Source organism: Lissotriton vulgaris, chromosome 2_1, assembly GCF_964263255.1.
Source record: "Lissotriton vulgaris chromosome 2_1, aLisVul1.2, whole genome shotgun sequence".
Taxonomy (NCBI): Eukaryota; Metazoa; Chordata; class Amphibia; order Caudata; family Salamandridae; genus Lissotriton; species Lissotriton vulgaris.
Window position 1 is genome coordinate 1,849,884,462 of NC_141687.1, and position 576,716 is coordinate 1,850,461,177.

The 576,716-nt window shown below is 46.5% G+C and overlaps 6 protein-coding genes across 6 annotated transcripts; 5 read left to right on the forward strand and 1 right to left on the reverse strand.

Moving 5' to 3' along the window:
• Positions 1–7,176: 7,176 nt before the first annotated feature.
• FEM1B (fem-1 homolog B) lies at positions 7,177–34,881 on the forward strand. The gene is made up of 2 exons (XM_086958016.1): positions 7,177–7,507; positions 32,654–34,881. Exons 1-2 carry the CDS (start codon positions 7,254–7,256, stop codon positions 34,287–34,289), a joined length of 1,890 nt encoding a protein of 629 aa, XP_086814142.1. The 5' UTR covers positions 7,177–7,253; the 3' UTR covers positions 34,290–34,881.
• A 60,911-nt stretch (positions 34,882–95,792) lies between these two features.
• On the reverse strand, positions 95,793–457,835 carry HACD3 (3-hydroxyacyl-CoA dehydratase 3). Its single transcript, XM_086958018.1, has 11 exons — positions 457,559–457,835; positions 281,466–281,508; positions 265,822–265,895; positions 213,448–213,612; positions 206,904–206,955; positions 205,856–205,966; positions 203,815–203,942; positions 148,061–148,173; positions 147,864–147,970; positions 108,299–108,430; positions 95,793–96,696 (listed from the first exon to the last, which is right to left on the reverse strand). Exons 1-11 carry the CDS (start codon positions 457,646–457,648, stop codon positions 96,620–96,622), a joined length of 1,092 nt encoding a protein of 363 aa, XP_086814144.1. The 5' UTR covers positions 457,649–457,835; the 3' UTR covers positions 95,793–96,619.
• Positions 457,836–457,890: 55 nt separating this feature from the next.
• LOC147733397 (zinc finger MYM-type protein 1-like) lies at positions 457,891–469,975 on the forward strand. Its single transcript, XM_086958017.1, has 3 exons — positions 457,891–458,032; positions 466,187–466,305; positions 466,807–469,975. Exon 3 carries the CDS (start codon positions 466,832–466,834, stop codon positions 468,926–468,928), a length of 2,097 nt encoding a protein of 698 aa, XP_086814143.1. The 5' UTR covers positions 457,891–458,032; positions 466,187–466,305; positions 466,807–466,831; the 3' UTR covers positions 468,929–469,975.
• Positions 469,976–511,172: 41,197 nt separating this feature from the next.
• On the forward strand, positions 511,173–515,597 carry LOC147733398 (zinc finger MYM-type protein 1-like). Its single transcript, XM_086958019.1, has 2 exons — positions 511,173–511,925; positions 512,427–515,597. The coding sequence occupies exon 2, from the start codon at positions 512,452–512,454 to the stop codon at positions 514,546–514,548; it is 2,097 nt and encodes a 698-aa protein (XP_086814145.1). The 5' UTR covers positions 511,173–511,925; positions 512,427–512,451; the 3' UTR covers positions 514,549–515,597.
• Positions 515,598–536,598: 21,001 nt separating this feature from the next.
• LOC147733399 (zinc finger MYM-type protein 1-like) lies at positions 536,599–541,023 on the forward strand. Its single transcript, XM_086958020.1, has 2 exons — positions 536,599–537,351; positions 537,853–541,023. The coding sequence occupies exon 2, from the start codon at positions 537,878–537,880 to the stop codon at positions 539,972–539,974; it is 2,097 nt and encodes a 698-aa protein (XP_086814146.1). The 5' UTR covers positions 536,599–537,351; positions 537,853–537,877; the 3' UTR covers positions 539,975–541,023.
• A 21,001-nt stretch (positions 541,024–562,024) lies between these two features.
• Positions 562,025–566,449, forward strand: LOC147733400 (zinc finger MYM-type protein 1-like). The gene is made up of 2 exons (XM_086958021.1): positions 562,025–562,777; positions 563,279–566,449. The coding sequence occupies exon 2, from the start codon at positions 563,304–563,306 to the stop codon at positions 565,398–565,400; it is 2,097 nt and encodes a 698-aa protein (XP_086814147.1). The 5' UTR covers positions 562,025–562,777; positions 563,279–563,303; the 3' UTR covers positions 565,401–566,449.
• Positions 566,450–576,716: the final 10,267 nt, after the last annotated feature.

Sequence of the window (576,716 nt, forward strand, 5' to 3'; positions counted from 1 at the left end):
GTGAAGTAATTGAAATATTTCAGATATGCAGGTTACTCTGACTTCACTGAGAAGTGAACATGACATTCACTTGCCGCATGTCAATGACATGCACTAAAAACGTGGTTGACATCCAGTGGAGTGTGAATGACAGAGAATTAAAGAAGCACATGAATACCATGCATTGGAACCAGAATGGCATGCAACTAAACCCATCAAAGGTGTGTACTGAAATGCGAATGTGCCATATATTGAAACGAGACTGCCATGCATTGAAACTTCTGTATGGTAGGCAATGAAACATGAACAGCACGACACATGGAATGAAACATGCGAGAGACCCCAGTGAGGAGCCTGAGCCAGCCTCACCAACTCACGCTGAACTCAATTTAGTGCAGATTGGTAGGGACTGCAATTATGCACATGATCTCAACTTTATCTTTATTTACAGTAACGGCTGAATGATGACACTTCTCAAGAACTAGAATAATTCATATGGAAGAAGGTGGCTCAGTGACACTAACTTACAACTTTGTGCAGACTTCAGACAGATTTGTAGTGACTGCAGAGCACGATATGGGAAGAGTGGGAAGAAACTGACAGATAATAAAACAGGATTAAGAGAGAGCAAGGCAAATAAAATATGGGAGACACAAGGATGTGAAGTATGGAAGTAGGCACAATAAAAGACGCAGGAAGAGACAAAGACGACGAGAGATGGGTGGACATCGATACAAGAGAGGGGACATGAATAAACAAAAATACAGAGCTAGCAGGAAGGAGAGACTGAAGAGAGACCACAAAGTAGGAGAAAAAAATGAGAGAGAGCAGGACAGAGGAGCAGGACGGTGAAAGAGACGACGAGAGAAATGAAGATGTCTGAGGGAGAGTCAAAAGAGAGGGGAGACGTGGCGAGATGGACAAATGCTGAGGAAGGAGAGGAAAACAAATTGGAGAGAACGAGTGAGACATTCAGAGAAAGCACTACAAATGGGCTAAAGTGAAAGAGGGGAAACTATGGAAGATAGCAATGCCTGGAGGTGTGGGAGAAAGGGGAAACGTGCCAAATGTGAGGAAGGGATAGCCAAAGGAAAATACAGAAGTGGGAGAGGAGCGGAGAGGCGCAGCGATCATAGAGGAGCGAGCAGGAGAGGCCGAGAGACCAGTGAGAACATTAACGGTAGGTGATAGGGTGAAGAGTCAGTAATCTATCACAAAGACGACGGGTGTCCCCTCTGGGAGGGGAACTAGCGGAGAAAGCACGGTGGTGTGGGGACGGCGAGTGAGAAAGATGTGCATGAGGAATGGAAGGCTGTGAGCGTCCGAGACTGCGCAGTACAGACAGTGTGAGTCTTTAAACTCTGGACCTGGTCACGTGAGACTGAGTGTGGAGGAGTGAGTAATTTGCACGGAACGATCAGAAAGTAATTCGGTGGCATACTGTTGGCGATTGCTTGAATTTAGTTTGTCACTAAAAATAGTGGCTTGTGTAAAAGGGCTAACAATGTTTCCTAGAAAGTTTCAGAAATTTGTTCCCGAAGAGCTGTCACAACAATTTGATTTAATGTTATTCTCATTTGAGACGTATGTTCATCCCAGAAATTCAACTGTTGCCCGTTTACAGGAGACTTTATGTATTCACTAGAAGAACATCGTAAGGTATGAGCTTAGTTTTAAAGGAAAGGACCAAGGACCAAGCCACCCACTGATGCTTGACAGATTTGTAGCACTTTGCTTTTCAGACTCACCCTGCAGAAATAGAGGAACAACTAGCGTATTATTGGGCACAAATGGCTTAGCAGTCAACCCATTTTAAAAGTTCTTATGAGAAGTTAAAAGGTCATCATGAGTCAGAGTGGCACTTACTTTGAGCCAGGAGCGCCTGACGGTCACAGGACTGTAAGAGCAGGCCGCGACGTGCTCTGCGCACCGGGCAGTGCGATTACGGCCCAGAAGAGGACTCAACTCGCGCTGCAGTGCCATATTCATAACTCCTGTCTGCACTGGACTGCACAATGTAGGTACCTGCGGGTAAGGCCCTGATTTGGGCGGCATGACACAACGTGGTGAAGGCGGCAGTCTCCCGGCGTCTGCACAGTTGCTCAGACTGCAGTGCTAAACTTTTAAATTATGCCCCCGCTCTCCAGCTGCGATTAGATAAATTCGTGCTCACGTTTACTGACTCTCGTGATATTGCAAGAATCGGGAGCACGCGTGCAACTTGTGCAAGGGATTGAGTGAAGAACCGGCCTGGCTCGCCTCTCGATGTTGAGGACGGTCTCCCTTAGTAAATAAATCAATTGTCAGCGGCGCTGTGGGGGTCATTGTTTTAAGACACAGGATTCGGTGGCCGGTGCAAGCAGGCAGCGCTTCTGCGAGCGCCACAAATACCAGTGACGCACTGTGACCAGAGCCTGCTGTATAATCTGCGTCGTCGTCCTGCTTGCCACATGGGGCCGGGCGGGTCGGGACCCCCCCTGCGGCCGGCCCGGCCTGCTGCTGCCTGGTGTGCATGCCATGATGAGCGCCGACCGTACTAACTTCCTGTTGGCGGCCGGACGTGACGCGGGAGTACCGCACATCCGGATTTAATGATTATCCCGGCCCCCTGGTGACACGTCGGATGGTGATCATCATTGGCTGCACTGTGGAGGCAGCCCGGCCCCTGCGCAGTGTCATCATGTGCCGCATTCTGTGTTTGAGCTGTTTCCAGGGCAACAGTCAGCTCTCCAAGTCCTGGCAAACAGAAGTGCAACTCGATACATTTGTAGCGCCGGCACTCAGAGAGCTGCGGCGCAGTCTGCTGTTACTTACTGTTTGGGACACAGGCGGCACCTCGAGCAGCAGAGAGCCACGGTTCACAGGCACAGTGACAGGCGCCGTTGGCTCGCAGGTCACTGTAATGCGTGACATTTCATTTCAGTGCGGTGATGCGGATCACCGCACTGAAATGCGTGGGCGTCACACGTGTTGCGTGACGCTTGGCAGGACTGCTTGTGTTGGTTGTCTATTTACTTATGTAATAGTGCACGACCTCCTCTGATGTGTCTGTAAAAACTTACCTTTTGTCTTGAATTTTTGTCCTGATTTTTGACCTTCTGTCCTGAATTTTTGCCCTGAATTTTGACCCTTAGTCCTGAATTTTTACATTCACTGCAGTCCTGCCAAGCGTCATGCAACGCGTGTGACGCCCACGCATTTCAGTGCGGTGATCCGCATCACCGCACTGAAATGAAATGTCACGCATTACCGTGACTTGCGAGCCAACGGCGCCTGTCACTGTGCCCGTGAACCGTGGCTCTCTGCTGCTCGAGGTGCCGCCTGTGTCCCAAACAGTAAGTAACAGCAGACTGCGCCTCAGCTCTCTGAGTGCCGGCGCCACAAATGTATCGAGTTGCACTTCTGTTTGCCAGGACTTGGAGAGCTGCCTGTTGCCCTGGAAACAGCTCAAACACAGAATGCGGCACATGATGACACTGCGCAGGGGCCGGGCTGCCTCCACAGTGCAGCCAATGATGATCACCATCCGACGTGTCACCAGGGGGCCGGGATAATCATTAAATCCGGATGTGCGGTACTCCCGCGTCACGTCCGGCCGCCAACAGGAAGTTAGTACGGTCGGCGCTCATCATGGCACGCACACCAGGCAGCAGCAGGCCGGGCCGGCCGCAGGGGGGGTCCCGGCCCGCCCGGCCCCATGTGGCAAGCAGGACGACGACGCAGATTATACAGCAGGCTCTGGTCACAGTGCGTCACTGGTATTTGTGGCGCTCGCAGAAGCGCTGCCTGCTTGCACCGGCCACCGAATCCTGTGTCTTAAAACGATGACCCCCACAGCGTCGCTGACAATTGATTTATTTACTAATGTAATGTAATGTAAATGTAATGTAAATGTAAATTGATACTTGTATAGCGCACTACTCACCCGCAAGGGTCTCAAGACGCTTGTACGAATACCGCTGTGGAACCCATCCTGGCTTTCCCTGTGAGGCGTCCACTCCTGGGCACCCCCAAGGTGGAGGCCAGGCATCCTTAGCGTTGTGGGGGCCGTTGTGGAGATTAAGCAAGCTATTGCCCAGAGTTGCAGAGTGGGACTCCATGATTGGAATAGGCACCGAGGCGAGAATTATCAGGTCCGTGGAATTTTGAGCCCAAGACCCGCCGAAGCGGGGAATTAAACCCTGGTCCCGGGCTAGAAATCTGCATCAGGGTCTGCCGCTCTAACCATTGAGCCACACTTCTCCACTTCTCCACTAAGGGAGACTGTCCTCAACATCGAGAGGCGAGCCAGGCCGGTTCTTCACTCAATCCCTTGCACAAGTTGCACGCGTGCTCCCGATTCTTGCAATATCACGAGAGTCAGTAAACGTGAGCACAAATTTATCTAATCGCAGCTGGAGAGCGGGGGCACAATTTAAAAGTTTAGCACTGCAGTCTGAGCAACTGTGCAGATGCCGGGAGACTGCCGCCTTCACCACGTTGTGTCATGCCGCCCAAATCAGGGCCTTACCCGCAGGTACCTACATTGTGCAGTCCAGTGCAGACAATAGTTATGAATATGGCACTGCAGCGCGAGTTGAGTCCCCTTCTGGGCCGCAATCGCACTGCCCGGTGCGCAGAGCACGTCGCGGCCTGCTCTTACAGTCCCGTGACCGTCAGGCGCTCCTGGCTCAAAGTAAGTGCCACTCTGACTCATGATGACCTTTTAACTTCTCATAAGAACTTTTAAAATGGGTTGACTGCTAAGCCATTTGTGCCCAATAATACGCTAGTTGTTCCTCTATTTCTGCAGGGTGAGTCTGAAAAGCAAAGTGCTACAAATCTGCAAAGCATCAGTGGGTGGCTTGGTCCTTGGTCCTTTCCTTTAAAACTAAGCCCATACCTTACGATGTTCTTCTAGTGAATGCATAAAGTCTCCTGTAAACGGGCAACAGTTGAATTTCTGGGATGAACATACGTCTCAAATGAGAATAACATTAAATCAAATTGTTGTGACAGCTCTTCGGGAACAAATTTCTGAAACCTTCTAGGAAACATTGTTAGCCCTTTTACACAAGCCGCTATTTTTAGTGACAAACTAAATTCAAGCAATCGCCAACAGTATGCCACCGAATTACTTTCTGATCGTTCCGTGCAAATTACTCACTCCTCCACACTCAGTCTCACGTGACCTGGTCCAGAGTTTAAAGACTCACACTGTCTGTACTGCGCAGTCTCGGACGCTCACTGCCTTCCTTTCCTCATGCACATTTTTCTCACTCGCCGTCCCCACAACACCGTGCTTTCTCCGCTAGTTCCCCTCCCAGTGGGGACACCCGTCGTCTTTGTGATAGATTACTGACTCTTCACCCTATCACCTACCGTTAATGTTCTCACTGGTCTCTCGGCCTCTCCTGCTCGCTCCTCTATGATCGCTGCGCCTCTCCGCTCCTCTCCCACTTCTGTATTTTCCTTTGGCTATCCCTTCCTCGCATTTGGCACGTTTCCCCTTTCTCCCACACCTCCAGGCATTGCTATCTTCCATAGTTTCCCCTCTTTCACTTTAGCCCATTTGTAGTGCTTTCTCTGAATGTCTCACTCGTTCTCTCCAATTTGTTTTCCTCTCCTTCCTCAGCATTTGTCCATCTCGCCAAGTCTCCCCTCTCTTTTGACTCTCCCTCAGACGTCTTCATTTCTCTCGTCGTCTCTTTCACCGTCCTGCTCCTCTGTCCTGCTCTCTCTCATTTTTTTCTCCTACTTTGTGGTCTCTCTTCCGTCTCTCCTTCCTGCTAGCTCTGTATTTTTGTTTATTCATGTCCCCTCTCTTGTATCGATGTCCACCCATCTCTCGTCGTCTTTGTCTCTTCCTGCGTCTTTTATTGTGCCTACTTCCATACTTCACATCCTTGTGTCTCCCATATTTCATTTGCGTTGCTCTCTCTTAATCCTGTTTTATTATCTGTCAGTTTCTTCCCACTCTTCCCATATCGTGCTCTGCAGTCACTACAAATCTGTCTGAAGTCTGCACAAAGTTGTAAGTTAGTGTCACTGAGCCACCTTCTTCCATATGAATTATTCTAGTTCTTGAGAAGTGTCATCATTCAGCGGTTACTGTAAGTAAAGATAAAGTTGAGATCATGTGCATAATTGCAGTCCCTACCAATCTGCACTAAATTGAGTTCAGCGTGAGTTGGTGAGGCTGGCTCAGGCTCCTCACTGGGGTCTCTCGCATGTTTCATTCCATGTGTCGTGCTGTTCATGTTTCATTGCCTACCATACAGAAGTTTCAATGCATGGCAGTCCCGTTTCAATATATGGCACATTCGCATTTCAGTACACACCTTTGATGGGTTTAGTTGCATGCCATTCTGGTTCCAATGCATGGTATTCATGTGCTTCTTTAATTCTCTGTCATTCACACTCCACTGGATGTCAACCACGTTTTTAGTGCATGTCATTGACATGCGGCAAGTGAATGTCATGTTCACTTCTCAGTGAAGTCAGAGTAACCTGCATATCTGAAATTTTTCAATTACTTCACCTACTTGATTTCGTTGTATGACGTGCAGTAATTTGATTGATTGCAAGGGAGAAGCCAGGAGGCCCGGTCGGCGCAGGCTGGCTAAGGCAGGATCTGTGTAGTTGTTATTGCCTACACATTTGTTTAACAGTACTTACAAGGGTACTAGGTTAGCGCCCTTTCATTTCTGGTGCTTTGCAGATATTTTAAGATCTTCTTGGAGTTTCTCGTTGCTCAAATCGGTGTTATTTCTGATATTTATATGTTTCCCTCGTCTTCATTGCTCGATTTTTGCTTGCAAGAAAGTGTCACTCATAGTCGCTGAATGTCATTCATAATAACACTTAAATTATGAAAATGTCACACACAAGCAATCTGAAACCTTGGCAGCTATGTCACTGTCCTGTATTTACAACCATGCCAGTTGGTCACCCTACCTCTAAAAGTAAATAAAAACCCTAGACAAGCAAACATCTTATCTACGGAGAATCAATAATTTCAATATATTGAAAGAATATACACATTTTAATATTTGACCAATCTGCTTCATGTCAAAGTGAAAGTGTCTAATATTGCCTCGTCAACTGCATGGAAGGCTAGCTTTCTATTCTTTTTTCAAGTGTCGTAGTGGAAGTCCGTCTTCTATGGCAATGCATTGGCAGTTTCCGCAGCCCCTCTACGCTTCCTATGTCTCAGACTTCCGCTTCCGGTCCCTCTGTGGCCTAGCTGGGCCCGGAGCCGGGGGCTTCGGTACCAGTGGTGGCCGCCCCGGAGGATGTCCTCAGAAGGGCTGGCGGCGCACGTTTTCCGCGCTGCTTCGGAGGGCCGTGTGCTGACTCTGGCCGCTCTGCTGTTGCACCGGTCGGAACGTGAAAGCCGTGAACTGCTATCGCAGGTTAGCGCCGGCGGTGGACAACGCAGTACGCCGCTTATCATCGCCGCCAGGAACGGACACAGCAAGGTGGTAAGGCTGCTGCTGGAGCACTATCGCGTGGACACACAGCAGAGCGGCACTGTGCGTTTTGATGGGTAAGAAGTAATCTGAGGAACGTGCGAGAAAATGCTGTTTCTTGAGTACAGGGGAAAAATCCAAGTTGGAGTAAGTCTTGTGGAGAAGATTATGGAAGCGGGTGACTGGTGTCGTTATGCCTTGTATGAGTGCACGGGGTAAGGACTAAGAAGCCTAGGAAAGAGGGTTGGTTAATGAAGTTATCCGTGTCCTGAAATGTTAAGTGTTTGGGGTGTCTTGGACAACTCCCAGATATACGCGTTACTGCTTGAGTACTGTTGAGTGGGTACTGTGCAAGATTTTCAAGAAACGGGGAGGGGGCCGGTGATACGTTGTTGTGTATGTGAAATTGTGAGACTTTATCAAATAAGTATAGTAGTCTGATTTTGAGAGCGAAGACTGGAGGATAGTAGCTGGATCCTTATGGAACCGATTCATATACTTTTTTTGGGAGCACTTAAGTGATACGTATGTGGGCAAACATTGGTATTTCCAGTTATTTTGTCTTGAGCAGCACCATTAGGGCAGCACTAATGTGTGATGTAAAATTACAACTTTTCATCAAAGTACTTATGAGATTTTTTTAGCTTGCCCAAATTATTCCTTAACCGGAGTTAGAATAGTACTTTTGTCATCCCAGTGTCCACAATATCATCTACTGTCCAGAGGACGCCACTTAAGGCAAGAAAATCATAACGTGCACAACATTGTTTTTGTTCACTTTGGGTTTGTTGTGAGCATAACCGTGTAACACCTTTGTTGTAGATACTTGATACATCATGCTGAGATCCTCCCAGCGCTGCAGATCTTATATCATGGGTACTTGCAGACGTTTTCCTGGGGGCAAAAAAAGTTTGGTCTGTGGTGTGACGGAGGGCTGCATTGATGCCATCAGAGTGGCAGTCATTGGGGCTGCGGGCTGGATGTGTTAGGGGCAGAGGATATAAGATTGGTGTAGGGGAAGCAAAGCATGTAAGTCTAAAGGCTGAATTGAAACCAGAATTTTTTTTTCATTTCACGATGCCTCCTTTTTTCTTCTTTATCATATAGGAGTGCCTCAGATACGTGACTCCAGGATGCATACTGTACAAAAACTTCTATTGTATTTTATTCAATTAACTATTTTGTTTACTATGTATAATAGCAAGCCAGGCCACTCCAACATGAAAATTGACTTGCTTGTTAGTTCACGGTTTGCTTGTTGTGGGAGGGTAGCATGAATGTTTCTAAATTCATGTTTGCAAACTATTACTTAAAATACTTCCCAGTGCAATGATATAATCAGATTTACCAAGGTGAAACACTTCTGTATATTAATGAAATCTGGTTTTCGCTCAGGCTTTTCTACGGAATCCACACTTCTGGGAGTCTCTGAAACCATTCGCCATCTGGTGGACAGAGGGGAGACTGTGGCACTTATTCTATTAGATTTAAGTGCCGCATTTGATATGGGCTCCCACCCCATTCTGGTTAACATTCTAAAGACGTCTAGCATCACTCATTCTGCCCTTGGATGGCTTACCAGTTTCTTGTCTGACCGGACGTTTCAAGTCTTCTCGGCTACCTCTGTGTCCAAAATCCACAAATCTGCATACGGTGTTCCTCAGGTTCCATCTTGAGCCCCCTTCTCTTTAATTTGTACGTCAGACCCTTGGCTGCTATTGCGGAGCAAGCGGGGCTCTCCATATATTCATATGCAGATGATACACAGATCATTTTCTCACTCTCCACCAGCCATCACTCCACTACATCCTCCCTCTGCTATGGTCTCAACAACATTGCCTCCTGGATGCATGACAACAAGTTAAAATTGAACGGAGGGAAAACTGAACTTCTCCTATTTGGCAATAATCCCGCCTTATGGGGACCCTCTCATTGGCCTGCTCAAATGGGCACCCCTCCTAACCCTTCGAAAACAGCTCGCAACTTGGGGATAATTTTTGATGACCAGTTGTCCATGAGGCAACATGCCGTTAGTCTCTTCCATTTGTATAACCATTCTCAAATGGTTGAAAAAAAATTACATGGATGCTTCCTTTGGACACCCAGAAAACCGTAGTCCAGGCACTAATAACATCTCGCCTGGACTATGGTAATGTTCTTTTTCTGGGAGCGGGCAAAGAGGTAATCCGTAAATTACAAACGGTCCAGAACATGGCAGTCCGTCTGCTGTGTAAACTGCCCTACAAGTCCTCCACGTCCCTTTACCGCCGTAGCCTCCACTGGCTATGTATTGACAGTCGCTGTAAATTTAAGGCTCTTTGTCTTATACATAAAATTAATACTCGCAAGGCCCCTCAATATCTGAGATCTTTAATTTATCCGTACCTTCCCTCCCGCACTCTTCGTTCATCCAATCAACACAAACTCCAGATTCCTAGGACGAGGAGAGCCAGAATGGGTGGTCGATCTTTTGCTTTTCTGGCACCATACCTGTGGAACTCTCTCCCTCTATCTATTCGGATTGAACCCAATTATCTAAAGTTCCGCAGAGATGTAAAAACTTGGCTATTCAATCAATAATCTTTTGCGGCAGGCACACCCCCCCTTGTTGATTTAGCGCCGGGAAACCTCTGGGTAGCTGCGCGCTCTATAAAATTAAATATAAATAAATAATGAAACACACTTTTCGAATTTTGGAGAGACTATCATCATTTTACACATTTGTTGCAAGATATCTTTAAACATATAGGTTTTCTTTAAGGTGAGTCATGCTGGGCACCCTAGTTTCTTCCTTTCTTTAAATTCAGTGAACCTGTGATAAATGCTTGCCTATTTATTTAATATGTTTCTCTATGTTAGTGCTGAGTCAAGAGAACATCGGCCCAGTGCTGCTGTTGAACACAGGGCTGCATGTAAAGGTCAGGAGGGCTGCAAGCAGCCCCAGGACCATACTTAGAGTATCACTGCCTTATATCAATATTGCAATACCAGATCAAACCATACTCTCATATGAAATAGAAGCATGAGCTAGGCTCAGCATTCACTATCCACCAGACATAATTTACCATTATTACACTCTTCTTTCTAACATAGACAAGCTCATGCGGTATTACACTCCTCCATGTAACTGCAACGAGCCCACACACCACTGCTTTTGTCCTACCTTTAACATCAACAAACAAGACACATTGTGACACCTGTTCACAAGGAATTCTTTCTGTCCCAACACATTTATGCTTCAGTTCACACAGTTGACTTCCCAACATTCACAACCATATTTATGCTCAGGATTTGTAAATAAGATTGTCGACAGACCACGCTACACATTTATGCTGTTGATTGTTCTCTTTCCAGCACATTACATCAGTTTGCCTAAGATGCGTTCACTTCCCAGCAAGCACAACACCTATAGGTCCCTGATTTGTTCACTGGGTTGATTCCCTTGTACGAAGGTTATTCAAAGGGTTGACTCTCTCGCTAGCAGGCTAGCTGTCGTTCGTCTAGATGAGATCTGAGTTCTGGGTGCTCTATTTATGCTCAGAAGTTGCCTTCAGGGGAGGATGAGGTTGGTAGCCAATGGGATACCAGGTTCCCTACCTGCTGATGACCATTCCCTGTAAAGTGAGGCATTTGGCTATTATAAGATGCACTATTCTGCCTACTTCCAACATGGCAGAATGCCTCTCTCTGCCCAACCTAGGGGTGTGGCTACTAAGCGGTCTACACGCCCCATAAAAAACGGTTTGGCAACTGGTTTCCCCTTCCCTGCCCATAATGCCAGCCTGTCTACCTAGACAATGGAGCAGCTCCTCTCCCAAGTGTTATTCAAAGGCAGCTTCTCCTTCGAAGCTCGCCTTTATGGCCAACACCTGTGTGGCTTCCTGCAGGAGGGAGGCAACACCTCTCTAAAGTGCAGCCTTCTGTTGTTTCCTTTACTGATAGTCATTAGCATATCTCCCCAGGATACTGTTATAAAACAGGGGTTGACCCAATGTAGTCAAAGGACCTGGGTATTTAGCAGTACAGACAACAAATGGTCCTAGACATAATTTTACTAATAAGAATAATCATAGTATTCGGTCAATTTTAATGACTCAAAACCCAGACTGAATCTGTTGTCTCAATAGCATAGAGGATATTAGCCCACAGCCTCAAAGAAATTTAATTACAGTTAGTGCCAAAGAAACAATGAAACCAAGAAGGTCCTCTTGGGAGGATTAATTTAATATACCATATAACAATGTTTGAAAATCAATCTAACTATGTACATATATTTACACACATCATAACGCAAATTACAATTTTATAAAAAGAGGAGACGTGCACAGAGAAAGATAAAGTAAGTGCTCAAGTGAATGATCAAGAGGATCAGAAAATAGTGTAGATGATTTATATACAAAGAAATAATGAGCCTGTCCTAGGTAATGCTTGTAAAAAATACTTCTTTTTTACTCGCTAAATGCTATATACAATTCCTTGGTCCTTCAATTGCACCGTTGGCAATGGGGTGGCCAGGAAGAGAGAGGGGGGGGGGGGGCAATGGACAGGGATTAGTAGGTACAGGCTCCCAAGGGGGAATGTCGTCGACGTTTCGACCCAACCATAAAGTGGGTTGTTCAAGTCCTCAACAACGGGTCTTCATCAGGACGGAGTGGGAAAGGGGAATGTCTCTCAGAGTGCACGTCAATTAGAATTCATTGGGCACCTGTAATGATAAATAAATAGCGGGGCTAAGTATCACTATACCTTATCAAAAAGGGGTCAACTAATGACCTGTGTGAAAAAGCACTCACCCTTCAGTGGTGCCTTGTCAAGACAAGGTGCGTCGATTGATCCGCACCCACAATGTTAAAATCCAAAGTTATACTGCAAGAACAAAAAAGAAGAAAGGAGGTAGCCATTAATGCTACAACGCTGTTCTCTCTTTGTAATAACTCCACAACAGTGAGAGATTAGACAAGGTCCATTTAGTAATTGTAATGGCTCCATAAAAGTGAGAGATAAGGTATAGTGATACTTAGCCCCGCTATTTATTTATCATTACAGGTGCCCAATGAATTCTAATTGACGTGCACTCTGAGAGACATTCCCCTTTCCCACTCCGTCCTGATGAAGACCCGTTGTTGAGGACTTGAACAACCCACTTTATGGTTGGGTCGAAACGTCGACGACATTCCCCCTTGGGAGCCTGTACCTACTAATCCCTGTCCATTGCCCCCCCCCCCCCTCTCTCTTCCTGGCCACCCCATTGCCAACGGTGCAATTGAAGGACCAAGGAATTGTATATAGCATTTAGCGAGTAAAAAAGAAGTATTTTTTACAAGCATTACCTAGGACAGGCTCATTATTTCTTTGTATATAAATCATCTACACTATTTTCTGATCCTCTTGATCATTCACTTGAGCACTTACTTTATCTTTCTCTGTGCACGTCTCCTCTTTTTATAAAATTGTAATTTGCGTTATGATGTGTGTAAATATATGTACATAGTTAGATTGATTTTCAAACATTGTTATATGGTATATTAAATTAATCGTCCCAAGAGGACCTTCTTGGTTTCATTGTTTCTTTGGCACTAACTGTAATTAAATTTCTTTGAGGCTGTGGGCTAATATCCTCTATGCTATTGAGACAACAGATTCAGTCTGGGTTTTGAGTCATTAAAATTGACCGAATACTATGATTATTCTTATTAGTAAAATTATGTCTAGGACCATTTGTTGTCTGTACTATCTCCCCAGGATGGCAGAAAGCTGGCACAGGCTCCCTGTGCTGCCGTTAAGGGCACAAGAGTTTTAAAGTCAACAAAGCAGCAACATGGTAAAAGTTGCACACAGCCACGTGTTACATTAATGTTGACTTGAAAGTTAAGTTGGGGTTAATATAACAAACTGTTTGATACCTTGAACTAGCAATGTAAGTTGCACTGGTCAGGAGTTAGCACAGCTGAGGGGTCCATGTGTAACCCTGTATTTGTCAATGGGGCGACAAGCCTTTCCATAGTAAGACTGGCAGAACATGTTAAGTGCATGTTCTGTGCATGATATATGCTTCACCCTGCCTTAGGTCTCAGTAGACCTGCCGTAGGGGTGACTGATACACATTGCATAGGGAGGTTTGGCTTTGCTATTGCTTTATATGGCAAAGTCAGGCTAGCAGTTTCAAAACTGCTCTTCCAATCTGCAATGGTGGACTGGGAGGTTTGTTTTATTTGTGCCACAGTCAGGGTGGCACATCCAGTGCTGCAATCCCTGTGGTGACCTACCTACTTATATGTTGTGGATACAATATAGTAGGGACTTGCACGTAAATTAGCCTATGCCAATTGGGTATAGCAAATGTAACATACACATTTTGGGATCGAGGCACTGAACCCTGGTTAGTATGCCTCCTTGCACTTTCAGTTGAAAAACCAGCATCAGTCTGGCGGAGGCCCTACAGATTTTCTGGAGTTTCTGACTGGTGCTGGCGTAGAATGTGTTGCTGTAGTAGTCTTCAGATGACAAGCACATGGGTGGCCGTTTTCCTGGACTCGGTGGGGATCCACTTGTGGATCTTACGAGTAAGGTGAAGCTTGAGGAAACAGAAGGACAAGATGGCATTGACTTGGTGGTTCTTTGAAAGCAAGGAGGGGATTCCTAGCTCTGCAGGCAACCAAGAATCGTCTCAGGCGGATGGGAAGGAGCCCAGGATGAGGACTTCGGTCCTATCTGAGTTAAGATTGAGGCAGCTGTACTTCATCTAGTTGGCGACTTCCTTCATCCCGTCGTTGATGTTACTCTTGGCGGCTGTGGGTTCATCTGTGAGGGAGAGTCAGCTGGGTGTTGTTGGTGTAGGAGACTTTTAAGTCCGTGTCTTCTGACGATGGCTGCAAGCGGGCCATGGAGATGTTTAAGAGGGTGGGACTCGGGGAGGATCCCTGAGGCACTCCGCAACTGATCTCTGGGGGTTCTGAGTTGAATGGTTGAAGTCTCACTCTGCGTTGAGCGGGTGAGGAAGGGGCGGTCCATTCTAGGGCTTTGTCGTGGAGTCTTGCATAGAGGGTGTGGTAGGAGACGGCGTCAAAGGCGACTGAGAGGTCCAGGAGGATGAGGGCCGGAGTCTCACCTCAGTTGAGGAGGGTGTGGATGTTGCATGTCGTGGCGAGGAGAACGGTCTCGGTGCTGTGGTTGCTTCTGAAGCCCGATGGTGAGAAGTCAGTGATGTTGATTGTTTCAGTGAACTCAGAGAGTTGTGCGTTGATGGCTTTCTCAAAGACTTTGGCTGGGAAGGGGAGCAGAGAGAGTAGTCTGTAGTTCTTGAGGTTCATCGGGTCTGCAGAAGGCTACCTCATCGGGGCGTTGAACTCTGTATTCTATTTACAAAAGGGGGTGGTGATGACTCTGTCCCTCACCACCCCTTGTTGTAAATATGAACTCTGTATTCTAGCACTCATCCGGGAGGGTTGCAGAATCGATGGAGCAGTTACTGGTGCTTCAGAGTTCAGGTGCGATGGAGGTGCAGACTCTGTTGAAGATGTGGTGAGGCCAAGGATCAGAGGATACTCCGGATTGGATACTCTTCATGATGCTGAAGGTGTTGTTAGCGATGAGGGTAATTCAGTTGGTCAGGGTTTGCTGGGGGCTGGAGCCATTGGTTGCGGTGGTTGCAAGTGGGTAGGGTGAGTCTTGGGTTGCGAAGCGGTCGTAGATCTTAATCTTGCGGTGGAAGAAGGTGGCAAGGTTGTCACAGAAATTTTGGGGCGGGGAATGTCTTGGACCACGGTGAAGAGTTCTTTGCTGTTGTGTGCTTTGCCGTTGATGCGTTCCTTGATGGCTGCTTTCTTTCTTCTGAAAATGCAGTGGTGTGCGTTGACCTCAGATTTGAAGGCTACATGCTCTGCCATGATTTTGCTGCTCCTCCATCTTTTCTCGATCCTTCTGCAGGTGAGCCTGGACTCTTGGAGGGTTGCTTGCCTGAGGGTTTCTTGAGTAGAGGAGTGTGGGGGGGTCCGCGTGTTGGCACAGTCTGATATCCAGCGGCGGGGGTTGCGTTCTGAGATGTTGGCATCTGGATGTCAGGGGTGGGGCCTTGCTCAGGGCGGTGATGAGCTGGTCATCTTGTTCCGGCTTATGTGAGGTTTGCGGTGGGCAGGGGAGCTTATGGTGGGTTTGGTGAAGAAGTGGACGCAGTGATGGTCGGTCCAGAGTGGCTGGCGGAAATGTTGCTTGCGGAGAAGATTGAGTCAAGTGTGTGTCCTGCAGAGTGGGTTGGCGTTGTGACCGGTTGTTTGAGTCCGATGGTGGTGAGGGTCTCCAGTTGGAATGAGGTGTTGTGGTCTTCGAGGTTGGCCAGGTGGAAAATGAGGTTGCTGTGGAGGATTGTGAGAAGTTAGCCTTGCATATGATGTCCACTATTCTAGTGGGCATCTTGCACCAGTCTAAACGACCCTTATTGATGGTGGGTGTAAAGTCAACCTTATAGACAAGCTATCCTAGTGGTAGCATGGACCAGCAGTCATAGGCTAAGACTTCAGAGAGCATGTGAAGCAAGCTGTTTTACCAATTATAATCCCTTGAATACTAAATGAAAGGACACCACACAAGGTATATATCAAACCTAACACAACTCCTCTGCACTCTTTATGAGGTCAGAGGTAAAAGTACATCACAAGTTACTCAATTAGCATACGATAAGTTTCACAAATACAGTTTTGCCCTAGGGGCCTCACAAACCATATACTAAGTAAGTGGTATAAGAACCACGACAGAAACAGTGAGAGGGCCTAGGGACTCGCTGGGGCTACACTAAACAACCAACGGTTAGGAAGTAGGAGGCCCACGGGAAACACGTGCAGTGTCTGAACAGTCGCGAGTTACCATTGACTTATATTAGAGAACGTAAGTTACAAAGTTACTGTTTAAGGGCACTTCGGATGGACTACAACAAAACCCCTTTAGACTAGGACACTTCGAGAGTCCAGACCCACGGGAGCACCGGAGTACTCGTGTTACCTCACCCAGGGAAGCCGGGTGCATGGGTGCATTTTGGTGTCGGGTTTCGTCGATGCTTGCAATGGAGATCTGCAAAGAAGTGCTGCAGGCGACCAGAGGAAGAGTGTCCAGGTGGATCCAAGGTTGGATCGAAGATGTGAAGAACCTGAAAGCAGAAGGGACAAAGTCTGGGTCACTAGCCAGTGACTAGGAAGGTACCAGGAAGGAACCAGGCGATGTCGCAATGATCTCAGGTGAAGAGGTGAAGCTTGTCTCTGCAGCCACGGGGACCAGGAGGTGTCGACGACGACCAAGAGCTGGATTCGAGCTGTCCCCAGAAGGATCTAGTTGACTGCGGTGTCGGTATCCGGACTGGACCCAACAAACCTTGGCAAACGCAATCCACGCAGGAAGTGAAGATGGGCTTCGGTGCAGGCCAGCAAGGTCTGAGGGGCTTCTCCTTTGCAGGGAAGCTGGAGCAAGCCTGGAGCAACCAGGAAAACAGTTTGGTTTCAAAGGAATGTCTTCAGAAGGCTCACTAGCCAACGGGCTAGCAACCGGGAAGACGCGTCGAGCTGAAATGCAAGAGCGGGCCCCACTTGGCACTCGTGGAGTGTGGAGGGCTGAGCTTCAGTGCAAAGGGTGCTCGGGTCTGGGGCTTCTCGTACCCCAATTCACAACTTCGAGTTACTCCAGGAGTCAATGCAGTTAGCAAAATGCACGATGTCCAGGGTATCCAGTCCCACGTCTCTCGTGTCCGCCACGGATCTCATCTTTCCTGTGGATGTGGGTCGGAGTCAGAGAAGTCTGGAAGTCCAGTTCCTGTGTCGCTGAGTCTTCGGGTTCCGGCTGGAGCATCGACAAAGCAGACCGGCAAATTACTGATGGTGCCTGTTTGCACAGGGTTGTCACTCCTTGACCACAAGGGAGATGTCTTCAGTCTTCTCGTTGAAATAGAACGTCGAAGGTACAAGAGTTCTGTATCAAAGTTTCTTTTCAGGATAATCTAAAGTTCTGGGGACACAGCTCCTATACTTATACTAAGCTAAGGGGCTGGATTATCTGCTAGGTCCCTCCTATGGGTGGACCTGGGAAGGGGGTGGTTACACCCCTTTCCCCTTTGTCCAGTTTCGCGCCAGAGCGGGGCTGGAGTACCCCAGCAACTGGTTTGAACCGGGCTATGCATGGAGCACCTTGTGTGCCCCAGGCAGTGTCTCAAAAAGCATCTGCTGATGCAGCCCTCCCTGTCCCAATACACATCTGCCTGTCTGGGGAGGTGCTGGCACCTCCCTGGATAGGAAACCTACTGTCCAGGCCTCCCCTACCGCAGTTTCGTCCAGCAGCAGGAGGTCAGGCTTGTGTTTTCGGCAGCAGCATCCATTTTGTGATGCTGGGGCTCTGTTTAACTTTAACCGGGTAAAGCAGTAACATACATGTCTTTTCCCTCTAGAAGGGTGGAATGCTACCCCTGCCGCCAGAATTGGCGGGGGGGGGAGGGGGGTAGTATTCCAAAGTGTTTGACATCTTACACGACATGTTTTGATACCAAAGTTAGCATTAACCGCGAGGATTATAATGCACTTAAGAGTATATGGTATGGATATGTCATAGAACAGCTATAAGGAGATGGTTCCGAAAGCTGCAGAGGGGCTCGGCTCATGCTTGGGCACCCTCTCACATAAAAACCAAGCACTCTGCCTCCAGGATTGTCGAGGCCTACCATAGGAGTGACTTATAGGTGCATATGTATATATATATATATGGGTAGATATAGGTATACTATATCTAAGTAAAGGGGTGATTACACCACCATACCCAAGCTCAGTGATCAGCCTGTGGTGTCAGTTTGGATGGCCAGCAAGGGGTGGCATAATACATGCTGCAGCCCCTGGTAGGCCTTGGATGCACCTATGCCCTTGGGTACCTATGGTACACTATACAGGGGCTCACAAAGGTGACCCAATACCCAATCAGGTATGTACCTAAAGTACATGGTATCAATTTAGAGAGAGAACAGCTGGGCTGTGGGTCTGATTAGCAGGCCCACAGCCACACTAAAGTCGAAAAACCAGAAAATCACAGCAAAAAGTGGGGGTGATCATAGGAAGCAGACCCTACTCTCCTACAAGGATGTAGTCTGTTGAGGTGAGAACGTGGTATGCAATGAAGTCTGTTATGGCTTTGCTAAATGGGGGGGTGGAGTCCAGGATGTCTGTAGATGAGGATGCCGCAAATGCGTTAAGGTTTGTCTGGACCTGGAAGTGGAGGTGCTCCATGTCGGGGTGAGTGATAGTCAGAGCTGGTTGTGAGGTGGAGAATGTCTATGTGGACGATGACAATGCCTCCTCCCGGTCGGTCGACGCAGTCCTGGTGGCCGATTTTGTTTCCGTAGTGCATGGCTGTGGCGATGTCTGGGGCTGAGCAGGACTTCATCCAGGATTCTGTGAAAAAGACGACGTCTAGGGAGATGGAGTTGAGCAAGTCCCAGATCCACACTGCGTGTCTTCTGAGGGAGTGAGTGTTGACCAGGATACATCTACGGTGTTTGGGTCTGGTTCTTGAAGGTTGTGCGGTTGGTGGATCTGGTGTCCAGAGGCCGGCTAAGGTGGAGGCGAATGGGCCTTGTTCTTTGTCGAGGCGAGGTGGCAGGCCGAGTGGCATCCAGTGTTGAGGGCGTGGAGGGTGCTGGCGTTGTATTGGCGGATTGTCAGAGGACCAGGGTCTGTGGCGCTGGGTGCGGTCCAAGCGCTGACGGGTTTGCCTCTGGCCGCCATTAAGTGGTGGGAGAGCTTGGGGGCGGGAAAAGTGGTGCTGGGGGGGGGGCGGGGACGAACAGCGGCCGGGGCATGGAGAGAAAAGGCGCAAAAAGTGAAAAAACTACAGAAAGTGTCAGATAAGTGACAGCAGAGAAGAGAACGATGTGACAAGCAGAATAGTGACAGAAAGCAGAAAAGATTAAAGTAAGGTGAAAAAATGATCAGAGGAGGATAGGCAGAAATTAGAGAGACTAAAGGGCAGAGCAGAGAAGCTTACGACTGGACCACCAGCGAGGGCCTCAAATTCTCAGACCTGCGAGGGTCAGGGGCAGCAGCTACCAGGTGGAGCTGTGTGGGAAAGGAAGCAGTTCACTGACCAGGTCAGTGAGATTGCTCCTTTTGCTACATAGCGGCCACCATTAAGTAGTGTGAGGGTGGGAAAGTGGCTATGGAGTAGGGCGGGCTGTGGGGGGCGAGCAGCGGCGGGGGGCACGGAGAGATAAAAGGTGCAAAAAGTGAAAACAATTGCAGAAAAGAGAACAAAAGTGACAAAGCATACAAGTGACCAAAAGCCGACAATTTAAAGTACGGTGAAAAAACATTATCCCAGGAGGACAGGCAGAAAGACAGAGTAGGAGCAGAGAAGCTCCCCAATGGGCCACCAGGGAGGGACTCTAACTCACAGACGTGCGAGGGTCAGGGGCAACAGCCACCAGGCAGGGCTGCGTGGAAAGGGAAGCAGTTCAATGACATGGTCAAAAACGAGTAGGGAACAGTTCTGTCCACTGCATTATTTCCAGCAGGACACAACTAGAATTGTGGGATTTTTCATCCATTCACAAAGTCTTCCTGAACCTCTAATGCAGAGCTCTCAAGAAATTGAGGATCTTTTGCCATAGGAAGCATCTGACACAGTCTGCGCACTCCCTCTCTCAGTAAAATCAGACAAGAACGGTGGTGTGGAATGGCCAGGCTATCTTTGGATCGTTGCCAGACTTTATTTTAGTCCAAGTCTGAAGTCCAGTGCGGACCCATCTCCACGGGTTGCACAAGGTCAGAACAGTAGCTTTATATGCACATAAACCTTCTAGAGTTATTGGCAGGATCCTTTGCCCTCAAGGCCCTGGCAAAAGACATGGCAAACTATTGTGTTGCTGACGATAAACATCTCAACAGTATTATCTGGGGGTGGGCAGATCAAAAGTTGCAGTGAGGCAAGTTAAGGACTTTTAGTATCATTGTCTTTGTCATGACAATTTGGTGTCCGCAGATTACTTGGCAGCCAGGAATAATCTGGTAGCAGATTGGAACTCCAGGCACGTTGGGATTCCTACGATGAAAGCTTGATCTGGTGTAATTTTATATTCTTGTTATCGTGACTTACGGAATAAGAGGACAGCATCAGGGAGTTTATAGCTACTAATTTAGTTAGTGAAGCATTTGTGCCATTGTCGAATGCCACATTGAGTGAAATATATCATGGCTTGGGCAGGAATTGATTTGGGAAGGTTTTTAGTTTACACTGTTGAAGGAGCTATGTTTATAAAGTCAACTTTATAGTTAACTTTGTTTTATTGACTTTCAAGCATATGAGAAAATACATGGGGCATTCCCGTATCTCGTTTTCAGGATATCCCCCATCCCTCCAATCTGTCCGAGCCAACGTGAGCATGTAGGAGCACCGGAATGTCCCTGCGGTGCGATCGAGGGGGCAGTTTTTGACGAAGCAGGATACAGGGCTGTCCTCTGTCGAGCATTTCCAAAAGTCTAATTACCCCAAAACACCCCCACCCTCCCCATAACCGGTGTGATTGGAAATTGCCTCTTTAGGGCCCTGGTCAAAGTGTCATCGTTGGACAGCAAATCAGATAGCCTCAGTCATTGACTGTGCCTCCGTAAGCCGTAGAAGTCGAAGATATTTCGGAGAGGTCACCTCATTCAATTCCAGTGCCAGCAGGGACACTAGGGGACGCCTGGTAGCCCCGAAGGAGACTGCTGAGTTCGGGAGAGAGGCTTGAATTTGTTCCATACCTAAGATATACCATCATTTGTTTAACCAACCAGTGTGTGTCGGTCGGGTATGTGTTCCCCCATATGGAGAGGTTGTGTTGGACAGCTGCTCCTATCGCTAATCCCATCTGTTTCCCCCTGATGGACTTCGGCGGGTATGTAATTGGGTTAGGGAGCCCCAGGATTCTGTATGCAGGGAAGCGTGGGATTTCGGTCTCAAATTTTCTGTCGGTGTCATCTAGGATGGCGGCCCAGTACCGCGTCAATTCCTTGCAGTCCCAAGGTAAGTGGGTTAGCGTGCCCTCTTCGTAGCAGCCTCGCAGCATGTCGGACTACGGTCTGGGTTCCCTTTATTAGTCTGCCTGGTGTCGGGTACCAGTATGTGCCACCATGACCGCAGATTCCCTACTGGCTGTGTTACGGGCCGTATGATTGGGCGTGAAGTAGACATCGCACCACTCTTTCTCGGTCAGGTCGCACCCCAGTTCCCGCGGCCATCGTTTTTGGCCCGCTGAGGGCGAGGAAGGGGCAGGCGGTCGAAGCATATTGTGTAGTTCAGAGATCATTTTCTTGTCGGAGTGTTTCGTTAGGAGCCATTTCTCGTATTGTGTGAGCTTCCTGCTCACCAGCGGCCGCACATCAGGGTGGAGGAGCCAATGGCTGAGTTGAAAGTGCTAAAAATGATTCGATTCCGGAATGGTGTAGGATTGTTTCACTTCTGAGAATGGGAGAAACCCCTCCAAGTCGAAGAGATGTCCAGCCGACTTGCATTCGGAGACACACCACTGCGAGTACGCTCGCTCCTCTAGCCCTGGTGTAAACTCCAGGTTATCAAATAGGGACATTAACGGTGAGGGGAAATATGCGAGTCCCCGTTTGGCAGCAACTGCATCCCAGACTTGTAGCACGGTGTTTGTGATAGGTGAGCCCTTGAGATTTGATGGTCTGTCTGGCCTCTTCAAAAAGGGCACCTTCCACAAAGAGAGCTTTGCTAGCGCTCGGTCCTGGAACAGCCCCCTTTTTCAGACTCTGGTCTGCTCCATTCCACTAAGCACCTAAGTTGTGTCGCCCTGAAGTATTCCAGGATATTTGGGATACCCAGTCCTCCCTTGTCCGAAGGTCTGTGGGACAGATCCCTACGCATGCAAGGACGCGCCCCTGCCCAAACAAACTGTTGCACTGCTCTCTGTATTTTATGGTGTCCCCGGTGGGGACCAGGCCGGTAGGGTCTGGAACACACATAGTGCTTAAGGTAAGATGGACATTTTTATGGCTGCAATACAGCCAAGTAGTGACAGTGAGTGTTTTTGCCATTGCCGGAGGTCTTTCGTGATTTGAGATAAGAGTTTGGAGTAATTATGCGTGGTTATCTTCGCAATAGAAGGGGCTAAATCCAGTCCCAGGTAGGGAACTGTATCCAGAAGTCCTCACATTGGCCCAGGCGCAGGACCATGGACTTTCCCACATTTATCCGAAAGGCGGAAACCTGGCCAAAGGAGGTTAGTTCACTGTAAAATGCTGGCACGGACTCCTCAGGGGTCGCCAAGATGTCATCGGCGTAAAAGCTCACAGAATGCCTCTCTCCTCCGAATGGGATGCCTAAGATATCAGTATTGTCCCTGATCCTCTGGGCTCCACATAGTACTATGTTAAAGGGACTTCTTAAGCGCACGTACACCAATCGGTTTCATGGCGCGAAAAGAAGGGATGAGAGCGGGCACCCCAGACTCGTGCCCCTCTGGATCTCAAAAGGCTGCGAGGTTATCCCAATTACCCCGATTGTTGACATTAGCCTATCGTAACGGCTCGCCACTCGGGCCCTAGATCGTCACCAAGGCCAAAAAGAGCTAATGTTTTGTCTAGGAAGCCCCTGTCTACTCTGTCGAAGGCCTTTTCGACATTGACCGACAACATAAGAGCATCCATCTTTGTGCAGTGAGCTTTGTTGATAAGGTGCAGTATGCGTTTGGTATATCGCTGCTCTGCAATTGTGAATGAAGCCAGACTGGTCCGGTGCGATGATACCGGGCATACATGGGCCCAATCTGGCCGCTAGGACCCCTGTAAACAGCTTTAGGTCCAAATTAAGTCGGGAAATCGGGCTGTTTGAGCCACATTGGGTCGTATCCTTCCCTAGGTTCGGGATGACCACTGTCGGCGGCTAACATATCGGGGGGGGGGGGGGAGGATTGTTCCAGGACCTCTAAAAGAGTTAAAAAGCCGCATTCGGATCGGCACGAGAAGTGGCCAGAAGGACTTGTAGAACCCAGCTGAAAAGCCATCAGGTCCCAGCGATTTCAAAGGCCTGGAGCGAGAAATCGCCCCTATCGACTCTTCGATCTTGATAGGCACGTCTAGAGCTTCCGCTCCCGCCGCGTTCAGCGCAGTCGTGGCAGCCCTCTGTAGGTAGGCGTCCCCGTCTGCACTTAGTTGTGGGTCTTTACCATACAATGTGGAGTAGAAGTCCTGAAGGGCTTCTGCAATCTCATCATCACATTCGACTACCCCGTGGCATTTTGATGAGCAGAGATTTTTGAGCGTTGGGTGCGGGCCCTGAGTTTACTTGCTAAGAGACGCCCTGTTTTGAGTGTTTGAGCCGGAGGGCCGCATATTCGGCTCTATCAAAATCAAGGCCCGCCAATTGCGCTCTTGCCACATTTAGTTGGCGCCACACCCTGGGCGCGCCTGTCCGACTGGGTATCCTTTATAATTCTAACACTTGTGCCGTGAGAAGGTCCCTTTTTAGGTCTCGGCCTGTGAAAGACTGCGCACATGCGCAGTCGAGCTGGCGAGAATTAATGAGGTAGGGTATTTTCTACTAGCGAGGTTAAGCCCTGCCCTCTTCTCCATTGGCTGGCATCACCGTTCATGCAAAACAGTGGCCACCCATTGGAGTAGAGGTCCTAGTGACGTTCTTTCTTTGTAAGCCCGTCCTTTTCAGACAGGCTTCCTTGACTTACTGCTGGCGTAAAAGGTTTCTTATCTTCTTTATGGGTCAAGATGGCCCCATAAAGAAGATAAGGAAACTTTTATGCCAGCAGGAAGTCAGGCGCTACTTGTGACTCCCGAGGCTCATGACATTAACTAGCGAGGACGCCAGGCGGAGTATATGCGGTGAGCCTCGGTGAGGGGTTTGGGGACTTGAAAGTGTACATACAAGAGGCGATGCACGTTTAAAAAGTGCTGCAGGAAGTAACATGCAAAGTTTACAGCCTTGTCGAGAGGCTTATACGAGTGCGCACTTCCGATACGGACAGCCTGTTCTGAGCACGGTTCAGAACAGACCCAGCCCCGGTTTGATCACCGGATTCGTCAATACTAAACCAATGTGTGTGTTAATTCTGTATGTTCGTGCTATTTGTGCAACGCCAGCTGAGCCAATAGGTAGATAAATGCTGTTCAGCGTCAGAGGTAAATACACAGTCAACTATGACTGATATTGTCTGCATTGTTACTGCATTTTTACTGCACCGGTGTCGGTTATTATTACGTGAAATTTGACAATCACCCAGGAAACTAAGCCACAGCCATAACTACGTGTAATTCCTTTGTGGTGAGTGTGCACTGTAACAAAATAACACGAAGATTCCAAAGGAAAGGCTGCGCCTTCGAAAAAAACAGTTAATGTTTTGTGATAAAGTACACATGTGAAATGGGTATGCTGCCAAATAATCCCTTGAACTTGCGTCGCCACGCTTTTGAATGTACTGCTTGCTTTTGCGGTATGTAAAAAACAAAAACAGTGTATTTAGGAAATCGTTTGCATTTGCGTGGGTGTCCGTGTGCTTGCTTCGGAGCCTGCGTGGTTAAAAAAAACATCTAGCACCCGTCGGCTCTTCGCGACCTGTTTATATGTTAGGCGTTTTACTGGCAGTGTTTTGGGAAAATCCACCATTGGCCGACACGCAGCTTTAAATAATATCATATGCCGCTGACAAGAGGTGAATAAATTGATCAGGTGATCTCTTAAGTTACAGAGAGGATGCAGCACTACGGCTAGAGCTACCACCTGTAGAACCGGGGAACCAGGTTCGAGTCTCAGCGTGGACTCTGCATCCTGTGATTCTGGGCAAATCACTTAATCTCCCCCTGCGTAACAAAAACGAACGTGTTCCTGTTTAATGTAACTGGTACTCACGTAAAGAGCTCATCCAATACCTCCTGGTTCAGTTCGCGTTATGTATGAACTGCAAAAAAAAGGAAAAAGACGTCCCAGTGAAGCCCCTGGGCCGAAATGTGTCTTTGCGCTCCTGGCGTGGGGCACCGTGCCTATGCTCTGAGTTTATATGCCCTATGCCTCGGGCGTTGGTAATGCATGTACGAGGAAACCTAAAGTCAACGCGTGTGGCGCAACACAACAAACAGCGCTCTTCTATGGCATGCATGTGCCCAGCCGATGTATGCAAGCACCTAATAAACTTTCTTCATTCCCTTCTAAGCCGGGCACTCATTTACCAAAAAGTGTCCTCTCCCATGCACACCTCTTTGTGACATAATCAGCTAAAATGCTTTAAAATGTTTTTTGTGTGTGACAGGAAGGGCAGGCCTGGGAGTAGTGGGGCTTTTTTTAGGTCTCTGGCGGCTTCGTGACGCAGGGTTTTTACAGGTCGCTTGCAGGTCGATTTGCTGCTCCCATAGGCAAAGTACCTCTTGCTGGAGCTATTCCACTTTCTCGTCTCTGGCCTGGTCCTGATCTTCTAGTGCCCCTACTCCTTCCCCAATCTCGTCAACATCGCGGCTGGTCTCTTTTATCTCCCCAGTGACTTCACTTTTAAGTGTTTGGAAGTCGTCTCTCAAGGTATTGAAGAGTGTCTCTAGAAAAGAGCGAGTGATCAGGATATCCTTGTCCTCTGGGTCTGGTTGCGAGGTTGGAGCCGGGGGCTTTTGGAGAGCATATATTTGAGTCCGCTCTCTTCTCCCTTTCGCCGAGGCTTTGGTATGGGTCTAGGGCTTCGAAGGGGACCGTGTGCCCTCTTAGAATAGATGCGTCTATGGCGGTTGCCCTGCCTCGGTGAAGTCCAACCGGTCGCCGGTGGGCACTCCTTGCATCCCTGCCAGGCGATGTCGCAAGCCATTTCCTAGTGAGTCCTGTGGAATGGACTCTGCAGATCTGCTGAAGGGGTCTCGCCGATGTTCGTTCCCTTTTTCCAATGTCAATCGAGTGGGGTATAGAGCGGGAACGGGTGCAGAGTGAGTGGGACTCAGCACAGGTGAACCCATTGCTGCTGTGGCCTACTTCTTGATTGGACACTATCTCGCCGCTCCTCAGAACGGGGAGCTGCTTGTGGGCCCCGCAGTGGTGGTCGAAGTGGCAGCACCACGCCCCGGCTCAGGGGGCAGCAAAGTCAGTGAGGGCACAGTGCACCGATTTCTCCTACCCCCACCCCCTTCACCCCTGTGTAGTGGTTTGGCTGGGGGTACACTGTGAGTCTAGATGACTGCCCCAGTCCTGTGTCCCTGTGTTACTGTTCTACCAATGCCCGCCCCTCTGTCCGCTCTTGATGTAGTCTTGATGCGGGATGGACAACAATTTCTGGAAGGCTTAAGTCCCTGGGGGTCTCAGGTGCCTTAGCCCCCCATGACTGCACTGCTGGCGGAACAGGTCCCCAATCCAGGCAGGCACAGCCGCGCAGCACCCACCTCGTTGCGGTTGTCGGCTGCGCTGGAGCAGGCATCAGGGGCAGGATCTCCGCAGCTCACTCACCAACCGTGGCCTCCCTTCGCGGCAACCAACTCCGCGTCTCAGCTTCTCAGGCCCCGTCGCTCCCAGAGCCTCTCCTGTCATGGAGGCCCCCAGTCATTAGGACTCTCCCACCTCGCCCGACGGCTGCTCAACTGCTCGGCTCTCTTGTGTCTGCCCGATCACTTCTGCTGCTGGGTAGAATTGACGCAGGTGAGGCAGGTCTCTCTTCCTGGGCCGGCCGAGTTTCGATTCAAGCGCAGCTAGCTGGAGCTGTGGGCCTCGGCCGAGGTCGCTGCCATTTTGCCTCACGGGTGCTCGGCCTATGCAGTCTGTATCTGTAAGCGTGTCTCTAAGGCTGCTCCATGGTGGGTAGCCACCGTATCTTTTGAGGATGGTCACATTTACGGGGTTAAAAGGCGCTACTTGGCCCGGGTTAACTAGATGGGAGTGGAGAACCGCTGTAAGTTGTGACTCATCACTCCACCATCTTGGCCACGCCCCGCCACAAAGTCCACTTTAGCATAAGTCCGCCTTGACGACATATTGAAGACAATAAACCGGTTAAATGGAAAAAACGTAACTAGCAAAAACTTTTCTTTTACGCCAATTCCTTCCTGAAAATTACAGGTGATATCAAAGTTTTGAACTAGCATAATTCTCTCCACAGGTTATTGTCACAGAATGCAAAATAGCTAAGCTTTTGCATCTGAATATTTTATAATTCTATTAAAAAATATATAGCTGAAGACTATTCTGCCCATTCTTAGTAATAATATAGTGTTATCATTATTAGATTTATTAAATGATGATTCTGGTATTTTAATATTGTTAAGCATTGTTTATTTTAATCTGGATTCCTTTTTTCCCCACCCTTTAGATAAATATGTAGAATATTATGCGGAAGACCACATGTATTTATTATTTTTAGTTACTGAAGGGAAACCAAATCTTATGGGGAAATGCAGTTTACTAGCAGTTTGTGTAGGAAATTTTCTTTTTTATTGAAGTATGTGAGGCAAGAGAAAAAACAAACTGCATTTCTCACGAAGGCTTGCAAAAAATGGGGCCAATGGAGAATAAACAGTAGTAAGTCTATTAAATTGCACCCCTTTCAACAATACCTAAGACCGTCAGCAGGTAGATCTTTTCTCTTGCTTGAGAAGGAGAACTAAACATGATGGAGCAAGTGTTATGGGGGGGTGGGGGGGGGGGGGGGGGGATGGGGGAACTAGCCATATGGCAAGCAGTAAAGTGAACACTTCTGAGAAACATAATTGAAAAGTACACGAAAACTGGAATTTGAACCACTGGAAGAATTCTCCATTAGAAGAGAGCGTTCCCCTATGGTTGAAGAGTGATGCGAATAGTTACAAGATGAAACAAATGATCTTTTATGATCGGGAGGTAGCTATAATGTTTTGATTGAAGAGTTAATTAAAAAGCGGTGGTATAATACCCACAGCAATAAGACCACGTCGTTTCCTCCACTAATAGAAGGCCCGTGTCCACCTTTGATGCCAAACATGTCAAGTGGAATAGGCTCAGAAAAAGGTATCCTCCATAGCTGCAAAGGACATTACTCATTTTCCCCATCAAGCTACGGTAAGAGACGTAACTGGCTTGAATAAGAATAACTGGGAGAAAGAAGACCTGTTCAAAAGTTTGATTTTCAGTTTGTGAACTTTAGGATGCTTGGCAACATAAAGTTCGGGTTAATTAGGAAACCAGAGTAAAAGATTGTCTGATATTTTTTCGTTGTCCTCTAAACAAAACAAACACCTGTCGAAGTGTATTGTCTGGCAGACGAGGCAGTTACCAGAGCACGAATCAAACAAATTAAAGACTGCATTAACATCTCACTACTGAATGTTTAGAAATAGGTGGGTAACAAAAATTCACCCCCTTTAGAGGAAGGCAAGCCAAAGGATTTTGTCGCACATTTTTTCTATTGACCTGGAAAGTGTTTTGATTAGATCACTTAATAAGTATTAACTATTCTGTAGGTCCAACCATATTTAGTTACATAGGCTAGCAACAACTGTCAAAGTGGTGATTAGGAGATGATTCAGTGATCACTAATTCCTCAGAGTTGGAAAATGAGGTTGTCAAAAGGGGGCCACCAAAACTAAAAGTGCTGTCTGACAAAAAAATCTGAACAAGACTCTGATGATCATTCTAAAAGGAGGGAACGTGTAATTGTTTGCCTGTGTCCAACTACATAAATACACAGTTTATGGCAGCAAGAGGATTTGTCTCAAAGTGTAAAGGGAAGGAAGGTGAGGAAACGACAGGCACACTGATCAAACTGAAATGGACTCCACTTTTTTTTCTTTTAGAATGTAGAAGACTGGAATCTATACAGTATTTGAAATACCAATTCACTACGAACTTGAGATTTCTGGGAAGTTTAATTTCATGGAATGAAAGTTTTCAGCTAGAGACACAGTTCCCCAAAACTTATTTCCACATTTAAGTGTTTGATTAATGATTTATTTGTCTGACTGCTGTCAGAATATCAGTTTGAAGGAGAATTGCACAACTGAACTTATATTTAGCAAAACTAACAATGGCAAAGGAATCAGCAAACTTCTCTAAATAATTTGTATGCAGAGGTGACTAGACCTTGTGTGGCTTGTGTTGAGACCTAACCATGACTGGTGCCCCAACCTGTCAAACTTGCATGTCTGGTACCCCACCTGTCCAACTTGCATCGTACTCCTAAGTGGTTTGATCAAGGCACTGTTCTCCCTGAGGGACAAGCTAATCACATGTTGGTGCCAGGTAAAGTGTTTGGGAAGCTTACCAATAAGTAGAAGTGTCACAGCACGGCCTGGGCTACTTTCTTCCAGTTGACTCAATTAAGCATGGGCGGAGTTTGCGTCAAGGTGTTCGCTGTGATATTGAGCGCCGGGTGTTTGTCCCGCGTGGTACAATCATTGCGAACTGCGCCATGTACAGTGCAAGAGGGCAAAGCTTACATTTTGCTGCTCCTGTAGATGTTCTACTCAAGCAGCAACAGTAGGTTTCTCAACACAAATGGCCGCGACCACTCTCATTGAGAAACTCGACCACCCGCGTTGAGAAATCTCGCCACAAGGTTGATTTTCCTCGCTCGCGCTAGCCAACTAGACCGGGGCGAGTGCGAGCAAGGAGAAATCTCGCTGGGAGAAGGATTTCCCTCTCTTGTTCTCGCCAACTTGACGAGTGCAAGCAAGGACATAAACTCCGCTCTGCGAGTTTTTGGGAACTCCGCGTGCTCCTCAGAGTGCGTAAAACTCCGAGAAAGGATCAGAGTTCACTGCCCAGGGTTACCACCCCAGAACTATCAACCATGTTTATTTTGGGAAGTGAACCTATCATGCAAGATTAATTGAAAATGTTCTTAACTAAATGTAAACAATCTGTGTTGATGAAGAGTGAGGCACAGAGAGGCAATTCACTGTGGTGAATAATACTGGCTAGTGTTTCTTTTTTGCTGCATTAATTTTGTTTGATCAGTTAATGCAGATGCCTATGGTTTAGAAATGAGTTCACAGTGATTTGCATCTTAATCATTAAAGGTGGCAAATAAAAACAATACAGTAAATGAGTACAGGTTACTCTCTTGCGCATTCACGGTTGTAAAGCCTTCATTTGGCTAAACATACATTCCTTGGGAACTGACAACAATCTCTGAATTTACATGATGGGGGAAAATAGGGTGAGAAAAGTTTCTGTAAGGCTAATTTAGTATGTTCCATTCTGGTTATTTGAAAATGCAGGCATTGGGTGGAGGGACTAATTGGCCAATTGCATCTGTGTATGTAGAAAAACAGGTAAAGCCAGCTGACATGGAGGAACGTTAGAATACAGCCATGGTTTAAGATCTTATGTTGGGTTAATGAAAATGTGTTACTCATCTAACGCTATACCATTACAGCCAAAATGTTAGGGAGTTGTCTGCACAGCAAAGTTTGAGAAAATGTACAATTTCTCAATACCCTGAGAAGGTGTTTTGTTGGAGTCCTACATAAGGGACATCATTAGAGGAGAAGATTGGGACGTAAAAGAGTAATGTAGGTTGAGTTGTGTACATGTAGAAGCTGACAAAAGCTATGGCGAACCTATTGGATGTCTTTAAATTAGAAATTACAATTTTGGCTCTTTACATTTTTTGCTGTATTACCTGTTCAACCAGCTTACACATTCGTCTTGGTTGATTTATTATTGTGAAAGTGAAGTTGATGGGGTGACAATATCATCTCATTCGGTTAATTTGGAAATACGTTTTCATATGAATTGGTTATTGACATTTACACTTTGTGTCATATAAAATCAGACACTACTGATGTAGAATTTGGATTAGGTATGTTCTATTTCAACAGGAACGTTTGAAGCTGAAGGAAAATGTAAAGATTATAATCTAGTGGGCTTTGAGCAAACTATGCCTATTGTGTTTTGGGTATCAGTCATTGTAAGAAAGTGTGTCCAATTGTTAAGCTAAGTCTATTGTGGCTTGGTCTGTCAAAACACCTTTCAGGAGATGTAGTAGGTCAGGAATTTAAAAGCTGCGATTGCCCAATATAAGTTAATAGTAGATTAGGAGAATATGGCGTTGATTGGAAATCTGGATATTGGGGATCAGTTGCCTGTTAGTGCACTGTGGGGAGTGCTGGAAGGGAGGTCTTTTTGTTTATCACTTCACAGGCTTTCAGATTCGCAAGAAAATTCAGTTTTGAAGAAAGTGTTCTGGGGATAGATTTCAGGTCTGACCCAACTCACTAGGGATGAATGGTAGCATTTTGTTTTTGAAAGATGTGAAGAATGGAGGAGTTGCCGTTTGGTGAGGAGAGGGTGCAGAGGAAAAATTCCACAGTGTGCTTTGGATGATAAATGTAGACTATGTAGGTTTGTATGGGTACAATAAGAGCATCCGAAAAGCACTGATTTAGTGGAGGGGGTGAAAACATGTTACAGACTGCTCTGTAGTTCTTGGTATGAGATAGTAGGGTTGTTGCTCTGGAGATGCGATGCCTCCTACCAAGAAGGTGGCATACGTTTTGTAAGGATACTCTATCACATTTAAAGATTGATCTGCTAAGGTGAATATGGTAGAGTGTATTCGGGAAAGATGTGTTGCTGTGCAAATATTTGAAATTATCATTGCTATGCAGTAGCTGTAGGGTTGTTGTAGGTGGAAACCTGTTGCATCTGTAAAACTTGTACCCCTCTGGGGCTTTGTGCAGGCATCACCTATTAATGAACAACTGTGAATCGAAGTATTACTCCCTACCATTTGTATTAATTTAGATTTCTTTATTTTGAGTTCTAACTTCTCCCTGGCGCCCCTCTGAAGAGGACATAACTATGTTTTTAATTACTACAGCTATTCCACAGTCTTCTGTCACCTCACAGCTCGAAGCCAAGTTATCTCAGCTTCCAGTATGAGTGTAAACCGAGAGGAGCATGAGGTAGCACATGATGCAATAATAAATGTTAAGGAGAGGGTGTCAGCTTATAGATCCGTTGTCTGAATCTAGTTATTTCTTCCTAATCAAATCTCATTAAGTGCCCCTTATGGCAAAGTATGTTTGTTGGGGCGCAGTATTTACATAATTACATTGTATTACTCTCTCAGTGCCGGATCTCTTCCATCTCCTCTGATATTTTGTCACATGGATCAGTCAGTAGGATGGGATGCACTTGGCTTCTGTCTATAAATATACATCAAGTATTTTGTATATGCCATGTTTTGCTTCTAAAATCGTGGTAATGTTAGAAAAATTATCTTTTCACTTCTAATTATCTGTTTGTCTTTGCAGTTACGTCATTGATGGAGCTACTGCTCTCTGGTGTGCTGCAGGAGCTGGACACTTTGAAGTGGTGAAACTACTGGTTAGCCATGGAGCCAATGTGAACCACACCACAGTCACAAACTCTACTCCTCTAAGGGCTGCATGCTTTGATGGTAGGCTTGATATCGTCAAGTACCTGGTGGAAAATAATGCCAACATCAGCATTGCCAATAAATATGACAACACTTGCCTTATGATTGCAGCATACAAGGGGCACACTGATGTGGTCCGTTATCTTCTGGAACAGAATGCCGATCCAAACTGCAAAGCGCACTGCGGTGCAACTGCCTTGCACTTTGCTGCTGAAGCTGGCCACTTGGAAATTGTCAGAGAGCTGGTACGCTGCAAAGCAGCCATGGTCACAAATGGGCATGGCATGACACCCTTGAAGGTGGCTGCAGAAAGCTGCAAGGCAGATGTTGTCGAGTTGCTTCTGTCCCATGTGGACTGCGATACTCGCAGCAGGATCGAAGCGCTGGAACTATTGGGGGCATCATTTGCAAATGATCGTGAGAATTATGACATCTTGAAGACCTACCAGTACCTGTACCTGGCTATGTTAGAAAGGTATAGAGACCCCAGTAACCTAATCCAAAAGGAAGTCCTTCCTCCCATAGAGGCTTATGGAAAGCGAACTGAATGTCAAACTCCTGAAGAACTAGATGGAATAAGACATGACACTGATGCTCTGCACATGGAAGGTCTTCTAGTTCGGGAGCGGATTCTGGGATCTGATAATATTGATGTTTCCCATCCTATTATTTACCGCGGGGCTGTATATGCAGACAATATGGAATTTGAGCACTGTATCAAGCTTTGGCTTCATGCTCTTCACTTGCGACAGAAAGGGAATCGTAATACCCACAAGGATCTCCTACGGTTTGCTCAAGTCTTCTCCCAGATGATCCACCTAAATGAACCAGTGAAAGCTAAGGACATTGAAAGTGTGTTGAGGTGCAGTGTCTTGGAAATTGAAAGAGGAATGGCTAGAATTAAGAACCCTCAAGACACCGACCTGCAAACCGCTCTTGACAACTATGAATGCAATATATTTACCTTCCTGTATCTTGTCTGCATCTCCACAAAGACTCGTTGTAGTGTTGAGGAACAGTCTAGAATCAACAAACAGATTTACAACCTAATCCAACTTGACCCCCGCACAAGGGATAGTTCCAGCCTGCTACATCTTGCTGTTAATTGCAGCACACCAGTGGATGACTTTCACACCAATGATGTCTGCAGCTTTCCCAATGCGCTAGTCACAAAACTCTTGCTGGATTGTGGTGCAGATGTGAATGCTGTGGACAATGAAGGAAATAGCCCGCTTCACTTGATTGTACAGTACAATAGACCCATCAGCGACTTTTTGACTTTGCACGCCATTATCATCAGCCTTGTGGAAGCTGGGGCACACACAGACATGACGAACAAACAGAAAAAGACTCCTCTGGACAAAAGCACCACTGGAGTGTCAGAGATACTACTTAAAACGCAAATGAAACTGAGCCTAAAGTGCCTGGCCGCCCGAGCGGTGCGGGTATACGACCTTACTTACCAGAACCAGATTCCCAGAGTTCTTGAAGAATTTGTTGAATTTCATTAGTTGCTGCTGAATTCTCATTTTTCTTAACGCGGTGCTGTAAAGTAAAGGTGACCAAAGCCATGTATCTGTTCTCTAATTTTATATCCCCATTCTCTTTAGTGTTTGGCTGAAGAATGATTATTTTTAAATGGCTGGTGATTTTTTTATGATTGATTGTTTTCTACATTGATGCATAAAAAAATTGGATGAATTTTTCTAGTGCTATCATGTGGCTTTTCGGTTAAATCTTGTACTGTGTGGTTAACTAATATTCAGGCGTTGATCAATTAGAAGGTTACTAGAATTTTATTTTTAATGACATCCCTATGTCCTCGATTTTATTGGCCACCCAAGCCCTCTGAAGGAATTGTGAAATGATTGAAAGTTTAAACTACAGACAAAGTGTGATGTATTATTGAGCAGGAGTTTTTAAGATTTCAATGCAGCACTCTACTGTGAACAAGTTCAGTGTGTTTGCGATTTCTGAAGGTACAAAGTCAATTCACATGGCTGGCATGTGATTACTATTGAACTCCACCTGTCCATGCCTGTGAATTAATAGTACTAGTGCAAATCGTGCCAACCAAAAGCAAATTAAATGACATAATCATCACTGTGCATCCTTTATATTAATTTTATTTGCATATCCACCACAAGTATGGTATGTCTGCCCTCTGTAAAGTAGAGACAGACAAGCAATTAAAATCAAAGGGCTAGCCATGCAAGGGGTTTTGCTTAACCCTGGCCTTGTCATGAAAGAATTGCTATGTAGATTAAGTAATAACTGTCGTGAAGATGATTAATCTTTGATTGTGTGTCCACATAAATTTAGAATACATGTGCGATAAGTCGGTGTAATATTATTCACTTTTCAATGAATGAAAGTCTTGATTTACAAGTGATATTGACAGGTAGTGAGCCAAAAGATTAATCAGTTTGTGATGCATACTAGGTTTATGGTAAAACCTATACGCCAACGCTTGGTAGTTGAGAGAAAATAAGGCACAGTGTGTGGTAAAGAGACTTGCCGGGTCACACATTTTTGTCAAGTGGTGAAGCTGGATCTCAAGCCCATGTTTCCTGCTCCCTCAGTCGCAATCAAAACCTCAAGCTCCTCTCCATAGTTTTACACTAAAAGACAGTGGCTTATTATCTTATAAGAGCAAAAATCTGCACGGTGTTCAATAAAGCCTTTGAGTTCCGGAGTGGCTTGCTACTCGCCAGAAAAGCGCTTCCATGTCCATCAGGGGTAACATGTGCTATATGAATGCCAACCTTTTTTCCCCTTTTATGCCTCTGGTATCCTTCTCACTCCAAATAATTGACTAATATCCACCACTGAAATTACTTTGATATTTCACCATATTAATTCACCACTAATCCTTTATGGGCTTCCTGAATAGCATGTTTCAACACCCCATCATGGGTAACAAGCGCTATATAAATACAAACCTTTTTCCTCCTCTATCAGTCTGCTATCATTCCAAATAACTGACTAACCTATCCACCACTTAAAATGTACTTGTATGTTTCACTATACTAATTCAACACTAATCCTCTATGGGTCCCGGAGTAGCGTGCTACCCGCCGAAAAAGCGATTCGACGCCTCGTCGGGGGCTAGTACGCGATATATAAATGCAATTACAATACAATTACAATAATGAATCCGACATTAAATAAAAGAAAAATAATTAGAATAAGCAACAAAATGTTTATAGATCCTAAATGTGTATTGAAAAAAGTTCCGTTGTTAGAGGAGAAACCCCATTTACAGATAAATCACTTGGCTCCCTCGAATTGAATTAATATGAAGAATTTCATGAGAAATCCAGTAAGTTAGTATGGTAATTGACGTAGATTTGCAGAACAGTTTGGTCGTAGACGTTTCAAGGATCCACATTACATGTTACCCTTTCGAAATATAGTGCCTTCAAAGCTTGGTTTTAGGTTAGCCTGGTAGTTAAATGTGGTTGAAGCTCCTTTGGACTAAGCAGGGCAAGGGTTACTCAACTTTAAAGAGTTATGGGCAATTTCAAGGGTGTGCTAGCTTTACGTCTTAAACAGTAGCTAGGAAATCATTACATTGCAGACCGTGCATCAGGTATGTACAAGTAAGTATTTAAAACAAAAAAGTAAGTTTAAAGTAAACTAGTGATAAAGTAAAGGAAAAATAAAAGGTATTTGAAAAAGGCTATATTGCACAGTGGCGAGTTATAATTTGGCCAGAGTTTCCATAGGATGAGTGCTTTTGGGTTTCCTAATATCTTTGGTGCTGCTTGATTACTTCACCAATTTTTCAAATAAAAAACGTTCAACCTCCTCCACTTCTACCTGTAAAGTGATCGTTCCTCGTTAGTTCCTCTCAGATGTTTTGGAAAGCGATGCAAAGAAAACTGAATTACACCAGATTTGGCAGAAAAAAGAATTCCACTCAAAAACTGTGCTTTCTGTGTTTTAGTGTTAAGCTGTTTTCAAGTTGCTTGTGACTAAAGAGGGCTTGAAATCGTTTTTTACAAACTGATATGTCTGGACAGATGGTCCAGCAGAACTCCTGTAATACCTTAATAGTAAAAAAATGAACACTTTTTGATTGGCAGTGAGAGCTGATTCTCCCGCTTGCCTTTTCGGTACCACAGGATCGCACAATCTTATTGGCTGGCCACAGCTGGAAGTAAAATGTTGCTGTCACCATTATCGGACACTGTACTCATATCCTTAAGTGATGTACAAAAAACACATATGGAAGCAGGGTACGGACACCCTGATCTTTTGCATTCATAAGGGTGACCCAGAGGGACCCCTTCCATTTAACCCGCTCTGCTAATTTTCATACTATGGTACTCCCCTCAGCATCCAGCAGGGCACTCCTCAGGAGCCGTAGTGCAGGATCATGGAGTAGATGTTTAAATACTGTACTACAGGAATACAGTGGTGCCATAAAATAAATGTGTGGGTTTGGCTGTCCACAGCTGCTGTGTATGGCCAAAGGCTGCTAAGCCAGGGTGTTGTGCACCAGCTGGTTTGTTGGACGCATGGCCTGGCCAAAGGTCAGGCCTTGCAGCCAACATAATGCTGCACAAGGCATAAACCCTTGTGTGGAGGGGTTGGGTGCCACTGAGCAACTAGCCTCGTGCGAGGGATTGGGGCAGGGCCTGGCCAAAAGCTATGCTTATCCGCATGCGCGCTAGCGGAATTCCGCTAGCGCGCTGGGTTTTTCAAAATCGCACTTTGCGTGACGAGCTGGGCTCGTCATCAGTGTGCGAGCGGGCTACACCATGACGAGCCCAGCTCGTCATGAGTGTCGAAGGGGTTATTATGGAAGTTAAGTGAATATGATCAAATCACTAGAAATTCACAGAAAATAGAGGTTAAAGTAACATTATATTTGAGTATGGTATTAAGATTTTAGCTTTTGTTAAACAGAATTCACTGAAAATAACAAAGATTAAAACTGCGTTATAGTAAGGTTTTGAAATAACATAGAAACTAGCATTAGAAAAAAAATGAAGTTCACTAGTTTTAGTTTAGTGAGCTAACTATAACTTGCACTCCTGCCGTGCACTGCTTAGGACCTTACATAGTACATCACTCATGGCATGCTAAATTAAATCATTATGATTTAAAAAAAATCATTGTGACACTGGGCTATAGGGGTTGTGTATTTGAGGTAATTCAACATGCTGCAACTGAAGACAATTTTTTACATCCTTAATGGGATTTCAAACTTATACTTCACATGATACCATCTGTGAGGTCCGTCGGACAACTCTCTGTAGTTAAGTTAAAAAAAAAAAGCCATTAAATACGTTCCTGAGATGGGCGCAGTGGCATACATCCTTGGACCCCATCTTATAGCACCAGTGTGATATAAACCATCTCCAAGTGGACACCATTGCATATATTATTCTACAATCAGCAATGCATCACAATCTTCAGCAGTTATGGAAATAAACATTCACACATTATATTAAGTTTGTCTATACCATTGTATTGCAATTATTTAACATGGTCACGAAGACAGACAACCACTAATCGATCACTTTTTTGTCAACACCAGCTTTAGCCTTCCTCATGGTGTTATTTTTTGCATCAGGCTTTCACTTTAAACCATAACCTACTCTCAATCATAACTCTCCAGTCTACATCAGGTGCAATCAACCTTTACCTTGCTTGTGTTCAAACTATTTTATTAACTCTGAGCATGTCTTCCACTCCAACCTTTAGTGATACGGTGCACCATATAATTTTCAACATGCACAATTACAATTGCCTCCTAGGCTAATGCTATGGATTCCCTCAGGCAAGCTCAGTCACTATGTTGAGAATGATTATATTTTCAGGTCACCAGTGAGGCCATCAATGAGTCATTTAAGTGATTATAATATGTTAGGTCATATGAAGTTTGGGGGTGCAAGTTAGCTCAGTAAAAAATAACTGGTGAACTCAGTAGAATAACAATAGTCCGTGCAGCCCCCGAGGTGCGGGGAGGGGGTGGCTAGCTCCTGGGGACCCCCTCTGCACTGTGCACAGGCGGCGGGCCCCTGGCCTGAAAGCTCCTGACTGGGTCGGGGGTGTGGGGGGCGTCCTCAAGTTTTGTTACACCACTGAGTGATCTTTAGTGTTGCTTGTTTTTAAACATTACATTTTGTATTCTTTCAACACCTCTCTGTAGAATCACTTTAATCTTGTTTTTTTTTTAATTGAGAAAATCTATACATACACCCTATTTAATAGCTGCAATGTGATAACCTACAACCATTTAGGCACTGTGTTTGTATCATATTTTTTGGTGGTCTTGATATGTTAGCTGAGGCAACAGTTAAGGTTGTGAAACTTATAATTGATTGTTGTGTAATTTATACTGATAATCACTAAAAGTTCGCACCAATTGTTTAATCAGTAACAGACCAACATAATGGTTATAGTGAAACTCTAACGTTTACGCTTGCACGTCCATAGTTTTGTCATGGGTGGTCTGATCTCAAATTAGCTGAAGTGTACAGCTATGTTTTTCTCTGATTGTTTCATCTTGACAACTACTATTGTTGGCCTACTGACACCCCAACCCCCATTAAGGTTTTTGCAAACAGTTTTTCATGATGTTTAGGTAAGTGTGAGTGGAATTATTTGAACAGGTCTAATTAAATTAATACTTTGCCATTCTAGCTTGCAGTGCAAGTTTGCACGATAGTGTATTTAAGGAGTTTGAGTGCCAAACTAATTTTGACTAGTTGCTGTTCGTATTAATGCTGTCCTCTGACGTTGTTCCAATTTTGCCCTACTCACCTGTTCTAAGAAACCAAACACTCCTTTTTTCCATCACCAAATGAATGTCACTATCTTTTTACTGTGTGCTGGACTACAACGTATTTATTCCTTTTTGATGCGCAAGATTAATATTTTTGTACTTTACAGTCTAAAGTTATGTTGCTGCTACTCACCAAAATGGTGTGCTGTAAAACCGATGGAAACATTATTTTAACCCTTGAGCTGTTGCTAAAATTACTGACTTCTGCAATAGATCTTTTCAGGGATAGTTTACTCTTGTATTACTTATGCAGCATAAGGTTGGGCATCTTATTTGTAAAAGGAATGTCCATTTTGTCTTTGTAGTCTTGTGATCAATTTCTGTGTGTTCTACCGCACCTCACTATGAGTTTCACTTCTTCCTCATTCTATACAGCAGGAAATCATCCCCATGGTTGAAGCTGAACTTGAGATTTGTTCTTGAATGGAACTCTATTATTGACTTGACTTAACAAGGCACACACATGGTTCAGATAGAGATTCAACTAGTCTTGAATATTAATGCTACAGCTTGGCAAAGCTGTCTGTCATAGAACATAAGTCATATACTAACTCTATTTTTGAGTACTGCATATGTTTACATGGATCATTCAAAGCAGGGTTTTCCCATGTTACTCTGTGTCTGTGTTTTATTCACAAATAAATTCTTATGTTTTTTTTTCTCCTCGTATTGTTTTCACTTCACAGTACTACTTATAAAATAAAAGCAAATGGAAAATAACATTCAAAAGTAAAAATTAATCACACTGAAGGGTGTTTTAGAAATGTTGTAGTATAATCTCCCTTATTTCAAAGTGAAACCGACATTTCGCCCAATAGCAGCTTGATTTTAGTTGATCAGTTTTTGGAGATGGACATAAAACACTTGAGAGTATAAATTCTGGTAAAATAACAGTGCTCAAAACAAAATCCTGTAATTCAGAAAACACAGCCAGCATCAGTGCTACTGTGTTTTTGTTTTTAGAAGAAAGGGACTTTAATGTTTTATTAAACCTTTTTCGAGTGGTATTCCCATCTTTTGATGGCTTTTCTACCCATATGCTGACTGTTCCCTTTTGTCAGTCTGGCAATAAAGCTGATCTTCTGGGTTTGCACTGTTAATTAATTTATTTTATGCAATTTATTGAGCGCACGTTTACCCAAGGGTGTCTTGGCGCTTTGACAGAAAATCTGAAGGTTAGACCTAAGAAATGGTGGGATCTAGTGATTAAATAACCAGGTCTTCAGCTGGTTCCTAAATGATAGTAATGTAGGGATGTAGTAATGTAGGAATCTTTTCTGAATTCACATAATGTGCATTATTCTGCCATCTAGTTGTGAGGTCCGGAATTGTGTTTTTTTGTTTTCTTCTTCTTGTTTGTGGGCCATTTAGTGTTGGTATGTCTGTCCCCTCTGTGACGGTACATGTGCACCTTTAAAGTTCGTGTGCATGGTTGCCATTTGCAGATATTCTTTTTAGGTTTCGGCTCTAGACAGCACACAAGAGCTGTCCGCCCATCTGCTTCCCGTTTGCTGGCACCATTATCACTCAGTTTTTCATTCTCCTCATTTGCAAAGAGCAGCCATACGTCATGACTTTTCCAGTGTTTAGCCGTCCCGGAGAACACTGCCCAACTTCTTTTAAACATGCACAGCGGCCATTGTTTTGGGACTACTTTTTTATATCTTTAAGAGTGCGGTCCTTTTCTAGTTGTATCCTCCTCTTTTTTCATCACAGGCTGAATGCATTTGGGGGCAGGAGCCGCCATGCTTATTTCACCGGATGTCATTGCCAAATGCGGCACACTTGTCGCTGCTGGTTATTTATTTAAGAGCGCAGTCCTCTAGTTATCTCCCCCTCTGTTGTGATCACAAGCTGGGTGTATTTGTGGGGCAGAAGCAGCTGTACTTATTTCACCATTTGTCGTTGCCAAATGTGTGTCACTCTTCGCTGCTAGTGTGTATGTGAACAAATGTGACGTCAGCACCCCTTTGTCCTCATCCTGCCCAAATTTCACACCATCTTGCATGTCTCTGCAAAGCTGCAAAGGCCTCTGCTGGGGGTGATGTGAGGGAGGCGCAGGGAACAGGGTCCATAATCCTCTATCATGGGGCAGGCAGCTCTGAGCTCAACAATTTAAATTCACCTACTGCTCTGCTAGAGGCCTGACCCGGCCCAGCCCCTTTTGTAGAGGTGGACCTCAGCCAGGCCTACCAGTGCTAGGGGTTCGACCTTCTCTGCACGCAAGTCCTCAGACAAGTAAATAGAAGTTGGCTCAGAAACTGAAATGTAAAACAAGAGTTTTTTTAAACCTCATGAGGTGGAACTATATTCACACAACACCCTTCAGCAGTGTATGAAGTAGCACAAGGAATAGAAGAACCATGGGTCTTTTATACCCACACAGGGGCTCAAAAGAAGGCAGTGCAAGCACACATAGGAGAGTTACATACATAAATGGTCATACAGAAATGCACAGTGAACAGTAAGGGAGGAGCTAGCAATTGCGGACTCTGGTAAAATCAACCTGACAGTTACAGACTAAAGCATGTGTATGAACAGTTACAGATTCCCCTGCGCATGTGCAGAGTGGCAGAGTCTAAGTATATAGGAGGTGGTAAGGTGCACACTGCTGATCCCGATATATCCATGCTTTTACCATTCCAACTTTTTAGGCGTGCATGCTTGCTCCGCGCTTCGCCTCATTGCGCTACAATTTACTAATCAGGGGGGAAGCCTTTTGATTGGCTCCACCAAGCTGCACAGCCACAACTACTATGAATCAAATGAATTAAATCCATTTTTCACTCTTCTTTTTTTTTTATAAGCAATATTCTCTTTTTCATTATAACTTTTTTACTCCATTATTATTTCAATTCGTTTTATTCATATCCATTGCTTGACATCAGTGCTCACAAAAGCTCTGGAGCGCAAGTGGGTTTCACAAATCATGATTTGCTAAAAAAATAAAACCCGATGCTCGGGTGCCCATCCTCCACCCTCCCCCCACTCATCGATCAGCTCATGTGATCCATTCTCGCCATGGTTGCGTCAGGTAGAGCTGTTGTAGCGTCTCTCGTGCTACTGTTGTTTTCATTATGTTTAAAGAACAGTGATGCTCTGCATACTAAGGGACCCGTGCCTCTGGCCACCATCACATTCTCAAAAGTAAATGCGCCGACTGAGAATCTTTTATTTTTTCCACCCGCACTACGTAATGCATTTGCTCTCATCACTATCGGTTTAGTCTTGTGCATCAGTGTTCGTGTTCTGCCTCACACCAATATAAAAATACTATTTAAAATGTACTCCTCTCTCATGTGGCGGGCTTTACTTTGTTTAGTAAGCTGTCTGCAGTGGTTACGCTCCTGAAATAAAACTTAATAACAAAGTTATTTAATCCTGCCGCTCATGAAATGACGGTCCATGAGGCTGCACCGCTGCAGTCCTTTTTACAATGCATTTTTCTCTAGCCACAGTTTGGACATAATTAATGATATTTTAATATTAAATGTAAACCACCTATGCCGGCTAGAGCACAACCAATGCGGAAATTACAGGTTAGCATAGCGTTGGTGCTGACTTTGAACAATCACTTGAGGACAAATTTTCAGGTCTGAAAAAACATCTCTAGAACCCAGTGAGGCAGGAACTGGCTCTGCAGCGCCAGCTTTTTAGGTCTTGGCATAAATATTCATGCATTTTTCATACGTTTTCATATTGTGCATTAATTAAACAATAGAAACAAACGCGGCTGTGAAAGCGACAGCGCTTTAAAGGCAAATTAAACACGGTTAAGGGGGCAGGGACCTGCACAACAAAGACAGCTGGAATTACGAGCGTGGCCGCAGTAGCCTGATCCATGATGAGGAATGCAACGCGCTGCTGCTCGCTCCAGAGAGCTTTGGGAGTTTACTTTTGGAAGAGAGGTGGGACATGCACCGGCCTTTGGCGTGCTTTCATTTTTGAAAGCCACACGCAAAGGTCAATGGAATGTGTGGGAGGAGTCCGACCCACACGGAGAAGTCTCTTGGAAGTGTGGAGTGATTCCAAGAGGCCCTCTCCTAGAGCAGCTCATGCGCGCTGCGCTGGGCTCGACCTAAAAAAACCTGTTCCATGAAGGGAACTGCAACAATTCTCCTTTCTTCTTCATAATATATTTCAAACAACTCTGCGTGCAGACTCCACTCCCCTCCTCTAGTCCATTGGAAATTTCCTTCCAGTTATACATACAAAAGAAAATGGATAACTATACTATATTTTCAAGGTAAGTAATGTGAGAGAGAATCACAGAGCTTGACTGATTGCAAATTAGATGGAAAAAAATGTGGCTTTACATCTCAGAGGAACACAAATGATTAACAAGATGTAATTGTTCTAGCAACCATTAAGTACTTTTCCAAGGGCATGGAGAGCAAAAGAAAGCACAATGTCACCAAATGGAAAAATGTCGCAAACAACGCTGTGCAAAGTCGTGTACATTTGAAAAATGCACTCGTGCATATCATATAATCTTTTCCTCAGGCGCTCCTTAGCATGCCCTGAAATGCGCTCGTAAATGTACTGCCCTGCTTCACGCTGGTAAACGTGTTCTACAGCGTGCTCAAAGGTGTGTTCTGCAGTGTGCGATTATTTTGCTTTGCAGTGAGCTTGTAAATGTGTTGTGCATTGTGCTCTGTAGTGAGCCCTCAGGGTGCTTAGTTTTTTTTAATTGCGCAAACTCAACCTAAAGGCATTGGATCACTTTATATGAACACCAGTTACATTACACAAGGACACATTCATTTTTAGGTCTCTGCTGTAGTCCGTGCAAGCGCTGTCTCGAAGAGACCGGTTGTATATACTTTCTGGGCTTTAGCCCTCCCATTGGCTTCCATTTGCCGACTCCATCGCCGCTTTCATATTCTTCCTATTTTGGCATGCCTCTTCCTGTGTTTAGCCCTTATTGAGAGCATGGACCATTTACTATTATCCATCCTCCAGCTTCCATTTTAGGAAATGCTTCCAGAACTACTCTTTTCTTTGAGTTGGAGCACGTAACACACGCTAGGCTTGTTACCTACACCCCGCTGCCTTGCACTCCTTGCTCACTTACTTTTTTACTTCAATGCAATTTTTCTACTTAGTCATCTCTACCGTAACAGGAGAGCTCGGTAATGCCACCTTCTGTGCATGGTCTCTGATTTGTAATATAAGGCATGTCAATTACGCTGCACAGTGCTGCAGATAAATAGGTACTGTGAGTTGCCCATTGTATTGATTGACTCCTTGTGGGACTCTTGGTCACTTCCGTATTTATTAAAGGTTAGTTCGGCTTTGGGAAGGGAAGAGGCCATAGCTGGGAGTTTTAGTGTAGATAGACCAATTTTAATCTTATAGGAATCGTAGAGATTAAGGTTGTATAGGTTAAAGTGGGGTTGTAATTCACTAAAAGATAGTGGAGATTGTGGTGCTCCTAGATCTTTTAAGAAGTGAATACGCTTAGAGGCTCAGTGTGGCCAGCAGGCTGGAGAGCCATGGAATTTAATTTTAGGGTAATTTCATAGAGAGATCATATTCGAGTTGGAGATCTGGATTTCCGGTAATCTATCAATTTTCAGTAAGGCCCTTTTGGTATTGTTAAAAATTAATTTACCCGAGGGCGGGGGGTTGGGTTTGCTGGTTAAGAGAGAAATCTGGAGGAATTCTCCCAGAAGATCACTTTCGATTAATAGCCATGCTGGAGTATATTCCGGAGATTGAGTGAGCCAAAGGGAACCCTGTCTGGCAAGAAAGGCGGTTTGATAGTTTTTAAAGTCTGGTAAGTTAATGCTTCCGAGCGGAACCGGTAGCCGCCGTTTTGTTATAGAAATTCTGGGTAATTTATTTTGCCAAATAAATGTATTTATTAGTTTATCAGTCTTTTGTAGGAATTCACCTAATAAAGATAGTGGTAGCATGTTTGCAAGGTAGTTGATTATGGGGTGATCATCATTTTGATGGTCTTGACGCAGCCCCAACATGTGAGAAATTTAGTGTTCCAGCCCTCAAGCAGAGTTTCTACCTTTCTTAGCGCTTGGCCCTCATTATGGTGTAGGGATTCTAAGATATCGGAGTTGAACTCTAATCCTAGGTATTTAATGAACTTCTGCTGCAAGGTAAGACCTGTGCTGGTGAACAGGGCGCTGGAGCAGAGATTATTCAGTGCAAGGATTTCAGACTGGTCTTTGTTATATTTATAATTCAAGACTTGGGCATATTCTTTAATGGTTTTCAGTAGGGAAGGGATAAATTCAGCAGCCTTTGCTGACATAATTAAGATGTCATCATTGGAAGCCGCAACTTTCACTATAGACTCCATGGATATGGGGTTAATTTTGATTTTGTGGCAGTAAGGGTTCTAGGCTTAGGATGAATAATGAAGGGGAGGGGACAGCCTTGCCTTCTACCTCTTTCTAGATTAAAAGCAGAATAAAGTAGACCTCCGGATCTAATTTTAGTTGACGGACCAATATAAAGAGCCATGATCATTTTGGTGACAGTTTCTCCTAAATTAAATTTTCGAAGAGATTCACGTAGAAAAGTGAATAAAACCCTATTGAATGTTTTTTTAGCATGGAGGGTAACTGCTACTGTTTCTCTAGAGGCTAACTTAGCCCTTTCAATAACGTGCCAGAGGAGATGGGTGTTATCATTGGATAGCCTGTGTTTCATGAAGCCCACTAGTGAACGTTCAATCAGTCGAGGGAGAAGAGATTCCAGTCTCTTGAAGAGTATCTTGCCGTAGATCTTTGAATCTAAGTTAATTAGAGTGATTGGTCTGTAATTTGTAACCTGCATCAGGTCTTTCCCCTCTTTGGAGATTACAACAATAGTGGCTGCACTAGTAGTACCGGAGTCAGCAAAATGTTGGAAAAGGGTCAGAAGGGTTGGCTTAACTGTATGACCGAAAGTTTTGAAAAAGCTAGCTGTATATCCATCTGGACCAGGGGCTTTATGGGGTTTCAGAGAGCAAATTGCCATTGATTTCTTTAGGAGTAAATGGGGAACTTAGCTCAGCTTTTTCTTGATCCAAGATGGATGGGAGGGGAATGTCTCTGAGATAATCAGCACAAAAGAATGCCAAGATCCCAGAATCTGTGTATAAAAATTTATCAAAATCTAGGAGTATTTCCAGTATTTTCTGAGGTATGGTGTGGATGATTTTAGCTTTGTCAATGAGGGAATCAATTTGATTGTGGTTCTGATTGTATTTTAGGTAGGAGGCTAGTGTTTTCCCTGCTCTGTTTGCGTCACAAAGTTTTAAGCTTTTGTATTTGTTGACCCATATTCCTGTTCTTTCACTCAGGATTCTGTTGTATTCATGCTTATTGTTGGTGAGGTTTATGAGGGGTTGGGGGTTCAAGTCAGAAATTTGGGCTGCCTCCAGTGATTTAATGTTTTTGTTCTAGGTTTGGAAGATCTTTATTATGATCCCTATTAATTATTAATATTGGATATTAATAAGGGTACCCCTTACCATACCCTTCAGCACACCCCAGTGATTGGAGGGGTAGGTATCTGGGATTATGTTGTCTTCCAGGTAGTTTAGAATGTCTTTTTCAATCACCTCCTTTGAGGCAGCATCCCCGATTGACTCGTCGTTGAATCTCCAGATATTACTCGGGGGTATGTGCATTAGTACCAGTGAGAGAGAGAGAGAGGTATAGCAGAGTGATCTGAAACAAATCTCGTCAGTATGTCTGTTTGATCAATTAGGTGGATATGGGGCTCTGATATCATTAGATAATCTATTCTGGAATAGGGTTTCTGGGGATTGAAGAAGGTGTAATCTCTGGTGTCTGGGTGTTGAAGCCTCCAAGAGTAGTATAGACCAAATCTAGCTCATAGTTTGTGTGCCCTAGATGGTTGGAGAGAGGACCTGGACTGCCTGTCAACGGTTACATCCATGGGAAGGTTGAAGTCGCCACCCAGGGTACTGAGGTTGTCGCCAGGAATTTTACGAGGGGGAAGGGTTAATAAATCCCAGAACTAAGGGTTGTCCGTATTTGGACCGTATACATTGAGAACATGGAAGTACCCTGAGTTTTTTTTTGTACATTTTAATAGGGCCCACCTTCCATTATTATCAATCGTGTGTGATTCGGTGGCTAGACCTGAATTCTTAGAAATTAAAGTGACAACCCCACCTTTCTTACTTTCATTGGACTTGCCAATGATGTCAGCGATCCAGCTCTTTCCAAAGCTCTCGAGTCCTCCCTGGGTCATTTTTAGGTCTTGCTAAGTCAGCGCACGTGCTTCTCGGAAAGACATTTAGTAGGTGAGTTTTGAAAGTGCTACTGGCTGGCCTAGCCCTTGCATTCACGTGAGCGTGCACGTGCGCAGCCGCCATCTATCTTTCACGGGTCATTAGCACCATGGCCTCCGCACGTCGGACAATGCTTTTTTTTTTTGTTTTTCTTTCAGCGTGCGCACACAACACCCGGGCTTGCACTCCTATCCACCCACCTCTATACTGCACCACTCGCATGCTTTTTAGGTTTCGCCTGGCCGTAGCACTGATATTGATCTACAGTATGGGGCTTTGTCCAGCCTCTCTCTTCCATTGGCTAGCTCCATAAATGGAGGCTAGCCATTGGAAGAGATGGTTGTCAATCACTCTTTCCCCCGTCACTACGCGATTCGTGTGAGTTTGTCTCTTTTTTTAAGTCCTGCCCCCCACACACTCCCTCTCGCCGAGGAGTTACTGTGCTGTTGTTGTGCCTTGTTTATCCCCCGCCCTCCCTCCCGTTGTCCGTGCCTTCGCCAGGAGTTAATTTTAATGAATTGGACGTGGAGGCCGGCTGACAATGGTTAGCGCCACGGGGGACGCTGGAATTCAATGGGGCTCGGCTGCCTTGCAGTACCGCTGATCATCGCACCTGCTCCAAGTTCGAGCCGTCCGTGTTGTGGGGCAGAATCATTTTATGGCTTCCAGTGAATACTTATTTCCGAGCAGGAGCTGCTTGGCCGGGCCGAGTGAGAGTGCTGCAGCCAGAGCCAATGTGGCCTTCACAGCACGGAGTTAAGGAACACCAATTTTGCCCCTTTTTGTGGACCTCTGACGGGTGCCCACCCCGCCAGAGCCGAGGTGCCTGAGGAAGCGTTGCCGGGAAGCTGCAGCGCGTGGCCGTGCTGTGATTGGCCCCGGGAGTCCCGTCGCGTCATCGCCAGGCCCCACAGCCATTGGTCGGGCCGCGAGGGCTTCCCCCAGATCAGAGGATGTCGACAGAGGCCAGGGGAAGGCAGGGAGCGACGCTGGCTCCGCCGCAAGGCTCTCCCCAGAGTGAGGGAGCCCGCCGCAGAAACCCGGAGCCCGGTAAGGTGAGGGCTCGGGGTTGTCCCTGTCAGAAGAGGGGGGCGTCGGGACACATGGCCGGTGTCCGCCCCCCTCCCAGTAGCACGGTCTTTGTCCGGGGGCCGTTGTGTTGCTTTCGAGTCCCCCCCCCCCCCCCCCCGCGAGGGACTCTGGCGAAGGGGCCATCTTCTGTTGAGCCACGAGGGCTCCGGGGGCAGTTTGCTTGTTTCGAGTCCCCCGAGAGGGACTCCAACGAAGGGGGTCCATCTTTGTATAGAGCCCACGAGGCTCAGAGGGGGCAGTTGTTTCTCTCGAGACCCCAGAGGGGGGACTCCACCGAAGGCGCCAGCATTCCTTAAGAGCCCACGAGAGGCTCAGGGCATATTAGTTGACGAGCCCTGAGAGGCTCTTGGTACCATAATTACATTTCGAGTCCCCCAAGAGAGACTCCGACGATTTGCGGCATTTTGGGTGGTAGAGCGGCCCCCACGGTCATTTAGGATTGCCACGAGGCAGACATTCCAGCCCCTCACCATAAATGTAAACTAAGTCTTGCTTCAGCACTCGGCTCACACAGTTGCCCCGAATTATGATGCAAAACCCGGAATCCACTGCTCGTAGCTTACCCTTTTCACCAGGTCCCTCTGCCACTCTCCCCTCAGGGTTGTCTCATTCCCCCGCTTCTCTTCTGCTCTCTCTCTCTCCCCTCTCTCTTCTGCCCTACCCCCTTGTCCTCCTTTTCTCCTGTCTGTCATCGTTTCTTGTCACTCCCCCACCTCCATCTCTCCCCCTTCCATATTTCACACCCAGTACCACTTTCCTACCACCTGCCTCTTTCCACGTCTTTCCCTAACTGCATCTCTCTTCCTCTTTCTCCGATCTTTCCACATCCCCTCCATTTCGCCCTCTCCTCTACTCTGCATCCGCTCTTCCCTCTCCTCCTGTACCATACTACTGTTGTAATTTCTCAACACTTCTCCTCCCTAGCCTATTATGTCTCTCTCTCTCTCTCCATCTTTCTCTCCTATGTTCCCTGCTTGTGATCCGGTTTTTGTGCCTCTGTTCCCTGTTTCTGATCCGGTTTTTGTGCCTCTGTTCCCTGCTTATGATCTGCTTTTCGTGCCTCTGTTCCCTGCTTGTGATCTGTTTTTGTGGCTCTGTGTATGTGTGGCTCTGTGTGTGTGTTTGGGTGCATGTGGCTGTGTGTGTGTGTGGTTGAAAATGCAATAGGTCTCACATTTGCGAGAGATTAAGCTAGTGGCATTGTAAATGACAATGCCATTTATTTATATGTTTTAAAAACAAAAATAATGTCATGAGCAATGCCAATAGCTCTAACTTTAGCACAAGACCATTGCATTGTAAATGCTTGTTCCTATGTTGTTCGTGGTGTCCCCCCTCCAACCAATGTTGTTGGCTTTCCCGACTGGCGAACGATCTCAATGGCATTGCAAAGCAAGGAAAAAAAGTATGTAATTGGAACTATTCCTTAGTTATGTAATTTAAAATAATAATACACCGTTTTTGTAATGCTTTTGAAGAATGTGGTATTGCTTAAGTAGCCCGCGACGGCTCACGTCGGGATATCTCGAAATTCAAAGATGGCTGCTGTAGGTGATAGTGCACAGTGACCTCCTATGAGCTCTTCCTTCACTACTCCCTGTCACTGAAAGCAGCAGCTTGCGGCACAATCTCAGCCAGGTAGGCGGCATCTCTGCTAGCTATACACTGTTCTGCTTGCCATGCCTTCATGTATATGTGAGAGACAACCAAGAGAGTCCAGCGTCTATAAACACTGAGTAGGGCTTTGAAAACGTGCAATTACCATTGCTGCTTAGGTTCCAAAAAGTAAGTTATACTTTTATAAAAATGTTCATGCGTGTTTTCTTATTCGTATTAATTAGGAGAAGTGATCTGAGTAAAAAACTACTTGAGTTTTCCGTAAAATTAGCAACATGTTAACACCGGGCTACAAATCTGGCAGCTCAGGCTGGGTATTGTGCCAGGGGGTTTTTTTTGTACGTTGTGCAGGAATTGGATGCAGTTGTTGACCATTTCATCCTTGGTAATTCTTGTATTATCGTTGTGCTGCTCTCAGCTTTGATATTTAAACATTATACTTTTCATTTTGTTTCCAACCTTAAATTACTTCCACCTTTATCCCATGCCCTCTGAAGCAGGAGAAAGACTTCCATGATGAAGTAGAGTAAAGTTGAAACAAACAAATGCCGTGGCCATAAACTACCTAGCACTTAAAGCCAGCGTTTCTTTCAAAAGCCCCAACTCTGGATACTTCAGACCTGGTGATCTCTTGTTTTTTTTTCTTCTAATTATTTGAGCCCGTCCCTGGCATGGCATACATTTATGGCTCACTGAGTCAAGGCTGCAATAAGCATTGGAAAGTCCAAGAGGTCTGGCGTTGTCGAAGTTTTGTTTCGGCAAACGTTCAGTATGCTAAGGATATCTGCCAAACATATAAAATGAAGGAGTGGCGCAAACCACCCCTGACACTGAACAGTTCTGGTTTTCAGTCAATTTTGCACATGTGATCAGAAAAAAATGACCTCACTCATAGTGAATGACATGGGGGTGGAGGGCACTGCTTCGTGCTGTATGTATTCAGTGCTGATGGAGACAAAAGTGAGAAGATAACTAATACCGAGAGCACTTAGGAAGCCCTCGCAGCCTCAATAGCATCAATGAGAGAAGAAATTAGGAATGATTTCCTGATTTCTAAGGCAAACCAGAACGACATTCGGGCCTCTTGTGTGGTGTTGGAGAGGAAAGTAGATGGGCTGAGTGAAAGGACAGAAGTACTTGAGGGCTCCGTAGGGGTGTTGAAGGCAAGCCTGGAAGTAGCCAAATTAAAGATCCAAAATTTACTGAGGGAAGGAGATGCCATGGAAAACTATTCACGGCGAGACAACCTGCGACTCTTGAAGATACCAGAGGGGAAGGAAGGGGGGGGACCTCAAGACCTTCGTAATTAAAATATTGAAGGACTCCCTTAGTCTCGAGGAATCTGTTGAGGAGCTAGACAGATGTACAACAAATTCATTGCGACCCCTTTCGCTTTAATCCTGGCAGAACAAAGCCTAGAAAGATCTTGATTAATTTTCTTACGTATTCTTTGAAAGAGAAAATTTTAAATCTCTCATTAAAATTAAAATCGTTAAAGGCCCTGATTTCTCTTTCGAAGTATGTTCTGACCTCTCCAAACTCACTCTGGATAGGCAGTGGGAACTGGGTCAGAGGATGGACAAGTTTAGGTCTGCCGGTGCAACTGTTCAGATGAGGTTCCCCGCTTTTTTGCGGGTTATGTACAATAATAAGATGCACAACGTCAGATCCCCTTTGGAGGCCGATGAATTGTTGGAATCCATTAGTAATCACTCTCAGGGTCGAGTTTAGCATTGGAACAATTGGAGCGGGTTGGGCCTTGTTGCGCATACTCTCCACCTATAGATAAGATATATCATTGATTGTGTTACCATTTCCCTCTTCACATGCCATCTAACGTTCCGACCGGTAATGTGACCTGTAATGTGATTTGAGCACGCTAGGGTCAAGTATAGAGGTTGAGTGGGTGAAAAGAGAGTAAAAAAAAAAAAAGGAAACACACAAAAGAAATAGAAAAGATGAGAGGGGGGAAAAGAGTTTAAGGGTGAAAAATGAAGAGAAAATGGAAATAAATAAATAAATAAAAAATTTAAAAAATGTAATCACATGTATTTGCTCCAGAGGGGTTTAAGGGGCATTTAGCGGTGCAGGAGGGAATGGCGCTATATGACGCAAATCCGGCCTCACATCTGGTCGGAGTAAGTATGGGAGGGTTCTTCAAGGGTGGGGAGGCGGGTGGGAAGAATAAAAAGCTCAAAAAATCCTCAGAGTGGGGTATACTGCCAACTTTGGGGGAAAAAATAATACTTTTTAGGTGGAAGGAAATGGGAATGAAGATAGACACCAGACTATGACCTCTGTTCAATTCTTGTCATGGAATGTCAATGGTCTGTGCGTGAGGGGTAGAAGAGAGCGCATTCTACAATACTTACGAGATTCACCCGCACAGATCATTGTCATCCAGGAATCACATCTTCTAAAAGCTAAGGCCAATATTCTTTTAAAAAGGCAGAGATGGATAGACAAATTTATCAGTGCTGATAATTACTCATAATGCCAATATAAGAGGAATACTCCTAATATGCAAAAAAGCAGCGAAGGTTCAGATCCTAGATTATAAGGAAGATCAGAGTGGAAGATGGCTTTAGGTGAATATGTCTATTGATGGTTGGGTGTGTAACTTAGTCTGATACTATGGACCTAATATTGATGATCCGTCCTACTTGGAGATATTAAGGAACCATCTGATGACCTCCCAAGTTCCTATCATTTGGGCCGGGGATTTTAACATTGTACTTAACCCAAAATTAGACATATCTACCAACTCTAGAGCCTACATGCCTTCCAAATCCATACAGTCCCTTAAAGGAATAATGACACATATGGGTCTGGCATACCTATGGAGAGAAAAGGCGGGTAATAAATTAGGGGTTTCTTACAGGAACCTCAAATACAATCATAAATCCAGAATCGACTTCGCGCTATTTAGTTATTGTCTTAAAAATTCCCTTTCTGGGATAAACTATCTTCCCTCTCACCTATTGGACCATTCAGCTCTTTCGTTTGCTCTCAAACTTGTAGCTCAAACTAAACATCCATCTTGGTCATTCGATCGTACTATCCTATTAGAAGAAGAGGAAGTTAGGTTTTTGGTGAGCGAAACAACTTCGTTTTTGGATCTAAATTTAGATTTTACAGCACTTGATTCGGTTTGGGAGACTCTGAAAGCATTTCTGAGAGGATGCATAACAAACAGAGCCTTCTACCGGCATAGTATGTATCGAAGGAAGATCAAGAATCTTGAGCAGGAAATGGAGATGATTGAGCAGAGGCTTGGGGCATCAATTGGATCACCTGACGACCCAAAAAATCTGGGCGAACTGAAAAATCAATTAGAGAGCATACTACAAGAAAGAGTCTCGAAGAAATGGAAGGCGAGTAAGATCTCCCATTTTGAATTCGGAGAGGCAGCGGGCAAGATATTGGCATGGAAGGTTAAGGCAGATCAAGCCCAAAATGACATCAGAGAAATCAAGGTTGAAGGTAAGAGCGCAGCCGGGATTTCTAATCAGGAGATAGGCACTGCTTTTAGGGAGTTTTTTGAGGGGATATATAGGGAAGATACCCCGGATGATCAATGGTAAGGGATACATTGTTGGACCATATCTCCCTACCGTCTCTCTCATCAATACAGAGCGAAGGTATGGAGATGGAAATATCTGAGGCTGAAGTTAGGAAAGCTATTGGGCTACTCTAACATGGGAAGGCAGCAGGTCCTGACGGGCTACCAGGTGAACTATACCGCGCCTTGGGAGATGTCATCGCCCCTACTCTGACTGCCCTCTTCATTGGAATCTTACGGAAGGGGCAAGACCCCCAAGATCTTGGGGCGAGGCGACCATAGTACTGATCCCCAAACCAGGAAAGGACCCAACTTCATGTGGGTCCTATCGCCCGATATCATTATTGAACAGCGATTATAAGATCTTTGCTTCCATTATGTCAGCTAGACTGGGTTCAGTAATAGGGGAAATAGTACATCAGAGGGGATTTATCAAAGGGTGCCAGCTATCTGACCTGACGTACGATTTGGTGGGTGCAATAGATATTGCTTCGACCTTTGCACTTCCATTGGCTACACTCACCCTAGATGCGACTAAAGCATTCGATAGTTTCAACTGGCCCTATCTGGCTGCAGTCCTGAAGAAGTTTAACTTCGGTGAGAATTTTTGTCGGACCGTATCCCTTATGTATAATGCTCCATCAGCAAGGTTGCTAATTAATGGTGCATTGACAGACTCCTTTAAAATTTTGAGGGGCACGAGGCAGGGCTGCCCGCTCTCTCCCCTCCTCTTCAATTTGTACATCGAACCGTTTGCAGAAATTTTAAGGGGAGATGTAAAAAATTCCATCATTCAGATTTGGGGAGTGGGAGAGGCGGGTCGCACTCTATGCAGACGACATTCTTATTTTAACATCCGACCCGGAGACATCATTCCCGGCGGTTATTAAGAGGGCTGAAGAGTTTGGTCGCATCTCGGGGTATGAGATAAATGCTAGTAGAAACTGACATCATGGCATGGAACATCCCCAACTTACAGCTGGATGTGACCAACTCAATGAGATTTCTGGGTATCCGGGTGGTTCAAGATGTTGGAGGCATCGCTCAAGTCAACTTGGAGAGAGTGTACAATGAGTGTAGAAAACTGCTAAAATCTTGGTCCAATCTTCCATTAACCATATTAGGCAGAGTGAGTCTGATAAAGATGTCTATCCTTCCTAAATTTACATTCATTTTTACCACTATTCACCTGGTCTTTGATGGTAAAACTTTGGATAAGTGCCAGAGAGAGAGAAATTCCTTCACCTGGAAATATAAATCGGCGAGGGTGGCATGGAAGAAGTTGAGGAGGAGGAGGGAAAAGGGGGGGCTAGCCTTGCCGGATTTACAATACTATGCATGGGCCTTTCAGTTGTCCCATTGCAGAATGCTTTTAAATTCACCATCTAATACATCTGCTGGGGCAATGTTTAAAGCCATGCTGGTCGGTGCTACATTACCAACCGACGGATATTTGTTTAAATTTGGGGACCAAAAATACTTTTAAAAAGTCAAGTTAAAAATCCTTATGTCCCAGGCAAAAGCCTGGCTACAGATAAGGAAAAGACTAGGTCTGCCGTATTTCTCAAACTATGCACCTATCTGGGACTCCCCGGGCTTGCCGCTATGTCTGAAAGACAGACTAGTAATTCCGGTGAGGGATGGAGGAATAACAAGATGGGGAGAATTGTTGGCAGGAAAGTCCTTGAGGTCTTGGGAGGAGCTACGGGAACAGTTGGGTCCTCGGTTTTCTAGATTTAAGTTTCTACAATTAGACAGTTTGGTCAAAGCTCTGAGTAGGACAGGGATAACATTTGGGAAGATTAGAACCATAGAACAACAGTTGGTGGAACAACAAGGGGCGGGGGGGTAAAGAGCTGACGCAGTGGAACTGGAATTTGCTAGAGGAGGCTGATGGAGAGTTCACTCTCCTGAAGGAATTATGGGGGGAAGAATTAGGTGCCCAAAGTACAGAAATTTGGAAAAGATCTTGTATCCTCTTATACAAAACTGTTAAACCAGCATGGCTGAGACGTAATCATTTTTTTACGATACATCGAGCCTACCTCTCACCTTTGAAACTGTCTAAATTTATCCCAGGCAAGAAATGCAATGAGTGCAACTACATCGAGGCCTCGGATGTCCATATGTTCAAGGACTGCCCTTACATAGCCCAGTTCTGGGATGAAGTGAAAGTAACCCTAAATTCTATCATAAACATATCTGTGTACATCACACTACCCCTTATTATCTTTGGATGGGATGATAGTATAACCGGTCATGCAAGGTCTCTCTTGTTTTATGCACTTTTGCTGGCTAGGAGACAGATATGTAAAGTCTGGATAGAAAATACGGTGGTTGTCATCTATGTATGAAACATCTAAGATGGATATGACTAGATCTTGCAGTATTTGTAACGTGGCTTTTTGGGACCTTTTGGTTCAGTGGAAATAGTTGCCGGGTTGATTTTTTTTTTTTTTTTTCCCCCCGGTCCTATGATTATGCCATTTTACTCCAAGGACCAGGCCCCCCTCCTTTGTACCATGGTTGGTCCTACAGGTTATTAATACCAAGATGGAGTAAGTGCAGGCCTGCTCCTGTTTATTCCCTGTACTTCTTAAGGTCCATCTACTGCCAATCCTCAGAAATCGTGTCACCGAGTGGGCAACAGTAAACACCTCGTATCTCGGAGCAAGACACGCATGGTGGTTGGCGGCTAATTAAGGGGAGGGCAAGGCAAATGAGGACAAAAAAAAATAAATTCAGTGCTGTTATGAATGTTATGTAAAATACAAGACTTGCCAGACAAGCCAAATCTAAAATCTGCTTTAGAAATCCATACATCTTTTACACACTTTGGCTCTTGACTACTTGACGAAGAAAAATAATAGTATAGCGGTTCCGGAATCGTTTATTGGCCACATATACATCACACTTTAAGTGTGCAGAGGACTTTTAGGCATCTGCAGAAGATAACTATCTGTGGCTAGTAAGTCTAAGGTTATAATACTGGTAAAGTACTTTATGTGGGTGATATACTTGCAACGTATATCTGTGTAATTTGCCAGTGACCTGTTTTAATATATTGCCTACTGTAGATCACTGTATATAATCTGCAGGTGATAGGATCATAGTATAAATTACTCGGTGGGTTCATGAGTTTGTTGCAGAGATCCTTGTGCTATCTCCATGTTTCAAGCTACAGTCCTAGTGAAATGCTCAGTGGGTTTGCACTTACTGTATGTACACTAGAGGGTACAAGTTGATCCCTTGCTGATTTTAGCTGAGTTTCTTCTTGTAAGGTTGATAAAGTCTACACAAAGTTATTTCAGTACCCAGCGCTGCTGACACTAAATTCTATGAAGGGTATTAGGACAAATACAGTTGCTGACTGTCCTTAAAGTGAGGCATTTTTCGTAATGTCCTTTACTACCTTTCCATGATGCTTCTCAGTTCAGCACAAAGTGTTAGTTGTATGTATCCTTGTCGGCCCACATCACCAGGGCACAGTCCGGATGATTTCTAGAACTGGGGTAAGAACATCTTTTCGTCAAAAGAATGGTTCAACTCTGAAATTTGGTTGGTTCCTTCTCCCTTACAGCACTTCTGTGGATTGAAATTTCGATATATGAAGTTGTTACATGTGAGGTGTGAGATTGCTTGCATGTCTTGTTTTTTACTTTGGTCCACACGACTTTGCTTTCTTGTGTGCCTTTTTTATTTTCCAATTCTGAATACAGGTTTCCAAGTACCAGTGTTGCAATTTGTTCATTACCTACCTTTTCATACCATTATAACCTCAAAACACATTGTAAAACATGTCCTTTCAGCTCCCTTAAATCGTCTTACACATTGCTTTAGCTGACATTGGAGCTGGGACAGCTGATCCTCCTCTCTTCCCACTGATTAATCTAACTTGCACAAACTTTCAGAACTCTCTGCTGTCACCTTTTTAGGTTTCGCCTGGCGTTCACTGTGCAAGCAGTGTCGCGCAGGCGAAATTTTATGTTTTTTAGTAAGGGGCTTTCACCCGCCTCTCTCTTCCATTGGCTAGCTCCATAAATGGAGGCTAGCCATTGGAAGTAATTCTCGGAGAAGATTTGTGGGCGTTCCGGTGATTTTTTCTCGCTCCGCCCCTTTGCGAACGTCATGCAGCGGTGGGCGGGTGTGTTTTTTTTCTTTTCTCTGCATGTTTTTGTCACTTCCATCGTGTCTTTTGCAGGAGTGGGCTGCGTGATTTAAGTTGCCGGGATGTATTTCTTTATTTCCGAGCAGGTAAGCAGCATTTTGTTATAATTTTCTTTGTACGTCCTCTGTTTCCTGTCGTCTCCGTGTATTCCGTCCGTGGATTCTTTCCGTCTTCTGTTTTTGTTGATAACGTGTCCTGTTGTTTCCGTGCACCGACGTGTGTGGTGCCGACATAGCTTTAAAGCGACCGGCAGTGTACTTGTGTCTTCAATAATGGTGCATTGCCGTGTGTCTACTTCACACACAATCTCACCCGAGGGATGTCACATAATAGTCAGTCGTGGCTCCAGAAACTTGAGCTTCATTCCCAGCGTCCCTAAGTCCCCCTTCCCGCATCCCTCCTCCTTTCCGCTCTTTCCTCGCCCCCCCTGCTCTCGCTCCCTTTTCCCTCTGCCCGCAGCTCTCCTCCGTCCTGCTCTCGCTTCGCCCCCCCCCCCCCCCCCACCCCACCATACCAATGTGTGCACAGTGACTACTCCGTAGCAGACACATTATCACAGCTGGACACTCCCATGCGTAGCTCTATGACGTTTGCACAGTTGTGCGTGAGAGCTATTGGCCGTGCCAATGTGTTGATTTGCGTGACCCTCTTAACACTTCTGTGTAGGCATAACAGTAATCTGTTGAAGGGTGGTGTAGGTAAGCGTAAAGCCTAGTGGAGACAAAGCGGCTTCTAAGCTTAATAGGCGCATGGCGTCACTATAAGTGGAACATGTTTTCCATTGGGCCATCAAGTGCACATCTAGTTTACTCCCAGCCTACCCAACCTACTTACTCTTTTGAAGAGTCAAGGTGCTGTTGCGGCTGGGTTTGATCCATGTCTGTAGTTGAATCGTTTAAAGTAATGCAGTGACTGCAGGTGTGTGTATAGAATAGTGACCATATTATTTGTAGCCATACAGATGTACATTTTTGATGAATAAAATGACCAAGAACGCAGTGGAGCACTGACTTACATTATAAATGATGGATCTGTTCCCAGGAGCGTCACGTGGAGTGCACTAATAACAATGCGCCAACTTTGATCTGCGGCTTAGTAAGTACTTTTTATCTAGTTCCCCAAGTGTTCCTCTATTCCTACAGAAGCTTGGGTTTTACAAGTACGTAACGTATCCTATGTTGCTTTACAAGGAAGGCTGGGAGGTAGGTGGTGCGTGTGGGTACGTTTTCGGCGGCCAGTTTATTTTAGGGCACAGATGCATTCTTCAGAGACGACTGTTGCATAGCTGAAGATTGCATGGAAGTGCTGAATCCTCCGAGCTGGAGAGAGGTCAACTGAATGCTGCTAACTCACCTCGATCAGCTCTTCGAGCCGTCCTTAGACTTTCTAATTCACTCTGGAGCAGTTCTCGGAAGAAAAGTCGCATAATGATTCAGATGTTGAATACAGACGCCGAGCTGGGCTCCTGGATGCAAGTCACCATGTAAGCTGATATCTTCATGCTGGTGTCGAAATATATTGCGGGGTGGCCTGTTTTTTTTGTAAACTAAATGTCGATCCAATAGTTTATGGGTGAAATCGCTTGATTCATTTGGTGTGTGTGCTTTGTAGTGTCCCATTAATGTCGTTACCCATGTTTGAGTGGGACAGAGGAGAGCGGTGGCTTCTACCTTCAAGCAGTTCCGACTTTGTTAGGTGCTCAAGGAGGACTGTGTTTCAAATGGTGTTTAAAGTCCTGCCTGTGTTTGCGTTCGCGTTGTGTACACCTGATCTTTTCTCTTGTGTGATGGCGATCACGCGACACAGTGATTAGTGCTTTTATATTGGCCTCCGCCTGATTTCATTTCCGGTATAACTTTTGTTAGTTGTTGTGAAGCGCTGGATTTAGCAGTGTCACTGTTGTGTTATAGAACTCTTCTGCGAGTAATTGCTGTCTGCTGAGCTCGTCCAGTAGGGTACAATAGGTCTCACATTTGCTAGAGATTAAGCTATTGGCAATGTAAATGACAATGCCATTTATTTACCTGTTTTCAAAACCAACACATAAATAAAAATGTTGTCATTTACAATGCCAATAGCTCTAACTTTTGCAAGGGCGAAACCGTTGCATTGTAAATGCTTGTTTTTCCTTTTTCTTTCAGCGCGCACACAACACCCGGGCTTGCACACCCACTCCCACACACCCCACCACCTCCCAATGCTGCACCACTTGCATGCTTTTTTTTTTCTTTCAGTGCACGCGCACAACACCCGGGCTTGTTTTTTATTTTTAACTATGAGCGTGAGTCGCTCTTGCCACCAATGCTTGTTTTTAGGAGCGATAGACTACCTCGGAGCTTGCTCGTATTCAGTAGTAATATCACCATTGGCGCAATTAAGTGATTGGTCTGTGTTCTTCTTGGGCAGGTGGGATGGTATTGCTTTTAAAGAGGTGCATGATACGTGGTCATCAAGACGAACATTGATCAGAGGTGTGGTGTTACCCCTCTAGTAGATTTTTTAAAGTCTAAAAAAGAAACTGACCATTTCAGAGAAAAGGAACACTGTAAGGTGTCTGTCACCCCTTCAATTTCGTTTTGCTGGTTCTGGGTGAAGAGGCCTTAGGAGTCATGCACATCTGTCAATTAATTTGGTACATCAGCAGGTGTGATCCTTTTACTACATAATAGAATTTGGTATGTGTTATTTTCATATAAATCATGTTTAACTATTAACATCCAAATAATAATTTCAGCTCGGCAATAATAAATGTAACGAGGGTGAAGACTAGATACGTACTAAACATTGTTTATCACACGTACTTCACATATTCGTCAACTGCTTGGCTGTATTATATATAGCTGGGATACCACTTTACAGATGAAATGTCATACTATTTGAAATTAATATTTGGTGAGTTTTATAAAGCCTGACTGCATTCAAAGAGGTCCTAAATCAAAGCCTCAGTTTCAAAATCGTGTAACTGTGCAGTTTGCCGCTTATCTCAACTGGAATGGTCTTTTGTGCTGTTTTAGGCATTAGATTCTCACTTTTTCTGCACCAGACAGTAAACAATGCTCAAAGCATACAGAAGTAACTTTGTTGTATCCTATAATTCTTCCGACACGGAACCTGCACAAGGACAAATTGCGTGCAGATTTCTAGCTTCCCTGAAATGCTGCAGTGTATGGAAAAGCTCCACTTTGTCTATTGAGCACGAGTGGTAGAAATACATGACAATTTAGCAAATATAGTTTAGCAGAGAAAAATTATGCTGAAAAGTCTTTGAAAAGTATGAATATGAGCACTTCTGTTACGCCTTAAAATACATTTGGGGCATAAACAAGTACCAGGTTAACATGTATCAAGACCTGTGTACCATATATAATTATCAAACGTCTAAACAAGCACTGGTATAGCCAATAGGTCTCGCCATTGGGACCTGCTGCATAACTAAATAGTTATATGGTCCCAAAGGCGAGACCTATTGGCTATGCCAATGCTTGTTGTTTCTTGTAACAGAATTATGTCCTGTTTCAACTTAAAGGTAGTTTTAGATTTTTTTCCTTTTTGAGCAGGTGATTAAGACCTTTATTGTTTAGAGATACCATTTTTAGGTTTCTACCCAGTGGGGAGTTATTCATAGTGGAGGGGGCCGGACATGGCAATGTGGATACAAGAATAATCTACGGCTTGAGTTTGAGAGTAGGCAGAGGAAAAGTGGTGCGAGATATGAGTTTAATCCGGTACAATGTAGCGTAGAGCCAATGGATGTGGTGGAAACAAAGTGAAGTATTTGATACATTCCAGAGGCTGCAAAAAAAAATGACATATACCCAGATGTAGCATCAACGGAGTGCTAGTGTGCACGTGTGTTACCAGTATACATACAGCTGAAGGAGAAAAAAATGGAGGAAGGAAACCCTAAACATCCCCCCCATCACATCCCACCCCACCAACCCACCAACCAACCCACCCACCCACCCACCCCAAACATTGTAAGAGAGGGAGATGACGGTGGGTGATAACCGCCGTCGCTGGCAACAACAAGCAGCGATCAAATAACTAGAACATGAGATCCTGCGAACAGAAGAGAAGAAAAAGCCTAGTGGGCTACAAAAGTATGTTATAAAGGAGGGTAATAGGCCCTAAAACTCACATTGTATCTCCTGTATTATTTCTGTTACGCAGCAATCATTACACCAGGCTTTGGGAGTCTACGAGCAGTTTAGGGGAGCAAGCCTACTATGCTGTGGGAGTTTATGATATGTTGAGATATGTGGCTCTGGGACTCAGGCATCAGTTGTGATTGTACCTTTGTTGGGGATAGACTAAGTTGTTTGTGCCAGATTATTGTGAGTTATAGAAATACATTGAAACAGAAATACAGTAGTACAGTAATACAGAATCCATAGCCTGTAAGAGATACATTAAATTAGGAACCATTTTTATGCCTAACGAGAAGGTAAGAAAGGATATGTATCGTAGCGCTCAGGTGTGGGATGAATCCTGGTTTGGCAAAGGGAGCAGGAGCAGGTCCTGTGTTCATCATGGTAGATCTTTTGTCGTCTAGGAGCAGACAAAGATCCTTTGGGTTGGTAAAGATGTGATTTTTCTCATTTTCAGCGTCTTTAAATTTCGCCGGACCAATGAAGGAAAACTGAAGTTTTAAAGTCTGGATCTGAGAGCTAGGAAGCCCTTCCTTGTTTCCAGTGTAGGTCTGGATTAGTCCTGGGATACATAGATTTTATTGTCTTGCCAGATGATGTGATTTCTTTTGGGCATGTAGTTTAGAATCCTCTCTTCATGTTGGAATCTCAAAGGACGACATACAATCTGTCTGGTGACATTTCTGCCAGCTGGCCTGAAGGAACCTGGTGTCGTCTTTAGAGTTCGAAGTCTTTTTTGGAAGAGAGGCCTGTCATTTGTGTAAGCCTTTTGTCTAGGAAGTCCAAGCACGAGGTAGATGCGTCCTCTGAACCTTCTGGCAGTCCAAAGATGCGCAGGTTTCCCCTGCGGTTACGATCCTCCAATTCGGCCATATCTTTCTTCAGCGCATTTGTAGCGATTTGTAGGTTTTGAATGTCTCATTGAAACATTGGATTTGTCCTACAGTGTACTGATATGGCTGTCCGCCTGTAATATTCTCTTGTTCATGGAGCCGAGTTCGGATTTGATGGAAGACAGATCTTGTTGCATGAAATCCATGTTGAGTTTGGTTGATTTCACCAGATCGTGGACCGTCTCCAGTTTTTTTGACTATCATGTTCATTGTGTTGCTCCCTTCGCTCTTATTCTTAATTGGAGAGTCATGTAGTGGAGGTTGTGCTTTAGTACATTTATTCCCTGGTTTGCTCTCTTTTTCAGTCATGGTTTTCCCTGAAGCAGGCTGAGGTGGTTTAAACGTCAGTATGTACTACTTTTTGATGTATGCAGGACTAATGCGGATGCAGCATAGAGAGCTGATCCTCGTCCTGGGAGGAGGAACACAGTCTGGCTTTGGGGCTTGTTGAAAGGCAGAGCAATGGAGTAAGCTGCATAGACTCGCCAGAGGGATGTTGTGGAGTACTGTGACGGATGGGGGACTGTCTAGTGCTGTCTGGTGTTCATGGTGTACGTAGGACCTGTGTTTCGGCTCTTGTTCACTAGGGGAAGTGGGAGGCTCTCAGGTGTTAGGGCCCTTCACCTCCATTCGGCGTGCTGACCAAATTCAGATTAGGCTTTTATTTTGAGATTTTTAAGGCTTGTGGGCGGTGGTCATTTTAGGGTCCAGAGGCGTGAGAAATTATATATCGGGTCACCCTCTAGATTCAGGCGAGTAGAATTTGGCGAGTGGTCACCGTTCAAGAGGAGCAGCAGCATGCACCAAGAGCCTGTGGTTCGGCGGCCTCACCTGTCAACAGCAGGGAACAGGTGTTGCCAGAAGCAACGTTGTGGCGTCTGCCATCTTGGGAGCCCAGTGAAAACAAGGAAGGCTTGGGTTCTGTACTCCTCAGACTGGACCACCCAAATATTGAAATCACAGAAAGGTGTCAACGGAGGTATATTTTAAATATTTGCGATAAACCTGAGGCCACTAATTCAGACGTTTTGAACATTTATTCTGCTTAGTTTTGATAACTCAAAAAGACATTCATAAAGCAATTGAGTATGTCTTTTGAAAGGAACCACGACATTCGAAAATCACACAATTGTAACACATTTGTATGCGTGATTTAGAACCATTTCTTTTGTGAGACAATATATACAACACATAAATAATACCAAACGCTATTTGTGACAAAAATATATACAGCAAACCAATGATCACAAGACAAACATTGATAAATTATGTGTGCCTGCTTGAAATTAAACCAGTCCTGCATTTGCACTGAAAACACAAGGCGGACAATTGCTCATTCAAAGACACATCAACAGTCCTGCCTGGGGGAGGATGGGGATGCATATCCTACTTAAGGGTGTTGACAACCTAGAAAAAGGGGGAAATAATTTCTATTCTGTCCCCCCATGGCACACCCTGTTCAACCTTTCCCCCCCACACTCAACAGCCAACGTGTTTCGATCCCCAATTCCGGAATTCTCTAACTTGGTTTTGTTTTGGCTGTCAGTTGTGCTGCAGACAGATGCCCGTTATCTGTTCTTCATTCATAGTATTAATCGAGGCTTACATTTTATGGGTGTGTGGAAGTTTTTGATAATGATTTTAAAATGGTCCAGGACCTTGAGACTCAAGAAATGTAGGGGCATATTATCAAGACAGGCGATAAAATTGTCGCCATTTTAGGGGCAGACAACTGCAGCTAAAACTGTGTTAATGGGCTTGATAATATGCTCTATGGAACTCCAACTGAAGCCCATGTTAGATGTGAAGGACATCTAACATAGGCTTCAATTGGAATTCCATAGAGCATATTATCAAGCCCATTATCGCAGTTTTAGCCGCAGTTTTCTGCCGCTAAAACGGCGATATTATTATCGCCTGTCTTGATAATATGCCCCTCAGAGCTCGCAGTCGTGTCGGCATGAATTCCTTTTGCAATAATACTGACTGTTTCCTTTCATTTCAGCCATGTGAAAGCAGTTAGAAAATCATCTTGCTCCACTCATTCACACCGGCAGCACTATTGGGACCCCAGGCACAACGATCTTGGATGGTGCCTGCCAGCTTGGCAAGAAAAACAGTAGCGAGCTCACCGTTCAGGGCGCTTCTTTCTTCAAAAGGAACCCTCAGCCTTCTGACTCTTGAGCCTGGTGTTCAGGAATTCCGCTTGCATTGTTAAAAGGGAGAACTTGCTGCTTGTCTGCCTGCAGCGGCGGGAGCAACACAACTATGCCGCCATTTGCTGCGCCATCAAAGCCACGCACCGCCAGCCCTATCTTTTGACAACTAGTCTGTTGAAGGCAAAAATAGTTTGAAATGGCATTTCAAGTTGACGATTTGGGGGTCCTAAAGTTTCCTAGTAAATAAATTGCAATGGCTAGTGCACTTCCCAGACAACCTAGGATTGAAAGAATTATGAAAAATAAAATAACACATTTAACACACCTTTGAACATTACCATCCTGCCTCCTACAAAGCCTACCATCTCTCTTTATAAAACAGTGTATATTTTAAGAAGAGTTTTATCCCCTAGAATGTTATGTGAAACGAATATTTATTTTAACCTCGCAGCACCATTGGTTAAGATACTATTAGTGTAGTTCCGCATACAAGTTTTCTCCGAAAGAGGAGATCTCGTTTAGTCCATTGCTGAAGATCAGAGATAGGAACCGTGGCCAATGCGCTCAATAGTTGGATTCATCCTACCATTTAGTTTCTCCTCTGAGCTAGGAAAGGTTTGACCACTCTGTCTGCTTTTCTAAGCTTACTGATTTTGACTATTGCAGGGTGACACCAAAATCTTTTCTCTGCAATCATTCTGCATCTCTGTCCCTGGTTTCTGGAAAAACAAGAGGTTGCAAGATGATAGTACAGTAATAAAAAAAAGCCACTCCTGCTTTTTTATTTTTTTTTTTACCAGAAATATGTTTTGTTAGAAATGGTAGAATGTTTACATCTGTACTTTGAGAAATGTCTTCATTCTTTCCTCAGGCACATCTTTATTGTAGCAATGTCTTCTGTTTGGTATGTTCTCTGATTGCTCCTCCCATTTTTTTCTCCTAGTTATGCACCAGTCACACTGGCAAGTCTATCCTTAAATACAGTGCTACCTACGTCAATGTGCTGTAACTCAATATAAAATATTTTGAAGTGTTCGGTTAACTCCTTGGTTGATGGATATCCATGAAAAGATGTAAAACACTTGCCTTTGCTCCCTCCTCATATTATCTCAGTTTAAATTATTGGCAACATAAACAGGGATTTCAAGTTGCATAATAATAATAATAATCCACATTTATAAAACACGAACAATCACCCGTAAGGGTCTCTAGGCGCTGGGGGCCGTCGGGAAGATTAAGTAAGCTATTGCCCAGAGTCACATGATGCTGGGCTAACCTGCCGCCATAGCCGGGGATCGAACCGTGATCCCAGATTTCAGCGTCAGTCGCCCTGGCCGCGGCGCTACACCTCATCCATCAAACAATCATCTCAGAATATTTTGGTAAGTGCCTGTAGAAGTCGAACTAAATTTAGGTCTGGCCTAAACAGACCCTTAGCTGGTTAGTTAATCTAATGTTTTCTAAATAATTCTCAATAATAATACATACAGGAGCTTTGTCAGCCCACCATAACCATTATCTGTTCAAGTGTCGCTGATATTTTGTTGCTGCTTGCCACAGCACAAAGCATGGGGCAGTGGGTGAGCTTACTTCATTCACTAAATGCAGTGTGAGTGACAGCCTTTTGCCTGATCACATACTCGGACCCCTTCAGCAAGAGGGCAGTGTGCCTCAGCAGTCAGCTATGCTCGATGGTGTGCAGGCCAAGAATACGTATCCAAAACCGGTGTCCAATATGGAACTGGTGGTCAGAAAGGCTGAACTGTTTCAAGGCCTTAATGAAATTCAATAAACGACAATCTGTGTTAAATTTCAGTATCAATTATAGAAGTTCAAAGGATAATCCAATAAGGGGTGCTGTCTGGCTTAGCTGTAGAAAGAAATCATGCCCGTGGTATTGGGGAACCGCTCCTGTCTGTCTCCGGTTAAACAATGTCAAGCCCTTGCCATTGTGTAACCTTCCTGCACTGCACACCATTGAGCATTGCAACCTGCCTCTACCCCTCTCCTCAATAGGTGCCCGGCTGGGCTCTATGTGAGTACCCTTCTTTCCATTTCAATCCCACAAGGTGCTCACCACACGATCTGACAGTCATTCCCAGGTGTCCCTTCATTGCTAGGCCCTGATGAGACCCTATATTGATAGCTGGGTCGAAACGTCATCGACAACTTGAAGCAAACCATTTTCCAGCCCCTATTATTGTACTAGGGGGCTGCTAGTACCTACTATGCATCTATTGAATGGTCGTTTTTTGTACAAATTGCTGAAACCTGGCTTATATGTTGCAAACAGTCACAACCTTTATATATAAACGTTTCACCTTCACTTGGGGCACCATGCACTGTCTTAAAAAATAATGTGAATATATTATATAAACAATTTAGATATCTTATAAAACTCGTGTTATGATTTTTCTCTCTCCGACATCTCTTTGCCTCCGAATATTGCGATTGTGCTGTTGTGTATCATCTATTAATTGTTGATTGCCCATAAGAACCACTGTTTTCTGTTTAAGTGGAGAACCAGGAGCACCGTCCCGCTCCATAGCCCTAGTCTCACCGACAACGCCACTCCAAGCAGACCTCAATGGTGCTGCCTGCACCGTATTTTGGGGCACCCCTTGAAAGTTACATGATGCACCGCCCGTCCCACGCCGCAGCCTTGGCCCACCGATGCCAGTGCAATTGTCTCTAACTGGTCAACTGATGCCGGCACCGCGACCCAGGGGCCCTGCACACCACATTGCTCCATCTCACACTGCAGCCTTGGGTCTACAGACGACAGCACTTCAGCAATAAGCACTGCCCTGCTTCACACCGCAGCCCAGGTCTCACTGACGCCGCTGGACGACCGTCACTGAGCCGCAGCTTGTTGGCACTGCAACTCTCCACTACACACCACAGCCTCGACGACTGCTGACATCGGCGCTCCTGACTTCAAACTCATGAAGTTTGAACTGCAACATGTGTGACTTTAAGGGTCCAACAACTCCTGCACCAACGCCACTCCTCCGGAGTTCACTTCAAAGTCAGACGCCCTGCATCTCCATAGGTACTGTTTTAGGGGTCTGACTGACACCGTAGCTGGCCCGAGATGCTGCAACAGGCCGGAACTGTTAGATGTCTGTTCACAACACCATGATAGCCCCAGATGGAGCTATTGACTTCAAGAAACTATATAAAACCTATTTTTGCATTATTCATATTTTGATAACTGTATGTTGGATTTTTTTTTTTTTTACTGTTCTCATCTTGTTTTGCACAGATAAATATTGGATATGTTTCCAAAACTGGTGTGATGTCCTTTTGTAGTGTTTTCACTGTATTACTGTTTATGTGCAAATGCTTTACACATTGCCTCTGAGATAAGCCTGACTGATTGTGCCAAGCTACCAAAGGGGGTGTCCAGGGGTTATTTTAGATGTGTAATCCCCTTATCGTGACTAGAGTGGTGGTTTCTGATTAGCTTAGGTGCATACACCATCCAACCAGAAAACCCATGTCTATCAAAGCTCTACCCTTGCAGCCTGAGATGTGGATTTGAAAAGACAATCCCTCTGTTTGAGCACCAGAGGGAGTCCCACAGCTTGGTGCAGGGATAGGACGTTCAGAGCAGGAAACATGAATGTCACATCACACGCACAAAAGTAGTTATGTATTTTCATATTAATAAATGACTCCTACTTGCTACCTTGATTTCTATCATAAAAACAGCATGTAACAAATGTATTCCACTGTTCCCTGATATAGGAATAGGGGACAACAGTCCTTCGGCTTATCACAGACTGCAATTCTTTCCTAGCACTGCATCGATTAACAGTTCGAATTAATTCACATTCATATTGTTTTTCATTACAGATCATTACACTAGACCTGAGAAAGTCCTCTTGGAAACATACATTGGTTCTCTGGCTCTTGTCTCACTGATACTGTCCCTGGTTGATAGAATCTCTACAAATGAAGAAGCTATTATCATTTAATATACTAGATCTTCTGCATCTCTTCCTTTTGGAGTACCACTCACTCTTAACAGCCATTGTCCCTTAACAGCATGCTTCCATTGTTGTTTAATAAAACACACATTTACGGTGATTGAACTTCTATTTACAAAGGAGCAACAATAGAAAATCTAACATTTCAAGAACTTTTGACAAACCTATACTGGCTTTCAATTACAGTATAATTTAAATGATTGAGTTAATATTAAAAACAAACTATATCAAATACCTTTGGCATTGCTGTCTAACACTTCTTTGGTTGCTCCTGGAGGTACAACCCAGAGCAACAGAGGCATAGTCCCGGAATGCCCTGTTGAGCCACCAGATGTAGTGGGTGGTGTTCACCTAGGATGCAATGTAATCCTGTTGGACATTGTATATACAAACTATCCAGGGGCAATATGAGCCTATTGCTCTTGAAAGCACTACTAAGTCAATCAGTAAGTACTAGAAAGGGTCCACCTGGAAAGGATGCATGCTGAACTCATAAAAGCACAGTTAAGCCTCCAATATATAATTCGTGGTGCCTACCAGGACCCTTAAAAGTAATTGTAGGTCACTAAATGCTTCAATGCAGTCTCCCCAGAAGCTGTGTGTGCGCCAAGGATACACTGTAAAGCTGCCATTAACACTATATTGCATCCATCCAGAATCTCGAAACTTAGAAGCACTGTTATGCCGCTGGTAAATACTATTTGGAGGAGAGCTAGGGGTGCACGACAAGATGGCTGTGCCTTAGTGCAGCTCCGCCGGATGAACACTATATCCGACCAGTCTCCTGCTCTCATCGCACCATCCTTCTTCCTGCACCCTTGGGTTGGAGTCACCACGACAACCGTTGCACAGCTGGGGTGAATAGGGAGAGAGCTGTGTGCAGATCTCAGCGTTTTGACAGCCTCGTTTGACCAGGCCTGTGTGCATCATGGCAGCAGGCGGCTGCCTTGCAGCCCTTAAACTTTGGCTCTGCAGGGCTTGAGCTGGGACGGCTGGAATCCGTAAGATGCCGCTCTCTGACTAGCTTTCACAGATCGGCGGCTGCAGTGCTGTGATGCCTGTCTGAACTTCCAGCAGAACCCCGGGGACTGACCGTCTGCCCTGGGCGTGAGCGGTGATTCTTGCTGCATGTGGTCGGGATCGAACACTGGCAGCTGCAGGCCTGCGTGGCGTTTTGAGGTGACTGAGCATTCGGTGTCTGCGACTGTGGCGCGCTGCCCCGGCGGTGAGTGTCCAACATTGGGGACTACAAAAATAGACATCTGGTCTGGAATACCTGGCCGATTGCTGCTTCACGGAGGGAGTGCTGGGCGCGTGATTGTGCTGATACATCGCCGAGGGTGGTTTTACTGGAGGTCAATATAGCGCTCTTCAAGGGTAGGAGACCTGTACAGCAATAGGGTGTTAAAGATCATAGCAGACTTTCAGGCTGACAAAGAGTACAACACCATGTTAGGGTTCACCTTTGTTAGGGTGTGCCAAGTGATACAATCCATTCATCCAGGGTTTCCTGTAGAACCAAAAGCTCTAAAAGCACTGCAAGATGTGCTGTCGTGGGCGTAAAGTAGGGGGTTGATCACTAGTTTATATAATGTTTCCCAGAAAGAGAATGAGCTAGTGGACCCCCCCCCCATCGCTAATGAAACGGAATGATGTTCTTGCATCACAGATGACGCTAGAAGGATGGGAATCTGGTTGTGAACTGACTGGTCTATTGACCGCAAAGTGCAATCTCCGTATCATACACTTCAAGTATATGCACCAGTTGTTTTCTACCCCTAGCCAACTTAAGAAATTCAGGTTACGAGAAGAGGAAGAAGCAGACTTATTACATCTGGCATGGGCCTGCCCCAACATTAATGTATTTCGGAACAAGATTGTAAAGGTGTTATCAGACATAACCACAGAACAAATCACATGTACTCCAGAAGGAGTAGTTTCTGTCCTGTAACTCCAGTTCTGTAGTAGGGGTATCTCTGTTATAGTCATAATCTAGTGAATAGTCCCGCCCATGTGCGTGGACCCCGGCAATCAAAAATAATCTCTTAAGTTGTCAAAATCATGCAGAAACTGCAAAGACACTTAAGAGAGAATTTAAAGACAAATAATGCAGCCTATATCCACAGGCTACACTGTCCAGTACTTCAACTAGAAATTCCACCAAAAATCACCACACACAGCCCAGCCTGCCAGTTTCTACCATAGAGAAACCTGCCTCCCCCAGTCCAAGACTCAGGAATGATAGAGAGGAAGGTAGGGACAGACAAGCCCCATAGGCTGCCATTATGTGGCTTAATTAGGATACTGTGCCTTTAAGAGAACTTTCCAGACTTCTCCCAGTATCCCAGAATGCATAGCAGGTCCAACTTACTTTCAGTTCTTTTTGAAGGCGTATAAAACGCCAGACCTGCAGCATTGTTCACATGGAGAATTCTCCACCGGGGAGGAGGGAGGGCGCTTATGACTATAACAGAGATACCCCTACTACAGAACTGGAGTTACAGGACAGAAACTACTCCTTCTGTAGTAGGGGATCTCTGTGTATAGTCATAATCTAGTGAATAGAATGGCAAGCCCATCCCCACAACGAAGCGGCGGTGGAGAATAAATACATAATGCCACTATTGTGCGAACAAATTCCGCAGCGAAGCCTGTCCAACCTGAGCGTCTGCCCTGGCGTCAGTGTCCAGGCAGTAATGCTTAGCAAAGGTATGAACCGACGTCCAAGTGGCTGCCTTGCAGATCTCAGCAATTGGCACGTTACGGAGCAGAGCCGTCGTGGCAGCTTTGCCCCTGGTGGAATGAGCCTTAGGCTTACCTCCTAAGGTCTTATTAGCTTTCTGATAACACAATTGTATGCAGGACACAATCCACCTAGAGATGGACTGCTTAGAGGTCGCAAGACCTGTCCTGACCGATCCATAATTGATAAACAACTGGTCAGACCTACGGATATCTTTGGTTTTATCCAGATAAAATTTCAACACCCTCCTAACATCCAGAGAATGGAGAGACCTCTCCGCTGGGGATGAAGGGTTCTGAAAGAACGTAGGTAAAGTTATAGTCTGGTTGACATGAAAGTCAGAAATAACCTTGGGAAGAAATTTAGGGTGAGTACGCATAACAACCTTAGCAGCATGAAATACAGTATAAGGTTCATTACAACACAACGCCTGAATTTCACTCACCCTGCGGGCCGATGTAATGGCCACGAGGAACGCCGCCTTCCAGGACAGGTGCTGCAACGAAGCCTTATGAATCGGTTCAAAAGGTTCCTTCATCAATCTGGACAGCACCACATTCAATTCCCATGAAGGCGAGGGAAGCCTGACAGGAGGGAATACTTTCTTCAATCCTTCCAGAAAATCTTTGATCACAGGGATCTGGAAAAAGGAAGTCTGTGAAGGGCATTTCCTGTAGGCAGTCAATGCAGCCAGATGAACCTTAATGGAATGCACATTAAGGCCAGACTGCGCCAAATGTAAAAGGTAGGGAAGGATGACATCTTCCTTACAGGTCGTAGGATCATGGTTCTTAGACTGGCACCAGATACAAAACCTCTTCCACTTGTAAGCGTATGAAGTCCGAGTGGAAGGTCTCTTGGACTCCTTCAGTATGTCCATGCAATCGTCGGGCAGATTCAGATGGCCATATTGCACTATCTCAGGAGCCATGCCGCCAAACTCAAAGACGAGAGGTTGGGGTGTAACATCCGTCCCCCGAACTTCGTGAGAAGGTCCGGCCTGCACGGCAACCGGATGTGAGGAAGGAGAGACCGGTGAAGTAGGTCCGTGAACCACCACTGCCTGGGCCACTCCGGAGCGATGAGTATCATCCGAGCCCTGGACCGGGCCAGCTTGATGAGCACCGCCGGAATCAGGGGAATGGGAGGAAAAGCGTACAGAAAGCTGTTCGTCCAGTCGATCCATAACGCATTCCCCAGCGTCCCTTGCTGGAAGTACCTGGAGGCGAAGTCTCTGCACTTGCTGTTTTCGGCGGTGGCGAACAAATCTACGTCTGGAGTTCCCCACCTTGCGAAGACTTCTCCTAGTACTTCGTCGTTTATGACCCATTCGTGGTTTTCCTGAAGCAGTCTGCTCAGTGCGTCTGCCTGAACATTCTGCACACCTGGTAGATGGGTGGCCGTTATCGTCAGTCCTCTGGCTAGGAGCCAGTGCCAGATCGCTTGCGCCTCCTGCGACAGAGTGCGCGATCTCGAGCCCCCCTGCTTGTTGAGGTAATACATCGTGGTGGTATTGTCCGTCTGTACAAGCAGAGAGTTGGTCTGGAAGGACGGAAGAAAGGCCTTCAGCGCCAAGTGAACAGCCCTGAGTTCCAGGAAATTGATGTGATACGTGGCCTCCATCGGTGACCACGTGCCTTAAATCTGTAGAGTCCCGGAGTGCGCTCCCCATCCCAGAAGAGACGCATCCGTCACGACAGTCTGCGTGGGAATGTCCTTGTGAAAGGGAACCCCTCTGAGGAGATTCTCCGCCGAACACCACCACTTCAGGGACTGAAGAGCATGCAGCAACAGGCGAATCTTGTCGTCCCAAGATCCATTCCTCTGATCCCACTGATCCTCCAAGCACTCCTGCAACGGTCTCATGTGCAGCCGTGCGTGCGGCGTCAGGAAGATACAAGAGGCCATCGATCCCAGTAGAGAAGACACCGTCCTCACTGTTGTAGATGGAGTCGTCATAAGAGCCTGAGCCTTCCGAAGGAGTGATAACCGTCGCTCTTCCGAAGGAGACACGCTTGCTGACAGCGTATTGATGGAGGCTCCCAAGTACTGTATGCATTGGACCGGAGTCGGGACAGACTTGGCCATGTTGATGTGCAGCCCCAGCTTGTTCAAGAGAACGCACGTCTTCTGGAAGTGTGCTCGCGCTTCCGAGAAGGAGGATGCCTTGATCAGCCAATCGTCCAAGTACGGGTAGACGAACACCTTGTTCTTCCTCAGGTGTGCCGCTACCACCGCCATGCACTTCGAGAATGTCCTTGGCGCAGACTTCAGTCCGAATGGGAGTACTGTGTATTGATAGTGATTGGTGCCGACTTGGAACCGCAGGAACTTCCTGTGTTTGTGTGCAATGGGCACATGGAAGTAAGCATCCTGTAGGTCTATAGCGCAAAGCCAGTCTCCCTGTTGCAACTGAGGGTAGATCTGGTGCAACGACAGCATGCGGAACTTTTCTCTGCGAATCCACTTGTTTGCCTGTCGCAAATCCAGAATGGGCCTGAACTCGTTCCTGTCCTTCTTGCGAACCAGAAAGAACCGGGAGTACAGACCTCTTCCTCTCTGAGACAGAGGTACGTCCTCTATCGCCCTTTTCCTCAACAGGATATCCGCCTCCGCCTGAAGCTCGCGCAGCTGAAACTGCGAGCTGACCGGGGGAATCGCTGGAGGAGGGCTGGTGAACCGAAGACTGTATCCATTGCAAACAATATTCAGCACCCACTTGTCCTGAGTAATTTTTCTCCACTCTGCCAGAAAAAGTTGGATGCTTCCCCCTACCGGAGTGGGTAACGGATCCGGGGGAAGTAAGTTCCTAGGGCCTAGGCCCCGCCTGGCCCTTGGGCGCCGAAGCCGACTGCTGGCCTCCTCTGCCCTTCTGCCGCTTCTGGAACGGCTTACGGAACGGCTGCTGCTGTTGCGAGTGCCCCGAAGCCTGTCCCCGGCCTCGGCCTTGCCCTCCGAACCGCCGTTGGAAAGGGCGGTACTGCTTCTTGGTTTCCTTGGGCTTTTCCAGGCCCACCGCCGTCAGTGTTTCGGCCTCCGCCTTCATGCGGGCCATTTCATCATCTGCGTGCTTCCCGAAGAGGGTCTCCCCGGAAAACGGCAGATTGGCCACCCTCTGCTGCGCGTCCGGTTTCAGGGACGTCAGTCGGAGCCAGGCGTGGCGCCGTTGGTTGATCCCGTGGCAGAACCCGTGAGCAGCCAACAGGGAAGAGTCCGCAGCCGCGCTGATTATCTGGTTGGCCACCAGCATCCCCTCACTCAGGACCTCCATGAAGTCTTCACGCTGCTCCCGAGGTAGATGCTCCGCAAAGCGCTCGAGGGAGTTCCAGAGGGCGCGGTCGTAACGCCCCAACAGAGCTGTGGCACTTGCCGCTTTCATGGATGTCGCGGAAGTCCCACAGATTTTTCGCCCCGCCGAGTCCATCCACCTAGACTCCTTGTCCGGGGGAACCGTGGAGGTCGGGGTGGTGGAGTGGTGCTTGCGGACCGCCGTGACGATGACTGAGTCAGGCGGAGGCTCCGCTCTCAAGAAGGCCGGATCCGAGTCGGGAGCCCGGTATTTCTTTAGTAGTCTGGACGGGGCCGCTCTCGTCACAGCCGGGGTGAGAAACAGCGCCATAGCCGGTTCTTCCAAGCCCGGCACCAAGGGCAGGAGGGGACGAGACATGTGCCTCTGATGTAGAGTCTCGAAAATGACGGACGTCTTCGGAGTAGGCACTGTCAGTGTAATGCCTAGCTTCGCCGCGCCCCTCAACAGGACGTCTTGAAAGGCAACCAGGTCATCTATCGGGGACACTCTGGTGTCCGGTGACCCCGACAGCGTAGGTGAATAGTCCCTGGTCCCAGACGATCTCGTGCGGGAGCGAGATTCGCGCCTCCTATGGCGGTGTCTCGACCTCGTGGAAGATCTGCGCCTAGAGCGAGAACGAGACCTGCCAGCTCTAGGGCGCTCCTTCGGTTTGCGAGGAGGGGTCTTCCGTGGCTTCTCACGGGGACTCTTTGGATCCTCCCGGGGCTTCGGTTTCGGGGTCCCCTTGGGAGGAACAGGCAGTGACGGCAGTGAAGTGGACCTCGGCGGAGGAACCACCGGCTGCGGGGTGGGCCCATGCGGTGGGACCGGAGGTGGAGCAGGATCCCCCGTAGGAAGTGGTGGCACGGGCGGAGGGTCCTCCTTCGGTACGGGTGGAGGAGCAGGAGTCCCGGGTCGAGATGGAGTGTACACTTCCGAGTACACCGAGCCCGGTGACCCTTTAGGGGACGGGTGCGGAGAGCCATCCCCATCCGCAGGCGACCTCTTCCTCTTGCGTCCACTGGAAGTGGCGTGACTCCTGGGGCTAGAGCCCCCTCTGCGTCGTTTGGGAGAGGGAGACCTACTCCTCGACGCTGACCGCTGTCTGCTGGACGCAGAACGACGCTTTTCCGGCGTCGAACGGCGCTTCCTGGACTCCGGCGTCGAACGTCGTCCCCTCGACGTCGACCCTCTCATCCTCGGCGTCGAACGTCGACTCCTCGACGTCGATCCCCTCTTGCGCGACCTCTCACGTCGCCCTCTCGACGTCGGGCGGTCCGCCCTCGGCGTCGATCGTCGTCGTCGTCTTGATGTCCCCGACGTCGAGGAGCCCCTCGACGTCGATCGGCGGTATCGCCTCGACGACGACCGACGGTGTCGCCTCGACGGCGAGCGTCGGTGCCGCTTCGACGGCGAGCGCCGATGCACGTCCCTGCGCCTTCGGCGTCGGTATGAAGACCTCGACGTCGGCTTCGACGTCGGCTTCTCCTTCGCCGTCGAGCCGTCACGCCGTCTCGACCCGGAGCCCCGGGGAGACGGGGAGCACGCCGTCGTCATCCCTCTCGACGCCGCCGTCGAAGCCTTCGACGTCGACGGAGAATGGGATCGTTGGCTGGACTTCCTGCCCCCGGGGAGCCCCCCAGGGGCCTCAGCAGAGGCAGAGGGATCCCTCCCAGGCTGCCCAGACCCACCTGCAGCACGTTGGCGCCTATCCTCCAGGCCGGCCAGCCTGATCTTCAATCTGTCCCTGAGTGTCCTAGCAGAAAGTTGCTGGCAGATCACACACTCCTCAGGGCCATGATCTTCTGGAAGGCACACGATGCAGACATCATGGGGGTCGCTTTTGGCCTTCTTCCTCTCACATGCTGGGCACTTAACAAAAAGGCCAGGCATTTCGGAGCCCCAAAACGCCTAAAAAACAGCACAAAAGTGAGAAGAGAACACCAAGCAGTAATTACAGCACTTTTAAAAGTCAAAAAGTGCATAAACGAATTCAATAAACCCTTGAAAAAGGGAGAGCTCAATGCCAGGGTCCTGTAAGCAGGAGCCGGAAAAAAGAACTGAAAGTAAGTTGGACCTGCTATGCATTCTGGGATACTGGGAGAAGTCTGGAAAGTTCTCTTAAAGGCACAGTATCCTATTTAAGCTACATAATGGCAGCCTATGGGGCTTGTCTGTCCCTACCTTCCTCTCTATCATTCCTGAGTCTTGGACTGGGGGAGGCAGGTTTCTCTATGGTAGAAACTGGCAGGCTGGGCTGTGTGTGGTGATTTTTGGTGGAATTTCTAGTTGAAGTACTGGACAGTGTAGCCTGTGGATATAGGCTGCATTATTTGTCTTTAAATTCTCTCTTAAGTGTCTTTGCAGTTTCTGCATGATTTTGACAACTTAAGAGATTATTTTTGATTGCCGGGGTCCACGCACATGGGCGGGACTATTCACTAGATTATGACTATAACAGAGATCCCCTACTACAGAAGTGTGCCTGCTGGGCTTGCTGAAACAGTTTAAATCTTGCAATAGGCGATTAGTTGCAATCTCATCTTTATTTGCGAAGCGCTCTGTGGCAATGCATTGGGGGCTAGGTCAGCCCCAACACTTCGGAGGTGGATCCGTGACTTGGTGTATTGCAAACGAGCATATATGCAGAAGAGTTACCCATAGCCTTACAACCAAAAGAATTTTGGGCGCCGCTCTCTGTGTTTCTACTCGAAAACCCTGATCTGCAGACGACATGAAAATGTGCACATTTGGACATTCATATAAACATGGAATGGTCCTTTACATCCGGATAGCTGTAGGTATAACGTTGATTGTGTATTTGAGGCATTCTGTACTTGCGGACTTGGGGTAGTTGGTCTGTAACACTCAGAACATTGTTGTACCTTAATTGATCCATGTACAATGCCAAAGATGTTCTCCAAATTGCTGTGTACTATGTTTGCAACTTGGACGTCCCTGCCATTTCCAGGAATGCCAGAAATCCACCCCTGTTGATACTGGTAGTTCATTAAGAAATAATGTGTAGCAAGGGTCTTCAACCTTTTCTGTGATCAGAGCTATTTTTGTTAAGTGAAAATAATCGCAAGCTACCCATATTATCAGTGTTGTAATAGTGATAACAGCATACCAGATTACATTAGCGCCCGCACATGCAAGATTATCAGCAGTGATCACCTCAGTGCTTCAGGCAGGGTTGCCAGCAGTAAAGTAAACAAAAGGCATTTTTTTTATTTGGAATGCCTTTGCATGGTAACGCAAAACAACCATAGCTAAAATGCACCAAGGTCTCCGCAACACCACATGTTTTATCACTCAAACATCAGCTTTAAAATTAACATAACTAAATATGTATTTGTAAAGCCCACCTTCGCCCTGCAGGCTATCTTGGAGCTGCAATAACAATGTATATTGTTAGATAAGGTAATGATTGGAATTATTAAATGGTAAATTCAACATTTTTTTCTCCAAACATCAGCTTATGAGTCCTGAAAATACACATATTTTCGTCTTGAATACACGATTTTCAATTTCGTTATACATCTATTAATTCAACCAAACAAACACTTCTAAGTTAGTAAGCAGACAGACGAAACCTTTATTGTTTTTGTCCCACCTTTGCTATGACGACATTTTGTTATAATTTTAAAAAAAAGATGACCAATGTTTAGGGGTAGAGAAGTTATGCTTCAATAGTTTTTATCTCCAGTTAATTACACATCCAATCCAATCTCCTTGCATGATTCCATAGATTGCAGAAAAGAAGCACAAATATAGGGATATATCATACAGCTAATTGATGCTTCTCATGAGCAACAGAAGAGACAATGAATCGATCAGAGATCAATGAAACTTTAAGAAACTTCTAAAAAAAAAATATATATATTTTAAAACGAGTCATCGCATTATCTCAATTATATAAAGTGCACATGCTTTGTGTACACTTAAAATAGCATGTGAATAGCTTTAAAAATCTTATACGGGAATTAAACAGTACAGGGCATACGAAACCGACGTGGTCAAAATCTTGAAATACATTTGAACATAATTTACAAATATGCATGATTTTACTATTTTTATCCCAAGCTTCTGTGATACATCTTAATGGTAATATTTGCAGTCTGCTTAGACGTATGTTATAAGCTATGTTCCATCTTTTAGAACTGCAGAAGGAGCATACTGTTGTGCATTTAGGATTTGATAGGCAGAGGGCCAAATCTAATATACTCCAAGCAGGACCACTATTTTTTTTATTTAAATACCTTAAGTTCTAATGCAGACATACATTCCAGTGCCACTTAGTTTAGTTTGAAGTTATCTAAGGTGGCATGGAAAACTCTTCTGAAGGTGCTATCTTGCCTCTGCTCAATGAAAACCTCTCTCCACAGCAACCTCCTTAAAGAGTTAGTCTCAGACTGACTTTAGTGCTTCACACAGGAGAGCTGGTTACTGAAGATCTATCCTTAGCTCACAAGCTAATCGTTGGAGAAGCCAGATATACAAGCACAAACCCTTGAGGCAGTGCAGAGCCAAGTAAATATTATTTTTTGACTTCGCTGCAGAGTGAATTTTAGATAAGTTTTGCTGGTGGATATTATTTGCTGTTTCATCTCAATTCTATGTCTGGACCAGAGGCAAGGATTATGCTTTATTGATAGCAGACATAAGAAAATAACAAGAACAGACTTAATTTCCCAGAACCCTTGGGTGAAAAGAGTTCAAACTTCAGCATTGCCCAATCATTCGGTTCCACAACATCTCCAAAGTCCGTCATTGCTGTCTCCTGCTCCTCTTTGTTCGCTGTTCCAGCAGCCGAGTTAAGTGCCCTGGCCTTTGGCCTGTTTTCTTTTCGTTATTGTATCATAAAAAGCTTTTATTGCTGTATTTCCAGTATTTATGCTTTTTGCTGTAATGTTTAGAGTTAATTGGTGCATATTTGTTACGCGTCCGTGGGAATGCTTGTTGCTTCTCTGTGGGCGCTTGCTCTCACTAACAAGTGGGCTGTGGTGCCTGGGGACTTGCGCGTGGTCCTTCGACCAATGGGGGAGCTGATGACTTGATGCCCTTAATGGCTCTCGCTGCCCGAACAACCCAGACTGTTAATTTCGTCTAACTCTTCACGCAGCCGGCTGGGTGCTCAACTACAATGATTATAAGAACCGCTTTGCCTGGAGCGAGAGACCCAGACAGGGACTGTTTTTCTCAGCACATGCACAGACCTTCCATTGGTTTATGACTGCTGTCCAGGCAAGTCCATTTACCTCATAGTTTTCAAGGGGTTTAAGGTGTCTCTATTGAGCCCCCTGGGCATTAATCGTGGGCTGGGAGAATCCCACCCTCTTCATAAACTCCTAGATTCTGCTGGGACTTTGTGTGGCATAAATACTTACCTGCAATACATACATACCCAAAGCTCAGGAGGAGTGATGTAAAAGAAACCTATTCAGAGGAGGAGAGCATTACTTACCTCCCAATAGATGATCACTTCTGTGAGGTCATGGACACCTTCCATTTCCAAGGCACTTTTACAGGCTCCCCTGGAGAAGAAGTTACTATAGTAACCAGAACGCTGCTTCAAACCCCTCCCTGGGAGGGAAGACCCTTTGATGCTCGGATCCCTTTTACATCTGGGTAGGCATAAATGACATGCATCGCCACCCCAAGCGCAGAAGGGCCGCAGAACCAGGCATAGATCTGAATGTTTTTAACAGATTGATACATGCATTCTTGTCCCATAATCAGTCGACCTCACTGGACCCTTTCACAACCGGGTTCACTCGAGACTCCAATCCTTGGACCCTTCGGGCCCACAACCCCCCCCCCCCCCCCATATCTCCTTCCCACCCACCCACCTCCCACTAGGAATGCGACTCACAATCTAGCTCTGACGCAGAGCGGGAACCCAATCCTAGCCCATGGTGTCCTTCTCCCAGGGACCCCAAGCCAGGCACATTTTCCCAAGGGTAGCACTCAGGCTCATTCTGATATGCTAGATCCAGACACCTTGGTTGATCCTCGCTCCTCAGAGTGGACATCATCAGAGAAGGTTGAAAGCCAATAGATAAAGACGTCCGCAACAGCTTGAGGGCGGAAGGCCCTCACCCTTCTTTAGAGAACAAAGTAGCTCTAACTCCGGAGATAGACGAGCACATGACTACCTTCCTTGGGATGTATATACGAGACCCCAAAAAAAGGACTTACCGATCTTGGCAGGTTTCCCAAGACAAGCTTTGGATCTTGCAGGCTCCCTGACCCACATCCATGACATGGTGGAAGACGCCAAGACCTCTTGTTTGCTGATTTCCCCTGAGGTTCTACCGTGTTCGACTCAACGAGCCATTATCCTACTGCTGAATGCAAATTGCGCCCTCTGCCCAGAGAGGCGCTAGTCACTTCTAATTAGGATCGACCCCAAGCTAAGCTGGGAGAGCTTGCAACTTTTGAGCTGGGCCACGTCGCTCAGGGAACACTATTAGGTGACCTGTTTATTCGGTAGCTGGGCAAGTTCGTACAGACCTTCAGCTCACTGGACAAAGTCCAGCGACCATTAAGAAGATCGTTACTGCCCGGGTTTTCTCGGCGACTGGTCGAAGTAGGTGTTTGGACAGCAGCGCACAACACCAGGCCTCCACCAGATGATATTCTAAAAGACGAGCGCAGTACCAAGATACATCCAAATTTTGGAATTTCTACCCATCCCAAGATCATCCACATCACAGAGACATAAAAGGAGGTCGCTGAGGCGGCAGCTAGCAGGGAGTCAATTGAGGTGAGTGTGCTACAATATCCTATATATTGAGATTGCAGGAGTTCGTTCACAATTGGAAAACCCTTACATCCATCCGGTGCCTGGGTCCTAGAGAGAGTAAGACAGTGTTTTTATGGTTAGCACATCCAGGAGAGGTCTCCCATTCCTCTAATCTTCTCTTCCGCACTTGCTGAGCTGGTGGACAGAGGTGAGTGAACTTCTGCACAAAGGGGCGATTGTGCATACTCGCTCTCATCCAAGTTTTTTTTTAGCAATCTCTGTGGTAGACAAACAAGATGGAGGACAGCGTCCTGTAAGAAACCTCAAGGAATGCAATGAGTGGTTGGTTTACCACCATTTCAAGATGGAGGGCATTTTCTAAGACCGCACTCATGAAACGCAACAGGCGGAGGCGCACAGCTAGCTGAGAAACTGACGCGCGTGCTCCGCAGTTCAACAGGTCTGCTGCTCAGCAGGAGGCCGAAGGAGCACGTGCCCTCTAGTGGTTGGCCGTTAGCACGCTCAGGCCCAGCAACCCCTTAATGAAGGGAAAATGACATACCGAAGCAGCTGTAAAGGAGCAACAAAGTGTTCTCATGGCCGCTGAGGAATGAGCTGGGAGCACCTTGCTGAAACAGAAAAGAAAGGCAAATCACTGCACAACAAAATGTAAACGAAAAAGGACTGGAGTCTCCTAACTTAAGTGGCAGGGCTCCGAGAAGCGAAGAAAGGGGACAAATTACAGGGGACTGTGAGGATTATACTCCACCGGCTTCTAATTGGACATGGACTTCATGATTTGTGACTTCATCGTTTCCCAAGGATTATGGGAAATTACGTTTGTTCTACTTGTTATTGTTGAAGTAACATGGCTGCTGAGCAATAAAATGAAGAAAATAATGCCTCTGGGTCATGACATAGAATTCTTGTTGCGAATGATAGCAAATTCCTTATTCTGACACTATTTTTGCACAATCTGATCCTACACAATCTTCCCCAAAACCAGTGTGATCATGAGAACTAATCCTCACTTCCTTCCAAAGTTGTTTGTTTTCTAAGCAAACTGCACGATTTCCCTCTTTCAGATTTGAGAAGCATACGGTGTTACTACCTTGAAAAACAAAAAAGTAAAACAACCTTTTGTCAATTGTGGCTCTATTATAACAGAGCTATCTGTAACCGAGTTCTTTGCCAACAACAAAAATACAATACCCAGAGGTAGTGCCCAGGTGTATTCAGTAGGTGTCCCAAGAGCAAAACCACTTTGATCAAGTGGTAGTGGACACTTTCTTAAAGCCAGTCCTCGCCTTCCAATGATTCAGTCATCAACTCGCGGTGACGTTCTTCAGACAGGATCATTCAGATTGCCCCAGAATTTCCTTTACAGTGTGATTCCTGGATCTCCACCAAATGTTAGGGAGGCCACAAAGGAAGCATGAATCCCATCTTCAAAGTAAGAATCCCTACCCCAATCTACTTTCTCTGAACTTAGCACCTTGACTTCAGAGATTATGCAGCATGGACATCGGAATGTACGTTATGGAGAAAAACAACCATCCATCTACCAAGATGTTCTATAATTTCAAGTCAAAATGGTTTTGTACCTGGTGATTGCAGACAAATGTCCACTACCAAATGAGCAGTAGTGCTGCCATGCTTCATATATAAATAAATAAATCGCCCTCTCCAGCTTGTTACAGTAGAGTTGGTGACTCCACCTTTTAGAAGTGGGAATGGCACCGCATTACTATGTGGCAAATACTAAGGAAAATAAAGTATAATTTATTGCCAATTATAATCATATCAGAACTGATTTAGCTACTTCTAAACAAGTTCTAGAAAGATAGCTAAGTCAAAGCCAACAACCCCACTTCAAACCAATAACAGATATGCCCTACTGTTGTATTAGAGACTCTAGAGTGGATACCCAACTTTGTCAGGGTTGTGTGTAGTATGTTTAGCTAACTAATCCTAGTCCTCTTTCGAACAGTTTTCCCATTGTTACGGGAGTCCATTACATGGATGAGCATGTGATTAAATGTAGTGTTTATAATCACCATGACCAAGAAGAAAAAGAAAAAAAGAAATGCCATCAAGGAAGTCCTAATTGAGGTCATTAACAACTCACTTCACCCTAGGAGTGACAACGAGAATCTTATTTGAGTTCACTCAGGATCCTCCTGTTCTGTAAAAGCAAACCAAGTGCAACTGCCTGCCAGTACAGTGCATTGTTAGACAGTGGATCTGCTGGCTACCTTTAAAGATATAGCTTTATTTTTTCTGGTTACTGAAGGAGCTGCTTATGTGACCCCCCTTCTGCTTGCATTTCTGTTACCGTTTCCTTTTAAAATGGATTACTGTTTCATGGACCAGCAGTCCGATTTCACGTGTGCATATATTTAACAGACATTGGTGATGGTATTAATCTGTGTTAGTTTATCAGTGAAGATCCCATGATGAAGATGACAAATGTTTCTTACCCTGTAAGCATCTATTTGTGGCATGAAGATGTGTAGATTCTCATGCTGTGCATATGCCTGCAAATTAAATTTGGGTTTGGACATGCGCAACTTGTTTTTCTTAAGACGTGTTTGAGTTATAAGGTGTCTCCACCTATTGCTGGTAATGCGCTTGGGCATCTGCTCCATTATCAATTTTTACGCACAGCAGGTGAGGATAGAAATTGAGCGACGAGATACAGAAGATGATGATCATGTGAAGAATGATGAAACAAAGCCATCTACAACAACCAAAGGCTTCCGGAGAAGAAGGTGGAACATGTGAATCTGCAGCACTACATATCCTGAATAGATGCTGACAGAGTAAATAACATTTCAGTCTGTGGCCTGTGTAGCTGTAGATACACATTCTGTGCATGGATTATAAAGCAGGTCTCCCTTAAGTGGTGGCTAGCCAGAGGATGTTGCAGAGGACTGGAAAAGTGTATGGAGCATAGCCTGGCCAACGTTAGCTTGTTGCCGTGCTAATGCATCCACACAGTAATGCTTCGTGAAAGTGTGTCGAGTAGACCAGTTAGCTGCATTGCAGATGTCCGCTATAGTGATGTTATACTAGAAAGCCAAAAAGGTATTTTGGCTTTGGCATAACCGGTCTGGGTGCATTTGACCAACCATTCCCGCTTTGGAGAGAGCACAAACCATGTGTGATTTGGGAAAAGAAACAAAGAACTGCTGTGCCTTTCGGAAGGAATCTTTCCTGTAAACTTAATATATAAGGGCCCCTTTGACATCTAGTGTGTGAAGAGCCCTTTCTGTCATTGACTCTGGATGTGGGAAGAACATTGGGAGTTCAATTGTCTGGTTGAGGTGGAAAGAAGAGACCACTTTGGGGATAAATCTGAGGTTTGTCCTAAGACCTACTTTACCTTTATGATGTTGGAAGAAAGGTTCTTTTAGGATAAGATCCTGAAGCTCACTCACTCGGTGAAGAGAGTTGATAGCCACTAGGAAGGTTATGTTCCAGGAAAGGAACTGCAAAAGGCATGAGTGAAGTGGTTCACAAGGAGGGCCTAGAAGTCTGGTGAGAACTTTGCTGGGATTCAACACCAGGGCAGGTGGTATCACCAGGGTTACAATCATGGAAGTCCTTCCATGATTGTAACCCTGAAGACTGAAGTATGTTTCCTGTTCTGAAAGTAAGCAGCAACTTCAGCCAAATTAAGTCTGATGGAAAGAAAAGTGTGGTCTGCCATTTGCAAGTGAAAAAGATAACAGACAATGTCTTGGACTGCTGCCTGGAGCAGTCCGATGTGCCTGGGAAGACAGCAGTACACAAACCCCTTCTATTTGGCTGCACAGCAGGCTCTTGTAGGTCTGCGGACGTCCTTAAAGATGGTTATGCACTCTGAAGGGTAGGTTGAGGTACCCAAATTCTAAGTCCTAATGAGCCAAATCGCAAGATTTAGCTGCCTGGGGTTCGGGTTGCTGAGTGTGCTCTAGCTTTGTGTGAGAAGGTCTGGCCAGTTGGCAGCTTCTTATGATGCACTAGGGACATGTTGAGAAGGGTGGTGAACCAGGGCAGTAAGGATGAGAGTGAGGGATGTTTGCTAAACCATGAACAGGAAGAGTGGGAGAGGTGGAAAAGTGTAAGCAAATATCCTTGACCAGCTCATCCATGGTGCATTACCCATGGACTGTGGGTCTCTGGAGGCGAAGCTCAGGCATTTTTCATTTTCGACGGTAACAAATAGGTCTACTTTGGGAAATCCCAGGTGGAGTTTCTACTCGTAGACTTGTTGCTGCATCATGCTGAGCAAAGTAGGTAATCTGCTAGTAGCTGGACTCTGTGATGGAATGCCCACTGCCAAATGCCTTGAGTTAACACAGACACGAGTAGAGTGAGTACCACCCTGATTCTGTAGGTAGTACATGGCAGACATGTCTGTGCGAATGAGGACCATTGTGTGCTGAATGTGACAAAGTAACAACTTACCTCTAGGTAGATGATGTGAAGACTCTGGATGGGATGCCCACATACCCTGATCAGTGAAATCCTGTAAGTGGGCACCTACCTGGTGAGGGAAGAGTCTGTGATGGTTACCTGTGGAATTGGGGTAAGAAAAGGCCAGCCTTGTAACTGGTTGCTACTGTTCCACCGTGTAATGTGTAATCTAGCATGGGAACTATGGCAATAGAGGAGGACATCAAGCCGAGGAGGCGCATGGCCGTTTTGACTATTACTTGGTGATCCGGCTTAAAAAGAGAGAACAAAGATTGAAATACTTGAACCTTTGCTGGGCTGGAGTAGGCTTTCCAGGTGATCGAATTGATGACCACCTCTAAGAAGGGCTGGACCTAAAGGAGCTACAGGTGAGATTTTGTAATATTGATGGTAAACCCTAGACCTTTAGTAGGTCTACGGTGCTCTGGGTGAATGCGCCATGCACTGCTATTTGGTTGTACTCTTAATCAGACAGTCATCCAAGTAAGGAAAGACGTGGAGGCTGGGTCTCCTGAAATGGGCGGCTCCCAAAACACTTTGTGAACACCCTGGGGGCTGTGGTAACCCTAAAGGGCAGCACTTTCATGGTAATGCTGGCTACCTACCACAAACCAATGTGCAAGGTGGATCAGAATGTGAATGTATTCATTCTTAAGGCCAAGGGCAGTCATGAAGTTGCCTTGCTGTAGTAGAGGGATGACATCCTGGAATATCTCCATGTGGAAGTGCTCTGACAGGATGCATTTGTTGAGGGGCCTGAGGTCAAGTATGGACTTGTGGGACCCCTCCTTCTTGGGGACAAGAAAGTGCAGGGAATATACTCCCTTGCTGCGGTGGTGAAGCGGCATGGGTTCCATGGCCCCTTTGCAAATGAGTGCCTCTACTTCCTCTTAAAGAGGGCGCTAATATTCTGTAGTGAACTTCCTTTAAGAAGGCAATGAGTCTTGAGGCTTTGGAGGTGGCTGAGTAAGGATCCTATCAGTTTGTGGGTGGATCATGATGTGCTTCTGTTTGCCAAGAAGCTCTTCCTTGAGTCTTGCAGGACAGGCTGGCCTTGGTCCTCAGATGTAGTGTAGCATTGGATGTCAGACGTATTGGTGCCGAAGAAGGCTTGTGGGCCAATGGCGCCAAGGTAGATTGGGTCCCTGAAGGCATCTTCAGAACCAAAGATGGTCTGGATGATGTTTTCGATGCCGGTGTCGAGAGGCAGGGCTTCAAGATATGCCTCTGCCCCGGGAGCTAGTTGGGTGCCGGATGCAAAGTGTGTTTTCGGTGCCTACCGTGGCCTTCAGGCAGTAGTGGACCGTAAAAAATGCTGGGCTTCAGGGTTCGATGTCCAACCCCCTCGAGGGAGGTACTCGGCCTCCATTCAGAGGTGGGAAGGTGAAGGAGGGAACGCTGTACTCACAACAGTTGTCTTCCTCATCTGCATTTGAACTGAGGGTTTTAGGTTTCGGGTTTCAGACCAGGAACTTACCTTGGGAGATGAGATCGGAGGCTGGCAGCCGAAGTCTCCGCTGAAGTTTACTTCGACGTTCCGGTTGCCAAAGAGATAAGGGGTGTCATCCCCTTGCCATGGAATGTGAAGTGAGACTTGAACCCCGACGGTAATGCAGTGTCTTCTTTGATTGGAAGGCAAGGCAGGCACAACAGGAACTCTCGTTATGTTCTTTAGAAAGGCAGAGGTTACACACCTGGTGGTGGTCAGGTAAGGAATATTAGCTTGACACTGAGGGCAATGTTGAAATGAATCCTTTCCATCACGGATGGGACATTTAAACCACCAAACACAACAGAGTAGGTCCCGAACAGAGCTTTGAAGAGTTCCTGGTCGTCAAATCGGACGGGTAGCAGACACATTCGAAAAGGCAGTAGATGTGATAATTGGGGCGGTTGTAGAGGAACCCAACGAGCCCCAAGACAATGACCAGAAGGTGTCAACCAAGAGCTCGGTGAAACCGGACGGTGGGGGGAAAAAAAACAATCAGCAATGAAGCCAATGCCCATGAGCACTACTAGCAATAGGTGAAGAAAAATAAGTTGCACACCTCCGAGCCAAACACTGGATGGCAGAAGTATTCACAGCATGAATACATACAGAGGCCATGAACATAGACTACTTGTCCAATCTTCAAAGTAGGCATGTTTTTCATTATGCCATTTGAGAGAAGTGCAAAATATCAGCGATTTCACTTTCTTGTTCCACGCTGCAAATGCTACTCACCAGTATGCATCTGTTCTTGGCATGTAGGGCTGCTGACATTCATATCTGTGCATAGATCGCCGCCTAGTGTTGGGTCCGGATGATTGCACATTGTTGTCCTGGAAGAGTCTTCGAAGTATCACGAGATAGGTGGCTCCTCCCCTGGACTACAGTGCGCATGGGCATCGCCTCCATCCCCAGATTGTTTTTAGCCATTGGCAGAGATGGAGTGACATATGTAAGTGATGCCCTATGCTAAGAGTATGAAAATATGTGTAAAGAAAATATACTGCAGCTGCTACAGGCGCCGGGGAGGAGGGCGGGCGATATGAATGTCAGCAGCCCTACATGCCAAGAACAGATGCATACTGGTAAGTAGCATTTGCAGTTCGAGGCATGTGGGCTGCTGAATTCATATCTGTGCATAGAATACATAGCAGTCCCTCCATTAGCGGCGGTCGCCCGTGCCAGCTGCAGCCGTTTGAAAAAGCGTCTTGAGAACAGCCTGGCCAACAGCTGCCTGCTGTTTAGAGTGCACATCTACACAGTAATGCTTAGTGAAAGTATGTGTGGTAGACCATGTAGCTGCTCTACAAATATCTTCTAAGGGAATGTTACCTAGGAAAGCCATAGAGGCCCCCATCTTTCTGGTGGAGTGGGCTCTTGGTGGAATTGTGAGAGTGCGTTTAGCTTTAGCGTAACAGATCTGAATGCATTTCACTATCCACCTAGCGATCCCAGCTTTGGAGATAGCATTTCCCTTGTGGTGTGAGGCAAAAGCAACAAAGAGTTGCTTGGTCTTACGAAAATCTTTAGTCCTGTCGACGTAGTACATCAAGGCTCTTTTAACATCAAGGGTGTGGAGCATCCGCTCCGCCAGTGACTCTGGGTTTTGAAAGAATACTGGCAACTCAATTGTTTGGTTCATGTGGAATTGAGATACAACCTTGGGTAAGAATTTAGGGTTAGTGCGGAGCACCACCCTGTTAGCGTGTACTTGGAAGAAAGGTTCTTGGATGGTGAGCTTCTGCAACTCGCTAACCCTCCGTAGCGATGTAATTGCTACTAAGAAAGCAACATTCCAAGTCAGAAACTGAAGCTCACAAGAGTGCAGTGGCTCAAAGGGAGGACCCATCAGCCTTGTAAGAACCACATTGAGGTTCCATTCTGGAGCTGGTGGTGTCCGCGGTGGAATGACCCTTTTGAGTCCTTCCAGAAAAGCCTTGATAGCAGGGACCTTAAAAAGGGACAGGTGTTGCCTATTCTGAAGGTATGCTGCCATCGCAGACAAATGAATGCGGATGGAAGAGTACGCCAAATTGCATTGGTACAGGTGGAACAGGTAGCAAATAATGTTTTGAATGGAAGCGTCCAGTGGGTCAATATTGTGGTTTACACAGTACATGACAAAACGCTTCCACTTAGCTGCGTAACAAGCTCGAGTAGTGGGCTTCCTTGCCTCCCGAATGATGTCCATACAATCGGGGGGAAGATTGAGGTAGTCAAACTCTAGGACTTCAGGAGTCAGATCGCCAGGTTGAGCTGTTGCGGATCTGGGTGCTGAATGTCGCCATGGCTCTGCGTCAGAAGGCTGGGGTTGAGATGAAGCCTTTGATGCGGTACCACGGAGAGTTCCAGAAACGTGGTGTACCATGGTTGGCGAGCCCACGTTGGAGCAACCAGGATGAGAGTCATCGAGTGCTGCCTGAGTTTGCGTGCCACCAGCGGTATCAGAGGTGCTGGGGGAAAAGCGTACGCAAATCTGCCTGACCAGTTCATCCACATCGCATTGCCCTGTGATTGCGGGTGTGGGAACCTGGCGGCGAAGCTTTGGCATTTTGCGTTCTCCTTTGTGGCGAACAGGTCTATCTCTGGATGACCCCACCTTTGGAAGTACGGTTGGAGTACTGATGGGTGTATCTCCCACTCGTGCATTTGGTGGCTGTGCCTGCTGAGCAGGTCCGCCATCTGGTTGTCTTTGCCTGGGAGATGCTCCGCCATGAGGAAGATGTTCCTCTGAATGGCCCACTTCCACATGCTCTGAGCCAGATGAGACAGCTGCGGAGAGTGTGTGCCTCCCTGCTTCTGGATGTAGTACATGGCCGTCATGTTGTCCGTCCGGATCAACACAACCTTGTTGGACAGATGTACTTTGAATGCCTTTAAAGCCATGAAGATTGCCATCAGTTCCAGAACGTTGATGTGCATCTTCCTCTGCTGTAGTGTCCATAGTCCCTGCACCGTGTAATGGAGTACATGCGCTCCCCATCCCTGGAGAGACGCGTCCGTCGTCAGGATAATCTGTGGCACAGGCTCCTGGAACGGTCGGCCCTTGCAAAGGTTTAGTGGATTCCACCAATGCAGAGAGTTGTACGCCCGACCGCTCACCAACACTAGGTCTGTCAGTTGCCCATGAGCCTGAGTCCACTGACGTGCCAAGCACTCCTGAAGCGGACGCATATGTAGTCTCGCGTGCGGGACGATGGAGATGCAGGAGGCCATCATGCCTATCAACTGCATGAACACCTTTGCTGGAAGCGAGTGCTGAGGTCTGAATCGTTGGATCAGAGTCTGGATGCTGGCGATTCTCACTGAATTTGGCTGCGCAGTGGCTGCCAGCGTGTCTATCGGCGCGCCCAGATACTGCCGTACATGGGCGGGCTGGAGATGAGATTTTGGATAGTTCAGCGAGAATCCCAGATCGTGCAGGAGATGAATAGTGCGGGACACGTGGTCCGCGCACTGCTGTTCTGTCCTTGCCTGAATGAGCCAGTCGTCCAGATAAGGATATACGTGTACGTTCTGGCGTCGCAGATGCGCCGCCACAGTCGCCAGGCACTTCGTAAAGACTCTTGGCGCTGTGGTGACCCCGAACGGCAGAACCCTGAACTGGTAGTGCTGGTCTAGGATTGTGAATCTGAGATACTTCCTGTGGGAAGGATGCAGGGGGATATGAAAGTATGCATCCTTTAGGTCCAGCGTGGCCAGGAAGTCCCCCTGTTGAAGCAGAGGGAGAACCTGCTGTAACGTGAGCATATGGAAGTGCTCCGAGAGAATATACCAGTTGAGGGGCCTGAGGTCCAGGATGGGCCTGAGGGATCCGTCCTTTTTGGGGATCAAAAAATACAGGGAGTAAACCCCTGTTCCCCTTTCTTGCAGTGGAACGAGCTCGATTGCCCCTTTTTGCAGCATGACTGTGACCTCCTGCTGCAACAAGTGCAAGTGCTCGCCGGACATAGGACGGCTTCTTGGAGGAATGTTTGGTGGAGTGGAAGTAAGTTCCAGACAGTAACCGTACTGGATAAGAGATCTCACCCACCTGTCCGTGGTGATGGATTTCCACGCGGGCAGGAACTGCTGGAGTCTCCCCCCGACCGGTGTTGAGTGGTCGGGGGGCAGTGACAAGACGTCACTGCTTGTTGGCGGCGGTGGACCTGGAGCTATTGTTTCCACGTCCCCTGCCTTTGACATTGTTGCCTCTGTAGCCACCTCTACCCTTGTTTGTGTATGAGGTCTGGGTATTGCCTTTATAATACTGGGTGGATTGCGATGCTTGACCCCTGGAGGTGCCTCTGGAATTGGAGCGGCGAAAGGAACCACCCCGAAACTGCTGAGATTGGAGGGCCCCCACAGATTTAGCAGTGTCTGTGTCTTTTTTCATTTTTTCCAGTGTCGCATCCACCTCAGGGCCAAACAGGTGGTCAGGATTAACTGTTTGGTTGAGTATGGTCGTTTGGATATCTGGTTTAAAGCCTGATATGCGAAGCCATGCATGTCTCCTCAGCAACACACTAGTGTTGATTGCCCTGGAGGCAGTGTCAGCAACATCTAGCGCACATTTGATGGAAGCGTTAGTGATCAGCTTGCCCTCCTGAATTAACATCTCCCCAGCCTCCTTGTACTGGTCAGGTAAGTGCTGCAACAGTGCCTCTAGGGTGTCATAATGAGCCCTATCGTAGCGTGCAAGTAGGGCCTGCGTGTTCGAAATACGCCAGATGTTAGCTGCCTGTGCAGCAATCCTTTTCCCGGAGGCCTCGAATATTTTCGACTCTTTGTCTGGGGGAGGAGTGTCACCAGTCATCTGTGAATTTGCCCTCTTCCGAGCGTTGGATACAACCAAAGAGTCCAGTGGCAAGTGTCCCTTGATGTATGTTGGATCCGAGGGCGCTGCCTTATACTTTTTATCAATTCGAGGATTGATGACACGCGCCCGAGTGGGCTCCTTGAAGACCTCCGGCGCGTGCTTTAGCACTCCTTTGAGCATTGGCAATGTCTTGACCGACTTCTCGGCCACTGAGAAGGTGTCAAACAAAAAGTCCACATCCACAGGATCTGAGTGGAGCTCGACATCATGGTTAGCTGCAGCCCTCTCAATCAAGGCGTTGAAGGCTGCAGAGTCCTCCGTCGGTGAGGTCTTTGCCGCAAAGAGCTGCGGTTCCTGACCCGATTGCGGGTCATCTGGGTCGGCTCCGGCCGACCAGGGTTCATGTTCCTCCTCCGGATCCGAGTACGCCGGATAGTTGTACTCGACCTCCTCTTCATCGTCACCTTCCCCCGCGTTAGAACGCGTTGGAGAACGTTCAACATGTCTGGGAGACGAAGGCTCCATAGGGGCCGAAGCGCCCGTCGAGTCCTTCTTGTTCTTAAGAGGAATCCGAAAATGTTCTAGCACTGGCTCCGTGGTGATTTTCCGTTTGAGGAGGGACAATTTCCCAGTATTGGCGTCGATGATGACCTCTCGGCGCTCTTCCTCCGCGAGTGGCTGGAGCCGAAGCTTCGACACCACCAACGCTGCTTTGGACGTCGACGTCTCCTTCAAGGGCACGTCCGCCCCTTGCTTCGGAGCGAAGGCCTTCGGCGCCGACTTCGGCGGCAGGGTGTAGCGAATAGGCGTTTGCGCCTTCGCCGGCTTCGATGCGGGCTTCGGCTTCACTCCCTCCGGTTCGGGAACCTCAACGTTTCGAATCCGTTGGAGGGATTCAACGACCTTCTTCGTTAAGGCCGGAGAGGGCTTGGCTGTCTCAAGCGATTTCCCTGAGTCGGGAGTCGAGTCTGCCGGGGGCAGCGTCTTCGGAGTCGACACCTTGCCATCTTTGGCCCCGACGGTCGGAGCCGGCACAGCCGGAGCCTTGGAATCGCTTTGGCGCTTCTTTGGAGCCTTCTTTGGGTCGTCGACCTCGACCGTCTTCGGCGCCGACGCAGCCGCGTCGGCCACCTTCGTCTTCGGCGTCGACCCCGAGGCCTTGGGGTCGGCCATTTTGGCGTGGCCTTTCAAGTCGGCCATTTTGACTTTTTTAGTTGTTGACGCCTCTGGAGCCTTCTGCCCCACCATTGGAGCTTTCACTTTCGGTTTCGAAACCGATGGTGTAGATCCCGATGGCTTCACTTTCGTTTTCTTCAACGGGAGTGGCTCCTCAGAAATGTCCGCGGCCGGGCCGAGAGGCGGGTCAGTTGGACTATAAGCAAGGTCTTGGGTAAGGCCCGAAGGCGATCCCTCGACCTGGGCCGTATGTTGGGGAGTATCCCCTGAGGCAGTCTGGGGGTGCTCTTCCTCCGAGCTATCCCCCACGGTGGCAATGGCCCTATCGTCGTCCCCTACCTCGTCGCCGGCTTCATCAAACTCCTCATCCTCCTCGTCGTAGTCCTCTCCCTCCGACGCAGGGCTAGAGTCCGAAACTTGAAAGACATTCTCGCTGTCTTCAAATGCTTCAAAGATGTTGTCCGGCGGGGGCGCCGACAACTGGGCCTGGAGCCGAGCGGCCCGACGATGCTTCAGGGTCTTCTTGCACCGGAACTTTGAGCAGGCCATGCACCTGGCCTCGTCATGGTTCGGTGATAAGCACTTGTTGCACACAGGGTGCACGTTGAGGTGCGAATACTTGGAGGTGCACACCGGGCACCTCTTGAACGGAGTCCGTTCCATGTTCAGGAACTCGGAGCGTCGAGTAGGCCCGTCCGCGCCGAGAGCACGCGGAGGGGCAGAGAGTGTTCGGAGCTGAGAATAAGATAACCCGAACGGAACAATACCGACGCCCAGCCTAAAGACCTTTTGGTCTCAAGTAGAAAAGTAAAACTACTATCGGTTCCGACAGAGGGAACCGAAACACATCCGAACCCAATGGCGGAAAAAAACAATCTGGGGATGGAGGCGATGCGCATGCGCACTGCAGTCCAGGGGAGGAGCCACCTATCTCGTGATACTTCGAAGACTCTTCCAGGACAACAATGTGCAATCATCCGGACCCAACACTAGGCGGCGATCTATGCACAGATATGAATTCAGCAGCCCACATGCCTCGAACCAGTGTGTACAAAACATGTTGCTTCACATTTCATCACATGGAACTATTACAAGCATATCAAGGGTACTTAAATAGGTTGCAGTGCCTGAGGTTCCTGACCAGCTAACTGTCTCCGTGACAAAGGAACTGGGGAAAAGTGGAGGGGTGCCATGTGCATCACCAGCCACAAAAGAGGATTTGCAGCTCTTGTACAACAGGAAAGAATTTGTATAACCTGCTGTGGGACATGTAAAATAAAAAAAATGTAATTCTCTTTCTGTAGCACGTCATGCTTAATCTTAGTCAGAAGACCCACACTAGTGAAATGCTAGGGTAGGAGCGGAGCTTTGGTTTCCAACTGTAGTGCTTTGATGTACATGGTCTTCAGCTTGCACACAGAGCTGCCCTGTATGCATTTTCAAAACCTTAGATATCAGCGGTACTGAAAACAATCAACTTGCCACTGCTCGTCCCCAACACATTGTTGTCATGATGAGGGCAACTTCTGTGCCAGAAGCTCATCGGAAAGAATACAAAGCACCCCACCAAAGTATCCATTTGAAATTACATTCATCTTAAAGAAAATAAGCAGATTTTGCGAGGTCACAAAAGTGAGGGTTTTCTTTATTTTTAAAATTTCTTTAAAATAGGACTGAAATCCTGCTTCAGTTAAGTTTGCTACTACGCAATTATAACACATAATTTAAATATATTCTTGAAGTAGGTCATGCTTTCTTTCAAAACCTGATACCAGAGATTCCTACCAGCCATGACACAAAGAAATAAAAGGATTTGGTTTGGAATTTTTGTAAATTATTCACATTACTGATTGTACTGTACTAGCATTTACAGAGTGTTTTCCTACGCCTAAAGAGGCCCAAAGCGCTTTCATGGTCATTAAGAGATATACTAGTAGCACACAGCCACGAGAACTAAAGTACAACATGTGCAGCCCAAAAATAGGGGACTAAAATGTGTTTAATAGTTTAGAACCGTTTTGCTCTTTGTATTAATGTAAACAAATGCCTTATTTTTCGACCAAATGGAAGGTGGCTGCCCTGCGACAGTCTTCTTATTCCGAGTGAAATGTTCAATATGTGACACACAAGGAATCCTCCAAATAGTCATCTTAGATTGCGCTCAAGTTGGTCACGGACGTTTTGTGGCTTAGGTCCTACATTGTATAATGTGTGTGCTGCCCACTAGAGAAGCTCAGGAGCATGTAGTTCTCATGCAGACAATACTTGTGGGATTCAGCAAAACTATGTGAGCACTCAAACCATTAGCTCAAAAGCAAATCATTTACATGGTTGAATGGCGGTAAAGTCCTGCAATTGGAAAATAATTTGCAATCCTGCAATCAGAAAATGATCTGTGATGGCGTATGCGGGAGAACTTTTACTGAAGATTGTTGGTGACCTCAGTTCATCTTCCTCTTTACTGTTCCTAGCCTTCGACGCCTTTGTATGTACAGATGACGGAAATTTATGTATAGCCCTTGAAAGACAAAATAAATATAATATTAGTGGATTCTAGGAGAGCACACAGCATTTTCAGCAAGGTAATCACAGGAAACAACAAAATAGCTTTTACAAAGCAAGTGTTGACCAAGATGCCTCCTCAAAAGCCTGCAAGCCACTTTTTGGCAGCCAGCAAAATAACTTTGCATATACTGTCCTCTTGACCGAAACAAACTTTTCACAGATGTCTCAATCTCTTCTGAGATCACTACTGCCTCATACAACATCATCATCATCAACCTTCTTTATTCGATTTTAAGACGTAAAATCATAAAAGTCAAACTCAATAAAAATACATTCCATAAAAATATAAATCAGATAAAATACAATTAGACTGACTTTAGAATGCCCGAAAGATAACGAGATAAAAAATAGCACACTGTGGGCATGGTTTAAAACTGAAGAAACAATAAAGCAGGTCTCACTTGATCAAAATTCATGTTTTTCAAGAGTAGAAGTATATATTTGAAACGCAAAATGTTGTATTTCGAGCAGACCATGACTATGTGCAAAGTATAATTAATAGACACATTATCACAGTCACATACTTGGAGCCTAGAGTCTTTAAAACAACCATGATTAAAAGGCACAAGCCGCGGGAATAAATTAAGTCTAAAGAAAGTCAGCAGTTGTTGCTGCTGGTGACAGAGCATGTCCAAGGTAAGTTAACGGCTCCAAGCAACTAACAGTATTCACTAAAAGTTTGTGACGTGCAAAAAGCTTTTTCTGAGCAGACGCCTTCTGATCTGCTGTCATCCTATCTCTGAACACTTCTTTGACCCATGTTTTATCAGTTTGAACAATGTCACTTGGATCATGATAAAGATCTGGTCTACCTAACCTTTCCATTGTGGAAGAGACATAAGTCAACCAATGGATCAGAGAAGAGTTATCCAGATTCAGGCAATCTTGCATGATCAACCTGTTGAGGCCTGGCCATTCCTTGCACCAAACTGAAAGGCAAAGCAACAGAGGGCAGAGCCGAATAAAATCAGTCACCAGGCCCATGCCCAACTCTTTGTGAATAACCTTATACGGTATACTTTGTGGGACCCCAAAGAGGGCCCTGACTAATTTGTTCTCCGCCACTTGGATCGAGATAACTTGCCCATATCCCCAAATGCCACATTATAGCTGGCTATTGGGATACACTTAGCCTTGAATATATCCAGGGCTGTTTTTATGTTGTGCATCCCAGTCACTGGGAGAAGTCTCCGATACTAAATGTTGCCCTACCGAAAGCCACCAACTTGTGATTAATTAAAGAATGCCAGCTGAGACCAAAGTCTAAATGAACACCCAAAATAGCTAAACATGTCAACCTGGCCTATATGATGACCATCTACTATGAATTTTATTGTCTCGGTCTTGGGCGGGCCAAACTTCACCACATGACTAAATTAATGGAGAAGTCCAGGCTATTCATAAAATCAGTAAATAAGTCTAAAAGTTTCTGTAACTCCCTAGCAGTCCGAGCAAATAGAACTGTGTTGTCTGCATGAAGCAGCGCAGGAATTATGTGGCCGCCAGCTGTATGGGTGTCAAGGTGAGGGTCTGTGAGAACTGATTCTAGTTGATTAATATAGAGAATAAATAAAAATGGAGCAAGTATGCAACCCTGACTGACCCCTCGCTTTAGTTTAAAGTGCGGTGTGCATTCACCATTGGGGCCATATCTAATAGAGGCAGAGAGGTCCCTGTGCAGATCACTCAAAATGTATACTAGGGCGGGCTCTATGTCCATCTGAGCCATCATGGACCACAGCTTGGAGCGAAAGACTATTAAAGGCTGAGCTGAGGTCCATGAAGGCCAGATAGATTTCCCCCCCCCCCCACCCTTTAGCTCTTGTATACTTGCAAATCAGCAGGTAGAGATGTAAGTTTTGTCAGTGCACCTTCCTGGCCTAAATCCATATTGCAGATCAGACAGGATATTGTGTTCCTCTTCCCAGGTAGAGAGTCCCTCCAACAGGATCAGGCCTTTGATTTTCACCTCAGAGTCAATAAGGGATATTGGTCTTTAGCAGGCCGGATCTGATCTGTTTCCCATTTTAAAAATTGGGACTATGACTGATTGGCGCCAGGTTGATGGGAGGAAACCTCTGGTGACTACATTTAAATGCTGGGTTATAAAGGGAGCAGGGAGATCGACAAAATTAAAAAAGATCCCCAGGGACTCCGTCAAGCCCTGGGGCTTTGTTGTAGGAAGGGTAGTAATCGCAGATGTCATCTCAGTCAATGAAAATATAATAGGATAATCCTCCTTGTTGCTGTCTGACAGGTTGTCCGACCCTCTTGGCTATAAATAGCCTTAAAATGCTCAACCCAGGCTTGTGAAGTAATAGTTGATACTTAGATAGAAAGTTGGTCACTTTTGAACAAGGGGGGGGAATTAACCACTCGCCTAAAGGCAGCAGTATCCCTCAACATGGTAGCAGTAATTAAATGATCCCAGGCCTCTTCTTGAGTTGGATCTTACGTTCCTTACTAGAACTACGATAGACCGCCCTGGCTCTCTTATCCTTTTCCTGACAACGCTGTGTTTCGTGCAGGCAGGGATTTCAACAGATCCTTGTGTGCCATCGAGGACGTTTTGTCAAACCCTCTAACTGGTTGAGGCGTTGCAGGGACACAGCTGATTTGATAGGCCTGCAGATATTTGAGAAGGACATCATAATACTATGAGTCGAGGTATCCTCAGACAGACAAGAAAACAAAAATCAGTGCTCCAAGAGATAACCAGGTTGGACAGTAAATCAAATGGGACGACTGACGCCCACCGGAACAGTCTGTCCTGATCGGCAGAGAGTACTAATTCCTTGTAGGAAAAGGCTGCAACAGTGGGTTTTTTATCCCACGCAAAAGTGGCCAATAAAGGATTGTGGTCACTCAAGTTGTCCTTAAAATATTTTAAGAGCTAAAAATAAACTAAAAGATATGAAGATATAATCTATGGTTGTGCTTAAACCTCTCCTTTTGAAAGTGGGGATCCTCTCAGTTGAACCTTCTAAACTCTGAACCATTAAATTAACCAAATTATAGTCAGCAATGAGTCTGTTAACATTCTACTCTTGCTGTGTATGAAGAAGGTGTACCTGATCAATACCTGGATTTACATTCTCAAATGCATCATTGAATTGACAGGATAAACAAGGATGTTAATTAACATCCCCCAATAGCCTTGTCTCAGTAACTGACGGTGCCAAGTGAAAAAAGTCACCAATAAAATATTTTAAACTAGAGATAGCGTCTACTTCAGACCAGGATATAACAGCGCTATAAAAATTTATGACCAAGAGTCTTCATTTATTTCTAAAAGTTAAAAGAGTACCCAAAACCTCCTTTGACTTAGACCTAACAGGTTCCACCATGCACATAAGGCATAAATTCACTAAAGTGACAATGCCACTACTAGCACAACCACTGGAAGACAAGGTGGCAGGAATGGTGAATGAAGAAAAGCTGTCCAGAAGGAGACAGTAGCCGTCATTCCACGTTTCCTGAAGACAACCAATGTCTTGGGATGTCAGCATTTTGATCCAACCAGCATCGGCTAACATCACGCACCCCAGCAATGTTCCAACTGAGAACCTTAAGGACCGAGGTACTACTGTATACTGGCGAGTTGGCCAGATCCTCATCAGCAGGGAAAGGACCCAGTCAATCAAGATCTTCCAGCTGGCTCAAGGGTCAAAGCAGTTACTAAGAGGTCTGCCTGCCATTTTGCTGTGACAAGTGTGATTGAGCAATCCATTGTGTAATCTGTGCTGGCCAGTATGCTGACCTGCCTGTTCTAGAGGTCTTGCAGTACGAGGAGGGTAAAAGAAGCCGAGAGGGGACACCAAAATGCGATCCCTAGGATAACCCTTAAGGTCAAAAGTATGAAGGATGCATCCAGCCCGTTCGGTGTTATTAAAGTTGATGATGATACAGTCACCTGGTAATACATTTTGGGAGAGGCCGATCCAGCCAACTTTACGTGCTATGATGATTTACTTTGACAAAAACTGGGCTGTGGACTGAGGGGAATGGTTCCTAGACGACAGCCAATACACCACTTTGTTCTTTAATTGCACATCATTTTCCTGAGTCTCCTTTCTTAGGTGCGGACGTCTGTCAAAATGACGGCATACGGGGCAGCTGAATTATATCAGTTTGGGGTAGACTGTAGGCGTCTGCTTAAGTGAAAGAGATTGAGCTCCTACTGTTGGCCTTTAATCGGGTTGTAGTTAAGCGGCTGAGCAAAATGAAGGGGCCTCTGATGAGCTGATTCACCGGAGCATTTGGGTGGTGGCAGTGTTCGTGTGGAACAAGCAGCCTCGTACATAGGCATGGGATCATTGACAACTGCGTGGGGTAGCAAATACTCTGGGCAGGTTAAGGAGCCCTTATAAGGGCCTTTTGCAGTGTCCGGGGTTGTGAGAGAGCTAGAAGTAAGCAATTTTTCAAGGTGTGTTTGAATAATGTCGACTTAACTTTGTAGCCTTCCAGCTGATGACTACAAAGCAGTAAGCCGAGTTCCCAGGGCTGAAAGAAACTTGAGTTCCATATTGTGGATCAACTCTACTAAGGTACACCCAGTCCTATCGACCACAGAGGCAGTGTGGTCGTCAGTGTTATTAACAATAAAGGGCTTTGAGAGATGCTTCCTTATGACGTTATCAGACTTACTGCTGTTTTTTTTTATGGCTGCTCTGAGCTGTTAGCGTTACATCCGGCTCCTAACCTCTGGGTGTCCTCTAGTTCCTTAGTTGCATAAGTTTCCTGAGTCTTAGGGGGAGCCACTGTAGTTGTACAGTTTATGTGCGGATGTAGGCGAGGGTAAGACAAGTTAAGAGGGTGAAGAGAGATGGCGATACTGGTAGTAGGTTCCCCCCTTTCCGGGACATCTCTGGATACAGGAATAGCTTGGTGGTTGAGGCCAATTCAACCTCTGCACACGAGATTTCATCCGAGAGCATGCCCACTGTCTGATTGAGAAAGGACAGAATAGATTTGCAGACTTTTGGTCTTTTGTCTGAGCGACTGGAGGATTCAGCTTTCCTATTACCCATGCTCAGAGTAGCTCACTTGTCCCAAATAATAAGTAATCAAGGACCTGGCAACTGCAGTCAATGTCAGTCTAAAATCTCCACAGGAGACCCACCAAAATAAAAATCAGCAGCACTCACCAGCTCCAGGAAATATCTCTGTAGAAAAAAGCACAAGCGGGGGGGGGGGGCGGCCTCTTTCAGGGGCTGCCGGACGCAGGATGGTCTGGGCATTGCCCGGGCACGTAGGCCCGTAGACCGGAGGCAACGATTTGTGTGCCTCCGTGCGCAAGTCCGGTGCAGGAAGCTGCGGCGGCTGGGAGGGAGTCTGGAGGCTGATGTGATGTCCACGCCTCTCCTGTGTCCTGCAGTGGGTCCCCTGTAGGTGTTACTGTCTCATACATAACTAACACCTACCAGGGAATCTGCCGCGATCAATGTACAAGGACCATACAATAATCCTCCACCATCATACCTCGCCAATCTCTTATACATCCTCAATTCCACAACTACTCTGAAGGAAATGCACTAGATCTCCCACACCCCCATCTTTCACTGATCTTACCATCAGGCAATCCCTTTAACCCACTAACAAATCTCCAAATCTTATGTGTACTAACCAATTTCTTTAAGGCCAATTTAATCAAACATTCGACACAAGAAGCACCTTCAACAATACAACCCATTCCATCATCCTGTCGATTCATCTAATAATTCTATGGCACCTTATCCATGTATACAGGATCCTGTACTGAAACATTAAATGTAGACTCTGGTGCCTTGGTGAGCTAGTTGGCTAAACTTTACCAAGCAGGAAACGTGCAATCTTGATAAAGTCTAGCTCTAGCATATAAACCAAATTGCAATGGACATCACAGCAAAGGAAGCAATACATAAATCCTGCAAACTATTACAAAGTAAATTAACAGTCGGCAGCACATTCAAAATCTCGATCCACCATTAGCCACCTCTAAAATCAGGTATGCATTGCCACTGCTTTATAGCCCAAATCGATACAAAAGGGGATGATGGACAGAGCGTTTGAGCAAATCAAACACTCACCCCTAGTCAACTGATCTGGGTTTAATCCATCACCATTCTTTAGCTCACTCAGCCACCCCAGTTCAGACATGGCCATATGCAAATCAGTCTGACCCTGTGCCTCTTGGGAACAGTCCAGCCCGAACTGCCCAGCCATGTCTTCCCTGGACCGGAAACAAGCATCCTGGGACCGGTTTCGGATTTATAATCCTCATCAGCCAGGCTATCTTGAATCCAGTGGCAGAGTGAGCAAGGAACCCACGTCTGGACATACCCTGTCAACTTAGGGCGAACAAAGCGATACCAAAGCCCAAATCAACATCAAACAACACTAACTGGATAAATAACAACTGTGTACCAGTTGTGGCCTACTTGCTGAGCTTATATCCACATTTCATGCTGTAGATGACCTTTACAACATACTCATCTCTTTGAAAGCCACCACCTATGAAACCGTTGAACCGTTCCCCATTATTTGATTTACCATGAGAAAAGAATCCCTCTCACACTCAATACTGCCCTAACTGGGGCATTTGACAACACTCTGAAGCTCACCTTAATCACTTGCACCCTCAAAACTGCACCTCCACACTGATGAATTCTACAATTACCAGCCCATCCCCCACAATACCCCCGCAAACATAGACTTGGCATGCTCCCCAATGCTGCCCCAAAATAGCTTTCTGCAAAGCTGTTGAAAATGCCATTTGCACCACTAAGAGATTGAAACCTTGAATATATGTTCCACTGGATACTCCAACAGATCCTCCTAGCTACTCTATTCACCCACATGGGCATCAGCCAAACCAATCTTATGTACTTCTTCTCCTTCCTCTCTGGATATATGACCCATTTCACACCTGGGTAAAGGGAATCCTTTCAATTTCCCCTTTTTTATCTGTACACAGAGTATCTTACGCACCTGAGGACTTAATAATGCTTCAATACCGAACTTTTTGTCAAGGCACCCAACATTCGCAGCCTCAGATCCTGTCTCAACCAACCCTGGGAGTAAAAAGGTTTCGTAGAAGCAGTTGTAGTGCTCCCTCACAGGTATATTTATCAATCAAAATTGATATCAAAATATATCAGGCCGGATCAGAGAGCACTTTAAAAGATAATAGTCTTGATATCCAAGCCCACTGTTTCAGTAGTATCATACGTCGTACAGGTATTCTCTTCATCAGAGACTTGGCTAACAATGTATATGCCAAAAAAATACTTGACAAGAGAAGCCATGCAGATGCTGTCTTACATTCCATATGACATATCCCATACTGCACATTTTGAAAGTGAATGATTGATAAATGTATTAACTTGACTGAATAACCGGACTCATACAAGGGAGAACAAATTCTTACAAATTGAAATGTATACGCTACACCATTCATGACAAATGTTTGTAATAACTTGCATCTTTAAAAACTGAATGCATTTTACTATGGACAATACTTGTACAGAAGTGGCAGTTATGAAAAAAAATGTTTGGGTTGCAATGCAATACCTCAATTTTAAGGACATCGTGCATGAAATTCCTCATCAGAATGGCATTGACTGCCCAATAGCCCATTCTCTTAGAGGAAGGGAAGAGTATTCCATAGGGGCTTGTAATGGCAGTTGTTAACATTAAAACAGCCTTGCATTCCGAAATAAGATCTACTGTTAAAAGTGCTTGTGCTGGGTGCCCACCGATTGAACTTTGGGGGGCTAGATTTCAAAAAGACCTATTAAGCATCATAGATCAGTTAATTACATAGATAAATGCCACATCCCTGTCCAACCTCTAGAACTCATGGGCAGTTTCTAGTTGGGCGAAAAAGCAAGTCGCTCTGTGGTACACTACCCTTTGGCTGGCAGAGAACCACAAGGAGGCATCTAATGTGTTTTCTATCTGTTCATGTCTGATGAACTGCAGTTCTGGTCACTTCACTTCGGTACTAAAACTCAAATCTGTGAAAATTGAGTTTTGCAAATTTCATAGCCTGCTCTTTGTTTAGTCAATGCAACTCTTGACGCCACCTTCTCTGGTTCTGCTCCATGTGCCAGACATCGCTCTTGCTATTCTGTTTAAACTAATCTTGACTGCGCTCAATATCCTGATTTTATTGAAGATATCATCAAGAAGAAGAAAAAAGTTTTGCTTTCTTTAACTATAATTCTCCATCACGGATATCTTCATTAACCATGACCAGCCTAACCTTGTTTACTTTGGAGAAATATATGCTGTAGACCGCTATGGTGGCTTTTTGAATTTAACAACACATTTGTGGCGCCCACTGCTTCCCGTAACCTGAATTCTTTACGCTCTAGTCTTCATTCGGTGCACACATGCGCACCAACGCTAACTGCTTCTGTATTTCTTTCATGCACCGGCACACACACACAACGCTCCTGCATTCTTTGACCAAGCTCAAAATAACTGCCAAGAGGTAAGCCTGCGCGCACGCTGTCCACCACGTGCTCCGACAGCTGATCGATGCACTCGCATCTTACCGTTCCTCTCCTCCCTCCGCAGGAATTCCCTTGATTTTGCTCGAACCTGGAGCACATTTGGACGCACACCGGGGATGAGTCATCTATCTCCTCTGCACCCTTTCTTGGGTAAGAACCTCTTGGCGACCACGGTCTCACACACAGCAAGCAGGTTCTTGTTATCGTTGGACCTTACTTACTGTAATTACCTTTCAGCATTACTCTGGGCCACCGCGCCCCTGTGCGACCACGCTGCCACGGGCTGGACATCGTTCCTTCCACTACCTTGTGGTCCTCATCTTGGATCCATAGTAAGTCTGGCATTATCTTAGCGCACTGCATAGCATAGAATGGCTGTCACGTCCTGCACTCCACCTGCATATAAATGTGCACTGTATATATACTCCATTCTCCCTGTCCAGCATGACTTCACTTTTACACAATAGCTCAGCTTAACTTCAGCTATGGCTCACTAGGGGAGGACGAGTCTGGGTCTCTAGTATGTGATGTATCACCTTCTATCACCTCCACATCACCTATAACTTAATAAATTTGAAATTTTGGCATACCCATCCTCCCACCCCTAACTCTTTTCCTCTTCTTTTTCTCCCCTTTCTCTCCCCCCCCTCCACTTTCCTGCCTTTTTTTTTTAAGGCATCCTGATTTACTTGTCCTGATGATGATGATCCCATAACCGCTGTTGGGGATCGAAATGTCGTCGACAACCACATCTTAACTCCTACTTTTATTTATGACTGATGTGGAGGACAAGATGTTCTTTTAATTGTGACTTCTGTAATTTATATTTCACTAAAAGTCACCTGAGGTCAGGAAATCTATTGATTTCAAGAACCCCGTCACTTCTTGCTAATTTTATGATACTATATGGTGCCTTATCTTTATCGAATATGTAAATAATACAATACGTTACATTTGGACAGTAACATACCCAACTCTGATTGTAGTTTAGTGGTTATTGTTTTGTATTTTTCTTGATAGGGACCGCTGTCTCTAATAATATACTGCTACCCTTGGTCCCTCCTGACTCACAGGGTTCCCTTGTCCTTTGTTCACACACTTATCACAGTGGCTGACATACAGGTGTGAACCTCTAGTGACACCCATGGTCTGTGTTGTGGGTCTATAAGTTTGCAGTGTTATCAGTTTGGATTGGTTCCTGCTGGGACAGACTGCTTTCTGGAGAAGGGGCAGGGCAAAGGAGGGGGCACATCAAAAGGAAGCACACCACCAACAAACTTCAAAGATTCAGACTATAAATCACATTTGGTGCCTGGAAATAGGCCAAAAGAAAGATAGCCCGAGGCCTCCAAAATTGTTAACAGTAAAGCAGCAATTTGGGCTGTGCTAGGAGAAGAAGCTCTGCAAGACTTCTGCCTGTGACTGCAATGGGGGCTAAGGCCTGCAGATCTCCGAGCTGGGGATACCACCCTGGAAAATGCTTGCCAAGATCAGTGTGCTCTGTAAGGGAGAGGAAAGCGCTAACTAGGGCAGTCGATCTCAAATCTGGGGAACCGGGTTCGAGTCTCGGCAATGAAGCTCAACATACTGTGATTCTGGGCAAATCACTTATTCGCCCTGTGCCTAACAAAAATGAATAGTATCCTTGTGTAAAGTACTGGTGCTCATGTAAAGCACTCTGTTACCTGATACCTTCAGGCCAAGTTCTACCTATAAAAAAAAGAATTCTGGGGGACTTCCAGCGGAGGAGAGAAGAGGCCTCTGTGGTTACCTGCGTGGGTCTAACCCCTGACTAAGGATTGGAACCAGAGCAATCAAGCTGCCCCCACCTGTGGGAAGGATCAGAGGAACTTACCGTCTAACCAGAAGAAGCGCCAGCGACATCTAACTGCTGCACCTGCAGAGCTACAAGTGCTACTCATCAACTTCGGCAGCTACAACTCTCCACGGCATCTGCGAGTGAAACTCTCCCAGAGGCGTCAGTCGCGCCATCCCTGCAGGAGCCTGAAGGCCCCAGGGTAACTTTTCTGCCACATAGCACTTTTGACTTCTAAAGGAGTCAGAGTGGGAGTTCTGAGACTACGTCCGTTGTTGAACGTACTTTGAGTTGTGAGCCCTTGCATCTTCCTCCTACCCCCGAGCAGGCTCGGAGTAGTTTAGCCACGCTACTACTGAGAGTCAAGTGCTGAAGGGGTACTTGACACAGTTGCTTAGGATCCATAGTAAGTCGAATCGTGGGTCATCAGTTGTAAAAGGCCTCAACCCTTGCGGTTAAGCCCAGTAGCTTCAGCTTGCCCTGTGGCCTCCTAAAACAGGTTCTAGCACCAACATTCTTACAAGTTGATAGAAGGCTCAACAGTGTCCAAACCACAACTTTAGAGAGCCAACAAAGAACTGGGAATGAACTCAAATTCTGCATTATCTGAAAAAACAAGACAGTCCCTGTCATTCTCCCAAATCATGAGACCTAAAAACAACTCCTGTTCCTGCAAGTTCCACACCCACACAACCTATCGACCCTTGCAGACACACAAATTATGGAGATTTCAAGGACATCTCATGTGGTTGGTTTCCTCCATGGAAAGCAGCACATCACAACAGGATTTTCGCTTTATGACCAGCAGCAATATGTCCTATGTTCGTTTTTAGTTCTGCTGCATCTCCTGCCAATATCTTTTCTTACTACATAACTTCCTTGCAATGAAATGAATGAGCCCTTTAGCCCTCATGCAGGCATATGCTTGGTTAATTTACATGGGCATAGGAGGATTAGCTTGGAATTATATACTGGTCACAGAACACATTGTATTAGTCTGCGGAGTCAAAAGGGTTAGTAGTGCTGCTTCACCATTCATGATGTTGAATGTCATTAACCCACACTCTGAGGCAAAGACAGTGGAGACAAACAAGCCTGTCTGAAGTGTCTACATTGCTACCTGGAGAGCACATCCCAATTTAATAAGATTTGCATGTTTGATCATTGGTCTGTTCTATGGCACAACCTCAAATGGCAGGCACACAAGACACAGCAATTTGTATACCAAACAAAGGGCTTACCAAAAAAGGTTAGAAACACATAGATGGTCAGGAAAAACGAGAAGCTGATGGAAAAGTTCAGTGGGTTTGGTAAACTGATGCTAAACCTCCCAGTCTCATTGAAGATCGGGATAGCTTGAATCACGGCAACAACTGTGAATAGAAGAAGATTGTTAATAAGTTGCAGAGAATATAACGCAGGGTTTGATTTACGATAACCGCCACATAAAAGATGAAAAACACTGTCTCTATTGAAAAATGGTTGAATAGCTTATACATCGGAGCTGCTGTGCAACATGCCTTGAAGTAAGTTAAAGAAAAAAATGATATGACACAGTCAGCGCTGGCCAGTTATAGCTTCTTCTTTTACTTTAAGACATGTGCACAGCAGCCCATACATCTGTACAACATGTCTAAAAACACACTGACAAAGCCAATAGCTCTCTCGTAGGCGAAGGTTATTTGCTTTGCCAATGATTCATTTTGTAAGAGGTGAACTAGGCTATTCTCACACAGAGACTACAGTGTAACATAAGCCCAAAGGGCATGCATACCTTTGGATTTGGAAATTTCAAATAAAGGTGCTCTATAAGCGATCAGACATCCATTCCTTCCCTGTGCACCAGGACACTCCTTTCAAGTGAGCAAGTGAGGTCTGGAATACTGACTTTAAACATTTTAGTTAAGAAACAGTAAACCCATTATTACATACTTGTAGAGGATGAAGTATTTTGAGAGTTGGGGGGCAGTGTCGCACCCTAAAATCTTGAATGCCAGACTCTGAAATGTTCTAAGAAGATTGCATGACTTAAAGTGTGTAAAAGAAAGTGTGTAAAAGAAAGTGCTATCGAAGGCACGCAATTTGTGTAAAACAGTGCAGGAGGGTTACTGGGCAAACAACAAAATGCCACAGGGTTAAAGAGTTGGGAAACAAAAATAAAAAAAAAGCACGATAGGCAGCAGGATGGAGGTGGACAACAGACAAGAGGAGGGTGGTGGAGTGGGGTGTGGAGATTGTGCAGTGCAATGCACTCAAAGAGTGCAATGAAAAAAGTGGTGGGGAAAAAAGTACCTGGACAGCGTGCAGCCAGTAGAAGGACAGTGGCCAATAAACATGAAGCTGTGATAAGTCCCTGCTTCATGGCAGGGACATAAGTCCCAGGTAGGATGCCGGAGTCGTGGCTAGTAAGAAGCAAGGAAGCGAGAGTGACGTAGAGGCCAACAAATGGTAAATATTGCTAAGTAATGGACAGGCTCTAAGCCCGTTTTTTAAGCTTTTGGTTTTGTGCAAACAGCTTTTGCAGACAGTGCATGCCCTCTGTAGGCGACACACAAACTCTACAACTGGGTTTACTGGAGAATCAGTACGAAAATGTATACTTTGGGTCCTGAATAGAATCCGAACCCAAGTAAACCTAAGGATGATTTTACACCCTCCTACTAACTGTTGCTGTCCAGAAGAGGAGAGATGTGTATTGAATTCTTGTCAATATTGCATAAGTTGTAAAAATTGAGAAGGTTCTTCCTATGTTCATCATAAAAACCAACCTCACAGTACACCACTGACAGCAAAATATTTGCCCAGATACTGGCAAAATTACTCTGATCTTGTTTCCACTTAGCAACATGAATTTATACCCGTAGCAAATCCAGTTGAGCATACTACTCTGACAATTAACTTTATGTATGTGCATGTTCAGATAAAAATCTTATTCATTCACTAGATGAAAAGGGAGGCGTTGACAGAGTCAAATCATGCTTCTTGTGGGCAGTTATCAGAGGTTTTAGCCTCAATAATCTAATGCATGTATTACTCACAACCCGTATCAAACAGATAAGCCCCTTTTGTGTTTCAATGCGGTTCCATCTAGAGCCTGTTTACGAGGCATGGATAACCCCTCTAGTTCTTCCTTTTTCCCCCTCTATAGCGGAGACCATTTTTGACTGTGTTACAAGGACTACATCATACCCTTTAACTAGGAAGGTTCTCCATTGCAATTTAGGACCATAATTTTCCATCTTTATGTCTAATTCAGATCCAATTATTACTCAACTGGGTGCCATGTTTGGCAGGATTTCAGATTGCTTGATAAACAAAATAGTTACTGGGATACCGGACATGCTACACTTAACTACTGGAATGTGTTCGTTTTTGAACCACTGGCTGATCTCGCTCTTGGGTTACCTGAGGTGGCATGTAGATCAACAACAGTGTCATTCGTAAAAGAAAAGAGCTACTTTGATAAAATAGCTGTAGCAATGGTTTAAAAAACTCTCCATCCAATAGTTGGGGAGGGAATGCAAGCGATCAATTGCACTCATTGTAGAATCTATTGAATGATGTGGTTCTGCAGCGTACATCATACTTTAAGTATCCTACTGACTTATCACAAGGTAGATATAAGGACTGGTGGCTCACTCCTGATTAAAGAACACTCACTTAGCAACAAGACAAGCATAGAAATCATGGCGCATCAGTTACACTCTGGAAGGAAGGGCCAGTTAGAAGGCACAGTTTAGACATTGCAAGTCATGATTTCACAAGGCCAGGACGGTGTTTTTGACCACTCACCTTTCCTCCCCATCAAACACTATACATGAGCTATTTGAAATTGTGCACTTTTTTTCCACCATAATGTATCTCAAATGCGGCTACTACCCAAGTAGTCTGTGATTACTTTATTTTTTCTCCCTCTTATTTTCGAATATATTAAAGATTGACAGCACTGGCAGGATGCAAGTGGTATTTGCTCGATCTCGGGAGGGCATGCTCAGACTACCCACCATCAAAGTAGTTCAGGCCAGTAATACCCTCTTACACATAAAGTCGGGGTCTCCCAATGATCGTTGCCCTCAAGCCAAATTTAAAAAAACTACTAATTCGTACAGTTGGCTCGACTCAAAGTGAGAGCACTAACTTCCAACTCTCCTCTGGCGTGTGCCTGAGACCTGTAAGAAAGAGGTGTTAGCCCCTCCATTTGAGAAATGTGGACCGCACCCAGAGGACCTTAAAATCTATTGTCCTATTATTATTGCTACAATCATCCCAAAACACCTGTCCAGGTGGCTGCACAACCTCTGGAAACAACTAGGCACCTTGCATGGTCACCAGCAAGATTCTGTCCTAAACAAGGGTTTCCTTGGGCCACTATGAATGAGCTACAAGTAACCAAACAATGGGTTTCAAGCTGAACTCATATTGCATGAGCTTTCCAACGTGTACCACACAAACAACAAAAAGATCATAACTGACCATCTTGGTGCAGCCAAAGAGTTTTGGTTCTTCCTACATGCCCAGATTCAGTCTCCTATTCAGGATACCTGTGGAAGTATCTCAAGGGTCAGAAAGTCCATACATTATTTTTTTCTTCAGTCTTTAGTTGAACTTGTGAGGTACACCATGCATGTAAACATGGCCCATTAAAGTAACCCCGAATATGATCAGCCAGAAAGTATGGACCCATAAGAAGACCAGCAACACCAAGGCCTTAATCAAAAGAATTGTACACAGAATGTAAAGGCAACAGAAACTAATGACCAGACTAACACGTTGCCTGGACACCAACTGTAGATGCTTCAACACATATATTGTTCCATAACACTGAATACTGTAGGAGAGAGACCTGAGCTTGATACATGTGAATGACTAGTAACCCCCACTTCCTTTAGTGATTAGGTCTGGCATTTGGCCTATTGATTAGTAGGCTACAATACTGAGGACCAGTGAGTGGTGCTAAGCATCACATAATGTGTTACAGCAAACAAATTATGGGACGGAATGCTGACAATGCAAACATTCTCCCCCAGTCAAAAGATCTGGGTTAAATCCATCGTTCTTTTGCCCACTATGCCACCCCAGTTTGGACCCAGCCATATGCAAATCAGTCTTGACCCTGTGCCTCATGGAAACATTCCAGACCGAACTACCAAGCATCACATAATGGCATAAAGTTATCCAACTGTGCTTAGACACCAGATTTTCCCAGTCAGTAGGTTAGCCTCCAAAGTATATCTCTGCTCTTTGAAGAAATCTCTCACCTATATAGAAAAAAAGCTAATTTCTGATAGGTTTTAAGACTGAAATCTGGCCACTGAGTAGCAAGTCTTCAAAATGTACAAACAAAAAGAAGTATGAAATGCAATTACTTCTGATAAATATATCTAACTGCAGATTCTTCACTTTTAGAATAGCCCCAAGCCATGGGCTGAACCCAGAAGACTTTAACAGAATGGCTCAGATGGCTTTAACTTTATTCCACCCCAGAAGTGATGATGGAGCTGCACTGAGGTCTGTGCCCTCATTTCTGTGCCTTCGTATGCAGATCTGGAGCTCTCAAGTAACTTTTTCCTCATCAGTTGACAAGTTGTTTCTTAGAAAATAATTTTTCCTAATGTGCAAGGGAACCATATCCCCTTCTAAAGCTACAAGGAGTAAGCCTTATAGGGTCTATGGCAAACTATGTGTGACCGATCCCCTCAAGGTGAGCCTCTTTTGATTGGGTTTGGTGCCTGCCTCAGAGTAATGTGAAGAGTGTGCCCTTACAGAACCTGAAGCCGATTCGGTAATGCAAAGCTCTACATGGCTGAACGCCGAAAAGAAGTCTTGGAAGTCCTGCTCCCATTTGAAGTCGAAGCACAGAGCTCGGGCCGCTGTCAAGGCCAATCCCCCAGCAAGTCTTTGTCGCGGACTAAGTCTTCTGGTAAATCGAAGCGGAAGCACAAAAGGTCAAGCTGGATTTGTCTCAGTCCAACCAGTCTCAATCTGAGAAGTCATAAGGACGTCAAGGAGCCTTCTGGTCTTACTCCCAAGTACCCGCCAAGGAGCCTATCCCACAATTGATCCAGATGCTTGCAACAAATTAAGCCTTTTAAGGAATTTATGTTGCACATTTTTAGCACTCTTTTGGCTCCCTCTAGCGCTCGTTTGGGCCATAAGGATCCACATAGGCCTTGAGTAGGGTTATCGCCAGTGAGTCTGCCCTCTGACCCATCTGCATCCCTTGAACCCACCTTGGGTTCTGATCCAACACTGCAGGCAATTTTCAATCCAGTTTCAAAATCCACATTGGTCCATTTGGCATTGACAATGACCCCAATACCACCGTAAGACCCTATTCCTACAGTCCTGTCCAACTCTGAACGAAATTCACATTGGCCCTTGACAGAAGTTGTGTCCCAAACCATACCAATGCCCCCTACCCCATTTCAATCCGACTCAGACCTGTGATTTGGAACCGCATCCCAGTGCTCTTACAATTTTTTAGTTCGGACTATGATTACAGGCTTTGGCCTTTGGAGTTGAGAATGGAGATGAGGGGGGGATTATTTTCTTATTTTCCCTAACTCTATGATGACCACAATTTATACATGGACTTGCAAGAGTTCACTAGGTTGGACACTTCACCGGACACTGGGTTGTGGTCTCCCCCTGTCCTTTCAACAGACGAGAGTGCTTCTTTCCCGTGGTAATGAGAAAGGAATTGGAGGCATTGCATTTACAACTGCCAACTATGGAAGTCAAAACTAACATACAGTCAAAGGTTTTGCAACCAGGCTAGATCTCACCCAAACCTTTACTTCCATTCACTTAAGCCCTAATTTAATACGCTAATGGGCACTTGGTCTAAACCTTGTTTCGTGACACCAGTGGAAAGGCAGGTTGCCAGAAGCAGGTGCCAGGTAATCTTGATTCCTTCATGCAACATCCTACACCAGAAGGTTTGGTGGTTCAGGTTTTCAATCAGTAGGGTGAATCCCCCTACTCCTCTGCATTCCTTACAACTCCACCAGAGAGTCAAAACGAATCAAGACATTTGGGAAGTGGATATTTTTCTCAGCCAATCTAGCCCTATGGTCACTTAATGCCAGCTGCTTGCTGGGGCAATATACTCATTCCTAACCCTACATGGTTGGTAAGATTTTGCTGGCAGTCCCCGAAGATTTTCAGTTAAAATTGGCTCAAACCATCCAGGTTGGTCACAATGCTGCAAAATAAATTATCCACGCAGGACTGGACACTACACACAGATTGGGCAGAGCAGCTGGCACTAGCATGGTGCTTCAGTGGAATGCTTGGATGAGATCCACAGGCTTATCTGGGGATGTGAAAGCAGTTCTCTCTAATGGACATGTTGTTCAATGGATCGCACCTGTTTGGTGAGACAGCTAACTCAGAGTTGGAAGCCTTTAAAGAAAGCTGGGCCACGTTGTGTTCCCTAGGTCTTCTTACCCCTGCGAGACAGTATCCTCAACAGGTTCACTCCTTCTAAGACTATTCCAGAGGACTGGCGTTCTGGTGAGGCCCACTGAATCTGCAACATGCACCCCAGTTTTTTAGGGGTCGGGCACGGGCATCAAGCATACATCCAGGCCACGAGGGGCAATGAGCTTCCCAGTTCCTGGTCCCCATGGGAACACCCTCCACACCGCTTTAGTTTGCACATGATTAGCTAGTTGGAGACGGGATCAGATATATCCTTCATGGGTGGCAGAATATAACACCTGATAGGCGAGTTCTTCAGATCGTCCAAACAAAGCTATACCCCACCATTCCTTTTCGATCCTCTGCATCTTCCACCCACATCAGAAGTTCTTTCAGGGGAGCACCTGTCCATCTTGCTTCAAGAAGTGCTGGCTCTTTTGGCTAAAGCAGCCATAGAGGGTTCCAGGCCCAGAAATAGGTACAGGCTGTTGCGCTTGCTATTTCCTCATGCAAAGGAAGAAAGACAGAAGACTTAGTCCTATTTTAGATCACTGTCTTCTAACCACCTTCTAGCGGAAAGAGAAATTTAAAATGTTCACAATGGTTCAACAACTGTTCGCCCTTGATCCAGGCGACTGGATGGTGGATTTGGACCTGCAAGATGCCTGCTTTTATGTAATCGTCCTGCATTTCCCAACGCTATTTGCAGTCTTCACATTAACCTCTTGGAGTTGCAGGCCATTCGCCTGGGGATGACAGCCTGTGTACCATCTATCAAAGGCAGGATGGTTCAGGTTCCTACAGACAACACCATCGCCAGGTGGTAAGAAAACAAGCAAAGCGGGGTGGAGTCTTGTGTCAGACGGTACTTCGTCTTTGGAGCTGGCTTGAGCATCAGGGCATTTTCCTGGTTGTGAATCTCCTGTTGCAATCTTTGAATGGAGCCTGGCAGATCACAAATAGTGGTTACACTCAGAGGTGGCACACAGCATCTTCCAGTGGGGAGAACTCTGCCTAGATGTTTTCTCCACTGACGAGAAAACACACTGTCAAACTTCTACATGCTAGAGTTCCCATAGAAGGCTCTCTCGCGGAGGCGCATTCAAGATAATGTGGAGCATGGGACTCTGACACACCTTTCAGCTTCTATCTCTCCTGCCTCTAGGTCTAAAGAAGATCAGGAAAGAAAGGGCCAAATTGCAAACTCGGCATGCAATCGCATTAGACTGGTGGAAGGGTTATCCCGCTGCGGTCATCAGAACATGATTGAGTGATCCTCAGCCGGAAGCCTAACCTCTGCATTGGCCACTAGAACCTCTAGTTAAACAGACATACCTAACCCTTCCTCAGAAAAGGTTTAATCCATAAACACTGTGATACACCTCAACCACCCCCCCCCCCCCCCCCTTCTTATATCAGTGCCTGACAGACTGCCTAGAAATGGAGCTGTATAATGCAGAGGGGCACTTCTGGAACACTAAATGACAAACTACTTAGCAAAGAGGAAATGTGGGTGGTTGTTTTTAGGCTAATGTTGGTCGTTTATATTAGGGTGGGGTAGTTTTCTGTTTGCGTTATTGTTCATGACGGAGTTGTGTTTCTATGACTATGTGCTAAGACATTTGCAAATGGACACTCGAAAGAATTGTAATATCATGGTTGATTATTATATTGTACCATATGGCACTGAGCTCAAACAAACATCATAACAAGCATTTTCAATGCAACGGTTATTGTGGAGAAGTGTGGCTCAGGGGTTAGAGGCGGCAGACCCGGAAGCTGAGATCGGCCCTGGACCAGGGTTCAATTCCCTGCCTCGGCGGGTCTTGGGCTCAAAAATTCCACGGACTCGATAATTCTCGCTCCGGTGCCTTCTCAACTCACGGGTTCACACTCTGCGACTCTGGGCAATAGCTTGCTTAATCTCCACAACGGCCCCTCGCGGCGGGATGCCTGGCTTTCACCTTGTGGATATCCTGTCGGGGTTATCTCACAGGGGAATACCAGGACGGGTTCCCTAAGCAAGCGCCGGGAAACCCTTTGTGGGTAGCTGTGCGCTATACAAGCTCAAATACATTTACATTTACATTTACAACGGTCTCGCCTTAGCAAAAGTTAGAGCTATTGGCATTGTAAATGACAACATTTTTATTTATGTGTTGGTTTTGAAAACAGATAAATAAATGGCATTGTCATTTACAATGCCAATAGCTTAATCTCTCGCAAATGCCACACACAAACGCACAGACCCCACACACACACACACAAAGCCACAAACACACACAGTGCGACACACACACAGAGCTACACAGCCACACACACAGAGCCACACACACAGAGCACCACACAGACAGAGCCCCACACACACAGAGCCCCACACACACACTGAGCCACACACATAGCCACACACATAGCCACACACACACACACACACACACACACACACACACACACACAAAGAACCACACACAGAGAGCCACACACACAAACAGAGAGCCAGCCAGACACACACACATACACAGATCCACACACACACACACACACAGAGCCACACACAGAGCTACACACACACAGAGCTACACACACACACACAGAGCTACACACACAGAGAGAGCCACAGAGCCACACACACACACCCACACACACAGAGCCCCACAGACACAGCCACATACACACACAGAGCCACACACAGAGCCACACACACAGAGCCACACACACACAGAGCCACAGACACACACACACAGAGCCCCCACACACACACAGAGCCCCCCCCACACACAGTGCCCCCACACACACAGTGCCCCCCACAAACACAGAGCCACAGACACACACAGAGCCACACAAACACACAGAGCCACACACACACCGAGCCACACACTCAGAGCCACACACACACACACAGCCACACTCACACAGCTACACACACAAAGCCACACACACAGAGCCACACACAGCCACACACACAGAGCCACACACAGCCACACACACAGAGCCACATTCACAGAGCCACACACAATAAATATAGACTTAATGGTCATACTAGGAGCAGCTAACATACTGTATACGTGAAGGGGTACTGGCGTCACAGGAACAGCTGAAGCCAAGTTGCTAAAGAGAGACTAGCAGCTTCTGTGCTACTATTGGCATGGCTGTGCAAATGCACTGTAGCAATGATGAGACAAAGGCCTTGTGTGCTGGTGCTAGGAGCCGAATGTGATCAGAGGTGTCCAATCATGTGGCATGACGAAAATGTGTTTTGCTGCCAAGTTGGAAAGCAGAGAGCCTGAGGAAGTGAAAAATTGTGCCGTCTTCCTAGGTGGCATAATGAAGCAAGTGGGGCTAGGAGGGTGTTGCCTTGTACCTGGGGTGTGTGAGGAATGCTGCTTGCAGCTGGCACACGTGGAGGACTGATGTCATGCGGTTGGATTGCTAGCACTCTGCTATGGGCGTGAGGGGTAAATCCATTGCAGAGTTTGCAAGAAATGATGGTAACCTGTTGCTGGAATAGGAGGGAGTGAATAATGCTTTGCTGCTTGGAAGCACCAGAAGACTGGAATAACCTGTTGCTGGAATAAGTGGACGAGCAATGCTTCAGGCAGATAGGGGGTGATTGCTTGTTTCCTGGGTATGGGTGAAGCAGTGATGCTTAGTTGGTGGCGTGGTGATAGCAAGTGGAGGTAAGGGAGGCTCGATGACTGGTGGATTGGTTTTGGAAAGTGAAGCTCTGTTGTTAAAGCAGGTGGGTAGTAAAAGGCTCTGTTACTGTCATTGTGATGCCCGACTGCTGCGTGGGAGAAGAAAGGCTGCTCTTTTGTTCCGGTGGCCCCAGAGTGTTTATGAGGAGGTGCCCTGTAGCTCAAAACCTAATGCCCTTACCTTGCTCATGATGTGGCCAGAGGTCTCTCCGGGAGGTGTCACTGCTGCGGGCCACCTTTGTCTGTCATGCTGCTTTTCTCTTGATTTCTCGTTCCTCCACATGCACATAGATACTGCTCGCATTCCCGACATCCCTTGCTGGGACACAACACTTCCGATCACGGCTACGCACAAGCCTCTGTTTTGTAGTCCCAATTCATTGCTTTCACAGCATCGAGGAACCTCAAGCCTTGCATCTCACCAAGGTTAAATGCAGTTAGGGACTTCATAAAAGGCCAACATTTATACATGGGCTGAGTGAGGCTTAAGACTTCTGATTTTTAAAGCCTAAAAATTGTTTTATTTTAGCTGTCTTTCCCCTAAATTTATGTCACTGTTAGTCAATGCGGAAAATACATTCCCCCGATTGTCTATTTACTATCTCCCTCATATCTGCTCCAAAATATTAGAATGCATGTAAAACGTAGCCACGGAGAAGGGCCATTAATAGGGTGGTGAGACGATTTAAAATGAAACAAATGGGGATATAATCCAATTGCGGCACCCGGGCATAACTGCACCCGGCAGTGACGTCATAGGCGTGAGTCATATTATTTTTTAGTCAGGATGTAATAAGGTGAACCTTTGACGAATATGTCAGCTATCCCTACCACGTCTGCCCCACTGGTGTGCAGGTGAATGGCCACGTCACACCTGCTGGGCTCATTCCCTGGGAACATGGCAAAATAAATATGTGTCTCGCAAACTGCAGGGCGATGCCCGTGCAGACTTGGCACTGTACTTTAGCCAGAATGAATCCCACTCTACGTGGCAATAGGAACACCGTCACAGGCTCTGAACTGTTTGTTTTTGCCAGTATTTGCTTAGCGTGTGAAAGCAAGCAGAACTTTGTTACCTTCCACGATGCAAAGCTTGGCGGCTGCGACAAATGTATGAGCCCCGCCCCTTCCAGATAGGAGAGTTCACCAGCCGAGCACGTGCCTCTCTTCCGAGACTCGTTTGTATGTTTAAATAAGAATCTGTGCTAACTATAAATATCAAAGTCGCTGTTAAGGCAAACCAAAGGGTATGGATTGGTTTACGCAGCACAGAGATACATTTAGGAATTTGTATGGTGACCAATACGAAAGGATTCATGGTTCATGAATATTGTGACCCACTAGTACATGCACATAGGCTCAAACCATGCCCCTCCCTGAGCTGCGCCACCCGTCTCCCCACGGCCCTGCGCCCCCCCCCCCCCCCCGAGGACAGCATGCAGGGCGGAGGGGCGCAGGCCACCCCCAGAGCCCTCACACACAGTAAATAGCACCCACGCTGCTGGGAGGGGAGGGGGCGGAGTGTTGCTTATAGTTGCTGTTTGCCTCTACTTGAAGTCCTTGTGCCGAAATCAAGACAGACAGAGGGGGAACAATTAATGAGTGCCTCTTTGTTTGTTTAGTATGTTCGACTACTGCAATTTACATCGAAAGCAGTCGAATTAAGAGAGCTTGTTTCTGTCTGCAGCTGCTTGGGTGCAGTCTCAGTAAAAACATCTCGTCCGTAACTGGTAGCGCTCTCCCCGGGTTCAGGATCTGGAGTACAACTCTTGTGCGGAATTTGGTTCTACACAATTAGAAGTGGGATGGTGTTTACGCAGCAAATTTCTCAAGTGCAGGAACACTGAACCTCATTTTACCATCCACAGCACGAAGACCATGTAATAAATATTACCACTGTCATGCTCGGGCAACAATTCCTCTTCCCTCCTCTACTCTGCTTTTTCACCGTACCTCCGCCCCCTGCACAGGAACCCTTGCAGAAATGCATCAACTGGTAAATGTCTGTACTAAACTCTATGGGACTGGGCATTTCGTGCTGAATACTGGCTGAAACAATTTCCCGCCGGGCTCCCGCGCTGCCTGCGACGACCCGGAAACGGTTGGCCAGCCGGCCAATCCCATCGCGGCCCAAACCGGAAGTCCAGCCCCATCGCGGCGAGAGAGAAACTACTGCAGAGGAGCCACGAAGGCTCCCGATTGAGTCCCGGTCCCGAGATGGGGGACCGGGTGAAGAGCGGCCGGGCGCATGGTGAAGGCGAGGCTCTCATGTGGTGAGAGAGCCCCGCAAAGCGCTACCGCCGCCCGAGAGGCAGAACCGCCGCCGAGCACCGCCAGAACAGGTAAGTGTGTTGAGGGAGGGGTGGGTGGGGTGTACGCGCGTGTGTCTGTGCTTGTGTCTGTCTGTCTGTGTGTGCGTGTGTCTGTTTAAGGGGGGGTGCGTGTGTGTATGCAGTGTGTGTATGGCTGTGTATGTGCGCATGCGTGAGTGAGGCTTTCTTTGGCCATGGGAATATGAGGGACGGCGATGTGCGCGCTCCGAGGTCAAATCTCCGGGGGGAGAAGCTAGTAACAGTCTGCTGTCCACATTCCCCCTAAAGTGATTACATAAGTTGTCTCGCCTAGACGCAAAAGCTTCACTTTTGCTTTCGTCTAGGCGAGACCTAAAAAGATTGAAACAAAAAAAAAGAATGGCAAAACCAAAGCCATCCTTGTGGCTCCAGATTGGGCAAGGAGAGCATGTAACCCGGACCTTCTTGGCAAGACCATCTGTTCTCTGATTCGGCTACTGCTTTGGGAGGGTGTCCTGTTGCAGCAGCAGGGTGGAAACCTGAGCAGTCTGCACTTCATTGCATAGAGAAATAGTGGCGGCAGATTACTGCAATAGATCTTCCTTCTGAATTTGTGAATGTCGCCCTGGTTGTCAGGTGCTCTACTAAGTCTGTTTAAGGGACGCTTTGACAAGTTTTGGCCTAGTGCGATACCCGCAATACTGACCCACTGCATGCCCAACTGCTGAATGTCCTACTGTTTATTTGATCTCTGGACCAGCAAGGGCCTGTTTTGGGCACCGGTAAAGGTTATCCACGGTATCGTTGGCACACCACACGAGTGAACTCTAAGCTCTTTGAAGCAGTCACTTTGTTTCCTGGATAAAGTGTCCCTGAGGACCAAGGCAGACTTTTCCATAAGTTGTGACTGCTTTTGATGTTGGGCAATCGATTACTCTCCCAATGTTCTTTGCGCCACCTTGCCCCTTGAAAGAGGAGGAGAGACTCCATCGCCGGAGTCCCAAAAGAGCTGCATGGTTTTCCACTGATCATACCAAAGACTATCGGGTGGACTATGTTGGGTTCTCTGGGGCAAAGAAAAGATCTGCTAAGCATTGACCAGAAAAGCAGCCTAAGTGGGATTGAGGGCCCATTCTACTAGGGCCAAAGGTGCTACTACTGGGTTGGCATGCGCAGTGTTTGTCCCTGGCTTCAATCATGCCATGACGTGGGAGTCAGTACACATGTTTACTCACAAAGGACCACTGCCTAGCCAGTTAGGTCAGAAGAGATAGGCATTTCGTCTGTTCCGTCCTGCAGTACTTTTCGGTTTGATCCATTCCACTGACCCACCATCTCAGGAGGCACTTCTTTGGGGTCTATTCTTAAGGTGAGGAATCTGCATTTAAAAGTATCCATCAGCCGAACAATTTAGTTACCTTCAGTAGCGCCCTTTCTGGAGGATCACTACCAACCCACAGATAACTCACCACTCTTCCTCCTTCCCCATTCTGTTGAATGGTCTCTTTTTCCTTCTAAAATTACTAAATTAGTGATCTGCACACTGGTATTTTTGAATATTGTTAGTCTCCATGTTTGAGGGCTCAGACAAAGTAAAGAAAGAAATGGACACTGACGTGCAGGGAATGCACTTATATGTGTCTCCATCATCACTTCTGTTGTGGAATGAAACTAACTGCCCACCTACCAGCGCACTGGTGCAATGCTGCTAAAATCTTCTGGAACCAGTTTGGCACATAGGGATATTCTAAAGGCGAAGAATATGAGGTTAGATAGAGTATCCACCAGAAAAAGCGTTAATGACGGTAAGTACCTTGTTTAACAGGCCAGTTTACGAATGTTCAATGGGTTTTATTTTAATGTGTAAAGTCATCATTGTCCTTTTCAGGTTATTGTGAGCAATCCTTTGATATTAGCACACCATGGAATCACTTGGTAAGATTTGTTCATTTTTCCAGCAAGCAGCCTGTCACAGACAATTTTTGAAATTGAAATTGTTAGATCATAACACTAATAGTCTGCTCTTGCGTTTCCATGAAATTTTCAGTACATTATTTAAGAAATCAAACAATGTTACTGCCTAGACATAGAGGTCAGACGTGAGAAGCTGTCAGACCCCTTGCCACTGAGTGGTTCTGTAGTGGTGTGGAGGCGGTCGGGCTAGAGATCGGTGCATCTTGCATCTCTCTGTGTGCTTTACCGCTCGCTGTGCTAAATCCCTCTTCCCCTTCTGTAGTCCTCACAACTCTACTACTGCAACTGCAACAGTATCAGGCACGTCTGCGCTACCCTTCACCAGACAGTGTTAATACCTCCAATTTAAGTTTAATAGAGTGAACACCCAAACGGCGCATACCATCCCATGGTCTAAGAGAACTTAGGAACATAAAACACAAGCTCATGCCCAGAAAATATGTAGGAGTGGTGCCAAAGGAGCTGTTAACTGATGTACTCTGCACCATAGCAGCCTAAAATAGGGACCCGACTAACACAGAAGAAACAAACCAAGGTTCGCTACCCTTTCCAATTGGGCTGGAAAATGTCACATAGACTCATCCTCCACAGACATACCGCAGCTATGTACAAAAGGAAGGGGATAACGCAGGATTGTGCAGTCCCAGCCACAGCCCTATTCCTAGCCCCAGTGTCTCTACCCACCTTGAGTGGACAGCCCACACAAAGGGGATTGAGGAAGAGGGCTGCACAAGGATTGGCAAGTCCATACCCGACCAGAACACAGAAATTCCCTCATCTAACACCAGCAATTTCTGTGAGGTGGAAATAAGCCTCCCAGTGAATTGATAACCCCCAGAACACCTGCCCGCCAGTTAGCCTAAGGCCGCCACTTGAATAAAGTCGAACCCCAAAAATACGTGATTGCTAACATAGTAATTACTACGGAAAGACAGGCACACACGAGGCGTAACTTTTGATTCACATACTGCAGCAGCAACTGAAGTAATAAGAATCCACCGGGTACCCTACCCTAACACAGTGCGCCTCCAAACTTCTCCATGCGGACAGAACCCCTCCTGCCCTCTACCGAAAGGGGACTACTTCATAATTGAGCTATCATCTGAAAGCATTCTAAGTACTTCACAAACCCAAGATCAAGAGCTGCAACCCGAACCCCAACTAACTTGAAAGGAGAATTTAGTCTCCCTACCACGTTTACTACTAGCACCGTCAGGAACTCGGCTAGGCCTGCACCCACCAAGCAGCTTACGTCTCCAGCTGAAGTCTCATCTTCATGCCAAACAGACTTTTCGGCTACTGGAGGAAACCCTGTGATCTGTAGGGCTCACGCAAACCCACTGAGCTCCATAGAAGGGAACCCGGATTTGGAGAGTATGCCTGAGTGGCCTGAGGCCTTTGATAACCATAACAATTTGGACAGTGGCATCCAACTGAGTGCCAGTGCCTTAACATCCTATTACAGTTCATGATCTACAGTCCCCATGTTTCATAATGACTGGCTAATAATCGTGCTGAGTTTTAGGCAAGATGAGGTCTTTAACAGTCACAAGGGAAAAGACCCACATGCTTTCCAGCCCAATTCTGAGCAGGGTAACCTACTGGGTTCCATTAATCTTACCTTGATTGCGAAAATAAATTCCATGACATGGCAGTCATACAAACTGGAGATACAACTGAATCTGATCAACACTTTAGCAACATCAATAACAAAGCTGGAACATAAACTATACTCTCTGGACCTAGTGTTAGACCTCCTGGGATCAGCGAAACTACCTGCTCTTGCCACCCAATAGTAGAGAAGCTGGGTACTCTGGCTTAAGTCCTTTCCACCATGATAATGGATTGGAAACAGGCCTCCTACTGGCCAGTCAAGCTAAGTGCTGATCCCGCACACCCAGGGTTGGCAATTTTTGCAACCATGCCAGATACAACCGTAGCACCAGCTTTATGCAAACCAGCTACCAGAGTGCAACCTGACTTAATGGGCCACGCAGGCTCATCTCTAACCACACTGATCCCAGATGTTCTAACTGTCAGTGCAGGCACACCAAAAGCAAACTCAACTTTTTCTACCCACCATGCTATGGCAACAAATGACACCCACTCTTTAAGTGCTACGAGATTCCCCATAAGAGAGCAATTTGACCTGCCTGATCAAGTGGTCATGCAGGTCCGTCGCTAACCACACGGATCTTGGACATTCCAACAATCAGTGATGGCACTCTTAGAGTGAACCCAACTGATTCCAACCACCACACAAAGGCAACGGACGGTAGCCAATCCCCATGTAGCACACAAGATACAGAAAGATTGCAGGACCATGAGTGAACAAGACCTCTTTCAAAAAGTTAAAGGATTTTTTTTTAAGGTGCAAAAAAAAGCTGCAAAACTTCACCAACAAGCCTGACAAAACCCAGTTCCCCAAACCCAGGCAAACTTTGTTTGTGACAACTCGGTTACCCTGTATCCCATCTTCAAGGGAAACAATGCTCTGAAGCAGGTAGCAGGAGCACAGGAAGGAAAACAACATCCAGAAAGAAGCTAACTGTACGCACAAGTTACTACTTGTGTAACGATATATCTGAAAGAGACATTAGTTAGCAATAGATTCCTTACCTTAGAATATTCCCCAGGCGTCAGTCTGGATCCAGAAAGTTTTCTGCTTAGCAGTACCTCTGCGCGCCAGTAGGTGGCACCGTGTGGCTCCGCGCCCGTCACTGGCGTCGTAAGCGCCGGGATGACGTCACGGATGCTACTTAGGCGCCACCAATGCGCGCTGACGTCAGTTCTGTACACAACATTCCACGCCGAAATGCAGAGCCATGCCAGAAACCGACCTTTGATGCAAAAAACTAGGGTCCTAAAAGGGGATGACCTTAACCCTAGTAATCAGTTCGCAGAACGGGGAGGATGGGTGGGGCGGGAAGGAATCTATCACTAACGAATGTCTCTTACAGATATATTGTTACACATGTAATAACTTGTGCATCTGAAAGAGAAATGTTAGTGATAGATTCCTTACCTTAGAATAGATACCCCAGCAATACCAACTCCGGTGGTGGGTCTGCGAACATAATTACACCAGAAAGTCACGGTGCACAGAACGGCCAAAGAAACAGTCTCTGCGGACCCGACTGTCAAGGCAGTAGTGTTTGGTAAACGTGTGCAGCGAGGCCCACGTAGCTGCATGACAAATGTCCTGCAAGGGAACGCCACGTCCCAAGACATTAGTGGCTGCAGTTGCTCTGGTCGAATGGGCACGCAGCCCCACAGGAGGCTCCTTCTTGGCCAAGGAGTAACATGCTTTAATGCATAGAACGACCCACCAGGAGATGGTCCGTTTGTGCACAGCCCGACCTTTTTTGGCACCCACGTAGCCAACAAAAAGCTGATCATCGACCCGGAACTGCGGTGTACGCTGCAGATAGAATGCTAGCGCACGTTTTGGGTCCAGACGGTGGAGCCTCTCCTCTTCCCTTGAAGGATGCGGAGGCGGAAAGAAGGTGGGCAAAGTGATGGTCTGCCTGATGTGGAAGGGCGTGACAACCTTTGGCAGAAAAGAAGGAGGGGTCCTTAAAACCACCTTGTCTGAATGAACAGAAAGGAAAGGAGGTTTGGAAGAAAGGGCCTTAAGCTCACTCACTCTTCTGGCAGAGGTGATAGCAACCAGGAAAGCCGTCTTTAGAGTAAGAAGACGTAAAGGACAGTTATGAAGAGGCTCAAAGGGAGCGCACATCAGAAGAGTCAAGACAAGATTTAAGTCCCACTAAGGCATTATGAAAGGCACGGGAGGAAACGTGTGTGTGTAATGCCTTTGAGAAAGCGGTTAACAACCGGGGACTTAAAAAGAGAAGGCTGATTAGGGAGCCTCAGGAAGGCGGAAATGGCAGAAAGATAGCCTTTGATAGTGTCCAGAGCAGAGCCCTGGTGGCCCAAAGAGAGAAGGAACAGAAGAACCTCAGAAAGAGGGGCTGAAAGGGGATCCACAGCCTTTGCTGCACACCATGCCACAAATCTGTTCCACCAGCAGGCGTATACCGTTTTGGTGGAGGGAAGCCTGGCTGCTAGAATGACATTACAGACTTCGGGAGGAAGGTCAAAAGCAGTCAACTGTCGCCGCTCAATCTCCACTCATGGAGGTGGAGGCTGGACAGGTTTGGGTGGAGGACCGTCCCCTGCCGCTGCAACAGAAGATCCTCCCGAAGAGGCAGACGGATCGGGGATCGATGCTCATACTGAGTAGCTCGGGATACCATACTCTTCGAGCTCAGTCCGGAGCCACAAGAATAACTTGGGCCCGGTTGCGCCTGATCTTCTTCAGCACTCTGGGCAGAAGTGGTATAGGCGGAAAGGCGTACAACAGACCGCCGCTCCACTCGAGACGAAAAGCGTCTCAGAGCGAGTGCCGCCTTGGAAATGCCAACATGCAGAACTAATGACACTGCGCGTTCTCTTCGGTGGCGAATAGATCTAACCAAGGCTCTCCCCACTGCTGAAAGAGACTTTGTGCCACGTCCGAGTTCAGACGCCATTCATGATCCACCATGCACCGGCGGCTGAGTTTGTACACCCTGGCGTTCAGAGAACCTGCCAGGTGTTGAACCACCAAGGTAACGCCTTGATGTTCCCGACATGTCCAGAGGCACAGAGCCTCCTGACATAGGGTCCAGGACCCCAACCCGCCCTGTTTGTTGTAATACCACATGGCGGTGGTGTTGTCCGTGAACACCTGCACTACACATCCCCGGACAGAGTGAAGGAATGCCTTCAGTGCAAGCCTGATCGCCCGCAGCGCCAGAAGGTTGATATGGAGCCGGGACTCCACCGGAGACCAGAGGCCTCTGATCTCTGCCTCTCCCATGTGGCCTCTCCATCCCAAGAGGGATGCATCCGTCACCACTGTGTGCTCCGGTTGGGGAAGGGAGACGGACCTGCCACTGACCCAATCACGGTTCGTGAGCCACCACTGCAACTGTCGTGCAGCGCCCTCCGAGATCTGGACGTGATCGGACAGGTTGCTCTGATGCTGTGCCCACAGGAACTTCAGGTCCCACTGCAGAGCCCACATATGCCATCCGGCATGTGTCACCAGCAGGATGCAGGAGGCCATCAGGCCCAGAAGCCGGAGGGCCATCCTTACGGAAACCCGGGATAGTGGCTGAAAGAGCGGAATCATAGCCTGAATATCCCGGACTCGCTGCTCGGGAGGATAAACCTGAAACAGCTTCGAATCCAGAACCGTTCAGATGAAGGGGAACTTCTGACAGGGACTCAGGTGCGACTTCGGCACATTGATGGAGAACCCCAGCAAATGCAGGAGGTCGGCCATAGTCTGGAGGTGGGAGACGACTGCCTGGGGCGAGCCCGCCTTCAACAGCCAGTTGTCGAGGTAGGGGAAGACTGACACCCCAGACCTGCGCAGATGAGCTGCGACCATCGCCATCACTTTCGGGAACACCCGCGGGGCGCTGATAAAGCCGAAGGGGAGCACGGCAAACTGAAAATGCTCCTGGACCACCATGAATCGTAAGTAACGCCGGTGGGCCGGCAGGACAGGAATATGAAAATAAGCGTCCTGCAAGTCCAACGCTACCATCCAGTCTCCAGGGTCCAGGACAGTCAGGACCTGAGCCAGAGTCAGCATCTTGAACTTCACCTTCCGAAGGAAGCGATTGACATCCCAGAGGTCCAAGATGGGGCGCAAACCCCCCTTTTCCTTCCTGGGAACCAGAAAGTCGTGGGAATAACAACCACTCCCTACTTCCTGATCGGGAACGTACTTGATGGCCCCTTTGGCCAGGAGGGCCGTGACTTCATGACAGAGAAGAGCCAAATGATCCCCCGACATGCGGTGGCACCGAGGTGGCATGGCAGGAGGGGAGGACAGAAAAGGGAGCAAGTAACCTTGGCAGATTATCTGCAGCACCCACTTGTCCGACGTGATTTTGCGCCAGTGGTGAAGGTGGTGCCGGACCCTGCCTCCCAGGTGCCTCCTGAAGCTCGGAGTAGGAAGGTTTTCAGGCGGAAGCAGCGGGGTGGAAGTGGACTGACCCACATGCTGGTTACCAGACCTGCCCATGCTGAACCCCCGTCCGCTGCCTCGCTGAGGCTGGTTCTGCACAGGCTTGCTGGAAGAGTACGCCTGGGTACCACTGCCCTGGCCACAAAAGGAACGAAACCCCGGCGTGGCAGGGTTTTTCGAGGAAAGACCCAAAGACTTGGCCGTGGCAAAAGAGTCTTTAGGTTTAAAGTATTTTATTGAAGCAGGGTAAGGAAGGAAACAACAAAGTACATGAAAAAGAAAACCACAGGTGCCCCCACAATCAATGCGTACGGTACATTAGATACATCAAAGCAATTCCGTCGCCTCAGTGGGCACCATCCTGCATGGAAACACAGCTTGCGCACCTGTGGTTGAAGACAAAAAAAAAAAGGGGGGGGGGGGAGGGAAGGAAGGGAAAAAGGAAAAAGGGAAAAAGGGCGGGGAAACAATCCTGCTCCATTTCCTACCCAACCAACAACCCCCCAACTCCCACACCCTGTCCCACCCCCTGTACTGTGCCATCGACCACTCGCTCTCTCCTCGTAGCAACCCTTCGGTTGCCTCCGCTACCAGATGCCGGCTCCGACCAATCAAACAGGCGGCTCCGGCGGCGGTGTCAGCCGTAACAGTCTGAGATACCTAGGGCAGGTGATTTCTCTGAATTCAGAACACAACAGATTATGGAAAGGCGCCCACAGCTCCTCAAAGGCATCTACGTCCCCTGCCGCCACTAAGGACAGTTTCTCCATGCCAAGGACATGCCACAATCTGTGCAGCCAGCCGACAACAGTGGGGAGCGTGGTGGAGCGCCAGTGTATGAGTATGTTTTGTACAGCTGACCCCAAAGCTTTCGCAATCCGTCTACCCCTTTTAGACCTGAGAGGGTACATCAATCCATTCGGCAATCCCAATAGGACGTAGGCAGGGAACCGGGGCAGCTCTATCTCAAAACATTTGTCAACCTCATTGAGGACCTCCTCCCAGTAAGAAGCCAAAAGGGGACAGTCCCACAAGATATGAGTAAGCGTGCCATCCTGGCCACAGTTACGCCAGCACGTCCCCGGTATTGATCTATCCATCTCATGTAGTTTCTCAGGAGTGCGATACCAATAGGTTGAAATTTTTGTGAAGGTCTCCGTGAGCCCCGTGTGATAGGCAGAGTGGCGTGACCGGTAGGAGATGTGGTCCCATTCAGTATGACTCAGCACTCGACCAAGCTCCCGCTCCCAGCGCTCCCTACCCGGGTTGTGGATGTGAAAGGGGGGGGGCTGCAGCATCTTGTACAAATCGGAGATAAGCTTAGCGTCCGACTTGCGAGTGACTAGCCAGCGCTCGTACACCGTGATCTCCTGGTCTGCCGTCGCGCGCACTTGAGGCTGTAGCGCCCAGTGGCGCGCCTGCATATACCGCATGCGCTCCGTCTCGGGGAGGCCATAATCCCGACGTAAGTCCTGGAAGGGGATGACACCCTCTGGGCCATATAGGTGATACAAAGTGCAACAGCGGGCCGCCCGCCAGCAATCGTAGGCGCCAGGCTCCGTTCCTGGGCCAAAGTCCGGATTGCCAATCAGCGGCGTGAAGGGAGAGGGAAAGGTAGTGAGTTCATGCCTAGTGGCCACTGAGTCCCACACCCGAAGTGGGACCCGCGTCACAAAAGAGGCGTAAAGGTTAGGGGGCCGATGAGCCCGTCTCAGGAAAGGCACCTCCTGTAGCGTTCTGCCTGCTACCGCCTGGTCCTGAAACAGCCAGTGTTTATCCGACTCCCACCGGCTCCACTCCACCAAATAGCGCAGTTGGGCGGCCTGGAAATATTTCTGCAAGTCTGGTATCCCTAGTGCTCCAGATTCAGGCGCCAGCTTAGCTATGGTCCGTTTGATCCGAGGCCTACGGCCCTGCCACACAAAACAATGCCCGATTGAGTCTCCGCGAGCCATCCTGTGGGGGGCTGTAGCGGGAGCGCCCTAAACAGGTATAGTACCTGAGGTAGAAGGGTCATCTTCACTGCGGCCACCCTGCCCAGCAGCGATAACGTGCCCTTATCCCACCGGGCCAATTCCTCTCTGATTTTCGTACTCAAAGCCTTGTAGTTGGCCGTGACCATCGCGGGGAGTGAGGGTGCCAAAAGGATCCCCAGATACGGAATCCGGTCCCCCGACCAGCTCAAAGGGAAAAGCCTCTGCAAGTCAGCTCTGGTGGCGCTAGTCAGCGAAATATCGAGGGCAGCAGATTTCCCGAGGTTCACCTTGAAGCCCGCCACCGCGGCAAAGAGGTCCAGTTCCGCGATACATGCAGGCAGTGACCTCCGTGGGTCATCGAGCGTCAAAATGACGTCATCCGCATAGAGGCTAATCGCATGGTGAAACTCTCCCATCCTGACCCCTATGATATCGGGGTTCTGTCGGACCCTTTGTGCAAACGGCTCCATGTAAAGAGCAAAGAGCAGAGGGGACAGTGGGCATCCCTGTCGCGTACCACGTTCTATAGGAAAGGGTCGGGAGCTGCCCCCATTCACCGCGGACGGAAACCGGTAGCAGTTGAAGATCAGGTGCCGGAACTTCTCGCCGACCCCGAACTTGCTCAGGACCTTCTCTAGGTAGGGCCAATGCACCCTGTCAAAATTCTTCTCCGCGTCTATGGAGAGGAGCATGCGTTCCCCGGGAATCCTGGAGGCCTTCTCAAGAATATGAGTCACCCTCTTCGTGTTGTCCACCGTCTGCCTGCCTGGCACGAAGCCGGCTTGATCCGAGTTGACCATGCCCGGGAGATGAAGTGCCAAACGTGCTGCCAGTATGCTAGTGAAGACCTTCAGGTCCGTGTTCAGTAGTGAGATAGGGCGGTAGGATCCACAGGCAGTCCGGTCCTTGCCCGGTTTCGGGATCACGGAGACCGTGGCCTGGAGAAATTCGGGGGGAATGGCACCCGGCTCCGAGAATGTATTGAAGAGGCGGGTCAACAGAGGCGCCAGCTCCTGACAGAAGGTCTTATAAAAAAGAGGGATGAAGCCATCCGGTCCCGGGGCCTTACCCGTCTTAAGCCGGGAGATCGCCGTAACCACCTCCTCAATACGAATCTCCCGTTCCAGATACTGGGCCTGATCCGGCGTCAACGACGGGAGCGGCACCGATTCCAGATAGTCCGCCTCCTCTCGGGCGGAGGGGGCCTCGCCAGTGTAGAGGTCAGCGTAGAAGTTACGGAAAACGTCCGCAATCTGCTCGTCCTTCGTGACTGACCCTCCGGCAGGAGTAACCAGCTCCTTCACTCGGTGCTGCTGATGTTGCACCCTAAGCTTGTTGGCCAAGAGCCGGCCACACCTGTCGCCACCGGTGTAATACTTGTGCTTCAGACGAAGCACCGCGTACTCCGCCCGGTCTGTGTCAAGAGCAGACAAGAGTTTCCTGGCGGCCTTCAGTTGCCTCCAGACTCTGGGGGCTCCCGTTCTGTGATGTACCTGTTCCAGCTCCCGCACCTGCCGGGTAAGCTCGTCCCTTTTGAGCTGGCAATCCTTGTTCTACGCCGAGGAGATAGCGATAAATTCGCCCCGGAGCACAGCCTTCAGGGCAGCCCATTGCGTCGTGCGGGAGGTATCGTCGTTGTCGTTTACGTGCTGGAAGTCCGTAATGGCCGCGCGAATCTGTTGCACCGTCGAACGCCTGTGCAGTAGTGTGTCCCGGAGACGCCAGACCCCTCTTGGACGAGCCACCGGGGGTATACTGAAGGTACCCTCCACAGGCGCATGGTCGGAGAGAGAGAGGACCCCCATGTCGGCATTCGAGGCTAGTGCGAGCATCGGGCCTGTCACTAGTAGATGATCCAGTCTCGCGTAGGACTTGTGTGCATGAGAGAAATAGGAGTACGCGCGGGTCGCGGGGTTGAGGCGGCGCCACATGTCGTGCAAGTCAAGCTCCTCCAGTCGGGTACGAACCGAGCCCGAAAGCTCTCCCAACTGGTGGCGCCGTTGCACAGACCTGTCTAGAGTCGCATCAAAGACCAAATTCAAATCTCCCCCTAGCACTATGTGCCTATCAGAGGTGGATGCCACGACTTCCAATGCCCTGTGCAAAAATTGGTCTTGATGGTCATTGGGGCCGTATATAGAGCCTACAGTCATCACCAAGCCCCCCACCTTGATCCTATATGCCAGAAGTCTCCCTTTCTGTTCCGCTACCTTTTGCAAGACCTCCCCCCTGAACCCCCTAGAGAACAGAAGTGCCACCCCTGCCGTTTTAGAAGCGCTGGAGGAAAAGAGCTGCGTGGGGAACTTGGGGGTACGCATTCTGGGGCAATCCTTGGCCAGCAGATGGGTTTCCTGCAGTAGCCAGATGTCGGCCTGAGAGTTCTCCAACAGAGACAGGACGGCCCGCCTTTTAACCGGGTTATTCAGCCCTTTCACATTCAGAGTAACAACTTTAAGAGCCATCAAGGAGGGGAACCCCAGAAACACACATGAAGGTGGACAAGGCCCAGCAGGCGAAACACAGAGGCCACATCAAGAAACCTCAGCACACAGCGTAAGCAAACATCCCTACGGCACAGTACAGTCCCCAAACCCCAAAACCCCCCAACTAAGTGGACCCCTCCCTTCCCCCGGAACTTCGCACACCCAGCTCCACACTGCTCCCAACTCCCAGCCCCCTATCAAACCCCCCAACTCGAAACATTCCCCTGCAACTCCCATTCCCACCCCCCGCTTCTCAAGCCATTCAAAGAAGTCATTGCCCCAGTCCGGTCCTTATCGGACAAGGCCGTGGAAAGTCGATCTAGTGGACGTCCAGCCACCACCACCAGCACCAGCACCAGCATTCCCGTCCCTCCCTACCCCCAGAACCCCCGCACCTGCAATGATGAAAGGCTAATGTAGACTCCCCCCGGAGTAAGTTCAGGCCGTCAAGGCCACATCACTGTTCGCTGTTGCTCTGGAGGCCTCCTGGATGGCGCTCGACATGTCCGCCCGAATCGTTGGCGAGTCAGGCCGCTCCGGTGGCGGGGAGTGCCTCTCCCCGGTCTGCTGCCAACCATCTCGAGTGCTTCGCCTGCGGCGCGGCGCCGGGGTGTCTGTATCCGAAGCCGTGATACCCAATACTGCGCAGACATCCTGGAGGGACCGGAGCTGGTGCAATGTCCCGTTCCACTGGAAGATCAAGCGGAAGGGGTGCCCCCAAGAGTACTGCGTTTCATGCTCCCGGAGGAAGTCCGTGGCAATTTTAAAAGATTTCCTCTTCTGCAGTGTGACCGTGGATAAGTCCTGATAGAGGGCCACCGGGTGGTCTCTGAAGCGGAAAGGCTGCTGCCTCCGCGCCTCGCGGAGGATCCGCTCCTTCAGGGGGAAGTCCGGTAGAAAAGCCAGAATGTCCGGGGGGGGGCGCCCTGGCTCTGCGAAGGCGGCCCACCCTGTGCGCCCTGTCGATACGGACTTGAAAGTCCTCTGACTCCCCCAAAATTGCACGGAAGAGGGCCTCCAGGTAGGCGGTCACGTTTTCACCCTCCTCGCTGGACGGGACGCCCCGGACCCTGATATTGTTCCGCCTGGACCGATTTTCGAGGTCTTCGGCGTGGGCCTGCAGCTCAATCTGTTGCTCCCGCAGCCGCAGGACCTCCTGCTGCAGGTGGGTGATCTCTTCATCTCTGGAATGACCAGCCTCCTCCACAGTGTTGACTCGCTCCCCCAGGGAGTCCACCTCTCTCCGGACCTCCCGGACCTCTCCGGCCACCTCTTGCTTTAAAGTCTGAAAATCCTCCCTCAAGGAGCTAAACAACGACTCCAGGAACGATCGAGTCACCGGGGGCTCTCCGCCTTCAGCGCCTCTGGAAGGGGCCGGGGAGCTCGGGGCGGCTTGGCTCCCCCCGCTGCGCAGGGCACCGCATCCCAACATGTCCGGCAAAGTTCGGTCGCCTCTCCTTTGACCCCTGGCATTCGACATCTTGGCGGGGCGGGAGTCACTGATGGCCGCAGTTTAGCGAAGAGGCTCCTAGGGTCAGGGCAGCTAGTTGTCGGTCAGGAAGCACCGCTACGCAGAGGCCCCGATCAAGGCTGGGCGGCCGGTCCGAGGTTCCCAAAATGGCCGCCCATTACAGTCAATGGGCCAACGCCCAGGGAACGAGGCCTACCTCCGTCACGGGTCCAGTTGTGATACACACAGTCGAAGGGCAGGCTCGCAGGGCGAGAGGCAACCAGGACCGGCTCGCCTGGACGTACAAATACTCCGGAGGCGCGACACTACTCCGCCACGGCCATTGTTGGGCCTGAGCAGCCGCGCGAAGCAAGCGTTCTCGAGCCCCGGACTTGCGTAGTAGTCGTAGGCCGGCTACGCCTCCGTCGCCTTTCTCCGTTCGGCTCCGCTGGCGAAGTCCTCCTCGGCACCCACTCGGCCGCTGAAGCGCAGGCACTCCGGCATGCCACTCGCAGTCGCTGGATCACTCCGTCGAGACCCCAAGCCTGAAGGTCTCGCGGCCCTCGGGCTGCACACAAACCGATCTGCGGGCACCGACTCAGCCGATCCCGGGTGGAATCACCACTGTGGCGGGACACCTGGGGCTCGCCGACTGCTCCACACCACCACGGGGGTCACCAGGCGCGGTTACCGCTCGATCCGGGGGGGAATCAGCGGATGCAAGCGTGCAGGGTTTCAGGGGCTCGGGAGCTCTCGGCAAGTGCGTCCTCTCAGCCCGCCATCTTGGCCACGCCCCGGCACGAGAGTCTTTAAAGCGCTCCAGGGCATTGTCAGCCTTATCACCAAAGAGGCGGGAGCCATAGAAGGGCATGTCCATGAGCGAGCTCTGGACTTCGGGTGAGAACCCAGTGGAACGCAACCAGGCTTGGCCCTGCAACGCCACCATCATGGAAATCACCCTGCCCAATGAATCAGCGGTGTGTGTCCAAACCACACCTGATGGCAAACTTAGTTGTATCCTTGCCCTCCGCAATCGCTTGGGAAAGGACAACCTGGACCTCCTCAAAGCACTGAGGCAGAACCTCCGCCACCGAATCCCACACCCTGTGGGAGTAACGGCCCAATAAGCAGGCGGAATTAACAGACCTCAACCCCAAACTGGCCAAGGAGAACAACCTCTTGCCATATTGGTCCAGTCTCTTAAGAGTCCTTATCCGGCGGAGCTGAGGGAAAGGCGCTCTGTGATGTCGAAGTCTGAATGACCAGGCTTTCAGGCGTTGGGTGAGTGGTCAAGAAGGTGGGATCACTAGGTGCCGGACGATGACGCCTAGCGACGTTCTTATCCACCGGTGCCCCCGAGGCCGGCCGCAACCAAGTACCCAAGAGGACTTCGGTAAGGGCCTCATTGAAAGGGAGGAGCGGCTCCGACGACGTAAACGCCGTCTGGAGCACCTCCGTAAGGAGGTTGGTCTAAAGGGCCACCGTAGGGAGGTTGAGATGGAGAGTCTCCGTGGCTCGACGCAGCACCTTAGTGTAGGAAGCGCCCTCCTCCATAGTAGGCGGAGGCGAAGCAAACCCCGGGTCAGAAGATACATTAAGTTCACCCGCATCTTGAACGTCATCCACCCAATCCTGCTCGGAGTCACACTGTCGTGGAAGGGGGTCCTCGGAGCCGTCCCAATCCTCATCCGGCTCTGGAGTAGAAGGAGACCGCAGCAGCGGCACGGCTGGAGCCGGAGAGGGGCAAGCGGCGCCGAAAGCGTTGCCGGCCGGGCTGAACCGGAGCCGCATCCCAGGTCGGAACGAAATGGTCCAAGAACCAGGGCAGGGGCGGGATAAATGGCACCCAGTACGGCACCTGTGGCGGCCCTGGGGCCGGAGCCAAGGGCAGCGCCGGGGCTGGAGCCAGCGGTGCTGCACCTTGTGGCGCCAGAGCCGAGGTCGCTGGATCCAGTGCCTCCGGGGCTGGTGCCAAAGGCGGTGCGGCGAGGCGAGGCCAACAGGATCTGGACACGGGACAGTGGGGCCCGCAGGCACGCCGGCGGGAGCCCGAGGCCTAAACAGGCGGTCCATGGCAACAAGAAACTCATGCACCTGTTCGGGAGCCGGCTACGGACCAGGGAATATCGGGTAGGCCATGGGACTCACGGGCTCCGGAGGAGCCGCAGGGGAGCGATGGGAGGACGTCGGAGAGCGAACACGCCTCTTCGACTTCTTCTTATGGCGTCGCTTACCGGAATCTGAAGGTGAAGACTTAGAGCCCGAAGAGCGATGGCTCCGGTCCCGCCAACAGCCCCTAGACCTGGAGCGGCGGTGAGAGGAGTGCCGGACCTCCAGCAACTTCTGGCACCGCTCCCGCAAGGCCTTAGGAGCCATGGCACAGCAGTCCCGACAGTCCCGGGAGTCATGGTCGGTCTCCAGGCAGTAGAGGCAGACATCATGGGGGTCCGCCACCAACATATTACGGCGGCACGACCCTCAAGACTTAAAGCCGGGCATCCCTACATGCACCAGGAGACAAAAGTCTCAAAAAAGTGGTAAAAAAATGAGCGAGGTACGTGCTCAATCCGGATCTGCGCTTTCAGCGCGGAAAAAGAAAGAACTGACATCAGCGCGCATGGGTGGCGCCTAAGTAGACTCCGTGACGTCATCCCGGCGCTTATGACGCCAGTGACGGGCACGTAGCCACAAGGCGCCACCTACTGGCGCACAAAGGTACTGCTAAGCAGAAAACTTTCCGTATCCAGACTGAAGCCTGGGGAATATTCTAAGGTAAGGAATCTATCACTAATTGGTCTCTTTCAGATTCTGTGGTACATCAAATCCCTGCAAACTTGTCGAACCATCTAGAGGTAGCAGATCAAACCTGCCGATGTTGTTTAAAAACAATCAAATATAACCTCGGAAGATATCCTAGATGTCAAATTAAAAAATCTGACCAACAGGAAGAGTGGAAACGAATCAACAATACTAACGCTTAAATACCCCACATTAGTGGCTGATATTTTGACCACTAAAGAGACTTTTGAATAGTGGGGGATAGAGATCATGAAACAAATGGATCCCAAATAGCCTCACCCAATAAGGGCTTCAGGAGAACAGTCAAGGCTGCATGTACACCCAATCAGTATTTTCAAAGAGGCTGGAAACTCCCAACTTAACCTGTCTTACAATAAATTGTGAACATCATGCTCCTACGCCAATCAAATAGGTCCAACAGGGAGAACAGGCCTAGAGAACACTGACAGAATAAAACAAAGGAATAACTGAAGCTGGCTGTCATCTACACTCTCGAGCAGCTCTAAAAAATTATTCCTAGCCCAGACAGCCACTCATAACAGGTAAACTCTAAGAGGAAACCAAAACTTTATATCATGAAATGTAGCTAAATAATCAAAGCCACTCCAATCTCCTGCTGCCATGTTTTCAGGAAACATGGGAAACCAGTCCCATTACAATCCTGGAATTTCATGGACTGCACCAAGCTGCTACACGAATGAATGTCTTTGGGAGACCCTCTGGTGGCCTCTTAATCTACGTAAGCCTGAGTGTGGACCTAAAAGTTAGAACCATCGAAACCCAAGATGAAATGATCCAACTAGCTATCCTGGAAAGCATGTGTGTAAACAAACAGCCTTTGAAGATCCTGCTCGTTAATGTATACTTCAACTGTTATGGAGCAGGATGCACAGACCGGCTGATACAATATTTGGGTTCTCTTGAATCTGTGCTACGTGGAACACAACTCTGGAAGTCATCATCTGTTGGGACTTTAATCAGTGCCTATCAATCAAATCAGGACACAGCGAGCATGAGTAAAGCGAAGACTTGCAGACTCCAAAAGGCCTGTCAAAAAGAACAAATAAAACCTATTAAAAAGACAAACTAAAAATAAGATTGTAAATAAAAATCGTATGGATGCAAGTATACACACTGAGGGGCACACATACTAATAGAGGCAGCTAAAGAATATAACTAGCCCACCAGTGGCCAGAAAAATAATGTCATGACTGAATCGCAGTGGATACAGCATGTAAAAAACCTATACACCTCAAAAACTACAGACGACAATCAATCAGATGTTCCAAGTGGTCACCCGAAAACCCAAAACCCAGGGCTTCTGATTACAGATGACGCTGTCACCAAAATTCTGAAAAGAATTAGAGCGACAGGTGTTCCCGGTCTTAACGGCATACCTGTCCAGGTGTCAAGGTTACTTACAGTTCAGCAGGAGCGACATGATAGATGATAAGTCCCTACACCCCACCAGTCGCTCACTGCACCCAACTACGTCAAAGCAGTAGTGGTAGTATAGGCGAAGAAGGGGAGAAAACAAAAGGTAAGTGTTGAGCAACCATCTCAGTTCAAGCACAGGACTTAGGGGTATGAAGATACTCTAAAAAGAAGGAAAAAATAACGTAAGCATTTGACAAACAGGAGGCGGAGGAGGAGTAGGAGGCTGAATCAGGGGTGTTTCTTTTGCCGATTGAGAAACATTCCCAGTGGCCGCGGAAGAGACGGGCGCATTATCCTCCGGAAATCGACGGTTATAGCGGTCAATCATGCTTCTTAGATCGGATATAAGAGAGACAGGCACTGACATAGCGTCTTCCCTCGCGGGTGTATCCACTTCCTCTTCGTCGTCATAATGATAAGCCTGATGAAATGACTCATATCTCATCTGGCCCTTGACCGGCCGATCTCTAAAAGAGAAATGCTCCTGTTCCTCTTGTTGGCCTTCCTCATCGGTATCCTGATGCTTAATATGGTGCTGCGACGGACTGTAAGCAACACCATAGGATCCTTCCTCCTCAGATTCCTGACAATCCAGAATAATAGAGGGCAGCCGAGGTGAAATCTTTGGCGTAGAAAACTCTCCTCTTTTGCTCGTCAACGATACCGTCGACGGAGCCATCCTTTTAATAGAGATATAAGTTGAAGTTATCCTTGTTGGCGATGCCATCGTCGACGATTTTTTCGTCGTCGACGGAACAATCATCGCCATTGTTGACGGTATGCTCGTCGACGAGGATCTTGCCGTCGACAAAGGTCTGGAACTCACCGTCGACGGAGTCGTCGTCGTCGACGAAGCTGTCGTCGTCGAGATTGTCGTCGTCGTCCACGAGGTGGTCGTCGTCGAGGCTGTCGACGGTCTTGTCGGTGATCTGACTGGAATTTCGACTTAAGCGACGACGGAGCCTTCTTTTCTGAGGAAGGCTTGTGAGGAGTTGGAGGGAGAGAAGTAGAGGATTCACCATCCTTAGATTTTCCTGCTTTATGTTTCTTCTCATCTCCCTTTTCTTTAGAGGACCCTCTCTTTTGTTTTTTAGAGGTGTGTCCTTTGGCTTCCCCCTCAGACTCCGAGTCTGGAGTTTTTCTTTTCTGAAGCCATAATAAAAGGCGCGCTTCTCTATCCTTAAGAGTTTTGGCAGAGAAGGTCCGGTAATACTTGCAGTCCTTAGGAATATGCTTAGGGTACAGACAGTACAAGCACTCCTTGTGAGGATCCTCAGAAAATAGTCTGGCCTTGCCACAGGACCTGCAAGCTCTGAAAAGGCTCTTCTTGGAGCTTTCAGCCATTCTGAAAGTAGTAATGCTGACAAGAAAAAACACAATACCTGACTCCCAACTGTGAAGGTCAAAAGTTCAGTGAAGAGAGAAAAAACTGAGCAGAGCTCAGGGAGACTCCTCGTCACACGAAGGCGGTTGGAAATCTGAGGTATGTTGGGTCTGCTGGGAATGGTGTAGGATGGGGCTGGCTGCTGATTGGCTGTAGTTTGGGCCACATAATAAAGGAGGAGAGGTTACCCTCTGGTTTCACTACTCTATGGTTTCAGGCAGTTTTTTCTTCTACTGCTATGGTTATTATTTACCGGGAGACTCCCACCATGACGACGGGGAAGATACAAGCATGTGAACCTATGAAAGATTGAATACTGGAGAAGGTGTCTATTACACCAGCAGTTTCTTGAGTGCCAGGCTACCCGAGACAGAACCTTACTGCACTGTTTGCACTTCTATTAATAATTTCACATCTGCTTCAGCTATCCAAGTCCCAGACAATCTCGCACTCAAGCATTTTATCTCTTTTTAACATGTACTCCTTTTTTTTTATAGAACTGCAGTTAAATTGATCTTGCGTACAGTGTTTTACCCGGAAAATGTCTAATAAGTTCCAAATATTGGAAAGATTGTAATTATTCATTCTATAAAGTATATATCGATCAGAAGAAAAAAAATCACCGTCCATTTCTGTGGAATAGATTTCTCTCCAATAGAAGGTATTTTTAATTCAGGGGAACAACGTGTTTGTAGCAGGAAGGTCACAGGGTGGTTGCGGCAGACCACAAACGTACATGTGTGTGTGTTTTTCCCCCGCTAGCATAAACAGAAGGGGTTGAAGGTGAAAAACGCCACTTTTTAAAAAACACTTTTCAAAAGAATTGCAAAGCCGAAGCATGGCAGGCACCGAATTCCAGATTTTTGGGCCAAGGTAAGTAAAAGAGTAACCGCTTTGCTTCACCTTATGAATCTGAGAAACAACTGCATAATTCAAATTGCTGGATCAGAGAGCCTGATTAGGAAGGTATTGCAACACCAATAACCTAAAATATAGAGGTCCGGAATTTGACAAGCCTTTGTATATATATAGCACAATGCCTTAAACTGGACGCTCTTGCAATTGGAAGCTAATGTATGTCCCAAAGAAGGTGAGAGACTGAGCAGTGTTTAGGTAGATGGTAAAGGAACAACGCCGCTACATTCTGAACAACCTGTGACCTCTTTTCTGTTGCACCGAGATAGAGAATGTTACCATTGCCAAGTTTTGAAATAATTGGGGCTTGCACAACTGTCCTTTGGGCTGGGGTAGGAAGAAGCCAAAGTATTTTCCTCAAACACCCAAGGATGCTTGAAACAACAAGCTGCTACCTTGGTGATTTGGTAGTCTATGGTAAACTTGTCATCAATCCAGAAGCGTAGGTTCTTAACCACATGCGTAGGGGCAGGAGCAGCTCCCAAGTCAATAGGCCAGCAGTGAGGGTTCCAGAGTTGAGGTTGATTGCGGATTAAAAAAACTTCGGACGTGTTCCCATTTAGCTTTAAAGCGTCGCTATTCATCCATCCAGGTTACCAAACTAGTAAGGCAAGAATTAAGAGCAGCTGAACTGCGATCTTTATTAGGGGATAAGGATATAATAATTTCTGTATCATGAGCTTATGAAAACAGTGTGAGACCACACCCTTCAACTATGTCTGCCAGTGGCTGCACGTAGATGTTAAACAAAATGGGGCTCAGGGCAGAGCCCTGGAGTACCAGCTAAGGTAACATGTATGAGGTAGGATTGTACGTTTTTATGCAGACTTTGAAGGAATGGTCTTGCAGAAATTAGCTTAGCCAGGCCAAAGCCAGGTCTTGAATATCCAGATCCTCCAATCTTTGAAGAAGTACCTGGTGAGAGACAGTATCAAAAGCAGCACCCCGATCCAAAAGGATGAGAGCTACAGGGCCTCTCCTGTCGAGCTATAGTCTAAGCTGTTCAGTAACACCTACCAGTGTTGTTTCTGTGCTATGTTAAGACCAAAATCCAGATTGCGAACAGTGTAAAAGGCAATTGGTTTCCAGATAGGATGACAGCTGCTGATTAACATGCTTTTCGAGAATTTTTAGCAAGAGTGGAAACAAAGAAAAGGGCTGATAGCCTTATTTGAGACATCCAGGTCAGGTTTCTTCAGTAGAGGTACCACCATCACATGTTTCCAAGACTTATGAATTGAACCCTCAGATAAAGAAAAATTGAGAAGGTTTATCACTATGGGGGAGAGCAAAGGACACATTTTACTCAAGAATAGAAAGAGGCGAAGAGTCCAACGGTGAGCCCAACATCGTAGCGTTCAAAAGAGACAAAAACGTAGTGTTCTCAATAGGGAAAAAATAAACTGCTAAATCATCACACTGTTTTTGCAAAAGCGAGGGGCGGGACAAAAGAGTAGCAGTATCCGTTAAAGAATTGGCAATCTGAAAAAGAACCGTAGGACAATTCTGAGCATGGATAATTTTATCTGAATAGTAAGTTGCCTGGCCAGAGTGACAGGCTCTATGATAATCCCTCAAAGCCAGTTTATCCTTAATTTTATCCTCAAAAAGATAGTTTGCGTCCAGCCTGCTTCAGGCATTTACAACTTTTGTTTTGCCCAAGTAAAGAATCATTAAACCATGGAACAGGGGGATGGGATTATAATGAATGTTTAATTTGAGTGGAAGCACAGAATAAAGGGAAGACTGACGCCAGTTGTCAATAGCACTGGAGACAGTGTCCACTGTCCCGCCCAATCCTGGCATAGACGCTTGAAGAAGGGAACTGAAGGTCGCTGGATTAAATCTAGACCAATGTCTAGAGAAAGTCGAAGAAGAAGAGGTCGCTCCCTATGGGTAGTAACCAAAATTAGAATTGGTACAGCAAAATGATCAAACCAGGTAAGTGGAAGAGAGATGTCTACTGAAGCCGTCCTAAGATTAGAAAATAAAGGGTCAAGTGAGAGGAGGCACATTTACTAGAAGCTGTATATCTAAGGCCTTATATCACCCACAAAAGGGTTGCCAAAGTGAATATTGATGTCACCCAAAATATTAAAATTGGGGCAGCTAAGGGCACCATCTTCCCGCTAAGCCAGGTGGGCGGTAGATCAGGGAACCAGAGAAGGTGAAATTCTTTTTTTAAACCAAGTGGTAAGATAACACAATCTGGAATCACCAGATTTTAAATTTTACATTGTTACTTCACTTTAACCCCTTCAGTGCTGATGACAAAGCCAGCTCGTCATGGGCGTTACCTGCGCTACGCGCATGACGAGCTGGCTTTGTCACGTAACGCAGGTTTTTAAAATTTTCAGCGCGCAGCGGGAAAACCGCTAGCGCGCATGCGGTTAAAAACGATGGCAACCCCACCTTCCTTCTTATCCGCACGGCCACGTCTCACCATACAGTACTTGGCTGGTATAGAAAATACAATGTCAGGAATGGAAGAATCATTCAACCAAGTTTCCGTATGAAAAGCCTGCAACCGGCATATAATCAATTAAGAAATTAAAAAAACTTCACTATGATGCTTAAACAGAAAACGACAATTGAGATTATAAAAAGGATAGGTTAAATGTCTAATGTCCCTCTGAAAAGTGACTACAGAACTACCACTTGAACCTGTATTAGGAGAACATCTATCCATTACTGCGTGCTCAGCTAGCCTACCAAAATCACAGCAACACCAGCATACAGGGTGGTTGCCAGGAACGGCAGAGGACTTACAGACCGCCAATGTTGCGGGACACAGGGCTTAAAGTCTAGTGGCTAAGTATATCACTCTGCCTTAGATGGTAAAGCATAAGTGAAGCAGTTGTTAAAAGCAATGATAACGGAAAGTTGCTTTTCTATCTTCTGCTCTATTTTTCTAGCTTACACTGACAAGCAGAAGGACATGTTTATATTTTGCACTCTGTAGATAGAGAAAAACTAGAATGTTTCTGTGTGTTTGTACACATTCTAAGCCACTACAGCTTCTTTTTTAAACAGACTTGTAATGAACTGTTTTCATTATCTGTGTGCAACAAATACCTAACAGACTTTTGTTTTGTTTAGTTTGCACTAGAGGCTTTATTTTTATTCTTCATGTTTGCAAAAATACTCTATCTTTCATATGAAAGAGCTACGCACCACGGATTTAAGTGGTTTGTGAGAAAGGTGATGGTGTGACCGTGTATTATAAGGGCTAAAGTGCTGCATGCATACATGATGAGGATATTGCAAGTTACCTCATAAAGGAACTTGGCCTTTGGGTAGTTCCTCTATATTGTTATGGAACTCCTTGGTAACTGGCAATATCCTTATAATGTAAAGCAGGGGGTACTTTATCCCTTATATATCATATATTCACATATTTAAAAAAAACTAAAAGTTGATATTCATACCACAGTTCCCAAATAAGTTACAGTATCTAGTGTTCAGGCTACTGTTTCCCATTTAAACACTGATTAAATATTAGACAGATCTGAATGTTCTGCAAAAACATGTGTACACAGCATGTGACAAGACTTTTTTCAGGTCCACATCGCCAAGTATAGATGCTTTTGTGGAAGTTGAATAAAAGTCTATATTCTGTGACGGCGCCGTTAGGTGAGCATGCATTCCCTGGAACTGATGATGCTGACAATTTTCTACACGCATAGTCTTTCTTGCCGTAGTAACGTGCAATTTGCTGCAATCTTTTGAGCTTTCTCATGGAGTGCATGTCCACACCGCTTCATGATTTGCGATTCGCATGGCAAGGGCGGTATCGCGTGGAGTAATTCAATGTCCGAGGCGCTGCCATTTCCCTCTGGTCGCTGTGTTGGAGAGGACCGACCCATAGGTTGCTTAAGCAGAGTCTTGAGGAAGTCCTGGACATGCTGCGGGTTAGTAAAGAAATGTTGCTTTCCTTGATGTATAATTTTTAGACGGGCCTGAAAGAGCATAGCGTAGGGCAGGTTGAGTTGTTGCAGTTTTTTCTTCACTTGGAGAAATTTTCTCCTTTGTTCCTGTACGGCCATGGTGAAAACAGGGTAAACTGATATTTCTGTCCCCTCGTATCGGAGTTGTCCATGTTCCCTGGAGAGGCAGAGAGCTGCGTCCCGGTCCCGATGATTAAGTATTCTGGCTATTATCGGGCGAGGAGGGGTCCCAGGGGCGAGGCGGGTCGCCAACGATCGGTGTGCCCTCTCAACTACAAGGACCGTCGAGAAGGCCTCTCAGCCAAACAATGTTATGTGGAGGTGCTCGACATATTCTTCCATCTTACCGGTGGCTGTTGATTCCGGCACACCTAGGATACGTAGGTTATTCCACCGTGAGCGTGATTCTAAATCCTCATTTTTGGCCGCTATTACCTTTAGGACACTCTCCATTTCGAGCGTGCGGTTTGTTGTGGTAGTGGAGGTGTCCTCTAAATCAGAGATGCGCCGCTCCGCCTCCGTCAATCGGTCATATTTCTCAACTCTCTGAGTAAGGCCGTCCAGCCTATCTTTCATGGAGTCCATTTTTGATTCAATAGAGGTCAGGCTAGATTGCATCACTAGTAATAGTTCTTTTAGGTCTGCTGTATAAGTAGTCGGGCGTCAGCTTGGTCCTCCTCCGGTTCTGTCTGGGAGCGGGCAGACTTGCGTGTATCAAAGTTAATCTTCGGTTGGCGTCCGTCTGGTTTCCCCAGGGTAATGGATTGGTAAATTCGATGGGGTGACTATGGTCCAAGAGGGGCCACCTGGTGGTTGCAATAGTCGCGCCCGGCACTCGGTGGCCGCAAAGGACAGGATGTTGTGAGGGTAGGCCACCAATTTGTTGAGATCAGTAGAGTGGTAGTCGTGTGCGTCCGGTCCGTCTCCGATTCAGCGGGGCCTAACCCATGACCGCATGCAGAGAGCCACCACAGGGGTTGAGGTTAGCGTGTTGATTCGGAGTGCTCTGCACCCCTGGCGGGGTCCGGATGGGGCACCGTTGTGCAGAGAATGAACCTCAGTCAGGGCGGGTGCTGCGCCTGATGTATTACTGGGCCCCTTTGTTAGTACTGTGCCGAGAGGCAGGGCGGGGCGGCGTCCTCCACACTAGTGGTCAAAGCATAGGCAGCAGGGTATGGCCTTGAGTCTTCACCTACGCCACACGGGGATGGCTCCGCATTTCAGGTTCCGAGGTCCAATACTCCGCAGGCAAGTAATGAGGGAGCCGGTTCTTTCCTGCCAATCCCTCAGGCCCCCGTGGCGCCAGACACAACAGTCTTCGGGGCCATGTTGCGTGATCTCCAAGCGGCCCGCTCGGGTCCGAGGCGGGGATGGACCCCTCGAAGAATGAGGAAAGAAGGAGGATGGCATGGGTCACCGGGGACGCAGCGGCGGGTCTTTCCCCCGTTCAGGCCAGTCCTTTTGTCGAGGGTACGTGATATGACAATGGGCCTGAGTATTCAATCACGGTCGCAATGTGGCTGCATTCCAGTGGTACCCTCAGCCTCCAACACGAAGGGCTCCAGTAGTCACAGGCAGTGGGGCCAGACCGCCAGGTCTGCGGCACAGCGTCAGGGTGCTTGGCAATTTGTCAGTTACTATTCTCCGCAGCAGCCCGCGCCGCCTCTACGCCAGATAGCAGGCCAGCGTGTGGTGAGGTGCTATGGTAGTACTGGAGCAGCAGGGTCACACCGCATAGTCAGGCCTCGCGAGGCTTTCGGGGGCAGCGCTTCACTTACAGGTCGGCGGTCGCAGGGCCCCACCTACACCAAATGGTAGCCAGGGGGCTTGGGTAAGAGCCAGGGGCTGCGCTGGCTTTCGGGGCAGCGCTTTACTTACAGGTCGGCGGTCGCAGGGCCCCACCTACAGCAAATGGCAGCCAGGGGGCTCGGTTGAGAGCCAGGGGCTGCGCTGCTCACCTACCACCTTCTGCCACCACGGCACCCAAGGGGCTCCGGCAGACTGGTTCCCTCCTCCCTCCAGGCCGCTTCATGGGGTCGGAAGGGCTGTGGCTTCTCACGTGAGAAACAAGTCCAGCGACCAGGGGTGACCAGCACAATTGCAGCCAGTTGTCCACTCCACTCCGGAGGGGTCCTCTCTCCACGAGAGCCCAGCGGTATCGTGGCTGCTGGCAACGAGTCTGATCCGCCCAGAGCAACGCCACCCCGCCCGGTGCATCCGGGCAGCGCCGTCGCTATTTTAAAATGTTCGGCCGCTGGAACAAAATCTTAATAGCAGCGCTTTCCAGGCGATTTCTTAGGTGCCAGAAGCATTGGCAAGTAGCTTTGCGATCACTGCGGTCCGGTAGCTACTTCTGGTGCTGGATTATGTTCAAGATGAGGAGGATATTAGACGGATGACGGCCCGAACTGCAAGAGCCTCACGCAAGTGCAGCCATCTTGCTTGGCGCCCTCTAGCGCCCCCAGCATGTGACAAGACTTCTATGTGCTTCAAAAGACAAATAGCATTGTATGTTGGATCTCAAATACTACAGCACACAACATATTCTAAAGCGGCCATACACAGCATTTCAGCTGAAGTTAAGGCCTACAGCGAGCAGACATGCCTAAGTAACAGAACTGCTCATTCATTCTGGAACAGACGCAAAACAGAAGCTAAATCTGAAATATTATAACAGACGATTCTGACCCTGTATCAATTCCTTGTACATAGACTGCTACCTATGTAAAAGTGCTAGAGAAGACACATAAAAACAGCATCCATCTAACACCCTAAACTGCAACACCACATATCTGACTTGGAATCCTAGAGTAGATATGCCAAGGTTCAGTGTCAGAGGAAATACTGTTCTGTTGGGCATTAAATTCTGGAGAGAGTGTCATGCCGATTTATTGTGGTTCCAAAGATTTTTATGCAACCAATGAAGTATCATACAGATGAGTTCCCAAGATCTTTATGCAACTAATGAAGGAATATACAGAACCAACATCAAAAATGTTTAAGCCTACCTTCTGCTAACCCTCCTAAGGGATAGAGAGGGATCCAGACTGTATATCTGAGCCATGTTAGCAGCTTCCATTCTGTGTCTATGGAGGACAGCATGTAGAAGGGGTACCTGGTATAAGCAAAGAAAAGTGTGCTCATAAGTCTTTACAGTGCATGGTAATTACACTTCGCAGTCATACAACATTACAGCCACACTTACCTGAAAATTTCCACTGAACTCCAAGCATAGAATACAAAGAAGACCACTGCCCTGCTCTGCATCTCCTCCAAGGTTCCAAAAATTACAAATAGAACCAGATTTCTCCCACACACCTAAAAGGCAAAGGATAAAAACCTCAAGATGGTTTACTTAGGGATGTTGAAAATACGGAATACCAACTTAAATTTCTTGGGGTATTAAGGAACATCAAACATTCATCTGAAATGAACATACTAATTTCAGCACTTTAATGATAAAAGGCTGTGCCAATCCACAAAAAAATCAACCTGTGACTAAGGTAACAATCTCTCCAGCAGGGCCTATGTCCCTTTCTGTTAATTGGCTTCAAGCACAATTTACCTGCATAGCACAAGGATGGCTGAAATGACAAACATAAGATCTCCATGCATGTAATGTTATCTTAAAGAGCATTTGCTGTAACCATCCAAAAGGAGAGCCACAAGTTCTCTCCAACCAACCATTTGGACTGCATGGGCTCGCCGCGCCTTAAGGTGACCTAGGCATGAACTATGCTAGTCACTGGTGGTTCCTTATCTTTGCAACGCCTAATATACATTAAGATGCACTAGAATATATAATTTCTGTTACTCCATTCCACAGTACCACAGTTCTGGGTGTGGGCTAGGCCAGGTTTTCCAAACTGTGGGTGACGACTATCTGGTGGGGCGCAAGCTGATTTTTGTTGGGTTGTGAAAGTCCTAGCCTTAACTAAATATATCTTTAAATTCTGTGTTAATCTTGCCACATATTCTGCAGTTCAACGACAGAGGTCAAATGCCAGGTCACGTCTACTGACAAATTACAGCTAATTTGTTTCAACATGAGGATTGGTGTTTACAAATTCCAAAACACCAAATTGTACCTAGGAGTCAAGGAAATCATTTATTCACCATGGACCACAAGACAAATACCATACAGATAACACCCGTGGGAACACACCATGCAAACTTTTATGTAATACTGGCCGAGTTAGGGCTCAAGGACGTATGGAAAAAATTCCCATCAGAAGCCACACTGTACTGCCCTCTTTTGCATCATTTGGGTTCTCCTCGCCCAGGAGACAGAACAAAACGGCCGGTCAGATGTTACCGTGACCGATTGCAAATGAAAAGAAATGTGAGAGGGAAGTAATGCATGATTTTCAAGTGTTTAGGTGGCGACTGGAAAAAGCAGTGTGAAGTGAAAGAGGTGAAATAGTGAGGGGTTATAAAATTAGGTGAACTGGGTAGAGGTAGACAATTTATTAGTATCTCCCAGTCCCTAAGGCTAAAAGACAAGTGCAAAATGTGGGTTTGAAATAATATCAGCACTCAGTAGTGGTCAACATGTTTCTGCATATAAAGAAAAGAGTTTCCATGCATTCTTCAGGACCTGTTGTTTCAAAAACTACTGCTTTTCGTGAAAGATAATTAAAAGGTATCACCTGAAAAATCCAGGTTGTGTGCTCAACCACGTACTGTTATCGCACCGTACCAGGGGCATGGGATCCACAGGAAAAACAAGAACAAACAAGACAAAAGAACATGAATATGTCATATTCCTGCGGTTTTCATTGATTCTTGATCAAGTTAAACCTTTATTTAATGGCGTCAGAATCGCACATGCTATGAAATAAGTTCCATTCAAAACACTCACCCATAAGTGATGGTTGAGGCGCTTCACCCCACCTGGCTGCGGCTCAGGTATGAGGAGCACCGCTCTAAAGTTGAGAAATTGAATTAAAAGAGGGAGGCAATCAAGGCTCAGTTAAAATATCCATGAGATTATAAATGGATTTCTTGTGAACAGTAACTGCTTATACCGATTCTGTAGAATCAGATTGAGATAATTGATCTTTAGCTCAGTTTCAAAAGAATGAATCTCAAACAGTTAGACACGGCTGGTAAATGAGGCAATTTTATACATATTACAAAGCTCTATTTTGGTAGCAACATATATAATGTTACACATGTGAATTACCACCAAAATTAGGCAGAACCTTAAGAATCCCGCTCATGGTTTTCTAAGTGCCGGTTATACAATCAAACGTACTCGCGCTACGCTATATGAGGAGGTGAACTCCCAGCCATGTTAATTGATACTGAGAGAGCTCATAACCCTGTGCGTTTTAGCGCGTTGAAGACAGAGTATTGTGTGCGTGGCTTACCTGTCCGTCGGTGTCTCCCGACAGTCATCCGAGCTGTCTGGGGGGGGCACCGGTGTTTGAGCTCACGCTGTGTTTATGCGGCTGTTTCGGAAGGTTAAGTCACGTGATCGACAGTAGTCACGTGATTGCTATGCATGTCGGGATTTGTAGTACAAGACGCGTAATTTAGTAGTTTTAACAAAAACAAACGCTGGAGCCCAGTGTATGTTTTTAACTATCATTACGCCTATTATACTGGATGTTTCAGGCTTTGTTTTTCGCATTTTATATGTATTATAATTGCACAGTCTCGCATGCCGATTTATAGAACCGGCGTATTTTTGGAGATTGCTCAGTGTGTACAAGTTGAAAAGGAGTCACTAAGAGTGCAGTGGTTATATGTCAGGGTCTATATATTGATCAATGGATGTGGTAGTGGTTTTAAAGGGACATCCACGGTATAGGCTCATTGAGCCCCGCCTTATCACTGTTCAGTCTGTAGACCCATTTCTGTTCAATTTTGAACAGAAAACTACCAGCATCGGGGCAAAATTCAGGAATCTGTGGTTGTTCTAAAACGGTCCAGTGAAAATCATTGGGGCCGTGTCCTACCTCCAGGAAATGTGCAGTAAGGCGGGTAGCTTGTTTGCGGCACCGCACTGTGCTCTTATGCTCTTGTATTCTTGTCCTTACTTTCTTCGTCGTCATGCCAACGTATCGAAGTTGGCAAGGACACGTTATCAAATAAATGAGGTTACTGCTGTTGCAGTTGGTGAACCTAGTTTGTGTCCACGGTCTGTTTGTCCCTATGTCTATGCTGGTTGATTTACAAGTTTGGGGACAAACTGAACAAGCCCCACAGGGGTGATGGCCTTGGACAGGCGGCAAATCCCACAGTGTGCCCACCTGTCTGGGTTCTTTGTTCCGTGGACGTGTATGGACTAACTGGTCCTTGAGATTTTGTCCTCTTTTAAAGGCAAAAAAGAGGCAAAGGAATATCATCCCCTCGGGTTTTCAAGATAGACCAATGTTTTTTTACGATCTTTTGGACTTGATTAGATCGGCTGTTAAATGTGTTAACAAAGGTAATGCGGTTGGTTTTTTCTTTGGGAGGATGTATCTCAAGTAGAGATTCCCTGTTGTTGTTCGATGCCCTCTTTTTGGATTGGCGAATGATTTTCTTTGGATAGTTTTTTGCACTAAGTTGTTGTTCCAGGTTTTTTGAGTGAATTTTAAAAGCCTCTTTGTTGGAGCAGTTCCTTTGCACCCAAAGAAACTGGCCAAAAGGTAAATTGTCTCTTAGAGCACGGGGGTGACAACTGTCATATCTCAGAAGTGCATTTCTGGCCATAGGCTTACGATAAAGTTCAGATTCGAGACCATTGGGAGTCGCATGGATCTTTAGATCGAGAAATGCCAATGTCGTCCGACTGTATTCGATGGTAAATTTCAAGTATACATTTCTGGTGTTAAGCCATTGATGGAAAGACATAAGATCTTCTTCTGTGCCTCGCCAAACCACCAGAATGTCATCTATATATCGCTTCCAGACGTGTAGCGACAATAGATAAGGGTTGGCAGATGTAAGAACCTCCTGCTGTTCAAAGTTATGAACGTATAGGTTCGCCAGACTTGGAGCGAAGACACTACCCATACTAGTCTCAGATGTTTGTAGGTAGGTAGTGTCTTCGAAGCGAAAGTAGTTTTCTTTCATCGCAATTTCTGCTAGGTTCATAATAAACCGCGTTGGCGTAATGGACTGGTGGTCACTTTGTTCTAGTAGACTACCCACCACTTCTAGTGTTTCAGTTTGCGGAATCGATGTATACAATGACTACGTCAAACGATACGAGAATGTCAGTGTTGATATTGAATTGTATGCTTGGTAGGAGTCTCAAAACGTCCTTCGTATCCTGAAGGAACGTCGGCATGGCTTTGACCATAGGATTTAAAAAGTGATCAACAAAGGTCGATAGTGTTTCCATAATGGAGCCTATGCCCGAAATAATAGGCCGTCCAGGTGGTGGTCTCTGGGGTTTGTGGATTTTTGGAAGGCAATAAAAGTATGGTATGGTAGGATGATTTGTAAGAAGATATTGCCCCTCTTGTGGTGTGATCCAACCCTCAGTAGTTGCTTCTTCTACCAAGTTACCTATTTTGATCTTTAGTTTGTCTGTAGGGTCCTCATTTAGTGGGAGGTAAGATCTCCGATCGCTCAGTTGTCTCAGACATTCATTTCTGTATGTCTCGGTGTCTAGAACGACAATAGCCCCGCCTTTGTCGGCTGGCTTGATGGTTATATGTTCGTTAGATGTTAATGAGCGCAATGCCGATTGTTCATCTCTTGAGAGGTTAATAAAGGGCCTGTTCGCAGTTTGGTAGAGATGTTTAATATCATTCTCTACGGCTGTTTCGAATGTCAAAACCTTGGGAGGCAAGCCGATGCTAGGTGGATTAAATGTCGATGGTTTTTTAAGACCAGTGTTCTTATCCACAATAGGTGTTTCAATATTCCCTGGTTTGGAGAAGAAGTAATGTAATCTTACTTTTCTGAAAAGTTTGGCTAATTCCACTTGTGCTACGAAAGGATCCCCTTTCTGGGTAGCCACAAAACCAAGGCCTTTGTTTAAGAGGCGTTCCTCGTTAGGTGATAGAGTGTGTGAGCTGAGATTCATCACGAGGTTGTCGAATTGCTCGTCCCTGCGGTTTCTTGTGGGACTTTCTTCCCGCTGCGAAGATCCATCTTGGACTGTGGCGTGGTGTTCCAGTGGACTTGTGGTGTTGTTCCTTGTCTCCTTCTGCCCCTGCCCCGTCTCGGGCCAAACTCTAAAAAAGGAAAAGCTCCGGGGCCTTGTTGCATTTGGGGGGTACCAAAAGGACCCATTTGAGGAGGGTAGGATGGCCCAAACATCCAAGGATTGGCCGGCCACCATGGTTGGTAATTGTTGAAATTTTGTGGGTGTTGTCCACCCCTCCAATTCCTTCGATTTCCACGACCTCTTGGAGTGTTATTTGCAGACCCATTCTGTGAAGTGTCTGAGTCGCTGGAGGCTCCTTCTGAGCTTGATGTGCCATATGATGAGCCGCCTTTTCTATCACCTCGATTGAATGTGGGTGCTGTGTAACAATCGCTCGTGTATGGGTAAACTCTTTCTGTTGAGAATCTTGCCAAATCTTTTTTGAATTTTTCTAATTTGGTGAAAAGAATTGACTCCTTGAAATCTTTGTTATTTTTATCACTATCGTCCTGTCCTTTTTTGAACAAAGTGCTTTTAAGTGTGGTTCTAATCTGGCCCTCGAGTACTTGAATCTCAATGAGTATCTTATCTGCCACTCTTTTTGCAGTCTTAATGATTAGGACCAGCCAGTCCCTTGTGCACCTCCAGGCAATCATCGACCAGTCTTTTACAAATTCCTTGTCATGAAGGAACAGTCTGGGTGCATTGTTAACAATGAGGCCTGAGGGTGCACAATTATCACGGAGATATTGCGCCATGACTATTCCACGGACTGTTGTTCTGGAGGTGATTTCTTAAGGACCAGAACTTTAGCCCAACCCTCATCATTACTTGTTACTTGGACTGGGACGCTTTCTAAGAGACTCGGGTTTTCGTCTAAGATGGGTTGAACTTCAGCATTCTCAAATGCTAGGCCCCAATTGGTGGCCATTGTAAAAACTGATTAGAAGAATGCAAGTAAAAAGCAGGAACGTTCAGAAGGGGCCAATGACTATCCGCCTCTCGATAAATTCAATGTAATAGGTGACCAAAATGAGGGTTGGATCACACCGCAAGAGGGGAAATATCTTCTTACAAATCATCCTACCATACCATACTTTTATTGCCTTCCAAAAATCCACAAACCCCAGAGACCCCCACCTGGACGGCCTATTATTTCGGGCATAGGCTCCATTATGGAACCACTATCGACCTTTGTTGATCACTTTTTAAATCCTATGGTCAAAGCCATGCCAACGTTCCTTCAGGATACGAAGGACGTTTTGAGACTCCTACCAAGCATACAATTCAATATCAACACTGACATTCTCGTATCGTTTGACGTAGAGTCATTGTATACATCGATTCCGCAAACTGAAACACTAGAAGTGGTGGGTAGTCTACTAGAACAAAGTGACCACCAGTCCATTACGCCAACGCGGTTTATTATGAACCTAGCAGAAATCGCGATGAAAGAAAACTACTTTCGCTTCGAAGACACTACCTACCTACAAACATCTGGGACTAGTATGGGTAGTGTCTTCGCTCCAAGTCTGGCGAATCTATACGTTCTTAACTTTGAACAGCAGGAGGTTCTTACATCTGCCAACCCTTATCTATTGTTGCTACACGTCTGGAAGCGATATATAGATGACATTCTGGTGGTTTGGCGAGGCACAGAAGAAGATCTTGTGTCTTTCCATCAATGGCTTAACACCAGAAATGTATACTTGAAATTTACCATTGAATACAGTCGGACGACATTGGCATTTCTCGATCTAAAGATCCATGCGACTCCCAATGGTCTCGAATCTGAACTTTATCGTAAGCCTATGGCCAGAAATGCACTTCTGAGATATGACAGTTGTCACCCGGTGCTCTAAGAGACAATTTACCTTTTGGCCAGTTTCTCAGGGTGCAAAGGAACTGCTCCAACAAAGAGGCTTTTCAAATTCACTCAAAAAACCTGGAACAACAACTTAGTGCAAAAAACTATCCAAAGAAAATCATTCGCCAATCCAAAAAGAGGGCATCGAACAACAACAGGGAATCTCTACTTGAGATACATCCTCCCAAAGAAAAAACCAACCGCATTACCTTTGTTAACACATTTAACAGCAGATCTAATCAAGTCCAAAAGATCGTAAAAAAACATTGGTCTATCTTGAAAACTGGAGGGGATGATATTCCTTTGCCTCTTTTTGCCTTTAAAAGAGGACAAAATCTCAAGGACCAGTTAGTCCATACACGTCCACGGAACAAAGAACCCAGACAGGTGGGCACACTGTGGGATTTGCCGCCTGTCCAAGGCTATCACCCCTGTGGGGCTTGTTCAGTTTGTCCCCAAACTTGTAAATCAACTAGCATAGACATAGGGACAAACAGACCGTGGACACAAACTAGGTTCACCAACTGCAACAGCAGTAACCTCATTTATTTGATAACGTGTCCTTGCCAACTTGGATACGTTGGCATGACGACGAGGAAAGTAAGGACAAGAATACAAGAGCATAAGAGCACAGTGCGGTGCCGCAAACAAGCTACCCGCCTTACTGCACATTTCCTGGAGGTAGGACACGGCCCCAATGATTTTCACTGGACCGTTTTAGAACAACCACAGATTTCTGAATTTTGCCCCGACGCTGGTCGTTTTCTGTTCAAAATTGAACAGAAATGGGTCTACAGACTGAACAGTGATAAGGCGGGGCTCAATGAGCCTATACCGTGGATGTCCCTTTGAAACCACTACCACATCCATTGATCAATATATAGACCCTGACATATAACCACTGCACTCTTAGTGACTCCTTTTCAACTTGTACACACTGAGCAATCTCCAAAAATACGCCGGTTCTATAAATCGGCATGCGAGACTGTGCAATTACAATACATAGAAAATGCGAAAAAGTCTGAAACATCCAGTATAATAGGCGTAATGATAGTTAAAAATATACACTGGGCTCCCGCGTTTGTTTTTGTTAAAACTACTAAATTACGCGTCTTGAACTACAAATCCCGACATGCATAGCAATCACGTGACTACTGTCGATCACGTGACTTAACCTTCCAAAACAGCCGCATAAACACAGCGTGAGCTCAAACACCGGTGCCCCCCCAGACAGCTCGGATGACTGTCGGGAGACACCGACGGACAGGTAAGCCATGCAAACGATACTCTTTGTCTTCAACGCGCTAAAACGCACAGGGTTATGAGCTTTCTCAGTATTAATTAACATGGCTGGGAGTTCACCTCCTCATATAGCGTAGCGCGAGTACGCTTGATTGTATAGCCGGCACTTAGAACACCATGGGCGGGATTCTTAAGGTTCTGCCTAATTTTGGTGGTAATTCACATGTGTAACATTATATATGTTGCTACCAAAATAGAGCTTTGTAATATGTATAAAATTGCCTCATTTACCAGCCGTGTCTAACCGTTTGAGATTCATTCTTTTGAAACTGAGCTAAAGATCAATTATCTCAATCTGATTCTAAAGAATCGGTATAAGCAGTTACTGTTCACAAGAAATCCATTTATAATCTCATGGATATTTTAACTGAGCCTTGATTGCCTCCCTCTTTTAATTCAATTTCTCAACTTTAGAGTGGTGCTCCTCATACCTGAGCCGCAGCCAGGTGGGGTGAAGCGCCTCAACCATCACTTATGGGTGAGTGTTTTGAATGGAACTTATTTCCTAGCATGTGCGATTCTGACGCCATTAAATAAAGGTTTAAATTGATCAAGAATCAATGAAAACCGCAGGAATATGACATATTCATGTTCTTTTGTCTTGTTTTTCCTGTGGATCCCATGCCCCCGGTACGGTGCGATAACAGTACGTGGTTGAGCACACAAACTGGATTTTTCAGGTGATACCTTTTAATTATCTTTCACGAAAAGCAGTAGTTTTTGAAACAACAGGTCCTGAAGAATGCATGGAAACTCTTTTCTTTATATGCAGAAACATGTTGACCACTACTGAGTGCGGATATTATTTCAAACCCGCATTTTGCACTTGTCTTTTAGCCTTAGGGACTGGGAGATACTAATAAATTGTCTACCTCTACCCAGTTCAACTAATTTTATAACCCCTCACTATTTCACCTCTTTCACTTCACACTGCTTTTTCCAGTCGCCACCTAAACACTTGAAAATCATGCATTACTTCCCTCTCACATTTCTTTTCATTTGCAATCGGTCACGGTAACATCTGACCGGCCGTTTTGTTCTGTCTCCTGGGCGAGGAGAACCCAAATGATGCAAAAGAGGGCAGTACAGTGTGGCTTCTGATGGGAATTTTTTCCATACGTCCTTGAGCCCTAACTCGGCCAGTATTACATAAAAGTTTGCATGGCGTGTTCCCACGGGTGTTATCTGTATGGTATTTGTCTTGTGGTCCATGGTGAATAACTGATTTCCTTGACTCTTAGGTACAATTTGGTGTTTTGATATTTGGTTTGGGGCGTGTACCTGGTTAGTCGTTAAACTTGCACTCAGACCCTCTTTTCAATTGTCTATGTTTACAAATTCCTCCCAATTTGCAGTCACAGAAAGAAAAGTTAAGTGAATTATGTGACAATCTAGCTGGGATACAGAGAGAGAGAGAGAGAAAGGAGTGACTGTATGATGTCATTTTTGTAACAGAACAAAATCTAAATACTTGTAAATGAACTGTACACATTAATTAGTTTGGAAAGCAAAAAAGAAGGTCCGTTTTCTGTAAGAAAGAAGTGTGATGCAAACAAAGATTTCAATAGGATCCAAACAATTCAAGAGACAACTTGAATTGGTAAAGTTGTTGAACTTGGTGATGCGCAAAGGTGCAAATCATATTCACTGAAACCAGATTTCCACACATTATCATTCGTGTGCAATGTAGTTTTATCAGTAAAACTGTTGTAAGGATCAACAGGGCTCGCGCAAAGCCTCCATTTTAGGTACACATTTTAAACTTTACATATTTTTCTAATGGTGCCTTTTTACATGTTTTCCACTTACACAATAATATACTTTAAAATTATTCTGCATGCGCTACATTTCCTAGTAGGAATATTATCAGGTTGCACGTGCACTCTATCCAAGGCTAGGACCATTGAGTGCAATGCCCTTGCATTTGGTTGTCGTACTGGAGATAGCTCTAAGTCTCCAGACAACAATCCCATTAGCCCTGCACCTTTGACGCAGTGCCACTAAAGCACTGCTTTTAATATACAAACCGCCTATGAGCCAAAGTCTACAAAAGAGCACTTCTGCTGGGATTGTCCTGAAACGCTGCGCACTGTGACTGAAATGCAAGCCTGTTGACTCTAACCTTCATTCTGCAAAGGACAGCCTGATCTACACCAGATCGGCTTCCTGATACATCATACACAGTTATGGGAGGGAAGTGGGGTTGGTTTGTGCCAATAAATCTGGCAGAGGGTACTTCCACTATGCTCTCACTAGAGTAGGTAGTATTAGATATGAGAATAAATATAATCATATTATCACACAATAAATGTATAATGGTTGAACTGTTTATCTTTTTCGCCATTCTTGTGATTCTGGTTACCATGATTTGTTTCGTCCTATTAACAATTGCAGTTCACACTTTTTATACAAGAACACAAAATGTTTCAACAAATGTTTGAAAAGTCAATTTGCATTTGTGTCTCTCCCTTGGTTAAGTCTGTGCAAATTTAGTGCCTAATTCAATGGAAAACTCACTGCCTGTAAATGACAGTGTGCCTCCACGCGATTTAGTCACATATATATATATATATATATTTTTTTTTTTAAAGCGTGCCTCAGGTCCATTAAATCTAAGTGGGCCACAAAGGTTTGTCATGCTATAAAGTGAGTTGGGTTCTAAAACGTTTAGGAAGCACTGGGTTAGACCTTTTCTAATCGAATCAAAGAATCCCTGATGTCACCACAACAATGGCTGTACTTGCCACTGCTGTTCTGCAATACCTCTGCAATTCCATCCATGGGAGAACAGAAAGATCTATACTTGTTACTTTTGTCCTGCGTTACTGCTACAGTTGCTGGTCTGGTGTTAACAATGCACTAAACATGCACATCAAATTTGGCTTGCACTATCTCTGCCTTAGGGTCTTTGCATGAGCATCAGCGCTCATGACAGCCACTCTCGACACTAAATCTTTGCACTACCAGCGATATAGGCCACAGAGTATAACTGCTGTAGCCTTATATATCTTCCTCTTTCTACCTGCACTACCCCTGTGATTGCCAACCTTGGCGTCTGCACAGTATTCTATATCCTTACGGCTGCAACACCACAGGACATATAACTAGATCAACCAACTTTTTGAGCAAGAACTGCAAGGCATACCTCTCTAATCCGGAAAGAGAGCAGTGTATTCAACACAGCGGATTTCCTGTGCTCGACACTTATTTATATAAATATTCCAGTGTAAGCATGAATAACAGATTCAAATGTGTCCAGCCCATTCTCCCAGAAAAGTGCCATCTTGTTCTGGCATCTATAAAAAGTAGGTCCATAGTAGTGAGGCAATGAAGGGAAGGATTTTATCAAAGCACATCAGTTCCATTTTAGGAGACAATCCCTTTCTCGTGGAAGTACTGGTTGCTTTCTTTGGAATATTCCTGAACTTGGGTGGTCAATTCACACATATGTACTGCACACTATAAGCCAGTGAGAGAAATAGTCTGTGTTACATCTGCAAAAGAGGATTTATTTTCCAAAAAACTGCTATCTTTATAAAGGAAAAATGGGTCCGGTTTTGACCCATTGAAGAACTGAAGGACGAGGACCATCAAGGAACATGCCATAGACCAGGCCCCAATTGAAGACTGTAAAAACCTATGGGTTGTGGGCGGAACTTCTAGGGCACATTAGGAAGCCGTAGCACAAATAGGATACTTATCTGCAGTGTTATGCCTGGCAACGATTTGTGTGGGTGCATTGGTTCAAGATGCTGCCTGAACCAGTTTGCACATGGCCTTTTTCTTTCCCACACTTTTGCTTTGTTCTCCCTTTTGGCCTCATTGGTTTTGTGTATGTTTCTGGGCTTCCTCCTTTCTGATCACGAGGAGTTAGTAGGCTCCCCTTACCCTGTCTCTTTCTGCACTTCGTCCTTCTAATTACTTGTTTCGAGTTCTCTGGTTGCAGCAGATCGTGGAATCTTTCCTGATCTTCCTTACACTCTTCAGAGGAGGGTGTCCTATTAAATATAGCTTCATACCATGTTTTTAAGTATTTCCTAAGGTATTTTATTATGCTTTGGTGCAACCATCCCACAGTAACTGCAATGAGAAGCAGCTTGCAGAGCAAGACTCTACCAGCACTGCCTGAGCTTTTGCAGGGTCTGTGCTTTTTGTCATCCCTCCCCCTTCCCCTCCCCCCCATTTTCCGCAAACTTCTACTTCTGGCAGTGATATGAAAGCCTGCTAGCATAAGAGGGTTGGGACTGGGAGGTTGCGGATTCTCATCGAGTTCAATTTCAGGGTACACCATGAGCATGACAGCCACTGCCATACAATTTAAGCTTCTCGTGATAGGATGTTCAATCGTGTTATGTATTGCTTGTTCAGATCGCACTGTTGTCAATTTGAATGTCATGTTGCATTTCAGCACTGCTCTAATGACTTCACTGCTCCGAGTTACAGCATGCGGATATGTTGGTTCCACAATAAGCATGTTGCTTTGGCCCAAATCCTTTTTGGCCATGTCCCTTGAATCTGTAATTAATGCACATGTGATGCCCTTCAGAGTCGGAATGCATTTGTCACTCTGGAACATGCTGCCGGACTGTACCCAGTTCAACAATGGTATTTACTTTCAACAGCATGTGAACAAATGGATGTCTCTTGTACAGTATGAAATGTAAGAGGAATCATGCAATTAATGCTAGCATGGGAGCAACCTGGCTAGCTGCTGGGCAAGACATTTCTGTTTAATGAAATATGGGCAGCTCTCAGAAAGATCCATCAACACTCCATGGAAAAAAATTCACTAACTTGCTAAAATGTATTTGCAGGCCTTACTTTTACATGCTAGGTTGCTAAATGTGCTGAAGTCTTTGTTTACCTTAGTGAAAGATGTCAATTTATTTCTCAAGGAATGTGCTTCCATTACTGCGAAGCACTTTAGGAAATGCAGTTGGTTTCGAGTTAAGGCCAGAGTGGAGAAAATGGAGTTGAAGTATTCGTTTATGATTGCACCCCTAAGATATATATATTGCATTTTGGAACAACGGGACATTATACTCACACATCCTGTAGGTCTACAGCAAACATTCAATGAACCTCTTGGAACTGTAGAAAGATCTGATGCTTTGCCAGTTGCCATATGGTTTGGAAAAGCTCGGTTTTAGTGCCCTGTATGTTTCCAGGCAGGCCATATGTTGTTCCTCCCCATGGACAGTGTGAACAGTGGAGTTGCTATACAGTTTTGGCTATACTGTTTGTCCGCTGAGGTTAGCTAAAAGTTTAAAGGTTGTTACCCAAAATGATCCCCTCCCACCCACCCCGAGTTTTGCGGAATACTGCCCTCTCATCTCATGCAATCTGGTGACTGGCAAAGGTGGCAGCACAATTCTAGTACAGTGGTATATGTTTTTTTACCTGTAGGACTGTTGTGCAAGCCAATCAGTTGTCCCCATTCCAGGTCCACCTAATGCCCCATTATTTATGTCTCACATACCTGTAGGTGATGGAGCTGAATAGACAGTATATGTATGAGGTCTTTGATAGCGGGAGTAAATAGTTGCATACACTTGAGCAATATGAGAAGGGGGGCACACAATGGTGGTCTCCCTGTAGGGAATCTTTGGTCCAGGGAAGGTAACACAACCTGTGACATAAGCCTGCACCCTGTAATCAGTGTAACTACTGGAGGGTATGGTAAGGCTTTCAAACCTCTTCCTTTGTTTTAAGTAGACACTTTTGAAATGTATACCTCCTCTCTACCTCTGTTCGGTAGCAATGCTGGCCATGGGCTCTAGCTTGCAATCCACATCCCTCACATTGATCAGTTCTACCTAACTAGTCGGAACTATGAGTGACTCTATGCTCCAGAAGTCTATGAAAGCAGGACTCAAAGGGACGAGGCACATCTCCAGGAGTGGAGAAAGTTGTAAGCCTTTAAAAAATGCAGTACTTTTGTTGGTGACAGTTTCCCGTCTGGGATCACAGTGGCATAATCACTATAAAGTTTATTTAAAGATTAGACATACATAATTTAGTACAATCCAGTCAGAATCCATGAGTTGATAAATCAGAGTACAAGCCAAATTAAATCAATTTTAATAATTTGTTGTCTTCTTAAGTGGGCTGCTACCACTGACAGACATTTTGTGAAGACTCTGGGTGCTGTGGTGACTACGAATGGGAGAACCTTGAACTGATAATTCTGACTGTCCACTAAAAAACGGAGATATTTCCAGTAAGCAGGGTGAATGGGAATGTGGAAGTAGGCGTCCTTGAGATCTAAGGTGGCAAGGAAATCGCCTTGTTTGTGTAGAGGAAGAACCTGTTGAAGAGTGACCATATGAAAATGGTCTGATTGTATGTAGAGGTTTAATGGTCTGAGGTCCAAAATGGGCCTCAGGGTTCTGTCCTTCTTTGGGATGAGAAATACAGGGAGTAAACCCCTGTGTTTTGATGATGCAGGGAAACTGGTTCTATTGCATGTTTTTGTAGGAGGGAAAGCACCTCTTGTTTTAGAAGTGTTAAATGCTTTTTAGGTCTCGCAATTCCATTCCGCAAGGAATGAATAGCGAGAATTATAGGGTTGCATCAGGAAAGCTAAACCAGCCGGAGGATTTCCACAAGTGCATGTGATCGTGAACACGCATCCGCCTGCTGGTTTAGCTTTCCTGATGCAACTCTAACCTTCACTTCAAAGGGATCCGCTCCACCCCCTGCTGCACGCGCTTTCCATCCAGGGCGCGAAGCGCGTCCACACCAAAGCCATCTGTTGCTTCCCCTTTGCTTCTGGGAGGATTTAGATCAGTGCTGTGACTTTCTCACACTTTGCTCCCTGTCTGGATGCCCCTAATAAGCAGGCCATGATGGGTGATACTGGTGAGCAGCACAGGAACTGCTCGGGATCAATGTAAGTTAGGGGCAGAACAACAGGGGCTGAGCTCCCTTCCTTCAAGGCTAATAAAGAGTATAATTGGGTAAAACTATTTCCATTTTATGCAGTTTTCTCCGACAGCAAAAAGGGCATCTGACCAGCCAAGAAACACAAGGTTACGTTTCATTCTTGCCAGTTTGCTCTGACACAACTACTCAAGCCTTCATACACCGAGGTTTTTGTAGCAGAAAATAACTTTCAGTGACTTGCGAAAGAAGGAATATTAACGCTTCAGAAAGCTATGTTATGCATTTTTTACGCAGGGCAGTATTTGCCTATCCGTACCTCCGCTTCTTAGTGTTGCAAGGTGGCTTGTCTGCACACTGTCGTCTTCAAAGTCAGAGGCCACGCATAGTAACAGTGGTGATTGTGCAAACGTGGGTTTATTCCAATATAAGAATAAAGTGTCCACTGGGAAATGCTTTAGCCCTTGGATCTTCATCATGCTGATAACTTAATTCCCCCCCCAACAATACATTCTACACCATTAAAACATAATATAAATGAAGTTCGAACACATATCATGCTAACGCAAGCAACTCTCTTTTGCAGCAGAATTGCAATGTGCGCCCACATGATGAAAGCTGGTAACTGAAAACATTAGGCTGAAGGCACACATTTGATAAAGAAGGGATAGTCTGTTTTACGAAAATAAAAAATTAAGTTTCACTTCGTCAAGGCTCCATATGCAACTTATTGTGTGTTTTTATTAGTTATATGTAACATGCTGAACCGCATGTATTTCTTTTAGAGTAAAAGCATACATTGGTACATCGAACGGAATACTGGAGTAAGGTCTGGCGATGATAGACATTGTAACATTTAAGAGACCTTTTGTAAATCTGCTCTGTTTTGAGTGGACAGTGGTTACAATTAACCGCATCGCTGCTGCAGAGATTTTTGTGCTGTACTGCATTTTTCTTATTACCGCGATACATGACGAGCTCAGCTCGTCATCAGCACACGCCACCCGTGGCTGATGACGAGCTCAGCTCGTCATCAGCATCGAAGGGGTTAAGCGGCGAAAGCGTCTGTTCCTAATGCAGTTTCTAACTTGCAGCTTTTTACCGGGATACCGCTCTGGTCATAAAGTCTAGCCCACAGCCATTTGGTCCTCTGGCCCCCCCGCTGATCTTCAGTGCTAATGGCTTTACCAGGCACCCTGCATGCGTCTTCCACAGCAGCCCACCTGTAATCAGGAGAAATTAGCACCCAGATTTAAGAAAACAAAAGGGCGGAGCTGCGGGCATAAGTGGTTTCAGCCAGCTCTCGGACAGGGTGTTCTATCATCACCCCCAGGATGCGCAGCAGGCCCTGTCAATCACCCCCGTATCTGGCCTCTTTGCCCCCATACAGGAGGCATCTGGGGGTGCTCTCTTATCAGCGAGAAAGGGGGTTTGGATGAGGGCGTAGGAGGCGCAGGATGCACCGTGTAGGCAAACGCTGCCTTCTTAATTTTTTGGTTTGCAAAAGAAAGTGGACTGAAAGTAATCAAAATGTGTAAATATTGGCACAGATGTTTCCAAACTCCTATTTGCCAATCAAGAAGAGCAGGACTGCACCCACCACCCGGATGGGGCTGGAGGAGACGTTTATACTCACCCTGAAGATATAATACATGAGTTTGGGATGTATAATGACTGCTTGGACAGGGAAGCGCCCATCGACTGACCAGGAGGGTCTGAGTTTCTACTTGTCCTCCGGGGGCATATCAGGATTGAGTGGCTGATGTTGAGATGCTCGACAACCCATCACAGTGCAGGAGAACAGCACACGCAATTACAGTCACTGATGTCGTCGGGAAAGATGCCTGACCAACGGTTTTGCAATTGAGTTATTTAAATGTCTTAATTCGCAGCTTCTACAACCGCTATTGGAGATATCTGAAGAGACTAGGAGAGCGGGAAGGTTCCCACCAGAACTTTGTCAAACATATATTTTATATATATTGTAACCAGGCGGACAACTGAGAAACAGATCTGTTACCTTCCCAATTTCTCTAATGGATGGAGAGGTCAAAATACTGGCCAATCGCCAGGTCACAATTATAAACACTTTGGTTAATCCAGATCAAAACGACTTTATGCTGCATAGAGCGACCGGGCACAATAGAAGACAAACGCTGAACACCATTCGGCTCGGATGTGGGAAGCAGACCCATTTAGCCCTATTGTTCATTGACCTTGAAAAAGTCTTTGATATTCTCTCTGGAACTTACCTACTCTCTCTACTGCAGCTTATGGTATTTATTTTGATTCTTCATCATAAAAGACATACTACACAAATATAAAATTCATACAAGACAATCATGTTATACAGACTATATTTTTTTTCCCCCAAAAATACAGATACATAAAAATGTTAATAGGTAAAAAAGTACTAAAATGGTTGCTAAAATAGTATTAAATGTGCAAATCGCAAAGACTTAGACAGCTAGGTATTATCTAGTAAAAAAAACCTCAAACCGGGACCCATTTCCTTAAGGTATCCCACGTTGGTTCCCACTAGGAAAAACCATAGGATCATATGCTCAGTTGTATTAGGGACTGACCTTTTTAAACCGAAGAACCCAGGCCCAGCTAAAAAATTTGGCTACACCAATTACCACTGGAGTAGAGGTGTTGTATTTCAATATTCTACTCGCAACCTGTGCGGATCTAGTTCCCATTAGCATACAAACGGGTTTTAGCCATATGCATCTGGGTTGTTGATACTCGGGGCAGACAAAAAGGAAGTGATCAACAGTTTCAACTTGATCCATTCAAAATGGACATTTATCACTTCCTGAGGGATTACATCTATTACATAGCCATCGTAGTGGTAGTGTGCCTACTCTGAACTGATGGTACAGTTTACGATCGCAGGGCTTCGTACTGGAGTCCCAGTTCTCTTCCGGGCATGGTTTGTCCTTAATAACAAGGAATGTTGCTGTCAGAGAACTACCTACCAAGGACGTGTATCTCTTAATTTTAATCATATCCCAGTACACATCCCTGAAAAGCTTTTTAGGTGGAAAGACTGCTGAGTCAGGGTTAGCCCATAATTCCCCCAGCCCCATATCTTTCAATGTTGTTTTTAGGTCTCGACCTCTGCCAATGCGCGTGAGCATTGCAATGTCGAGACTTATAGAGGTGGATCCACGAAAGCTAAACCAGGCGAATTGCGCCGAGTGCATGTGTCCGTGCACGTGCTTTCCATTTGCTCTCCGAGACGCCTGCCTCACATCATTGCGTCAGACCCTCCACAGCAATGCCGAGAGCTTCACTTCAAAGGGATCCGCCCCCCCCCCCACCCACCTGCTTCACACTTCTAAGGAATGCGTACCCGCCCACGCAATGCTGAGAGCATTTATCGGCCGCTTTTAATTTCATTTCGTGACCACTTTTCATTTCATTTAGCGGCCGCTTTTAAGTATCCTGCGTGTCTTTTGCGCTTGTTTATTCATCCGATTCCTAACGTATGGCATGTACTGAACAGTTATGTACTAAACCTGGCAGTGTGGGTGCCCTTTGAACTTCTTGTTTTTTTTTTGCAAGCACGCATTTGTCCTGATCAGAATTGGTGGAAAGCATCAAACCACTTAATGCTACCGCAATCTCTTTTTGATTCATTTAGTCTTTTTCGTCTATTTATTTCTTGAAAGCGAACCATTTTCTCCCATTACTATCTGTATTTGAAGAGAATTCGCTCACAACAGGGTCGGCTTTGAAAGTAACATTTACTGCCTGTTGACAGCAATGCCATCAGTTGTATTATTTTTTTGATGTTTGAAAGACCGAGGGAATGTGCTCGCTTTCCATAAACTTCCTCCGTGGTTTCTCCCTTCGGGCAATATATGGCATTCCTAGATGCGTGTTTCCTTTAGTGACAGCGTCTCGGTAATTCTGGTCTAAGGACCCCTGTGCGGTGCTCTGTGGTGGTCTGGGTTCTCCGGCATATTTAAAGGCTTGGCGGCCCGCCCCATGGCTGTCCAAACACACTCTCTCCACAGGCCCCAACATCAAAAGAGCTAAGCCGAGGCCACTGGAAATTTGAACCACAGGGTTCTGTATATCAACTTCACCACCGTGATAGGCAGTGATTTCTTTCCATAATGCATCTTTTCTTAAGATCTGGCAGGTGTGTCTCTGTGCATGTAATGGGGAAGCACAGCAAGATGGCTCTTTATTTGCAGCACCACCACAGCACCACTCAGCACCACAACAGCACCACTCAGTACCACCACATTATCACTCAGAACCACCACAGCACCACTCAGCACCACCACAGCACCACCATATTATCACTCTGCACCACCACATTATCACTCTGCACCACCACATTATCACTCTGCACCACCACATTATCACTCAGCTCCACCACAGCATCACTCAGCTCCACCACAGCATCACTCAGCTCCACCACAGCACCACTCAGCACCACCACAGCATCACTCAGCACCACCACAACATCACTCAGCACCAACCCAGCACCACTCAGCACCACCACAGCATCACTCAGCACCACCACAGCATCACTCAGCACCACCACAGCATCACTCAGCACCACCACAGCATCACTCAGCACCACCATAGCACCATTCAGCACCACCACATTATCAATCAGTACCACCACAGCATCACAGCACCACCACAGCATCACAGCACCACCACAGCATCACAGCACCACCACAGCATCACTCAGCACCACCACAGCATCACTCAGCACCACCACAGCATCACTCAGCACCACCACAGCACCACACAGCATCACTCAGCACCACCACAGCATCACTCAGCACCACCACAGCATCACTCAGCACCACCACAGCACCACTCAGCACCACCACATTATCAATCAGTACCACCACAGCATCACAGCACCACCACAGCATCACAGCACCACCACAGCATCACTCAGCACCACCACAGCACCCATTTATGCTTGCCGCATGGCCTGATGAACTGAGATCACTGCCTAAAGTATCGAAGGAAGTAAGAAACCTCGGAATGACCATGGACTCCAAGCTGTCGATGAATGTCCAAGTGAATAAACTAGCAAGATGAAGCTTTGCGACTATAAAAACGCTGCGATTAATTTTCCCTCATTTTGGATTTCCACACAAGGTCCAAGCTACCATCTCCCTTGTTCTATCCAAACTCGATTACGCCAATAGCCTCTACCACGGATCACCTTTAACAACCATGAAAAGACTACAACGGATTCAGAACTCGGCTGCCAGACTACTCTTGCATATCAAACCACGAGACCACATCTCCCCTGCCTTAAAAGCCCTGCATTGGCTACCGGTTGCCAGAAGATCCACGTTCAAGCTGCTTTGTATTACCCACAAAGCAATACATGGAATAGGACCACCAAACACATTCAACAAAGGAACCTACGCTCTAAAGGAGCATCTCGCCTCAAAATCCCACCATACAAGAAAAAAACAATGGGTGGTACATCCTTCTCTGTTCAAGCAGCCAAACTATGGAACTCTTTACCCCCAACATAAGATCCACCGACAACCACCTTATCTTCAGAAAACTACTCAAGATCTGGCTCTTCCCCACATAAGCACCATACGGAAATAGAAATTTACAGCATATCCCTCTGTAGATAAGCATTTGTTTTCACTATAGATATGTACCTATCTTTGTGTATTACTTTATAAAACATGTAAAACAATTATGTTGTTAAGAGAAGAAAATAAAAAATAAAAAATAAAATAATATTCATCAATAAATAAAAATAATTTTTGGTCTACATGTACATACTTCCATTGTACATCTATGTACCTTCCATGTACTTGGATCTGTGTGTGTTAATTTTCTCCTGAAAAAGCATATCCAATGCACTACCCTATTTCTCATCCTGTGCCTCTATCACTATATTTAATCTAAATATACTTACTTCTTTTATGTATCTATATACTTTCAATGTACTTATGGATCTATATATTTATCACTTTCTTCTAATTTAGCATTTCCAATGCACTAGCCTATTTCTCAGCCTATACTTCGCTCAATATATCTTCTAGCCCAACCTTTCTGACTCATCTCAAACTTCTTTCTACTACTCCTTCTAATGCACTACCCTATCTTTCATCCTATAGATCTATCAATATATCCTCTACATCCACTCTCTCATTTATCCAAAACCCCATACCACTACTATGATCGCCAAAATAACCTTTCTAGACTCTCTCCTGCTCTACCCCTCCTTGCATCATCTGACACCTCTTTCTACTACACCGATTCCCTAAAACAAACATTTCTAAACTCTCCCCTCCGACTCCTTCCCTCCAAAACTCCTTTTTACTCATCCAAAAACCACTTCCTACTGCTAAGACATAAAAATAAATAAAAATAAAAAATAAATCATTCACTCTTTTATCCCTCCACTATCCTTTTTCAATCAAAATTAACAGACTAACATCTTCACTTCTCAAATTCCATATTCCATATTCAACTATACTAATATACTGCCCAAATAACTGAATAACATATCTACTACTCAAATGACTTCATATTTATACTATACTAATTTTCAACACTAATCCTTTATGGGTTCCGGAGTGGCGTGCTACTCGCAAGAAAAAGCGCTTCAACACCCATCAGGGGTAACAAGTGCTATATGAATTCAAATCTTTCTTCCCCTTTTATCCATCCGCTATCCTTCTCACTCCAAGTAACAGACTAATATCCACCACTAAAATTACCTCATATTTCACCATATTAATTCACCACTAATCCTTTATAGGCTCCCTGAATAGCATGCGTCACCATTGAGCGATAAATAAATACAAACCTTTGTCTTACTCTATCCTTCTGCTATCATTCCAAATCCAAATGACTGACTAACCTATCCACCACTTAAAATGTACTTGCATGTTTCACTATACTAATTCAACACTAATCCTCTGTAGGTCCCGGAATAGCGTGCTACCCGCCGAAAAAGCGCTTTGACGCCTCGTCAGGGGTAGTAAGCGCTATATAAATGCAATTACAATACAATACAATACTCAGCACCACCACACACCACTCAGCACCACCACAGCACCACTCAGTGCCACCCCAGCATCACTCAGCACCACCACAGCTTCACTCAGCTCCACCACAGCATCACTCAGCATCACCACATCGTCACTCAGCGCTACCCCAGCATCACTCAGCACCACCGCAGCACCACTCAGCACCACCACCACAGCACCACTCAGCACCACTCAGCAGCACCACAGCATCACTCAACGCCACCACAGCATCACTCAGCACCACCTCAGCACTACCACAGCATCACTCAGCACTACCACAGCATCACTCAGCACTACCACAGCATCACTCAGCACTATCACAGCATCACTCAGCAGCACTACAGCATCACTCAGCACCACCAGAGCATCACTCAGCACCACCAGAGCATCACTCAGCACCACCAGAGCATCACTCAGCACCACCAGAGCATCACTCTGGAACACTACAGCATCACTCTGAAACACTACAGCATCACTCTGGAACACCACAGAATTACTATGCGCTACCACAGCATCATTCTGCGCCACCACAGCATCACTCAGCACCACCAGAGCATCACTCAGCACCACCAGAGCATCACTCAGCACCACCAGAGCATCACTCAGCACCACCAGAGCATCACTCAGCACCACCAGAGCATCACTCAGCACCACCAGAGCATCACTCAGCACCACCAGAGCATCACTCAGCACCACCAGAGCATCACTCTGGAACACTACAGCATCACTCTGAAACACTACAGCATCACTCTGGAACACCACAGAATTACTATGCGCTACCACAGCATCATTCTGCGCCACCACAGCATCACTCAGGGCCTCCACAGCATCACTCAGGGCCCCCACAGCATCACTCAGGGCCTCCACAGCATCACTCAGGGCCTCCACAGCATCACTCAGGGCCTCCACAGCATCACTCAGGGCCTCCACAGCATCACTCAGGGCCTCCACAGCATCACTCAGGGCCTCCACAGCATCACTCAGGGCCTCCACAGCATCACTCAGGGCCTCCACAGCATCACTCAGGGCCTCCACAGCATCACTCAGGGCCTCCACAGCATCACTCAGGGCCTCCACAGCGCATCACTCAGGGCCTCCACAGCGCATCACTCAGGGCCCCCACAGCATCACTCAGGGCCTCCACAGCATCACTCAGGGCCTCCACAGCATCACTCAGGGCCTCCACAGCATCACTCAGGGCCTCCACAGCATCACTCAGGGCCTCCACAGCATCACTCAGGGCCTCCACAGCATCACTCAGGGCCTCCACAGCATCACTCAGGGCCTCCACAGCATCACTCACGGCATCAACAGCATCACTCACGGCATCAACAGCATCCCTCACGGCCTCAACAGCATCACTCACGGCCTCAACAGCATCACTCACGGCCTCAACAGCATCACTCAGGGCCACCACAGCATCACTCAGGGGCACAACAGCATCACTATGCGCTACCCCAGCATCACTGAACGCCACAGCATCACTCGTCGCCACCACAACATCACTCCGCGCCATCACAGCATCAATCTGTGGAACCATTCAACAACAACTGGTTCAAGTATGTTCTCTCAATGTTTCAAGCTTTATTACAAATGTCAGAAAAAAGATGTTAATATTTCACTTCTGTTCTTGGATTTTCGTCACAATAAAATACACTGAACATAATCTTCACAAAAGTTATTTACAAAAGTTTAAGCTATTGCCATTGTAAATTACAATCACTTTTAAGTATTAATTATTTAAAAAAATTAAAAGCCATTGTTATTTGTAATATCAATACATCTAAGTCACATAAATACAAAACATGTTGCATTACAAATGCTATAGGTGTCACATTTGCAAAAGTTATAACTATTGGCATTGTAAATGACAAAGCTATTAATTTAGCTATTTTCAAAACCAACGCATAAATTAAAAAATTGTCATTTACAAGACCAATAGCTCAAACTTTCATAATGCGAGACCGATTGCATTGCAAATGCTTGTTTGACATTGGACGCTGTTTGGGTGGTATGTTTGGGGTAGTTGAAGTGAGCTCCAGGCAATAACCGGATTGCATGATTTGTCTCACCCACCTGTCCGTGGTAATGGTGTTCCAGAAAGGTAGGAACTGTAACAATCTTCCCCCGACCGGAGTATAATTGTCCGGGGGGAGTAGAGGGAAGTCCTTGTATTGATAGTTTGCCTCTAACCATGTTGTTATTGCCCCTGTAGCCTCCTCTGTAATAACCTCTGGTAGAGGAGGTTTGGGTTGGATTTTTATAGGAGGTGGAGGAATTGTCAGTGGTAATACCCCTAGAGGCGATTGCAAAGGTCCCATTGATTTGGCAGTATCAGTATCTTTTTTCATCTTTTCTAAAGATGAATCTACAGTAGGCCCAAATAAATGTTCCTGGTCAACGGGTTGGTTTAATAAGGTAGTTTGAACTTTGGGTTTGAACCCCGAAATACGTAGCCACGCATGTCTGCGCAAAGGAATACTGGTATTGATTGCTAAGGAGGCTGTGTCTGCAGCATACAGAGCACTTCGAATAGATGTATTAGTTATACGTTTCCCTTCCTGGATGAGAACTTTGGCCCTTGTTTTATATTGATCTGGAAGGTGTTGCAGAAGGGTCTCTAGTTCGTCATAGTGTGCCCTATCGTACCTAGCCAGCAAAGCCTGTGTGTTGGCAATTCTCCATATGTTGGCTGCCTGGGACGCTGTTCTTTTACCAGACGCGTCAAACAGTTTTGACTCCTTATCAGGAGGTGGAGCATCTCCGGAGGTCTGAGATTGCCCTTTTCCTGGCATTGGAAACTACCAAGGAATCTAAGGGAAGCTGCCCTTTAATGTAAACAGGGTCAGCTGGAGCAGACTTGTATTTCTTTTCCACTCTGGGGTTAATGACTCTAGCCCTTACAGGATCTTTAAAGATTTCAGGAGCGTGTTTGATTACCCCTTTTAACATTGGGAGAATGGAAGTGGACCTTTGAGATGGTGTAAAAGTGTCCATGTGGAAATCTTCTATAGGGTCTGTGTGAAAATTCACACTGTGGTATTCTGCAGCTCTGTGTATGAGCTGAGTGAATTCTAGAGTGTCCTCTGGAGGGGATGGTCTAGATGGGTAGATATCATCTTCTGGTGTGTCAGGAACATCTGGTGCGCTATAATTGTCCCATGGGTCATTTGGGATATTAGGATGATTAGTTTCCTCTAAAGCTTCATCTCCCCTCCCTCCCCAAAGTCGAACTCATCATCCTGAGGTGGAGGAGATTGTGATTGGAGATGGGATAGGAGAGATGTGGTGTGGAGGACGAGGTGGCAATGTCTCTTTTCTTTAAAGGGAGTGGAGCTGGTGCAGGTTTGTCCATTTTCCTTTTGTTGGAAGGACTAACTATAAGGTGACCTGTCTTTGGGTCTATTTTGAGTTTTTTGGGTTGGATCAGGTTGAAAAAGCTCCTCCTTGGGAGTGTCTTGCTTCGGTGCCGATTTTTCCGGGTCCGACAGTTTGTGTGGCACTAGTTTTGGAGTTGTTTTATGTTAAGCCATTTTATGAATGGGTGGGTGGCGGTGGGGGGGGGGGGGGGGATGGGTGATTTGGCAACATCAGTACTTACGACCCCCTGCCCTGGAGTGATGTCTTTCGACGTCGGAGTCGTCAGCTTCGAAGGCGCTAAAGTTGCCCTCTTCGATCTGCTCCTGCTCTGGTACATTGGTGCCTTCTTGGACGACATCGTTCGGTATCGATGATCAAGCCATAGTTTTTCGAGCCCGACGATTCCATATTGTTTTCTTGGAGCGGAAAGAGGCACAAGCTGGACAGTCTTTGGCCTCGTGCTCGGGTGAAAGGCAGACGTTACACACCTCGTGAAGATCAGCGTGTGGAAACTTGGATCCACCTTGAGGACACTTTTTGAAAGGAGTCCTTTCCATAAGCCAAAGGGCCTGATGGCGCAGATAGGCCCGAAGGCCTACGTCGACGACTGGAATCGAAGAATTTAAGTTTGTAGAGATGCGCGTCGAATGAGAAACGTGATCGAAAACAATACAGAAGAATGAGTGAAAGTTTGCACGCCGAAAGGTAGATCGGTAACGGCATCGAACTGGAGCGCGACAAACACATACGAGCCCAATGGCAGAAAAAAACAAACTGAAGATGGAGTCGATGCCCATGCACACTATTGTTTACAGGAGGAGTCACCTATCTCGTGACTTCCAAAGACTTCTTCCAAGACAACAACAAAGTGCAAACATCGGGGCCCAACACCAGATGGCGATCTATGCATAGTGTGTGATCTGCAGCTCAGATGCCTCGAACATCAATTTACAATTTTTATTTATTGTCACTAGATCTACTGCTAGATATCTGGGCCCAGTAAGTTGTACAGCTTTTGGATTCTAGATGTTTCAGTGTACCAGTACAGGGCAGATATCATGCTAGGAGCTAAACTGTTGCTGTGTTGTAACTTGCTTACACAGTTGGAGGGACACGCCTGCTGCGATTTACAGGGAGAAGATGTACTACCCAGCAAAAATAATAAGGTGGAGTTCCACTGCAAGAAAGGAAGCTATCATGTGCCCAGTACAATTTGCACAAGGACCTGAACTGGAGAATGTGCCTAGATAATACCTTAATTGACCAGTTCTGAAAAGAAGACACAAGATCCAAGCAGTTCAGATTGATAAGATGAACAAGAAAGAATAAAACCCAAAGACCAGCATTGCTTAGGTCATGAACTAACATCACTATCTGTTTTCATTTAGTTTTAGAACAGTACCATACCAGTATGGTGCCCCTATTCCCGCATAGCTGGACCCAGAGGGTTCAGTTGGTTATCATCCTTCACTCCATGTGCAAGGGGTCCTGTTCGGTTGGTTGGTTGGCAGAAGGGGTCATTCTGATTCTGTCATCGTTTGAACCATACCTCTAGCCCTTACAGCTTCTCAAATATTGTCACTGATTGTCATGTTTAAGATCTAATTCTAAAGTCTAACCACGAGGAGTAATTTGTGAATGGAAAGGGACTTCTTAGTGGGTGTTGATCCAGTATTATATTTACCCACCCACCCCCATTTAAGACCAAAAAGCAGTTAGGGTCATAACTGTTTTTCTTTAAATTGTGGCCTGCTTAGACACTGCTAACTGCATGACCATCCACGAAGGACTTCAGCAGACAGATTATTAAGGAACGCTCTTTGCACCAATGATTGCATTGGATGGGTCCTGTGCTGTCTGGGTGCAGAGTTTTTGGCTTTTAGGATTTTACTATTTTTGTGCTTTTTGAGCTTTATTCAGGCTACTGGGTTCAGCTTTGCACCATGAGCCAATGAACCATATGCCCAGGTATATCATAGCAATATTACTACATTGCATCATTTGCACAATCAAACATTATAATAAATGCCCTATTAGTTGTAAAATGTTGAAATGAATCTGGCTAGAATGCTAGTAGTAGCATCCATTTTTCTTTGTTCTTCATTTCTGCAGTGATTCCTTCTTTCCTACCAGAAAACATAAGGTGTATTCTCTGAAGTTACAGCACTGGCTGAACATTAAGGGGCACATTAGAACGTTGGGCGGATTGCCACCGCCCGCATGGCGGTGGCGATCGGCCCGACATTCCCTCCCACCCGCATGCCATTTCCCCGCCATATTACTATGGCGGGGAGGACCTCCGGTGTACGGAAAGACCGTCCGCTGGTTTTCCGCTCGGTCGAAGAGTCGACCAGGCGGAAAAGGTTTTAATATGGTGGCGGTGTCTGTTAGACACCGCCATCCATATTAGGACACATGCAGGGATATGCCTCTCCGTGGCGGCGCATTGGGGGCCCGTAGCGGGCCCCCAGGTATTTGCATGTACGACGTGGCAGGCACCGCGCGGTGCATGCCACAACTTGCATTTTTGTCATTGCGGCGGGCGGTGCTCAAAAGCACCGCCAGCCGCAATGTTAAAAATGCAGGATGCGCCCGCCAGTGTGGCAGGCGCATCCTAATTGTATGTGTGGAACCGCCCAGCATTGCGGGCGGTCCTATTTCACGGCCGCCCGCCATGCTAATGATGCCCCAAGTGTTATTTACTGTGCCATGCTGTATGTCAGCTTCTAACCACTAACACATATAACAGCATGCCTTGACTACTTTAATCTGCTACCCGAGGAGAGCTACGGGCCAACAGGAATCAACCTGCATTTCTAATGAGTGGAGTTGTATTTATGGCCTTGGGGTATCAGTACATGGACAACCGGACTGTCTCGGCAGACCAAGAAATGCCCCACAGTGCCAAATTCCCTAATGTCTCTTCCACCCGCTTGTGCCTTATTTTGAGGTTAAAGATGGACATGAATCCTCTCTTTGGTCCCTTTTTTCTAAGACCGAGTAGATTTACATGTTTCTATGCATCAGTGGTACTTGGTCTATTGCTCACTTTTGACACAGCAGCAAAGGTTCCAGTAAAATGTTCCAAAGATTGTATGATTTGGATCTTGAAGGAGATGGCAAGACGCATAATTCTTCTATGATGCTGGTGTGGATAATGGTGAGGATACATTGATAGTGGATCAAGGGGTTGTCGAGGATCATTGTTTGAGAGCAGCTGGTATTTTTCAACAGATGCTTAATGCAGCTGCCCTTCTCCTCCCATAAGCTTTCAAGTGACAACATGTACATTCACTACTGTTGTTTCTGCTGACAGGAAGTCTGATAAACCAGCTTTGGGTGGATACGTTCTTCCAACCTGTACCGCCTATAGTATTCTCCATTTCTTTCTATCTAAGGCTACAGCCTCTCATGAGTCATACGGGCCAAATAATAATGGGACAGAGAATGGAAAACAGTCAGTTGCATTTGCCATCCAGCTTGAAGCCTGTGCAGCGTAGACCTCAATCTCTTTGCAGAGCCCCATGGCCTCGCTCACTGTTGATACCCCTGTACTGATTCCGCCACCTCCGTTCACTCCCCTTCCAAGTTGCTAATCCTTCGTGCCTTCATATCTTTGGTTCCAATTGTTCTTCGGTCACCACTCATTACGTGGGACCTCAAGGAATTAATGGTCCCCGAATAGCTTACTTGGCCTGTTGTTCCTTTCTTCCCATGGCCTGGAAGGAGAGCTTCTTGAGATGGTTGACCATTGCCTGATTTTCTGGTTATGCATCTTTTGTATGGCTATACACAGGCCCATTCGCATTCAACTTTACTTCTTGATCAATAATGTTTAATTTAGCACAACAAAAAAATATATATAACTTTGCAGAAGTATGCCAGTACAGTAGGCATACACTGCTAAATCTGATGCATCGGCTGTCACAGTACTCTATGATTCAAAATTAGCCTAACCTCATTAATACCTTCAAGAACATCTTTTTATCAATCAAGAAATTAATCCACAAAGCTCTAGACAACTAAAATGAACTGTTGCATCAAACTAACAAAGCTGTAGAACTTGCTATCTTCAAAGCAGCTCTCTATGGTCACAAAATGTATGTGTTACTGAGTCAATACTCTTGTTTTATCCATTGTAAAGTAGACAATATAGCCAGGATGCCTTTTAATCACAACACGGAGTCTTTAATTTCCTTCTGGATTGGTTTGATGAAGGTATGAAGGCCTTGTTCAGGTACTTTATTTTTTTTGCAGTATTGATGTTTTCCTCGTTGCTGCTAGGGTCCATAATATCTTCATAGTTGGCTCTAGTAAACTCAGGAACAAATGTTTGAATTTAGTGTTTTTGAGTATATAGAACTTCACTTATAGCAATTTCAGACTAATGTGATGCCTAGTGGCCTCCCCACTACATGAACCTCATGAAAGTTTGTAATGTCTTTGACATAAGGCATATTTGTCAGTGATCTGCACAAAGAGTGGGTGTGTAAGCATCAAACAATGGATCCTAAGTAGTGTTATCCCTTGGATTGTAGCGCGTTCAGCAATATTACAGGATCAGTCCATCAAGTAAATATCCTGAACTGGCCCTAGCTCTGTTGTAGCTCAAGGCTCGTTTAAGAATGTGTGATGCCTCTAGCGACATCCACACATATTAAAGAGGAGGCCCAGAAGTGAGAACCACACTGTCTCACTCAGGAGTTTGCCAGTGCCCATAAGTGAGAACCACACTGTCTCACTCAGAAGTTTGCCAGTGCCCTGCATTGATCATACATAGCTGAACTCCATCAAAATGCCTCCAACACCAGAAATAATTTTTTTGCCCCGTTTATGGGACAAAACAAAAAGAAAAAAACAGCCACAATGTACAAAGCGGTGCTGTTAAAATATTGATGAATTCATATGTTGTAACTGCTTCCTGGTATCACCCTCTTCCTATTTGAAAGCTTCTGTGTTTTGATAGGTCAGTATCCGGGGGGCGTGGCTTGGACGCCGATCGGGATTGCGGCGTGAGCTTGCAGCTCCGCGCATGGTCCCGCTATTTCTCCTGAAAACTACACCTTTGGCGTTCCCTGAACGGCAGTTTCCTCGTGAGAAACATCGGAGAGCAGCTGGGAGCTTTCGGGAGACCAATCATAACGCTGAGACCCGATGGTGGAGGCCAGAGGTGCTGCGCCGAGAGGGAAGAAAATGGCGGCGTAGAGAGACGGCGGTCTCTGCTCGAGGGGCGAGGCGGACCGGAACCGAAACGAAGTGAGAGCCTCTTTCAACAGGGCTCGAGAAGCTAGGGCCCACCTGAACGGATCTGGGGAGTGGACTTGGATGTGCGGAGGCCCGTGTTGGACTGGGGTACGGCTGACACGACATCCGCCTCTATCCTCCCCTCCCCCCCAACCTCTGCCTTGGTGATTGTATAACGGGCGGCCCCGGCTTCCAGTGGCTATCGGCACCGTCGAAGAGGGTCACGGCTCGGCAGCCCAGTTGGGGCGTTTGCACTAGGACCGACAATAGAGAGCAAGGCTCCCGAGACGGGGATCACGAGACCAGGAGGAAGGCCTGCGGCGACCGTATGACGACGCCCGAAGCAGCTAAGATGGCGGCTGCTGGAGGGGCCTCCGTCATGGAACAGGGCCGGGACGACTCGACTGCGCTGACCCGAGATGGCGGGGCCCGGGCTTCCTCGGTGGTGACGGAGCAGGAACAGAGGCTGAACCAGCGACTGGACAACATTTTGGAAGCAATAACTGCGACTAAGGATGCTTTGCATCAGGACATCGCGCAGGTCGCCACAGGGCTGGGTCTCCTGAGAGCGGACCATGCCAAGCTATCGGACAAAGTAAAAGATCATGAACAATTGCTTCAAGAACTGAAGCCGGCGGTGTTGACCGCGGAACATAAACTGACGGATATCCTCAGCCGCCTGGACACACTAGAGAGACGAGCAGAGGATGCAAAAAGTCGTAATCGGAGGAACAACGTGAGGGTTGTAGGCCTTCCGGAGAAAATCGAAGGGGACGACGCAGTGGCCTATATGGAGAACTGGTTCAAAACGGTGGTGGCGCCAGAGGGTCTATCTCCTTTCTTCTCCCTGGAACGGGCACACAGGGTGTCAGCTCGCCCACCGATGCTAGGCCGACCACCTAGGCCGATGGTGGTGAAACTCCTGCACTATAAGGATCGGGACCTGTTAATACAGAGGGCTCGCACATCGGGCCCCTTTCAGGTGGACAATAGTCGGGTTACGGTCTTCCCGGACTACACACAGGAGGTCCAAAAGAACAGAGCGTCCTTCCTAGCGGTGAAAAAAGAGCTGAGGGAGGAAGGCATTCAATACTCCTTGCTCTTCCCGGCTAAACTACGTGTTATCCTGGATGGGAACACCCAATTTTTTCAGACCCCGGATGAAGCATGGTCGTGGCTTGAGTTGTATCGAGCCGGCACGGACCGGACGGGTAAAAATCAACGGGAGAGACATAAACCGCTCCAGATCCGAAAATCGCAACGAATCCGCTCACGAAACAAGCTCAAGAGAGCGGAGCGAGATGGTCAGATGGCCACGGACAAGAAGGGGGCGCTGGCTGCAACAGCGAGTATAACGAGGTCGCAACAGGAGAAGGAGCTGGTTGAATCGGACTCTGGTGAGGACGGAGGTAGATCTGGAGAAGAACTATCGGAAGCTGAGAGTTCGAAGGGCCCTGCGGTCACCCCACAGACATCAGATGGACTCTTTAATGAGTGACTCTTGACTGGGCTGGCCGATTTCGTTGTTTCTACGGGGGCAGGCTCTCCTAGTGATTGAAGGGCCGGCAGGTATGGTGTTGCACGAGCAGTGTGGGATGGAAGGCGCGGGCGGGGGCTCCGCCTGCCCTGGGTCGGCGATAACTCACCCCCTTGTGGCCCCTAAGGCCTTCTGTGGTGGCGACCACAGATTAGACTGATGTGTGCTGGGTTACACTTTTGGAACAGGGCTGAAACTGGGTTATTAGGCTCTGTCCTGGGGAGTGGGGTTTGGGGAGTTTTTTCAACAGTTATGTTGGGGGGAAGCAACTGCAACGATGTGGGCAGCAACTGGTTGCTATTGAACTGGAACAGTAATGATTACCATGGGGACGTTACCTAATTTGAAATGCTTAACATGGAATGTCCGGGGACTGCGAACAATGGTCCACCGCCACAAGGTGCATGCTTATCTGGTGCGGCGGGGTGTCCAGATTGCAATGTTACAGGAAACTCACTTAACTAAGCAAGAATGCACTGCACTACAGAAGAGGTGGCGGGGTCAGGCATTTGGTACCACTTATTCAGCGTTTGCTAGAGGGGTGCTGATATGGGTAAGGGTGGGCATACCGTTCCAGGTTACGAATCAGTTCGTGGACCCTGAGGGTAGATATGTGGTGGTGGAGGGGAGGTTATATGGCAGGGATGTGGTTTTATGCAGTGTATACGCCCCAAATGTTGATCAGGCTCACCTTCTGATGGCCTTACGAGTTCACTGGCCTATTTCCTGGCAGGCCCCATAATCCTAGGAGGTGACTTCAATTCAATTACTAATGTGGCGCTTGATAGGTCGCACCCGCCGCTGGCTGATTCCCCGGTACGCAGGTTAGCCACACATAGGAAGGATTGGCAAGAGAGGTGGGGATTGCTAGATGTATGGAGGGAGCAGCATCCTGATAGTAGGGATTATTCCTTTTTTTCGGCTCTCCATGCGTTGCACGTCAGGATAGACTTGGTCTTGTGTAGTAGCCCCCTGGCTGCCATGGTCATCCACATGGAATACCTGACTAGGACCATCTCAGATCATAATCGCTTGTTGGTATTAGTGCAGTGGCAACGTGCGAGATCAGCGGTTCCAACATGGCGGCTACGGCCTGACACCTTAGAAGATTCGGTGTTTAGTGACACGGTCCAACAGGGCATAGAACACTACTTTGAGGAAAACGAGGGTTCAGCTAATACCAGATCTACAGAATGGGATGCGATGAAAGTGGTGGTGAGAGGAGTATGCATGGGCAGGTTCTCGAATGCACGAACGTCAGTTTTGAATGCACTTGCGAAAGCGGAGGAGGTATTAAGGGACTTGGAACGGCGTAGGCCTGAGCGACCGGACTTACAAGACCGGTTATTAGAGGCTAAAGAGGTAGTGGCGACCGAAACGGAACAGCTGCGGAGTTATGATTATAAGCAATACGTCATTAAAGCGCATGCCGAGAGGGATAAAGTGGGTACGCTGCTTGCCAAGATTGCCAACCCGGAAGTTAGAGGCTGCCCAATTATGAGCATAAGAACTGAATCAGGGGAGATGATCTACTCGCAGGCGGTGGTGCTGGCGCGCTTTCAGTCTTATTATGCGAAGTTGTATGAATGCCACTTAGAGGTGGAGGCCTCCGAAATCAGAGCATACCTGGACTCAGTACCGCTCCCAGTGCTGGATGACGAGGAAGCGAAGGAATTGGGGAGGCCTATAACGCTAACGGAGATTTGAGTGGCCATTAAACAAATGGCAAGGAACAAAACACCTGGGGTAGATGGCCTGCCGATCGAATTTTATCAGAAATACGTGGATATTTTGGCGCCCAGACTATTGGTGGTGTATACTGAGGCTGGAAGATTGGGGTACCTGCCCAGATCAATGAGGGAGGCGCTGGTAGTACCGCTGCTGAAACCCGGTAGAGAGGCATCTGATGTAACGTCCTATAGGCCTTTGTCCATGCTGACTGTGGACTATAAGATATTGAGTCGTATCCTGGCCACCAGATTGGTTCCACACATGACCAGACTAGTGCACAGGGGCCAAGCAGGGTTCATTCCTACTAGGAACACGTCGCTAAACATACGCGGACTGATCAGGATATTGGACAGTGCTGCGGACACTGATAGAGGACCGGCGGTCTTATCGGTTGATATTGAAAAAGCTTTTGATAGCCTTGAATGGGCTTACTTGGATGAGGTACTGGGGAAGTTTGATATAGGTGAGGGGTTTGGCAGATGGACGAGAGTGTTGCACTCATCGGCCACGGCAAGGGTACGCCTGGGCTCGATTGTATCTTCGGATTATCCGGTCCGTAGAGGGACGAGGCAGGGGTGTTCGTTGTCCCCGCTGCTGTTTGCACTGGGAGTGGAGCCATTGGCGGCGCAGGCTAGGTCTGGGGCCATGTATCAGGGGATCGAACAGGGTGAGCAATCACACTATATATCTCTCTATGTCGACGATTTGTTGTTATACCTAGCAGATGTGGAACAGGCCCTGACGGGAGCGATGGACATGTTGACCAGGTTTGGTCAGTTGTCGGGACTTAAGGTGAATTGGAATAAAACTTGTATCTTTCCGCTTAGGGCAGACACACAATGTCCCCCTCGTGAGTTGGGTGTGGTCTGGGAGCCATCTTGCTTCACGTATTTGGGAGTCCGCATCTATCATGAGGCCGCGAGTCTGTTGGAGGGTAACGTAGGGCGGTGTATACGTGCACTGAGAGGTTGTATATCCTCTGGGCCTCCCTCCCTTTGTCAGTACTGGGCCGAGTGGCACTACTGAAAATGGTGGCGCTCCCGAGGTTGCTCTATTACTTCCGCACCCTACCCATCTGGATTCCTCAGCGGATCTTTAAAGAACTAAGGATGCTGACAACGGACTTTCTCTGGGGTCACGGACGACGCAGAGTAGCATTGAATACTTTGCTTAGACCCAAGCTCGAAGGGGGGATGGCAGTCCCCGATTTTGAGCTGTACTATTTGGCGGCGCAGCTTCAAATGTTCACACAACACGTGGCCAGGGAATTCAGAGGGCCGGAACACGAACGAGGGACTGGCATACAACGTCACGTCCTGGCCTACATAGTTATGCAACAGAAACTAGAGTTAAGGGGCCTTACAATGGAAGAAAAGACGATCAGGTTGTGTTGGCACAGGAGTTTGAAGAGAGCAAAGAAGGCCCGGCCGTATGCCCCAGAGATACCACTGGGAATGTTGACTGCGCTGCCACATGGGGGTGATTGGTCCCCGTTGTCGGAATGGGAGGAGTTAGGTTTACAGATGGTGGGAGATCTGTATGTGGATGGAATGTTGGTCCCCTTTCAGACGTTGCAGGAACGGACGGGAGCTTCCTTTTACATGCGGCAGTGGTAGCGGCGATACAGAAACACTGGAAAGGAGGGCTCCTCGAGCCAGAAACGACCATGGCCTGCCAATATGTAGTGATGGCTGCGGGTACGTTTAAAGCGGTGACCTGCCTACATAACAGGATGTTACATGAGGGATTGGAACCGCTTCTGGTAATGAAAATCGAAATGGGAGGATAGTATAGGTAGGCCCATTCCAGACACGGTGTGGGGACATATTCTGAAACGAACATGGAAAGGGACAAGGAATGCACATTTTCAACAGGTACACTTTTATATCCTACACAGGGCTTACCTGACCCCGGAAAAGATCAAAAGGTACTTCCGGGTACATGAAGCACTGTGCCCGAGGTGCCTGGCACCAGAGGTTGACATAGACCACCTGCTGTGGGGCTGTCCAAAGTTGGGGACGTACTGGCTGGAAGTGGGGGAACTCCTGAATGTGGTGACCGACAGGGAGGTGGACTTTGACATGGCGGCGTGTCTGTTGCTCTGGTTTCCGCACACAAAGAACACAAAAGTAACGAGCAAATTTATTGATCTAGGGCTCATATTGGCGCAAAGAGAAATTACCTGGCACTGGAAGTCTAAGGAGGGACCGTCGATGAGGAGATGGGTGAATGAACTGCTGAAATGGTCTGAATGTGAGAGTGTGCTCCGGATGAGACAGGCTGTCAGGATTGATAATGACAAGAGCTTGGAAATGTCAAGGGCGTGGGAGATGATAGTCCAAGCGTTGCGTGATTACATGGTGGAGGACGAAGAATAGACATATTACACACCTGGGGCTCCATGAGGCTTGAAAGAGCAAAGGCACCACTCGATATGTAGCGTACTCCACTGTAGTGTTAGCAAGACAAGGCCCACATCAGCAGCGGTTGCGGGGGGGAGGGGGGGAGGGGGGAGGGTGTGGTTTGGGGAAGGTGTTAGGCACCGAGGCCATGTTCTGGGAGACACTGCAGTTGAACCTAGGGTCAGGTACGCTTCCAAGGGTACCGAGAGGGCCCAGACAGGCTGCGAGGGTGATAGTAGAGGTACCATGGGTCGACACAATGGGCGTTCACTGGAAGATAGGTATGGGACCAGGGTTACAAGTGCGAAGTCGCTCACATGGATCGCTGGAGCATGCTGGCTGGTGTAAGGGGCGGGGCGGGAGTTTAGGGGGGTAAAATGCAGATACAGAATGATGTTATTAACCAGATACCCCTCTGGGGTAATCACTGTGATGTTCTTGCTGGACGTACGGATCGATGCGTCGCCCGGCCTCAGGGTTGTGGGCTAAATGGCTGTGTACGATATTCTGCTTACTTTGTCTATGCATTGGGACACCATAAGTGTACTGGTTAATCTATTTTGTGAACTGGTTTCTAATTCTGCAATAAAAAAAAAAAAAATTGATAGGTCAGTATCCTCTCTGAGAACAATAGGATGACTCTTTTATTGGGCACACGGGGATGCTCTGCCATTCTTGACAATAATCTTCACACCATATCCCTCTATGGTATGTATTTCGACTCCGCCCATATTGATGGCAAGCCTACCGACGTTAGATTTGCCCACACTTCAGAAAGCAATGGCTTTCAGGTAAAGTGTTTCAGGATTGACCAGGAATGGCAGGAACTTTCTTTGCTTTCTTTCTGAACTTGGGAAGTGAGTCAAAGGTGGTCCTGGTACACTGCTTTGTCAAAGATGAAAGCGGTCTCCAAGGAGGTTCTGGAGCATTTCCTATCTCTAAGAGGCTTCCTGGTCTGTTCTTCTCAGCACCAACTGATAGAAGGAGCACTCACCATGGTGTGGGAATCAGCTAGACAACAAATATTGTTTTCAGATTTTCCTTTTATTGGTGCAACAATAGTACTTCACAAATACTCAGAGACATGATGCTAGTCTGACCTGACCTTACTCTTTCCAACTCATTTTGTTAAAACAAATGCATTACTGCTTATTTAGAGTTTAAAGACTGTTTTGTCAAAATTCTAATTATACTAGTTATATTTTACGGTAAAAAAGTAATTTAAAGTATGTTTTTCTCCTTTGTAAAGGCTTTCAGATTAACACTCATAAGCACAGATGCTTCAAAGTTCATGAGTTCAGTAAAGATCCCATAACTGGACATCCCATTTTTTCCTAGTTCTGGGCAGTGCTTCCCAGTGCCAGGTGTGCGAAAAGATCCTTTTTTCGAGGGTTTGGAGGGAAGTTGATGAGTGCTAGGGGTTGCCAGCACATTCTCATTTTGAGAGACCAAGAGGAGTGCAAAGCTTCTAGGATGCATTCTGTACACTTTGACTTGGTTGAGAATGTGCAGCTCTTTAGGTGTGGCCTAAAGATAGCTGCCTCCCCAGCTTTATGTGATAAAAAATCATTATTGCAAAATACACACATATATACATACACAGAGGAGCTTGGGTCAGCGCTCTTCATTCATTGGTCTGATCCACTGCCATTCACATTTTGTTTCTGCTTATATTAAAACAAATGTGTTAAGTGTGCTAGCACCATACTGAATCCTTGTGCTGAGCCCAAAACCATATCTAAACAAACATATTAAACAATTACTAAAACAGTAGTATTCATCTTCTTTCTAAATGAATTTAAACACAGCTGAAGGTCTTGTAAAAGGTAGTTCTACAGTCTTAAGGCACAAACAGAGAAACGTTTGCCATCATTATTTACTTTATAAAAATGTGGCATTTGAAGACGATTTTTAGAAGGTTGAAGCATCCTTGTAGGTAGTATCTTCTAAACTTAAGAGTAACACTATAATGGGCATGATATACAATACAGACATCCATAAAGATGGAATACAGATGAATTGGAAGCTAGTGAAGCACCCAACATCAGATAACGGAGAGAACATAGGAGCAACAACAACCAGTCTAGCTCTCCGCTTTTTAGATAAACTGGAGCTGCTGAGTAAGAGATGTTTTAATTTTGAGGTGAAGACCGTAGTCCAATCAAACACCAACACTGGCAGAAATAGCCACGTTTCTACTTATGGCGTTAGATAAGGCATAAAGGGACAACGCTGTAGAATTCACAATGTACAGAAGGTGGACACGGCTGAAACTTGCCAGTCCATCTGTAAAGCAGGTTTGAATTTCACTCCTAAGCTGCCCGAGGAGATGTTGATGGACAGGGGATACAGTTGGCTAGCCAAAGAATCGCTGCAATACCTTGTTACGAAGGCCAACAAAGAGAATCTCAGTCTTGTCCATATTAAGGTTGAGCAAATGTTGACTCATCCAGGGGTAAAATAATATCAGAGCATCATCCACATAAGAGTACAGGCATAAGTCACAAGAACGTGCTACAGCCACTAAAGGAAACACATAGATATTAAACAGGTATGGAGACAAAGAAGATCCCTGAGGACCACCAGACGTTAATTGTTGAGGAGATTATAAATTCTGCTCAGGACTAAGCAGTTGACTTCTGTCTTCAAGGAATGAACAGAACCTCTTAATGTCTGCACCAACAATACTAATGTTTTGAAGCTTACCGCAGCATACAGCATGGGGCAATGGGTTTGTTCACTTCAGCTACTGGCTCCCTTGCATTGTGGGCGATGGATAGTGTGCTGTCAAATGTGCACATCTGCCGAAAAAGAAGAGCACTACTATGCCTGACATAGTGAGCTAATATTTAATAATGCCAATGCTTTTTGATGTCAATTTTAAAAAAAAATGTTGTCGTCCTTGTGTCCTGTTTTGAGTACATCTGTCTGCTAGGAAGCACCAGTACTACTCTATTGAGTGTGTGAGCGAGTGTGAGAGAGTGTGTGAGAGAGTGTGTGAGAGAGTGTGTGAGAGAGTGTGTGAGAGAGTGTGTGAGAGAGAGTGAGAGAGAGAGTGAGTGAGAGAGAGAGAGTGAGAGTGAGAGAGAGTGAGAGTGAGAGTGAGAGAGAGAGTGAGAGAGAGAGAATGAAAGAGAGATGTGGTAAACCAAGCAAAAACCCGGCACTTCACCTCCCAGATTTCTATTTACCCACCAGAGAGATTGAAGTAGTAATCAATAAAATTAGATTCAATTTGGAGGTGATGGAATAACTACAAAAATATTTTTTCATAAACATGGAATAATTTATTTTACATCACACTTCCTCCTCTTCACATAGAACACGGAGTCAAAGTTTTGATCTATGTATCATCACAATGTTTATTCTTCTCAAATTGCCATCAAATAATCTTCACAGCCAGCCGACAGGTGTTTCATGGACTACCGGATCAGCTGTATTTTATAAGCAAAATCCCGGGGAGGCAGGTGGGCGCATGTGAATCTATAGCTCTACATGCCAAGAACAGATGCTTACTGGGTAAGTAATATTATCCGTTCGATGTGAGCTGTAGATCACATGCTTAGCATAGACTATACAGCAGTAAACTCCCAAAGCAGTGGCTAACCTGTAGCTGATGCAGTTGTTCGAAATAGTGTTTTAACTATTGCCTGGCCTATATTAGCTTGTTGCCTTGCTAACACATCTACACAATGGTGTTTGGCGAATGTGTGCGGTGTAGACCAGGTTGCTGCCTTAAAGATGTCAGCTACAGGAATATGCCCTAAGAAGGCCATAGTAGCCCCTATCTTGCGAGTGGAATACGCTCTAGGGGGTATTGTCAAGATTATTTTCGCTTTCACATAACATGTTTGGATACATTTCACGATCCATCTTGCAATGCCCGATATACAAAATGGGATTGCCTTTGTGTGGTGGCGAAAAAGCAACGAAGAGCGGTTTGTCTTACAAAATATTTTTGCTCTTTTCACATAATATAGTAGAGCTCTTCTAACATCTAGTATTTGGAGAGCTTGTTCTGCTACAGAATCAGGTTAAGAAAAGAACACGGGTAACTCAACTGATTGATTGATATGAAAAGCTGAAACCACTTTAGGGAGACATTTGGCATTGGTTCAAAGAACCACTTTGTCTTTGTGAAGTCGAAAGAAAGGCTCTTGTATAGTTAATGCTTGGAGTTCACCAACTCTCCTTAAAGAAGTGATTGAAATAAGAAAAGCATCCTTCCATGAGAGAAATTGTAGTCGCCTCTTGTGCATTGGTTCAAGCGGTGGACCCATTAACTTTGTAAGGACTATGTTCAAGTTCCATAATGGTGGAGGTGGAACTCTTGGTGGTATTACTCTTTTAAGTCCTTCCATAAAGACTTTAATCACTGGTACTCTGAATAGAGATAAGTGTTGTCTGTTTTATAAGCATGCAAAAAAAATTCAATTGAATGGATGTGTAGGCTAATCCAGATTTCTGTAAGTGTATGATATAAAAGATATATTGCACTGAAGCATCAAGAGGATTAATATTGTTATTGTTACAGTATATAACAAACCGTTTCCACTTTGCTGCATAACATGCCCTAATAGTAGGTTTCCTAGCCTCCTTAAGGATATTCATACAGTATGGTGGTAATTGTAAATAACCAAACTATTACTTCCGGAGCCAAATCGCTAGGTTGAGTTCCTTGGCATTTGGATGCCTGATTTCTCCATGGCTCTGAGTGAGGAGACTGGAGTTGAGATGCAGCTTTTGGTGAGGAACTACTGAAAGCTCTAGGAGGGTGGTGAACTAAGGTTGACGTGCCCATGTGGGAGCTATGTGAATGAGTTTGAGGGATGATTGTCTGAGCTTCCGAACTACCAGCAGAATGAGTGGGAGAGGCAGAAAGGCTTAGGCAAATATCCCTGACCAGTTCTTTTATAGGGCATTGCCTTTGGAGAGCGGTTGTGGGAACCTGGAGGCGAAGCTTGGGCATTTTGCGTTTTGAGCTGTTGTAAACAGGTCTATGTGAGAAAATCCCCATAGTCTGGTGGCTTAGTGGACTAGTGCGTCCACTGCAGGAGCCTGTGTTTGTCCTCATGGTCACAGGTTCAAATCCCGGCGGGTCCACTCAGTCTTTCATCCATCGGAGGTCGATAAAATGAGTTCCATTGAGTTGGGTAACAATAAACATCTGTTATCCAGCACCAAAATACCTACAGGTGAATGTGCGCTTTACAAATACACTTGTTATATTTTATGTTATAAAGTAGGGAAGAAGAATCGGGGGATGAAGTTCCCACTGATGAATTTGCTGTCTCAGTCTGCTGAGAAGGTCTGCAATTTGATTGTATACTCCTGGAAGATGCTCTGCTAGGAGATACATTTTGTGATTTATGGCTTATTTCCAAATGGCTTGTGCTAGGCATGACAGTTGGAGAGAGCGCCCCCCCCCGTCTTTATATAAAGAACATAGCTGTCATGTTTTCTGTGCGGACTAGGACAGTTTTTCCTATTAGCTGATTTTGAAAGGCTTTGAGCGCTAGAAACACTGTTAGTAGCTCTAGGTGATTTATATGGAGACTCTTGTACTTTAGACTCCATAATCCTTGGATTGTGCGACTTTGTAGGTGAGCGCCCCAACCAATGAGCGAAGTATCTACTGTAAGCACTGTCTGTGGAACAGGGTCGAGAAAGGGCTGCCCTTTGGATAAACTTCGCTGGTTCCACCACTGCAAAGAGCGATGGGGGAGGCCGTCTACTAACACTAAGATCAGTCAACTGGCCCTGCGACTGGTTCCACTGACTTGCTAAGCATTCTTGAAGGGGGCACATGTGAAGTCTTGCGTGGAGAACAATTATAGTGCAAGCCGCCATCATCCCTAGCTTTTGCATAAATACTTGTGCTGGTAATGATTGGTTGGGCTGAAATTTAGTGAGAAGGGACTGAATAGTGTGAATCCTGGCTGTATTGGGAGAGGCTAGAGCTTTCTGCGTGTCTATAATAGCTCACAGATAAGTTTGTGCGTTGGAAGGCTGTAGATGAGACTTCAACACATTTACTGTAAACCATAGTTGGTAATGTAAGTGAATTGTGGCTTGAGTGTGTCGGAGACACATTTGGTAAGTGCTGGCTTTGATGAGCAAGTCGTCCAAGTATGGGAAGACATGAATGTGTTGTCTTCCCAGATGTGCCGCGACTACTGCCAGACATTTGGTAAATACCCTGGGAGAAGTGGTGACTCCAGATGGTAGTACTTTGAATTGGTAATGATGACCCACTATCATGAATCTGAAGTATTTGCGGCTTTTAAGTCTAGAGCAGACATACAATTGCCCTGCTGTAGAAGTGGGAGCACTTGTTGAAGTGTCACCTTGTGGAAATTCTCTAAAAGTATGTAGAGGTTTAGTTCTCCGAGGTCTAGAATAGGTCTCAAGGAACTGTCCTTTTTGGGTATGAGAAAGTACAGGGAGTACACACCTGCCCCTTGATGTTGTAAGGGCACATGTTCTATGGCTCCTTTGGACAGGAGAGATTGGACCTCTTGCTGAAGTAGATGTAAATGTACTGGTGACATTTTGTGAGAACGTGTTGGAATGTTTGGAGGGTTGTTGGTAAGCACCAGGCAATCACCATATTGGATAATTCCTAACACCCATTATTCTGTGGAGATAGATTGCTAAATGGGGAGAAATTGTAGAAGACGTCCCCCAACAGGTATTAAATGTAGGCCTGGGCGTTGAACTTCGGTACGTTCGCTGAGATTTCTGAACTCCATGGAGCTCGCGGAGTGCAAGAAAATCCCGCTTCACGTAGTGCAGTTGAGTTTTTCCCCGCTCCATTCGCGAGCACGAGCTGCAGCTTGGGTAGAATATCTACCTGAGCTGCTGGAAGACCAGCGCGAACTGCAGTTTGCACAACACTCTCGGAACTTCACAGAATTTTTCTGTACCTTCGCGTTGTTTCGCGTAGCAAAATTCCATGAACTACGCCCAGGCTTAGTTAAATGATCGGGGGGGGGGGGGGGGGGGGGGGGGAAGTATAGGCAACTCACTGCTTGTTGGGGGAATGGGAATTATGTGGTGTGGAACCCCTGCCTCGACCTTTGATGGTGTTGCATCTGTGTTGTTGCCTCTGTATCCTCCTCTAAAGAAGCCCCTTGTAGAGGAAGATTGTTTGTTGCCTTTGTAGGAGAGGGCAGTATTGTCTGAGGACATGGCTTTCGACCCTCCATGGTAGAAGGAGCAACAAAAGGAGCCCCGATTAGAGGGAGACTGCAGAGCTCCCATAGACTTGGCTACTTCTGTGTCTTTTTTTATTTTTTCTAATGACTTATCTACTTTGGGCCCGAAGATACGTTCCTTGTCAAAGGAGTATTTAAAATAGACTGTTGTACTTCGGGTTTTAAACCAGAAATCCTCAACCATGCATGTCACCTTAATAACACACTAGTGTCGATCTCCCTAGCTGCGGTGTCTGCAGCATCTAAAGCGCATCTAATTGAGGAATTGGATATGAGCTTTCCTTTCTGGATTAAATCCTGGGCTTTTGCTTTGTGCTCATCTGGGAGGTGTTGTAGCAACTGCTCCATTTCATCCCAGTGTACCCTATCATATCTGGCTAGCAGGGCACGGGTGTTGGCAATGGGCCAATGATTTGCTGTTTGGATGGCTACTCGTTTACAGGAGGCGTCCAATAGTTTTGACTCTGTCTGGAGGGGGAGCCTCCCCTGTAGTCTGTGAATTGGCCCGTTTACGTGCATTAGAGACCACCATGGAGTCGAGTGGTAACTTTCCTTTTATGAAGACTGGATCTGAGGGAGCAGGCTAACATTTTTTATCAATTCTCGGGGACTGGCACTGCGAGCACGCACTGGATCTTTAAAGATATCAGCAGCATGTTGCATCATACCTTTAAGTTTAGGTAGAGTGTGGCTAGCTCTGCAGCTCTAGCAAGTAATTCTAGATATCCTACATTGTCGTCAGGAGGGGAAGGCTTTGTAGGGTAAAGATATGAGTCATTATCTGTAGGTGAATCTATGTTCTAATCATCTTAGGGGTCTATTGGTAAAAAATGTGTGTCCCCATCTCCATCATCATCAGGTGGTGGAGAGTTAGCTGGGGTAATCAGTAAATACTGCAAAGATGGAGAAGATGGTGTAGGGGAAAGTGGTGGCGGAGGAGGAGGGGAGGGGTTAGTACCTACATTCTTCCTCTTCAAAGGAATTTGGTAAAGGGTGTCCTCTGAGTAAGGTCTGCGTTTCTGAGGTGATTTAGTAAGAATACATCCTGTACCTGGATTTATATAAAGTTCCTTTTGTTTGGTGTCCGATTTGGGTGTTGGGGCATTGAAAATCAGATTATGCAGCTTCGGAGGAACAGTTTTAGGTTTCGGCACCGAGGATTTCGGTGCCAGGTTATAATGACTTTTTGGTACGGAAGATTTCTTTCTTGAAGGAGGGTTTATTTTTGGTGTCAATGATTTCGACTCCGAATCAGTTTTCGGCTTAGAATCTGAACGTTTCGCACAGTGCCAGACTTTGGCCGTCTCGATCCAGAGACGGAATGCTTGGTGACCTGTTTTGGTGCCGGTCCGGAGGGCGGGCGTCAGAAACATCTTCTCGGTGCCAACCATGACACGAAAGCAGGGGCTTTTGTTTTGGCTGAGTTGGAGTTTGGGTCAAGAGGCATTCAGTAACACGGGATGTTGACCTTGTGGCAAGGCTTCTTCCATCTCAGAGTCAAATTCTGGAATGGAGGCAAGTTCTTCTTGTTCTTCCTCGGCCCTTTGTGCGTCAAATTTGTGCTCGATCCTTCACCGAAGATGTCCAGCGTGTATTTGACGTTTTGACTCTGCATTTCGCGACGTTGAGCCAGACAATCACATCACAGAGCTTTTTATTCGATCGGAACGATCTGCTTGCATCATAGTCCTGTTCGTTTTGCTCCGGAGACAAGCGCAAGTTGCACACTCTGTGAGAGTCGGTGCGGGAATACTTGGCGTTACACTGAGGACAGAATTTGAATGGAGTCCATTCCATTGACAGCGAAGTGGACCGACGCGGTTAGGCTGAACGGCCTTCCTAAGGATATGATAAGCGGAGAAGTGGGATACGCATTCGAAACAATACCGACGCAGGTAGTATGGATTGTGCACAGGGGGGAACCCGATGAAAACGCTTCGAAGCGGAGTGCAGCAAAACACGTCCGAACCCAATGGCGAAAAAAAACCCCAATCTAACAATTGAGTTGATGCCCATGCACACTATCACTGAAAGGGGAAGTCACCTACCTGGTGACTGGAAAGACTTCTTCGAAGAAAAACAACTTGCAAACATCCGGACGCAAAACTAGGTGGCAGGCGTATGCAAAGCATGTGATATACAGCTCACATGCCTCGAACATATGTATATGTATGTCAACTTGACGTTACACACATCAGAGGGGCTAGTACTGCCCCCAGCTACTCCTTAGCCATGACCACCAGCTCGATCCACTTTTTTCTTTTGGAGGGAAGAAGGGTGGTGGGAGAGAAGATAAAAGTGGCAGTCATGCTCTTTCCACCCTCCCTCCAACCATCCTTCTCACTCCACCAACAGAAAACTAAAACCAGGTGGCAGGCACTGGAAGGAGAGGGACGGGGATTATTTATTGTCCTTCCACAGTTCCTGATTTATTTTCACACACAGTTACTTCATTTCAGAACGCAGTTCTGTACAAGGAAAGGATTTTGAAATGAAGGATCTGCATGTCTGCACTCCAGCAGAGTTGGGCATTGTCTGAATATGTTGTTATCCTAAGCAAAAATCCTAATAGTGTTTGCAGGGGCGGATCCTCCATTATAGTGGAGGAGCGTCGCCCCATTGCTGAAAGGCAGCAAATGAAAAATAAAATGGTAATAAAACTATTTCATAATCATTTTATTTTTCACTTACTCAGCGGAGTCCAAGTCTACAGATGGGCAGGGACATCCTACACCTTTCGTGTCAGCAACAGCCAGGGATGAAGAGTGGTAGGTGCACTGTAAGTGCGTAAGTAAGTTTGGCATCTGTCTTTGGACAGCCAAACCTACATGCGCACTTACATTCTTCAACCCAGCTGTCTTGCAATGACGGGTGGGAGAGGATGCACAGGCTCCCTTTCCCTAACTGAGCAGCATTTAAGCCCGCTCAGACCACTACTGGCACGTCTCTAATGCTGTGTTTAGCATGAGACAGCATCTGGATTGAGGGGGGAGGGTAGCAAAAAAGCACCATGTGGCAAGAGCAGAGGAGCACTGAGGTGGCTTCCGGCAGCGCAGGTAAGTTCTTTATTTGTTTTAATGATGCCCTCTGCTGCCCCACTAAGTTTTAGTGGCAACAGCCGCCACTGAGGGCATGACTAGGTTGTGGGGCCCAAATGTACAATTCAGTGCCCCAGGAAAGGGCAAGATGATGTTTGGATACTGACAGAAATGTTGCCTTAGAGGAAGAAAATCATCTTTCCCACTACCATACTATTGTACTGTAATTTGTCAGTTAAAGGGTTTGTGCTGCAGGGGTTGGGGTCTACTTTTCCACTTAACAAAATAAATATGAAAATGATTTGTCCTTGACTCAAAACTATATATCCTAGGTATCCAGCAATATAAATTCCACATCACTGCAGTCTTGAAAGTAAGACGGCCCAAATTAGTCACACCCTGTGTTGCGTAGCAAGCAAAGAAACAATACTTTTGGACAGTTGCAGATTATATTTACCTGAATTTAGCTGTTACGAGATCTGTGCTCTAAATGTCGGATTAAAAATTGCACTACATCATTTGGGTATGAAGGGCATGGCACATGACCACGCCCCTGAAGGGTAAGGCAGTTGAAATGGAGTTGTCAATGTGTACGACTTTAATCTTTGTATCAGTGAGAAGTAAGTCCATTTACCTGATCCAAATTATATATATATATATATATATATATATATATATATATATATATATATATATATATATATACACACACACACATACATATATACATATATATATATACACATATATATACACATACAATATATATATATATATATATATATATATATATATATATATATATATATATATATATATATATATATATATGTTTTATAACCATTATGTATCCGTGTGAGGAGGTGAAATGCAAATGCTACTTACCAGTATGCATCTGTTCTTGGCATGTAGGGCTGCTGACATTCATATCTGTGCATAGATCGCCGCCTAGTGTTGGGTCCGGATGATTGCACATTGTTGTCCTGGAAGAGTCTTCGAAGTATCACGAGATAGGTGGCTCCTCCCCTGGACTACAGTGCGCATGGGCATCGCCTCCATCCCCAGATTGTTTTTAGCCATTGTGGCCGAGATGGAGTGAACTATGTGAGTGATGACCATGCTATGAGCATATACATGAATACTGCAGCTGCTACAGGCGCCGGGGAGGAGGGCGGGCGATATGAATGTCAGCAGCCCTACATGCCAAGAACAGATGCATACTGGTAGGTAGCATTTGCAGTTCGAGGCATGTGGGCTGCTGAATTCATATCTGTGCATAGAATACATAGCAGTCCCCCCATTATCGGCGGCCGCCCGTGCCAGCTGCAGCAGTTTGGAAAAGTGTCTTGAGGACAGCCTGACCTACAGCTGCCTGCTGTTTAGAGTGCACGTCTACACAGTAATGTTTAGTAAATGTATGTGTGGTAGACCATGTGGCTGCTCTACATATATCCTCTAAGGGAATGTTCCCAAGGAAGGCCATAGAGGCCCCCAACTTTCTGGTGGAGTGGGCTCTTGGTGGAATTGTAAGAGTGCGTTTAGCCTTTGCGTAACAGATCTGAATACATTTCACGATCCACCTAGCAATACCAGCCTTGGAAATAGCGTTACCCTTGTGGTGTGATGCAAAGGCAACGAAAAGCTGCTTAGTCTTTCTAAAATCTTTGGTCCTGTCAATGTAATACATTAGGGCCCTTTTAACGTCAAGGGTGTGGAGCATCCGCTCCGCCAGCGACTCAGGATTTTGAAAAAACACCGGCAACTCGATTGTTTGGTTTATGTGGAATTGAGACACAACCTTGGGTAGAAATTTAGGGTTAGTGCGGAGCACCACCCTGTTAGCATGGACTTGGAAAAAGGGCTCTTGGATGGTGAGGGCCTGCAACTCACTAACCCTCCGTAGCGATGTAATTGCTACTAAGAAAGCCACTTTCCAAGTCAGGAACTGAAGCTCGCAAGAGTGTAGTGGCTCAAAAGGAGGACCCATCAGCCTTGTAAGAACCACATTGAGGTTCCATTCCGGAGCTGGTGGTGTCCGTGGTGGAATGACCCTTTTGAGTCCTTCCAGAAATGCTTTGATAGCAGGCACCTTGAAAAGTGAAAGGTGTTGTCTATTCTGGAGGTATGCGGCCATCGCAGACAGGTGAATGCGGATGGAAGTATACGCCAAATTGCATTGGTACAGATGGAACAGGTAACAGATGATGTTCTGAATGGAAGCATCCAGCGGGTTAATGTCGTGGTTCGCACAATAAATGACAAACCGCTTCCATTTAGCCGCATAACATGCTCTAGTAGTGGGCTTTCTTGCCTCCCAAATGATGTCCATGCAATCCGGGGGAAGATTGAGGTAGCCAAACTCTAGGACTTCAGGAGCCAGATCGCCAGGTTGAGCTGTTGCGGATCTGGGTGCTGAATGTCGCCATGGCTCTGCGTCAGAAGGCTGGGTGTGAGATGAAGCCTTTGATGCGGTACCACGGAAAGTTCCAGAAACGTGGTGTACCATGGTTGGCGAGCCCACGTTGGAGCAACCAGGATGAGAGTCATCGAGTGCTGCCTGAGCTTGCGCGCCACCAGCGGTATCAGAGGTGCTGGGGGAAAAGCGTACGCAAATCTGCCTGACAGGTTCATCCATATCGCATTGCCCTGCGATTGCGGGTGTGGGAACCTGGCGGCGAAGCTTTGGCATTTTGCGTTCTCCCTTGTGGCGAACAGGTCTATCTCTGGATGACCCCACCTTTGGAAGTACGGTTGGAGTACTGATGGATGTATCTCCCACTCGTGCATTTGGTGGCTGTGCCTGCTGAGCAGGTCCGCCATCTGATTGTCTTTGCCTGGGAGATGTTCTGCCATCAGGAAAATGTTCCTTTGAATGGCCCACTTCCACATGCTCTGAGCCAGATGAGACAGCTGCGGAGAGTGTGTGCCCCCCTGTTTCTGAATGTAGTACATGGCCGTCATGTTGTCCGTCCGGATCAACACGACCTTGTTGCACAGATGTACTTTGAATGCCTTTAAGGCCATGAAGATTGCCATCAGTTCCAATACATTGATGTGCATCTTCCTTTGCTGTAGTGTCCATAGTCCCTGCACTGTGTAGTGGAGTACATGCGCTCCCCATCCCTGGAGAGAAGCGTCCGTCGTCAGGATAATCTGTGGCACAGGCTCTTGGAACGGTCGGCCCTTGCAAAGGTTTTGTGGATTCCACCAATGCAGAGAGTTGTACGCCCGACCGCTCACCAACACTAGGTCTGTTAGTTGCCCGTGAGCCTGAGTCCACTGACGTGCTAGGCACTCCTGAAGCGGACGCATATGTAACCTCGCGTGCGGGACAATGGAGATGCAGGAGGCCATCATGCCTATCAACTGCATGAACACTTTCGCTGGAAGCGAGTGCTGAGGTCTGAATCTCTGGATCAGCGTCTGAATACTGGCGACTCTCACTGAATTTGGCTGCGCAGTGGCCGCCAGAGTGTTTATTGTCGCGCCCAGATACTGCCGTATGTGGGCGGGCTGGAGATGGGATTTTGGGTAATTCAGTGAGAATCCCAGATTGTGCAGGAGATGAATGGTGCGGGACACTCTGCGCCTGAATGAGCCAGTCGTCTAGATAGGGGTAGACGTGGATGTTTTGACGTCTTAGATGCGCCGCCACGGTGGCCAGGCACTTCGTAAAGACCCTGGGCGCTGTGGTGACCCCAAAAGGCAGAACCCTGAACTGGTAGTGCTGGTCTTGAATGGTGAACCTTAGGTACTTCCTGTGTGAAGGATGCAGGGGAATGTGAAAGTATGCATCCTTGAGGTCCAGAGTAGCTAGGAAGTCCCCTTGCCGAAGCAGCGGGAGAACCTGCTGCAACGTGAGCATATGGAAATGTTCTGACAGAATGTACCAGTTGAGGGGCCTGAGGTCCAGGATGGGCCTGAGGGATCCGTCCTTTTTGGGGATTAGAAAGTACAGAGAGTAAACCCCTGTTCCCCTTTCTTGCAGTGGAACGAGCTCTATTGCCCCTTTTTGCAGCATGACTTGGACTTCCTGCTGCAACAAGTGCAAGTGCTCGCCGGACATAGGACGGTTTCTTGGAGGTATGTTTGGTGGAGTGGAAGTGAGTTCCAGACAATAACCGTATTGGATAAGAGATTTGACCCACCTGTCCGTGGTGATGGATTTCCACGCGGGCAGGAACTGCTGGAGTCTCCCCCCGACTGGTGTTGTGTGGTCGGGGGCAGTGACAAGGCGTCACTGTTTGCTGGCGGTGGAGGACCTGGAGCTGTTATTACCACGTCCTCTGCCTTTGACGTTGTTGCCCCGGTAACCACCTCTACCCTTGTTGCTGTATGAGGATTGGGTGTTGCTTTTATAGTATTGCGTGGATTGTGACGCTTGACCCCTTGAGGTGCCTCTGTTATTGGAGCGGCGAAAGGAACCACCCCGAAACTGCTGGGACTGTAGGGCACCCATAGATTTAGCAGTGTCAGTGTCTTTTTTCATTTTTTCAAGGGTTGCATCCACTTCTGGCCCAAACAGGTGGTCTGGATTAACTGTTTGGTTTAAGATGGTAGTCTGAATGTCTGGTTTAAAGCCTGATATTCTAAGCCATGCATGCCTACGCAGTAGCACGCTAGTGTTTATAGCTCTGGAGGCGGTATCAGCCACGTCCAGTGCGCACTTAATTGAAGCATTGGTGATAAGCTTCCCCTCCTGAATTAACATTTCAGCTCCCTCCTTGTACTGATCAGGTAAGTGCTGTAGAAGGGTTTCTAGGGTGTCAGTGTGCCCTATCGTAGCGTGCAAGTAGCGCTTGCGTGTTTGAAATGCGCCACATATTAGCTGCCTGCGCAGCAATACGTTTCCCTGAAACTTCAAAGACCTTCGATTCTTTGTCTGGGGGAGGAGCATCACCCGTGGTCTGTGAGTTTGCCCGCTTACGTGCGTTGGAGACAACCAAAGAGTCCAGTGGCAACTGTCCCTTGATGTACGTTGGATCAGTGGGCGCTGCCTTGTATTTTTTGTCAATACGAGGATTGATGACTCTTGCCCGGGTGGGCTCCTTGAAAACCTCAGGCGCATGCTTTAGCACTCCTTTGAGCATTGGCAATGTCTTGACAGTCTTTTCAGCCACTGAGAAAGTGTCAAAAAGAAAATCGACATCCACTGGGTTCGCATGGAGGTCGACATCATGATTGGCCGCAGCTCTTTCAATTAGAGCGTTGAAGGCTGCAGAGTCCTCTGTTGGGGAAGTTTTTGCAGCAAAAAGCTGCGGCTCGTGTCCTGACTGAGGGTCCTCAGGGTCGCCTCCAGCAGACCATGGCTCAGTGACATCCTCTGGATCCGAGTACGCTGGATAATTGTACTCCTCCTCCTCGTCCCCGTCACCCTCCCCAGCGTTAGAGTGAGTGGGTGAGAGCTCCAGACCTTGTGGAGATGCAGGCTCCATAGGGGCAGATGCACCCGCAGAGTCCAGCTTCTTTTTAAGGGGAATATGAAAATGCTTTGAAACTGTCAGTCTCTCTGATACACGGTCTCCACCTTTCAGACTACCCCCTCCTTCTGGTCTTGAGAAAGACCCGGCGCGACCACCCACAGGGGCGCTTAAGGGTCGAAACGTCGACGCATCTATAGGTTCAGAATCACCAGGATCGCCACAGAAATCATAGGATTCCATGGTTGAAATTAACTTCTGGCCATCTAAAACCGACCTTGTATATATGTATATAGATTTATTTCCCCACACTGTATATATTATCACATTTATTGAGCACTTTTTTCACGAGAAAGTCACAAATTTGCACACTTGTATGACGGTCTTACCATGTATTGAAAATCTATCCTTGAATGAAGTAATTCGGATGTATATGGAAGCAACCCTGTTATAATTTATATAATACAATGCTTTGAACTTATGACTTTGTTTTGGTTGTTTGAGCATTTATTTCCCTAAAATACGCACGTGCATGTATCAGAGAGCTGATTTTGTTTTCATTTGCATCTATGAGCATCCTTCAAATGATCTGTTTTACCCGACAGAACCATTTTTTGTTCAACTAAGCTAGTTGGAGGCCAAGTGAATATTGTGTCGAAATGCTCTTATCTATTTTCTACTATATTATTTGTTATAAAGTAGTAAAATACCTTTTGGCAAGACAACAATGAATTACACTCATAAAGAATTTAGGAGTCCTAGCTGGTATAATCCGATTAGATGTTCCTCCACCTACATTTAATGATCCGCACCAAACAAAAGTACATAGCGTGCTGCCTACAAGACAATGTGCTCATTTCAGCGCAAGTTACTCTTTCACTGCTGGTCTCTAAACACCATTTTGGACTCCCCCGCAGCCCCCATTTGCGTGCTGCACTTTGGAAATTCAATCGGTAGGAAGCTTTGTGGGAAAAGTTGATAATGAAGCTACAGTTACTGTTGAAAGATCAAAGGTAGAATATATAAAAGAATTAGCCAAAGACTATAATAAGACTACTTCATACTGCCTCTAGCTAGAAGGAAGCTTTGTGGGAAAAGATGATAGTGAAGCTACAGTTACTGGTGAAAGAGCAAAGGTAGAATATATAAAAGAATTACCTGATGACTATAATAACAGTATCATATGAAAGAAAGCAACTCAGAATCGCAGCTGGAGCCACAGTTCCCATTGACGCCATAGTATCTTAGTATCCTAGCACTAAAATACTGAGGAAACAAGCACTTATATGAAGGTGTCTCTTTACTGTGCATAATGACATTAGCAATGACTGAGACATTTGCCACTGCAGTGTAACAGTTTTCCCAGATACATCAATGCCTCTTACATTACAGATAAAATAATCCAAATAGTCCGAGATACAGAGACACCTGTCTGTACAGCACACACAATGGCAGCTGAAGAGGGCCTAATATCCATTAAGTGAAAATAAGTTGTGAAGGACACACTAATTCCCACAGACTTGAACAGAAAACAATACACACACACACACACACACACACACACACACACACACACACACACACACACAGGATTATGACAAATATGCTAGACTATCTAGATTTAATCACTATGAACATGGACATCTGTTTTTTTCCGTCTGCATCTATTCGGACAAAATATGCATACTCCAGACTGCACCAAACTGGACCAGGAAAAAGTGACGCAAAACCACATTTGAGGTTCAGGTGCAATATACAAATTACATTTATCATGAGATAGATAAACCTGCAAGTTAGAAGGTAAAGTCTCTACTCCTTTTCTAGCTCATCGAGCCACGCAGACTACATGTGGACATGAAATACTGCAACTAAGTGACTAGTGAGGCTCCTGGACTGCAGACCTACAAGTACACTGGTGTGTTTGTGATATCAGACGTAACAGTAATTGCTGTGGGATTTCAACTGCCTTGAAGGAACTCTTGAAAATGTATGAAGAGCCCTTGGTCCAACCATTACAGCTGCTAAACTCAAATTGTCTTCTGTTCTTCTTTATGGTTCTCCAACGGTGAGTCACAGAACTATTCAAAGTCTTGATTCAATCTTTATCAAAAACATCTGTCAATTATTTCATTTACAATCATCAACTCCCCAGTCATATTAGGTTAGAATTTGCCTGCCTTAAAATCGCTACACTCTCAAAGCAATAAGGTACTTGTGAACTTCAACTCAAATTGTGGAACAGACAGAAGTCCTAAAAAAATCATTCTGCTAGATATCATTTTCAGTAATTCCAATCTGCCTGACTAAATTGGAAGGAAACTATATTCAATTATCACCCAAAATGAGCTATCGCTACTTGAAATGCTGTTTCAAATGAACAAGACAAACTGCAAGGAACTAATACAAAGTAAAATTAAAGAGATTTCTTACCTTATTGACTTTATGTTATCATCCACATACAAATATGCATAATGAATTCAAAATTCCTAAACTAGAGACAACTAAATCTGAATCCGACCTAGAAGCAAGCACCACGAAAGAATACCTGAGATATTTGGATTTTTATTCTGGTCTTGTAATCTGAGGGCACATGGAGGAATACAGCAAAAGAACATAGTCTGTGCTGTCTGTTTAACAAGATGAGACTCGAGCATACTATATGTGTATGTTCCAAACTTTTAAAGCTCCGAAAGAAATATCTACGGCCATCTTTCAGAGCTGCAAATATGAAAACTATAACACACCAACATCCTACTGTTTTAAAGGGTCCTCTAAGGGTTTTATGGCCTATTTGATTGAATCGGTACAAAAGGGGGTGGTGATGGACAGAGCATCTGAACCAATCAAACACTCACACCCAGTCAACAGATCTGGGTTTAATCCATCACCGTTCTTTAACCCACTCAGCCACCCCAGTTCAGACATGGCTATATGCAAATTAGTCTGACCCTGTGCCTCATGGGAACAGTCCAGCCCGAACTGCCAAGCCGTCCTTCCCTGGACCGGAAACAAGCTTCCGAGGACCGATTTCTGGCATTTCAGCCGTCTTCAGCCCAGCTTGCTTAAATCCAGTTGCAAAGTGAGCAAGGGACTCACGTCTGAGCACACCCTGTCAACTTATGGTTTAATTTTAAATGCAATTGTTTATTGGTTATAAAAGATTATCTAAACTTGATTTTATCTAGGCTCATTTTAACTTATAACTATTTTCACTTATTGTAAATTTGCTGCTGCCACATATATTGCTATTGACTGTTTAAATCTGTACAATAAAGTATTACTACTACTGCTACTAGAAACGTACATATAGAAGTCACTGTGAGCTGTAGCAATGCCGGAGTCCAAAACTAGACAATCCTACGGGTTATTAACTAGCTGTAGTGTGTGTGTGTTCAAATGAAGAATGTTAGAAAACAGTACTTTCATAAGACACTACTATAACGTTTAAACATTTAGGCTTTGGCACCAGTGAAACCGGAGGATGATGTGCTCCAAGGTAGTACTAGCACTGTACACTCAATGCACCCACACTGTTGTGCCTACAGATGTCCAAAGACCTCCAGCTCCCCACACGGTCTGTCCTTGAACTCAAATGAATCACAATGTTGGCCCACATGTACTAAGACCCCCCCCCCCCCCCCAACCCCCCAAAGTCTGTCAATTCGCCCCTGGTCCCTTGCACTTTCTCCATTGTCCACAAGGTGGATCCCTATGATGAAGATCCTAAACACCAATCTGTATGTCAAAAGCACTTTAAATTCTCAGCCCAATAGCCCAATGCCCCAACTCATCACACTGTTAGTCCAAGTTATGTTTTCTGTTACCTGAATAACTGCTGGAATGACACCTGTTTTAACCAGTCCCAGCAGAGGATTGATGATCTCGAGCACAGCCAGCATTTGGCAGAAGTACAACATGTCAGCCATGGTATGGAATGTGTCGTAGAAGGAGTCTACATTGAAAGAGACCATAAAATTAACATTAGTACACGTATCCACTCGCAAGAAAAACACACTGTATAAGTGCACTCCACACACGCACCCAAAAGTGCACAGTGGACATCTGTGGGCGAGTGGTGGAGTGCAGTTATACAGTGTGCATATCTGGATGAGCATCCAAATACAGCTGTAGTCTATAAATGTACTCAACCCCACACCCACCCAGAGAAGCACACTGTATAAATGCACTCTGCACACTAACCAATAGAAACACGTGGTACAACCGCACATCAATCACTCAGATATTTATTGCCTTTTTCCCCGATATTTATTTTATTCCATTAACAAACAGAAAGAACAGACCGTCCACGTTAAGTGCAAGTGAAATCCCAGTATAGATAAGGAGAGAAATATCAAAATAAAAACATGTAGCATTTTCTGTCAATTTCTTACATAGAATTCATTAATTACAGATATAAACTTTATGACCCACCATTCCACAGACAAGCATTTTACAACACAAATTAAGAATTCTCTTTAGGCTTTAAATCCTTGTCCCAAACCTGTACTTCGCGTGAAAACTATCAGAAAGTAGACTAAAGCAACAACTCCCTTCTTTCGTTAGAAGCACTCGGATCCTTCACCAACACTATTATCAACAGACCACATCACTCTACTGAGGGCCTATGTCATTTCTGCCCATTGCGCAGTTTCATCAGACGTTTTATCATCAAAACTGACCTCTTTTAATCGCCTCTCTTCTGCAAGCGCCCATTTGGTCATCTCTCTCAGTCCCTCAGTAACCTCAGAAACTCTTGTGGCAAGACAGTGGATTGCTAAAGGCGGAGGACTAACCCCAAACATCTCAAAATTGTACTGCATTGTTCTTTCCTGAGGCACATACGAATTGTATAAATACTGTGCTCCCTCAACCAAATGACCACACTGAATAACTGCACAGCCTCCATTCACTCCGGGACACCTTGTAACTGCACTAAATCTGACTCAGTCACCCAGAGACATGCAAAGTAACTGAGCTCTGCCACTTACCCACAGTCACGTTTTGTATAACTGCAAGATGCACAGTCACTCAGAGAGGGATAGCAGCACTCAACCTAGCTATGCACTCACTCAAACGAGTACTGTATGTAACTGCAGAGCTCACTTGTCCAGATAATGACACTTCATTACTGCACAGCCTCCACTCACCCCACACAGTGTCACTGCACTCTGAAGCGCACTCGTTAACTTTACTTTGCCCACTTACCCAACACTGTTTAATTGTGCCATGGGCACTGAGGACTGCTTAGGTGCATTCCACCCACCCTCGCATTTATGCTGACAAGTACTGTAAAACTGCAGTTCCCTCTAATGAAGAGGGCCACACTAAGTAACCATAAACAACACACTTATTCGGAGACTTACAACTATCCTCTGTTCACTAATTCAGACACATACCTTAAGTACTCAGACAGTTCGCTCTGCACACTCATCCAGGTGTGCGCATGTACACACATATACATTGTAGTGTATTGCAATTGCATTTATATTGCGCTTACTACCCCTGACGAGGCATCAAAGCACTTTTTTGGCGAGTAGCACGCTACTCCGGAACCTATAAAGGATTAGGGTTGAATTAGTATAGTGAAATATGAAAGTAATTTGAATGGTAGTTATTAGTCAATTATTTGGATGGAGAAGGATAGTGGAGGGATAGAAGACGGGAAAAAAGGTTTGCATTTATATAGTGCTTGGTACCCCTGATGGGGTTTTGAATCATTTTTTTTGGCAGGTAGCACGCTACTCTGTAACCCACAAAGGATTAGTGGTGAGTTAGTATAGTGAAACATGAAACATAACCACGTTCTGCAAATTACTACAAATTACACCACAGGTGAACAAGGAAAACCGTTTTGCCATTACTTGCCTTGCCCCAGAATGAAAAGTCTGACGGTCATGTTCACAAAGACCCACGAAAAGCCTAGGAACTGGACCAGATTGTACATGAAGAGGTAGCCCTTCTTCAGGTGTGCAAATGCTGCAAAAAAAAGTCATATGCAAGTTACAGATGAAGATACAATCCTTCTGGGGCGTAGAGGTGCAGGAAAGTAAGCGATGGGCTGTACCTACCACCAGCGTGAATTGTGTCATCTAATTTCCTTATTTTAAATTTCTTGTCTATTAAATCTAATCTCATATTAGGCTTAACAAAGAACTACAACAATAAGAAGAAAAACGTATTTCTGGAGCGTATGTCTACATTTCACACATAGGCCTACAATAATGATGAAGCTTCCAATAAACAGCACAGTAGGAATTCACCCTCTTTGCAATGGCCTACCTAGCTTCCCTCCGAGAGGAGGATCTCCCTGTACACAGTCGAAAGACTCACAGTCGGATAATCTGGCCATTTGGTCAAACCATACCTTTTTGACATCCAAGAGCTCTGATATCTATAGAGCAGGAATGTCATTCTATACTAAAGGATACCCAAATGATGAAGCTAATCACCAGGCTTGGTGAATGATGGGAATCCATACACGTAAACTCTACGTTATTTTGTTGAATTACATTTCTGAATCTTGTTAAGAATCATCTTTTCTTTCTCTTATCTCTAGACGCTGGTATATATTTTGTGCTTACATTTGGTCAAACATCCAAAGCCATGACAAAGTTGGACTTTAGGGGGCTGCGACAATGAGCCTGGCATTCAGTACGGATTTAAATTATCTTGCAAGAGAGTTTGCTGAATCTGCTGAAACAGCACTCCAATACACTGCTTCATGCTCCACTGTTGTGCCCCTAAAAAGCACATGGGTACAATTTGTGTACAACTCTGAGGTCTGCAGCAGACATGGGGAGTAGCCTTGTAGGGCTGCTAGAAAATGGTCAAGTGCCCCTGTTGAGTCTCTTGAGCCGTCATAAGTCCTCGACCAGCACACTTCAAGAGTTGCCATCACAGAGGCCACACTTACGGTCTTTGGGACGTCTGGACTCTACGTGAACTTTGTTTATCCGTTCTTCTTCCTAAAGGGAAATATTGAACAATCAATTTACTAAATCAGACATCACTGTACTCTTTTCAAAAGCAGACCATTCCAAGACTTCAATAAACCTTCTGTATCGTCATCTTGCAAACAACATTGAAAGTGGTTTTCAAGGCCTTCCTAATGTAATTAATAATTAATAAAATGCCAGTGCCTATTCTTTGGACGCCAGAACCCACTTTGAAAGTCTGCTTGTACTCTCTCCAGGATCTGGTCATCTCCTGAAGAATTCACTTTTAACCCACTACAATAAGAGGTCTTGATATAGATGTGAGACAAAAGCAACGCTGTCTAATTAGGTGGGAGACAAATCTTGGTTCTTTACTAGAGTGTCTGCTTGTAATTTCAACCTCGTCTCATCAATGTTCTCTGATAGTGTACCTTTAACTAATCCATTGCTGGGTAAATGAATCCAATCCAAGTCCTGCTTCTAAAAAAAGAGAAAGATCCTAAAAGGAGCAATATCTTAGAGGAAGAGTAAAAATAGAAGGAGGTAAGGATTAAAAGGAACTAAAGAAAAAAAAGCTTTAGATGAAGATTCTAGTGCTTTTAAAAGCACAATATCACCAACTAAGAGTAGAATGGGCCATCAAATAAAGTCTACATTTAATAAAATGTCGGGAATTAGTGCAGAGCAACTCTTTTAAACAAGCATTTACAATGCAACGGTTTCGCCTTTGTAAAAGTTAGAGCTATTGGCACTGTAAATGACAAATTTTGTATTTATGTGTTGGTTTTGAAAGCAGATAAATAAATGTCATTGTCATTTACAATGCCAATAGCTTAATCTCTCACAAATGCGAGACCTATTGCATTTGCGCACACACACACAGATCACAAACACACACACAGAGCCACACACAGACAAAGCTACACACAGACAGAGCCACACACACAGACAGACATTTTATGTGCCCAGACACCAACTGGTGGATAATATATTGTAAACAGAAGCTTTGTCGTTTCTCACAGTTTTTTCACGACACACATCGGCTTTAACCCACAACGCCTATGCTTGTCTTTGTTGTGGCCTTTATTTACAGATGACTGTCTGTGCTTTTTTTGATGCAATGATCTTTTTTCTGTATAACCTCATAATAACACACTTCAGGTCCTTCTGTAACACTTGTCTTTAGAAACTATAAGGCTAGTTCAATAGGTGAAGGATGCCGGAGATATTGGAAGAAACACCAACCAATGAATACTTCTAGATGAAAAATGTGAATAGGCTAAACCGCAAAGCCCTGTAAATCACTGCACGTGTGTCCATATACAATTCTGGAAGCATGCTGCCTGCTGCCGCCGTATGAACAAACTGTGATGATTACGTGTATCCGCGCAGATCTTGCTGATAACAGCAAAATACTGCTGCTTCTGATAAACTGCAACCTCCGGAGATGAAGGGCTGATACAGGGACGGCCGAGCTTGGGGCGCACTCTACCGAATGGAATAACTGTTAACTTGAGAAACAACTTAGACGAATGAAAAGCAGCGATCGGTTTTCTGCTGATAGTGCTGGGATAAATGTCTCCCTGCAGGTGGTGCCGCGTATTATCTCCGCCTTCAAAAGCACACTCTTGTCTAAAGAGCTCTTGTGGGAGCGGATCAAAGGAAGATTTTAAAACAACTCATGGCAAAAAAGTTCTGGGATTAGAACACCCGAAATTGTTTTCTGATGTGTTTCAAATATACAAAATCCATAACCATACATGTGCACCAAGCACTAAACTTTGTTTTGTTACTCACAGCTTTTTAAACAGCTACCTGGCTCTACTTGGTGATATACAGCATTCAGGAGTCGCCACTCACTTTTTGCGACTCTTGCTCACAGTTTACCATTATGTATTTTGGAAGATAGAAGTTCATGTGCACTCCAATTTGCACTAGATTATATTAATATATATTAGCAATTGAGTTAATCTATTTATCAGACGCAGGTTACTTACATTGGAAAAGTTACTTCATCTCAATCTCATAAAATGTCAAAAGAACGTGCTAGAATTTAAGCTACCTCGATACCAGCGGAGGGCTATTTTTTTCCATACACTCGTTTAATTTAGTACAGAGTCTACGAGGCACCGTGGTGACGCGTGCATAAAAAATGCAGAGTTACGTGGCTTTGGGTGGCAGTCGAAAGAGCATGCCGATTCAGCAGCACAATCTTACGTCCCCGGTAAAGACCAAACAAGGGGGTTTGGGTCTCAAATATTGCCCGAAAGCAATAATAAAGGTAGTGGCAGAAGAAAGTAAAGAAGGGTGGTTGGACTGCGCTAATCATAATCACTATATTTAAAGACAGGCCCTATGCTGCATATCTTGCAAAATATCAATGCTTTATACAGCGCTTCGCCAATTCCCACTCCTTTACCATGGTTTCAACCTAATCGTTTGTCCTCGGGGTATTGAAAGGTCCAAATGAGTAATCAGCCCTTCTAAAGCTTACGTAACCGAAGGTCTAAAACGACAAATCTGAATAATAAAAACAATTTGCACAGACAAAGCTTTGGACCCCGGTGGTTGCACAAGCTTAATGGCAATGGCTTAGTAGAGATAAACATTTGAGACGGTGGACATATCAGCAAGGGTCATCACAGTCAACTCTTTTCCATCCTACCCACCACGGGGGTTGCTCCCCGTACATCTGCTCACCTTCGACTACGCCGCACAGGAACTTGCGGGAGCCTGCAGTCTCTGCCTCGGTCTCCTCCCCGACAGTCTCCGGGGGATGAACCATGGCCGGCGGGGCAGCAGTACACGGGCTGGCTGGTAGCTCTGCTTCCTCGCCTCCAGACTGCGGCTTCTCCTTCTGCACCATGGTGAGAGAGGCGACGGGAATTGGGAGAGGGAATACAAAGCGTCGTAGGGGCCCCAGGCAGGGACACAGCGTGCACCTCGTCCCCGCTTAGCCGAAAGGAGGTGGCGGCGCTGGCTGTCCCCGGAGACTTGCTTCCTTTGTGTGCAGTGCAGGCCCCGGTTACGGTGACAGGTACTGAGAGGGGCTCTGTTTGACAGACAGATCTGATTTGGGTGACAGCTCGGTGCTGCGTCGTCCTCTATAATTGAGTCCCCTTTCGCTCCCCGTTGCATACTCTGCGCCGCCTCCCTGCTCTTCCTGTTTATTGTCCTTGCACATGCGTGAGGAACCGGATCAAACCGGTGCACTCAGCATCCGGGCCACGGCGAAGAAAAGAAAAGAGACAGAGGCTTATAGATACGTTTTGCTTTTTTGCTTCGGACATAATTTTTGGTTTCGTTTTCAACAAGTCGGATAACTGTAACATACGTAGAGGAAGGACGCGGCTCGGTTGTCATAATGTCGTGGAGTGTTTACTTCGTAACCCGCATGCGCGTTTGGCGCTATCTACTGTTTTAGCCCAACGGCCATGTTAGGTGTCCGCAATCCACCCGTTTCTAAGGGCTTTGGGGCGGGTCGTATCGATAGATTTACCACACCAACAAGCACTCACCTGGGCTTCCTCCGGCGGCCGTGGTCGGCATGGAATGACAAAAACAAACCCAGAAAAAGAAAAACTCCGCCCACCGCCGCGATGACGACATCGCAGAGGTGGAGAGCGAAAAAATCGCGGGAACGCCCCCGAATCTGGTCCGGCCTTGACAGACAGATCCGGCTCCCAATGGCTAGCCTCCATTTATAGAGCTAGCCAATGGGAGCAGGGGGACGTTCTTGAAGCCCATATTGTAAACAATAGATTTCGCCTGCGCCGAAAAGCTGCACAGAGCGCAGCCTTCGGCAGGCGAAACCTAAAAACCAGCTGCTCACAGACAGCTAGACAATGAGAATAATACGCTAAACACGACAGCCAGTCACAGGCAGAGAACAGAGGTCATGGAGATACTGAACTCAGAGTCAAAAGCCTGATTCCGATGTCAGCAGTACCCATCTCTCTCTCCGCCCTCCAACCGCACACACACACACACGAGAGATGAGGTAAGGCTAACACACACTAATAGGAAAGTCTCCCGCACCCTAGCATATATAAACTTCCAGACACGCATGCACACACATGAGAAATGGAGTAAGGCTGACACACACTAATAGGAAAGTCTCCCACACCCAAGCATATACAAACTTCCAGACACACAGGCACACACACGAGAAATGGAGTAAGGCTGACACGCACTAATAGGAAAGTCTCCCACACCCAAGCATATACAAACTTCCAGACACACATGCACACACACGCGAAATGGAGTTAGGCTAACACACACTAATAGGAAAGTCTCCCGCACCCTAGCATATACAAACTTCCAGACACACATGTACACACACAAGAGATGGAGTAAGGCTAAGACACACTAATAGGAAAGTCTCCCGCACCCAAGCATATACAAACTTCCAGACACAGATGCACACACACAAGAGACGGAGTAAGGCTGACACACACTAATAGGAAAGTCTCCCACACCCAAGCATATACAAACTTCCAGACACACATGCACACACACGAGAAATGGAGTAAGGCTGACACACACTAATAGGAAAGTCTCCCACACCCAAGCATATACAAACTTCCAGACACACAGGCACACACACGAGAAATGGAGTAAGGCTGACACGCACTAATAGGAAAGTCTCCCACACCCAAGCATATACAAACTTCCAGACACACATGCACACACACGCGAAATGGAGTTAGGCTAACACACACTAATAGGAAAGTCTCCCGCACCCTAGCATATACAAACTTCCAGACACACATGCACACACACGCGAAATGGAGTTAGGCTAACACACACTAATAGGAAAGTCTCCCGCACCCTAGCATATACAAACTTCCAGACACACATGTACACACACAAGAGATGGAGTAAGGCTAAGACACACTAATAGGAAAGTCTCCCGCACCCAAGCATATACAAACTTCCAGACACAGATGCACACACACAAGAGACGGAGTAAGGCTGACACACACTAATAGGAAAGTCTCCCACACCCAAGCATATACAAACTTCCAGACACACATGCACACACACGAGAAATGGAGTAAGGCTGACACACACTAATAGGAAAGTCTCCCACACCCAAGCATATACAAACTTCCAGACACACATGCCCACACACGAGAAATGGAGTAAGGTTAACACACACTTCAACAGGAAGGTCTCCCACCCTTAAGCATATAACAAACTCCGCAAACTGAGAATAACTTAGAACTAGAACAACGTTACTACTGCGTGGCTACTAGGAGCACTGCCTTTGGTGTCTACAGGTTTAAGTCATGAGTGTGCATTTCAACTCAACCTTCCTTAATGCTGGATCGCTAGGATAAAAAGAGCGAGAACATTTCTGATGGGTGGTGGTGTACGCCATACATGACGGCTCTCTTGCTTTCTCGCTCAGTTATCCACCAGCACAATATCTCAGTAAGCTGGCATCACCTATACGCTCTATGTATCACACTGAGTGGTCACATAGAGGGAGGCAACTGCAGCACAAGGAGAGAGAGTGGGAAAGGTCTGCTTTACGCATCTAAAACTCCACTAAGTGTTCAATATAGCTTCAAATGAGAAAAGGGAAATTTCTCGTCCAAAAAAAACCCGACACATGAACATAACCACCAAAGGCTGATTACAGCACTTCTGCATTGGCCAGACTCTGAGTCAGGGTTTTTGCACTGAGGCGTCCATCACCGAGAACCTCATCCTAATGTATCCCTAGGCTTCTACAAGCAATTGATGTATAGAACCCGGTAGTTTGTGTCTTGTCGGGTGGTTTATGATCACCTGGGGAGAATCAGCGTCCACCAGGGCATCACTTCCCAGGGGATTTACCTTGACTGGGATGACGAGACTGCCTGAACTTGCTGGGACTGCCCGTATTTTCTGATGTCTGTCCTGGCATTGTGATATATTTCCGTAAATTTAATGTGCGTGTGGTTTAAGATAAAGTCTAGGAAGCAAACAGTTAAAAAGATGCTTTTACATCTTCTACTTACTCTCTCAAGAACAGCAGGGGCTAAGAAAGCAGGACTCCCATAGGGACACAGTTGCTGCCATACCCTTGCTCGCACATGTCTCGCTCCAGTGCGCAGCCTGGTGCCCTGTGGTGGACAGGCCAGGCTTGGAGAGGTACTCAAGTCTTTCATCTACCACTGGTTAACAGCACTCACTAAGAAGTAAATTAAGGTACACGAGCATTCTGTGTATGAGTGGCAGATCTACATTTGCTTTCCCTTTGTTATTAGCATACACATACAGATCTTGGGACCTCAGTGGACACAGTCTGTTTTCTATGTTGTTAAGTACTGTCATTTAAGCCCTTCCTCTATGCTCACAGTCGCTGCCAAAATAACTGCAGTTCTTTGTATATGCCAGAACCCAGTTTTTTTTAACTAAACCTACACTTGCTGCAGGAGGGTTTCTGTATACATTTCTGTACTCTTCTTGCGCTTCAGAGCACTCTAAATATAACACCCATACTCTTTGTTAATAAATAAATAAATAACTTACCTTTGCTTTGAGTTCCATCTCTGCATCAGACTCTTCGAGCCAACGATCAAAATCTGGTGACAAGAAAACGGGCCGCTTCTCTTGCTTGGTAAGTCGGGGCCACCAGGTGCTGTCCTCCTTCTTCACAGTGATGGTAACCTGCCGCTGAGTCAATCTGTGCACGGGCTATGACGAGACAGCATCATCAGTTATTGAATCTGCATCCACACGCTACATAGCCCTTATATTAAAATAGTTCACCCCACAGTCAAAGAGAAGCTGTGGGTACACACAAAGTCACAGAGGAAAAAGATCTAAGTTTGACTTGTATTTAACTCCCTGACAAAAGCAAAATCCATAATTTTTTTCTGCTTGTTACATTTTCTTCAGCTTGGTGATCTTTTGTGACTCATGAGCTTGGCAGATTCCTGCCACTCTGCGAGGTGGCCAGGCAGACATGTTGAGAATATCCACGTAAGACAAAACACTACATGCAATCAGCAGTGCTGGAACAATTTAATTTTTAGAGCTAGTGTGCCGCCGTCAATGTTACAATACTGATCTTATAGATACAGGAAAAAATCCAGGCATCACACAACGAATAAGTGAAGCAAAAGAGCCACGCCATTTGGGTAGAGTGGTATGGGTGCAGTATGTAGCGGGTGGTGTATTTTGGAGCACTGAACCAAATATATCACTGCGGCATGGTTTGGCACGGCACTGTCATTTACATACAACACATTCTCCATTGAAATGGCCACTTAATTTGGAAAGAAATACATTTCACTGATTAAACTATTTAGAGTGCAAACAATATTATCTAGACATAAGGTGTCAGCGAATATTTATCTAGGCATCCCCAACTAAAGTGTCTAGATTGGTTTTAATCCCAATAAAAATAAATTCCCTCACACTTCAGAATTACACAAACCAGGTGCCTCATTTGTGATGTATTAAATGCCAATATATTTTGAAATATGTGTGCAGTCCATTTGTAGGTATTTAAATTGCCTTCTGTGTTAGAAAAGACGATATCCCACGGTCTTTCCTTTCACACCCGCAAGATTGTCATCCTCACACTTTTTACTCGGAGAAAGAAACGTAAACGCCAATTCCCAAGCTAAAATAGTAAGCAGCAATTTCTCAGAAGACATAGTCTGACGTTTAACCTCGTTCTTAACCTCGTTATTTTTAAAGCACAGTAAATGTGACAAAATAAAACAAAATGTAAAGGCATCTTTCTCACCTTCGAAACTCTAGCTTTTTTAGGGGGGTTGCAGCACCCACCGCATTTCCTGCTTCCAGTACCTATGCATTCAATTCATCTGAAAGGAACACGTTTACAGACTCAATTGGTTAGACTGAAACTGTATCAAGGACCCGCAGTGATGTAAAAAGCCCCAGCAGACCCAGTGATCCTCTTCCAGGTGTTCCCTACCTATTCTCCACTGTGGAAGGGCCCATACGCCACCTCTACAGTGTGGGTGCAATGTTTAAGTTTCTGGACAAAGCCAATAGACATTGGCTTGCTAGTGTGACACTTTCTTTTTTTTAAGAAAGCACATGCCACAGAAATTGTTTCAAAAACTAAAAGCATTGGCGCCGTCAATGTTTTTTAAGCCATGTTTTGTGCAGCAGGCTTTTAAATAAAAAAAATAATAAACCGTGCCAGCAGAGACTGTCAAAGCACTTTTCTTTCTTTTTCTCTTTAAGGTATGCAGGCAGAGCAGCCACACTGCTGTACAAGTGTGTCAACAAATTCCCAATGCCAACAGACCTAGCATAGACTAGACCTGTTGGCTTTGCCAATGCTTCTTAAGTCAAATTTGTGAGTTTACGAGCTTCACCGGAGAATAATAAGGAGTTTACGAGCTTCACACAAGAAACCAGCAGTCTCGGTTTCATATACCATGTCCACCATTTCGACATGACCGACATGCGCACTCTGAGATTTTAACTCTTATGTAGAACAAGCACTGGCGTTGCCAATAGGTCTTGCAGTAGGAAAGTTGGAGCTATTGGTTTTGTAAATGACAAAGCCCTTTATGTTTTTAAAATGAAAACAAAACTAAAAGGCATTGTTATTTGCAATTGTAATAGCTCCAACTTTCCTACTGCGAGACCTATTGGCAACGCCAGTGCTTGTTTTCACTGTGGGTGATTTATATTTTGTCGAGGCTGTGTTTTTCAATCGGCTTTCATTAGGAGCTGTAGTACAGAATCCTGAAAACGCATTTATTTTTAGTTGTTAGTTTTGGACTTCTGTCAATGAATAAAACCTATTTTTTTGTGCTCGCAAACCTATCGTTTGAAGAAGCTGTTCGAATGAGCTATGGTTTGATTATTTTTTTTTTCACGTTTTGTGATGGAAATTGAGCACGCGTTGTGATGTGTTTAAGCGCCTGCAAAACCCAAGCTCTGAGGAACAGCCTAATGCACGCTGGGAAATGTAGTGTTTGTTTCCAATGAGAGAGCAGCAACAATCACGCTGTTTATTTTGCATTTTAAAAGGCTTTCCTCACTAAACACAATTAATTACATGTAAAGTGGCTAAACCTAAAGCCCCGCTAATTTTTGGTGTTTTTTAAATGATGGCGTCGGCTCAATATCCTGTGATTTTGGGCACATCACTTTCCCTGTGCCTACAAAAGAAGAATGTGTCCTTGTGCAAGGCAGCTAGTGCTCATGTGAAGCGCTTCAGTACTATTGGGCAGTGTTCGCACTACGTAAAGGTACAATATAAAATAAAATAAAAAAAGTTGGTAGCTACGGTTAAAAAAAAAAATAGTCATGTGCAGCCATAGAAGTATATTAGACGTGATTCCTTCTGCAGGCGCTCTTTCAAACTTTCACAGGACTTGAACACTGTTCATGGATAAAAAAGCACAACCACAGTAATAATAGAGAAGTAGCTCCTGTGAAGAACGGGAGTTAGCCGGACCTGTGCAGACGCAGTGATAATACATATAACACATCACCATCAATGAGCATGACTTAACCGGCCTTGACGATGCAGAAGCAAAACACACAATTAGAAACCACATTAAATGTATTCTGTGATGGACATGTTGCAATATACTCTAGACAGTTCTACCAGGCCATACCAATGGCAAAACGCGTTCTATATAATTTCTACCACTTAACTTCTGATGCAAAATTACTTGAGGTGGTAAAAAGAGTGTATCACAATATTCAACCAGAACGAGCATCTGATTGACTGATGCAGAGGCAAGGACGAGAAAGGAGGCATGGTTTAGACAGGGCGGAACTGAAGTGCTGGCGGGCAGAAAGGACGGCCATGCGAGGTGGGAGGAGATTGAGGCGTCCGCAGCTCTAGTGTGTCAGGCAGATGGCGGAGGGAAGCTGGATGGGGGCGGGAGAGCCTGGGGCGGGAATGCGAGCGAGGGGAGGCAGATTAGGAGGGAAGCCGGATGGGGCGGGAGACTGGTGGGGGGCGTCATTTAACTTTGAATTACCGTCCCAGTCGAAAAAAGTAGTTTGAAAGTAAAAAGAAACAAGAACGGGCATCTGATTGACTGATGCGGAGGCAAGGACGAGAAAGGAGGCATGGTTTAGACAGGGCGGAACTGAAGTGCTGGCGGGCAGAAAGGACAGCCATGCGAGGTGGGAGGAGATTGAGGCGTCCGCAGCTCTAGTGTGTCAGGCAGATGGCGGAGGGAAGCTGGATGGGGGCGGGAGAGCCTTGGGCGGGAATGCGAGCGAGGGGAGGCGGATTCGGAGGAAAGCCGGATGGGGGCGGGAGACTGGTGGGGGGGCGTCATTTAACTTTGAATTACTGTCCCAGTCGAGATAAGCCCCGCTGCAGAGGATGTTTCCTGTAAGCCTTCCTCTCTTTTAGCGATGGACGTGATGGAAATAAGAAGATAATACCATGCTCTCAGGGCGGAACTGAAGTGCTGGCGGGCAGAAAGGACGGCCATGAGAGGTGGGAGGAGATTGAGGCGTCCGCAGCTCTAGTGTGGCAGGCAGATGGCGGAGGGAAGCTGGATGGGGGCGGGAGAGCCTGGGGCGGGAATGCGAGCGAGGGGAGGCGGATTAGGAGGGAAGCCGGATGGGGGCGGGAGACAGGTGGGGGGGCGTGCCTGTGGGAGGGTGATTTAGAAATGTTGCGGCGGATTAGGAGGGAAACCTGATGGGGGCGGGAGAGCCTGGTGGGGGGGCGTGCCTGTGGGAGGGTGATTGAGAAATGTTGCCGATGCGCGTGCATGTTTAATCACGTGGTTCACGTGAACAGCATGAAAACCGCGGGGCTGAAAGCCCTTTGGTTTGAAGATGTTTTCGCCACATGAATTCTCGCTCCGCTCGATACGCTTGCGCACATCGATAGGTCGCGAGACCTAAAAAAAGGTCGAGCAGACCTACTCTCAATGCGTGAGCATAGAGAGTGTCTGCTTCAGACCTTATGTGGCCCGTATTTAGGAATGTGGACAAGACTCAGACGCGCACTTTTGCAGTCTCAGTTTTGACCGCGGGAGTGCGCGTCTGAGCCGCGCTTGCGCAGTTCAACTCACAGCCCCTGCTCACACACAGACACAGCCAGCCCCCACCCCTCTGCATGCACGCACACACACACACAGGCGCGCGCGCACACGCACGCACACACACACACACACGCACACGCTGCCGCCCCCCTCTCCCCTGCATACACACAGACACGCTAGCACGGAGCCCCACTCACCGGGATTTCTACTCCGCAGGAGCTCACTCCGACGTCAACGGGCACAGGGCCACCGGCACTCCGCTCCTTGGCTTCCCGGGCGGACGCCGGCTGCACGCAGGGCTCTCCTCTCTCTGCACCGGAGCCATGCGCCAGCCACTGCAGCCTGCCTCCTGGGAAGCTCCGGTCGCGTGTCCGGCCCCGCCCCCGTCCCAACAAAGGTTGCCTGGCTTCCTGTTGAAGCCGGGCTGCGGCGGTGAGTTTGCTTGTTTATTTAAAGGCACAGAGACAAAGTTTGCTGTCCCATGACCTAATAGAGTTGTTTAGGTTCCAGTAGCCTTTCGTTCCTAACCCGTGTGACAGGTGGTACAATGTCTCAGACAGAAAATTGAATAAAGTTGACAACGTCTAGAACATTTAGCCCCACTATTAATAAGAAATAAATATTAGTTTAAAATTACAAATTGCTGGGATGGAAAATCTCAATCCACGCAAATGTTTCCTTTCTGTCGGAGTATAAACAATTTCATTCATGTGTTCTTTCGGCTTCCGCAGGAGTGTTCCTGTGTGTGTCACGTGTAATTACAGAGCGCCATTTACTTTGGCCGGCGGCCATGACTTATGAGTGAGCTCTGCCTGTCAGCCTGGGCCCGGGACTGTGTCACAGCCGTGAAATGTACCTGGGGCAACATTCTGAATGAGCTCTCTGCTTTCTTCTGTAGTAAAATAAATATCTGTAGTCAATTGGGGTCACCTCTGTCATGAATGTTCGGCTGAGCAGGAGCAGGCTGTCTGTTTTGTGCCTCGAAAGACTGGATTTTTTTCTTTCTTTTTTTAAAGTGAACCCGTTTATGTTAAAAAATGTGTAGCTCGCTGAAATAAATTGTACATATGACCAATAAGGCTTAATATTTTTATCGCCCTTATTAATAGGTTATGAAAGGGTGCATGACCCCGCCAAAAATCAAAATGATCTATTATTGGAATATATTTTGCTCTCGAACCAGCAAAGCGGCATTCATCCCATGTGCACATTTTGCCTCACTCATTAAAAGTACATTTTCTTTGCATATCATACTAAAACGGTTTATTTACCACATTATTGGAGGGGATACCGTGAGCTAAGAAGAGGTTTTTTTAATGCCACAAAGGCCTCCTAAATAAATCACTTCTGTTGGCAGCATGAATAGTTCGAGAAACACAGGTCTGAATCCTGAATGGATACAAAAACCAAAGAGAAATCCTGCCAGTTTTTTCCCCACCAACCGCGGTAGTTTTCAGAGCGCTTTCGAGGAGCGAGTGAGCCTGGCCACTGCAAGGCAGGGCTGGGGAATTCTGCGCCAAAATGGAATTTCTGGAAAGAAATGGGGTGCATTAGGTAAAATGGCCCCTTTTACAACAGATTTTCATCACAGACTGTCTTTTCCCCAGTTCCTTCTTTCTTCTACTCGCACATCCTTTCTCTCAAACCCATCCCCTCACTTTTCTCTCTCCCATCTCATTTTACTTGTCCCCTCTCTTTCTTGGCGTTTCGTACCCTGTGTAACCCTCTCTCCATCTTCCTTCAAGAGTTATAATGTAAGGAAGAGTAAAATGGAAGGGAAATGGAGTACGTAGCATTCACTGTGTCATAAGTAAAGCTACTAAATAACATACAAATAATTGAAAAAAAGCAATAACCCCCAGTCCAATGATTACACCTTAAAACTCCGGTACAAGGAGTTGGTCTGGGGACCTAAGCCACCGCAGTTGGCCGGAGGGAGCCCAGGTTCAAAATACGGCAGTGCTTAAAGGTGAGATGAGGACAAAAAAAACTACAACAAAAAACAAATAATTGACAAAGAGAATAGGCTGGATTTAATGTGCCAATGCATTTGAACACAAGCATACACAGATGCTGTTTATATGTGTTGCACACTCAAATCTTTTGTTGTGCCATGAATGCCACCCCTAATGACTTTGCCAAAGCTGGAGAAAGTAGTGAGGAAGCACCTCGATGTCATAATGCTGTTTTGCCAAGGGTGCTAAAAATAGCTGCACTAGTCTTGAGCACATCCTATGTACATCAACTTACTTCTTAGAGGCTTCCTCTTAATGAAACCTGTTTTTAGAATATAGTTTTGTGTCTCCTTCTGCCCCCTTAAGGTACTAGGTGTATCACCGAGCATTGTTTAATGAAATCCCCAGTGGTCTCAGAAAGACGCAGTTAGGACTTGGTAGGGGGCTGGTAAGAATGCTGCTAGCAGCTGCGGCCCGTGCACGTACGTGCAATGGGGCAAAGAGGCCCCCAACATCGGAATCCAGGACAAGGCGCTGGAATGGATCATCTCCTTCCTCGACGGAAGAACACAGAGAGTCCGCCTACCACCGTACAAGTCAGAGGCCTCCGAAGTCATCTGCGGCGTCCCCCAAGGATCATCTCTGAGCCCCACCCTCTTCAACGTCTACATGAGCCCCCTCGCGGCCAACGTACGCAAACACAACCTCAGCATAATCTCCTACGCCGACGATACCCAGCTGATCCTCTCCCTGACCAACGACCCCGCCGCCGCCAGAGCCAACCTGCACGAAGGGATGAAAGAGGTAGCCGAGTGGATGACGACCAGCCGCCTGAAACTGAACTCGGACAAGACGGAGGTCCTCATCCTGGGCTCCTCACCCTCCGCCTGGGACGACTCCTGGTGGCCTCCCGCCCTGGGCACCGCACCCAAACCGACAGACCATGCACGCAACCTGGGCTTCATCCTGGACTCCTCCCTCTCCATGACCAGGCAAGTCAACAACGTCTCCTCGGCGTGCTTCAACATCCTACGCATGCTACGGAAGATCTTCTGGTGGATCCCCACCGAGACCAGGAAGACCGTCACCCAGGCCCTCGTCACCAGCCGACTGGACTACGGCAACGCCCTCTACGCCGGGACCACCGCCAAGCTCCAGAAGAGACTCCAGCGGATCCAGAACGCCTCAGCCAGACTCATCCTCGACATCCCACGAACCAGCCACATCTCCGGACATCTGAGAGACCTTCACTGGCTCCCCGTCAACAAAAGAATCACCTTCCGCCTCCTCACCCACGCACACAAAGCCCTACACGACCAAGGCCCGAGCTACCTCAACAGCCGAGTCAACTTCTACGCTCCCAAACGCCACCTCCGATCAGCCAACCACGCCCTCGCCGCCGTCCCCCGCATCCGAAGAGCGACCACAGGAGGAAGGTCCTTCTCCTACCTGGCCGCCAAGACCTGGAACTCCCTCCCTCCCGACCTGCGCCTGACCCAAGACCACCTCTCCTTCAGGAAGAAGCTGAAGACCTGGCTGTTCGAGCAGTAGCGGCACCCCTCCCCCCCCCCCCCCCCCCCCAGCGCCTTGAGACCCTACGGGTATGTAGCGCGCTTTATAAGTGTCAATGATTTATTGATTTATTGTTGGGGGTGTGGGGGGGGGTCGACAGACAACCACGATCCGAAATAAATAAATAATTAATTTCCCCTTGTCGACATCTATCGAAATCCCCCTAACCCCACTTGGCCTCACCGCTCTTACCTGCACGGGCCGCAGCTGGCTGCTAGAGTGCATCTGGCTGCAACTATCTTTGTGTACTCTCAGGGATGTCTAGTGCAAAGATATGGACGGGGAGACTCCAGTGCTGCCAGTTCCCCAGGAGAGTGGAATCACTGAGTCCAGGGGTGAGCTAGGTATAATTGAGTGTTAACCTGTCTATACTTGTGGCCAATGACAACACAATCATCAGCAGCCCCCCTGTGGGGTAATATCCTGCTATGTCTGCCTCTTTATCTTCACAGAGGAAAGGGAACTGGAAAAAGACTGGTTAACTTTTTAATAAACTCATACAATTTTATGGAACCTCTGAAAATCTGTAGAGAGAGAAGTTTGTTTTTGCATTCTTGCTTTGGGAGAGCCACTGAAGGTGTGGGAGGATTTTCTGTTAGAGGAAGAGTGCTGTAGATTGCAGGAATCACATTCTTTTGTAATAATCTGGACTAAAGTTATGGATCTGTGAATGTAGGCAGAGGGAATCTAACACAGTGGCGGATGGGGACCCTCAACACTCAAGGGGCGTCAGGAGGGACCGAGAGACAAACCCAGTGGGGGGCAAAAATATAGTTTTTAAAATAAAAACGTACTTACCCGTGTTTTGCTCTCCCCTCTTTCTTCTGGAGTCAGCGCAATGGCAGGCACCTCAAGGAGCCTCAGGCACCCCATTCTGCAAATCCTGATGCTGCAGATGAGCAGCATGAGAGCAGTGCCAGGATTAGCTGAAGCGGGCTGCCTTGACCCTACAGCAAGCACAGGGGGGCTGTGACTGCTCTCCACCCAGCTGTCTAAGACAGCTAGGTGGAGAGGTTTGCACTGAGCAAGTCAGGCTGGCCTTCGGCCAAAGAGGCATGCACAGTGTAAACTGGTAGAGTGAGCACCACCCCTCTGCAGCCAGTCAACAGCAATGCCCCACCCCCAAACACTGCTCAGGCTGGGAGCAGTGAAAAATAAAATGGTAATTCGTTGTATTACCGTTCTATTTTTCACTTTAGCTGCACTGGCAGGAGGGCAGTGACGGTCCTCCGCCCTAATGGCGTGGTCGCCGCTGATCTAACCATAAGGTGCTCTGAGTTTGAACAGCCTGGCTGTGCATTTTAGCTAAGTGGAAAGATGGCACCACAACTGCCGGAGCATTTGCTTCTTTCAGAGTGTGGTTCTTCCTCAGGACCAGGGTCTCTTGCTTTCTTATTGTCTCACTTATGGTGAGTCCTGACCTGCTGGGGTGAGAAGGTGCATGAGCTAAGCTTGGGGTGCTCGGGTGGCCATTGCAGTAAGGCCCAGAGAGGTGTGGATGGTTTAGGATCATGGTGTCACTTCTTGCTGCCTCCTCATTCACTATCACCTTTGAAATGGCCAAACACTTAGATCAGCAGATTAAATAATGTTCTCTGATATTTACCAGATTGTCTGACAAATAACATCTTCTCACCTATCCAGCACCACAACACTCAAAATAACATCAGTTTTTTGCTACTGGTCATGTTGTTGAGAGTAAAACTTTTTTTAATCTTGCTGCCTTAGAAACAGCTCATTTTTAGGTCTCGTAGCGAAAACACAGAGCGTCAGCGCTGTGTCTCGCCAGAGATCTTTTGTTGACGACTGTGCTTCCCAGGAGACAGTACCGGCCGCGCGCATCGCCTTGGAGGCGATTTGAAACTGCCACGCGCACGCGAACGCGTGCTGTGGCCAGGCGCTGTCTCCTGGGAAGCTCAAGCACCACACACGCATGCGCATACATACACACAGACACACACAAGCGCCCATGCACGCACGCACATACATACATACAGAGACACCCCCCCCTCACACATACACACACGCGCGCACACACAAGTGCACCGAGGCCCCCCTCCCCCGCCGTCACCGTCGCACACATACATGCATACACACACAGACGTGCACCAAGCCCCCCCAGCCTTTTGGAACTTACCTGGCCAATGTCGGGGACTCTGCTCTCAGCATGCGGCGCCCAACCTCCTGCTGGCGCGGCCCCGGGGCTCTACACCGCTCACAGTAGCCCCGGGCCGCGAGACGCATTGACTCCGCCTGCCTCCTCTTCCGGTCTGGACGTGGCCCCGCCCCCGTCACAGGCGACTGTGCCTGACTTCCGGGGCGGCCGCGGCGGGATTCCGGGGGCATTTTAATAGCAGCCTCTTGTAGCAGGTTAGGTCATATTATGTATGGACGATTTTATATAGAGCATAAAATTGTAAGTGGGCAAAAGTGAAAAAAGCAAATGTTTTTCACTGCAGGATCTAGAGTGCCAACATACACCATTTGAGCTTTGCGCTCTCATTGGCTGTTTGATGTCAGTCTGAACCTCTGTGGAAAACATCTACGTCCTTCACTGTTAATCATTTGTAATTCTATATGTTAGCGACAATCGGTGTGTGCACTCCCACTGCCCAGATACATGTCTTTTAGTGGAGCATTAAGTTCCAGATGTGCAGTCCGTACGCCACACCTAAGAACTGCTTGTACTCCAGGTTCATCATTTACTCCAACATTCTTTCCTTTTCCAATTATCTCGATCAAGGAGTGGTTGCATGGAAAAGGCAGTCTGATGCATTAGTGTCTCCCTTCTCACTGCCCCGGCTTCTTATCGTGCTTGCTGTTAAATCGCTTGACATGCTCTCATTGCTGATGCTTTGTATCTCCTAGTCTCCTTCTGATCCAGATGTACACACGATTTCACACAGCTTGTCGTCCCGCTCCAGTGACATGCAGATTTCCCCTCTTCGAAATCGCCTATGGGGAGGCAACTCCCGTTCTACCCTCTCTGTAACTCACCCCCAAACCCCGTACCTCACACAATTACAGGTCTTCCCGGGGTAGTGGTTGATACCCTCTAGCGCCCTTTTATGAAAATCACACAACAATGCTACTCTCGATGCCTTACCACCCCATCCCAATGTCCAGAAGCCGCAGATCCCTCTGTCTTATGTGCAGAGACACCACCAAATCAAAGCAACTAGACAGTATCAGCTAATCGGTCTGCGACTCATCCGAGACATATTTTGCAGCCCCCTAATGAGAGCACCATAATGTGATTCTAGTCTTTATTGCCCTTTGCCCATACAAGTTCCCAGTTGCTCACATTCTGAGGCAGACTCCTTCTGTGCGCGGCCATCCTTCGCCAAAGGTAACTTCAGCCTCTCCCTGGGGGTGATCTGCTCTCTCAAAATATAATTAAAGTTCATTGAACTTGACCAGGTAGACGCTTTCGCACCCACCACTGTCAACAAAATGCGTCTGTCTTCTATTTCTGCAAAGTTCGTCAGCTTTGGCGGCCATATTGAAAAAGGATCGTTCTCTCTTGTTACAGTTAGAAACGAGCTATAGGCGTGGAACGGGGAAAAGGAGTGGGGACATTTCGACGCAAATACAAGAATGTCGGCCATCTTAGAACAGGTAAAATTACACGTGAACATTGACAAGAAGACCAGCCTACAGGGCCTTCGAACTATAAGAAATGTTCATTAATAAATGTCCATGCCCCGTCTAATAGATAATAATTTGTAAACATTTTATTTCGTTTTTTTCGTACCTCAAAGGAACAAACAAAAGACTTGTGATGCTATTGTTTAGAGGCCTTTTTAGGTCTCGCAGAGACCTATTGGGGTGAAACCAGAAAGTTAAACCAGGCGGATTGCGAGTGCGGATTTTCAACAGTTCACTTGAAATCACGTGACCACAAGCACGCGCATTTCCCCACATCAAAGCCTCAGCCTCCCTCCCACAGGCTTTCTTCAGCGCGCTTGCCATTTGCTTCCTAACCAGCCAGCCTCGCATAATTGCATCAGACCCGACACCAGGCTGCACACCCCTCACCCCCCCAGTCACTTCATCCGCGCCCACTTCACATGCGCTCTGCAGGTCATAAACAGGACCATCTGCTCCACTCCCAGCACTGCATGACCATCTTCAAAGCAAGCTTGTAATTCGAGCTGCCCTCAGACGTTCCAAGACACACACTTTTAATGCTTCTGAGGTCGATAACATGAGCCCCGTTGCATTGACACACACTGCCCTCACACACACAAGTTACTGTCACACACACAATGCTCTCAGACACACAGGCACACACAGGCACTGTTCACACACAATGCTCTCAGACACACAGGCTGCTCACACACACAGGCCCTGTTCACACACAAGCACTGTTCACACACAGGCACTGTTCACACACACACAGACACAGACACTGCTCACACACACAGATGCAGCTCACACACACAGGCACTTCACACACACACCGGCACTGCGCACACAACAAACCGGCACTGCGCACACACACCGGCACTGCGCGCACACACACAGCCAAGGGTGCCAGGTAAAATGTATAAATAGGGATGGTTTTAAAAGAAATTTGCACTTGTTGTGCCTTTCTGCCCTCTACATCACTACATCATCACTCAGCGCTACCCCAGCATCACTCAGCACCACCACATTATCACTCAGCACCACCACATTATCACTCAGCACCACCACATTATCACTCAGCACCACCACATTATCACTCAGCACCACCACATTATCACTCAGCACCACCACATTATCACTCAGCACCACCACATTATCACTCAGCACCACCACATTATCACTCAGCACCACCACATTATCATTCAGCACCACCACATTATCACTCAGCACCACCTCAGCACCATCACATTATCACTCAGCACCACCACATTATCATTCAGCACCACCACAGCATCATTCAGCACCACCACAGCATCATTCAGCACCACCACAGCATCATTCAGCACCACCACAGCATCATTCAGCACCACCACAGCATCATTCAGCACCACCACAGCACCATTCAGCACCACCACAGCATCATTCAGCACCACCACAGCATCATTCAGCACCACCACAGCACCACTCAGCACCACCACAGCACCACTCAGCACCACCACAGCATCACTCAGCGCCACCTCAGCATCACTCAGCGCCACCTCAGCATCACTCAGCGCCACCTCAGCATCACTCAGCACCACCACAGCACCACTCAGTACCACCACGCGCCACCCCAGCATCACTCAGCATCACCACAGCACCACCACATCATCACTCAGCGCTACCCCAGCATCACTCAGCACCACCTCATTATCACTCAGCACCACCACAGCACCACTCAGCACCACCACAGCACCACTCAGCACCACCACAGCACCACTCAGCACCACCACATTATCACTCAGCACCACTCAGCACCACCACAGCACGACTCAGCACCACCACAGCACCACTCAGCACCACCACAACACCACTCAGCACCACCACAGCACCACTCAGCACCACCACTCAGCAGCACCACAGCACCACTCAGCACCACCACAGCACCACCACAGCACCACCGCAGCACCACTCAGCACCACCACAGCATCACTCAGCGCCACCTCAGCATCACTCAGCGCCACCTCAGCATCACTCAGCACCACCACAGCACCACTTAGCACCACCACAGCACCACTTAGCACCACCACAGCACCACTCAGCACCACCACGCGCCACCCCAGCATCACTCAGCACCACCACAGCACCACCACATCATCACCACATCATCACTCAGCGCTACCCCAGCATCATTCAGCACCACCACAGCATCATTCAGCACCACCACAGCACCACTCAGCACCACCACAGCACCACTCAGCACCACCACAGCATCACTCAGCGCCACCTCAGCATCACTCAGCGCCACCTCAGCATCACTCAGCGCCACCTCAGCATCACTCAGCACCACCACAGCACCACTCAGTACCACCACGCGCCACCCCAGCATCACTCAGCATCACCACAGCACCACCACATCATCACTCAGCGCTACCCCAGCATCACTCAGCACCACCTCATTATCACTCAGCACCACCACAGCACCACTCAGCACCACCACAGCACCACTCAGCACCACCACAGCACCACTCAGCACCACCACATTATCACTCAGCACCACTCAGCACCACCACAGCACGACTCAGCACCACTCAGCACCACCACAGCACCACTCAGCACCACCACAACACCACTCAGCACCACCACAGCACCACTCAGCACCACCACTCAGCAGCACCACAGCACCACTCAGCACCACCACAGCACCACCGCAGCACCACTCAGCACCACCACAGCATCACTCAGCGCCACCTCAGCATCACTCAGCGCCACCTCAGCATCACTCAGCACCACCACAGCACCACTTAGCACCACCACAGCACCACTCAGCACCACTCAGCACCACCACGCGCCACCCCAGCATCACTCAGCACCACCACAGCACCACCACATCATCACCACATCATCACTCAGCGCTACCCCAGCATCACTCAGCACCACCACATTATCACTCAGCACCACCACAGCACCACTCAGCACCACCTCAGCAGCACGCAGCACCACCACAGCACCACTCAGCATCACCACAGCATCACCACAGCCCCACTCAGCACCACCACAGCACCACTCAGCACCACCACAGCACCACTCAGCACCACCACAGCACCACCACAGCACCACCACAGCACCACTCAGCACCACCACATTATCACTCAGCACCACCACATTATCACTCAGCACCACCACTCAGCACCACCACAGCACCATTCAGCACCACCACAGCACCACTCAGCACCACCACAGCACCAACCAGCACCACCACATTATCACTTAGCACCACCACATTATCACTCAGCACCACCACAGCACCACTCAGCACCACCACAACCCCACTCAGCACCACCACTCAGCACCGCCGCAGCACCACTCAGCACCGCCACAGCACCCCTCAGCACCACCACAGCATCATTCAGCACCACCACAGCATCATTCAGCACCACCACAGCACCACTCAGCACCACCACAGCACCACTCAGCATCACCACAGCACCAACCAGCACCACCACATTATCACTTAGCACCACCACATTATCACTCAGCACCACCACAGCACCACTCAGCACCACCACAACACCACTCAGCACCACTACAGCACCACTCAGCACCACTACAGCACCACTCAGCACAACCACTCAGCACCACCACAGCACCACTCAGCACCACTCAGCACCACCACAGCATCACTCAGCACTACCACAGCATCACTCAGCACCACCACAGCATCACTCAGCACCACCACAGCATCACTCAGCGCAATCCCAGGTTATAGGTGTGCCATTTGCGAAATTTATAACTATTGGCATTGTAAAGGACAAAGCTATTAATTTACCTATTTTCAAAACCAACACATAAATAAAAAAATTGTCATTTACAAGACCAATAGCTCAAACTTTCCTAATGCGAGACCTATTGCATTGCAAATGCTTGTTTGCTGGTAGTTGCTGAGAGAGTGTCATTGGATGAATGGTCGTTTTCACCTAAACTATGATTTTTGCGTCCAGCAACCTTATGGCTGGTATGTTAAAGAGTTGTTTTCCGTCTTTTGCTAATGACTGCATTTTTTACAGGGTCTATTAGTCAAAAACTTTAAAGGAAAAAAGCTTTTACCAAAATGCACTAGATAACATATCATTTTGTCATCATTGCAGACTAAAAATATATATTTGAACAGTTTAAACAAGCCTTGGAATTTTAGTAGTATCAGTTCTTAAAAGAGGTGAAGATACTTGCCCTACGCAAGAGACTTGTGACATTTTCGGATTGAGTGCCTTGGAACGTAGGAAAGGATTTGGGGAAACAACGGAGACTTTGTCTTTGTGAATCTGTCTTAAAACAACCATCATAGTATTGTATTGTATTGTATTGTAGCATCTGCATAGCACTCCACAGACTCGAGGAGGTGGTAACGTGCTTCGCTTGCTAGTGCACCATTTTGAAGTGTATGGTTATAACTGGATGTTTGATGTAGTAGTATATCTATTTTGGAAGATGTGCGATTCAGAAACCTTTTGTGCGCTCTGACTACAGACAGCAAACAAGGAGTGCAGGGGGAATATAAGTACATGAGTTGGCATGTGGCCTAAGGGCCAGAGCTGCCGACTTTACAACTCGGGAACCAGGTTTTAGTACCGCAGTTGGTACAACATCCTGGGATTTTGGGCAAATCGCTTCATCTCACGTGGCAAAAATATAATGAATGCGAACCCGGTCTAATGTGACTGGTGCTCATGTAAAGCGCTCCAATGCCGTAGGGTCAGGTCCACGCTTTTAAGGCAAATAAGGCTCCCTTTTTTGTTAACGATTTTAACAGATAAATAGAGACCGAAAGCATTCATTTTCTTGTCTGTATTCATGTTTAAATGTGGATAAAAACGGAAATTAGGTTGCTTGTTGAGTAATTCTAAATACTGTCTGCCATGACAATAGATGTGTGGATTGATAGATAAGGGGGTTAAAAAAAAAGGAATTTTAGTAAAGAGGCTTTGATAGCAGTAGATATGCACAAAGTTGATACTAAAATGTGCATATTTTCATATAAGTGCACTGATTTATCTTCTGTGGGTGTTCACAGCAATGAAACTTGCCAGACATTCAAGCATGAGTGCATATTTATCGGTTAAATAAATGTGGAAATATACTAATTTTGGCTTAATTTTTCCACAAAACCCAAAATAAATATGGATAAATACAGATATAATTAGCAAAAAAGAATTATGGTTAAATACAGTCGGAAATGGCAAAAAAATAAATACCATAAAACCGGGAGCCCTAATTATAAAACAAGCAATCTACTTTTGAAGTCCATACATACAGTTGTTAAGACCAATTTACACCACCTTCCCTACTGGACAAAACTATCAATCTCCAACAGCGCAGTGACAGATTACTGACTCTCTCAGGGCCAGCAGGTGGGGCCCAGTGCAAGAGCCTTTTTTGGTGCTCCATGATCTCCTTCACTGATCCCCTATCAACCTATGTCTAACAGTGCCACTCATCTCTCCATAGTCCCTCTCTTGCAAACATTTCATTTGGTTTATAGCGCTGCTCACACAAATGCATAGCTGCCAAGTTTTCAGTCTGCATATGTTTGACATTTCCATATGTTTAGTGTGGCTATGTGTGACATTTCACTGCCTTATGAATGAGACATTGAGGGGCACCACGCACAAGTAGAACAAAATATCCATGTTAAATGAGTATGTTCACAGAAATTACTCGGTTTTCCAATCTAATGGTCTAGAAACTGCCATTACTCCCTTTTGTGTGGTGCTGGTTTATAAACTTCCTTTAAAAGGCTCACATCGCGAAGTATGCACGGCCGAAAAGATAAGATGGACAGAGAGACTCACACTACTGCGCTACCTTCTTATAAATAGGTCATATGACAGCACACCGCTCAGTGAGTGTACAAACATCACAAGCATCACTCAAGAGGCTAGCATTACAAATATTCATCAAACAGGCTTACATTTTACGAAGAAGGAACACATACAGGGTTGAACTACAATTTAATTTGTGTACCTGTCCTGTGTGATCTGAAGCCTCCTTTAAAATGTGCTCAGTCTGTTTTTAAAGAAACGTCAAATAAGGAAAATGCTACTTACCAGTATGGATCTGTTCTTGGCATGTAGACCTGCAGAGTTGTACACTTTGCATAGATCGCCATCTGGTGTTGGGCTCGGATGATGGCATTTCGTTTTTGTCTTCGAAGAAGTCTTGTAGTCAGGAGACCGGTGAGGACTCCTTCGGAGCAGAGTGCGAATGGGCTTCGGCTCCATCGTCAGATTATTTTTTCCGCCATCGGGTTCGGATGAAACTTGCTGCGCTCCAGTTCTGAACCGTTTCCAGACCTCTTCGACGCGCAATTACATTCACCGACTGTATTGTCTCGATCGCGTGCCTTCGACGCGCACCTCGAAAGCTTCCATCACTCTTCGACGCCTGCGAACTTCAACGAGGGCCGTTGAGCTTACCCGTGCCGATATAGACGTACATCGATGGAACAGACTCCATTAAAAAAAATTCCACGGTGTGGTGCTAAATTTCCACACTCTGACCTGCATCCTGTCTGCAATTTGTGCCTCTCCCCAGAACATCAAGAGGACAATTGTGAAGCCTGCCTTTCATTTAAATCGAAAAAGACTATCCGGGATCACCGAGCTCGACGCCAAGACATGCAGCGAGGCACAGGCTCCATCATTCCCGACATCTTCAATCCAGGTCCCGACTTTCCGGAGCCAGAAGAGATCATGGACAAGAAGCATATAGAAAAGACTTTTGTGCCATCAAAACACAAGGCACCGAAAACTTCGGAACTGAGTAAGGCTGTTGTACCGGCCAATGTCACAAAACACCCAAAATCAGGTTCTAAGGACAATTCTTTAACGCCAAGCAAGTTTGCAGAGTCTGAAGACCTTTTCTTCCCGGATCCAAAGCAAACTACTATATTTATCCACCCAAAAACTGGTCTTTCAGTCACCAAGCTGCCTACAAAGAGGAAACCAGAACATTTACAACAAGTTCCTGTTCCTCCCAAAAAAAATCATATATCTACTAACACTTCTCCATCTTCACCCCCACCAACTGATAACCCAAACTTACTAATTTCGCCACCACACTCTCCACATTTAGAGGATAGTGATGATGGCATGGGGATGTAGATGACAATGTAATGCCATTAAGTCCTGTCAATTCACCACAAGAGTCAGAACCATGGCATGATTATAACACGGATCCTGATTTAACTAATGATCCAGATTTCTACCCCTCAAAGCCATCACCACCAGATGACAATGTGGGGTTTGCACAACTTAATAATAGGGCAGCCACATATCACAAAGTCAAGCTCCATTCAGACCCTGTACAAGAGGACTTTTTGTTAGAAACTTTCGCACAAACACAAAAATCTACTCATGTCTTGCCTATACTACAAGGCCTTATCAGACATGCTCCTGAGGTTTTTAAAGACCCAGTCAGAGCTAGGGTTCTTAACCCCAGAATTGATAAGAAACATAAAGCAGCCCCTAGTGACCCTATCTATATTTAGGACCAACTTCCCTTAGATTCTTTAGTGGTAGCCAATGCACGTAAAAGGGCAAACTCCCAGGAATCAGGTGACGCGCAACCTCCTGACAAAGAATCTAAGCTATTAGACACATCAGGAAAACGTATGACGTCTCAGGCGGCTAACTCATGGAAAATTGCAAACACACAAGCCCTGCTAGCAAGATATGACAGGGCTCACTATGAAGAGCCAGAAAAGCTCATTCAACACCTTCCACCAGAGTACAAAGACAAAGCTAATGACCTTGTACAAGAAGGCAAACACCCACCAGTCCAGACTTTGACAGTGTAGCTTACCAGTATGTGACAGGTAGTTTTACTTTTCTATTAACAGCATGTTGTGCGCCGTCCCAGAATGAAAATTGTTAATGGAGTAAAAGGCCGCTATAACAGTGGGTGTCACACTTTCAAACATAAAAATGGTTTTACTGGCAAAAATCATGTGGCTCTTTTAAAATAGAGAGCTATGTCAGATATTGAACATGTTACAGAAAACAATTTGAAGATCTGATCCTGCAGACATACACATATTTTTGCAGGGTAAAAAGTACAAATAGATCCATTACGAAATGCTCTGAGCACTGTGCTGCTCTTCTATGTTAACCCCCTAGCTCTGCATTGCACTGCTACTGCGCTTACTGGCTAAGGTTGAGAGAAGTACGATTGCTCTCATGTGCTACAGGCAGGACCACGCTGCACACTGACACTGCAGGGATGGCCTTGCAGCTGAGCAGTGACTCTCACACCACAGCTCTCTCCTCCTCTCAGGCCGGCTCTCATCTTTAAAGTTCTTGTAGGGCTGCTTGATGGTGCTGATGCCATGGCGTGGCAGGCAGCCTTTGTGCACTGAAATGAAATACAGTATTTAATAAAGTGTGTAGCTACTCACACTAGAGTGTCCTGCACTGATGTGCTTTTCTTTTTAAGCCTTTGTGCACATGATCATGCAAAATGCCATAATTTACTGTGTGAGACAGCCAATGTTTAAAGTGGGCTGACCCCACTGCCCCATGCTATGTGGAAGCAAATTGCAAACAACAGGTGACCAGGCTAATGGATAATGGGGGGGGGGGGGGGAGAGGGGGAGGAGAGAGAAAGAGATAGAGTGTGTGTGTGTGTATATGTGTATGTGTGTATATATATATATATATATATATATATATATATATATATATATATATATATATATATATATGTATTTCGTTTTTCTGATGCAATCCTGCATGAGCTTCAAATGACGGATACGGACCACACTTTGGTGCTTCAAAGAGTTTATTCGGTGCTTGTGGTCGCCATGACGCGTTTCGGCCACTCCCTCGGGCCTTGCTCACATGACACAGTGTAAGGACTCACATTGGTTTAAATACATTCAGCATGTTCATGACGTTTAAATTTAGGGGCGTCAATATAAAATGGACATAGAAGAGCAGTATTCTTCAATTCAAGATGTTATATATCAATGCTTGAGTTCATTATTGCTTATTTTCATAGTGTTTGTACAAAAAAAGCAAAAAAATATAATACATAATCCTAATTTGAGATAATATTTAAAATATTGTTTCAAATAATTTCAACAGTAAAAAGCACAAAAAACCGCCTCACAAATTAACGTCATTTATGTTAAAAACCAATGTGCAAAGGTTAAGTAAAAGTGCAGTAAGTGATTATGCAAAAAATGTCGCAAAGTATGCCCTTATCATTCCGTTAGAATGTTTGTGGGCATTAGATATTTGGAGTGCGAAGGTCAGTTCATATATTTTTGTATTGAACTTCTTATTATATAACTGTATAAATACATTAAGTCCATACACAGGGACATTGCATTTCATCATCGTACTGGAGCCCCAGTATCGTTTGAAATTAGAAGTCAGAGATGTTTCGTAAAGTGCTATGTGCATGGCAGAGTTTCATGTGGGAGCATTGAGTCCCCGAAGGTTCCGGTATAAATACCTAGATGACATATTCAAGAAGAGTACTGTTAAGCAGTGCCTACTGGATGTTGTAATGAGTTCTTGGTTGTGATGACCATCTTTACGATAAAAATAAATTAATTTTAAGATAGTCTTCATACATATAATAGAATATACAATCTAGTTAATGCAAAATATAAGCTTAAAAATGACATATAAAATAGATAAGAATTAGCCTATAATAGGTTTACATAAAACGTTGTTTGAAAAAAGTGCACGAGTAAAATAGACTATTTAAACAAATTCATAAATATTCAAAAAATATGGCGTAAAAAACTAATTTTGCTAAAATTTCAGTGCAAGTAAACTTCATGAGATGAGGTAGGCAGTAGATCAGTGAATCAAAGGCATGTAAACAAATCCTCAGACATATTCAGACCTGATGGTTGCTTCGTGTTTAGTTCCAGAATATATCTGGTCTCTAATTGCCGTCGTTTTTCTTCCCTGTTCCCCCCTCTCCTACTTGCTGGAACAGAGTCGATAACAAAGAATCTAAGATCATGGCTATTTGATTCATGTCTTGATTTGAAATGCCTCGCTACTGGATAAGTATAATCCTGATTACTTATTGCCCTTAAATGTTGCAGGATTCTTTTATGTACTTGGAGCTTTGCGCTCCCTACTTACAATAAATTACAGGGACAGGATACTATGTAAACAGCATATTCTGTTTTGCATGTCAGTAGCTTGTTAATTTTGTGTTCTTTCTGATCGAAATGTGAAAGTAGGAAGTTTTATTCGTACCCTGTTGGCATGCTTTACACACTTTACAGTTGTAAAAACCAGTGTGAGTTTGTAACCAGTTAGCTGATTGAATGACCTCTGGGCTTGTTTTAATGAGTTCATCTTGCATAGAGCGACCCCTACTATAGGGTATCAATGGTCTTTTAGCCAGTTTAGGACCAATTATAGGGTCGCTGAGCACCAAAGGCCAGTTTTTCTTAATTATGGATTCTACCTTTTTGTGCTGTTGGCTATACTGGACAATGATCCTAAATGTATTATCTTTTTCTTTCCATTTTTGCCCACCATTGGTATTTGTTTCTCCAACCTTAATTCTATTTGTACCTGTTGTTAGCAACTCCAGCCTTTCTTTTTTCATTAATTTTGCAATAGCTATGTTAATCACCTTTTCTGTGTAGCCTCGCTCTATAAATCTCAGTTTGCATTCTCGTTGGGCCTCCAGCAACTCACATTCCTTACTGTGGGTCCGCCTGAGTCTTAGCATCTCCCCCTAGGGGATGCTAGTGATAAGGTGTTTTACATGGGAGCAGTATGAGTTTGTAACCAGTTAGCTGATTGAATGACCTCTGGGCTTGTTTTAATGAGTTCATCTTGCATAGAGCGACCCCTACTATAGGGTATCAATGGTCTTTTAGCCAGTTTAGGACCAATTATAGGGTCGCTGAGCACCAAAGGCCAGTTTTTCTTAATTATGGATTCTACCTTTTTTGTGCTGTTGGCTATACTGGACAATGATCCTAAATGTATTATCTTTTTCTTTCCATTTTTGCCCACCATTGGTATTTGTTTCTCCAACCTTAATTCTATTTGTACCTGTTGTTAGCAACTCCAGCCTTTCTTTTTTCATTGATTTTGCAATAGCTATGTTTTTAATCACCTTTTCCGTGTAGCCTCGCTCTCTAAATCTCAGTTTGCATTCTCGTTGGGCTCCAGCAAGTCACATTTCTTATTGTGGGTCCGCCTGAGTCTTAGCATCTCCCCATAGGGGATGCTAGTGATAAGGTGTTTTACATGGGAGCTATTGGCATGGAGTGTGGAATTGCCAGCTGTTACCTTTCGGTGTAGTTTGGTCTTGATTCTGTCGTCTTCTACAAAGACTTCTGTATCCAAGAAGCTTACTGACGTGGCGCTTATGTTGGCAGTGAAGTGTAAATTTAGAGTGTTGTTATTAATAGCCTTCACGAATTCTTCAGCAGTATCTAAGTCGCCATCCCATATAACAAATAAATCGTCAATAAAACGTAACAATGTTTTGACATGGGTCGTCATAGCTTCATGGCGTTGCGTCATGAGGACTAGCTCCTCCCACCAGCCCATGTGTAGGCAGGCATAACTTGGGGAGAAGTTGGCCCCCATAGCAACTCCTCTCAATTGTTTGTAGAGGAGATTGTTAAACATGAATACATTATTCTTTAGACATAATTCAACCATATCCAATATCATCATCTTGTGTTGTCTCATACTGCCCACATTTTTTTCCAAAAAAGACTCTAGTGCCCTTAAACCATCAGAATGATTAATACTAATATAAAGTGAACTGACATCAGGTGCCATCAGTAAAAACCCTGGTTCCCACCTAAGGTCCTTGATTTTACGCAGAAAGTCACTTGTATCACTTACATACGATGGTAAAGTTTTTACAAGACTTTCTAGAAAACAGTCTACATACTGTGACGCATGTTCCAGGCATCCATTCCTCGCCGAGATAATGGGCCTGCCTGTCGGGTTCTTTGGTTCCTTATGCAGTTTGGGTAAAAAATAGATGGTAGGTGCCACCGGGCAATTGTTCCTTAGGAATTTGAATTCTTGTCCAGTTATTAAGCTTTCCGATTTCCAACTCCGAAAGTTTTTTGTAAAACACTGTGCACATTTGCTTTAGGTCAGTGCCATTGCATCTCATGTAGCAAGCCCTGTCATTAAGTTGATTGTAAGCCTCCTTTGTGTACATTTCCTTGGTCATCAACACAATATTGCCTCCTTTGTCCGAGGGTCTAATTATAACTTTATTGTTCTTTTTGAGTTTGGACATTAGGGCAAAATAATAAATTTTTTCTTTGTTATATCTTTGTTTACCTCTATATGTTTTGATGTTTAGTTCCTTTAAGTGAGATGATACTTGATCATGGAATAGATCGATCGAGTCTTTCAACATGATTGGGTTGAAAGTGGATTTAGGTCTGAATTTGGTCAGAGGACAAGCAGTTGTAGACACAGATAGATGGAAGTATCCTGTGTTACAGTAGTTTGAGTCTCATGCTGATTTGAACTTCCAACATTAAATTGCTCATCCCATAGTTCCTGCATTTCCTGGTGGAAGACTTCCTCCGTTTGTGTAATCTTCAGAGCATTTTCATTGTTGTCTGTTGTTCGTTGCAGGTCATTGTTATTATTCTTTTTGTTTAATAGATGATATTTTTACAATTTTAGTTTCCTAGTGCCTTTAAAAACATCTAATCTTGTTTTGACGTAATTGAAATCATTGGCAGGACAGTATGTTAGACCCAAAGTAAGTATTGTATTTCCTTTCCATTTAACTGTATATAAGATAGGTTTACAATTGTCTTGTTTTCATTGGTTGAGGGAGACATATTTACTTTCCTCTCCTCCACCCTCCTCTTTTCTTGCGATTTGTGCCTGTTTCTTTTAGCCTTGCGTCATTGTCCCCGCTTCCAGTTTTTGTTTGGTTGTAATTTGTGCGTTTGTCTCCGGTCTTCGCATAAAAAAGAGAGTTCCTCATCTAAAGTGCGTTTGGGTCCGCCTAATCGGGCTGCTCTTTCTCGTTCTGAGTCACTGTCAGGTGCAGAGCTTAAATTCGTTTGGGAAGTACTAGATGATCCTGCATCCGCTTTTCCAGGTTTTGTATTTACCGGATTAGTTCTTGGATTGTCTTTTTTATTTCTCAGTGCCTCATATTTTTTTGAGAATATGAAATTTTGTCCCATCTCATAGTCTGTTTTGTCCCTGAAGAATTTATGTTTTGCGTTCCTTTATTTTATCTTCTTCTTTTTTGAGTCTCAGGACCATTTCCTGTTGCAAGTTTATCCTCAGGTTGATCAATTGTTTGAATCTCTTCATTGATGTTTGCTATTTCTTCCAGCAGTACAGCGCGGTCAATGTCTGGGTCCTTAATAAGAATTGCCATTAGCCGTTTCGGCGAGTCGAGATTACATTCAGCCCATTCCCGCATCATTAGCGGGTTCGGTTCCTCGTAGCTTGGCGCCAATAATATCCTTAATCCTCGAGGGACTCTATCCATATCTAGATGCATTTTCAGAGACCGTGCTTCCCACCATTTTCTCTGTTCCATGCGACTTTTCTTTTCTAATAGTTTAAACTTGTCCCTCAGTGTCATGTTTGATACTGGGTTCATTGCGTTTGTATTGCTCCGTTTGTTTTGCGTTGATGGTATGTCTTTGAAAATGGCTAATGTTGCCTGTTCCCGCTCCTTAACTGTGTCAGACGCCATTGCACCAATAACTTGTCAATCAATACGTTACATGAAAACCGGAGGCCGTCAATATCCTCCTAGTTTCGTAATGTGCACACCTCTCACCCCTTACTCCGCTCCAGTATCGTACCTTTGTTTGTCACAGGAACTTCCGACTCCTCCGAATCCGATAGGTCCTGGTACACCCACTGTTCGTTGCTGTTCCGCGATTTGTCAGGGGTTCTGCAGCGCTGCTCCTTCCGGAGTACCGATTTACAAAAGGGGGTGGTGATGAACAGAGTGTCTGAATTGAGCAGACCACTCTTACCCAGTCCAAAGATCAGGGCTTGATCCATCACCGTTATTTATCTCACTGCCCCATCCCAGCTCAGAACCTGGCTATATGCAAATCAGTCTGTCCCTGGCCCAGTGCATCATGGGAACAGGGCAGACTAAACTACCAAGCCAATTCTTTACCAGAAAGAAGCCAAGCTACCGGGGACCGGTTTCTGGCATTTCAGCCTCTTCGGCCCGGCTTGCTTGAATCCTGATGGAGCAGTGAGAAAGGGACTCATGTCTGAGTATACCCTGCCACACCTATAGTGGCCAAAATCGATTTACAAAAGGGGGTGGTGATGAACAGAGTGCCTTCCGGAGTACAACAATGGTTCTTCCTCCAACGGGAAAAGCGAGTCTCTCCAATTGCCGCAGCCCAATCTGAGAGGGGGTCCGTAGAACGCCGGAAAGAGACTTCCGCCGGCTTTAGAATATTGAAGTATTCCGTTTTTCTGATGCAATCCTGCATGAGCTTCAAATGACGGATACTGACCACACTTTGGTGCTTCAAAGAGTTTATTCGGTGCTTGTGGTCGCCATGACGTATGTGTGTATATATATATATATATATATATATATATATATATATATATATATATTTTTTTTTTTTTATTTACAAACCATTTTTTGATAACATGAGGCTACATTGAATTAAATCTGACGCCAGTCCAGATCGAAAAAAAATCAGCAGCAGCTCTTTGAAATGCAATAAAGTTGGAAAAAGTTGTATTTATTTTTGCAATAGCAGACCTCCCACACATGTGAGGGAGGTATTTTCTAGGTTTCTAACAGTCACATGGAAGGTTCAAGAACACAGAGGTAATTCAAATGATCTTCCATTAGTGAATACCACACTCAAAGATGACTAGAAATGTAATATGTATTTTAAAATAATTAAAAATTCCTAATCTAGTGCACACAATATTGCATGGTAACACAACAGAAGACAACATTTAAAAGCACCTAAGCATTTCTTAAACAATCAAAACGCCAGGAAAAAATGTAACACCTTGACTGTGCTATCTCTAGGCACTATGCTAGTTCTATCAGTGAATGTAAAAATAATAAGTCTATTTCGCGAGTTTTAGAGCTGTTACACATACCTGGGACAGCAAGGTTTGTGGTCTGTTTAGTACAGCTTGGCAGCTGTTTTGAGCATATGTGCTGGGAAAATGCGTTTGTTAAAGAACTGAACCCTGGCCCTGGTCTTGCTGCCAGAGCTTCACACCTGCAGAAGTGTCAGTTAAGGCAGTGGAATCTGGGGCAGCGCATCTGGATCGGCACCCTGGGTGAAGTATCTCTCTCTCTCTCGCTCTCACACACAATGTTCAATTCCCAGAGTTTTTATAGGATAATGGCGACTTATTTTTATCCTATGTTTCAAAATCAAGTGAGGGTTTCCACAACACTAAAGGTAACTGGACTAAACCAATGGGATACAAAACACATCAACCCAAGCTTCAAGAATACTTTAAGTGTCTCTTGTTAAAAACATTGAGACGTGGACATCGAGGGGATATGCTAGACATGTAGTGCCTGATGGTGAAATAATTCAGGCCAAAGAGTATTTAGACATGGATACCACTTTTACAACTTTTTTCAAAAGATGACAAAATACTGATTGTGGAACACTGGTGCAGACAGCCTAACTAAAATAGAAAGGAGATGAAATGGAACTTGCCCTTCATGTACTAGAGAACCTCAAACCTTCTTCTAAAATGAAAATAAAGAAGCCTATAAAAAAAGGGATTAAAATAATATTAATTCATAACACATTTACAGAAGAGAAGAATATGGTGGAAATATGCCTTTCAGGGAACCACAATAAGTTACTTGTTGCATTTTCAATAGCATGTTTTCATACTGAAATGAAAGGGGTATGTGCATCGAAAGACACAGGATGTCGACAAAGCACTGGCAAAATGTAGGAAATCTGCCTTTTTATCTGGTCACCCCATATTTTTTGCCTTTGGCTGGACTCTATGTTTTTGCTGTTGTTGACCTAGATGCACTGTGTGGTAAAGTACCTGTGCATTCCCTTTAAACATGTTCGAATTGGCACATTCCTAACTAGTATGCTTAACTTAAAGCTACGTCCCTAATATATGGTACAAAATGTACCTAAGGCTGGAAGTTAAATGTCTCCCATGGACTGCAGCACCTATTGTGCTATCCACTACATTTGTAGTGGAAACATGGCTTTAGGACTATCATGTATAACCTTACCACAGATATGTAAAAACTGCAATTGGACTTGTCAAAAAAGATACTTCCCTTTAAATATTAATAATCCATTCCTATTTAGACCCTGTAGTCTACAATGCAGGGTGCATGGCATTTAAAAGTGAGACATGTAGAAATTTAACGTTAACAGTTCCTTACAGTAACCTGTACCCAAAAGCAATTTTTCATGGTTGCAGGCCTAGCTGTCTTATGTAAAAACCAGAGTACAGATTAAAAATTCTAATATTGTATCTTGGGAATGCTACTAGGTAGAAAAATAATGAAACAGTTATTTTTAATAGCTAGTAAAAAAACAAACATTCAATGGTAATGTTGGACTTCTAATAAATATTAAGGAACAGTAACTTTTAGAAAGTTACTTTTTATTGCCTGAAGGCTAAATTTGCATTTGATCTCCCACTTGTGACAGCCAGTAATTAGCATTTGAATAGTTGTGAAATGCTCTCAGGAGCAAACAATAGGCTGACCGTAATAGGCAGAAACTCAATGACTACTCTGAACCTCACGGAATATGCAGTGAGGGCGCAGTGAGCATCCTTTTTGACACTACAGTGTCACATCCTGCTTGAGTGTCAAAGCCTGCTTGACAGGTCTGTTGGGTTTATATACAAAACGTTTAGGCACACTTGTAAGGCTGGGAACAGGATGCCATGATACCTCTTGTGAAGCCACTGTCGGGTTGCTGAAGGACTTGCTGCTTTGTCTCACCAGACATCTGTTACGGAATTTTGCATATAACACTGGGGCGCACTTCACAGGAAGGGAAACACAATGGCAAAACAAATCTTGGGTAGCCAATGTCTGGTTGTTGCTCTATCAGACTTCAGTCTCTAGTTATATTGTCGGCACAGGGACTGCCTCAAACTGGATTTTGGTGTTAGGCGTAGAAGTCAATAGGGTTCCAGTAGTACATTCCCCACAATTACCCCACCCCATTTATGCTGAAAATACATCTTGTAAACAGACATGTGTTTTCTAATATGTGAGGGCTAAAATGGGAAATGTAGCTTCTAAGGAAATAAGGAAAATGAAAGAAGAAGAATTGAAAAGAGAGAAGAAAGGTGATGTTGTAAAGGTGGGGGTAGGGAGAGCTAAAGATAGAAGACAGACAAAAGACCACAGGGGAAAAGAGACCGGGTAAGAAAGAGTAACAGGTCTTTTTTATCTAGCCGAACCTTCCAGGTCTTTGAAGGCACATCGGTCTCTTCGAGCAAGCCACTGGGATGTGGGGTCCCGCAGGGCTCTTCACTGAGCCCTACGCTCTTTAATGCCTACATGAGACCGCTGGCTGGGATTGTGCGTCCGCATGGTATTAACATCATTACCTACGCGGACGACACCCAGCTAGTGGTCTCTCTTGTGCAAAAGAGCAACCCACTACCGCAGTCCAACTTAACAATATGCCTGGAACAGGTCAAGAGTTGGATGACTAAGTCATGTCTGAAGCTCAATGATGATTAAACGGAGATAATGCTCCTAGCCCTCCAACTCCTTCTACCCTAGAGTTGTTATGGCCTCTGAGCATGGGCACAGCCCCCACCCCTAGAGACAACATCAAAAGCCTGGGGGTGTGGATGGACAAATCATTGACCTTCGACACGCAGGCAACCAAAGTCTCTGCGACCTGCTTTGGCCTCCTGAGGATGGTTAAAAAAATCCTTCCACTTCTTCCCTTTGAGGCCAGACAGATAGTCATACAAGGCTTAATTCAATCTCGCCTTGATTTTAACAATGCTCTGTACCTGGGGGCGCCAGAGTACACTTTACAAAAACTGCAGCGCATCCAAAACTGTGCAGCTCGCACATTGCTTGGCACCCCCCGCAGAACCTCAATACAACCTGGCTTAAGAGCATTGCATTGGCTCCCCATTAAAGAGAGAGTCAAATTTAAATCTATGTGCATTGCACATCAGGCCTATTGGAAATTAGGCCCAGAGATTAGCCACTCCTTGGTATCGCCATATCAACCTACCAGAGCCCTTCGCTCTTCAAATGCCTTCCTAGCTCAAGTCCAAAGGATTCACAGAGCGAGGGATGGAGGCCGATCCCTTGCTTATAAAGCCCCGTAATTATGGAACACCTTACCGCTTCATCTTAGAGCAGACTTCAACTTGTTGAGTTTCCGGAAGAAGCTCAAAACCTTTCTTTTCAATCAATAAGGTCCTCTTGCACTTATTCTAGTTCCTCTCAGAGTACTGATGGTAATTTTAGCGCCTGGACGCCTCAGGGCAGCTGTTAGCGCTAAATAAAAATGGTTTTCATTTCATTCACGAGCACACTACGAAACATATACAACTGACTGATGGTGTTCTGAGATCTGTATGAAAGTAAGTCCTGATTAGGAAAGTGCTACAGCGCCATAATTACTATATATATTATATATTTAATACACTGATAAATTCAACATTTGTAAAGCGTGACATATCACCCCAAAGGGTATCTAGGCGCTGGGGGCTGTCGGGGAGATTAAGTGAGCCATTGCCAAGAGTCATTTGATGCTGAACTGGGCTGCCGCCAGCACAGTGGATTGAACTGGGAGCCCCGTGATCTGGGGTCAGCTGCTCTGGCTGCTGGGCCACACCTGTCCCCCAAAGCGCTATATAAATACTGATAACAGCACACCCACCAGTAATAGCATTCCAACTTTCGGACATTACTCACTTAGTGGATACAAAGAAGTATGTGTGTTAAAAGTAACACAAGCTAGTTACTTAGGGCTAGATGTAGGTGGATTTTTGCGATTCCTACCTACATTCAATTTTGCGAGTCCCTAAAAGCGATTTGGTAAAAATCACAATTAAGGACTCGCAGAATTGAATGTAGGTAGGAATCGTAAAAATGTTTGCGATTCCTTAATATTCCTTAATTGCGAATCGCAAATTATTGCGATTCGCTTGAACTTGAAGTTGGTGGTATTTCGCGATTCCTTAAGGCAAAATCGCAATTTGCGATGCCTACCAGCATAGAATTTAGGGAATCGCAAATTGTGATTCTCTAAATGCTTGCGCAAAATAAGGAATCACAATTTTTGCGATACCTTATTTTGCGTTCAGTTATTTGCCTACCTACATGGCTCACAACCAAATTGTGATCGCAAACACTGAAATTCTGTGAATTTCAGTGTTTGTGATAGCAGTTTGGCTTCCTACATCAGGTCCTTAGTTCACCTTTTGATAAATAAACCAGGTGATCTAGAACATGTATAGTGCTTTACACCTCACAAGAGGTGTGGAAAGCGTGATATCAATAACAATACAACACAACTTAATGTTCCCACCAGCATCTGTACAAAGTTTCAAATATAAAAGTATTGTTGCAAATAGCCTAATATGTTCCCACGTCTACGTTTTGGTCTTTGTTATAAAACAAAAACAACATCAGTACTGTTTGGTGAGTGTTTTCTATCACTCTGTCTTGTCTTGACCCTCATTCTCACTACTGGCACCTGATGACTTAGAAAAAGTCGTTTCCTACCCTACCCCTCACCCAGGATATTGGAGTTTTACCACAGTCTGTTTGTCCCAGGCCTGATTTCTTCCTTCTGGAGGTATGGAAAGACCAAAACATAGACGAGGGACCAACCGGAACACGGGGAGAAGCCAATTCATGAGGAATCAACCACCACAGGAGGCTATCTGAACCAGGAACCACAGGTACTGGGGATAAACAAAGCGCCTATAATAAATTTGTCAAATAGAATATTAAGTCCAATAGAAAAGAAAGTCTTAGGAAAGGATTTTAGTTTTGTCTTAAGTAGAGGGGGACCGTAAGTCTTTATTTTTTAGTAAGATCAGATTAATTCGATTTTTTAGGGTAGAAACAATATAGAAACAAACAACATCTCGGGCCATCGACTAAAATTTACCTCCACCCCTATCTCCCAGGTTGGGAAAACATATAGAGATATTCGAGAGAGTGAGAGAGATAAATACATCAGATTCTAGCCTTCAAATTAACAACTTATCCAAAAAAACAAAGGGAAGCCATCAATGACTTGAAACAAGATTCCAAGATTACTATAAAACTGGCATACAGGGCTGGGGGATTGAGGGAGTGGAGTGTGATGATTTTTGACACCAATAACTACAAATTAAGAGCACTAAAACGGTCAGCTGTGAAAAATCATTATCAGCTAGTACCCCAAAGGAGTATGCTACTTACCAGTATGCATCTGTTCTTGGCATGTAGGGCTGCTGACATTCATATCTGTGCATAGATCGCCGCCTAGTGTTGGGTCCGGATGATTGCACCTTGTTGTCCTGGAAGAGTCTTCGAAGTATCACGAGATAGGTGACTCCTCCCCTGGACTACAGTGCGCATGGGCATCTTCTCCATCCTCAGATTGTTTTTCGCCATTGTGGCAGAGATGGAGATAGTAAAGTAAGAGATGGCCATGCAAAAGATAATGCTGCAGCTGCAACAGACACCGGGGAGGAGGGCGGGCAATATGAATGTCAGCAGCCCTACATGCCAAGAACAGATGCATACTGGTAAGTAGCATATTCCGTTCAAGGCATGTGGGCTGCTGAATTCATATCTGTGCATAGACTGTATAGCAGTATCTTCTCTAGCGGTGGCTACCTGTGCCAGCTGCAGCAGTTTGAAAGAGAGTTTTGAGGACAGCCTGGCCTAAAGCAGCTTGCTGCTTTGCTTGTATTGCTACACAGTAGTGTTTTGTGAAAGTGTGTATAGTAGACCATGTGGCTGCTCTACATATGTCTTCAAGAGGAATATTCCCTAGGAAAGCCATGGATGCCCCCATTTTGCGCGTAGAGTGTGCTCTTGGGGGGACAGTTAACGTGCGTTTAGCTTTTTGATAACATATTTGAATGCATTTAACTATCCATCTGGCTATTCCTGACTTTGATATGGGATTTCCTTTATGTTGTGGTGAAAAAGCAACAAATAATTGTTTTGTTTTTCTGAATGATTTAGTTCTGTCCACATAATAAAGCAGAGCTCTCTTTACATCTAGTGTGTGTAGGGCTCTTTCAGCTACCGATTTTGGAAGAACACTGGCAGTTCTATTGATTGATTAATATGGAAAGTGGATATGACCTTTGGCATGAACTTAGGGTTTGTTCTAAGTACTACCCTGTTAGCATGTATCTGCATGAAGGGTTCTTCAATTGTTAGTGCTTGTAGTTCGCTAACTCTCCTGAGTGAAGTAATGGCAATCAAGAATGCCACCTTCCATGTTAAGAATTGCAATTCGCATGTGTGTAGAGGTTCAAAAGGAGGTCCCATGAGTCTGGTGAGTACTATATTTAGGTTCCAGACTGGTGAAAGTGGGTGTTTTGGAGGAATCACTCTTTTGAGACCCTCCATAAAAGCCTTGATTGCTGGTACCCGAAACAGTGAAAGGTGTTGTCTGTTTTGGAGATATGGTGCTATAGCAGCGAGGTGTAGTCTTATAGAAGAGTATGTTAGGTTGCATCTTTGAAGATGCAGTAGGTAACATATAATGTTCTGTATGGAAGCATCTAATGGGTTGGTTTGGTTATTGTTGCAGTAGATAACAAATCTCTTCCATTTAGCTGCATAGCATGCTCTAGTAGTTTGTCTTCTTGCCTCCTTAATGATATTCATGCAGTCTGGAGGCAAGTTAAGGTATCCAAATTCTAAGACTTCAGGAGCCAAATCGCTAGGTTCATCCGATTGGGATCTGGGTGTCTGATTTCTCCATTGTTCTGAGTTAGAAGATGGGGTGCGAGGCGTAGCCTTTGATGAGGAACTACTGAATGCTCCAGGAACGTTGTGTACCATGGCTGTCTCGCCCATGTGGGAGCAAATAGGATCATCGTGAGTGACTGTTGCCGTACTTTGCGTGCCACCAGCGGAATCAGTGGTGCTGGGGGAAAAGCGTACGCAAATCTGCCTGACCAGTTCATCCTTATCGCATTGCCCTGTGACAACGGATGTGGGAACCTAGCGGCAAAGTACTGGCATTTTGAGTTTTCTTTTGTGGCAAACAGGTCTATCTCTAGGTGACCCCACTTTTTGAAGAATGGCTGGAGAAGTTGTGGGTGAATCTCCCATTCGTGCAGTTGTTGGCTGTGTCTGCTGAGCAGATCCGCTATTTGATTGTCTTTTCCTGGGAGGTGTTCTACCAGGAGAAAGATGTTTTTTGGAATCGCCCACTTCCATATGCTCTGTGCCACGCGGGACAGCTGTGGAGAGTGTATTCCTCCCGGTTTCTGGATATAGTACATGGATTTCATGTTGTCCGTACGGATCAACACAGTCTTGTTGTACAAGTATTTCTGGAATGCTTTTAGGGCTAGAAATATTGCTAGCAACTCTAGTTGATTGATATGCAGTCTCTTTTGTTTGATTGTCTAGAGCCCTTGTACTGTGTATTGAAGTAGGTGGGCTCCCAAACCGGTCAGTGATGCGTCCACTGTTAGTACTAGTTGTGGAACCGGCTCTTGGAACAGTCGACCCTTGGAAAGGTTTTGTGGGTTCCACCACTGCAGAGAGTTGTAAGCGCGACTGTCTACCAACACTAGGTCTTTTAGTAGTCCTTGAGCTTGGTTCCACTGTCTTGCGAGGCACTCTTACAGTGGACGCATTTGAAGTCGGGCATGGGGGACAATGAATATGCAAGAGGCCATCATGCCTATGAGCTGCATGAAGACTCGAGCTGGCAAAAAGTGTTGTGGCAGAAATTTGCGAATGAGCATTTGCATGCTGGTTATCCTCGCCGAGTTTGGATATGCCTTTGCCACTGAGGTATCTATGTTAGCTCCCAGATATTATTGTGTGTGGGATGGTTGTAGGTGGGATTTTGGGTTGTTTATTGAAAAACCTAGGTTGTGTAGCAGTTGAAGTGTCTGAGACGTGTCTTTTAGACACTGTTTGTACGATTTTGCTTGTATTAGCCAATCGTCTAGGTATGGAAACACGTGGATGTGTTGCCTCCTGAGATTTATCAGCTACCGTCGTTAAGCATTTTGTAAACACTCTTGGAGCCGTGGTTACCCCGAAGGGGAGAACCTTGAATTGGTAGTGTTGACCTTCTATTGTGAACCTGAGATATTTTCTGTGAGCTGGATGGATGGGTATGTGAAAATACGCATCCTTGAGGTCCAATGTTGCTAGGAAGTCTCCTTGCTGGAGCAACGGGAGCACTTGCTGTAGTGTGATCATATGGAAGTGCTCCGACAGTATGTATTGATTTAGGGGTCTGAGGTCCAATGTTGGTCTGAGGGAACCGTCCTTCTTGGGAATAAGGAAGTATAGGGAGTATACTCCTGTCCCTTGGTGTTGGAAAGGGACTGGCTCTATGGCCCCCTTTTCCAGCATGCATTTCACCTCTTGTTGTAGCAGGGTGATGTGTTCTTTGGACATAGGACGGTCTCTGGGTGGTATGTTGGGTGGAGTAGAAGTGAGTTCTAGGCAATAACCATACTGGATAATTTGTCTCACCCACCTGTCTGTGGTAATTGCGTTCTAGACTGGTAGGAATTGTAGCATTCTGCCTCCGACCAGTGTTAAATGGTCTGGAGGTAGTGTGATGAAGTCACTGTTTTGCGGCAGTGGAGGCTCTGGTGTTATTGCCTCCATGTCCTCTTCCCTTATTAATGGTGCCCCTATAACCTCCTCTGTTGGAGTTCTTGTTTAAGGAACCTTGGGTGTTGCTTTTGTATGTAGACGAGGTTTGTGAAGTATTGCCCCGTGTAGCTGCTCTGTATGAGGAGCGTCGAAAGGAACCTCTGTGTTGTTAAAACTGCAATGCACCCATTGATTTTGCAGATTCTGTATCCTTTTTCATTTTGTCTAAAATGGTGTCGACTGCAGGGCCGAAAAGGAAGTCTTGATTGATTGGTTGGTTAAGAATGGTGGATTGCACCTCGTTCTTAAAGCCAGAAATACGTAGCCATGCATGTCTTCGTAGTAAGACGCTAGTGTTAATGGACCTGGCTGCAGTGTCAGCTGCGTCAAGCGCACATTTAATGGAGGCGTTTGTAATAAATTTCCCCTCCTGTATGAGGTCATTAGCTTGGGCTTTGAAAGGCTCAGGCAGGTGTTGCATTAAACTTTCAAGCTGTTCATAGTGTGCTCTGTCGTAACGAGCTAGTGGAGCTTGTGTATTTGCGATTCTCCATGAATTGGAACCCTGTGATGCTACCCTTTTACCCGAGGCCTCTAGTATTTTGGACTCTTTCTCAGGAGGTGGAGCTTCTCCTGTTGTCTGTGAGTTGGCCCTTTTGCGTGCATTAGCCACTACTAGTGAAGTAGTGTGGCTCACTGGTTAGAGGCGGCAGACCCGAGAGCAGAGGACGGCCCGGGACCAGGGTTCGATTCCCGGTGCGGCAGGTTTCTGGACCAGGGTCAGCGGACTCGATAATTCTCTCGCCTCGGTGCCCACTCTGATCAGCGATCACACTCGGCAACTCTGGGCATTAGCTTGCCTCATCTTCACTAACGGCCCCACCAGACCGCCGGGGATGCCTGGTCTCACCCTGGAGATACCCATAGGGACCATCTCTCAGGGAAGCCAGGAAGGGTTTCGCAGCGGTCAAAGCGCCTTGGGACCCTACGGGTAAGTAGTGCGCTATATAAATGCCTATACATTTACATTTACTAGTGAGTCTAATGGTAACTGTAGGGGCCGCTCTATATTTCTTTTCAATCCTGGGATTGATTACGCGTGCTCTGGCTGTATCTTCAAATATATCTAACGCATGTTTTAATACCCCTTTCAACATAGAAGTGTTCTGACATTCTTTTCTGAAGTAGGGAATAGATCAAATAAAAAGTCTTCGTCTATAGGGTCATTGTGCATGTCTACGTTGTGGTACTGCGCTGCCCTATCTATTAACTGGTTGAAGACAATGGTGTCGCCAGTAGGTGACGGCTTTGTTGGGTATGAGGAGGTGTTGGGGATGGGATGCGTGTCATATGGATCAGTAGGTTCACCCCATGGTTCATCTTGAGGGTTAGGATCCTCTGGATAGTCATAATCCCCTGTGTCACCCTCATTGTCCCCATAGTGTGTAGGAGAGTAAGGAGCAAAAGGCGTAGTAGGCATAGTGGGATAGAAAGGAATGAAGGGTCTGGAGGGAGAAGTCCCAAAGTCCTTCTTCTTTAGAGGAATGGGGGAATGAGAGTCAGTCGTGTGTATTTAACAAGGACCCCCTGAGGATTCGGATACAAAAGTTCCTAGGCCAGGGAAAATGAACCAATTGACAAAAAACAACCTAGGCAACCTATACTGACCTATACAATGTATTCAAAGACAAATGGCTACAAAAGGTTAAGAAAATATATGTTTTTTATTCTGAGATTATTTTTTAAAAAAATACACAACATATAGCACAATTAACATTTGACATCAATAAATTTTTTATATCACACAAGTGAAAATTAAAAAAGTTAATATAGTGGTAACAATATGCATGAAAATTGAGTTAAAAAACAGAAAGTGGCAGATAGGATCTCTACGCGCGTTTCGGCGAACCAGCGCCTTCTTCTGGAGTAGCCACACAAAGCTATGTAATATTCAGGTTTTGCGTCAATGGTCAATAGGACGTTCAGATGATGTTTAGATATTTTCTGGCTAGTTGATATGTTTTCGATGCTGGTATAGGTTGACCAGATTCTGTAAGTCCCGCCTGCCGGATAAATCTTATGGGTATTGGTAGTTCGATATTGATCAATTTGGTAAAAATTATTGAATTCAAGTAAGCTTCCGTTGTTTAGTTATTTAAAAGATCTCCCTGCCCGAAATATTTCGGCAGAGCTCCTTAAAATTGAAGGTTTTGTTTTGAAAAAGGAAGAGGATCCCCCTTGTAATGTAACAGGAATTATTCCTACAAGGACTGTAGTTTTTGGAGCACCCAGGATATAAGGTGATTCCGTTTTAAAAGATCTCCCTGCCCGAGTAAGTCGGCAAGGCTCCTTGTAGATAGTGAAGGGGAGCGCCCTTTCTGTGGTTAGCAGCAAGGCACAACAAATCCGGCGGCGGGATTGCCGTGAAGGATGTGTATTCGGCAGCGACGGGTGGCGTCCTAGTTTCGCAGGATAGCTTGGTCCCTGCCCGACTTACTCGGGCAGGGAGATCTTTTAAAACGGAATCACCTTATATCCTGGGTGCTCCAAAAACTACAGTCCTTGTAGGAATAATTCCTGTTACATTACAAGGGGGATCCTCTTCCTTTTTCAAAACAAAACCTTCAATTTTAAGGAGCTCTGCCGAAATATTTCGGGCAGGGAGATCTTTTAAATAACTAAACAACGGAAGCTTACTTGAATTCAATAATTTTTACCAAATTGATCAATATCGAACTACCAATACCCATAAGATTTATCCGGCAGGCGGGACTTACAGAATCTGGTCAACCTATACCAGCATCGAAAACATATCAACTAGCCAGAAAATATCTAAACATCATCTGAACGTCCTATTGACCATTGACGCAAAACCTGAATATTACATAGCTTTGTGTGGCTACTCCAGAAGAAGGCGCTGGTTCGCCGAAACGCGCGTAGAGATCCTATCTGCCACTTTCTGTTTTTTAACTCAATTTTCATGCATATTGTTACCACTATATTAACTTTTTTAATTTTCACTTGTGTGATATAAAAATTTTATTGATGTCAAATGTTAATTGTGCTATATGTTGTGTATTTTTTTTAAAAATAATCTCAGAATAAAAAACATATATTTTCTTAACCTTTTGTAGCCATTTGTCTTTGAATACATTGTATAGGTCAGTATAGGTTGCCTAGGTTGTTTTTTGTCAATTGGAATGAGAGTCAGTGTCCAATGGCCTCTTCTTCCTGTGTAGGATTGTGACTTTACCAGTCTCAGGGTTTATATATATTTTCGGGTCGATAACCTTTTTTGGTTCGACGACTTTCGGCGCCTTATTGCTCTTTCTCGGCTCGGTCTCTTTGTCCGGGTCGACGAGTGACTGCGGATCGATGAGGTTCGATACGCTTTCTGTGCTCGACAGGTTTTTTAGGTTGACTGTCTTTTGTCGAGTCGATGACTTTTTTCGGATCGACCGGTCTTTTAGGAGCACTTGTCTTTGGTTCGATGCCTTTCTTTGGTTCGATAACCTTCTCTGGCTGGACCACAGGCTTCGGTATGACGCCCTTTGTGTCGACGACCTTCTTCGGTTCGACGACCTTCGGCACATCGGCCTTCTTCGGTTCGGCGCCCTTCGGGTCGGCGGCCTTCTTTGGCTCGACGGCCTTCTTTGGTTCGGCGCTTCTTGGCTCGACGGCCTTCTTTGGTTCGGCGCTTCTTGGCTCAACGGCCTTCTTTGGTTCGGTGCCCTTTGGCTGGACGGCCTTCTTCGGGTTGACGCCCTTAGGCTGTACGGCCTTCTTCGGTTCGACTCCCTTCGGGTCGACGACCTTCTTGGGTTCTACAACCTTCTTTGGGATAACGTTACTTGGACCTGGGGTCTCTGAAGGCTTAACCTTTGATTTCGGATCCGAGCCGGAGGGCGGGGCTGCTGAATGATGTTTTGGATCTTGGCTAAGGCCTTTAGGCGATGCCTCGACCGGAGCCTTCTGTAACGGGGTAATTGGTGTTGGGGTCAATGTACTCACGGTTTGCCCCGGTGGGATTACGTCATCGGAGTTCGAGTGGTCCTCGACGGTGACGATCTCTAGATCCGAATCTTGCGCTTCTGGAAGATCTTGTTCATCCTCAAAGATGTTGTCTGGTTCCGGTGCCTGTCGCTGCATCTCTTGCCTAGCGGCCCGTTGAATCCGGATGGTTTTCTTCGAACGGAATTGGGCGCAAGCTAGGCAGGTTTCTTCCTTGTGGTCTGGTGATAGGCACTTGTTGCATACTGTGTGTTTGTCAGTATGAGGGAACTTGGAGTGGCATTGTGGGCACCTTTTGAACGGGCTCCTTTCCATCGTCAGCAGGCCCACGTGGCGTCGAAAAGGCCCAACGGCCCGCGTCGACGACCAAATCGAGATGGAAAGCTTGATCAAGTCAAGAAGTACTGAGCGAGAACAATACCGTCGAAGTCGAAGGTCTTTTGGCCTCTAGAAAAGTTTAGTTTCGATTCCGAAGTTGGAGTATCGGAATAACACCCGAACCCAATGACGGAAAAAAACAATCTGAGGATGGAGAAGATGCGCACTGTGGTCCAGGGGAGGAGTCACCTATCTCGAGATACTTCGAAGACTCTTCCAGGACAACAAAGTGCGATCATCCGGACCAAACACTAGGCGGCGATCTATGCACAGATATGAATTCAGCAGCCCACATGCCTTAAACATAGACCTTCTGAACTTAAAAGAGAGGTCATAACTTGGATAGAAGAGGTAAAAGAAAAGAATAGATATGTGAGGACGAATACACATTCCCCATTAAGAATGATCTGGTGATCTCAGAATTTTATGAATTACCCCAAATCCAAAAACGGTTGCAAGGCCTTAGCCCCAAACTCCCCCGCCCTCTGCCTCAAGAGCCACAGTCTCGTGTTTGGGGCCCCTTTTAGAACCCCTGAGCAGGTATTCAGCTTGTTTCCTTAAACCCCTAATGAGTAGGTGGAGATCATACATCAAAGATTCTGTACACATGATCTCAATGGTAGAAGGAGTACAATTTGACAAAGAAGGACAGCTTTTTGTCACCCCCGATATTGAGGGGTTCTACACAAATATCCCCTAAGACAGAATCATTGAGGTAACTAGAGATGTCTTACAGAACTCTGATGTACAAGGGTCCAACACGGAATTTATAATTGAATGTGTGTCAATGGTCCTGAAATAAATCTACTTCAAACAAAACATTTTATTATCTCCAATTAAAAGGGACCTTCATGGGAGCCACAAGTGCTCCCAGTCCAGCCTACTTATATGTGAGGGTGTTCGAAAGCAAGCACATTTATATTGAGCTGGCCCCCTTTTATGAGAATATCAAGTGTTGGCACAGATTTATGGATGGAATTTCATTTGTACGGGAAGGTCCCATGGAGCAAGAAGATGAGTTTAATTTGGCCTAAACTAAGAGATGTCACCCTGAAATTCACAGCACACACTAGTAATTAAATTTGGACTTTATAGATATCACAATTAAAGAAAACATGGGACATCTAGAAGCAGAGTTATACACAAAGCCAACTGATAAAATCACACTGCTACACTATTCCAGTTACCATCCAAAATCACTTAAAGATAATATTTTCCTTACTCAATATCTCCGACACCAGGGAAACTGTTCCTTTATTGAGAATGTTTACAAACATTCTGAAATTTTAAAAAGAAACTTAAAGAGAGAGAATACTCCAAAAAAATGGATTAGTCGCTCTCTCAAAAGAGCCTGCTTTATTGATAGGGAGAGAATGTTAAAAGAACAAAAACAAGGAGAGATTGTTGTTTATAAGTCAGTTCTCTGGTATAAGTAACTATCAAAAATGTCATCATTATCCACTGAAATATACTAAACGCTGATGAAGAAATAAAATTTGGGACGCCTTTGTTAGCGTTTAGGGGGAATACAAATCTGAATAACTCCTTGGTTCAAACCTACAGGGAGGACTGGACCCAAATTCAAACAAGGCTCACCTTGAATAAAGATACGGGAAATTATAAATGTGGAAATTGCAGTATATGCAACAGATGCATAGTGACCAAAACCTTGGAAATGCCTGGACTAAAATATACCAACAGTACTCTCAAAACCTGTTGCAGCACCAATGTAGAACACCCCCTGGTCTGTCCCTGTGGTTTGGGGTATGTAGGGGAAAAACCAAAAAGCTCAATGCCCCATTAGTCGAACTCTTTGTGGAGAAAGGGCACACAAATACTGATATCAGTTGGTTTGTTTTGGAAGAAATTAAGACGAGGAGAAGAGGGGGGAATTGGTGGACAAAGGAAGCAGAAGGAACAATTGTTTATGACTACATTTAACACTAAAAGAAGAGGTTTGAGCAAAGGAGAGGTTTGGACAGCTTCACAATATAGTTTAGAGTCTGTAGTCCTTTCCTCATTAAAAAGTAAGTAAAGGATGCAAAACATAGCATGTTACACTATTTAAATCATTAGAAAGGTAGGAAAGCACTGAAGTTAGGATTTTTTAGGGTCCACCCCTAGGTAGAATTGCTGCAATTTGTTGTCAATGGGCATGATAGTTTAGAGTGAGACATTGATTCGGCATATTGGCAACTGAAATGTGAGGTGAATACCTGAAAGCGACAATGGATGGAATATAAACCCACTTTAAAATGGTGGCCGTCTGTAAGACTATGTCCACAATCAAGAGGTTTCACCTCCACTCTTGGAGATGGAGGTATGTTAACATGGGGAAGTGAAGGATGCAAAACATAGCATGTTACACTATTTAAATCATTAAAAGGTAGGAAAGCACGGAAGTTAGGAATTGTTAGGGTCCATCCCTAGGTAGAATTGCTGCAATTTGTTGTCAATGGGCATGATAGTTTAGAACAATGGTCTTCAATCTGTGGGGCGCGACCCCCAGGGGGGCAGTGGCGTCATGGGAAGGTGGGCGCGCATTCACCAGCCTTATTGTCGGCACACACAACAAAGATTGCCTAATGGCATCAGCTACGAGCGGTAATACCAGACAAAGCCTCGCACTGGGAGCTGCTCAGAAGCAAACATATCTTGCATACTTGTCACCAGTTGATGAAGGAGGATGGGTCTTGGCAACCGCGACGAATAGGAAGCAGTCAGGCTCTGCGGGAGGCAAGTGCCAGCTTAATTGAGCCCAGCAGGCCTGTTCATGCAGTGCGTCTACAAGGAAAAGTGCGAGCTGGGCTGGTGGGGGGATGGGTATAGGGGGCCGTTCTCACCGAGGGGAAAATGGGATGGAAGTCAGAGGCCAGAACCACCCAACTATAAACTTTCCTTACGTTCTACTATCTTGAAATTTTTTATTTTCCCTGTGTATATTTCACTTGTACTTAATCTTGCCTTCTGTAAGATGTTTGCAGGCCACAACTAAGAGCCCTGGAGTTCCTTGTTCAAAGGAGTGTGAGTTTCTCACAGTGGCCGTCAGAGGTGTAATCTAGGTGTTCAGAATACATGACCATTCAGTCCTTGGCCTCTCTGAAGAACAAAAGTTATAGTATTCCAGTTGCAAATGTAATTCTGTACAAATGAGCGTGTGAAGAAGGTAAACAGTAGCCTAAATATTGACACAGCGTGGTCAAAGAAAATGCAGTGCTTACAGGAGAGTGAGTTCTTAGTGTTTTTGTGATGAATTACACGTGAAGGAGATATGAAAAAGTGCATTCCAGAGTGACTGAAAAGACAGTGCTGAAGTAGAAACAGAATAGGTGTCAGATATTCAGATGAAAGATGCAGCGAGAAAGAGCGTAGGTGCCTATTATAGAGAGTGAAAATTACAGGCGTGATTGAGACACTGAACACCACTACTTCCTCAGGCTTAATTAATGTTTATTTACAGTCTCATATGTTCAGTCTGTAGACATATTCAATATTATTTCTAAAATCATTGTTCGTATACATTCATCTGAAATAATTTCACAATGTACTATTGTGCATTTTCCACTAAGTAACAACTTTTTACATTTATTTTTCATTTAAGCTACCGTTATTTTATACGTAGCTACCTGGCGGTGGAAAACATTTACAAAATACAGTGTTTAATATTATTTCCCTACCGTAAAAATGATTTCTCAGGGGAATTGAGGCCGTTTATGGTTATTGATGATGAGTAATAGGTTCTAGAATTTTTTGTCAGGAGGGGGTCCTTACACCTAAAAACTTTTGACGAGGGGGTCTCGGCATCAAAAAGTTTGAAGACCTCTGGTTTAGAGTGAGACATTGATTTTGCATATTGGCCACTGAAATGTGAGGTGATTACCTAAAAGCGGCAATGGATGGAATATAAACTCACTTTAAGATGGCGGCCGTCTATAAGACTATGCCCATAATCAAGAAGTTTCACCCCCACTCTTGGAGATGGAGGTATGTTAACATGGGGATTCAAAATAATAATCTTGTAGTGTTGCACATGTGGATCATCGATCCTCAGGGAACTAGAAATTTCTGGAACTCTGTTAAGAAGGTGGCCATGACGATCCATAGTAAGTCATTGGGAAACATCTAGTCATCCTGGGAGCGAATAAGTCCAGGTGGCTGGGATCACGTGGGAAGTGGAGTGTATATAGACGCCGAACATGTGGATGGTGATCTTTAATTATTTATATCAACATCATATCATGGTCAAGAAGACTGAAGGTAAGAGCCTGTGATGCTGTCCCCCGAATACTGAAAAGAGGGAGTAGCGTTAAAATGAATGCATGCCTAGGAATAGAGCGACCGAGGCCCCGGCATAACCCTAAGGTGAGCAAACAAACCATGCGAGGGACATTACTCCAGAGGGGATACCCATTCAGTATGTATGTAGTGTACCACAAGCTTGAATTTAATGTAAGCAAAGCAATATAAATATGGGAATGATTACCTAATAGGATGGAGATGGTATATGTATGTGTGTTTAGCACACTAACCCCTTGTGGGGAGCTACATCATTGAGGCTCTCTGTTTTGTATCCATAAAATAGACAAGATGCCTAGTTGAAAATCCTATGTGAGAAGGGACTACATAGCCCCAAGAACCTTTTGCACAGCTTCATGCCGTCATCTCAGCGAGATTCGGGATAAGTGAAGTTGCTATCATAGCATTATGAATCTAGCAGCAGCATATGCGCTTTTGAAGCACGCAGAGTGGTTTCACAAACAAGCAAGCGGAGAGTAGGGACGATCTTTAAATGGAGTGCCTGTAGCACAGATTAGAGGGTTTCAGCATGAGGATGGTGCGAGATACATGGGGAATACCAGGGAGGAGCTGTGGATAGACTGGGAATGAGGGGGTGCGCTCATGTAGGTTTGGAAAGGAGGGATTGAGGTACAATATCAGGTGAAACACAGGATTAGACTATGCATTAATTGAAATGAGTTTGTTAACATGTATACATAGAATAAGGAATGCATATTTACATCATGTTGCAATGACACATTTACTTACGATCACGAGTATTAACTGTTTGTGTTAATTTTAATTGTAGTGACCCCCGAAGAAGGGCCTCAGTAGCCCGAAATGCATTGGGTCTTTTACGCAAAATAAAGACCGCTTGTGATGAACTTCTGCATCATTCCTATTCTTTGAAAGAGGCCGGGATTGGCTCAATTTGAATAGCAGAAATTTGGAAAATGGCATTGTAAACCGGTTGTGGTCCCTTTGGAGCAAAATGATAAAAGATGGTTAAATGAAGAATTTAAAACGTGGTTTAAAGAAAGAAAAATGAAAAAAATTGATAAAAATGATCGTGAAAAAACATGCACGTCAGAGACGGCATGAAGCTGTGCAAAAGGTTCTTGGGGCTATGTAATCCCTTCTCATATATAGTTTTTCTTAACGTATGGCAGTTGGGCATGCCTATACTGATCTGCAAGCAATCTGATGAAAGCGGGATACAAATATGAGGAATAAAAACATGCAAATAAAGAAGGTGTGGATCCCTATCTCAAAGAAAACTTAGTTGAAAATCCTGGCATATCCATTAAATACTAATATGTGGTCTGAGAGTCTGCAAAGGTGTTAATACATCCAGAAAGACCTGTGGAACTGTTGCGTTTGGACCTAGCCAATTGCAAGCTACAGTGAGAAGCCCTTACAGTTATTGACAGGGGGAAGAGCCCTGATTTTAGGGATATATAGCTAGAATGCCCTAAGGCATTTATATCATTTCTCTCAACATATTTTAAAAATATATGTTTACATATGAGAAAGCCTGTTCTCTTACACGAAAGAGCACAAAGAGATATCTTGATTGTGAGGGAAAGTGTGGACAACCTCACGCAGAAGAATATTTGATGTAGGGGATGGGCCCTGTTCTAAAGAGAGCGATCCAGTAGGATTTCAACTCTTTTTTGCAGCAAATTTGAGAACACAAACCAACTCCACAGAGGAATTGGAACTGGGGACTTGTGACTAACGCAAGACAGGCCAGAGAAATACGGGAGTAGTACACAGACCGGTGAGTACGGGTATGAAAGTCACCTGGAGCATGACCTTAGAGGATGGTTGAAGGATGTTGAGGAAGGGTGGTATCCGGTATGGTGATATATTTACTGAGAACTTGAGGCTGCACTTTTGGTTGAGGTACCTTTAGTAGGCATCAGGATGTGTAGTATAGATTAAAGGGAGCAGTGGGAGAGCAGGGATGTGGAATTCCTATAGCCCGACGCCAGGGACATAATGTTTGAGGTCAAGGGTAACAAGTTTTCATGTGTACTTTGTCCTTGGGGCAAGCAGGCCCAGCACCCTCGGGACAAAGCCTTTGGTTGCCAGTTTACAGTACCACATTATGGATCAGGGAAAGGTATTGCCTTCAGTTAAAGTAATATTTGTGCCCATGTTGTAAAGCTGTTCAAACTTGTATTTATGGTTCATGTAAGCGAAGCTTTTATTATTAGGGTGAGCACTCTAAGTAAATACTGAAAGCTCAGACTGCACTACTCACAGTGGTCCAGTATAAAAATGTGTACACACGTTTTCAATCTTTAGCAATATGAAGCTATGTATACTGCTCCCAGAATGTTCTCTGATTAGATGCAAATATTTGCAGAAGCTTGAAATCAAGATTGATGATTCTTTACTTTCAAAATAAAATGTTCACAAAAAAATGTAAAACCATTTAGCTAAACTACTGTAAAATTTTAGGTACTATTTCTTTACAGCATCATTTAGTCAAATGTGTTGATGTATGCTAGTATTTTCCAAACATATTCATAACGGAAAGTCAGTGGAACCAGTTTCAGTAAGATGACGGGAAACATAAAAATCAACAAGCATTGGTAAAACCAGTAGGTTTGAAATTGTTGGTCAGCCTTTTGGATTTGTCAATGCATTAATTGTTTTGGCATGGTGTTAGTAAAACCTTACTGGTGTGGGAGCTGCTTGGCCCTCTCCATTATAACAAACATTGGCAAAAGCAAAAATTGTTTTGGTCTCAAAAAGCGCACATTGCCACTGTAGTTCCTGGCACTGAACAAAATGACTGTGTCTCAATATGCTCCTTGTCAAAGAACAGAATGCTGTCACTCACAGTGAAGCTAGCCCATAGAGAGAGAGAGAGAGACAGAATTTTAATAAACATAAAAGGTCATGGATAAACCTAGACCTAATATGGGGCCCAAATATTAAATAGTCTCTAAAGTGCACCCATGTACTTGCATTAATTGCAGATATACGACTTTCGTGAATTCAAAAGACTTTACAGAAGTAAGCCAAGAAATAGTACGCCTAGAAAATATTTGTGAACTGCATTTTAGCATGAGCAAATATGCAGGTGTAGATTTTAAAGTTCTCTTTCCCTCCACCAACTTTTTCCCCAACCCTGGAAGAAATTTTATGTCTGCCATTGTCAGGAGTACCTCAGTACAGGAAAAGATTAAAGAAGAGTTGGTGAAAACCCTTAAAGCATACAAGTTAATAGGTTTGCTCCTTGGAACTGTTGCTTACCATTAACTTCAGCCTCAGTATGCAGATATGCGAAAAGGTGGCAACATAAGGAAATTGCTAGCATTCAAACCCTACTATAGAAGGAGTCCTGGCATAATCAGAGAGCTATTTCAGAACTCCTATATAAGATCACTGCCATAATTTGATGCCACATTACATGGCACAAAGGGGACAAGTGGATTTTGTTACAGGACAAGTAGATTTATGAAGCAACCTGCCCCATGGACAAGTGGATATTTTATTAAATTCCACACCCCTGGGAGAGCGAGTAAGAGGGAGTCTAATAAGTGAGATGATCACGATGGATGACCTTATTGGACAACCTAGTGATTTAGGTTTCACCTGGACGTTGTAGACACTGTTATACTGCATGATGAACGTTTGTACAAAAATGATATCCATTGGGATGGGAATATCGAATATTTGATATATTTTTTGTTCATAGGTTGGATATCTTTTCAGTCGTAAATTATGGGAGAGTCATTGTTATTGCCTGCGGAAGGTGGCGATAAGTGGAAGCTCAGTGAAACGCATCAACTTTTGTAACTTACTAAATCTGCAGCAATTTCTTGATACAATACAAGGGAACATGGGAGTAAATCATGTGTTGAGTGTTAACAAAATAGATCAATGTTCAGTGCCTTATGTGTTTCTCCCTTTGTCTATTTTCGTCTTACAAACAATTATGTGATTTGTTTTACGCTGTGTTTTTAATATTCCATTGTATTACAATGTTTTTAATGACATGATAGTGATCTGCACTCTGAGATCACAAAAAGTGGGAATGTATATGAATAAATAATGGATTTTTTTTATACCATATTAAATTTGTAAAGGTATCCATAATGTTGTAGAACTAGTTTGTTTGGAGAACCACATTTTGACCTGTGTGATTCATATATAGATTAACGAGTAGAGTGACTGAGTGAGATAAAGGAGAACAATTTTCCACAAGAAAGGGGAATCGATTTCACTATGAACTGCCCAGGACCCAATCCAAACTGCGCATGTGAGAATGAAAGAAATCTATATTTAACTACAGGTCTCCAGGTTGCTCTCAGACACCCTCTCTCCATCACATATAGACCTTATCTGCCCACAGAGCAGAACATGGTTTCAGTGACCAGAGGGTTACATCCTCTGAAAAGGGGGTCCTGAGAAGTAGTTTATAAACTACCCTGTGCCACACCTCAGCTGTTAAGTTAAGTGAATATGGTATGGAAAATCTTTTGTGACACCCTTCCTCATCATAACAGTTTGGGTAGATGATACAAAACTCTGCGGTAAGACTACTACTGAATGTCCCTAAATACGAGTCAGTAGCTAAGGGAATTCGAAGCCTCCACTGACTTCCGGTAGCGCATTGTGTTAAGTTCAAGGCGTTATGCTTAGCTTACAAGGCCTTGAACAACACCGGACCAACGTTTCTCAAAAATCTCTTTTCTGGGTCCCACCCGGTCAGACAACTACGCTCTTCCGGCGCTAGACTTATGAGGGTTCCAAGGATCCTAACCTCATACTGGGGATGCCGAAGTATCTCTTATGGCACAGCAAATCAAAAGAATACGCTTCCAATCAATATCAGAAATGCTAGCTCATTAACCTCTTTCAGAAAGGGTGTAAAACATAGCTATTTCAGAAGTAGATCCTTCTTCCCGGGCTTACCTCTGTCCTAGCGCCAAGACACCTCCGGGTATTCGTGCGCTCAATACGTTTTACTAACATGCCATAACATAACATATGGTCCATGCATACTCATCAAACCGCCTTCTCCCGGTTGGGGTCGTAATCAATCGAACTGGCTGTATGTTGGAGCTGGATCTGGCAGGGCCAATCCTCCCTCCAGCCAGGGAAGTTTCAGGATATTAAGCTTAACTCTGTACCAGCCCACACAAGTGTACACAGCAATTTATCCAACTGAGAAGATGTATTAGTCAACATCGGAAACATTCCTTTTTGCAATATATACAAGCAGCCCGGCAAAAATACCAGTTTAGCCAGGGATATATGTCCCTTGATAGAGGGGACCGGATGTTCAAGAACTTGACTGATCGACACAGGTCCTCTAACAACTTCCCTATGTTCTGGTTATACTGGGCCTAATGGACAGCTAGTCACCCAGATCCCTAAATATTGCAATTTGCCCTTTTCCTTTTGCAGTCCCAATCCGTGTGGGTAGGTCACATTAGTGCATCGTAAGCCACACAGGGGGAACAGCCTAGACTTAGACTTGTTTGTGTACAATCCTGGTACTTAGGCTTAGTCCCTCTGTTTCTGGAGAAGGAAGAGCAACAAGACGTTCAGGTCTTGCATATACACCAGAGTATCACTGGGTACGTTGACACCAAGTGACAGTTGCCCAGCAGTGAGAAGCCCCAAAGTCCTAATCCCGACCCTGGCTACTGGGTGTGCATACAATAATTGCACCACTGAATAAAGGCAGGGTCATATTCCATGAAACATTTATTTTTAAATTAAAAACAATATTAATGTATTTTATAATAATTTAATATTTCTTGCTATATATAAATTTGTAACAATAAATGTATATAGATTTTTTTTAAAGTCAAAATAAATAAATCTATTTTAACATTATTTCTTATTGGCTCCATTTTATGTCCTTGCCTCCACTGTTTTCTGTGAAAGGCTGTTACAGTCTACGGGGTTGGTCATGTGTTAATTTGGACATAGACCAGGTCTGAGCTGAAGTACATTTACTACTGTTTTGAGTCTTTTTTGGCTGTAGTATCTCTTGCAGTGCACTTCATAATTAGGAATCAGCTTACTTTTTTGTGGGTGGGTAGATCCTCCCTAAACCCTTCACTGCTCCTCTCTACACCCCTCCAGTTTAGTAATAGGTAGTACACTTTTTTCTGCCACTCAATCTGGGCCTTCCCACATTTATTACAAAGGGCCTCCTAAAGAGGAGACCCAGAATGGTCGGAGGCTTTCAGAGTCTCATTGTGGGTTTCACTTTCGTCCACCGCATTACGATGCAGGCAGTGGAAAGTGAAACAGGCCGGTCATTCCGTCTGGATTCCGAGCACTCGGAGGCCTGCCCGTAATCCCTATGGATGACGTTACCGCCGTAGGGATTACGATGTTGGTTTCGGACAGGCTTTCCATGTCAGGCTTTCTGACATGGAAAGCTTGTCAAAAAGCAACATTGGGGGCCCATAGCAGGGGCCTCTTCACCCTGAGGCCTCTGGTTGGGGGCCGAGGGGGCACCCATGGTGCCCCCTGTTAATCCCTGCACCGTGTGGCAGGCACCTTGGAGTGAATACTACGCAGGGCAAGATCGAACAGATAATCCCATTTCTATATGGACGCTTGTTCTACGGCCGGTTTATGGCAGCAGCATAAGCTTCCATAGGGAAATTGAAGTATGCGACCACACCATGCTGTGGTTGGGACCGTCGACTGGAGGTCAGTCGGTCCTGATTCTGCAACCGACAGTGACATGTCTGAGGGTCTCCCCATAGAAGAATAGGAAAGGTGGAGATTTACACTTGTGGTTTGTGAATTTTATTTTGTAATAAGTAAATAGTGCTACTGTAATACTACTTTACATAGTGAAAAATGCAGTTTGTGAATCAGGACTATTATGCTCATCCCCATAGCCCCAGGAAGGTATTACTAAACAGCCACAAGAAGTTTTATACCACAGAAGTTGAACTGAGTCAACTGTATTAGGTATACACATTTTCTTGTTTCTGTATTTTGTAATTGCTTTTTATATGCTGCTTTTAATTGAATCCCATGGGTTCTTCGCTAATTGTGGCTACTTTGTCAATTGAAAAAATTAGACTGATAATTAGACAATTCTTGAGAGTGGACAAACTTCTCGGCCACCACTTCTGGATTATTTAGCCTCTCACTTTCAAAAGCTTTCTTTGGAGGTATTTTTAGCGGTCAAGATTCTTTGGGAGCAACATACTTTCTCTGTTGCTCTTATTGAAAAATAACACCTACGTAGAGCATGAAAAAATCTTCTTTTGTCAGTCCAACTGTAATTTCAATTGCATATTACGTCAAGCCTTTAAAACTTAACTTGAGTTTTCTGTTATCTCAGGGGTAAACACTGGCAGTCGTTAAATATAGAAATACAAATTATTGCTTTTAATGGAACAATTACATTTAAGATTTTCGATACTGCCTTCTTAAAGCTATGCAGTTTAGCTTCCAAATTAGAATTCTCTTAAAGGGTACTGATTGGCTTAAGTAGTTTACGCTGTTTTCCAACAAAGATACATTTAGAGGAAATGGGATGTTTATGTTGTTATTAAAATATATCATTACAAAATAATGGGGTGACCCATACTAGTCCAATGACCTGGGTAATGCTCAGTATAGAAAACAATGGTCCTAGACTAATTGCCTTAGGAAGGTATTCGTTAAGTCAAAATCTATGAACATGATACACATAGAACTCAAGTTACATCATAAGTGTACCCCAGTAGTTTCTCGTGAGAATAGAACAGATGTATAGGGAGGGAAATCAGAGAGTAGTTAAAACAATCAATCACACATAGTAATGTCCTTAGTAAACTGGTTGTGGTTTACAGTAACACCAGTTTTACAGTGGGGCCTGTCTCTAATGGATTCGAAAGTACTGTATCGATTGAATCCTAACACTGGTGGATTAGGGCATTTTAGTAAGCCTCCATAGCGCAGTCCCGGCTTACTAAAATGCCCTAATCCACCAGTGTTAGTACTCCCTGATTTTCCTCCCTATACATCTGTTCTATTTTCACGAGCAGAATCCTTTTTCCACACTCCCCCTGGAGCAACCTTCTTTTCTGTTTTGAAACGCTCCCTACAGTGTTCTGTTATAATAACTGTGATATTGAAGTCACTATTGAAGCTATTTACGATGCTTGTGTGTCTCTTTGAGGATATACTTAATTGAATTGAGAAACTACTGGGGTACACAAAACTATTATACTGATCCTCTTTAACTTGGTTTGAAAGTAAAACATTCCTACCTGAGGCTTTACAGGTTCAAGAAACTCCAGTTTAAACTCATAGGTATTCTCCCCTTTGGCACCGTGGCCCTGGGCTAAGAGAGGAAAAGAGCAGCATTAAAGTATTCTGTGTGCAGAGATACATTCAACAAATATCACTGCAATTCAATATAATATAATAATAATTAAATAATGCAAGACAAATATTCCAAATCAATCATAACACCATCTCTTCAACCATCTATATTATGTGCAACACTACCATAAATTTCTCCGAAAAATCAAGAACATTGTCCATGAACCCAAAAAAAAGAAATACAATTCCCCTTCTGGTGCCTTGTTCCGAACACTGATAGCCACAAATGAAAACTGCCCAAAGAAATCATGATACAAGAAATGGCAGATCTTACAACATAGACGACGTATCTTTTCCCAATTGAGACATAAAAAAAACTTTACAAATTAGATAATTTACATCGCTGTCTGGGTAGATGTTTTGTCACAAAGCGAACAATTTACAGAATACGAAAGTGGCCAGCCTTTAGGAAAACTGGCCAGTTTAGAACTCCCACTCTGGACCTTGCTAAGAGGATGAACTCAGGCAGGTTCCTTACCTAGTTTAACTGGGACTCCACAACAGTTCTTTCCACACTAAACTAAAACCATGAAGAACACTTGTTCAGCTTGGAAGTATCGCTGTCCATATTTTACTTGATCCTTAAAAATCACTTCTGATCACGTTTGCCAATTTTAAGCAAATAATAGATTGAATTAAGGATGGAGGTTCCAGCGCTGTGAATGGTTCATTGAAATACCTCAGGTAAGGGAATCTATGATACCTATTGAGGCTAAGACAGTCTCCAAGTACTTTGTGACTTAAACTGCAGGATAAGTCCAAACCCACAACCATAACATTAACAGAGCTAACAGTATCCTTTCATCTATGTACTCCAATCCAAACTCGTGGATAGAAAATTAAGGGGAAAATTGGTAGGCTCAAAAGCTGTCTGTAGAATATATTTTCCTCCACCTACACAGATCGACATTGCCTTATGCCACCGGCCCATGAATAACATCCAAAACACATTTCATCCTATATAGCTTCACCAACAAGCAAAATTATTTATAGCTTATCATAAAAGCAAACCTATGCACAGACATCACAGTTTGTGTGAATCTTAGCTCGTGTGACCAGTCCAAGAAGGACCAATTCATTAACTTAAATATAATTCCCTGGTAGGAGAAAGCCTTCTATCTCTTCAAAGTAATGTTTTTAACATGTTTTGCCTGCTAATGTGTGGTCCACAAAGAGTTAGCAAGTATAATCCCTCTATGAAACCTATGTATCTCAATCAGTAACTGAGGGTCAATGAAGGCTCTAAGTATTAAAACATTAACATCTGGAAGCGCTCCTTAATACTCTCAGGGTGTCTTTAGAGTCCCTCTCTAATGACAAATTTAATTCAATTATGTATATGTAGGGCGCTAACACACATCCTTGACACACTCTCCTCAAAGACTGGAAACGTTCATTATATTTCCCTTTTAGACCAGAACTAATACTGACAGAGGGGCTTGATGGCATGCCTTTTTATTTGCCAATTAAATCAGGATTGAGATCCACCTTCATCAAAATACCCCCCTAAGCTTGGATTTTTTGATGCAATAAAATGCCATGATAGAATTATTAAAATGTAGATGCACTGTGTCTGTCGCAACATACAACCAAAGCCACAAAATCAAACAGTGATTCACTGTACTTACACAATGTTTAAAGCTGTTCTGAGTTTTAGAAGTACACCTTAATCCATATGCCATTCCTAGACCCAATTAATTCGAATCTTCTCTATTGTTTTCACAGAAGAGACTATAAAGGAAGAGTCTCTAAAGGAAATTGGGTGATAACACTTAGAGTTTTCTCTGTTACTCTTTTTGATTTCCCGCTGGTCGAGATTTCATTGGTGTGCGTCAAATGCTTTTTGTTTGAGGAAAGTCAGAGGGTGTAAAAACCGAAACATTCCAGTTTTTTTGAATTGTACTGTTGATTTTATTTTTAGAAGAAGCGGCCAATGACTTATTTTATCTGCATAGAATTGTACCATTGAAGCTTTGTGTGTACACGAAGAAACTGTAAAGGAGGGTGAGTCGCTGCAAGGAGCAGGTTGTTACGTAAATTTTTGCCATGCTGGTATGGGTCAGTTGGTGTGAAACGCTGCGCTGAGACTGGCTGAGTTGTGTGAAGAGATGCACTGCTATCAGTTGGTTGGCTTACAGAGTTGTGTGGAGATTGGGAGAAGGGCTTACTGAAATCTGACGCATACAGAACAGCATCAAATCATTGAAGGTTTATATTTCATGCTGTGCAATTGTTCTATTAAATTTGAAAACATGTAATTTTTCAAACCAATTAAAGGTATAAGAGGTGATGTGACTACTGGTGTTTGAGAAGGTGAAGAGACACCTTCTGAGGGTATAACTGACAAAGAAGGTGCACTGAGTTTTCCAAGATGGGTAACATTCGTACTTAGAATATTTGACAGATTGAGAGAGACTCTTTGTGTAATGAAGCCAGCTCCTAGACCTACATAATTTGAAGCCTTAAGTGCTTGGGGGAAAATGGCTCGAGATAGAGAGCGAGAGTAATACCAGAGATGAACAAAGCAAGCTGTGAAAAATTCTGCAGACGGTGTATGGGATGAAAGACAGCATAGGTGGAAAAAAGTGGCAGTGGAAAGAACCAAATCATATCCTGGTATTACAAATGAGAAATCAGAAAAACACGAGAAACATATAAAGGCTAAGGCCAAAGGGGAAAAGGAAAAATCTGATACTGATCCTGATTCAGCAGATGACATTTTGGCCGAATTATATGGTGCAAATCTATTGCCATATGTGGGTCCTGTGACGGATCCTGAAAGAATGACAACTTTGCTTCTTAATGATACTCACTTTGCAGAAACTCCAGGAGGGCAGGAGCACAACACTTGTCAGAGGGGGGGTCATTCACTACTGTGAAAGAAAACTGGGGACCTGGCCTCCGCCAGTGTGATACCCCAGGGAGTGACTGTAGGACCCAGGGATCTTGGTGCCACGTCACCTGTTTAGATATGGTGCTTTATGTTTCCCTGGAGAAGTTGATCTAAAAGTCATGTAGGTCATTACTCCCTGGCAAAGCAGACCCAAATATCCTCCACTTCCATGAAAGCTAAGCACAAAGGGAGAAACACGGGCGAGAAAGAGCAAAGTGGACGCTGGGGGGTGTAATCAAATGGAGGTAGCAGAATCAAAGAGGAAAGGTTTGGGGGAAGTAAAAGAAGGGGGAAGGGACAGAGGGTTTGGGTGGAAGTGAATCAACACAGATGACACAGGGAGGAAGCAAACTAACGGGTAGAAAAGAGGTAACAAAAGCAAATAGGCAAGAGAGAAGCACGAGCAGGCAGGGAGAAGCACATGGGCAAAAGAAACAGTGCAACAGTGAAATTACGGGGGACAGAAGGACACTAGTGAGACAGCTGGAAGAACATATGCACTCTCTCTTTTCTGCTTCCACAAAACGTATGCAGGTAATGCTCTATGCTCGTGGGGAGGGGCAAACACACGAAATTAAGGAAAGCTCTTGCAAGTTAACAAATAAGGAGCAAGCAAATGAGAGTGACAATGAAGCCAACCAATGGTAGGCACTCTACGCTTACTGTAAATGAACAATAAGTCTTTCAACAGACAATGCATTTGCTATCTGGTAGGGGGGACCCAAAAAGCAAACAGTCTGCTGCCCAATAGATTTGAAAAATAATAACTATATACAATGGAACTTATTTGACAGACAGTTTTTACAGTTATTTTTGTAGAACTCAGCAGTCTGCTGTCTCTGTGTGTAAATGCCATGTGTGGGGCCAGAAGGCAAATCCCAACTTTAAAAATAAGTAACTATGGTTAAATACTAAATATTTTTGTGTGGAGTGTTCCAAAGCATGGCATAAATGTACAATAAAGAAATACCCACATAATCACCCTTGGGTAATCAATACTACTGTACTATGACACGGCTAAAAATCTCCTTCATCTGCCAGCGGAACGATTATTTTTAAAGCACTGTACCCTACCTACTCGATATGGTAACAAATAGTATAGTGACAATGGCACATCAAGAACTAGCCACATAATTATGGTAGCAAAACTACTGTGGCTGGATCTTTAAATCAATGCTAATTTATTGATTATGATAACAAATAAGGATACCAATGAGCAGCTGCTCTATCAAATAAACCTGATGTACTAATAAATATTACTGTGCAAGGTGCACCAACCGTTTTATTATAATGCCTAACATCACTGTTCAGAAAGTGTATCAGTTTAAACCACCTTAAAGTGTAGCAGGGTTTCCGTTCTCCCACAGAACTGTGCACAGAGATCTAGAACCTGGGTGAGTTAGGGTGACCCAAAACTCACCTTTGTTTCAGAAATCCCCTTACCAAGCTAGCTACAGTGTCTCATCGGTAGTAATAACTTCCCAATGACTTAGACAATCCAGAACATGAACTTAGGGTACCTCAGGTATCGTGGAACACATGAACACTCTTTCGTTATATAATCATTGCAAACCGAAACTGGGAGGCAAAGAACACACGTGCAAGTTTGAAATGTTTATTTTTCAATGCAAAGTTCTCAAACGCAGTTTCTTGTATAATACCAACATACATATCATAAAAATCAGAGTTAGCAGCATAGTCACTAATCCATAATAAGCAAAAGGTGATAGCATGTTATGATGCAAAAATCTATAGAATTCTGTATCACCTATATTTCGCGCACCCTATTCAGTATATTATATTATATCTAAGAAGGTCTCGTTTGGGTTCTAGCAGGGCGGGCCCATACCTCTAATTCTCAGTAGGAGTAGATCACATCAACAGCTACCAGCTCTCTGCATGCGAAGCATCAAGTGTGTTGATTCATTCCCTGTAACTATCTTAAACCCGCGTAGATCCCAATGTTGGCAGCAACATTATTTGTGTTATGTCTAACGTGGTGCGAGGATCAGGCCTTCAGCAACCTTGTGTTAGTTTATTCTTAGAGTGTGCAGTTCTCGGTGTGCAGACAGTTGTACCAAGTGTACCAAGCACGACTGATACTAGAGCAATAACATATTATTCTCAAATAAATCACATCTTTCGTCTAGGTTGAAAGCTACAATAACAATTAGGTGTCGTGTGCAAACTCAAGCTGAAAGAAAATATTGCGTTTAAACATTTAATAAGCTCATGCTAACTTAACACAATATATAGAAACGTAGTAACCATATGACACCCCCCCAATGATCCGAGGACGGTTAAAAAAAGAGAAAACATAAGCTAATACCATATGAGAGGTAAAACATGAAAGCAGAGTTCAATGATATTGAGCCAAGCTAAATGTATGCAAATGTATATAAGATTTTAATAACAAAAATATGTATGAATGCCTATAGTGGCCACACAAAATATAAAAGTCGAACTTAAGGCCTACTCCCAGTTCATAGGCCCAGAACATATGAAAAGTCGAATGTTCGTATTAAAAAAGGCACCATTCAGAATTACTAAAAAGTCACGTGCCATAATAATGAAAGTCTTCAAAGTCACTCATGGGTTGAATGAATATGCAAAATAGGTAGCTACAGCTTCCAACATGAAATCACTGTCATCATCCGAAAACAGTTCAGCCATCCAATTAAGCAATGGGAAAGAACATACGTGCTCCTCCAACACCGATTCCTCTAGCAACATCAGAGGACAACTCAGTGGGTTCTCGAGAACGCTATGTGCCAGAAAGTCATGCGCCGCTGCGAATATGTCCCACTGACCCATTAGTCCATGCATCGCTGCCACAGCCATAACCCTTTCGCCAGAACAAACCAACTCGTGAGCAACTACGGGGCTCATCAGCTGATCAAAATTGACGTTAGGAGAAGTCGGTAAGCAGAGACACAAATCAATGGTCCAGTCGAAATCACAGCTCAGGCAATGAAACACGGGCTGGACACATGTGAAATAGGAAAATCTGAACAATAATCCAAAAGCCGTGCTTAAAGTCGCAAGCGGCAAGGAGCCATAGTAATCAAGCATCCGGTTGCGAAACTGCATCAGTAGGGGTTGAGCGTTTCCTTGCGAAGGATGGGCATCCATGTTTTAGAAAGCAAAATATCACCAGAACGCCTGCAGCCAAAGCCAGCAAAACAGGAAATCCGCCAAACAGGCTTGCGAATATAGAATGAAAGAACGCAGGGATAATACCAAATACTTTTTCAAATGTAGTCACGAGACCACTGCTAACCAATTTAAAAAAATGTGCCAGGCCTGTTGTGGAGGAGGCATTGAAGATTTGATGAACCAGCTCGGAGAAATGAAACGGCAAATCAGTATTTAAAAGCGCCTGCACCTCTGTGCGTGTGTTAGCTATGTGAAGGACATAAGTTTCGCGGGCAGAGCTCAGGGCCACTTGCTTCTGAGACAATAGGGCTCTTATACGGCTTAAACCATTGAACTCGGCTTTCAAGGTTGGTATTCGTGGCCAAATTGAAACATCTGAATTCCCATGCGTGGGTGGATATAACACATTCTTGCAACAAACCACCCTCTCTGAAACGGTTACCACATAAGCGATACCGACCTGTAACCCACAACACAGTTCGTTATTCAAAAGTAAATAACTACCGTTGGACAATAAAGTGAACGTGGGAACTATTGCAGGAACCGGTGTCCCCTTCAAAACACAGGCCAAATTAGGCTTGTCCTGATTACAAGAACCATGCAACTGGATGTGTCTGCATATTAGTGAGCGGTCAGGCGACTGTGTACATTCTTCACCATTCAGATTCACTTCATTCCCCTCCTTTAGGCATCTGTAAGTGTATGGTAAAGACCATGTCTCATGGAGGAAAGCACTGCCTAATGGTTCATATCGCCCTATAGCCATATATTTCATACAATTTGTAAATTTATACAGAGCAAAAGGTAAGGTAATAACACCATGGATAAGCCATGTAGCAGCAGTCACCTCAGCCACAGAAAAGGGCAAGGATTCTAATTTTTCAATGTGTAACATAGAAAATGATGCATCTCTCATTGAAAGCATGCGCTGTTTTTCAGTCAAATTAAATGGGGCAAATAGTGATGAGACGTTCATATAATTCCAAGGCACTCGACCAGACTTCAGAGTCTGTAGTGTCCAAGCAAACTGCATCACAGAACGCAATTGATTTTGACCATGATATAACACGGACACTTCATCATGTACAATGTCAACAACAGAAGAAACAATATTGTTCAACGTGTAAATTCGGGAAGAAAGTGTGTTAATACGGTTATCGACAACTGCAAGCACTTTTTCTAAATTTGCTTGATCAATAGCTCTCAGGCGCCTAGCAGCCTCAATTTGGGAAACTTTCCAAATTTCATTGTAAATCGCATAAAGCCACAGTTTAGATCTACCTTTAGCTGGGCCTTTTATAAAATCGTTCAAATCCACATTATCATTTAATTGAGACAGATGTAGTTTAACTGCAGCTAATGTGGAATGTTGCAACCAATTCTGACACAGCTTCCCCACAGAATAAGTTGTGACAGTATAATCTTCTTCAAAATGGGGATCGGGTCTGACTTCTGTGAACCCTTCAGCCAAACCCAGAAAACGACGTTGGCAAGAATCAGCACTCCTATGCCACATCAGCCAACCCTTGGAATCCAAACTGGAAACGTTAAAGGATGAATTGTGCAATAGAGCTTGCAACTCATGAATGGACAATTCAGTAAAGTTACCCCAACCTGAATATTCCTCTAAATCTGGGATGGTCGGTGTATTTAATTTTTTTGAAGTAGCCAATCCAAAGCATGTTGTTTGGAAAATGGATGAATTTAAAAACATGTGATTCGGGATGAGACATGCACGGTGCAAAGCCTCAGTGCCTTGTACCTGCCAATCCTTGGTACCCCAAACCGATTTAAGGTCAATTGTTCCTTTCCAAAACTCGTAGCCATCTACAGCCAACCTGTCTAGAAAGGACTTCGAATACAGTAATTTTGTATCGGTAAGTCTAACTTTGGACATGGACTTTTGTGTCATTTTAAAATAAAATGACTCAGGATTCGATTGATTAAATTCTGTGAAATAAGTGTATTTTTTCAGAAATGTATTGGAGCTGCCTCCTAATGGAGCAGGGCAATGTTCCCATTGTGTATAATTTACAGCAAGTCTCCTTGAATTTGTCTTATGTAAAAAATGATTACCATAGTGTTGAAAACAAAACAAATCACCATAATTAATAGAATCTAAATACAGATCCTCAGCATCGAAGGCAGCATAATACTTCAAATCAGAGAATAATGCTTCTACGGCCTGAATATCCCAATCATCAGAACGTATATTTTGTTTAATCACATCTCCCATGTTTACTCTAAGCACATTTGGAACATTAATCACTTCAGTGAGTCCATGTATCGGAAACCTAACCGCATCCCACACAATCCCATCAAGGACAGGCCAAGCAGTAATGTTAACTGTATTTAAGTTTCGTTTCAGTCTGTGCGCTGAATGTGATGAGGAAAGAGGGGCCAATGTTCCATTAAGGTACCGAATTCCTGTTCTTTCTTTAACGTAGTGACCATCGATCAGGCGGAAAAAATAAAACACAAAACCAATTGACATAAAAAGATAAAATGAAAATAGGATCAACCAAATGTATGTCCAAGGGGGAATTAAAAAATGTTTTTTTAAACAACGTGGCATATCTTGCAATAGTTGAGGGTTTCTTTGAAGGTTCCGAAACAGAGTCAAAGGAGAATCTGGACTGGTCGGCCAAACGAGTCTGTAAATCAGGCATTGATAAATCAGCAGGATAGGTGTAGGTCAGCTCATCAATGTTAGTAACAGGAACAGTATTTAATAAAGGACTGGATATGGCAGGCATCTCGAGGGACACCTCCTGTTCTGCACCAGATGTAATAGCCAGCATAGAGTGCCTCACCATGGAAGGACAGGAAACAGCCGGTGTCATGCTATGAAGAATCGGCCACCCTGTGTGTCTTGACATTGTCAATAGAAATAAATCTGTTTTCCTTACGACCTGGAAGTGGTGGTAAAATGACTGTTCTTGTGCCCTTCACTCCAAGAACTCGAACCGGTGCTCGATATGAGGGACCGAACTATTTCTTGTTATCGATCTTCTCTCGAACCAGTTCTCCAACTTGGGGTAGCCAGCCAACTACCGGGATCTGCAGCGCATCATCCGATGTGGAGGGCAAATGTTCCTTTGCAAGACTGTCTCTGGTCTTTTGTAGATTCTGTAAAACATTGCAATGTTCATCTACGTCAAAGGCCGTGGCCTGGGCCTTGCAGTCTAGCCCATCGAGGTCAGGGACATACATCTTGATACCAAAGAGCATTTCGAACGGGGTCCGCCCACCCAGAGACCTTCTAGGGAGATTATTAAGCGCACGCTGCACGCCTATGAGGTGGGCTAACCAGTTTCTGCCAGTGCCTATAACTCGAGCTGTCAAAGATTGCTTTAAGTCGCGGTTCATTCGTTCAACTACACTATTGCCCTCGGGCCTGTAGGGACTCGAAAACTTGACTTGGACCCCCAACGAAACCATAGCATCCTTATACGCCTTAGAGGCGAAAGCCGGACCCTGATCCGAATGGAAGGTACCATAGGCAAAAATTCCCACAAAGACTCGCAAATCCTTAATGACAGTACGTGAATCAGCGCTCCGATGTGGCCATACCCACACAAAGCGTGTGCATGAATCAACTGCTACTAAGATGTACTTGTACGCAGTATCAGAAGAAAAGGGACCGCAGTGATCTAAATAAACGCATCCAAGCGGTTTATTCGAGATGTACAACTGTGTCTGAGGCGGACGCCCAGCAGTTGAAGGCTTAATCTGCTGGCAAATGTCACATTGAAGGACATAATCGCGCGTCTGTTTGTACAGTCCCCGCCACCAGAACCTTTGTTGTAGCTGAGTTACAGTGGCTGAGACGCCCGCATGCGCAGACGCCACACCTTCATGAGCCGATGTAATCAAAGTAGCTCTGCGATCCGAGTTGGGAACTAGACGTTCGCCAACATCAGGGATTTTCACATAAGGAACCTTATCGGGACTTAAGTGGTATGTGTATTTAGAAGGGAACCCCGCAGGATATTTACTTCCCTTCTCTGTTGCAGCAACTGCTGCCAAGATGTCATCATCTATCTTGCTTTTGGACCTCGTGACCGCTGCAACTAAGTATTTTGATACCGCTGACTTTGCTGCTTCATCAGCAAGCGAATTGCCAACAGCGTGGACCCCCACGCGCTGATGACCGAGAGTATGAATCACAAACACGAGTGGCAACTTCTCTTTAAGTTCCGCCACTCGGACCCAGATCATTTTATGTTTTATTGTGCTACCTTTGGAATCACGAAATTCATTCTGAATCCAAAAGAACAAGTTTTCATTGTAAGACTGGACACAGTAGTAAGAGTCACTTACGATCAAAGTCGTCACACTAGGATCAGCGTACTCCAATGCAAGCATCAGAGCACGAAGCTCTGCTAATTGTGCGGTGCAGTCCCCAAGCGTCTGCGTGTGCACGACACTGGACTTGAACTCATCGTTCACCATGGCACCGACCACAATGGCGCAAGCGGAAACGTAGGCATGTTTAGAGCCGTGCGCAACCTGCGCCGAACCATCAGTGTAAATGATGCAATGGAAATCCTCCAACGGCCGCATTGCTAAAGGAGCAGGATAAACAAACTCATACTGTAAATACTCCTGCGACCGTAAAGTGGCGTCAAAAATAAACGTGACATCTTGTGACGTCAAGGATGCAGCCCATTGAATCCACCAAGGGTGCAAAGCTTTGGAATTAGGTACACTGGCTTTCGTAACCGCCTCTAAGGCAGGACACGGGGTAACAACCAACATGCGCTTTCCTTGTGACAGGGCACGTTCTTTAAGAATTGCCATCTGTACAGCCGTCAAAACTTTCTCCACAGTGGAAAAACGCAATTCAGCCGATGTGTACAAGTGTGACTTGTAAGCTATAGGTACTGTATCTCCTTTATTAAAAGTCAAGTACGTGAACCCCACCGCCCCAGGGATAATTCTTATCACCAGGTTGGTCTGGTTATCACGAGTCTAAGTATTCAGAAGCGAGCAAATCAGCCTGCAAAGACTGCAGAATGGCTGAATGCTCAGGCAGCCAGCATGATTTGGAGAAAGATGGTTGTATCAAAGCATACAAAGGCTTGATACGCTGGGCATATTCCGGAATGTAAGTTCTCCCGAAATTCAAAAATCCCAGCAAAGACTGTAATTTTTTCAGTGTTGTCGGAGAGCGCAATTGTGCGCATTTCTCCAGGAAGTGAGGGGCTAACCCTTTTCCCTCGTTGTTAAGCTCGTAACCGAGAAACAACACTGTGTACTCTGCAATGTGCGACTTTGTAAAGTTAAACTTGTAACCAATGTCAGCAAAGTTACAAATTATGCTATTTACTCGACACAGATGCTCCCAAAGATCGTCGTCTGTGAGATAAATGTCATCCACATACGAACAAGCAACCGGGTCGATGCCCTCTAGAAGAGAGACAATGCGGGCGGAGAATACTCCTGGTCTGTTCTTATAGCCCATTGGGAGACGCCGAAACATTTTTTGCACACCGCCGCATGTAAAACTGGTCCATTGGGAACTTAGACCGTCTAATCTATGTGCATAAAAACCATTGGAAATGTCGAGCGTGGTTTTGAACCGTTTACGCTCAAGACTATTCACTAAAGCAGAGCCATGAGTATTCTGTACTGCGCAGTTACGGCAATGCGAGTTTAAATGCCTATAATCCAAAACCAAACGATATGAGCCGTCTGGCTTGTTTACAGTAAAAAGGGGGTTATTCATCGGTGACACACACGTTTCATTTACACCTTGATATTCGAATTGTTCAAGGATAGCCGCGACTGAAGCTTTGGCTTCACGCCGTATGGGATATTGAGGTTGAGGCTGCGGTTGAGACCGTAAAGGAATCTCGTGGCTTGGTGACAATTTATCCCAGCCACACTGATTGCGGTACACAGCCGGCGCAAGCACCAGAGCCCACTCTTCTGCAAAATGCAGCGCTTCCACTCTCGGTACAGTGTGCGCGAAACTGGGCAGGATTACCTCCTCCCCTCGCGGAGCTGCGAGAACAAAAGGTGGGGGCCAGTCAGCCTCCGAAAGCAAAATGTCATACGTAGACGAGAGATTTTCCCAAAATACCCCTTTTACAGTTCGCTGCATGTCACCTTCAATTAACAGGACAATTTCAAAAAGACGTTCAGGGGGAGCAACATGCGTATCAGCAGTTTCAATCACAACATAAGTGTCAGTCGCTGTCACCTTCAACAGTGGACGGAGGGCCTCTCTCACTATGGTAATCTCCGCCGCGCTGTCCAGCAAGGTCAGAGCCCACGTCAGATTCCGAAGCCGCGTTCTCACTATCTGGGGCATAACGATGCGCTGTCAGGGCAGCGACTTTCTTCGTAGCAAACTGTGGTCTCTTGGGCATAGAGCCGTGCTGCTGATCTCCACCGGTACGCGGGCGGGGCTGACCACGTCCTTGCTGGCCACCCCGGCCCCTGCCGCCCCCTCCACCACCGGTTGACGGAGCCGATGAGTCCTGAAAGGAACGAGGAGAGCGTTGGTCAGAAGCCTGAAGCCTTTCAGGCGATTTAATCATCGCGCGGTCGCGCAAATCATAAACACGATCCGACTGCGCAGGCAACGGAGACGAAACCTGTGTTTGTTGTTGTTGTTGCTTACCCTGATTCTGCTTTTTAGGCCAATTTTGTTTCTTGGACTTTTGTTGACCACTAGTTTCCGATGTCTGACCCTGGGGCTGCTTTTTCTCTTTATCAGGAAAAGCCTTAAGCCCCATTCGCATTGCGGCCAACCGTTTTATAAGCAGCCACAATGATCCTTGCCAACTGACGGGGTCTCTCGGCCTCGGGAATTAACGCCAAAGCGTTAGCCACCTGAAAGTTCACTGCATCTCCCTTGACATTTGCAAGGATCAGATCGCAAACTACATAAAAGGAGCCACACAGGCGCATACCCAATTCGACCGCCGACTCCGGTCCGTGTTCATCCTGAACACGTTTAAGGACCGCACCCAGATTGGTCACAGACGGGGTGCCGTAGCACCTCGAATAGACCGCTGCAAAAGTCTTACCCCAGGTCTCACAGTCAACAAGCTCAGATGCCAAATCTTTCGGTAAACTTAGTGTAAGAATCCGGTGTTTATCACCGGGATTCGTATTAGGAAACACAGCTTCTAGCTGGCCGAATTTCTCTGCAAGCCAGAACGGAAAATCATCCTTGTCCTGCGGCTTTTTGCCCATCACGGAATTCACCATGACAGGATTGATTTTCAAACCAGCCTGTTCTGCACGAAGCTGTGCGCCCCTAGGGGCTACGTCCTGAACATTACGGCTAGTGTAATGAACAAGCGCTCTAATCACTTCCACTGCAACTTCATGAAGTTGCCGCAGATCAGCTATGCCACAAGTGGCGCGATTAGGGTGAGGAGTGAATCCAGCCAAAGCGGGCCAAGGTGTGCCCGGTATGGACAAAGGACCCAACCTCGGAGCGGTTAAAGCGTGTGGTAGGGCGCCACCAAACCAAACTCCATGCTGCCAAGCGTCAATAGGAATCTCCAGTGCACTGTACGGAGCATATGCAGCCGGTACAGCCGTAGGAGTGTAGGTGTGGAAAACACCAGAATTAGCGTTCACCGCCGGAAATGTCACCCACGAATAAAATAGTTCGTACGGGTAAGCATGTTCCGCACTCACTACTAGAACAACAGCCAAGCCTTCCATAGAGACATTATAAGCCCGCAAATGGTCACGCACCGCAATGCGACTATGCTGCGGGATGTCCACGGCTTGTGCCATGTCAGCACAGGAAAGTGAAAAAACAAAGATTACTTTGTAGCACAACTGGGTAGTAATTCAATGAAACCGTTTTTAGATAGATTCAAGCTTGAAAAAAGACCTATTTCAAAAATAGGTAGGTTTTTCCGACACTGCCGTTTTCCGGAAACGGGAATGAAGGTGTTAAGGTTCGAATGATATACTACTCGAGTGTCATGATATAAGGCCAACAACGTATGGGCGCCATGTAGCAGGGTTTCCGTTCTCCCACAGAACTGTGCACAGAGATCTAGAACCTGGGTGAGTTAGGGTGACCCAAAACTCACCTTTGTTTCAGAAATCCCCTTACCAAGCTAGCTACAGTGTCTCATAGGTAGTAATAACTTCCCAATGACTTAGACAATCCAGAACATGAACTTAGGGTACCTCAGGTATCGTGGAACACATGAACACTTTTTCGTTATATAATCATTACAAACCGAAACTGGGAGGCAAAGAACACACGTGCAAGTTTGAAATGTTTATTTTTCAATGCAAAGTTCTCAAACGCAGTATCTTGTATAATACCAACATACATATTATAAAAATCAGAGTTAGCAGCATAGTCACTAATCCATAATAAGCAAAAGGTGATAGCATGTTATGAAGCAAAAATCTATAGAATTCTGTATCACCTATATTTCGCGCACCCTATTCAGTATATTATATTATATCTAAGAAGGTCTCGTTTGGGTTCTAGCAGGGCGGGCCCATACCTCTAATTCTCAGTAGGAGTAGATCACATCAACAGCTACCAGCTCTCTGCATGCAAAGCATCAAGTGTGTTGATTCATTCCCTGTAACTCTATCTTAAACCCGCGTAGAGCCCAATGTTGGCAGCAACATTATTTGTGTTATGTCTAACGTGGTGCGAGGATCAGGCCTTCAGCAACCTTGTGTTAGGTTATTCTTAGAGTGTGAAGTTCTCGGTGTGCAGACAGTTGTACCAAGTGTACCAAGCACGACTGATACTAGAGCAATAACATATTATTCTCAAATAAATCACATCTTTCGTCTAGGTTGAAAGCTACAATAACAATTAGGTGTCGTGTGCAAACTCAAGCTGAAAGAAAATATTGCGTTTAAACATTTAATAAGCTCATGCTAACTTAACACAATATATAGAAACGTGGTAACCATATGACAAAAGGTTACTGTAAACAAATACCAGAATGATATCAAATGACATCTACGGTTACCCAGTTAGGTAACACTTTAGTGGCAGGGGGCAAGCCAGTAATGGAAAATATTCAATTACGATATAGACTACTGTAGGATCGCAGTATGATAGGCAATGTTAGGCAGTTCAGCTGCTATGGGAAACGCCAATGTGCTAGTAAATGAGCAGGTACAACTTACTTTACTGGGCATCATCAAATACATTTACACATACAAATACATAGTTACAAACACTGTTCTGCCCGCATACTTGAGTTAGTGCATTCTGTATCTTTGCTAGCAACAAAAAACAGATCAGTTCACAGTTTTACACTGCTGCTAGCGGACTAGCCTCAGCTCACAGGTATTAAAAAACAAAGAAGCTGAATGCTTTTCTTGCCCAGATCATAACCAAACTTCATCATCATTGTGGATAATCCGCAGTGGATATTGAGGACACCGGTATTAGATCGGCATGCACTATGACTCACAACACAATTTCCCTACTAATGAAATATGGTACAGCACAGCGATACCAACCTTTAAAATGCAGGGCATTGTCTTTAATGCTGATATCTGGATTCTGCAAGAAAAGAAAAGTAATATATGAGTTCCTTGTAGAACAAAAGAAGAAAAATGTCAAAAAAATTCTTCCTCACATTATCCTCTTCCCTCCCATACCCATATTTCTGTCACCTAACCATAAATGTCACATTTCTTCTAGGATTCTTGGAACGTAATTGCTGGTACACACTCCCCATATACCACTGCTGCACCACTATCAACAGTTTCCAAGGCTCCAGGTTAAATTTCCAGCAATATCACTACAACTGGAAAAACATCTCTGTGGCAGAAGAAGTGGTCCGATGGTTGATCGAAACGCAACAGGGAGAAGTAGACATTTATTCGGCCACCATTTCATAAGTATTTAGTTACATATGATACTTTGCCACACAGTTTCTTGAAGAGCAGCACACAATTTGAACTGACAGTGCTTTAGGAACTCTGCACTATGATGTGACAAATTTGCATTCTCTCCAGAAACATTACCTATTGTTTCCTAAACCCATTCTTCACCATTCTTTATAGCCTAATTCTCTAGCTGAAAACCCTTGACAAAATCCTGTAAGTGCATTTAGGGTTGAGGATAATCATTGGGAATCCACTTTTCTACTAATGCCCTATTTACTTACTACAAAGTTAGTACAGTATGGTGTTGTGCCGCGCAAAAAAATGCAACACTGAGTAGACACAAATACATAAGCTGAAATCTAAATAGCGAAAAATACAATATTGATGATACTGTTAATTTTCCCAAAGTGCAAAAGTTTAACTTGCTATGGTCATTTCTAAACCTCACCTTGTCATGCAAACAAGGTGAGACTTCCTGCAATACTAGAGCGGTCTCCCATAGTAGCACAAGCAAACTCTTGGCAACTTTAGGGGACTAGGTTACTATCAGGGTGTACTGCACATATAATAATCCTTGCTTCAGGATGAATCAACTATCACCCATGACACCTAGAGGAGGGTGTTGCTGATCCTAAGACAAGGCACTTGAGAAATTACCTAAAAGTAGTCTTGCTCCAAACACATAATTGGTCCATGGAAGAAGACAGCGTGATCACATGAGCTCAGCTAGAACATTCTAAACAGTTTGGTGGTTCCTGAAACCCATGGGGAGTCATAACAAGAAGTGTCTATAATGTTCTGGAATAACCACGGTGTGATATACAATAATAAAAACATTACCTGGGTGGTTCAACTAGCATAACATGTGCGGTGTAGACGGTATTACAGTACTCCATCAGCAAACCTTCTCACAAGGACAGTTTGTAGTCTGAGGGCTGTAGTTGAAGAGACGTAAAGAAACCAGGATGTCTTGAACTCACCATCAGCCCTTATTTACCCTGCCACATAGGGGGCTTTTAACCCATCGTCTCCAATAAATAATTTCTCCATAACAGAGCTTCACTTTGTCTTTCAGTAGTGATGGGGATAGAGAACACAAAATGGGCACTGCTATCTTTGTAGACAAAATATTCTGAATGCTGGTAAATGCGTTGCTCAAATTCTTGCTAAGAGATTCAAAAATTCCAACCTCTCACTTTCACTCTCTACAACTATGATTTAGGCCCAAAGGTTCCTGGCTTATAGTGAATGGAGTTGAAGTGAAGACAGGCCATGTAACCTGGAACATCAACTAAAAAAAGAAATATAAAAGTGCCTATGCAAATAAATATTTGGGAGACACCACTGAAACAAACACATGACATAGGGCCTTATTTAGAGTTTAGCAACCAGGATATTTTGTTAGAAAAATGGCGAATATCCAAACCACCGTATTACAGGTGCCATAACCTTAGATGCATTTATAATACTGCAGACGGGACATCTGTGACGTTAGTGATGGAGTATTCCATCCGCAAAACTCTAAATAAGGCCCATTGTATCCCTGATGAGTTTAATCAAGCAAACAGATATGTCTTTTTATTAGTCATTGGGCGTTGCAATAAGGAATGAGTAAACAGATATAGTGTCCTAATGTTCACATAAAAAAACAATTAAAAAAAGTAGAGAAATACATAGGTGGTCATGGACCACTCACTGTGATTGCCACTTGTAATCATTACGAGTTAAAGAGAATCCCTGCACTGTGAGGACTAGAACATGACTTTCTCAAACACCATCGAAGGGAATTCAAACACATACACTACTTCCAAGGTAAAGTCCCATACTATTACACTGAAAGTCTTTTCAGTATCCAGGCTTATCACAGTGAATGAGATCACCTCAAGTAATGCAATGACCACACAAGTTAATGCCAGATGTGTATTTACTAGGACTGGATGGAATTTGCGCAAAGTTCTGCGAAACGGCAAAAAATCTTTGCGAACACGCGGAAATTATGTGAACACGCGGAATTGCTTGTTCCGCCTGTTCGCGATGCTGTTTGCGAGCTCCTCGGGAAATATCTCGCGAACACGCATTTTGAAAGCGCAGGCAAGCAATAAACTCAGGGAATCCGCTGAATTTGTGCCAATTCGGAGTTCTCCACGGAACGCTAAATTACCCAATTACCGGGGTGTTAGAGAGTTCATTGGGCGAAAGGAATTGTGATGATGGTGGATTTGGTGCTGAAGAATCTGTGGTCTATGGCGAACAGTTCACAAGTGCTATTTATTGAGGTGTGCACATTCTGGGTAGTAGTCTCTTTTCTCAATCAAGACAAGCGTGTTTGGAGTGTGGGTGACTTGTGGCCGAGGTGCTGCAATATTTCTTTTGTTGAAACCATTAGTGAATGTTGGGCTGTGCTGGTGTGTCTGTTCTTCTCTGGGACTGAGTGCAGGCGTCTATCACATCAGTGATTGTAGAGCATTTTGAAATAATGAGACAGGAAGGAGAGCAATTTGATTTCCGGGAGATTTAGCAGCAGGGTGCTTTTACAGGCAGCAGACATCAAAGAGAGTTATCTTGTTTTGCTTCTTTAGGACTATATAGAGTGCAAGCCGAATTATGAAGAGCGGAGTCCTACAGCTAGACCATATGACTGAGGTGGTTACACCAATCCCTTATAAGCCCTATAGGAAAATGATGTCAAGGCAGTGACCTTCAATGAAGAGAGTATCTCTATATGGGCTATTTTCACAATGGCCTACAGTTTTGCAAAACGTTCCCCCAGGCGGAGAGAGACTCTTGAGAGAGTACCGAATGGCCATGTCAAGCCTGTGTTTGAGTACAAAAGGGGTCTATATACCCTATATTGATATTTGAGAGCAAAATAGTGATATTTTCAGATCAATACAAGCACAATTTTGATAGAAATGCAAAACTCTTTACTACAAACTAAACACAGATGATTGAGAGCAAAGCAAATGTATTTTCATAACATAAAGAGATATAGAGGGTGAGCTTACAACCAGAAGTGAAAGTCTAGCACATAAAAGCGTAGATTATTTTCAGAGAATGCCAAGCGAATGTGTGCTAAGCATGAATTCACAAAATTGCCTGCGGTGTATAAAATGTATTGATTTTCAGAATATTTTAAGCAAAGTTTGGAATATGTTATATTAGATTGAGGAGGCATATTGTTACATCATCTCAACATTACAATAGAGCAAGAGGGACATTACTACCAGCTATGATGAGTATGTTAGGAATCCAAATTTGCCTAGCTAGTGTGACGGTAAGTTTCAATTCTATTAAGGACACGGAGGCGAGGATTATGCTTTTCTTTCTCCGCTATTTATTAAAACGCTATTTATTAAAACACAAGGCGTCCTTCAAATCCAGCCGCACCAGCCAGTCCCGCGACAGGAGAATGTCGCGCAACAGAAAAGCTCTTATTGTATTGGAACATCATCATCGGTTACAATAAAGGAAGAAAAACATCAAAATAAGCAACATAGTGCAAATGTCTCAGACTTTCACTTCAAGTCCCAGCACTCCAACTTGTAAGATCCGAGGGTAGTCCTTTCACAGTGTCCATTATCCTTATATAAGCAGACCCCTCATTCCATTCTTCCTCTTTCTTCGCGAATTACGCAACATCTTTACTGGTCCTGTTTGGCACCATCATTACCTAGTGACAAAACACAACTGCGTGAGAGTTGTACAACCAGACGCATGTCAGCAAAACAATACAGACAGCAACAGGCATGAAATAACGACATCAACTGGAAACCTACGTACTTACTGGCATACGGATGGGACGTCACACGGACGATCTGGGTGGGATAATCCTCGCCTCCGTGTCCTTAATAGAATTGAAACTTACCGTCACACTAGCTAGGCAAATTTCGATTCTATGGCAGGACCGGAGGCTCAGATTATGCTAGTTTAAAGCTTACTCACCACCAAACTGGCAATGTCCACCACTGGTTTGAAGTAAAACTTCTTGAGCGTGGACTCTGAAGACCAGTCCGCAGCACGCATCAAGTCTTCCAAGCGTGCACCTACTGCAAACGCCTTGGAGGCCATAGCCCCTCTGGCAGAATGAGCCCCAAAACGTTTAGTATCGATACCTGCCTCTTGCATGACCCAGCGCACCCACCTGGCAATAGTGGGGGAAGAGACTGCATGGTGTGGTTTACGCAAGGCAATCAACAACTGACGTACGCCCGGAGGGTGAAGATCCCAAGTCATATCCTCGTATGCTTTCAAACAGTTCACAACACATAATTTAGGGACATCCACAAACGCAGGATACGTAATGGTTCTAGAGCCAGACTTGGTACGGCGGCCAACCGTAAAGGTGACGCCATCAGGCGAAAACACCCGAGCGGACACATCTAGAGCGCGAACATCAGACACTCTGCGACAAGACACCAAGCATAACAGCATGGCCAATTTGGCCGAAAGCTCCTTCAGAGACAAATACCTATTAGCCTGCCAAGAGAGGAACAGATTCAAAACCACATTCAAGTCCCAAAGAACGGAGTACCGAGGTTCCGTCGGCAAAGCCAACCGGACACCACGCAAGAGCCTGCACACAAAAGGATGTTCCCCCACTGAGGACCCGTTCACCGGCAGGTGTGCAGCAGAAATCGCTGACCGCATGGCATTGATAGTGCCTTACGCCAAACCCGCCGTAGCCAATTCCGTCAGGAAGTTTTAAGATGGGAACTACTCCTGCGACCAAGGGATCCAGGTCATGTCGAAGACACCAACGAACCCATTTAGCCGAAGCGGACTTGTAGCGTTTCGACGTACTTGGAGCCCAGGCCTTGGACAAGAGTCCTTCAGCCGGTCGCGAAAGGCCTGGGAGCGACCAGCGTCCTCTGAAAGCCTCCATACCATGAGGCGGAGAGAACCCTGCACGAGGAGGTGATGAGGCTCCTGATCCGGGTTGAGAAGCAGGTGAGGAAACTGGGGGAGTAGGATTGGAAAATCCCAGGAAAGTTCCAGCAGAACTGGAAACCACACTTGCGACCTCCAGAACGGAGTCACCAGGACCAGCTCCCCCGTCTGTCGGCACAGCTGAGCCGCCGTTCTCGTTATCATGGAGAAGGGAGGAAACGCATAAGGCGACTCCCGACTCCAGTCCTGAAGAAACGCGCCCGTGGCTTCCGCCACTGGATCCGGCCTCCAGCTGAAGAACCTCGGAAGTTGATGATCCAACCGCAAGGCAAAGAGGTCGATCGAAAAAGTACCCCAGAGGCCGTTCAGCCATCGAAAAACCGACACATCCAGTTTCCATTGACTGAAGTCCTGTAGATACCTGGAATGCCAATCTGCTACTTGATTGGACTGTCCCGGCAGGTATTCCGCCTGCACCGACACTTGATTGTTCAGGCAATAGGCCCAAAACTCCTTCGCTAGATTCGCTAGCGCACGGGACCGCGAACCCCCTAGATGGTTCACATACCGAACGGCCGAGACGTTGTCCATCTTCAAAAGGACACACGACTGCACTTTGTCCTTGGTCCAGCACCGAACCGCAAAGGACCCCGCCAGGAGTTCCAGACAGTTGATATGCAACCTCTGCTCCTCCGGCGACCAGGCGCCGCCTGTGGAAAATTCTCCGCAGCGAGCGCCCCCGCCTGCTCTGCTGGCATCGGACTCTATCGCTAAATCCGGGACCGACCCAAAGATCGCCCGACCATTCCAGGCTTCCATGTGAGAAAGCCACCACGTCATCTCCTCCTGCACCTCTTCCGAGAGAGGAACCAACTGATCGTACGACAAACCTCTGCGCAAATGAAATGCTTTGAGGCGCTGAAGGGCCCTGTAATGCAGCGGCCCCGGGAAAATTGCTTGGATGGAGGAAGACAAAAGGCCCACTACCCTGGCAATCTGCCTCAGCGAGGTGTGGGACCTCCCCACCGTCTGCCGCAGCACATGACGGATCTTCGACAACTTGCGTGTCGGAAGACTGAGGACGGACTCGACAGAGTCTATGACGAAACCCAGGAACTCTATTCGCTGAGAGGGAACCAGAACCGACTTGGACTCGTTTATGACAAACCCCAAGCTTTGCAGAAGCGACACCGCCATCTGCAGGTGTTCGCGTAGCTTCCGAGGACACTGGTCCAGCAGTAAAATGTCGTCCAAGTAGACGATAAGCCTGACGCCCTGACCGCGCAAAAATTCTATCACCGGGTGCAGGACTTTGGTGAAGCACCACGGAGCGGAAGACAGACCGAAAGGAAGGGCCGTGAACTCGAAGACCTGGCCCTTCCAGAGGAACTGCAGGAAACGGCGGTGCGGGGGATGAATGGGAACCACCAAATAGGCGTCCTTCAAATCCAGCCGCACCAGCCAGTCCCGCGACAGGAGAATGTCGCGCAACAGATGGATGCCCTCCATCTTGAAGTGGCGATACACCAACCACCCATTGAACTCCTTGAGGTTGATAACAGGGCGACGCCCGCCGCCAGGCTTGTCCACAAGAAAAAGGTTGCTGATGAACCCTGAGGGATGCCGAGTTGAACGACGAATGGCCCCTTTGCGGAGCAAGTCCGCGACCTCCTCGTCCATCAACAGCGCATCGGCCTCCGAGAACACCATCGGAGAAGGGGCACTCACCTGAAAGGGTTGGTCGTAGAACTCTATGTGGAAACCGCGGACTCTATGTGGAAAGGCGTGCCCATTCCCCCCAAAAGGCCGCTAACCGGCCGCCAACACACACTTGATCTGCAGGAATTACACTCACCGGAATTGGAGTTGTTTCCTGCTCCTTTCTTGAATCCGCGACCTCCAAAGCGTTGTCCCCTGGTGGGGTAGAAGTTGGTGTAGTTGGCCGAGGTGTTGTACTGCCCTCGACCGGAGCCTTGCCCTCTGTTACCAGCATTTTAACCAGCACGGCCGGTCGCACGGCCCCTGTTGCGACCAGCCCCGGCGGAAAAACGTTGGTGGAGGACACGCTTGATGCTGGACTTGGCCTTGTCCAGCGAAGTAAAGGTAGAGACAAACTTCCCCAACTCCTTGATAAAAGGCTCGCCAAAGAGGCTCCCCTGGGCCACGGCCCCCGCCTCCGAAGAGGCCAGATTTCCCAGTTTCGGGTCTAACTTAATCAGAAAGGACCGGCGGCGCTCTGTTGTAAGGGCGCAGTTGGCGTTGCCCAGGAAAATGATCACCCGTTGTGCCCAGTTAGACAGCACCTCAGGGTCGATGGATGTTCCGGAGACCTTCGCTTCCTCCGCCATGTCTAAAATCTTCGTGATCGGACCCACCGCGTCCAACAGTTTATCCTGGCAGGAACGCCAGGAACGGTCGATGCCCTTGCGGGGGTCTTTCATGAACTTGGCCAGGATCGTCGCCATCTTCCAATCTAGGTCCGGAGTCATGGCAACCTTGCCCTCCAACGAAGGTCTAGGGCATTCCCCCCTCAGACACCCTCTGGCCTCCTTCTCCAGAGGTTTGCGCAGCCTGCTTGCCACGAACTTGGCCACCTTGTCACCCGGGGCCCAAGCCGCAGACCGCCGATGAATAATTTCATCCGGGTCCAACATGCCGGAGCTGTCCCGAGGCAACTCCGTCTCAGAGCTCGAAGGCCGCCAGGACCGCTCCGACTCGTCGTCAGTATCCGGGGAATCCCTATCCGGGGAAGAAGGTGCCACCTCCGAAGGCGTCACCGGGACCGGGACGGCGGGCTGCTCCGTGGGGGGCGCGGGCGCCTTTGCTAAGAACGCGTCCCGAAGACGCTCAAAGGCGCCCTTGTCCACCCCATGGGCACGCTCCGACGGCCCTTCCCTGCAAGGCTTCTTCGATGCTGGAGGACCCTCCCGCGAAGGGCCTGGAAGGTCAGCACGCGCCAACTTGGCGCACTCCTCGACAATACGAGCTGAAAGGCGGTCCTCAATAGGGCCGACTACCTCCGTCACGCACCTATAGATGGAACTATCCACCGCCTGATAGAACTCTTCGTCGTTCAAGTAGGAATGGGGCTCCTCATAGTACTCATCCTCCATGATGGGAGCTACTCAGACAGGCGACCACACCAAACTTAGCCCTCAACGGACACCACAATACAGCTCCAGACTCCAGGGGGTACAAGGAATTCCAACAGCCCGGAGGACCGTACAGTTTTTGGGCGGTAGGAACTGACCGCAGTCGGGGCGCGCCGACCCACCACAAGGGACCAGGCCTGCCCCCCCACAGCGCGCTACCACACCAGGGGCTAAAGAGTGCACAAACCGGTAACACCGGCAGCAACGCGGTAATCCGCAATACAGACCCTCAACAGGGCGTAAAAGTGACGCAGTCACTGAGATGGGGCTACAGACCCGGCAACACCGAGCGTCACTGAGGGGGCACGAGGGCAAGGCTCTGTGTCCGTCTGGTTCCTCAGAGCAGCTCCTCTGAAGAGAAAACCGCGCGAAGACCAACGAGATGCTGCAGTGCCCTCTAGCGGCTGATACGCACCGCGGAACCACAACGGGACAAGGTCGCGTAAGGGGCGGAAAACCCGCCCCCGTGACACTATCGGGACTCTGTGGAGAAAAACAGCCACAATGCTTACACAGATCCCGAAACACAATCAAGAAAAACCCCAAAGTGATGTAACCACAATAACCAAGAGCAAAGAGAAAACACTTAACTGACTGAGGGAGCAGCGAAGAAAGAGGAAGAATGGAATGAGGGGTCTGCTTATATAAGGATAATGGACACTGTGAAAGGACTACCCTCGGATCTTACAAGTTGGAGTGCTGGGACTTGAAGTGAAAGTCTGAGACATTTGCACTACGTTGCTTATTTTGATGTTTTTCTTCCTTTATTGTAACCGATGATGATGTTCCAATACAATAAGAGCTTTTCTGGGCTGCTATGCGTTTTGTGTTTTAATAAATAGCGGAGAAAGAAAAGCATAATCTGAGCCTCCGGTCCTGCCATAGAATCATGTGGGTTTACTTCATTATGAATATTGACCATTTTTTAGTTACATATTTGTCAGAACATATAATTGATGTCCTAGGCTTGATCATTATTTATAGTCCTAACCTAAGGACAGCACTGCTGTTTGAGACACGAGATGATCCTTTCCGCCTCCCAAACAGACTTTCAGCTGCACTCTATGAGGGAAAAGAGGCAAGATCTGGAAATGAATGGCAAAAATAAATGAAGATGATCACCTTCCTAAAAATATAAGAGGCATGTCAGATTGCATATTCGTTTTTTAATGTTTTGCTTTGTCAAACATTGTATACGGTCTGATGTTATTGAAATTTATGGTTTGTAATTTTAAACCGAATAATGTATATATATATATTGTTTGACTGCTTGAATTGTAAAACCTATACCTTTGTAGCAAATGTACAAAGAGAAACTGTGATGAAAATGCATGTTGGTCCCATTGTTAGCATCTGAACACAGTGCTTTAGCTGTTGCAAGTGCCCCTGTGGTAAACAGAGGGCCAAGAGGGCCAGGGCATTACACATGTGGTTAAACTGGGCCATTCTCTTTTGCCATTCACTGCGCCAATCACGTTAGGGCTACAGTAATGTGGTAAAGTAGTTTGTTATTGGGCACACAACCAGTGGAAACCAGTCAGCAGAAGAAGCAGCTTTTTCATTTCAGGCTTGCAGTCCCACTAACTACACATGCCCAGCCCTCTCTCACTGAAATATGCTCTCCCTGGGTAACTCTCCATAGAGATCTTTGCAAAGTGCTAGCCAGACATGGTGACTTTGTCAATGCTTGTTTACGGTGTTTTTCGGGTCCAATGCTGTTCACAGCACCCCTACAGAGGCCTCGGTGTAATTGACAGACAATTTCAAAAATCGCCACCTGCTATCTACATGTCTAAAGTACATAGCAATGAATGGCCCTGATGGGTGCAATTAAAATTGGTCTATTAACAAATAATACAACTTGGGAGTAATAGTACACAAAATCATATTTAAACCCACTACTAAACTAGCTGAAGACTGGGAAAGGTGGTGGGTCATCAACAGCATTGAATGTGATCAATCAATCTTTTTTTCTGCTCTAATCTGTCCTCGCTCGAGATTTTAAAACTTTTTATCAATTTTTATTCACAATGATACGTTATACATGGCTCAGGTCTTGGATTACACTTATTTTCGAAATATGCAGCAGCCCACTTAGCTGCTGTCTTTTCCTTCGTCAACCTTTCTTTCTGGTTTGACTAAGAGGAATCACAACTCATACACAAATTATCTTTCAGTTGTCAACTACAAAACCCTAGCTTTTGTTGCATGCCAATTTTGGGTGATATCTCATGCTGATAGTAGTAGTAATAATAATATTTGTTGGTATAACTCTTCATACTACAGCTTTGCCTGTTTAGCGTACCATAAATAAGTGTCCGTGGCGTACCATATTTAAAAGTTCTCAATTTGAAGACCTCTAAAAATGAAAGGCTGAGTAGTTATTGGTATGATGCGAACAAGCAACATGGAGGCCACCAAAGATTTTAGTGACATGTGCCTAACCCTGAATCATCTAGCTGGCTTCACCTAATCACCAACAAAACTGAAATTCTAATATTGCCTGTTCACTTCATTTTATTAGAAGACCAGAGGCCACCATTACGCAATAATCCTTTATTGCTGCCCCAACATTCAGCCCTTTGAAGAATATCAATACATCCCAAAGCAAAAAGAATGTTCAGAAAATATATATCAATCAGGAGCACGCAGCTATCTTCCTCTGGCTCACGACAGGAAAAGTACTTGCTTTCTTAAATGAGTGTCTATATTATGTGCTTTCGTAACGGAGTGCTTTTGTCTTACATTTTATTAGTGCTTTATCCTTACTTTTATTACTGCTTATGTTGTTTTCCTGTCTTTTATGCCCCTCCAATTTGCGGTCAGGCCAGGTAAGCTTAGTTACCTTTTTTATTTTATTGACAAGAACTTTTGACGTAAACAATTGAAATAAGCTGAGCCCCTAACCGCTTCAGAGTTTGTCCCAGCTACAGCAATGCAGTCGTAACGGCAACAGCGGGTGCATTCTGTCTTGGAGAGGCTAACACGCTAGCAACAAGGCCAACTTGTTGCTGCCGACCGCGGACCTTTGTTATTTTTCTTACCCAGGTGAACGCTAGCTTGTGCGTTGCCTGGAAACCACTACGGTTGTAGTTTCAGACAACACAGATGGCAGTGAGGAGCTCCAGTGTCTAATCTTTAGGATACTGACAATATATGCCAAGAAACACACAAAGAGACATTACAAGAGGTCAGAGCAGTATTTCCAGACTTATTTTCTCTAACAATTGCCTGAATTGTTTGAAGTGATCACAGATTATTCTGGTAGAACGCTAAGGGTCATATGTAGGTAATCTCTATTTACCGAGTCTTAAATACCGAATTTTACCGATTCAGTATTTAAGAATCGGTAAATAGTATGTAGGTAAAAATTCGGTAAATGTTACCGATTCGGTATTTACCGATTCGGTAATTCCCATTCATGCCTATGGGCCTGAAGGCCCATAGGAATGAATGGGAAGCCATTCACTATTACCGATTCGGTATATACCGAATCGGTAATAGGGGGAACATATTCAAGGGTGGCAGGGTGTCACATTGACACCCTGTTGCACCCCTGAATCGTGCATGTGTGCACATGTGGCACACATACATGCCCTAAGGCATGTATGTCTGCCACATGGCACTTTTAAAGGTGCCATGTGGCACCTTTAAAAGGTTTTTTGCTTTTTTAAAGGTTTTCAATATTTACCACCAACTTGTAGTTGGTGGTAAATAACGAATTCTTAAATCAAAAATGCACTCACTTGAGTGCTCCCTACATAGGATTTAAGGATTCGGTAATTTACCGATTCAGTATTTTAAGAATTCGGTAATTTACCGATTCCTTAAATTACCAAATCGGTAAATTATTGAATCCTTAAATCCAGCCACCTACATTAGAAAAAGCTAAATACCGGTCGGTAACGTCAAATTTACCGATTTTCGTCCGTTACCGACTGGTATTAAGCTACCTGCATATGGCCCCAAGTCTTTTCCTTATGTTTAACATAAGCCCAGACAGTTTTTGTTCTACTTGGATGTAGCTGTGTGTTTGGGCTTTTAATTGTTACAAGGCTATGGAGGGTTTTAACACCCAAGCCCTTAATTTAATGAAGCAATTCGTCACTAGATTTCTAGGAGTGGAACTTGGGTTCTCTGTAAGAGAGACGGTGGACGCCACACTATCTAATAGGAAGAGGGACGCCCCAGCTGAGGCGAATTATTATTCCTATTCAGATGAGGACTGCCCTCCTACCTCTGAAACCTGTGTTGGGGAAAAGGTTTTCCACAATAGGAAACATACAGAGAAGGTGTTAAGCCACACTTATGGCATGGGTAGCCTCTGCACTACAAGAGTCTGGTGCTCCTAGCAGCACAATAGGGAAGGGCCACATTGAGGGGGCACAAAGGAAAGTTAACCATAGCAGCATGTTTGATAAGAGTGACCTTGACACAAGAGAGTTAAGAGTCAGTTTGAATTCTACTGAGGGTAAGTATATTTTTGACCCCCAAGACACCTGTGAGTTGTTGGGTAACCTGGATGCGGATCTGGAGCAGGCCTCTGGCTCCAATGAGGAGAAGGACCCCTTAGTGGAGGGGTGGTCAACCCTACAATGAGTATGCATCTACGTAGTATGGAATGGTGTGCAATGGACCACGTTGCCAAATATTTGAGCCATTGGGTAAGAAAGTATCTGTATAGGGAGACATGCAATTTTATCATGATTGAGTATCCCAGACCCTTTATGGAGGATAACATTTGTAACACCCCCAACGTGTACTAGGACTGATAACCTTTTTGTTTAAGTTTGGGAAAGAACCGATGAAAGGGATTGAAAATGGGCTTAAACAGTGTAGGAACAAGTTCCTTAACATCCTGTGCCTACTAACCTGCATCCTATAAATGGCTGAGGAGGCCAGAGGGAAGAGCGGAAGAGTGCAGAGTTAATATGGATATGTTGAGAGGGTGAGCACAATATGCCATCTGCGTTTAAGGAAATGCCAATGCGGGTCTAATAACTGAGAAGCAAACAGCCGCACTGATGCAAATGAAACCTAAACTGGCTGATATGACACTAGGGAGGAGATGGGAGGTCCTAAGGGGCGTCTCTTTGGGGAAATATTTGTCAAATCATGGGGGAATATGTTGCTACAATCACTGCTTTCAGTAAAGCTCAGGCCAATATCCGAAGGGTCTTCGGCATCAGGGCTGTTTTTGGACGGGCTGACAGGAGAGGACTGGCTATCCAGCTGCAGTGCCTTCAGGTCCCAATCATACACATGAGCCAAGAAATGATGGCAGCTATGGCAGAGAGTACCGCTAATATTCAAACTTCTACCCCCCAGAGGGGGCAGAACTCGAGAAACTATGGGTAAGAGCTTATCTTCATGCTCCAGATTGGAAGGTAAGAGCTATATCTTCATGCTCCAGATTGGAAGGTGTGGAAGGTGAGAAGTGTTGGTTCTTTCCAACTAAAGGTCAGGAGAAGGTGGAGATTCTTCATCCACAATTGGGAGAAGATCACAGGAATCTCTTGGGTTTTAGAAACCTTATGAGGTTTCAAAATAGAGTTTTGGGATTACCCAGTACAGATCACACAACCCAGTGTGTTATCTTTAGACACAGAGAAGATGTTACAAATAATTTCAGAGGTGAATCAGAAGTTAGAGAAAGGGGCATTGATTCGGGAGTACAGTGTTCCTTATAAAGAAAATGGACAAGGGATGGCATCCTGTTATAAATTTAAGGGAGTTGACAAATTCATGGGCTACAGGCATTTCGAGATGGAGTGCAAACACCTGTTAAGGGACATTTTACAATCAGAAGATTGGATAGTGTTGATAGACCTCAAGGCGCATACTTTATGATACCGATGGACGGGGACACTCAGAAGTACATGCATTTCAGCTGGAGAGGTGTCCTTTACCAGTTCTTTGCCTACCCTTCGGGTTGTCCTCAGCTCCATGATGTTTTACCAAGGTGCTGCGCCTGTTGTGACTTTTCTCAGACAGGAGTGCGGCTAATTATTTATTTGGACGGCATTCTGATAATGTACCAGGACAGACTAGAACTTTGAGAACATTTGGCTTACATATGTGAATTACTGGGAAGCCTAGGCTTCATAGTGAATACAGAAAAGTCAGTCATGGTTCCTACTCAGAATCTGGATTTGGGGATATTCAGGTAGCTACCATTTTATCTCAGATGATCCTACCAGAGAAGAAGGTGACGAAAATAAAATAGCAGTTGAGGGCAGTACTGCGGAAAGAGATGGTGTTTTAAAAAAATCTTGCAACAGTTTTGGGACTTCTCTTATACTCCAATCAGGTGATTTCCTCCAGCGCCTTGCACTACTGGGGCCTCCAGAGGCTGAAGGCTTGGGGATTAAGAAAAGGCATATGATATTGGGACTCCATTCCCATATCAGAGGATGCACAAGAGGAGCTAGAGTGGTAGCTTGGAACGGCAAGGCTATTTTCGGGAATGTGCTAGAAATAACCATAGAATCGGATGCCGGCAAATTGGGCTGGGTAGCACGCTTGAACGAGTAAGAAACAGGTGGAACATGGTCCAGGGAGGAACACGAACGCCATATAAATTGCTTAGAGATGTTAGAAGGTTTGATTGCCTTGAAGGGCTTCAGAGAGTTCTTGACATGCTCTGTCACTTTGATTGGGTTAGACAATTTCACAGCAGTCTTATATAAACCGCTTGGGCTGTGTGAGGTCAAAATCTCTGACTGAACTAGCAAGACAAATTTGATACTTTTGTTGGGATCAACAGATTGTGTTGAGAGGGGGGTTTATTCAAGGCCTACAGAATGTAAGAGCAGATTTGAATTCCATATATCTCCGGGACTCCAGCGATTGGACGTTAAATCGAGTGGGATTCGGTGATATTCAAGAGTTATGGGGCCCAATTAAGATAGATCTGTTTGCAAGCAGGTTGACCTTCCAGGTTGTCAGGTACTACAGTTTGAGGACAGACCCGGAGGAAGCAGCAGTAGATGCTTTCCTGCAGGATTGGGGAAAAGGGGGAGGTTATGCATTGCCCCCTTTAAAATGGTTCATAGGGTTGGGAAACCAGCAACATAACTTTGGTGATTCCATTTTGGAAGTTCGCAGTCGCCATACTTCATTTGGTCCTGGGAACCTTGGGCCTACTGGTAGGTTCGAACAGAAAGGAGCATCCTTTAGATGTAGAAGGGAAAATTAACCTTCTTCTCTGGAAGATTTCAGGGGTACATCCAGATATTCATGCCTTTCGGTAGAAGCTAAAATGTTTACTGGACGAGGCTTGGGCCCCAGGAACAAGAAAAAGACAAGCATTTACAATGCAATGGTTTTGCCTTTGTTAAAGTTAGAGCTATTGGCAATGCTCTAGACATTTTTATTTATGTTTTTTTCTAACATAAATAAATGGCATTGTCATTTACAATGCCAATAGCTGAATCTCTCGCAAATGCCACACACAAACACCCACAGAGACCCCCCCCACACACTGCAAGCCCTCCCCACACACTGCGAGCCCCACACACTGCGAGCCCCCCCCCCCCCACACACTGCGAGACCCCCCACACACACTGGGGATCAACATGAAAATAGGGCAATGACTGAGTTAAACCAAGAAGCAGGGGGTCAGTGTATTCTGCACTCCTCAATACGTTGAATAATAGTGGGGCTCACCAATCTATTGTCTTTGAATAAGTCAATAGGGACCCCATTTAGGCCCAGCACTTTGATACCTCCCTTCAGGGTAATTTTGGGGAATCACTACTATTTATGCTTCCTGGCATACACCCACACAGAGCCCCCCACACACACACAGAGCCCCACACACACACAGCCACACAGAGCCCCCCTCACAGAGCCCCCCCACACACACCCACACAGAGCCCCCCCCCACACACACACACAGAGCCCCCCACACACACTGCGAGCCCCCACACACTGCGAGCCCCACACACTGAGAGCCCCCCCCACACACTGCGAGACCCCCCACACACACTGGGGATCAACATGAAAATAGGGCAATGACTGAGTTAGACCAAGAAGCAGGGGGTCAGTGTATTCTGCACTCCTCAATACGTTGAATAATAGTGGGGCTCACCAATCTATTGTCTTTGAATAAGTCAATAGGGACCCCATTTAGGCCCAGCACTTTAATACCTCCCTTTAGGGTAATTTTGGGGAATCACTACTATTTATGCTTCCTGGCATATCTATTAAAGTGGCAATGTTGTATTGCTTGTAAAAAAGTGCCACACATTGATGCCGTGGGGTCATTGGGTCCATACACCTATCGGTCTCTTCAATCAGTGAATTTACAATTTTCCCCAAAAATTTAGAGTATTTTCTTTTATTGAAGGGAACAGGTGTGTTTGCTTAAAGGGCTTTCGTGACATCAAAGCTAGGATTAGAATTGATACCAAGAGCTAGACATTACCAGCCTGTATCAGCTTTACACAAAACAGAAGTTAACTTTTTTACAATGGGCTTTATTTGAAAAGACGCCCTTTTCCCCCGTAGTCAGAGCAGTTGTGCCTGCTTTCTTGCGACTGTTGTCGTTCTTCAGAGCAGTCGAATGGAAGTTCCATAAATCGTACTTTTAATACGCTGTACAATAAGTCTCAATACGTGAATTCTGGATCAGGCCATCTAAACGTATAAAGCGTGAAAGTACACGTCTCCCACCGGAAACCGGATGCTTCCCTTGAATGGGGAGCGAGTTCCAGATGCGCAAAGAAGGTGCCATGACTCTCATCTGTCCTACAATAAAGTACACTATTTCCCCACGAGCAACACCTAGCCAGCTTCATAGAAACCAAGGTTCATTCATAAAACTCAGCTCACAGGAATTTCCTCCCCTTGCGTGACCCCAGGCTGCTGTCAAGTCAGCTTTGCTCAAGGTGACAAAAAGAGAAAGAAATGGAATGTGAATTATGTAGCAATCTTGAACATAGTGCGTGAAAGTGAAAGTAAAAGCTCCCATTTTTTGTAACACACAATAAAATGTAAATACCTCTAAATGCCAACTATGCATTCAGCAGTTAGTAAAGCAAAAATGAAGCACCTTTTTTGTAATTGTGAAGTGTGATGAGAGCACAGGTTTTAAAACTATCAAAACAAAATCAAGACACTTGGTGATGCCAAAATGATAACTATGCACAGTAAGCAGATTTCTGCACATTATCACTTGAGTGCTATTTAGTTTATTCAATAAAGCTGAGCATCTGCACACATTTAGTGCCATTTTAATGGGAAATATGTTGGCTGTAAATGAAAGTGCGCTGCCACACAATGCTTTAGTTACATTAAAAAACACCCTACCTCATGTCCATTAAACCTAGGTGGGCCATGAAATGTTGTCCTTCTAAAAAGTGATAAACATATGGGGAGCATGCATGCACATACTCCACTCCCAGGTGCACTGCTCGGGGGGATATCAAATCCAACTTCATTTAAACACGTTTCACCATTTCACATTTTATACATCGTTTGTCTTTTCTTGTTTTTACGTTGTTGTCACTTTTAACCAATCCACATGATTCTCGCACTGCATGTAAGTAACTTTTCGTATTTCAATGTGCCCATCCGGGCCTCTTTTGTAAATAAGATCTTAAATGCACAAAAAATGTTCAGAGCAGCAATCTTTTTATTTTATATAGAACCCAATGCATTTCGGGCTATAGTCCAGCCCTTCGTCAGGGGTAGCTGAAAAACGAATAATATTGAATAATATATTATTATAAAATAGTACCAATGTTACTACAGCCCCTTTTTTTTAAAAAAACATTATCAATGCAAGCGATCTCGGGCCAGTGCTAGTTAGACTCTGTATGCATCAACTTTACACAAATCCGCAGTCATCCTCATTACTGCTTAAACCATAAGTTTAACATTACTAACGTCACCGCAAACGATGCTTATTATATCACTGGGGAGTTTAAATTACTGTGTGCTTATATACCTGTTTAGCACCACGCAAAGAGCTTTACATTATATAATTGCATTCGGATCATGCCATTAGCCAGACGCATGAAAACCATGTTACAAACTCAATGATTGCTATCACAAAAATACTAATACTGTTTCCACTTGCTGTTCGCTTATCAAATAGCTGTAACATATTTAATCTTCCTTGCTGGTACAAAGCACATTGAATTTTTGCCCATTAACATATTACCTAACGTTAAAACACGTTCTCCTGCCTATCGTACCTGCTCATTTTCACTTTTTCTTACTGCTCGTCCTGCGAACTGCTGCTAATTAAATCTCCCACACGTGCGAGGTCACGTATTTAAAACACATTATGCTCCACCCATCGCCTCGACTAGCTTGACGTATGCTCGATCTACATCATTAACTGCTTTCCCCACAATGCACCATAAATGTTTAGAAAAAGTCACTTGTTTGAAACGTTTAGATCCATTGTCCATCTCAATCCAGGCTGTTTTATTTTGCTTTCCATATTCTTGTGATGCCACCTTTGAAGGATTGTTGCTCCGAACATAGTTCAATTCTATGTGGATTCACTAATTTTCTTCCAGCGTTTTATGCGTTTCTCTTACGGGTGCAATGACCAACGGGGGGCTTTTAATTATTAAACATAAACATTGGTGGTGGTCCGCACTCCAATATTGATCTATTTTAATCCATTTTATTAACTTATATATATATAATTATATAAATTATAAATATATTGATTAAAATAGATCAATATTGGAGTGCGGACCACCACCAATGTTTATACTTCTAAAAAGTGAGTCATAGCTCTAGAAAGTTTGGGAAGCAATGGACTAAAGGCATGGGGAGATTGTGAGGCCTAAAATTTGGTTTCAAGTTCTAATTCAATAATCAAGTTACCTCGTTCGTACACTTGACTCACCAAATGTAGCAATAGCAAGCAGAGAAGGCATACTCCAGGGTGCAGTAGAGGGACTCCAAGTCAGGTACAGCATAACACAGTATTGTCAAATATATGTCTCTTCTAGACACTAGGGCATCCACTTAGTACAGAATGAAACCCTCACAAGAACACCACGACTCATACAGTCCACACCACATACATGATTGCTCTCCCCACGCCCACGTTACATCTCCTACTTTACATCTTTCCCACACCGCTGGTATTAATGCAATCCTTGGTCACACCACAGACCATACTTGTTTGGCCCCTGGGAAATGTTTCTGAGTACAAATTTCCTGGAGTGAAAAACAGAGCATTCCTCTGCAGGCCAGCCTCTTATACCAGGGACACTGGTCAGTGGCCTATGGGAGGATGAGGAGGTCCTCAAATCTTCACTGGCATCATAAGAAAATACATATTTCTTTACCGACCACCCACATGGGACGCTTCCAAAATGTATGAAAAAGCTGGTTGCCTTTGGGGAACAGGACCATTTTTTAAGAGGCTGCTGGCCTTATACGGAGGTAGAGCCCTGTCTACCACTGGTCCCAAGCTGTGGAACAAATTACCCCTGGCTTTAAGACAATGCAAAGAGCACCTAACATTCCGTAAACTCCTAAAAACTGTTCTATTCAAAAATGAAATCTAATTCCATCTCCATATCATGTTTGCTGATTTACCGGTCAAAAAGCGCAGAGATACGCCTGTTGGAGTGATTCAAGCGCTATACAAACCTACAAATACATAAATAAATAAATAAATAAATAAATACGGAAAACAGATCATTTCTGCAAACAAAAGTCTACTACATGCATATGGAAAAATATTCCACAGGCTAACAACGTATGGAAAATGGGGATATTTTCAACAGGATTTAGAGGTTTTCTTTCTATGGCCGCAAGCCTTTTGAAAATCTATCAATAGGCAGATGTGTCATTTCTTAACAGCCTCGGGAACTCTCACAGGTGTTTTCACATCAGAAAAGGAAAATACCCACCCTCAAGGCTCCAATGCCTGAAACTTGAACCTGGAAACCTACAAGCCAGGCACCTTAAAAAACACCCACAACTGAAAATGCAGCGGCAAAAGAGCGAGACCATCTATTCTAAGCTTGTGAGGACATCTCAGAAAACAATTAGCAGCAATGGGCTAGTAAAAAGGTGTGCGTAGTGAAAGCCGAATGATAACCAAGGAACTTTAGATTCACAATCATACATAATAAGCTGGGGCAAATCTGGAGACCAAACATGCTCCACCGCCTGAGGTCAACGACCCCACCAATAATGCAAATGACTGACAAAGGAGGGCACCGAGTAGGCAGGGGAGTTGATGGAGCACAAAGGCATGCCAGAGTCCGAGCTGTCAAAGACCTGGGAGGGAGTCGGAGACAGGAATGCGTGCAGAGAGGTAACGCTGGAAGCGTAATGGGGTGGCAGGAATGGGCAGACTGGCTAAGAAGTGGGCCAGCAGGGAGGCAGCAGCACTGAGCAGGCATGGGTAAGGCTGGAGACCGTGGAGAGTCGGGTAGATGTGGCGAGCCGGCAGCAGCCACAGGGGAGCAAGGCCCGAGCACAGGTTAAGGTGATAAACTACGCAGCCTCCATTTGCCATGATTTGGAGTTTTTAGACCCTGGGCTTCCTTGTACTCAGTGTGGGGGGCATTATAACACTGCGGAAAATGGCCCACCCCCTACTATCGATTCACCCTCCCACAGACGCAGGAAGAACGCCTCCCATAACTTTTTACAAGCGTGTCCGGCTGCCAGCTGAGCTCAACCGCCCACCTCCAAAATTAGAAACACTGTACAGTACCTAAGCTCAAGGGCGAGCAGGGCAGGCGGACATTATCCAGCAGAAAAGCATGACGGGGTTACAGACAGGACTGGCACTGCAGGCAATTATCAGATAGGGCAAGCATCACCAGGCAGCACAGGGATTCCAGGACAGAACAAGCATAAATAACATGAATGAGGGCCAGCATTATCAGGCAGGAAGGACAGGCATTCACATGAAGGAAGGGCACTATCAGACAGGCATTAGCAGTAGAAGGGCCAAGTACCAGCAGGGCGGTCGGGAAGTTACTTTAGAATGGGCCACTTTGTGACTAATTAAGTGAGCTAAACAATGAAAATGTACTTGCACAGTGTCCTTGTTGCCAATTAATTCCGCTTTTATGATCCCACTCCTTGTGGCTCCACCTCCTTTCCGCTGACACACCTTGACGGCTATTGTGTGTGTTCCCAGACTATTGTTTTCCATTTCCAGCATTGTCGCAGCCAGGGGTGGAACTGACCCCGGCTGTTGCCCTTTAACTGGATAGGTGGGGCTGCCACACAGAGATGAAATGCACAGCCTAGTCGGCGTCTTTTGTTGGCAGGTGTCCCTTTACCGCTCCCTACAAACCAGGCCTTAACCCGTTTTCCCGCGCTGTAACTACCAGAAGTGTCCACATGGGTGAACATTATCTGTTCTAGAGGATGTCTTGCCGTTCTAGTAGCACCGCGCTTCTCGGCGCGCGCGCTTTGAGCGGCTCACGACATATGTCACGCATGAAGCTATCCCACTCTCCCAGCTGGACTATTCCGAAATGTGGTGTTGATTTAAAGACTTCTCTGTTCCCATTCTCCGGCGAGCCCTGCCAATTACAGAAATCTAACTTGGCCAGAGCTCAACTCCCAAACAGTGCCCCGGCGGCACGGGCCAGGAATGCGCTTGGAGGAATGTGATGTCACGCACCACATCTGAGGCGCGGTGGCGGGGGTGAAGATCGGAGGTTGCGTGTCCCATGTGGGGAAGGCGAAGGAGGCCGAGTTGGAAAGCCGGCCAGGACTTCCCTGGGCTCGGGGTTTACGTGTAGGGGGTGGGACGAAAGCTGAGATCCTTAAAGAGTGGGTGGACCTCCCGAAATCCCAGTTCTAAAACTACACACAGCGTGCGGGCGGGCCGGCAGTAGCTGCTTGCCGGAGCAGCTGTGTTGCTGGGTCCTGCATGCACTGCTGCGCTGCTTATTTACTTTGCACCTTCCTCTCTGCATCACAAGGAAAGGGAACGGCACACAGTCAGCGGGAACGGGCACTCACGGCACAGGTCAAACTTGCACACGGACAGAAGAGGGGGGGGGCTGGAAACGGCCACAAGAAGGCAAGAAATAAAAAAAGAGCACTCACCTGGACATCTTCCAGCAGATCTCTTGCTTCCTGCTCTCCACTCCTCCTCCCGATGACGCAGCAGAGGCTCGGCCGGCTGGGCCAATCCCAGCGCGGCCCTGGCTGGAGGCGGACGGCTGCTTCCTTCGGCTGGGGAACTCGGCTTCGGGGGCCGCGGCGGGGAAACAAAGGGACAATCCTGGGTGGACACCGGCTTTAGAGGTCAGCAAAAGCGATCCACGCGCTCTAAGCGAGGCTCCTCCTCACGGCCCGGAGCAGGAAGGCGGGTGCCGGCAATGCCGGACCAGATTCGGGGGCGTTCCCGAGGGCTTTTGGCTGACGTAGCGTGACGTCGCCAAAAATTCTCGGGAACGCCCCCGAATCTGGTCCGGGATTGACGTACAGAGCCGTCTCCCAATGGCTAGCCTCCATTTATGGAGCTAGCCAATGGGAGACTGGTGACGGACCATGCCCCACATACTATATATCAATAGGTTTTCGCCTAGCGAAACGATTACCTTCTGCTCAAGCCATTCTTATAGCTTTGGGGTCTAAAATATTCTCAATTGTCACTCTTGTAGGAGTGTGATGATTAGTAGTTGTGTTGCCACTATCATTGACAGCATGGCAAGGGCAATGTGTGGTGCAAGCTGCAGTGGCCTCCTGACGAGAGCCCTGGCACTTATGTTTTTTTTATTTACAAATTAAGCACTGGTTTTACTCACTTCTAGGATGGTCAAACAGTTTGGAAAATGTTTGTAAAAACTCACACACTCCTGAGCTTGTATTTTCTCACTGCATGTTGCACGGACGGCCCTCGCAATGCTCCTTTCCTGCGGTGGTAAATGCGCCATTCTGGTAGATTTTCCACTATTGTAAGAGCAATTTATGATCGAGTTTTCTATTGCAATGGCATTTTTTGGGTGCCCACGGTCTGCTTGTTTGACTCTGGCCTTCTAGGTGCCTTCATAACCTGGTCACAACAGCATCTCTGGGTCTCAGCAGCCCTTTAATACTCTAGTGTGCAATGTATCGATGCAGCGCCTGCTCACGCCCTGTGCACTGACGATGATTCAATGCAGTGCCTGCCCACGTTGCTGTGCACATGCAGGGCCTGTCTAGCCCCTGACCTTACATGCCATTGTGTACAGCTTTACAATGTATCAATGCATTGCCTGCCCACACCCCTGTGCACTACCTTCGCATGCTATTGTGCTCTGCCTGACAATGTATCATTGCAGTGCCTCCTCACGGCCCTGTGCACGGCCTTTCCATGCCAATGCAGTGCCTGACATGTACCAATGCAGTGCCTGTCTATCCCCCTGTACCCTGCCTTTACATGCCACTGTGCACTGCCTGATAATGAATCCATCCAGCGCCTGCCTACGCCCCTGTGCACTGTCTTTCTATGCCCCATGCTCTGCTAGTCCGTGCCTCCGTGCCGTACCTGGCCATGCCCCATGCTGTGCCAGTCTGTGCCCCCATGCTGTGCGTGTCCCGTGTTGTGCCAGTGCGTGGCCGAATGCTGTGTCAGTCCGTGCCCCGTACAGTATCCGGCCATGCCCCCATGCTGTGCCTGTCTGTGCTCCCATGCTGTACCGGTCTGTGCCCCGTGCAGTATCCGGTCATGCCCCTTGCTGTGCCTGTCCGTGCCCCCTGCGTGCCCCCATGCTGTACCGGTCCGTGCCCCCATGCTGTACCGGTCCGTGCCCCGTGCAGTATCCGGTCATGCCCCCATGCCGTGCCTGTCTGTGCCCCCATGCTGTGTCAGCCCGTGCCCCCTGCGGTGCTCGGGCACGCAGGGCACAGTGCAGCCGTTGGACAGCACATTCCTGAGGCCTGGCATCACCCGCGTGAAGCCAATTAGTTGAACCGCCTCATTCAGCATCCGTGGCGGGTTTTGGCTGAAGTCCCGCGGCGCCCAGGCCTGAAAGAGCCGCCTTCAGCCGAGGGGGCCCCGGGGCCACCGAGGGAGAAGGCAGCGGCGGCGACGGGGCAGGAGGGAAGCGCTCTCCCTCACACCCCCTGGGAGTGAGGGACAGGCACTGGGAGTGAGGGACAGGCACTGAGAGCGAGGAAGAGAGGGAGGGACAGGCTCTTAGATCAAGGAAGAGAATGAGGGACAGGCACTGAAAACAAGAAAGAGAGACAGGGAGGGACAGGCACTGAGAGCAAGGGAGAGAGTGAGGGACAGGCCCTGAGAGTGAGGGAAAGGCACTGAGAGCAAGAACGAGACTGAGGGAACGGCACTAACGGAGCAATAAAGAGAGTGCTGGACAGGCACTGAGAGCAATAAAGAGAGTGAGAGACAGGTACTGAGAGCTAGGAAGAGAGTGAGGGACAGGTACTAAGAGCGAGGAAGAGAGTGAGGGACAGGCGCTCAGAGCGAGGAATAGAGTGAGGGACAGGCACCGAGAGCTAGGAAGAGAGTGAGGGACAGGCACTGTGAGCAAGGAGAGGCTGAGAGTGAGGGACAGGCACTGAGAGCGAGGAAGAAAGTGAGGGACAGGCACTGAGAGCAAGGAAGAGAGTGAGGGACAGGCACCAAGAGCTAGTAAAGGCTGAGACTGAGTGAGGAATTTTACGCACTGAGAGCAAGAAAGAGAGTGAGGGGCAGGCACCGAGAACTAGGAAGAGAGTGAGGGACAGGCACCGAGAGCAAGGAAGAGAGTGAGGGACAGTGAGAAGGAGGTCGGTCGGGGCGAAGGAGGGGAGAGAGTGCAGAGCGCCAGGACTGACAGTGAGGAAGGGACAGACAGGCGGCAGCGAGCAAGAAGGGAGAGCGAGCAACAAGAAGAGAAGGAAAACGACAGCGCAAGGGTGAGAGGGGCGGGCAGAGAGGGAGTGGCGGAGGGCGGGGAAAGAGAGAGAGGGGCACCGAGGGGAGAAAGAGACAGATAAGAAAAGCATTAAAAAAGAGGAGAGGCCGAGAACTAGGAAGAGAGTGAGGGACAGGCACCGAGAGCAAGGAAGAGAGTGAGGGACAGTGAGAAGGAGGTCGGTCGGGGCGAAGGAGGGGAGAGAGTGCAGAGCGCCAGGACTGACACTGAGGAAGGGACAGACAGGCGGCAGCGAGCAAGAAGGGAGAGCGAGCAACAAGAAGAGAAGGAAAACGACAGCGCAAGGGTGAGAGGGGCGGGCAGAGAGGGAGTGGCGGAGGGCGGGGAAAGAGAGAGAGGGGCACCGAGGGGAGAAAGAGACAGATAAGAAAAGCATTAAAAAAGAGGAGCGGGAGGGCCTTGGCGAAGGAGAGGAGCGGAGAGGGGCGGCCACAGAGAGACAGGGTGAGGGAAGGGTTAAGACTAAGAGAGTGCGAGGGGACGAGTGAGCCACGGAGAAACACCGAGGCAGACAGAGAAGAGAGAGTACGGCGTGCGTATGAGAGAGACAGAGAGACTCGGAGAGCTGCTCTCCTTCCAGCAGATCTCTTGCTTCCTGCTCTCCACTCCTCCTCCTGATGACGCAGCAGAGGCTCGGCCGGCTGGGCCAATCCCAGCGCGGCCCTGGCTGGAGGCGGACGGCTGCTTCCTTCGGCTGGGGAACTCGGCTTCAGGGGACGCGGCAGGGAAACAAAGGGACAATGCCGGGTGGGCACAGGCTTTAGAGGTCAGCAAAAGCGCTCCACGCGCTCTAAGTGAGGCTCCTTCTCACGGCCCCGAGCAGGAAGGCGGGTGCCGGCAATGCCGGACCAGATTCGGGGGCGTTCCCGAGGGCTTTTGGCTGACGTAGCGTGATGTCGCCAAAAGCCAAAAATTCTCGGGAACGCCCCCGAATCTGGTCCGAGATTGACGGACAAACGGGTCTTCCAATGGCTTGCCTCCATTTATGGAGCTAGCCAATGAAAGACGGGGGCGTATTCCAAGCCACATATACTATACTCATTAGCTTTTTCCTAGCACATGCGTACTTCGTACGCATTGGCTAGGCAAAACCTAATAAAGGGGAGGGTGGAAGAAATGGTTTTGTAGAGGAGGTCTCGATCCCATGGAAGTTCATGTAGGTGAGGTGGCCAATTACTTACAGACTTGTATAACTCGCGCCTCACTTATAGGACCATTAACTGTTATAGATCTGCTATTTACGTAGTCTTGATTAATAATTTTGCGATTTGGAGTGATCATCTTATTAGAAGAGTGATGAATGGTGTGAGATTAATAAGAACCCTCAGGGCTCAATATGAGTCGCTTTGGGATGTCAGTCTCATTTTCAAGCTGTTTACTTCATGGCCCGGTAACAATTAACTCTCCCTAAAAAACTAATTTCCATTAGGTTAGTGACATTACTTTGTGTAGTCTAGTGCAGAAGGGTTTATGAAGTGAAAGCTCTGGAAATATCTAACAGATTTTATTCCCAGGAGGGAGTGCATTTCAATATTTGGAAAAGAAAGTAGACTTTGTCTAAGTCCATTTATTATTCATGATTGTGAATAGTTCTGCATAGTGAGTTGTATGCCAGCAAGATTCTGGAGTTTAGAGCACATGGCATAGATCACTTTCTGTTGAAGTATGTCAAACCATACAAAGCAATGTCAACTGCTACTTTAGCGAGATGGGTACAAATGGTTATGAGTGAATCAGGTGTGGCCTTTTCCAGGTTTGATGCCCACTTTTCGAAGTGTGCAATGGCCAGTAAGGTTTTTAGGTCTCGCCTTTACCATTCCGCAGGAATGGGAAATGGGGAGAATTCAAGTCGGCAAAATCCTCTTCAAACCAAGGGCTTTGAGCCCCGCGGTTTTCTTGCAGTTCACGTGAATCACGTGAGCAAACATGCACGCGCATTCACGGCCAGGGCTTCTCCTCCCCTAGCAGCACTCCTCCCACACCAGCAACTCCCCCCTCCCACACCAGCACCTCCCCTCTCTCTCCCCGCAAACACAGCCTTGCCATAGCAGCACTACTCCCACACCACCACCTCCCACACCAGCACCTCCCCTCTCTCTCCCCGCAAACACAGCCTTGTCCTAGCAGCACACCTCCCACACCAGCACCTCCCCCCTCCCACACCAGCACCTCCCCTCTCTCTCCCCGCAAACACAGCCTTGCACGTACAGCTATTAACTGCATCCGTTTCCTTAGCAGCATTCGTGACCTTCCAAACTGCCTGCAGCAGTCACTGTTCTTTCCCTTCATTTGTTCATTCTGGTACTGTTCTCATGTACTCGCCTGTCAGAGTATTTCTAACTCTCCCTTCTTTTCTTCCTACATCTAAAGCCGATTTCTTTTCTGTCCCTTCTCATCCAGTCCAGCTGGGTCTGCCCTCCACCACTTTCTATTTTCTCGGTGATTCTGTGCTTCTCTCGCTCATTCACTTTCTGTTTCTCCATCGCCTCCCACGACCTCTCTCTGGTTGTCCTCGCTATACACAGCCTTGCCCTAGCAGCACTCCTCCCACACCAGCACCTCCCCCCTCCCACACCAGCACCTCCCCTCTCTCTCCCCGCAAACACAGCCTTGCACGTACAGCTATTAACTGCATCCGTTTCCTTAGCAGCATTCGTGACCTTCCAAACTGCCTGCAGCAGTCACTGTTCTTTCCCTTCATTTGTTCATTCTGGTACTGTTCTCATGTACTCGCCTGTCAGAGTATTTCTAACTCTCCCTTCTTTTCTTCCTACATCTAAAGCCGATTTCTTTTCTGTCCCTTCTCATCCAGTCCAGCTGGGTCTGCCCTCTACCACTTTCTATTTTCTTGGTGATTCTGCGCTTCTCTCGCTCATTCACTTACTGTTTCTCCATCGCCTCCCACGACCTCTCTCTGGTTGTCCTTGCTATCTCTCGCACTCCCACGTTTATCCCTCTCTTTCTCGCGCCTCATCTCTTTCTTTTCCCACTCTTTCTTCATTTCCCTCCGTCTCTTGCCTCCTGACTTTCCTTCTCCATGCGCTTTCCTTCGCAACCCTACTCTTGTTACTTTTCCCTTCTACCCTTCTCTAGCTGTCTCCTTTCTTGCCTCGCATTCTTTCTCTATATTTTCCTTTTCTCCTGCTCCCTTCTCTCACCCTGCATATCCTCAATGTATATATGTCGTCCACTCTCTCCTACACCCCACTCCCTCCTACACCCCACTCCCTACAAGACGTACGCATTTAGTATATAAAAGTATGCAGATGCATTTGCATAAATATTCCCGATTGTGCGCGTTTGCAATATGTGCGAGATGAGCAAGACATTGGAAACAGAAACATCAAGGCATTGTATTTTCAGTGATTGCTTGTTTTTAATTGAAAGCAGAGCTTCTAAGACACTGCACACGCAATAAAGCATTGGAAATTTGTAGGAAGGCTTCAGAGTTTATTTACTTGTTGGTACTATTGGGCAGAAAGAGGAGCTGCTTTTGAGAATCACATTCCTGGACTATAATTACTCTGAATGCAACAATAGAGATTTCAACGGGTAACACGGTGCATGCTTAGTAACAGCTGGCATGCTAACACATGGATAGCCTCGGACTTCACGGAATAGGGGGACTTGTGGAAAACAGGCGTATCTTACTGCACAAACTATGGCCGACGGTGAAATAATTTACACCGGAGTAAGACTTACAACGTTTTAATTTACAGTTACGGGTGAAATGAGTGTACAAAAAATCCCATCACAATGCATTTAAAAAAAGTCACTTTAACTTTACTCTGCATTCAGCAAAACAAATGCCTATGCAATCTCAAATGCAACATACAACAAAAAAACATAACCCACTATAGTGTTAGAGGACCAACAATATAAAACCGAGCAGTGCACACCAACGTAAAAAGAAAAAAACAGTGGCTTTATCTGAGGAATTTAGAGTCACTGATAAGTATTAAACACTCATGTACACAAAATAGATGAATAATCAATTGCCTACTATAGACAAACATCGCAGGAAAAAAAACTCGCTACTGACACGGAGCCGAGGAGTCCTATTTAGAGAGCTGCCTCCTGAAAACAAGTATCGAAAGTGGAGCACTTGACTAATTATTAAAAAAACAAGAGTCGCCAAAACCTGTTCCACGATATTTACATGACTGCTTATCAAGAGGAAGGGCTAGAGAAAAGGGGAAAAAAGAAAATAAACCATGCAAATCAAACCTAAAAATACTGGGTAGGAATAGGAAGATTGACTCGAACTGTTTCTTAGCCAAACAGAAAAACGATTTACTTGTTGGTACTATTGGTCAGAAACAGGAGCTGCTTTTGAGAATCACATTCCTGGACTATAATAACTCTGAATGCAACAATAGAGATTTCAACGGGTAACACGGTGCATGCTTAGTAACAGCTGGCATGCTAACACATGGATAGCCTCGGACTTCACGGAATAGGGGGACTTGTCGAAAACAGGCGCATCTTACTGCACAAACTATGGCCGACGGTGAAATAATTTACACCGGAGTAAGACTTACTCCCAGCAACAGATAGTTTACCACACACCTTTCTGGTACAATGTATCTTTCTAATTAAAGACAGGTTCGTCGTCAAATGGTTTGTCCCTTGTGTGGTGGTTAGAATGCAGTGCATGTTTCCAGGCCTCTCTGAATCACTGACTATCCCTTAACACTAGATTTCATGTACACTGTCAGGGCCTACTGCCAAAACCTGCAAATTCAGTACTCTCGATCTATGTCCGCATTTGACATGCTTGAAGTAAAATGTAAATCCATTTGCCCCTCACAAGCGTAACAAATATGAAATCAGGTGACATGCATTTAACTGCCAACATGTAAACAAGCCGAATATGTGCATTCAGCTTTCCAAAATAGAAAACAAATTGGACTTTATTCGCAAAAAAATATATACTACAATTGGACTCCTTGGGTTCAACTCACATGCAAACCTCAAGAGACTCCAACTATTAAATCTTCATTAACACAAACAAAGATACTTGACACAAAACCACCCAATAGGCATACTGCCAATAAAACCATGCTCAAACCAGGCCAGAAAGTTAGTCTCGTTTTGCCATCAAGGAACAATGAATTTACAATAAACATGGCCGTTGAAAATGTATTCTTAAAAATTAGGATTGGAATTATATGGCCATTAAGTTATTAACTATTTTGCAGATGAAAAGAAACCGTAAGTCCGTAACTGACACACTAGTTAGAATTCTTTAGATAAGTACTGAGCTCTGACATCGATGTACAACCTTCAGGCCATAAATGTAAACCCCGTCAGGACTGAATCCGACCTTCATCTTTCTGAGGTGGATACACGGAGTACCACTGAGTGATCAACAGACACACCTTTTACAAACAGCGCTATATATAACAGCAAAACTAACGAAGCAAGGGAGGGTTAAAACAAGAACATGCTTTATTAATAGGGAAATTCAAAAGTGGGGCTGCGACGTGATAAAATAGAATGGAAGGTAATGATTGACGTCATTGACAGCACATGTGAACATATCATCCACGAGCTGATCACGTAAATATCATTCCGGCGTTTCTTCCGCCGATTACTTTCAAGATTCATCTGGCAATGCATAAGTCTTAAAAACACCTTTGTAAATCAAACCAATGCATATGAAAACATTTTCTGCCATATTGGAAAAAACATACACTATTTGAAAAGAAACCGAGCCAAAACACTTCACAAACGATCACAGGCTAAATCAAAATAAACTGCAAATACAAAAACATATTTACTGCAAACACCAAGTAACACTAATTTAAACGTTGAAGGTTGTTGCATACCAATAGAGTCAAAATTCACCGCAGCCTTAAATATTAATCAAAATCATTCACAACACAAAAGAATAATACTGCAAAAGAAAGACACTGTGATTACAATACAACAGTACAATCACAATCGCACATTGTCAACAAAAAAAATATTTCCCAAAAAATGTCTGAAGTACAGTACATAAAATAACTACATCGCAAGATATTTAGTAAAAACAACATTTATACATAGCACATAAAAATTTTGAAACGTTCAATAGCTAGACACGATGTGCAAAAGAAAAGTCAAATTCAGTCGGAATATGTCGTACGTACATCACAAAAAATTCCAACATTGCCTTATATTCATTAAAAACAACATTAATACATAGCAGATCAAAATTTGCAAACGTTCAATAGCTGTACACAAACAGCATACGAAAAGTCAAATTCAGTTGGAATATGTCGGAACTACGTCCCATAAAATTAAGACATTTGCAATATATTCATTAAAATCAACATTTATACATAGCACATCAACATTTTTAAACGTTACATAACTATACACTAAGTACATACGCAAAACCAAAAACAGTCTGAATACGCAAACGTCCTAAAACAATACAAAACATTAATCAACGTTCAAAAAAGTATAAACACAATCAACACTACATACCCAAAATTTGTATAATAATATTAAAATTCAAACTTACCTGTCAAACGACGCAGCAACAACACAAGAAGCACAACGCGCCTTTCACACGTGACTGTTCTCGAAGATCTGGGAATTTCCCCGTTGATGCACGTCAATCGCAATGCTACGTCACAAAACATAGCAATGCGATTGGCTGGAAATTACATCATTCGGAAAACAAAGGGAAAATAAAAAAAAAAACTAGAACGCTGACCTCAAAAACGTAGTTAGCGTATAGGCGCTACATTGCGACCGGCATTTTTATTAAGGAAAAGGGACTCAAAGCCATACTATCACTCACACCAAACACAAAATAAAAAAAATAAAAAAACATACACATACACATGTTCACAGCAAAAAAATAACACACACTTGCAAAAAAATCACACACACACACACCACCATATCATCAACACACAACATCACACTAAGCATAACACCACAAAGAACAATATACTCCATTATTGTTCACATTAACACACTAAATCAATGTCACCACTCCGCACCATCACAGCATCACGCCAAACACAAAATAAAAACACACACATACACAGACACATGTTCACAGCATCACTCAGCACCACCACAGCATCACTCAGCACCACCACAGCATCACTCAGCACCACCACAGCATCACTCAGCACCATCACAGCACCACTCAGCACCACCACAGCATCACTCAGCACCACCACAGCACCACCACACTACCACAGCACCACTCAGCACCACCACAGCATCACTCAGCACCACCACAGCATCACTCAGCACCACCACAGCATCACTCGGCACCACTCAGCATCACTCAGCACCACTCAGCACCACTCTGCACCACCACAGCACCACTCTGCACCACCACAGCACCACTTTGCACCACCACAGAACCACTCTACACCACCACAGCACCACCCAGCAGCAACACTCAGCACCACCACAGCAACACTCAGCACCACCACAGCAACACTCAGCACCACCACAGCAACACTCAGCACCACCACAGCAACACTCAGCACCACCACAGCAACACTCAGCACCACCACAGCATAACTCCGCGCCACACCAGCATCACTCCGCGCCACACCAGCATCACTCAGCACCACCACAGCACCACTCAGCACCACCACAGCACCACTCAGCACCACCACAGCGCCACTCAGCACCACCACAGCGCCACTCAGCACCACCACAGCACCACCACAGCATCACTCAGCACCACCACAGCATCACTCGCCACCAGCACAGCATCACTCGCCACCAGCACAGCATCACTCAGCACCACCACAGCATCACTCAGCACCACCATAGCACCACTCAGCACCACCACAACATCACTCAGCACCACCACATTATAACTCAGCACCACCACATTATCACTCGGCACCACCACATTATCACTCAACACCACCACATTATCACTCTGCAGCACCACTCTGCACCATCTCAGCATCATTCAGCACCACCACAGCACCACCACAGCACCACTCAGCACCACCACAGCACCACCACATTATCACTCAGCACCACCACATTATCACTCCGCACCACCACAGCACCACTCAGCACCACTCAGCACCACCACAGCACCGCTCAGCACCACCACAGCACCGCTCAGCACGACCACAGCACCGCTCAGCACCACCACAGCACCGCTCAGCACCACCCAGCACCACCCCAGCATCATTCAGCATCACTCAGCACCACCACAGCATCACTCAGCACCACCACAGCACTACTCAACACCACAACAGCACCACTCAGCACCACCACAGCACCACTTCCACCACCACCACTTTCACCACATCCACCACCACCTCCACCAAATCCACATCCACCACCTCCACAACAACCACATTCACCACCACCACCACATCCACCCCCACATCCACCACCATCACCACCACTACATCCACCACCACCATATCCCCCAGATCCACCACCACCACATCTATATGTGTGTGTGTGTGTGTGCCTCTGTGTGTGTGTAGGTGCAAATGCAATGTTCTTGGATTTTCGTCACAATAAAATACACTGAACATAATCTTCACAAAAGTTATTTACAAACGTTTAAGCTATTGCCATTATAAATTACAATAACTTTTATTTAAGTATTAATTATTTACAAAATTAAAAGCCATTGTTATTTGTAATATCAATACATCTAAGTCACGTAAATACAACACACACTGCATTACAAATTCTATAGGTGTCAGATTTGCAAAAGTTAAAACTATTGACATTGTAACTGACAAAGCTATTAATTTTGCTATTTTCAAAACCAACACAAAAATAAAACAAGCACTGGCGTTGCCAATAGGTCTCGCAGTAGGAAAGTTGGAGCTATTGGTTTTGTAAATGACAAAGCCCTTTATGTTTTTAAAATGAAAACAAAAATAAAAGGCATTGTTATTTGCAATTGTAATAGCTCCAACTTTCCTACTGCGAGACCTATTGGCAACGCCAGTGCTTGTTTGGGTTAGTTGATCTTTACCTGAGACCATAAAGTCTGCAGATTGGTTGAATGCAAATACTTTTGGAAAATTTTATCTAAGACCTGTGGAGCACGTACGTTGTGTGACATTGGATGGCTTTAAACATGTTGAATGGTAGCCTCTGGTCTTGTAATGAAATGGCGATTCTCAAATTAACATGCATAGAGAATATTGATTTCATTAAAGACAACGGAGGCTAACATCCCACACGCCTCACTATTGAGGAGTGGTTATAAGTAGTGGAGAGAATAATAGATTTGAAAAAATGTTATTAAAAATTTGATGAGATAGTGAAATCCGAGCAGCACTCGTCGCCCTAGACATTGAGAAAGCATTTGACACACTGTGCTGAGAATACCTGTGGGAGGTCCTGAGAAGAATGGGGTTAGGTAAAGAATATATGACCTGGGCTAGACTACTTTACCACCAGCCAAGGGCTCGAGTGCGAAATGGAGGTCTAATATCGGAGGCCTTAATTATCGAGAGGAGCATGCGACAGGGGTGCCCTGTGTCCTAACTCCTTTTCGCACTGGCGATGTAACCGTTAGCAATCTGGCTGTGGAGAGATATGGCTCAATGGGGGTATTGTCTTCGCTGGTCGTACTTATGTAGTCTCCTTGTATGCAGATGATACACTCCAATACATTTGCCAGCCGGAAGGCTAAATCCCAGCACTATTAGAGGAGCTGGCCTCTTTTGGTTTAGCGTCGGCCTGTATGTCAACCACGGGAAATCAGTTATTTTTCTGCAGGGAACGCACTGGACCTCCCAGATGTGGGGTTTAGATGGGGAAGTGGTCATTTTCGTTATCAGAGTATACAGGAAACTCATCGGCTGCAAGACCAATAGCAAGACCAATATGCACTAAATATAGGAAGGGTCATAATGGGCCTGAAGGAATCGATTTGATTCTGGAATAAACTCCCCCTCTTGGTAACTAGAAGAGTGGCTGTGGTGAGAATGGTGATGCTCCCTCACTGTTTGTATGTACTCCAGAACTCCTTCTGTAGCATCCTGAAGTCCACTCTTGATACCCTGAACAGTCTCCTAATCTCATTGATATGGGCCGGGGGAAGCAGCAGGGTTAAACTTACAAAACTCAAGCCGGACATGGACTTGGTGGAATGGGGGCTTTTGGACATCAGACTTTACTATCTTGCAGGATTACAATATGCGTCACAATGGTGCATGAAGGACCGCACTGTTGAAAAAGACTTACTGGGAGAATGGATCAGCAGGACAGAATTGCCAAAATACCTCAGGATGGGATCACAGGCCCTAAAGGACTGCCCGCACATGATAGGATGGGTGGCGGATGCCTGGGAGCAAGCAGTTACCCTGGTCCTTCGAAGGGTCACCTACGTCAGTGCGCTCCCACTCCAGTGGCTACAGGGTTTCCATCGAATTCAGTCAGTAATGGACATCACAAAGTGGTAAGAAGGGGGATGCACGACGGCAGGAGACGTCTTCGAACAGGACCTTTTTAACATTCAACAAAGCGAGGGAGTGGTTCCAAGTGCCAGACGGTCATTTTTTGCATATGCAAAAATATTGTGCATAGTCCGTGAAATATGGACCTCTTTTCCGGACAAGCCAAAGGAGTCTCACACGCTGGCATTGCTAATCGACCAGGGGTCCACCAGAAGGCTCATTTCACGCATATACAAAGCCCTGAAAGAAGATCGCATGGTTGACATGTCAATAGTAAGAGACAGATTGGAGACATACTTATCTTCCCTACTCACTGAGAGAGAATGGACGATGGCAGTAGCACAGGTGTGTGAGGTAGCCAGTAATGTTAGGTTGAAACTCACCCAGTTTCACTGTCTCCACTGCACATATTTGACACCCCAGCGAATAGCCTGGTTTACCCCAGGACAATCCTCGGCATGCCCAAGATGTGGAAAAGTCCCCGCCACATTTAGTCACATGACATGGAGCTGTGTGCACCTACAACCATATTGGCAACAAGTGATCAGTCTCTCCTTATAACAGCAGCACTGTGAATAGAGGCGCCTATCAAACAGTGCCTACTAAGGGGCCTCCGACACCAAAAAAGGGCACAAGTTCGCACTCCTAGGCCTAGTATTAGCTAAATGTCGCATTGCAATACACTGCACCCCTCCCCCAGCCTAGATAGAAGGAAAGCTGACATGCAAGAGTGGGGTGCGGCGGAATAGTGCCGCTTGAGGGCAGTGCAAGTGGATGAGAATGAGAAGGAGGACCTGGAGGAATGGGGGTACATGCAGGAGGAATTATTGCCAGCGATAGACCAGAATGAAAGGCAGGTTGGGTCAACCCAGACACAGAATCACGCTACACCTGTGCCTAATCCAGTGACCGAGGATGGGCCTCACACCTGAGTGTAAAGCATGACACAAAATGAGGAAACAGAAATGGGTGCTAGAACGACTGTCCATTAACACATATTCCGATTACTGAAGGCCACGCCCTAGATCATCTACTTAACCTATTCAAGATCTGGGTTCCGTTGCTAGTCGCTGCCAAGGTTTCTCTTGTTCAGTTATTATTTCAGAGTCTCATTAATCCTTTTAAATTCCATCGGTTAATACTATGAAAAATGTTGTTCCACGCAATGATCTGTTACTGAAATAAGATGGGGTCTTACACACCATAAATATCCATAATGTACCCATAGATGGACCTATAGAGCGGGCTACTGGACAGACTAATGGATTGCCAAAATATAACTTGTTAACTATGGTCCGTCATCGACACACTGTACCCTGTGTATGGCGAATGCATAACATGATCTCTGTGCAATGACATGAAAAAAGACAAGTAAAAAAAATAATGAAGAGATGTTATGTAATAATTAAGGTTATATTGAATATTTTATGGTTTCTGCATTGATCCCTTATTATAATTTATATGGTCGTATGCTATTTTGGAGTTCTATGGTTTGTTTCAGACAATGCTTTGTAAAGTGTGTCAATGGTAGAAGTTGTTTTCCTGTTTTGTCGCAGCCTAAAAAGAGGAGGATATCTTCATGTTCTGGAGACTTATGTATTCTGAGCATAAGTTTTTCTTTGTGATGTATTGATGTTCTTTAAAGGGCTGCATGATGGGGCAGCAATAAAGGATTATTGTAGAACATTAGCCTCCGCTGTCTTTAATGAAATCAAGATTCTCCATGCATGTTAATTTAAGAATCAACATTATTCTCACTCTGGCCTTCTCCCACCTCTCTTCTATTTGATCCCTTTATGCATGATCTTTGACTAGGTCATTTCCTTCTCTAACTAGATTTCCACCAATATAGATTCCAGTTGTTCAACATTTGTTAGATACATTCTCGATTTTACTTTTCAAACAAACACTCTATTTCACACGTTGATAGTCTCATCATAGATAATCACTCCTCCCTTCTTATTGCACTTCCTACCTATGCTTTTTATCCAGTCCAAACTGTTTTCAACCTGCTATATACCTCCTTTTCATGGTTCCTCCAACAACTCTCCTCTTTCTCTCTCTAGCTGCCCTTCACTATATATCCATTATCTTCAAATTATTTCATGGTCTTACTACCCCCAATTGTCACAGTTTCCACTTGGTCGAGCTTAATGTGCTCTAGAAAGATCTCTTTTTCCAGCTCTACATCTCCTCTACACAACTATTCAATTGGTACCTTAAAAGCCCTTATGTTTGACCTACTTCTCTAGTCAGTTTTTATGATCTTATCAATCTATTTATTACAAATATTTTCAGAGTGTGTGATTATCCGAAGGTATGCTCATGCTGGGTAAGTAAGTCAAAAGTATATCCCTAGGCAATCTAACAATTATACATATGTCATAGATCTTTATATTTCAATGCTTATCAGAAATGCAAATAAAGATCAAAAACAACTGAAGTATAAAAATTAAACTAATATTGTCAAGTTAAAAACACATTTTTATTAAAATACAAACAATAAAAATGACTAAGCTTGGGACCAGTGTCTATTTGTTATCTCATATAACCATATATACAAACATCAATAATTTCCATTTCATTTCATAAAAACAGTTCCAATTAATTACAGCGTTTCTTATGGCAACAAATATAGGGGTCTTCAAACAATTCACATTAGTTATAGCGTTTCTTGTGGCAAGAAAAACAGTAGTCTTCGACAAGCGTTTCGACGCAAACTGCGTCGTCGTCAGGAAGGCCACATTTAACCTAATTTTCCTTTGAAAATCTAAGACTCATATAAAATTAATTTGAAATGTATTAATTGCCTGGACTATTATTTAGTCTACAAATTATAAATCTACATCAAAAGTCACCCTATTATTCTCTTTCATCTTGTTCACTGGGTGAAGGTGAAGGTCAATTTGGTCAATCTCTATCAAAGAACTGTAGTATAACTGTTGACATTATGTTTTAGGTTAAATTTGGCCTTCCTGACGAAGACGCAGTTTGCGTCAAAACGCGCGTCAAAGACTACTATTTTTCTTGCCACAAGAAACGCTATAACCAATGTGAATTGTTTGAAGACCCCTATATTTGTTGCCATAAGAAAAGCTGTAATTAATTGGAACTGTTTTTATTAAATGAAATGGAAATTATTGATGTTTGTATATATGGTTATATGAGATAACAAATAGACACTGGTCCCAAGCTAGGTCATTTTTATTGTGTTTTAATAAAAATTTGTTTATAACTTGACAATATTAGTGTTAATTGTTATACTTCAGTTGTTTTTTTATCTTTATTTGCATTTCTGATAAGCATTGAAATATAAAGATCTATGACATATGTATAATTGTTAGATTGCCAAGGGATATACTTTTGACTTGCATAGTCCCTGCCCTAGGAAGACAATCTCACGTGGCTTCTGCCTGGTAGGCAAAAGATGTACCTCCTGGTTTTCTATATTTTGGGAAGTTAAAGCAAGGATGCCCAGCAGCATAGAATTCTGGAAGTAGCGAACCAAGAGACCAATGCTTAATGAATTCTAGGGCTTGGCAGAGCTTTAAAACGAATACATAAGACTTTTATTTCAACTATTAATAAGGGTGAGTCTTATCTGTACCATAGTTCTAAAGAATGTACTTAACCTCTGGTGTGCACAGTGAAGTACAAAAACATGGCGCTAAATTATATGAAAGGTTCCGATTTACAACCTGGGGGTTTAATGTTGTGCATGGGAACACTGTGGAGAGACGGTTGGAGACTTAGCTTGTTCGTTTATGATGGCTTTTAGTGATATTTAAGGTAGGTATATATAGGAATGTGATCAGGAATCATAACCAGGGTTTTGTAGTTGAGTGACCTTCTGTATAGTCTCTCTTAGTGGGTAGCAACACTCGGTAATCGACCTTCTCCTCTCCTTCCTTCCAGGCCCTGACTGATGGATGCCACCAGCTTCCCCCAAGATCCTGGAGAAGATTCAGGTAAGTGTTTTAATAAAGATTACAAATCAGACTAATCTTTCCTTAGTCTGGTCCCCAGTCACAGTCCAGTCTCTCCACTTCCGGGTGCTTCTCTCACTATCAACAGTGTCTAAGTGCCTTGGCAAGAAATCCCCCCTCCTCCCAGGTCTTTGGGGTTGTCGCTGAGGTAATATGCAAGCTCTCAATCACTGTGATTCCTCTACCTCTAGCATTGGCTTATTGACCTCAAACCCCTTCACACAATCGGTGCTACTGCCTTTGCCTTTACATTTCCTGGGCTGTGAAACAACGTGAATGCCCTTAAGGCGTATCTTATTCTCCCCCCTTTCAAGGTGCTTCTCAGGGAGAGCTCGTATCCGCCCCCTTCCCTTTGCTAACTGCTGAAGCCACACCTCTCCAGATTGGTGGCAGGCATCTCCAAGTGGACGTGTGCTGGTGGCGTCCACCACTCATCCGACCAGCTCTCGTCATCTTCCTCCTCTTCTGTGGCGTCCTTGCCTCATACCGCCTTCCCTGTGTCTTGGAATACTCCTCTAGTTTGTTACTTGCCTTCCAGGGTCCCTTAGCAGTTCTTAGGATTTACACCTGCCAAGGTTTCAGATTGCGTATGTGTGATGTTTTCATAATTGCAGTGTAATTATGAGCGACATTCAACAACTATGAGTGACACTTTCTGGCGAGCAAAATCAAGCAATGAAGACAAAGGAAACATATATAAATATTAGAAATTACGCTACTTTGAGCAACAAGCAACTTGAAGAACTACTGGAAAGCACCAGAAGTGGAAGGGACTAGTTAGTTAGTGTTCATGTTACCTGGCAGTAGCTAAACAACTATGTAACCATTATATTATCAGCCTACAGGATTGGTGATGTGAGCACAAGCAGTAGGAAAAAAGATCTAAAAATTGCAAATATGAACTGCGGCAAAGTACAAACATAGCTGCATTCGATTACCTAGATGGTTTATTATTATTCATTACATTTTTAGAGCACAACAGCTACCCACAAAGGGTTTCCCGGCGCATTCATGAGATGATACTGTGATGCTACAGTCAGAGAACAGCTTAGATGTTAAAGAGCCAGGTCTTTAAGGCTTTTCGAAATCTCATATAGTTGGTCTCGTTTCGTGCTGTGATTGGCATAGAGTTCCACATCGTGGGTCCCAAGAAAGAGAAGGATTTGCCGCCCATGCGTGACAGCTTGATTTTGGATACCATGGGAAGGTTTTAATTACGCATCCAGGTGCGCACATGTGAAGGCCAGGGAGTGTGCCCTTCTCTCTGATCCGTAATCCTCTGGGTGTCGAGGCGTCACCTGTCCCCTTTCTCAGTACTCTGATAGGGACAGGCTCTGGCAGCCGGTCCCAGTCACTCACTGTATGCTGAGAGCAGAGCACTGCCCAGCCAGCTTTGGCACAAATGCAGCCTAAAGAGAGAGGTGAACTACAGGCTCAAGCTGACAATGTAAAATTATATATATTTTTAGTCCAGGAAGGTCGGATATTAAAAACCTGATATGGACTAAGCCCTGTGTCGATGACCAGTCTCCAGCAGCCCGGTCCAGGGGGCTGGGGGCCTCATGATGATAGGCACTGGCGGCACGGGGCATAATGATGAGAGCCACTGCCGCCACGGGGGTGAGGAAATAGAAATTTTTAGGTAGTCAGTGTGACCCCCACTCGCACCCTAGCCATGCACCCATGTTCCATGTATGTCATGTAATCCCCTTTCCGTGCCTGCCATGAAGACGCATTTGCATTTGCGTCCAACGTTAACATGTCAGTTATTCAGTCCTCCAAGAAAACAACGTTAATTTGGCTTTTAGGCCTATGGTGCCAACGTCTTTACATGGTGCACTTTTAAATATTGCAAGACACACGTTCTCCACGTTTTTCTGGCTCAGTCGAGCCAGGCCTTTAATTGAGGCTCCGAGTCTCTTCTGTCTCTGAAAGCTGCAATTTAGGTATGCATCCCTGACCTCTACCTTACTTCCTGCCCAGGCGAGCGGTGCCCGGCTCGGCCTGGCCTGCCTGCCGAGACGGTATTTTGCCTACAGTTATCTGCTCAGCCTCCGCAAAAACACATTCCAGTCTAGTGAAATAGGTAAACATATTCCCGGCTGCAGAGCAAAGGGCCCGGCCTTCCTGTCTCCTTGCAAGTGATTTACTGAACCCGTTACCATGGTAGGCCCATGGCCCCCGCGCATTACATGAAGAACCATATGCACGCACTAGCACTCAGTATTGAACGGCCTCTGCCCGAGAGACCTTTTACTTCAGATAATACATCCTCTAAACACAAGATACCAGATATGCTATAGGTGCAGGTCGTTCTGACATCCCAGACATCAGTCTCCTCTACTAGTGCTAAAGTCAAGCCCCAGCTCTCCCCAGTTACACGTCTACACCACGTCATGCTCAGTTGCGCGCGCATATGTGGTAAAGGTTTCTGCTGATCCTGCAAACTTTCTCTAAGCATCCACCCACTTATGACACTTCTGTGACTCATCAAGTGCACGCCTACGTGTACGCCTCCTTACACGCCTTCTGTTACGAACATGTGCTCTTATCTCTCTCTTTTCACTTGTTACGCCTACTGTATTCATTTCAATTATACAGTTTTACTATATATAATGTGTGATGTTAATAAAATGTTGAATATCCCCTCCTGAACCTTAGTGGTGATGGAACCCGATGTCCAGTGTCTCGAGATACTTAATTAAAGCCCGTATGACTCAGATACCACGGACTCTGCCTCTCATTTTATTGAGCTATCCTTATTGTCATTTAATGTATAGAAAAATAGTCCCGGTAATTTTATTTACCACATAATCTGGCGCCCGAATAGGGACCCCTCCCCTTCCCCACGCGCCGGCGATGTAACGCAGGCCCCTGACCCCTTCTACAGCCGTGACGGACTCCTGTGCACACCTGCGGGTTTTCCTGCTATCTCCCTCAGGCCCACGGAGGAGACAGAGACTGCGACCCGGCTTCCAGACGAGGCGGTGAGGAATGCGGAGAGTCCCGACCAGAGCCCAAGCCGAGAGAGCAAGGTCCGAGGTATCCGGAGGCCCACCTGTTCCGAAGCGCATGCGTAGTAGCAGCCAGACGTCGTAGCAGTCCAGTCCAGACCAGTATCCGAGGCCTTCAGTTTCTGTTTCCCGGCGAGTACCGTTGTTGGGAACGCATATAGACGGGTTCACTAATTTGTGCCCGGTCAAGATGGGTCTGGGTACACAGACCCGGTCCAGACGTGTTCACTTAGGTGGATACGGTAAGACGTTTCTCTTTATGGGACCGGTATGTCTGTACTGTTTCAGCAGTGCATCTAGAAATTCAGTATTCTGGTAACATATCTCGAGATTTTCAGAATTGTATTTTTCTGTGTACTAGGTAGTATCTGTCCGAAATGTTTTAATGTGTTTAATGTCGTGGTATGAATGATTGTTTGCGATTCATTACTGTGTTTATTGTGTTCACGTTCAAGTCAGTTCAAATATGCCGCTGTTTTCGAAATTACGTCAGATAGGAACCAGGAAGGGGATACTCGAAGAGGCAGTTCCCGTCCCGCCTAGGGATACTCCTGGTCATTTTATGTACCATAAACATGGCTTAGATGCCATATTGTACTTAGATTTATGGGTGGACTATACCAAGGATCTGGAAGAGAAGTATAGATGGCCTGTCTCAGGGACATGGGATGCTGAATGCATCATGAGAGTAGAAGAAGCACTATGGAAAAAGAAAGCCAGACAATCTCAGAAAGATGCCATAGAATTATGGCGTAAAGAAGAGCATAGAAGAACAGAGAAAGAAATAAAGAAAGCAGAGAGAAGTAGAGAAGAATCTGAAAAAGCTAAAGAAAGAGAACTACTAGAAGAAGGTGAACGAGTTAAAGCAGAACAATTAGACGGACAAAGAAATGCCCTTAATACAGGCATGTATCCTGTTCTTGCCGCGGGCCTACCCAAAGTGACCCCGGAAGTACCCTGTAACTTGCCGCCACCATTGGTCCCGACTAAACTGCGTCATAAACAGACCGCAGCGCAAATTTTTCTCTCTTCTTACTTAGATGACACTGTCCCAGAGTATGCAAATACAAATCCTCCTCCAAATGCTCATCCTCATAACCCTGTTAACACGACTCCCCCCACTGTTCAACCTGTTACCAATCTCCCTCCCAATCCTTTTCACACAGTACCTGTAACTCAGGACCAACCTACAATACCGACACCTACCTTACCAGCACCAATATTACCAGTGCCAACACTGCCTGCAAGTCCCGGCGGCTCACATCTAGGAGCGGCAGGAGGTTTCTCCACCCCTCCTCAAGTAAAACGAATATTGTTACGAGACTTAGCCCTGGAACAAACGCCAAAGGCAACATACGCAACCCTTAGAAAGAACCTTACTGATTGTATATATGATCTAGTACCGGGTGAGGATTCATTGGTCCTACACTCACTACGATTAAGGCGCGTTGCAGATTATCTGATCACTTTACCAGGTATGAGAGAGAAATTAGACAAGATATATCATTTTATTAGAACGGGGGAGGGACCAGAAAGTATACATGAGGCCATGGCACACAGAAAGGTGGAAACCCAACGCATGATTTTACAGTTCTTGATAAACTGTTTGATCAGGGAACAAGATCAACCACACAGAGAAGTAACTAAACGTATGTTAACTTGGAGTGACAACATAGCGGTCGGAAAGCATGATAAACAAACCTGTGTAGAGTCAATGTACAGGAAAATCCGTAAGGAAATTATTGACATACGTGAGAAAGAACGGGCCTTGGCACAGGCCGACGAGAACGAAACTGAGAAAGAGGACGACGAAGTTTCAGAGGACGAAGATGTAACTCCAGCGAACATAAGTAAAATAAGTTACGTAGGTAGAGCAAGGCCTTTTGATAGGCCAATACGTCTAGAATACAAGAAACGTTCTCTCTCTCCCATACCAGAACACTATTCCCTAGAACGCATATTCCAAGTCACTGACCAAGAATTTAAAAAACTAATAGGGAGTAGTGAGCTTAGTACTTTGCACGAACAGGAACTAGCCCGGTCAGCAGTTCAATGGGCTAGCAATTCTACCATATATAAAGATGACGCAGTAGCGCAAACATTTTTGAGTCTTTCCCCAGACGAACAACGATTAGCCGGTATGTACATGATCCAGCATCTCATTACACTATATGAGAGTCAGCATTCTGACCCAGGTCCCCTATATAATTTATTGGAAGACTTACTGCTAGCTAGATGGAGAGGTTTGGGTACCAAACTTATTCATAAAATTTTGGAACAACGACATAGATATATGACTTTCCTAACTCCCCATTTCGTTCCTGTCCCTAACCAAAATCGAAAGACTTTTTTCATGGACAAACTGAATCCCTTACGAGAAGTTCATCCCGTTCGGACAACAGGTGGTGAACTTGAACGAGTATTTGTTTACACCCCCTTAACGAAAATAGAACTATTGGAAATGAAAAAATTAGTGCGCTGTCACGATAAAGATCCAGCAGGGTTCCACCGTGAATTAAAAGATATGCTCCGCATGGGGAAGTATACGTATCCCGATATTATTAAAATGTTAAAGGTACTGTTGCCAGCTGGCATTTACGAAAAACTTAAAGAAAAAGAGTGGGAGGTGGGCGAGAAAAAGATTGACTGGGCAGAATTAGAAGACGAAGACAGGACACGAATCCCTGGTACTGGTCTTGGGGAAAAAGCCAAAGCATTGCCCGAGTTGTTAATACAAGTTTTGCCAAGATTACTAACTACTAAAAAGGAGGACTGGGATGCAATCTAAGCCTGCAAACAGAAACAAGACAAAGACACTAGTGATTTTTATTCCAGATTCAAGAAATGTTTCATTATTAATAGCGGCCTGAAAACAAGTAGTGAATCATATCCACATCTTTGTTACCAAATTAGTAGAGAATTCCTTACCACAAGTTAAAAACAGAGTACTGAAAGTCGAGAGTACATGGCAAGCAAATAGCCCTTCCCAAATGTTACAAATGTTACAGTACCACCAGAACCGAATTAGAGAGGAACACGAACACGAACAGAGACGTATAAAGGACACGAAAATGAAAGTACTAGTTGCTCAGTCTGTCCCAGCTGATGGTCAGAAGAGGGGTACGGCACCGCCAGGTCATTCTGCAGCTCCTGTTAAAGGGAACTGCAATTATTGTAAACAGCCAGGTCACTATATAAACAAATGTACCGTTCTGAAATACAATATCGCTACAGGCAGGACGAAAGAAAGACCGCGTCCTCCTAGACAAGAACATGTTCCACAAAATATCCCGCAGAACACGCAACCTCCACAGAATGCACAACAGACAGTAGCTGTACCCCTACCCCAACCCATTGCTGCCACACAACATGTCACGCAACAAATGTACCAGTATGCATAGTCAGACTACCCAGACTATCAGCAGTACTCATGAAACAGCCTAGAGAGGGAGGTTGGACAGAAAATTTTTGATTGACACAGGGGCGAGCAGAACTACCATCAGTCATGACGAGGTTCCAGGGGCACCCCTCTCAGGCTCACAGAATGTTTCCCTGGGTTTTTCAGGAAAGCCTATTGTTAACGAAGTGTCAAAGCCAGTTTCCCTAGAAGTTGGTCCATTGTCCCGTACTACAGATCTGTTGCTTACGAAATCATGTCCTGAAAATCTGCTTGGTATAAAAACGCTGAAAGCACTAGGAGCAGTGATATGTTGTTCTCCGGAAGGAGTGAGATTGTTTTTACGTGATTTTAAAGGACATTATGTTTTAAGAGATTTTGACCCCAGACTTCAGAATGTTCCACAGCATTTATGGGCACAAGGTCCGAATGATGTAGGTTGTATGCACATTACACCATATCGTGTTACACTCAAGCACCGAATCCGACAATACAAATTACCACCTGAGGCTGTAGTAGCCTTACTGAAAATTGTTGACGAACTCATTGCACAAGGAGTGGTTGTAGAAACCGACTCCAATGTATGTAATTCTCCAATCATTCCGGTCCTTAAACGAACTGACCCAAATGCACCACCGGTCAACAGACTGGTGATTGACCTTCAAGAATTAAACAAATGCATAATACCCCAGTACCCAGTGGTCCCAGATATTTCCTCTCTGTTAACTGCCATTGATTCCGAAGCTGCGTTCTTCACTGTAATCGATCTCAAGAACGCCTTCTTTGGTGTCCCCATTCATCCGGAAAGCCAGTATCTTTTCGGATTCTGTTTAAATGGCCGAAGCTTCAAATTTGCACGTGCTCCTCAAGGGTTCACGGAAAGTCCTAGTATTTACAGCCAAGCCCTGAAACGACAACTAGACAGTATTCACATGCCTACTGACACTGCCCTACTACAGTATGTTGATGATCTATTGATTACAGCACGGACCGAACGTGACTGCGAAAATGCATCACTGACAGTCTTGTACTTCCTGGCCGAAAAGGGGCATAAGGTGTCCCCTTCTAAGCTGCAATTCTGTGCCCAGCAAGTGGTATACCTTGGACACTTGCTGTCCAAGTGGGGTAGACAGTTGACACCAGACCGCATCCAGTTAATTGCACATCTTCCACAACCCAAGACACAAAAGGAAGTACGGGCCTTCATTGGCCTCACTTCTTAATGCCGACAATGGATTCCTCAGTATGCATACCTAGCCAAACCACTTATACAGTTGACAACACAGGATGCAGCGACTTCGACTGTCCTCCCTTGGACTCAGGAACATACACAAGCTTTTGATGAACTGAAGAAAGCTTTATGTCAAGCACCTGTTTTAGCGACACCATGTTACAGCAAACCTTTTACACTTTTTGTCACTGAACGCGATGGCACAGCATTATCTGTTCTCACACAAGATCAAGTAGGAAAGCACAAGCCTTGTGCTTATTTTTCTAGTACATTGGATCCAGTGGCCCAGGCTCTGCCTGCGTGCCTAAAATCCGTTGCAGCAACAGCTCTAGCAATCAGACAAAGCGACTCAATAGTGTTAGGACATCCCCTGACAGTACAGGTTCCACACTCCGTGGAAGTTCTCCTGAACCGAACCCAGACACAACACCTGACAATAGCAAGACTGACAGGATATGAATTGACACTGTTTCAGCCACACATAGAGATCAGACGTTGCAACATTTTAAACCCTGCCACATTGTTACCCTCGAGCACAACTGACCCTACACCACACGATTGTGTGGATGTCATTAATACTGTAACAAAACCAAGACAAGACTTGACAGACATTGCATTGCCTGACCCAGACCTGACACTTTATGTGGATGGTTCATGTATGAGAACAAGCACAGGAGAGTTAGTGGCCGCATATGCAGTGACCACTGAAACTGAAGTCATAGAAACACATCGTATTGATACATTGTCCGCCCAAGCAGCAGAGCTCATCGCTCTGACCCAAGCCTGCATACGAGCCAAGAACATGAAAGTAAATATATACACAGATTCACAGTATGCATTCGGAGTCGTACACGACTTCGGTGTTCTCTGGCAAGAAAGAGGTTTTTTGACTTCTCATGGAGCCAAGATACAACATGGTCCCCTCATTCAAGCTCTGTTAGATGCAATACACTTACCTACAGCCATTGCCATCATGAAGTGCAAAGCACATACGAAAGTTACTGACACCATTTCCCAGGGTAACGACCTGGCAGATCGAACAGCTAAACTCACAGCTCAGACTCAAACAGACATACCGACTGACCCGACAAAGACTGAAGTATCATCACAGACACATTGTATGACAGTTAAGGATCCCATACAAGATGTACTTGACATACAGACACATGCCACTCCAGACGAAATCAAGAAATGGACAGAACAAGGAGGGGTCCAGACAGATCAGGGATGGATGACGAAGGGAAAAGCCACATGGTTTCTCCCAGACTCTATGGTTCAAGTTATCATAAATACAGCACATAGTCCAGCACACTTAGGAGAAAAAGCCATGTTAGACAGCATACAGAATGTTTGGTCCAACAAGCATTTACGAGCAGCAGCAAAACAGAAAGTGCGTACCTGCATGATCTGTTGTCAGTTCAATCCAGGCAAAGGCATTCCCGTGGAACAAGGTGGATTTCATCCTCCTGACCACCCTTTTGAAGTCCTCCAGATGGATTATATCCAGATGGACCGATGTCGAGGATTCAAGTATGTCCTTGTAGTTGTATGTGCCCTATCCAGATGGACAGAAGCGTACCCAGTCCCAGATTACACTGCCGTGACCATTGCCAAACAGTTGGTCCGTGAATTTTTCCCGCGATACGGCTTGCCCCGTGTCGTGTACTCAGATAATGGACAGCCATTCTCGTCCGAACTCATGAAACAGGTTTCACTCCTGTTAGGGTACCAGTGGAAATTTCACTGCGTACGACACCCCGAAGCAGCTGGTCTCGTTGAGAGACATAATCAGACTCTGAAAACACGGTTAGCGAAGGTCTGTGCAGAAAAAGGTGTAGATTGGATGGTAGCCCTGCCGGTTGCCCTCTTTTACATGCGTATGGTAGCTCATTCCAGAACCGGACTATCCCCGTACGAAGTGGTCTTTGGGAGACCACCAAATATGTGGGGTACACCTATGCCGCGTAAGATCACCGATGTTGATAGTAATATGCTGACAGATTACCTGGCTTCCTTGATGTCTGCACTACTCTCTTGTCGTTCACAGGTCGCGGCTGCCTTCCCGGACAACACCCAAGTGAAACCGCATGAAATCGTTCCTGGTGATTATGTCTGTATACGGAACTTCGACCGCTCAAGCCCTCTGGAGCCCAGGTGGCGGGAGCCGAAGCTGGTGTTGATGACCACTAGGACCGCTGTTAAAGTAGAGGGAAGAAAAGGTTGGCTCCATTCCAGCCACATAAAAAGATTCCATGGACTGTGTCCAGAGACATTTCCCAAGGACTGCCCTGATTCCGATACGGACACTAAACTCCCCTTGTAAGAAAAAACTCCGCAACAGGAGTATAGAAGCAAACTACAGTCTAGTAAGTCAGACAGCGTTTAATTGTTTAAGTCCCCCTCGGGTGAAGCGGTTAGACAGGTTTCTGACATGTATGAGATAGACCCAAATAGTCAGAGAGATAGGCGAATCGAAAAGAGAGAAAAATATTGCAAAAACCTGCACAGTATATGCATCATCACTTTAATTATTATGTTTGTTCTGAGTATATCGATTATATGTATAAGCTTGATGCTACATGTTTTCTTTCCTCCTCTTGGTTCACATGTACATTCTTCTTTTAATGATACCACAGAGCACACATTCAGTGACCTGCCCCCTCACGAACTATCCTATCGATTAGCAATGCGCAACAATACTTTCATTCGTATGTTACACCACGCTCACCAGACCAGCAATGCCACAAATTGCTGGGTATGCGGCCGACTCCCACCTTATCAGAAATACAAGGGAGCTCTGCCCCTCTTTCCCTACCCGTTTACACATAATGGTTCGTGCGGAGCATGGTTTGCCTTAATGTCCTCCTTAGACAGTAAGTCCAAAGTTTCCCAGGGCAATTGGATCTGGGGGAACCTGAATACAGTCATGAATAAAGCATGTTTTCCAGATGCAGACGGTCTTCCCCAAAGGAAAGGAACCGATCTAGAAAATGAAGTGTATGAATTAGGCAATTTTTCCCTCAACCTCATGATTCTGAACGTCCAGTCCGAGACTAATTCGGATTTGCCGTTTATAACAGTTCTACCCGTGAAAGGCGAATTATGCGTTAGAAAGAATGGTTCAGTACATTTAGGACACAGTGATTGTAATACTGTGATCGAATTCAGCGATAAAGGAAAGTCTACTTTCAAAGCTTCTCGCCATTCCTATTTTATTTGTGGTCAGACAGCTTATGTACATCTGCCCCTGGATTGGGATGGAACGTGTTATATTGCGTTCCTATTGCCACCTGTTTTTCTAGCCCCATCTGATTATCATCGAAATTCACACCTTGTGCATGTAAGACATAAGAGGGAGATCAAGTCCCCAATTGTCGATCAGACTGAGACAACGTGGGAACAATATACGGATTTCAATAAAGGATTTTTTTTCTTTGTAGGTCCTGTTCAAAATAGTAAATTAATACGCAAATTAACAAGAACTTTGGAAGCAGTAGTGAATGAGACTACTTCTGCCTTCGGTAACCTGACCGAAGAGCAGTCTGCTATGAGACTTGTTGTTCTTCAAAACCGCCTTGTTCTTGACGTCATCCTGGCCGATAGGGGCGGGGCTTGTAGAGTGATCGGATCCAGTTGTTGCGTGTTTATTCCTAATAACGCGCCATCAGTGTATAAAGCAATAACAAGGCTTCATCAGATAGCTCACCAGATACACCAGAATCCTGGCACATGGACATGGTCCGGTTGGCTCTGGAGTGTGATATCCGCCTGGGGATGGAAAGTACTGTCATTCCTAGGAATAATACTGCTCATTTTATTCAGTTGCTGTCTCTGTCTGCAATGTGGGCCAGCGATTTGCGGCTTGTGCGCCACTGCTTGTATTCCCCGTCCACGTTCACGTTCCCGTTCCCGAATGAAGAAAGACGAGCAAATGATGTTATACGAACAAATAGATGGTCTCATGAAAATAGATATATCCTAAAGGGCGCAGTAGGGGCCAAGGAGGGAATGAGGAAATAGAAATTTGTAGGTAGTCAGTGTGACCCCCACTCGCACCCTAGCCATGCACCCATGTTCCATGTATGTCATGTAATTCCCTTTCCGTGCCTGCCACGAAGATGCATTTGCATTTGCGTCCAACGTTAACATGTCAGTTATTCAGTCCTCCAAGAAAACAACGTTAATTTGGCTTTTAGGCCTATGGTGCCAACGTCTTTACATGGTGCACTTTTAAATATTGCAAGACACACGTTCTCCACGTTTTTCTGGCTCAGTCGAGCCAGGCCTTTAATTGAGGCTCCGAGTCTCTTCTGTCTCTGAAAGCTGCAATTTAGGTATGCATCCCTGACCTCTACCTTACTTCCTGCCCAGGCGAGCGGTGCCCGGCTCGGCCTGGCCTGCCTGCCGAGACGGTATTTTGCCTACAGTTATCTGCTCAGCCTCCGCAAAAACACATTCCAGTCTAGTGAAATAGGTAAACATATTCCCGGCTGCAGAGCAAAGGGCCCGGCCTTCCTGTCTCCTTGCAAGTGATTTACTGAACCCGTTACCATGGTAGGCCCATGGCCCCCGCGCATTACATGAAGAACCATATGCACGCACTAGCACTCAGTATTGGACGGCCTCTGCCCGAGAGACCTTTTACTTCAGATAATACATCCTCTAAACACAAGATACCAGATATGCTATGGGTGCAGGTCGTTCTGACATCCCAGACACCAGTCTCCTCTACTAGTGCTAAAGTCAAGCCCCAGCTCTCCCCAGTTACACGTCTACACCACGTCATGCTCAGTTGCGCGCGCATATGTGGTAAAGGTTTCTGCTGATCCTGCAAACTTTCTCTAAGCATCCACCCACTTATGACACTTCTGTGACTCATCAAGTGCACGCCTACGTGTACGCCTCCTTACACGCCTTCTGTTACGCACATGTGCTCTTATCTCTCTCTTTTCACTTGTTACGCCTAATGTATTCATTTCAATTATACAGTTTTACTATATAGAATGTGTGATGTTAATAAAATGTTGAATATCCCTTCCTGAACCTTAGTGGTGATGGAACCCGATGTCCAGTGTCTCGAGATACTTAATTAAAGCCCGTATGACTCAGATACCACGGACTCTGCCTCTCACTTTATTGAGCTATCCTTATTGTCATTTAATGTATAGAAAAATAGTCCCGGTAATTTTATTTACCACAGGGGAATCATGATTAGAGGGACTGACGGCTAAGTCAGTGGCAGGCTCCAAAACGAAACTTCAAAACAGTGTTGCCAGATTTTGAGATGCGCACCAAGCCCAAAGACCCTCAAGTATAAGCCCAAATTCATCCCAATGCAGACCAGTTTCAGCCCAAAACCCAGCCCAAGGTCAAAACGCTCAAATTTTGGTAGAGTATTTTTCTGGAAACATTTTAAGGACAAAACTAAATTCTATTCGATATACAGATAGAGGGGGGAGGTTAACTGGGCACCTGTGTTAATTACTACTCATTTTCAAGCCCAGTCACCACTTTGACTTTTCATCTTGTAGTTCTGTCACCACAGAACCAAACCTGAACCTGGCATTCATGAATTACCTCTAGCTAGATACACATACATTAATACATCCACTCATGAGACATAAAAACTCACAAAAAGTTCCTTAGCTACAGCTCTCCGAGAGGGAAGCCCCAAATGTCCCACAAGGTTTGGGACTGCTGCCTTCCCTCATTGGCTGATTGGAAGGCAGTAGTCCCAACCTTATCACAGAGTGGGATGGGTCAGTGAGACTTTTGACCTCACCCAACTCTGTGACTAGGTGCCACTGTGACACTCTGCCCTTTCTACTTCAAGGCTTAAAACTGAAGCACCCATGTCCGAGTCAATCAGTGGCAATCCCAGTGGAATTCCCCTTCATCACAAGGGGGAGGGCCTCGAGGCACTTTTGCTGGACTGAGGTCACGCACATAGGGCTATGAAAATTCTCAGCCTGGCAAAGCTCAGGCAGCCAGGAGTCTGCACATTTAGCGCATGTCCAGCTCCTGTCTGTCTGACCTGAAGAGAAGGGTCTGTAAGGCTGGCCTTTGTTCCGCCCCAAGACCCATAGATTCTGACGCTGCCCCCTATTTACAAGGGTGACGTAAATAGGAGGCAGTTCCAAAATTAGGACAAGGGAAAACCTGGACTTTTCATGGTAAAACAAGGAGAAATGCTTAATTTCTCCTTATTCTTTTGCTGTTTCTATGTGTGCTGCAATGTGCAGCACACATAAAAACAGCAAATTGCCATGAATAATTGTTTATGGAAGGGTCACCTTCCTGCACATGAACAATCATTTAAAAGCAGATGATTTGCAACTTCTATGTGTGCTGCACAATGCAGGACACATAGAAGTTACATTTTGCCATTCTGGATTGTTTATGTGCAGGAAGAGAAACCTTCCTGCACATAAACCATCATTACCTCCTGGCTAGCACCCTTATACTATGGTGCAAGGGTGCCTGCATTGGCGCTAGGCAGCTGAGTTTAACGCCAGTGCTAGGGAAAACGCAGGGATGTGCCATACCATTGTAAATACGGCGCATCCCTGCATTTTCAGAAAGGTGGAGCGTGGCATTAGCAATTTTTGCTTAATGCCACTCTTCGCCATTCCCTTGTTTATATGCCCCTTAGTTTGGTGTGCGTGCAAATCCTGCCTTGCCGATCTCTGGTGAGTTGCACTACTACTGCTGAAACAAGGCCAATGGAGGTATCAATGAGTGAGGCGGACTGGCCTCAAGGGTCCTGTGGCCTTAGTGACTGAGTCACTGTTGCTCATGGGTGTGCTGCATTGTAGGCCTGTGTATCGACTGTGGTGGACAGGCCTTCAAGGTGCTAAGACACCAGGGCTTCTAAAGTTTAGCTGGGGCTTCTAAGGTCTACCTGTGGAATGTGCTCCCTCAGGAAAGTGGTCTGGTGGACTGTTCATGAAGGCTGAACCTGGTTCCCCAGTACCAAATTTGGCAGCTCTGGCATAGTGCCACATCTTTTCACCCAATGAACACCATACTGTCCCACTGAGAGACACCCATACTGCCTTCAGCTACAACCCAATTGTGCCCTGCTACATATATATATATATATATATATATATATATATATATGAGCGCCCTGCTGCATATCCCACTGGGGTGTAAATTTGAACATTGGAACTGTTACGCAGAGCACACTGGTGCAATACTGGAACCACGAGTACCATCAGGCCACTGGAGTGGCCACGCCCACATGGGCGGGATTCAATCAGGGGATAAGTGGTTCTGAAAAATTCATCGTGCAAGTTCCTGACAAGTCCTATGCCTATGAGGAAGTGCTCATTGCACAAAACGCGTCAGGCAGGACAGATATTCTGTTGTATGCTGTGTCTTCACTCACGCTGCTTGCCCCTGAAATAAATGTGGCGTAATGGAAATCACTTCCTACAAAGGCAACTTTTGTGATTTATTTTATATATATATATATATATATATATATATATATATATATATATATATATATATATATATATATATATATATATATATATATATATAAAAAACTGGATGCAACAATGAAAATTATGCACAAGAGTAATATGCTGCCTGAAAAAAAAAGTTACTTCCTGGAAAAAGCAAACCCTCATATGGATGCAAGATTAAGTAGAGCATGTGAAATGTAAGTAGAACAACATGGTTACCATAACACTATTACACTCATTATTCAGAAATCAAGAGTGTTTTTGCCTGAAACTTTAAGCACCACCACAGTTCCCTGGAGGGACCAGTTTTATTGTCCATTGCTTATATCCTTACGAACTGGGAACAGTATGGTTTAAAAAGACTAAAATCCTCAACACAGAGCCGTGCTACGCATTTTATAAACTAAAATAAAGAAAAAAGCGGATACGGATCACATTAATCGATTTCCCTTCCACCCATCAACCAGGTATTGCAGTACCTCCAGGAATGGTGCTTTTCACCACCCAGGGAAAACAATGCTGTTCAAAGAAAGAGGAGAAAACAAAAGTAGTGCTTTGTTGGCCAAATTAGTAAAGTGGCACTACTGTGTTTGGGTGTTAATAAAACTAATCTGGCCACTTTGTGAATGCTCTGGAATGCTTTACTTATTTATTTTTCGTATTTTGAACCCAGAGAGTGCAAATAAGATGATCTGAAGGACAGAGTTCGAAATATATGGGTAAAGATGGGTGGATGTCAGGCAGTGGAATACCTTTACAGTCTTTTTTCTTTGCTACTTCATCTGGGCACATAAGCTAGTAAGAGGTTTGAGATAGACAAGTGTGGGCTGGGCTTGTGGAACAGGGGTAGTAGAGGTATCAGGTTGTGGTGCAGGAACGAGTAGGACACCGGTTCGTGGGGTTAAAGATGGTTTTATTGGTATTCCCCGGTTTGTTTTTAGGTTTAAAGTATTTTATTAAGGCATAAAAAAACACGGGGAGGGGAGCAGGAAGTCAGGTAAACATACAATACAAGAAGCAAAACGTTGCAGCGAGTCAGAAGGAAAAGAGGGAAACAGGATGCCCCAGAGGGTAACAAGGCAAAGACATAGGCAATAAGGCATTGTGTACGATCCCCCTGTAGGCCCCCACTCCCTAGGCAAGGTCAAGCCAAAATAACACTCCGCGACACAGTGAAAGAGAAGCATACCGTTCCACCAGCCCCTCGACCCCAGAAAGGAAGGAGAAAAAGAAAAGCAAAGAAGGAAAGAAGAGAAAACAATACCCCAACATCCCCGTCCGAAAGTCAGCATTAGAAGCATATAACTCCACTTCCCACCCCCAACCCTCGGCCCCCAATCCGCACATTCACTCCGCCGCTGGCGCCGGCGGCGTCAGCCTAAGGAGGCGCAGGTACCGTGGACACGTAAGCTCGCGAAATTCCGTGGACAGCAGTGCCAAAAAGGGATGCCAGAGCTCCTCAAACTGGTCAACATTCCCAGCCACCGTTAGCGATATCTTCTCCATGCCCAGTACCTGCCAGAGCCTATGCAACCAACCAGTGATAGAGGGGGCAGTGGGGGTGCGCCAAAGTACCAGTATGTTCTGGACGGCGGAGCCTAGCGCAATCGCAATCTGCCTGCCCCTGCGGGATTTCAGCGGGTACATCAAATCATTGGGGAGGCCAAGCAAGACATACGCGGGGAAGCGCGGAAGCTCGATCTCAAAATGCCTATCCACCTCATCTAAGACTTCCTTCCAGTAGGCCGACAGCACCGGGCACTCCCAGAGAATGTGCGTGAGGGTACCCTCCTGTCCGCAGCCGCGCCAGCAACCCTTATCGCCTATTTTGCGCATCTCGTAGAGCCGCTCCGGGGTGTAGTACCAATAGGTGGACACTTTAGTGAAGGTTTCCGTCAGCCCAGTGTGGTACGCAGAGTGCCTCGCCCAATATGCAATCTTGTCCCACTCCTTGTGGCTCAGGGTCCTGCCCAGTTCCCTGTGCCAGCGCTCCCTCCCTGGGTTATGGTAATGAAACGGCGGGGGTTGGAGAAACTTATACAAATCAGTGATGAGTTTGGCGTCCGAGGCCCGGGTTACCAACCATCGCTCAAAGGGCGTAATCGAACGGGCGGCGACGTCACGCACTGGGGGTTGAAGAGCCCAGTGGCGGACTTGCATGTAACGCAGTCTGTCCCCCTCCGTCAGGCCAAACTCCTGTCGGAGCTGCTGGAAGGGGAGCACGCCCTCCGGCCCGTAGATCTGGAAAAGCGCCCTGCATCCCGCGCTCACCCAGTGGGAAAAGGCCCCCGGCTCCAGACCCGGGGTGAAGTCCGGGTTGCCAGCAATGGGAGTGAACGGCGATGGAAAAGTGGTGAGCTCCCGAAGCTCACACACCGCGTCCCACACTCTTAGCGGGACCCGGGTGATAAAGGAAGCGTAGAGATTAGGTGGGCGATGGATGCGCCGCAGGAACGGGACCTCCTGGAGGGTACGGCCTGCAACTGCCTGGTCTTGAAAGAGCCAGGGTTTGTCCGATTCCCACCGGCTCCACTCCACCAGGTACCGGAGCTGCGCCGCCTGGAAGTACTTCCGGAGGTCCGGGACTCCGAGACCTCCCGCCTCCGGGGCAAGCATGGAGAGGACCCGCTTCATCCGAGGCTTACGGCCCTGCCACACAAAGCGGGAGATGTCTGCCTGCGCCTGCCGTATCCAACCCACGGGGGGCTGAAGAGGCAGAGCGCGAAAAAGATACAGGATCTGGGGTAGTATTGTCACCTTCACCGCCGCAATACGGCCCAGCCACGAAAGTAGGCCCTTGTTCCATCGGCCGAGTTCCTCTTTGATCTTTTTGCCCAGAGAGGAATAGTTAGCCGCGACCATAGCAGGCAGGGAGGGAGCAAGCAAAATGCCCAGGTAAGTCACCGTGGAGGAGGACCACTGCATAGGGAAGAGACTTTGAAGGTCCCGCCTGGTGTCGGCAGAAAGCGACACATCCAGCGCAGCCGACTTGGCCATGTTCATTTTAAAGCCCGCGACGCGGCCAAAAGCGTTCAGCTCCTGGACGCAGGCAGGGAGTGACCGCCTGGGGTCATCTAGGGTCAGCAAGACATCGTCCGCGTATAAGCTGACAGTGTGTGTGTATTGCCCCATCTTCACCCCAATAGCGTCCGGGTTGTCGCGGATCCTCTGCGCAAACGGCTCCATATAAAGGGCAAAGAGGAGCGGCGAGAGGGGGCAACCCTGTCTCGTGCCGCGCTCAATGGCGAAGCTGCTGGAGCTGTGTCCATTGACACGCACTGACGCAGACGGTCGCCTATAGCAGTTAAAGACCATAGTGCGGAACTTCTCGCCGATCCCCAGTTTCCCAAGAACCAGCTCGAGATATGGCCAATGAACCCTATCAAAGGCCTTCTCCGCGTCGACCGATAGCAGCATCCGCTCCCCCGGGACGCGTGAGGCCTTTTCCAGCACGTGCGTCACCCTCTTCGTGTTGTCGACCGTCTGCCTACCGGGTACAAAACCGGCCTGATCCGCCTCCACCAAACCTGGTAGGTGTAGACCCAGTCTGGCCGCCAAGATTCCGGTATAAAGCTTGAGGTCCACATTTAGGAGCGAAATGGGCCGGTACGAGCCGCACAAGGTCCGGTCCTTCCCCGGCTTGGGGATAACCGACACAGTCGCCGAGAGGAGGTCCGGTGGGATGGCACCCGGTTCGGAGAAGGAATTGAACAAGCGGGCCAGGAGAGGAGCAACAGTGGGACAGAAGGTCTTGTAGAACAAGGCCGTGTAGCCATCCGGGCCCGGGGCTTTACCATGCTTCAGCCGTGCGATCGCGGAGATGACCTCCTCCACGTGAATGTCCCTCTCTAGGTGGTCCGCCTGGGAGGGGTCCAAGGCCGGGAGGGTCACGGAATCCAAATAGGCCTCAGCCTCTCCCGGTGGGGAAGGCTCTCAAGCGTACAGTGCCTCGTAAAAGGAACGAAAGGTATCTGCCACCTCCGCGTCACCGGAAACCGGGATCCCACCCACTCCCACCAGCTCCTTCACCACATTGCGTTGCTGCGCGGCCCTGAGCCTATGGGCCAGGAGCTTACCGCACCTGTCCCCGCCGGTGTAAAAGGCATGTTTCAGGCGCAGCGCTGCGTACTCCGCCCGATCCAGATCCAACGCAGAGAGGAGTTTCCGTGCCGCCTTCAGTTGCTTCCAAACACGAGGAGCCCCCGTTCGGCGGTGGACCTGCTCAAGCTCCCTAACCTGCGCTGTCAGTTCCTCCCTCTTGCGCTGGCGTTCCTTGTTTTCCGCCGAGGAAATGGAGATAAACTCTCCCCTGACGACTGTTTTCAAAGCCGCCCACTGCGTAGCCAGGGACGTGTCAGAGTTGTTATTGTGGGTCAAGTAGTCCTGGATGACCTCCTCCACCCGCTTCACTACCGATTTCTTATGGAGAAGCGTGTCCCGGAGCCGCCACATCCCTCTGGAGGGGGGGGCCGCCGGCCACGCAAAGACTCCGGAAACCGGCGCATGATCGGACAGGGACAAGACCCCGATGTCCGCCGCCATGGCGGCCGAGCGAAGCGGGCCGCTCACCAAAAGATAATCCAACCGCGAATAAGTGCGGTGTGCGTGGGAGAAATAGGAGTAGTCCCCATCAGTGGGGTGCATGGTGCGCCAGAGGTCATGCAGGTCCATCTCCGCAATCTGGTCCTGTACCGCCTTAGAAAGCTCCCCTGTCTGCGGGAAGCGCTGGGCAGACCTATCTAGAGTGGAGTCGAAGACCATATTCAGGTCTCCCCCCAAGATGATATGGCGATCGGGCGAGGCAGTAACGTCCACCAACACCGATTCCAGGAAACGGTCCTGGTGGTCGTTTGGGCTGTAAACCGAACCAACCGTAAAGGCAACACCACCCAAGCGCATGCGATACACTAAAAGCCTCCCCTTCTGCTCAGCATGTTTATACAACACCTCCCCCCCTAAAGGAGCTGGCTAGGAGAATGGCCACCCCAGCGGTCTTAGTCGCAGCAGAGGAAAAGAGTTGCGTGGGGAACTTAGCAGAGCGCAACCTATGGCAATCCCTGGAAAGTAAATGGGTCTCCTGCAGGAGGCAGATATCCGCCTGCGACCCCTCCAACAGGGAAAGGATCGCCCTACGCTTCACGGGGTTATTCAGACCCTTAACATTAAGGGTCACAACTTTCAGGGGTGGCATCGCCTCCGGGGAAACAACGCGCTATGCCGCAGGCGGGGGATCAGCGGAGGGGGCGCGCGGGGTAGGGGTGCAGGGAAGGCCAAAAGCGGCATCGTACACGTTCGGACAATTTCGGACGGGACCCCCCCCACAACAAACCAACAGTGAAACCCCCCCAAAACCCCCTTATGGCAACCAGCCAAAACAAAAAGCAGAAAACAACACCCCATAGTCTCAGTCTAGCCCAAATGGGCGAGTCTGCAGAAAACAGTCAAGTGGACGTCCAGCCACACACCACCCCCCTCGCCCCCCCAGCCCCCAGCCCAGCATCGTCAAAGCTAAGAGCCTCTCCCCCCGGAGAAAAATTAGGCCGTTAAGGCCACACCAGTAGATTCAGGCAAGTTCCTGGCCGCAGTCCTCAGGGCCTCCGCCATTTCAGATCTGATGGTGGGCGAGTCTGGACGACTCGCTGGCGCTGACGATGGGCGCCTTCTCGACCTCCGTCGGCCCCGCCGCTCGGGGCGCCGCCATGCGGGTGTAAGCCCCTTCCTCCTCCGTAGCAGTAAGACCCAGCACTCCGCAGACATCCTGTAAGGAGCGCAGCTGATGCAGCACCCCATTCCATCGAAAGATAAGACGGAAGGGGTGACCCCAGGAATAGGCTGTCTCGTGCTCTCGCAGAAAGTCCGTAGCGATGCGGAAGGACCTGCGCTTCTGTAGTGTGATGGCGGACAGGTCCTGATAGAGCGCCACAGGTCTATCTCAGAAGGTCAGTGGCTGCTTCCTGCGGGCCTCCGTCATGATGCGCTCCTTTAGGGGGAAATCCGGCAAGAATGCCAGGATATCCGGCGGGGGTGCCGAGGACTGGCGTTGGCGGCCCACCCTATGTGCTCTGTCAATGCGGATTGGGAAATCCGCTCCTTCCCCCAAGATGTCGCGGAACAGGTCCTGCAGATAAGCCACTAGGTCCGCACCTTCATCCGCGGATGAAACACCCCGCACCCGGATGTTGTTCCGCCTGGACCTGTTCTCGAGGTCCTCCGAGTGGGCCTGGAGCTCAACACATTGCTCCCGGAGGCGGAGGACATCCTGCTGGAGATGGGTTATCTCCTCATCGCGGCGTTGAGCCGCCGTCTCCACAGTATCGACCCGCTCGCCCAGGCCCTCGACTTCCCTGCGCAACTCCCGGACCTCTCCAGCCACTTCGGTCTTAAGAGTTTGAAATTCCTCCTTGAGGGAGCTGAATAGGTCCTCCATGAAGGACCGCGTGACCGGCGGCTCGCCCACAGTTGCGTCCGTTGATGCCTGGGAGGCCCCCGGGGACGGCTGCGTCCTGTCGCGTAGTTGCTGGGACCTGCCGAGCATTTCCGGCAAAGTGAGGTCTCCTCGCGCTGCGCCTCGTCTTCCAGTCATCTTGGGGCCCGGCAAAGCCCAGGGTCAGTTGCTGTAGGCGAGCTCCGCCGCTCGCGGGCACCAGATGTGAGGCCTTCGCCGAAGACAAGGGTAGTGCGTCACAGGCGACAAAATGGCGGTCTGGGCCTGGGCAAGACGGCCCCTGGGCCAGTAGGACAGGCAGCAACGTCCGAAGTGTAGGCCTCCTGCTTCGTGCTCCCAGGGAGGGCAGCAGATGAGTCGGTGCCAGGACCAGCCGAGGCTCCCGTGTGAGAAGGGCGCGGGCAGGGATCACTGGGCTCAGCCACACAAAGACAAGATGGCGGGAGGGTGGGACCCAAGAAGGCAGCCCGGGCCAGCAAGTCCGTGGGCGAGTCTCAAATGGTAACGGGTCCGGAGAGCATGAAACCAATGCCTCCCTCCACCACCAGTTGAGTTGTCCGGCTCGGGCACTGCTCGAACTCCGCCATCCAGCGCCTCCAGGCGCGGAGTTCGCAAGTCGTCACCCTTCGAGGCCCCGGGTAGGGGGGAGACCGCCGGTGCAGGGCTAAGGTCCGTCGTCCAGCAATGGTGCCCGCCGCCAGGGCACCGGCCAGGGAGCCACCTCACTCCGCGGAGTCCGTCTAGTCCGCTCCCTCGGGATCACAGGCTTTCCGCTGTTCAGCACTCGGGCCAGCCGAGGCGCGCGGACAGCGCCGCACTACGCTCCGCCTCCAGGCTCTTCTCCTCGGGGCAACCCGGGCTCTACTCCTCGGAGCGATCTCAGAATGAACTTCTCGGGAACTTCCCCCGGGGCCACAGAAGCCAAAGTGGCACCAAAATGTGCCCCACGAACTCCGGCACAGTCCTCTCACCCGCGATGCAGCCGCGGGGGGAGAGAAGCGCAGAAATCGGGGCTCAAGCGGAGCTGGGCCGGAGGAGCTACGGGAGGAAGCGTCCGCTCACCCCGCCATCTTGGCCACGCCCCCCCCCGGTTTGTTTTTAGCAGTAAAGTTCTCCTCGTTCTGAACGTTAGTCTCTCTTTTGCGAACTGACTGGGATCCGTTTTGGCGTTCGGGTGTTTTTCCTTCTTTTCTTCTGGGTATAGCACTGCCCCTCAAGGTCTGGTCAGGGTCTGGGTGTTAAGCTGCTTCCCTTGGCTCCGGTGTCCCATGGAAAGAGAAGACCAACAGAAAGGGAGCCGTTAGTTCAGCTGTCCGCTGGGGTATTAGGCACCTAGGGACCGGGTGTAGTGAGTCGGGAGAGGAATCACCGGTGAACGTGCAACTCTTAATGTACGCCAGTGAAGTGGGTGGGGTGTACACAGACGGTGAGGGTAAACGCGGGGTAAGAGGAAACGAGAGGGGGGGGGGAAACGCGGGATACAAACAGGGGTTCTGTACACTATTTTACACGATTGATTCCCACCCAAGCCGCCATACGCTGCCGTACCTGGGAAAGCCACGCTCCTCCCCCGGGAGAGTGGCACGGCGGCTCGCAGGGTCGTTGGCCTCCAGGCTTTCCCTCGGACTCTCCTCTGCCTGCTCCCAGATGTTCTTCGGTTTCTCCACTTCTTCCTTCGGTTCTGTAAACTCCTGGCTCCCGTTCTCCGTCTCCGCTCCTCGCCGTCTCTTCGGGGGTGATGTCACACGCCACGAACATCACTTCCTCATTTTTAGCCAATCCGGTCTCGCTGACGTGTGCAAGAGGAGGATCCTCCTCCTCCTCCGTGTATGCCCACTTAAAGGAGCCGCGTTCCTCTTCTTCGTGTTCGTCGTGATCCGTACCCCATGTTTCTGTCTGCAAGGAAGGAGGTTGTACTGGGTCAATTCCGGGTGCCCACCACTCTTCTTCAGTACGCAGCCTCACCCCGTTACAACAAGCTTACTCAGTTTAGTATGCATAAAGTCCAGGATTTGAATTGAGGTGTTCTGATGTTTATTTCTAGTTATTTATGACAGGTAGGCTGTCACCAGTGTTAATCTGGTGCACACACCATTCAGAGATGTCTGGGGTTAAATAGAACAGACCAGCAAACTGCTCCAGCGCCTGCTTACAGTCTCTGTCTTGCTGGTATGTCGATTTCGGAGAGAGTATAACTCACTCCAGTGAACCATCTTGCACATTAGTGGAGAGGAGGTCAGACACTGGATCAGTTTTGTGCTGCACTACCTCATAAGTGACCAGTAACATGGTCATATCTGCTGTGTCACGGTGGGGTTTCACTCTATCGACATGCAGGTCCCTATGAGGGTTCGTAGGCATGCCAGGGTCAACGAAATAGGTAACCTCACCCTTCTTTTCTATTATTGGATAGGCCCCACTCCATTTGTCATGGAAAGCCCTGGGAGCGACAGGCTCCAACACGCACACCAATGGTCCTGGAGTATACCCAGGCATAGTAGCCTTCTGATCATACCAGTGCTTCATGCGCTGCTGGCTAGAGTCCAATTTCGTGCTTGCCTTATATATGTACTCTGCCATTCAAGATCTCAGGCCTAGCACATAATCAAGCACCTTGTCCTTTGCTTCTTTGAGAGGCTTCTCAAAAGACTCAGCAGGCACAATGCCCCACTCATAAGGTGTCAAAACAACAACTCGGAGGGATTGGAGCCAACCCCTTCTGTGGCACCTCTCGGTCCCCTATTCTGTGGCACCTTTCTGTAGGCAAACAGTAGGCATGGAAGGAGAACACCCCATATCCTCCTGAGTTTCTCTGACAGCCCATCTATCATGCCCTTCAGGGTCTTGTTGGAACCTCTCAACTAGACCATTTGTTTCTGGGTGATAGGGGGTGGTGAACTTTTAGTTGGCATCATACTGATCCCACATAGCAGTCAGATAGCTGGACAGAATGTTAGTGCCCCTATCTGACACCACCTCTTTCAGAAAACCAACTCTGGTGAACACACCAAGCAGTTCTCTAGCCACAGCTATAGCATCTATGGTTTTAAGAGGGATTGCTTCGGGGTACCTAGAGGCATGGTCCAAAACCACCAAGATATACCCATTATCTGATGTATTAGGTGGGTCCAGAGGACCTACAGTATTCATCCCCACAATTTCATAAGGAACTCCAAACACTAGCAGTGATATTAGGGGAGCCTTTGTCTTGCCCCCTGACTTGCCACTGGCCTGACCGGCAGCACAGGAGCTTCAAACTCCTTTACCTTTTCAGACATATGGGGCCAGTAGAAATGGTTAACCAACCGGTTCCATGTCTTTGTTTGTCCCAATGTCCTGCCATGTGAATATCATGGCCCAAAGTAAGGATGAACTCTCTGTACTTCTGGGGCACCATCAACATCCTGGTTGCCCCCTCGTTGAGGTTTCTGGCCTCAGTATAAAGCAGTCCATCTTCCCAGTAGATTCTGTGACACCCACTGTTATCCCCTGCCTAGAAGCAATCCGCCTCAAGCTCTCAAGGGTGGGACAGTCTCTCTGTCCTTACACAACTCCTCTGGAGGGTCCACCTGCTCCCGTCAATACTGACATCTCTGGCAGGGATGGAATCCCTTCCTCAGAGGCCAGATCCTCCCCATCAGGGTTGGATTCCTCCTGCACCTTTGGAGTTCCCTGGGCTGGCTCACCAGGCCCAGTACCCTTTGTTCTTGGATCATTATTCCAGGATTCAAATGTCCATCCTTTCCCTTCGGGCTAGTCTGTTACCTAGTTACAGCACATACCCACTCCAATATTTCTATATGGAGACCTCTCTCCACCTGTGACCACTCAGACGCTTCCAGATCAATGCCCAGTAAACACTGTACTAGGAGCACAGTAGACACAGATACCTTCATAGGGCCTGTCACACCTCCCCATTCCAAATTTACCACAGCCATAGGATGGAGTTTGGTAGAGCTGTCTGCATAAGTCACCTGGTGAAACTCACCAGGTAGCAAGCTCTCTGGAGGCACCAGCTCGTCCAGGACCATAGTTACACTAGCCCCGTGTCTCTGATAGCATCAACCTCAGTCCTATTCACTTCAGGCCTCTGCCTGTACTTGTCCATGTTTGGAGGTGAGGCAGCAAGGGTTGCAATATTCATTCCACCCAGGGATACTAAGGTGGCTTTACCCACCTGCCTACCCCTATGTGGGACATCACCTTCCACCCTCACACTTACACTGTCAATCCCTGGGGATGGCCTTTAGTGGGGGGGGGCTTCTTGATGAAGACAACATCTTCCCTTTTGTGCCCTGGATGGTTACTGTCAAAGCGCTTACCCATCTTGGAGGGATCAAAGAACCTATCATTCTTTCCCTGATACCCCCTCTCTTTGAATTTGGGTTGCCTCAGGGCCACCATTCTTGTTCAGGTTTGTGTGAGTCTTTGGGGGACTTTTTCTGTTTTTGGCCTTCTTTTCCCTGGTCTTCCCACTGGGGAGAGACCTGTCCTCTTTTTTTCTGGTCACATTAAAAGCATTTTTATTGCTCCTTTACTTTGTGAGCAATTTATATGCCTTTAAATCTTGCTATCTTTTCACATTTCCTCTGCGTTCAGAGGCAGAGGTCAAGTGTCAGTTTGTATTCCTACTCACCAGAAAGGGCAAGTAGGACCTAAAAATAGCTCGTCCTGAATTTATCTGACTCGCAAATGTGAGCGGTCGAGTGAATTTTTCTAGCCCTGTACTGCTGTAACATCTCTCCTGCACAATGAGTCAAAATGTTCTTTCAACAAAAAATTACACAATCCCTCAAATGTGCCAACCTGGTTCCCAACAATCCAGCCCTCTTGTGTCTTCACTGAGACATCCACAAAATCTTCCCAAGATTGGAACTCACTTTCAGGGTGTCTCTAAATTTCACCCTGTACTATTCTGGAGACAGATCAAATCTCTTGACTAAGTATGCCTTCATCTGCTGGTATGATTCTGCATCCTCTCCCCTTTCGGCCAGGAGCCTATCTCTCTCAGCTACTGGAATCAACTCCCACAGGAGTGCATCCCAATACTTTGAGTGGACCCTACTCATTCTAAGGGCCCTCTCAAAGGCTGATAGCCACTTATCAATATGTTCCCCCTCTGTGTACTTTAGAACTATATACGTGGGAAGAATGACATCAAATCCTCCACACCTGGACAGCTCAAACTCATCATTTTCACTGCCACCATTTCTTTTCTTCTCCTCCTCCTCCTCCTATCTATTCTTAGCTAATTCCAATGCCTCGTTTTCCAAAGCAATGGAAGCTAGTTGGGCCTCAAGCTGCCTTTCTGCAAGGGACAGGGATGTTTGCTGGGTAGGTGGACCTGCCCTCCTCTCACCCTCAGGAATTACGCAGCTAACACTGGAAAAAGGTGGAGGAGGTGTCATCCTCACCCTCCCCCTGGGGGACACTGGGTGGTAGTCATTGCCCCACCCTTCATTCTCCGGGGCTCCCAGGCATTCAGGGACCCACCAACTCTGCTTTTCTAATCTTGTGAGCAGCAGGTAGCCCCCTGGCCTTACACACAACCCTAAACTCAGCCACTCTGAGTTTAGGGCTCAAAACAATGGATTAAAAATCATATTAGTCCATAATCTAAAAATTGAAAACTCAATCTTTAGTTCCCTGACAACATAGAGGATTTTTAAATTTAATTCACCTTACTGAAAGGTGTACTTTTTAAACACAAGTCCTCATGCACAGCGCTGAACACCAAAATGTTGGGAAGTGGATTATTGGAAGTGGTAAATGTGAGAAGTTGGCCCGATATGCAGTGCTCACTATTCATCAGTCCAAACGACCCTTATGGTGATTGGTTGTAAGTCAACCTTAGACCAGCTATCCTAGTAGCGTGGATACGAGCAGTCTTCGGGCTAAACTCTAGAGGGCGTGTTAAGCCAGCTGTTATACCATCACATACCCCTTGAACACCAAGTGAAAGGACACCACACAAGTGTTATGAAAATAAACAGTGTATTTATTTAAAGTCACAACAGCCCTGTACTCTTTATGAGGCCAGGGTACTAAGCACACAACAAAACTCTTAGGAAAATACTTCAAGTGCACAATCTACACAAATGCCCGAAGGCACGGCAAGGTAGTGGTCTCGGGCGGACCCGATGAGGTAAGTCGGAAGCGACAGTGACTCCGGACCCTTAGATAAGGAGGCTATGCCGAAGTTACCTAGCCCAGGGGCTGCGGCTGCATAAGTCTTGTACAGACGTCGGGGGTCCTCGCTGACGAACCAGGAGCCGGAAGGAAGGAGTTGCTGGCCGGCGACCAGTGGAGATAGTTCGTAGAGATCCAAGCCTGGATCAGAGATGGATGACACCTGAAAGCAGAGGGGACCAAGTTCGTAACTACTAGCCAGTAGTCGGAGGGTACCAGGAGGGCACCGGATGATCGTCACCTCGACCAGGTGAGTGGGCGACGCTAGGCTCTGCAGTCTCACGGACCAGGAGGCGTTGTCGGCGACCAGGATGGAGGTGCGAGCTGTCCCACGAAGGTTGATGCTGTCGGCGTCGCTGGGCCCAGGATTGGGGCAACAAGCCTTGGCAGATTCAGGGCCACGTGGTGGACCTAAAATGGCGTCTTGAGTGGGCCAGGAGGGTCCGGGGTGCTCCTCTCTCAGAAGGGAGCAAAGGCCATTCTGGAGCAACCAGACCAGCAGCGTTGTTGTCGGGCGTCGTCGAGAAGGCCACAAGCCAGCGGGCTAGTAGCCAGACAACGTGATGAGCAGCAAAAAGCAGAAGGGCCCCACGCAGATCGTGGAGATGCTGGGAGGCTGCACTTCGGTGCTGGAGCTGCTCAGGGTCGGGGCTTCTCGGATCCCAGAGCACTCACCAGAGGATCCCTCGGTGGTCGTGCTGGTTTAGAAATCGTGCAGGTTCTGATGATGGCCGGTCCCTCAAGGTCTCGTCGCACCCACGGATCTCAGCTGAGCTGACGATGTGGGTAGAGGTCAGAGGTGCCAGGGAAGCCGGTTCTCGTCGAGCTGGGCAGTCGGATTCTTGAGGAAGGACGTGCAGCAAACCGCAGAGTTCTTAGATGGTGCCTGCGGATGCAGGGTGACTACTCCTTAGTCACAAGGGAGAAATCTTGAGAAGAAGTCTTGATTTCCTATCGTAGAAAGTAGTTTCAGGATTCAAAGATGATCTAATTTGGAAGGGTCCCGCTCCTGCCTTTATCCTAAAGAAAGGGGTGGGTACGCGACTAGGTCCTGCCCTAGGGGTGGGACCAGGAAGGGGGGTGGTTACACCCCTCTCCCATGCCGGACTTTCCCCCAGTCAGGGGCTGGTGTGCCCCTGGAACTGGTTCTAGCCGGCAGATGCGTAGTGAGCACCGGGGTGCCACTCCGCAGTCACCTTCCTGTAAAGCCCTGCCTACCCAGGATACACAAACCCTGTCTGGGATGGTGCGAGCACCGCCCCGGACAGGAAACCCTTTGTCCAAGCTCTCCTCGCTGGAAGGACTCCCAGCAGCAGGAGGTCAGACTCGTGTCTGTGGTGGCAGCATCCATTTTGTGGAGCTGAGGCTTCAGTTAACTTTAACCGGGGTTCACAGTTACGTACATGTCGTGTCCCTCTAGAAGGGTGGAATGCTAACCCCGTCGCCAGCATTGGTGAGGGGTCAGCATCCCGATTCGTATGACACCTTACTCGACATGTCTTGATAACGCGGTACCGAAGTTATCAATATGGTACGCGTTATCATGGAACAGCCATTGGGTCTTGGTTCCGCAAGCTGCAACCGGGCTCGGCTCGTGCCAGAGCCCAATTCACACGATTCCACGCACTCTGCCTTCAGGATTGTCAAGGCCTGCCATAGGAGTGGCTGATAGGAATTCGGGTGTCCATTTGAGGGTTAGATACAGGGATGCTATATCTAAAGCAAAGGGTGATTACACCACCTTGCCCCAGCTGTCGTGCAGCCAGTTGTGTCAGATTTAGATAGCCATCCAGAGGTGGCATAATACATGCTTCAGCCCCTGGTAGGCCCTAGGTAATGCACCTAAGGTACACATGTCAATTTAGCGAGAGAACAGCTAGGCTGTGGGTCTGATTGGCAGGCCCACAGCCAGAGAAAGTCGTAAACCAGTGAAACAAAAGCAAAAAAATCTGGGTGATCATAGGATTGCAGACCCTACTCTCCTACAGTAAATATGTATATACCACAGGCAAGAAGGCCACTAACATAATGTAGGGCTCAGAATAGGTCTCAACCATTGCTAGCTTGGATGAGAGCAGGCAGGTTTAACCACAGAGACAGGTATGTAAAGCATTTAAAAACACCAATTCAGTAAATAATGAACACACAATGAAAATCCAATACCAATTTATAAAAATAGGAACTATTTTACCTTCAAAGAGACACAAAAATCTAAAGAAATCACTGTAGGGAACTAAAGATATGATGTTTTAAAGACTAAACACTTTCACCGATAGTTCCACTTCTGGACATTTGGTCTCCTCTGACCGTGACAAAGTCAAAGTTTGAGGCTGACCGCGATGGAGCCTTAGTCGGATACATGAAGCGGGAAGCCCGGTCAAGATTTTACCTTCTCACTTAGAAACATTTTTGGGGTATGTATGTATGTATTGTATATTTGTATAACGCTTTACTGTCACCCCAAGGGCATCCTGGCGCTTGAGATAACTGTCAGCAACAGAAAACAACATCTTAAACTGCCCTAGGAAACAAGTGGGTCTTCAACGCTTTTTTAAATGGTAGAAAGTCCCTTTGACCTCGTAAAAGAAGTGGCAGAGAATTCCAGAGTTTAGCCGCTGCGACACTAAACGAGCGTCCACCCATCCTCACTCTCTGGAATCTCGGTACCACCACCAGCCACGCAGAAGAGCGCAGACATCGCGCGGACGAATACCATGAAAACATATTCTGCAGTGGGACCGGGCCCGTCCGTGCAAAGCCCTGAACACCAGGCAGGCAGCTTTGTACTGAACACGTAAGTGGACCGGCAGCCAATGTAAGTCCCGAAGAGCAGCGGTGGACGAGCTGAAGTTAGGGCGAGAGAGGGCCGGCTTGGCCTCCATGTTCTGCACCCGTTGCAGCTTGCATAGCAACGTTTTAGGGGCTTCCAGAAGTAGAGCGTTGCAATGATCTAAACGACTTAAGATGATCCCACGCACTACTTCTGGTCTAGACTGTTCAGGTAAAAGGGACAAAACTTTACGTAGCATGCGCAACAGCATCATGCACGTAGCCGTGGTCTTATTAACGTGTATATCCAGCTGCAAGTTAGGCCCAAAAGTAACCCCTAAATTACGTGCAGACTCGGCGGCTGACACTGTCTCAGGAAAGGTCGAGGGCCAAAAGTTGTCGGGGAGTGAGCGCGGTATTTTATCAGAAGAACAGTAAAGCACCTCCGTTTTTTTGCTGTTGAACTGAAGGGAGTTAGATCGGAGCCAGTCAGCTGTAGCTGACATACAGCGGTGGAATGTTTCCAACGGGACCAAGTTATTTCCTTCCAGTGAAAAGACCAATTGGGTATCATCAGCATAATTGAATGCTGAAATACCGAATGATTTTATCAGATGGACCAGAGGGCGAAGGTAAAGGTTGAAAAGTATGGGGCTGATGGCCGAGCCCTGTGGTTCCCCCCTGTCCCACATTCCTCACCTCCGATCTAAATGGGGGCAGCGCCACCACCTGCCGTCGGTTGTTCAAATAAGAGACCAACCAATCCCTTGCCAGCTCGGTGACCCCGCACTCTTCCAGTCTCCTGATGAGGGTAGAGTGGCAGACTGTGTGGAACGCGGCAGACATGTCGAGCAGCACTAAGAAGGCTGCCCGGCCCATGTCAACCCGCGAACGAAGGTTGTCCAACACGGCCACCAGCGCAGATTCAGTCCCATGCACTGAACAGAAGCCAAATTGTGCCTCATCAAACCAGGTGTTCTCTTCCAGGAAACCGGACAGGGCGCGGGTCACTAACTTCTCCATGATTTTAATAGGGAACTGCAAGGAGATGGGTCTATAATTAGACAGGCAGGCAGGGTCCAATGTGGGTTTCTTTAAAAGAGGTGACACCACTGCTAGCTTCCAGCACTCGGGAACGATTGCAGTGTCAAAGGACTGGAGGCAGATGGAATGCAAGGGCTGGAAAAGTTCATCTTGGAACACCTTCCAGAATTTAGGAGGCAGTGGGTCCAAGGGGGAGCCAGATGACACAGTTAGTGCCAATTTACAGAACTCCTTGTAGGACGGGCTGGGGAAGCAACAGAGCTGGGGTCGACTGGGGTAGACCGCGAAGGCTTCCATGCTGGGAGAGCAACAGCTCAGCTGGGGTCGACTAGGCGCAGCGTCCGGAGCTCCCAGACTGAGAGAGGGACCACCCAGCTGGGGTCGACTGGGCGCAACATCCCGAGTTCCCAGACTGAGAGAGGGACCACCCAGCTGAGACATCGTGCAGATTCCTCCAGCAGGTCAGATTCAGTGATGGTTCAAAGTGTGCAAAACACAATCCAAGGGTCTGGAATCTACAAGATGGTTCTTGAAAGGTTGGGACCATAATTCCCACAATGAACCTGGACAACACCCTTAAAAGTCCACTGGATACATTCCAGACAGGGGATTCTTGGTGGAGTTGATGCAGGGGAGCAGCTCTGTTAACCTGTAGCTTGCGGGAAGCCCAATCTTTATCCCTCTTTAAACAAGGCACATGCCTGCAATGGCTGGGGCGGGTGGTGAGTTTAGAGGGATTTGTAAGCTGGGACTGTGGGATGGGTATTTCATGTATGTATGTGTGTATAGGCATTTATATAGCGCACTACTTACCCGGAGGGTCCCAAGGCGCTTCGACCGCTGCGAAACCCTTCCTGGCTTCCCTGAGAGATGGTCCCTTAATGGGTATCTCCAGGGTGAGACCAGGCATCCCCGGCGGTCTGGTGGGGCCGTTAGTGAAGATGAGGCAAGCTAATGCCCAGAGTTGCCGAGTGTGATCGCTGATCAGAGTGGGCACCGAGGCGAGAGAATTATCGAGTCCGCTGACCCTGGTCCAGAAACCTGCCGCGCCGGGAATCGAACCCTGGTCCCGGGCCGTCCTCTGCTCTCGGGTCTGCCGCCTCTAACCAGTGAGCCACACTACTTCACTGTGGGAGATATGGAAGGGTTCGTTTATGAAGACATATGCAGACCTGCAGGATGTATTTCAGCTTCATAAGTCTAGACCATGCCATAATTACACAAGAGACTGCCTTGAAAGAGATCCCGAACTTCAGCCCTATGGAAGCAAAACTCCTTATGAAAACACAAGGAAAGGGAGGTATTTCCCATATTTATAGATCCTGGATTCGTAGTGAACCCGATCAATGCAAGTTCAAATGGGAAGGATGGCTAAGCCCCCTTAAAGAGAGATACTGGAAGGAAGCCAAGATGGCACAGAGAACACTTGCCCTATTGTTCTTTTTTCTTATCATACAGACACTGTATTTACACACCACCGACCTGCCACCTTTAAGCTGTGGAGGGCTGGGAAAAGACCAGCGTCTATGTGTTTCCCTCTGGCTTGTCACAATGGGTGACGCCTATCACACGGTGTGATCATGCCCAGTAATCACGTAATGTACAGCTGCATTTGATAACCTATCCTGATAGTGAGGCAGAATATTGTACTCACACCTCCTGCTGCTCTATTAAGTCTCCAGTAGTATACGTGGGGACCTTGGAGAGATTGCAGCTTGGTGGGTCTAGGTATGTTGATGGATAAAGCTGATACAGCAGGCCATTAGACCTTCCATTGTCCACCTTCGCTAGCAGCATGGTGTAGGGCCATGGACTGAAATGCGAATATGGAGGAATCAGTGTATGAAGCCCAGGATGTCCATAAAAATATATTACATTCTTTGGTAAATGGTAGAGGTACTACAGACTGCTGCAATTATCATTACAGCTGAAGATTTTGAGTGTATTACAGTTTTTAGTTCGAGCCTACCATAGCACACATGCGCTGCTCTAGGAGAGGCCCTCTTGGAATCACTCCAGACTTCCAAGTGACTTCTCCGTGTGGGTAGGACTCCTCCCACACATTCCATTGGCCTTTGCATGTGGCTTTCAAAAATAAAAGCACACAAATGGCCAAAGGCAGGAGTATGTCCCGCCTTTTCTGTGAACGTTCACTCCCATGGCCTATGGGTCTCTGGAGCGAGCAGCAGCGTGCTGTGTGCCAGCTGCATTCCTTAAATTCCTTGCAGCGTGCACACACACCACTGGCAGGCTTGTTCTTTCCTGCACTACCCTTGAAAATCACTTCCTTTTTCTCAACTCCCTCTTCCCCTGTCTACCTTGCCCCCACCCTGTCACTTCTTATCTACAAGTTGTAAACCCGTCCACGGGCGCTTCCTCGCACTTAAATTAAAATGTTGGTGTGACAACTCTTAACAGGAAGCAGACCCCCGCCACCTGGGTAACAGCAGGCATACACAGCACCCCTCACCCACTCCCCAAAAAAGCTCTGCAGTAAACTTTATTTCCCTTAATTTGCTCCTCACCCGCATCCTTTTAATGTTACCCTATCTCTCTCCCACTTACTCCAGAGCGCTTTACATGTGCACCAGTTGCATTACAGATGGGCACATTCATTTTGTTAGGCACAGGGAGATTAAGTAACGTGCCAAGAAACACAGGGTGTTAAGCATCACTGCCTAGATTTGAACCCGGTTCCCCGTGAAAAGAATACAAATGTCTGCCGCGCTATATAGATTTTATTGTTTAGCAATATCATCCTGAGAAAAACTTCTCTGCTGAGGCTTTGCTTCTCACAGGCTGTCCACGTGGGCATATACAAGGAGCTTAGTTGAAGCCAGTGTCTTCTGGAACACACATTCACTTTTCAAACTGCTTGTGTGCAGGCTGACAACCGCAGAGATCAGAAAGGTTCTCAACACGACCCCTTCAGATGCACCCTATGTGTTCTTTTCCTTCCCAGTTTTAATCTGAGCGAGCTGCATCTCGCTCTATCCTCCGTGGACTGAATGTGTGTGCCTGTCCTCTGGGAAGCCTGAATCCTTCAGGCGCAGAGCACTAATTTGCCATTTTCACATTCCAGAAAGAGGCTGTTTGGGCTCGCTCAACTAAATGGCGTAATGTAGGCCCCTGCAGGAAGCTTAATTTAAGCCGGTGTATGCCGGTACGCACATTGGCAAGTTCACATAAAACTTGAATTACAAATGGACACATTCATTTTGTTAGGCAGTGGGAGATTAAGCAACTTGCCCAGATTCACAGGATTTTAAGCATCCCTGCCTAGATTCGTACCCGGTTCCCCATGAAAAAAATACAAATGTCTGCTGCGCTTCATAGATTTTATTGTTTAGGCACTGAGGAATTTACTAGCAATATCATCCAAAGAAAAACTTCTCAGATGAGGCTTTGCTTGTCAAAGGCTGTCCATATAGGTACTTATTTTTCATTACAGGACACTTTGCAAATTATTACTTCTGGAGTCCTCATATTCAGCAAATATAGTAACACCTCCCAAAGGCGAGACCTATTGGCTATGCCAATGCTTGTTAAGGTCTGGTATAAATGTACTTGTCTGACTTGTAGTGTACTGCTTGATGTAAAAGTAAAAACGGAATAAATTTCGCTTCTGAAAAATATTTATAAAGAGCACAGGAACGCAAAACGGAATGCAGTATTTCCGTGAGTTTAAAGTAAATTACTGGTTTGAAAAAACAAATAGGAGTATGTTTAACGTCTATTTTAACACCTGTAGCTTCTTCCCATCCCTATTTTAATAAAATTATGCTAGTTTTTTTGTTTTTCATAATAGTATGCTGCCTTCATTACTTGAATCAATAAGATACATCAAGTCTCCAACAAGTCTACATTCCTGCATTCTGCCTCAAGTGCTCCTATACTTGGAGATCTGAGCTAGCTCAAAGTTTTCTCTATCACAAGACCCTGTCATGTCACCTCCCCCCCACCAGAGATGTGTACTCTCAGCACCTAAAACGCATAGACACTAACATAGGGAGCCTGCCCCCTTCCCTCATAAATATAATTAGCACTACTGCTTATCCTACTTTTAATGGCAGCCCCTGCTTATAGTCTGACTGATCATTCTATTAGACTACTGATGACAGTAGCAATATAACTTCGATTACCACTAAAATCATTTAACACGGCCAAGATTTACTGCATGTTTGGACCCCCCCCCCCCCCCGGTAATCATATAAAGTACAAAATGATTCCCCAATAGTTAATAAAGAGTGGTTGAAGAGTTTCCACTTATTACCAATATAAAGTGTCTATTGCTCTTAAAAAAGCTATCACTGTAGCTTGGTAATGTAGCAGGACACATACGGCCAGGATATGTGTCAAATGGCCTTCTCCACGACATCCAAAATACTGACGAGGAAGCACAATTGAAGTTAAATACTCTAAGCGTCAGCCATAGCATGGGAAGTGTGACATGTTAGGCAAACCTGCCTCCTTTTCAATTTTCCTTAACTATTTATAGGGGTGAGTCCTACCTGGACCGTAGCCCTGACGAATGCACTAAACCCCTGGTGGGCACCGTGAATGCACAAAAGCATGTCATTAAATTATATGAAGGGTTCTGATTTATAACCTGGGGTGCTAATATGCACCCAAGGCCCAAATAAACGGATTTTCCCCTACCCTCAAACAAGTGCAGCAGATTGGATGGTGACTTTTGATGGACATTAATAGTTCAAGTTGCAAGAGATCCGGTGGATAGTGTGCTTAAATGTAAGCAGCTGGGAGTGATTACAACAGGACAAACAGGATCTAGGTGAACACACAACAGCCCCACCTACGCCACACCAAACAAACAACCTTTGCAATATAGAGGTAACTTTAGATGAAACAGGTCACATGACTCGGGGGAGGGTTTTTTTCCTTGTCCTTTTCTTGGTCGACATCATACTTTACAGAATGCAAGCCCTTCTTCGGACATAGGTAGGCCTGAGCACAAGAAATACTGTTCGATATATCAATATACCACTTCAGCTATACTGGCACCACACAATTATGAGCGCACCACCACAATCAGAAATCCACAGTTTTTAATGTGCCTTGCTCTCTGCATTTCATTCCATTGTTTACAGTTGTCTCTAAATGGATTTTGAATCTTCTTAATTACTTTATAATAGAATTAGACTCCAATAGCAAACAGAGCTGGACCAAGTGCATATATTAACAGGTAGCACAGTGTAAGCACATCTCACTGAAAGTCAGCTGTGCTGCAGGAGAAGCATTTAAATAAACATAATCCTTCAGACAAATCCTGGAGCTTACCCAGCCGCTGCCCTTCAGTGTCTTATCTGAGGGGGGGCCCTGGTGTCACTCCCCACAATAAGGAAGAAGACAGAGAAGGCCCAAAAAGGCTTGTGATAAAAGCCATGTGAGAGCTACTAATGGCTTTACCAATGTGTTTAACCATGTTGTAAGCGAACGCTTTACACGTAGCCACCCCCCGCCCCCCCCCCCCCCAAACCCTGTAGCGGCTGAAAAAACACAATTCAGGTAGAATGAGTGTGAACGAATAGTTTCTTACCTGTTGGTGTAGTTTTGCAGCTTGAAGATCTTTCTGGATTCACTATGCTGTGCATATTCCGCAATCTGAGGGTTGGGTCCGGAATCGTAGTCTTTTTTCTCTTTTTTTTTGTAGCCCAGGTGGGCGTCGACGTTCCACCTTCTGGTGTACCTTCGGTGACGTCGGCATGCTTCCGGCGGAAGCTACCACCCTTGGGCGCCATCTTCGGATTCTTTTTTCTGTCTCTTTTGTCTTTTCTGCTTGTAGTGAATCCATGGCTATGTATTGTTAATCCTCATTTTTTTTTTTTTACGTGAATCTTTTCACGTATCTTGCAAGCTTCAACTTTCTTTCCTTTTCTAAGCATTTCCACCTTCTTTTCCATCCTCATCTTTTTGGCGGAGGCGGGTGGGTTCGCTAGTGAATCCAGAAAGATCTTCAAGCTGCAAAACTACACCGACAGTTAAGAAACTATTCGTTTTGCTGCGTGAATCTTTCTGGATTCACTATGCTGTGCATAGATTTTGTAGCGGTTTTTGTTACTTTTGTGGCGGCTGGGTGGAAGATGAGCGTTGGTTGTTGAATATATGTTGAAACACCTTTTGTCCTACTTGTGCTTCCTTGTTCATTTGAACATCCACACAATAGTGCTTAGTGAACGTGTGCACTGAAGCCCATGTTGCTGCCAGGCATATGTCCTGAATTGGTGTGTTGGCCAGAAAGGCAATTGTTGCTCCTTTCTTCCTGGTTGAGTGGGCCTGTGCCCCTCCTGTTAGCTCCTGGCCCGCTTGCTTGTGGCAGAATTATATAGTCTGTACGATCCATCGAGCTATGGTGTTTTTTATCACTGGTTTACCCATGTAACTGTTTGCGAAGGATACAAAGAACTGTTTTGTCTTCCTGTGTCCTTTCGTCCTTTAAATGTAGTGCATCACTGCCCTTCTTGCGTCTAGGGTGTGGAGTGCTCTCTCAGCGCTTGTAGTGGGGTTTTGGAAGAAGCTAGGGATCTGAATACTTTGATTCATGTGGAACCTTGACACCACCTTCGGCATGAAGTGCGGGTCCGTTCTCATTACGACCCTGTCACTGTGTATCTGAATGTAGGGTTCCTGTAGTGTTAGAGCCTGTAGTTCGCTCACCCTCCGTAGCGATGTGATTGCTACCAGAAAGGCAGTTTTCATAGTCGGCATTTGCAGTGATGCTTTGTGGATAGGTTCGAAAGGTGCTATCATGAGCTCTGTTAGTACTACATTCAGGTTCCAAGCCGGTGGTGGCTTTCTTTTTGGTGGTGCTATTCTTTTCGCCCCTTCCAAGAATCTTTTCACGACCTGAGATGTGAAAAAGCTTCTCCCTGTTTCTCCTCTTGTGTATGCCACAATCGCTGCAAGGTGTACCCTTAGCGAGGATGAGCTTAGTTTAGCCTTTATTAGGTGCGTGAGGTACCTTAGCACCGTAGATTCCCTTGTCAGTTTTCTGTGTAGTTTTTTATTGCGACACCACTGAGTGAATCTTTTCCATTTTGCCCCATAGCATTTGCGTGTGCTGGGCCTTCTTGCCTCTCACAGCACTCTCAGGGTGCTCTCTGGTAGTTTTAGATGTGCGAACTCTTAGTCCTCAGGAGCCAGGCTGAGAGGTTGAGGCTCTCCGGCTCTGGGTGTAGAACTTCTCCGTTTTCCATGGAGAGTAGGTCTCTTCTTTTTGAGAACTTGTCATCTCCATTATCTGAGAGTACCAGGTCTGCCTGACCCATTGTGGTGCCACCAGGATCATCGTCATGTTGCTTGTCATGCATTTGTTCAGAACCCTGGGGATCAGTGGAATCGGGGGAAAAGCGTAGGCAAATGTCTTTGACCAGCTTATCCATAGGGCATTCCCCTGTGATAGTGCTTCTGGTTGCCTGGATGCAAAGTATTGGCATTTTGCATTCCGGCGTGTTGCAAATAGGTCTATTGTCGGAGTGCCCCACTTCCTGAATAGTTTCTGTCTCCTGTATATTGCGTTCCCACTCGTGGGATGCTGAAGTCTGCCTGCTGAGCCAATCCGCTTCTACATTGTCCTTACCCGGCAGGTGTATGGCTAGCAGGTCTATTTTGAGTGGTATTGCCCGTCTCCAGATTTCCTGTGCCAAGCTTGACAGGGGGAATGATTGAGTTCCCCCTTGTTTGTTTATGTAAAACATTGTTGTGGTTTTGTCTGTTTGTATCAGCACCTTCTGTCTGTACAGGTGTTTCTGGAAGGCCTTGAGTGCCAGCAGCACTGTTTTCAGTTCCAGGTAATTGATGTGTCTGACCGCATCTGTAGGGCTCCACAGACCCCTCACTCTGAGCTTGTTCATGTGTGCACCCCACCCTTTCTGGGATGCGTCTGTGGTAATGGTCACTGTTGGGTCCGGTGGTGTTAGAGGTTTCCCTACTGTCATCCTTTCCTTGGTCCACCACCTTATTTCTTCCTGCACCCTGTGCGTTACAACCACTAGATCCTCCCAACTTCCTGTAGCTTGTGACCATTGTTGTTGTAGCCACTCTTGGAGCGGTCTCATCTGTAGGCGTACATTGGGGACCAGGTGTATGCACGACGCCATCATCCCCAAGATCTTGCTCACTGCCCTGACTGTCAGAGCTCGCCCCTTCTGGTAGTGACGTTTCTCCCTCAGTAGGCTGAGTGTTCTCTTTTCGCTGGGTGACACCATGCATTGGACGGTGTTGATTTGAGCACCCAAGAAGATCTTCACCTGCTCCGGTTCCATTGAGCATTTTCCCCAGTGTATGGAGAAACCCAGGCCTGTTAGCGTTCTCGTGACTTGCTGTGCGTGATCTTTGCATGTCCTTTACGGGCCAGTCGTCTAGGTAGGGGTACACGTGTATCCCCTCCCTTCGCAGATGCGCGGCCACTGCCGCGAGGCATTTGGTGAACACCCTTGGTGCGGATTTTAGACCGAATGCTAGGGTTGTGAACTGGTAGTGATCGTTGTTCACTGTGAACCTTAGCATGTGCTTGTGCTGCCTGTTCATGGGGATGTGCAGGTACGCATCCTTGAGGTCTATGGTGGACAAGAAGTCCCCGGCCTTTATCTGTGGGATGACTTCTTGCAGGGACGTCATCTTGAATTTTTGAGTCTTTACATATTTGTTTAGGAACCGTAAGTCCAGGATGGGCCTTAGGCTTTCGTCTACCTTCGGTATCAGGAAGTAGTTTGAGTACACTCCTCTGTTCCGTTCTTTGAATGGGACTGTTTCGATGGCCTCTTTGAGGAGTAGTTCTTGGGCTTCCTTTTGGAGCAGTCGCAGCTCTGTTCCAGAGTGCTCTCTTCTCTTTGGCTTTTTGTTTGGTGGATTCTTTAGCAGCTCTATGCAGTATCCGAACTGCATGATGTTCAGTATCCACTTGTCTGTGGTGATTTTTCTCCACTCCTGGAAAAAAATCTTAGCCTGCCTCCTACTGGAGTTATATGATCTTTTGTGTCCAGTCCGTGTATCCCCCTCCTCTTTGTTCTTCCGTGCTCTCCCCCCGGAGGGTTCGGGTGGGTGAGCATCTTTTCTCGTGAGCAGTCACTTAGAGGGGGGTTGATCACCGCCTCTTCTTCTTTGTCCTCGTCCGTTTCCTCTTGATCGAAAGGACTGGCCCCTGTTCTGGTAGTTGAAGTTTTGCCTCTGCTGGCCCTGGTGACCTTGGTTGTCACTCTGTTGTCCCTGGTGGAACGCCTGGCGTGATTCTCCTCGCTGGTTTCCACCTCTGCCGTTTGGCCTCCGCATAGGAGTGCCCCTTCTCATCCCCCTGAATTGCAGGGCCCCCATGGACCTTGCTGTCTCGTTGTCCTTCTTCAGTTGTGTGAGCTTCTCATCAACTGGGGCTCCGAACAGTGTTTCACCATTGAAGGGTGTGTTCAGGATGTTGTTCTGCACCTCAGCCTTGAAACCCGAGATCCTGAGCCATGCTTGCCTTCTCTCTGTGATGCCTATAGCCATCAATCTGCTGGATGTTTCAGGCCCATCCAAAGCGGTCTTCAGGCACAAGTTTGCAATGCTTTTCCCCTCTTCCACAAGGTGTGATGCCCTCTCATGGTATTGTTCCAGGAGGTGCTTGAGCAATGTCGATTCTCCAATTAGCATGCAGAGAGAATCTTGATTTCATTAAAGACAACGGAGGCTGACATTATGCAATAACTTTTATTGCTGCCCAAGATATGCAGCCCTTTAAAGTGTAACAATTACATCATAAATAAAACATTCCACAGAACATAGACAAGTGTCATAGCAACCAAATAACTTCCTCTTAGAGCTGCGAAGGAAAGGACTGTAGTTTCAAAATCTTCCATCATCAAATTAAAAGGATTATAAAGAAGCCGAAACTGAAAAGGGAAAAAAATCAAAAGGAGTAATACTTGTCTCGGAAGGTAGAAAAGATTAAATGCAAAAGACATATTAATCAACATTCAAGGATATAGTTAATAAAACATCCACCAGGGAGTGGTGGGAGGGATAATGTCAGCCTCCGTTGTCTTTAATGAAATCAAGATTCTCTCTGCATGCTAATTGGAGAATCGACATTTCATTACAAGACCGGAGGCTACATTATGCAAGTTCAAAGCTTCTCAATGCAACATTGCTAACATGTTCAACAGGTTTAAGGTAAAATTTAACAAAAGTTGAGGCATTAGACCAATCTGCTGCTTTCAGGATATCAGAAAGGAATCCCCCACCCCAAAATACTTTGCTCGCCATAGCGCCACGAGAGGAGTGTGCGCCAACCTTAGATAAATCTACTCCAGCCTCAAACATAGCAGTTCTTACCCACCTGGCAATTGTCGCAGAAGAGACCGCCTTATAAGGTTTGATAAAAGAAATCAACAATTCATTTTCATTACAAGGTCTAAAAATACTCATTTTCTGATCATATGCTTTCATACAACTTACCACACACAGTTTTGGAGAATCTAAAAAATAAGGGTAAAATATGTTCTCAGACATGGTCTTGGTTCTTTTCCATATCTCGAATAATACTCCATCAGGAGAATAAAATCTATTACATATTTCTAAAGCCTTAACATCAGATACTCTCCTGAAAGAGATTAAACAAAGTAAAGTAGCTAGTTTAATGGACAATTGTTTTCTTGTAAGGGAACAATTGTCCTCGGCCAGGATGCACCAACTACACCATCTTTTCCAAGCACTGGTATATCTTCTCCTTGTTCCGGGAACCCATGATTCATCCAAAAGGTTCTTAGCCTGCCCTGAAAGGCCTGAGTATCTTGCAGAACCCCTGAAATCTTCCAGACAATAAGGTTCATGTTTCCTTCTAAGAGAAGAGGATGAAAGTCTCCTTCTAGACCCAGGAGGAGATCCAAATTCCCTGGAATAAAACGAGGAACTTCCATTGCCAATTCCATCACACCTGGGAACCAAATTTGGGAATTCCAAAAAGGAGTAATCAGAACAACCCGGCATTGCTCTGAACGAACTTTCAGAAGGACTCTTTGGATTAGAGCGAAAGGAGGGAAGGCATAACAATTGAGAGTGTTCCAAGGTTGGAGAAGAGCGTTCACTGCCAATGCAAATGGGTCTGGTCTCCAACTGAAATAACGATCTATTTGAAACGTGAGTCTGCTGGCAAAGAGATCTACTTCGAAAGGACCCCATAAATCCTGAATTTTCTTGAAAATCAGAGGATTCAACTTCCAATCGCTTGCGTCCCTCAGGAACCTTGAGTTCCAATCTGCCCTGGTATTCAGATGGCCCGGAAGGAATTCTGCTCTCAACGTAATTTTCTGGTTCCAGCAGAAATACCAAATTTTCTTGGCTAGATCTGCCAATAGAGAAGATTTCGCTCCTCCCAAATGGTTGATGTAGGAGACGGCAGTAAAATTGTCTAATTTGATCAAGACTACACTGTTCTTCAAAATTGATTTGAAACTCATAAGAGCATTCAGGCTCGCCATCATCTCTAAACAATTTATGTGTAAAGATAGTTCTTCTTGGGACCATTTTCCACCTGTTTCTAAATTTCCCAATCTGGCACCCCAGCCAAAATTGCTTGCGTCGGATTCCAAAATGTGGTCCGGTGTATTCCCGAATATGGCTTTTCCGTTCCAACTGTCTAGGTTGTTCCGCCACCAAAGAAGATCGGCTCGAGCTTCCGGAGACAAGGGAATGTGGTCTGAATACCAAAGACCTTTCTTCAGGCCCATGGACTTCAATCTCTGAAGGGCCCTGTAGTGAAGCGGACCTGGAGAGATCGCTTGGATGGATGACGATAAGAGACCCACTACTCTTGCTAATTCCCTTAAACTCGCTGAATCTTTTGATAAAACATAGGAGACCTCCTTCTTTATTTTTGCCAACTTCTTCAAAGGAAGTTGGAGTTGGGCCAAAGACGTGTTTACTTGAAAACCTAGAAATTCTAGACTTTGCGAAGGAGTCATGACTGATTTTTCTACATTGATAATGAAGCCTAAAGACTCCAAAAGATCCACAGTCCACCTCACATGGAGAAGGAGTTCCTCTTGATTTTGGGACATCAATGAGATATTGTCTAGATATATAATTAAACGAACTCCTCTTCTCCTCAGAGATGCAACAACCAGCCTCAGTATCTTGGTGAAACACCAAGGAGCTGAAGAAAGGCCAAAAGGAAGACATCGAAATTGGTAGGTTATACCTGTCCATACAAACCTCAGATATTTTTGAGATTCCGTATCCATAGGGACAGTAAAGTAACCGTCTTTCAGGTCTAGCTTTATGAGCCAATCTTTCTCTGGAAGAATATCTCTCAAAAGATGGATACCTTCCATCTTGAAGTGTCTGTACACAAGGAAGGAGTTCAAAAGCCTTAGATTTATTACGGGACGCCAACCTTTGTCCTTCTTTTTCACGAGAAAAATTGTGCTCACAAAGCCGGGGCCAGCCATGGATACAATGAAAATTGCCCCTTTTTCCAGCATTTGACGAATCTCCTCGTCTACTAGGGATGATTGATCTTGGTCTAAAATTAATTCTCTGGGGGGTGAGGTCTGGTGAGGAGTAGAAACAAAATTTATTTTGAAACCTTTCACTGTTTCTAGAACCCATGCATCGTTTGTTATTGATAGCCAGTTTCGGCTGACAGAAGCAAGTCTTCCCCCTACTTTTGGGAGGAAAGAACCAAAAGGAGAGGTTTTTACCTTGATTTCCTTGACTCTGGAATCTGGCACGGTTGTTTCCACCTCCTCGATTGCGGTAGTTGCGTCCTCTCTGAGGGAAAAAGGAATTGTTCCCTCTGAAGTATCTTCCACGTTGGTTCTGATAAAAGGACCTGTTGTATCCTCGGCTGACAGATGGTCCTCCTCTGTCAGCCCTTCCAAAAATTTGTCTACCTCCAAACATCCTTCTCATGTTACTTTGAGCTCTGCTAAAAGCAGAGAAGGTAGATACGTATTTACCAAGAAGCTTAATAAAAGAATCCCCGAAGAGGAGTCCATTAGAGTCTCCTTCGACCTCTTTAGTAGCCAGGTCCCCCAACTTGGCGTTCATTCGAATCAGGATTCCCCTACGTCTTTCAGATGTGAGGCTAGCGTTGGCATTACCAAGGAGGCATAAGGCACGTTGACTCCAACCTCTTAAGAGTTCGGTATCAACCGGAGTACCATTAATAGCGGATTCCTCCGCAAGATCTAGAATTCTCGCTAGAGGACCTAACGTGTCTAAGAACTTATCCTGACATTGTTTTAGACAGCGTTCGATACCCTTGCGAGGGTCTCTCCCAGTTTTAAAGAGAAAGGTCAATAACTCAGGATCTAGAATCGGTGTCAAGGCCGCTTTATTGTCAAGGAAAGGTCTAGGGCATTCCGATTTCATTAGGTTCCGTGAGTCTCTCTCAAGGGGTTTCCTGATCCAAACCTTTATAAACTTGGCTATGTGGTCAATGGGCCACCAATCGGAACCTCTAGGGTGAGTAATATTCAGAGGATTAAACATCTCCGTCCCAGAGGGATCTTTAATAGAGCAAGAGGTAGAGGATTGGATCAAATCATCACCCAATAAATCATCCAATTTTTGGGAAGGATCAAAAATGTATTCATCAGCATCCATGGTGCTTGAGCAATTGCCCCATCTCATCCCAATGTTGGTATTGATGTCTGTTTAGGAGGGCGTTTGAGTTCGCCACCCGCCAGTGCGTTGCGGCGTTCCTCTCTATTTTCCTCCCAGTTAGGTCCATCCTCCTGCTTTCCTTGTCAGGTGGAGGCCCAGATGTTGTTGGGACGTTGGCCCTTCTTCTGGCCGTCGCAGCGATAATAGAATCTGCTGTGACGGACCCCTTGATATAAGCCGGGTCCTGTGAGGAGAATTTGTATTTCTTTTCCTTCCTCGGCGTTACTGATCTGCATGTGGCCGGGTCCTTAAAGGCTTCCTTCCCCTGGTCTGAGATACTTTTCAGCATGGCAAGGAATTGGCTTCTTGTCTGTGTGGGGAGCAATGTTTCTAGCAGGAAATCTGCTTTTGGCTTTTCCTCCTCTAGCTTAACCCCATAAGCTGCTGCTACCTTCCTGACGACCTCGTATGCTCCGATGTCATCCGGTGGCGAAGGCCTCGATGGATATGTCTCCACCGCCTCCTCCGGGTTTTCGGCCTTGATGTCCTGCCACTCCTGGTATTGGGCCGTCGAAGAACCCGAGCCGTAGCTTGACTGCTGGTCCCCGTAATCACCTTCATAATAGAGGTCTTCTTCCTCTTCGTGTTCAGAGAGCTCTGGAGTTTTCGGCGGCTCTTCGACGTCGAACTCCTCCTGTTCTGTCACCTCAGCGACGGACGTTGCCGGCCTTGAGGGAATCTTGTAACTTCTCATTCTTTTGTCGAAGTCTTTCTTTGTCTGGAGGATGTTCTCCATTTCGGCCTCGAGCCTTCTTTTCTTTCTCCGCATCTCTGCGGCCTGGTCGTCGTCGAGTGTTTCGGCCGCTCTCTTCGGCGGCGGCGTCGACGTCGAAGCTTTCTTCAGCTCTTTTTCCTTCGAACTCGAAGACCCTTTTTCGGGGGCTTGCTTCGACGACCTTTGCTTTTCGCCAGTCTTCTGCCTCCGGGAGTCCTTGTCGAAGGATCCGCTGGGCTCTTTTTCAGAGGATGCAGCTTCAGCCGTCGAACTTTTCGGTGCCGGTGCTCCTTTTGAGGCTTTGGACTCTGCCTTTCGAGGGTCCGCCTCTGGCTTTCGAGGCCCTGAGGGAGTTTTCGGGGTCGTAGACCACCTACCTTGTCAGGCGTTTTCTTATCGGTCTCTGCCACCGTGAAGTCATCTGGACCTTCGGCGATGTTGTCCTCGTCGTCGGTGGAGAGGCCCAGTTCGTAAAGCGTTGGGGCCTGGCCCTTGCCCTGCATCGTGTGATGAGCCGTCCTCTGCTTCTCTCGAACTCGGAGTGTCTTCGGCTTGAAGAAGGAGCAGGCGTTGCAGTCTCTGCTCTCGTGGTCGATAGGCAGGCAGAGGCTGCAGACCGGGGGTTGGTCCTTCTGCGCGAACTTGTGGTGGCAGTTCTTGTAGAATTTAAATGGAGTCTTGTACATCCCTGTATGCGCATTCCTCCAAGGACGTCGAAGTTCTCGATGTTCTTCTCTTTCTTCGTCGTCTCCTCTCTGATGGTCTTCTTCTCCCAATCTTATCCGGTCTTTACCGTCGAATAGTAGTTGTTTTTTCTCCTTTTTTCATCCAAAACTTCAGGAGCTTCACGCGACGATCCAGACCCAACGGCGGAAAAAAGAATCTGAAGATGGAGCCCAAGGGTGGTAGCTTCCGCCGGAAGCATGCCGACGTCACCGAAGGTACACCAGAAGGTGGGACGTCGACGCCCACCTGGGCTACAAAAAAAAAAAAAGAGAAAACAGACAACGATTCCGGATCCAACCACCAGATTGCGGAATATGTACAGCATAGTGAATCCAGAAAGATAAACGCTGCAAAACGCTGGTGCACCAATATGAGTGTTTCACTATTGACCCGCACGGAATGAACGCCAACGCGGGGTCCGCGGCGCTGTCTGTTCACAGCATCCACGAGTGGGGGCCAGGCGGGGGCAGGTGCGCGCACAATGCAGCGCAGAGGGGGGAGGCTTTAATAGCTGCATTTCAAGAGATTCACAAAGAGTTGGACAACTGCTGAGGGCAAACAACGGAAGCGTGCTCTTGTAAAACGGAACGAAAATAAAAAGGAAATATTAAGACGGGAGCAAATGATCAGAGATTAAGAGAAGGGCCAAATTGTAAAGGAGGGAAAATTAACAGATTTGAAGAAGGGAATAGAAAAAAAAAAGGGTCATTAAAACAGAAGGAAAGAGAAGCGAAAGCAATAAAAGAGGAGGAGAGGAAATACACAGAATGAAAGAGGAATTAGAAAACAAACAAATAAAGGAATCGAAAATATATGGAAGATGAAAAGAAATAAAAGGCTGAGACCGTGGAGAAAGTTGCTGGGGGGGTAGAGGGGGAAGGGGGGAAGGAGGGAAGGGGGAGTCGGTGTCGAGCACTCGCGGCCATAGTTGTGTTCATGTTTAAAGGGCCCAGTAAGCAGTGCACAGGGAGCTGTGGGAAAACACCCCTTGAAAGGTGACATTGAGCAAAGTGGGCTCATGAAATTGTGCTTGGTGAGAACCGGCGCGGCTGTGTGCACTTGTGCACAAGTGAATTGTGCTCAGGCATTTCTATCCCGAGCACACCTGCGGCTCACGCTGCTCGTGCACCATGCTTTAGAGGGTGCACACGCTGCTCGTGCACCAAATACCTCATTTCAGATGTTCGCCATCTTTAAGTAGTAGAGGGACTTGACTTTTGCTCGTAAACATACGCAAAGCTTATTGTTGGCCTTTGTAACGAAATACAAATTAATAAAAAAGAGTAGTAGAAGGACTGGGCTCCTGCTGATGAGGCAGTCCTTGGTAATTGGTCACACACACGTCCAGCAAATGCTGTTAAAGAGGAAAACCCCGGACTGAATCCGGGTCCTGGAGGGAAGCACTTCCGGGTCGCCGCGGGCAGCGCGGCAGCCCCTTCAGGTCACTGCAGGCGGTGCGTCAGAGCGCTTCACAATAGGAACAGAAATGATCCATGAGAAGATTACGATACGAGTGAACATGTTACAAAAGCAGACGTTAAGTTACATGAGGCAAAAGTGACAATTGTGAGAAACAAAATACAAGAGGTAGCAAAAGGTACATTACAGGAGGAATAGACTGGGACCTCGGCGAGAGCGAGGGTGTAACGCCTACCACTAGAAAAGGGGCGGGGCTTAAAAAAAGAGAGAAAAACGCCCCCGAATCTGCTCAAGACGGGGCCTGAACCGAGTGACACCCCTCTCCTCCAATGGCTGGCCAGCATTTACGAGGCCAGCCAATGGAGAAGAGGGGCTGGTTCAAGCCTCCATACTGCAAAACATAAAATCTCGGACTTCGCCCACTGCGTGGGACTCTAGTCCGAGACCTAAAAATACCTACAAAACATACATGTCAATAGACCTGATTCAGGCAGGAGACTCCCGATATTTTTTATGCTGTCTCCAATCTGAAAGTGGCTCTGCTTCAAAAGAAGATAGAAGGCATAAAACATTCCAAACGCTTTTGTTTTGTAAATCCTCCACTTCCCTATTGGTATGTATGCCAAAATACTGCAGACCACCACACGTCCAAGGACACTTGTCTCTGCAAAATATCTTCGGACTCTCCCAACAAGTGTCAGAAGCGTGAAAATAGGACCTTGGGATCCCAGAGTCTATGAGTGCCCTGATCCTTCTGGAGACAGACTACTAATTCATAAAAACACACCAAATCAAAATTACTTGCCTACAGATCAACTCTGCACAACTGTGGACAGCAGCTGAAGACACTTCACACACTGGATTCCAACTACCCTCGCTACCCCCACCCACCTCCAAACTGACAATGTCAGCTTCCACAACGATGTGAAGTAACAGCAATCCAAAGCACACAGCACTAGAAAATGTTATATAATGTGCCTACCTATGTGCAGTGTAAACCCCCCCCTTACTACGCTAGCCAATAGATGGCGATAAAGACTCAGTACTTTACAGAAAGGCCAGCAGTACGGAGGAAGAAAACAAGGCTCACCTACCGCCATTAGGGAAGGTTGATGTAAGAGCCGGGGCTCTAACTGAAGAAACAAGCAATTGCAATGCAATAGGTCTCGCAATTACGAGATTTGGAGCTATTGGCATTGTAAATGACAATGCCTTTTATTTGTGTTTAAAAACCCTGCATTAATAAAATGCATTGTAATTTACAATACCAATAGGTCAAACTTTCTATAATGCGATACCTATTGCATTGCAAAAAGACATGCAAATTAATACATTAACACGCACCTGTATTTTTCGCGACTGGGAAGAACACTGGACCAGTACAGTACTGCAGTGTAGTTTGCATGATTATTGATTTGCCACATTTACCACACAATTCAGCATTGTGTTCACAATCCACATATTTCTACACAAACTAGGTTTCTAGCTCAAACGGGACGTAGAATGACGCAGAAGAAAAGCAAATCATCAATGAAAGTTTAAACGGCCACATCTCTGCATTGGTAATCAATAAAATGATAACAAAAGTTAAAAAATAAACGGGTCACATTTCACATGTTGATTGGTCAACAGAGCTATCAATCAGATTGGAGCGGATGTGTTAGTATTCCTGATCGATGGATGGTTCTAAGTTAATTATGTTTTCAGCATAAAACGAAAAAATACATCCAATTTGTTCTTTGTCTTGAAAATGCCAGAGATCTTTAATGATAAGATCCTCATATCTCAATGCTCTCATAGAAGCAGTTCTGTCAGGACGGCCCTCACAATTCCCGAGTGTCTGTGTCATGCTACTTCACCCTCAGATGTCATGGAGCTTCAAGTGCCTCCTAGTGAGACTCTGACAATGAATATGTGATATACCGTAAAGTTGCGCGGCGCTGTCTCGTTGTCGAGAGTTGATTACAGACGCCCCACGGTTTAAATGCAGATTAAGCCCGATAATGCTCTCTAGGTGACGGGTTTTAAAATATAGCCGGGGTGTGCACAATAAAAAGATGGACCAATTATTTCTAGAAGCAGTCTCTACAGGTATGTTCCACTGAGAGTGAGATTGTTTTTTAGATGCAGCTTTATGCTGGGCGAAAAGGGCCAAGTTAACACAGCGGTGGTCACGTGCTTCTGGGCAAGGAACCAACACTTGTTTTTATTAGCCAATAGCATTCGAATACAGTTGGTTATACGATTATTCGTTAATTTCAAAAGAATCATGCATTTTCCAAAGAATTGGGATATGTCTTGCATCGATGCTTACATGTGGTAAAATGTAGTCATGGCTACACAACAATACCACCGTGTGGGCTATATAATTTGCATTAGAATGTATCATTTTCTGCATAATGTGCCTTCTTGCAGCATCATGTTGCCTCTCCACCGGACTACACTGGACAGATCACAGCTGCGTCCACTTCAACTTCAGGAGAACGACGACTCACCACCACCCACAACAGGTTAACCACAGAAGCTGGAGCAAGATCACCGCCGACGAGCTCGCCACCACCCTCAGCCAGAACCCGCCCACCAACAAGAGGGACCATGACGAAGCAGCCCGCAACCTCACACAGTGGCTCACCAACTGCGCCGACGAACTCGCACCACTGAAGAATCCTCCCAGCAGACTCGGCAGCAGGAAAGCCTCGTGGTTTACCAACGACCTCAAAAACTCCAAGAAAACCTGCCGCACCCTCGAGAAAGCCTGGCGCCACGACCAGACAGCAGAACACATGACAGCCCTCAAGAACGCCACCCGCAAACACCACCAGCTGATCCGCACCACCAAGAAGACAGCATTCAAAGAACGACTGGACAACACCCACAACAGCAAGGAACTCTTCAGCATTGTTAAAGAGCTCTCCAACCCCAGCGCCTGCAACAACGACATCACACCCTCACAAGACCTCTGCGACTCTCTCGCCGCGTTCTTCCACCGCAAGATCACCGACATACACAACAGCTTCGGCGCACTGACCACGCACCCAACCACCGAACCAGCACCCCCCACCACCACCCTCTGCACCTGGTCCTCGGTCAGCACCGAAGACACCACTCGCACGATGAACACCATCCACTCCGGCTCCCCAACCGACCCCTGTCCACACCACATCTTCAACAAAGCCAACTCCATCATCGCACCCCAACTCTGGGACATCATCAGCAGCTCCTTCGCTTCTGCCACCTTTGCGGAGAGCTGGAAACATGCCGAGCTGAGCGCCTTCCTGAAGAAACTCACCGCGGACCCCACGGACCTCAAGAACTTCCGCCCGATGTCACTCCTCCCTTTTCCTGCCAAAGTCATCGAGAAGACCATCAACAGACAACTCTCCGCCTTCCTCGAGACCAACGGATCCCTCGACCCCTCACAGTCCGGTTTCTGAGCAAACCACAGCACCGAGACCGCCCTCATCGCAGCCACCGACGACATCAGGTCCCTGCTCGACAACGCGGAAACTGCTGCCCTCATCCTCCTAGACCTCTCAGCAGCCTTCGGCACCGTATGCAACCGCACCCTGATACAGCTCCTCAGCAACACCGGAATCAAAGGAGCGGCACTGGAGTGGATCATCTCGTTCCTCGACTGAAGAACCGAGAGAGTCCGCCTCCCCCCGTTCTGTTCCGCGGCCACCGAAGTCATCTGCGGCATTCCGGAAGGATCCTCACTCAGCCCCACCCTCTTCAACGTCTACATGAGCCCTCTTGCAGCCATCGCACGACAACACAACCTCAACATCATATCCTACGCCGACGACACTCAGCTGATCCCCTCCCTCATCAACGACCCCACCACTGCCAAAGCCAACCTCCAGGAAGGAATGAAAGACGTCGCAGAATGGATGAAGATCAGCCGTCTGAAACTGAACTCAGACAAGACGGAAGTCCTCATCCTCGGACCATCTCCCTACGCCTGGGATGACTCCTGGTGGACCCCTGCCCTGGGCACCGCCCCCAAACCAACGGACCACGCACGCAACCTGGGCTTCATCCTGGACTCCTCCCTCACGATGACCAAGCAAGTGAACACCGTCTCGTCATCCTGCTTCAACACCCTGCGCGTGCTCCGAAAGATCTTCCGGTGGACCCCCACCGAAACCAGGAAGACGGTCACCCAGGCCCTCGTCACCAGCCGTTTGGACTACGAGAACACCCTCTACGCTGGAACCACAGCCAAACTCCGGAAGAGACTCCAGCGCATTCAGAACACCTCAGCACGACTCATCCTGGACATCCCTCGATGCAGCCACATCTCGGCCCACCTGAAGGACCTGCACTGGCTCCCCGTCAACAAGAGGATCACGTTCAGACTCCTCACCCACGCACACAAGGCGCTCCACAACAAGGGCCACAAGTACCTCAACAGCCGCCTCGCATTCTACACACCCACCCGCCAGCTCCGATCCGCCAGCCTCGCCCTCGCCTCCGTCCCACGAGTCCGGAAATCCACCATCGGAGGAAGATCCTTCTCCTACCTGGCAGCCAAGACATGGAACTCCCTCCCCACTCACCTACGGCTGACCCTGGACCATCTCTCCTTCAGAAAACAACTCAAGACCTGGCTGTTCGAGCAGTAGCGACCCCCGCCCTCAGCGCCTTGAGACCCTCACGGGTGAGTAGCGCGCTATACAGATTTTGCTGATTGATTGATTGTTTTGACACATGAATGGGCCTTCATTGCTGCATCGTTCCACTGTCCCTGATTTTAGACCCAGAAAGAGAGGCTAGTTATGCAAAGACATCTGTGGTGCACAGGGGCACATGGGTGTCCTCCAGTCAGCCCTGTCCCTTTTATAATATTCTTGTTGTTCAAATATGACCCGGCCAGAGTCCTGCTAATCCTTTAATTCTGTACGGCCATAATAGTATTATTTATTAAAAAAGGCTTTCTTTTTTTGCATAGCTTCGTCCTCCCGAGTTTTGGGTGGATCCGGGGACTAAGGGTCAGGCAAGAGAAAAATAAGTGGCAGGGAAAGCGATAGCGAAGGTGAAAGCGATCGCAATTGTAAAACAAAACGAGTGGTGGGCGTGCAAAACGCTGCCTTCATGCTTGCCATGTGTTTGCATTCAACCGCTTCTATTTGTATCGCGCTAGGGCTGAGTGAAAACTGATGCTCTTGTCGCAGGCGGCATCTAAAAACTGCAAGGGTGTCAACAAAAGTGACAGGCAGCAAACCAGAGGCACAGAAAATACATTAACCACTACCTAAGTGGTAAAAGGTTGTGACAGAGGGTCGTGGATTAAAGTCCCCTTCTTCATCCTGTTTACTATAGCTCTCGCAGGAGAGAAGCGCATGCGTACTCCAATGCCAGCCGAGACCTAAAAATTACATTCAGAGCAAGCACAGGCAAGCCCAGACAGAGGAAATACACTGTGCTGAGGAAGGGGGCGCTTTGGGAAGAATGGTCCAGCAGAATGCAAGGGGTGAAATTTGAGCCCACAAAGGAAAGGAATGCCCAGCTGAAATGCAGGCAGCCTACGGAGGTACATGCACTCTTCCTATTCTAAATAAAGCCACACCCATGGTTCCCATAAGCAGGCAGCAGGAAAGAAAAAACAATATATCTTGTCTATGTGCTGATTCACACAAACCCCCTTTACGTCAGAGTGTTCCAAGTAAAGATGTTAGTTTTTTCTCCTTTTTCTTTACTGTGTGCACATACACATTTTCTTAACAACTATTTTTTTTTCTTGCCCGCAGGGCACAAGTCCTAAATCAGCAAATGTAACACAATGATAATAAGATTTACAGCGGAGCTCTGTAAACCACGAGCGCTCGTAAAGATAAGCACAAAACTAAGAACAAGCCTCTGCTCCTGCTATTAGGCTCAGGCGGCACAGGAAAGAGAGCAAAGATCATTTTGGAGTCTCCCAAAAAAAAACAAGCATTGTCATAGCCAATAGGTGTCGCCTTTGGTATTTATTGTATTGTATTGTAATTGCATTTGTATGGCACTTACTACCACATACAAGGTGATGAAGCACTTTTTTCGGTGTGTAGCACGCTACTCCGGGACCCATTGAGGATTAGTGTTAAATTAGTATAGTGAAACATGCAAGTACATTTTAAGTGGTGGATAGGTTAGAGAGTTATTTGGATTCGGAAGGAAGAAGAGGAACAAGCATTTACAATGCAATAGTTTTGCCTTTGTTAAAGTTTGAGATTTTGGTATTGCTTTTGACAAATGGTCTTTTCTAACTTCTTTGAATTATGTGTAAAACGTTGATGTGTTTTACTTTACACAGAAATATGGATTGCATCTATAATGCAATTAGATGCAGATGCACAGTGAATTAGAATACAAGTTATTTCATAAAGCATGTTAGCATGTTAGTGAAGCCAGGAGTGTGAGAGAAGACAGGAGAGAGAGGGCAAGAAGGAGAGAGATGGAGACTGAGTGCAAGAGAAGAAGTGATAGATATAGAAGTTAAGGAGAGCAGGAGGAAGAAGGAAGAGAGATCAAAAGGAAGAGAGGGCAGGAGAGGGAGGGCAGGAAGGAAAAGAGGCAGAAAGGAAAGGGAGGGCAAGAAGGAATGGGAGGGCAGGAGGGAAGGTAGGAGTGTGTGAGAGAGGGCAGAAAGGAGAGGGCGGCAGGTAGGAGAGGGAGGGCAGGAAGGAGGAGGAGGGCTAGAGGAGGAGAGGACAGGAAGGAGAGAGAACAAGAGAGATGGAGGACAAGAAGGTGAAAGAGAGCAGAAGAGAGAGGTGGAAAGGGAGGGCAGGAGGGAGTAGGAAGGCAGAAAAGAGAGGGGTGGTAGAAGAGAGAGAGCAAGAAGGAGGGCAGAGGGAATAGAGTGAGAGAAGGCAGCACATGTGATAGAGACACATTTGGAAAGGAGCAGGTGAAAAACATCAATCGAAGTGAGTGTGGACATCACATGCTTAGGAGCGTAGCTATCATAAGCACTGCCGGTAGGGTCACAATGGGGCCCAGGGAGTTGACGAAGCACTGAACTTCAGTTATGCCAATTGGTTACTAAAACTGAGGGTAGGAGGATAATTATTCTTGTTGAGTTAGGACCCATTGTCTCATTGTCCACTCCACTGTAACTAAGTATCTTCACCTTGCACCAAAGAATATGTGTTGCTAACATGAAGTCTTCTGCACTGCTGTTTCTATCCTTGGGTGCACGAACATGGCAATGCCGGTTTATACAATGCCTGTAAAGTCACCCAGGTATTTATGCCCGCTAGTACTACTTATGATCATTCCAGGCAGTGCTGGCGAGGTAAACCTGTGGCACCCTACAGAGCATGCTGAGGATGCACACATGGAACCCCACAGGAGTAGCAAAGAGACGCACAATTTAGGGGTGGGCTTTCTTTATGTACATGGAATGACAGCCAAAAGCAGCCATAAAGACCCGACCCTTGACAAGTCGTCCAATGCAGAATGTTGCCTAAATGAGAAAGGACTCCACTGCTTGAAATTCAACATTCATGTGAAAACATTGTCAATTGGAAAAGCAGTGCACAACATCGAACAGAAATCGAGCAGCCTTGCCAATACACTTTTGATAATGATACGTATTGCCAAGTATAAAGAAACAATGCGTTTGCCAGATTTTAAACTTGTAGCCTGCAGATTATAAATAGTGTTTTACAATGAGTGCTGCTATTAAGCTCAGGTGGCGTGCTGAAGCGTTATACATTAGCCCTCCAGCATTCTACCCCACCCCCACAGCCCCTCTCTCCCCCCCCCGACCAGGGCTGGAAGCCACTACTCGTCACGCAATATAACTTGTTTCAAATTAAATTAATGGCGGACATTGCAGGTGGTTGAGGGACCTACTTCTGTTAGTTATTTTTGCACATTGTGTTCTTAATCTCCATACAAGGCACAATTACAACTTTACATTAAAAGCACAAAAACCATGGCACGCTGGAAGAGCTCCTTTACTAGTGTATATTCCTCGGATGGGCTCATTTATTAGGTGTGTGTGGTCCGTTAGTGAAGGAATGGAGGATTCTTCAAGGGCAGGGGCAGGCCTTTAACTAGCCCCCTTGTAAGAGAGTAATTTATGTAATGCAGATCATGCTGCTCACAAACTTGCATTTTACGCCCCCTTAGACTTAGCCTCCCTGTTGCATATGTTCCATGGTTGCGAGTGCATTGGCACCACTCATGTTCCTATCCGCATTCAACGTAAAGCACTTTTGTGAAAGCGCTACACAAATAACAGATTTTTATTTTAATAAAAACAAAAGGTGCTGTGTGCAACACCTGCTTGTTTTATGGTCATGGGAAGCAGGTGCTCTGTGTGTGTGTCTGTGTGTGGGGGGTGGCTCTGTGTGTGTGTCTGTGTGTGGGGGGTGGCTCTGTGTGTGTGTCTCTGTGTGTGTGGGGGGGCTCTGTGTGCGGGGCTCTGTCTGCCTGTGTGTGCGTGGCTGTCTGTCTGTGTGTGTGTGTGGCTGTCTGTCTGTGTGTGTGTGCGTGGCTGTCTGTCTGTGTGTGCGTGGATGTCTGTCTGTGTGTGCGTAGCTGTCTGTCTGTCTGTGTGTGCGTGGCTGTCTGTCTGTCTGTCTGCGTGGCTCTGTCTGTGTGTGCGTGGCTCTGTCTGTGTGTGCGTGGCTCTGTCTGTGTGTGCGTGGCTCAGTCTGTGTGTGCGTGGCTCAGTCTGTGTGTGCGTGGCTCAGTCTGTGTGTGCGTGGCTCAGTCTGTGTGTGCGTGGCTCAGTCTGTGTGTGCGTGGCTCAGTCTGTGTGTGCGTGGCTCTGTCTGTGTGTGCGTGGCTCTGTCTGTGTGTGCGTGGCTCTGTCTGTGTGTGCGTGGCTCTGTCTGTTTGTGTGTGTGCGTGGCTCTGTCTGTGTGTGTACGTGCGTGGCTCTGTCTGTGTGTGTGTGTGTGTGTGTGTGTGCGCGGCTCTGTGTGTGCTCTGTGTCCGCGAATACTCTCTAATGCTCACCTATTGCCATTGTAAATGACAATACCATTTATTTATGTTTAAAAAAAAAGAAAAAAAATGTCATGAGCAATGCCAATAGCTCTACCTTTAATAATGCAGAGACCACTGCATTGTATATGCTTGTTATTTTTCTAGGGGAAAAACACTCTGCTTTCTCTTTGAGATCTGAAGAGGGCAAGGGAATACAAACACTACAATATGCAGAATAAAAAAAGAACTATGTTGCAACAAAACCCCTTTTAAGATACTATTAGTAAATATATGAACCAATAAATAGATTTTATCGCCTGCACGTCCCACTGAGGCCAATAGGATGGCTGCCTAAATCTGCCTGTTCTGCTTCCCGAGGCGGAGGAGGAGGGGGACCACTGGAGAACCCGTGGGTCAGCAAAATAACTCAGAAATACACAAGAGGCCGCTTCCGGCGGTGCCATGTCTTTTAAAACCTGATAGACTGAAGAACAAGGACTGAATAATCTCGGCGTCGACTCAACAGCCTGTGATTCTGGGCAAATCACTTCATCTCTCCGTGCCTACAAAAAATGAATGCATCCTTATGTGATGCAACCTGGTGCTCGTGTAAAGCGCCCAGATACCTTCGGACCGAGTTTGCGCTATATAAAAAAAACTATACACAAAAAATTAAAAATACACACTGGTTTTGTACATGAGACAGAGTGCACTTAGCACAAACACACCAATCACAGTCCTACTAGATTCAAAAACTTGGAAAACGCTTGCTTGAGGGCTATCATATTTAGTAGAATTCTCTTTTTGCACTGTATGCTGACAATACATTGCTGAAAACGTATGAGAGGCTGCGCGCGCTTTTCCTGGGCACAATACAATTGTTATTATTTTTTAAGTGTTCAGTCGTCTTAATGATCACACAGAAATCCACGTTTTCATGACTCAAATGGTGCAACCAAAAATGAACTGGAAAAAGGAATTCCTTTGGCAAGTATTAGGAATGTACATTTAGCTGTATGGCCTGCCTAAGCCCTGTATTTTCTTGAAAATAAATGTGAGCTGCTTTCGGTTAAATATTATTTTATATAAATAAATGCAACACCTATTTAGTTCTTTTCAACTTAAAATAGTAGAATAATAATATTTTGCACTGTCCAATTATGAAGAGCAACCATATGCCAAAGTGTCCCGCAACGTTTAAACATTTAGTGTAACACTATTGTTGTTAAATACAGACCGGTGACCAGCGAGTCAGCAACATATCTCTGTAGTATTCACTCAACCCCCTGAGCTATGTTACTAAGATTCAAGCGCTCGGAGTAGTACTTAAGACACCGGGTCTGCAGCAGACACAGCAGCCCACTGAGCTTTCTAGCAGGAATGAAACCCGCGCCCTACTGCTTTTATGCGGGTCTGGGCAACAGGTGCATTAACCTTCCCAGCTGTCCTGGCAGCATGGAAATCTGCTGGTTAGAGCCGCCTTCTATGCATGCCCGAATGCGAAACGACTGACTGGTGTGTTATCATGCCACAAAGAGCAAGAACATTTTTCCTGGGTCATCCTTTTCCAACTTGTCAAATACTTCTTATTACAACTCTACTCCATTTGGAAGCCCAGTAGCTATAATCGTATAAGCTATAATCGCAGTATTCTATATTACTCATTTCTGCACACATTTCACTATTTCGAAAAAAAACACACGGATAAATATAATTTTGTTAAAAATACTGTGCGCAACGAGAGCCCCAGCATCGCAAAAACATCTAGGGTCATAAAGCGCTTTGAGGCCATTCAAACGGTGTGATTGAGCTATTCGAAAGCAAATAAAATGGACGACTGTCGAAAAAATGCACGCAATGCATGTATTATAAAGGTTAACAAAGCTCTTTGGAGTTCTGGTGATAGTTAAGCCCACTTGTCGTAGTTTATTATCACGTCAGCAGGAACAAGGCATGACGTCATTGGGTAATACGCAGCTGCTGGTTACGAACCAACTACATATTGAATGGCTGGATGTCACCAGAACATTGGGGCCCATAATAAAGAGCTGTCTGTTGTGTATTGGCTCTCTTTAACCGTCACCCCAATCTGTTTGTGATACCAGAGGTGCATATTCTCGACTGAAACCGGGGCTGGGGAGGCTATGGGTGCCATAATACAGCGCCTACATGGCCAAGGTGCTTTGGCATAAATTACAAGTTTGCGCCCAAGAAGATGTCTTTGCTACACACTGGCGGCTGTAAAATTGAAATAAGATCGAAGCATGTCATATTTATAGTCTGGTTTCCTAAATCTTGCTTTTTGCTGTATCTTTAAAGAAATATGTTCACAACGTGTTTATATGGTTATTTCCGAACAGTAACGGATAAGTACGGCGCATTTTTGTGAACACCAACAGCCAGGCCCGCAGCAAGGATGCCCGGGGCGTCCCCGAGGCGACAGGCACTGACATGGTAACGAGGCTCTATCTGCCTTAAAATACATGGATATGATCGGGTTATTCTCGCTCCAGAGGAGGGTGGGGGCAGCCCCCACCCGAGCCTCCTCTGAAGAAAAAAAGGAAGGGTGCGAGGGTGTTGGGATGATTTCACTCGCACGGACACACACGGACAGCGGGAGGGGGGCGGGCGGGCACACGGACAGCGGGAGGTGGGGCGGACGGCTACTCGGACACGGGAGGGGGGGCGGGCGGCTACACGGACAGCGGGACGGGCGGCTACATGGACTGCGGGAGGGGGGCGGGCAGGCACACGGACAGCGGGAGGGGGGAGGGAACGGCAAGAAAGGTACTCACCTGGACTTCCTCGGGCGGCGGGCGGCGGGCGGCCACCGAATGACCAAATTAAACCTCGACGTCGGAAAAAACAAACCCCGCCCACGGCCGCGATGACGATGTTAAAGGGTGGAGAGGGAAAAAATTGCAGGAACGCCCACGAATCTGGTCCGGCCATGACGGACAGATCTCTGTTCCAATGGCTAGCCTCTATTTATGGAGCTAGCCAATGGAAGCAGAGGCTGGACTAAGCCCCACACTGTAGGGACATAAGATTTCTCCTGGGCGGAGCTAGGAGCTCTGGCCCCAGGCGAAACCTAAAAAGGATAGATACATTTGTTGCCTGGAGAGGTGTTGTGCTGGAATTGCGTTGTGTATATCTTTTTCTGGTTGTAAGCTCATGAAATGAGTGTTTGGGCAGTGTGAGAGTCTGGTGTGGGGTAAAAACTTGTACATTTGTTGTAAGGAAGGAGGTGATGTAGCACATTCCCTTTACAGTGTAAATATGGGCTGCATTTGGTTGATATGTGATAGTGAATGTAGCTGAGAAAATGTGATGCTGCATGGATGTTTGATGTGTGTGCGTTGTGAGGAACCAAAGAGTAGAGTGAACAGATGCCCCAGGTTTGCCAGAACACTTCTGGGTGTTCATGGTCTGTTCAAGCAAAATGCAGTAAATTTAGCATTTGTCCATGTTTTTAGGCAAAGTTCATTGAGCAATGAGGCAGGCAAGTGTTGTGTGTCCCCTGGTGCAGAATTAGTTAGCAGCAGTCCCTAACAGAAAGCACTTTAGTTACCACAGATTACACCATGTGTAAAAATATACGTATTGCCCCTTAGTATCAAATAGTCTGTGTTTTTTATGTTGATGAGTGGTTTAAATAAAGTCATTCTGTTTCGTCGATGCACAATTGTAATCCTATTTCTATATTTGTGAAATGTCCCGGTTTTTGTTTTTTGAAAATGTGCCACCCTACCTAAGAGTAACTTGGAGGGAAGAAGAAGGCCTGACCTCCGCAATAGAGCTGATGCTGTACCCAAGGGCCGAACATGCAAGAAACTACTTACACCCTCCTGCCAGAGTGGCCCTTGTCTTACCTTTGTGACGATCTGAGTTCTAGCTACAGCTTCACAGCCCATTGAACTTCCAGCACGTTTGCCAGATACATCCTTTCACACGTAGACCTTACAGACAAAACAGCTGTCAGACGAACACACTCTTAAAGCACGTGACACTTGTTTTTAAAGATGGCGGAGGTCATAGCGTAGGTTATGCACTCCAGACACTCCCCTGTGTGATTCTAATGTAACCCACTGCAATGGTGTCAGTAGACGAATAACATGGGCCCATTGTCTTGCTTTCTACGGTGCTGTGCCGGTGTGAGTGGAAATTATGTCAATTTCATGAGTGCATCACTATTTCCATGTTCGTTTTCAGCACTTAGTGCACCTGATGATGTTGGATGTTGGATGTTGGCATGGTGTTCTTGTGAGGTTTTTTGGTTCCTGTAACTAAATATCTGCTGGATGAATTGATGTATTAATTCCACATCTACAGATGGTTTTCTTTTATTTACCATTTTGCGTTTTGCACATAGCTTCGCATGTCACAGTTCTGCATCTTTGGCAAAACACATTATTTTATTTATGTACCTAATAACTCCCCGCTTCCATTCCATTTTACTCCCAATCGCATTCATACACTCCGATCATAGCTTAATCGTCCATTCCCTATGCTATATGCAGTCCGTTTATATGCAAATACAGTGTAGCCTCGCGTTTAAGTATTGAATTGTATTTGTCTCAGTACAACTGGGATATGGAAATTGCCTCCGGCAGTTGTCCCGACCTTGTTCTATCACCTATCAAAGAGCTGATTCTTGTATTAATTTTGCTCTCAAGCTCTTTCTTCCCTTCTTTGCATATCCCCCCCCCCTCCTGCGAGTTATGATGCCTTTGCAGAGCTCCAAATGTCTGCCGCGAGAAGAAAAATAACGCACGCGCACTTTTCCGCCGCAAATTCACAGGGAAAAGGAGAAAGGGCATTTCTGAGAGACTAATTAATCTCTGACACCATATTCTCCTGGTTCTCGTCGCAGGCTCCCGAAACCCGGTCTCTGCTTTGCCTCCCCCACCCCGCCTTTATTCTCCTCCTGTACCTTGGCTTTCAGCTTGGTTTCTGTGTGAAAATGGGAAAAGGACAAAAGGAGTTTAATAGGACCGGGAAGCGATGTTGAGGCAGCACGGGCGACACCACAGGGGTGGAGGGAGCATCAGGACGGGTTATTCTCGCTCCAGAGGAGGGTGGGGGCAGCCCCCACCCGAGCCTCCTCTGAAGAAAAATAGGAAGGGTGCGAGGGTGTAGGGATGATTTCACTCGTACGGACACACACGGACAGCGGGAAGGGGGCGGGCGGGCGGCTACACGAACAGCGGGAGGGGGGGCGGGCGGCAACACGGACAGCGGGAGGGGGGGCGGGCAGCTACACGGACAGCTGGAGGGGGGCGGGCGGCTACACAGCAGCGGTCACACGGACAGCAGGAGGGGGGAGGGAATGGCAAGAAAGTCACTCACCTGGACTTCCTCGGGCGGCGGGCGGCCACTGAATGACCAAATTAAACCTTGACGTCGGAAAAAACAAACTCCGCCCACGGCCGCGATGACGATGCGAAAAGGGTGGAGAGGGAAAAAATTGCAGGAACGCCCACGAATCTGGTCCGGCCATGACGGACAGATCCAGCTTCCAATGGCTAGCCTCCATTTATGGAGCTAGCCAATGGAAGCAGACTAAGCTTCACACTGTAAAACATAAGATTTCTCCTGAGCGGAGCTAGGAGCTCCGGCCCCAGGCGAAACCTAAAAAAGGTTTGTATTTTCTATAGCGCTTGTTACCCCTGATGGGCACCCATAAAGGATTAGTGGTGAATTAGTATGGTGAAATATGAAAGTAATTTGAGTGGTGGATATTAGCCAGTTATTTGGAGTGAGAAGGAGAGGGGAGTGATAGAAGGAGAGGGGAGTGATAGAAGGGGAAGAAAGGTTTGCTTTCAAAAAGCACCTGTTACCCCTGATGGGTGTTAAAGCGCTTTTCTGGCAAGTAGCACGCTAATCCGGAATCCAAAAAGGATTAGTGTTGACAATTAGTATAGTGAAATATGACAGTAATTTGAGTGGTGAATATGTAATTCAGTTATTTGGATAGAGAAGGGTAGGTGGCGGGATAGAAGAGGGAAAGAGGTTTGTATTTATATAGCGCTTGCTAACCCTGATGGGGTTTTGAAGCGCTTTTTTGGCAAGTAGCACGCTACTCTGGAACCCATTAGGAGTAGTGTTGAATTAGTATGGTGAAACATAAAATTAATTTGAGTGGTGGATATGTTAGTCGGTTATTTGGATTGAGGAGGGAGGGGTAGAAAAGGGAAAAAAGGTTTGCATTTAGATAGCGCTTGTAACCCTGAGGGGTGTTGAAACACTTTATTGGCGAGTAGCACGCTACTCTGGAATCCATAAAGGATAAGTGGTGAGTTAGTATAGTGGAATATGGAATTTGAGAAGTGAACATGTTAGTCTGTTATTTGGATTGAAAAGGATAGTGGCGGGATAGAAGAGGGAAGGATTTTTTATTTTGTATTTCTTTTTCTCGGTCATAGCAGTAGGAGGAGGCTTTTGGGTAAAAAGGGTTTCTGGAAGGGAAGAGTTTATGTTTGTTTTGGGGGACCGTTATAGTAAAAAAGGTGTAGAGGTGTCAGATGATGCAAGGAGGGGTAGAGTAGGAGAGAGTCTAGAAAGGGTTATTTTGGGGATCATAGCAGTGGTATGGAGTTTGGGATAAATGAGTGGATGTAGAGGATAGATTGATAGATGTATAGGGTGAGAGATAGGGTAGTGCACTGGAAAGAGTAGTAGAAAGTAGTTTGAGATGAGTCAGAAAGTTAGGCTAGAAGATATATTGAGAGAAGTATAGGCTGAGAAATAGGGCAGTGCATTGGAAATGCCAAATTAGATGAAAGGGATAACTATATAGATTCATAAGTACATTGAAAGTATATAGATGCGTAAAGGAGATAAGTATATGTAGATTAAAGATATTGATAGAGGTACCGGATGAGAAATAGGGTAGGGCATTGGATATGCTTTTTCGGGAGAAAAGTAAAAGACACACATATCCAAGTACATGGAGGTACATAGATGCACAATGGTGAACGTGGTGAAGTCTATGAAAAAATTAGCTCGCATTATGGAGTTCCATAAAAAAAACTGAGGCTAATATCATTCTTTTACAAGAGACTCATTTAAAAGAGGCTGAATGTTTAAACATGTTTAAACAATGGTCTTGGGTTGTTAGCTCAAATCAGAGGGGTAGTTCAACAGGAGTTGCCATTATCATAAGATCCAATAGTGGTATTGAATTGGAAAGTCATTCTACAGACTCTTCAGGGAGGTGGATAATTGCTAATATTAAAATGCAGAATACGGAAATGGTATGTGCGAGTTATTATGGCCCAAATCAGGATAATCCAGACCCTCTGATTAAATTGGAGGCCTCTCTCTTGTTAGTTAATGTACCAATGGTTATCGGAGGCGATTATAACTTAGTTTAAAGTCCAGAATTAGACAAGACTTCAAGGAGAAAGTATAACACCCCTTTAAATTCAATGACTGCACTTAAAAATTTGAAGCAGGAATTAAATTTGGTCGATGTCTGGAGAGCCAAAAAAGGGAACGAAAAGGGATATACTTTTTACAGCAAAAAATATGGCCATCACTCCCGCATTGACTACTTTTTAATCGATCAGTGTCTATATGGAGAAGTTGAAAGGGTTGAACATCTGCTTGCTATCCTCTCTGATCATTCTGCTATGTTACTTTCTTTGAGATTACAAGGTAAGAGAGGAATTATAAGATGGGCATTAGATCGGACTATTTTACTCAATGAAGCAGTCCAATCAAAGTTGCGGGAGGAGGCTATGTTTTTTCCAGGTTAATATGGGTTCTGCAAGGATCCAGGTCATCTGGAAAGCATTTAAGGCATTCTTTTATTTTTTATTGTTAAATTTTATTTTTCTCTGACAGTTTACAAAGTCAATATTTATTGCTTCAAAGACAAGCCCCCCCTCCCTACCCCGGGTCCGTGGTAAACAAAACAAGAAAAAACAAGTTCTTGGCATTGCTGTGGGGAGGCGGGGCGGGAGCGCATTGACGGGGGAGCAGCAGCCTTTGATGTGCGAGCGCGTGAATAGGAAGAGCGGCCGTGGGAGGTGAAGTCGGAGAGTGCGAAGTGCAGGCGGGGAGCGGAGCCTTTGAAGTGTGTGAGGCACTGAGAGACAGATGGTGGTTTGTGACGTAGCTGGTTTGTGAACGCGCACGGAGCACATGCACTGTGGCAAATCTGCCGTTGGTTTCAAAGCTTATTTGGCCCTCAATACTCTCGTCCATTTATCACTCAAGTGATATCACTTAAGTGATAAATAGTCGAGACCTAAAAATACATATATACATATAGCTTCAGGCTGCAAATATTTACAATTTCAAAATACATGTTCGGGAATCCTGTTCGAGCATGACGGTAATTATTAAATCAAAGAAAAATGACCTGAAAGCGAGTCACTTCTAATAAATTAAAAGCAAAGCTAGGCAGCATAAGTGAACAAGCATTTACAATGCAATAGGTCTCTGGTTAATTAAGTTTGAGCTGTTGGCATTGCTAAATATTGCAACACCAAATGCAACAAAAGTCTATAAATTGTAAGCCAAAACAATGTGTATTTATTTTTGTAGCAATAGTGGCATGCTGCGCTTTAGATGAATATGTTTAAAAGTAAAGTGCGCCATACTGCGATTGCTACAATAGTTAATTGTAGATGCTACAATAGTTAATTGTGTGCACTGATGACTGGTGGTGTGTGTGCCTGTAGAAACTGTGCACTGATGGCTGGTGGTGTGTGTGCCTGGTGGAAGTGTGCACTGCCGGCTGGTGGTGTGTGAGCCTGGTGGAAGCGTGCACTGCCGACTGGTGGTGTGTGTGCCTGGTGGAAGCGTGCACTGACGGCTGGTGGTGTGTGTCTGATGAAAGCGTGCACTGACAGCTGGTGGTGTGTGTGTGCCTGGTGAAAGCATGCACTGACGTCTGATGGTGTGTGCCTGGTGGAAGCGTGCAACATGGCTGGTGGTGTGTGGGCCCGGTAAAAGCGTGCACTGACGGCTGGTGGTGTTTGTGCCTGGTTAAAGTGTGCACTGAAGGTGTGGTTGTGTGTGGGGTTGCATGTGTGGTTGTGTGTGTAGTTGTGTGTAGTTGTGTGTGTGCAGTTGTGTGTGTGTGTGGTTGTGTGTGGTTGTATGTGCGTGGATGTGTGTGGATGTGTGTGTGTGTGTTGTGTGTTGTGTGTGGTTGTGTGTGTGTGGTTGGCTGTGTGTGTGTGGCTGTGTGTGTGGTTGTTGTGTGTGTGTGGTTAGGGTTGCGTGTGTGTGTGGTTGTGTGTGTGTGGTTGTGTGTGTGTGGTTGTATGTGTGGCTGTGTGTGTGTGGTTGTGTGTGTGGTTAGGGTTGTGTGTGTGTGTGTGTGTGTGTGTGTGGGTGTGTGTGTGTGTGTGTGTGTGTGTGTGGTTGTGCGCCTCGAGCTGGGAATCGTTTTAAGTAAAAGGAGAGGTGCGTGCACTGGTGCAGTGTGCGCCTCTGGGTATGCACACAGACACATACTCTCTTGCGTTATCACACACCCATACGAACACACTCTCACATCACATACACACAAACACAGACTGTGCTGGGGCAGGGCACAGTACATGCTGCTCAGCAATAATAAGGGTTCAGTGGGCCCCGGTGCAACTGCACTTGCTGTATCAATGGAAGCTGCGGTCTGCATATGCTGCGTGATCACTATGACAAGGGCATAGGACAGAGTGTACTGGGGCGGTGTCATTGATGTACAAAGCATGTCTGCAGTATTATCTCCAGTACTGGGGGCATGATGTGAGACACATTCAATGAGAGAACTTTTCATTTCGGGCACTCCAGTTCCATGGTTAAAGTGCACACTCGATGGAAGGCTGGCGAAAGGAAATGCACGTTAGAGCCCTCTGCATTTCTAAAGCAAACAAATTGCACATGAATATTTGTTTTAACTGTAGAGAGCATCTGAACTCTGCGCAGACATGAGAAGGGGCGTGTTTAGTTGGGCCTCCTCTTACTGACCGGAAAGGCTGTTCAACTACAGAATGCTTGGGGTTAAACCATATCACCGCACAGGCATACACTGGCCACATAACACCCTACACCCCTTTCACGTGTTGCTGCACTGCAGGTAGCCGCCCTAAAATGGAAACAAAAATAAAACCAGGTGTGTCTTCTGTGGCAGGGCTGGGGAGGGGGAGAGAGGGGGGGGAGGCGGATGGGGAAGTCAGCTGTGTTCAACACAGAAAAACACAAGGTGTGGTTAAAAGACACAGGTGGTGGATGAACACGAACACAGAATGATTCCTTAGGAACACAGTGACACAAAGTAGTGCCAGCTAGGAATCGGAATACGATTGAAGGACTCGTTAGCCACCGTAGACATCACAATGTCTGGAGGAAGCATGCTGGCTGGTAAAGGATGGGACAGGGTATATTTAGAATCACCTACACAGCAGAATATGAGAGCAAAAAAGGCACAACATTACTGCGGGAGCACCGAACTCACGCCAAATTATGAGGTCACATCGAAGGTGTACTTATGCTCTCCCCTCCATAAAAGAAGAACACATTGGGTCATAATACATACAGTTATGTCTGCACTCAAGCTGCTGCAGAAAATGAATAAGATGGATGGCAGGCATTTCGACGTGTATAAACACACATCTCCCATTTAAACAAGCTCTGACCTATCATTGCCAAAGGGTATACCCAGGTGTTATATCACACGTTAAGAAACGTTATAATGACGAGAAAGGCATAGTTCAGCAAAAAAACACAAGTTTGATTTTCAAGTTAGCAGTGTGAGAAGATGTGGTGTAACATATAAAGCTGCTGACTTTGGGACTGGGGAACCAGGTTTAAGACTCGGCGTTGGCTCTCCTCAAGCCTACAAAAACATGTTGATCTGAATAAATAAAACTTAACAATGGTGGATCGGAACAAATACTGAATGGAAGCAAAATTACAAATGCCGATCCAAACTACAGGAATGGTTGAACTCCTTTCGAGTGTATGCGTACAGGATCGAGTGAACGCACACAGGAACAAAAGCCCACCTATAAAACAAAAGCAAAGAAAATACACAAAAAAAAAAAAAACTGGAGCCTCCGAAGCCCGCTTACCGCTGGTGCTGCTCTGGGGGCTGAGGATCTTCATGGCGGCGGCAAAACTGAAAGCGCGGTGGGAGCGCAAGAGACGCGGTCGCCGTGAGCGTGCACATCTCATGCGCGCGACCAAATCCGCGCGTGGCCAGCTCTTGTCGCTCCCTCTCCCATTCACAATGCTGGGCGCGTGGCCAGTTCTTGTCTCCCTTTGTCGGCTGAGCCGACGACAATCGGTCTCACCAGAGAACGCCCTTCGCGCCATTGTAGCCGAGACCTAAAAATAAGTCACTGGGGAAGAAACAGTAAAAAGGGGAGCAAGAACGAAGGATGGCACAGCCAATATGTTTTCAAGCCTGGATGTTCATAGCCTCAAGCCAATTGGCCATAGGATCCCAAACTACCATGCCCCTTTTCTTTGCCCTCCGAGCTTTTTTGGCGTAAATTGCCAATTCCAGCCTATACGTGGCAAGTAGCCTCACTTGCCATTGGCCAAAAGATGGAGGATTCAGGTCTTTCTAATAGGTAGCTATACATATCCGTAAGATAGACATTGCAACAAAAATGTATGCCCCGCCAGCTTTCGGATCTACTCGATCATATAACCCTAACAAGATGGTACAAGGTGTAAGTTGGATATCTGAAGAGAGAATATTGCTCAAAAATTGTTGTACCTCTTGGATTAATGGTTGAAGTTTAGGGCATGTGGCAAACATATGTACTGCATCCGCACTGTACGCTGCACAGCGAGGGCAGTTTGCCCCAAGGCCAGATGTCCATTTAGCAACTCTGCTAGGTGTTATATAAAAAAAAAAGCGGTTTTATAAAATTGCGCTGGTAAATTAGAAGATAAAAGATATATTTGTGCTAGACCAAAAGCAGAGCAGAAAGCATTCGGCGGAGTATTCAACTTAAGCTGCCATTTAGCATCAATTTTACTCAGATCGTCTGGCCGCTGTTCATTCAGAATTGAATAGATACTTTCTATCCTTGGCAAATTAGGGTTTATTAATTTATCAATGAGTCCAACTGCTGTAAAACCTGAAGACCCCCCAGTTTTATGTATTAAATAACTCTTGAAATGCTCGAATACGGCCGGAGCTAAAGAGGTCCCCTAATCTGCCAATTCCTGCTAAATACCACTGTCGTAGATATACGTTTTGAAATATCAGCGGCAGATTATCATTACGTCTGATCGGGGTATAGGAGTTTAATTTAGATATTCCAAAGACCTTGCGTACATTATTAAAGACCCGGTAAGCACTAAGCATAGTCTTAAATCGGACTCGCTTGTAATAACAAAGTTCTAATTGACGCCAGAGGCAGCCCTTTACGTTCTCCTCCAAGCGTGAAAGATAAGGAGAGGGCAGTCCTATAGGGCTTAGGACACGATCCTCATGTAGCAGTTCATGGGAATGTTGTAGTGCTGCAGCCCAATAATATAGTTTTAGATTAGGGAGAGGCCAGCCTCCCCTCTCCCTGGGAAGGGAGAGGAGAATAAATGCTCTCCTTGGCTGCATGTATGCCCAGATGTACCGCGAGAAAATTCGCTCAAACGTAGCAAGTGAGGGATTACTGAAAACAAGCGGGATTGTCCAAAAAAAGTAAAATACGTCATCTTTAAGACGTTGCATCTTCCTACTATGGTTAGGTGCAAATGATCAATTTTCCGGAGTGATTTCTCCATTGAGGTAGCAAGAGGAGTCAAATTTTCTGAAACTAAAGTGTCCAAATCAGAGACTATATTGACTCCTAAATATTTAGACTTTTCAATTATCCTGCTGTCTACCTAGCTTATTTTCCTGTTTACAACTATCTGCGTTTTTGATTTTTTAAGGGCATAACCAGAGATTGATCCAAATTCCTGTGCTTCTAGTTCTAAGGCCCTAATAGCAGTCTCAGGCTCGGGAGTTCTTATAGCTAGATCGTCGGCATATGCCAGGATTTTTGTATCTGTGCCGAACCTGCTGACTGGCAAGATGGAAGGGTTTAGCTCTATTCTTTTTATCAGGGGGTCAATATACAGTGCGAATAGCAGGGGTGAACAAGGGCACCCCTGCCTCATCCCTCTTGTGATCTTAATTTGTTCTGTCAGCTGGTCATTGATAAGAATTTTAGCAGTGGGATCTTGATAAAGTGCCTGAACTGTCTGAACTATTCTCGACCAAAGCTGATCCGCCTTATAATAGCCCATAGGAATTGCCAGGAGACCCGATCAAAAGCTTTCTCTGCGTCTAAGAAAATTAACGAGATCGGGTCTCCTGACACCTCTGCGGCATCAAATAAGGTGATCGTGCGGCAGATGTGCTCAGTAGTACCTTTTTTGGGTATGGAACCATGTTGCCAATTGGAAACTAAAGGCTCATTGTTGGCAGAGAGTCTAGTAGCAATAATTTTTGAGAATATTTTTGAATCGATATTGATTAGGGTTATAGGTCGGTATGATGACATTTCTAGCGGTGATTTATCCTTTTTAGAGAAAATAACTATTTTAGCTGATGACCAGGAATCTGGAGGTTTGGCTCCTTAAAAGATGGATCTCACCACCTCAGTAAATATCTCTTTTATTTGCAGTGAGAAGACCTTGCAGACTTCTACAGGTATGTTATCAGTCCCGGCAGCTTTGCCATCCGGAAGGCAAGTAAGTGCTGTTAAGATCTCACCCCACATTGGAGAAATTTCTATTGCCTCACTTCATTCAGGTTAAGTTTACTAATGGGGATACTAGCTAAATATTCCCTAACTCTAGTCTGTATATCCGAATTTGTTCCTTCGATTTCTTCCGAATAAAGTTCCTCATAATATTTCTTAAAGGCTTCCTCTATTTTCCTAGGGTCAGAAGTTCCTACGTTATCTATATTTATTGTGGTGATAGAGTTGGCAGTTATCTGCTATCTAGTAGCGATGGCAAGTTAATGGCCAATACGTTCTCCCAGCTCATAGCATCTTTCTTTAGAAGCTGCCCATTTAATGGCTATTTTCTCTCCCAACACAGCACCCATCTCCAATTTGGCCCGGAGACCGCTAACTGTGCCTCATCAATTCCTGGTCCAGTCTGGACTGCGATTATTAGTTTTCTCTCCGCTTCCATCATCTGCCCCTGGGCCAGGCTAATTTGCAACTTCTCTTTTTTATTCCTCCTGATATAAAAACGCAGTGTCTCGCCCCTTATGCCTGCCTTGAGAGTATCCCACACAACCATAATGGAAGCAGACCCGTTATTTATGTTCAGAAATTCTTGTATCTTTATGACCATATGCTCAGGATAGTCGTTATTATACAACAATGCTTTTTCGTAAGTCCAGTGCGAAATTGATTCCTGATTGCCCCAGCCTTCTAAAGTTAAAATAAGGGGGTTATGGTCAGACAGAAGTCTAGGGGCGACATCAATGGAGCAGTCATGGATTAAGGCGGGCGATACAAAAATATAATAGAGTCTGGATAGTGACAAATGGGGGGGGCGGAGAAAAAAGTTAAACCCTACTGGTCCGGTATCAAATATGCCCAGACATCTTTTAGACCATGAGTACCAACTAAATCGAGCAACGCTCGAAACACTTGAGGTTTCCTACCCTGATAGGCCCATACCCCGGTTGTAAACCATGTGCTAGGCAGATTTAAGTTCATGTCGCCGCATATAAACGGAAGCGGCCAATGAACAAGCTCTTAATTTACCTGGTGCATAACCCCCAGGTTACTGGCGTAAACAGAGCAGATCATAAATACAGATTTAGAGAATAAGGTTCACCTTGCATTGACCCATCTCCCTAATGCGTCGACTTTAACTTGATTAACCACTAGCGGTAAGGTTTTCCGGGCCAGTATCCCAACACCCTTCACCTTAGCCACTTGAGACGTTGCCCCAATGATTTTAAACCCAAGAGAATTCAGCAGAGATTTCTGAGCCCCTTCAATGTACGTTTCTTGGAGACATATTAGGTCTGCCCCCATTAAATGTAATGTCTGTGCGGTTCTCTGTCTCTTTGATGAATTGTTCAGACCACAAATATTTAATTACACAATCCTAAGTTTATTTGGTGAGCCCATTATTACACTCTAGTGGTAGTCCATGTCTGAGTGGCGCCGGCCAGAGCCTTCGCCATGCCAGCTCCTCCCCCCCCCCCCTCAGACATCCTCCCACACCCTCCAGCCATCTCCCACCCAGTCTCCCTCATTCTTAAGGGCGGAGATTAGATCCGCTATGATTGGGAAGAATCGTAGTTTTAGGAAGAGAGAGCAGGACCTTCTTGAAAATATTCAAAGTAAGAAACAGGAACTACAGAGGGCTTCCTCTGAGTCCTTTTGTAGGGTACCATTCCTTACTAAGGAGCTGGAGAGTCTTCAAACAGAATACAGGAGTGTCTTGGATAATATTTTATTAAACAGATGGAAGGTTAGCAAACTTCAGAATTTCTCTTATGGGGAGAGGAGTGGCAGGCTTTTAGCCTAGAAGGCTAAAACGGAGAGAGTCCGAAATCAAATTTGTAGTAGAGAGCGGGTTCCACTGGTCAGATTTTACTCACGAATGCTGAAATGTGAGCGGAAGTGCGGGGATATATGGCCAAACTATATAGTGAGGAGATTGAGCCTGGGGCTGAAAAAATCAAGGATTTCTTGGATAGTGTGGAGCTTCCATCTCTTAATGAAGATCAGAACCTCTTTTTAGCTTCTGGTATAACGAAGGAAGAAATTAGTCTACAGTTGAGAAGGATGGCAAGAGGAAATGCGGCGGGCCCAGATGGTCTCCCGATAGAGTTATACTTATTTTTAGAGGAGAACCTAATATCAGGGTTCAAGGAACTTTTTGACAGAATATTGAGGGATGAGGAGGAACCTCCAGCATCATGAGATGAGGCCACAATAGTTTTAATTTTAAAACCAAATAAGGACCCGCTTGTTGCCGAATCTTATAGACCTATATCCCTCTTGATCACTGACTATAAGGTGTTCACGGGGATATTGGCGACTAGTGTTGCTAAAATCATAGAAAGTGTTATTCATACTGATCAGAGGGGGTTCATTCCTGGAAGGCAGCTTAATGAGCGTACTGGCATAATGTTGGGGATAATGGATTTGGCAGGATGTTATAACCTTCCAGTAACTATGGTGGCAATTGACGCTGCCAAAGCGTTTGACCAAGTCCACTGGCCACATCTATGGGCGTCTTTGGAAAACTTTGGGTTCCTAAGAATCTAATAAAAGTTCTTCAGGCACTCTATATCGCACCTAGAGCCAGAGTGTTAGTTAACGGGGAATTAACTGAATGGTTCAAGATCATGCGAGGAACAAGGCAGGGGTGCCCGCTGTCACCTTTGTTATTTAATATTTATATTGAACCACTGGCAGCATCGATTAGACAAGACCCTATTATTTCCCCGTTCAGATATAATAACTTCGAGGTTAAGTTAGCATTATATGCAGACAATCTAATTTTATACACACAGAATCCAGCAGTCTCTATCCCTAAGCTGCTGGCTAGAGCAGTGTCCTTTGGGAACATCTCTGGTTATAGTGTGAATAGAGACAAAACTGAGGTAATGTAGTGAAATCAAACATCTGAGACCCCCGGGTTTAAATCCCAGATGCGATATCTGGGTATTCTAATCACTCAAAAATTAGTTGACATTCCTGCTGCTAATTGGAGAAAGATTAGCCATGAGGTGGGGAAACTATTGAGTAGATGGGCAAATCTCCCTCTCAACTTATATGGTAGGGTCAATTTTATTAAAATGATTATCCTTCCAAAGATAACTTTACTTTTTAATAATATACCTCTTCCATTTGACAAGAGTGAGGTTGCAAAGATGCAGGGTAAGATTGGTAGGTTTGTATGGGCATCAATGGGTGCCCGTATCTCAGGGAAAAGGCTCAGGAAGAGGTTGGAGAAGGAGGGTCTTGTGCTACCGGATTAATGGGTCTATGAACAAGTTTTCCAATTTAAAAATTTCAGGATACTATTTAATAAGCCAGATGACACTCCATTAGGCCGTATTTATGGAGCAATGCTGAGTGAACCGGGGGTGAGCAGGGACAATTTCTCTTTAAATTTGGAGACCCAAATTTTTTTTAAAAGGTTAGACTCAAGATTCTGTTACAGGCAGTAAAAAATTGGATTTATATACAAAATGAAATATGAGAAATCGGTATTATTCCGATTATTCTCCAATTAGGGGTTCCCCGGCACCCCAGAATGTATGGAAGATGTGCTTAGCCTGCTATTGAAGCAAGCAGGTTTTCCTTGTTGGGGAGATTTAAAATCGAGTGTTGATTTGATATCGTGGGTATCTTTAACTTTATGTACCCAAGGAACATTAACTCGATTTAAATACTATCAACTTTCAGCTTGGTGGGCCAGACAGCAGTGGGTAGAGCATGAGGATGATACTTGGTTAATTCAGGCTATGAAGACAGGAAAAATTTATAAAGAGGTAGCTTTGTGGTATCGATTGTTAATTGAAGCAGAGGATAATATAAATGAAGATATCCAAAAGCTATGGCAAAATGTTTTAGAGAATATAAACCTGGCTGGCTTCCTTTTCATTGCTGTGTGAGACAGTTAAACCTGCTTATTTCAGGCGGAATCATCTTTTTAGGTCGAGTGATTTATTACTCCAAACCTATTACATGTGACCAAACTCTTGGAACAAGCCGGATTTCCTACAATGCATGTTGTGTACTGGAGCGTAAAAGCTTCCCCAGGCGCGCGCTTGGCCTCAACTCACACCCCATATGCCTGCTCCCCCTTCCTGCCCACCACGCCTCGCACCAGACTTAACTGGAATGTACTCCGTGCATTCTCCCCTCCCTTTCAGCCCATCCCTGTGAACTCCACCAGCCCATCCCTTTGAACTCCACCAGACATCGCGCTTGGCTTCACTCTTTCCTGCATTCCTTTGTGGCCATCTGCTTTTCCTGCCTCTCACACCTGCCCCTCCCTCTCTCCCACCACAGAGCAGCCTCAGGCTCAAAGTTTGTCACACGCCACAACGAGCACAGCTGTAATAACAGAGGGGGCCTTGTTTGCCTGACCCTGCTACGGCCATCTCCCTTACCGATGAAAGGTTTACATCACTTAAATCGTAGGGCCTACAACGACTTTCTTTTTTAGCATTTGACAGATGCGGTCATTGATATTTTCCGTTTGTAAGAGACAAAAAAACGAGACCGCTAAAACATTTCAGCAGAGAAAAAACAGATACTGTGACAACTTTAGGAGCAGATTATGAACTTATTTTCTATGCAAAGTGAAGAACATGCCCTTCCATCCCAGCGAAGCCCTTCCATCCCCACTGTCCCCTCCCACCACTCTCCCCTCTCTCCCCTCCTCTCACCCCTCTTTCCCCTCTCTCCCCTCTCTCCCCTCCCTCTCCCCTTTCTTCCCCTATCTGCTCTCCCCTCTTCTCACTCTCCCCTCTCCTCACTATCCTCACTCCCCCCCACTCTCTCCTCTCTCACCACTCTATCCTCTCTCATCACTCCCCCTCTCACCACTCACCACTCTCCCCTCTCACCACTCTCCCCTCTCACCACTCTCCCCTCTCACCACTCTCCCCTCTCACCACTCTCCCCTCTCACCACTCTCCCCTCTCACCCCTCTCACCACTCTCCCCTCTCACCACTCTCTCCGCTCCTCTCCTCACTCTCCCCTCTCCTCTCTCTCCTGACTCTCCCCTCAGTCTCTCCACTCTCCTCTCTCCCCACTCTCACCACTCTCCCGTCTCTCACCACTCTCCCCTCCCTCTCACTTCAATCTCCCCTCTCCTCACTATTCTCACTCTCCCCACTCTCTCCTCTCACACCATTCTCTCCTCTCTCTACACTCTTCCTCTATTTCTGTCTCACTCTCTCCTGCCCCTTCACTGTCTTGGCCTCTCCACTCTTCCTCTATTTCTGTCTCACTCTCTCCTGCCCCTTCACTGTCTTGGCCTCTCCACTCTTCCTCAGTTTCCGTTTCACTCTCTCCTGCCCCTTCACTGTCCTGGCCTCTCCACTCTTCCTCTGTTTCCGTTTCACTCACTCCTGCCCCTTCACTGTCTTGGCCTCTCCACTCTTCCTCAGTTTCTGTTTCACTCTCTCCTGCCGCTTCACTGTCTTGGCCACTCCACACTTCCTCTATTTCTGCCTCACTCTCTCCTGCCCCTTCACTGTCTTGGCCTCTCCACTATTCCTCCGTTTCTGTTTCACTCTCTCCTGCCCCTTCACTGCCTTGGCCTCTCCACTCTTCCTCAGTTTCCGTTTCACTCTCTCCTGCCCCTTCACGAAATTGGCCTCTCCACTCTTCCTCTATTTCCGTCTCACTCTCTCCTGCCCCTTCACTGTCTTGGCCTCTCCATTCTTCCTCAGTTTCTGTTTCACTCTCTCCTGCCCCTTCACTGTCCTGGCCTCTCCACTCTTCCTCAGTTTCCGTTTCACTCTCTCCTGCCCCTTCACGAAATTGGCCTCTCCACTCTTCCTCTATTTCCGTCTCACTCTCTCCTGCCCCTTCACTGTCTTGGCCTCTCCATTCTTCCTCAGTTTCCGTTTCACTCTCTCCTGCCCCTTCACTGTCCTGGCCTCTCCACTCTTCCTCCATTTCTGTCTCACTCTCTCCTGCCCCTTCACTGTCTTGGCCTCTCCACTCTTCCTCTGTTTCCGTTTCACTCACTCCTGCCCCTTCACTGTCTTGGCCTCTCCACTCTTCCTCAGTTTCTGTTTCACTCTCTCCTGCCCCTTCACTGTCTTGGCCTCTCCACTCTTCCTCTATTTCTGTCTCACTCTCTCCTGCCCCTTCACTGTCTTGGCCTCTCCACTCTTCCTCAGTTTCCGTTTCACTCTCTCCTGCCCCTTCATTGTCCTGGCCTCTCCTCTCTTCCTCTATTTCTGTCTCATTCTCTCCTGCCCCTTCACTGTCTTGGCCTCTCCACTCTTCCTCAGTTTCCGTTTCACTCTCTCCTGCCCCTTCACTGTCCTGGCCTCTCCACTCTTCCTCTATTTCTGTCTCACTCTCCCCTGCCCCTTCACTGTCTTGGCCTCTCCACTCTTCCTCAGTTTCCGTTTCACACTCTCCTGCCCCTTCACTGTCCTGGCCTCTCTACTCTTCCTCTATTTCTGTCTCACTCTCTCCTGCCCCTTCACTGTCTTGGCCTCTCCACTATTCCTCTGTTTCTGTTTCACTCTCTCCTGCCCCTTCACTGTCTTGGCCTCTCCACTCTTCCTCAGTTTCCGTTTCACTCTCTCCTGCCCCTTCACTGTCTTGGCCTCTCCACTCTTCCTCAGTTTCCGTTTCACTCTCTCCTGCCCCTTCACTGTCCTGGCCTCTCCACTCTTCCTCTATTTCTGTCTCACTCTCTCCTGCCCCTTCACTGTCTTGCTTCTGTTTATTGTATTTGCACAAATCTAATATCTTGGTCTATTCCTTTTCAATAATCAGGCATTTTTGTTTATTAGGTGTTTATGTTTTTGATGGGTTTATTTATAGGCACTTTTCTATCTATCTATCGCCCTCACTCTATCTTTCTATCGCCCTCACTCTATCTTTCTATCTCCCTCACTCTATCTTTCTATCGCCCTCACTCTATCTTTCTATCGCCCTCACTCTATCTATCGCCCTCACTCTATCTATCGCCCTCACCCTATCTATCGACCTCACCCTATCTATCGCCCTCACTCTATTTATCTATCGCCCTCACTCTATTTATCTATCGCCCTCACTCTATTTATCTTTCGCCCTCACTCTATTTATCTTTCGCCCTCACTCTATTCATCTATCGCCCTCACTCTATTCATCTATCGCCCTCACTCTATTCATCTATCGCCCTCACTCTATTCATCTATCGCCCTCACTCTATTCATCTATCGCCCTCACTCTATTCATCTATCGCCCTCACTCTATTTATCTATCGCCCTCACTCTATTTATCTATCGCCCTCTCTCTATTTATCTATCGCCCTCACTCTATTTATCTATCGCCCTCACTCTATTTATCTATCGCCCTCACTCTATTTATCTATCGCCCTCACTCTATCTATCGCCCTCACTATCTATCTATCGCCCTCACTATCTATCTATCGCACTCACTCTATCTATCGCACTCACTCTATCTATCGCACTCACTCAGCACCACCACTTAGGGGCACCAAAGCATCAATCTGTGCATCCATTCAACAACAACTGGTTCAAATAGGTTCTCTCAATGTCTCAAACTTTATTACAAATGTCACAAAAAGATGTTAATATTTCACTTCTGTTCTTGGATTTTCATCACATTAAAATACACCTAACACAATCTTCACAAAAGTTATTTACAAAAGTGTAAGCTATTGCTATTATAAATTACAATAACTTTTATTTAAGTATTAATTATTTAAAAAAATAAAAGCCATTGTTATTTGTAATAGCAATACATCTAAGTCACGTAAATACAACACATATTACATTACAAATGCATTAGGTGTCACATTTGCGAAAGTTATAACTATTGGCATTGTAAATGATAAAGCTATTAATTCAGTTATTTTCAAAACCAACACAGAAATGAAAAAAAATTGTCATTTACAATACCAATTGCTCAAAATTTCCTAATGCAAGACCCATTGCATTGCAAATGCTTGTTACTCTTTATCAGGTCTATTGGACCCCTGCGAAACTGACAAAATTCTTTGGATCTCAATATGTATGCTCAAGGTGTAAAGATCCCCAGGCAAATGATAGCCATTTGTTTTTTACTTGCCCAGTGATTGCTAAATTTTGGATTGACGTTGTTGAATTTCTGAAGGATGTTACAGGAATTCAGCTGGAAATCACACAGTTACTTATCTTTTTTGGTATATGCCAAGAGAATACATTGGCTTTAGACAAAAGTGCCGCTAGATTCATTTTTTATTTTATATTATTGGGAAGGCGAGAAAGATGTAAAGCGTGGAAATTGGCTGCCACACCCCTTTTCTATGAGTGCAAAAACAATATCATACGAACTAGCCAATCAAATCTGGGATGTGATTTCAGAAGTCAGGAAAAGGTTTGGGTTTTGTTAGTTGACTGGTGCCAGAGGAACGGGGTCCAATGATTAAGTCACTTATAGTTGTCGGTCCTGATCCCCCCCATGCGTATTGTGTGAGGGGTAGGAGTGGAAGCAGCTATTTCTTGTGTGGAAAGACTCTATTTTCATCCTGGCCACAGATTGGGAAATGGAGTATCGCCTACAAGTTCATTGGCAGGATGAGGACCAAAGAAAAAAAAAAGATGCACAATGGAAGCAAGTACATGTAGACCAAAGATGATTTTTTTATAACATAATTATTCTGCCCGTTTATACAAAGCAATACACAAAGATAGCTACATCTATCGTGAAAATAAATGCTTATATACAGAGGGATATGCTGTAAATCTCTGTTTACGTATGGTGCTTAGGTGGGGTAGAGTCAATTTGTTTAGCCAGAACTTTTGGCTATGTTGTAGAGCATTGTGGCTGCTGTGCATCACGCTGAAAAGTTATAATAAAAAGTATTAAGCATTTTTGTTACCTTTATACAAACCAAGACAACATTATATACAACTGAACAAACGGATTAAAAAAAGATTATAACATAAAAAATGTCTTCTAGTTTTTTTGTAATTGCATTTGTTATGGGGGAGCGGGACATAAATAACGGAGGAGTGGAGGTTGGAAAACAGTAATTTAATTAGAACACGAGCAGCAGGCGACACGAAGGGAGAATAAACAGATGCCAGATTACAAGGGCAGACTGATGTGATTCTTAGGTGATGCTTAGGTGGTGCGCCGATGCAAAAATGGGGGTGGTGAGTGATGTTTGGTTCTCAGGTGGTGCCACTATATGGTGTGGATTGGAGATACGTTGTGGATTGTGGAGTTGAAATATGTTGTTTGGTGTTTAATTATGTGGTGTGTTTTTTTAAATGTGTGAAGTCAATTAATCAATCAGACATTTGTAAAGCACACTACTTACCTGTGAGGGTCCCAGGGCGCTAGAGGGGGGATGTGGGGGTGCTGCTACTGATCAAATAGCCAGGTCTTGAGGAGTTTTCTGAAGTTTAGCAGGTCCTGGGTCTGCCGTAGAAGGATGGGGAGGGTGTTCCAGGTCTTGGCGGTGAGGTGGGAGAACGATCTGCCGCCGGAGGTCGCTCTTCGGATGCGGGGGACTGTGGCGAGGGTGAGATCGGCGGAGCAGAGCTGGCGGTTGGGGGTGTAGAAGCTGAGTCGTCTGTTGAGGTATGTTGAACCGGTGTTGTGGAGCGCCTTGTGTGCGTGGGTGAGGAGCTTGAAAGTGATCCTCCTGTTGACGGGTAGCCAGTGCAGGTCTCTCAGGTGGGGTGTGATGTGGCTGCGGCAAAGGATGTTGAGGATCAGGCATGCAGAGGAGTTTTGTATGCGTTGAAGTCGTTTCAGGAGTTTGGCCGAGGCTCCTGCGTAGAAGGCGTTTCCGTAATCCAGCCTGCTGCTGACGAGGGCCTGGGTGACCGTTCTTCTTGTTTCGGTGGGGAACCACCTGTAGATCTTGCGGAGCAAGCGGAGGGTGTTGAAGCAGGAGGACGAGACGGCGTTGACCTGCTATGTCATGGAGAGAGTGGAGTCGAGGATGAACACTAGGTTGAGTGCGTGGCCGGTGGGTGTTGGAGCTGTTCCCAATGCGGTCGGCCACCAGGATTCATCCCAGGCCGAGGGAGTGGAGCTGAGGATGAGAACTTCCGTCTTGTCCGAGTTTAGCTTCATTCGGCTGTTCTTCATCCATTCAGCGATGTCTTCCATTCCTTCGTGGAGGTTGGTTTTGGCAGTGATGGGGTCCTTGGTGAGGGAGAGGATCAGCTGGGTGTCGTCGGCATATGAGATGATGTTGAGGTCATGCATTCGGGCGAGGTGGGCAAGCCGTGTCACGTAGATGTTGAACAACATCGGGCTGAGGGATGAGCCTCTATGTGGAGTGTATTTATGTTGCATTGAGTAGAGTAATTATGTGGTGTGTAATTAAGTGGTACTGAGTGGTATTATGTAGAGTGTATTTATGTTGCATTGAGTAGAGTAATTACGTGGTGTGTAATTATGTGGTACTGAGTGCTATTATGTGGAGTGTATTAATATTGCATTTAATAGAGTGTAATTATGTGGCGTGTGTTGGACGTGGCCCTTCTGGCAGGTCCCCCCCTGAAGTTTTGTGCTTGTTATATGTGACCTGGGACTGGTGATCCCCCTTCTGAGTGTGTGTGTGGTGAGAGAGACCTGCCTCCCATAGGAATGCATGGGGAATGGATGTGGCTCTGGTAGTCCCTGATGCGTGGGGCGTGCTGGGTCGATTTTGGTATGTGTGCGCTCGTGAGGTTGAGTGCTACAAAATGATGTATGCGGCATGTGTGTGATTAGAAGGGAAGTGCCACTTCTAGACCTTGGTGCGTGTGTGCAGTAGGTGTGTTGGCGCATGATTGGCTGAAGCCTGAGGTAATATAAATTTTATGGTCAAGAAATGTTCCCTAACGTGTACCCCACCGTCTCCATGTACGAACTTAAAGTGCATGTAACTTCCCTCCTGTGCCAGCTATGAAGACGCAAACACATTTGCGTCCAACGTTAACATGTCCTCTTTCAGACCCACCCTGAACGGGTTGAATATTCCGTTTCTAAGTATGCCTTGCCAACGTCTTTTTGTGGTGTACTTTACACGTTTTCCAGCCCAGGCGAAGTAGGCCCTAAATTCTGCCATCGAGCCTTTTCCTGCCTTCAGACTCTGAAATGCCTCAGCCTGGGCCGGCCTCTGTACCCGTGACCTCTGCCTTACTCCCTGCGCAGCTCACGGCGCTTAGCTCAGCCTGTTGCCTGCCAAGACTGAATTCAACCTTCGAATTATCTGTTCCGCTCCTCAAAAATACATTCCTGCCTACTAGTTTAAGTAAACATCCTTCCAGCTGCAGAGCAAAGGGCCCGGCATCACTGTCTCCGTCCGAGTAATTCATAGTCTCTGTTACCATGGTAGGCCCATGCCCCCTCGCATCTCATGCAGACACCTAGACGCTTATACACTCACTCACAGTCAGTATAGAATAGCCTCTGTCCGAGAGACCTTTTCCTTCTAGATAATATGGTTCACAAACATCAGATACCAGATATGATATAGGAACGAGTTGATCTGACATGCCAGACTTCTGTCTCTTTCCTCTAGTGTAAATGTCAAGTCCCCTGCACCCTCCAACTTTACGTTAATCACACGTCATGCAGCTGCGCGCGCATCCTAGCTACCGATTCCTGCTGACTCTGCACTATTCTGTCATAGAGCCACCCACTTCTGACACTTACATGTGACGTTTCTAGAACACACCTCTGTGCACGCCTTAGTTCACGCCTTCTGATTACGTATTGCTAACACGTGTGTATCCTTATCTTGTTTCTCTCAGCTGTTACGCCTTCTGCATTGACTTCTATTGTGTATATTAAGTATAAAAGTAATGTAATGTCAATAAAGTATGCTCTATCCCTTCCTGCACCCCAGTGGTGGCAGGAACCCGATATCCGGTACCTGACCCATTCCTTTTTAAGGAATAAAAACCCCTAAGAACTCTAACACCACGGACTCTGCGTCTTTCTTTCCGATTGAGTTATTTTTGTTTAAGTACTTACCTGCATAGAAATTAAGACGGTAAATCAAATATTTACCACATTATTCTGGCGCCCGAACAGGGACCCCTCCCCCACCCCACGCGCCGGTTGGTGCGTTGCAGCCTTGGTCCCCTGCCACAGTCGTGACGGACACTACGCGTACCCGCAGGATTTCCTGTATCTCCCTCAGGCCTACGGAGGTGACGGAGACTGCGATCAGCACCCAGACGAGGCGGTGAGGAGTGCAGAGGATCCCGACCAGAGCCTAGCCGAAAGAAGCAAGGTCCGAGGTGTCAAGAGGCCCACCAGTTCCGAAGTTCCGAAGTATTCACGTATCGAGTCGAGTCGAGTCCGGTCCGGTCCAGTCCAGTCGAGTTTTCCGAGGCCTTCTGTTCCGTGCTTCCCGGTGAGTACCATTGCTGGGGACGCATCTAGACGGGTGCATTATTATGTATCCGGTAAAGACGGGTTTGGGTACACAAACACGGTCTGCACTGTTTTAGACAGTGTATCTGTGCTGTTTAGCAGTACATCTAGCATCCAAGTTCTTGCACTGTTCTCAACAGTGTATCTGTGCTGTTTAGCAGTACATCTAGTATAAAGGGTAGTCATATGTGTTCAAAATGTTTCATGTGATTAATGTCGTGGTATGAGTGACTGTTTTGTGTACATTACCGTGTTTTTGTGTAACTAGCTGTGTTCAGAAGTAAGTGACAAGTATCGAGTATCCAGTACTAAGTAACAAGATGCCGCTTTTCAATAAGTTAAGACAGATAGGAACTAGGAAAGGGATGCTAGAGGAAGAAATTCCTATCCCCCCTAGGGACACTCCTGGAAATTTTATGTACCATAAGCATGGCTTAGATGCCATACTGTACCTAGATTTATGGGCCGATTATACTAAGCACCTAGAAGAAAGACACAGATGGCCCGTTACAGGAACTTGGGATGCCGAGTGCATCCTGAAAGTAGAAGAAGCGCTATGGAAAAAGAAAGCCAGACAATCTCAGAAAGACGCCATAGAATTTTGGCGTAAAGAATCACATAAACGTGCCGGAAAAGCACTCCGAAGAGAAGACAGACATAGAGAAGAGTCGGATAAAGTCCGAGAAAACGAATTAGTTAATGAGGGGATCCGAGTAAAGGCAGAACAAGTAGACCGCATGCGAAATAACCTTGTAAATGGCATGTACTTAGTGACCGAGGGTTCGCCTGAAGCCACTTCAGAAATACCGAAAGATCTGCCACCGCCATTGGTTCCAACTAAAGTAAATCACAGGACTACAAAGGACATATTCCTTGCTTCCTATCTAGATGATGTAGCTCCCGCTTACACCAATCCACCTGCCCAGGTACCACCTGCTGACGGTGACGGAGGTGGCAACCCACTCCAAGATAATGTCCCGCCCTTACTACAACAAAGTTCACCCGCCCGGAATCCTGTTCCACCTGTTCCTCCACCACTTCCTACACCTAAGATAAATACCCTGAATCCGTTTGGGCCTGACCCTGGAAAGACACCAGTTCAGTTACTTACACAGTCCCCACAGACAAGTCATGCTCAAGCCTCCGCCTCTGGAGGTGCGACAGGAGGTTACCAGACCCCGCCACAACAACATAGGTTAAACATAAGGGACATATTAAAGAACCGTACACCACGAACCTCAAATTTCGACATGCTTAAAGAACCCCTTCCAGTTTGCAGATACGATCCAGTACCCGGTAAAGACGATAGGATGTTATTAGCATCTCTACGCTTACGAAAAGTCACAGATTACTTAATGTTATTCCCAGGAATGACTGATCATCTAGATAGAATATACCATTTTATCCAGACTGGGGAAGATCCTGACTGTATTAAAGAGGCCCTGGCTCACCAGAAAGCTGACACTCAAGGTTGAATATTACGGTTCTTCATAAACTGTCTAATAAGAGAACAAGACAGGCCTGGGGTAGACCAGGACGAAATGGATGCACTAAACAAATGGGGCCAGAACATAGCCGAGGGAAAACACGATAAACAGAATTGTATAGCAAGTATGTACAAAAAGATCAGGAAAGAAGTAATAGAGATACACGAAAGAAAGAAACAAGAAAGGGAAGCAGATAACGACCGGCTTGATTCCTCCGAGGAGGACGACCGAGAGGAATCCGAACAACAACCTAAAGAAATGATAGCGTACGTAGGTAAGGGAAATTACCTTAGGAAAGGTGTTCGCCCAGAAAGCAAGAGAGTTTTTCTGTCTGGTATATCAAAACCGAATTCTTCTGAATATCTGTTTCAAGATACCGATAAAATGCTTCAAGAACGAATGGGGTACCACGTACTAAATTCTATGGATGAACAAGAACTAGCCCGGTCAGCAGTACTATGGGCTGACAATCCTAGCATATACAATGATGATACAGTAGCACAGACATTTCTGAACCTTTCCCCAGACGAGCAGAAATTAGCGGGTGTATACATGATTCAGCATCTTCTCACGTTATACAGAAACGAACATTCGGACCCAGGTCCCTTACCTGATACATTAGAAGCACTACTTATGAATAGATGGAGAGGTCTAAGTACCAAGTTGATTCAAATAATTCTAGAGCAACGACACAGATATAACGCTTTCTTAGGCCCTCAACATGTTTCAGCTCCGCCCCCAGAAAGAAAAATGTTTCATTTGGAACATTTGGACAGACAGAATCCTTTACGAGAAGTACACCCAGTTATGGGTACCGATAATACCCTGAAACGCGTGTATGTGTACACACCTTTGACAAAGTTAGAATTGTTAGAAATGAAGAAACTAGTACCCTGTCACAATAAAGACCCTGCAGGTTTTCACCGAGAACTTAAGGATATGTTACTCATGGGAGACTACACATATACGGATATTATGAAATTGTTAAAAGTACTGTTGCCTACTGGCACCTATGAGAAACTCAAAGAAAAAGAATGGGAGGTGGGAGATAAAAAGATTATATGGGCTGAAATAGAGGACGAGGAAAAAATTCGTACTCCAGGGCTAGGCCTTGGGGAGAAAGCTAAAGCATTACCAGGTTTGATAGTACAGGTTTTGCCAAGATTATTGACAACTAAAAAGGAAGACTGGGACGCGATCTCAGCCTGTAAACAGAAACACGATGAAGATACTAGTGACTTCTATTCAAGATTCGAGAAATGTTTCATTATTAATAGTGGCCTGAAACCAAGTAGCGAGTCATACCCACACCTTTTTGTAAGTAAATTAGTAGAAAATTCCCTAACACAGGTTAAGAATCGTGTATATAAAGTCGAAAGTACATGGCAAGCAAATACGCCATCCCAGATGTTACAAATGTTACAATATCATCAGAACAGAATTAGAGAAGAACAAGAACATGAACAAAGACGTATGAAAGACACGAAAATGAAAATACTAGTTGCCCAGTCAGTCCCAGCTGACGGTCAGAAAAAGGGTGGGACGCAGACAAATAACTCAGCAGCTCCCGTTAAAGGGACATGCAACTATTGCAAGCAGCCAGGCCACTACGTAAATGAATGTCCAGTCCTGAAACACAATATAGCGACAGGTAAAACTAAAGAAAGGCCGCGTCAGCCTAGACAAGACCAGGTCCAGCCACAGACTTCACAGAACACACAGCCTATACATGCTTCATCACACACCGCCCAGACCGTAGCGGCATCACAGCCACAGCCCATTGCCGCGACTCAGCAAGTTTCACAGCAAATGTACCAGTATGCCCAATCTGATTATCGCGATTATCAGCGATACACATGAAACAGCCTAGAGAGGGAGGTTGGCTTGCCTCTTATCGAGATTCCTGTAGATCAAGAGGGTCCTTACGTACATAGTCAGGTATTGGGAAAAGACAGAAAGTTTTTAATTGACACAGGGGCAAGCCGCACAACAATCAGCCATGATGAAGTCCCAGGGGCACCCCTCTCAGGCTCACAGAATGTTTCCCTTGGTTTTTCAGGAAAGCCTATTGTAAATGAAGTATCAGAACCCGTCCCCTTAGCAGTAGGTCCATTATCACGTGTTACAGACTTGTTACTCACGAAATCATGTCCAGAAAACTTGTTAGGAATAAAGACGCTGAAGGCTCTAGGAGCTGTGATATGTTGTTCTCCGGAAGGAGTTAGACTTTTTCTGCGTGACTTTAAGGGTCACTATGTATTACGAGATTTTGATGTCAGATTGAAAAATGTACCGGAACACCTGTGGGCACAAGGCCCAACCGATGTAGGTTGCATGCACATTACACCATACCGTGTTACACTCAAACCAGGAGTTGTTTTACCCCGAATCAGACAATACAAGTTACCACCCGATGCTGTCGTGGCTTTACTGGAAATCATTGAAGAGCTTATTGCCCAAGGAGTGGTCGTAGAAACCGACTCCAATATCTGTAATTCCCCTATCATTCCGATTCTTAAACGTACTGATCCCAATGCACCGCCAGTATATCGGCTGGTGATTGATTTACGAGAACTGAATAAATGCATTGTTCCACAGTACCCTGTGGTTCCCGACATCTCATCTTTATTGACTGCTATTGATTCAGAAGCGACGTTCTTTACTGTAATCGACCTCAAGAACGCCTTCTTCAGTGTGCCCATCGATCCAGAGAGCCAATATCTCTTCGGATTCAGTTTAAATGGACGAAGTTTCAAATTTTCACGCGCACCTCAAGGATTCACAGAAAGCCCCAGCATCTATAGCCAAGCACTGAAAAGACAACTTGATTGTATCCAAATGCCAGTTAACACTGCCTTATTGCAGTACGTCGATGATCTGCTGATCACCGCACAAAGTGAACACGAATGTGAACAAGCATCATTGACAGTTTTACATTTTCTGGCCGACAAGGGACACAAGGTGTCTCCTTCGAAGCTACAATTCTGTGTTCAGCAAGTTGTGTACTTGGGTCACTTGCTGTCCAAAGTGGGGAGACAGCTCACTCCTGACCGCATCCAGTTAATTATAAATATGCCACAACCCCAGACACAAAAGGAAGTGCGGGCCTTTATAGGCCTCACCTCGTACTGCAGACAATGGATTCCCCAGTATGCATTTCTAGCTAAACCACTCATTCAGTTGACAACACAGGAGGCAGCGACTTCGACTGCCCTTCCTTGGACTCAGGAACATACACAGGCTTTTGAGGAATTGAAGAAAGCTTTATGTCAAGCACCAGTTCTAGCGACACCATGCTACAGCAAACCTTTTACACTTTTTGTTACAGAACGTGATGGTACAGCATTGTCTGTCCTCACTCAAGACCAAGCAGGTTCACATAAGCCTTGCGCTTATTTTTCGAGTACATTGGATTCAGTAGCCCAGGCACTCCCTGCGTGCTTAAAGTCAGTTGCAGCGACAGCCTTAGCAATCAGACAGAGCGACTCAATTGTATTAGGACATCCATTGACAGTACAAGTTCCACATTCTGTAGAGGTCCTTCTAAACCGAACCCAGACTCAACACTTGACTATAGCACGATTGACAGGTTATGAATTGACACTATTCCAGCCCCACATAGAAATCAGACGCTGTAACATTCTAAATCCTGCCACATTGTTACCCTCGATTATAACAGATTCAGCCCCGCATGATTGTATGGAGATAATTAATGCAGTAACAAAGCCCCGACGAGACTTAGCAGATGTTCCACTGACCAACCCAGACCTGACACTTTATGTGGACGGTTCATGCATGAGAACAAGTACAGGAGAGTTAGTGGCCGCGTACGCAGTAACCACTGAAACCGAAGTCAAAGAAACACATCGTATTGACACACTGTCCGCTCAAGCAGCAGAGCTCATCGCTCTGACCCGAGCCTGTATACTAGCCAAGAACAGAAATGTTAACATATACACTGATTCTCGTTATGCTTTCGGAGTCGTACACGACTTCGGAATGTTATGGCAAGAACGAGGTTTCTTGACTTCCCACGGAGCCAAGATTCAACACGGTCCCCTCATTCAAGCACTGTTAGAAGCAATACATCTGCCTTCGGGCATATCCATCATGAAGTGTAAAGCACATACTAAAGTTACAGACTCTGTTTCCCAGGGTAATGACCTGGCAGATCAAACAGCAAAACATACAGCATTGACTCACACCCAGACAACTGATGTAACAAAGATTATAGTACCGACACATTGTATGACTGTTAAGGATCCCACACTAGATGCAATCGATATTCAGACACATGCCACTTCAGATGAAATCAAGAAATGGACTGAACTAGGAGGGATCCAGACAGATCAGGGATGGATGACGAAGGGAAAATCTACATGGTTTCTCCCCGACTCTATGGTTCAAGTCATAATAAATACCGCACATAGTCAAGCCCACCTAGAAGAAAAAGCCATGTTAGACAGTTTACAGAATCTCTGGTACAACAAACATTTACGAGCAGCAGCAAAACAGAAAGTGCGTACTTGCATGATCTGTTGTCAGTTCAATCCAGGTAAAAGCGTCCCTGTAGAGCAAGGTGGATTTCATCCTCCCGATCACCCTTTTGAAGTCCTCCAGATGGATTATATCCAGATGGACCGATGTCGAGGATTCAAGTATGTCCTCGTAGTGGTTTGTGCACTTTCCCGTTGGACCGAAGCATATCCAGTCCCAGACTACACTGCTCCGACCACTGCCAGGCAGCTGGTTCGAGAATTCTTCCCACGGTACGGCTTGCCTCGTATCGTGTACTCAGATAACGGACAGCCCTTCTCGTCCGAGCTCATGAAGCAGGTTTCACTCCTGCTAGGATATCAGTGGAAATTCCATTGCGTCCGACATCCCGAGGCAGCTGGCCTTGTAGAAAGACATAACCAGACACTGAAAACACGACTCGCGAAAATATGTAAAGAGAAAGGGGTCGACTGGATAGTCGCCCTGCCAGTTGCACTATTCTATATGAGGATGGTTCCTCATTCGAGATCAGGGCTATCCCCGTATGAGGTGGTCTTTGGCAGGCCACCAAATATGTGGGGGACGCCCATGCCTAAGAAAATAACTGATGTTGATTGTAATATGCTGACAGATTACCTTGCCTCCTTGATGTCTGCACTCCAATCATGTCGTTCACAGGTTGCCGCAGCCTTTCCCGACAACACTGATGTAAAGCCACACGATGTCCGTCCAGGTGATACTGTGCTGATCCGCAACTTCGATAGGAGGAGTCCGCTGGAGCCCCGCTGGCAGGAGCCGAAGCTCGTCCTTCTGACCACGAGGACCGCCATCAAGGTTGAGGGCCGAAAGGGGTGGATCCATACGAGTCATATAAAAAAATGCAATGAACTTTTACCAGAAACTGACTCCTCCACCCCCTCAAAGGACTGCCCAGAATCTAGTGACTTTAAAGTTCCCAAAAGAGAGAAAACTCCGCAAGAGGAGTACAAAACAAAATTACGATCTAGTAAGTCAGACAGTTTAATTGTTTAAGTCCTCCCCTAGGTGAATCGGTTAAATTAGTTTTTGACATGTATCCCCTAGATCGAGATAGAGAGAGAGACAACTCAAGAAACGTGCATATTGTAAATCACTCCGTAGTCACTGTATAGTGACATTATTGATTTTGTTTTTTCTAAGCCTTCTGGTTATTGCTGCTAGTATATTGCTGCCTGTATATTACCCTATCTTCAAGCATACACAATCTGCTTTCAATGTCTCTGCCGAACATTCTTTTAGTGAATTACCCTTACATGAGTTATCTTACAGACTTGCGCTGCGCAACAATACATTCATTAGTATGTTACATCACTCCCATCAGACTAACAATGCTACCAACTGTTGGATATGTGGCCGACTCCCTCCCTACCAGAAATACAAGGGAGTTCTGCCTCTTTTTCCGTACCCGTTCACTCACAATGGCTCCTGTGGTGCATGTTTCAGATTAATTAATTCTTTAGATTCTGATATTGCTATTTTCGAAGGAAATTGGGTTTGGGGAAACCTGAACTTAGTTCTGCTTAACGCCTGCTACCCTGACAAGAAGGGACTTCCCACTAGGACAGGAACCGATCTAGAAAATGAAGTATATGGATTAGGCAATTACACAATTAACCTCATGATTCTTACTGTTGAATCCGAAGCTGCACCAGTTCTCCCTGCTATGTCAGTATTACCAGTCACTGGTGATTTATGTCTCAGAAAGAAGGGTTCAGTACACTTAGGTCATAGTAAATGTACCACTGTGGTCGAATTCAGTGATCAGGGCAGGTCTACATTTAGAGCTACTCGTCATTCCTACTTTGTTTGTGGTCATACCGCATACATACGCTTACCTCCCGATTGGGATGGTACCTGTTACATTGCCTTCCTTCTGCCCCCTGTTTTCCTAGCTCCTCCTGATTATCACAGAAATACAAATCTAGTAAACAGTAGACTCAGAAGAGATCTCCCGATTGTCGACTATACTGAAACGGCATGGGAGCAATATACAGACTTTAATAAAGGTTTCTTCCCCTACTTAGGTGCTGTTTTTAATAGTAAACTGATACGCAAATTAACTAGAACCCTCGAAGCAGTAGTGAATGAAACTACTTCCGCTCTAGGCAACTTAACAGAGGAGCAGTCCGCCATGCGGGTTGTTGTTCTTCAGAATCGTCTTGTTATTGACGTCATCTTGGCAGATAGAGGCGGAGCTTGTAAGGTCATCGGGTCAAGTTGCTGTGTTTTCATTCCAGAAAACGCGCCAACTGTATATAAAGCTATCACACGTCTTCATAAAATTGCAAGTTTGATACATCAGAATCCAGGCACCTGGACTTGGTCCGGTTGGTTCTGGACAACGTTGACTGCTTGGGGATGGAAGATTCTATCCTTCCTAGGCATTGGTCTTCTCATAGTATTCAGTTGTTGCCTATGTCTACAATGTGGGCCAGCGATTTGCGGTCTGTGCGCCACGTCATGTATTCCGCATTCCAGTTTTCATGCAAAACGTGAAAAGAAGAAAGAAGAGCAAATGATGTTACGTGAACAGACTGATCGGTTCATGAGGATCGATATATCATGAAGGGTCCGTAGGGAACAAGGAGGGAATGAGGAAATATAAATTTTATGGTCAAGAAATGTTCCCTAACGTGTACCCCACCGTCTCCATGTACGAACTTAAAGTGCATGTAACTTCCCTCCTGTGCCAGCTATGAAGACGCAAACACATTTGCGTCCAACGTTAACATGTCCTCTTTCAGACCCACCCTGAACGGGTTGAATATTCCGTTTCTAAGTATGCCTTGCCAACGTCTTTTTGTGGTGTACTTTACACGTTTCCAGCCCAGGCGAAGTAGGCCCTAAATTCTGCCATCGAGCCTTTTCCTGCCTTCAGACTCTGAAATGCCTCAGCCTGGGCCGGCCTCTGTACCCGTGACCTCTGCCTTACTCCCTGCGCGGCTCACGGCGCTTAGCTCAGCCTGTTGCCTGCCAAGACTGTATTCAACCTTCGAATTATCTGTTCCGCTCCTCAAAAATACATTCCTGCCTACTAGTTTAAGTAAACATCCTTCCAGCTGCAGAGCAAAGGGCCCGGCCTCACTGTCTCCGTCCGAGTAATTCATAGTCTCTGTTACCATGGTAGGCCCATGCCCCCTCGCATCTCATGCAGACACCTAGACGCTTATACACTCACTCACAGTCAGTATAGAATAGCCTCTGTCCGAGAGACCTTTTCCTTCTAGATAATATGGTTCCCAAACATCAGATACCAGATATGATATAGGAACGAGTTGATCTGACATGCCAGACTTCTGTCTCTTTCCTCTAGTGCCGGGAAACCTACGGGTAGCTGTGCGCTTAAGAAATGTAATAATAAATAAATAAATAAAAATAAATAAATAAATAGTGTAAATGTCAAGTCCCCTGCACCCTCCAACTTTACGTCAATCACACGTCATGCAGCTGCGCGCGCATCCTAGCTACCGATTCCTGCTGACTCTGCACTATTCTGTCATAGAGCCACCCACTTCTGACACTTACATGTGACGTTTCTAGAACACACCTCTGTGCTCGCCTTAGTTCACGCCTTCTGATTACGTATTGCTAACACGTGTGTATCCTTATCTTGTTTCTCTCAGCTGTTACGCCTTCTGCATTGACTTCTATTGTGTATATTAAGTATAAAAGTAATGTAATGTCAATAAAGTATGCTCTATCCCTTCCTGCACCCCAGTGGTGGCAGGAACCCGATATCCGGTACCTGACCCATTCCTTTTTAAGGAATAAAAACCCCTAGGAACTCTAACACCACGGACTCTGCGTCTTTCTTTCCGATTGAGTTATTTTTGTTTAAGTACTTACCTGCATAGAAATTAAGACGGTAAATCAAATATTTACCACAAGCCGGCTGGGCCTCCCCCCACCAGGCTGGCTCCACCCCCCTGGGGTGCATCCAGTTTCCCTGGCCTGGCCAGTAACATGAAATTCCTTATAACCAGTTCTGGCTGGTTCTCTCCCTGCCTGCCCCTTTTGGAGGCAAAGGAAGCTCCTGTATAAAAGGAGTGTGGGCCCTCTTCTCTCTCTCTTCTTCTTCCTGCTTGGGACCCTGCCAGGGTCGTGCTGCTGCTTGGGCTCAGGGAAGGGCGTGCCTCCCTGGGCCCTGCTCTGCTCCTGAACTACGGACTTCCTATGGACTCTGCTTTCCATGCCACTAGCCCTGGGGAGCGCTTTCCTGCTGTCCTAGCGCCTTGGGCGCTTCATCAAAGCTTCTAGCGCTCGGGAGCGCTCTCCTGCCGGCCTAGCGCCTTGGGGCGCTTCATTTATGTTTCTAGCACTGGGAGCGCTATCTTTCACCAGCCGGTGCCACCCGGCAATTGCCCGATCGTGTGAGGGGCCCGAGCCCCCAGCGAGTGCCTACCTCGCTTGCCCCCGCCCTTGCTGTATTTATCGAGGGAGCCCACTCCTCGTTAGTCCCCCCGGTGTTCACCGCCGCAGCCCGGGAACCCTCGTGAGGCCCGCCCCCGGGCCGCGCTCTGATTGGCTGATGACGTTCCCCCGGGCCGCGCTCTGATTGGCCGGCGGCCCGGGGAGCTGTGGAGGCGGAGGAGAGAGAACCGAGCCGCGCAGGGGGCAGCGGGAGCCGACTCCGCGCCCCTGCGTCCCCCAACAGAAGTGACGCTTCCCCCCGGGGCCCCCCAGGAGCGAACGGGAGCCCCGGAGAGCGAGGAGGGACCGGCGCGACCGGAGCGGTGAGTGCTGCAGGAGGGGAGGCGGGGCGTCGCAGCACATTGCCGGTGCTCGCCCCTCCCCTCCCGCGTGGGCACACATGTGCATAGAGGCCCGCGGGGCCCCCAGTGATGCCGGGCCCCCCCGAGGGGGACCCCACCTGTCCGCAACTTCCTCCCTGATCCCTGCGAGGCTCCGTCATGGCCCCTGGGGCCCCCATTGATGCCGGGTCCCCCGAGGAGGATCCCGCCTGGCCATCCCTTGTCCCCTGAGCCCCGAGAGGCTCCATCTGCACACTCTCCCCCGAGCCCCGAGGAGGCTCCAACGTGTCCTGGCCCCCTGAGCCCTGAGAGGCTCCATCTAAATTCCCTGGGCCCCGAGGAGGCTCCACCCCGGGCCCATTTGCCCTGAGCCCCGAGGAGGCTCCACCATGGGTCTCTGGCCCTCCAAGCCCGCGAGGCTCCGCCCAGTGTTCCTAAGCCCGAGTGGCTCCAGCTATAATCCCTGAGCCCCGAGAGGCTCCACCACGTGTCCCTGACCCTGCCGAGCCTGCGAGAGGCTCCACCATTGCCCCCCTGTCCCCCTGAGCCTGCAAGGCTACGTCCAAGCCCCCCAGCGGCCCAGCACTTCGTGGGCCGCTGCCACGTTTAGGTTTGCCCCGGGTCCCTTGCAGCCCACTCTGGACATCGAGACTCTTGAGCGCCCTTGCCCCAGGAAGGCCATCTGGCCTAGGGGGCGCTACTGACTATTATCAAAGTAATGCTAAGAATCCTTATGTGTTGCCCTGCTGATGGGGGCCTCTGTTGTGTTATGTACCTTGCCATTCCTTCCCTCCTGTATAACCTTGCCTCATGTATGTCTATACTGGTTAGAGTGAGTTCTATTGCTAGTTCTATGAGACCCCGGGGCGTGACGTATTCTAATGCTAAGCTCCTGGTGATTGTGTGTTCTAGTCCTAGTCCGAGGAAGCTCCCAGTGGATATGTGTTCTAACGCTAGATCCATCATGTGCATACCCCTGGCAGGGGCCCCTTGGTCCTGCCCGGTACCTTCTTCCCTGTAAGCCCTGCCCTTGCCCCTGGCACCTTGTACAATGTGTGTTCCTATGTGTCCTTCTTAATACAAAGACTATTTTCATATATACTTTGTGTGGAGTTCCTTTTGTGGGAGGCCTGGGATGTTGCTGTTGGTGGGTGCGTGCGGAAATGCTTCACACATATCCTCCGAGATAGGCCTGACTGCCCACGCCGCGTTACCTAGAGGGTGAGCAGGGGTCGACTTTATATAGGGGTAGCGGTCTCTGACTGGCTGTGGCGCAAGCCCTGACCGGCCGGGGGTCCCATTTCCTACAGCGTGTTATTACGTTGCCCTGACTTTATTTTGCATTGAGTGGTACTATGTGGAGTGCATTTATGTTGCATTGAGTAGAGTGTAATTACGTGGCGTGTAATTATGTGGCACTGAGTGGTATAATGTGGAGTGTATATTGCATTCAGTAAAGTGTCATTATTTGGCGTGAAATTATGTGGCACTGAGTGGTATTATTTGGAGTGTATGTTGCACTGAGTGCAGTGTAATTGTGTAGCATATAATTATGTGGCACTGAGCGGTATTATGTGGAGTGTATTCATGTTGCATTGAGTAGTGTGTAATTATGAGGCGTGTAACTATATTGCACTGGGTGGTATTTTGTGTAGTGTATTTATGTTGCATTGAGTAGTGTTATTAAGTGGCGTGTAATTATATGGCACAGTGGTATTATGTGCAGTGTATTGATGTTGCATTGACTAGAGTGTAATTATGTGGCACTGAGAGTTATTATGTGGAGTATATTTATGTTGCATTGAATAGAGTGTAATTGTGACATGTGATTATGTGGTACTGAGTGGTAATATGTTGAGTGTATGTAAATTGCATTGAGTAGAGTGTAATTATGTGGCGTGTTATTACGTGGCACAGAGTGGCGTTATGTGGAGTGTATTTATGTTGCATTGAGTAGAGTGTAATTATGTGACGTGTAATTATGTGCCACTGAGTGGTATTTTGTGGCGTGTATGTTGCATTCAATAGAGTGTATTTTTGTGGCACTGAGTGGTATTATTTGGAGTGTATGTTGAATTGAGTGCAGTGTAATTGTGTAGCATATAATTATGTGGCAATGAGTGGTATTATTATTTTTTAAATATGTTTTATTAAATTTTTTACATACGACAAACCAATATCCAGCATTACATATAATTAGTACTCCTCACGGAAACATTCACCCCAGTTAAGAGCCACCTGATCCTCCGCCATCTTGATCCCAGGGTTTCAGTGCTCACACGCTGAGGGCCGTCCCACGTAAATGCGGCCTCCGTACTTATTGCAACAGGTGTATAAGGCTCAGCCCTTGCCCACTATCAGGAGTATCTGTTCCATGCTAACTTTCTAGTAGAACACAATAAGCTGACACCCCTCCCTCCTCCCACCCCTCCCACCCTCTGCCACCGGTGTATTCCAAATACTGATCGTCTATCCAGTCGTCTACAGAGCATACCAAAAGAACTTTATTATAGGACCCCTGAACCTCTAACCATCCTTTGTCTCTACTGTGCAACACACCTGCACGGGGGGGGAACACATACTTCACCGATATTTCAAGGTGATCCTGTTCGTGCGGTTAGGGATGATTCTGTATCCAACTCTATCTCTGGCGATTGCAATAACACAACCAATGCCTTCCATGCCCTTGCCTTCTCCAGCGCTTTGTCATTATTGGTTCTCTTAGCATGTTGAAGCCGAACTGTACTTTCACTCATCGCCCATCTGACTAGTTCTGCTTTCCACCTTTCAAAACTAGGCCCTCCCTATGACTTCCTATGTGCTGTGATATCCTTCCTGGCCAACAGCAAACCCAGGTCCATAAACTTACTCGTCACCTTCGTTCTAGGGGTGTACCCGAACCAATGTAACAAGCAGGTACCCATGTCAGAGTCAATTCTCCGATTTCGCAAAGCAGGTCCACCACCTCCTCCCAATATGTACCTAGTTGCGGACAACTCCACATCATATGGCTGAACTCCTAAATGATAACGGGGAAAATAAGCAGTATCTATTTTAAAATACTTATTAATCTTAGCAGGAGTGAGATATGCCCTGTGTAAGATGAAAAAGTGAACCTTGCATTCCTGGTGCTTTTCCATACTCTCTTGACTATTTGAGCCCATGCTTTCCCGGGAATCTCTTTGCCTAAATCTGCTTCCCATTTCCGGTGCAATTCCCTCATGGGTTCCATTCCCTCTCCCACCATGCGCCTGTATAAACATGTAACTGCTTTGAAAGTCCCCGCTGACATCACTATATATTGACAAGTCATGGATGTCCGCGGCTCCGAAAGTCCCTCCCTCCGGTGTCGCTGTACTGCGGTGACCAGGGCACAGTGTAATAAATAATCCCAGTGCGGTAGATCATACCTATCTTGCAAGGTCTGATACGGCAATAGAGCTCCATCCTCATACAAATCTCCCAACACTTGCACTCCCAATGCCTCCCATTCGGCCAATAGGGACCAATTTCCGCCATGTGGTAAGGCTGTGCACATACCCAACGGTATCTCCGGGGCATAAGGACGAGCAACTCCAGCTCTGCGCTGGCTCCGGTTCGAGCATAACCTCAGCGTTCTCTCCTCACTAGAGAGCGTACCAGGACACATCCGCTGCTGGAGTACTTTAAAGGACAATACATGGTGCAATATCCACTTTCCCTCAGGACCAGCAGGGCCTCTATACTCCAAAACCACTGCCTGGGTAAGCCACTGCAGATGGGCTGCCAAATAGTAGGATTCAAAGTCCGGCACCGCCAGTCCCCCATCCGCCCTCAGGCGCATCATCGTATCAAGCCGTCTTCCAGGCCCCCACAGAAAACCCCCGACCAGGGAACAGAGCTGTCGAAACACGGATCCCGGTAGACAAATTGGCAATGTCCGAAAATAGTACAACAACATGGGGAGCGCCACCATCTTTAACAAAGCTACTCGACCGGCCACCGAAAGTGGCAAAGTGCTCCAAAATGCTAAGCTACCTTTAAGCCCTCACATTGCTCTGCCTATGTTCCCTACAATTAGGTCGGCAGGTGAATGATAGATGTTAGTTCCAAAATAAGGCAGACAACGGGCCTCCCACCGAATTCCATTAACCTGAGCAGAGTCATCCTCCGACACGGTCACTGGAAACATGCAAGTCTTCGCCCAATTCACCCCTGAGACCCTACCAAATTCACAAAGCAGAGTCGTCACCCCTTTCAAAGCCCTGTCTGTGTCGGCCAGAAACATAAGCTAATCGTACGTATATAATGAGATATATTGCTCTACTCCTCAGAAGTCAAGCACTGGATAATGCCACCCCAACCTAGCATGTGCTGCCAGCGGCTCGATGGCCAATGCAAATAACAAAGGAGAAAGGGGGCACCCCTGCCGTGTCCCTCACCCTACTGGGCAAGTGGCCGAAATCATAGTCCCCGTCCAAACCCAAGCAGTCGCGGAGCTGTCGAGGATTTCAGTCCACCCCACAAATGCTTCCCCAAGACCAAACTTCCGCATGACATGGAATAGGTACGTCCATTCTAAACGGTCAAAAGCTTTCTCAATAAACACCGATAGGACAACTGCAGAGAGGGCCTACCCCACAGCTCTCGCACCGTATACGAAGCTAACGGTGCACATTGGTGGATGTATTCCGGGTTCAAATAAATCACGCTTGATCACTATGTACCAATTGTGTCATATGTGGGATGAGCCGAGTTGCGAGAATCTGACTTAATATCGTATAATCAGATGCAAGCATGGATAAGGGACGATAAGCTGTTTAATCAGCAGCATCCTCACCGGGCTTCAGCAGCAGAACAATGATTGCTTCTCTAGTGGAGGCCGGCAAAACTCCAACTCCTTTTGCCTCCGCAAACACCGTCAACAACGTAGGAGCTAATAATTCAGTGTAAGCTGAGTAGAACTCTATAGGTAGCCCATCCGTTCCTGGCGTTTAGTTATGCGCCATATGTTTAATCGCACTCCTTATTTCCCCCAGTGTATTCTCCTGTCCAAGTAGGTCTGCCTGCGTCTTTTCTATTTGCGGTATCGTGATGTTTGCCACAAAATCTTCCATGTCACCCCCGTAACCCGTAGTTTGCGACAATATAACTCGCTATAGTACTCCAAGAACAGCCCATTAATCCCCACCTGAGTATACTCCAGGGTCCCCGTCGAGGAAGTCAAGTTCAATATAGGAGTACCTCGGGCCGGGTTAGCCAACCATGATAGTAGGGAGCTAGCTTTATCACGCTCCGCATGCGCCCGCGCTAAATATTTCTTATGGTCAAAGCAACGCAACCTCTCTAGCTGTGCAGCCATTGCTTCCGCAGCATCTGAAACTTCCCCCTGCACCACCGGTATCTCAGGGCGGGCCCGCTCAGCCTCCTGTAAGCGCTGTTCTGCCACCTCTAAATCTCTCAACAGCGTCTACCTTACTCCCACCATTTTAGTGATGCATAACCCTCTCACTACAACTTAAAAGCATCCCATTCCATCGCCGTCGTCGACGCCGTACCCTCATTCTCGAGAAAGAATTGCGTAATTCCGGTCCCGACCTCTTCGCAGAAAACTTGGTCTTCCAACGCCTTGGGTCGCAACCTCCAGACGGGTATCGCTGGTCTCTCCTGGGCCCATTTAATCCTCAACAATAGCGGATTATGATCGGAGTGAGAACTCGTCAAATACTCACTGTGACCCACAGTCGAATGTATATCTGGGGAGCATAATATTGCGTCCAACCGCACATGTAGTTCGTGCAGCGCAGAAAAGAAAGACTAATCCTGCTCCCCTTGGTGCTGTGTCCGCCTCGTATCGATTAACCCCCACCTATCCTGCCAGTCTCGCCTAATTTTGGAATGTCTATCAATGGGAGCCTCAGGCAATGGTTGGTGAAATCTTTCCAAGGCAGTGTCTGTTATGGAGTTAAAATTGCCAGCCAAAATTACTGAACTGGTTAAATATGGAGCCAACCTGGGTAGAAAAGGCCGCCTGATCCACATTGGGGGTATATACACTACACAACGTCACATCCTTCCCGTTAAGGCGCCCTGCTACCGCCACAAAGCTTCCCTCCGGATCCACCAGATGACGTGTTGGTTGAAAGGTGACCCCTGCTCTAACCCATATCAACACCCCACTGGCAAAAGCTGAATATGTTGTGTAAAAAAAAAGTTGCCCACTCCATCTGCGCTGCAGCACCAACCCTTCAGTGCGATTAATATGTGTTTCCTGGAGAAACACAATCTGGGCTCCCCTGCGCACCAAATAAGCATGCACCCTGACGTCTCAACATTGCATGCAGCCCTCGTACATTCTATGTAATACATTTCACTTCAGGTAACGTCCCCATATTGCATTTGAAATCTCATGGAGGACTGCTCACTCCAGTCAGTCACACCGGTAGCCCCAGTTACCCCAACAAAACCCCCCACCTCCCCAACATCCACACCCCAAAACTCCCTGTACCCCGTCCCCCAGAACAGGTACCAGTACTCTAGCTCCCATCCAAACCTAGAAATCCAAACTATGTCCTCCAGTACCTACTGAGGACGTACAACCCGAACAGCAGGGGAGGGGACCAAGGGCCAAGAGGACCTGATGTACTATATCCACCCCCCAATGCCCTCTACCCCTAATGAGGCCTTCCAGAGTCCTCAGAGGACCAGCATTTCTGTGAGAGCTTCGACCATACGCTAACTAACAACCCCAGGGCCTACCAACCGCCACCGCCCCTGCAAAATAAAAGCAAACATCATGCAAGTGGGGGGGGAAAGGCACACACAGCTTGCACTCTCGTACAGTACTTATCAGAGTTCTCCTCCATCTCATTAAGCGTCCGCAGGTTTGTCTGCTTTCCCAGGTGTAACATGTGGCAAAGCAGTGCTTCCAGGTTCAGTCCCATCAGAGTCCGTCCCTTCCGAACCCTTCTCCGATTCCGTGCCCATCTCCGACTGAGTAAGCCTTTCTTGAGAGATTTCGGAGACGGCCTTCAATGCTGCGAACCGCTCTGTCTCCGCCTGGGTCTCCGTGGGTCCTCTCGCACCTGGACGGCGGCGGCGGTTACGCTGCGACCTACGAGGACGCGGTTCCCCACCAGGCTGTCTCGTACCGCGCCCCGCCTCTTCCGTACCCATCCGGTAAGTCTCCAGCCATGCCCACACCTCCTCCGGCGTATCATAGAAATACGTTTAATCGTCCATTACTATTCTCAGGCGCACAGGGAACATCAATGAATATTGCAGCCCCTCGTCCCGCAGTACCTTCTTAACGCCCAAGGAGGAGGCCCGCCGTCGTTGCACTTCAAAAGTGTAGTCACTTGTCCACCTTATAGGGGCCCAATGAACGGGCGTTGCGCAACAACTGATCCCTATCTTTATAATGCAGCAATCGTGCCACCACCGGTCTAGGGGTCTTCCTGAGGCCACATGGCGCGCCGGTACTCTATGAGCTCTCTCCAAGGTGTAGAATGAAGACAGGCCCTCCGGCGCCACTTTGGACCTTAGCCAATGCGCTAGGTAGTCCACCATGCTATCCCCTTCCCCTCCCTCCGGTAGCCCCACCACCCTTACATTGTTCCTGGGGTTACTGCCTTCAGCATCCTCAGCCCTCCGTTCCAGGGCCTTTAATCGGTCAGAGACTTTCCCCATCCGGACTTCCAGCTTCCGCTGGACCTGCTCCTTGGTCTCCAGCGTCGTCTCTGCCTGCTTCATCCGGTCCGCTAGTTTAGTATGGTCTGTTTGAAGTAGACCCAGGCCCGATGCCATCTGCGCAATATCCTCCTGAAGAGCCGCTCTTGTGTCGGTGATGGCTTTCAATATTTGATCCACTTGTTTTTGCATCAAGGTCCCAGATGGGGATTCCGCTGCCTCGAGTTTCCCATGCTCCGTCGCGGAGTCTTCCGTGTCCAGGGACACACCCCCCTGTTTCCCCCTTGGTTTCCCCATACCTTGCCGCGCTCCTTGCCTCCCGCTCTGGTCCCGATCCGTTCAAAACCCAAACCAGGCAGCTCTCCCAGATGGTACTCCCTCCAGTACTCAACAGCAACTAGGACAGTGCGGCCTTCCGGAAGGATTTCTTGTCCCCCGAGTCCAGACTCCTCCCAATCGCCCTGTATGATCTCCTACACGTGAAGTATGCGCCAGGCACTCCAATGTAAATGCACCTCTTCCTGCTGACCGCACTCTTCGCCCACTGGCGAGGTTGTATAGTTTCAAACAGAATGTAGTTTGTCCCAGCAAGGAGCTCCCCTGGTGTCACCGATCTCCTCGTGGACCTGGGTCTGCGTCAGTGGACCAAGGGCGGCAGATGGGGTGCAACTCCCTGCCAAGCCTGAGTGCGCCAGTTATCAGGATCGCCACGTCGATTTCAGCTCCGGGGGGAATTCCCCTCAATCACCCCCACTTGCTCTCCATATCACACCCCTTGGGGCAATGTCCTCCTACCAATGGTGCAATACAAATGGCGACCGGGACGTCATCTCGGGTCTCCCAGCAAGATGGTCAGCCAGGCCCCCGAAGGAAGCAGCCTCCCTTAAAACCCCCAGCGGAACCGCGCTTCTCAGTGTTAACTTCGGCCGCACTACTGCCCGACTCAGCCGGGACCTTTTGCTCCCTCGGGCTTCCCAGCCACCAGTTCAACCCGCTCTTGTCGTGCCCCTTCGTGGCCCCCACTCAGCTCACCATTTCCTCCAGTGGCACAGTGAAATGTAGCCTGACATGAACCACGGGGCTTCGCCGGTCCAGGCAACTTCGGTGGGTCACCTCCCCCAGTCCCTCGTCGTTTCCTCCGTCCGGACCTCCAAGACCGCGTCTCCCTCCGCACTCTAGTTGTTAAGAGCTGCTGCCCTCTATGTCCGAAATAACGGGAGCACTCCCCGATCTTTCCATGGGTTGCCTCACAGCAGGGGTTATTGCCGCCTGCCCGATTGCCTCCTCTCAGCACACCACCGACTGCTGATTCCAGGTTCTCCTTCACCAGCTGTCGGACTTGCACCGGTCACGTAGTCCACCAGCCCCACGCAGCTCTGGCCTCTGTGAACACTCCAGCGGTAATCCAGGTATAGTCGTCCGCCGTGGCCTCGCAGCTTTCAGAGCTCCGCTCTCCTCTCACCTCGAGGTTCTCAGCTGGTCGCCAATTCGCCATTACCATCGCCATCTTGGTGGCCCTTGGAGCAAGCTCCCTTTGTTTCTTGCCCTCCAGCTGCCAACGAGGGTCCGCGTTCCACCCTTATCAATTCTCACGTTGGATGCTACCAAGGCCTTCGACAGGGTAAATTGGTTATACCTGTCGGAGGCCTTGAAAAAATTTAACGTCGGAGATAAATTTCGTAGGGCAATAGATTTGTTATATCGTAGCCCTTCAGCTTCAATACTGATTAATGGGGGCCTTATCGTGCCATTTAGAGTAACCAGAGGTACCCGACAGGGCTGTCCCCTGTCTCCCCTCCTTTTCGACTTGTATATAGAGCCCGCAACTCCCACGGCCAGTCAGCACTGTCCCTGGCCCCTGGGAGATTGCCCGTGGCTCTCAAACCAGGAGAAATATTGAGGTTTGCACGGAGCTCTCAGCTCACGCGTCCATCTTCCCCGGCCCCTTCCTGCCTGCTCCTTGGCACCGAGTGGTATTATGTGGTGGGTATTTATGCTGCATTGAGTAGAGTGTAATTATGTGGCGTGTAATTATGTGGCACTGAGTGGTATTATACGGAATGTATTTATGTTGCATTTAGTGTAATTATGTGGCATGTAATAATCTGGCACAGTTTAGTACTATTTGGAGAGCATGATGCATTGAGTGTTGTGTACTTATGTGGCATATTATTATGTGGCACTGTGTGGTATTATTTCTAGTGTATTTATGTTGCATTGAGTAGAGTGTAATTATGTGGCATGTAATTATGTGGCACAGTGTTTTTATGTGGAGTGTATTTATGTTGAATTGAATAGAGTGTAATTATGTGGTGTGTAATTATGTGGCACTGAAAGGAATTATGTGGAGTGTATTTATGTTGCATTGAATAGAGTAATTATGTGGCGCTGAATGGTATTATTTGGAGTGAATGTTGCATTGAGTGCAGGCTTTTTATGTAGCATATTGTGTGGCACTGAGTGGTATTATGTGGAATGTATTTATGTTGCATTGAGTAAAGTAATTATGTGGTGTGTAACTGGCGCACTGAGTGGTATTTTGTGGAGTGTATTTATGTTGCATTGAGTCGAGTGTAATTATGTGGCGTGTAATTATGTGGGTACAATGGTATTATGTAATGTAATGTAACACATACTTATTGAGCGCAGCTGTCACCCAAAGGGTATCCTGGCGCTTTGACCAAAATACTACCTATATGTGACAAGCTTTACCCAGCCCTTGGGAAAAGATAACTTTTAAGATCCTTTTTGAAAGACAACAAGTCCTGCCTGCTCCTCAATGACAGCGGTAAGGAATTCCAAAGTTTGGCGGCCGTAAAGCAGAAAGAGCGGCCGCCCATCCTCACCCTTTTTATCCTAGGAACTGTCACTAAGAATGCCGAAGAGGACCTCAGGGTTCTAGCGGTTGAGTACCAGGAAAAGAGATCTTGCAATATCACTGGACCCAAACCGTGCAGAGCTCTGAAGAAAAAGCAGGAAGCCTTAAAAAGGATCCGTTGCTGAACAGGCAACCAGTGAAGATCCAAAAGTGCAAGGGAAGAGGAAGCAGAACGTGGACGGAAAAGGGCCAGCTTAGCTGCCATATTCTGAACCCGCTGCAGCTTCAAGACCAAGATATTAGGGGCCCCTAGAAGCAATGCGTTACAGTAGTCTAACCTACTGAGGATGATACTACGCACTACTTCAATCCTTGCTGAGGGTGGAAGTAGCGGGAGAATTTTCCGTAATGTACGGAGCAATAACATGCATGTCGCAGTGGTTTTGTTGACAAAAGCGTCCAAGAAGGCTGGGCCCAAACATGACACCCAGGTTACGTGCGGAATCAGCAGCCGCCACAGTGCCTATAATGGAAGTAGGCCAAAACTCCTCAGGTAGAGGATGAGGCAACCGATGAACAATGGAGAACCTCAGTTTTCGATCCATTAAACTGGAGCGAACTCTGGCGCAGCCAGTCCGCCGTAGAGGTCATGCAACGATAAAATGTTTCCCTAGAAACTGCATCCCCGCCTTCAAAAGAGAAAATAAGTTGAGTGTCATCGGCATAATTGATGACCGATATGCCGAATAACTTAAACAATCTGATCAACGGGCAAAGATACAAGTTAAATAGGATCGGGCTGATTGCCGAGCCCTGAGGCACGCCCTGATTCACTTTTTTAACAGCTGACCGAAAAGGCGGCAGGGCCACGGCTTGTTGCCAATTGCAAAGATAGGAGGTCAACCAGTCCAAGGCCTGGCCGGTCACCCCGGCCTTCTGTAGCCTGCTTAGTAGCACAGTATGGTCAACCGTGTCGAACGCGGCCGACATGTCGAGCAGCACAAGAAATGCCGCTCTTCCCATGTCGACACGCGAACGTAGGGCATCCAAAACGGCCACCAAAGCAGACTCAGTGCCGTGGGCCGGCCTAAAGCCAAATTGGGCCACGTCCAGACAGGCGTTGGTTTCAAGGAAGCTAGACAGGATCTTTGTGACCAATTTCTCCAATATTTTTACAGAGAAAGGTAGGAGCGAGATGGGCCTGTAATTCGCCGGGCAAAAGGATCCAAGGTGGCTTTTTTTAGCAGGGGTGAAACCACTGCAAGCTTCCAGCTGTCTGGAACCGTGGCCGTCACGAGGGACTGGCAACAGATGGAATGAAGCGGGGGAAACAGCTCCGCCTGGAACAACTTCCAGAACTTGTGGGGTAACGGATCTAATGGAGATCCGGAAGAGACGCTGTTAGCCAGCAGACAGAAATCCTCCAAAGAAGGAGTAGGAAAACAAGTCAGCTGGGGCTGTGCTACCTCCTCCCTGAAAGCATCAAGGGCCACTATGCTAACAAAGTCCGAGGAGGGAGGAAGTGGAGAGCTAATCGGACTAGAACCCGAAAGCCCATTCAGAATATTCCAGATTTTTTCCTCAAAAGCAGAGGCTAAGGAGACACATAACTCCTGGGAAGCCGGAATGGCGTTCGAGACACAGGCAGGATTGGATAGATTGTTAACTATTTTGAACAAAGTTTGAGACTTGTTCACTGCCGTGGCCAAAGTATCCTCCAGGTACTTCGCTTTAGCACCCCTGATCAGCATTTTGTAGTCCTGAAGAGATTTTTTATAAAGCAATTCATCCGGTTCAGAGTAGTGCCTTCTCCAAGCTCTCTCCGCCTGTTTACAGCGTAGTTTCTGTTGGAGAAGGTCACTGGAAAACCAGGGAGTGATCCTCATAGGCTTATCTTTTGCCTTACGCAGAGGAACCACCTTATCCAGTGATTCTAGAATCTACTGGCATAGAGCTGGAAAACTTTATGGGGAGTGTGTGTATTATGCATTGAATAGTGTAATTATGTGACGTATAATTATGGGCCATATGTATCAAAATATTGTGATTGCAAACCTTGAAATTCGCAATTTTGCTTAGAGGTATGTATTAAGGCAAATCTGAGTTCAAAATAAGGAATCGCAAAATTTGGGATTCCTTATATTGCGATTGCATTTAAGGAATCGCACATTTTGCGATTCCTTAAATGCAATGTAAAAAGCACCACAAAAATTGCAATTTGGCCTTAAGAAATTGCAAATTACCACCAACTTCCAGTTGGTGGTAATTTGCGACTTCTTTGAAAAATGCACTTTTTTGCATTTTTCAAAGTGCAATGTGAAGGCATGTACTTGCGCCACATGTGCACCCATGCTTATTTCAGGGGTGCAACAGGGTGTCCTTTCAACACCCTTGCTCCCTTGAAATTGCATTCTCAATTTGCGATTCTCTAATTGCTAATCGCAAATTGAGAATGTCTTCCCATTCATTCCTACGGGCCTGTAGGCCCATAGGAATGAATGGGGAGGTATTCCTTAATTGTGAATCACAATTTGAGATTCACAATTAAGGAATATGTAGGATTCGCAAAATGTATTGCAAATCCTACATACATAGCGTTTTGCGATTCTTAAACACTGATTCGCAAAAAATTGCTATTTGAGAATCGCAAACAAACACTTTCATACATATGGCTATGTGGTTCTGAGTGGTATTATGTTGTGTTTTTATAATGCATTGAGTAGAGTGTAATTATGTTGCGTGTAATTATGTAGAACAGTGGTATTATGTTAATGTTAATGTTAATGTTAATAAAATCATATTAAGCGCTCGTACGCCCAGGGGCTTCATGGCGCTGTAGGAAGGAACGTAGCGCATCAGTCACAGTAGAAATGAGGCAGCTCAGTAATGCGCCTGAGAGAAGAGCCAGGTTTTCAGGGAGTGTCTAAAACTGAGGATGTTATCATTCAGTTTAAGATGAAGGGGGAGAGAGTTCCAGAAGGCAGCTGCAAGATGGTCAAAGCAGCTGCCTCCGAGACGCTTCCTCTTGTAGGAAGGGACGATCAGAAGGGATTTGTGGATGGACCGGAGGTTGCGGGAAGGGCTGTATCTTTTGAATAAATCTCTAATGAATAGAGGGCCAGCGTCATGTAAAGACTTAAATAAGATGCACCCGGCTTTAAAAGCTATGCGCTGCTCAACAGGCAGCCAGTGTAGCTGTTTCAAGCCAAGTCTAACAGACTGCCTCTTAGAGAGATTCAAAAGAAGTCTAGCTGCCTGGTTCTGAACCAGCTGGAGGCGTTTAAGCTCTCCAGTTTGAAGCCCAAAATAAAGGCTGTTGGAGAAATCTAATCTGGACAGGACCAGGGAGATGACGATCTGTGTAAGGGCAGCCGCAGAGAAGAAGCAGGCAATTTTCTTAATTTTCTTCAGCTGGAAAAAGCTAGATGACACAACTGCTCCTACCTGTTTTTTTAGGGAGAGATCCTCGCTGATGAAGATTCCCAGGCTCTTAACCGAGGATGACTTAGATGGAGGGGCACCCATGCTAGAAGGCCAGAAGCTGGGGTTCCAACTAAGTGCACTCTGTCCAGGCAAGACCAGTTCGGTCTTGCCTGGATTAAGTTTCAAATGATTGCAGTTCATCCAACTCAGAATGTGGGACATGGTGTTTTGGAATTCTACCACTGAGTCCTTGGTGTTCAAAGGGAAGATGAGCTGCAAATCATCTGCATAGTTGAAGATGGTAACTTTTGCTTTCCTGAGGGAGTATAAAAGGGGGCGTAGATACAAGTTAAAAAGCAGAGGTGATAAAGAAGAGCCCTGAGGTACTCCGCAGATGGTGGATATAGTAGGGGCAGTGAAGGAACCCAGTCTGACCGATTGAGTACGGCCAGTGATGAATGAGCGGATCCAGCTCAACGCAGGGCCCCTGAGACCTGCCTGCTCAACACGGTCGACCAAGATGGTATAGTCGACCGTGTCGAACGCAGCAGAGAGGTCCAGTAGCACCAGAGCCTGGTGGATCCCTTCGTCTGCGTTCCGTCTCAAAGTGTTCTGCACCGAAAGAATGACTGCTTCAGTAGAGTGACAAGGGCGGAAGCCAGCCTGGTTAGGTGCAAGATACTCTGATTTTTCCAAAAATTTGGAAATGCTGTCACTAACATGAGCCTCCAAAAGTTTGGCACAGTATGGCAGCAGGGATATGGGTCTATAATTAAGCGGATGTAGCGGATTAGCTCCTGCCTTTTTTATAAGGGGATTAAGGAGGGCCTTTTAAAAATTATTTGGGACTTTACCCTGTGTGAGCGATCCATTCAGCATAGAAAGTATACCCACGGGGATGCTGGTTCCCACTTCTTTCAGAATGTAAGGGGGGCAGATGTCATCAGGGGAACCTGATTTAACCTTAGCGAGGAGTTTAGATAGATTGGCGCTTTCGATGGGGGGAAAAGAATCCAGGGTCACAGAATTGTGAAAGGTGTCCACCAGAAGGAGGGGGGGCTGAGTGGTGGGAATACTTTGTTTTATAGTGCGGATTTTATCGAAAAAAAAGAGGAGTTTAACGAGTTGCAGAGCTCCTGAGTGGGGACCACCGGGAGAGAGGTTCCGTCACTGGCGCTAAGATTTTCCACAATGTTGAACAGTTCCCTTGATTTGTTGTGAGCATTAAGAATTTTTTCCGAAAAATAGTCTGTTTTATGTTTCTGAATGAGTTTTTGATAGTCCTTTCGAGCCTTGCAGTAGTTGGCTCTGTCTTGTTCTGAGTAGGCTATTCGCCACTTTCGCTCCATTTGACGGACTTCAAGTTTAAAAGTTTTCCAAAGAGGTGTAAACCACCTGTGAGCGTCATTGGGGCGAGAGCGGGGAAAATTGGTGCAGGGAGCATGTGCATCAGCTGCCTGGAGTAGCCACCCAGAAAAGGCTTCTTCCATTTCTTCAATGTCCTGGTCTAATGGGGGGAGGGAAGAGGTTAAAGAACCAATAAAAGCGGGGATGTCGACGTTCTTCCATATTCTGGTTCTTCCTCCTATCTGGGGCAGGGGCTTCCTACTTCTTTCGGTAGTCATGGTGAAGTTGATCAAAAAATGATCCGACCAAATGCAGGGCGTGATGGAGTTGATAGCCAGGGAGATGTTCTGAGACCAAATTTGATCAAGGCTATGCCCTTTTTCATGGGTTGGGAGATGTATCTGTTGGGTAAGGTTCATGTCTAGGAGGGTCTCTTTCAGCGCAGCTGCCTGAGTGTCTAACTCAGCAGAGTCCAGCCAAAGGTTGAGATCGCCCAGCAGCACGATTTTTTTGTGAGAAATTATTAAAGGGGCAAGCTGTTCTGCTAAAGATGCCGCAAAAGTGGGCATATTTTGAGGGGGACGGTATATGAGGATCAGAAGTAATGATCCAGTATTGGTGTCCATTTTGAAAATCAGGTTATCTGATCCTATGAGGTCAAAGGACGGTAAGAGAGAGACTTTATGGGAGTTGCGAATAATCGCAGCGACTCCTCTTCCCCTTTTATCAGCCGGTCTGTCGACATGCAAAATGTAGTAATTCGAGGGAACTGCTGCTAAAATGTCGGGCAAGGATTCTGCATTAAGCCAGGTCTCTGTGAGGAGTAAAATATCTGGTTGCTCGGCTTGAAGCAGGAGGAAAATGTCCATGTGGTGTTTAACCATGGACCTAGTGTTTAAATAAAAACATTTAAGAGTGGTCTCTAAATCAGGAGAGGGTGAGGGAGGCAAGAAGGAGCTTGGCCTGAAAGCTTTGCCAGGGATGAACTCAGGGTTCAAAATACCATAGGTGGCAACACGCTTTAAGGCGTGAGCAGGTGGGGCGAGTCCTGCGCTATCAGAGGGTCTAAGTGATAACAACGCTAAGGAGGAGTATTTGTAAAATTGACCAGGGAGTCCAGCCCCAGGCCCCGGTCTGCCGCGGACGGGCGCAGACGGGCTTGACTTATGCGCGACTTCGGCGCGCATTCGTCGCGCCCGCTGCGCTCCTGAATACACATTGGTTTTATAGCCTGCCTCCCGGGAGAACTAGACCGCTAGATCCGGTCCAGCTCCACCCAAGATGGCGGCTCGCCTCACCCTCCACGCAAACGGCGTGTGGAGTGTATTTATGTTGCATTGAATAGTGTAATTATGTGACGTGAAATAATGTGGTTCTGAGTGGTATTATGTTGTGTATTTATGTTGCACTGAGTAGAGTGTAAATATGTGGCGTGTCCCACAGCCCAAATGCTTTTACATGGAACCTGTAGGATTAAGAGGGGAGTCGGGCGCAAAACAAGCCTCTTCTTTTTTTTCTATTATCCTCATTTGCGTGCATGGCTCCAATCTATCAAACCAAAAATATGCCATAAAGCGAAGAAAACCGGCTGTGCTTCTGTACCGTTTCAGCGTTAGCTGGCAGGGAATTATTAAGTGAGGGGGGGAGGCCGGATCCCAGCAGCACATTCACACAAGCCTTGAGGGACCTTGCTTAGGGCTGTTCATTGGTAGATAGTGCCCGAGACACCGTGACCCCGATTGCTCCATGACTCTTCGCCATAGGAACAGCAGTAGGCAATGCTCGCATTAATCATAGGACCCTGGGGAAAAAAAAAAAGAAAAAAAAACCCCAGGCTCAATGCGATCGCGCCAGCTGTGTCCAAAAGGCTCTCCTGCTCGGATTTCCACCTCTGGCTAGGTCGAGTTTAGAAATCTGGCGGACCGAGGTACGCCATTCATGTATAGTAGGGGGCTGGGCGTCCTTCCAGTGTCTAAAGATCTCCCTGCGCGCCGCCAGAATAGAATAAAACACCAGGTTGGAGGCTGCATTACGGGCTTTGCCCTTCAGGCCGAAAATAACGAGGGCGAGATCAATGGAGATGTGAGAGCCCAATGACGAAGATAGGTTGGTTCCTATAGAGTCCCAGAATGAAGTTACTTTTGGGCATTCATAAAACATATGGATGTCGGATGCGGCAACAAGTCTGCACCTTGAGCACGAAACCGGACCTGTCGAGGAGAATTTTGACAGCCTGTGTATTGTAAAAAGGTGGTTCCTACGGAGCCAAGCAGGTTTAACCAGATCCCACAGTACCACACAGGAGGCTGACCAAAAGCTCCTCCACGTCTATTCCTGGCAATGAATAGGCCCATAATGTTGTCGGAAGGCATAATTTAACATCCATTTCCTCCATGATCTTTTTATACCAAAGTGATATTTCCTTCTTTACAGGGGGACTCTCCAACAGGCATGTCACTAATTCACTAGTGCCGCCTATAGGTAAACTGCTACTCCGGGATGGCTGTGAGTTGTATGCCTGGGACCAGCTTGAGATTTGTATAAATTTGAATCTAGACAGGCTTGGCCCGACCTTGTTTGTTAAGTAGTCCCAAGGAAGTAGAGTTCCGTCCATAAACAGGTCACACCAGGTGTTGATACCGGCCTCTCTTAGTGGTTGAGTTAATGTATCTTCTGCCCAAGCTGGGGGAGCTGGTAGTTCCCATATTGGAGCTTTCTCTAAGTAATACCCCAATTTAATTGCGTGCCTCATTCTGCACCATGTGGAAGCTATCCCCTGCAAAGTCTTCAATTTTATTTATTTTTTAAATTTTGGGTCTCCAAATTTAAACAAAAAGCTGTCTTGTCCAACTACCTCACAGTTCAATAAAGTAGAGAACATATGGCCTACCCCTGTTCTTGCTGGTATTTTTAGCAACATGCGCGAATGCGAGAGCTGAACGCCCATGCGTAGATCTGAAGATTCAGTCCCGCTAGCCCTCCCTTCTCTCTGCGGCGTCTTATTTTCTTCCAACAGATTCTTGGGCTCTTACTATTCCAAATAAAAGTGGAAATCGCGCTTTGCAGTTTAGAGATTAATTTAGGATCAAAGAAAAGTGGGATTGAATTAAATAAAAAAGAAATCTTTGGCAGAATACACATTTTTACCAAGTTAACCTTACCTAGGATAGTAAGTGGAAGGTGTGACCAATCTCTCATATTTTTTCGGCACTGTGCTGCTATTTTAGCAAAATTTAAGGAAGCGATCAGGTCAATGTCTTTAACTATGTTTATCCCCAGGTATCGTAATTGAGGTCTTGGTGTTTCATTAAAGGTAGTTAAATCAATGTTCCAAGTCATTGACTCTGTTTTAGAGGCATTCACTTTGTATCCTGAGATTTTGCCAAATTTAAGAGCTAGATCTATAACCTCTGGATATGCTGCATTGATATCTGTCGTGAAATCATTATATCATCAGCATAAAGTGCCACCTTTTTTCCCAATCACCAAATATAAAAGGTTTAATAAGGGCGCTGTCTCTTAATGTTTGTGCAAAGGACTCTATATACAAGTCGAAAAGGAGGGGAGACAGGGGACAGCCCTGTCGGGTACCTCTGGTTACTCTAAATGGCACGGTAAGGCCCCCATTAATCAGGATTGACGCTGAAGGGCTACGATATAACAAATCTATTGCCCTATGAAATTTATCTCCGACGTTAAATTTTTTCAAGGCCTCCGACAGGTATAACCAATTTACCCTGTCGAAGGCCTTGGTAGCATCCAACGTGAGAATTGATAAGGGAAGAACTTCTTTTATTGCCACATCAATAGATCCTATTAATTCATAAGTAAGCTCATATAACTGTCTCCCTCTTATAAAACCTTTTTGATTAGAGTGAAGTATATCAGGCGCAACCTGGCCAAGCCGTTTGGCCAGTATAGTGGCAAAGATTTTATAGTCTGCGTTCAAGATTGAAATAGGCCGATACGAGCCGCAATCAGAGGGGGACTTCCCTGGCTTTAAAATAAGCGTTATTGAGGCATTGTCCCATGAGGCAGGCGGTGCGTCTCCTTCCCTTAATATTTGATTAAACAAAGCCGCTAAAATCGGGGCCACCTCTGAAATCAAATGTTTATATACTTCGCTCGGTAGACCGTCGGTTCCTGCCGCCTTACCTCCTTTTGATCCCCTTATAGCCTGCTCTACTTCAGCAATGCTTATTTCTTCTTCCAGAAACCTGCTCTGCTCGAGAGACAAAGATGGAAGGGAGATATCCTCTAACCAGTTACAGACGTCGTTAGTAGTAACTTTGAGATCTTCATGATAAATTGATTGGAAGAATGTTTTGAAAGTCTCTCTAATTTCTGCGTCTCTGGAAAAGGAGCCCTTATCTGATGTAACCGAGGCAATATTATTACGGACCCGATCTGATTTAATTTTCCAAGCCAACAACCTTCCTGCACCCTCCCCGTACTGGAAATGAGAAAGTTTGCTTGCCTCCCATTTCTGCAAGACTCGCTTCTCTATGATCGAGGACAAGCTATTTTTAAGCCCGTCTAACTCTGCAAGTTTCAGGGATAAGTTGTGGCTATCTAAAGTTCTGTCAGTATCTATGTTGGACTGAATGACAGACATACTATTCTCAATAGAAGATATCTCTTCCCTGTACTGCCTTCTTCTATAAGCTACCCTATTCTTAACTATACCTCTTAGTGTACACTTAAAAGCGTCCCATACTATGCCTGCTGTGGCTGTGTCCATATTGGAAATAAAAAACTCACGTGCCTCTAACTGGAGAAATTCTATATCATCTGTTGATGTAAGAAATGACCTATCAAAGGACCACAATCTAGAGAAAGACTTACAGCCCCACTCCATTTCCAGCTTCATCGCGGAATGGTCTGATAAATGTGATGGAATATAGTCTACTGAGATAATAGAATCGACCAAAGCTCTACTGGTTAAGATGAAGTCTATTCTTGAACTAAGTCTATATTTGAGATTTCTAAACGAGAAACCCTGTCTCTGGCCCTCTCTTAGTCTCCAAATATCGACATATCCATATTGTTTCATTAAGCCTCATAGACAGTTTCTGGATTTCGAGGGAACTTGTTGTCTGCTTCTAGGAGATTTATCCAGTAAAGGGTTAATGGTGATGTTAAAGTCGCCGGTTATAATCACCGGTTCAGGAAAACTCAAAAGATGTTGGAATAGGGATTCTAGTGCAGAAGGATCATCAGAGTTTGGCCCATAATATCCTGCCAATGTTATTGCCAGCCGACCTATCTCTACTGCTGAGATGGCCAATCTCACTCTGGAGTCTACTTTCTGTTGTAAAATTTTTAGATTTAAATTCGAAGATTTTTTAAATAAAATAGAGACCCCCGCGTGTTTAGTGATTGAGATGTTGAAATAGAGGATTCTATCCACCTATTCCTCTTAGCTAGTTCAAGCACTTCACTTTCGATTAAATGTGTCTCCTGGAGTATAATGATCTCGGCATCCACGTCTCGAAGGTACTGCACGATTTTATTAGCACGAGGTCTGGTGCGGAGACCATTAACATTCCAGGATAAAAGCCTAGGCCTACTCATAGTTCATGGAATAGAAACTACATTTCAGAACTATCTGCTTGTAAATTCCCATGTTTATTTTTATCTGCCAACAAGAAAAAAGAAAGATTGGGAGAAAATAACTACAAAATGTGATGATTGGAGCTTTATCAAGAGTGGATATTTTTTTTTCATTTTTGCTACCCCCCTTCACCCCCCAGTGACCCCCCCCTCCCATGGGAAACCCCTGAACTCACTACCCGGAAAATTCCAGAAGTAAGTGCCCCTAGCTCTTCCCCGCCCCCACCTCGTGTGCCTCACAATTTTAACATAATAACTCGCCATGTATATGTTACGAGCATGGATTTTGAATAGTTCTGATCATTATATAAAAAAAATTCCCTCATACTCTCCCCTCTTCTCTAATTTTTTTTTCTCTTTTTTTTTTTTTTTTTAGTATTAAACCTTGCCCTCAGCTCGCATGGAGATTTGACAAGGCTTGTGTTCTTACCGACAGATTACCTAGCTTTTCGTCAAGTGCTTCATTTAAGTTCCTTATATCTCTTTGATTTGAAGCCGACTCTGCAAAGCCTTCCTTAATCTCGGCAGATAGAGATGCAAACATCTGTTGCAACGAGGCAATTGAAATGGGTGCTAAAATAGAGACTAGGGCTCCATCTTCTCCCAGACGAGGTAGAGGATCACCGTCCGAAGAATTGGGGGCGGGATCTGAAGCGGAAAAGGGCTCTGAAAGTACTCCAGCTTCTAAGGCTAAGTTGTTGTGAGGGTCTTCCCGACTGCTCTCTGAGCGTGAGGGCACCTCAATCGGTACTGTGGCAATGACTTTCTGTAATCCTGCAGTGGTGTCTTCAACAGCCGGACCTGCTTGCACGGTCTGACCATTATGTGGATCTCCGCTCCCTCCCTAGCAAGAGTTTACTGCTGTGTATGATACAAGGTCAGAGTCTAATTCTTCCCGTAGGGCAATGCTGTCTATAGGGTTGATGAGAACTGAGGTTGAGGCTGAGGCTAGGTCTTGTTCAAGTGACGCCATGTCTCTAGACCCCGGATTGTAATCGCTAGGGGTGCTGTCCCTCTGTAGGTGATCCTGTCCTATTTCCAGCACTTGTGGGATAACCTTGAAGTAAGATCACAGAGAAGGGGTGATTTTGGGGACGGGGACAGCAAGTGGCTTTGCCTTATTTCGCTTTCTCCCCCTCTTTGCTTTAACTTCTGCCGAGAGGTATGTGGACGTTCGAGGCTTTCAAATCAGAGGACGCTTTTGCAGAGTCTAGAACATTATCTGATTCCTCAGACAGTTCCCTTACCAGCTTCTCCCCCGAGGTTAGCAGTACACCTTTATCCTTTCTTTTGCGGGAAGCGCCAACCCTCTCCAGGCCCCTCGCTGCGCTTTTACCTTTAAGGTTCTTGTTAGCCTTGTCAGCCTCTGCAGCATGCATACATTCAAAAGATTAATTTGCTGCTTTCAATTCACATCCCCCTTTTACCTTGTGAATGTTGTCTCTACGAGCTACATCATCCTCTTCATGCAAAACACTTACGTGTGACCTGGTGAAGGTATCTGTCGTAGAAATACACTGTAAAGTACAGGAAACAAGCGCGTCCTTACTACTTTGTTTTGTGAGGCTTGAAAGTGAATTGCCACGGAGGCTCCGTAACCGCCTATTCCTGTGGAGCTCCAGGGCGGCCTGACTCCAGTGCAGCAGCCCAGGAGTGTGCTGCTCGTTCGTCGGAGTCGAAGGGCGTTGACCACTGCCGGTCGCGAAACTGCCGGTTTCAGAGCTCCCTTCACCAAAAGCACGGTGCACGCCTTTTCCTTCGCTGATACACATCAAGGCGTGTGCTGACCGTTGTCTGTAAGTAACTGTGATAAAACACTGTCAAATCCGTCAGATCTGCTCGAAATATTTCTTTTTAAATTGCTGTTGTTTTTTTTAGCTGCTCGTGAGAAAGCTAATGCTTATTTTAGCGAGCTGTGCGGAGTAAGTTACGGCATCTGAAGCGGGAGCGGAGCACTGCAGCAGTCAGCCGACTGCCGCCATGTTTCCCCGGCCAAAAAACAAAAAAAACCCAAGCCTCTTCTGTTTAATGTGCATTTCTTCGTTCCCAAAGTCGTGTTACAAAAAGGCATTTTGTATCAATGCACGCTAAAGGCTTTTAATTCAATAAGTGGAGAATGTAGCTGCTCTTTTCAGCCTTGAAGGAAACACTTGGAGTAAATATTTCATAGACTGCGATACTGCCCAGCGACAAAGTTATTATTTGTGCAGCAGGTGCGGTGGCACCTGGCTAAGGATTGTGAGGGGTGCATAGCAAACAAATTGTGACTACCTTTAACTAACAAACCTGCGCTGGGAAGGAAATCCAAGGTTCCATTATATTACTTGGATTACAGGCCAATGATCAGTAATTGGATGTGAAACAAACCAACCCCATCTGCTTTCCCCATCGCTCTCGACCCTTGCATGCAGGGACTCGTGCATGGCACACTGGGAGCTGCTCTATAAGGGTCATAAGAGATCCACGCCCCAACATCACCTTAAAAATAAAAGCCACAGCCGAAAGATCTATCTGAGCACTGAAGTACACAACATGAAGAAAAACAACAATCAGACAAACCAATGGGTCGCGTTTTATAGTTCGTTGTAAGTTTATTTACTATGCAAAGGCTGTGCAGCATCTTAAAAAATGGAAAACAAAAAAAATCACAATGATGATGCGGCTGCTTTTGCAGTTAACGTCATTTTGAACTTGTGCATGTGCATTTTGAAGTTGAGTGCACACGATCCACCAAGCATGCAAGAGCCTACTGAATAACGCAGGCACAATTTTCTTTTTATTGACCAACTTAAGATGGTAGAAAAAAATGAACATTTGAGTGTGCAGAAGTGCTTTTATTGTATTGAAGCGCCTGGCAGCAAATGGCAGCTACTTGACGTTCCAACAATTTTTAGCCAATCTGTGCAGCACGGCTAAAGAAAACAAGTGCGGTCACAAAAGTGAAAGCGACCGCGCTGGGTTAATTAGTAACCTGATCCAGGGAGGCATGCAGCTGGCAAAATGCGCGCCTCTGCTCGCTCCTGAGACCTCTAGCCATGGGAGGGAAAGTTTTGAGTAAAGGCAGGACATGCAACCGTCTTTGGCAAATTTACACTCAAGGGCCAATGGAATGTGTGGTAGGAGGCCGACACACACGGAGAAGTCTCTTGGAAGCTGGAGTGATTCCAAGAGGCCCTCACCTAGAGCAGTGCATGCGTGTTGTGCTCGGCTCGGCCTAACAAGCAGCGAAGTGGGAGGGATTTGGGGGATGGGTGAAATCATCTCCCTTTGAAGCCAGAGAAAGAAAATTAAAGAGGCAGCCCTCGAAAACGACATCTGACATTTTATCTTGATCTTTGCATGCATAACAAATGTAAGGAGATAAGAAGAATTACAGCTCGGAGCAGCTGAAAAGATCATGCGCTTGTGTGCAGTGCTCTTTGACAAAGGAAAAAGTAGTAATTTTTACAGTTTCTAAAATGAGTCAAGTGGAAGGCTACAAGTACTAGGGTGCTGTTCCATGGGAGTGAACATCTGATGAAAAGGAGGGACAAACTGTAAAGATTAGCCACTTGGGAGCAAGTATTTGTTTTTTTTTTAAATATTTTTTTATTGTCAACAAGAGGGCAACGTAATTAACACAATATTACATTTGCCAAAAAGAAAAAGAAGAAAGAAGACACAGCTTATGACATAACTATAAATAGAAGGGATGTACCAATTATAAATATCTCGAAAGCTTATTTGCAGCCTTACTTATCTAATACAAATTGTACCAGATTGCCTTTAATTTCAGCAAAGAGCGAATTCCCCTTGCCTTACCAAGAGCTTTTTCCATTTTGTATATTTCCCTAACCAAACTCCACCATTTGCTTATAGAAAGGGGTTTCGGGGAGATCCATACACGAGCAATAACCAGTCGTGCAGCTACTAACAAGATTAAAGATAGTCGCATGAGTCCTTGATTCACCTGCTTGTAGCTCATCATGATTTCCATAGCTGTTAGAGGCGAGTCTAGCCCCAATTTGTGGGAAAACACTAGACCAATCTTTTGCCAAAACCTCCCCAATTCAACACAAGTAACAAACATATGTGTTATGTTATCCGCATACAGACCACATCTAGGACACTTCGTCCGCTCACCACCTGGGCCTCCCTGGGCCCATGTTGACATATTTTCTGGCATATTGTAGAGCATACATATAGTGCAAAATTTCTGCTGTCTCTGGTTAACAGAGTACACCAAGTCATCTATTATTTGTAGTGCTTGTTTGATACCGGTAGGAGAGATTCCTGTTCCTAAAACATTATTCCAGCGTTTCGCGAGCCTTTCGCAGTCACTCTGTCTAAAGCTATTAAGGCATTTAAACATACCACCGAATAGAGATTTTGTCTTTTCCCCATGCAAGCAATCCCAGATCTCGGAGCTAGATATTGTTGTCAAAGCTAAATGTTTCACATGGTAATCTTTAAAATGAAGATACTTAATAAACATATAGTCGAGCAATTTATAATGGAGCTGTAAGCTCTCAAAAGAAACAAAACCATTGTTATCATACAGCTCCCCCAACGATAAAATCCCATATCTAGCCCAATGTTGAATGTATCAGGAAACATCGGATTATCCCATAGGGGAAGCTTACCGTAGTAATATGACAAAGCACATCTGGAACACATTGCACGCCATATATATATACTTTCTCTGATAGTCTTAAACCTGACTCTAATGAAAGAATTAGGATCATTGATTCTAAATGGAAACATGAAACTATCTTCCCTCAATATAAACGATAGGAGAAGTTTTTATCAGCAAGATTTAGAAGGCTACAGAAACGACCAGAGAAAGCTGGCCAAAAATACATTTTAAAATTGGAAAATCAAGTCCTCCTTGATTATTTGAAAGCTTTAGTAAGTCTATCGCTCTTCAAGCTTTTTTGTACCCCCACGTGAAACTACTCAAGTTTTTAGGTAGTACTTTCATGTTCATTATACTACATCCCCCTATAATACCTATTGGGAGTTTATGCCAATTATTTAACTGCTTGACTGTATCTTTCAATAATACTTCATAATTTAAAGAAAATATCCACTCAATCTGAGCCAAAACCCTAACCCCTAAATATGTAGCTACAGGACAAAGACCCGCAATTAATCTTTTGGGCTTAAAATTAAGAAGCACTTAAGTATTGTTTGAATTTAATTTATATCCCGATAAGGAGTCAAATGCAGTTGCTTCATCCTCAATACGGTTTATCGCTTTAGCTGGATCTATTGTAAAGACCACAATATCATCAGCATACACAGTGACCTTAAACAGAATTACACCAGACGCTAATGGGGAAATTTGCAGATTGGATTGTAATGCACAGATAAATGGTCAATATAAAGAGCGAGCAACATAGGAGAAAGAGGGCAACCCTGCCCGGTATCACATGAGATTTGAAATGTTGATGAGTGTAAGCTAGCATATGATAATTTAGCTTGGGGTTTAAATTATAAAGCTTGCACCCACCGCATGAATGGTCCCCTGAATCCAAATGTTGCCAGCGTAGCCGAGAGAAAGTCCCACCAAACCCTGTTGAATGCCTTTTCGACATCCAAGAGAATCATGCCAAGGTTTATTGACATCTTCTTAGCAATATCAAAAGCCCCCACAGACGTATTAACATGGACGGTAGTATCTCTGCCAAGAATAAAACCATGTTGATGGTCAGATACTAATCCAGGCATGATTGGAGCCAGCCGGTTAGCCAATATTTTTGCATACATTTTGGCATCAGTATTAATGAGCGAAATGGGCAGGTAGGAGCCACAATCATCAGGGGGTTTATCTTTTTTTAGAAAGAAAACTATCTTTGTCAAATTCCACGATTCAGGTGTCTTTCCAGTTGAGCCTATACATTGTACAACCAAGGTAATCGGTAACATCAGAGTACCTTGTAGAACTCTACCGGTATAGAACCCTCCCCCGCTGCCTTCCCAAAAGGCAAAGAAGATATTGACAAACTTTTTTCCTCATTCAGAATGTTGCTCCCTAATTACAGCAACTCTTCTTCCCTCACGGCTGGAAGATGGCTTCCCTGCAGATATTGTTCTAGGTCTCCCTCTTCCGGTGTGATAGCTTGTGTGTATAACATTTGGTAGTACTTAGAGAATTGTTCTAGGATTTCTTGTGGATTTGTAAATAAGAACCCATTTGCCCCCTTTATGGCTTTTATTTGAGTTTTTGCCCTTTCCTCTGCCACCTTATAGGCCAGAACCTTTCCTATCTGTTCTCCATATTCATATTGCGTGAGCCGATACTTATGGTATTTAGTCGCAAATCTCTCCCTAAATGACTCCTTCGTAGCTAATCTTGCATTTATTAAAGAAAAAAGCAACTGGTTCTGGTCACTGGAACCTCGCAAGACCATGTCAGCATTTTGTTCTTCTATATTATGTAATGTTTGAATAACAGCTTGCTTGCTTTCTCCCGCTCTTTATTCTGTTGCCATATAAATTGTTGGATCACCCCTCTTACAAATGCCTTAATTGTATCCCAGATTATAAGCGGGGAGGCTGACCCCAGATTCTCTCTATAGAAGAACTCAAGCTGTTTATTCATATTAGCAACATACAGACTATCCGTAAATAGGTATCTAGGGAAAGAAAAGGATCTCATTTACTTGCTTTCAGCTATAGCCCGGAATGAAAGTAAGATAGGATTGTGGTCAGAAGTAACTTGCGGACACACTTCCATATCTGATAATGACATTATACTATCCAAGCAAAACCAAAGGGGATGATGGACGGAGTGTTGAACATTGCAAGCACTCACCCCCAAGTCAACTGATCTGGCTTTAATCCATCATCATTCTTTAGCTCACTCCACCACCCCAGTTCAGACATGGCCATATGCCAATCAGTCTGACCCTGTACCTCATGTCGGAACAGTCCAGCCCGAACTGCCAAGCCATGTCTTCCCAGGACCGGATACAAGCATCCTAGGACCGGTTTCGGGCTCACAGCCCTCATCAGCCAGGCTATCTTGAATCCAGTGGCAAAGTGAGCAAGGGGCAGAGTGAGCCAATGAATGATGATGGATTAAACCCAGACCAGCTGACTAGGGGTGAGTGTTTGCAATGTTCAACACTCCGTCCATCATCCCCTTTGGTTTTTTCTTTGTTCGCCCTATGTTGGCAGGGTATGCCCGGACGTGGGTCCCTTGCTCACTTTGCCACTGGATTCAAGATAGTCTGGCTGATGAGGGTTATGAATCCGAAACCGGTCACCGGTTTATCAATTTACCAAGAGGATAAAATAACAAAAGAACAAGCATTGAAAGTGCAATAGGTCTCGCCTTTGATTGAGTTAAAGCCATTTGCTTTGCTAATGGTATTGAATAGCAAAGCAAATAGCTTTAACTTAATGAAAGGCGAGACCTATTGCATTTCTAATGCTTGTTTTAAACTAACTTTGGCTGCTTGCTACTCTTAAGGTGTCAACGGGCTTCTGGTAGCTCACGGACTGATTGATGACACCTCGTTTAAAGCATATGTGATGAACTAGCCTTCAGACGGTTCCACTCAAAGGTCCAGAGAGCTTATACATAATTACTCTATAGCCTAGAAAAGCGACTAGGAACATACACAACCAGGCACTGACCCAACTACTTTACAGGGTCACCTGCTAGCTGCTAATGGTCCGCCTTTTGACTGTTGTGCCCCACCACAGATTGACAACCATACAGCCGCTCACCTATACTGCCAGTGTATCGCGTGCTTGTGCGACACAAAAAGTGCAGAGCACATGCCGTGCTCTGTTGTGTCTCTTCTATCAGCTGGCAAGTGTCCCATTGTTAGTTATTCGGCTCGTCACCTGCACCAGAGTTTTCAAAGCATCTAAAAATGACGTATGTAAATACCTCTCCCATAGGGACGGACAGCTCATAATATTGGGGCGGTCCTTTCCGGGTGGATGAACCCATTACTTCCGGTGCTCATTAGCCACCCTTTCTGGAACAAGTCCTTGTTTTCTGACCGATTGCAAGATTAATACTGGAATATGGCTCCCATCTCCCTACTAGCACCGCCCACAGCACATTTGTCACTGTAAAGTACCATTCCGATTAGTTCGCCTGCCCTGTGGGTTTGAACTTCGCAAGTGTAGAGAGCATTGCAGGAGAACCCATAAAAGTAAAGATTTTACTTCGGACTAGGGAGTTGAGCTCAGAGATGAAGAACTTCAGTTATGACTTTGTAATGTTTATAATTAATCATGGTTATTATAATTATTGTCCTGATTATTCCGTTTCATACAAGTTATGATGATGGTACACAGTCTAGGGCTATAGTAACGAACAGGGCAGCTTGGTTTTCAGTCTGCTCGTTTGTAAGATTTGTCTTTTGAAATGTACTTTTCTATGGCATTTCGTTGTTTGTGGACAAAGTCGCAATGTGAAGCAAGAGTGGACAAAGCATCGCATTGTGCAGCGTGAGTCTGTTGCAGTAGAGCGAAGCGAAAGTGGAGAAAGTGTTGCATTGTGCAGCTGCACAAAATTAAAACATAGCGTGTCCCAGCTAATGAAGGAGCGTGTGTGAGGCCGCGAGTGGGAGATCCAATCCTGGTGGGCGGGACTAAAAGCAGACAAGGCGGCAACAAGGAGGGACTAAAAAGCCTCCTTTTCAATCCTGGGGCTGCGTTTTGCATGCAGGATGAAGTCAGCCAATGAGGAAGATGGGCGGGGCTTCAACACCGCCTCCGAGAGCTTTGAAATCTGTATTTATTCCAAGAAGCTCTCGAATGCCAAGAGCAGCGCATGCGCTGGTTTCAACAGCCGAGACCTAAAACAGAAGCGGACCGGAGCGCCCCACCAGTTTTGAAAATTTTGCCATGATTCGTCAACCGGCGCCAAAGTTATTCCAAATAGAATGTTGCGGATTTCCTATGGAAAATAGGTCATATATATATATATATATTATATATATAAAATACGGATTTATCCGGTTTAAAAGTGGACTATTAATGTATTTATACATTGAATTTACTTATTTTGAATTTGTTTTTTTTCAATTAAAGTGCACTGTTTTTTATAATAGCATTACACGCATTATTTCCTACATGGATAATTGCTATGAAATCAGGGAAAGAAGTCTGAAGAAGTCTGTTGTTCATGTCTATGGTCATATGACCAGCACAAGTGAGAGTGGTTGTTCACTAAATAAGCATATAAAAATAACAATGACGCAGTACGTTAGCTGAATGTGATCAAGGACTTCGGTAGCCCGAAACGTGTAGTTTACAGGCTGTGATGCAATAAAGAACTTCTTTGCCTGAGGAGCTGTGGGGTTCGAGTCTCCTTCTTCGCCGCCGGCATTGCGGGTTGGAAGTGGTTGGAGTTGCGAATTGGAGATATATATATATATATAGCGGTACAAAAGGGGGTGGTGATGGACGGAGCATCTGAATCAATCAAACACTCACACCCAGTCAAAAGATCCAGGTTTAATACATCACCGTTCTTTAGCCCACTCTGCCACCCCAGTTCAGACATGGCTATATGCAAATCAGTCTGACCCTGTGCCTCATAGGAACAGTCCAACCCGAACTGCCAAGCCATGTCTTCCCTGGACCGGAAACAAGCTTCCGAGGACCGATTTCTGGCATTCCAGCCGTCTTCAGCCCGGCTTGCTTGAATCCAGTGGAAAAGTGAGCAAGGGACTCACGTCTGAGCATACCCTGCCACACTTATGGCGGCCAAAAGCGGTACAAAAGGGGGTGGTGATGGACGGAGCATCTGAATCAATCAAACACTCACACCCAGTAAAAAGATCCGGGTTTAATCCATCACCGTTCTTTAGCCCACTCTGCAACCCCAGTTCAGACATGGCTATATGCAAATCAGTCTGACCCTGTGCCTCATGGGAACAGTCCAGCCCGAACTGCCAAGCCATGTCTTCCCTGGACCGGAAACAAGCTTCCGAGGACCGGCTTCTGGCATTCCAGCCGTCTTCAGCCCGGCTTGCTTGAATCCAGTGGCAAAGTGAGCAAGGGACTCACGTCTGAGCATACCCTGCCACACTTATGGCGGCCAAAAGCGGTACAAAATGGGGTTGTATATACACATATACATGGTGAGGTAATCAGGGAGGAGGGAGAGCCGCATGTGAATCTATAAAAAATATCACTACTGGAGAACCACAGTTTATAGGTAAGTAGCTTGTTTTTTCTCCAGTACTGCATTTTTTATAGATTCACGTGTTTGAATCCGACTAGTAAGCAATATACCAGCAATCAGACAAAAGAATGGCGGTGGGTCGGCGAACTGTCCCACCATTACGTAAAAGAGAAAATATGAAATCATTTACACATAATAATATATTACTAGTTAACCAGATAAATATGTTTTCCAGTGATGCTATCCGTGACAGGGAATCAGCGGCGGAGGCCCTATTCCAGAACCAACAAACAGTGACAGACAAGCATAGAAGTTCTAAGTGATACAGGAAGCAATGATATTAAAAGCCTATTAAAAACATTAGAATTTTTTTTTAATGAACTATCTAAATGGTGAGAGAAAAAATCATTAGAAAAATATAGAGATGCCAATTGTGTTCCAAGAGGGTTGTGTGTACTTATTGCTCCAACATTTGAAAATCCAAACCCTCTTATGTTACAAGAATGGGCAGAGAACAACTTGCAGGCATTGATGAATATGATTCATATTTTAATAAAATATGCAGAAATCGACCGCAATGTTCTCTTGGCAGAAAATGATTGCATTAATGGTTTACTTGAAGTTACTGGACAAAGTGACCCGATCAATAAAGGGAAACATTACATTGATTTAAGCATTAAATACACAAAGACGTCATTAAAGAAAGGAAGATTTTCAAGTTTGCACGTGATCAAAATGATTATGCCACTGGAAGAATTTTCACATTTGCTCGCAAATATGATCGTTATAAGAGACAAGCATTAACAGGGGCAATTCACAAAGCAAACAAGGCACCATTGGTGGTGAGGTTCACGTTAATGAAGGTGATTCTGATTCAGTCTCCCTTATATCCAACAGTGATTCTGAGGATGGCCGACCTGGTACCTCGGCTCCAGTATCATCTGGTATAACTAGTTTTTCTTTAGCGGAGGAACTGAATTTTGTGAGCGAGGACCGGCGGTACACCTTACGCCCCCGCAAACCTCAGTATGTGCAAGGGGATCAACAAACAAACGTTGCAGGGAGAGGAGGATCAAGCACCGCCAAAACTACCTCGAGGGAATGCGCGAAGGACCTGGAGGAAATGAAAAGTGAAACGCAAAATACTGTCATCAACCTAACGGACACTGTGTTATCTAAAGCAGAAACGCAACTTCTATCATTAGGCCTTTCATTCAGTCCCAAGCACCGTTTTTCTTACAATCAGGCATGGATAGATGTGTTTAAATTCATAAGGAAAATAAAATTGGTTCAACATTTTCAACTACACACATTTACTGGCAGACCATCTGTTAACGCTTCTAATAACATCAATACGGATGGGTCATTACAGGTCAAAGACATTCCTGACTTACAGATATTATATGATTTGGCACAAGAAACCAGCAATGTTGATCTATCTGTGGCCAGTCAAGATATTTGCCATAAAAAGACAGCTCCTAGTCCTTTCCGTCCAGGCTCCACGTTTCTTCCCCTTATGCCAAAAGATGCAGTGGATGTATTTAGTGACCGAGTTATTTGTGACCTTAAGTCCCTAAATAGAACTGTATCTTCTCAATCACGTCAGAGGGACTACAGCAATAATCAGTATCACACGTTCATTACCAAGCTGCAAAAAAACCAAGACCTCATTATCAATAAATCCAACAAAGGTGGCAATACAGTGTTATGGTCCCGTATTGATTATCTGGCAGAGGCCGATCGTCATCTTTCTGATACTTCTTGCTATAGACATTCAACTAAATTTGAAATGAGAGCTGCAGAAGAAAGAACACGTAAGAGAATCCATCAATGGAAGAGAAATGGGTTGTTGACTAAAGAAGAAATTAATTTCCTTAATATTGAACATCCAGTCACTCCCATGTTGTATTTTCTGCCTAAAGTACACAAAAAGGTCACTCCTGTGCCAGGACGTCCTGTCATTTCAGCTCAAGGAAGTATGAATGAGAATTTATCCAAGCCTGTTGACTTTTTTCTGCAGCCACATGTGACCATTCTACCGTCTTATATAAGATAACCTACTGATTTTTTTAATAAGATCAAAGATGTAACTTGGTAATCGGATTATTTGTTGGTAGTGATGGACATTGATTCTCTTTATATCAGTATCAATCATTGTCATGGTATTAATGCTACTAAACATTTTCTAGAGAACAGGTATATTGATATGAAAGAACACAACATTATGATGTTAGAAATAATTGAATTGTGTTTACCAACCAACTTTTTCTATTCCAGAATGACATTTATCAGCAGGTGGTTGGTGTGGCGATGGGGGCATGCTTCTCCCCCTGCTACTCATATTTACATGTGGGCTGGTGGGAGAAGCATGTCCTCAGAACCACATACCGTCACTGGTGGAGTCAGGTAGTTCATTATTAGCGCTATATTGATGACATCTGTTTAATCTGGAGTGGCTCTAGGGATGATGCTATGAGGTTTGTAGGAGATATCAGTTCCAATGATTTAAATCTAAAGTTCAATGCTTCTATTGATAGCTCCTTTGTCGAATTCCTTGATGTCTTGTTGTATGTAGATGAAGGCATTCTCACACTAAGTTACACAGAAAGACAACCGCTGGTAACTCGATTCTACATGCAGATAGTGCACATACCCATCACCTAATCAAAAGCATACCATATGGTGAGTTCATCCGTATCCATTGAATTTTCAGTTCTGAAACTGTCTCCATTGTATGTCAGATGGCAGCATTTCGCAGATTTCTTGACAGGGGTTACAAGGAACATCAATTGACCCTTGCCTTGAATAAAGCTAATAATCTGCCAAGAGATAACCTGCTCCAGCCCCAATCTAGTATCAACTCTGAGAAGGGGAGTGTGGAGCAAGATGTACATTCTATTCGGCTGATCACGACATTTAGTGCTCAAGAGAATGCTATCCGCAAGATTATTTATTCAGAATGGCCAATTGTTCTGATTGATAACATTCTTGGTCCCATTCTACCCAGCTTACCAGCCATGACCTTCAGAAGAGCTTCCTCCATGAGGGATGCCCTTGTGAAACCTAAGCCTGAGCTGAAAATCAAAAGTATTTGGCTCACTAAGAATGCTTTCTTCAAATGTAGTTTTTGCCGTGCCAGCACATTTGCTAAGAACAGTACTCACTATAAAACAGCTTTTAGTGAGGAGATAGCAATTCAAGAACATCTTACCTGCCGTATCGAATATGCATCTATAAACTTAAGTGCACCTGCAATCTGGAATTTATTGGTAGCACCAAACTCCCAGTGCATAAGCGTATCTTACAATATGTTAGGGCCATCGTTAATTCTGACCACAATTATCCGGTCGCAAGAAACTTCAAATCTGTTCACGAGAATAAACTAAAGGATTTGGAGTATACAGTCATAGGGTCAGTTCCCAACCCCGGGCAGGGAGGGAATCAAGACAAGCTACTTAGACAACGTGAGTCTCGTTTCATTTTAGCTCTCGATACAAGAGTCCCTAATGGCTTAAACATGAATGAAGATTTGCACAATTTTTTATGATGGTCATGTTTTGCACTGTATCAGTATTTTATGCATATATTTTTTCCTGTGATCTTTTTATTTAATATTGCACTCGAACTTTAGGATCGTTTAGGCTTAAATGTTTCAGGGTTTTTCCTTTGCTGCTAGTGATTTAAATTGTTTGCACAGTACTACTTTGCACTTTTTTATGCACCTTATTTTTAAACAGACTATTTATTACCATGTGACATTTTGACTGCATTTATAAAAATGCTATCATGCAATTATTATACTATGAGATTTTATCCATCTTTGGTCCTCTTTAGCATATTGACAATTTTGCACATGCATTGTTATTGTGGTACATTTGCTGCTAATCTGACTGATATGAGATTTTATCCATTGTTTGGTCATCTTTTTGTCCTTTTTTAGCAATCGGTTTTTATATATTTGACCGTTTTTTGAGAATATTGCACTCACACTTCATTGAGGAACATTTGCTGCTAATTTGACTAAGTAGTTATATTTTGATTCCCCCCCCCCAGGTATCTTAGATTACTAATTAGTTTATGCATGATATGTATTGGATGGTTCATGTCTATTGCAGTCACTATTTACTCTTGAGTCGCATGTTACTTTTTACGCCATTCTTTTAGAGATCTGTTATTAGGTGTGTTATTCAATTTGGGCACTTGCCCACAATTCCTTGGAATACATAACCCATTGCAATATAGATTACTATACGAGAGGTTTTAAATTTTTCAATACACTATGTAACGATTATGACTTATCTGCATTCATGTAAACCGCTCTTATGAACTTATATACATTTCTCTTGGAATTTTTGCGTATTTTGCACGACTAAAACTACAAAAAGGAAATTATCAGATGTACTGTATTAAACAGTAGAATGCAGAAGTCTGTTTTTTATATTTTTGTGCCAGAATTGCTTGTATCTCAAGCTGGTTGTGCCAATTTTTCACTATTTAATATGTCAGAGTATGGAGACGCATCATGTGATCAAGCTCCCTGTGAGGAGCGAAACGCATCATGGCAGGCACTGGTCCTGTGAATTTCACGATTTGAATTCTTGAATAAATTGTCACTGCTTCACCCACCTACGTGTTGTGGGAGTCCGTAATTTGTCTTTGGAGTCGGGAGGTCCGAGCCTGTGGTTCCTCTGAAAGAAGAGGGCGGACAGGACTGTATGTGTGTGTATATATATATATATATATATATATATATATATATATATATATATATATATATATACATATACACACACAAAACATAACTCTTAAAAATGTGAGACCTACTGCATTGCAAATGCTTGTTTTAAATCTTGCGCCTCTTCTGGCTGTGCGCTCCCATATCCTGCGGGTCTTCACTCACAACCTTCGTTCATCGAGAGAGCACTTCTGTAATGAGGTCACGTGTGGCTGGCAATTTATTTATACAGCACTTACTACTTCTTGCGATGCGTCGTAATTCAGTTGTTTCGGCTCTGAATGTACATAGTTTATAGTGTCTATTGCGCCTTTTATTAAAGCACGCAGACGTCAACTCGGACTACATGCGCACCATATAAAAGAAAATAAACATTTCTTCAGTGTGAACCCTTTGGTCGTCCCTTAGACAGACCCCGTCCAATACCCGTTTCCAGCAAGCACTTAAAGACAGGCCCACTGTGCAGGGTTCCAGCACAGAGGTCATGAAATGAATGAACATTACTATCCCTAACGCATATCTTTCCAGCGTGTCCACATCAGTGTGCCGATCTGCCATTGCGTGTGAAGCGCCTGTTGAGTGTTAAGTGAAAGGGCCTTATTTTTTAGGTCTCGACTATTCTATCCCGCAAGGGATAAATAGACTAGAGTATAGAGGGCAAACCAAGCTCTGAAACCATCGCGGATTTCGTCCAGTTCATGTGGTGCACTCGTGCGGAACGCGCGTCCACATCAAAACCATCAGCCTCCCTCCCACAGGCATCTGAAGCTTCCCCAGCGTGCGCTCGGCCTCAGTCTGTTTCACTTTCACGGGCGCGAGGCCGTGCTTCAAAGGGATCCGCTCCCATGACCCCTGCTTCACACTTAAAAAGAATGCTCTCCCCCCGCCCCCCAGAGCAATGCCAAGAGCTTGTTTTATCACTTTCTGCTTGTTGTCTTCCTATTCTTCCTATTTTCCTCCCATTCACATCTTCCCTCATTTCACTCTCCTATTTCTCCGTCTGTTTGTCTTTCTTTCTTTTACTTAAAAAAATAAAATCTTTCTCAAGTTGTTTCGCCCACGTTCTTACTTTCGCATTCTTTACTGCCTCCTTGTTTTCCTTTGTAGCCCTTCACCCCATATCGGAGACATTTTCGTGCATCCCGTCGGTTCGGCAGTCTTGAGCAGCTGCCGTTTTTTTTTACCATCTTTTTAACATACTAGCGCGGGCTGACACACAAGACGAGGGGGAGGAGGGGCTAAAGCCCTTTAAACACTATTGCCATTGCGTGCCTGCTGTATATGCATGCTTCCCTAATGTGTGCGCTCCGGCCTCTCTAAAAGGAAAAATTTGCCTTTGTTTTGGGGTACACGTTTTTCCAGTTGCTACTGCTGTTTTTTGTGCGTTTCCTTTCTTGTACCAGCCCGTCTCACGAGTTAAAATGGCCAGAAGGAAGGAAGCACCTCACACTTTGTTATCTGTTACAACTTCCTGGATTATGCCTGCCACTGCATCAATACTAGTTTTGGCTTCCCCCTCTAGCTCCGGCATGGTCTCTAGAGTGATGTTTCACATCCTACAGCCTCGTTCACTGTCCCTCGCTGTTGCCTCAGAGAATAACCAGCCATGGCACACACACTGCATCCTACTGTTGAGTGAGCCTGGCTCGGATTAAGTGTTTGGCGCTGCCCTTGTTCTGTAGGACTTCTGAGGCATTGCGGAGCGGATCGCCGATTTTCCTTTGTAGTCCTTCACCCCATATCAGAGACATTTTGATAAGTTACAATTCACCTTTGGTGCAGATGAAGATGCTTTCATCACTTCAATGCTACTGTTTTTTTTTTTATTAGCAATTGCAGTCTTGCGTCTTTCGTGAACTTCTCCCTCCCGCTTTGGCTTTCCACCAGCATTTGCATGTCTTTGCTTACTTTCATCAGAGCGGTATAAGGGTGCCTGTTCCGTGCTCTTTCCCCTCCCACTTCAGCGACATTTGCACTTGTTTGTTTTTAATGCTCCACAACGTGATCACCCGATCCTGGATGGTTTACAGGCATTCCCTACATCGTGTGTAATTGTGTATCAAGACAATGGATCCGTACTCCGGGGATGATTAATATTCCTTTTTTTCACACTATGCATTTATAAGCTCTGTGAATAACGCTTGCCTTTATTTACAAAATACGCGCCTCGCCCTCCATTGCATAATATTTATTAGCAATGACGGACTTGCGTCTTCCGTGCAATTCCCCTTCTGCTATGGCTTTCCACCAGCATTTGTTTATTTACTTTCAACAAAGTGGTACAAGGGCATCTGTTCAGAGCACTTCCCTCTCCAGCTTCGGCTTTAAGCAGTGTTTGTATTTTTAATGCTCCACGTTTGTTCACCAGCATCACTCAGCGCGACCCCAGCATCACTCAGCGCGACCCCAGCATCACTCAGCGCGACCCCAGCATCACTCAGCGCGACCCCAGCATCACTCAGCGCGACCCCAGCATCACTCAGCGCGACCCCAGCATCACTCAGCGCTACCCCAGCATCACTCAGCGCTACCCCAGCACCACTCAGCGCTACCCCAGCACCACTCAGCGCCACCCCAGCACTCAGCGCCATCCCAGCATCACTCAGCGCCACCCCAGCATCACTCAGCGCCACCCCAGCATCACTCAGCGCCACCCCAGCATCACTCAGCGCCACCCCAGCATCACTCAGCGCCACCCCAGCATCACTCAGCGCTACCCCAGCATCACTCAGCGCTACCCCAGCATCACTCAGCGCTACCCCAGCATCACTCAGCGCCACAACACCACTCAGCACCACCACAGCACCACCACAGCACCACTCAGCACCACCACAGCATCACTCAGCACCACCACATTATCACTCAGCACCACCACATTATCACTCAGCACCACCACATTATCACTCAGCACCACCACAGCAACTCAGCACCACCACAGCAACACTCAGCACCACCACAGCAACACTCAGCACCACCACAGCAACACTCAGCACCACCACAGCAACACTCAGCACCACCACAGCAACACTCAGCACCACCACAGCAACACTCAGCACCACCACAGCAACACTCAGCACCACCACAGCAACACTCAGCACCACCACAGCATCACTCAGCACCACCACAGCACCACTCAGCGCAACCCCAGGTTATAGGTGTCACATTTGCGAAAGTTATAACTATTGGCATTGTAAATGACAAAGCTATTAATTTAGCTATTTTCAAAACCAACACATAAATAAAAAAAATTGTCATTTACAAGACCAATAGCTCAAACTTTCCTAATGCGAGACCTATTGCATTGCAAATGCTTGTTTTCACTTTTATACCCTTTCTTCCTCTAACAACAGCCTCGATTTTAAGGGCACAGTAAAAAAAAGTAAAACAGAGACGAAGTATCCGAGGTATTGTTGTTTTTAAGAGGGGACCCAGGGCAGCTGTCTCTGTCTTCAGCCAGTGCCGGTAAAATCGAGGCTGTTGTGAGTGGAAGAAAGGGCATAAAAGACCTGGTTTGCTTGCTGTGCATTCATGCCAGGCTGCATCTTTTCTGGCTCTTGCAGAGGGTGGCTGAGGCTGGGGAACAAGGAATGAGAGCACGTTGCCAACGACCATCGTGTGAAAGTCAAAGCGTGCATGGCACGCAAAAAACTAAAAAAATATTTGCGATGCAATAGGTCTTGCATTTAAATGCAAGACCATTTAAATGCGAGACCTATGGCATCGGGAAGAAGTGAAAAGATCGTGAAATCCACTGATGTCTGCAGGTGGAGAATCCGCAGAATGTGGGATAGGTGATGGTGGCATGAGAGCTATATAGTCATTCCATTCACCATGGACATCCACGTCAGTATGAATCTCACCCTCTTCCATTTGTTACTGATTCGCATCCTCGTGTCCTTCGTGATGATTATCTAAGGGGGCAAAACCCTTCCTCTGGTGGATTTTGGAGTGCTTTGGCAAGCCAGATCCATAGGTGCATCTAAAGGACGTGCAGGCCGCCGAGAAGCGTTAGTATCTGAAAAACGTCTACAATAAATCAATCATATGACGTATGTTCAACACTAAAGATACTGGAACATTCACTGATGATTCGCTAAAGTGATGGTGTTCCTCCTCCTGATGATGATAAAGGTAACGTTCCTGGAAGGAATCAGGCCGTTGAATAGAAGAAGGCTCTTTATCTGTTAAAGAATATTCCCCAACAAGGTAAGAGGATGGATCACTGTCCTCAATGTCCGAGTCTTGACATTTGACCCTTATATTCGATGGACTATATGCAGGGACAAACAAACCTTCATCTCCTGACTCTTGGAAGTCCAAAAGACAAGCTGGAGACACATGGGAAATCTTAGAAAAGTCCTGTGTTTGTTTGTGATACAGGAAGCTGGCTTTTCCCTCCGTCGACGGGCTCAACGACGGTGCCGTCACTTATATAGCAGCCTGTGATACCATCGCTGCTGCGTGGACGACCTTCGTTTGCGAGATCGCCATCGTCTGAGACATCGACAGGCTGGTAGTATTCGGCGAAATCCTCTTTGAAGGTGTTGGTCTTGTTGACGATGACGGTGTAGTCAAAGTTAGCTGTGAACCTGCAGACGCTGCTGCCATCAACGTTTTGACAGTTGTAGTAGTAGCCGTCGCTGACAAGGTCGTTGACAGTGCAGTAACCTCAGCTTTTTTCGTAGATGTCTGAATCTTCATCGACAAAGCCATCAACGGACGAGATATAATACTGGAGAAGCTTCCTTCTATGAATCTGTATCCGCGCCACTAATCAGTGTGCGACTGACAAACTTTCTTACTGATGCCCCAGCCACTTTTCCAAGAGAAGTGGTAGCTGATGCTCAATACATCAGACTTAATGCATTATGTACATTGACACTACCCCTGTCAACTTGGGTTTTCATTTTTTTTTACAAATTAAAATAAAGTTACATTCTTAATCTTCTCCCGGAGTATTTTTAAATGCTCATTTGCAACCTACGTAGTTGCCCTCTTCTATTTTTTTTTAGTTTTACGGGCATGAGCAAAATATTCCCATAACTAACCCAGTTTCTGATCCCCTGTACCTTAAGCCCTTTGATCCTCATTTGCAAACTCAAACTCCCGTGCACACATAATAACCCAGTACCTGTCCTTTTGCTCCCCTGCACACTTGGCTTCTACCCAATAACCATGAAAATATCACTCTCTGCCCTTCCCAGCCTCTAAGTATATGTCCCTGTGCCTACCTCCTCTAATCCAAGTCCTTCTGATGCTGATCCAACCATACTTTCATATTTACCATCCCATTGTCTCCCCAAACCTGCTGTTTTCACATTGTACCACACTGGTCTTTAAACGTTATTACTGCTGCACCCTGCCTCGTGTAAAAAATAAAGAATAAAAAATGTCCACAATATTCTATACAATTGGCATCTATAAACATATTTAACAATCCAAACATTCAAGTTATGTTCAGTTATACTTTTATAAAATGCAGTCCAATTCGATATTGACAATTGTGTATCAGTAACCTTGTCTTCCTTAATTGTAAAAGTATCCACAGTGTGATCATTTATTTAATAAAAAAGGGTGGGGGTGGTCTTGAGCATTATTCGGAGTACCTCCCCCCTTTGACACCTACTCCCAGACAGAATATGACTGACAAAAGATGTTACTGACAGCCCATTAGAGTGGCGCACTACCATCTCTTTTTTTCATAAAAACATAGCATTGTTTTCAACATGATAATCCCGCTTGCACGTACCTAACTAACACCTCTGAGATGTATTCAGGTCTCATCATGGGTTATTGGGGAGATGGGTGGGGAGCCTAGTGTAAGGGCCTGTGCTTTAATAAGTTGCTCCACTTTTAAGGAGATGCTGCCCCCGTGTTCTGTATTAACGATAAGGGAGTAAGACTTGTATGGCTAGTAATAGGCGCTGTTGCAATCAGGGGGAGGATTATAAATCACATAATTATGACCTTACTGGACTGTTTTTCACCTTCCACGCTAGTTTAGACGGCAATGGGATCAGCCGACTGGAAATATTTCTCACACTCCCAGAAATTGTTTCATCCCCATCAATTTCATTTGGGTTACTCTCTCGATCGGACTGTCCTTGTATACTGAAAACTAGTGACTGGAAAGGCTGAGGTATGAATGACCATGTGTGTACACAGCGACCCACTCCTCCCCCCCCCAAACTCACTCCTTACAAGCTCATCTCAGATCCCCTTGTAATTTGCACCACTCGGATTCATCGATGCGTGTAATTTCACTCCCTGCACTGCCACAACAGGCTCCCTTTAATACCATTTAGCACCTCAATGCAGCTGTTCTATGGCTGTACCAGTCTAAACCCGTTTCTGATCCCCTGTACCTTAAGCCCTTTGATCCTCATACTCCCATGCACACATAATAACCCAGTACCTGTCCTTTTGCTCCCCTGCACACTTGGCTTTCTCACCACCTGCCAACGAACCCTTTGAACTAGTCTTCTTTCCCCTCCTACCTCTACACTTCGGAATCCGTTATACCTGCACCCTTAGTGGAGAGGTGTGGGGCAGCGGCCAGAGCAGCTGACCAAACGGTGAGCACAGGGCTTACCGTTCAAATCCTCGGCTCCGGCGGCAGCTCAGCACCATGTGACTCTGGGCAACAGCTCTCTTCATTTCCACAACGGCCCCCAGCGCCTTGAGAAGTTCGCGCTTTACAAATACGGATTTAGATTTATTTTACATTTTGTTGTGTCTTTTACACTAATTTGTTTCGAATCTATCCTTGTAATCCCGACTTTACACCCTTGGATGATTCCAGGTGCTCACAGATCCATCTCCGAACTATTTCCCTACCTGCACGTCGCTTAGTCCCACCCGCAGGTAAAGCTCTTTGTGACGCTGTGCCCAGTACACTTGAGGAGTTAGGGCAGGTGCTCCCTCCATGCTTCCAGTGTGGGTTTTCTTGGCTTTTATGATGGGGTCAGTTCGGGCATAGGGCACAATTCAACTTCCCCAAGGGACATCAAACTGCGCATGCGCGACAGTCAGTGTGAGGGTGCCCCTCCTTACAGCAGGATCCGTGCCTTCTCCTTCCTGCTAGAGCTTGAACAATCCCAGGACACACTGCGCCATTTCCCCCTCCCCCCCCCCCCACTCAAAGCATGGCAGTAGCGCATGCGCAAGATAGTGTCTATCTTGTGGTTGTGAACTGCTTCCGGTGTCTGTGGGTGGATACCACTATTCTACGGGCCTGGTTTTAGAGTGGTCGCTCGAGCAAGCCCCCATCTGAACCTCGTGTCTGAACAAACTTTTCCTGTGGCGATAAAGGTACGACATTTCGCATCGTTTCTTAGTAAGTCGAAATATTTGTACCAAATGAGCGTGGACATGTCAATTAAGACTAAATGATATGTTATTGTACAACATAACTGAGTCGAAGTTTGCTGTTTTAAGAGATAAAATGTTCCTGATTTTGCTTAAAATTCCCGGCCCTTCAATACAAGTTAAGGGGCCATACATTTGTCATATTCCGCTCGTCACACCCGTTTTTGAACGGTGGTGTGCAGTGAAAGATGGAACATACGATTCCAACTTCCGCTCTAGAATATTTGGGAAAAACATAACCCCCCCCCCCCATACATACTACATGCCAACATTTAGAAGAAGATCGAAGGAGATTTTAAGAAAATAATCAGGCGAATGTATTTCTTCCATTAATGTAAAGGCAGTTTCCGGCGGGAAACAGCCAAAATAAAGTCCTTTTGGTTTAAAAAATCGTGAGTCTCCCGCCTGTATCGGGCATGTATGCAAATATTCCATAAAGCTGCTTACCATTATAACTCCAGCCCTGAACTTTTAGGAGGGAAAGGTATTAAATTGCCAAGTATTTTTTGTGGGGGTCAAAAATGAGTGAGTTGGTGTGCTAAAAGTGCTACCTAAACGTAAAAAACTAGGAATAACCAAAGTAGAAGAAAAAACGCTTTTTTCTAACTTAAAAAAAAAAAAAATTTAGGTCTCGTCTAGCGAAAGCAGCGCGCGTCTGCTTTCGCTATTGCGAGTACCTTTTGGAATCGATTCAGCCGAGAGCTTTCGTACACGCGTCTGCATGAACAAACATGGCTGCTCTTACCATTTGTCCATAGCAGACAGCATGCGCGTGTCCGTACGCACTGCGGACAGTCCAACGCCATCTTATGAGGAGGACAGTTTAGCCGGGAGGACTCGCGTCGTATTTTGGGAACTTATTAAACCCACTCCACTTCTGATCGCCAGAGGGAGCTATACGACGCAATTTACACTACATGAATGATTGTTCAGTTTGCCAGCGAACTCAGTCAGAGGCGTGAGCACGGTTGTTAAATACCGTTCTGGAAGGGACTCTAAAGGGAGTGGTGATACATACCCCACATTTTTTAGTGGCGCTGTTTACATACCGTCAAACTGCCATTCCTCCCCAAGTTAACCCGTTTTTAGGTCTCGGCTAAACGCGCGGAAGCGTGTTGTCGCCGAGAACTTATTGTTAGCGAGTGTGCTTCCCAGGAGACACTCCTGGCCGCGCGCATCACCTTGGAGGGCGATTTGAAACTCGCACGCGATCGCGCTCGCTGTGGGCAGCTGCTGTCGTGCATTCACACAGACACACACCAGCGCCCATGCACGCACTTGCTCATACAGTGCCATGCTTCAAGGAAGTAAAAATAATGTGGACAGAACGAATAAAAAGAAATTAAACATGAATGCTAAAGCTGTGATGGGCACTAAAAATCGAAAAACTTAAATCAGATGTGTGAAATAATAACGTATCAAAAAAACCCTGAAAAATAACATGTGCATGAAAGCCAAAAAATGAAAAGCAAGTGTTTACCTGTGGATGCAGTCCGTGCGAAGCATTAATACAAATGTTTACATGCTGGCTTATGTGTTTAATCAAACGGAGAAGAGAGGATAAAAGCACAGTGCTAGTGCAATGAGTGAAACAAAACTGTGCTATACATGTCCTCCTAGATCCAACACAGTCTTACATCGTAGGTGCCAAGAAATATATGGGAGTACCTACATACTGCATCTGGCCGTGAAGGGCATTTACACTACGGAAGGGAGAATGCAGAGTAGTGAGTGCAGAGTAGTGAGTAGTGAGTGCAGAGTAGTGAGTAGTGAGTGCTGAGTAGTGAGTGCAGAGTAGTGAGTACAGAGTAGTGAGTGAGTACAGAGTAGTGAGTGAGTACAGAGTAGTGAGTGAGTACAGAGTAGTGAGTACAGAGTAGTGAGTGAGTACAGAGTAGTGAGTACAGAGTAGTGAGTAGTGAGTGCAGAGTAGTGAGTGCAGATTGCAGAGTAGTGAGTGCAGAGTAGTGAATGCAGAGTGCAGAGTGGTGAGTGCAGAGTAGTGAGCAGTGAGTGCAGAGTAGTGAGCAGTGAGTGCAGAGCAGTGAGTGCCCAGAGTTATGCAGTGCGATTTTCCACCATCGCTAACCCTGAATGGGTACAGCTCTGGCATCCTTTGAGTGCATGCTGAACTGTTTCCAAAGTACGTCATTCCATCAGAAAAATGTTAAAACAAAATTATGGATTGAATGCGTGAATTAATCTGAGCCAATGGTATGTACTCTCTGCCGCATTCTGGTGCCTCGCTTGTTTTACAGATAGACGGCCCTTTGCTCAAACTGCTAGGCCACGTCACTTCTGTATAGGAACCCATGCAAACCCAAACGTTTCCCTTATAACAGCCACCACTGAGGAGGTGCCGCTTGACTTCTACTGTAGAGAGTGCGGAACCCATAGGAAGAAGTCATGTCTGTGATTACTGGTGCTCCCGTTCAGAGGGCATAGTTTATCAAAGGGTGCAGTCCATTGTAGGGGCAGAACTCTGACTGATTTGCATGTTTTATGATTGTTTATTCCCCTGACTAATGTAACAATATGTTGCCTGTAATATTTTGAAGCCTTTTCGGAAGGGCAAAGACACAGTAAAATGAAAAATAATAAAAATGAATAAAGTGTCCACCACCACGCAGCCCATGAGTATTAAATACCACCTTCTTCAACCTATGCCGTCTTCCCAACTGTGTCCCTCGCATGGGCCTCAAAGCCCCTACTCTGGTAAACCTGTCTGCCGCTGTCACTCCGTTCAGAAGGCCTCCGCTTATTATAACTGATCACTGTGGGGAATGTTTCAAAACAGAAAAGAGGGTTGCTCCAGGGGGGTGTGGAATCCCTTTTCCACTCTTCCCCCTGGAGCAACCGTCTTTTCTGTTTGGAAACGTTCCCTACAGTGATCTGTTATTATAACTGTGAGATTAAACAGTCACTATTGAAGCTATTTATGGTACTTGTGTGTCGTTTTTAGGATATACTTAATTGAATTGAGAAACTACAGGGGTACACTTATGATGTAACTTGAGTTCTATGTGCATCATGTTCATAGATTTTTACTTAATGAATACCTTCCTAAGGCAATTAGTCACAAGTTTGTTTCAGCATCTTTGTTATGCACAAATTAAGCATAAAGAAAATGGAGACGAGAAAGTGCACTCGGGAATAGAATCACAAATCAATTTGCGATTATATGATCAACTTGCACTCAAAGTTTTTACAAGTCTAAAATCTTTTTTTTCATAAAATGTGGGTTTCCACTTTTAAAAGTAATTACTCATACATACATCCTCATACAGCACTTCACAAGAGTGCATATATTTTCAAGCTGTCGCCCCTACTGGGCTTCTTTTTCCTCCTTCACGCACCATGTTGCTCCGTCTCGCCCTTCTACCCTTCCCTCCTCGGTGATACGGTTAAAAAATAAATTAGGCGTATTTCCAAGGCCAGATTTTCAATCTTGCGGATTTCACAGTCCCAATTTCTGCAGTAATTTTGTACTGTCTTATGTATATTTACCTAAACACTTGTTATACCAAAAAACACCTAAGCAGAGCTCCTACCGATTGTGGTTTTTTAATCACCAAAAGGCAAAGTTATCCACACCGTTCCACCCCACACAATTCAACTCCACACATTTCGAATTTACACACAAAATTTAACACCAAACAGCATAATGCAAGTCAACAACATAATTACATAACACACCACATACATTCAATCCTCACCACAGATTTCCACATCATGCCACAAAATTCAACAGCACACCACTTAAACTCCACTAAATACCATTCCAAAATACCATAACATACAAGACAACTCCATATAATTCCAATACACTCAATATCACATATTTAATATCCACATAATTCCACTGCACACCCTACAACATATTTCCAATACACAAATATACTCCACACAATTAACAATTCCAATCCACATAATTCTACTAGACACCTCATACATACACTTCATAACTCATAGGTAAAATACATTCTCATTTACAATACCAATAGCTCTAACTCAAGCAAATTGAAAACTTATTGCATTTCCAATGGTTGTTTTTCTGTGCCTCCCCCTGTTACACTTGCTGCACAGCTTTGTCCCTGTGGGGCCACTATTACACTGGAACGAGAGCCTACCCTTTTAGATCTCTTACTGTGACATTGCATAATTTAGAGGCCTCTTTGTGATACTGACACTAGGACCTGCTCTTTGAGTCTCTACCCTTGTCTTTAACTGTAAAGTCTGGTTCCTTTGCCTCTTCCTGTAATTTGTTTTGAAAAGGTGTTTTTTTGTTTCTTCAAATACTCTAACTCCGCCCCTACCGGTGCCGCCCTCATCCACCAACCAGACTTTAATTTTGACCCAGAGAGCGAGTTTTTGATTACCCATGCTTTAGACCATGCAAAGGGCCCCCCTACAAAATATATATTTAGAAATATCATGAAGGTCGGTGTATTGCTTTCACATTTCCTTTTTAGTCATGTTCTAATGGTGTGCTACTCCATGGGTAGAAAGACTCGACATGAAGTGTCGTCATGGAAACCGCCTACTAAATGGTCCTGTGCTTTCCTAAGTCCTAGTGTGTACAATATATTTTACCTTACCATAGGATGTCCAAGTCCTTTGGATTTATTTCCATAGTGTAATCTGGACTGGGTTTTAAAAGATATATGGCCAGATGTAGGTCGCCAATTACCGGTCGGTAACGTCCGATTTCGCAGTTACCGACCGGTAATTGGATTTTGACATGTAGGGGCCATTATTTTACAGAATCGGTAAATTTACTGATTCTGTAAAATACAGAATCGGTAATTTTACCAATTCGGTAAAACCCAGATGTAGGTAGCACTGTTGAGTGCTACAGGCCTTCAGAATTCGGTATTTTACCACCCAATCCAATTGGGTGGTAAAATACCGAATTCAGGTGTACATGCACATCTGTGCATGTACACCTGTGCCATACAGACATGCCCTTAGGGTATATATGTGTGCCACATGGCACACAAGCCAGTACTTGGGGTGCTAGAGGGTGACAAAGGGACACCCCCTGCACCCTTGCAGGATTCGGTATTTACCGATTCGGTAAATACCGAATCGGTATTGCCCATTGATTCCTATGGGCTTCAAGGCCCATAGGAATCAATGGGCAATACCGAATCGGTATTTACCGAATAGGTAAATACCGAATCATACAGATTCGGGAATTGTGTTTGAAAAATTACCTACATCTGCCTCCTTCTATTTTACCGATTTTTCATAAATACCGAATCGGTAAAATTCGGTATTTATGTATCGTAAATTAGATTTACCTACATCTAGCCCTTAGAGTTGGTATCACCAACCAGTCGATAGGAAGTTACCAGTAGCTCATGGAAACCATGAGTTTATATTTAACTAAGAACTGCAATTATAAATAAGTTTTGTGTTTTTCTTTTTGAAGTTTACTGCTTCACTGTGGCCGGAATTGCCTCACGGTGCTGAGGAATTCTATTCATGCGCGGAAGAGGTTAAGGAAAGGCTATGTTTATTTTACATTGTTTTCAAGCTGCAGATAGCAGAGCCTGATAATGAGCAATGTTCCACTTGGAATTGTGACCCTAGTGGGTCACAGAAGTTCAAAACCGAAGCACCAAGGTATTTAACTCTTAAATAAGTAATTCTCAACTCAATATTGGAGCATGAAAATGAAGTTAATGCAATGATTAAATTAACTCTTCATTTTAATGTTATCCCTTTTCAGGGCATATAAAAACAGCAGGCGTCTTTCTCCCAGTGGTTGGCAGACAGTGTCATATTTATAACTGAAAAAGTAATTTTCTTTTTAATGGGAGAAATTTAAAGTGAAAAACATGTTTCTTGGAATATTACGCTCTGTTTTTCCCTTTAAATTAAGCCAATTAAAAACTAATTTTTTTATGATGGATGTTTCTTTACTTTAAATTCCTCACATTTAAAAATATGCTCTACTTTACTGTTATAAATATGACACAGGTCTACAGGCCACTGGGAGTAAAATGCCTGGAGTTTGCAAAGACACTGACATGGGAGAGAATTAAAATAACGAGTTTTATGTTATTCATATAAACAAAGTTGTCTTTAGTTGAATTTGGTCCCATTTCAAAGTGTCTCATTTACACACAGCAGGAATCTTGCTCCCAGTAACTGGTAAACACTCTGTCCATATTTATAACTGAAAAGGACATTTTTTTTTTTTAAAGGGAGAATCTTTAAGTGCAGAAAATGGTCCATCAAGTGCAGAAAAATGTTCCTCAGTGGGAATATTTTTTTGCAGAACTTTCCTTTGCACTTTGAAATGTTCCCATTATAAAAACAATGGTTGAACATGTAACAGTGCCACTTGTGGAATAAGTATGGCCTGTGCCCATGTCACCCATGCACATATATCCCATTCATGCGCACACATGGTCATACATCACCATAGACCATGCATTCACTGAGATACATGGCAGCCAAAGTACCTCCTGCTAGGACAAAAAAGCCTGTCAAATTTAATTTGGTCTAGTTGGTTCTGGAGGCCATCTGACTCGCTGTGCTTTTGATGCATTATGTACTGAGAGGTTGGTCACTACACAGTGAAAAACAAAGGGTCTTATGTGCCAAGTCCAGATCACAGTCCATTTGACATATTGTACAAACTGGTTTGCAAATTGGCCTTCATTTTGCAGTGTGATTGTATTATTTAGTTGCATCACAAAATGCCCTTTTCCAGGTAGTCACAAAAACTTCCGAAACAGTAAAATGTATAAAGCACGCAAGTACTTTGCGACCCACTGTGAATGGTGGCAAATACAAGAATTGAGACTTGCGAGGTAGAGCAAAAACCTCCACCCCTGCCTTTGCATTCCTTGAATGGTGACTTTTTTAATGCCCTTTCTTGTAAAGGGCCAAGGGTGCTTTTTACAATATAAAAGTCAGCATTCGGGGAATTACTAGGGGAGGATGCGATCCCACCCCATGTCCGGTTCAACACAGAAAGTGCCTTTAGTGCATTGTAACACACTCCTCGGACGCCTAATATGTGCTGGGTTAACCTGTTTGAACCAATCCTGGCGCTCCTCTCATGCTAATTTGTCAACATAGCAGCAAGGGAGCTTATTCTGGATATGCTCAGGATAGGCCGTTAAGCGTCTGTTCGGTGGTCCTTAATGAGGCAGCAGAGGGTGGTGTGGAGGCTCTGGTCCAGAGAGCATAAAGCCATGCAGTGATTGGCCATTTCTGTCCCTTTCTTTGTTCCTTCTTCGTGCACAGTACCAGTAATGGCATTGCTCACGAGGGAGTGGTAGCTACAAGCTATAGTTAATCCTACCCAGTTACAAAGGGTTCTTGCAATCACCTTTCCATCACTATTTAAAGCATAATTGCTGGAATTTAAAGAAGGTGAAGGCCAGCCGCACCTCGTGTGTGGAAAGGCTCCCTTTAATGTAAGTGAGCAATCAAGCAATCTCGAGAGTAAATTCAAATCAGGGGAGTGTGTTGTCAGGAGATAATGTTGTAATCTAGAATATAAGCACTTGCAGGGAGAATGTTGATTATTGAAGTTTGTCAGTTGGTTCTTGCTTATCTATGGGTGAGGTCTCTAATCCACCTGCTTTAAAATAAAGCAGCCACAAACTTCATCTAGAACATTTACAGCCTGCTGGTTTAATTTATGGGCATCACCTCAGAGCGACTTATGAGAACTTCAAACCAAGGTACACGCAAATCCATAGATCAAATCAAAGCATGAGAGCCCCTTGCAACTGAATGACCAAATCGACTCCCTTCAGCTACGATATAGCAATGACTACTACTCGGCTCTTCCCTGTACTGGGTCTACACTCGCCCCACTCCTGTTGATTGGGGTGTGAGGCTTAGTAGTATTGCCCCAGGATATGTTAATTAGTTAAATTGTCCTAACCATCTGTGAGGACCAACAGTTGTGTGTATTACCATTCATTTGCGAGCAATAAAACTAGGGAACCTCTTCAAAGGAATCCCTTTTCACATAAGTGATTTTCACTATGTAGTATGAACTAATTTGTCTGTAATGTATAATTTATGTGTCTGATTGGCACCACTAACTATGTAGTCTTTTCTTTTCAGCTTGGTAAAGCCTGAAGAAATTTACATAATTTTTTGACGAATAAGTCTTGCACAGAAAGTAACCTCCTTTGCTGCGCTTGTTGTAGCTGAACTCCAAGCTACGAACTCAAAGTTTTAAAGTAAGAAAACTGATTCTATTCAATTTTTTTACATAGTTAAAGTCTATGTACGTGGTCTACATAGTGGGTGTGATAGTATAATTTGTGGAGATATATGATAATTTTCGACGTCTGGAGTGTTAAGAGCTCAGTTGAGGACAATGAAGTGGCTGATTTAAGCATTCTGCTCCAACATTCCAAGGTTTATCTTTGTTTCTTCCTTTTTAATAACATTCTACCCTTTGTTGATGGAATGTGATAATAGTCTTTAGGGCCTTCTGCCTTGGCTATACTGGTTGTTAAAGGCCTTCTCCCTCTTTATAGGCCCCTGCCTGTATAGGCCTATAAATCTGTTCAGAGCCTTCAACTACCGGAATAGACCGGGATTAGGCTATGTTAATAAGTCATGCATTGAAAAAGGGACATTGTCCAGGTATAATGCTAAAGTACTCAGTATATGCATTTAGAGAGAAATGTGAGTTGAGTTTTCATGATCTTACACATTATATTTTAATTTTACAGGTACCTTTATTATTGGCAAGAGACGATGAATACAGTAGAGCAGCTACTTGCAAAGTCATTCCATGCACTGAGTCATGAAAACAAACTAATTATAAAACGATTAGGACCTGACCGGCCAGACATACAACTAGAACAATCTACCATAGACAGAGGGAAGATATACAAACGTACATTCTCAAAAACCTGGTACACAAAAGTTGATTGGCTTACAGGAAGTACTTCAAAAAATGCTTTGTTCTGCTTTCCCTGCTTGCTGTTTGGTGGTGACTTTAATTGGGCAAGAAGAGGAGTGACTGACTTAAAGCATTTGGCAATTATTATAAGGAAGCATGCACACTTGAAACGTCATATAGAAAACCTGACCAGACTGGGAATGTTGGGAGATGCAACCATTGAAGCCCACGTAAGCGACACATACCGAAGAGCAATATTGAAACACAATGAAGCAGTTGATAAAAATAGACGCATATTGGCAACATTAATTGATTGTATTCGTTTCTGTGGTGCTTTCGAACTTGTGTTTCGAGGGCATGATGAATCTGAAAGCTCCTCAAATCCTGGTATGATAGATTTAAGTGCAAGCTTAGACCATGAAATGGAAGCATGTTTAGCAAATGTTGCAGTGTTAAAGGGCACCGCTAAAAGCATACAAAACGAACTTCTTGAATGTATGCTACAGATTATAAGAAGCTACATTGTCCAGCAGTTAAAAACCACAGACTTTGTGGCTATTCAGGTTGATGACACCACTGATGTAGCCAATAAAACACGGGTCGCATTAATCTTTCGGTATATTGAAAATGACAAAGTAGTAGAGAGATTCTACAGTTTTATACATTTAGGAGACTCTATTGCAGAAACTGTTGCTACATCTATGCTCACTCAACTGGACTTGATTTTTCCAGAGCACTCTGAAAAGCAAAAACTAATTTCACAAAGCTACGATGGTGCTTCCGTTACAAGTGGAATTTTTGATGGAATACAGAAAAAAATTCAAGCTGTCTACCCTAATGCTCATTGTGTACACTGTTACGCCCACCAACTACATCTAATTGTACAACAAGTAGTAGGCAAGTTCTGTGAGGCATACTTTTTCTTTATGGATGTAGCCAGCATTGCAGCTTTCTTCTCAGGTTCATCCAAAAGAACCAAAATACTTCAGGACATTGTGGAGAGTAGGGTTCCAAACGGATCTGCACCTTGTTTGAACTTTCACATGCTCACAGTCAACCTAATATATGAATATAGGGTTGATCTTGAGAAATGTTTCAATACCATTGAAGCCAGTGGCGACTTTGAATACCAAAGTCGAAGTGAGGCCCGTGGCTTTGGTAGAACACTACAAGACAGGGAGTTCCAGTTCTTTCTGTTTTTGTTTCATGAAATAATGTCTCTTGTTTACAAATTCCATAACCAGCTACTAAAACATAATATAGAGACTGTATTTATACAACGGGCTACAAATCAGTTTGTCACCGAAATGATCAAAGTTAGAGAAGGAATTGACAGTTTAGACAGCAGACTGCCAAAAGATTCTATTTTTTCAAATCATAGAAAAAACATCAGCAGACTGGTTGGAAATGCAAAGCAAATATGTGACATTATTGTTAAGCATGCAACGGAACGTTTTTTTTTTACAAAGCACTTGATCAGTGCCACATTACTACATAGTGGCCTGTTTGCACTTTATGATATTTCTTTCCCTGAGCAAGCACTGTGTGACGCTGTGGAAACTTATCCTATGCTCAACAAAGCGGATCTAAGAACAGAGTTAACTGTACTATATGGAATGCATGTCTATCGGCAGTCTAATGGTATTGTTTCTTTGCTGGCTTTAATTCAAAAACTCAATATGGAAAACTCCCTTCCAGAGACAATGACTTTACTAAAAATACTCCTAACTACTCCCATGACAACAACTGAGTCAGAACGATGTTTTCCAGCTTTGAAAAGAATCAAGACATTCTTGAGGAGCACCATAATAGAAGAAAGACTAAATGCTTTTGCAATGCTATCTATAGAGAGAGACCTTGTTAAGCGAATTCCAGATTTTAATATTCAAGTAATTGAGAAGTTTGCAGCTATTAAAGACCGACGTGCTGATTTCATCTACAAGAAGTGAACAAAGTGTTAATCTTAACATTTCTATAATGCGGGCAGTTTGTGACCTGCTCTGTTGTACAGATATTGGAGTCTGTGAAGTCATTGATGTATGCCAGGCTGCAATCTGTCTCTTTTGCAAAATGGATGCTCTGAAACTCAGTACTGAACATGTGAGACATTACATATTCCATATATTTGTTTTAGCAGCACCTATCTCATTACATTGTGTAGGTTGATACTGCTGTCTATGCAATTGCTATCTGGTCCAAAAAACCTGTTTCATTTTTGATTACTTTGTTCTGCTAGTTTGTTGTTGGATGTAATGGCACTCATATTTATAACATGTGTTGCTCCCAACTCGTGAATATAATGCAAAGTAAGATTCATTAAGATGTATCGCTCCAGAGAGGAATGTGCTAATTAGAAGATTAATGTGTGTATGTACTTATGTAGCTGGAATCTGCCCACAAATGCAGGAAAGTTTTGGTCAGGGTCAAAGAAAGCAAACTATACAGTCAACTACAGACGGGACTGGTAACTGGTTAGTGTTTTGTTGCTTTATTGTGATGTGGTGTTATTTTAAGCAGTGTCTTCAAATCTTCCCTACACTGCAGCAGGTAGTATTGGATGAGATGTTATTTGATACACGGATTTTGTGCCTGGGCGCATAGTTGGAAAATGTCTGGGCCCTTATTTTTTTTTTCTTTTGTACCCTTCATGTGCAATGATGATGTCCTGGCTGTAGGAATGTGAGAGCTAGCAGAGGAGTGCCTCGAGTCATGTGGCTTTGCTGGCCTACTAAATCATTAATGTTTGTAATAATGTACCTGGTTTTGATGTAGTGCACTGAGGTGAGCTAATGGAGTTCTAGCAAATTGGAGGGGTGGGTGTTGATGTGATCAGGCTTCTTCACCTCTTGCATATATCACTTTAAGTGCCTTGCAGGGCACCCTTTAAGGTTTGTCTTGGAGGTATGTCCAGTCCTGAAAATCTCAGTAGCTTGTAATTACTTAGTAGATTTAATTTGCAAATTATTCAATAAAAAAAATCTTTGAAGTAATAATAATTGTTATCTCAAAGCCAATTTGAGGTTTTCCGGGTATAGAACGAAGCAGCTATGTCCATATTATATTAAATGCCTTTACTGATGTCATTACTAGGCTGGGAGAAGAAAATGTCCAACAGGTTCTTATAAAGAGATCGGAGGCTCCCACCATGCGCTATATATATAGCGCATATATATAGCCATGCTTGTCACATTGCACAGTTTGCACGCCACAGTAATTGTTGAGCAGTTGAAATTCAGTAAGCTATAGAGCGTTGTCAAGTCTACACGTTCAAAGTGCTTTTATAAACCTTGCTTAATCAAATGTTCTTTATTATGCACCTTATGCCCACTTCTTTATCAAAATCTTCTTGTGGGAAGGCCCTACCCCCACCAAACTCCCCTTATGTCTGCTGGGCTGGCTTGTTTGTTTGGGATGCAACACCCAGATGTCGTCAGCCACCACGGGGCTAACTACATTAGGGAAATACTATTTGGGGTTAGAATGATGGGCCTAAGCTGGAGGTAATCTGTAACAAACTGATTACTTTGAATGTGTGATCATGCTTCCTATTGTCCAGACGGAATGTTTTGGTTGCCTGTGTATTTGATGCGGTTTGTGAGGCTATGTTTGTCTATCCTAGCTTGGGGAGGAGATTTGGGTATTTGTTTATATGGCAGGGCCACAGTCTGTGATCCTTCCTGGAGACAAACTACATCAGATTCAGAAAAAAACACCAAAACATAATTAATCGCCTACAGGTGAACTGTGCACCGCAGCTAAAGAACACTTCACACACTGGATTCTAACTACCCCCTCTCTCCCTACTCAACTGCAAACTGACCTAATGCCAGCTTTCACAACAATGTGAAGTAATCCACAGCACAGAGCTCTAGAAAATGTTATATAATGTGCCTACCTTTGTACAGTGTAAACCAGGGGTGTGGTTAATAAAAGATCTGCTTGTCCATGGGGAAGGTGGCTTCATGCGCTCTATAAATGCTACTTCATTCATTATTTGCTGTGTCAGGGTGTATGTTTATTCTTGGTAATCAAATACTCAAGTGTAGCATTTAGATATGGTAGTAATCCAGGTTCCAGTAAAGGTTAAGGTAAATGCCCCACCGGGAGCAGCTGCCGTAGTGCTCAGCCTCAAAGGTAAATGACAGTACACTTAAAGATACACAGATAGAACTAAGGATGACATCATAGAGACAGGCTGAGCAGCAGAGTACAAGATACTAAGAAAGGACAAGAAAGAGAGAAGAGCAGGTAGAATCAGGATACAACACACCTTCCCCCTTTAAAGGAAAAGTGAAAGAAGATAAAACAGAGAGCAGAAGAGTAGAATAAAGTAACAACATAAAAACGCACAAAATAAACACCCTCTTCAGAATGGTGGAGAGAAGAGGTAAGTGCGAGGGTACCAACATTGTACCAACAACATGAGCTAACAAGAATAAAAGTGGTTATGATAAACCACATGACAAAATCAACATTAGATGAAAATGGAACTGAAAGCCTCAATGAAAATTTGAACAATAAAGGTTCGGTAGCATCAATCATAAATGAAATCTGAACACCTCTATAAAACATAAAGCACCGAAGTGGTTCAGCATACATAAGAACCAACTGAATTGAGCCCTAGACTCATCAGCCGAAATAATGAATAGAACTGTGAATCTCAATACAAATAGAACACCTCTAGCAAAGTAGAGCACCAAAGTGGTTCACAAAATGTAAACATAAATATAACTGAGCACATCTACGACTCCTCACAAACACGGAGCATGAACATTTAATATTAACACTTCTAACAAAATAGAGTTAAGCATAGATAACACTGAGCACCTCAACATAAGTTGAGCAAATAAATTGCTCAGTAGCAATACAAATTAAAACTGAGCATCGTTATGGCTCATCAAAAACACTGAGCCCTTTATGGCCCATCACCAATAAACATAATGAGAATGGAGCACCTCAATAGATATTGAGCTAAGAAATGGCTCCAACAAATGTAGCAGAATTAAAATTCCTACAACTAACCTCCCAGAAGAAACAAATGGAAATTAACTCCTCAAATACCGACCATTGTGCCTTCCTAGGCCAGGCCGCCCCCACGCTCCTCCTGCTGCTCGTACCTGCCTCCTGTGAGCTTCCGCCGCTGCCTCCTGCGATTTTCTACCGCTGCAGGCGCCCCAGCCGCCGCTGAGCTGCCCGCACTCGTGTCCCCGCTTTTTCCGCCGCTGCCTCCCAGCGGCCGCCCCCTGCCAGCCGATTGGGCACCCCGCTCCCGCCACCCAGCGGACCCTCCCTCCCGGCTCCCTTCTTAAGGGGGCTGTGCTCCGCGTTCGGGAGCGACCATTGTGCCTTCCTAGGCCAGGCCGCCCCCACGCTCCCCCCTACTGCTCGTACCTGCCTCCTGTGACCTTCCGCCGCTGCCTCCTGCGATTTTCTACCGCTGCAGGCGCCCCAGCCGCCGCTGAGCCGCCCGCACTCGTGTCCCCGCTTTTTCTGCTGCTGCCTCCCTGCGGCCTCGTCAGCCGATTGGGCACCCCGCTCCCGCCACCCAGCGGACCCTCCCTCCCGGCTCCCTTCTTAACCCCTTCGCTGCTCATGACGAGCTCAGCTCATCATGCAGTACACTGGTCGTGTGCTAACAATGGGGATCCTGGAGTTGCAGCACAGGAGGGGAATTCCCTTAGCACTGATGTGGTTAAGGGGACTCTGCTCCACGTTCGGGAGCGACCATTGTGCCTTCCTAGGCCAGGCCAGCCCCACGCTCCTCCTGCTGCTCGTACCTGCCCCCTGTGACCTTCTGCAGCTGCCTCCTGCTATTTTCTACCGCTGCAGGCGCCCCAGCCGCCGCTGAGCCGCCCGCACTCGTGTTCCCGCTTTTTCCGCCGCTGTCTCCTTGCGGCCCGCCCCCCGCCAGCCGATTGGGCACCCCGCTCCACCCACCCAGCAGACCCTCCCTCCCGGCTCCCTTCTTATGATGCCTCCTCGCACGCGCAGCGGGCGCGCCAATTGTGCGCCGAAGGCGCGCCAAAGGCAAGTCCGTCTGCACCTGGACCGCACCCAGCGCCAGGACCCCTGGCCCCCACCGCCGAGGCAAGACTACACGACAGACCTACGATGCCGGAACCCTGCCTGCTACTGCGCCACGCCGAGGCGCACCCACGGACCCTTCGCCTGCAGAGCCCGCCGATTCACCTGCTACCGGACCTGTACCACCCCCACCGAGTCCATCACCAACAGCAACCACCTGAAATGCATCCTGCTCAACACCCGCTCCACGGCGTGCCTGTGGACGGAACTCTGGGACCTGTTCGATGCGACAGCACCTGACGTCGCCTTCCTCACAGAAACCTGGATGAACGCCTCCTCAGGGCCCGACATCGCCATAGCCATCCTGGACGGCTACAAGATCACCCGGAGGGACCGCATCAACAGACGGGAGGAGGCGTCGCCATCGTACACAAGAACACCATCCGCATCTCGACTAACTCCGACGAAACCTTCACCGCCGCCGAACTCCTGCTCTTCCAGATACACACTGACCCCAAGACCACCCTCAGAGGCACCCTCATCTACAGACCACCGGGACCACGGACTCCATTCAGAGAAGACATCGCAGACTTCATCAGCCCACACGCCCTTCCCTCCACCGACTACATCCTCCTAGGGGAGTTTCGAGTTTAAAATTATTTTTAAAGCGCACATACACCAGCGGTTTCTTGGCGCTACAACTAACAAAGGACCGGGGCCAGAAAACAAGGGCAAACTGCAGGAGGGTTAATTGAAGGACTTCGTGAACAAATGAGCCTTGAGGTGTTTCCGAAATTGCGGGTACAGAGCGAGGGTTCGGAGTTCAAGGGGGAGAGAGTTCCAGAGGAGCAGGGCAAGGGTCCCAAATTTCGAGCCTCCCCATTTCTTTCTCCGGTAACGTGGGATGGTGAGAAGGGACTGGGTGGATGAGCGTAGTTCCCTGGTGGGAGCGTAAGGGGTGATCTCAGATGAGATGAACGCCGGTGCCGAGCCCAGTCGAGCCTGAAAGGTGATGGAGGCGAGCTTAACCTGGACCCGGGCACGAACAGGGAGCCAATGTAAAGACTTCAAGAGGGGGGAGGAGTGGTGGAATTTCGGGAGTTTAAAGACCAGGCGGGCCGCCTGGTTTTGGATCTGTTGCAGACGCCGTAAGCTATATGCAGGAATACCTGCATATAGGGCGTTGCCGTAATCCAGGCGGGAAACCACCATGGCGAAGATGATCAGTTTGAGGGCAGTAAAGGAAAAAAAACGGAACACCCTGCGTATGGTGCGCAGTGATAAGAAGGAAGAAGAAACCACAGAGCTAACCTGGGAGTGAAGGGTGAGTTGAGAATTAAGTTTTATGCCTAGTGTTTTGACTGAGGTAGAGGGGGTAGGTGGAGGGCCAAGAGAGGGGGGCCAGAATAAAGAGGACCAGGGGCTGGATGAACCACCCGTTAACACCAACTCGGTCTTGTCTGGGTTGAGCTTCAAGTGGTTGTGGTTCATCCAGTCCCGGATATGGAGCATGATAGATTGGAAATTTAGAACAGAAGAAGGGGAAGAAGACAGATTGAAAACAAGCTGGAGGTCATCCGCATAATTGAATACGGCGACCTCCATTTGTTGCAGAGAAAAGATAAGAGGGGCGATATAAAGATTAAACAAAAGAGGGGAGAGGGAAGAGCCTTGGGGGACCCCGCACTGAACTTTCCCAACGTCCGCAGTAAAGTCACCCAGGCGGACAGCCTGGGTGCGGTCGCTCAGGAAGGAGGATAGCCAGACCAGAGCGGTGCCCCCGATCCCCGCCGCCTTGACACGGGAAAGCAAGATGGAATGATCCACCGTGTCAAAAGCGGCTGAGAGATCGAGGAGCACCAAGGCCTGGGGCTGGTTGGTATCCATACCCTCCCTGAGGTTGTCCAGGACCGAGATGACTACGGACTCCGTAGAGTGTGCGGGGCGGAACCCGGCCTGACGGGGGGCAAGAGCTCCATGCTTCTCCACAAAAGAGCTCAGAGCGCAGGTGACATGGCGCTCGAGCACCTTTGCCAGGAATAGCAGGAGGGAGATGGGGCGGAAGTTGGCAGGGATTGAGGGGTCCGCGCCCGGCTTTTTCAGGATGGGTACAATTACCGCAGATTTTAGGGGGTTCGGTACTACGCCTTGAGAAAGGGAGCTATTGAGGAGGTGAGGGGGGTCTGGACAGGTGATAAAGATGTGGCGGAGAATATGGGCAGGACAGGGGTCTAGTGGAGAGCCAGATTTGACAAGGGGTACTAAGGAAGTCAGAGATTCCTTAGTTAGAGGGGGGAGGGTGGTGAGTTCTCCCTTAGGAGGGGGACACTGGGGGGTCAACAAAAGTGTTGGCTTTGATGGTAGCTATTTTCTGAATGAAATAGTTATTGAGGGAGTGGCAGAGTTCTGTGGACGGGGCGGGCTTTAGAGTTGTTCTATCCGAAAACGCCAAGTTGTGAACGATCGCAAAGATTTCCTTCGACTGGTTTTCTGCTGCGAGGATTTTGGAGGAGACGTAGGTGGTTTTAGCCTCCAAGATGTCTTTTTTGTATTGGGTCAAGGTGTTGATAAACTCAATCGTAGAGAGGGGCAATAATTTCTCCTCCAAGCCCGCTCCGCCCGACGCACCGCTAGTTTGGTGGCCTTGAGCTCTTCGTTGAACCACCGGTTGGCATCCTTCTCTCGCTTAGAGGTAATTCGTTTTAGAGGGGCAACAGAATCGCAGCCTGAGGAGAGCCACTGTTCAATGGCCTTGACCTGGGAGAGGGTGGATAGGCCTTGCAGGGAAGGGAGGGAAGTGGTGAGTAGGGAAGATAGGTCTTCCGGATCTACTCGTCCCCAAGCACGAACCCAGATGTTTTTGGGGCGAGGGGGCTTGGTCGGAGGGTGAATGGGGAGGGCAAATGAGATCAGGTGGTGGTCAGACCATGTGCAAGGCGAGATTGAGAGGGACTCCACAGAACAGTTCAGGGACCAGATCTGGTCTAACGTGTGACCTTTGATCTGGGTAGGAGAATGAACATGAGATGTAAAGTTGAGGGATTGAAGGGTTTCAGAAAATTCTTTTGAAGACGAGCATTCCGCTGGGTCAGAGGGCCAGAAGTTGAAGTCGCCAAGAAGTAGAATAGAGGAGTTGTTTACGGTGATTGTGGCCAGAACTTCCAGAAAGTCAGGGAGAAACAATAAAGGGGATTGAGGAGGGCGGTAGGTAAGAAAACAGGTAAGAGGGGGTGTAATGGAAGTAGTGCGGATAGCCAGATACTCGGTGGTCGCGATATCTGGCAGGGACAGGGTTTGGAAGGGAAGGTCGGTACGTGCGATGACCGCCACGCCGCCCCCGGCTCTGCCAGTAAGGCGATCTGCCCGGAGGGCGTAGTATGGAGCTGGTAAAGTGGCCAGTAGGGCAGGGAGGGAGTCATCGCAGAACCAGGTTTCCGTTAGAAAAAGAAGATCTGGGGCATGAAGGTCTAGCAGTACCGAGAGTTCGTGCGCATGGGCTACTGCAGACCAGGTGTTGAGATAGAATGCCGCAAGGGTTTTGGAGGTTGCAGGGAGAGCATTGTCTCTAGGAGAGTGGGGGGTGGACGACTTGAGGAGGGGGGATGTGAAGGGGAACAGCAGGAGACAGACCAAGGGACGAAATGCGAGAGCAGGTGGAGGCTGGTAGGGACCATGGTCCCTGGAGGCTGCGTAGATGGTCGGGGGTATAGATGGTAAGTGGGGAAGAGTGACGTGCCCCTAGCCCCGGACAGTCGCAGACGGGCTTGCCTTAGGCGCAATCGCTGCGCCCGTCCGCTGCGCCTCTGGCCCATACACATCCTTTTATGAGGGAATCGGAGGGGGAGAGGGAATGAAAGGGGGTGTGGCCGGCAAAGTGGGCGGAGCTTACTCGCTCGCGGTCGATGGCGGCAGCGAGGGAGGATTCCCCAAGGCAGCGCCCAAATCGGCTGTCTGGGAACTCTGAAAGCAGGCAAAGATTGTGGCAAGATGCCGGTGAGTGAGCAAACACAGCAGTGCAATACAATTTAAAAATCAATTAAAATGAGCACGCTCCAGGCTTTCCGCCTCAGGAGTTTGTTAGGAGGACGCGCTACTGGTCAGCGCGCCCTTATAACAGATGAAAGGGGGCGTGGCCGGCAAAGTGGGCGGAGCTTTCTCGCTCGCGGTCTGGCGTGCAACGAGGGAGGATTCCCCAAGGCAGCGCCCAAATCGGCTGTCTGGGACCTCTGAAAGCAGGCAAAGATTGTGGCAAGATGCCGGTGAGTGAGCAAACACAGCAGTGCAATACAATTTTTAAAAATCAATTAAATTGAGCAGCGCTCCCGGCTTTCCGCCTCAGGAGTGTTAGGAGGGGACCTCAACTTTCACCTGGAGAGCAACGACAAACACCATCGTCCTGCTGGACAACCTCTCCAACCTCGGACCAGCAACTGGTGAACACCCCCACCCACTACGCCGGCCACACGCTTGACCCCGTCTTCTCATCCAGCAAGTATATCTCCTTCAGCCACGCCACCGGACTCCACTGGACTGACCACAGCTGCGTCCACTTCAGCTTCAGAAGAACTACGACCCACCCCGCCGAAGCTGGAGCAAGATCACCTCCGAGCAGCTCACCGCCTCCTTCAGCCAGAACACTCCGACCAGCACAACGGACCCCAACAAAGCAGCCAGCAACCTCAACAAGTGGCTGACCGCCTGCGCCGATGACCTCGCACCACCAAAGAACCCCTCAGCAGACCCGGCAGCAAGAAAACCCCTTGGTTCACCGACGAACTCAAGGAATCCAAGAAGAACTGCCACACCCTCGAGAAAGCCTGGCGGCTCGACCACACCACAGACAACAGGACCGCCCTTAAGCACGCCATCCGCAAACACCATCAGCTGATCCGCGCCACCAAGAAGACGGCACTCAAAGAACAACTGGACAACAACACCCACGACAGCAAGGAACTCTTCAGCATCGTCAAAAGAGTTCTCCAACCCCAGCTCCGGAAATGACATCACTCCCTTGCAAGACCTCTGCAACTCACTCGCCTCGTTCTTCCAACGCAAGATCGTAGACATACACAACAGCTTCGCACAGACCACGCACCCTACCACCGAACCAGAGCCCGCCACCACCACCCTCTGCAACTGGACCCCGATCAGCACCGAAGACACCACCCGCACGATGAACTCCAACCACTCCGGATCACCAACCGACCCGTGCCCACACCACGTTTTCAACAAAGCCGACTCCACCATCGCACCCCATCTCAGAGACACCATCGACTCCTCCTTCCACACCGCCACCTTCACGGAGAGCTGGAAGCACGCAGAGCTGACCGCCCTCCTGAAGAAACCAACGGCGGACCCCACCGACCTCAAGAACTACCGACCCATCTCACTCCTTCCTTTTCCGGCCAAAGTCATCGAGAAGACCGTTAACAAACAGCTTGCTGCCTTCCTCGAGACAAACGGATCCCTCGACGCCTCGCAGTCCAGGTTTCGGGCCAACCACAGCACCGAGACCGCCCTCATCGCCGCCACCGACGACATCAGAACCCTGATCGACAACGGGGAAACAGCGTCCCTCATCCTCCTGGACCTCTCTGCAGCATTCGACACCGTCTGCCACCGCACCCTAGTGAAGCGCCTCAGCAACGTCGAAATCCGAGAGAAAGCGCTAGAGTGGATCATCTCGTTCCTCACCGGAAGAACCCAGAGAGTCCGCCTCCCTCCGTTCAGATCCGAGGCCACCGAAGTCATCTGCGGCGTACCACAAGGATCTTCATTCAGCCCAACCCTCTTCAACGTCTACATGAGCCCCCTCGCTGCCATCGCACGCCAGCACAACCTCAACATCATCTCCTACGCCGACGACACCCAGCTCATCCTCTCCCTCACCAACGACCCCACCACCGCCAGAGCCAACCTAATGTTAATGTTAATGTTAAAATATTTATATAGCGCAACGTACACCGGATTGGTTTCTTGGCGCTTCTGGGATGGGGCTCTGTGGGATGGAGGCTCAGGAGGAGGAGTAGGCTTGCTGGAATAGCCACGTTTTAAGCAACTTTCTGAAATGGAGATGCGAGACAGTAGAACGGATTGGAAGAGGGAGGGAATTCCATATTTGAGGGGAAAGCGTAGAGAAGCGAGTGCCGCCATATTTTAGGCGCTTAAATCTGGGGGTGGTAAGTAGGTGTTGTCCAGCGGAGCGGAGGGTACGAGAGGGGGTGTATTTTTTGATCCGATTTGAGAGGAACCTAGGGCCTTTGTCAGAGAGGGCTCTATGTGTGATACAGCAGATCTTAAAAATGCTTCGCTGTTCCACGGGGAGCCAATGCAATTTTTTTAACAAAGGTTTAGTGTGGTGGCGGGCCGGGAGTTGGAAGATCAGTCTGGCCGCCTGATTCTGTATCAATTACAGTCTGTGTGTCTGGTAGGCTGGAATGCCAGCATACAGTGCGTTGGCATAATCCAGCCGAGAGACAATGAGTGCAAGAACGACCAGAGTGAGGGCTTCAGTGTACAAGAATCTTTTTATTTTTTTTATTTTCCGTAGCATAAGAAAGCAGGCTGATACCACAGAACTAATCTGTGGAGTCATTGAGAAATCGCTGCTGATTTTTACGCCTAGGCTTTTTACGGAGGGAGCTGGGGTGGGCGGGGGGCCCAGAGCAGAAGGCCAGAAACTGGAATTCCAGGGGTTAGAGGGCATAAGTGTCAAGACCAACTCTGTCTTGTCAGGGTTAAGCTTCAATTGGTTGGTGTTCATCCAAGAGCTGATGTAAGTCATAGTCGACTGTAGATTGATTTCAGAGAGTCTTGTGGGTTGAATGTTAAATAAGAGTTGCAGGTCATCTGCGTAGTTATAGACCTGGACTCCCATTTCCCTCAGGGATGATATTAGCGGTTGCATGTATAGGTTGAATAAAAGGGGGGATAATGAGGAGCCCTGTGGGACTCCGCAGGAGAGCCGCCCTTTTTTTGAGCAGAAATTGCCCAGTCTGACAGATTGGAATCTGTTTGTCAGGAAGGATTGTATCCACCTCAGGACCTGTCCTCCGACCCCAGCGCTGTAGACACGGTCGATCAGGATGTTATGATCGACCATGTCAAACGCAGCTGAAACATCAAGGAGGATCAGGGCCTGGGGGGAGTTAAGGTCCGCCCCCTTGCGTAGCTCATCCATGACCGTTACAAGGACTGCCTCAGTCGAGTGGGCAGGCCTAAAGCCTGCTTGGTGAGGGTCGAGATAATGAGACTCCTCGATGAAAGAACTCAAACATTCCGTCACACGAAGGGATGAAAGACGTCGCCGACTGGATGAGAAACAGCCACCTTAAACTGAACTCAGACAAGACGGAAGTCCTCATCCTGGGATCACCCTCCACCTGGGACAACTCCTAATGGCCCCCGGCCCTGGGCACCGCTCCCAAACCAACGGACCACGCATGAAACCTGGGCTTCATCCTGGACTCCTCCCTGTCAATGGCCAGACAAGTCAACGCCGTCTCATCCTCGTGCTTCAACACCCTGCGCATGCTCCGCAAGATCTTCAGATGGATCCCCACGGAAACCAGGAAGACCGTCACCCAGGCACTCGTCACCAGCCGACTAGACTACGGGAACACCCTCTACGCCGGAACCACCGCCAAACTCCAAAAAAGACTCCAACGCATCCAGAACGCCTCTGCACGACTCATCCTCGACATCCCCCGACACAGCCACATCACCGGACACCTGAGAGACCTGCACTGGCTCCCTGTCAGCAAGAGAATCACGTTCAGACTCCTCACCCACGCACACAAGGCTCTCCACAACCTGGGTCCCAAGTACCTCAACGACCGCATGACCTTCTACACGCCCACCCGCTAGCTACGATCGACCAGCCACGCACTCGCCACCGTACCACGCATCCGCAAAGCCACCGCTGGAGGAAGATCCTTCTCCTACCTGGCAGCCAAGACTTGGAACACCCTCCCCACCCACCTTCTGCGAACCCAAGACCATCTCTCATTCAGGAAGCAGCTCAAGACCTGGCTTTACGAGCAGTGACCTACCCCTCCCCTAGTGCCTTGAGACCCTCCCGGGTGAGTAGCGCGCTATACAAATGCCTTGATTGATTGATTGATTGAAATAATTTGAGCATCAAATGGTTAATTTCAGTACAAATAAACCTAGAAAGAATTGAGCATCACAATTGCTCGTTACTTGTTATAATAAATTGCATTATACACCTTAAAGAAATAGAGCCCTAACTAGGTCCAGGACAAGTAAACTAAACAACTGCACAATAAAAGGGATAGAGCACCTCAATAAATATATTGAGCACAAAAATGGCTCCCCACAAAAAGATTAGGATGTCCAGCTCTGGGCCATCCTGAGCTTGCTTTAATGGAAGAATTATGAACAGACCTGCATAAAATGGCTTGCATAAAGTATCGCATAACAGGTAATAAATTACAAGTAACTGTAAATCATCAGACCAATAGCACAGTTCGTAAATTAATTTAAATGCAAGATGCAATTAGCAATATTTTAAACATAACAAATTAAAATAATAAATGTAGTCACCGTTGTTTGATTTTCGGAGGCAGCTTTCTGAAAACGCTGGTAAACTCTTCCATATAGAGACTGTCACCAACTGCAAGAAGATTGTAAACCCGACCGAGTCTACACTGAAGAAGATATGGTGAGCGACATCTCAACCGAACCCAAAGCTGTCTCCACGAAATCATCACCCAACCTCTGCAAAAATCCACAAACCGATCCAGGCAGAAAAGAAAATATCCACCAGATCCTTCTCTGAAACTGCCAAAGGAAAACGCACACAATGAACCTTGTTGGCATCATGACTACTTGCACCAACCTGCAGACTGAGCCAAGACCAACCACAAACGCTGGTAAACTTTTCCATATAGAGATTCATCAACTGCAAGAAGATTGTAAACCCGACCCTGGCTCATGGCACGCCAATGGCCATGATAAATTGCACATACGTCACCTTTTACCCAAAGTTTTGCGAAGGATGATACCATCGGGGAGGCAGGAATTTCCTTTAAAGTACACCAAGTAATCTCAGCAGGGTTCACAGACTCTCCGACTCATCTCGGATGCACAGCCAAAATTGATAACTGTTCACAGCAGACCAACGCTAGATTATTTCTGTGGACTGGGCTGATTGCCCTGAGGCACTAGCAATAGCTGGGGGTGGTGCAGAAACGACTGGGACAGCGTTACGTGGTGTTAAAGAGGTTTTATTGGGATACCACGATGATTTTTCATCAATGTTCTCCTGGTTCTAAAGGTGAGCCTCTCCTTGGCGAACTGGCTGGGATCCGTCTTGGCGGTTGGTGTTCTTCCGTTTCCTTTCCTGGACACAGCTCGGTCTCCTAGGTTTGGTCAGGGTCCTGAGGTTAGGGCTGGTCTTGGCTCCGGTCCCCCATGTAAGAAAAGACCAACAGAGAGGGAGCCGTTAGTTCAGCCGTCCGCTGGGGTAATATTGCACCGAAGGGACCGGGTGATATGTGAGGGTATAATTGTCACCAGTGAGCTTGTCACTCAATCCTAGGTCGGTGCGAGGGAAGGGACAAGACAGTGAGGGATATACGCGGGGTAAAAGTGAAACAAAAGGGAGGGATCACGCAGGACACAAACAGGGGCTATGTACACTATCACATAAACTTGCTTTCCGCCCAAGCCGCCATACGCTGCCGTACCTGGGAAAGCCACGCTCCTCCCCCGGGAGAGTGGCACGGCGGCTCGCAGGGTCGTTGGCCTCCTGGCACTCCCTCGGTCTCTCCTCCTCTTGCTTCTAGGAATTCCACCGTATTTCTCCTTTTCTCCGCGCTCACCGGTTCCTCGCCTCCGTCTCCGCTCCTCGCCGTCTCGCTTGGGGTGATGTCACACGCCAGGTAAAACACTTCCTCCTCCTTATCCAATCCTGGGCTAGTGACGTGCGTCGAAGGCCTGTCCTCCTCCTCTGAGTACGCCCACTTAAAGGAGCCATGTTCCTCCTCGTCAGGTTCGTCCTGGTCCGACCCCCATGTCTCAGTCTGCAACGAATCAGGGTGGACTAGGTCATTCCTGGGTGCCCACCACTCGTCACCCCTACGCAGCCTACCCACCCCGTTACAATTTCACAACTCTCATGGCAGCAAAGTTTGTTTTTGAATATACTATCTACTCCTTTTCAGTCACATGAAAGTTGGTAGCAGGCAGCATAAAGTAACCATGTACAAGTTGCAAGTTATTAAAATCGAATCACTTCCTTTTGTAAGATGACTGTAAGGCAGGGAGTCTCCACATGTAACTGAATATTATATTATGTAAAAGCAGATTTCAAACAGCAGGTGACAACTCGAACATCCGCATAGACGTACTTTAACATGTCCAAACCCAACTTACTTCTGCCTGTCTGTTGTTTAGACACCGGTGGGGCAATCAAGAGGTTGGGCATGAGGTTCAGTTAGATTCTTCTGTTGCAGGATCTTTTTGATCACGCGTGGTTTCTTTCCTTAAATCGTCACCAGTGTAACATCAAATAATTGAAAGATGACTTCTTATTTGCTGTGTCAGGATGTATGTTTATTCTTGGTAATCAAATACAGTATTTACATAAGGTAGTAATCCAGGTTCCAGTAAAGGTTAAGGTAAATGCCCCACCGGGAGCAGCTGCCCTGCTGCTCAGCCTCCAAGGTAACTTGACAGTATACTTAAAGATACACAGATAGAACTAAGGATGACATCATAGAGACAGGCTGAGCAGCAGAGTACAAGAGAAAAAGAAAGGACAAGAAAGAGAGAAGAGCAGTGGTGTAGTATCCTGGTTTGGATGCCATGTGCCTTTCCCATTAACCTGTCTTGCTACTCAGCCTATCTGGTTGAATGGTAGAATGTTGAGTGTGTGAGGTAATATGGAATGTGTGGTGTGCCTGGTGGATGGATGACAGTTGGAAGAGAGGGCTGAGTAGCAAGAGAGCTGCTCCTGGTGGGGCTTAGCAGAGACTTGAAAGATACTTAAATGATTACATGATTTAACCTTGTAATCCACCAATAAACCATCATCAATCAATACTACTCGGCTACAGATCATCTTATTACATAAGGTGACGTTTGGACTACCTACACGGCTTACAACTTCAAGGATCTCCATGAAACTTCATAATCAAGGTTTTCAAGTAAGAAAAATATTTTCTTTAAAGCTATTTGAACTTTACTGGCACCCCTTAGTTAGCCCCACCAGTGACCTACCTTCGGTCGCCCTCAACATTGGACGTGCCAGTCCATGCCCGCATACATCTTAAGTATGCCAGTCCCTGCCTGTTTACAGCGCTGCGCTACCTGGTTGATTCAAAGGAGCGACAAGGATTTTTACTGTTTTCACCCTGTCCTCGCTCCCTACTTTGCTGTCTTCCAACTACCTTCAGGTTAGGGGAACGAGAGGAGGAGAACAGAATCTGGGCAAAAATCAGTCATCACTGATTTGTTACATAAGGATTATATCAGAGGAATAGTCATATACTCAAGGGGGAAGTGGAAGTTCAAGTAACGTAATTTCAAGTTGATGTCTCTTGAACTCTCTCTCACGTATTGTTGTTAATTATCCTGGAAAGCGGTGTGCTTCTTCTCTGAGCAGATTAAGCATAGTCTACAAGGTCGGAGATGTAATACGTGAAAGAGCTGTAGCATGTGGTAGTTTGCTGCCATCTACTGGGCAATATTTTGTGTGCTTTTTAAGACATGCGGTGGAAATGAATGCTGCTTAGATTCCTTCAATTTCAAGCTCATCGCGTTTTGGAAAAGAAATCAAAAGCATGGTAAAGCCTTAAATTGGTACAGAAACCTCTGTGTGAGTTTAAAGGAACGAAACGAACAGACATCGAGGAACCATCAGACAACCAAGCGGATGAATGTGCTCAATTTCCGTTTGAAAAAGAAAAATGCATTTGTCTGTCAAACCACGTTAGCGATGGGCACTGGAATACAACGGTAAGCATCAGTTTCTTTTACTAGATAGCAAACTCTACGTTTCATCAGTTTTTACCATAATGAACTTCCGTTGTAAAGCCTGGCATTTTTTTGAAAACTTACTTGATCACGAGCCAGCCACATATTCGTGTCTCGTTCTTTCTATTCTTCTTTCTGACGTCGGACCTTCACGCAGCACGCCCACGTAAGCAGTACAGCACGCATGCGCCGTGCGTAAAATAACCTGACAGACATTTTGACTCTTGTTGTGGTATCCTAGCAACCGAACGAGGAAAATCTCCTTTGTTTGACTAGCGCACTGTATCAGCGTTATCCTTTACTGAAGTTCACCACGCAGATATTTCTGTTTGCAGCTTTTATTCCCAGGGCACCGATGTTATTCTTCAGATTATCGTAATGGATCAGCAGGTACTGTTACTTTTAGTTTCTTCATCCTGCTTAGTGCATCTTTTATTCCAAAGGCGTCATGTTCTACAGCGATGGGCACGCTTCATGATTCATTGTAGTTATAGTCTACTTTGGCATTTAAATACAGCGCGTCCAACTCAGCGATGCGCACGCTATTTGTTAATTATTTCATTTTGCGCTTTAGAGTTCAACAATGCTCATGCTGTTATAATTGCTTCTATACAGCGCGTTTTACTTCAGCGACGCGCACGCTTTCCTATAATTAATTAAATACAGCAGTCGTCAAGATTTAAGCCTGCCTCAAGTTTATGATATCTGATCTTCATCTCCTTATGACAGCGGTGTCTACTTTATTTATTTTAATTTGTTGTTTTAAAAGGAGACTGAATTTTAAGATTTGAATATGTATTGTACATCATTTATTTTATATGATACCTTATTACTTTAATGCCTATTGCTGCATAGGATTTGGAATGGTTATGTGGCATGTGTTTAAAGCATCGCATTTTTATTATGCACTGTTAATGTTTTGAACACTCTTTACGATCTGTTTATCGAATTTAGCCCGTGTTCTTCAAGGATAACACAATGTAGGTATAGCATTCTAAAGGTAATTTTCTATTTTTAATGGTTTGTCTACATAAGTTTTGTTAGACCTGACATCTTTTGGCGTGATTACCCCTATCTTTTTGCCTCTACCTCCTGTATTTTTCGATGCTGTGCTGGATTCGTTTTTGCTGGTTTAGATGCTTTGGACACTCTGCCGCTGCTGATCAGTGCCAGAGTGTAAGTGCTCCCTATATAAAGTGTTATTCTGATTGGATATACCTGTTTGGCATATTTGTATCACCATGAAGTCCCTCGTAAAGTGCACTGGGTGTGCCAGGGCTGGTGATGACAGATGCTACTCGTGGGCCCGCAGCACTGATTGTGCCACCCACAGGAGTAGCCCTAAAAATGGTGTCTCGGGCCTGCCACTGCAGCGCCTACGGGCAGTTTAGAACTGCCATGTCCTCCTGGTCCGCGTCCCCGCTGACCAGGCCGAACCCTTCCCTTTTCGTGCACATCAGTCACCCCTATGGAAGGCCCAAGGTACCCCCCTGGGCAGGGTGCCGTGTATGTGAAAGGTAGAGCATGTACTGGTGCAGGTGACATGCTCTGGTAGTGAACTACAGCCATTTTCGTTTTCACTATTGTAAGGCTATCTTGCTCCATAGGTTAACATGGGGGATGCTGGCTACAGTGGTTAACGGCATTTCTTCCCATAGGAACAAGATAGGACATAAGTATCTAGTATCCCTGAACTCAGAATTTAATAACGCATCTTTTAGGAAAGGTGGTTTTTAGATCCTGTGTTTGAGGACAGCACTTTTAGAAAGTTGCTGTTCTCTTGTCTGACCCTTCTGTGTGCCTGAGACTGTTTGTGTATTGACTGTCTGGTTTGTGAGTGACAGGAGCGGGGGAATCCCCCCAGAGGCTGGATGAGTCAGCACTAGGCTGAGTGGAGCGATTGCTACCTGAGTGGTGGGAGGAGTTAGCACCTGGGCTGAATAGGGCTGTGCCTGCCTGCCACAATGCTGGCTCCACCCCCTGCTGGGCGGCGGAGGACTCTGCCCCTCACTCTGAAAGGAAAGATGCAGCCAGCACGTCAAGGTGCTCAGGATCCACCCAGAACTGGTTCAGACCGGGCTCAGGGCCCACATGCACTGAGAGAACAAAGACTTTAGGGGTATAAGTACAGGACCCCTGACAACAGAAAATTAGATCATCCTGGAAATCAAGAAGGAACCTCTGCCAAGGAGAAAGCTGACTCTGAAGAAGGAAGACTGTCCTGCTGTTGCTCTGCTGGACTGACCTGCTGTTGCTTTGCTGCCAAGGAGAGGGGAAGGACTTTGCTGTGAGCTGTGTCCCCTGTCTTGAAGGAATCTCCAAGGGCCTGAGAAGAGCTGGCTCCCTGTTTCCGAAGTCCCAGGAACAAAAGGACTTCACCCCCAGTCTCCCTGAACTCTGCTGAGAGAGTTCTGTCCTTCGTAGAGTGCTTGATCCAGTTGTGGGGCCTCTAGAAGTCGAACCTGAGCTGGGAAGCTTGAGACGAAGCTGAGAAACTTGTGAAGCTGAAAAGTGTCGCATCGCTCGCTGGCGGAGCGCAACCCCGACAGTGCGAGAAGTCTCCCGCCGCTACGAGGGTCGAGATCGGCGCAGCACCTGACTTCGCTGCCGAGGCCGTCGCACCCTTCGTTTGCGTGACGCACCAGGCCGGTGCAGGGGAATCGAACATCGCTGCGAGTGTCGTCGCAGAGCCTGTCGCTGGGTGAGCTCACCGCACCGCTTGCTTGCGGACCGCATCACGTTGCTGCGAACATCGTCGCAGAAAACATCACATCGAGGAGCTGCGAGAGAGAGGGTCACCGCTGGATTGCGCATCGTCGCCCCGGAGATCGTCGCAGCCCCTACGAGATCATCGCATCGTGCCTTTGCGAGAACAAACTTCCCACGGAACCTACGCACCGGAATCTACGCAAGCTGCCTTCCTCCCCTTACAGACCGGATTCGTCGCCGCACGCCCGCTGCTGCAGCGGGGCTGTCGCATCGCCTCCCCAGGGTCTCAGGAGTAACGAGTTGCTTGTTTCCACCGCACCAGCTTCCTGCTTGTGGAACTTTGTTGCATCTAAAAGGTACTGTGAGTCAACGTGACGCAACTGTGAACTTTTCACGCATCTGTGGATTATTTGATCGTAACTTGAAGAACTTTGATTACAACCTGAAGAACTCATTTGAAACCGTAACCTTGCATTGTGTATGTTGGATTTCTGCCGTTTGGTCTTGTGTAGTTTAGAATAAATACTTTTATTTTCCTAAACTGTCGTAGAATCAGTTTGTGGTGTTTTCACTGTGTTACTGTGAGTGTTGGTACAAATACTTAACGCATTGCCTCTGGTTAGCCTAGACTGCTCCGGCCAAGCTACCTTGAGGGCGAGCAGGGGTTATCTGAGAGGGTTATCTCCTTGTCCTGACTAGAAGCAAGGGTCCCTATTTGGACATTGGTACCTACCTCTGCCAACTAGAGACCCCCAGTTCTAACATTGGTGGTCAGGCGGTGGGATTTGAGCTTGTATTTGTACTTGACCCACAGTAATTGGTGTACATCACTAGTGAGTGCAGACCATTACGCCACCGCATACTACTGGTTTTTGAGTTTGTGCATTCTGTTGTTGAGTAACTCTTCGGAAAGCATCATGTCTCTGAATGGGAAAGCGCCCAGTGAGGAGGCAGAGATAGATTTGGAATTCTCGATTGAAGATCTGTACTCCTACCCAGTAAAGCATCTTAGGTACTTCTGCCAGCAGTTTGAGTGCCCCATAAAGAGCGCCTACAGGAAGGAGGAGCTGCAGAAAATCTTGAAAACCTATTGGGAAGCACAGGAAGGAAATGAGGTTGAGGATGTAGACAGTGCTTTTCAAGGCAAAGACCTGCCAGTGGGCAGAGTAGGCTCAGGAGCTGGCAGCAACCACTCCGGTAGGGGCCTCACCCCGGAAGAGTTACAGGAAAATCAAAGAATAAGAGAATATGACCTGGAGGTCATGAAAATGAAGATGAAGCAATTGGAAGTAGAGAAGGCGGCGGAGGAGAGCAAAAATGCCCGCGCCTTAGAGGAAAAGAAATTGCTTTTGGCTCACGAGTTGAGAATGAGAGAGCTGGATCTGCAAAACAGAGAGGCGGATGCCGGTTCAAATGGTGGCAGCGCACAGCCAGTGCATGGGGGTAAAGTATATATTCCCAAAGACCTGGTACAGAATTACCATAGGAGTGAGGATATTTATGCCTGGTTCACTTCGTATGAAATTGCATTGAAGATGAATGATGTGCCTGACAAGTATTGGGAGGCGGGCCTGTGGAAACATTTTGAGGCGTCTGGGAGGAGTGCTCTAGAGCCTTTAGAATTGACAGGTGCCATGACCTACCCCAATATGAAGGAGGCCTTATGTCTCAGGTATGGCCTTACTCCAGAGCAGTACAGACTGCAGTTTAGAAACTCCAAGAAGAAAGAGTCTGAGACTTGGATGGAGTGTGTGAATGGGTACTCGCGTGCACTGGAAGGTTGGATGAAGGGCAGTAAAGTAACTGATTTGAAGGGGTTGTTGCATTTAATCAGTTGGGAGCACTTGAGTAGTCTTTGTGTTCCAGAGCTGCGCCAGCATCTTTTAGACAGCAAGCTGACAGACCCCATTGAGCTTGCTAAGGAGGCGGACCGCTGGTCTAGTACCAGGGTCGACAGAGGAATTGTGGGTACCACAGCCAAAGGTGGGCAGGGTCCCCAGCAGAAGAGTGGGGGGGACAAGGGTAACCAAAAGGAGTTCTCACAAGGGCCCCAAAGTAGTTCCCCGGAAAAGGATTCCCAAACCCCCAAGCCTAAACAGCCATGGCCCTCGAAGGGTAGGCGGGACAAGAGAAATAACCAGGGTCCCCCTACCTGCTATCACTGCAACGAGGTGGGCCATATCGCTCCGAAATGTCCCAAGAAGAAGCCCGCACCCACTGGTGCTCCTGCGCCAGCGTTAGCTAGTGTAGCTTTGGGTGGGGATTTGGTTTCTAGTGATTGGGGAGAGCTAGCGGTCATGACCCTTGTCTCGCTAGGAGACCGAGAGATGGTCCCGGAAACCTTACTGCCCTCAAACACTAAGAAATATGGGCAGAAGGTGACCATCAATGGGAGGGAGGTTGAAGCACTGAGAGACACCGGAGCCAGTGTAACATCCGTGAGGTGTCAGTGGGTGTCTGACGAGCAAATCATCCCTGGCGTACTCCGCCCTGTAGTGGCCGCTGACAGCTCCGTGCGCCTCTGCAAGTTAGCGAAGGTTTCCTTTGAGTGGGGAGGAGTCTCTGGTCTTTTGGAGGTAGTTGTCAGTGATGCCTTGCCTGTGGACTGTCTGTTAGGTAACGACCTGGAGAGTTCTCCATGGAAGGACATAGAACACCGAACTCACTTGGAGATGTTGGGTCTGCCTGCGTGGATCTGCGTGACCACGCGCGCTACGGCAGCCAGTAAGGGTGAATCAGCAGAGCTGGAGCCTGAAACAGTGGCCCAGAGACCTGCCAGGAGAGGAAGAGGCAGAGGGCGCGGGAAACCGGCCCCAGCTGTTCCCACGGTCCAGGAGGAAGCAGAACCTGAGGGGGATGCCCTGGAACCTACAGGGGAACAGGTCGCCGAACTGGGAGACCTACCTGAGCTGACCCATTGGCAGCAAGAAGGTGGCCCCTCCAGGGAGGAGTTCTGCCAGGCGCAGAAGGAATGCCCTTCCCTCGTTGGTCTGCGGCAACAGGCTGTAGATCAGGCAGCAGGTGGAGCAGTCAAAGATCACTATATTTACTGGGAAGGTGACCTACTCTATAGCGAGCCTAAGTTTGCTGAGCCCGGTGCAGCCCGTGTGCTGGTGGTACCCGAGCGCTTCAGAAACTTCCTAATGGGTCTGGCTCATGACGTGCCTCTCGCAGGACATCTGGGGCAAGACAAGACCCTAAACAGGCTTGTCACCCACTTCCACTGGCCCCAGATGAGAAAGCACGTTGGTTCCTTTTGCAGATCTTGCCAAACCTGTCAAGCTAGTGGCAAGACTGGAATGAAGTTGAAGGCCCCCCTTCAACCCTTCCCAGTGGTAAGCACCCCTTTCGAGCGGGTGGGCATAGATATCGTAGGGCCCCTGGACCCCAAGACAGCCTTAGGCAACAGGTTCATCCTGGTCTTGGTGGACCATGCCACCCGGTACCCGGAAGCAGTCCCTCTCAGGACAATCACAGCACCCGTGGTGGGCCGTGCATTGATGGGGATCTTTTCCCGTGTGGGGTTCCCCAGAGAGGTGGTCTCCGACCGGGGTACCAACTTCATCTCTAGGTACATGAAGTCTCTGTGGGAGGAGTGTGGGGTAACTTATAAGTTCACCACTCCTTACCACCCTCAAGGAAATGGGCTGGTTGAAAGGTTCAACAGACCCTGAAAGGTATGATTATGGGCCTAGCGGAGCCCATGAGACAGAAGTGGGACGTCTTGTTACCATGCCTGTTGTTTGCCTACAGGGAGGTGCCTCAGAAGTCCTTAGGGTTCAGTCCCTTCGACCTCCTGTATGGCCACCCTGTCAGAGGACCTCTCTCACTGGTGAAGGAGGGTTGGGAAAAGTCCCGTGGGAAAACCCCCCAGGATGTGTTCAGCTATGTGCTGGCCATCCGCAACCAGACACAACGCTTCAGGAAACTCGCTCAGGCGAACCTGGAAGCAAGCCAGGAAGAAATGAAAAGATGGTACGATCAGAATACCACTCTGGTCGAATTTCAACCTGGGCAGAAAGTGTGGGTGATGGCGCCAGTGGAGCCTTGCGCGCTCCAAGACAAGTGGTCTGGGCCATACGAGGTGGTGGAAAGGAAGAGTGAGGTAACCTACCTGGTTAACCTGAAGACTCCCAGGCAGCCCCTGAGAGTTTTGCACGTGAACCGCCTCAAACCACACTTCGAGAGGTCTGAAGTAACCATGCTCATGGCTACAGATGCAGGAATGGAAGAGGATAGTGATCCTCTCCCTGACCTCCTGGCAGTTAAGGAGCACGATGGGTCAGTGGATGGTGTGGTCCTCTCGCCCACCCTGACCCCAGAACAGCAGAATGACTGTCGCCAAGTGTTGGGTCAGTTCTCCTCTCTGTTCTCCCTGACCCCAGGAGTCACCAACTGGTGCGTCCATGATGTGGACACTGGAGACAGTCAAAAGTTTTACAGGGTAGCCGACAAGGTCAGGGCCAGCATCAAGGAAGAGGTTTCCAAGATGTTGGCGCTAGGGGTGATTGAGCCCTCCAGCAGCCCCTGGGCTAGCCCAGTGGTCTTGGTCCCCAAGAAAGCTGCTACCCCCGGTGGCCCGCCAGAACTCCGGTTTTGCGTGGACTACCGTGGGCTCAATGCGGTCACGAAGACTGACGCACACCCTATCCCCAGAGCTGATGAGCTCGTGGATCGGTTGGGAGCTGCCAGGTACCTCAGTACGTTCGATTTGACTTCGGGGTACTGGCAGATTGCCTTAACTGACGGGGCCAAAGAGAGGTCAGCATTTTCAACGCCAGAGGGGCACTTCCAGTTCCGAGTCATGCCCTTTGGGTTGAAGAATGCCCCTGCCACGTTCCAGAGACTGGTTAACCAGGTACTGTCCGGGCTGGAGGAATTCAGCGCCGCATACCTGGATGACATTGCCGTGTTCAGCTCCACGTGGGAAGAACACTTGCAACACCTCTGCGAAGTGTTGAAGGCTCTGCAGAAGGCAGGCCTCACTATCAAGGCCAGTAAGTGCCAGATAGGGCAGGGATCTGTGGTGTATTTGGGACACCAGGTGGGGAGCGGCCAGGTGGCGCCCCTACAGGCAAAGATTGATACCATTCTGGCTTGGGAGCCCCCCAAGACCCAGACAGAGGTGAGAGCCTTTTTAGGACTCACCGGGTATTACAGACGGTTTGTCAAGGGATATGGCACCATCGTCGCCCCCTTGACAGAACTCACTTCCAAGAAGTTGCCCAAAAGAGTTGACTGGACTGACGCCTGCCAAACTGCTTTTGAGGCCCTGAAGACTGCGATGTGCACCGCACCGGTGCTCAAGGCACCTGACTTTTCCAGTGAGTTCATAGTTCAGACGGACGCTTCAGAGCATGGTGTGGGAGCAGTACTCTCACAAGCCACTGAGGAGAATGGAGACCAGCTGGTAGCTTTCATTAGTCGGAGGCTACTCCCCAGGGAACAGAAGTGGAGTGCGATTGAAAGGGAGGCTTTTGCTGTGGTCTGGGCTCTGAAAAAGTTGAGGCCCTACCTGTTTGGGACTCACTTTCGCGTGCAGACCGACCACAGGCCCCTCAGGTGGTTAATGCACATGAGGGGTGAAAATCCAAAACTGTTGAGGTGGTCCATCTCCCTACAGGGAATGGACTTTACGGTGGAACACCGCCCCGGTACAGAACACGCCAACGCTGATGGTCTGTCCAGGTTTTTCCGCCTTAGTGAAGAGAACTCCCAAGAGGGTGGGTAGTTCTCCCCACTTTCAGCTGGAGGGGACACGTGTTAGACCTGACATCTTTTGGCGTGATTACCCCTATCTTTTTGCCTCTACCTCCTGTATTTTTCGATGCTGTGCTGGATTCGTTTTTGCTGGTTTAGATGCTTTGGACACTCTGCCGCTGCTGATCAGTGCCAGAGTGTAAGTGCTCCCTATATAAAGTGTTATTCTGATTGGATATACCTGTTTGGCATATTTGTATCACCATGAAGTCCCTCGTAAAGTGCACTGGGTGTGCCAGGGCTGGTGATGACAGATGCTACTCGTGGGCCCGCAGCACTGATTGTGCCACCCACAGGAGTAGCCCTAAAAATGGTGTCTCGGGCCTGCCACTGCAGCGCCTACGGGCAGTTTAGAACTGCCATGTCCTCCTGGTCCGCGTCCCCGCTGACCAGGCCGAACCCTTCCCTTTTCGTGCACATCAGTCACCCCTATGGAAGGCCCAAGGTACCCCCCTGGGCAGGGTGCCGTGTATGTGAAAGGTAGAGCATGTACTGGTGCAGGTGACATGCTCTGGTAGTGAACTACAGCCATTTTCGTTTTCACTATTGTAAGGCTATCTTGCTTTATAGGTTAACATGGGGGATGCTGGCTACAGTGGTTAACGGCATTTCTTCCCATAGGAACAAGATAGGACATAAGTATCTAGTATCCCTGAACTCAGAATTTAATACCACATCTTTTAGGAAAGGTGGTTTTTAGATCCTGTGTTTGAGGACAGCACTTTTAGAAAGTTGCTGTTCTCTTGTCTGACCCTTCTGTGTGCCTGAGACTGTTTGTGTATTGACTGTCTGGTTTGTGAGTGACAGGAGCGGGGGAATCCCCCCAGAGGCTGGATGAGTCAGCACTAGGCTGAGTGGAGCGATTGCTACCTGAGTGGTGGGAGGAGTTAGCACCTGGGCTGAATAGGGCTGTGCCTGCCTGCCACAATGCTGGCTCCACCCCCTGCTGGGCGGCGGAGGACTCTGCCCCTCACTCTGAAAGGAAAGATGCAGCCAGCACGTCAAGGTGCTCAGGATCCACCCAGAACTGGTTCAGACCGGGCTCAGGGCCCGCATGCACTGAGAGAACAAAGACTTTAGGGGTATAAGTACAGGACCCCTGACAACAGAAAATTAGATCATCCTGGAAATCAAGAAGGAACCTCTGCCAAGGAGAAAGCTGACTCTGAAGAAGGAAGACTGTCCTGCTGTTGCTCTGCTGGACTGACCTGCTGTTGCTTTGCTGCCAAGGAGAGGGGAAGGACTTTGCTGTGAGCTGTGTCCCCTGTCTTGAAGGAATCTCCAAGGGCCTGAGAAGAGCTGGCTCCCTGTTTCCGAAGTCCCAGGAACAAAAGGACTTCACCCCCAGTCTCCCTGAACTCTGCTGAGAGAGTTCTGTCCTTCGTAGAGTGCTTGATCCAGTTGTGGGGCCTCTAGAAGTCGAACCTGAGCTGGGAAGCTTGAGACGAAGCTGAGAAACTTGTGAAGCTGAAAAGTGTCGCATCGCTCGCTGGCGGAGCGCAACCCCGACAGTGCGAGAAGTCTCCCGCCGCTACGAGGGTCGAGATCGGCGCAGCACCTGACTTCGCTGCCGAGGCCGTCGCACCCTTCGTTTGCGTGACGCACCAGGCCGGTGCAGGGGAATCGAACATCGCTGCGAGTGTCGTCGCAGAGCCTGTCGCTGGGTGAGATCACCGCACCGCTTGCTTGCGGACCGCATCACGTCGCTGCGAACATCGTCGCAGAAAACATCACATCGAGGAGCTGCGAGAGAGAGGGTCACCGCTGGATTGCGCATCGTCGCCCCGGAGATCGTCGCAGCCCCTACGAGATCATCGCATCGTGCCTTTGCGAGAACAAACTTCCCACGGAACCTACGCACCAGAATCTACGCAAGCTGCCTTCCTCCCCTTACAGACCGGATTCGTCGCCGCACGCCCGCTGCTGCAGCGGCGCTGTCGCATCGCCTCCCCAGGGTCTCAGGAGTAACGAGTTGCTTGTTTCCACCGCACCAGCTTCCTGCTTGTGGAACTTTGTTGCATCTAAAAGGTACTGTGAGTCAACGTGACGCAACTGTGAACTTTTCACGCATCTGTGGATTATTTGATCGTAACTTAAAGAACTTTGATTACAACCTGAAGAACTCATTTGAAACCGTAACCTTGCATTGTGTATGTTGGATTTCTGCCGTTTGGTCTTGTGTAGTTTAGAATAAATACTTTTATTTTCCTAAACTGTCGTAGAATCAGTTTGTGGTGTTTTCACTGTGTTACTGTGAGTGTTGGTACAAATACTTAACGCATTGCCTCTGGTTAGCCTAGACTGCTCCGGCCAAGCTACCTTGAGGGCGAGCAGGGGTTATCTGAGAGGGTTATCTCCTTGTCCTGACTAGAAGCAAGGGTCCCTATTTGGACATTGGTACCTACCTCTGCCAACTAGAGACCCCCAGTTCTAACAAGTTTTAAATGTAGCATGAACGGAAGAATGGCATTCTAAAATTAATTTGCTATCCTTGAAGATTTTTACATGAATTGTAATAGCATACTAAAGTTAATTTGCTATCCTAGAAGATTTTACATGAATTTTAATAGCATTCTAAAGTTAATTTGCTATCCTAGAAGATTTTACATGAATTTTAATAGCATTCTAAAGTTAATTTGCTATCCTAGAAGATTATTACAAGAATTTTAAAAGCATTCTAAAGTTAATTTGCTGTTTAGTATAGTAAATTCAATGCTATACACATATGTATTCTTTATAGTTAAATGCTACACGTTAGCATATGTGCTGCATACATTGCATGTGACTCTATAGTTTAGTCACCTTCATAATTCTTTATTTATTTTTTACAAATTGCATACATTGCATGTGACTCTGTAATTTAGTCACCTACATATTCCTATTAAGTGTACGTTGTGCACACGTCACTTTATAGGAATTGTAATTTATTTAAGTACTTTTTGGTGATTTTCTCGTTCGCATATTTTAATTGTTGACTTTTCCGTTTCTTTCACTTTGCTGGTCTGGCCAACTGGCATGTGTGTGGGTTACGGTCAATTCTATTCATTACATCTTCTGAAATTTTTTTTTGCGAAAATATGTATTATCAATCTATTTCTGTTTTACGTGTAAAGGGGGAAGGAGTGGTTGCATTGTATACTTTTATGTTTTATGATAGTTAAGTTTTTCAATGCAAGCTTAATTGTAGAATGACCATTCTCATTTTTACACTGTTCATTTGTTTGTTCCTTCTAAGGGGGAAGGTGGTGTAGTATCCTGGTTTGGATGCCATGTGCCTTTCCCATTAACCTGTCTTGCTACTCAGCCTATCTGGGTGAATGGTAGAATGTTGAGTGTGTGAGGTAATATGGAATGTGTGGTGTGCCTGGTGGATGGATGACAGTTGGAAGAGAGGGCTGAGTAGCAAGAGAGCTGCTCCTGGTGGGGCTTAGCAGAGACTTGAAAGATACTTAAATGATTACATGATTTAACCTTGTAATCCACCAATAAACCATCATCAATCAATACTACTCGGCTACAGATCATCTTTACAAGGGAGAAGCAGGATACAACAAAAAGGCTGACTACCAATTTCAGACCTACTGACTTTGCCAATGGTTGTTTATTTTTGTTTCCCATAATCTTGTTGAAACTGGTTACACCGATTTTCCATTAGGAATATTTTTGTGAAATACTAGTATGCATAAAACACATTTTATAAATGATGCTGCAAAGAAATGGTACCTAAAATGTTTTTTTCCTGGTTGCATTTTTTGGTAAACATTTTGTTTTGAAAGCAATGAATCATCAAACTTGCTTTCAAACTTCTGCAAATATTTGCATATTATAAGAGAGCATTCTGATAGCATTATACATTGCCTCATACTGCTATACTTTGATAATGTGTGTACACATGTTAATATTGAAACCGCTCTTAGTAGTGCACTCTGACCATACATTTCCTTAGAATACTCGCCCTAATAAAAGGCATTGCATTAATGAACCATAAATACAAGTTCAAACGGCATTAACATTCAAACACAAAATTACCCTTTCTGCAAGAAAGTATAAAATTCACATGAAAACATGTTGCCCTTGACCCCAAACAATATGTCCTGGGTGTCAGGTTATAGGAATTCCTCACCCCTGGTAAAGACGCCCTTACTGTTGCACTACACTAGCCAATACATGACAATAAATCCTCAGTACTTTGCAGGAAGGCCAGCAGTACAGAGGAAGTAAACAAGGCACACCTACAGCCATTAGTGAAAGTTGATTTAAGAGCCGGTGAGCTAAAGGAAGAAAAAATTACATTCATTTCAAGCACAGGCAACCCCAGACAGGAATTACGCTGTGCTGTGGGAAGTGGCTGCTCTGGGAAGAATGGTCTAGCAGAATGCAGGGGGGGGGGTTGCAGATTTGAGCCCCCAAAGGCAAGAAATGCACAGCTGAAATGCAGGCAGCCTATTGTAAAGCCCCACCCTAGCTTCCCATAGACAGGCAGCAGGAAAGGAAAACCAATATATCTTTTCAGTGTACTGATTCACACAATCCATTTACTTCGGAGTGTTCAAAGTAAAGATGTCCCTTTTTTCTCCTTGTTCGGTACCATGTGTGCAGACAATTTTTTTTTTTTTTTTACAACCATTTGTTTTTCTAGTCCTAAATCATCAAATGTGACAAGATAAGTTTTACAGAGGAGTTTGTTAAAACACGAGCACTCCTAAAGATGAGTACAAAACTAAGAACAAGCCTCTGCTCCTACTATTAGGCTCAAGCGGCACAGGAAAGATAACAGAGAATCTTTTGGAGCCTCCAAAAAAATAAAAAACAAGCAGCAAAGTAGCAGGGATTTGGGAGACGGGTGAAATCATCTCATCTTGAAGTCAGAGAAAGAAAATTTAAGCGATTTGAAAAGGAGGATCAAACAGGAAAGATAAGCCACTTGGAAGCAATGATATTTCAAGGACACTGAAAGAAACAAATGAAAAGCAATGGGTGGGCTGTAAGCCAGCAAAGCATATACAAATTGTCTCAAAGACAGTGCAAGCGCTGTTGAGGCTTTGCCTAAAAGAACGTTTCCCTAGTCAGTCTGCAGGTACAGCCGTACATTTTGATGGTATTGGACAACACCATACTTCGAGGGCAACTCTTTGTGCCTTGTCAGAGCACGTTCCACAACTAGGGACTCTGCTCATTCCAGCACATCATCAAATACTGGCTCACGCCTCATTCTCCAGTCTAGTCAGCCTCAAACTTGTTTTTCAATTCTTTACTTTTTAACCCCTTCCATGCTCATGACGAGCTCAGCTCGTCATGCAGTACACTGGTCGTGTGCTCATGACGAGCTGAGCTCGTCATGAACAATGGGATTTGAAAAATTTCAGCATCCATGTAGAATTACCTCAGCATTGATGTGGTTAAGTTTAAGTTTATTTGGACCGAAGGTCCTCAAACATTTTCACAAATACATTAAAAAATACATCTTGAATCTCACATCATTCTAAAAACACCAAAAAGATCACATTATACACTTCTTCCCCGGAGTACCTGTGCAGACGTGGGATCCTGCTGGGACGCCTCTGACCTCCGTGGACTGCTCGCCGCTCCCGCTGCGCGGGAGCCGCTTCGCATGTGGGTGGACCCACCAACGCGAACCTAACTTTGCCTGGCTGCTGACTGCCGAGGGAGACCGTCAACTGAGGAGGCTACAGGGGTAAGCGCAGCAGGGACTCGCTATCCCAGGAGTCCCTGCATGACCACGAGTCATCGGTCGGCGCCCCCCTGCGTGCCCCGCCCCCACCAGCAAACAGCTAAAAGTGCAGCGGGAACCTGCCTACTTGTGACCCTTCTTCCCCGGAGTACCTGTGCAGACGTGGGATCCTGCTGGGACGCCTCTGACCTCCGTGGACTGCTCGCCGCTCCCGCTGCACGGGAGCCGCTTCGCATGTGGGTGGACCCACCAACGCGAACCTAACTTTGCCTGGCTGCTGGCTGCCGAGGGAGACCGTCAACTGAGGAGGCTACAGGGGTAAGCGCAGCAGGGACTCGCTATCCCAGGAGTCCCTGCATGACCACGAGTCATCGGTCAGCGCCCCCCCTGCGTGCCCCGCCCCCACTGCCACTCTACAAGATCAGAGGAGAGCCCGTCTTGCGGGACGCAAGCGGGACGCCGGGCGAAGCCCGGGCAAAGGGTGGGCCGTCTGTGGCCGTCCGGGGCCGGTAGAGGCTGGGCTGGACCACCCCCTTTCCATCGAATCCTACGGCTCCAATCCCTCTGAGCCCAACTGTAGGTCTTGAACCCATTATGTCCACCAGATCTGGTAAAGCCCTGAGGGGCGGCGGAGCAAGCACTTTAGGGGCTTCCACGATGATTGGCACCATGGACAAATTTATCACTCGGGTGGCTAACGTCATTGAAAAGGAGATCGCAATGACGGAACGCCGCCTCTCACTTGACCTCCTTCCACCCAAGCGCTCATCCTTGGGTGCTGCGGCACACGCCTTGTCGCTGCCTACTTCCATTTCCAACTCACTTCCGCCTGGGCCCCCATCCGACAAGCAAAACATTGTAGCGCTAGAGGCAGGATTAGATAGGATAGAAAGCCTTATATCACTCCCTTCCCCAAGCAGTCGCTGTACTGAGGCTATAGCTTCTGGACCATCCCACTGCTCAGTCAGCTTTCCCGATAACAGGTCTCATTCGGATCCTATTGTCCCCTCACCAGACCCACAACTATTTCCCCAGACTAGACCTTCACGGGCACATAGGAAAAGGAAAAGAGGGGTTAACATTCGGAGGGGAAATCACTCCATGCTCTACAAGCGCTTTAGGACTCAGCTCCATAGGGGTACCACACACACAGACGCTGGAGAGCTGGAACTCCCCAGGATTTCTAGCTCCCCCCAGCACGCAGCTGAGTCCCGGATACCGTCCCCCCTGCCTCCAGCAACACCGGCCCTACCAAAACAGGGTACCTCTCTCGAGTCTCTCGAGAAACTGGTAAGATCTCTGTTTAATCCACTACTCGACCAAGTTAAGAACCTGGGGGTCAGACTGGACAACTTTGAACAGGCCACTAGGGGCAACTTTTTTCCCCTGAAAACCCTGTTGAAAGTGCATCCTAAGCCTAGTGAGATCAACCCAGATAGGAATGTTGCTAAAGAGGTCCCAGTAAGTCAAACAACCAGAGTTCAGTCGTCATTGCCGGCCAAAACACTGGCTACAGGGAAAGCTTCTACCCCAGCCCCTCTAGCCAGTGCGAAGCAGGTAAGGCCGAGTGATCCCACTCATGTCGTTCAGGTGCACGGCATTCCCCCCACAGCAGTGACGGCATTCGCGCCGAACCCTGCTCAAAAGATTTCCCAGAAGAAAGGGGCTGGTCCAAATGTGCATTCGGCTTCCGCTGCGCCTGTTAAAACCAATGGAGCAGCACCAATCTCTAGGGCTACCCATTCCACCTCTTTGCCTAAAAATTCCCCTTTGTCTAAAAATTCCTCCTTGCCAAACCCCCCCCCCCCCCCCCCCCCCCCCCAGTGGCCACCCAGCAGATTCCGCCACGCAAGTGCCCCCCGGTAAATCTCCCTCCCGAATGCCACCCGTATGTTGTTGTCCTCACCAAAGTCCCCCCCCTAAAAGAATCACAGCAGGAAACCCATCAGGCGCTAAAAAACAAAGTCATCCACTGGATGAAAACCAATAGACCACTTCCATTGGGTGTAGATGGCCTGATCCTTGGGGTGCGTAGGGTGGGTTGGATTGGGCATGGGAAGAAACCTTTCGAGGGAGATTGCGTAGTGGTCAACTTCCAAGATATAAGAGCCGCCCACTCAATATGTTCCCAAGGCCGAACGGCCGGCACGGGGGTCGATGGTTCTCCCACTTCCAAAAACTCTATTCTGCCGCGGAAGGCCCACTAAATGATCCTTTCAACCTCCCGCCCTATACCCCAGTTCAAGACCTGGACCTGGAACTCTTTTCTGTTTTGGAGGTCACAAAGCAGATTAAAACCTTGGTACCATTAAAAGCAGCTGGTCCGGATGGCCTACCAGGCGATATCCTCCGAGCATATCCGGAAGAATGGGGGGTACTAATCTCCGCACTCCTTAATGCAATCGCTGTGGGAGGCCCTGTGCCAGATTCCTGGAGAGGTGCTGAGGTAGTCCCCATCTACAAAAAGGGCAGCCGGGATCTACCTGGGAATTATAGGCCCATAAGCCTAATAGACTCGAGCCAGAAACTGGCGGGGAAAGCCATTTTGGGGAGGATCTCACAATGGGTGGACGAAAACCACATCCTGTCCGATATGCAAGCCGGGTTCCGTTCAGGCACCGGAACTATCGAACAGGTCTTTAGGCTCCTGCTATTGCACTGGAAGGTGGTGGAGCTAGGCAAAGGCAGTCTCTACTTGGCCTTTATTGACCTAAAGACTGCCTTTGACCTGGTTCCTAGGGAGGAACTTTGGAGGGTGCTACACGGTCTAGGGATGCCCCCGTATTTACTAAACCTCCTTATTAAACTGCATTATAACACCTATGCCCAGGTTAGATGGGGGTTGAACGGGGAAAAGACCGACAAGATCAGGGTCGAGAGGGGAGTAAGGCAGGGCTGTGTCCTGGCCCCCACCCTATTCTCCCTCTATATCAATGGGGTGGTAGACCATCTACTCGGCGAACCAGCAGACGCTCCCACTCTGGGAGGCGTAAAAATTCCAACTTTGCTGTTCGCCGACGACACCCTCCTCATCTCTAAAACCCCCCAAGGTCTCCAGACACTACTGAATCGCTTCCAGGACTTTTGCACCACCAGGGACTTGTCATCAATGTGGAAAAAACCAAGTACCTAGTTATGCACCCACCCCGCAAACTTGGCCGCCCTCACATTCTGAACTCTACACCCCTTGAAAGAGTGGCAGAATTCGACTACTAGGGAATTCGACTTAACGACGCGATGAGCTGGACCGCCCACATCAATAAAATGACAATGGCCCACAAAAGGGTGGGGGGGGCCCTCCTTAAGGAGTTTAACAACTCAACAAAACATTGCGTTGCCCCTCTACTAGATATATATAAAGCACGTGCGGTCTCTGCGTCACTTTACGGAGCCGAATTGTGGGGCCTGGGCAAAGTGGATTTACTGAGCAAGGCTGAAAACAAATTCATCGAAGACCTCCTTGCCATCCCATCGAGTAGTCCGACTATCCCAGTGCTCATGGATGCTGGCTGCAAAGCAATAGGGGATCAGGCTCGTCTTCGACCCCTCTTGCTCTGGGCTCGCCTGTGGAGGGTACCAGAGCTAAAACCTTATGCTGATGGCCTAGCTGAGGTGATGCACTCCGACGGTTGGCATAGCATTAAATGGCTAAAGGACATTAAACATCTCTTAGGGGACCTAGGCCTGGACTCCTGCTGGCATAGCCACTCCGCTCCCCCGAAGGAGACCTTAAAAAAACTTTTTTGGGAGTGGGTTCGTGTGAAGCGCACCAGTAATCAGCAGCACTGCAAAACCACCGCAGCCTTTCTGCTGATAAAAGATGTCGTCGCCTACGAGCCGTACATGGACATAATAACAATCGCCATGGACAGGTCCTTGTACATCAAATTCCGGTTGGGAACCCTACCCTTGGCCGACCGATGCTCCAGGTGGACTAAATCCCAGTCCTCATCACGCTATTGTGCCCTTTGTCCGGATAAACCTGAGACGGTGCCACACTTTCTTTTCGAATGCCCGGACTACAGTCGCCCCAGATCACGTTGGCTTGGACCTATCTGCAGAGAATTGGGCACCCGCCAGTACTCTGTCGCCCTTCGGATTCTTTTAACCAACACAGCCCCTCCTATTGTCTGTGCTATTGCCAAGTTTTTAAAATGGGCTTGGTTGATTAGACTTAGAAGACTGTCCATATCAATTTAATTCTCTTTTTAATTAATTTATGCTGATCAAATGTATTTTACTCTTTTATCTAATGTACAGTCAAACTTTTTTCGACATGCTGTTTTTCTTTTGTACCGCTTTTATGATATATGCATATCGAAATAAAGCAATCAACCAACCAACATCTTCCCTTTCAGCTTAGCCCATAACCGTATGCATCAGATTGTATTACATTTAATTTCTAAAACCATTTAACACCATCGCTGCTAATGGTTTTCCCCTCCTGTGCTGATGCATGTGTAATCCCATTGTTCATGACTAGCTCAGCTCGTCATCAGCACAGCTCAACCGTGCCTCCTGACGAGCTGAGCTCTTCCTGAGCATCGAAGGGGTTAAAAATACTTTAACCCTTTGCATACATTTCCCAATGGCAACGGCTATGTTTTAATGGCTCAATTCTGTTACAAGGATTACTGCCTGGCCCCTATCTTTAATATCATACTTCTTAAAAATTGCCCGTAAAAACTGTATTCAAATATCTAGAAGCTTCTGACAGTCCATTAATATATGTAAAATGCCACATGAAGTGCCCAAAGTGCAGGTGCATTTTCCCTTATTATCGATCATAGATCATTTCACCCCATTGTTTGCATAGCAGGGGTTCATCCCAATTCTTAACCTTAATAATTCTCTTCGTAAATGCCTGTCGCGTAACCTATCGACATAAGGAAGCATTGTTTGTTTTTCCACGCGGTAGCCTTAAAATATACTGATATTTTATAGTCTTGATCCTGTGCCTGTAAGATTTCTTTCCCTTGCACTCTAAGTTCCCTTTTGTCCATTTTAATCAGTTAAGTTTTGGGGCACAATGTAACCTTCATCAGACAACATGCCTTTGTAATAGTAGCTCTAATTTCTTTTGCCCAAAAAAAATTGCGCTTCTCAATGTAGTTTTTTCACCATTGTGATATTTTAAAATCCTCTCCTGTTCCTAAACGGTGCCAAAACGAAGTAGGGACGTACAAGCTAAAATGTCCCATGAGGTAATTCCCAATTCAAGTCTCACTGCCTGAACCATTGCAGGCTTAGGCAATGAGAATACATTTCTCATTTGCCCGCCTCAGCATCCCAACCATATTTGCCACTCAGGTAAAGTAATTATGCACCATACAAAAACTGAGGGGGTACCACATAGCTGAGTAAGCTTTTAAATCAGATCTATCGGACATCGCGCAATAAGCTGTATTACATTTTTTCCGATGCTGATGATCTCTGCTTTAGTGCATCTAGGTGGGTATGCCATTTTAATCTTCTTTCAAACCACATTCCCAGGTGTCTATATTCTGCAACCTTTTCCAGCTTCTCAGCACCCAGAAACCAAGTGAACCCAATTTTCTTTCGGCCAAAACCTAGGATCTTTGTCTTGCTCATGTTGACAACAAGTTTTTTTCAAGCGACAGAGGTCATTGAACCTACTTAACTTCCTTTGCAGTCCAATTTCAGTTAGATCCATAATTACTAGGTCGTCCACATATAATAGACATGGATATGCTTTCCATCTTGTTTGGGGCTTGCCCCTTTTACACTACCTAAAATTGACGGCAAACCTGCTAAGAACAGGGTGAACAGCATAGGGGCCAATACGCACCCCTGCCGCAGCCCATTTCCAATCTCAATGTTTCCAAATAGGCTTCCCTCTGTATCTAAAATTACCTGGGCCCAGTTGTTTGTATGGAGAGATTGTATCAGTCCTAGCAAATCCTTAAGGAAGGATACCATATCCGGTTAAAGTCTCCCACAGCAGCTCCCGGTCCACTGAGTCCACAACTGCGCGGAAGTCCACGAAGCAGCAGAACATACTACCCCTCTGCTCAATCGACTTCGGCGCAATGGACCAGAGAGCAAAGCAGTGGCCGACCGTAGAATGACCCGCTTTAAAACACCCCACCCCCCCCTGTTCAGGGGGTACAATCTGATTTTCTTCAGCCCAATCCCTGAGCAATTCCAATATTACTTTCGCAAAGACTTTTTCCCCTATATCCAGGAGATTTATTAACCTGTAGTTCTTTGGCGCTTATAAATCACCCTTCTAACTGATTGGTATTATAATGGCTCCTCTCCAGTTTTCTGGTACAATCCCTGACTCTAGGATCCCCATAAACATCTTTGCGAAAAACTCTGCCCACCACTTAGGTCTTGTTTTTATTAGGTCTAGCTGGTGATGCAGCGCGAAAGCGCTGTCGCCAGCGAGATCTATTGTTGTCGTCTTGCCTGCCAAGTGGTACAGACTGGGGCACGCGCCGATTGGTATCTGTGGACGCGCTTCTAAAGAGACGCACTTGCGCAGATACGCTCCCATGGCGGCATGCCGAGATAATTACTTTCTGTTTTGTGAGTGTGCGTCTCACTGGCGCCATGTGGTAGAAGCTTCATTTGACATTCATTTTTGGGTTTGTGCTTATTCTGCTGCTGCTCGTACGCTATATGTGGGCGGGAGGGTGACCTTCAAATATTTAACTCACGCCATCGCTCTCTTACCTGGCCTACCCGACAGAGGTACCAATTAAGTAAAGATCGAAAGTTAAAGCCACTGACTTGTGAGACATTGTCGTGCACTATATACATTGTACCGCCAGTCTATTCTCAGTGCCACGTCCAGGTCACCAAAGCAACCTCTTGATGTGCAAAAAAAAATAAAGAACCTATGCGGCTGCTTCCGCCATTACACCATTCACCCGTTATTATCGCCGTGTTTACTAGATTAGTTTCGGCCAAAAAAATAAAGCCCACCCGGTAACATTTGTAGATCGTATATCATAACTATTTTGCTCCTGTGTGTCTTTTGCCCGCAAACAGCCTCCAGCCTCCGATACCACCGTGCCTTAGTGTCTTTTGCTTACAAACATCATCTAATCACCCCCCCCCCCCCCCCCCCCCCCACACACACACACACACACACCCACCGGGCTCTTTTGTCTCTGCGCTGGTGTTGTCTCCTCCGCGGGGCTCTCCCTCAGGCATGGGAGCCCCGCGTCATCACTGCTCCTCTTGGCCACGCACTCTTCGGGCGCGGCCTTCCCGCCGAAGTCTCACCCCACGACAGCCTTGTTGATCGTAGCTTCTTGTTGAATTCAGTCTGAGCGGCACATAGTTCAGAACAGTGCTCATTGGTGCACGTGAGCAGTGCAAGTGTTCTCATCATGGCGTTGTCTGTAAGTGCTGGTACAGGCTTACATGATAACACGCTTCTGAAGTTTTTCTCCGTCTGGCCTATGCAGTTCACTATCTGCCTAACATATTATCTAGCTCTGCCGGCAACAACTTATCGCTGCTCAAGCGATGTGGCATAGCTGACGTTGAGCAATGTCTGCTGGTTTTCGGGTCACGAAACGGCCATCTTGAGTTGAGGATGCCATCAAATGGGGAACGCTTTTTTATAGACTCCGTTGTGTGATTGCTTGGGGAGATCCGACATCGTTCAAGCGCATATCCTACGTAGTCTCAGGGTCCAATGGGAGTGCATCTCTCTCTGGACTCGATAAAGTGTTTTGTGTTTGAGGCATCCAATAGCTGCTGTCGGCGGTTTGGACCGCTCCACAGTGGACGTGCACAGTGTGGAAGCATTAGGCACAGCAGCTGTGAACATGGAGGAGGTAAGGGTTCTTACAAACCATCACATCGTTTTCTCTTAGGCCAGTGAGTCCCAACAGCCCCCCCTTCCCACACAGCAACCCATGCACCCTCCACACCACCTTTACACCCAACCCAGATATCTTGTAGAGATCTACCTAAACAGCCCACAACAGTGTTTTGAAACCATTTAGCACCCAACGCAGCTACCCCCAAAGACACCACCTGCTAATCAATGGAGACCAGCCAGTGCATTAATTTATCACCAATCTACTTTACAGAGACCACCTCGAATATACTCTACATCGCTAGTAAAAGAGAAACCCACGCCTTTCTCGCATATTGTCACTGTCTGCCCAGATTCCTCTACAGATCACCCAAAATATACAGAAGGCCCTTCTGATCTCTACTAGCGTCCAATGCAGCCTTCATTAACCACTTTCACGCATTTACTAGGAACTCGGTGGATATTACAACAAGCATTTGCAATGCAATAGGTCTCGCATTTGCGAGAGTTTAAGCTATTGGCATTGTAAATGACAATGCCTTTCATTTATGTTTTAAAAAGCAACACGTAAATAAAAGGCATTGCCATTTACAATGCGAATATCTCAAACTCTCACAACTGCGAGACCTATTGCATTGTAAATGCTTGTTATCACTGCTGGCAGATTATCTGGGCCTGCAGCACGAGTAAGGTTCAAACTTGTTATAATTTTCATAATGTGGCTGGAGGTAAAGTATTCTTTTATATCATCCCTCACTCGTAACCATACTATTGTGCTTGGCTTCTCTTGTATTGGCCATTTCCCATATATTTCTCCCAAGTAGCCCACCCAATCGACTTCAGAGACCGTACAATTTAGGGATTCTATTTTCCTACCAGCGCTATCTTGGGCCAACTTCCAAAACCCTTTCACATCTTTGGATTCAATTACAGCCAACATGTTTGCCCAGCAAATATCTTTCTAGGTTCTTTTTTGTTCCTAGTTAATGATTTATGTTTTATCCTTAGCTTCTGGAGGGTCAATGATACTTCCACATTATATCTTGCCCTCAGTCTTCTCTCGCTTTGCCTGACAAGTGCCTTGGCTACACAACATTCCTCGTCGAACCAGGGACACTCCTTTTTAGGTCAAAGCCTAGCGTAAGACTGCGCAGTCTCGCTGGCGAGATTTAGTGATATTGGGTAGCTTTGACTAGCAAGCTTTAAGCCCCGCCCCTCTTTCCCATTGGCCAGCGTCACCGTTTATGCTAAAAGGTGGCTGGCCATTGGTAAAGAGCTTGTGGTGACGTACGTTTTTACTCTCTTTCTTCCGTCCCACTTGTCTGGCTCCCCTGACTTCCTGCTGGCGTAAAAAGGTTGTTATTTTCTTTATGGGTCAAAACAGATGGCAAAACACACAAGATGATGGACGGAATGATGCACAATGGCAAAACATTCACGCCCAGTCACAGATCTGGGTTTAATCCATCGGTATTTTGCTCACCAAGCCACCCCAGTTCAGACTTGGCCATATGCAAATCAGTTTTGTCCCTGTGCCTCATAGGAACAGTTCAGATCAGAACTGCCAAGCCATGTCTTCCCTGGACCGGAATCAAGCATCCTAGGACTGGTTTCTGGCTATCAGCTGTCTTCAGCCAGGATAGCTTGACTCCAGTGGCTTAATGAGCACGGGACCCACGTCTGGGCATATCCTTCCCACATAGGGTGAACAGCAAAACACACAAGATGATGGACGGAATGATGCACAATGGCAAAACATTCACCCCCAGTCACAGATCTGGGTTTAATCCATCGTTATTTTGCTCACCAAGCTACCCCAGTTCAGACTTGGCCATATGCAAATCAGTCTTAACCCTGTGCCTCATGGGCATGTGTGTTTTGATCAAAACAGATGGCCCCATAAAGAAGATAATAAACCTTTTTTAGGCCAGCATGAAGTCCGGCCGAGCCCGTCCAAGTGGGACGGCAGAAATAGAGAAAACTCAGCGTCGTGGCGAGCGCTTGTTACGCTGGATATGCTCTCCAGGCTGAGATAGTCAAACAAAGTGCTTCACTGTTTTCAAACTCTCGGCGGTCTTTTCTTCTCAAGGAAAAAATACAACTATTCGGTTCCAACACTCTGCAGCTCCCGCGCTTTGCATTCACAGGGGCGGTGGAGAGCAGGCGCCTTTGTCTGCTCCAGGAATGAGCCGCACAAGCTGCGAATCCAGCGACAGCCAACAATGTGACTGGTAAATAATGCAATCAGCTAAGGGTGTCATTGTACAGGAGAAGCACTTAGTGAAGGGAGGGGCAGTCAGAGCAGCAGAGAGGCAGAAATGTGTTAGGAAGCGAGGAGGGACAGAGCGCCCGACTGAGGTACCACTAAGAGCTATGTGTGTCTCGGTAGTGGAACAGAGTTTTAGAGGTTTGAGGTGTATTGGCAGAGCGCTGTGCGCGCCCCTATGATAAAAGAGCAGGGCAAGGGACTGAACATGATTGCAGAGTTGTGAAGGTCTTGTTTCTTAAATAGCAGGGGTGTTTCAGTACATTACTGAGGAAAAAAGGTAAAAGTGCCTATTGTTTATTTCTACAGGTCAGGACTGGGGTGCACCATCGGTCCTCTGAGTGTGTGCTAGTAATGTAATAGCGAGGGATCGCTGCGAAATAGGGTTGAGGTCCTCTTTGTCCAAACGGCAAGCGAGGCTGCAGTGTACAATTACAGCGCTTGTATCTGGAGGTCGTGGCTCTATGGCTCGGGTTGTGAGAGCTCCTCTGCCCTCCAGTTATGGCCTTCTTTAACTTTCCGCTGCAAGCCGGGGAGGGGGTATATTTTATGATTGCATTAGGGCCCATGCCATGCACCCTTGCTGCGCCACTGTCCTATTGATGTGCATTGGCAGAGCTGTGCGTGCATCCCGGTGCTGTTATAAGGAGATGGTAAGAGACCGGTTTGAGGTGCAGGGTTACAGAGCTCCGAGTGAGGCAACCTGGGAGAGCTATTGCATGTGGGACCTCTGGCATGCAAATGAGGACTGAGATGCACCGTCACCATCATTTGCATATTCAAGCAAAGAAAGAGCAGGGTGCGTCGTGGACCTTGATTGAGATACATTAGCAGGGCTGTTCCATGACCCAGTAATGGATGAACAGGTGCCCTGCATACTAAGATTGAGATGCACTGGCAGAGCTGTATGCGTGCTCAGCAATGAAAGAACGCAGTACGCTCCAGACGCTGGAAGAGGTGAACTGATTTAGTCCTTCGGCCGATCTAGCAATAAAAGAATGGGGTGCGCCCCAGACGTGGGATGATGTGCACTGACGCAGCTGTTTGGGTGATCTAGCGATGAAAGAGGTGTTGGCACTTGCGGATAATGATTGAGATGCACTGGCAGAGCTGCTTGCACAGTTCACTAATGAGAGAGCAATAACCTTGATAGAGCTGCGCTGGCAGAGCTGCGCGCATGTTGTGTTATTGGAGTAAATGAATGGGCTACAGTCAGGGATTGAGGTGCACCGGCAGAGCTTGTGTGCTCTGAATGAACCTGCAGATTCCACTCTGACGTATCGGCGTGCACGCGCCAAGACCAAGGACTAACAGGCGTTTAGTTCCAGACAGTCCTCTTGATGAACAGACCGCACATCAAGAGAACGTGTTTGATATATATCTATATCTATACTACTATTATAAAGAGAGAACACGCACCTTTGAGCCAGGTAAACTCTGGAACCACAGCGCCAATCCACACACCCGATACATTGTAGAAATTGTCAGGGTGTACAGATGGACATAGGCTATAAAAAAAAAACGTACATTTAAAAATATAACTTTAAAAAAAAATAGTGCCCTGGAAGTAGCGCCGGCCGCGATGCTGCTCTGGCCGTGACGTAGCGCTGGCCGCGACGTGCGTGATGACGAGAAGGAGAGACATGGAGCTGCAGTGAAGTGAGCGCGGGCGCGTCATGGCGAAGAGGAGCGGCGGTGAAGTGAAGATCGCAGTAAGGAGCGGCAGCTCAGGTAAAGTAAATGCTCATTGAAATCGAGGCGGGAGGGGGCGGGAGGCAGGAGCGGTTGTGCACAGAGGAACAGGCGGGAGGGAGTGGGGGCGGGAAGGAGTCGGGACGGGAGGAGGGCGGGAGCGGGTGTACTGCCCCCAGCCCCTTTCTGCCCCAGGCAACGCTGGGGCGGGCTGCTAGTATATATATATTTTGCTCCGACACAGTTATTATCAGCCTTTGAAGCACGAATGTGAAAACTCAGTGAGCAAATTGAGATAATGGTAAAAATCAACATTGGGGCTGCACGTCTTCCAAAACATATGTTTCCAAGGAAAACGACTTAATAAGAATTAGTGAGGACTGTGCCAGGGGCGTAACAATAACCCTCGCAGGGAAAGGGGGGTGTCGAGCTCCAGGGGCCCCCTGACACTGAGTACCAGTGGCAGGCATCAGGCCTAATAGGCTAAGAGCTCCTAACTGGATGTGGAGCGCGGGCCCTCCCTCTATGTACTTTGGCGGGGGGGGGGTCACACAGTTTTTGTTACGCCGCTGGACCATGCCACGTGAATCGTACCTCTTCTGTCTATAGCTTTGGCCTATTTGACCTGTGCAATGACTGTATGGTCTGAGTCCTGGGCATCTATGGTCTGTATCGCCTGAGTAATGACGTGTGATACCTGTGTGGAAGTGGTTGGTATCTGTCCTTAGCCTGTATAGTCTGTAGCACCTGGTGATGACGTGTGATACTTGTAAGGTTTCAGACCTGAGTCTGCGTGGTCTGGTAGCGCCTGAGCCATGGCATTTCTGTTTACAGTCTTAGCAAGTGGTATCTTTGTAGTCTGTGGGAGTTATACTCCTGTCTTTGGCTCTACCTGTTACAAATAAGTATTCTGAGCCTGTATAGGCTCTATGAAGATTAGGGATAGCTCTGCTGTCTGTGTGCTTGTTGTAGCTGAACTCCAAGCTACGAACTCAAAGTTTTAAAGTAAGAAAACTGATTCTATTCAATTTTTTTACATAGTTAAAGTCTATGTACGTGGTCTACATAGTGGGCGTGATAGTATAATTTGTGGAGATATATGATAATTTTCGAAGTCTGGAGTGTTAAGAGCTCAGTTGAGGACAATGAAGTGGCTGATTTAAGCATTCTGCTCCAACATTCCAAGGTTTATCTTTGTTTCTTCCTTTTTAATAACATTCTACCCTTTGCTGATGGAATGTGATGATAGTCTTTGGGGCCTTCTGTCTTGGCTATACTGGTTGTTAAAGGCCTTCTCCCTCGTTATAGGCCCCTGCCTGTATAGGCCTATAAATCTGTTCAGAGCCTTCAACTACCGGAAAAGGCAGGGATTAGGCTATGTTAATAAGTCATGCATTGAAAAAGGGACATTGTCCAGGTATAATGCTAAAGTACTCAGTATATGCATTTAGAGAGAAATGTGAGTTGAGTTTTCATGATCTTACACATTATATTTTTATTTTACAGGTACCTTTATTATTGGCAAGAGACGATGAATACAGTAGAGCAGCTACTTGCAAAGTCATTCCGTGCACTGAGTCATGAAAACAAACTAATTATAAAACGATTAGGACCTGACCAGCCAGACATACAACTAGAACAATCTGCCATAGACAGAGGGAAGATATGCAAACGTACATTCTCAAAAACCTGGTACACAAAAGTTGATTGGCTTACAGGAAGTACTTCAAAAAATGCTTTGTTCTGCTTTCCCTGCTTGCTGTTTGGTGGTGACTTTAATTGGGCAAGAAAAGGAGTGACAGACTTAAAGCATTTGGCAATTATTATAAGGAAGCATGCACACTTGAAACGTCATATAGAAAACCTGACCAGACTGGGAATGTTGGGCGATGCAACCATTGAAGCCCACGTAAGCGACACATACCGAAGAGCAATATTGAAACACAATGAAGCAGTTGATAAAAATAGACGCATATTGTCAACATTAATTGATTGTATTCGTTTCTGTGGTGCTTTCGAACTTGTGTTTCGAGGGCATGATGAATCTGAAAGCTCCTCAAATCCTGGTATGATAGATTTAAGTGCAAGCTTAGACCATGAAATGGAAGAATGTTTAGCAAATGTTGCAGTGTTAAAAGGCACCGCTAAAACCATACAAAACGAACTTCTTGAATGTATGCTACAGATTATAAGAAGCTACATTGTCCAGCAGTTAAAAACCACAGACTTTGTGGCTATTCAGGTTGATGACACCACTGATGTAGCCAATAAAACACGGGTCGCATTAATCTTTCGGTATATTGAAAATGACAAAGTAGTAGAGAGATTCTACAGTTTTATACATTTAGGAGACTCTATTGCAGAAACTGTTGCTACATCTATGCTCACTCAACTGGACTTGATTTTTCCAGAGCACTCTGAAAAGCAAAAACTAATTGCACAAAGCTACGATGGTGCTTCCGTTACAAGTGGAATTTTTGATGGAATACAGAAAAAAATTCAAGCTGTCTACCCTAATGCTCATTGTGTACACTGTTACGCCCACCAACTACATCTAATTGTACAACAAGTAGTAGGCAAGTTCTGTGAGGCATACATTTTCTTTATGGATGTAGCCAGCATTGCAGCTTTCTTCTCAGGTTCATCCAAAAGAACCAAAATACTTCAGGACATTGTGGAGAGTAGGGTTCCAAACGGATCTGCACCTTGTTTGAACTTTCCCATGCTCACAGTCAACCTAATATATGAATATAGGGTTGATCTTGAGAAATGTTTCAATACCATTGAAGCCAGTGGCGACTTTGAATACCAAAGTCGAAGTGAGGCCCGTGGCTTTGGTAGAACACTACAAGACAGGGAGTTCCAGTTCTTTCTGTTTTTGTTTCATGAAATAATGTCTCTTCTTTACAAATTCCATAACCAGCTACTAAAACATAATATAGAGGCTGTATTTATACAAAGGGCTACAAATCAGTTTGTCACCGAAATGATCAAAGTTAGAGAAGGAATTGACAGTTTAGACAGCAGACTGCCAAAAGATTCTATTTTTTCAAATCATAGAAAAAACATCAGCAGACTGGTTGGAAATGCAAAGCAAATATGTGACATTATTGTTAAGCATGCAACGGAACGTTTTTTTTTTACAAAGCACTTGATCAGTGCCACATTACTACATAGTGGCCTGTTTGCACTTTATGATATTTCTTTCCCTGAGCAAGCACTGTGTGACGCTGTGGAAACTTATCCTATGCTCAACAAAGCGGATCTAAGAACAGAGTTAACTGTACTATATGGAATGCATGTCTATCGGCAGTCTAATGGTATTGTTTCTTTGCTGGCTTTAATTCAAAAACTCAATATGGAAAACTCCCTTCCAGAGACGATGACTTTACTAAAAATACTCCTAACTACTCCCATGACAACAACTGAGTCAGAACGATGTTTTCCAGCTTTGAAAAGAATCCAGACATTCTTGAGGAGCACCATAATAGAAGAAAGACTAAATGCTTTTGCAATGCTATCTATAGAGAGAGACCTTGTTAAGCGAATTCCAGATTTTAATATTCAAGTAATTGAGAAGTTTGCAGCTATTCAAGACCGACGTGCTGATTTCATCTACAAGAAGTGAACAAAAAGTGTTAATCTTAACATTTCTATAATGCTGGCAGTTTGTGACCTGCTCTGTTGTACAGATATTGGAGTCTGTGAAGTCATTGATGTATGCCAGGCTGCAATCTGTCTCTTTTGCAAAATGGATGCTCTGAAACTCAGTACTGAACATGTGAGACATTACATATTCCATATATTTGTTTTAGCAGCACCTATCTCATTATATTGTGTAGGTTGATACTGCTGTCTATGCAATTGCTATCTGGTCCAAAAAACCTGTTTCATTTTTGATTACTTTGTTCTGCTAGTTTGTTGTTGGATGTAATGGCACTCATATTTATAACATGTGTTGCTCCCAACTCGTGAATATAATGCAAAGTAAGATTCATTAAGATGTATCACTCCAGAGAGGAATGTGCTAATTAGAAGATTAATATGTGTATGTACTTGTGTAGCTGGAATCTGCCCACAAATGCAGGAAAGTTTTGGTCAGGGTCAAAGAAAGCAAACTATACAGTCAACTACAGACGGGACTGGTAACTGGTTAGTGTTTTGTTGCTTTATTGTGATGTGGTGTTATTTTAAGCAGTGTGTCTTCAAATCTTCCCTACACTGCAGCAGGTAGTATTGGATGAGATGTTATTTGATACATGGATTTTGTGCCTGGGCGCATAGTTGGAAAATGTCTGGGCCCTTATTTTTTTTCTTTTGTACCCTTCATCTGCAATGATGATGTCCTGGCTGTAGGAATGTGAGAGCTAGCAGAGGAGTGCCTCGGGTCATGTGGCTTTGCTGGCCCACTAAATCATTAATGTTCGTAATAATGTACCTGGTTTTGATGTAGTGCACTGAGGTGAGCTAATGGAGTTCTAGCAAATTGGAGGGGTGGGTGTTAATGTGATCAGGCTTCTTCACCTCTTGCATATATCACTTTAAGTGCCTTGCAGGGCACCCTTTAAGGTTTGTCTTGGAGGTATGTCCAGTCCTGAAAATCTCAGTAGCTTGTAATTACTTAGTAGATTTAATTTGCAAATTATTCAATAAAAAAAATCTTTGAAGTAATAATAATTGTTATCTCAAAGCCAATTTGAGGTTTTCCGGGTATAGAACGAAGCAGCTATGTCCATATTATATTAAATGCCTTTACTGATGTCATTACTAGGCTGGGAGAAGAAAATGTCCAACACGTTCTTATAAAGAGATCGGAGGCTCCCACCATGCGCTATATATATAGCGCATATATATAGCCATGCTTGTTACATTGCACAGTTTGCACGCCACAGTAATTGTTGAGCAGTTGAAATTCAGTAAGCTATAGAGCGTTGTCAAGTCTACACGTTCAAAGTGCTTTTATAAACCTTGCTTAATCAAATGTTCTTTATTATGCACCTTATGCCCACTTCTTTATCAAAATCTTCTTGTGGGAAGGCCCTACCCCCACCAAACTCCCCTTATGTCTGCTGGGCTGGCTTGTTTGTTTGGGATGCAACACCCAGATGTCGTCAGCCACCACAGGGCTAACTACATTAGGGAAATACTATTTGGGGTTAGAATGATGGGCCGAAGCTGGAGGTAATCTGTAACAAACTGATTACTTTGAATGTGTGATCATGCTTCCTATGCTCCAGACGGAATGTTTTGGTTGCCTGTGTATTTGATGCGGTTTGTGAGGCTATGTTTGTCTATCCTGGCTTGGGGAGGAGATTTGGGTATTTGTTTATATGGCAGGGCCACAGTCTGTGATCCTTCCTGGAGACAAACTACATCAGATTCAGAAAAAAACACCAAAACATAATTAATCGCCTACAGGTGAACTGTGCACCGCAGCTAAAGAACACTTCACACACTGGATTCTAACTACCCCCTCTCTCCCTACTCAACTGCAAACTGACCTAATGCCAGCTTTCACAACAATGTGAAGTAATCCACAGCACAGAGCTCTAGAAAATGTTATATAATGTGCCTACCTTTGTACAGTGTAAACCAGGGGTGTGGTTAATAAAAGATCTGCTTGTCCATGGGGAAGGTGGCTTCATGCGCTCTATAAATGCTACTTCATTCATTATTTGCTGTGTCAGGGTGTATGTTTATTCTTGTTAATCAAATACTCAAGTGTAGCATTTAGATATGGTAGTAATCCAGGTTCCAGTAAAGGTTAAGGTAAATGCCCCACCGGGAGCAGCTGCTGTAGTGTTCAGCCTCTAAGGTAAATGACAGTACACTTAAAGATACACAGATAGAACTAAGGATGACATCATAGAGACAGGCTGAGCAGCAGAGTACAAGATACTAAGAAAGGACAAGAAAGAGAGAAGAGCAGGTAGAATCAGGATACAACACACCTTCCCCCTTTAAACGAAAAGTGAAAGAAGATAAAACAGAGAGCAGAAGAGTAGAATAAAATAACAATATAAAAACGCACAAAATAAACACCCTCTTCAGAATGGTGGAGAGAAGAGGTAAGTGCGAGGGTACCAACATTGTACCAACAACATGAGCTAACAAGAATAAAAGTGGTTATGATAAACCACATGACAAAATCAACATTAGATGAAAATGGAACTGAAAGCCTCAATGAAAATTTGAGCAATAAAGGTTCGGTAGCATCAATCATAAATGAAATCTGAACACCTCTATAAAACATAAAGCACCGAAGTGGTTCAGCATACATAAGAACCAACTGAATTGAGCCCTAGACTCATCAGCCGAAATAATAAATAGAACTGTGAATCTCAATACAAATAGAACACCTCTAGCAAAGTAGAGCACCAAAGTGGTTCACAAAATGTAAACATAAATATAACTGAGCACATCTACGACTCCTCAAACACGGAGCATGAAAATTTAATATTAACACTTCTAACAAAATAGAGTTAAGCATAGATAACACTGAGCACCTCAACATAAGTTGAGCAAATAAATTGCTCAGTAGCAATACAAATTAAAACTGAGCATCGTTATGGCTCATCAAAAACACTGAGCCCTTTATGGCCCATCACCAATAAACATAATGAGAATGGAGCACCTCAATAGATATTGAGCAAAGAAATGGCTCCAACAAACTTAGCAGAATTAAAATTCCTACAACTAACCTCCAGAAGAAACAAATGGAAATTAACTCCTCAAATACCGACCATTGTGCCTTCCTAGGCCAGGCCGCCCCCACGCTCCTCCTGCTGCTCGTACCTGCCTCCTGTGAGCTTCCGCCGCTGCCTCCTGCGATTTTCTACCGCTGCAGGCGCCCCAGCCGCCGCTGAGCTGCCCGCACTCGTGTCCCCGCTTTTTCCGCCGCTGCCTCCCTACGGCCCGCCCCCTGCCAGCCGATTGGGCACCCCGCTCCCGCCACCCAGCGGACCCTCCCTCCCGGCTCCCTTCTTAAGGGGGCTGTGCTCCGCGTTCGGGAGCGACCATTGTGCCTTCCTAGGCCAGGCCGCCCCCACGCTCCCCCTACTGCTCGTACCTGCCTCCTGTGACCTTCCGCCGCTGCCTCCTGCGATTTTCTACCGCTGCAGGCGCCCCAGCCGCCGCTGAGCCGCCCGCACTCGTGTCCCCGCTTTTTCTGCTCCTGCGGCCCCGTCAGCCGATTGGGCACCCCGCTCCCGCCACCCAGCGGACCCTCCCTCCCGGTTCCCTTCTTAACCCCTTCGCTGCTCATGACGAGCTCAGCTCATCATGCAGTACACTGGCCGTGTGCTAACAATGGGGATCCTGGAGTTGCAGCACAGGAGGGAAATTCCCTTAGCACTGATGTGGTTAAGGGGACTCTGCTCCACGTTCGGGAGCGACCATTGTGCCTTCCTAGGCCAGGCCACCCCCACGCTCCTCCTGCTGCTCATACCTGCCCCCTGTGACCTTCTGCAGCTGCCTCCTGCGATTTTCTACCGCTGCAGGCGCCCCAGCCGCCGCTGAGCCGCCCGCACTCGTGTTCCCGCTTTTTCCGCCGCTGTCTCCTTGCGGCCCGCCCCCCGCCAGCCGATTGGGCACCCCGCTCCACCCACCCAGCAGACCCTCCCTCCCGGCTCCCTTCTTATGATGCCTCCTCGCACGCGCAGCGGGCGCGCCAATTGTGCGCCGAAGGCGCGCCAAAGGCAAGTCCGTCTGCGCCTGGACCGCACCCAGCGCCAGGACCCCTGGCCCCCACCGCCGAGACAAGACTACACGACCGACCTACGATGCCGCAACCCTCCACACACTCAATGCCGACCGGAACCCTGCCTGCTACTGCGCCACGCCGAGGCGCACCCACGGACCCTTCGCCTGCAGAGCCTGCCGATTCACCTGCTACCGGACCTGTACCACCCCCACCGAGTCCATCACCAACAGCAACCACCTGAAATGCATCCTGCTCAACACCCGCTCCACGGCGTGCCTGTGGACGGAACTCTGGGACCTGTTCGACGCGACAGCACCTGACGTCGCCTTCCTCACAGAAACCTGGATGAACGCCTCCTCAGGGCCCAACATCGCCATAGCCATCCTGGACGGCTAAAAGATCACCCGGAGGGACCGCATCAACAGACGGGAGGAGGCGTCGCCATCGTACACAAGAACACCATCCGCATCTCGACTAACTCCGACGAAACCTTCACCGCCGCCGAACACCTGCTCTTCCAGATACACACTGACCCCAAGACCACCCTCAGAGGCACCCTCATCTACAGACCACCGGGACCACGGACTCCATTCAGAGAAGACATCGCAGACTTCATCAGCCCACACGCCCTTCCCTCCACCGACTACATCCTCCTAGGGGAGTTTCGAGTTTAACATTATTTTTAAAGCGCACATACACCAGCGGTTTCTTGGCGCTACAACTAACAAAGGACCGGGGCCAGAAAACAAGGGCAAACTGCAGGAGGGTTAATTGAAGGACTTCGTGAACAGATGAGCCTTGAGGTGTTTCCGAAATTGCGGGTACAGAGCGAGGGTTCGGAGTTCAGGGGGGAGAGAGTTCCAGAGGAGCGGGGCAAGGGTCGCAAATTTCGAGCCTCCCCATTTCTTTCTCCGGTAACGTGGGATGGTGAGAAGGGACTAGGTGGATGAGCGTAGTTCCCTGGTGGGAACGTAAGGGGTGATCTCAGATGAGATGAACGCCGGTGCCGAGCCCAGTCGAGCCTGAAAGGTGATGGAGGCGAGCTTAAACTGGACCCGGGCACGAACAGGGAGCCAATGTAAAGACTTCAAGAGGGGGGAGGAGTGGTGGAATTTCGGGAGTTTAAAGACCAGGCGGGCCGCCTGGTTTTGGATCTGTTGCAGACGCCGTAAGCTATATGCAGGAATACCTGCATATAGGGCGTTGCCGTAATCCAGGCGGGAAACCACCATGGCGAAGATGATCAGTTTGAGGGCAGTAAAGGGAAAAAAACGGGACACCCTGCGTATGGTGCGCAGTGATAAGAAGGAAGAAGAAACCACAGAGCTAACCTGGGAGTGAAGGGTGAGTTGAGAATTAAGTTTTATGCCTAGTGTTTTGACTGAGGCAGAGTGGGTAGGTGGAGGGCCAAGCGAGGGGGGCCAGAATAAAGAGGACCAGGGGCTGGATGAACCACCCGTTAACACCAGCTCGGTCTTGTCTGGGTTGAGCTTCAAGTGGTTGTGGTTCATCCAGTCCCGGATATGGAGCATGATAGATTGGAAATTTAGAACAGAAGAAGGGGAAGAAGGCAGATTGAAAACAAGCTGGAGGTCATCCGCATAATTGAATACGGCGACCTCCATTTGTTGCAGAGAAAAGATAAGAGGGGCGATATAAAGATTAAACAAAAGAGGGGAGAGGGAAGAGCCTTGGGGGACCCCGCACTGAACTTTCCGAACGTCCGCAGTATAGTCACCCAGGTGGACAGCCTGGGTGCGGTCGCTCAGGAAGGAGGATAGCCAGACCAGAGCGGTGCCCCCGATCCCCGCCGCCTTGACACGGGAAAGCAAGATGGAATGATCCACCGTGTCAAAAGCGGCTGAGAGATCGAGGAGCACCAAGGCCTGGGGCTGGTTGGTATCCATACCCTCCCTGAGGTTGTCCAGGACCGAGATGACTACGGACTCCGTAGAGTGTGCGGGGCGGAACCCGGCCTGACTGGGGGCAAGAGCTCCATGCTTCTCCACAAAAGAGCTCAGAGCGCAGGTGACATGGCGCTCGAGCACCTTTGCCAGGAATGGCAGGAGGGAGATGGGGCGGAAGTTGGCAGGGATTGAGGGGTCCGCGCCCGGCTTTTTCAGGATGGGTACAAGAGTTCTCCCTTAGGAGGGGGACACTGGGGGGGTCAACAAAAGTGGGGGAGTGGGGGGGATGTTGGCTTTGATGGTAGCTATTTTCTGAATGAAATAGTTATTGAGGGAGTGGCAGAGTTCTTTGGACGGGGCGGGCTTTAGAGTTGTTCTATCTGAAAACGCCAAGTTGTGAACGATCGCAAAGATTTCCTTCGACTGGTTTTCTGCTGCGAGGATTTTGGAGGAGAAGTAGGTGGTTTTAGCCTCCAAGATGTCTTTTTTTGTATTGGGTCAAGGTGTTGATAAACTCAATCGTAGAGAGGGGCAATAATTTCTCCTCCAAGCCCGCTCCGCGCGACGCACCGCTAGTTTGGTGGCCTTGAGCTCTTCGTTGAACCACCGGTTGGCATCCTTCTCTCGCTTAGAGGTAATTCGTTTTAGAGGGGCAACAGAATCGCAGCCTGAGGAGAGCCACTGTTCAATGGCCTTGACCTGGGAGAGGGTGGATAGGCCTTGCAGGGAAGGGAGGGAAGATAGGTCTTCCGGATCTACTCGTCCCCAAGCACAAACCCAGATGTTTTTGGGGCGAGGGGGCTTGGTCGGAGGGTGAATGGGGAGGGCAAATGAGATCAGGTGGTGGTCAGACCATGTGCAAGGCGAGATTGAGAGGGACTCCACAGAACAGTTCAGGGACCAGATCTGGTCTAACGTGTGACCTTTGATATGGGTAGGAGAATGAACATGAGATGCAAAGTTGAGGGATTCAAGGGTTTCAGAAAATTCTTTTGAAGACGAGCATTCCGCTGGGTCAGAGGGCCAAAAGTTGAAGTCGCCAAGAAGTAGAATAGAGGAGTTGTTTACGGTGATTGTGGCCAGAACTTCCAGAAAGTCAGGGAGAAACAATAAAGGGGATTGAGGAGGGCGGTAGGTAAGAAAACAGGTAAGAGGGGGTGTAATGGAAGTAGTGCGGATAGCCAGATACTCGGTGGTCGCGATATCTGGCAGGGACAGGGTTTGGAAGGGAAGGTCGGTATGTGCGATGACCGCCACGCCGCCCCCGGCTCTGCCAGTAAGGCGATCTGCCCGGTGGGCGTAGTATGGAGCTGGTAAAGTGGCCAGTAGGGTAGGGAGGGAGTCATCGCAGAACCAGGTTTCCGTTAGAAAAAGAAGATCTGGGGCATGAAGGTCTAGCAGTACCGAGAGTTCTTCCGCATGGGCTACTGCAGACCGGGTGTTGAGATAGAATGCCGCAAGGGTTTTGGAGGTTGCAGGGAGACCATTGTCTCTAGGAGAGTGGGGGGGGACGACTAGAGGAGGGGGGATGTGAAGGGGAACAGCAGGAGACAGACCAAGGGACGAAATGCGAGAGCAGGTGGAGGCTGGTAGAGACCATGGTCCCTGGAGGCTGCGTAGATGGTCGGGGGTATAGATGGTAAGTGGGGCAGAGTGATGTGCCCCTAGCCCCGGACAGTCGCGGACGGGCGCAGACGGGCTTGCCTTAGGCGCGCCTCTGGCCCATACACATCCTTTTATGAGGGAATCGGAGGGAGAGAGGGAATAAAAGGGGGCGTGGCCGGCAAAGTGGGCGGAGCTTACTCGCTCGCGGTCGATGGCGGCAGCGAGGGAGGATTCCCCAAGGCAGCGCCCAAATCGGCTGTCTGGGACCTCTGAAAACAGGCAAAGATTGTGGCAAGATGCCGGTGAGTGAGCAAACACAGCAGTGCAATACAATTTAAAAATCAATTAAAATGAGCAGCGCTCCCGGCTTTCCGCCTCGGGAGTTTGTTAGGAGGACGCGCTACTGGTCAGCGCGCCCTTATAACAGATGAAAGGGGGCGTGGCCGGCAAAGTGGGCGGAGCTTACTCGCTCGCGGTCGATGGCGGCAGCGAGGGAGGATTCCCCAAGGCAGCGCCCAAATCGGCTGTCTGGGACCTCTGAAAGCAGGCAAAGATTGTGGCAAGATGCCGGTGAGTGAGCAAACACAGCAGTGCAATACAATTTTTAAAAATCAATTAAAATGAGCAGCGCTCCCGGCTTTCCGCCTCAGGAGTTTGTTAGGAGGGGACCTCAACTTTCACCTGGAGAGCAACGACAGAAACACCATCGTCCTGCTGGACAACCTCTCCAACCTCGGACCAGCAACTGGTGAACACCCCCACCCACTACGCCGGCCACACGCTTGTCCCCGTCTTCTCATCCAGCAAGTATATCTCCTTCAGCCACGCCACCGGACTCCACTGGACCGACCATAGCTGCGTCCACTTCAGCTTCAGAAGAACTACGACCCACCCCGCCGAAGCTGGAGCAAGATCACCTCCGAGCAGCTCACCGCCTCCCTCAGCCAGAACACTCCGACCAGCACAACGGACCCCAACAAAGCAGCCAGCAACCTCAACAAGTGGCTGACCGCCTGCGCCGATGACCTCGCACCACCAAAGAACCCCTCAGCAGACCCGGCAGCAAGAAAACCCCTTGGTTCACCGACGAACTCAAGGAATCCAAGAAGAACTGCCACACCCTCGAGAAAGCCTGGCGGCTCGACCACACCACAGACAACAGGACCGCCCTTAAACACGCCATCCGCAAACACCATCAGCTGATCCGCGCCACCAAGAAGACGGCACTCAAAGAACAACTGGACAACAACACCCACGACAGCAAGGAACTCTTCAGCATCGTCAAAGAGTTCTCCAACCCCAGCGCCGGAAATGACATCACTCCCTTGCAAGACCTCTGCAACTCACTCGCCTCGTTCTTCCAACGCAAGATCGTAGACATACACAACAGCTTCGCACAGACCACGCACCCTACCACTGAACCAGAGCCCGCCACCACCACCCTCTGCAACTGGACCCCGATCAGCACCGAAGACACCACCCGCACGATGAACTCCATCCACTCCGGATCACCAACCGACCCGTGCCCACACCACGTTTTCAACAAAGCAGACTCCACCATCGCACCCCATCTCAGAGACACCATCAACTCCTCCTTCCACACCGCCACCTTCACGGAGAGCTGGAAGCACGCCGAGCTGACCGCCCTCCTGAAGAAACCTATGGCGGACCCCACCGACCTCAAGAACTACCGACCCATCTCACTCCTTCCTTTTCCGGCCAAAGTCATCGAGAAGACCGTCAACAAACAGCTTGCTGCCTTCCTCGAGACAAACGGATCCCTCAACGCCTCGCAGTCCGGGTTTCGGGCCAACCACAGCACCGAGACCGCCCTCATCGCCGCCACCGATGACATCAGAACCCTGATCGACAACGGGGAAACAGCGTCCCTCATCCTCCTGGACCTCTCTGCAGCATTCGACACCGTCTGCCACCGCACCCTAGTGAAGCGCCTCAGCAACGTCGAAATCCGAGAGAAAGCGCTAGAGTGGATCATCTCGTTCCTCACCGGAAGAACCCAGAGAGTCCGCCTCCCTCCGTTAAGATCCGAGGCCACCGAAGTCATCTGCGGCGTACCACAAGGATCTTCACTCAGCCCAACCCTCTTCAACGTCTACATGAGCCCCCTCGCTGCCATCGCACGCCAGCACAACCTCAACATCATCTCCTACGCCGACGACACCCAGCTCATCCTCTCCCTCACCAACGACCCCACCACCGCCAGAGCCAACCTACACGAAGGGATGAAAGACGTCGCCGACTGGATGAGAAACAGCCACCTTAAACTGAACTCAGACAAGACGGAAGTCCTCATCCTGGGATCACCCTCCACCTGGGACAACTCCTAGTGGCCCTGGGCACCGCTCCCAAACCAACGGACCACGCATGAAACCTGGGCTTCATCCTGGACTCCTCCCTGTCAATGACCAGACAAGTCAACGCCGTCTCATCCTCGTGCTTCAACACCCTGTGCATGCTCCGCAAGATCTTCAGATGGATCCCCACGGAAACCAGGAAGACCGTCACCCAGGCACTCGTCACCAGCCGACTAGACTACGGGAACACCCTCTACGCCGGAACCACCGCCAAACTCCAAAAAAGACTCCAACGCATCCAGAACGCCTTCGCACGACTCATGCTTGACATCCCCCGACACAGCCACATCACCGGACACCTGAGAGACCTGCACTGGCTCCCTGTCAGCAAGAGAATCACGTTCAGACTCCTCACCCACGCACACAAGGCTCTCCACAACCTGGGTCCCAAGTACCTCAACGACCGCATGACCTTCTACACGCCCACCCGCCAGCTATGATCGACCAGCCACGCACTCGCCACCGTACCACGCATCCGCTAAGCCACCGCTGGAGGAAGATCCTTCTCCTACCTGGCAGCCAAGACTTGGAACGCCCTCCCCACCCACCTTCTGCGAACCCAAGACCATCTCTCATTCAGGAAGCAGCTCAAGACCTGGCTTTACAAGCAGTGACCTACCCCTCCCCTAGCGCCTTGAGACCCTCCCGGGTGAGTAGCGCGCTATACAAATGCCTTGATTGATTGATTGATTGATTGAAATAATTTGAGCATCAAATGGTTAATTTCAGTACAAATAAACCTAGAAAGAATTGAGCATCACAATTGCTCGTTACTTGTTATAATAAATAGCATTATACACCTTAAAGAAATAGAGCCCTAACTAGGTCCAGGACAAGTAAACTAAACAACTGCACAATAAAAGGGATAGAGCACCTCAATAAATATATTGAGCACAAAAATGGCTCCCCACAAAAAGATTAGGATGTCCAGCCCTGAGCCATCCTGAGCCATCCTGAGCTTGCTTTAATGGAAGAATTATGAACAGACCTGCATAAAATGGCTTGCATAAAGTATCGCATAACAGGTAATAAATTACAAGTAACTGTAAATCATCAGACCAATAGCACAGTTCGTAAATTAATTAATTTAAATGCAGGATGCAATTAGCAATATTTTAAACATAACAAATTAAAATAATAAATGTAGTCACCGTTGTTTGATTTTCGGAGGCAGCTTTCTGAAAACGCTGGTAAACTCTTCCATATAGAGACTGTCACCAACTGCAAGAAGATTGTAAATCCGACCGAGTCTACACTGAAGAAGATATGGTGAGCGACATCTCACCCGAACCCAAAGCTGTCTCCACGAAATCATCACCCAACCTCTGCAAAAATCCACAAACCGATCCAGGCAGAAAAGAAAATATCCACCAGATCCTTCTCTGAAACTGCCAAAGGAAAACGCACACAATGAACCTTGTTGGCATAATGACTACTTGCACCAACCTGCAGACTGAGCCAAGACCAACCACAAAACGCTGGTAAACTTTTCCATATAGAGATTCATCAACTGCAAGAAGATTGTAAACCCGACCCTGGCTCATGGCACGCCAATGGCCATGATAAATTGCACATACGTCACCTTTTACCCAAAGTTTTGCGAAGGATGATACCATCGGGGAGGCAGGAATTTCCTTTAAAGTACACCAAGTAATCTCAGCAGGGTTCACAGACTCTCCGACTCATCTCGGATGCACAGCCAAAATTGATAACTGTTCACAGCAGACCAACGCTAGATTATTTCACAACTCTCATGGCAGCAAAGTTTGTTTTTGAATATACTATCTACTCCTTTTCAGTCACATGAAAGTTGGTAGCAGGCAGCATAAAGTATCCATGTACAAGTTGCAAGTTATTAAAATCGAATCACTTCCTTTTGTAAGATGACTGTAAGGCAGGGAGTCTCCACATGTAACTGAATATTATATTCTGTAAAAGCAGATTTCAAACAGCAGGTGACAACTCGAACATCTGTATAGAAGTACTTTAACATGTCCAAACCCAACTTACTTCTGCCTGTCTGTTGTTTAGACACCGGTGGGGCAATCAAGAGGTTGGGCATGAGGTTCAGTTAGATTCTTCTGTTGCAGGATCTTTTTGATCACGCGTGGTTTCTTTCCTTAAATCGTCACCAGTGTAACATCAAATAATTGAAAGATGACTTCTTATTTGCTGTGTCAGGATGTATGTATGTTTATTCTTGGTAATCAAATAATCAAGTACAGTATTTAGATAAGGTAGTAATCCAGGTTCCAGTAAAGGTTAAGGTAAATGCCCCACCGGGAGCAGCTGCCCTGCTGCTCAGCCTCCAAGGTCACTTGACAGTATACTTAAAGATACACAGATAGAACTAAGGATGACATCATAGAGACAGGCTGAGCAGCAGAGTACAAGAGAAAAAGAAAGGACAAGAAAGAGAAGAGCAGGGAGAAGCAGGATACAACAAAAAGGCTGACTAACAATTTCAGACCTACTGACTTTGTCAATGGTTGTTTATTTTTGTTTCCCATAATCTTGTTGAAACTGGTTACACCGATTTTCCATTAGGAATATTTTTGTGAAATACTAGTATGCATAAAACACATTTTATAAATGATGCTGCAAAGAAATGGTACCTAAAATGTTTTTTTCCTGGTTGCATTTTTTGGTAAACATTTTGTTTTGAAAGCAATGAATCATCAAACTTGCTTTCAAACTTCTGCAAATATTTGTATATTATAAGAGAGCATTCTGATAGCATTATACATTGCCTCATACTGCTATACTTTGATAATGTGTGTACACATGTTAATATTGAAACCGCTCTCAGTAGTGCACTCTGACCATACATTTCCTTAGAATACTCGCCCTAATAAAAGGCATTGCATTAATGAACCATAAATACAAGTTCAAACGGCATTAACATTCAAACACAAAATTACCCTTTCTGCAGACAATGCCCTTACCCAAATCATAAAGTGGTCCCAAGTATAAAATTCACATGAAAACATGTTGCCCTTGACCCCAAACAATATGTCCTGGGTGTCAGGTTATAGGAATTCCTCACCCCTGGTAAAGACGCCCTTACTGTTACACTACACTAGCCAATACATGACAATAAATCCTCAGTACTTTGCAGGAAGGCCAGCAGTACAGAGGAAGTAAACAAGGCACACCTACAGCCATTAGTGAAAGTTGATTTAAGAGCCGGTGAGCTAAAGGAAGAAAAAATTACATTCATTTCAAGCACAGGCAACCCCAGACAGGAATTACGCTGTGCTGTGGGAAGTGGCTGCTCTGGGAAGAATGGTCTCGCAGAATGCAGGGGGGGGGTTGCAGATTTGAGCCCCCAAAGGCAAGAAATGCACAGCTGAAATGCAGGCAGCCTATTGTAAAGCCCCACCCTAGCTTCCCATAGACAGGCAGCAGGAAAGGAAAACCAATATATCTTTTCAGTGTACTGATTCACACAATCCATTTACTTCGGAGTGTTCAAAGTAAAGATGTTCCTTTTTTCTCCTTGTTCGGTACCATGTGTGCAGACAATTTTTTTTTACAACCATTTGTTTTTCTAGTCCTAAATCATCAAATGTGACAAGATAAGTTTTACAGAGGAGTTTGTTAAAACACGAGCACTCCTAAAGATGAGTACAAAACTAAGAACAAGCCTCTGCTCCTACTATTAGGCTCAAGCGGCACAGGAAAGATAACAGAGAATCTTTTGGAGCCTCCAAAAAAATAAAAAACAAGCAGCAAAGTAGTAGGGATTTGGGAGACGGGTGAAATCATCTCATCTTGAAGTCCGAGAAAGAAAATTTAAGCGATTTGAAAAGGAGGATCAAACAGGAAAGATAAGCCACTTGGAAGCAATGATATTTCAAGGACACTGAAAGAAACAAATGAAAAGCAATGGGTGGGCTGTAAGCCAGCAAAGCATATACAAATTGTCTCAAAGACAGTGCAAGCGCTGTTGAGGCTTTGCCTAAAAGAACGTTTCCCTAGTCAGTCTGCCAGTACAGCCGTACATTTTGATGGTATTGGACAACACCATACTTCGAGGGCAACTCTTTGTGCCTTGTCAGAGCACGTTCCACAACTAGGGACTCTGCTCATTCCAGCACATCATCAAATACTGGCTCACGCCTCATTCTCCAGTCTAGTCAGCCTCAAACTTGTTTTTCAATTCTTTACTTTTTAACCCCTTCCATGCTCATGACGAGCTCAGCTCGTCATGCAGTACACTGGTCGTGTGCTCATGACGAGCTGAGCTCGTCATGAACAATGGGATTTGAAAAATTTCAGCATCCATGTAGAATTACCTCAGCATTGATGTGGTTAAGTTTAAGTTTATTTGGACCGAAGGTCCTCAAACATTTTCACAAATACATTAAAAAATACATCTTGAATCTCATCATTATAAAAACACCAAAACGATCACATTATACACATCTTCCCTTTCAGCTTAGCCCATAACCGTATGCATCAGATTGTATTACATTTAATTTCTAAAACCATTTAACACCATCGCTGCTAATGGTTTTCCCCTCCTGTGCTGATGCATGTGTAATCCCATTGTTCATGACTAGCTCAGCTCGTCATCAGCACAGCTCAACCGTGCCTCATGACGAGCTGAGCTCTTCCTGAGCATCGAAGGGGTTAAAAATACTTTAACCCTTTGCATACATTTCCCAATGGCAACGGCTATGTCTTAATGGCTCAATTCTGTTACAAGGATTACTGCCTGGCCCCTATCTTTAATATCATACTTCTTAAAAATTGCCCGTAAAAACTGTATTCAAATATCTAGAAGCTTCTGACAGTCCATTAATATATGTAAAATGCCACATGAAGTGCCCAAAGTGCAGGTGCATTTTCCCTTATTATCGATCATAGATCATTTCACCCCATTGTTTGCATAGCAGGGGTTCATCCCAATTCTTAACCTTAATAATTCTCTTCGTAAATGCCTGTCGCGTAACCTATCGACATAAGGAAGCATTGTTTGTTTTTCCACGCGGTAGCCTTAAAATATACTGATATTTTATAGTCTTGATCCTGTGCCTGTAAGATTTCTTTCCCTTGCACTCTAAGTTCCCTTTTGTCCATTTTAATCAGTTAAGTTTTGGGGCACAATGTAACCTTCATCAGACAACATGCCTTTGTAATAGTAGCTCTAATTTCTTTTGCCCAAAAAAAATTGCGCTTCTCAATGTAGTTTTTTCACCATTGTGATATTTTAAAATCCTCTCCTGTTCCTAAACGGTGCCAAAACGAAGTAGGGACGTACAAGCTAAAATGTCCCATGAGGTAATTCCCAATTCAAGTCTCACTGCCTGAACCATTGCAGGCTTAGGCAATGAGAATACATTTCTCATTTGCCCGCCTCAGCATCCCAACCATATTTGCCACTCAGGTAAAGTAATTATGCACCATACAAAAACTGAGGGGGTACCACATAGCTGAGTAAGCTTTTAAATCAGATCTATCGGACATCGCGCAATAAGCTGTATTACATTTTTTCCGATGCTGATGATCTCTGCTTTAGTGCATCTAGGTGGGTATGCCATTTTAATCTTCTTTCAAACCACATTCCCAGGTGTCTATATTCTGCACACTTTTCCAGCTTCTCAGCACCCAGAAACCAAGTGAACCCAATTTTCTTTCGGCCAAAACCTAGGATCTTTGTCTTGCTCATGTTGACAACAAGTTTTTTTCAAGCGACAGAGGTCATTGAACCTACTTAACTTCCTTTGCAGTCCAATTTCAGTTAGATCCATAATTACTAGGTCGTCCACATATAATAGACATGGATATGCTTTCCATCTTGTTTGGGGCTTGCCCCTTTTACACTACCTAAAATTGACGGCAAACCTGCTAAGAACAGGGTGAACAGCATAGGGGCCAATACGCACCCCTGCCGCAGCCCATTTCCAATCTCAATGTTTCCAAATAGGCTTCCCTCTGTATCTAAAATTACCTGGGCCCAGTTGTTTGTATGGAGAGATTGTATCAGTCCTAGCAAATCCTTAAGGAAGGATACCATATCCGGTTAAAGTCTCCCACAGCAGCTCCCGGTCCACTGAGTCCACAACTGCGCGGAAGTCCACGAAGCAACAGAACATACTACCCCTCTGCTCAATCGACTTCGGCGCAATGGACCAGAGAGCAAAGCAGTGGCCGACCATAGAATGATCCGCTTTAAAACACCCCACCCCCCCCTGTTCAGGGGGTACAATCTGATTTTCTTCAGCCCAATCCCTGAGCAATTCCAATATTACTTTCGCAAAGACTTTTTCCCCTATATCCAGGAGATTTATTAACCTGTAGTTCTTTGGCGCTTATAAATCACCCTTCTAACTGATTGGTCTTATAATGGCTCCTCTCCAGTTTTCTGGTACAATCCCTGACTCTAGGATCCCCATAAACATCTTTGCGAAAAACTCTGCCCACCACTTAGGTCTTGTTTTTATTAGGTCTAGCTGGTGATGCAGCGCGAAAGCGGTGTCGCCAGCGAGATCTATTGTTGTCGTCTTGCCTGCCAAGTGGTACAGACTGGGGCACGCGCCGATTGGTATCTGTGGACGCGCTTCTAAAGAGACGCACTTGCGCAGATACGCTCCCATGGCGGCATGCCGAGATAATTACTTTCTGTTTTGTGAGTGTGCGTCTCACTGGCGCCATGTGGTAGAAGCTTCATTTGACATTCATTTTTGGGTTTGTGCTTATTCTGCTGCTGCTCGTACGCTATATGTGGGCGGGAGGGTGACCTTCAAATATTTAACTCACGCCATCGCTCTCTTACCTGGCCTACCCGACAGAGGTACCAATTAAGTAAAGATCGAAAGTTAAAGCCACTGACTTGTGAGACATTGTCGTGCACTATATACATTGTACCGCCAGTCTATTCTCAGTGCCACGTCCAGGTCACCAAAGCAACCTCTTGATGTGCAAAAAAAAATAAAGAACCTATGCGGTTGCTTCCGCCATTACACCATTCACCCGTTATTACCGCCGTGTTTACTAGATTAGTTTCGGCCAAAAAAATAAAGCCCACCCGGTAACATTTGTAGATCGTATATCATAACTATTTTGCTCCTGTGTGTCTTTTGCCCGCAAACAGCCTCCAGCCTCCGATACCACCGTGCCTTAGTGTCTTTTGCTTACAAACATCATCTAATCACACCCCCCCCCCCCCCCCCCCCCCACACACACACACACACCCCCACCGGGCTCTTTTGTCTCTGCGCTGGTGTTGTCTCCTCCGCGGGGCTCTCCCTCAGGCATGGGAGCCCCGCGTCATCACTGCTCCTCTTGGCCACGCACTCTTCGGGCGCGGCCTTCCCGCCGAAGTCTCACCCCACGACAGCCTTGTTGATCGTAGCTTCTTGTTGAATTCAGTCTGAGCGGCACATAGTTCAGAACAGTGCTCATTGGTGCACGTGAGCAGTGCAAGTGTTCTCATCATGGCGTTGTCTGTAAGTGCTGGTACAGGCTTACATGATAACACGCTTCTGAAGTTTTTCTCCGTCTGGCCTATGCAGTTCACTATCTGCCTAACATATTATCTAGCTCTGCCGGCAACAACTTATCGCTGCTCAAGCGATGTGGCATAGCTGACGTTGAGCAATGTCTGCTGGTTTTCGGGTCACGAAACGGCCATCTTGAGTTGAGGATGCCATCAAATGGGGAACGCTTTTTTATAGACTCCGTTGTGTGATTGCTTGGGGAGATCCGACATCGTTCAAGCGCATATCCTACGTAGTCTCAGGGTCCAATGGGAGTGCATCTCTCTCTGGACTCGATAAAGTGTTTTGTGTTTGAGGCATCCAATAGCTGCTGTCGGCGGTTTGGACCGCTCCACAGTGGACGTGCACAGTGTGGAAGCATTAGGCACAGCAGCTGTGAACATGGAGGAGGTAAGGGTTCTTACAAACCATCACATCGTTTTCTCTTAGGCCAGTGAGTCCCAACAGCCCCCCCTTCCCACACAGCAACCCATGCACCCTCCACACCACCTTTACACCCAACCCAGATATCTTGTAGAGATCTACCTAAACAGCCCACAACAGTGTTTTGAAACCATTTAGCACCCAACGCAGCTACCCCCAAAGACACCACCTGCTAATCAATGGAGACCAGCCAGTGCATTAATTTATCACCAATCTACTTTACAGAGACCACCTCGAATATACTCTACATCGCTAGTAAAAGAGAAACCCACGCCTTTCTCGCATATTGTCACTGTCTGCCCAGATTCCTCTACAGATCACCCAAAATATACAGAAGGCCCTTCTGATCTCTACTAGCGTCCAATGCAGCCTTCATTAACCACTTTCACGCATTTACTAGGAACTCGGTGGATATTACAACAAGCATTTGCAATGCAATAGGTCTCGCATTTGCGAGAGTTTAAGCTATTGGCATTGTAAATGACAATGCCTTTCATTTATGTTTTAAAAAGCAACACGTAAATAAAAGGCATTGCCATTTACAATGCGAATATCTCAAACTCTCACAACTGCGAGACCTATTGCATTGTAAATGCTTGTTATCACTGCTGGCAGATTATCTGGGCCTGCAGCACGAGTAAGGTTCAAACTTGTTATAATTTTCATAATGTGGCTGGAGGTAAAGTATTCTTTTATATCATCCCTCACTCGTAACCATACTATTGTGCTTGGCTTCTCTTGTATTGGCCATTTCCCATATATTTCTCCCAAGTAGCCCACCCAATCGACTTCAGAGACCGTACAATTTAGGGATTCTATTTTCCTACCAGCGCTATCTTGGGCCAACTTCCAAAACCCTTTCACATCTTTGGATTCAATTACAGCCAACATGTTTGCCCAGCAAATATCTTTCTAGGTTCTTTTTTGTTCCTAGTTAATGATTTATATTTTATCCTTAGCTTCTGGAGGGTCAATGATACTTCCACATTATATCTTGCCCTCAGTCTTCTCTCGCTTTGCCTGACAAGTGCCTTGGCTACACAACATTCCTCGTCGAACCAGGGACACTCCTTTTTAGGTCAAAGCCTAGCGTAAGACTGCGCAGTCTCGCTGGCGAGATTTAGTGATATTGGGTAGCTTTGACTAGCAAGCTTTAAGCCCCGCCCCTCTTTCCCATTGGCCAGCGTCACCGTTTATGCTAAAAGGTGGCTGGCCATTGGTAAAGAGCTTGTGGTGACGTACGTTTTTACTCTCTTTCTTCCGTCCCACTTGTCTGGCTCCCCTGACTTCCTGCTGGCGTAAAAAGGTTGTTATTTTCTTTATGGGTCAAAACAGATGGCAAAACACACAAGATGATGGACGGAATGATGCACAATGGCAAAACATTCACGCCCAGTCACAGATCTGGGTTTAATCCATCGGTATTTTGCTCACCAAGCCACCCCAGTTCAGACTTGGCCATATGCAAATCAGTTTTGTCCCTGTGCCTCATAGGAACAGTTCAGATCAGAACTGCCAAGCCATGTCTTCCCTGGACCGGAATCAAGCATCCTAGGACTGGTTTCTGGCTATCAGCTGTCTTCAGCCAGGATAGCTTGACTCCAGTGGCTTAATGAGCACGGGACCCACGTCTGGGCATATCCTTCCCACATAGGGTGAACAGCAAAACACACAAGATGATGGACGGAATGATGCACAATGGCAAAACATTCACCCCCAGTCACAGATCTGGGTTTAATCCATCGTTATTTTGCTCACCAAGCTACCCCAGTTCAGACTTGGCCATATGCAAATCAGTCTTAACCCTGTGCCTCATGGGCATGTGTGTTTTGATCAAAACAGATGGCCCCATAAAGAAGATAATAAACCTTTTTTAGGCCAGCATGAAGTCCGGCCGAGCCCGTCCAAGTGGGACGGCAGAAATAGAGAAAACTCAGCGTCGTGGCGAGCGCTTGTTACGCTGGATATGCTCTCCAGGCTGAGATAGTCAAACAAAGTGCTTCACTGTTTTCAAACTCTCGGCGGTCTTTTCTTCTCAAGGAAAAAATACAACTATTCGGTTCCAACACTCTGCAGCTCCCGCGCTTTGCATTCACAGGGGCGGTGGAGAGCAGGCGCCTTTGTCTGCTCCAGGAATGAGCCGCACAAGCTGCGAATCCAGCGACAGCCAACAATGTGACTGGTAAATAATGCAATCAGCTAAGGGTGTCATTGTACAGGAGAAGCACTTAGTGAAGGGAGGGGCAGTCAGAGCAGCAGAGAGGCAGAAATGTGTTAGGAAGCGAGGAGGGACAGAGCGCCCGACTGAGGTACCACTAAGAGCTATGTGTGTCTCGGTAGTGGAACAGAGTTTTAGAGGTTTGAGGTGTATTGGCAGAGCGCTGTGCGCGCCCCTATGATAAAAGAGCAGGGCAAGGGACTGAACATGATTGCAGAGTTGTGAAGGTCTTGTTTCTTAAATAGCAGGGGTGTTTCAGTACATTACTGAGGAAAAAAGGTAAAAGTGCCTATTGTTTATTTCTACAGGTCAGGACTGGGGTGCACCATCGGTCCTCTGAGTGTGTGCTAGTAATGTAATAGCGAGGGATCGCTGCGAAATAGGGTTGAGGTCCTCTTTGTCCAAACGGCAAGCGAGGCTGCAGTGTACAATTACAGCGCTTGTATCTGGAGGTCGTGGCTCTATGGCTCGGGTTGTGAGAGCTCCTCTGCCCTCCAGTTATGGCCTTCTTTAACTTTCCGCTGCAAGCCGGGGAGGGGGTATATTTTATGATTGCATTAGGGCCCATGCCATGCACCCTTGCTGCGCCACTGTCCTATTGATGTGCATTGGCAGAGCTGTGCGTGCATCCCGGTGCTGTTATAAGGAGATGGTAAGAGACCGGTTTGAGGTGCAGGGTTACAGAGCTCCGAGTGAGGCAACCTGGGAGAGCTATTGCATGTGGGACCTCTGGCATGCAAATGAGGACTGAGATGCACCGTCACCATCATTTGCATATTCAAGCAAAGAAAGAGCAGGGTGCGTCGTGGACCTTGATTGAGATACATTAGCAGGGCTGTTCCATGACCCAGTAATGGATGAACAGGTGCCCTGCATACTAAGATTGAGATGCACTGGCAGAGCTGTATGCGTGCTCAGCAATGAAAGAACGCAGTACGCTCCAGACGCTGGAAGAGGTGAACTGATTTAGTCCTTCGGCCGATCTAGCAATAAAAGAATGGGGTGCGCCCCAGACGTGGGATGATGTGCACTGACGCAGCTGTTTGGGTGATCTAGCGATGAAAGAGGTGTTGGCACTTGCGGATAATGATTGAGATGCACTGGCAGAGCTGCTTGCACAGTTCACTAATGAGAGAGCAATAACCTTGATAGAGCTGCGCTGGCAGAGCTGCGCGCATGTTGTGTTATTGGAGTAAATGAATGGGCTACAGTCAGGGATTGAGGTGCACCGGCAGAGCTTGTGTGCTCTGAATGAACCTGCAGATTCCACTCTGACGTATCGGCGTGCACGCGCCAAGACCAAGGACTAACAGGCGTTTAGTTCCAGACAGTCCTCTTGATGAACAGACCGCACATCAAGAGAACGTGTTTGATATATATCTATATCTATACTACTATTATAAAGAGAGAACACGCACCTTTGAGCCAGGTAAACTCTGGAACCACAGCGCCAATCCACACACCCGATACATTGTAGAAATTGTCAGGGTGTACAGATGGACATAGGCTATAAAAAAAAAACGTACATTTAAAAATATAACTTTAAAAAAAAATAGTGCCCTGGAAGTAGCGCCGGCCGCGATGCTGCTCTGGCCGTGACGTAGCGCTGGCCGCGACGTGCGTGATGACGAGAAGGAGAGACATGGAGCTGCAGTGAAGTGAGCGCGGGCGCGTCATGGCGAAGAGGAGCGGCGGTGAAGTGAAGATCGCAGTAAGGAGCGGCAGCTCAGGTAAAGTAAATGCTCATTGAAATCGAGGCGGGAGGGGGCGGGAGGCAGGAGCGGTTGTGCACAGAGGAACAGGCGGGAGGGAGTGGGGGCGGGAAGGAGTCGGGACGGGAGGAGGGCGGGAGCGGGTGTACTGCCCCCAGCCCCTTTCTGCCCCAGGCAACGCTGGGGCGGGCTGCTAGTATATATATATTTTGCTCCGACACAGTTATTATCAGCCTTTGAAGCACGAATGTGAAAACTCAGTGAGCAAATTGAGATAATGGTAAAAATCAACATTGGGGCTGCACGTCTTCCAAAACATATGTTTCCAAGGAAAACGACTTAATAAGAATTAGTGAGGACTGTGCCAGGGGCGTAACAATAACCCTCGCAGGGAAAGGGGGGTGTCGAGCTCCAGGGGCCCCCTGACACTGAGTACCAGTGGCAGGCATCAGGCCTAATAGGCTAAGAGCTCCTAACTGGATGTGGAGCGCGGGCCCTCCCTCTATGTACTTTGGCGGGGGGGGGGTCACACAGTTTTTGTTACGCCGCTGGACCATGCCACGTGAATCGTACCTCTTCTGTCTATAGCTTTGGCCTATTTGACCTGTGCAATGACTGTATGGTCTGAGTCCTGGGCATCTATGGTCTGTATCGCCTGAGTAATGACGTGTGATACCTGTGTGGAAGTGGTTGGTATCTGTCCTTAGCCTGTATAGTCTGTAGCACCTGGTGATGACGTGTGATACTTGTAAGGTTTCAGACCTGAGTCTGCGTGGTCTGGTAGCGCCTGAGCCATGGCATTTCTGTTTACAGTCTTAGCAAGTGGTATCTTTGTAGTCTGTGGGAGTTATACTCCTGTCTTTGGCTCTACCTGTTACAAATAAGTATTCTGAGCCTGTATAGGCTCTATGAAGATTAGGGATAGCTCTGCTGTCTGTGTGCTTGTTGTAGCTGAACTCCAAGCTACGAACTCAAAGTTTTAAAGTAAGAAAACTGATTCTATTCAATTTTTTTACATAGTTAAAGTCTATGTACGTGGTCTACATAGTGGGCGTGATAGTATAATTTGTGGAGATATATGATAATTTTCGAAGTCTGGAGTGTTAAGAGCTCAGTTGAGGACAATGAAGTGGCTGATTTAAGCATTCTGCTCCAACATTCCAAGGTTTATCTTTGTTTCTTCCTTTTTAATAACATTCTACCCTTTGCTGATGGAATGTGATGATAGTCTTTGGGGCCTTCTGTCTTGGCTATACTGGTTGTTAAAGGCCTTCTCCCTCGTTATAGGCCCCTGCCTGTATAGGCCTATAAATCTGTTCAGAGCCTTCAACTACCGGAAAAGGCAGGGATTAGGCTATGTTAATAAGTCATGCATTGAAAAAGGGACATTGTCCAGGTATAATGCTAAAGTACTCAGTATATGCATTTAGAGAGAAATGTGAGTTGAGTTTTCATGATCTTACACATTATATTTTTATTTTACAGGTACCTTTATTATTGGCAAGAGACGATGAATACAGTAGAGCAGCTACTTGCAAAGTCATTCCGTGCACTGAGTCATGAAAACAAACTAATTATAAAACGATTAGGACCTGACCAGCCAGACATACAACTAGAACAATCTGCCATAGACAGAGGGAAGATATGCAAACGTACATTCTCAAAAACCTGGTACACAAAAGTTGATTGGCTTACAGGAAGTACTTCAAAAAATGCTTTGTTCTGCTTTCCCTGCTTGCTGTTTGGTGGTGACTTTAATTGGGCAAGAAAAGGAGTGACAGACTTAAAGCATTTGGCAATTATTATAAGGAAGCATGCACACTTGAAACGTCATATAGAAAACCTGACCAGACTGGGAATGTTGGGCGATGCAACCATTGAAGCCCACGTAAGCGACACATACCGAAGAGCAATATTGAAACACAATGAAGCAGTTGATAAAAATAGACGCATATTGTCAACATTAATTGATTGTATTCGTTTCTGTGGTGCTTTCGAACTTGTGTTTCGAGGGCATGATGAATCTGAAAGCTCCTCAAATCCTGGTATGATAGATTTAAGTGCAAGCTTAGACCATGAAATGGAAGAATGTTTAGCAAATGTTGCAGTGTTAAAAGGCACCGCTAAAACCATACAAAACGAACTTCTTGAATGTATGCTACAGATTATAAGAAGCTACATTGTCCAGCAGTTAAAAACCACAGACTTTGTGGCTATTCAGGTTGATGACACCACTGATGTAGCCAATAAAACACGGGTCGCATTAATCTTTCGGTATATTGAAAATGACAAAGTAGTAGAGAGATTCTACAGTTTTATACATTTAGGAGACTCTATTGCAGAAACTGTTGCTACATCTATGCTCACTCAACTGGACTTGATTTTTCCAGAGCACTCTGAAAAGCAAAAACTAATTGCACAAAGCTACGATGGTGCTTCCGTTACAAGTGGAATTTTTGATGGAATACAGAAAAAAATTCAAGCTGTCTACCCTAATGCTCATTGTGTACACTGTTACGCCCACCAACTACATCTAATTGTACAACAAGTAGTAGGCAAGTTCTGTGAGGCATACATTTTCTTTATGGATGTAGCCAGCATTGCAGCTTTCTTCTCAGGTTCATCCAAAAGAACCAAAATACTTCAGGACATTGTGGAGAGTAGGGTTCCAAACGGATCTGCACCTTGTTTGAACTTTCCCATGCTCACAGTCAACCTAATATATGAATATAGGGTTGATCTTGAGAAATGTTTCAATACCATTGAAGCCAGTGGCGACTTTGAATACCAAAGTCGAAGTGAGGCCCGTGGCTTTGGTAGAACACTACAAGACAGGGAGTTCCAGTTCTTTCTGTTTTTGTTTCATGAAATAATGTCTCTTCTTTACAAATTCCATAACCAGCTACTAAAACATAATATAGAGGCTGTATTTATACAAAGGGCTACAAATCAGTTTGTCACCGAAATGATCAAAGTTAGAGAAGGAATTGACAGTTTAGACAGCAGACTGCCAAAAGATTCTATTTTTTCAAATCATAGAAAAAACATCAGCAGACTGGTTGGAAATGCAAAGCAAATATGTGACATTATTGTTAAGCATGCAACGGAACGTTTTTTTTTTACAAAGCACTTGATCAGTGCCACATTACTACATAGTGGCCTGTTTGCACTTTATGATATTTCTTTCCCTGAGCAAGCACTGTGTGACGCTGTGGAAACTTATCCTATGCTCAACAAAGCGGATCTAAGAACAGAGTTAACTGTACTATATGGAATGCATGTCTATCGGCAGTCTAATGGTATTGTTTCTTTGCTGGCTTTAATTCAAAAACTCAATATGGAAAACTCCCTTCCAGAGACGATGACTTTACTAAAAATACTCCTAACTACTCCCATGACAACAACTGAGTCAGAACGATGTTTTCCAGCTTTGAAAAGAATCCAGACATTCTTGAGGAGCACCATAATAGAAGAAAGACTAAATGCTTTTGCAATGCTATCTATAGAGAGAGACCTTGTTAAGCGAATTCCAGATTTTAATATTCAAGTAATTGAGAAGTTTGCAGCTATTCAAGACCGACGTGCTGATTTCATCTACAAGAAGTGAACAAAAAGTGTTAATCTTAACATTTCTATAATGCTGGCAGTTTGTGACCTGCTCTGTTGTACAGATATTGGAGTCTGTGAAGTCATTGATGTATGCCAGGCTGCAATCTGTCTCTTTTGCAAAATGGATGCTCTGAAACTCAGTACTGAACATGTGAGACATTACATATTCCATATATTTGTTTTAGCAGCACCTATCTCATTATATTGTGTAGGTTGATACTGCTGTCTATGCAATTGCTATCTGGTCCAAAAAACCTGTTTCATTTTTGATTACTTTGTTCTGCTAGTTTGTTGTTGGATGTAATGGCACTCATATTTATAACATGTGTTGCTCCCAACTCGTGAATATAATGCAAAGTAAGATTCATTAAGATGTATCACTCCAGAGAGGAATGTGCTAATTAGAAGATTAATATGTGTATGTACTTGTGTAGCTGGAATCTGCCCACAAATGCAGGAAAGTTTTGGTCAGGGTCAAAGAAAGCAAACTATACAGTCAACTACAGACGGGACTGGTAACTGGTTAGTGTTTTGTTGCTTTATTGTGATGTGGTGTTATTTTAAGCAGTGTGTCTTCAAATCTTCCCTACACTGCAGCAGGTAGTATTGGATGAGATGTTATTTGATACATGGATTTTGTGCCTGGGCGCATAGTTGGAAAATGTCTGGGCCCTTATTTTTTTTCTTTTGTACCCTTCATCTGCAATGATGATGTCCTGGCTGTAGGAATGTGAGAGCTAGCAGAGGAGTGCCTCGGGTCATGTGGCTTTGCTGGCCCACTAAATCATTAATGTTCGTAATAATGTACCTGGTTTTGATGTAGTGCACTGAGGTGAGCTAATGGAGTTCTAGCAAATTGGAGGGGTGGGTGTTAATGTGATCAGGCTTCTTCACCTCTTGCATATATCACTTTAAGTGCCTTGCAGGGCACCCTTTAAGGTTTGTCTTGGAGGTATGTCCAGTCCTGAAAATCTCAGTAGCTTGTAATTACTTAGTAGATTTAATTTGCAAATTATTCAATAAAAAAAATCTTTGAAGTAATAATAATTGTTATCTCAAAGCCAATTTGAGGTTTTCCGGGTATAGAACGAAGCAGCTATGTCCATATTATATTAAATGCCTTTACTGATGTCATTACTAGGCTGGGAGAAGAAAATGTCCAACACGTTCTTATAAAGAGATCGGAGGCTCCCACCATGCGCTATATATATAGCGCATATATATAGCCATGCTTGTTACATTGCACAGTTTGCACGCCACAGTAATTGTTGAGCAGTTGAAATTCAGTAAGCTATAGAGCGTTGTCAAGTCTACACGTTCAAAGTGCTTTTATAAACCTTGCTTAATCAAATGTTCTTTATTATGCACCTTATGCCCACTTCTTTATCAAAATCTTCTTGTGGGAAGGCCCTACCCCCACCAAACTCCCCTTATGTCTGCTGGGCTGGCTTGTTTGTTTGGGATGCAACACCCAGATGTCGTCAGCCACCACAGGGCTAACTACATTAGGGAAATACTATTTGGGGTTAGAATGATGGGCCGAAGCTGGAGGTAATCTGTAACAAACTGATTACTTTGAATGTGTGATCATGCTTCCTATGCTCCAGACGGAATGTTTTGGTTGCCTGTGTATTTGATGCGGTTTGTGAGGCTATGTTTGTCTATCCTGGCTTGGGGAGGAGATTTGGGTATTTGTTTATATGGCAGGGCCACAGTCTGTGATCCTTCCTGGAGACAAACTACATCAGATTCAGAAAAAAACACCAAAACATAATTAATCGCCTACAGGTGAACTGTGCACCGCAGCTAAAGAACACTTCACACACTGGATTCTAACTACCCCCTCTCTCCCTACTCAACTGCAAACTGACCTAATGCCAGCTTTCACAACAATGTGAAGTAATCCACAGCACAGAGCTCTAGAAAATGTTATATAATGTGCCTACCTTTGTACAGTGTAAACCAGGGGTGTGGTTAATAAAAGATCTGCTTGTCCATGGGGAAGGTGGCTTCATGCGCTCTATAAATGCTACTTCATTCATTATTTGCTGTGTCAGGGTGTATGTTTATTCTTGTTAATCAAATACTCAAGTGTAGCATTTAGATATGGTAGTAATCCAGGTTCCAGTAAAGGTTAAGGTAAATGCCCCACCGGGAGCAGCTGCTGTAGTGTTCAGCCTCTAAGGTAAATGACAGTACACTTAAAGATACACAGATAGAACTAAGGATGACATCATAGAGACAGGCTGAGCAGCAGAGTACAAGATACTAAGAAAGGACAAGAAAGAGAGAAGAGCAGGTAGAATCAGGATACAACACACCTTCCCCCTTTAAACGAAAAGTGAAAGAAGATAAAACAGAGAGCAGAAGAGTAGAATAAAATAACAATATAAAAACGCACAAAATAAACACCCTCTTCAGAATGGTGGAGAGAAGAGGTAAGTGCGAGGGTACCAACATTGTACCAACAACATGAGCTAACAAGAATAAAAGTGGTTATGATAAACCACATGACAAAATCAACATTAGATGAAAATGGAACTGAAAGCCTCAATGAAAATTTGAGCAATAAAGGTTCGGTAGCATCAATCATAAATGAAATCTGAACACCTCTATAAAACATAAAGCACCGAAGTGGTTCAGCATACATAAGAACCAACTGAATTGAGCCCTAGACTCATCAGCCGAAATAATAAATAGAACTGTGAATCTCAATACAAATAGAACACCTCTAGCAAAGTAGAGCACCAAAGTGGTTCACAAAATGTAAACATAAATATAACTGAGCACATCTACGACTCCTCAAACACGGAGCATGAAAATTTAATATTAACACTTCTAACAAAATAGAGTTAAGCATAGATAACACTGAGCACCTCAACATAAGTTGAGCAAATAAATTGCTCAGTAGCAATACAAATTAAAACTGAGCATCGTTATGGCTCATCAAAAACACTGAGCCCTTTATGGCCCATCACCAATAAACATAATGAGAATGGAGCACCTCAATAGATATTGAGCAAAGAAATGGCTCCAACAAACTTAGCAGAATTAAAATTCCTACAACTAACCTCCAGAAGAAACAAATGGAAATTAACTCCTCAAATACCGACCATTGTGCCTTCCTAGGCCAGGCCGCCCCCACGCTCCTCCTGCTGCTCGTACCTGCCTCCTGTGAGCTTCCGCCGCTGCCTCCTGCGATTTTCTACCGCTGCAGGCGCCCCAGCCGCCGCTGAGCTGCCCGCACTCGTGTCCCCGCTTTTTCCGCCGCTGCCTCCCTACGGCCCGCCCCCTGCCAGCCGATTGGGCACCCCGCTCCCGCCACCCAGCGGACCCTCCCTCCCGGCTCCCTTCTTAAGGGGGCTGTGCTCCGCGTTCGGGAGCGACCATTGTGCCTTCCTAGGCCAGGCCGCCCCCACGCTCCCCCTACTGCTCGTACCTGCCTCCTGTGACCTTCCGCCGCTGCCTCCTGCGATTTTCTACCGCTGCAGGCGCCCCAGCCGCCGCTGAGCCGCCCGCACTCGTGTCCCCGCTTTTTCTGCTCCTGCGGCCCCGTCAGCCGATTGGGCACCCCGCTCCCGCCACCCAGCGGACCCTCCCTCCCGGTTCCCTTCTTAACCCCTTCGCTGCTCATGACGAGCTCAGCTCATCATGCAGTACACTGGCCGTGTGCTAACAATGGGGATCCTGGAGTTGCAGCACAGGAGGGAAATTCCCTTAGCACTGATGTGGTTAAGGGGACTCTGCTCCACGTTCGGGAGCGACCATTGTGCCTTCCTAGGCCAGGCCACCCCCACGCTCCTCCTGCTGCTCATACCTGCCCCCTGTGACCTTCTGCAGCTGCCTCCTGCGATTTTCTACCGCTGCAGGCGCCCCAGCCGCCGCTGAGCCGCCCGCACTCGTGTTCCCGCTTTTTCCGCCGCTGTCTCCTTGCGGCCCGCCCCCCGCCAGCCGATTGGGCACCCCGCTCCACCCACCCAGCAGACCCTCCCTCCCGGCTCCCTTCTTATGATGCCTCCTCGCACGCGCAGCGGGCGCGCCAATTGTGCGCCGAAGGCGCGCCAAAGGCAAGTCCGTCTGCGCCTGGACCGCACCCAGCGCCAGGACCCCTGGCCCCCACCGCCGAGACAAGACTACACGACCGACCTACGATGCCGCAACCCTCCACACACTCAATGCCGACCGGAACCCTGCCTGCTACTGCGCCACGCCGAGGCGCACCCACGGACCCTTCGCCTGCAGAGCCTGCCGATTCACCTGCTACCGGACCTGTACCACCCCCACCGAGTCCATCACCAACAGCAACCACCTGAAATGCATCCTGCTCAACACCCGCTCCACGGCGTGCCTGTGGACGGAACTCTGGGACCTGTTCGACGCGACAGCACCTGACGTCGCCTTCCTCACAGAAACCTGGATGAACGCCTCCTCAGGGCCCAACATCGCCATAGCCATCCTGGACGGCTAAAAGATCACCCGGAGGGACCGCATCAACAGACGGGAGGAGGCGTCGCCATCGTACACAAGAACACCATCCGCATCTCGACTAACTCCGACGAAACCTTCACCGCCGCCGAACACCTGCTCTTCCAGATACACACTGACCCCAAGACCACCCTCAGAGGCACCCTCATCTACAGACCACCGGGACCACGGACTCCATTCAGAGAAGACATCGCAGACTTCATCAGCCCACACGCCCTTCCCTCCACCGACTACATCCTCCTAGGGGAGTTTCGAGTTTAACATTATTTTTAAAGCGCACATACACCAGCGGTTTCTTGGCGCTACAACTAACAAAGGACCGGGGCCAGAAAACAAGGGCAAACTGCAGGAGGGTTAATTGAAGGACTTCGTGAACAGATGAGCCTTGAGGTGTTTCCGAAATTGCGGGTACAGAGCGAGGGTTCGGAGTTCAGGGGGGAGAGAGTTCCAGAGGAGCGGGGCAAGGGTCGCAAATTTCGAGCCTCCCCATTTCTTTCTCCGGTAACGTGGGATGGTGAGAAGGGACTAGGTGGATGAGCGTAGTTCCCTGGTGGGAACGTAAGGGGTGATCTCAGATGAGATGAACGCCGGTGCCGAGCCCAGTCGAGCCTGAAAGGTGATGGAGGCGAGCTTAAACTGGACCCGGGCACGAACAGGGAGCCAATGTAAAGACTTCAAGAGGGGGGAGGAGTGGTGGAATTTCGGGAGTTTAAAGACCAGGCGGGCCGCCTGGTTTTGGATCTGTTGCAGACGCCGTAAGCTATATGCAGGAATACCTGCATATAGGGCGTTGCCGTAATCCAGGCGGGAAACCACCATGGCGAAGATGATCAGTTTGAGGGCAGTAAAGGGAAAAAAACGGGACACCCTGCGTATGGTGCGCAGTGATAAGAAGGAAGAAGAAACCACAGAGCTAACCTGGGAGTGAAGGGTGAGTTGAGAATTAAGTTTTATGCCTAGTGTTTTGACTGAGGCAGAGTGGGTAGGTGGAGGGCCAAGCGAGGGGGGCCAGAATAAAGAGGACCAGGGGCTGGATGAACCACCCGTTAACACCAGCTCGGTCTTGTCTGGGTTGAGCTTCAAGTGGTTGTGGTTCATCCAGTCCCGGATATGGAGCATGATAGATTGGAAATTTAGAACAGAAGAAGGGGAAGAAGGCAGATTGAAAACAAGCTGGAGGTCATCCGCATAATTGAATACGGCGACCTCCATTTGTTGCAGAGAAAAGATAAGAGGGGCGATATAAAGATTAAACAAAAGAGGGGAGAGGGAAGAGCCTTGGGGGACCCCGCACTGAACTTTCCGAACGTCCGCAGTATAGTCACCCAGGTGGACAGCCTGGGTGCGGTCGCTCAGGAAGGAGGATAGCCAGACCAGAGCGGTGCCCCCGATCCCCGCCGCCTTGACACGGGAAAGCAAGATGGAATGATCCACCGTGTCAAAAGCGGCTGAGAGATCGAGGAGCACCAAGGCCTGGGGCTGGTTGGTATCCATACCCTCCCTGAGGTTGTCCAGGACCGAGATGACTACGGACTCCGTAGAGTGTGCGGGGCGGAACCCGGCCTGACTGGGGGCAAGAGCTCCATGCTTCTCCACAAAAGAGCTCAGAGCGCAGGTGACATGGCGCTCGAGCACCTTTGCCAGGAATGGCAGGAGGGAGATGGGGCGGAAGTTGGCAGGGATTGAGGGGTCCGCGCCCGGCTTTTTCAGGATGGGTACAAGAGTTCTCCCTTAGGAGGGGGACACTGGGGGGGTCAACAAAAGTGGGGGAGTGGGGGGGATGTTGGCTTTGATGGTAGCTATTTTCTGAATGAAATAGTTATTGAGGGAGTGGCAGAGTTCTTTGGACGGGGCGGGCTTTAGAGTTGTTCTATCTGAAAACGCCAAGTTGTGAACGATCGCAAAGATTTCCTTCGACTGGTTTTCTGCTGCGAGGATTTTGGAGGAGAAGTAGGTGGTTTTAGCCTCCAAGATGTCTTTTTTTGTATTGGGTCAAGGTGTTGATAAACTCAATCGTAGAGAGGGGCAATAATTTCTCCTCCAAGCCCGCTCCGCGCGACGCACCGCTAGTTTGGTGGCCTTGAGCTCTTCGTTGAACCACCGGTTGGCATCCTTCTCTCGCTTAGAGGTAATTCGTTTTAGAGGGGCAACAGAATCGCAGCCTGAGGAGAGCCACTGTTCAATGGCCTTGACCTGGGAGAGGGTGGATAGGCCTTGCAGGGAAGGGAGGGAAGATAGGTCTTCCGGATCTACTCGTCCCCAAGCACAAACCCAGATGTTTTTGGGGCGAGGGGGCTTGGTCGGAGGGTGAATGGGGAGGGCAAATGAGATCAGGTGGTGGTCAGACCATGTGCAAGGCGAGATTGAGAGGGACTCCACAGAACAGTTCAGGGACCAGATCTGGTCTAACGTGTGACCTTTGATATGGGTAGGAGAATGAACATGAGATGCAAAGTTGAGGGATTCAAGGGTTTCAGAAAATTCTTTTGAAGACGAGCATTCCGCTGGGTCAGAGGGCCAAAAGTTGAAGTCGCCAAGAAGTAGAATAGAGGAGTTGTTTACGGTGATTGTGGCCAGAACTTCCAGAAAGTCAGGGAGAAACAATAAAGGGGATTGAGGAGGGCGGTAGGTAAGAAAACAGGTAAGAGGGGGTGTAATGGAAGTAGTGCGGATAGCCAGATACTCGGTGGTCGCGATATCTGGCAGGGACAGGGTTTGGAAGGGAAGGTCGGTATGTGCGATGACCGCCACGCCGCCCCCGGCTCTGCCAGTAAGGCGATCTGCCCGGTGGGCGTAGTATGGAGCTGGTAAAGTGGCCAGTAGGGTAGGGAGGGAGTCATCGCAGAACCAGGTTTCCGTTAGAAAAAGAAGATCTGGGGCATGAAGGTCTAGCAGTACCGAGAGTTCTTCCGCATGGGCTACTGCAGACCGGGTGTTGAGATAGAATGCCGCAAGGGTTTTGGAGGTTGCAGGGAGACCATTGTCTCTAGGAGAGTGGGGGGGGACGACTAGAGGAGGGGGGATGTGAAGGGGAACAGCAGGAGACAGACCAAGGGACGAAATGCGAGAGCAGGTGGAGGCTGGTAGAGACCATGGTCCCTGGAGGCTGCGTAGATGGTCGGGGGTATAGATGGTAAGTGGGGCAGAGTGATGTGCCCCTAGCCCCGGACAGTCGCGGACGGGCGCAGACGGGCTTGCCTTAGGCGCGCCTCTGGCCCATACACATCCTTTTATGAGGGAATCGGAGGGAGAGAGGGAATAAAAGGGGGCGTGGCCGGCAAAGTGGGCGGAGCTTACTCGCTCGCGGTCGATGGCGGCAGCGAGGGAGGATTCCCCAAGGCAGCGCCCAAATCGGCTGTCTGGGACCTCTGAAAACAGGCAAAGATTGTGGCAAGATGCCGGTGAGTGAGCAAACACAGCAGTGCAATACAATTTAAAAATCAATTAAAATGAGCAGCGCTCCCGGCTTTCCGCCTCGGGAGTTTGTTAGGAGGACGCGCTACTGGTCAGCGCGCCCTTATAACAGATGAAAGGGGGCGTGGCCGGCAAAGTGGGCGGAGCTTACTCGCTCGCGGTCGATGGCGGCAGCGAGGGAGGATTCCCCAAGGCAGCGCCCAAATCGGCTGTCTGGGACCTCTGAAAGCAGGCAAAGATTGTGGCAAGATGCCGGTGAGTGAGCAAACACAGCAGTGCAATACAATTTTTAAAAATCAATTAAAATGAGCAGCGCTCCCGGCTTTCCGCCTCAGGAGTTTGTTAGGAGGGGACCTCAACTTTCACCTGGAGAGCAACGACAGAAACACCATCGTCCTGCTGGACAACCTCTCCAACCTCGGACCAGCAACTGGTGAACACCCCCACCCACTACGCCGGCCACACGCTTGTCCCCGTCTTCTCATCCAGCAAGTATATCTCCTTCAGCCACGCCACCGGACTCCACTGGACCGACCATAGCTGCGTCCACTTCAGCTTCAGAAGAACTACGACCCACCCCGCCGAAGCTGGAGCAAGATCACCTCCGAGCAGCTCACCGCCTCCCTCAGCCAGAACACTCCGACCAGCACAACGGACCCCAACAAAGCAGCCAGCAACCTCAACAAGTGGCTGACCGCCTGCGCCGATGACCTCGCACCACCAAAGAACCCCTCAGCAGACCCGGCAGCAAGAAAACCCCTTGGTTCACCGACGAACTCAAGGAATCCAAGAAGAACTGCCACACCCTCGAGAAAGCCTGGCGGCTCGACCACACCACAGACAACAGGACCGCCCTTAAACACGCCATCCGCAAACACCATCAGCTGATCCGCGCCACCAAGAAGACGGCACTCAAAGAACAACTGGACAACAACACCCACGACAGCAAGGAACTCTTCAGCATCGTCAAAGAGTTCTCCAACCCCAGCGCCGGAAATGACATCACTCCCTTGCAAGACCTCTGCAACTCACTCGCCTCGTTCTTCCAACGCAAGATCGTAGACATACACAACAGCTTCGCACAGACCACGCACCCTACCACTGAACCAGAGCCCGCCACCACCACCCTCTGCAACTGGACCCCGATCAGCACCGAAGACACCACCCGCACGATGAACTCCATCCACTCCGGATCACCAACCGACCCGTGCCCACACCACGTTTTCAACAAAGCAGACTCCACCATCGCACCCCATCTCAGAGACACCATCAACTCCTCCTTCCACACCGCCACCTTCACGGAGAGCTGGAAGCACGCCGAGCTGACCGCCCTCCTGAAGAAACCTATGGCGGACCCCACCGACCTCAAGAACTACCGACCCATCTCACTCCTTCCTTTTCCGGCCAAAGTCATCGAGAAGACCGTCAACAAACAGCTTGCTGCCTTCCTCGAGACAAACGGATCCCTCAACGCCTCGCAGTCCGGGTTTCGGGCCAACCACAGCACCGAGACCGCCCTCATCGCCGCCACCGATGACATCAGAACCCTGATCGACAACGGGGAAACAGCGTCCCTCATCCTCCTGGACCTCTCTGCAGCATTCGACACCGTCTGCCACCGCACCCTAGTGAAGCGCCTCAGCAACGTCGAAATCCGAGAGAAAGCGCTAGAGTGGATCATCTCGTTCCTCACCGGAAGAACCCAGAGAGTCCGCCTCCCTCCGTTAAGATCCGAGGCCACCGAAGTCATCTGCGGCGTACCACAAGGATCTTCACTCAGCCCAACCCTCTTCAACGTCTACATGAGCCCCCTCGCTGCCATCGCACGCCAGCACAACCTCAACATCATCTCCTACGCCGACGACACCCAGCTCATCCTCTCCCTCACCAACGACCCCACCACCGCCAGAGCCAACCTACACGAAGGGATGAAAGACGTCGCCGACTGGATGAGAAACAGCCACCTTAAACTGAACTCAGACAAGACGGAAGTCCTCATCCTGGGATCACCCTCCACCTGGGACAACTCCTAGTGGCCCTGGGCACCGCTCCCAAACCAACGGACCACGCATGAAACCTGGGCTTCATCCTGGACTCCTCCCTGTCAATGACCAGACAAGTCAACGCCGTCTCATCCTCGTGCTTCAACACCCTGTGCATGCTCCGCAAGATCTTCAGATGGATCCCCACGGAAACCAGGAAGACCGTCACCCAGGCACTCGTCACCAGCCGACTAGACTACGGGAACACCCTCTACGCCGGAACCACCGCCAAACTCCAAAAAAGACTCCAACGCATCCAGAACGCCTTCGCACGACTCATGCTTGACATCCCCCGACACAGCCACATCACCGGACACCTGAGAGACCTGCACTGGCTCCCTGTCAGCAAGAGAATCACGTTCAGACTCCTCACCCACGCACACAAGGCTCTCCACAACCTGGGTCCCAAGTACCTCAACGACCGCATGACCTTCTACACGCCCACCCGCCAGCTATGATCGACCAGCCACGCACTCGCCACCGTACCACGCATCCGCTAAGCCACCGCTGGAGGAAGATCCTTCTCCTACCTGGCAGCCAAGACTTGGAACGCCCTCCCCACCCACCTTCTGCGAACCCAAGACCATCTCTCATTCAGGAAGCAGCTCAAGACCTGGCTTTACAAGCAGTGACCTACCCCTCCCCTAGCGCCTTGAGACCCTCCCGGGTGAGTAGCGCGCTATACAAATGCCTTGATTGATTGATTGATTGATTGAAATAATTTGAGCATCAAATGGTTAATTTCAGTACAAATAAACCTAGAAAGAATTGAGCATCACAATTGCTCGTTACTTGTTATAATAAATAGCATTATACACCTTAAAGAAATAGAGCCCTAACTAGGTCCAGGACAAGTAAACTAAACAACTGCACAATAAAAGGGATAGAGCACCTCAATAAATATATTGAGCACAAAAATGGCTCCCCACAAAAAGATTAGGATGTCCAGCCCTGAGCCATCCTGAGCCATCCTGAGCTTGCTTTAATGGAAGAATTATGAACAGACCTGCATAAAATGGCTTGCATAAAGTATCGCATAACAGGTAATAAATTACAAGTAACTGTAAATCATCAGACCAATAGCACAGTTCGTAAATTAATTAATTTAAATGCAGGATGCAATTAGCAATATTTTAAACATAACAAATTAAAATAATAAATGTAGTCACCGTTGTTTGATTTTCGGAGGCAGCTTTCTGAAAACGCTGGTAAACTCTTCCATATAGAGACTGTCACCAACTGCAAGAAGATTGTAAATCCGACCGAGTCTACACTGAAGAAGATATGGTGAGCGACATCTCACCCGAACCCAAAGCTGTCTCCACGAAATCATCACCCAACCTCTGCAAAAATCCACAAACCGATCCAGGCAGAAAAGAAAATATCCACCAGATCCTTCTCTGAAACTGCCAAAGGAAAACGCACACAATGAACCTTGTTGGCATAATGACTACTTGCACCAACCTGCAGACTGAGCCAAGACCAACCACAAAACGCTGGTAAACTTTTCCATATAGAGATTCATCAACTGCAAGAAGATTGTAAACCCGACCCTGGCTCATGGCACGCCAATGGCCATGATAAATTGCACATACGTCACCTTTTACCCAAAGTTTTGCGAAGGATGATACCATCGGGGAGGCAGGAATTTCCTTTAAAGTACACCAAGTAATCTCAGCAGGGTTCACAGACTCTCCGACTCATCTCGGATGCACAGCCAAAATTGATAACTGTTCACAGCAGACCAACGCTAGATTATTTCACAACTCTCATGGCAGCAAAGTTTGTTTTTGAATATACTATCTACTCCTTTTCAGTCACATGAAAGTTGGTAGCAGGCAGCATAAAGTATCCATGTACAAGTTGCAAGTTATTAAAATCGAATCACTTCCTTTTGTAAGATGACTGTAAGGCAGGGAGTCTCCACATGTAACTGAATATTATATTCTGTAAAAGCAGATTTCAAACAGCAGGTGACAACTCGAACATCTGTATAGAAGTACTTTAACATGTCCAAACCCAACTTACTTCTGCCTGTCTGTTGTTTAGACACCGGTGGGGCAATCAAGAGGTTGGGCATGAGGTTCAGTTAGATTCTTCTGTTGCAGGATCTTTTTGATCACGCGTGGTTTCTTTCCTTAAATCGTCACCAGTGTAACATCAAATAATTGAAAGATGACTTCTTATTTGCTGTGTCAGGATGTATGTATGTTTATTCTTGGTAATCAAATAATCAAGTACAGTATTTAGATAAGGTAGTAATCCAGGTTCCAGTAAAGGTTAAGGTAAATGCCCCACCGGGAGCAGCTGCCCTGCTGCTCAGCCTCCAAGGTCACTTGACAGTATACTTAAAGATACACAGATAGAACTAAGGATGACATCATAGAGACAGGCTGAGCAGCAGAGTACAAGAGAAAAAGAAAGGACAAGAAAGAGAAGAGCAGGGAGAAGCAGGATACAACAAAAAGGCTGACTAACAATTTCAGACCTACTGACTTTGTCAATGGTTGTTTATTTTTGTTTCCCATAATCTTGTTGAAACTGGTTACACCGATTTTCCATTAGGAATATTTTTGTGAAATACTAGTATGCATAAAACACATTTTATAAATGATGCTGCAAAGAAATGGTACCTAAAATGTTTTTTTCCTGGTTGCATTTTTTGGTAAACATTTTGTTTTGAAAGCAATGAATCATCAAACTTGCTTTCAAACTTCTGCAAATATTTGTATATTATAAGAGAGCATTCTGATAGCATTATACATTGCCTCATACTGCTATACTTTGATAATGTGTGTACACATGTTAATATTGAAACCGCTCTCAGTAGTGCACTCTGACCATACATTTCCTTAGAATACTCGCCCTAATAAAAGGCATTGCATTAATGAACCATAAATACAAGTTCAAACGGCATTAACATTCAAACACAAAATTACCCTTTCTGCAGACAATGCCCTTACCCAAATCATAAAGTGGTCCCAAGTATAAAATTCACATGAAAACATGTTGCCCTTGACCCCAAACAATATGTCCTGGGTGTCAGGTTATAGGAATTCCTCACCCCTGGTAAAGACGCCCTTACTGTTACACTACACTAGCCAATACATGACAATAAATCCTCAGTACTTTGCAGGAAGGCCAGCAGTACAGAGGAAGTAAACAAGGCACACCTACAGCCATTAGTGAAAGTTGATTTAAGAGCCGGTGAGCTAAAGGAAGAAAAAATTACATTCATTTCAAGCACAGGCAACCCCAGACAGGAATTACGCTGTGCTGTGGGAAGTGGCTGCTCTGGGAAGAATGGTCTCGCAGAATGCAGGGGGGGGGTTGCAGATTTGAGCCCCCAAAGGCAAGAAATGCACAGCTGAAATGCAGGCAGCCTATTGTAAAGCCCCACCCTAGCTTCCCATAGACAGGCAGCAGGAAAGGAAAACCAATATATCTTTTCAGTGTACTGATTCACACAATCCATTTACTTCGGAGTGTTCAAAGTAAAGATGTTCCTTTTTTCTCCTTGTTCGGTACCATGTGTGCAGACAATTTTTTTTTACAACCATTTGTTTTTCTAGTCCTAAATCATCAAATGTGACAAGATAAGTTTTACAGAGGAGTTTGTTAAAACACGAGCACTCCTAAAGATGAGTACAAAACTAAGAACAAGCCTCTGCTCCTACTATTAGGCTCAAGCGGCACAGGAAAGATAACAGAGAATCTTTTGGAGCCTCCAAAAAAATAAAAAACAAGCAGCAAAGTAGTAGGGATTTGGGAGACGGGTGAAATCATCTCATCTTGAAGTCCGAGAAAGAAAATTTAAGCGATTTGAAAAGGAGGATCAAACAGGAAAGATAAGCCACTTGGAAGCAATGATATTTCAAGGACACTGAAAGAAACAAATGAAAAGCAATGGGTGGGCTGTAAGCCAGCAAAGCATATACAAATTGTCTCAAAGACAGTGCAAGCGCTGTTGAGGCTTTGCCTAAAAGAACGTTTCCCTAGTCAGTCTGCCAGTACAGCCGTACATTTTGATGGTATTGGACAACACCATACTTCGAGGGCAACTCTTTGTGCCTTGTCAGAGCACGTTCCACAACTAGGGACTCTGCTCATTCCAGCACATCATCAAATACTGGCTCACGCCTCATTCTCCAGTCTAGTCAGCCTCAAACTTGTTTTTCAATTCTTTACTTTTTAACCCCTTCCATGCTCATGACGAGCTCAGCTCGTCATGCAGTACACTGGTCGTGTGCTCATGACGAGCTGAGCTCGTCATGAACAATGGGATTTGAAAAATTTCAGCATCCATGTAGAATTACCTCAGCATTGATGTGGTTAAGTTTAAGTTTATTTGGACCGAAGGTCCTCAAACATTTTCACAAATACATTAAAAAATACATCTTGAATCTCATCATTATAAAAACACCAAAACGATCACATTATACACATCTTCCCTTTCAGCTTAGCCCATAACCGTATGCATCAGATTGTATTACATTTAATTTCTAAAACCATTTAACACCATCGCTGCTAATGGTTTTCCCCTCCTGTGCTGATGCATGTGTAATCCCATTGTTCATGACTAGCTCAGCTCGTCATCAGCACAGCTCAACCGTGCCTCATGACGAGCTGAGCTCTTCCTGAGCATCGAAGGGGTTAAAAATACTTTAACCCTTTGCATACATTTCCCAATGGCAACGGCTATGTCTTAATGGCTCAATTCTGTTACAAGGATTACTGCCTGGCCCCTATCTTTAATATCATACTTCTTAAAAATTGCCCGTAAAAACTGTATTCAAATATCTAGAAGCTTCTGACAGTCCATTAATATATGTAAAATGCCACATGAAGTGCCCAAAGTGCAGGTGCATTTTCCCTTATTATCGATCATAGATCATTTCACCCCATTGTTTGCATAGCAGGGGTTCATCCCAATTCTTAACCTTAATAATTCTCTTCGTAAATGCCTGTCGCGTAACCTATCGACATAAGGAAGCATTGTTTGTTTTTCCACGCGGTAGCCTTAAAATATACTGATATTTTATAGTCTTGATCCTGTGCCTGTAAGATTTCTTTCCCTTGCACTCTAAGTTCCCTTTTGTCCATTTTAATCAGTTAAGTTTTGGGGCACAATGTAACCTTCATCAGACAACATGCCTTTGTAATAGTAGCTCTAATTTCTTTTGCCCAAAAAAAATTGCGCTTCTCAATGTAGTTTTTTCACCATTGTGATATTTTAAAATCCTCTCCTGTTCCTAAACGGTGCCAAAACGAAGTAGGGACGTACAAGCTAAAATGTCCCATGAGGTAATTCCCAATTCAAGTCTCACTGCCTGAACCATTGCAGGCTTAGGCAATGAGAATACATTTCTCATTTGCCCGCCTCAGCATCCCAACCATATTTGCCACTCAGGTAAAGTAATTATGCACCATACAAAAACTGAGGGGGTACCACATAGCTGAGTAAGCTTTTAAATCAGATCTATCGGACATCGCGCAATAAGCTGTATTACATTTTTTCCGATGCTGATGATCTCTGCTTTAGTGCATCTAGGTGGGTATGCCATTTTAATCTTCTTTCAAACCACATTCCCAGGTGTCTATATTCTGCACACTTTTCCAGCTTCTCAGCACCCAGAAACCAAGTGAACCCAATTTTCTTTCGGCCAAAACCTAGGATCTTTGTCTTGCTCATGTTGACAACAAGTTTTTTTCAAGCGACAGAGGTCATTGAACCTACTTAACTTCCTTTGCAGTCCAATTTCAGTTAGATCCATAATTACTAGGTCGTCCACATATAATAGACATGGATATGCTTTCCATCTTGTTTGGGGCTTGCCCCTTTTACACTACCTAAAATTGACGGCAAACCTGCTAAGAACAGGGTGAACAGCATAGGGGCCAATACGCACCCCTGCCGCAGCCCATTTCCAATCTCAATGTTTCCAAATAGGCTTCCCTCTGTATCTAAAATTACCTGGGCCCAGTTGTTTGTATGGAGAGATTGTATCAGTCCTAGCAAATCCTTAAGGAAGGATACCATATCCGGTTAAAGTCTCCCACAGCAGCTCCCGGTCCACTGAGTCCACAACTGCGCGGAAGTCCACGAAGCAACAGAACATACTACCCCTCTGCTCAATCGACTTCGGCGCAATGGACCAGAGAGCAAAGCAGTGGCCGACCATAGAATGATCCGCTTTAAAACACCCCACCCCCCCCTGTTCAGGGGGTACAATCTGATTTTCTTCAGCCCAATCCCTGAGCAATTCCAATATTACTTTCGCAAAGACTTTTTCCCCTATATCCAGGAGATTTATTAACCTGTAGTTCTTTGGCGCTTATAAATCACCCTTCTAACTGATTGGTCTTATAATGGCTCCTCTCCAGTTTTCTGGTACAATCCCTGACTCTAGGATCCCCATAAACATCTTTGCGAAAAACTCTGCCCACCACTTAGGTCTTGTTTTTATTAGGTCTAGCTGGTGATGCAGCGCGAAAGCGGTGTCGCCAGCGAGATCTATTGTTGTCGTCTTGCCTGCCAAGTGGTACAGACTGGGGCACGCGCCGATTGGTATCTGTGGACGCGCTTCTAAAGAGACGCACTTGCGCAGATACGCTCCCATGGCGGCATGCCGAGATAATTACTTTCTGTTTTGTGAGTGTGCGTCTCACTGGCGCCATGTGGTAGAAGCTTCATTTGACATTCATTTTTGGGTTTGTGCTTATTCTGCTGCTGCTCGTACGCTATATGTGGGCGGGAGGGTGACCTTCAAATATTTAACTCACGCCATCGCTCTCTTACCTGGCCTACCCGACAGAGGTACCAATTAAGTAAAGATCGAAAGTTAAAGCCACTGACTTGTGAGACATTGTCGTGCACTATATACATTGTACCGCCAGTCTATTCTCAGTGCCACGTCCAGGTCACCAAAGCAACCTCTTGATGTGCAAAAAAAAATAAAGAACCTATGCGGTTGCTTCCGCCATTACACCATTCACCCGTTATTACCGCCGTGTTTACTAGATTAGTTTCGGCCAAAAAAATAAAGCCCACCCGGTAACATTTGTAGATCGTATATCATAACTATTTTGCTCCTGTGTGTCTTTTGCCCGCAAACAGCCTCCAGCCTCCGATACCACCGTGCCTTAGTGTCTTTTGCTTACAAACATCATCTAATCACACCCCCCCCCCCCCCCCCCCCCCACACACACACACACACCCCCACCGGGCTCTTTTGTCTCTGCGCTGGTGTTGTCTCCTCCGCGGGGCTCTCCCTCAGGCATGGGAGCCCCGCGTCATCACTGCTCCTCTTGGCCACGCACTCTTCGGGCGCGGCCTTCCCGCCGAAGTCTCACCCCACGACAGCCTTGTTGATCGTAGCTTCTTGTTGAATTCAGTCTGAGCGGCACATAGTTCAGAACAGTGCTCATTGGTGCACGTGAGCAGTGCAAGTGTTCTCATCATGGCGTTGTCTGTAAGTGCTGGTACAGGCTTACATGATAACACGCTTCTGAAGTTTTTCTCCGTCTGGCCTATGCAGTTCACTATCTGCCTAACATATTATCTAGCTCTGCCGGCAACAACTTATCGCTGCTCAAGCGATGTGGCATAGCTGACGTTGAGCAATGTCTGCTGGTTTTCGGGTCACGAAACGGCCATCTTGAGTTGAGGATGCCATCAAATGGGGAACGCTTTTTTATAGACTCCGTTGTGTGATTGCTTGGGGAGATCCGACATCGTTCAAGCGCATATCCTACGTAGTCTCAGGGTCCAATGGGAGTGCATCTCTCTCTGGACTCGATAAAGTGTTTTGTGTTTGAGGCATCCAATAGCTGCTGTCGGCGGTTTGGACCGCTCCACAGTGGACGTGCACAGTGTGGAAGCATTAGGCACAGCAGCTGTGAACATGGAGGAGGTAAGGGTTCTTACAAACCATCACATCGTTTTCTCTTAGGCCAGTGAGTCCCAACAGCCCCCCCTTCCCACACAGCAACCCATGCACCCTCCACACCACCTTTACACCCAACCCAGATATCTTGTAGAGATCTACCTAAACAGCCCACAACAGTGTTTTGAAACCATTTAGCACCCAACGCAGCTACCCCCAAAGACACCACCTGCTAATCAATGGAGACCAGCCAGTGCATTAATTTATCACCAATCTACTTTACAGAGACCACCTCGAATATACTCTACATCGCTAGTAAAAGAGAAACCCACGCCTTTCTCGCATATTGTCACTGTCTGCCCAGATTCCTCTACAGATCACCCAAAATATACAGAAGGCCCTTCTGATCTCTACTAGCGTCCAATGCAGCCTTCATTAACCACTTTCACGCATTTACTAGGAACTCGGTGGATATTACAACAAGCATTTGCAATGCAATAGGTCTCGCATTTGCGAGAGTTTAAGCTATTGGCATTGTAAATGACAATGCCTTTCATTTATGTTTTAAAAAGCAACACGTAAATAAAAGGCATTGCCATTTACAATGCGAATATCTCAAACTCTCACAACTGCGAGACCTATTGCATTGTAAATGCTTGTTATCACTGCTGGCAGATTATCTGGGCCTGCAGCACGAGTAAGGTTCAAACTTGTTATAATTTTCATAATGTGGCTGGAGGTAAAGTATTCTTTTATATCATCCCTCACTCGTAACCATACTATTGTGCTTGGCTTCTCTTGTATTGGCCATTTCCCATATATTTCTCCCAAGTAGCCCACCCAATCGACTTCAGAGACCGTACAATTTAGGGATTCTATTTTCCTACCAGCGCTATCTTGGGCCAACTTCCAAAACCCTTTCACATCTTTGGATTCAATTACAGCCAACATGTTTGCCCAGCAAATATCTTTCTAGGTTCTTTTTTGTTCCTAGTTAATGATTTATATTTTATCCTTAGCTTCTGGAGGGTCAATGATACTTCCACATTATATCTTGCCCTCAGTCTTCTCTCGCTTTGCCTGACAAGTGCCTTGGCTACACAACATTCCTCGTCGAACCAGGGACACTCCTTTTTAGGTCAAAGCCTAGCGTAAGACTGCGCAGTCTCGCTGGCGAGATTTAGTGATATTGGGTAGCTTTGACTAGCAAGCTTTAAGCCCCGCCCCTCTTTCCCATTGGCCAGCGTCACCGTTTATGCTAAAAGGTGGCTGGCCATTGGTAAAGAGCTTGTGGTGACGTACGTTTTTACTCTCTTTCTTCCGTCCCACTTGTCTGGCTCCCCTGACTTCCTGCTGGCGTAAAAAGGTTGTTATTTTCTTTATGGGTCAAAACAGATGGCAAAACACACAAGATGATGGACGGAATGATGCACAATGGCAAAACATTCACGCCCAGTCACAGATCTGGGTTTAATCCATCGGTATTTTGCTCACCAAGCCACCCCAGTTCAGACTTGGCCATATGCAAATCAGTTTTGTCCCTGTGCCTCATAGGAACAGTTCAGATCAGAACTGCCAAGCCATGTCTTCCCTGGACCGGAATCAAGCATCCTAGGACTGGTTTCTGGCTATCAGCTGTCTTCAGCCAGGATAGCTTGACTCCAGTGGCTTAATGAGCACGGGACCCACGTCTGGGCATATCCTTCCCACATAGGGTGAACAGCAAAACACACAAGATGATGGACGGAATGATGCACAATGGCAAAACATTCACCCCCAGTCACAGATCTGGGTTTAATCCATCGTTATTTTGCTCACCAAGCTACCCCAGTTCAGACTTGGCCATATGCAAATCAGTCTTAACCCTGTGCCTCATGGGCATGTGTGTTTTGATCAAAACAGATGGCCCCATAAAGAAGATAATAAACCTTTTTTAGGCCAGCATGAAGTCCGGCCGAGCCCGTCCAAGTGGGACGGCAGAAATAGAGAAAACTCAGCGTCGTGGCGAGCGCTTGTTACGCTGGATATGCTCTCCAGGCTGAGATAGTCAAACAAAGTGCTTCACTGTTTTCAAACTCTCGGCGGTCTTTTCTTCTCAAGGAAAAAATACAACTATTCGGTTCCAACACTCTGCAGCTCCCGCGCTTTGCATTCACAGGGGCGGTGGAGAGCAGGCGCCTTTGTCTGCTCCAGGAATGAGCCGCACAAGCTGCGAATCCAGCGACAGCCAACAATGTGACTGGTAAATAATGCAATCAGCTAAGGGTGTCATTGTACAGGAGAAGCACTTAGTGAAGGGAGGGGCAGTCAGAGCAGCAGAGAGGCAGAAATGTGTTAGGAAGCGAGGAGGGACAGAGCGCCCGACTGAGGTACCACTAAGAGCTATGTGTGTCTCGGTAGTGGAACAGAGTTTTAGAGGTTTGAGGTGTATTGGCAGAGCGCTGTGCGCGCCCCTATGATAAAAGAGCAGGGCAAGGGACTGAACATGATTGCAGAGTTGTGAAGGTCTTGTTTCTTAAATAGCAGGGGTGTTTCAGTACATTACTGAGGAAAAAAGGTAAAAGTGCCTATTGTTTATTTCTACAGGTCAGGACTGGGGTGCACCATCGGTCCTCTGAGTGTGTGCTAGTAATGTAATAGCGAGGGATCGCTGCGAAATAGGGTTGAGGTCCTCTTTGTCCAAACGGCAAGCGAGGCTGCAGTGTACAATTACAGCGCTTGTATCTGGAGGTCGTGGCTCTATGGCTCGGGTTGTGAGAGCTCCTCTGCCCTCCAGTTATGGCCTTCTTTAACTTTCCGCTGCAAGCCGGGGAGGGGGTATATTTTATGATTGCATTAGGGCCCATGCCATGCACCCTTGCTGCGCCACTGTCCTATTGATGTGCATTGGCAGAGCTGTGCGTGCATCCCGGTGCTGTTATAAGGAGATGGTAAGAGACCGGTTTGAGGTGCAGGGTTACAGAGCTCCGAGTGAGGCAACCTGGGAGAGCTATTGCATGTGGGACCTCTGGCATGCAAATGAGGACTGAGATGCACCGTCACCATCATTTGCATATTCAAGCAAAGAAAGAGCAGGGTGCGTCGTGGACCTTGATTGAGATACATTAGCAGGGCTGTTCCATGACCCAGTAATGGATGAACAGGTGCCCTGCATACTAAGATTGAGATGCACTGGCAGAGCTGTATGCGTGCTCAGCAATGAAAGAACGCAGTACGCTCCAGACGCTGGAAGAGGTGAACTGATTTAGTCCTTCGGCCGATCTAGCAATAAAAGAATGGGGTGCGCCCCAGACGTGGGATGATGTGCACTGACGCAGCTGTTTGGGTGATCTAGCGATGAAAGAGGTGTTGGCACTTGCGGATAATGATTGAGATGCACTGGCAGAGCTGCTTGCACAGTTCACTAATGAGAGAGCAATAACCTTGATAGAGCTGCGCTGGCAGAGCTGCGCGCATGTTGTGTTATTGGAGTAAATGAATGGGCTACAGTCAGGGATTGAGGTGCACCGGCAGAGCTTGTGTGCTCTGAATGAACCTGCAGATTCCACTCTGACGTATCGGCGTGCACGCGCCAAGACCAAGGACTAACAGGCGTTTAGTTCCAGACAGTCCTCTTGATGAACAGACCGCACATCAAGAGAACGTGTTTGATATATATCTATATCTATACTACTATTATAAAGAGAGAACACGCACCTTTGAGCCAGGTAAACTCTGGAACCACAGCGCCAATCCACACACCCGATACATTGTAGAAATTGTCAGGGTGTACAGATGGACATAGGCTATAAAAAAAAAACGTACATTTAAAAATATAACTTTAAAAAAAAATAGTGCCCTGGAAGTAGCGCCGGCCGCGATGCTGCTCTGGCCGTGACGTAGCGCTGGCCGCGACGTGCGTGATGACGAGAAGGAGAGACATGGAGCTGCAGTGAAGTGAGCGCGGGCGCGTCATGGCGAAGAGGAGCGGCGGTGAAGTGAAGATCGCAGTAAGGAGCGGCAGCTCAGGTAAAGTAAATGCTCATTGAAATCGAGGCGGGAGGGGGCGGGAGGCAGGAGCGGTTGTGCACAGAGGAACAGGCGGGAGGGAGTGGGGGCGGGAAGGAGTCGGGACGGGAGGAGGGCGGGAGCGGGTGTACTGCCCCCAGCCCCTTTCTGCCCCAGGCAACGCTGGGGCGGGCTGCTAGTATATATATATTTTGCTCCGACACAGTTATTATCAGCCTTTGAAGCACGAATGTGAAAACTCAGTGAGCAAATTGAGATAATGGTAAAAATCAACATTGGGGCTGCACGTCTTCCAAAACATATGTTTCCAAGGAAAACGACTTAATAAGAATTAGTGAGGACTGTGCCAGGGGCGTAACAATAACCCTCGCAGGGAAAGGGGGGTGTCGAGCTCCAGGGGCCCCCTGACACTGAGTACCAGTGGCAGGCATCAGGCCTAATAGGCTAAGAGCTCCTAACTGGATGTGGAGCGCGGGCCCTCCCTCTATGTACTTTGGCGGGGGGGGGGTCACACAGTTTTTGTTACGCCGCTGGACCATGCCACGTGAATCGTACCTCTTCTGTCTATAGCTTTGGCCTATTTGACCTGTGCAATGACTGTATGGTCTGAGTCCTGGGCATCTATGGTCTGTATCGCCTGAGTAATGACGTGTGATACCTGTGTGGAAGTGGTTGGTATCTGTCCTTAGCCTGTATAGTCTGTAGCACCTGGTGATGACGTGTGATACTTGTAAGGTTTCAGACCTGAGTCTGCGTGGTCTGGTAGCGCCTGAGCCATGGCATTTCTGTTTACAGTCTTAGCAAGTGGTATCTTTGTAGTCTGTGGGAGTTATACTCCTGTCTTTGGCTCTACCTGTTACAAATAAGTATTCTGAGCCTGTATAGGCTCTATGAAGATTAGGGATAGCTCTGCTGTCTGTGTGCTTGTTGTAGCTGAACTCCAAGCTACGAACTCAAAGTTTTAAAGTAAGAAAACTGATTCTATTCAATTTTTTTACATAGTTAAAGTCTATGTACGTGGTCTACATAGTGGGCGTGATAGTATAATTTGTGGAGATATATGATAATTTTCGAAGTCTGGAGTGTTAAGAGCTCAGTTGAGGACAATGAAGTGGCTGATTTAAGCATTCTGCTCCAACATTCCAAGGTTTATCTTTGTTTCTTCCTTTTTAATAACATTCTACCCTTTGCTGATGGAATGTGATGATAGTCTTTGGGGCCTTCTGTCTTGGCTATACTGGTTGTTAAAGGCCTTCTCCCTCGTTATAGGCCCCTGCCTGTATAGGCCTATAAATCTGTTCAGAGCCTTCAACTACCGGAAAAGGCAGGGATTAGGCTATGTTAATAAGTCATGCATTGAAAAAGGGACATTGTCCAGGTATAATGCTAAAGTACTCAGTATATGCATTTAGAGAGAAATGTGAGTTGAGTTTTCATGATCTTACACATTATATTTTTATTTTACAGGTACCTTTATTATTGGCAAGAGACGATGAATACAGTAGAGCAGCTACTTGCAAAGTCATTCCGTGCACTGAGTCATGAAAACAAACTAATTATAAAACGATTAGGACCTGACCAGCCAGACATACAACTAGAACAATCTGCCATAGACAGAGGGAAGATATGCAAACGTACATTCTCAAAAACCTGGTACACAAAAGTTGATTGGCTTACAGGAAGTACTTCAAAAAATGCTTTGTTCTGCTTTCCCTGCTTGCTGTTTGGTGGTGACTTTAATTGGGCAAGAAAAGGAGTGACAGACTTAAAGCATTTGGCAATTATTATAAGGAAGCATGCACACTTGAAACGTCATATAGAAAACCTGACCAGACTGGGAATGTTGGGCGATGCAACCATTGAAGCCCACGTAAGCGACACATACCGAAGAGCAATATTGAAACACAATGAAGCAGTTGATAAAAATAGACGCATATTGTCAACATTAATTGATTGTATTCGTTTCTGTGGTGCTTTCGAACTTGTGTTTCGAGGGCATGATGAATCTGAAAGCTCCTCAAATCCTGGTATGATAGATTTAAGTGCAAGCTTAGACCATGAAATGGAAGAATGTTTAGCAAATGTTGCAGTGTTAAAAGGCACCGCTAAAACCATACAAAACGAACTTCTTGAATGTATGCTACAGATTATAAGAAGCTACATTGTCCAGCAGTTAAAAACCACAGACTTTGTGGCTATTCAGGTTGATGACACCACTGATGTAGCCAATAAAACACGGGTCGCATTAATCTTTCGGTATATTGAAAATGACAAAGTAGTAGAGAGATTCTACAGTTTTATACATTTAGGAGACTCTATTGCAGAAACTGTTGCTACATCTATGCTCACTCAACTGGACTTGATTTTTCCAGAGCACTCTGAAAAGCAAAAACTAATTGCACAAAGCTACGATGGTGCTTCCGTTACAAGTGGAATTTTTGATGGAATACAGAAAAAAATTCAAGCTGTCTACCCTAATGCTCATTGTGTACACTGTTACGCCCACCAACTACATCTAATTGTACAACAAGTAGTAGGCAAGTTCTGTGAGGCATACATTTTCTTTATGGATGTAGCCAGCATTGCAGCTTTCTTCTCAGGTTCATCCAAAAGAACCAAAATACTTCAGGACATTGTGGAGAGTAGGGTTCCAAACGGATCTGCACCTTGTTTGAACTTTCCCATGCTCACAGTCAACCTAATATATGAATATAGGGTTGATCTTGAGAAATGTTTCAATACCATTGAAGCCAGTGGCGACTTTGAATACCAAAGTCGAAGTGAGGCCCGTGGCTTTGGTAGAACACTACAAGACAGGGAGTTCCAGTTCTTTCTGTTTTTGTTTCATGAAATAATGTCTCTTCTTTACAAATTCCATAACCAGCTACTAAAACATAATATAGAGGCTGTATTTATACAAAGGGCTACAAATCAGTTTGTCACCGAAATGATCAAAGTTAGAGAAGGAATTGACAGTTTAGACAGCAGACTGCCAAAAGATTCTATTTTTTCAAATCATAGAAAAAACATCAGCAGACTGGTTGGAAATGCAAAGCAAATATGTGACATTATTGTTAAGCATGCAACGGAACGTTTTTTTTTTACAAAGCACTTGATCAGTGCCACATTACTACATAGTGGCCTGTTTGCACTTTATGATATTTCTTTCCCTGAGCAAGCACTGTGTGACGCTGTGGAAACTTATCCTATGCTCAACAAAGCGGATCTAAGAACAGAGTTAACTGTACTATATGGAATGCATGTCTATCGGCAGTCTAATGGTATTGTTTCTTTGCTGGCTTTAATTCAAAAACTCAATATGGAAAACTCCCTTCCAGAGACGATGACTTTACTAAAAATACTCCTAACTACTCCCATGACAACAACTGAGTCAGAACGATGTTTTCCAGCTTTGAAAAGAATCCAGACATTCTTGAGGAGCACCATAATAGAAGAAAGACTAAATGCTTTTGCAATGCTATCTATAGAGAGAGACCTTGTTAAGCGAATTCCAGATTTTAATATTCAAGTAATTGAGAAGTTTGCAGCTATTCAAGACCGACGTGCTGATTTCATCTACAAGAAGTGAACAAAAAGTGTTAATCTTAACATTTCTATAATGCTGGCAGTTTGTGACCTGCTCTGTTGTACAGATATTGGAGTCTGTGAAGTCATTGATGTATGCCAGGCTGCAATCTGTCTCTTTTGCAAAATGGATGCTCTGAAACTCAGTACTGAACATGTGAGACATTACATATTCCATATATTTGTTTTAGCAGCACCTATCTCATTATATTGTGTAGGTTGATACTGCTGTCTATGCAATTGCTATCTGGTCCAAAAAACCTGTTTCATTTTTGATTACTTTGTTCTGCTAGTTTGTTGTTGGATGTAATGGCACTCATATTTATAACATGTGTTGCTCCCAACTCGTGAATATAATGCAAAGTAAGATTCATTAAGATGTATCACTCCAGAGAGGAATGTGCTAATTAGAAGATTAATATGTGTATGTACTTGTGTAGCTGGAATCTGCCCACAAATGCAGGAAAGTTTTGGTCAGGGTCAAAGAAAGCAAACTATACAGTCAACTACAGACGGGACTGGTAACTGGTTAGTGTTTTGTTGCTTTATTGTGATGTGGTGTTATTTTAAGCAGTGTGTCTTCAAATCTTCCCTACACTGCAGCAGGTAGTATTGGATGAGATGTTATTTGATACATGGATTTTGTGCCTGGGCGCATAGTTGGAAAATGTCTGGGCCCTTATTTTTTTTCTTTTGTACCCTTCATCTGCAATGATGATGTCCTGGCTGTAGGAATGTGAGAGCTAGCAGAGGAGTGCCTCGGGTCATGTGGCTTTGCTGGCCCACTAAATCATTAATGTTCGTAATAATGTACCTGGTTTTGATGTAGTGCACTGAGGTGAGCTAATGGAGTTCTAGCAAATTGGAGGGGTGGGTGTTAATGTGATCAGGCTTCTTCACCTCTTGCATATATCACTTTAAGTGCCTTGCAGGGCACCCTTTAAGGTTTGTCTTGGAGGTATGTCCAGTCCTGAAAATCTCAGTAGCTTGTAATTACTTAGTAGATTTAATTTGCAAATTATTCAATAAAAAAAATCTTTGAAGTAATAATAATTGTTATCTCAAAGCCAATTTGAGGTTTTCCGGGTATAGAACGAAGCAGCTATGTCCATATTATATTAAATGCCTTTACTGATGTCATTACTAGGCTGGGAGAAGAAAATGTCCAACACGTTCTTATAAAGAGATCGGAGGCTCCCACCATGCGCTATATATATAGCGCATATATATAGCCATGCTTGTCACATTGCACAGTTTGCACGCCACAGTAATTGTTGAGCAGTTGAAATTCAGTAAGCTATAGAGCGTTGTCAAGTCTACACGTTCAAAGTGCTTTTATAAACCTTGCTTAATCAAATGTTCTTTATTATGCACCTTATGCCCACTTCTTTATCAAAATCTTCTTGTGGGAAGGCCCTACCCCCACCAAACTCCCCTTATGTCTGCTGGGCTGGCTTGTTTGTTTGGGATGCAACACCCAGATGTCGTCAGCCACCACAGGGCTAACTACATTAGGGAAATACTATTTGGGGTTAGAATGATGGGCCGAAGCTGGAGGTAATCTGTAACAAACTGATTACTTTGAATGTGTGATCATGCTTCCTATGCTCCAGACGGAATGTTTTGGTTGCCTGTGTATTTGATGCGGTTTGTGAGGCTATGTTTGTCTATCCTGGCTTGGGGAGGAGATTTGGGTATTTGTTTATATGGCAGGGCCACAGTCTGTGATCCTTCCTGGAGACAAACTACATCAGATTCAGAAAAAAACACCAAAACATAATTAATCGCCTACAGGTGAACTGTGCACCGCAGCTAAAGAACACTTCACACACTGGATTCTAACTACCCCCTCTCTCCCTACTCAACTGCAAACTGACCTAATGCCAGCTTTCACAACAATGTGAAGTAATCCACAGCACAGAGCTCTAGAAAATGTTATATAATGTGCCTACCTTTGTACAGTGTAAACCAGGGGTGTGGTTAATAAAAGATCTGCTTGTCCATGGGGAAGGTGGCTTCATGCGCTCTATAAATGCTACTTCATTCATTATTTGCTGTGTCAGGGTGTATGTTTATTCTTGTTAATCAAATACTCAAGTGTAGCATTTAGATATGGTAGTAATCCAGGTTCCAGTAAAGGTTAAGGTAAATGCCCCACCGGGAGCAGCTGCTGTAGTGTTCAGCCTCTAAGGTAAATGACAGTACACTTAAAGATACACAGATAGAACTAAGGATGACATCATAGAGACAGGCTGAGCAGCAGAGTACAAGATACTAAGAAAGGACAAGAAAGAGAGAAGAGCAGGTAGAATCAGGATACAACACACCTTCCCCCTTTAAACGAAAAGTGAAAGAAGATAAAACAGAGAGCAGAAGAGTAGAATAAAATAACAATATAAAAACGCACAAAATAAACACCCTCTTCAGAATGGTGGAGAGAAGAGGTAAGTGCGAGGGTACCAACATTGTACCAACAACATGAGCTAACAAGAATAAAAGTGGTTATGATAAACCACATGACAAAATCAACATTAGATGAAAATGGAACTGAAAGCCTCAATGAAAATTTGAGCAATAAAGGTTCGGTAGCATCAATCATAAATGAAATCTGAACACCTCTATAAAACATAAAGCACCGAAGTGGTTCAGCATACATAAGAACCAACTGAATTGAGCCCTAGACTCATCAGCCGAAATAATAAATAGAACTGTGAATCTCAATACAAATAGAACACCTCTAGCAAAGTAGAGCACCAAAGTGGTTCACAAAATGTAAACATAAATATAACTGAGCACATCTACGACTCCTCAAACACGGAGCATGAAAATTTAATATTAACACTTCTAACAAAATAGAGTTAAGCATAGATAACACTGAGCACCTCAACATAAGTTGAGCAAATAAATTGCTCAGTAGCAATACAAATTAAAACTGAGCATCGTTATGGCTCATCAAAAACACTGAGCCCTTTATGGCCCATCACCAATAAACATAATGAGAATGGAGCACCTCAATAGATATTGAGCAAAGAAATGGCTCCAACAAACTTAGCAGAATTAAAATTCCTACAACTAACCTCCAGAAGAAACAAATGGAAATTAACTCCTCAAATACCGACCATTGTGCCTTCCTAGGCCAGGCCGCCCCCACGCTCCTCCTGCTGCTCGTACCTGCCTCCTGTGAGCTTCCGCCGCTGCCTCCTGCGATTTTCTACCGCTGCAGGCGCCCCAGCCGCCGCTGAGCTGCCCGCACTCGTGTCCCCGCTTTTTCCGCCGCTGCCTCCCTACGGCCCGCCCCCTGCCAGCCGATTGGGCACCCCGCTCCCGCCACCCAGCGGACCCTCCCTCCCGGCTCCCTTCTTAAGGGGGCTGTGCTCCGCGTTCGGGAGCGACCATTGTGCCTTCCTAGGCCAGGCCGCCCCCACGCTCCCCCTACTGCTCGTACCTGCCTCCTGTGACCTTCCGCCGCTGCCTCCTGCGATTTTCTACCGCTGCAGGCGCCCCAGCCGCCGCTGAGCCGCCCGCACTCGTGTCCCCGCTTTTTCTGCTCCTGCGGCCCCGTCAGCCGATTGGGCACCCCGCTCCCGCCACCCAGCGGACCCTCCCTCCCGGTTCCCTTCTTAACCCCTTCGCTGCTCATGACGAGCTCAGCTCATCATGCAGTACACTGGCCGTGTGCTAACAATGGGGATCCTGGAGTTGCAGCACAGGAGGGAAATTCCCTTAGCACTGATGTGGTTAAGGGGACTCTGCTCCACGTTCGGGAGCGACCATTGTGCCTTCCTAGGCCAGGCCACCCCCACGCTCCTCCTGCTGCTCATACCTGCCCCCTGTGACCTTCTGCAGCTGCCTCCTGCGATTTTCTACCGCTGCAGGCGCCCCAGCCGCCGCTGAGCCGCCCGCACTCGTGTTCCCGCTTTTTCCGCCGCTGTCTCCTTGCGGCCCGCCCCCCGCCAGCCGATTGGGCACCCCGCTCCACCCACCCAGCAGACCCTCCCTCCCGGCTCCCTTCTTATGATGCCTCCTCGCACGCGCAGCGGGCGCGCCAATTGTGCGCCGAAGGCGCGCCAAAGGCAAGTCCGTCTGCGCCTGGACCGCACCCAGCGCCAGGACCCCTGGCCCCCACCGCCGAGACAAGACTACACGACCGACCTACGATGCCGCAACCCTCCACACACTCAATGCCGACCGGAACCCTGCCTGCTACTGCGCCACGCCGAGGCGCACCCACGGACCCTTCGCCTGCAGAGCCTGCCGATTCACCTGCTACCGGACCTGTACCACCCCCACCGAGTCCATCACCAACAGCAACCACCTGAAATGCATCCTGCTCAACACCCGCTCCACGGCGTGCCTGTGGACAGAACTCTGGGACCTGTTCGACGCGACAGCACCTGACGTCGCCTTCCTCACAGAAACCTGGATGAACGCCTCCTCAGGGCCCAACATCGCCATAGCCATCCTGGACGGCTAAAAGATCACCCGGAGGGACCGCATCAACAGACGGGAGGAGGCGTCGCCATCGTACACAAGAACACCATCCGCATCTCGACTAACTCCGACGAAACCTTCACCGCCGCCGAACACCTGCTCTTCCAGATACACACTGACCCCAAGACCACCCTCAGAGGCACCCTCATCTACAGACCACCGGGACCACGGACTCCATTCAGAGAAGACATCGCAGACTTCATCAGCCCACACGCCCTTCCCTCCACCGACTACATCCTCCTAGGGGAGTTTCGAGTTTAACATTATTTTTAAAGCGCACATACACCAGCGGTTTCTTGGCGCTACAACTAACAAAGGACCGGGGCCAGAAAACAAGGGCAAACTGCAGGAGGGTTAATTGAAGGACTTCGTGAACAGATGAGCCTTGAGGTGTTTCCGAAATTGCGGGTACAGAGCGAGGGTTCGGAGTTCAGGGGGGAGAGAGTTCCAGAGGAGCGGGGCAAGGGTCGCAAATTTCGAGCCTCCCCATTTCTTTCTCCGGTAACGTGGGATGGTGAGAAGGGACTAGGTGGATGAGCGTAGTTCCCTGGTGGGAACGTAAGGGGTGATCTCAGATGAGATGAACGCCGGTGCCGAGCCCAGTCGAGCCTGAAAGGTGATGGAGGCGAGCTTAAACTGGACCCGGGCACGAACAGGGAGCCAATGTAAAGACTTCAAGAGGGGGGAGGAGTGGTGGAATTTCGGGAGTTTAAAGACCAGGCGGGCCGCCTGGTTTTGGATCTGTTGCAGACGCCGTAAGCTATATGCAGGAATACCTGCATATAGGGCGTTGCCGTAATCCAGGCGGGAAACCACCATGGCGAAGATGATCAGTTTGAGGGCAGTAAAGGGAAAAAAACGGGACACCCTGCGTATGGTGCGCAGTGATAAGAAGGAAGAAGAAACCACAGAGCTAACCTGGGAGTGAAGGGTGAGTTGAGAATTAAGTTTTATGCCTAGTGTTTTGACTGAGGCAGAGTGGGTAGGTGGAGGGCCAAGCGAGGGGGGCCAGAATAAAGAGGACCAGGGGCTGGATGAACCACCCGTTAACACCAGCTCGGTCTTGTCTGGGTTGAGCTTCAAGTGGTTGTGGTTCATCCAGTCCCGGATATGGAGCATGATAGATTGGAAATTTAGAACAGAAGAAGGGGAAGAAGGCAGATTGAAAACAAGCTGGAGGTCATCCGCATAATTGAATACGGCGACCTCCATTTGTTGCAGAGAAAAGATAAGAGGGGCGATATAAAGATTAAACAAAAGAGGGGAGAGGGAAGAGCCTTGGGGGACCCCGCACTGAACTTTCCGAACGTCCGCAGTATAGTCACCCAGGTGGACAGCCTGGGTGCGGTCGCTCAGGAAGGAGGATAGCCAGACCAGAGCGGTGCCCCCGATCCCCGCCGCCTTGACACGGGAAAGCAAGATGGAATGATCCACCGTGTCAAAAGCGGCTGAGAGATCGAGGAGCACCAAGGCCTGGGGCTGGTTGGTATCCATACCCTCCCTGAGGTTGTCCAGGACCGAGATGACTACGGACTCCGTAGAGTGTGCGGGGCGGAACCCGGCCTGACTGGGGGCAAGAGCTCCATGCTTCTCCACAAAAGAGCTCAGAGCGCAGGTGACATGGCGCTCGAGCACCTTTGCCAGGAATGGCAGGAGGGAGATGGGGCGGAAGTTGGCAGGGATTGAGGGGTCCGCGCCCGGCTTTTTCAGGATGGGTACAAGAGTTCTCCCTTAGGAGGGGGACACTGGGGGGGTCAACAAAAGTGGGGGAGTGGGGGGGATGTTGGCTTTGATGGTAGCTATTTTCTGAATGAAATAGTTATTGAGGGAGTGGCAGAGTTCTTTGGACGGGGCGGGCTTTAGAGTTGTTCTATCTGAAAACGCCAAGTTGTGAACGATCGCAAAGATTTCCTTCGACTGGTTTTCTGCTGCGAGGATTTTGGAGGAGAAGTAGGTGGTTTTAGCCTCCAAGATGTCTTTTTTTGTATTGGGTCAAGGTGTTGATAAACTCAATCGTAGAGAGGGGCAATAATTTCTCCTCCAAGCCCGCTCCGCGCGACGCACCGCTAGTTTGGTGGCCTTGAGCTCTTCGTTGAACCACCGGTTGGCATCCTTCTCTCGCTTAGAGGTAATTCGTTTTAGAGGGGCAACAGAATCGCAGCCTGAGGAGAGCCACTGTTCAATGGCCTTGACCTGGGAGAGGGTGGATAGGCCTTGCAGGGAAGGGAGGGAAGATAGGTCTTCCGGATCTACTCGTCCCCAAGCACAAACCCAGATGTTTTTGGGGCGAGGGGGCTTGGTCGGAGGGTGAATGGGGAGGGCAAATGAGATCAGGTGGTGGTCAGACCATGTGCAAGGCGAGATTGAGAGGGACTCCACAGAACAGTTCAGGGACCAGATCTGGTCTAACGTGTGACCTTTGATATGGGTAGGAGAATGAACATGAGATGCAAAGTTGAGGGATTCAAGGGTTTCAGAAAATTCTTTTGAAGACGAGCATTCCGCTGGGTCAGAGGGCCAAAAGTTGAAGTCGCCAAGAAGTAGAATAGAGGAGTTGTTTACGGTGATTGTGGCCAGAACTTCCAGAAAGTCAGGGAGAAACAATAAAGGGGATTGAGGAGGGCGGTAGGTAAGAAAACAGGTAAGAGGGGGTGTAATGGAAGTAGTGCGGATAGCCAGATACTCGGTGGTCGCGATATCTGGCAGGGACAGGGTTTGGAAGGGAAGGTCGGTATGTGCGATGACCGCCACGCCGCCCCCGGCTCTGCCAGTAAGGCGATCTGCCCGGTGGGCGTAGTATGGAGCTGGTAAAGTGGCCAGTAGGGTAGGGAGGGAGTCATCGCAGAACCAGGTTTCCGTTAGAAAAAGAAGATCTGGGGCATGAAGGTCTAGCAGTACCGAGAGTTCTTCCGCATGGGCTACTGCAGACCGGGTGTTGAGATAGAATGCCGCAAGGGTTTTGGAGGTTGCAGGGAGACCATTGTCTCTAGGAGAGTGGGGGGGGACGACTAGAGGAGGGGGGATGTGAAGGGGAACAGCAGGAGACAGACCAAGGGACGAAATGCGAGAGCAGGTGGAGGCTGGTAGAGACCATGGTCCCTGGAGGCTGCGTAGATGGTCGGGGGTATAGATGGTAAGTGGGGCAGAGTGATGTGCCCCTAGCCCCGGACAGTCGCGGACGGGCGCAGACGGGCTTGCCTTAGGCGCGCCTCTGGCCCATACACATCCTTTTATGAGGGAATCGGAGGGAGAGAGGGAATAAAAGGGGGCGTGGCCGGCAAAGTGGGCGGAGCTTACTCGCTCGCGGTCGATGGCGGCAGCGAGGGAGGATTCCCCAAGGCAGCGCCCAAATCGGCTGTCTGGGACCTCTGAAAACAGGCAAAGATTGTGGCAAGATGCCGGTGAGTGAGCAAACACAGCAGTGCAATACAATTTAAAAATCAATTAAAATGAGCAGCGCTCCCGGCTTTCCGCCTCGGGAGTTTGTTAGGAGGACGCGCTACTGGTCAGCGCGCCCTTATAACAGATGAAAGGGGGCGTGGCCGGCAAAGTGGGCGGAGCTTACTCGCTCGCGGTCGATGGCGGCAGCGAGGGAGGATTCCCCAAGGCAGCGCCCAAATCGGCTGTCTGGGACCTCTGAAAGCAGGCAAAGATTGTGGCAAGATGCCGGTGAGTGAGCAAACACAGCAGTGCAATACAATTTTTAAAAATCAATTAAAATGAGCAGCGCTCCCGGCTTTCCGCCTCAGGAGTTTGTTAGGAGGGGACCTCAACTTTCACCTGGAGAGCAACGACAGAAACACCATCGTCCTGCTGGACAACCTCTCCAACCTCGGACCAGCAACTGGTGAACACCCCCACCCACTACGCCGGCCACACGCTTGTCCCCGTCTTCTCATCCAGCAAGTATATCTCCTTCAGCCACGCCACCGGACTCCACTGGACCGACCATAGCTGCGTCCACTTCAGCTTCAGAAGAACTACGACCCACCCCGCCGAAGCTGGAGCAAGATCACCTCCGAGCAGCTCACCGCCTCCCTCAGCCAGAACACTCCGACCAGCACAACGGACCCCAACAAAGCAGCCAGCAACCTCAACAAGTGGCTGACCGCCTGCGCCGATGACCTCGCACCACCAAAGAACCCCTCAGCAGACCCGGCAGCAAGAAAACCCCTTGGTTCACCGACGAACTCAAGGAATCCAAGAAGAACTGCCACACCCTCGAGAAAGCCTGGCGGCTCGACCACACCACAGACAACAGGACCGCCCTTAAACACGCCATCCGCAAACACCATCAGCTGATCCGCGCCACCAAGAAGACGGCACTCAAAGAACAACTGGACAACAACACCCACGACAGCAAGGAACTCTTCAGCATCGTCAAAGAGTTCTCCAACCCCAGCGCCGGAAATGACATCACTCCCTTGCAAGACCTCTGCAACTCACTCGCCTCGTTCTTCCAACGCAAGATCGTAGACATACACAACAGCTTCGCACAGACCACGCACCCTACCACTGAACCAGAGCCCGCCACCACCACCCTCTGCAACTGGACCCCGATCAGCACCGAAGACACCACCCGCACGATGAACTCCATCCACTCCGGATCACCAACCGACCCGTGCCCACACCACGTTTTCAACAAAGCAGACTCCACCATCGCACCCCATCTCAGAGACACCATCAACTCCTCCTTCCACACCGCCACCTTCACGGAGAGCTGGAAGCACGCCGAGCTGACCGCCCTCCTGAAGAAACCTATGGCGGACCCCACCGACCTCAAGAACTACCGACCCATCTCACTCCTTCCTTTTCCGGCCAAAGTCATCGAGAAGACCGTCAACAAACAGCTTGCTGCCTTCCTCGAGACAAACGGATCCCTCAACGCCTCGCAGTCCGGGTTTCGGGCCAACCACAGCACCGAGACCGCCCTCATCGCCGCCACCGATGACATCAGAACCCTGATCGACAACGGGGAAACAGCGTCCCTCATCCTCCTGGACCTCTCTGCAGCATTCGACACCGTCTGCCACCGCACCCTAGTGAAGCGCCTCAGCAACGTCGAAATCCGAGAGAAAGCGCTAGAGTGGATCATCTCGTTCCTCACCGGAAGAACCCAGAGAGTCCGCCTCCCTCCGTTAAGATCCGAGGCCACCGAAGTCATCTGCGGCGTACCACAAGGATCTTCACTCAGCCCAACCCTCTTCAACGTCTACATGAGCCCCCTCGCTGCCATCGCACGCCAGCACAACCTCAACATCATCTCCTACGCCGACGACACCCAGCTCATCCTCTCCCTCACCAACGACCCCACCACCGCCAGAGCCAACCTACACGAAGGGATGAAAGACGTCGCCGACTGGATGAGAAACAGCCACCTTAAACTGAACTCAGACAAGACGGAAGTCCTCATCCTGGGATCACCCTCCACCTGGGACAACTCCTAGTGGCCCTGGGCACCGCTCCCAAACCAACGGACCACGCATGAAACCTGGGCTTCATCCTGGACTCCTCCCTGTCAATGACCAGACAAGTCAACGCCGTCTCATCCTCGTGCTTCAACACCCTGTGCATGCTCCGCAAGATCTTCAGATGGATCCCCACGGAAACCAGGAAGACCGTCACCCAGGCACTCGTCACCAGCCGACTAGACTACGGGAACACCCTCTACGCCGGAACCACCGCCAAACTCCAAAAAAGACTCCAACGCATCCAGAACGCCTTCGCACGACTCATGCTTGACATCCCCCGACACAGCCACATCACCGGACACCTGAGAGACCTGCACTGGCTCCCTGTCAGCAAGAGAATCACGTTCAGACTCCTCACCCACGCACACAAGGCTCTCCACAACCTGGGTCCCAAGTACCTCAACGACCGCATGACCTTCTACACGCCCACCCGCCAGCTATGATCGACCAGCCACGCACTCGCCACCGTACCACGCATCCGCTAAGCCACCGCTGGAGGAAGATCCTTCTCCTACCTGGCAGCCAAGACTTGGAACGCCCTCCCCACCCACCTTCTGCGAACCCAAGACCATCTCTCATTCAGGAAGCAGCTCAAGACCTGGCTTTACAAGCAGTGACCTACCCCTCCCCTAGCGCCTTGAGACCCTCCCGGGTGAGTAGCGCGCTATACAAATGCCTTGATTGATTGATTGATTGATTGAAATAATTTGAGCATCAAATGGTTAATTTCAGTACAAATAAACCTAGAAAGAATTGAGCATCACAATTGCTCGTTACTTGTTATAATAAATAGCATTATACACCTTAAAGAAATAGAGCCCTAACTAGGTCCAGGACAAGTAAACTAAACAACTGCACAATAAAAGGGATAGAGCACCTCAATAAATATATTGAGCACAAAAATGGCTCCCCACAAAAAGATTAGGATGTCCAGCTCTGAGCCATCCTGAGCCATCCTGAGCTTGCTTTAATGGAAGAATTATGAACAGACCTGCATAAAATGGCTTGCATAAAGTATCGCATAACAGGTAATAAATTACAAGTAACTGTAAATCATCAGACCAATAGCACAGTTCGTAAATTAATTAATTTAAATGCAGGATGCAATTAGCAATATTTTAAACATAACAAATTAAAATAATAAATGTAGTCACCGTTGTTTGATTTTCGGAGGCAGCTTTCTGAAAACGCTGGTAAACTCTTCCATATAGAGACTGTCACCAACTGCAAGAAGATTGTAAATCCGACCGAGTCTACACTGAAGAAGATATGGTGAGCGACATCTCACCCGAACCCAAAGCTGTCTCCACGAAATCATCACCCAACCTCTGCAAAAATCCACAAACCGATCCAGGCAG

Bases quoted from the DNA above. Each gene is read 5' to 3' on its own strand.
- FEM1B (XM_086958016.1), top strand. From the start codon at position 7,254: ATGTCCTCAGAAGGGCTGGCGGCGCACGTTTTCCGCGCTGCTTCGGAG. The intron at 7,508-32,653 runs GTAAGAAGTAAT...TTGTCTTTGCAG, and splicing joins GGCACTGTGCGTTTTGATGG to TTACGTCATTGATGGAGCTA.
- HACD3 (XM_086958018.1), bottom strand. From the start codon at position 457,648: ATGGAGGGAGCACCTGCCCTAACTCCTCAAGTGTACTGGGCACAGCGT. The intron at 213,613-265,821 runs GTAGGAATGTTT...GTCTCGTCATAG, and splicing joins TTGAACCTGTAAAGCCTCAG to CCCGTGCACAGATTGACTCA. The intron at 108,431-147,863 runs GTAGGCTTAAAC...TTCTATTCACAG, and splicing joins CTTAGGAGGGTTAGCAGAAG to TTGTTGCCGTGATTCAAGCT.
- LOC147733397 (XM_086958017.1), top strand. From the start codon at position 466,832: ATGAATACAGTAGAGCAGCTACTTGCAAAGTCATTCCATGCACTGAGT.
- LOC147733398 (XM_086958019.1), top strand. From the start codon at position 512,452: ATGAATACAGTAGAGCAGCTACTTGCAAAGTCATTCCGTGCACTGAGT.
- LOC147733399 (XM_086958020.1), top strand. From the start codon at position 537,878: ATGAATACAGTAGAGCAGCTACTTGCAAAGTCATTCCGTGCACTGAGT.
- LOC147733400 (XM_086958021.1), top strand. From the start codon at position 563,304: ATGAATACAGTAGAGCAGCTACTTGCAAAGTCATTCCGTGCACTGAGT.